At 37.6% G+C, this 538,081-nt stretch overlaps 21 protein-coding genes and 3 long non-coding RNA genes across 40 annotated transcripts; 17 read left to right on the top strand and 7 right to left on the bottom strand.

The window, feature by feature from the left end:
* Positions 1–54,236: 54,236 nt before the first annotated feature.
* Positions 54,237–56,942, top strand: lepb (leptin b). The gene is made up of 3 exons (XM_073816158.1): positions 54,237–54,309; positions 54,684–54,828; positions 56,163–56,942. Exons 1-3 carry the CDS (start codon positions 54,287–54,289, stop codon positions 56,541–56,543), a joined length of 549 nt encoding a protein of 182 aa, XP_073672259.1. The 5' UTR covers positions 54,237–54,286; the 3' UTR covers positions 56,544–56,942.
* An 8,769-nt stretch (positions 56,943–65,711) lies between these two features.
* Positions 65,712–92,914, top strand: prrt4b (proline rich transmembrane protein 4b). Of its 2 annotated transcripts, none has more exons than XM_065268688.2 (4): positions 65,712–65,857; positions 73,008–74,013; positions 79,036–79,146; positions 90,038–92,914. In XM_065268688.2, exons 2-4 carry the CDS (start codon positions 73,104–73,106, stop codon positions 92,053–92,055), a joined length of 3,039 nt encoding a protein of 1,012 aa, XP_065124760.1. In that variant the 5' UTR covers positions 65,712–65,857; positions 73,008–73,103; the 3' UTR covers positions 92,056–92,914. The 2 variants fall into 2 exon arrangements, with proteins under 2 accessions (XP_065124760.1, XP_065124759.1); XM_065268687.2 differs by having other exon boundaries at positions 65,714–65,857; positions 79,033–79,146; positions 90,038–92,913.
* Positions 92,915–92,959: 45 nt separating this feature from the next.
* Positions 92,960–117,068, bottom strand: impdh1b (IMP (inosine 5'-monophosphate) dehydrogenase 1b). Of its 3 annotated transcripts, none has more exons than XM_065268689.2 (16): positions 116,462–117,068; positions 109,920–110,018; positions 109,769–109,843; positions 103,895–103,943; positions 102,854–102,955; positions 102,691–102,765; positions 102,388–102,594; positions 102,199–102,286; positions 101,915–102,114; positions 101,071–101,161; positions 100,890–100,985; positions 97,243–97,386; positions 96,847–96,991; positions 95,911–96,054; positions 95,549–95,632; positions 92,960–95,444 (listed from the first exon to the last, which is right to left on the bottom strand). In XM_065268689.2, the coding sequence occupies exons 1-16, from the start codon at positions 116,653–116,655 to the stop codon at positions 95,423–95,425; spliced, it is 1,815 nt and encodes a 604-aa protein (XP_065124761.1). In that variant the 5' UTR covers positions 116,656–117,068; the 3' UTR covers positions 92,960–95,422. The 3 variants fall into 3 exon arrangements, with proteins under 3 accessions (XP_065124761.1, XP_065124763.1, XP_065124762.1); XM_065268691.2 differs by lacking the exon at positions 116,462–117,068 and adding an exon at positions 111,903–112,152; XM_065268690.2 differs by lacking the exon at positions 109,769–109,843 and having other exon boundaries at positions 116,462–117,034.
* Positions 117,069–120,540: 3,472 nt separating this feature from the next.
* On the top strand, positions 120,541–122,791 carry LOC135774827 (uncharacterized). Its single transcript, XR_010543764.2, has 2 exons — positions 120,541–121,046; positions 121,317–122,791. It is a non-coding gene; the product is annotated as an uncharacterized lncRNA (long non-coding RNA).
* A 6,324-nt stretch (positions 122,792–129,115) lies between these two features.
* On the top strand, positions 129,116–189,847 carry rap1b (RAP1B, member of RAS oncogene family). Its single transcript, XM_065268413.2, has 8 exons — positions 129,116–129,245; positions 164,264–164,343; positions 175,823–175,891; positions 177,783–177,839; positions 181,687–181,827; positions 184,017–184,160; positions 188,520–188,635; positions 188,732–189,847. Exons 2-7 carry the CDS (start codon positions 164,287–164,289, stop codon positions 188,604–188,606), a joined length of 555 nt encoding a protein of 184 aa, XP_065124485.1. The 5' UTR covers positions 129,116–129,245; positions 164,264–164,286; the 3' UTR covers positions 188,607–188,635; positions 188,732–189,847.
* Positions 189,848–191,286: 1,439 nt separating this feature from the next.
* mcat (malonyl CoA:ACP acyltransferase (mitochondrial)) lies at positions 191,287–195,150 on the top strand. Its single transcript, XM_065268593.2, has 5 exons — positions 191,287–191,530; positions 191,776–192,205; positions 192,607–192,694; positions 193,520–193,737; positions 194,739–195,150. The coding sequence occupies exons 2-5, from the start codon at positions 191,792–191,794 to the stop codon at positions 195,147–195,149; spliced, it is 1,131 nt and encodes a 376-aa protein (XP_065124665.1). The 5' UTR covers positions 191,287–191,530; positions 191,776–191,791; the 3' UTR covers position 195,150.
* A 277-nt stretch (positions 195,151–195,427) lies between these two features.
* bik (BCL2 interacting killer) lies at positions 195,428–199,421 on the bottom strand. Of its 2 annotated transcripts, none has more exons than XM_073814758.1 (6): positions 199,229–199,421; positions 199,112–199,140; positions 197,901–198,001; positions 197,558–197,701; positions 195,807–195,921; positions 195,428–195,651 (listed from the first exon to the last, which is right to left on the bottom strand). In XM_073814758.1, exons 3-6 carry the CDS (start codon positions 197,993–197,995, stop codon positions 195,547–195,549), a joined length of 459 nt encoding a protein of 152 aa, XP_073670859.1. In that variant the 5' UTR covers positions 197,996–198,001; positions 199,112–199,140; positions 199,229–199,421; the 3' UTR covers positions 195,428–195,546. The 2 variants fall into 2 exon arrangements, with proteins under 2 accessions (XP_073670859.1, XP_073670860.1); XM_073814759.1 differs by having other exon boundaries at positions 195,807–195,918; positions 199,229–199,334.
* A 1,286-nt stretch (positions 199,422–200,707) lies between these two features.
* On the top strand, positions 200,708–203,481 carry cbll1 (Cbl proto-oncogene-like 1, E3 ubiquitin protein ligase). Of its 3 annotated transcripts, none has more exons than XM_065268583.2 (6): positions 200,708–200,774; positions 201,306–201,464; positions 201,567–201,670; positions 201,743–201,826; positions 201,919–201,992; positions 202,105–203,481. In XM_065268583.2, the coding sequence occupies exons 1-6, from the start codon at positions 200,762–200,764 to the stop codon at positions 203,123–203,125; spliced, it is 1,455 nt and encodes a 484-aa protein (XP_065124655.1). In that variant the 5' UTR covers positions 200,708–200,761; the 3' UTR covers positions 203,126–203,481. The 3 variants fall into 3 exon arrangements, with proteins under 3 accessions (XP_065124655.1, XP_073672257.1, XP_065124654.1); XM_073816156.1 differs by lacking the exon at positions 200,708–200,774 and adding an exon at positions 200,814–200,832; XM_065268582.2 differs by lacking the exon at positions 200,708–200,774 and adding an exon at positions 200,834–200,962.
* A 1,607-nt stretch (positions 203,482–205,088) lies between these two features.
* Positions 205,089–222,268, bottom strand: LOC135749807 (chloride anion exchanger-like). The gene is made up of 20 exons (XM_065268475.2): positions 222,115–222,268; positions 218,556–218,695; positions 216,296–216,406; positions 215,162–215,322; positions 214,849–215,013; positions 213,660–213,812; positions 213,359–213,441; positions 212,489–212,636; positions 212,256–212,369; positions 211,560–211,637; positions 211,367–211,462; positions 209,036–209,142; positions 207,299–207,368; positions 206,762–206,854; positions 206,474–206,569; positions 206,135–206,365; positions 205,950–206,004; positions 205,687–205,820; positions 205,537–205,614; positions 205,089–205,437 (listed from the first exon to the last, which is right to left on the bottom strand). Exons 1-20 carry the CDS (start codon positions 222,243–222,245, stop codon positions 205,399–205,401), a joined length of 2,283 nt encoding a protein of 760 aa, XP_065124547.1. The 5' UTR covers positions 222,246–222,268; the 3' UTR covers positions 205,089–205,398.
* Positions 210,717–230,523, top strand: LOC135774836 (uncharacterized). Of its 4 annotated transcripts, XR_012336722.1 has the most exons (7): positions 210,717–211,057; positions 211,394–211,513; positions 213,728–213,783; positions 215,228–215,368; positions 227,840–227,892; positions 229,559–229,718; positions 230,385–230,523. It is a non-coding gene; the product is annotated as an uncharacterized lncRNA (long non-coding RNA). The 4 variants fall into 4 exon arrangements; XR_012336724.1 differs by lacking the exon at positions 211,394–211,513; XR_012336721.1 differs by lacking the exons at positions 210,717–211,057; positions 211,394–211,513 and adding an exon at positions 211,311–211,393.
* On the bottom strand, positions 227,591–237,713 carry slc26a4 (solute carrier family 26 member 4). The gene is made up of 20 exons (XM_065268476.2): positions 237,589–237,713; positions 237,372–237,511; positions 237,178–237,288; positions 236,609–236,808; positions 236,358–236,522; positions 236,101–236,253; positions 235,929–236,011; positions 235,552–235,699; positions 234,052–234,165; positions 233,881–233,958; positions 232,909–233,004; positions 232,302–232,408; positions 231,986–232,055; positions 231,253–231,345; positions 230,812–230,907; positions 230,405–230,635; positions 229,797–229,851; positions 229,551–229,696; positions 229,237–229,320; positions 227,591–227,957 (listed from the first exon to the last, which is right to left on the bottom strand). The coding sequence occupies exons 1-20, from the start codon at positions 237,711–237,713 to the stop codon at positions 227,934–227,936; spliced, it is 2,319 nt and encodes a 772-aa protein (XP_065124548.1). The 3' UTR covers positions 227,591–227,933.
* On the top strand, positions 235,616–256,587 carry def6c (DEF6 guanine nucleotide exchange factor c). Of its 3 annotated transcripts, XM_065268480.2 has the most exons (14): positions 235,616–235,752; positions 235,907–236,034; positions 246,031–246,171; positions 246,268–246,450; positions 247,389–247,616; positions 247,808–247,954; positions 248,047–248,155; positions 250,052–250,266; positions 251,415–251,522; positions 251,815–251,981; positions 252,056–252,251; positions 254,109–254,198; positions 254,548–254,635; positions 254,730–256,587. In XM_065268480.2, the coding sequence occupies exons 3-14, from the start codon at positions 246,139–246,141 to the stop codon at positions 254,879–254,881; spliced, it is 1,716 nt and encodes a 571-aa protein (XP_065124552.1). In that variant the 5' UTR covers positions 235,616–235,752; positions 235,907–236,034; positions 246,031–246,138; the 3' UTR covers positions 254,882–256,587. The 3 variants fall into 3 exon arrangements, with proteins under 3 accessions (XP_065124552.1, XP_065124551.1, XP_065124550.1); XM_065268479.2 differs by lacking the exons at positions 235,616–235,752; positions 235,907–236,034 and adding an exon at positions 242,943–243,391 and having other exon boundaries at positions 251,421–251,522; XM_065268478.2 differs by lacking the exons at positions 235,616–235,752; positions 235,907–236,034 and adding an exon at positions 242,944–243,391.
* A 1,410-nt stretch (positions 256,588–257,997) lies between these two features.
* On the top strand, positions 257,998–274,715 carry atxn10 (ataxin 10). Its single transcript, XM_065268708.1, has 11 exons — positions 257,998–258,135; positions 258,486–258,680; positions 262,560–262,645; positions 262,737–262,833; positions 262,964–263,131; positions 263,479–263,559; positions 266,648–266,807; positions 266,888–266,996; positions 267,443–267,627; positions 271,165–271,228; positions 273,253–274,715. Exons 1-11 carry the CDS (start codon positions 258,023–258,025, stop codon positions 273,435–273,437), a joined length of 1,443 nt encoding a protein of 480 aa, XP_065124780.1. The 5' UTR covers positions 257,998–258,022; the 3' UTR covers positions 273,438–274,715.
* A 136-nt stretch (positions 274,716–274,851) lies between these two features.
* On the bottom strand, positions 274,852–290,085 carry wnt7ba (wingless-type MMTV integration site family, member 7Ba). The gene is made up of 4 exons (XM_065268712.2): positions 284,929–290,085; positions 283,501–283,727; positions 280,558–280,829; positions 274,852–276,437 (listed from the first exon to the last, which is right to left on the bottom strand). Exons 1-4 carry the CDS (start codon positions 285,009–285,011, stop codon positions 275,958–275,960), a joined length of 1,062 nt encoding a protein of 353 aa, XP_065124784.1. The 5' UTR covers positions 285,012–290,085; the 3' UTR covers positions 274,852–275,957.
* A 3,953-nt stretch (positions 290,086–294,038) lies between these two features.
* LOC141282196 (uncharacterized) lies at positions 294,039–325,346 on the top strand. Its single transcript, XR_012336719.1, has 5 exons — positions 294,039–294,975; positions 295,881–295,952; positions 298,869–298,934; positions 318,213–318,290; positions 323,524–325,346. It is a non-coding gene; the product is annotated as an uncharacterized lncRNA (long non-coding RNA).
* Positions 325,347–330,982: 5,636 nt separating this feature from the next.
* pparaa (peroxisome proliferator-activated receptor alpha a) lies at positions 330,983–348,044 on the top strand. Its single transcript, XM_065268710.2, has 7 exons — positions 330,983–331,101; positions 337,207–337,437; positions 337,669–337,820; positions 341,541–341,679; positions 345,632–345,831; positions 345,919–346,387; positions 346,715–348,044. Exons 2-7 carry the CDS (start codon positions 337,245–337,247, stop codon positions 346,957–346,959), a joined length of 1,398 nt encoding a protein of 465 aa, XP_065124782.1. The 5' UTR covers positions 330,983–331,101; positions 337,207–337,244; the 3' UTR covers positions 346,960–348,044.
* Positions 348,045–348,286: 242 nt separating this feature from the next.
* On the top strand, positions 348,287–349,739 carry cdpf1 (cysteine rich DPF motif domain containing 1). The gene is made up of 3 exons (XM_065268713.2): positions 348,287–348,515; positions 349,131–349,242; positions 349,418–349,739. The coding sequence occupies exons 1-3, from the start codon at positions 348,406–348,408 to the stop codon at positions 349,544–349,546; spliced, it is 351 nt and encodes a 116-aa protein (XP_065124785.1). The 5' UTR covers positions 348,287–348,405; the 3' UTR covers positions 349,547–349,739.
* A 3,399-nt stretch (positions 349,740–353,138) lies between these two features.
* Positions 353,139–356,360, top strand: cdkn1ba (cyclin dependent kinase inhibitor 1Ba). Its single transcript, XM_065268437.1, has 3 exons — positions 353,139–353,895; positions 354,195–354,308; positions 354,935–356,360. Exons 1-2 carry the CDS (start codon positions 353,442–353,444, stop codon positions 354,287–354,289), a joined length of 549 nt encoding a protein of 182 aa, XP_065124509.1. The 5' UTR covers positions 353,139–353,441; the 3' UTR covers positions 354,290–354,308; positions 354,935–356,360.
* A 91,357-nt stretch (positions 356,361–447,717) lies between these two features.
* Positions 447,718–454,302, top strand: rint1 (RAD50 interactor 1). The gene is made up of 13 exons (XM_065268567.1): positions 447,718–447,962; positions 448,038–448,279; positions 449,034–449,207; positions 450,817–450,957; positions 451,038–451,191; positions 451,352–451,462; positions 451,567–451,792; positions 451,869–452,006; positions 452,310–452,509; positions 452,973–453,190; positions 453,440–453,620; positions 453,705–453,823; positions 453,903–454,302. The coding sequence occupies exons 1-13, from the start codon at positions 447,744–447,746 to the stop codon at positions 454,111–454,113; spliced, it is 2,334 nt and encodes a 777-aa protein (XP_065124639.1). The 5' UTR covers positions 447,718–447,743; the 3' UTR covers positions 454,114–454,302.
* An 850-nt stretch (positions 454,303–455,152) lies between these two features.
* Positions 455,153–481,803, bottom strand: cfap54 (cilia and flagella associated 54). The gene is given in 67 exon segments (XM_073813786.1): positions 455,153–455,320; positions 455,474–455,560; positions 455,648–455,786; positions 456,083–456,189; positions 456,343–456,453; positions 456,536–456,699; positions 456,837–456,998; positions 457,093–457,279; positions 457,356–457,464; positions 457,558–457,657; positions 457,740–457,904; positions 458,733–458,856; positions 459,078–459,224; positions 459,304–459,464; positions 459,559–459,721; positions 459,795–459,924; positions 460,814–460,965; positions 461,046–461,191; positions 461,227–461,377; positions 461,446–461,499; positions 461,710–461,832; positions 461,929–462,015; positions 462,327–462,512; positions 462,657–462,723; positions 463,271–463,441; positions 464,253–464,340; positions 464,433–464,636; positions 464,970–465,125; positions 465,203–465,293; positions 465,412–465,547; positions 465,644–465,837; positions 465,980–466,180; positions 466,870–467,051; positions 467,279–467,451; positions 467,545–467,730; positions 467,809–467,891; positions 467,987–468,083; positions 469,147–469,273; positions 469,353–469,445; positions 469,598–469,715; positions 469,814–469,936; positions 470,017–470,139; positions 471,551–471,706; positions 471,799–471,946; positions 472,097–472,239; positions 472,323–472,508; positions 472,616–472,708; positions 472,800–472,985; positions 473,066–473,301; positions 473,369–473,498; positions 473,589–473,714; positions 473,830–473,894; positions 474,024–474,174; positions 475,579–475,716; positions 475,794–475,885; positions 475,985–476,102; positions 476,184–476,296; positions 476,401–476,493; positions 477,970–478,162; positions 479,463–479,564; positions 479,686–479,799; positions 479,906–480,049; positions 480,143–480,201; positions 480,275–480,443; positions 480,550–480,693; positions 480,808–480,913; positions 481,655–481,803. Coding segments are annotated over 67 exon segments (9,042 nt in total). The 3' UTR covers positions 455,153–455,200.
* Positions 481,804–482,232: 429 nt separating this feature from the next.
* On the top strand, positions 482,233–483,838 carry sco2 (synthesis of cytochrome C oxidase 2). 2 transcript variants are annotated; one of them, XM_065268505.2, is made up of 3 exons: positions 482,233–482,337; positions 482,567–482,669; positions 482,776–483,838. In XM_065268505.2, the coding sequence occupies exon 3, from the start codon at positions 482,895–482,897 to the stop codon at positions 483,687–483,689; it is 795 nt and encodes a 264-aa protein (XP_065124577.1). In that variant the 5' UTR covers positions 482,233–482,337; positions 482,567–482,669; positions 482,776–482,894; the 3' UTR covers positions 483,690–483,838. The 2 variants fall into 2 exon arrangements, with proteins under 2 accessions (XP_065124577.1, XP_065124576.1); XM_065268504.2 differs by lacking the exon at positions 482,567–482,669 and having other exon boundaries at positions 482,243–482,337.
* A 185-nt stretch (positions 483,839–484,023) lies between these two features.
* ncaph2 (non-SMC condensin II complex, subunit H2) lies at positions 484,024–489,477 on the bottom strand. 4 transcript variants are annotated; one of them, XM_073814751.1, is made up of 19 exons: positions 489,251–489,477; positions 488,732–488,870; positions 488,538–488,639; positions 488,309–488,370; positions 488,115–488,190; positions 487,415–487,480; positions 487,155–487,234; positions 486,882–487,048; positions 486,565–486,689; positions 486,405–486,479; positions 486,224–486,293; positions 485,914–486,015; positions 485,782–485,826; positions 485,628–485,698; positions 485,454–485,550; positions 485,230–485,366; positions 484,989–485,090; positions 484,761–484,910; positions 484,024–484,668 (listed from the first exon to the last, which is right to left on the bottom strand). In XM_073814751.1, the coding sequence occupies exons 2-19, from the start codon at positions 488,837–488,839 to the stop codon at positions 484,525–484,527; spliced, it is 1,779 nt and encodes a 592-aa protein (XP_073670852.1). In that variant the 5' UTR covers positions 488,840–488,870; positions 489,251–489,477; the 3' UTR covers positions 484,024–484,524. The 4 variants fall into 4 exon arrangements, with proteins under 4 accessions (XP_073670852.1, XP_073670851.1, XP_073670850.1 ...); XM_073814750.1 differs by having other exon boundaries at positions 484,030–484,668; positions 486,565–486,692; positions 488,732–488,893; positions 489,251–489,474; XM_073814749.1 differs by having other exon boundaries at positions 484,030–484,668; positions 486,565–486,692; positions 488,732–488,884; positions 489,251–489,474.
* Positions 489,478–491,500: 2,023 nt separating this feature from the next.
* Positions 491,501–496,664, top strand: socs2 (suppressor of cytokine signaling 2). The gene is made up of 3 exons (XM_065284783.2): positions 491,501–491,952; positions 492,462–492,707; positions 494,265–496,664. The coding sequence occupies exons 2-3, from the start codon at positions 492,581–492,583 to the stop codon at positions 494,729–494,731; spliced, it is 594 nt and encodes a 197-aa protein (XP_065140855.1). The 5' UTR covers positions 491,501–491,952; positions 492,462–492,580; the 3' UTR covers positions 494,732–496,664.
* Positions 496,665–499,479: 2,815 nt separating this feature from the next.
* Positions 499,480–521,061, top strand: cradd (CASP2 and RIPK1 domain containing adaptor with death domain). Of its 2 annotated transcripts, none has more exons than XM_065268551.2 (2): positions 499,480–500,063; positions 520,090–521,061. In XM_065268551.2, the coding sequence occupies exons 1-2, from the start codon at positions 499,700–499,702 to the stop codon at positions 520,383–520,385; spliced, it is 660 nt and encodes a 219-aa protein (XP_065124623.1). In that variant the 5' UTR covers positions 499,480–499,699; the 3' UTR covers positions 520,386–521,061. The 2 variants fall into 2 exon arrangements, with proteins under 2 accessions (XP_065124623.1, XP_065124624.1); XM_065268552.2 differs by having other exon boundaries at positions 499,480–500,009; positions 520,090–521,059.
* Positions 521,062–538,081: the final 17,020 nt, after the last annotated feature.

Here is a 538,081-nt window from a genome sequence, read left to right as displayed (position 1 = left end):
ATGTGCGAATGCACAGGACGCAATCTAATTGCATACATGCACACTTTGGAAAAGATGAACCAATTGCATGAAAGTGATTTAAGACATTTAAAGTGCATGCACACATGAACAAGAGTGGAAAGAAATTTATAGCGCATACATGAATGCACACATCCCAGTTTTGTCCGAAGTCAAAGGAAACCCACGATCGGAGCGGTTCGCGCATCATTTTAATGTAAGCCATTTGGGCAACAATAATGCCCTTTTAACAGAAAGCTTATAAAATACAATCTGCATAAACAAGTTGACAGTTAGATTCATGTACATGTCTTGACAGTATTTACTGATGTTGTTGATAATGATAATAATAATGATAATAAGTGTTTGTCGAGGGTTTTTGTGTTTATCTTTTCAGTTAATCTTTTACACCCCTGCTCCACTTTTAAAATATTCATTAGAAGTTAATCTATTTGTGCCTTACTAGCATGTTTTAAATGCACCTAAGTCTATGATATAATCTATACCTGATGTATATTGTACCAGCTAATAAATGTCTTAATTTGGGTGGTCAATCTGCATTTGAAATTCAATCTGCATCTAATCTAGCTATATAAAGTAAATTTGAATGAATAAAAGTCATTTTAGGATGCCAAAGTCAAGTTTAAATCATATAAAATTAATTTTGTGGCCAGTGAAAATGCTGAGTGGCTAGTAACTTTGGAAAACAACTGGTGAGCAAAAAAGTTAATGTCAAGCCCAGCTTACCAATCTGTTACGTGCTGCTTAAGCTGCGCTGGCAAATGTTATCGATCAGCTTGGTTATCTGCATTCTGGGTCAAATTTGCTCATATTGATAATGTAGTAAAGATGATATTAACTCTATTAACTCTGATCTTCAAAACATGGTAAGGAGTGTCACATTTCCGGCTGACGTCAGAGGTATTCAGGCAAATCACAATGTACTGGCAAGATGGCCAATCAAGGACACGGTGCTTTTCAGATCAATGAGCTTTGTAACAAATCAGAGCATTTGAGGAAGGCAGGGACATCTAGAGCAAAAAAATGTACAATATGTGGAAAATAATGCCTTTTCTAACCATTAACCATCCAAACACATTGTATTATACCAAATACACAAAATAACATTATTAGCAATGAAATAGGTGCTCTTTTAAATATGTAATAAACAAACACACAAAGATTGGGGAACTTTGGGAATGACGGGAATTTCAATTTTGCTGACACTTCAATTTTGTGACACAAAGAATCTATATGAATCATTTTAAAAGCTACTCATAAAGTTTTCCCAGTCTCCGCTAAACCATTCCAACGTATGGTCCCTACTCCCTACTAAAAATGTTACATACTGTAAATTCCTGATCCCCTTGACTCAGAGGTGAGTGGGTGCATGTTTGTAAAGTTACTGTACTTGCTCATTATGAGCAAACTGACATGGCAGATTGCCTTTCATTATCTGGATTACATAAGGAGGTCAGCGCTCAGAAGTGCTGATGCATTTCTGAATAATCAGCTGAGTGTGTGTCTGTGTGTGCCCTATGAGACTGCAGCTGCACGGACCTTCCCAAACCTCTGTACCAGATGCGAAATACCCCAAACACCCTTTCACTCATGTGTAAACCACACATACACACAGACGACAACTTCCTTTATAAATTTACCGTGTGTGTTCTTCACAACCTTCTCTTCCAAAAAAAGTCCCAGCATTCCTAGCGCCGTTAAAAAGGCCTTTATAGAAATCTATGCAGTTAACAGGGAGACATCTGGATGAAATATTAATTATTATAAAATATTAATTATTATAAACATGCAGTACACACAAAACAGTATACAGTACTGTACAAAAGTCTTAGACCACCACCACCTGACTTGTTGTTTCAGAAGTTTTAATGTCCATCCATATTTATTTTTCAATCTTTTTTATTTAGATACAAACAGAAAATACAAGAAATATGTAAAATACAAAAAATAAAAAATACAAAATAAAATTTTCAGGACTAAATGTCTTCCATAGGCATCATGTTTAGTGTGACCTCTCTTGGCACTAAACACATGGTGAGCGAAGTAAGACTAATTTCTTTCAAATTAGGATTTAATTGTATTTAGTTTTAAGAGAGCCTGCTATTAGGAGATTTCCTGCTATTGCTCAAATTGAAGGGGAGTTTACCCTAAAAACTTGACACATCAGTTTACATTTTCATACAGTTTTTTATATTTTTAACATTTCCTGTATTTTCTATAAGTATTCTAAAGACACAGAGAAACAATTATATATGATCACAATAACATTGCAAAAACAACAAAACTAATTCTGGCATGGTGTCCTAAGACTTTTGCACAGTACTGTATATAATTAGAGAGAGAGAGAGAGAGAGAGAGAGAGAGAAGAGAGAGAGAGAGAGAGAGAGAGAGAGAGAGATATTTGGTTGTTTCAATATCCCCAGGCCTCTCTCTCTCTCTCTCTTCTCTCTCTCTCTCTCTCTCTCATCTCTCTCTCTCTCTCTCTCTCTCTCTCTCTCTCTCTTCTCTCTCTCTCTCTCTCTCTCTCTCTCTCTCTCTCTCTCTCTCTCTCTCTCTCTCTCTCTCTCTCTCTCTCTCTCTCTCTCTCTCTCTTCTCTCTCTCTCTCTCTCAATTTCAATTTCAATTTTCAATTTCAATTTCAATTTGCTTTATTGGCATGACAAGTGTTACAATGTATTGCCAAAGCATTAACAGTGAATATAGAACATGAAAACAAATGATATACATGAAAAAAAAAAAAAAATACATATATACAAATAAAAGTGTAAAAAAATACATTATAGAAATCTATGAACAATGTGTTGTGCAAGAGTATGTGGATATATGTAAGCGCATTACTGAATGGTCGACTCCTCCCTTTTCTTATGGCAGGCAGCAATGTATTGTGCTGCTAGTAAAATACAATTTTGTTTTTCTCCTAATAAATATTGAAGTTGTGCATTGTTGTTTAATTTTGTGAAGTCAGTGCACATTGTTTCAAATTTTGTGTAGAATTTCTGTCTGATTTCCTCATAATTAGGACAGATGATGAGGAAGTGTTGTTCTGTCTCTATATCTCCTCGGTTACAGTATGGGCAAATGCGGCTCTCTTTGGGTAACCAGTTTTGTCGATGTCTTCCTTTCTCTATAGTCAAAGTGTGATTGCTCAGTCTGTATCTTGTCATTGTTCTTCTTAATTTAGAGTCTTTCACTGTGCTTAGATATTCTGCTGTTGTATAATTTCTATTTAGGGTCAAATAACATTCAAGTTTACTTTGTTTTCTTGTTGATTCAGTCCAGTAAGTCAGGTAATTCTCCTTTTGTACTTTTATAATTTGGTTGGGCCGAATTTTGTTGATGTGTGTGTCAGTGGTGTTAGTGTGTTTTTGTAGATTTAGGATCATCTGAAGTAGTGGACTTTTGTCAATGTTCATTTCATGGTTTTTAAGGGCTTTAAAATGATAAGAGTTGGGGTCACTCATTTTAAGATGTTTCCAAAATTTGATGGTTCGTTTCTGGATGCGCATTAGCAGAGGATATTGGCCCAATTCTGCTCTGCATGCGTTATTTGGTGTGTTTCTCTGTACTCTGAGGATACTCTTACAGAACTCAGCATGTAAGGCTTCAATCGGGCTTTTGTCCCATTTGTTAAATTCATGGTTCAGGAGAGGACCCCACACTTCACTGCCATAAAGTGCAATAGGTTCTATGACTGATTGGAATATTTTGAGCCAGATTCTAATTGGTATTTCAATTTGGATTGATTTTTTGATGGTGTAAAAGGCCCTTCTTGCTTTCTCTTTCAATTCATTCATGGCCAATTTTAGGTTTCCAGTTGCACTTCTTTTCAACCCAAGGTATGTGTAGCTTGTAACGTGATCAATTTTGGTGGCACCAAGGGTGAAATTTCTTTGTGTCTTCCTCTGACTTCCTGGTCTTTTCTGGAATGTTAAAGTTTTAGTTTTCTTAGTGTTAATATTTAGGGCCCAGGTGTGACAGAATTTATGCAAAATGTCTAGGCTTTGCTGTAGACCCTCTTGAGTTGGAGATAGCAAGACCAGATCATCAGCAAATAGCAGAAACTTGATGGTTGAATCATGTAGTGTGAGACCAGGTGCTGAGCTTTGTTCTAGGAGTTTTGCCAATTCATTAATGTAAATATTGAAGAGGGTGGGTGATAGTGGACATCCCTGTCTTACCCCCCTTCCTTGAGTAAAAAATTCTGTTTGTTTATTTCCAATTTTAATTGCACATTGATTGTTTGAGTACATTGTTTTAATAATGTTGTATACATTACCCCCGATGCCTGATTCTAGAAGTTTAGATAGTAAGCCTTCATGCCAAATTGAATCAAAGGCTTTTTGGAAGTCTACAAAGCAAGCAAATATTTTGGTTTTATTTTGGTTAATGTATTTATCAATCAGGGTATGTAGGGTGAAGATATGATCTGATGTTCTATGATTTGGCAAGAAACCAATTTGGCTTTTGCTTAGCACATTGTGTTCTGTAAGGAAATGTATGAGTCTTGTATTGATGATACTACAGAACAATTTCCCCAGATTGCTACTCACACATATACCTCTGTAATTATTTGGGTCTGATTTGTCACCACTTTTGAATATGGGAGATATAAGTCCCTTATTCCATATGTCAGGAAAATATCCAACACTTAAAATCAAGTTAAATAGTTTAAGTATGGCCAGTTTGAATTTGTGATTTATATTTTTAAGCATTTCATTTAGGATGCCATCTAGTCCACTAGCCTTTTTTGTTGTCAGATTCTGTATTTTATCATTTAGCTCTTTTTCAGTGATTGGGTAGTCTAGTGGATTTTGATATTTGCCAATTATTTTTTCCAAATGGTTTAATTTTTCATATATCTGTGTTTGTTCTGTATTCATGTTTATTTTGCTATAAAGTTGTTCAAAGTGATTTTTCCAGGTGTCTCCATTTTGTATAGTTATTTGTTCATGGTTCTTTTTATTTAGGAGATTCCAGTTGTCCCAGAAACTGTTTGAATGAATTGATTCTTCAATAGTTTCAAGCTGATTTTGGGTGTAACGTTCTTTCTTTTTTCTGAGTGTATTTTTATATTTTTTAAGTTCCTCACAATATTGGAGACGCAAATCTGCACTGTTTGGTTGTCTGTGCTTTTGATTTGCAAGTTGTCTTAAATTTTTTCTTATTCTTTTACAGTCTGAATCAAACCAGTCATCTCGTTTTTGCTCACTAATTTTATTTTTAGTGATTTTAAGGTTGGATATTGTTGCTAAACAATCAAAAATGTAATTTATGTTTTCTACAGCTAAATTTACATCATCAGCATTAGGAGAATAATTGTTTTCTATAAAGTTATCTAAAAGTAATTGCACTTGGGGGTGGTCATTAGCAATAAGGTATTTTTCAGTGCTGTTTCGAGACCATCTGTAATTCTTTCTAATGTTATGCAGCTTACTGGGTTGTGGATGTATGTTTGTGTTTTCTTCCCTTTTTAGATATAGAGTCAGTTGGCTGTGATCTGAGAGGGGTGTTAGTGGTTTGACTATGAATGCTTTGAAAGAGAACAAATCTAAATCTGTGATCATGTAGTCAACTGTTGAACAACCATGAAATGAACTGTATGTGTATCTTCCTAGAGAATCTCCTCTTACTCTGCCATTGATAATGGATATGCCGAGACTTCGGCAGAGCTCAAGTAGAAGTTTTCCATTTTTGTTGACTTGTGTATCAAAGTTATTTCTTAAAAAATTGACATAGTTTTCTTGAAAGCTCTGTCCAAATATGTAATTATTACCATTGTCTGTGGTGTAATCGGGTAGGGATCCTGTTCTTGCATTAAGATCCCCACACACCAACACACTTCCTAGGGCCTGGAAATGATTAATTTGATTATGGAGGGTTTCAAAGATGTTTTCATTATAGTAAGGAGATTCAGAGGGAGGAATATAAACAGCACATAAAAATATATCTTTTGTAGTTTGACTGATTTGATTATTAATTTTGAGCCAGACATGAGATTCTTCTTTTTTGACTAGTTGGATGTATTTGTCAATTTCAAGCTTGTGCCAAATAATTGTGCCACCTGAATCTCTCCCACATGTGATTTTTTCATGCTTTTGAGATGATATTGATATTTCACGATAACCTGGGGGACAAAGAGTGACCTTATCAGTTCTGCGCCATGTTTCTTGTAATATTATTATGTCTGTATCTAAAACACTTTTCTTAAAGTCCAGGGTTTTGGTTTTGTCTCCAAAACTGGATGAGTGTATTCCCTGAATGTTCCACAGTGTTATTGTCAGTGGGTTCATTTGCTTAACAAACAATCTTAACATTCCTCTAATAAACCAACCCGACTTAAACCAGTTAAATATAAATTAACATTATGTAAACATACTGTATGTAGCCTACTTTTACATATTGTTATAACTATATTACTTTATCATAGTGCAGATCATTTTGTTGTATTTTACTCACTATTTGTCCATCAGCCGTGTGCAGATTAAGTTTAGCATGTCCTTAATTTCTGTTAGACTGGTGCTTTGGGTGTCGTTTTGGCCTTTTAGGGCCGCAGCGTAGTTCAGTTGCTCTGGCCGTTCTGATCGGTTTGGATTTTGTTGTGGAGAGGGCATCTGTTCCATCATCGGGGCATTTCTCTGTACTGGATGTTTTTTCCGCTGCTGGTATGGTGGCACGAAGTCTTGGTGTTGCTGTCGGTGATGCGGTACATGGTGTTCACGTATAGGTTGTGGGTGCGTAGGTCGAAAACGTGGTTGTTGTTGTCCAGGATGTGGGTACCGGGGGACAGGGTAAGGTTGTTGAGACATAGGGTGTTGTTGACGAAGTCTCCAGGGTTCTGTAGTATAGCGTTCATCAGGATGTTGGGAGAAGACGCTATGTGGTGATATTGGGTGGAAGTGTCTCTTTAGTTGAGGGTTGCTAGATTCTTTGTTACTCCTTGAGGGACTGCCAGGGGTTCTGCCAAGTGCAACATCTTTTAGATTTTTAGCCAACACATTCACGCTGTCTTTACGTAGGTGAATGTGGTCATGAAGATGGTGAATGTTCAGTGTAGAATGATGTGCCAGGTGAACGTTTGGCATTCCTGCACATCCACGTGAGATGTCTGTGTTGACTCTCTGTATTGTGCGCAGGTGGAAATCAGTTCTGGGTAGTATGGTGGAGATGACTATTTTAGATGTTGGGAAGGTCTGTGTTGCTTTAACGGCTACGTGCATAACTGACTGTGCCACTCGTTCCTGTTGTGTCCTCAGGTCATTTGATCCCACATGTATGATGATGTGGCTGGGATCACCCAGTTTTTCTTTTTCAAGTTGCCGAAGGGCACTTTCTGTGTTCGGGCACCAAAGTTTTATTGTTTTGTGGTTGGGAAAAAGCTGTTTTTCATTGATGAACTTGCCGTTTGAGTCTATTAAAATGACTATTTCAGCATGTCTAGATGTGTTTTTCTGATCCTGCGGTTGTTCAGGAGGCGCATCAGTCTGTGTTGTTGTTGGTGTGTTTGTCTCGGGAGGTGTCAGAAGTGGATGTGCTGGTGGCTCTGTGATATTTGAGATGGATTGTATGCAGGATTCTGTCTGCTTTTTCAGGCTTTGTATTTCTCTTTCTTTAAAAGTCAGCTCCTCTCTGACACTTTTTAGCTCTCTGTTCAGGGTCTCTCTTTCCTGTTTAAGTTCTTTAATTTCTCCTCTCAACTCTTCAACACTAGTTTGAAGTTCTTTCTTGAGTTGATAAAGTTGATTTTCTAATTGTTGTATATTTTGATTGGATGTTGTGTATGAGAGCATCAGTTCTCTGAGTTCCACCAGTTCAACTTCGTGTAGGGATAGACTGTTTCGTATCTGAGTGACTGACTCCTCCAGCTGTGTGTCACAGTCCAGGATAAGCTCCTCCTCCTCTTCCTCTAGCTCCGCCCCTGAACTCTTGGTCTCAATATGGCCGTCTGCTCTCTTTGCCTGTTTCTTGTTTTCTACCATGGCTTTCAGACTGTGAAAATTTGCTTGGACGGAGTTGAGACATGCTTCATTCCCTTGAAACATTATGGTCCCATTGTGATAAATATTTACAGTCAGAAATGCTTTGCTGGTGTCTCCTTCTTCTTCTTCTTCATGAATTTGAATTTGTCTCCCATTACAGATGCCATGCTTTTTAATATTCTTGTAGTATTTGCAGATGACTGTGTGCCATGCAGTGCTGTTTTCTGTGTAGAGCAGTAGATTTGTGATTGTGGATTTGTCTCCTTTTTGAAAGTAGTCAGCCATTAAAGTCTCTGGATTTTTCTTAAGTAGCTGATGTTTATATGTTTTCTTGTCTTTTGCACTCTTTATTTTCAGTGGATATGTGATTTGATGGGGGAGGGGCGCTCCTCCTGCTGCTGTCTCTGCCTCTGATGTTCCCTCCATTTTCACTCACTAATATGTTGCTAATTTAGCTTTAGCCAGTTGTATATTTCTCTTTTTAAGTTTTTTTGTTGTAATTTTTAAAGCAATGAAGATAAAGGTAACTTTGTCTTGCCTGTTTGTTGATTGAAGTTTGTTTCCGGATGATTTCAGCTGTATTGTCCTGTTCAGCTCTGCTTCTGCTCCTTTGTTGTTTGTATTCAAATTTGATTGAAATAGAAAAGTCTAAAATGATTGATTTTCAGTTATCTTGTGAAGTTTTCCTTTATCTTCAGTTTAATGTAGGTTTTGTCGGGTTTGGTTCAGTTTAGAGGTGATAAAATGTTAAAACTTTAAGAGCTGAATTGAAGCATGACCTCTCATCATTCTCTCTCTCTCTCTCTCTCTCTCTCTCTCTCTCTCTCTCTCTCTCTCTCTCTCTCGTAACCCTGTTTGATGTGTATCCATGTCATCTTTTGTTGGTTCGCTGAACTGAGGAAGAAAATAGCAAAGAGTATCAAACTCAAACCGAAATGATTTCTTTCTTTAGTTGAAGTTTCTCTTGGTCAGTCATTCTTGCAGAAGATGCAATTTCATTGTTAAAGCACTTTCTCTATGCTCTAGTGCAGAGCAAGCTACAAAAAAGTCATTTTAGGCTGATCAGGCTTTCTGACCATCCCAATACTGCCTCACTTAAACACAATGGCGTGAGTTTGGGATTAATCTGGTTTCCTGTCCAATGCCATATAAAGGGAATGTTCAGGAAATCTGTTTAAATACAGATTTTTTGTTATTTAATTTGGCGACACTTATGATGCAGAAATCAAACACATTCATCTGTTTGTTTGAACATCCCGATCAGCCTAATGCATCCTTGGCTCAACCAATGATGTAAACCATACTTGTGCAATTCTATTTGGCGATGCTTATGGTGTAGAAATGGTAACAAGAAAGCGTTTAGATTTAAAGACTACAATCCTGACATAAAGCAGTCTGAATCTGCCTCTCTCCGTCAGACATACTCTTCTTTCTTTTAGTCACAAGCGCCACTTGAAAACACATACAGTATTTTCCACTTCTCAAAGCTATTTTATTTTTTGTTTCATGTTCTTTCTCATCTCGATTCATCTCCTCGCTCTTTTACTTCTATCACTTCTATCACTGTCATCTTTTTCCAAGGCACCTTCGTGATTCGATTCACTTGTTGTTGCACCCTTTTCAATTCAGTATGACTCAATTTCACAAGAAACATAATGCAGAGTCCCGGCACACACACATACGCTACACACACCTGAAACGCACACTGTGAGGTAGGGCTTTAATGATGTGTCTGCTTCTATTAGCTATGCTGCCATCTTGGTTTTCAATGAGTTCATTATTCACCCTCCTGTGACTCGGTGGCCTCTTATCTGCTTGCATTTCTCTGCATGTCAACCTTTCCCACACCTCCAGAGTGACCCCGCAGGGCTCCTTAATGGAGAACGCTGCAGCGGACCCTCACATCTGATCTCTTTTAATTTGGATGAAGTTAACTCGAACTAACAAAGAAAAACTTGAAATACAATACTCTGTGTGAATGACGGAAACATGGCGCGAGTAAACAAAACCGGAGCTCCTGCAGGGGGATGCACACGATTTGCCGAGGGATGGATATAAACACACACGTGTTTGGGAGTACTGCTTACGCATCGTCGATCTGCCTCTGCAATCAGCTCGCATCTGGAGCCCGCGGTTACTCGTTTCATGAGCCCTTGTCCCTTGTCTCATTTGTGCCGACAGGTAAAACCGAGGCGACCGTGGAAAGCGTTCACGGTGCGCCTGGGAAGCGCGATCAAAGGGGCCGTTACAAAATCCCAGGATCAGAGACGACATCCTGAGGCCAATAACTTTGGGATTAAGATAAGACTGGATTTCTCTTCTTTCTCTCTTTATTTGTCGTTCGCTTATTTTCTGTTTCTAAATTAATGCCATCTCTTGCTTTATGTTGTGTTTTTTTGTACAGGCACTGTAGGACTGCAGATTCACTGAGGCTGATAATGTGCAGAGTTAAAGTGGCTCATTAAACCCATTTTTCACACAGAAATCGCTGCGTATAGTTTCAAGTCTGCAGTCAGCACTTTCCTTCCCCACCCCTCGGCGAGCTTGTGTAAGAGTCTGATAAAAATAGTTCAATTGAATCAAACTGCACATCATCTCATCAAATTGTTTGACTCCTGCTGCTCTTCATTATTTTCCATTCTGCCTCCTGTTTTCTCTTCTTAACAGAACAAAGATGCATTCTGGGTAAACAAGTGCCAAATGTAACATCACAGACAAGGTCACAACATGTGCATGCAGGAAAAGAAAAAAAAATCCTTTCCCCGGACATATCCATAGATCTGTGTATACTAAAATAAGGCTAAAATTTTACAGGTAAACCATGCTATTATAATGCTCAAAGATGTGTAATAACTAAAAAACCTTGACTACAGAAAAACTTTTCTACACACTAAAGAAATTGAAAAATGAACGGTTGTGATGGCAAGTTTTATACACTACTGTTACAAAAAGCTGACTATGCGCATGAATTTGTGACCGGTCCCAAATGATTTCAGTTTAGGGACATTGTAGAGTCAAGTGTGTGTGTTTCTGTCTCTCTGACACTGATGTGGCGTGGCACTGAAAGCCTGCAGCAGTTTTCTGGCCAGCGGTTATATCCTGCAGCGTCACACTGGCTTAGACAAGTAGAACAACACTAAGAGCTCCCGCAGATACACACTCGTACACAAATACAGAGAGTGAATGTAAAAGAGGGCCACTCGATGCGGCTAAAACCGCTCTGCTGAGGAATTCTGACAAAAGTGGGAAGCTGTTTTCAAAACAGCAAGTCAAAAACTCGGAATTAATTGAAAGTATGGGCTCAGCACAGAATTAGCTTCACTTCAGTCGGTTTGAAAGAGTCAACTAAACAAGACTGGAATTCATCATGCATGTTGAGGAACGAAATTATGGCTGGTATACAAGAGCGGACTGTGAGTCTTTTTCGTAATTGGTGGTGAAGTTTAAACTTAATGCTATAGCCCTAGCACACTAACTTATCCCACAACAATGAGTGCCTTAACAGTGAAAAAAATGATTCATTCAATTTACACCATTTTTTAAGGTAAGTGGTTGCAATCAATTTATTTAGGCTAAATTTAAACAAAACAAAAAAATTAGAAAAGCAAAAAAAAAACTTTTGTTTAAATGTAGCTTAAAGAAATTGATTGCAACCACTTACCTTATAATATAAATAATACACCTTAATAAATCAGCTATATGCAGAAAATTGCGATTTGTCAGGGTTCTAACAGGCAGTGATGTCATCGCCTATAGTACTGTGTTTTCCGGACTATAAGTTGCACTTTTTTTAATAGTTTGGCTGGTCCTGCGACTTATAGTCAGGTGTGACTTGTAAGTCAGTATGAATTAATTTTGATATATATGAACCAAGAGACAACATTACCGCTTACAGACGCGAGAGTCTGTTATATGCTGCTCCTGTATTTATGTAATTCAATGAATTCGGTGATTTAGAATGATAAGCCTGCGATCTTGATGCGCGTTGGCTTGTTCTGTTTAATTAGCCTATTCAGCCATCCAGGTATGTTCAGTATGCTATTGTGTATCATGTAAATAATTGCATGTATTACGTTAATGTACGGACACCTATTCAGCCTGCTGTTTTGTGTGCTATTGTTTAGTTGAATAACTTGCCTTTCCAGATTAAATGTCTGTTCTTTGGCCTGGATTTTTTTAAATAATTTTCAAAATGCACCTTATAGTCCACTGTGACTTACAGTATATATGTTTTTTCCTCTTAATGATGCATTTTTGATTGATGCGACTTGTACTCAGCGACTTATAGTCTGGAAAAATACATATTAGTCGTTTAAAGATGCAGTTTGTATTATTTTCGCCGCTAGATGGCGCCAGATCAAACAATAACAAGGATGTTGTTTACTGACGCTCTGAAGCAGCGTGGAATTATGGGATTTGTAGTCTTTAACTCAACCACTGATGGCCATCAATCAGACGCGAACGAGAAATCACGTAAAGGTAATCAAGTCTTATAAATGTTGCGTTTGATGACATCGTTTATTTCATTATGTAAGTTTATATGTGATGTTCAAAACGAAATTGTTAGTCATATTGATATTACAGTATTAGTCCAAATTCGATGGTAAACACAGCACAGAATGAAGTTTTCAACTTACAATCTACAATGATTTTTGACATAATGTATTGACAGTACAAATCTTATTGTGAAGTGTCTTAAAATTACCATTTATATTGCTGTACAATACCCAGGGCCGCCTTAACCTAATGTGAGGCCCTGGGGCTGAGAGGTTTTGGAGGCCCCCATCTCCTCAATTTATAGTCTCATTTAAAAAAAAAGTGTAATATCTAGGTAATCTTCATCACAAAATGCATTAGTTTATTTCAATACATACAACAGTGAGTTTTCCCTCTTTGACCCAGAAAACACCATAATATCATTATTAACATATCACTGAGCCCACTTGAGCATAAACACAAGACACTTTATTTAACAACCACACACAGCAACTTGTGGTGAAAATAAAACCAAAATGTATGAGAGTATATGTTTATATATCTTTATGTTTATTATAGTTTTTGGAATATACAAATTTGCAGAAAATTGCACACTAACTAAATTCTCACCACAGTTTTAAAAATATAAGAAGTTAAAGTTAGTTTTAAAGTGAAAATGCATTAATGTTATCAAAAGATAAGTCTTTATAGACAGAATCTTGTTTTTTAATCAGTTATTTATTTTGTAGGCCATTGAAGATATAGTATGCATTGTATTTAGTATTTATGCATACTATGTAAAACGAACACGTATGAATATGCACAAAACAGACAGGGAACATACCTGTATATAAAATCTTTAGATAGGGAGATTATAAATATGAATGGTGCGATCAGGGGATGATCATTTGAGATGGTCTTGTCGCGCTTAGACTTGCACATTTACCGTTGCGTCGTCTTTCTAAACCAACAGATGTGTACTGTGAGCTTACATCGTGTCAAACTACATTGCTCCAGCTGCGCACGCGTCACTGATATAAACGCGAGTAAACTTAAACTTTACAACGAACAGCATTAATATGTTCGGGTACTCCTTTCTTTATTTGGCGGCACAGTATCTTGCGCAGAGTTGGAGAGGCTTCTGCATGCCAGAGACTCAGCTGCACGAGCACAGAGAGAGCGAGCGCGCGCGCGAAAGAGAGAGAGACCTGCACCTCACTAGTGCTTATTATGAAATTTTAGAAATTACTCTTTCATTTGATGGTGGATTATTTCCCGTTTCTCTGTCACACTCAGACTATCATGCAGGAATGCCAAGTTGACAACGCGCACTTAATTACATTACGCGGAATAGAAAAATCTGTTACGTCTGATATTTTATTTCACGGTAAGTTACCACGGACCAATCAGCAGCCATGTAACGTGCAGTTAGAGTGATTGACAGATAACCTGACAAGTTACAAAACAATATGAACGTGAACTTGGGAGGCCCCTGAACTTGGGAGGCCCCTGGGCTTCAGCCCAGGTAAGCCCGTGCATTAAGGCGGCCTTGACAATACCTTTTGATGTGCATATCGTCCGCGGGAAGACGCGCTGATTACAATCTACACACTAATGTTGTGATCAATATAATAGCATACGTTTTTTGAAGGGTTTCGAATCAAAACAACTCACCAATCGCGTAAAACACAAGCAGGATCAGAATCTCGGTCTAGTTAAATGTTGTCGTGAAGCTCTCTCCATCCAGATAATGCAACAACAAATTGATCCTCCCTCGTTTTGTTCCAAACTCTTCTTGGGTCGTTTGGTTGGCCCGTATGCTTACAGGAGCTGACACAACCAGCGGCAGACGGTACAGAGATATCCATAAGTTCATAAGCAAGCGCGTAGCCCGACAGGCGCTATCGCATAGTTCCGCATTTGTCCACAACACTGGCTCGCTAGAATTTCTCGCTAGAAATGCAATTAAAATGCTTAAAAAGTGAAAATATACGTTTATTTTCACTAAATTTGTGCTCCAGCTGCTTCCTTGGCCGCCATTTTATTTTTTCGAGCTCGACCACTGTTGTCATGTGGTTTACGTCAGTAAAGGCGGTGACAAAGGGTCACATGGATATTAACGTCATTGACAGGAGACTGCACTGCCCCGTGTCAATGTTTTGAATGGAAATTTTCTCATGATTTCCAAGTAGTTGAAAACATTACAGATATTGATAGTAATCAGCTGGACAAAATATATAACACTGGCCTAGTGGTTTTTGGACATTTTACTGCAAATATCTTACAAATTGCACCTTTAAAAACCCAACGAGAAACGTGTCTTAAAGGTGCTCTAAGCAAATTCACGCGTTTTAGACCATAAAATTTTTTTTGTTACATACAGCAAACATCTCCTCATTATCTGCTTGCTGCCTGTCCGCTGATCAAACTGTAAAAAAAAAACGCGACAGCCCAGACAGCCTAGGCTCCACAAACTGCAATAAAAACACAGTGGCCAAACCTAACACCACGAAACATAACAAAGTGTTCCAGGCAATAAACGACAAGAAGGATTTGGGGGTGGGGGTTGGGCACGTTCATGAAAGCACGGAAGGGAGGGGGAGGAGATAGCTACGCTCCGTTTGTTTGAAAACAGTTCAAACATCAACAAAAAGTGACGTCTCACAGATTCGCTTAGAGCGCCTGTAAGCTATACTATTGTATCTCTTCTCATGTCTGCAGAACCTGTAAAAGGTAACATGAGCTTTAATTTTCACAGTTTCTCTGCCAACTGCTTTAGTCAAGCGGAGACTTTTATGAGTTACTTTGCACTTACTGTGTGTGACGTGTATCTTTCACACATGGAGACATGCACATGAACAAAACTGCACATGAAGCTGGTTAAGGTGTTTTCACGCAAGGTGAAATTAGGGTAATAGGGCTGTCACTTTTTATTCGATATTCGAATATGCATTCGAACATGACGTGAAATATCCGTATTCGAATTATAAATAAACCATCCGGTTTTTTAAATGCCATGTGTAGCGCATTTTTACAGTAACACCTCGTAATAGGAAGGAGGCTGAGACCGACAACGGCAACTGTGCGCAAGAGAGGGAATCAAATGGGACCAAAATGAACCTCATGTGCATGTCAAGATAAAATTATAGTTTGTATATAAAATGACATATTGTATATAGTGTTAAATATTATAGCAGAATAAAAAGCTTGTGTTAATACGTTCGCATTATGAAATTAGCATGTATGAAGATAATTTCATCATGTTTACAACGCAATGTAAACTTTATATTAAACAACAACAGCATTTGTCTTGTAAACGAATTTGAAATGATCATGTGCTGACTGTTGCGCGTCACATTGACGACAAGTGAGATCTGCTTAAAGCGGTAAGTTTAATTTCATCTCAAGTTTCAAAGGGTTTGTGCTCTATATCATTGAAAACGGGCAAGCAAACAGCACGCGCAGGGTTAATGTACTTGTGAATGACGGCTCACAAACGCGCAAAATAGGCTTTGTATGTGTGCTTGTTGTCAATAACAGTTCTGGTCACAAACACGCTCAAGCGCGGGATATGTGTGCTTGTCAATGACAGGCATTAAATCCGCGGAATTCCGCAGAGTTTTCTGCCGAAATCTGCGGGCGCGAATTCAGTTTGCGTCTGCCTATATACTCCTGCTGCTATTTAAGTTGTCACGTTATTGTTTGTAACTTTTCTGAATCATTTTTTTATATATATAAGTTTGTTATTCATAAGTTGATAACCTGCTGTTTCAAACATTAAGTAAAAAAGTAATCCAGACAACCCTGTTTATGACTGTCACTGTTAATAATTTTGTGATTGAACCTCCATTACAGTGGGTTTTTGATGCGTGTGGGGGGGGGGCGGCGCCTAGATATTCGAATATATTCGGATACATTGCATGATATTCGAAATCCGTTCGAATTAGATTTTTCTCAAAAGTGACAGCCCTATAGGGTAATGAGCAAAAAACTACCTGTGGTGATCGTTTTTTGCTTACTCCGTTTATGGGATTTCCCTAATAAAAGAAAACCGCTTTACATGACCCCATACTGTACATTATCAGTTTATTAAGCATAATCGGTGTAAGACATGTAAACGCACTCAATGTGTGCTACAGACAAAATGTACAATATAGGATGTTTAAAATGGTACATTTTTATCATACAGTGGGCAAAAAAAAAAAATGCTGTAACAGTAATAAACTAATTACGGTTGGTTTAGGGCATCTGCGCGAGGGTTGCAAAATACAGAGTATTTTCAAGGATGGATCTTTCAATGGAAATTAATGGGAAAAAAACTGGGAATTTGAAAAAAATTCAGAGTTGCCTATATTAGAAAACTAAAAAGGACACTCCACTTTTTTAAAAATTTGCTCATTTTCCAGCTCCCCTAAAGTTTAACATTTGATTTGTACCATTTTGGAATCCACTCAGCTAAATCTGAATTGAATCTGACTAGACAATTAGAATTGCGCTAAAAAATAACAAAAGAGTTCCTTTTTAAAACTTGACTCTTCTGTAGTTACATCGTGACTAGAAAATTGCAACTTTTAATTTTTAAGGCGCTGTGTAATACCATTGAGCCTGCTGCACCCATAGTACTTAATAAATATATAACTACAGAAGAGTCAAGTTTTAAATAGGAAAAATATCGAAACTCTTTCTATTTTGAGTGTGATGCTAATGGTCTAATCAGATTCAATAGATTATGCTAAGCTATGCTAAAAGTGGTACCGGCAGACCCGGAGATCGGCTGAATGGATTCCAAAACTGTAAAAATCAAATGTTTAACTATAGGGGAGCTGGAAAATGAGAATATTTTCAAAAAAAGTGGAGTGTCCCTTTAAATCATTCTGATTTCTAAAGGTTTTTGATCAAATAAATCCAAGCTAGATACAGTAAGCGTAAGTATCAGGATTATTCTAAGTTTGTATTACCTCACATGCATGTCTGCTTATGACCCAACAAAAAGTTTATTTATGTTTGTATATAATATAGTTTATATAAATTTCCCTAAATGTCCAAACAATTCCCATAAATTCCTGTAAATTCCCATATATTTCCATTAAATTTCCAATGTGGAATATTTCCAAAATTCCCTAGATTAAGTTCCCATGGAAAGTTTCTAGAAATTTGGAACCCTATCGGTGGTCTAATAAATTTAAGCACTGTATGTTTTTAATCAAATTCATTAAATACACTCTCAAATAAAAGGTACATAAAGGTCCAAAAGTTGTCACTGAGGCAGTACCTTTACAAAAAGTAGACTTTTGTACCTAAAAGGTACATATTGGTACCTCTAAGGTACACGCTGGTCACTAAAAAATACATACTGACACCTCAAAGGTACATATTTGTTTTGTAAATGGTTAGGACCTTTTTAAAAGGTACCGACACAGTGACAAAAAGGTACAACTTTTGTCTCAGAGTGTATTTTAAAAGTGCTAAAATTCAGTCTCTGCAATTTCTCACCCCTTTCCAACTCGAGAGCTCGGTGCCATGACATGAAAGGGACATCTGGATCTTGGATCATCTCCCCTGTGTGTCTGCCATCATCTGGTCAGCATCAGAGCTGCACTGGCCTGCTGATTTACACAACCCCTGCCTGACCTCCACACAGAGGTAACTTTTCATGTGTAAGCAGCAGGCGCTTACATGTACTGTACAGAAGTACACATACACATACACATACAGATGGACTGGCCAAGGTGACTGTACATACGTACATGTAATGTGTCACACTATGCAAAGCAGAATCACATCAGAGAGCATGTGAGCAGATGTTTGTTAAATATATGCATGTGCGCTGCATTGCGTCTGCTGCAGAAAGCACTCTGCTACGCGTGGTTATGTCCTCTCCGCGTGGAGTTTAAGGACTACGGCCGGACGATATGGACCGTTGATTTTGTCCCTGCAGGAACTGTGGCTACACGCCGAGGTCTTTGCCGGTATCTTGGATTTTGCGGATGAGTGGGTAATCTAGCATTCTTCACTGGTGCCGCATCACTTTAGCAATAATCGAAAACAAAAGCTGAAGCCAGCAAAAGTGAGCGTATTTTGAATGTGTATGTGTGGGACAGCAAGACTGCATAGTCTCTTCATCTCCGCATACATGAATAAAAAATAACTGCATAAAAACTGTCAAAATCTGCGAGTATGTGGATATCCATCTTATGTAACATGTGAATTAAAATCAGAGCTTTGGCACTGCGCGTGTATGGTGTGTGCGAATGTGTCAACCAAGATTGTGTGTTTATCCCTTACGTCCTGGGTGTGTGTGTGTTTGTGTTTATCAAGTGCCTTGCTTAGATCCTGGTGACTTTGCAGTGGGGAAAAATACAATCCTCAAAAGCTGATGACAATGTGTTTGCCACAGAGAATTTACTTATCGCAGATGCCAAGAAAATTAGCATTGAAATGATTCAGCTGACAGAGTAACATTACATCTGACTGCAAAGGCCCAAAATATTTATGCTTACAACTGAGAGAGAGAGAGAGAGACCCAGGAGAAAGAAAACCTCTTTATAAAGAAATCCAATGTGAAGGACCCTGGGCTTAGCTACAGAAATAAAGCAAAAAAAGAGAGAGAGAGAGAGAGAGAGAGAGAGAGAGAGAGAGAGAGAGAGAGAGAGAGAGAGAAAAGGATGGAGGAGAGACTGACTTTAGACTTCAGAAATGGACTCACTGCAGAGACCATGGACTGTGACATTGTGGGTTGCCATAGAAACGGGGACAGGCTCACTTATGTGCTAACTGTTTGCATATAGATTGAAATGAATGTGTGAGTCGGAACGAATTCAAAATTAGCAATAAATATCCTGCAAATGTATGCCGCCCAAAACCTAACAACACAGCTACAAAATTTCACTAATGCATCCAGTCTTGTTAAAAATCAAGCTGTATAATATTAACATATCACAATTATACAACCACAGGTTTTAAATTAAAGGGATAGTTCGGCCAAAAATGATATTAAACCCAAGATTTACTCACCCCCAAGCTGTCCGAGATGCATATGTCCATCATTTTTCAGACGAACACATTTTTAGATATTTTAGAAAATGGTTTAGATCTTTTAGTTAATCAAATGTAAAGTTATGGGGTTCATGTTCATTAAGTCCAAAAAATGTCCATCCATCCTTCACGAAATAAATTCAAACAACTCCATGATAATAAACAAAGGCCTTCTGAGGGTAATCCGAGCGGTGTTGTTGTAGAAATATCCATATTTAAAACGTTATAAATGAAAATAACTAGCTTCCGGTAACGCGGCCATCTTAGTCGCGTCCGCATTCAAGATGAGAGCGTACGCAATTTACGGACGTTTCTCTGCTGCTGTGCCCACGCCCTCCGAATTTGTCATACGTCACTAAGAAAAGTGCGTACACTACGCTGATACTCTCTACTGCATACAGAGGAGTCTAAGATGGCGGTGTTAATGGAAGGTATTTATTTTCATTTATAAAGTATTAAATATGGATATTTCTACAACAAAACGGCGCTGATTACCCTCAGAAGGCCTTTGTTTATCATCGTGGAGCCGTTTGGATTTCTTTTGTGAAGGATGGATGCACATTTTTTGGACTTGAAGGACTTTACATTTGATTAATTGAAAGATCGAAGACATTTTCTAAAATAACTGAAAATGTGTTTGTCTGAAAAATGATGGACATATGCATCTCGGACAGCTTGGGGGTGAGTAAATCGTGGGTTTAATATCATTTTTGGCCGAACTATCCCTTTAATGGTGTAAATGGTCCAACTCAACATTTCATTTCAACTGCCCCTTTAATAACAGGACAAATGCAAGTTAAACTTCCCACTATTATGGGATGCCACACATTCACTCTTCCATTTACGGGATTGTGGTTTTGCTGGTTCTCCTTTCCTGTAGTTAGATTTTACACCAGTGAAAGATTTGCACCACCCCAACAAGTCAGTCTTTCTCTCTCTCTCTCTCTCTCTCTCTCTCTCTCTCTCTCTCCTCTCCTCTCTCTCTCTCTCTCTCTCTCTCTCTCTGAATGCGGACGCGACTAAGATGGCAGCGCTACCGGAAGGTATTTATTTCAGTTAATAAAGTTTTAAATATGGATATTTCTACAACAACGCCGCGTGGATTACCCTCAGAAGACCTTTGTTTATCATCCTGGAGCCGTTTGGATTTAATTTGTGAAGGATGGACGCACTTTTTTTGGACTTGAAGGTCGTGGACTATGGGTGGACCCCGTAACATAACATTTAATCAACTGAAAGATCTAAAACATTTTCTAAAATATCCGAAAATGTGTTTGTCTGAAAAACGATGGACATATGCAACTCGGACAGCTTGGGGGTGAGTAAATCATGGGTTTAATATCATTTTTGGCCGAACTATCCCTTTAAAACACAAGCTTTGGTTTGTATTTTTTTCAGATTTCTTCCAGCTTTGAGGTTAGGAAGAACCAATACATATAATAACCAAAATATATATAAATTTTTTTTTTTACATGAAGCAATGTAAAACGTTTATGGTTCCAGTTACACAGAATTAAGTATGGTGCAAACATAAAAAAAAACATAAAAAAAATTTGATGTCTGCGTTAAAATGCAATCATATTTTCTTTTATAAGGGGTTTAACATGGTAAGGCTCCAAAAACTCTCTCTCTCTCTCTCTCTCTCTCTCTCTCTCTCTCTCTCTCTCTCTCTCTCTCTCTCTCTCTCTCTCTCTCTCCTCTCTCTCTCTCTCTCTCTCTCTCTCTCTCTCTCTCTCTCTCTCTGCCTGCCCTGCCCTGCTCTTGGTATAAGTGAGGTCATGGCTAATCTAAGGTAAAGCCCTTCAAATTTTCTCTTTATGCTGTAATTATGTTTGCACATTAAAGAGAAAAGATAAGAGAAAGTAGTCTTCAGCAAATGTGCAAATCTCGGCCTTTACAAACTATTGATCATTAGAGCTAAAGTAGAGGAGCAGAACTTTCCCGTGATTATCTTCTCGCTTTTGAATCCTTTTCTTGCCATCTGTGGATTATCCTTATTATTAAAGTGTGGACATGGTGATCAATCTATGCATAGACTAAAAACATTCACCAGCTCACTTTAAAATCACCTTGAGATGACAGTCATAGAAAGTTTATGACCTCTAACCTCTTTAGTAATGGCTGGTTCTGGAGTCTGAATATACATTTAAATAATTAAAATGTATGTCAAATACAAATATGCCATATTTAAAAGATACAAATAGTAAAGTAATTTTTAAAATCCTTTTGATCTAAGCTCTTACCTCAAAAGGATAAATCTACAGTACAAACTTAAAAAGGACACATTTACCATAATCTTCAGAAATATCACTCAACATATGCACTCAAGGCAGACTTTCAAGTGAGAAATTAAATACGAGTATAACTAAAGTCTTTTTGAGCTCTCTAGGTGTAAATACACAACACTCGCTGCTGCTAATGGTCTGGAGAATTTCCAGTGTTATCTTCACTGTATGGAAACAGCTTATGCCTGGCCACTTGTGGAGGCAAGATACAGTCCCGTCGAGCAATGAATATGAATGCAGATAAAGCGAATAAGGGCTGGAGCGTTTCATGGTTAGCATCTAAATGCACTTCTAACAAAAATCTTTTACATACTTCTGCAGTTCAGATATCCATCTCTGCCCCAGATTTAAATTAACAGTTCAACCAAATATGAAAGCTCTCTCTTAATTTATTTACCCTCATGCCATCCCTGATGTATAGGCCTATGACTTCCTTTCTTCATTTAAATACAAATTTTATATTAACCTCTTAAAGGGATAGTTCGGCCAAAAATGATATTAAACCCATGATTTACTCACCCCCAAGCTGTCCGAGGTGCATATGTCCATCGTTTTTTAGACAAACACATTTTCGGATATTTTAGAAAATGTTTTAGATTTTTCAGTTGATTAAATGTAATGTTACAGGGTCCACCCATAGTCCACAACCTTCAAGTCCAAAAAAGTGCGTCCATCCTTCACAAATTAAATCCAAATGGCTCCAGGCGGTGTTGTTGTAGAAATATCCATATTTAAAACTTTATTAACGAAAATAAATACCTTCCGGTAGCGCCGGCATCTTAGACTCCTCTGTATTCAGGAGAGAGTATTAGCGTAGTGTACGCACTTTTCTTAGTGACGTATGACAAATTCGGAGGGCGGGGGCACAAAGCAGCAAAGTACTCTGTAGGCTGCGTAAGCTCTCATCCTGAATGCGGACGCGACTAAGATGGCGGCGCTACCGGAAGGTATTTATTTTCGTTAATAAAGTTTTAAATATGGATATTTCTACAACAACACTGTGCGGATTACCCTCAGAAGACCTTTGTTTATCATCCTGGAGCCATTTGGATTTAATTTGTGAAGGATGGACGCACTTTTTTCGGACTTGAAGGTCGTGGACTATGGGTGGACCCCGTAACATTACATTTAATCAACTGAAAGATCTAAAACATTTTCTAAAATATCCGAAAATGTGTTTGTCTGAAAAACGATGGACATATGCAACTCGGACAGCTTGGGGGTGAGTAAATCATGGGTTTAATATCATTTTTGGCCGAACTATCCCTTTAAGACACAAGCTTTGGTTTGTATTTTTTTTTCTGATTTCTTCCAGCAATTTGGGGTTAGGAAGAACCAATACATATAATAACCGAAATATATATATTTGAACATGAAGCAATGTAAAACGTTAATGGTTCCAGATACACAGAATTAAGTATGGTGCAAACATAAAAAACATAAAAAAATTGATGTCCACGTTAATGTCCGCGTTAAAATGCAATCATATTTTCTTTTATAAGGGGTTTAACATGGTAAGGCTCCAAAAAGCACATCCATCCATCCATCCATCCATCATAAAAGTAATAATTCAAGATTCTGGAGTTACTATATGTATTGTGAAGCAATACCCTGAGGCGGGGTGCACGATTTTTGAAAAACACTTTGAAAAAGAGAGTCGGGCCAACTACCAAAACACACTTGTAGCCAATCAGCAGTAAGGGGCGTGTCTACTAACCAACATCGTTGCCTGGGTTGCATATGTGTTGGGCGGGTTTATCAAAGAAGTTCTAGATTCTATTGGGGTAGGGGCGTGTTTGTTTAGGTGAATTTAAAATGTAAACATTGGCTTTCAGAGATCATGCACCCCGCCTTTAACCTCACACTATTGCTTATTTCCCCTTTTAATATAAGAGTTCTCCATGAAATGTAGTAAGCATGCATGTGGAAATCTTTAACTTGTTTCTGGAAATCCTGCAGACGTTACATTCAAACTTGCTTAGGCACACCTGCCTGAAATGTACAAGTGATCCCAAAGGAGTCTGATTAGCTGATTTGAACATGTTTGATTACAGCTAGAATGAAATGCTGCAGGATGACAGATCTCAACAGGAGAGCTACTGAGCACCTATTCTCTAATCACTGTCATTAACCTTTGAAAAAGGAAAATGAATAAAGACTAAAATGAAATGATGAATGGACCAATATGCCTGTATCTCTGCAGAGAGTATGTGGATATTACCTGACGTGGAATTGAAGTTATGTTCTATGAATACTAAATAGAAGCCATAAGAAGAAAGATGAACATGCGACCATTGCTATAAGTTGATTTTTGTTGTTATCATGGTCAAAAGAACGTCATTTACAAGCAACTATCATGTCAGTGCATAAGCTTTGAACATTTTACTCTGTTAGCCCTTCAAAAATATATCAGATTCAGATGCAAAAACCTGATATGTTTTCTTATTATAAATGAGCATTTTTTATCATGCCATTATACTGTATTTAGGTTCAGTTTAATGGCAATAAAAAGATAATTAGTAAGTAATTAAAAAAGCCAATTTTTACAAATAGCACTTTAGTCATTTTATTATTGTTATGATATTTGACTAATTTACTGCAAAACTCCCTCCATATCTATGCATGTCTCTTAATCCACTTCTTTAGACAAGAGAAAATCATTGCAAGGACAGTGTTCGAGGGGCTGGGGTGGGCCCGGACCTCCTGTAAGCATTGACGGACCCCCTATAAAGCACAAAAATAAAAGAATAGGGTGTCCCCTGGTTTTATTAAAATTCAAATACTACATAAATTGAAATGTCTTGTGTTGCACTGCCATAAAGCTACTGTCCATTATATGTAATATTATGATATTAAACCATTACGTGCCAAGAGAATTCCCTCAATATCATCTTTTGCATCTGAACTCTTCATATAGAAATTAGTAAAATGTCATTATATTATACAGTACACTATATGTTACTTGCAAAAGAAAATATTTAAAGGTGACATAGAATGATTGAACGGGGTATTTATCCTTGTTCTGTGATGTGACATGTAGACAACATTTTTTTGGTTTGGGTCTAATGCCTTAGAAGCTTCCTAAAAACCTCTCTCAGATAGCTCTATTAGGGTGGGGGATTTTAAACAAGTGGTTTTGCACCTATTTGGCTCCCCCTACTGTCTTAACTTGCAATCTCATTACTGATTGGCTGACTTTGCTGCCACTCAAAAAATGTAGCCAATTATTTTAAAGTGGAGGGGCAGTGAGATGCCTGTGATGTCATAAGCATCAGTTTTTCAGATTGGGCCGTTTTCTGGCTGACATTTCTAAAAGAGGAATTTCTATGAGACTGAGATGTTTAGCATATCTAGCACTTTTTGTATGTTCGTGAATGGGGGTAGACTACCATTATTCAACAAAGACAAGGTAAAAATGGTTTTTCATTCTCTGTCTCCTTTAATCAAAATTCAGTTTACTTTTGAATGGCAGTCAAAACAAGCTCTTGGCCCACCAGCTAACCAAACCGTGACCACCTGGTTGCATTTTACTGTGATTGTGGGAGGACTGTTATGTTTTCAGAGCTGAAACCCTGTGGCGTCCACCAACCAGCCAGAAAAGATCACAGGAGCGATTGATTGACAGGTTATCTCAGAGAGGTGCACATGCACACTAATGAGGAACATGGTAGAAAAAGAAAGATTACACAAAAAAGGGGTTAGTCAGACAAAAAGGGGTGCAGCGGTGAGGAAATGTAGAGAAAAATACATTTCTGAACATAATATGAGATTGATGTTATAATAAAGTATTGTGGCTCCACTCATCCACGCACAAGCTTGTAAATGTTCAATGATGCTTCAAAACATCACTGTGTAATAAGAAATAAACAAAACGTACAGCACACCAACAGCTTTTCTGTCAGGACTTTGGGAGAAAGCTGGGATGCTACTCTAGGTAACATGCAAAAACAGAAAGTAAGGGAGAGAGAGAAAGTAAGAGAGAGAGAGAGAGAGAGAGAGAGAGAGAGAGAGAGAGAGAGAGAGAGAGAGAGAGGCAGCGTACAGTAAGGAGGAAGAAACGAAGTTGTTTGGTTTTCAGAGAGGCAGTCACGGCACACACTGACATTTCTTTTGGTTGTGCACTTTTTCAGAAGGGCCTCAGGGGAGATGGGGTTGCCTGCCACCAACGGGGGCATAGCTGAACGCTGAAGCTAACAACAGGAGACAGAGCAGTCGATGTGACATAACCTATTACACTTTAATACCTGTCTAAAACAATCTACCTCTCCATCACACAGAATCTTCCACTTAAGCTCAGATCATAGATTCCCATTGTATCCTCATACACACATGCACATGCAGTCTAAACCCTCCTTCTCTACATAAACCAGATTCATACACACATACACACACACTGTCGCAGCTGGCAAATATGCCATGACAGGTTTCATAGAGGGGTCGTACTGGGTGTGTTACTCTGTGTGTTGCGCAGAGGCCTGTAGCACACACATACACACACTTTCAACCAATGTGAATTAAGAGCCCTGAAGGATTATGTGGGCAGAGATAACGTGTTCCTGTAACAAACATGTGCTGCATAATCAATACTGTATAAACTGCGAAATAATGTTTGCACTAAACAATGAGACATTTGTTAGTTGAGTTAAGATAAGGAATAGTTATTAAATGTAATACACTTATAATGATAGATCGCCAAACATAAATTATATATATATATATATATATATATATATATATATATATATATATATATATATATATATAATTATTATACATACCTATATATATTGTAAATGTACAGTATGTAAGCAATAAGTTACTCCTGAAGCGCGTTGTTAGGCACGGTATAAAATGGACTATAAAGCACAGCAATTGATAAAACAACCTCAAAACAATCTCACAACCGCACAAACATGTAGGACTAAATAGCCATTTTGGGACACATGACTGTTTGTTCCTCTCTTGTATCTTTTTAAATATAAAATTAGAAAATCCCTTCCACAAATTATAACCCAAAAGTAAAACATTTTTAAGATTATTATATTTAAAAAATAATTTCACAATGCAAGAAAAACTCTTATGTTAAAGGAACAGTATGTAGGATTGTGGCCAAAATTGGTATTGCAATCACAAAACTTGTGGCTAAAACTGGTACTGCAATCACCCAACTAGTGGCCAATACACAAAATGACAACATAAACATCAGTTGAGGGCTGCAACTCCACTTTTTAAATGATAATATCCTGGCCAGACCACTTTTGTCAGTGAGATAAGGGTTTGAAATGAAAATGATTTCTTAATGTCTAGTGACATATCAAGGCCATTTTATAATTAATTGATATACATTTCTTACATACTGTTCCTTTAAAACTGTCTTGGTATTTGACCTTTAGTTCAATTGTTGAACCTTGGCTTCAGAGATCCAACCCGAAACTAAAAGAGAAAATTCTAAGATAAGATAAGATCAAACAACCCATGACATTTTATAGTGGAGGTTTGATTTGATTATTGGGGGTGGGATTGAAATATGTAAACAATATGTAAATTAGATGTAATATAAGCAAAATCACAAAACCAGTCATAAAGGTGATAATTTTGAAATTAAGATTTATACATTATCCAAAAAGACTCAATAAATAAGCTTTCTACGATGTAAAAAAATTATTTGCTGCCTTGGAATGAAATTTCCAAGTCATTTAACTTACTATTATTTATCTTGACTAGAAATTAGTTGTTACAACTACAGATGAGGTGTTATAAATTATAAAATATAGTTTAAATAATCAACTTAATTTTATAAGTTGTAGCAACTCATCTCTTGTCAAGATAAATAGTAATAAGTTGACATGACTTGGAAATCTGAGTTCATTCAACAAAAAAAATTATATTTTTATAGTGCATGGGTGTATAGGTTTCCAAATAAAGTCCTTAGCAACAAATATTACTAACGATAAATAGATTTTTATATATTTACGGTACAAAATTTACTAAATATCTTAATGGAACATGATCTTTACTTATTATCCTAATGATTTTTTGCATACATTTTTTTATAATTTTGACCATACATTGGCTATTGCTACAAATATACCCCTGTGAATTATGACCAGGGTCCAATATATATGAAGAAGATTCTGCCAACAAACCGTTATTTCTGAATTTCTGAGTCCGGGAATAAGTACATTTTAAACAAAAGTATTTGATGAACATATAATACTTGCTGAGAGCATTTGGTTATCATTATCTAATACCAATACATGGGTTTAATTAATAGGAAACGGATGTGTAAATGTGAATTTTTGATGCATTGCATTATGCTGTAAAAAAATCACATCTTTCACATTATGTCAAGGGCAGATGTTCTGCAGTCTTTAGTTTCCCAAGACCTTAACTTTCTAATCCAGCAATTAGCAGGAATGAATTAGTGATAAAAGAGAGACCAAAGCTGTGAGCCTTATGATGTAGTTCTGCCTTGTAAGCATTCGGTTTGCTTCAAGGTTGTCAAGGTCATGAGGCTTTTAAAGATCTTGACGCTGAGTAACATCAGAAGAAAAGAACTTTGATAGGCTCTCTCTCTCTCGCTCTCTCTCATTTATAAGCTGTTTTCCTCGTGGGGACCAAATAAAGATTAATAAAAAAATATAAATGATTTTTATTACTATCTTTTTACACCATAAGGTTTAGCAGGTACACACACACACACACACACACACACACACACACACACTTAAACACACTGTCATGCCTCCATGCACTTAAGCAGAGAAAGAGTAAGGTCAGTCAAGATGAGACTAAGTTGGCTTGAGCAGTAAAAACACAAGTCTGATTGCTTAATGACCTCTTCTGCCCCCTGGTGTTCAAATAACATCTGACCACTGGAAACTCACTGAGGAAAGATGCCAATTTAAAGGGGAAATACGCCATTTTTCAATTTTGAAAGGGTTAGATACCCTGGCTTAAAAGACTTAATGGATGCAGAAAGTCCATATTCCTTGGCATATGTCCTTAATTTAAATGCACTAACCGGATGAATATAAAATTTTGACCAGGTTCATCTGGAGTTCAGCCCAGAACTGGCATCGACTAATTCAATATTTTAATATAGCCAAATACGCTATGCAAACTCTTATGAACTTAATTTATTCTCGGTTCCCCTCTATATTGAACCTGTCATTAAGGGCATATTTTGAAAATGGGACCAAATGAAGATCCATTTTTCCTGCAGCTACATAACACGTGATTGATCGAACTATTTTAAAACAGGTGCAGTTAACGTCTTTCTACTGATCTAGGACTGCAATAAAACAATTTCGAACACTTCTAAGTTCATATAAATGATTTTTATTCTGATATACGCTTACAGTACACATATACCTGTATTGTAATAAATTACTACATTAAATATGCTGCAAAGAATTATCGTTCCTCATCACACAGCTCATAGGCCTACTGAAATGATCGAGTCTTATTCAGTTTTGGCCTCACTCCATTACTGAAACCCTTAACTGAGTTTATCCAAAGTGTTGGGTCATATTTGATATACTCTGATCCCTCTAAAACTTTATCTGTGTTTCAAATCTATCCAAGCCACAGCAGATACTGAAAATAGCCAATATATATCTCTCACTGGAGAATTAAGTTTACCTTATCAACAAAAATAATGGCCAGTGTGTTTCGGGCCAGTTGGTGGAAGTCTCACTTACGTGACCATGCTGTGCCGTCATTGCATCATACATAAATGTGCCTTGTATAGCTCAGTGGTAGAGCATTGCATTAGTATCACAAAAGGCCAGGGAACACAGATACTGATAAAAAAAAAATAATACCCTGTTTTGCGTAAAAGCATATATATTAGTGATGCACCGATGTATCGGCCACCGATATTTATCGGCCGATTTTTGATGATTTTGAAACCATCGGCATATTGGCAAAAGCACGAGAAAGGCCGATACCGATTGTTTATTAATTAACTGCATAAAGGCAATGAGTTGCATGTCTGTTGTTCAATTAAAATGATTTAATGTTCTGGTGTGCACTAAACTTAAGCCCCGACAGAAAACCTTCGTTGAGCTGGCTTAAATGTCTTAGACAATAAAAGGAACAGACTGCACTTTAGTGGGGGAAAAGAAGTCCAACTTTTTTTGAAGTAGCAATATTTATACTGTTTAAAGCAATAGCACTGGCATTATTTATGTTTATTAAAGAAATCCATTATATGTAAAAAAATGAGTTAATGTTGTTTATAAAAGAAATGCTGAATAGCAAAAACCACCTTAGAAGGTTGTCATGTTGTCTTATTATATTTGTTTTAGCTTAATTTGTGACTCCACTTATTATGTTGGTCAGTTTAATATTAATTAGATCCAATCCATGTTCAGTAAAAATAATTTGATGCAGAAATAAACTAGCTAATAGACCAACTGAATAATATTGTATACAAGTGTTAAATATCGGTATCGGCATCGGTATCGGCCAGAAGTTGTCTGTTTAAATCTGTATCGGTATCGGCCCAAAAAAATTCTATCGGTGCATCCCTAATGTATATATATATATATATGGGCATAGATTAATCTAGATTAATCTCAAACAAAATAAAAGTAATTTTTTGCATAACATACGAGTTTGTGCTGTGTGTAATTATTATGTATATATAAATACACACACATTCATGTATGTATTTAGGAAATATTTACATTTGTATATATATTTATTTATATTTTTATATATTCTAAATTACATATATATAAAAAACGATATTTAAATAAAACATTTCTTAAATGTATATATATGTATGTGTGTGTGTTTAAATAATATTTAAACACATCACAAACTCATATATTATGCAAAATATTACTTTTATTTTGTATGAGATTGATCTAGATTAATCTATGCCCAGCCCTAATATATATATATATATATATATATATATATATATATATATATATATATATATATATATATATATATATATATATATGTATATATATATATATGTATATATATATATATGTATATATATATATATATGTATATATATATATATATGTATATATATATATATATATGTATATGTATATATATATGTATATATATATATATATATATATATATATATATATATATATGTATATATATATATATGTATATATATATATATATATATATATATATATATATGTATATATATATATATATATATATATATATATATATTAAAGGCGCTCTAAGCGAATAATGTGCGACGTCACTTCCTGTTGATGTTTGAACTGTTTTCAAAAAGACAGAGCGTAGCTAACTCCTCCCCCTCCCCCTCCCTTCCGTGCTTTCATGAACGCGCCCAACCCCCACCCCCAAATCCTTCTTGTCGTTTATTGGCTGGAACACTTTGTTATGGTTTCTGTTTGTAGGTTTGGCCATTTGTTGATATTGTCGTTTGTGAAGCCTGGGCTGTCTACAGAGATCGCGTTTTTTTTACAGTTTGATCAGCGGACAGGCAGCAAGCAGATAGTGAGGAGATGTTTCCGGTATGTAACAAAAAATGTTTTATGGTCTAAAACGCTTCAATTCGCTTAGAGCACCTTTAATCTTATGCATGCACTGTAAAAAATACTTTGCTGCCTTAAATGTTTTGTTGAATCTACTCAAATGTACAAGTCATTTCAACTTCCTATTATTTAACTTGACTAGAGATAACTACAGGTGAGTTGTTATAAAATATAGTTGAAAAAAGTCAACTTCATTTTAGAAGTTGAAACAACTAATTTCTTGTCAAGATAAATAATAATAAGTTGACATGACTTGTACATCTGAGTTGATTTAACAAAACATTTTAAGGCAGCAAAGTATTTTTACAGTGTGTGTTTATTTGTATAATTTTCAACAAAAAAAACCTTTTTGTACAAAAAATTATTTTATATGTAAAAAAATGAGTAAAAGGAAAATTGCTTGTGGACGGGCTTGTGAAAATTGGTGGTTAAGTACTGACTACACAGGACCAAACGTCTCTCTATAAAAGCACACTGACTGTTGTACTTTAATAAACATCTCAGACTGCAGAAACAAATTTAAATATAATTGTGAAAGTAGCATTACAGACTCCACTAATTTAATAAATCAAATGCTGAGCAGACAGACAGGTGTATAGAGGAGCATTTGCACTATCTGTGTATTAATTTCAGTCTTTTAGTATTTAACTACTGTACATTCCACTCATAAAAAAGGTTTTATGCTATTTTTAATCATTGTAATTCGCTTAAAGAATAGTTCACCCAAAAATGAAAATGCTGTCATTATTTACTCCCCCTCATGTTGTGGACCTGTATGAGTTTTTCCTACTATGGATTTCAATGGGTACCGTCAACTCTGTGCTTACCATCATTTATTAAAAATATCTTCTTTTGTGTTCAACAGAATAAAGAAACTCATAAAACAACAATTTTAATTTTTTGGGTGAACTGTCCCTTTTTCTGATTTAACACTGTCATGTAATCATTAGTCTGATTCACCAATAAGAATTGCACAGATTAATCAAAACTTTGAGAGCTGAAATGAAAGGAAATCTATTGATATATCACTTTGATGTGTCTTTACAGTCTGAACATCAGTAGTTCTTCTATTTAACCAGTAGATGGCATCAACAGTTAAAAGAGAAGAAACCATCGCTGTCATGTAAAGAGCAGAAACCGAGAGAAACCCTCCCTACTGCACTCCTAATAGACCTCTAGTCCTTTATTTCTCCTTCTTTGGCTACCTTTTTTAAAAACACAAATGTAAACCATGTTTTTAAAACACTCTAAAACGTCTGGGTTATTTTTAATCCATGTTGGGTAAATATTGGACAAAACACAGTTAAAATTGACTCATGATTGCGTAACAACATCCAACATTGGGTCATTTTTAACCCAGCATGTGTTCTGTCCAATATTTACCCGATGTGGGTTAAAAATAACCCAGACATTTTTTTTGAGTAAAGAAACTGAAAAATAAAAAACAATCAGATGTAATAGGACAAAAATGCTCAATTAAACCAAAAATAATCTGTGTATTTGTGTCATTTTGGACCTCTAATAGGGAGTTGTGTTTTGGTCCAAATGTAAGTTCCTTATACAAATATAACCCCCTCTCTATATACTCATTTTATAAACTTAGATTTGAATGAGCTTTGTCAACATGTTAAGCCACAAGTCCAATATGAATATGGCAATCTTGATAATTAATTTCTATTGGACAGTACAATGTATTTTCAATACAAAAAGACAAAAACATTTGATAGCAAGAAAACAGTACAATATTCTGTCCAAATCTGGATCTTTTATTTATCTTTTAAAAAATAACAAATAAATGTTTTCTTGTTTGTTTAGCAAAACACTATGCTTTAAAAAATTTTTTGACAATTTGCTCTGTAATGCAATGAAATGCATCAACACACCTTCATCCCTGAACCCTCTGTCATTTAAAAAACAGTACATAAGCATCAATGAGGTGTGCATTTGGACAGATTTTGATATTTTCATCTACCAGTGGACATTTACATTACCCCTACCCTCCCTTCCGGACAATAAGCACATGTCCATTTTAAAATCACCCTAGAAACCACCCTAAAAAGTCGTTGCAGTCTGTGGATTGGAATTTGAAACTGTAGTTGCGGCATTACGCCACTATGGTGGCGCTGTTTCGCTATCTGCACAGTGAGGCATTGACTAAACTTTATATAAAGAGCTGCAATTAAATAAGGAGCTATATTTTTATGTACATTTTGCAGGTGAACTGTGCAGACATCAGATGATTATTTCAGTAATGCTTCCTGCATGAAATTGTTCGGTGGTTCAACATTGCAATCGCTCACAATACACAACATGATCAGGAATGACTCGAAAACTAATGATTCTTTTAAACTGATTCGTTTAAATGATTGACAGGTTCCTGACAAGTCACAAAGTAATGCTTAGTTCATTATCTACAAAATCATTTAGTTGTGACAAGTATGAGGTAAAACATTCATATAAAAGCAATAATAGAAGCCACATGCGTATGGAGTGTCATGTGTGATGCTTGTGTTTTCAAAATATATATTTGTATGTGAACCATGTGCATCACGTGTTTTGTCAAAAAAAGGGCCTGCTGCACACACATCAAAACTGTTTGTGATAAAAGAAACGCTCACGTTCACAAAATACACGCAAGACACTCACTTAAAGGAACAGTATGTAAGAAATTTATATCAATAAATCATAGAATGGCCCTGATATGTCACTAGACATTAAGAAATCATTTTCATTTCAAATACTTATATCACTGACAACAGTGGTCCGGCCAGGATGTTGTCATTTAAAAAGTGGAGTTGCAGCCCTCAACTCATGTTTATGTTGTCATGTTGTGTATTGGCCACCAGATGTGTGATTGCAGTACCAGTTTTAGCCACAATCCTACGTACTGTTCCTTTAACACTAAACTCTGATTAAGCATGAGATTATGCGAGTATCTGGCAAATGCAAGCATCTCTTTTATCATAAACCCTTAAGACGTTTCTGCAGCAGGCATTTATTTTGACACGTGATGCACATGGGTCCACTCGACGCGCAGAACACACATTTTGAAATGATGAACCACACACGACGGGCTACATACATGTTGTGACGAACTTTGCATCAGGCACCCTTGAAAAAATAAGTCACCGGCTGCCACTGCTAAAATCAGACTAATCTCACGGAAAGTCGTGTTATAGTAACTCAAAATTTGATTAATTTATTTGTGTCCATGGCTCGAAATTCAGCTTTTGTTCGTGCCTCGAGCATGAATGTCTTTTCCGTGTCAATCGCATAAATTTCTATAGTTTTTCCGTTGCACGACTTTCTTTTTCGTTTCATTTTATGTATTGTTTTCTCATAGTTTTTTCCTATTTTCATACCATTGTCATTTGGTGTTGAGGTTAGAATTATTTTCTGTTACATTTTTAGACATCCTAACCCAAACCCCAACTCTAAACCCAACTCCAGGCGAGAATATTTTTAAATAGGAAGAAAAACATGTAGAAACCAATACATAAAAGTACATCCTAACTCCAACCCCAAGCGACAATGATTTAAAAATAGTGAAAAAAATGAGAAAACAATATATAAAATGACACGAAAAAGAAAGTTGTGCCACGGACACGAAAAGTTAATCACATTTTTCATGAATATAACACGACTTTCCATGAGATCATGTTGCCTAAAAGAGTAAAATGAGAGGGACAATATTGGGGGTTCATATGATTATTAAATATAACACTATAATTATTAAATCAAACAAACGTTTAAGATCTTAACAGAACTGTTTATTATATTAAGCAATGAAGGCAGTAAAAATAGTTTTCTTTGTTAAGTGGAGGAAAGGATGACAGCATGAGTTACAGATGACGTCTATGACTGTGTACATCACCTGGCTATTCCCAAAGACTTCAAAACTGCAAAAATTAAAAGTTATAGTTCATTCGATTTAAAACAACTTTGCTTTTTGTTATCTGTAAATGAACACAATAGCTGCCATGTTGTATGTTTTGTAAAATAAAAGTTAAAAATTGTCATTTTCTTTCATCATTTAATTATTAACACAATAAATATACAGCACTTATAAAGTGTTTTGTCGAGCCATACACAACTTTTCCCCAATAAAAAGCTCATGAGAAGAAAATTTAATTTCATATCAATTTTAATAATACTTGTTAGGTTTTAAGTCAATGTAGATCAGTATCAGGTAGCCATCACAACTATGGTAGTTGTGTGATAAGATACACATGAATGTGAATGAATGAATGAATTGCAGTTTCTATTCATTTCAGTTTTATGATCAGCATTCAGCCACAAACACACACACACACACACACACACACAATCCATTTCAACATATGTTCATGTTCAAGGCCGTTTTATGAGCATTTTCTGTAGTCGTGCAGTGCCATGGACCATAAGAATTACGGCGCATGCGCTATTTTCCACTTCCAATACCTATAGCCATTTTGGGGGCCCTTTGGATTTTGTCAGCGTCAAAACGCACACATTATGTATGATATAATTTGATGAAGGGAGTGGCCGATATATGTATTTTGTTGATGGTTCCGTTTCTCAGTCGTGGTGCAGCAGTTAGTGCTCACGTGCTGGCTGCTGCGTTCCAGTCACGAGGCAGCAGAGTACCCCAATAAACCCATAAGGAGAAACATTTATTTAATATGGATCAGGTAGGAGTCGGTAGTTGTGTGAATTTAAGAATGTGAATTTTAAATGAATGAAAAAACAAGGATGCATTAGCCCTACATGATGCAGTCGTAGGGGGTTACCTATCATTTGGGTGGTGGGTTGTTTGGATAATGCAAGAAGAACGAATAGAGGACACCAAACTGCTGCAAAATGAAGCATTTGGATATCAAGATGAATCCGTAGTTTGTTAACAAGATATGCATGTGACACACGATACCCACTCTTTTCTTTGTTTCTGTTTTGAATGCCGTCTTTAGTAAAGCTCCCCGCTGAACACGCGCGGGCTCACGAGCTCCTCCCGTACAGATGACTGCTCGCGCTGGGCACTTTCTATTTTTGTCCCCGTGGCGCTGTTTCTGCTCTTACTACCATTTTTTGATTGCGGGCGGGAATAAAACAAACCGAAGAACACTCTCATCTGCTCTGTCCCTCACTTTGAAATTTATGTAATCATGCCCGCTCCTTAAAATAGTGGTAAAGTCGTGCCCGCTCGTGCGCACTTGTCCACGGGAGCTCCAACGCTTTTAAGAAGAGGAAAGAGAAAAAGAGCAGAAAGAGGGAGTAAAAAGAAGAAGACAATGTCGGGGGAGGGGTGCGAATCAGAATATTATAGATTGATACAAATAGTCGCTCGCGCCAACCCTCAGCCAGAGTTGAATTAATGTGTTACTATTTTTGGAGCGCCTGTGTTTCCAGGGGAAACCTAATGACGCAATGACGTCAATGCAGGTCAACAGCAGACTGGAGGAATTGAGCGCTTCCATTAGATTTTGCAGTATTTTCCAGAAACGCGGAAAGGACGAAATGGATTAGTTTAAAATGTCGTGAAAACATAAATGTGCCATTTTGAAACATAAAAGATCAGAAGGAAAAATGCGCGCGCCCTAAAACCGAGTCGCATTTATTGGATTTATAATGAAAAGCTAAAGAGAAAAAGATCTCGTCTTCCTTGAAGCATCACTCACACGGTAAGTCTGACATGTATTTTCATTTAACGCTTACGGATCTGCGTTGACTCGTGTCGTCCGCTTGTTATAGAGCTTTGATAGGTTTAGAAATGCATTTAGGAGTTTCCTAACAGACAGTCCTGATGCATGTTCTGTCAAGATGAACTCAACACATAGAGAAAACACCCTGTTTCAGCTGGTCTCTGTGGAGCTGGTAGGTGAGCAGCGGTTATAAGCATCTATAAATGAGCTATAACGCGCGTGCTTCGCCCTGCGTCCCTTTGCGCTCTTTAAAATATGCATTTAGTGGCATTACAACTGTTGAAATGTGCATCGTTTTGTAGTGCTGACTTATTTCTACCTGGAAAAATGTAAAAATTACTTGCAACTATTTGATTACATTTTAAAATACTGACTCGTGACTGAATATCGGGTATTAACTTCGTGGTGTGGAACAGGCGTAAGCCCGACGAGTGTGCATGGGAAAATACAATTCACATTATATGTTAACCGTCAGATATGTTTTATATGTTGTGAAGGTCTGGGCCAATGAACTGAAACAATTACACAGCCATATATAATTCTATAGACCATAACAAGATTGATATCCAACACTACACCAAACCGACCGGGGCTTCGCAAAAGCATTAGCAACAAGTACTAGGATTGTAATGAAAAGGTGCAAATTTTGTGCCAACTACGGAATGTAACATTTTGCTTAATCAAATCCACATACATAAATGCAAAGCCTTAATACAGAACACAAATCCACACACACCTAAAAAAAAACTACACACACATATACAAAAAGAAAGAGTGGAAATTAGATTTTCTATCATAAGTGATAATCTGTTTTTTATATATATTATTGAATAATTCATTTTGATTTTATGTTCCAGATGACAAGCACCCGTATTTAACTTATCATCTGTGTGACCAAAACCCTTTTCTTCTACCTCTGTTCCACAAACTGTGGGTGTGTGCAGCACTGGGCGTTCACCGCGGCGGGTGGGTTTCAGCACCGTGGACAGCAGCCCGTTCAGCGGACAAGCACCAGTTTAATTAACGCGCCTTCTCCAATCGGCCAGAATACATAACGTCTGCGCGGACAGTATGTTTCTCTTTGCTTTTCTCCATATCAACATATATATCTCATCCATAAGAAATATATATATACGTCTTGGAAAAAACTATGGAGGCCCATTATATATTGTTGGTTGTGTAGGGAGACAGAAAACCCGCTAAAGTCGTAAATGGGAATTGTGGCCGAAGCGCAATCAGAAAAGGGAGGGGGGAAGCGCAAGGGAGGGCGACACATTTTACACATATGACGCATTTTGTGAGGTAAGCTTAACGGGTGCCTACGTCATCTACTCCGTTGGAACCCAACCATGTTTGGCCCGGGTAACAAATAGCGAGAGGGGGAACGAGAGGGGTGCTGTTGAAGGGTCGGAAAAATAGGTTTTCGCATCCGCAACCTGATGGTCACGGGGTGAATTTTGTCAGAAATGGGCTGTTTAAATTAGGCTACGTTTGCGCAAATGGGAATATAACACTGACGTAGGCTATATGGGCTCCGGGACGGGATTTTTACACTTTGTGTGAGAACTAGCTGCGTAGACAGCGTAGTTGGTTTGGATGGACAATCATGTGACGTCATAAAATTAAATAAATTAAACACAAAAATTGTTTTAGCATAACGGGTCAGCATCAACAAGCAAAAGAAGTATTAAAGTAATGATGCTCACTCATTTAACGCATTGCAGTACAGTGTAACTGAAATAGTTTAAATTAAGCCCTTTCTTTATGTGAATATACCAATTTATCCAGATCTGTCGCCTTATAAATATCTGTTTTTGTGTGTTTGTATCATAATGTAATTAACAAAATATGTTTTTACTTAAAAAGTCTGAAAATAACATTACATTCCCTCTCCCTCATTCTACTTCTCTCCCTTTCTCTGTTTAGACGGATAAAGCTGATTTCCCGGCCCCTGCTTTGTCCTTTTCAGGTCTTTTTGCGGTCTGGGCTTGCTGTTCCTTGAACCACTAGCCAGGAAGCCCTTACCCCAAAAAGTATCTGCAGAGGACCACAACATCCTTAACATATCAAGCTTTCAACGTCTTCATCAAGACCTCCCTTATTACCTCACAAATAAAAAGATCTTTAACTAAATATTATTGATATTTAACATAAGCAGATCTAATATTTCACTTTAAATAGCAAAATGAAGATTTACTCATTGCACTGCATTTTGCTTAGATCCAGCTATACACAGTGTGTCCAGGAGGATATGCACACTTTACACCTTTTAATACAATTTGACTAAAAACATGATGGGTAAAGGAGAACAACAACAGAACGTTCATTTTTGTCTGTTGTTAAATTAAGGCAAAGCCGGGTCACAAACCTGACACAGAACGATGTGGCACAATACATGCAGCAACCTCAATCTGAAAAACAGATCCCTTTAACTTCTGATATGATGCTATATTTAAAGGATATGATTTTAAAAAGTTGACAGCAAATCACATATTTATAGCTGTTTAATTGCATTTTAGTTTTTACAAAATCACTGTCCCTTCTATATATTTCATCTAAATACAAAAAAATAAATCTAATAAATGCTTTTCATTTTTAAACTACTGTACAGTATTTAAAGCCAGAGAAATGGCAGAACCTAAAGTGTTTTACGTCTTACCATAACATTACTAAATCAAACAAATTGTTTCATTAATTTAATGCATATACATACTTAATAAAATACAGAATAGCGCAGAACAGAAAAAAAAAGAATATTGGTTAAATGGGTCATAAACAACATTTATGAATGGTAAAAAGTCTCACTTGTGGGGCTGAGGACAGCCGGAGGATTTGAGAGAATTAAGCCATCTCTGAGTATGTTGTTACTGTATTTTTTTCCCCCAAAGCATTTCCACCTACAACTTCCTGCCCATTCACTGGTACACCAGCTGAGTGCTTTGGTCACGTGACTACTGTCCTGGTTAATTCAAATATGACCCTCATGTGTGAGATGGGTGTTAGTCCTTTTGAATTATGATCCATGAACATGGCACACAATTTGTGTCACAATGTAGCCTTGGGAAATAGAACAGTGCTCTGTCGATGTCATCAGTGGGACGCATTATTGTGGACCCACTTTTTGGGTCTCAGTGTTGTAATGGACCTAATGATGTCGCTACTGCAGATCAGCGCTGTTAAGGCCAAAACCTGTGATTCATATTTTTAGTGCATTTTGCAAATTTACAGCTACTAAACATAATACAATGTTGTAGCCTTTTAAGTACATTACTGGCTCTGGCTCTGTTGTGTACCTTTAAAAGTTCAGTTAAAGGCGGGGTGCATGATTTTTGAAAAACACTACCAAAACACACTTGTAGCCAATCAGCAGTAAGGTGCATGTCTACTAATCAACATCGTTGCCTGGGTTATGTTTGTGTGGGGCGGGTCTATCAAAAGAAGGTCCAGATTCTATTGGGGTAGGGGCGTGTTTGTTTAGGTGATTTCAAACATTGGCTTTCAGATATCCATGCACTCAAATGCATGCCGCCTTTATCTGTTTTGTATTTAACTAGTATAAAATTGTCCCTTAAGGGAAACAATAGGTCCTCATTGTAAAATATTGTACCCCCAAAAGGTACAACATTTCAATGTGTTGTATACCCATAAGGGTACAAAAATGAACCTTTAAGGGTACCGCCCCAGGGACAGAAAAGGTACAGTTTTGGACCTTTTTTGTACATTTTTTTCTGACAGTGCAGTTATTTAATTATTTGTGGTGGTGTTTTAAAAACATATGCTTCATGTGTTATTATTTGAATTTTTCAAAGTACCTTAAAATGTTACAGTATATTATCTTATCATTCTTATTAAAATCTTTTTTTTTATTTTCATGTTGTATGACTTTCCTGCATCTTTCTATCATGGACCTCAGTGTGTCAAGTACACTTTTAACAAAGAGAGATTGTAATTAAATTAGTTTTATATCAAAACAAATAATTAGTTTGTTCGATAATCACAACACTAGTTCTTCTGTGAAAACAATTCTTATTATCCGTGATCAAACAACACGACACTAGAAACCCAGGCCATGCTCAGAAAGTGTGTATAAATAGCACACAGTGTGAAAAGTCGTGCAATACATACACCAAATTCCAACTTTGCATATGATATGCCAGTCCTTCCCTTAATATGGCCATCTTTTTGTCGTTTTATGTATTGGTTTCTCTCTTTTTTCTGTGTTTTTACCATTGTCGGGTAAAAACAAGTTTTTGTTACATAAAATTACATCCTAAACCCAATTCTAACCTCAACTCCGAGGTCCATGGTTTAAAAATAAACAAAAACATTAAGAAACATATATATATATATATATATTAAATGACATCCTAAAGGATATCCCAAATCTAACCCAAAACCCAAGCAACAATGGTTTAAAAAAAATTGATAGAAAAGATGTGTCGTAGGTAAACGGGAAGGACTGGTGTATCATATGCACACAAAATTAGAATTTGGTGTATGTATTGCATGACTTTTAACACTGTGTGCTATTTTTACGCATATCATGAAAATGGTTTAAGAAAACAAACAGCCCAGTTCAATCCTGACACATTATGAGTTTACCCTGTTAGTAGTGCATCTTGTCATGTTTACAGCAACAAAAAACAGGACACACACCCTGCCACTTCTCCCCGTGGCTGACATCTGCCCAAATGACGAAGAACACCCCTGCAATACATGTACAAATCACTTTGGATAAAAGTGTCTGCTAAATAGATAAATAGAAATGTAGGGTAAGACAGATATACAGTATCTATGACCTATTAAGAATTAAGACACTTTAATATAATTGTTCAACTTAAATGTGTAGGTCTATAGGGGTGAGCGAGGCACAATGTAATTATACAGGGCCGAGCAATCTGTGCTTTTGGTCTTTTTCTCTTACTTACTTACATCCCCTGTGAATTTGTGAAACGTTTTGATGTGTTTTGGTTAAGATATTGAACAAAGAGTGTTTTGGAGGCATAAAAGTACATTTCTTGGTCTTATGTTTTTTTTTTCTGAGTTGGGTATGCAAGTCACCAAATCCAACCTACTGTAATATTATTTTAATCACTGTCTTGTAACCTAAAACATAGTACCATTTTACAACATGTCAACAACTCCTAGTAACTGAAAGCTGGGATTGAAAACATTTTTACACAGCGGGGTTGTAAAAAACAATGGTGTTTAACCCCAACAGTGTTTAAACTAAGCCTCCAGTGTACAATGATTATGAAATGAAAACAATTTAAATAGTATTAATCAAAATGATAACTGTTAATACAATATCAGGGGGAATTACTCACAATTATCTTTTTTTTGTCTTAATTGTGCAGCCCTTTCAAAAATATCTATTTATATGCATTGCTACATAATAGGTGCACAATAGATGTGTGGATATCTATCTATTATAGGCAGATATATAAACAATATCCACCTTTAATATATAGAAATAATTTCATTGAATTATTTATGTTTAAACTAAATTTTCTAACAGGTGTTACAACAAACCCTTTGTTTGTTACAATTAACCCCACCTATGCGGTGAGTTGTTATGTTTGCACTCCTGTCACTTTCCATGTAATTGTACGATAACGGTAAGTCCTACAAACAAACTAAGTGTTCATTTGTAGCAGAGATGTGTCTGTTGATTGTATAAAAAAAATATGAATCCAACTTAAATATTTTTTGAATGATAGAGCCAAAGTAAAAAAGCGTTAGGTTGTGCCCCGCTCTCCCCCACTGCATATTATGACTTTTTAGACTGAATTTACACAGAAAATTTTTACATTTTTTGTGATCTCAAAATGTATCTGAACCTGTTTTGTTTTACTAATTTCCTTGTCAAAAATCATTATTTGTGCATCACAGCATCACAGATGTTGATGCTTTATGGCAGTGGTTCTCAAACGTTTTCACCGTGCGGCCCCCCTTGTATATGGTGCCTTCCTTCGCGGCCTCCCAATGAAAATATACGACACAAAACAGTTTTATAAATTAACATTTTAATTAAACAAAACATATGATTATACAAAGTAGTGCTGTTGGTCAGTGGCCTTTTTTTTAGGTGTAATTACACAGAATTCATGATAAATGAATATATTTTATAAAATGTCATAAAACTGGGGCCCCCCTGGCACCATCTCGCGGCCTCGGGCACCAGTTTAAGAACCACTGCTTTATGAGGTGTAATAAATGCACCAAAATTATATAATAATAAATATGAGTGAAGGTAAATCAATCTCTTAAAATGGGGCACAACGGCAGGAAGATGCAAAAGTTGCATGTAAAGCCAGAATACTGCACTCATAATTGTCCACTTACATCCCATCATTTTGTGTAGCACATACGATGTTTTGCACATGTTATGCAATGTTATGCAAATTTTTTAATGAAATAATATTATTTGTTCAGTTTTCTTTTTCATTCCTCACTTGACCCGTTTTACCCTAATCTTCTGGTTTCTTTCTCCTATTTGAAAATTGACTCCTCCTAAAGGTCAAACTGAGAAGTGCAGTAAAGGAGAGCAAGGGAAGGTTGTTCCAGTACTGGTGATTTTTTATTCTCCAGAAAAAAAGGATGAACTCCCAAAAAGTAATCTGCATATGAATGTGAGAGTTCATAATAGAAAGTTAAAGTTTCTATTAAATTAAATGTATATAAAAGATTACAGCGAATCAATGGTTATTCTTTTTTTATTAACACACTGTTAATTTTTAGTTGCATTATGTTGCACTTTGTTCTGAGCTAGTACTGAAAACAAAAGCTTGTTAAATATTGTAGCTGATAAAGAAACTGTGCACATACACATACACCTTTCTTTGCTTTTTTCATACACCCTGGCGAATTTTGGCAAGGAATTACGACGTGAGCAAGAGCTCATCATCACCCAAAATATGATAGACACACCATCAGTGATGTTTCAGTTAAACTATTCTTTAATCCTAATTGCAGTTTGCATCCTCTATTCCTAACACATAAAGGTCTCCATATTTGGAGAGTCCACATGTCCTGCTTTGATCAAACAGCATGTGATTTCCAGACAGGACACTCCTTCACTCCCCACCCCCAGCAGTCTGCAGCTTTTAAAGTATTGGGTTGGGACAAAAGTAGGTTGAAACTCAGTCTGAATGATCTCAGATTGTAAAGACGTCTGGAAATATGTCTACCGCTTTATTATAAACAGATGGAAATTGCTACTGACAAAGTGCGAGTCATAGTATAGCCGATCCAAGCTGACTAAGCAGAATCCACGAATCAAACCCCCAGACAGAATCTCCTAAAAAAAAAAAAAGGATCATGTGACCCACAAGTCCACATGATTTATGAAAAACAAATGTATTTTTTTTTTTTGCCAAATGACAGAATGAAAACGATGAGAACTCTGAAAACACAGTGGAGTGAGAAACAAGCATCAATTGATTTTATATGAATACCGATCTGATGATTCCTATTTTGTTAAAATTTCACCTCAGTAAAGGCATATCTAACAGGCTATTAAATGCAGGAAATTACGGTTTCCCCACTGTTTTTGCTGGCTCACGCTCATACGGGTTATATACACAGTGACGATCATGGGAAGCTGTGACAGATGATCAAAATCCTCAGAATTTTATGAATGATGATATAAATCTGCTGCTCTGCAATCAGATTTGGGATTTGGGATTAAACTCTAACCTCTGACAGTAAATTGATGAAAAAAGACAAAGCAGAAATATGCGTCAGAATAAAAACATCAAGAGGAGGATTTATGGACTGTCAGGTTACGAGAAGAGCAGAGCATTACCATCAGTAACTCAATGTGTCAGCGAAAAGTTTAACAAGAACGTCAACCAAACTGAAACATGGCCACACAAATACATATTTATAACAATTGGAAAAAACACACAGTTACAAAACATACCAAATAAAAGACTAATTACTGTTAAACGTGTATGAATGCACACATTACACCTTTGCACTTTTAAATATGTTAATAATATGCGTAAGTTATCAGTGTTTTTTTTTTTTTATTTATTTTTTATTAATTTTAATTCTTACTACAAAAAACAAAACAAGAAAAGGAATACATGACATACATTACAAACAAAAACACAGAAAAAAAAAAAAAAAAAAAAAAGTGGCAGTTCAAAAAAAAAAAGCAAATAGAATACTCAGAATACACAATTCAATCTTTAAATATGTAAAAAAAAAAGAATAATAAAAAAAAAAATTTTTTTTTAAAAAGAACAGCTGAAGCATAGAATCAGTCTTCATCTAAAATTACCACATGGTCCTTGACATATTGTTTGAAAGGATCCCAAGTTATATTGAATTGGTTAAGCACACCTTTCATGGAGTACCTAATTTTTTCCAACTTTAAAAAAAAAAGGACATCGTGAATCCATTGCTTAGAGGATGGTGGTTTCTCGTCTTTCCATCTCATCAATATCAGCCGTTTAGCTAAGAGCATAGTGAAAGCTATGCAGTGAGTCTGTATTTTAGTCAGTTTATATGAAGCAGGAATAACTCCAAAAATTCCTATCAGAGGACAAGGGATAATTGACTTTCCTAGAAACCCTGAAAGAGTTTCAAAAACAGCAGACCAAAAGTCTCTAAGCTTTATACAGGACCAGAACATATGTGCATGAGAGGCTGGAGTATCCTTACAGCGATCACAAATAGGGTCTAAATGTGGGAAGTGTCTAGATAATTTCAACTTTGTCCAGTGCACACGATGAACAATTTTACATAACAGAAATCCATGTCCCGCACAAATAGAGGACTTATGTATCTTACTTAAAATTAAATCCCATTCCTCCTCTGATATAGCCCTGTCTAAGTCTTCCTCCCACGAAGCCTTTATTTTTGAAAGAGAAACATAGGTTGGAGTCAAAATTTTACTATAAAGTGTTGATATAATGCCTTTCCAATCTAAAGGGTTCTCTAGTAAGTAGTCATATGGGGAGCAAGAAGGTGAGGCAGGGAACTGGGAAAACATTTTACGTACGAAATCCCTTATTTGAAGATAACGAAAAAAGTTATTCCCAGAAATATTAAACTGTTTGGATATCTGCTGGAATGAGCAAAAAGACCCTTCCTGGTATAAATCACTGATTTCCCGAATACCTTTTGAATACCAACATGAAAATGATTTATCAGTTATTGAGGGACTAAAAACATGATTGTTACATATGGGAGATTTGGGAGACATAGATTGCCAGCCAAAATAACTTCTTATCTGCTTCCATATTCTTAATGTAGATCTGACCAACAAGTTTCCTGTAAATTTACTGCAGGGAAAAGAAAGAGGGGCATAGACCAAGGCAGCCAAGGAAGAAGGTAGACATGAGTTAGATTCAATCATTAACCAATGTAGAATAGGACGAATGTTTGAAGCCCAGTAATAACACTGAAAATTTGGCAGGGACATTCCTCCAAATGGCTTAGGGCGTTCTAAAAGACTCCTACTCATTCTGGCAGGTTTACCATTCCAGATAAATGAAATGAGAGCACTGTTAAGTCTATCAAAAAAAGAGCGGGGAATAAATATCGGAATACACTGAAAAAGATAAGTAAACTTTGGAAGTACATTCATTTTGATAGAGTTTATGCGACTTACAATTGACAGTGGTAATAGAGCCCAACGTTTTAAATCATGTTCCACTCTTTTCAGTAAATAAATAAAATTTTCTGTAAAAAGTTTAGAGAAAGTGTTGGTCACACGTACACCAAGATATGTAAATGATTGCGAGACTTTAAATGGGAATGATGAAAAACAAAAATCTCGGGCTGCCTTATTAATAGGAAAAATTTCACTTTTCTGTAGGTTCAATTTATAACCTGAAAGCTTACCAAACATGTCAAAAGTATTCAAGACCTGGGGTAGAGATTTTAATGGATCAGAGATGTATAAAAGCAGATCATCTGCATATAAAGAGACTTTATGTTCTTGGCCTCCTCTCATTATACCAGCTATTTTTACATTTTGACGCAGGGCAATGGCCAAGGGCTCAATTGCAATGGCAAATAAAAGAGGTGAAAGAGGACACCCTTGCCTTGTACCTCTATTAATTTTAAAATATGCTGATGAAGTATTATTGGTACGTACCGAGGCCAATGGAGACTTATATAGTAATTTGATCCAAGAAATAAAACTTTTACCAAAACCAAATTTATAAAGGGTATGAAATAAATAATTCCACTCCACCCTGTCGAATGCTTTTTCAGCATCAAGAAGGATCAGAGCTTCAGGTGTTAATGAAGACAGGGGATGGTAGATTATATTAAATAAACGCCTGACATTAAAAAAAGAGAATCTGTTTTTAAGAAAACCCGTTTGATCAATGGAAATTATATTTGGAAGAATTGATTCCAGTCTTGAAGCGAGAATTTTAGCTAAAACCTTAACATCGGCATTTAATAAAGAAATTGGGCGATATGAACTACACATATAAGGGTCTTTGTCCTTTTTCAGAATTAATGAAATCGATGCTTCCCGTAGAGATTGAGGAAGACAGGCCACATCCAGAGATTCATTGTACATGTTTAACAAAAAGGGGGCTAATTGTCCGGAGAACTTCTTTAAAAAAATCGACTGGGAAACCATCAGGCCCAGGGCTCTTACCACTTTGCATAGCTAAGATTGCCTTATTAACTTCTTCTAAAGAAATGGGACTATCCAAAGATTGCATAGCATCAGTACTGATGCAGGGCAATGAAAGGTCTTTAAAGAAAAAATCATAGTCCACATAATCAGGATCTTGGTCAGAAGCGTACAATGATTGATAAAATTCTGTAAATGCATTATTTATTTCTAAGTGACCTGACACTAGGACATTGCTTACTTTGATAGCTGAAATCATATGGGAAGCAGAGGATTGTCTAAGCTGGTGGGCTAAGAGCTTATGTGCTTTCTCCCCATATTCATATTGAACCTGCCTTGACTTAGTCAACATCTCTTCCGTGGATACGGTAGCAATAGTCTCAAACTCTGATTTTAACAAAAGGCGTTCTTTGAGTATGTTAGGTGAGGGGTTATTTACATATTGAGTTTCTAACTGAGATATTCGATCTGTCAGCTCTGACATTATTCTTGTCTGTTTTTTCTTTTCAAATGATACGCAAGATATAATTTGGCCTCTAATGTAGGCTTTAAATGTTTCCCAAACAGTACTGTGTGATACTTCTGAATTAGCGTTTATATTAAAGAAAAGATCTATTTGAGCAGAAATAGTTTGAACAAAATCCTCAACAGTTAAGAAGCGAACATTCAGTCTCCAGAATGAATGGTGTTGAAGTTTACACTCCAACTTTAGACTTAGAGTAAGAGGGGAGTGATCTGAAATAACTATTGCATTGTATGAGCACTGGTTGACTAAAGGTAGGAGCTTATTGTCAATTAAAAAATAATCTATACGAGAAAAAGATTGATGAACATGCGAAAAAAAAGAATAGCCTCGTGTAGATGGATTTAAAAACCGCCATACGTCTGTAACAGCATATTCCTCAAGGAAAGTATTTATTATTCTTGCCGATTTTGAAATGGTAACTCCTGTTGGAGTGGTTCTATCAAGTTGAGGGTTTAAACAAAGATTAAAATCTCCCCCAATAATCAAAAAGCTTGAGTGTAGATTTGGTATCCCAGAAAAAAATTTAGAAAAAAAATGATCATCATCAAAATTGGGCGCATAAATGTTCGCCAACACTACAGGGGTATTGAATAATATTCCAGATACCACAATATATCTGCCATTGCGGTCAGTCAAGACATCACGTAGATGAAAAGAGATGTCTTTATGAATTAAAATAGCCACTCCCCTTGCTCTACTTGAAAATGATGAGTGAAAGGATTGTGCGATCCATCTTCTACGCAATTTAATATAGTCCGAAGTTTTAAAATGTGTTTCCTGTAAGAATGCAATTTTAACTTGTAAACTATCCAAATGGGAAATCACTTTATTTAGTTTAGAGGGACGACCGAGACCTTTAACGTTCCAGCTAACAAAATTTATAACCCTACTTATAAATATGAAGGTAGGGGATAATTATTGAAAGTATTCTAAGTAAATGAAGTAGTATAATGTATTGCCACAATATAAAACCAAGAAAAAAAAACATGGAAAAATGGAAAAGAAAAAGAAAATAAATAACACATAACATTAACCACCCACCCATTTCAACACCTCCCCAAATCAGGTGTATACAAATCCCAATTACACAAGGACGGTACAGATTATGGATAACGCAGTATAGACCCTTTTACTGTTTGTACACAATGATGACGTGGCAGCGTATGCGCGCGCATTTAGGCAACGGAAGTATCGTAAGAATCAACAGTGAAGCAACACAAACAGTAAGTTATTTTAAAAAAATGGACTTTATCAACATTTTCAACACAGCTACCAGATCCGTGTACTATAGTGGAGTGGATAAAAGACGTTAGCAGATGGCCAAAAATAAAGTTGCCAGATACATATATACGTATATTAGTATATTATATTAGTGCAACCAAACGCAACAACGGGACATTTTGATGTTGAGAAACCGTTTTAATAAACTTTCTGAGTTACTACCACGTTAGAACTAATGGGGAATAACACCACTTCCGTTGCCCAAATGCGCGCGCAGGCTATTTGATCACGTGAGCTGTAAAAGGGTCTATACGCAGGCAAAGACCAAACTGAGCGCCTCCACAGATAAAAAAAAAAAAAACATTTAATTGAATAAACCCCAACATAAGTATCCAAACACTCAAAAAAAAGCAAACAAACAATTGACATATTCAAAGTGATTCCTTTTCAATCAAAACTGTAAATTTGTTAGTTTTGCATATAAGCAAACAATGCAATGCAAACAAATAATAAATAGGAAAGGAAAAAAAAATTACAAACTATCAAACGAAAATCAATATCTTACGTATCATCACCTAGGGAAAAAAAGAAAGTACCTTATAGGGTTGCAGAATAAACCACGTCTTCAAGGGATGATTACAGTCTCACTCTCAATGCAACATGAAGATTGTATATCTTCACGGCTAAATGTTTTAGTTTTTTTTACGTAGTCCATCGCTTTCTGAGGGTCTGTAAAAAGCGGTTCAGACTTGCCGGGCAAAGTAATTCGAAATTTAGCTGGGTGACGAAAGCCAAACCGAGCTCCCTGGACATTCCGTAAATATTTACGCACATCTCCAAAGGCTGTTCTTTTCTTAACTTCGCTGGGTGTAAGATCTGGAAATAGGAAAACAGGCTTTCCCTTGTAAATCAGCTTTCCGCTTTGACGCGCCTTTTGCATAATCTGTTCACGGATGTGGAAGAAATGAACCCTAATAATAAAGGGTCTCGACGGTTGTCCAGGTTTAGGTTTCGGCCGAAGTGACCTGTGGGCTCGGTCAAGCAGCGGATTTTCATCCAAGTTTAATAGGTCGCGGAGAAAGTTCGACATGAATTCTGTTGGGTGACCACCCTCTTCACCTTCATCGACTCCGATCAGCCTGATGTTATTTCTCCTTGACCTGCTTTCAAGATCCTCGCATTTTAAGGACAAAGTTTCAACCTCAGACTGAAGTTTAATCACAGTAGATTCAAGCTGTACAAGTGTGTCGCTAGCGGTTGTCGCAGAATATTCAATAGCCTTCAACCGGTTCTCATGGGCACCAAGCGACTCCTGTATTGTAGCGACGACTGAGGAGAACTCTTGTTTCACCGCGTTAATATCTAATTGAAGGCCACCAATAGCATTGTCAATCTTAATGCAGATATCATTTTTGATGGATTCAATCGCTTGTTTAAAAGTCTCAGTTGAAAGTAATTCCACATCATCTCTCGATTCAGCTGGGCCAACGCTAGCCGGATTAGCTCGCGTCACTTTGCCACCGCGTTTGTTGCCCGGCTCTGCCATAAGACACACAATATCCTCCGTTTTGTGTTCAAGGGCGATTAGGGATCACTTAACTTTTAAATCAGCGAGTTAGAAAATAATGAAATAAGTCTTAAGGTTTACTTATTGCTTAATTGAAATTGTATCTGTGGGGAGCTCATGAAAAGCGTGCTCACATCGTAACTCCTCCCAGCCAGTTTTTTTCAAGTTATCAGTGTTTGAAATGCCACCTAAAGAAATTTGCATTTAATTTAATTTTTTTATAAATTGACTTTTATATTATAGTAGTGGCAGCTCATGACTGCTCATCCGATGTGCACGTTCAAAATATGTGTTCGGAGTGTCATGTGTGTTGCTTGTGTTTTCAAAAAATGAGTTTGTTGCATCATGTGAACAATGTGCATCACGTGTTTTGTCAAAATAAGTGCCTGCTGCCACCCCTCAAAACCGTTTATGATAAGACGCTCACGTTCACACAAAATACACGCAAGACACTCCCTTAACAGAAAACTTTGATTACACATCAGATTATGCAAGCAAACGCAAGCGTCTCTTTTATAATAAACCCTTTTGACGCATCTGCAGAAGGCACGTGATGCACATAGGATCACTCGACGCGCAGAACAGATTTTTGAAAAACTGAACCACACACATGACAGGGCTACATACATGTTGTGACGAACTTCGAATCGAGCGCCCTCAAAAAAAGAAGTCATCGGACGCCACTGCATTATAGATCGCATTATAGATACTCCAAATTTGAATGTCAATATCAATTTGTATAAAGTTATGTGGTGAACCCTAGTATCCCATCAAGCAATAGCTGTCATTTCACTGTCTAACAATAGCCTTTATATTGTCCAACTATGAGTAACCCACTTCTATCCAAAAGAACCTTGAATCTGTTTAGGTGTCATTTTGCCCATAACTTTCGAGCTTGGCAATGGTTCGACATATATTACATTTTCAAAGGCAATCTAAATTTTGCCTTGTTTTATCCTAGATGTATGGGCTGTGTTTTGACAGCTATTTGCCGTCTTTGAAACGCGAAACTGCTTGGTGAGGTGTGTTCCAAATAACAGGGAACAAATCAGCATTATTAATTAAATCCATCTTCCAATGTTTTGTTTTAATACTTCTGTGCTGTATTTTTACCTTCATTTCAATTAAACATCCTGTGGGGCGTGGCCAATTAAATTTTGAAACAATTTCAATCGAAAGCAGCGTATGCATGTGCAAACACACACAATGTTCTGTATTTCGAATCTAATAGAAGTGAATCATCTCTGTCTGCACATCCGCTTGCGCTCATCTCTTACACATTACTGAACCTCAACGGAGCATGAATTAATGCTCGATCAAGCCAACAGACAAAGAGTCTGAGAGCACGACGTGCCAAATGGACTCGGGATAAGTAAAAGGAAAGAAGACGGTTAGTGCTGGATTTCACACAGACTCCATAAAAAGACCAAACTCACAAAAGACACCAACTCAAATATATTTAGGTAACTGAATTCAGGGAGCGTAACAAAAGCAATTACAGTTTACGGTAAGTGTTGGAAATGACCTAAATCTTTTGTTTGCCAAAAAATCTGTCATCATTATATCCCATGCTTGTAAACCACAGAAGAGATAAAGTCAACAAATGACTTTATTTCAATAATAGGCTATAAGATCAGACTGAAACTGTATTCAACTATAAGTCCAATATTTACTTTTAAAATATCTAACTCTTTACATTTACCCAAGTTTCTTTAAGTAAGTATCTGCATACATGGTCCAGTCTGTGCTCATTCCTAGAAAAGCAGGATAATCGAAACCAACATTCAGCCAAAGCAAAAAAATGTTAAGCCAAAAAAACATACCACACACGACATTTCCAGGAACTTACACCATGAAGCCTAAGGGAATTATATTACGCACTCAGTCATACACACAAGCACACAAGTAAAAGTACACACACACAAACGGACAGGAAACATGCGTGAGCGTGCAGGCATACATCAGGACACTAAAAGGAATTTAAGAGAATTCCAGTGCAGACCAGTTTTCTATGAGAATGAAAGTGCTTCATCAGTTTTTGCCTTCAAGCCATCAAAAAAACTTTAATCCTGTGCCACCACAAGTCAGGCTGGATGTAATTATGTGACAAAAACTTGTTGAGTAATAAAAAGGAATCATTAAAATTACATGCAATGATATAGAAAAACACCTTCTGGAAAATACAACGCTCATAAAAACATTTCCATGTAATAGCCACAAATCAAGTATGTGTCCCAAGTAATGTGTTAAAAATATTTGTTTTGGAAAACTACATTACCTACAACTTGTGTTGAGTAGCTATTTGAATCCATTTTATCATGAATGTTAGAATTTCATCATGTTCAAGGTTGCAATGCTGTGTTTACAAAGAAGAAACAAGGCCTATTTTCCTCGCAGTATTTTTCATTGCAGAATATATATATATATATATATATATATATATATATATATATATATATATATATATATATATATATATATATATATTTTTTATATATATATATATATTTATTTATTTATATATTTATTTTTTTATTTATTATATCGATACATAAATAGCCCAAGAAATAATTTCTAAAGCTCAGTTGCTATCAAGAATACAAAAGCAATTGCATACTCATTTCTCTTTTCCAACTCTTTTCCAGTTGCCACACTATGTCCACTATCATGTGTCCACTATCAAAACATCATAAGCTATGATCCACAATATATTATTTTGGCCATAATACTCCCTTTAAATCCTTCAATACTTCATAAGAAATTAAGAAAATAATTAATTAAATATATGATTACTATTTAAATTGGAAACTACAAATAGTGAATCAAAACATTTAATGAAAAAGAAGAATGATTAAACGTAAAAAGTACAATATGATGTTTTTTGACTTGTAGTGATAACATTTTTAAATAAGGTTTTATGTACGTTTACTTTTTATACAAGCCAATACAGTCACATTCAAATTAATATTTTTTTAAAATTGCTTTGACTATATTATCAACTTTACTCTTTTATTACATTTACCTTTTTATGAGACATTTCACTCTATTTGATGCTAGACCACTGTATTTATACACTGCAAATGTGTTTTTGTTTTGCATCATCTTTGAGAGGAAACTTTAGGTCATACGTTTGGTACAGTACAACAGTGTTTGTTTATATATAAGCACATTTGGTTGTCTTCTTACCTGGAGCACCTGGAAACTATGCTTTGGACCAGAATGGATCTCCTACAGACTTTGATACCAAGATGGACAACAGAAGAACCAGACCAGACCAGCACAGGGTGATTCACCAGAGCAATGAGTCAATCACGTCCTGCTATAAAAGGAAGAATCCTGCTTGAGTTTCTCAATGTGCACATCAACACACCAGAGGTAAGCACTTATTCACACACGCTCGTGTGCGCGTGGTCGTGAAACATCACAACATAACTATCTTATCTATGACACAGATAATAAGAAATGTTGACGTGATTGACTTGAATATTTCTTCATTTTTTACAGATGTTGTTATTATCATTTCTTAAACGGACAAATTAATTTCAGTTTTGCTTTCATTTCAGTTTTGTTTCGTTAAAACAGAAGTTTGGATTTACAAGTAACTTACAAAAAATGCATCATTTTAAGAAACTGACCTTTTGTGACTCCTGGATACTCAAATACTGCACACAACCAAGTGTAAAAATACATATGGACTGTCTGCAATACAAAATATTAATATTACTGCAATGTAAATGACTCTTTTGCAGAAAGATGCACTCATCGCTGATCTTTATCTCCATCTCAATGGCAGCCCTGGTGGCCCTTACTGTCAGCCGACCCACAGCCACATTGGACGTGATACGGATAATGACTCGAACCACCATCAGCAGAATTAAAAAAATCAAAGATGAGGTACATTTTATGTGCAAATGTGTGACCTTGGACTACAAAACCAGTCATAAGTAACACGGGTATATTCAGCAATAGCCAAATATACATGTATGGGTCAAAATATAGTTTTTAATGGCAAAATTAAGTACAGATCATGTTTTATAAAAATATTTTGTAAATTTTTTTAATAACGTAAATTAAAAAAATATTTATTTATCATTAGTAATTTGTGCTGCTAAGCACTTTATTTGGACAACTTTAAAGGCAATTTTCACGATATTTAGATTTTTTTTTTTTTTTTGCACCTTCAGATTTTCAAATAGTTGTATCTCGATCAAATATTGTCCTATCCTAACAAACCATCCATCAATGGAAAGCTTACTTTTTAAATAATTTGACTGTTTTTGTGGTCCAGGGTCACATATAATCTGCATGTATTTTCAGCAATAAAGTTGTAGTTTAAGTTGTAGTATTATGCTTTTATGTAAATTAATGTAATGTAATATAAAATGTCTGTATTAAATTATGGTTTGTATGTAGTCACAGTTAAACATGAGGAAAGTCACAGAGTTTTTAGCAACATCATCAACAGTGAACATTATTACTATTGAAATACACAGAGTTAATTTTTATTCATTGGAATATAATACGTAATTCAACAGATGTTTCTTGGGTTAAATGTTTTGTATATGTTTGGTATATTTTACAGTATTACAGAATCTAGTAATTGTATACACTAAATGCCAAAAATATGAAATTGTGGCTCTGGAACAACAAAACTGTCATAAGGGTAAATTTTTTAAAATTAAGATTTTTAAATCATACAATTATTTATACAAATGCGACTATTAAAGTTGTCCAAATGAAGTCTTTTATATATTTATGGTAAGAATGCAGAAAAAATCTTCATGAAACATGATCTTTACTTAGTATTCAAATGATTTTTGGCATTTTTATCAATCGATAATTTTGACCCATACAATGTATTGTTGGCAATTATTGCAACAAATATACCCATGCTATGATTGGCTTTGCGGTCCAGGGTCACATTTAAAGTATAAAACAGTTAATCTGTATACTATTCAATTTTAGCATCATTCACGACTCTCTGCGTGAAATCCAGGCTAAAATTGCATCATCTAATGATGAGATTATAAGCATCAAAGTTTGATTTGACTCACCGATTTCACAATGATTTCAATCTTTTTCATGACCTTACTCAGTCAATATTAAAGATATCAAGGTTATATTTTCACAGAATGTTCTTTACATTATGTAGGATGGTTTAACAACAAATTGCAAAAAAAAAAAAATACTTAAACTGGATTTTCACAAAATGTAACATGTCTTCACAGCACTTCCAGATGTCTCCAGAGATTGACTTTCACGGTCCTGACATTGACACCCCTATTGATGGTCTCACTTCTGTCATGGTTCACCTGAGCTACCTGCAATTAAGGTTGCAGGTGCCCGTAGCCCAGCATCTGCGACAGGTCCAAGTGGACTTAGAAACTCTTCTTGGCACATTGGAGGGACTAGCTATCTCACAGAGCTGTCCCCTACCCAAACCCGAGACCCCGGTGAACAAAGCCGACACAGACTTCCCCGTCACCTCCAACTATCGGTACCTCCTAGAGCTCCAGAGGTACCTGGATAAGCTCAGCCTGAACATGGAGAAGCTAAAACAATGCAAAGATACGGATCCGGTCGTGACGCTTACATTCTTAAATGAGTAAGCCACGTGTACTTACGTCTATGCAGCACGCTAAAACTATGCACATGAGGATTAGTTCTCTAAATTATTATTTTTTTAACTTATTAGCAATGATTTGTTTTGTGTAACTTTCCAAATTGTTTTTATACTACAGTTCACACTACAGCTTAAAATAGTGCCTTAGATACATAACTATTTTCTAAGCTATATTTATGCTGTTTCATATTGTAACAGAGACTATGCACTGAGAAAGTTTGCACTTGTATGTAGCTGTTTTTGTTATTTTTTCTATTGGACATGAATACTGATGAATTGTGAAGCTTTGAAAAATGTTTAAAGCGTTTATAATAAATCGTTATGTTTATATATATAAAATCTCATTGCCTTTTCTTGTTTACAAAAATATCAGACAATAATAAAAAGGTTGGTAGTAAAAAACAAATATTGGTCACATTTTTGGGAGGGGTTTTTGCCCCTTAGTGATTTGTAAAAGGCCAATTTAATTTACTAGAATTATATAGGATAAATCATATAGATCTGTTTACTAAATTTTATAGTAAAACACACAGGCCTGGATTAACAGACATAATTAGATTAAGTCAGACCTCTGGTATATTTAAGATATGTAAATGCAAGTTATTTTAAGATAAGACACCTTAAGCCTTGTCTGTAAAACCGGGCCATAAGGTTTTAGTATGCAGATAAAAGTCCCCATACTGTATTTATTGCTATCATTGCTTAGTATTTGGTTTGGCTGCAATAAAATCAACCAACTCTGTTTCAATTACCATATAAAATATTTCAATATGTTATATTGTGATGATACTCACCTGTTGGTGAATTAATTGTTGTTAATGAGGTCCTCCTATGAACCCAGTTTACTAATGCTAATTCAAGCATCCAGCTCAGTAACGTTAACGCGAAAGGTAATGACAACTCAACTGTCGCCGTTCTGACAGGAAAGTGCGTATAAAGTAATGTTATCAAAAATATTTCAGAAGAAACACGGTTTAATTGACGTTACTTATTAAATTTCCTGATAACATTATAATGTTGGCCAGGTAGCATTTACATATTCTATTATATTTTTAGGCTAATTTTTACATGACACTGGTCAGACCAATCGCTGCGCGTGCAACTTCATTAACGACGTGCCACTACAAAACAAAAGACCGGTGGCGTAAAGTGATTCTTTTATTGGCCCTTCGTGATAAAGGTATTTGATATTTTTATTAAATATTTTATTTACATATTATCTGACTTCTTGCTTTAATATGATATTTTTATAATATATAATGTTTCTATTAAGAAAATATTTTTGTCAGCTATTAAACTTTAGCAGTTAGCGTCACGAGGCTTTCACAAAGTGTCCAGCAACACAAATATTTATTAATTGTCAAAAAATTTGGCATTCGATCATGGGACTTCGTCCTTAGGATGTACAATTTCTTTACATAAAATGTCTAAAGCATATTATAAGAGATGAAGTTTTTAGGCACACCTGCTATGACCGCCAAAGTGTAAACGTTTGAAAGGTCAGAAGTGTGGACTACCTCGTTCAGGTATGGTTCTCTGATTTAAATAGTTGTTTCTATAAATGCATAAAATACAAATGACATCAACAGACTTGAAGGTCAAATGTTTTTACTGCTTACTTTAAATCTATGCTAAACGCCACCTAAAACTAAAGTCTATAAACAGATTTTTATTGTATTATAATTATGTGCATGTAGTTGCTAAGATGTTTGTATTTTTAAACGCATGATGCGTTGTTAAAACCTACTATAACCCCAAATACATTTATTTACTTAAAATTCTTAATTAAAAGTCCATATTCATTTTTAACTACCCAATAGGCTAATTGAAGACTCATTCCTTTTAAGTCTTGCTAAGGGTGCATATTTTTTCATCTGTTCTGGTTATGTTCAAATATTGTCTTTCTAGCAGTAGTTTGTATGTCACTTTTAAACCTCTAGTTTGAAACTTTTTTTTTCTCTGGGAAAATAAATCCAATATCGTATTTATATAATAGATTGAGTATTTGCTGGCCTAGACGATGGGGTTTTTTAATATAAGATTTCAGGTCCTTTTTTGTTTCGTAAATATAGTTATATTTGTCATGTTCAGTGTTCGTGCAGTTAGATTTAACTTTGAATGCTTAACTAGTCCAGATGTTGGAGAATGTTAAAGGTCAGTTTTGGGGTAATATTAGGTGGAACAACTGACAACCCTGGTCTGAATTTTGAGTTTACTGGAAAAAAGACTGTAGGCCTGCTGAATCAAGATTTTCAATACAATGTACAATAATATTATTAGGAGAATGAATAGCTGGGCCCGGTTGCATAAAGCACCTTAAGTGTAATTTTTCCTTAAGTTCACCCTTATGTTTTCCTGTAAATGTAAGGGTGTTGCGTCTTCATGGCAACAATAGTATTTTATAACAACAAAAGCTGTCGACAAACCCTTTGAACGTAACCCTTACATTATTATTTTAGGTATAGGAATTTACCCCTTAAGTGTCATACTTAAGGAAAAAACTTAAGGTGCTTTATGCAACCGGGAGTTTTGCTTGTTCAGTTTCATACTTTTCCCAACTGTTTGGTGTTTTAAATGTTTTGGGTTTTTTTTATTTGTTGAATGTTAAAAATCAGTTCTTATCGGGTTCAAGTAAGCTTTCGAATGAAGCTTTTATTCTGTACCACTCGAGGGCAGCAAAAGCTTATTTGTGCTCCAGGTTTTTATATAAGGTATTTTCAGCAGATGCTTCTCTTACAGCCAACATGAAACATTTTACGTTCCAATTCCATTTGAGATGAATACCAATCCTTCTCCGACCCAAAGTACAAGTGTAGAAATGTTTTGCATTGAAACCAATTACAGTTGCCGAGCAAATCTAGAATCAAAACAACACATTAAAAACAGAAAGGCAAATCTAAAAACAAAATGCAAAGTCAAAAAAACACACACAACGACAAATCCAGTGACAAAATTTAAAGTCAAAAAACAAAATAACAAGGTAGGTACACTGCGTAAATGGACTAGTTACTGCTTATTGGACAAAACCCCTGTCAATCAAGATACACAAAGTACTGTACAGCTGGTAGCAGAGTGTGCACATGTAAATGTATTGCCCTTGGTTAAAATTTTGCCAATTTTGCAGCTAATGTGCAAAAAATGGCTAAAAAATGTGCTAAGAAAAGTTTTAAAGGGGACATATTATGAAAATCTGACTTTTTCCATGCATGTTTAAGTGCTATAATTGGGTTCCCAGTGCCTTTATCAACCTATAAAATGTGAAAAAGATCACCCCAGTAACTTAGTTTTGGTAAACAATTCTCTGCAAGCATGTGAAAAAATTGGTCATTAAATTTTGGCTTCCCTTGTGATGTCAGAAGGGGATAATACTACCCCTTAATCTGTACTATACCACCACGGCACTGACATTTTTATTGCAAAGATCAACTCATTTCATTTTAAAGCGCACCCAAAAACGGCACATTTTTGCTCACACATACAAAGTGCCAATTTTAACATGTTATAATAAATTATCTATATGATATTTTAAGCTTAAAGCAACACTATGTAGTTTCCATGTAAAAATGACTTACAGCTCCCCCATGTGGTTGAAAAGCGCAACAGTCCCTTGTATCAGACACTCTTCTGCAGGCAGGGGGAGAGGCGGGCTGTGTGCTCTACCCTCCACTGCCACTTTCAGAGTGTGCTTATAGCAGCTAGGAGGCTGCTCAGGTTCCAGCAACAGTACAATTTGTCCAGTTAAAAGTTGTTCTATCACTGAAATAATTTTAGAGACATTATTTAAAGGTAAAAAAACTACATAGTGTTGCTTTAACATACATACTCTGGGGACACCAAAGATTTATTTTAAATCTTAAAAAAGTCTAATGTCTCCTTTAAGAGACTTTGCAGGTACAGTAGAGGCCATTTACACATTTTAAATAAGACTTAAGTCCAAAATGTGGTTTTGGAGATAAACATCTCATTGAGAACTAAATAAAGTTATGCAAGTGAAATGGGTGGATACGCTGTTCCCTGTTTCCAGTTGTCCCCTCCCCCTCTATTGTTTCCCTGTAGACATGTATTGTTCAGGATTGGGACCAGCGAAATAGGATTGACCTTCCTCTGTGCAAGGTTCAGAGATTGCAACAGACTTGACATCATCCCGTCCTCTTCCTTTGTAGTTCTGTTTATATTTTTGCCTTGCACTGGTTTTGTGTAATATCACTGCGTGTGTATTTTGCCCCTTGGCCAGACACAGGGCTTGATGCATTAAACATGCGCGCATTGATCCAGTATAATCTGCCTGCATGCCAATGCATTACATTGTCTCCTGTGGGTTTCTATCTCTCTTTTAATCAGTTTGTTCATACTGTAACTCTTATTGGTGCATAACCTCTTCAAACACAAAAAAATACTTGCTAACAGGTTTAACGTTCTTGCCATGTGTGTCATTATTTGCCAATGGTCAAAGATTGGAAAAGCATATAGCCTATATTACATAACTCAACTGGAAAACATATGTGCAAACAAATACGCCAACACAGATGTTTATCATGCATTGATATGTGCAGTGCTGGAGCGCCCACACGCATCACCAGCATTCATCTCTTTTGAACTTGAAAAAAGCTGTACATTTATGGTGCAGTGAGATCAACTAGACATTACCTGTAGTTTATAAAGTAAAGCTCTTCGTTTTGTGGTTATGCTTTTATTCAAAACTTGTACTTTAATTGGCGGGCAGACTACAAATCTGTTTCTGTTTGCACATATATCATCTATATGAAGACATATATTACACAGTTACACAGCCTTGGTATTGATTCAGACTGTGAACTGACATGTTGGTGTATGAGCACCTCCACCTGCCTTTGTCTCAGAGGAATTCTCTATTTATCTACACTCGGATGAATTAATTCTTATAACTGTACAGTAAATATGAAATTAAAGAAATATTTGCATTGCATCTGGTTGTGTGCATCATCCATTTAAAGCTACATCCATTAGTTGGACAATTGCACATGAAAGGCAACTTGTGTCTTTTAGCTTTGTTAAAAAAAGACTGTTATGGTTCATTGTTCCCTGGAGACAAAGGTACTTATCCCCATCACAGACAGCCTTTGTGCTTTTCTCCGGATGCTGGGGGGTGGGTGAACATGAGGTGCTGTGGAGTCAGGAGGGGAAACCCTGCCCACCTTAACCTAGTCAGTGCAACTCAGACAGTTACAGAGAACGATATGGAGTCAGAGCTTAATGCTCATGTACCTAGTATGTTATAATGTGATTGTAACTAAATATTTAACTGTACAGGTTTGTAAGCATGTGTAGAAGCCACATGTGAAATAAGAGTAAACAGCATAAAGTTTTAATGAAAGAACACTAAAAGGGATCACTTTCGATTTTCAGTGGTTAACTGTAAACAACTGCAGAATATTTGCCACAATGAAACTATTTTTATGTAGCTGTAGGCAATGCATGAGTTTGTTTGCTATGTTGAGCGTAATGACCAAGTGATTTTCATCTGTGCAGGGGGGCTATGAGTTTATTTCATTTTAAGAATGGATTTTTTTTGGAAGTGGACCATGGCCAAAATATAAAAGGTGGACTGTGTCTTGCTTCTGGCTAGATTTTTTACTTTAATGGAAAATTGAAAGCAGGGAAGAAATTGCATTGAAATTTAATAATAATATTAATAAATGTGTGTTTGCAAAAACTATTTTGCCCATAGTCAGACTGTGAGGACATAATACAAAATGGAATGGGATGTACTTTCAAATCTTGATCTAGATTATGTGCCAATGTTTATCTTCAAATGTAAAGTCAACTTGAAATATCTCTAACCCTACAGTGAACCTTAAAGGGACACTCCACTTTTATGAAAATATGCTAATTTTTCAGCTCCTCTAGTTAAAAAATTGAGTTTTACAGTTTTTGAAACCATTCAGCTAGTGATGCACCGATGTATCGGCCGCCAATATTTATCGGCCGATTTTTGATGAATTTGAAACCATCGGCATATCGGCAATAGCACGAGAAAGGCCGATACCGATTGTTTATTAATTAACTGCATAAAGAAATCCATGATATGTAAAAAAGAAAAAATGAGTTAATGTTGTTAATAAAATAAATGCTGAATAGCAAAAACCACCTTTTAAGGTTGTCATGCTGTCTTATTATATTAGTTTTAGCTTAATTTGTGCCTCTATTTTTATGTTGGTCAGTTGAATGTTAATTAGATCCAATCCATGTTCAGTAAAAATTATTTGATGCAGAAATAAACTAGCAAGACCAGCTGTATAGTATTGTATACAAGTGTTTAATATCGGTATCGACCAGTTGTTGTCTGTTTAAATCGGTATCGTTATCGGCCCAAAAAACACCTATCGGTGCATCCCTACATTCAGCCGATCTCCAGGTCTGGCGGTACCACTTTTAGCATAGCTTAGCATAATCAATTGAATCTTATTAGACCATTAGCATCGCGCTCAAAAATGACCAAAGAGCAATATTTTTCCTATTTAAAACTTGACTCTTCTGTAGTTACATCATGTACTAAGAAGGACGGAAAATAAAAAGTTGGGATTTTCTAGGCAGATATGTCTAGGAACTATACTCTCATTCTGGCGTAATAATCAAGGACTTTGCTGCCGTAACATGGGTGCAGCAGGCGCAATGATATTACTAACGCCCGAAAAAAGTCCCCAGCTATTGAAAGTTACCAAGGGGACTATTTTAGGGGCACTGAGGAATGTCACTGAGGGATATCCTTATTGAGCCTGAATGAGAATATAGTTTCTAGCCATATCGGCTTAGAAAATCCCAACTTTTAATTTTTCGTCCTTAGTACACGATGTAACACCGACGTTTTAAAAAAGGAAAAATTCTCTTTGGTGCTAAACTCTTTGGTGATGCTAATGGTCTAATCAGATTCAATTAATTGTGCTAAGCTATGCTAAAAGTGGTACTGCCAGACCCAGAAATCAGCTAAATGGATTCCTCAAATGTTTAACTCAAAGGGAGCTGAAAAATTAGCATATTTTCAAAAAAAAGTGGAGTGTCCCTTTTAAATACAACCTTAACCCCGTATTAAACTTCAAATATACACAACACTGAAGTCAACATTATGTATAGGCTACCCATAATCTTAAAAAAAAAACTTCAAATGCATTTATTTGCATACTTACTTCTACAGTCATACATCAACATTTAAAAGTCACAAATTTGCCAATCAACACCCTGTAAAACTCTAATGTACACCCAATCTTAACCTCCAGAAGCACCCGAACTCAGTTCAGTTTTAGCCTTATGTGACTGCTCTCGTGAGATACAGATCTAGAGCAAAAAAGTAAAAATAGTTGTGTGTGAATGTGGTATATAATGTCAAACTGGCATTGAGACTTACAGGCTCCATCCATTTTGACAGCTGGGCTTTGCATCAGGAAATTATGTTTCCTTGGGATGGGACAATTCTGATTGTTTCTAAATGTGGGAATTCTATGGGATCACAGAAAAAAATAATATCCAAGAATGCTCCCTCTCCCAGGAGAAACGTTGAGAATGGATTTATAATTGGCTATCTTTGACCGGGATCAGAGATCACCTCTTGACAAAAAAGTGTGGCAAAAGACTATAGGTGCTAATGTTATGCAACATGCTGGTATGAGAAAAACGGTTCATTCGAATGCTGTGTTAAAGGGACACTCCACTTTTTTTAAAAATATGCTCATTTTCCAGCTCTCCTAGAGTGAAACATTTGATTTTTACCGTTTTGGAATCCGTTTAGCTGAACTCCGGGTCTGGCTGTAGCACTTTTAGCATAGCTTAGCACAATCCATTGAATCAGATGAGACCATTAGCATCGCGCCTAAATAAATAATCAAAGCATTTCGGCCACAGTAGGCATAGTGATATTACGCACTGCCCGAAAATAGTCCCCTGCCATTGAAAGTAACCAAGGGGACTATTTCCAGGCTGTGCGTAATATCACTACGCCTGCTGCAGCCATGTTATATCTGAAAAGTAACTGATTATTATGCCAGTTTGAGAGTATAGTTCCTAGCCATATCTGCCTAGAAAATCGCTAGGGTGGCCATTCGTGCCAGTTACGCCGGACACGTCCCGAACAGGATTTCGGGTTTGTTCTCTGGAAGTCGCATTGCTCGACCACATACGTCATCGAGGTTCTCACATTTCAGTTGAAATACATTAGAAAATTAAGATTTATTTCTTTTAAGACATACAATCATTGTAGTTTCATTCTTACCTTGCTTTTCTGAAATTGAACCCGAAATATTAAACCTTGATGACGTAAGCGGTAAACAAACGCGACTTCCGGAGAAAGAACCCGAAAACGTGTTTGGGACCTGTCCGGCGGAACTGACACGAATGGCCATCCTAAAAATCGCATCTTTAAATTTTCCGTCGGTCTTAGTACACTATGTAACTACAGAAGAGTCAAGTTTTAAATGGGAAAAATATAGAATCTCTCTGGTTTTATTTTTTAGCGCGATGCTAATGGTCTAATCAGATTCAATGGATTGTGCTAAGCTATGCTAAAAGTGCTAGCGCCAGACCCAGGAATCAGCTGACTAGGTTCCAAAATGGTAAGAATCAAATGTTTAACTCTAGGGGAGCTGGAAAATGATTTCAAAAAAGTGGAATGTCCCATTAGGGCAAATAACACTGACAGACATCTAGAAATGAGGTTTCAAATCTTTTGAATACATTAAATGTATAAGTTCAGATTGCTAAGTCATTTCAAGGTTGATTCACGCTGAAAAGTGTAAAAAGTGTTGCTCTGTCGCGTTATCAAAAGTCACTACAGACCTTGGGAAGGAAAAATCTGTTTGGCTGACCAAAGGAACATGGAAAAGTGTTTGGAAAAACATGCTCACAGACATAATACACAGAAATAACACTGTTCACCTTCAAGTGAAATGTGATAAAGCTGATGTAAATAAAAGAAATGGCAGAAGCTGTGGTTTCCATCATATAATCCCTGTGTGTTTTGCATCTGTGGGAGCTTCTTAATTCCTTGATGTTGTTTCCTAGTGTACTTGCTCTCTGCTCTCTAACAATCTGTTCAGTGAGCTGTGACCAGATATCGTGCATCCGAATCCCATGCTAGACTACTGATGCTAGACTACTGATGAGGGGAGGAGAGAGAGAGAGCGAGAGAGAGAGAGGGCAGGGGAGGGAGAAAGTGCAGCAGAAAACAATTTCTCCCACACGGTAGGGAGACGGATCGCTCTCTCTCTCTTTCCTGCATTGGAGTGCTGCTGGTTCCTCTGGATTTTCTATTTCCTCTCCTCTGGAGGAACGGTGAGTTTCTCCTGGTATCATTCATCTCTCACACTGCGCAAAATGTCTATGGAGGTTACAGTCTCACTGCAGGTGATCCTGGGTAGGTGGCTGGTTGGCTAGGTTCTGTATACATCAGGCTTACAAGATTAACAACCTCAGCTTGGTGTGTGTTTGCATGTGTCATGTTAATAAACATCTGTCATTTTGCTTGTAGTCACTCGACTAAACACGGTAGATGTTTCTCATGTAGACACGTATGTGCAGTGTGGGTAAAGCTCTGCATTTCAGATGCATTCGGCTCTTCTGGTAACCATGGCGAAGGCGGGCAGCGTAGCTGCCTGGTAATGGAACGGTGCATCTGGGATAATCAGGTGATCTGAAGGATGCTTGGAGAGAAAAGCTCATGAAACATTAGCTTGACAGGTCATTCATCATGTGTTAAGTGGAATTGACTCCGGGAGGAGCATTGTTCTGTGCGCGGAAAGCGGGGTGGAAAACATTCAAAATGTGTCAAATCTGAAAACATTGTAATGTCGAATAAAAATGTGGTGTCAGAAATGTCAACAGGTTGTTCAGACAGGATTGATCGCATGTTAATGTCTTCATAAATATGCAGAGATGCATTTGGTTGATAGGCACATCAGATGTTGTGAGTTTGTGATATTATGGGCTCTGCCCGTGCTGTTATATCATAGAGTGACATTTCAACCTGAATGTAAAGAAACAACCAGACCTTGGAGCAAAACCAGTCATAAGGGTCATCTTTTTACTAGATAAGCTTTCCATTGATGTATGGTTTGTCAGGATAGGACAATATTTGGCAGAGATACAACCATTTGAAGAAATTAGAAAATTGTCTTTAACGTTGTCCAAATGAGATCCTCGCAACACATATTACTAATGATAAATACATTTTTGAAAAATTCACGGTAGAAATGTATCTTAAATTATAAAAATATCTAACACAATATCTAATATGTAACACAATCTTTACTTAAAGGGGACAATACTTTTATTTAGATGTCAAATAAATCTTTGGTGTCCCTAGAGTACATATGTAAAGTTTAAGCTCAAAATACCATACAGATAATTTATTATAACATGTTAAAAGTGCCACTTTGTAGGTGTGAGCAAAAATATGCAGTTTTTGGGTAGGGCTGGGTATTGGCTAGGGCCTCACGATACGATACTTATCACGGTACAATGTATCACGATACGGTACGCTGCATGCTGCGATACATTGCAATGCTTTTCTTTTTTTTATCAAAAATGTAAAAATAGAGCTGATTTTTTTTACTTTAAGTGCGTCCACATGAAAGCTGCAGGTGTTTTAAAATTTTCTGCCATTTTTTCACTCCCGCTAACTTCTGAGACATTGGCCATAAATGACAAACAACTGGACAGCGACAACTACAGCAGTGGCAGAGGATGTTTTTTTACGCAACCAGAGGGATTATCCTTTTTTTATATCGATAGTAGATTATAAAATAGCTACACTATCGTGAAAAAAAGTATCGTGATAGTTTGCTGTATCCATATTTTTGCACAGCCCTATTTTTAGGTGTGTCCTTTTAAATGCAAATGAGCTGATGATGATTATTGGTTGTCCAATACTAAGTTTAAGTTCCCTCACTGTCTATTTCTCAGTCCTTTGAATGCCTTTTCATACTATAGTATTTCAGGACAAAGCTAAATTTAGACCATAAACCACAAGAAGCACCGGACCATGGCTGCATTAGTTCATGGTTGGGTTAACCTGGGGTTAAGTTTAGCCTAATGGCCTTAGCTGTCCCTTTAGACCGGATTTAAAGGAAAACCCATTTAGGCGTCTGTTCATTTTTATGGCTGCAGGTCAAAACACCCCTCCCCCACGGTGTCTGTAGGACAAGAAGCAGAAAACCGTCGTGAATAAATCAGTCAGTTTCTTCTAAGAGGTGATCCGATGATTCCCACAGCAGTCATGCACGTCTGGGGGCCTGTTAAAATAATTGATACCATGACGAGTCAATCCATCGCCACTTAAGGAGGTCCTCGATGCTAGAAATCCTCTTAAGCACACATATATTGAGAGAAGAACATTTTGACCCAGACTTTGAACTTACAAAGTCCTGATTCCTCTCCTTAAATGAAAGACAATCATTGCTTCTCAATGTTTAACCAATACTTTGAATCAAGAATGCAATTTGATAAACAAGGTGACAGATGGTAACTCTCAGACAGTGGCGGCTGGCGACTTCTTTTTTGAAGCGCACGATGCAAAGTTCGTCACAACATGTATGTAGCTTGTCATGTGTGTGGTTCGTCATTTCAAAATATGTGTTCTGCGCTTTGAGAGATCGTGCATCACGTGTCATGCCAAAATAAGTGCCTGCTGCCTTGAACTTGAACTTGAAAAGAGACGCTTGCGTTGCCAGATACTCGCATAATCTCATGCATAATCAGAGTTTACTGTTAAGGGAGTGTCTTGTGGGTATTTTGTGAACGTGAGCGTCTCTTTTATCATAAACGGTTTTGACGCGTGTGCAGCAGGCACTCATTTTGACAAAACACGTGATGCACATGGTTCACATGACGCAACAAACACATATTTTGAAAACACGAGCAACACACATGACACTCCGAAGACATATGTTGAATTTGCGCCCCTCGGATGAGCAGTCACGAGCCGCCACTGATAAAAGACTATAAAAGTGTTTGGATAATTCGTATTTTGATGTGAATCTTTATTAGGTGTGAGAATAAAGTTCGTCACAGATGGGCATTGTGGGTAACAGGCAGTCCAAAGAAGGACCACTTCCAAAACATATAAAACCCTGCAAGGGAGAGATTTTAGGCAAAGAATAAATGTGTGATGTTAAATCACGAATACCTCTTGGAAGCTCTCTTTTCCTTTTTTCTGCTTGAGTGATTACATCCTCCGCTGGCAAGACCTTTCTCTGGCAGACACATAACAATGAGAGAAAGAATAAACAAATGGATGAAGAAAGAAAGAGTGTTGTAATAAACCTCAAAGCTATACAGTCATTAAGGTTTCCTGTTTGGCAGAGGCTCTGACACAAACACACACACACATAGCGTTTGAGATACTGTGTAACAAGCTCCTGTGGGGTCTGATTTACACAAGCTATTAACACAGACCAAACTGTTCCTCACATTTAAGAGGAATTTTTTACATATCTGACCGGCAGTGATGTAGTCTTTAATAGTGAGGTTGTGGGAGATGGGACTCTCAAAGCTCAAACCAGGTGGTGAATGGTGTGGTAATGAGTGAGTAGTCTAGTTAGTAATGACAGTAATGACCATGACTCAACTACCTGAGAGCTGAAAACTAACAGCGCCCTCTGTTTAGAGATTACGCAATTGAAAGCAAGACCAGAGGAGATGTACAGTATCCACCTACAGTCACACCCAACAGTAGCACCACACTCATACAGGAAGCAAATCAACCTACGACTGCATTTTAGCCACATTGAGATTAACGCAAGTTAACCGGGGTTTAATAGAATCAAGAAAAAGCAAAACCAGCCCAACGCGGAGGAGGGAACATTTGCACTTGGGCTTGCATAGTTTTGACTAGATGAGATACAGCTACTGCCTAATAGTAAATCCCATAAAATGTTGGGTTTAGGGTTAGGTTTGGGGGGGTTAAGATGACAACAGCAGTTTTGGCTAGATGTGATACAGGTACAGCCTAAATCCTTTGAAATTTTTGGTTTAGGGTAAGCTTTTGGGGTAGAATTGGGATGTAAACAGCGGTTCTGGCTAGATGGGCTACAGCTGAAGCCTTAATCTTTTGAAATGTTGGGTTTAGGGTTAGTTTTGGGTGTAGGATAATGATGACAACATAAGTTCAGGCTATGGGATACAGCCATGGCCTTAATCCTGTGAAATGTTAAGTTTAGGGTTAGTTTTGGGGTAGAATTGGGATGAAAACAGCGGTTCTGGCTAGATGGGCTACAGCTAAAGCCTTAATCCTGTGAAATGTTGGGTTTAGGGTTAGTTTTGGGTGTAGGATAATGATGACAACATCGTTTCAGGCTATGCAATACAGCCATGGCCTTAATCCTGTGAAATGTTAAGTTTAGGGTTAGTTTTGGGGTAGAATTGGGATGAAAACAATGGTTCTGGCTAGATGGGATACAGCTGCAGCCTTAATCTTGTGAAATGTTGGGTTTATGGTTAGTTTTGGGTGTAGGATAATGATGACAACATCATTTCAGGCTATGGGATACAACTACAGCCTTAATCCTGTGAAATGTTGGGTTTAGGGTTAGTTTTGGGGGTAGAATTGAGAGGAAAACAGTGGTTCTGGCTAGATGGGATACAGCTGCAGCCTTAAACCTGTGAAATGTTGGGTTTAGGGTTAGTTTCGGGGGTAGGATAATGATGACAACATCATTTCAGGCTATGGGATACAGCTACAGCCTTAATCCTGTGAAATGTTGGGTTTAGGGTTAGTTTTGGGGGTAGAATTGAGAGGAAAACAGTGGTTCTGGCTAGATGGGATACAGCTGCAGCCTTAAACCTGTGAAATGTTGGGTTTAGGGTTAGTTTCGGGGGTAGGATAATGATGACAACATCATTTCAGGCTATGGGATACAGCTACAGCCTTAATCCTGTGAAATGTTGGGTTTAGGGTTAGCTTTGGGGGTAGAATTGGGATGAAAAACAGTGGTTCTGGCTAGATGGGATACAACTGTAGCCTTAATCCTATGAAATGTTGGGTTTAGGTTTGGGGTTAGGATAAGGATGACAACATCATTTCAGGCTATGCGATACAGCTACGGCCTTAATCCTGTGAAATGTTGGGTTTAGGGTAAGCTTTTGGGATAGAATTGGGATGAAAACAGGGGTTCTGGCTAGATGGGCTACAGCTGAAGCCTTAATCCTGTTAATGTTGGGTGCTGGGTTAGGTTTGGGAGTAGGATTGGGATGAAAATAGTGGTTCTGGCTAGATGGGATACAGCTGCAGCCTTACTCCTGTGACATGTTGGGTTTAGGGTTAGTTTCGGGTGTAGGATAATGATGACAACATCATTTCAGGCTATGGGATACAGCTACGGCCTTAATCCTGTGAAATGTTAGGTTTAGGGTTAGCTTTGGGGGTAGAACTGGGATGAAAACAGTGGTTCTGGCTAGATGGGATACAGCTGCAGCCTTAATCCTGTGAAATGTTGGGTTTGGGGTGGCAGTGGCCTAGTGGTTCATGTAGATTGTCTACAAACCGGAAGATTGGTGGTTCAATCCCCGGCTCCACCGGACCAAGTGTCGAGGTGTCCTTAAAGCAAGACACCGACGAGCTGGCTGACGCCGTCGGTGTATGAATGTGTGAGTGAATGGGTTAATGTGAGGCTAATTGTAAAGTGCTTTGGATGGCCATAGGTCTGTTAAAAGCGCTATATAAATTCAGTCCATTTTTTTTACCATTTAGGTTTGGGGGTAGGATAAGGACGACAACATAACTTCAGGCTATGGGATACAGCTACAGCTACAGCCTAAATCCCATGAAATGTTGGGTTTAGGGTTAAGTTTGGGGGTAGTATTAGAATAAAAAAGTGCTTATCCAGTGTAATTTCCTTACAGCTACAACTGGCTCAGACCACAGCAAACTAATCCGGAATTAAACACCCATTAAACATGCTTGTCTTTTTGTCGGGACGTTGTGTAGTGTCGCAAGTGCAAAATTGGTTGTTGTCCACTAGACACACTTTACAAATCACTACAGCACCTTAAACCAAATGGATCATGCCAAAACTGGGCTGATATTGTGTAGTCTGAACCCGGTGTGATATATGTGCATTTAAAATAAAAAATCGATCACAAAGGTCAGTGTGTATCTGTAGGTCACAGCTAATATTTAGCATTTTCTCACCAAGATGAAATTAAGATCCATCCATCTTCTTTAATGCTTATAGGCCCAGAGTTTGTTAGTTGGTCTAATCTAGTAAGCAAACTGCATTAGACTGTGAACAAGGGATCAGTTTTTAGAAGTCAATGGAGAGGTCATTTCAGAGACAAATGGAATAGTGAGATGGATAAGACACAATGGGGTTACAAAGTGAAGAAAAGGAAAATCATACAGTGTAAATGTAAATGCTATGCATCATATCAACTGATGTTGTTATCCAGTGGAAGAGTAAAGAGTTTATTTCGGTTTCAAGAACAAATCAATCGTGTGAGGGGGAGAGAAAGAAAAACCGAGAGAGTGTTATATGGGGGTGGAAAAGAAAGAAAAGTGTCTGAGGTCTCTCTCAGAGAGAAATTCCAACAAATTCAACTCCTCTCACTGGGGTTACAGGGCATAAGCTTTATCCTCCAAAATTAGTCCACAGCTCTACAAAGAAACTGGGCCTCTATACGTCCTGCACCACCCCCATATATACATACACGCCCACAATAAAATCTCTGATTAGTATTCTTAAAGATCACCCCTCTTTAATTGTTCGGTCAATGGAGAGCTAGGCCACCACTTTCACAACAGCGAGCAGTGAGGTTGGTATGCTCCTGGTGCGCTCCAAACTTACAATGTATATGAAGTCCTCATATAGACAAATGAGGTGCCTCAAAAACATTACATTTTGGTTTCTAGATTAGAGAAAGCACAGCACAGTTGATAAGATGCATTGACATCTCACTACACTTTTCAAGATGAATGTTTTAGTGTTGCTTTATTGTTGAGGAAACATATTGGAGATCTTGGTTTGGTTTGATGCATCAAAAAAGTTTCTCTTAAAGTTCATTTTGGGTACAGTTTGTGACATTGCTGAGATGTCTCCTAAACTAGAAATAACAAAGACAACATTACTGAACTACTTGTCTCTCTCAGAAAAACAGTGGGGTGCACCATTTGATCTCCATTTAATTGCTGCCTATGAAATGTGCCCTGCCTTTGAAAACCCAGCTAAATTCATTATTTGTAATTTCCAGCTGGACTATTTCCACATCCTACATAATGTATAGAACATTGTGTGAAAATATAACCTTTATATCTTTAATATTGGCTAAGTAAGGTCAAAGATCAATGTGAAATCTGAAATCCAACTTCGATTCTTCCAATTTTATACAAAAAGATTATGAGTCTTTAGCCTGGAATTCACAGACACAGTCACAAATAACTAAATATTAATGCTGGAATATCATTTATAACCTTAATTTCCTATTGGTTTAGGTGTTTTTCTGCAAAAGCCTGGGGAATCTGGTGGATAGTCCACGGCAAGTCCGACACCATGTGAGCAGCGGTCCGTGTCAACCTTAGAGAGGCAGAATGCCGTTTCTGCGTGGGGTTCTTCCAGTTGTTGCTCTGGTCTGTCTCTTCAGCACTGTAAATGGGTTTTTCAGTGTGTTTGGGGTAAAACCGACCGCCCAAACACAAGTGAGTAGATGGGGGATAGGCCTACCCGATATTGCAAAATGGAAACCAAACTTTCCATCATTTGGTTTGAAATCATTTTTAGGTGGGTCTAAACGGTCTTTGCCTGCCACAACAATAGTAACCCCAACACTACCAGAGACTACCACGCAAAACTATACTCTTCCTTCAGATGAGTCTGCCAGCCCCAAATATCAACTAAGCACAACCACGGCTGAACCGCAAAGCAGTACTGTTCAGATAGGCACCACGCTGCCCTTAAAATCAGCTCAACTTCTGACAAATGAACTACTCAGGAGCACACAGCCGTTCTATTCACCTCAATCATCTTCAAAGGCTGATCAAAATTATGATCTTGCCCTCTGGCCCTCCAATAATGCCCAGAGTACAGAGAAGACGCTGCAACCAACGTCACCACAGTTAACTAAACCAGAAACCCAAACGTCTGCTGCTCGGGGTACAAGCACCAAGCAGACAGCCACACCAACATATACTACAGATGCCAGCAATGTTTATAGTAGTCCTCAGTCAATAACAACAAAACCTGAATTACCAACAACTTCATTGCAAACCACACCAGCAGTCACAAAGCCAAAACTATCTACTGAACTTCTGACCACCATCAGCCCCAAACAAAACACACCACGAACAGAACAAACAACATCAGAGCCAAACTGGACACATTTGAAGCCCACTGACAAAGCTTTCGATGGATTTACTTTGGCAGAACAAACTACAGGCTCAAGAGAAAAGGAAATCTTGGGAAACATTGGCCCTGATTATTCCTCCGCCCAGCCAACAAGAGGTAAGTCGGGTCTATTTAATCATTATACTGTATCTGTTTAGCTACAAGCAGGCAAATACTTTGCTATATTCGATTATTTAAACAAAAATAAAAAGCTTGCATCATTTGGTCTTTCGTGCACTGCCATGCAACTGGAAACTTGACCTTAATATGATGTTTGATTGCAATGTCAATAGTAGACTTCTTTGCACACTTTAGACAATTGCAAAAAACAACTGAACACCACACTTTATTTTTTTAACCCAGCATTGGGTCAAAAGGGGGCAAACCCAGCCGTTGGGTTGAATTGACCCAACATTTATATTTGACCCAACAATGGGTTAAAACAACCCAGCGTATGATAAACTCCAACCCAATAAGTTGGGTTCATCCCTTTTTGACCCAGCGCTGGGTTGAAAATAACCTTAAAGAGTAACTAAACCCTAAACCAACTTTTTTTAGTTAATGATCTGTAAGAATTATGCTTTATTAGTGCTGTTCATTGATTTTAGTAATTTTTTTGACATTTGGATATAAAGTGTTTCAATACTGCAATATATGGTGTAAAAACGTCTGAGTGCTGCCCTCTTCAGGTTGAATGGTGGCTACTGCAGTTGAATTTTCCCATTGGATGTTGGGTCCAAAAAATGACTCGTGACGTAAGCAGGTTCAAGCTCACCACGCCCTTGTTACGATCTCACCACACACTTGGTACGAGCTTAGTTCGTCCCCTCTATCTCCGTTGGGATCTGCCCACTTTTCTTGCATTTTTCAAATATTGCCAGTGGGTGGAGTCAGCCTCTGACAAGGGGTTTAGTTACGCTTTAACAGCTTAATTTTTTTTAAGGTGCATGTATGAAATTTAGGATGGGCATAATGTGTCATGCTACGACATGCTATTGAAATCATTGTATAATGCATACTGTTTCATGTACAGTACAGTTAGATTCAATGTATACTGTATGCTAAGCAGTATGCTAATCCAAATGAGCTCTAGACCTGTAAGATGCCCAGATGCCACCCAAACAACTTAAAAACATTGTATACTGAAAATACTTTTAGACCTTCCCTACTGAAAAATCCAGCTAAGACCAGCATAAGCATAAACCAAGTTTAAGGTGGTTTACGCTGGTCCTCCCAAATCCAAATCCACTTTATTTCTATAGCACATTTTACAAACACAAAGTTTCCAAAGTGCTGCACAAAAGACTAAGAACATACGAAACAATTAATAAATATAAAATACAGAAGATAAAAATAATAAATACCACAAAAGGACCACACAACTCAAGCGCAGTTAAAAGCTAAGGAATAAAAGTGAGTCTTTAGACAAAGCTGGTCATGCTAGTGGGCCAGTTGGTCTTCATGCCTGACCAGCTAAGTCCAGCTAGACCAGCTTAAAAGGTGACCAAAACACAGCTAGACCAGCTTGCTACACCAGCAAAACCAGCTTCCTACACCAGCAAAACCAATAGGGTGGCCATTCGTGCCAGTTCCACCGGACACATCCCGAACATGTTTTCGGGTTCGTTCTCCAGAAGTCACGTTGGTCGACCACATACGTCATCAAGGTTTAATATTTTGGTTTTCATTTCAGAAAAGCAACCGCTACATTTCAAGGTACGAATGAAACTACAATGATTGTATGTCTTAAAAGAAATAAATCTTAATTTTCTAATGTATTTTAACTGAAATGTGAGAACCTCGATGACGTATGCGGTCAAGCAACGCGACTTCCGGAGAACGAACCCGAAAACATGTTCGGGACGTGTCCGGCGGAACTGGCACGAATGGCCACCCTAAAAACCAAGCTGGAGACCAGCTAAAACCAGCTCACCAGCTTATGCTGGTCTTAGCTGGATTTTTCAGTAGGGTTATAAGGATATCATTGTAAATGATGTGCCATGAACTAAGCTGTGCCCCTGAAAGGTGGGCAAGCAGTGTTGTTAACCACTGTTGAATTGGCTCTGTTTGGTATCTACAGCTAAGGACTGTAAGTGTAAAGTATAGGCATGGGATTTGTATTATTGAAACAGCTAGCCGGGCGGCACTTGATCAGTATTCCAAAGGAGAGTCAGCCAATCCTCTGGGACGATGTTTTTCCACACCGCCTGTTCACGGATGCTGAGCATGCTGCTCTCAACATTTTGTCTCCTTTTCTCCATGCTCTCCGTCTTTCTTTTTCTCTCTCGGTAATGGGCCTCTCTTGATTTCTCTTGTTTTTTCCAGCCATAAGTCTCATTTAGCCCTTCAGTCTTATGTTTTCTTTCAAGCCTCTTCTGGCTCCCAGTGATGCATCTGTTCTGTTCTTTTCCATCCAAACTTGTTTCCTTTTAAATAAAGAAGCGTGGCTGAAGTAGTAAACATGAGATTTGGTTAGATATAGAAAGAGAAATGCAAATCTATTGTCTGTAGCTCAGATAGTAAACATGGCACTAATTGTATGATGCCCATGTTATATGTCCCATATGTATTGTATAATGTATGTATTGTTCAAAATATACAGTATGCCTTCAATGCACTGGTTAAAACTGTTTTGGATAATAAGGAAAGAGATATCTAGGGATGTGCTAAAACATGTCTGCTATATAAAGAGCATGCTGCTCTGCGGTGTGCGTGAGCATGAAACAGCAAATTATTGACTAATGTTTGGGTCACCTTGGGTCTTCTGGAGGTGTAAGCAGCCACAAATTGCTTATCCCCCACCTTAAAATAACACGCTAGAGCAAGAGCAAGGTCGATTTCCACACCGAATCTGAAAGGAGGAGGGGAAAGCAGGAAATGAAGACATAGGAAAGGAAGAAATTGAAATGGGGTATATAAACTGAGTGTGAGAAATGAAGCCTGCTCCAAAATACACATAATTTGTCGGTACTAAATGAAGATTTGTTCATCCAAAAAGGTATTTTTTCTACTCACCCTCATGTCCTTTCAAATCGTACTGTATAGTGTTATTTACAGACTGATCACATGGAAAGTCGTGTTATAGTCCCGAAAAATGTGATTAATTGGCCCAAATGTAAGCGTTTTCGTGCCTTGAGCACGATTGTGCAAACTAGATTTCTGAAAAAATGTGAAGTGGTGCTTGCCGTGGCAAAATTCAGAAAAAATGAAATACCGGTATTATAAAAATGTTAACCTGACTCAAAGAGTCAACCCTTATATCTCTAAGATATTCTGATGCAGAGATATAGGCTTTGTTTATTCCGTTGCTAGGGTACCTCCGTTTGGTTGCTTTGTAGTGAATTGGCATCCACCAGTGATTATACTCCAAGTCACAAGGAAAATGAACCAACCCCCAGGTCTCTACCATAGATATGTAAATAAAGGCTAGATGTGTTACGGCGGGGTCTCTAACATCATCACCTGGCATCCATCTTACCACAGGCAGCTCGCTCACTCGTAGCATTGTGTTTAAATGGTGCAGGTACTTTTAAATGACCATAACTTGCTAAATTTTCTACCAATTTTCAAACGGTTTGGTTTCTTACAAACGTTATTAACGTGGCTATAATTCTGGATGATTTAACATGTTTCATGAAATTTAATTTTTTGTATAAGTATGCAGGTACATCTTTGACATTTATAACAAAACCAATCGATAGAAAATTGAGCAAGTTATGGTCATTTTAAAAGTACCTGCAACATTAAAACTCAATGCTACGAGTGAGCGAGCTGCCTGTGGTAAGATGGCCGTCAAATGCGAACGTTCCATTCAATTGGCCAGCAGCGTGGGTGAGACATCTAGCCTTTATTATAAATATCTATGGTCTCGACAATGTTCTGATGCAGAGATATTGGCCTTGTTAATTCCATTGGTAGGGTACTGTCCTCAATCGGAGCTATGACCTGTCAATGTTCGGCACAATGTTAAGTCTATGGGATTTTTCTGGTGATATTTCACCCCCTGTGCGAACACCGGGCATCCGTTCACTTATTTAAGTCATAGCACACCTCCCCTCAATAAGCTGGTCAATTTGAGCCCTCATTTATGGGTCTACGACAATGCATGCGGGACAAGTTACGCGCTGAAGTTTTGTCCAGATGGCTTTGCATAAATGCAAGCACCACTAATAATGACAGAATTTAACATAGCCAAAACCTCTGTATGCAAACACACGCACAAAACCATGATCGGATTGTTTTGTACTGTAAATGCCTATTAGTTACACATATTTGAAGGTGCAGAGAGAAAAAAGGATCACAACTGGTCATTTAAACAGGGCAACCATGTGACTGCAGTCTGGCCTGGGTGCATTTGTCACACTGAATATGCATTTGACACACTTTTTTTTGGTGAAATATTTCAACATTTGATTATATTAATGAGGGATAGTGGACTAGGCGACTCTGACAGAGAGTGGTAGAGGACGTTTGATGCTTCATTTAAAGCCAGCTGGTGGAAAATAATCTAAACTCAGTTTATAAATGAATCAGCTTCATATCACCCATGCAGAGATACAGAAGTACAGTATGCCCAAGGTTGATGTTAAGAAAGTGCAGAACTAAGTATAGCCTATTTATGTACTACAGATAATATATCCATGCTGGAATATTTAACTATTTGTTTAGAGTAAGTTATTTCAGTGGGATCTTCGGGAATCATTGAGCTGATATTAAACACTCTGCCCTCTCTGTAAGGTGTGTGTAAGCACCACACAGCCAAAAGCAACCTACTGTAATGTGTTTTGAAGCTTTATCTAATTGGAAGGCTTTGTTTTGAATTAGTTTAGACAATCCTGCTCGGTCAAAAAGTTATAATTTGGTGTTTTTGATCACAGTACACTGTAAAAAATGCAGCATTTTTGTCAAATCAACAGTATTTTCTAAACGCTGCTTTAAGTGTTTTCCACTTTGACACAACTTATTTTTTTAGGTGTTACCAATGAAAGTAATTTTTTAACTTTTACTTTTTACGTGCACTTGCAAAACTTAAATCGTCATAGTGAGCTCAGGTCAGATCATGGCATTGACGGAAATATTCTCGTTTTTTCTCCACAGTCTTTTATTCAGCACCACTTCTGCTCTTTGTTTTCCCAGCAGGCTTTGCTCGAGAGAAAGGAGATAAGAGTACAGGGAAAAGTGCTGATCTGACAACGCATGAACCAAACGGCGAGCAGACAACATCTACCGCAACGACCCAGAGGAGCACAGGTAATTAAAACTGATGGCCCCAATATACGCTTGTATGTAATAATATACACCTCTTATAACTGTACTCAGATTTGCATCGCGCATGAGCCAGTTTTTAAAAGACTGTATTATTTGAAACTCCATCTACTACTGGCTAAAATAAAGATAAAATAATATCATTTGTTGAGCCAATGTTGTGTTTTGGATTCGACAGGGGCCAGTGCCATAAAGCCGGGTAAGTTAGCTAGCCAGGTATGTTTAGGATTGGTTTTTGTACATATGGCAAAAAAAATATATTTAAATATATTTTAGATATATTTCAAAATATACAAAAAATGGCCAAAAAAATATATTTGCTAAAATATATTTTGGATTATGTTTTTCAAAAATATATTTTTCACCTATATATTTTTGTATATTTTGAAATATATTTTAAAAATAGATACATTTTAAAGCATTATAAAATAAAGCCCTCCATATATTTTAATCCAAAACGAAACATAACATAACAGTTTTAAAAGGTTCAAATTAAATGTAGTTTCAACTTCAAAACTATGCTCTATAAAATTTACTTGTAATTAGCATATAATTAAAAAATAAATGTATTTACTTGCCCTTGAAATACATTTTGAAATATATGTTGATATATTAAGGTTAAAAACTAAATATATTTCCAAATTCAAAAATATATTCAATTGAGCATTACTTTCTACTAAATGTATTAAGCATATATTTAAAATATATTTTTGTCCAGAGAAATGTATTTTCTTTGAGGGGCATGGCTCCAGGACATCACACACAGTAGTTCATTCAGTCAGCTGTGAGCAAAGCGACACGCAAGTGACGCGAAGACGTCTTACATTATTTTCATGTGCATCTTAGAAAAATTAACCATTGTTGTATTATAGTAAACAGTGGCAGCTGGTGACTTCTTTTTTCCGAGGGCGCTCGATGCGAAGTTCGTCACAACATGTATGTAGCCCGTCTTGTGTGTGGTTCCTTTTTTCAAAATATTGAGTAAAGTTCTGCACATCAAGAGATCCTGTGTGCATCAGGTGTCTTGTCAAAATAAGTGCCTGCTGCAGATGCGTCTAAAGGGTTTATGATAAAAGAAACGCTCGCGTTTGCCAGATACTCACATAATCTCATGCGTAATCAGAGTTTCCTGTCTAGGGAGTGTCTTGCGTGTATTTTGTGAACGTGAGCGTCTCTTTTATCATAAACGGTTTTGACGCGTGTGCAGCAAGCACTTATTTTGAAAAAACACGTGATGCACATGGTTTACATGACACTCCGAACATATATTTTGAATTAGCGCCCCTCGGATGAGCAGTTACGAACAGCCACTGATAGTAAAAGTATAGTATGGCTGATTTTTGGTGGGTCTATTATCATTTGTGTTAAAAAATATGTCCCTGGGGGCGTATAACAGAAACTTTCTATCTTCGGTCTTAACCATAGACTGTTAAAAAATATTGACGTAGTATCCGTGACATCACCCATAGGTTTGTGAAGAGCTTTTTTGAAGCTTTAAGTAGGCGGTGCCTGCCTTCACCATCTTGGCCGTGCGTCATCGCGCATCACTCGCGAACAGTGTTGGGAACGTTACTTTAAAAAAGTAATTAGTTATAGTTACTAACTACTTCTCACAAATAGTAACTGAGTTAGTAACTCCGTTACATTATTATAAAAGTAATTAATTACCAGGAAAAGTAATTACTGCGTTACTTAAAAAAAAAAATATTTCAAATAACTTGAATGCCCCTTACAAAATTAAATATGTTAAATGACTAAAATGGATACTAAAGAGAAATCACTAATTTTGTGGCAGCATGTGACAATGTGAGGTGCTTTATTAGATCAGAATTACTTGCCACAGACGTGGAGAGACTTTTTCTTCATGGGCATAAGTTGCACATTACACAAACATTCTTGCCTTTCACCTCAACAATGGAAAAGTAGTGCTTTATACTTCGTGTTTGCGACCGCTACCTTTGAGCTTGTTGTACTTGCCATCGCCCTGTCGCCGGTGTTTTTGGAGTGATTGATGCGCGATGACCGGGCTGCATGTCAGTGCTTTGAGATGGGGCACAGTCAGCAGCAGCACCGCTGCTCGTTGAGAAGACAAAACGACGCGTATTTTCAGTCTACAAAAGTCTCCAACCACGCCAGAAAAGATAGCTAGATTTGTCCTATAAAGTCGCTAAAGTGATAGAAACTTGCTAAATCTAGCGACAAAGTGACCAAGTTGCTCAGACTTTTTAGCACTGCTGCTCGCTCCTCTGACTTGGACTGCGCGTGTGGGCGGGCCTTTTTGTGAACTCTGCCTCTGGTTGGCTACCGATGGAAATTAAGCCAATCATCATTCGTTATGTTTCTCACAACACACACAAGAGAAAAACAGTGTTTGGCTGAGAGAGTGAGCATACGCGGCTGAAAATCACTCAATTTTAGTAACGCGCCGCATTTTAATGTCAGTAACAATAACGGCGTTATAACGGGGAAACAGTAATTTATTTGATTACTCGTTACTGAAAAAAATAACGCAGTTACTAACGCCAATTACTTATAACGACCGTTATTCCCATCACTGCTCGCGAATAACCAAAAAAGGGTAGAGGCGGGACGTGGGTAAAGCTGAAGTGTCTGAGGAACTACTTTGTTTGGCGGAAGAGTAATATTTATACTAATATAATTACAACTTATTTGTGTTTTATTTTATGAAATCCTGCTGTGCATATGAAGTAACCGTTTTATAAAAGCAATAAGCCCTGCAAAGCAGTGGGGTTACAGTGCATTATATAACAGGGGGTACAGTGCAGTATATAACAAGAGGGTTTTAGGCACTAACAACGCCCCTTAGCTGTTATAAAATGCACTGGTGACCCACTGCTTCTAGGGGATTTTCTCAATATTTAGATTTTTTGCACCCTCAGATTCCAGATTTTGTTGGCCAAATATTGTCCTATCCTAACAAAACATACATCAGTGGAAAGCTTATTTTTTCTGTATAATGTATAAATCCCAACCCGGGTGAAAAAGTACTACACTTGCATAATGTACTTAAGTGCTCTATTTTCGCACACTAACTTTGTACTCAATATACTAAACATTCTTCTTTAGTACTTCTTAAGTGTACTATTTTGAGACACTATAAATATTAACTATTGTGGTCCATTGTAAGATATGGTTACTATAAAAACGCCATTGTTAAACTATGGTTATGGTATAGGATGACCATGGTAAATCTGTGGTTACTAGAAATAAAAGCTTGCTTTCACAGCAGCAGAGAAACAGTATGATTCTGTGACTGTTATATGTTTTTATACTTAATATTTTATTAATAATACAGAACTCGATCTGTCCATTTTGCACGTGATTGGTTGTTTGGTGCCGACGTCACTCTTTCATGTGCATGAGAGACCTGCCAAGAGAGTCACAACATCTCAGCAGAGCAAATCTCTCAATTTATGGGCGTTGTGTTAAGTGTGCCACCTTCCTCTTTTGATCACGAGGTGCATTTAAAGAGACCCAACTACTTTTCAGCAGCACCTAACCCACATTTTCCCTGTCACATTAAGTGAGCTAACCTAAATTCCATTAATAGATGGACAAATATACCACATCGATCTAAGAACCAGGTTGGGACGATATGTGTGTGTGTCTGTGGGCCATCTCATTTTGTAAACAGCATGACAAGCCCCGACCCTGGCTTTTGTTACTTAAATTATAGATGCATAATATTTATGCACATTTACACATTAATGTCCCGAATATTTTGGATTAGATTTACATGTATGCACTTGCTCAGCTGTACATTTGATCACTATGTGTTTTTAGGGACCTTTAGAGATGCTAATGCACTGCCAGTCTACCCTGACTTCATCAATATGTATAGTAACGTTCTAGCGTATTGCAGCTTATGAATAGTATTATTAGAGAGGGCAGATAGTGAAAACCCTTGCTTTATTCTAACCATAAAACAAGTCAGATAGTGTAAGTCTGTATAACCCGACCAGGGAGGCACCATCAACAATAGACCGTGCATATCTTTAAACAGGGCTTTCCATTAACCCCATGTGGATCAGTGGAGACGTTTGTCTTTGGTCTGCTTCCTTTTCCCTCCCACTGAACTTCCTGTCAAAACAATTACAATGCACTACCGTAATAGCATCGTATGGAAAGCGAGAGCTGGGTGATAGTGTTGTCTTTACCTCCTGTGTTAAATGCCTGTGTGTCTGGTTTGTTGTGGAAGTCTGTGTCAGTAATTTCCACCTATTGAGTGTCATGCAGTCTGGCCGTGTTGCGGCAGGGATTGCGCTCCGATTGATCCTGCACTGAAATTTTGGCTGATGTCCAGATATCGGTCAGATTTTCCACACCCCTGCGGCTGGCACAAGCGTATGAGCGGAAATGAAGAGGGAGGACGCACAAAGCTGCCACAACAATCCTTCTTATCAGTGCCCGGCCTCCACGCCACCCACTTCCTATGTCTGCCCTGCACACTTTTTCCTCACGGGAGAATGACACATTACACACCAACTGGATAATTAAATACAAATAACTATTCTTGTGAAGACTTACTCAGCCTTTTTAAATGGCATTGAGGGCTCACTTTTTGTATATTAAAGGAAAACACCACACTTTTTCAATATTTTATTATGTTCTTACCTCAACTTAGACGAATGAATACATACCTATCTTTTTTTAAAGGGGCACTTTTAATCTTTGTACCGCACCTCATGAATGTGTTAGCATTTAGCCTAGCCCCATTCATTCCTATGGCTCCAAACAGGGATGAACTTAGAAGCCGCTAAACACTTTCATGTTTTCCCTATTTAATGACTGTTACATGAGTAGTTCAGGGCCGGCGTCATGGGGGGGCATTCGCGGGCAGTGCCCCCCCGAACAGGTTGTTGTGCCCCCCCTACAAAGTTTTATTAATTTAATATATATCAAGAATAATTAAAATAAATTAAACATTGAATGTTTCATGACTTGTAATGTAATCAAATGAGGAAAATATAGTTGATATATGTTTTCTTTAATTAAAATAGACCAGTTTCTCTGATTGGATGTATTGCCGCATCTCACCCGTCTTACGTCTTTAGCATATTTGTGACTTGATACTAGCAACATGTTTTTTCGCGGCATTTTATGGATCGTGTGAAATATGGATATTAGAACATTTAGAACGAATCAGCACCGCCTGCTTCATCTGACTTCATGCAAACCCAGACTGGCTCAAACTCAGAGATTAGAGGTCGAGGTGGAATTTACAAATCTACAGGACACTGTTTTAAGGAAGTTTATGTTCGTACACGCTGTCTTCAGCTATTTTAAAGGTAAGTTAGCGTTGTTTTAAATTACGTAAGCTTAAATGTGAAGTGTGGCTATAGACCGTTAACAGCATTACGACGTGATTATGGTAAAGCGGCTTTTTTAAAGCTAGGACGCGGTGTGCGCTGTGCCCATTCATTTCAATGGCTTGCGCCGCGCGAGGGCGGTTTGTTGTTGCGTCGAGTAGCGCGAGCGCAGCGAAGCTCAGCTTGCGCTCACGCCGCGGTCGAAGTTCAGTAGTTTTGCGCATAGTTTGTGGTCTTTTGCACTTTATACGGGAAATGAGCTGACAGTCGTACCAGTTGTATGAGTGTGTGCTTGCTGTATTTGTTGTTTTAATGTCTTGTTTCTGCAAGTTATTGTTGCTATTGCGTGCCCCCCGTTGAAAGCCGAGTGCCCCCCTGTTAGTTATGGTCTGGCGCCGGCTCTGGAGTAGTTACACGAGTAAGTATGGTGGCACAAAATAAAACTTTTGCTCAAACAAGAAGCGCTGTGCAAAGATTAAAAGTGCACGCATTGAAAAAAGATAGGTATGTATTAATTTATCTAAGTTGAGGTAAGAACATAAAATATTGAAAAATGGTGGTGTTTTCCTTTAAAGGTGCACTGTATACATTTTAGGAGGATCTCTTGACAGATATGCAATATAATATACATAACTATAATATCAAGACCTTACATAATGAACTGTATTATTTGTATTACGTTAGCAAGAGCCGTTTTATCTGTGGATCTCTTTTCATGGAAGTTGCCGCCATGTTTCTACAGTAGCCCTAAATGGACAAACTGTTTTAAAGAGAACGTTTCGTCCATGTGTTGTCTCAGATGCGACGTGTTTGGCCTGTGGCAGCTACCCTAATTTCTCTATGCGTTTCAAAATTGAGGCGTGAGCTGCTAGTTACAAATTTGTAATCTCACCTAGAGTTCTCAACGGGTCGGGCTGGCCCGACAAACCCGACGGGACCCGCGGATTCGGGCCGGGTTCGGGTCAAAAATATAAGCAAATGAGTTGGGTCGGGTTGGACCTCGGGCTTAATATTTTACGCTTCGTGAAAGAAATTATTAATCATTACTGCTGTTCACCGTAAAGAAAGTCTGGTCTGGCTGCTGCGTGCATCACAGAGAGGGGCGGGGGATAGCAATAAGCTCCGGCGCGGATCAGCAACGGATCCAGACCGGAGCTGCCGGCTTCAGAGCGGATCCGTTGCGGATCCGCCCCGGTCTTATTGCTATCACTGCCTGCACGCCTGTTGTCTGAAGAAGAGATGGAGAAAAGTAAACTTGCCGCAGGTGAATTCACCGTTGCTTGCTACTACAGGAGGAAAAGCCGCTGGCTGGGTACATGTTTGAGTTCTTTTTATTTATTATTGTTTGATTTTTATTTAAGGCATATTTGTATAGCCTATATTTAAAGTTTATTGTTTCAGTTGTTTGTATTGTTAAAAGGCGTGAACATTAAAGCTTGATTTGAATTCCCGTCTGCTGGACATGATAAAAGATAGCATGAGAAAAAAAAAGGCAGGTGGGGTCGGGCCGTGGGTCGGGTTCGGACAGATAATTCACTTTGATGTGTCGGGTTACATCGGGTCCGGGCTTTAAAAGCCACGGGCCGGGTCGGGTCCGGTTTTAATTTTCAGGCTCGTTGAGAACTCGATGCTGCTAAAAAACCCACACTGGACCTTTAAAAGTTAGTTTGTGTTTCCAGTTTTCTACAACCCATAATCCATCTCCTTCATTCTTTCAATCCCGAAGTTCTGTTGAGACATCTATATAATTTTTTTCCTGCCATTGACGAGTAATTTTTACGTCAATTCCAATGATGAGTTTTTACAGCAATCCATAATTCCGCAATTATCCACTAGATGGTGCTCTTACCCAACTGATAAAACACAGAAGCATCCAATGATTCAAAAACAGTAAAAACTCTGTGTATGTTTTGATCATTGCTCTGAATCTGATCTCTAACAAATGTCCTTTATAAAACTGCAATTATTTCAGCTTTTTGCTCAAAGTTTGGTATTTTTAAAACCTATCCATATTTGAGATGTAATAAAAAGGAAACAAATGAAGATATGATGAAACAGGGTTTTTTTTAAAGCAGAGGGTCTGTTTTTGCATTTGATATATTGTATTAGGGCTTGGCAAAAAAATAGATTTTTCGATCAATTGTTTTTACCCGTGGTTGATTTAAAATCGATTCTCACAGGCCACGAATTGTTTTTTCCAATTTTATTTCCGCAAACATTGAACGTAAGATTAATGTTAATCTAATTACTAGTCTTCTCCACTAGATGTCACCCTTTTTTGCCTTGCGCGATGTTACCAAGGCATGCCTGTCATTCATTCATTCAGTCTATATTCTAATATATTAGAATATAATATTCTATATAATCTATATTCATTGAGTTGAATCGAGAATCAAGTATAAAAATCGAACCAAGAATCGGAATCGAAAGCTTGTGAATCGAAATCGAATCGATCTGGAACATCTGAATCAATACCCAGCCCTATATTGTATGTTTATATATTTAAAGAATAAGATTATCTGGAAGAAGTGGCGGCTCATGACTGCTTATCCGAGGGGCGCAAATTCAAAATAAGTGTTCGGAGTGTCATGTGTATTGCTTGTGTCTTCAAAATATGTGTTTGTTGCGTCATGTGAACCATGTGCATCACTTTTTTTTCAAAATAAGTGCCTGCTGCACACGCATCAAAACCATTCATGATAAAAGAGACGCTCACGTTCACAAAATACACGCAGGAGATTCCCTTAACAGTAAACTCTGATTACGCACGAGTTTATGAGAGTATCTGGCAAACGTGAGCGTCTCTTTGATCATAAACCCTTTAGACGTGTCTGCAGCAGGAACTTATTTTAACAAGACACGTGATGCACACAGGATCACTCAACGTGCAGAACAAATATTTTGAAATTACAAACCACACACATGACGGGCTACATACATGTTGTGACGAAATTCGTATCGAGCGCCCTCGAAAAAAGAAGTCACCGGCCGACACTGTCTGGAATGCATTAAACTTTTGTGAAAATCTGGCGCTCACTGGCATTTTTTTTTACGCTGGCGGTGAATGAGTTAAACAAATGACTTCAGCAAACTCAGACGAGCCAAATTTTAAGTGAATTTGAAATGTACATGTAACCTATATTTAATTTGACATTAAAGTGTGCAAACAGCTTTCTTCATGTCATCCTATAGGTCTAATGAGTGCTGCTTAGTGGTTTGTGTTGTGGTAGACTTGATTAAAGAGAAATATCTAATGAGCACTATGCACGCTACCATTAGTCAATGATGGCTATGTTTGATTATCTACTGCCACCCTCAGAATAAACACTACATAGTGTTTTCACATTCTAACCCAGTGCTGACCACAGAGTGGGCACGATGAGTATATTTAGCCGAAGCAGTGGTCATCACCAAGGGCCCAAACCAGTGCAACATACCAGACTCACATTTGGGAGTGACCCGTGTCTATGCATAGGCTGGCTTTTTGAGACGGAGAAAGATCGTAAATACAGCTGGGTGTAACAAAAAATGTCACTTAGTATCATATTAAAGACTATAGAAGAAACCCAATATGAGGTCGGGTCTCCCCAGCATTGAAATGTTGCATTCACCATTCATAACATAGGGGTTCGCTGACTCCTAAACAATAAGAGTTTTTTTGTGGCTTTTAACGATACTGGAGTACCAATGTTTTTGTGTTAAAGCTCGGTGGTTTCGTCTCATGGGTACAATAAACTCACTGGCTCTTTCAAGAAGGCTGATAGTAGCGGCTTAGATAAGCTGTGGCTCTGATCTGCTCTATAAAGGGTGTAATTAGATGTGTCAGTCTCTGAAGAGCTGACGCACATCTCTGCGCTGTTATGTACGGCTCTAATATGACTCTGGAAGCTAATATTCCTAGCCTTTGATGGATTCGCACGTCAGTCGTGAATTCACTGGCAGGCAATATGCTTTTTTTAACATTAAATGTCTCATAATTTTACAGTGCCACAAAATGTTTTCATGATGTGTTTCCTGTGCAATGATGTCATGTAAAAACTCGTTCCTGGACCACTATATACATCCCCCTTAAATAAAACATTTAGGGACCTGGAAAATGACACAGGATGGCTGTCACACATGGTACTTCGCAACTCTCCACTATACAGTCCTAATGAATGTAACACTCTTAACGCACCAGAGCCAAGCCACAGAATCCAAAATCAAAAACAGCAACCTCCTCCCACGGCGTTCTCCGAAACAACGATACGATCACAATTACATTTAAATGGAAACACAGATGTCATGTCTCCGCCTTTCGTGGCAGTGCATCCTGAACCCTGTTGCTTAAAAAAATCTTGTACTCTTTATCTAATTTCTGATTGTTTGGTTTGTCTCTTGCTTTGAGAAATATATTAAGAAGATATGCTTAACTGCTGCCTCAAATGTGCCCTCTAGTGGTGATGATTATTACCAAAAACCAGTGTTTCCCAATCCTAGTCCTCGAGTACCCCCTCCTAGAAAGTTTAATATGTCTGCTTATCTCATCGGTTTGTTAGGGAGACATGTGAATCATGCTTGAAGGAGGCTGATGAGTCGACTCAGGTGTTTTAAATAAGGAGACATCTAAAACTTTCTTGAAGGGGGTACTTGAGAACCAGGATTGGGAAACACTGCAGTAAACAAATCATAGGTTGTCTGAGACCTCAAACTAGATGAATTGATACATACCTGTACCTATCTTTTTTCAACGCGTGCACTTTTAATCTTTGTACAGTGCTAGGGTGACCATACGTGCCATTCTTCCCGGACGCATCCCGTCCAGGATTTCGGTGCGTCTTCCGGAAGTCGTATTTGTTGACCGCATACGCCATTCAGTTAAAAACATAAGATATACAATCGTAGTTTCATTCTTACCTTAAAATGTGACGGTTGCTTTTCTCTAATAATAATAATAATCCTCTATGACGTATGCGGTCGACAAATACGACTTCCGGAAGACGAACACAAAATCCTGGACGGGATACGTCCGGGAAGAATGGCACATATGGTCATCCTATACAGTGCCTTGTGAATGTGTTAGCATTTTGCCTAGCCCTATTCAATCCTATGACTCCAAACAGGGATGAATTTAGAAGCCACCAAACACTTCCAGGTTTTCTCTATTTAAAGACTGTTACATGAGTGACACAACATAAAACTTTTGTTTGGAGCCATATGTATGAATGGGGCTATGCTAAATGCTAACACATTCACGAAGCAATGTACAAATATTAAAAGTGCATGCATTGAAAGATGGGTATGTATTAATTCATCTAAGTTGAGGTAAGAACATAGTAAAATATTGAAAAACGGTGGTGTTTTCTTTTAATATCCTAAAGATTTTTTGCATAAAAGAAAAATCTATAATTTTGACCCATACAATGTATTGTTGGCTATTGCTACAAATACCCATGTAAAATGTACTGGTTTTGAGGTCACGGGTCACATTTGTCTAAAAAGCATATCAGTTTTGAATAAGGTTTGCATGCAACATATACTTCAGTACAATCCTTTTTTTTTTTCAGAAATGGCCACCACACCGTCCGAGGATTGGTTTACAGATTTTACAGAAGAATCTGCTCTACCAGACTGCAATGCTGAACGTTCTGGAATATGCAGCTCCGTGGACACTTGGCCCACCCCTGTACCAAGCAATGTGAGCACACCCTTCATTTCCACCAACCAATCTCAAAACCCCATCGTGTTACCGGTGCCACCAATGTTTGTGGCACTGTATTCCGACTGGAACAGCGCCCTGGCAACATGGGGTTCAGCATGGGAAGCACACATTTACGGACTGGGCACTGTTTTCTGCCTAGTTGCATTGGCCTCCACCCTAAACCTCCTCTGCCTGCCTCTACAGTACCCATCAGGCTGTGGCTACTTTGCTCTGGTCAGTCTCTCTCTAGTGGCTGCTGGCTGCACTCGGGCCTTCGCCCTGGTATACGACGCTTATGGATACCAGGACCGCATGGCATCTACTGAAGCCTCACTGTTACTTTACGAAGCACCATTTCCTTGCATGACTGCGGCGTTTGGTCTGGTGTTCCTACTCCTGTCAATGCGATCCCGAATGCAGCTTTCCTATTCAGCCTTTCAGAGACCCTGCTTTCTGGCCTGCTTGGTGTTGTTGCACTTTGCAGCTGCATTTGGCCCTGTTGCATTCCTCCATGTTGACCAGAAGGGGGCACTCTGCCTGTTTTTCTCCTTGATCTCCAGAGGCGCCTTTGTGGCTCTTGCAACTTTTTTATCAGTTGCATATTTTGTGTTCTACTGCTATGTTCGCGCTGACTCCAAGCATATTTATCATCTAAACAACACATCACCAACTCCAGCTGAACGCTTTAACCGTTGCCCGTTTGCAGAAAGCAGAGATTGGGACCGGGCAGCAGCTGCAGTGCTGCTATCTGCAGTCTTCTCTCTGGCTTGTGCAGGACTTCAGCTTTACGCCATGCTGCACGCTCTCGGCCTGGCTGGAAGTGCAGAGACCTTTCGGCCGTGGCCGTGGTGGACTTTCCAGTTCAGCTGTCGAGCGTGTGAAGCTGTGGTCTGTCTCACACTTGTTATGGTAGTTGCTCAGCCAGTCTACTGTTCTGACCACCTTCCCCAGCCAGGTGGTTGTTGGACAGAACTGCTTGCGGCGAAGTCACCTATCATTCCCGGGAGTTACCAGTGGACTCTATCCCAGCAGGAGAAACTGGCCATTTGTGATTCAATTGGGCACGGAGAAACGGAGTGCCTACCCTTGTACACACTAGTGGATGAACGTCTAGGGAGCTTGAATGGCCTTGACCTTTTATACCACAGTAACCGGGCATTGGCCTTTCGTGACCTAGACCTAGACGTGCCTAACAATTTGCCTAACATCGGTGCCCCCTCTGGAGGTTCATCCTGTACCAGCGACTCCACTGCAGATCTGCGCCCACCATCGCCCATAAATCTGCGGAGAAGCATCGATGAGGCACTATTTAGCGAGTCTCTCTTTCCCATGAGTCTCTTCAGTCCCTTGCGGCCCTTTACTGCCAGTGACCGCTCCCTGGATGTTAGAGAGACCAACTCCAGTGGAGCCCAAACCCTCCGAGACACTCTTACGCCTGATCCAGGCCTATACAGAACATCTTCCTGTGTGGAGGTCCTACCACTGACCCCCCTTCCCTCCCAAACCCTACAAGATGGTCCTTCGTTGGGTTTTCCTCCATCTCCCTCCTTGTCGTCCTCCACGTGCTGCTCATCTCCAGAACGCTGGAAAGGCAGCTCCAGTTCCTCATCCATCTACAGGCAGTCTCTGGGTGGTTCCTCGCTAGTTTTGTGCTCAAGTCCAGAGGGATTCAATCCTCCACCCTCTACCCTCAGTGGTAGTTCAAACCACACCGCCACCTCTGGCCATCAGGAAGGTGGCTTACAGAGACCCTACAGAACATTAAACTCACAGGAAAGTCTGGACCAGCGGTCAGGATTGGACCAGTCTGTCCAAGAAGAGTTTATCACTGTGTGCAGACAAATTGACTCTCTTAGCGTATGCAGTGAGACTATTGACCTTTAAGGGGAGACTACTACAGCGTGCACAGCGATGATGGGCAGACAAGGTGATCTAATAAGCAGGTTTGCCGAGGTGCCAAATCAGATTTGAATGTTAGGTAGGCTGTATGTAAGGGTATTGGTTGAATGTCTCAGAGGCAAGTCCCCCAAAAAAGATGGAATCTTGGGACTATTTTCTCGGAAAGGATTAAGTGCCAACAACTGCCAGAACTTGGTTTTGTACAAAACGACTTAATTATTATTGGTAAGCAAATTTGTAATTGTAAAGCATTTGTTTTGAAATTTCTCTACAATGTTAACTATGTAATGTTTGCAGGCATTTGTACAAAATCCCTTTGTCTATATTTAATAATACTGTGAGAGTGCAAACTACTGATAACCATTACTGTTCAATACTATGAATTGTAAACTACAGATATGGGGTCCAAGTGCTTTAAAATTTGGCTAAGTTGAAAATCAGCCTGTGCTTTTGGCCCGCAGCTACACAAATACCAGCAAACCACTGTTTGCGCAAACATGCATTATTGCATTATTAAAGGACCCCACTTATTTAAGGGCATAAATGCTGTTGCTGCACCCTCTTCTGGTGAACACCTAACACTTCATGAACTGAGCTAGACTGCCGTTTCATTCATCTTGTTGTGTATCTTTGATATAAACTACAATGAATAATTTATTTATCTGCCAGATTATACTCCATGTTTTCAAATATTATATACACTGATACATACATATTAAGAATGAAGAAAAATGACTTTGTACATTTTATAGCGTGCATGTTTTGAAAACATGAACTGTGTGAAACTGCTGATCCATCTAATGTTTGTTAGTGACTGGAGATTTGAAATAAAACATATATGGAAAATGCTGACTTTATATATGCACAAATGCTGAAACATCGTAAAACACTGTATTTATGTAGTTTATTTCTTTCCAACAATATTGAACAGGATACGTAACCTCTATCAAGTACAATGCAGTAAACAAACTTGGCTTTTGAGTTGAGAAACCGCAAACAAGCAACATCCAGTTGACTAAAGGATTGTCTTTGTACATCATTATGCAGATTTAACAGAGAACTTGCCGTGTAAATGATTGTGTCCACATTCTGAGGTACAGAGTCTATAATTTCGACATTGAAAACACTAGAAAGTATAGTTCCCTGGTTTCACAGACAAGGCTTAAGGTAAGTCCTAGACTAAACATGTTTGAGCTCTCAACACTTGAAAATATGACAGATCTTAAAATATGCATGTCATTGATTTGTCTTAAGATGCACACTAGTAACAATTTTTAAGGCATGTTTTAGAAAAGATGCTTAAACATCTTAATTTAATAATAAGGCCTAGTCCTGGTTTAATTAAGCCTAGTCTGTGAAACCAGGCCAGTTTATTGTAAAAACAATCTGTTGCACAGAAAATGTGTAAACTTACAAGTTATTTGAACTTTATTTTGTATAATTAATAGCAACTCCTCACTACACTATAAATAATGCACTTAAATGTTTAAGTTGTTAAAGTAATTTCAACTTTTTTGACTAGTTAAAGGAAAACACCACCATTTTTCAATATTTTACTATGTTCTTACCTCAACTAAGACAAATTAATACATACCCATGTTTTTTCAATGCATGCACTTAATCATTATACAGCGCGTCGTGAATATGTTAGCACTTAGCCTAGCCCCATTAATTCCTTAGGATCCAAACAGGGATGAATTTAGAAGCCAGCAAACACTTCCATGTTTATTTAAAGATATGAGTACGTATGGTGGCACACAAAAAAATAGAGCTATATTTTATGGCACTTCGACCTCAACCTAAATAGGGAAAACATGGAAGTGTTTGGTGGCTTCTAAATTCATCCCCGTTTGGATCCTAAGGAATGAATGGGGCTAGGCTAAATGCTAACACATTCATGACGCCCTGTACAAAGATTAAATGCACGCATTGAAAAAAGATAGACGAATGAATTCATACCTAAGTTGAGGTAAGAACATAGTAAAATATTGAAAAACTGTGGTGTTACCCTTTAAAACTTAAAATAAAGTTGTAATAGCTTAAGCCTAATTAACTTTTTTTATTCATACCAACTACTCACTAGTCAAGAAAGTTGAAATTACTTGCTAATTTTCAAGTTGCTTAAACTTAAAAATTTAAGTGAAACAAGGAATTTTATACAGTGTAGGCAAGAAAGTTGAAATAAATTGTCGTTTCAAATTAATTAAACTTACGTGCAACAAAGAATTTTTACAGTGTATGAATTAAATAAAAAGTAATTCATAGTATAGTTATTAAAAACTGAAATTCACATGGATGACATTTGGCAGTACATAAAGCCACATGATCTGGCCACGAGGTGGTTTAGGATAAAACAAATGTGTGTATCCTTCATTTATGACACAAAGGCCTTCCACTGGTTCTCCCGATACACAAATGTGGTGGACATTTTGGTGATAAGCACATCCTATAAGAGGACCAGGAACTCAAAGCATTTATTTGGCTTTTGTAAAGATTAGATATAATCAAAAGTTAAACAAAAAAAAAATGCACTTGACAGTAATAGTATAAAACGTTGCCGTACAAGCATGCACAATAAAACTCTTTACACCACAATCTGAATTGCATTAACATTTCATCTTCCAGTCTGCATTAAAAAGTCAGCCTGACCTTAAAACTTCAAATACAAGCTCCAGCTTTTTGGTCAAAAATTTCAGGACACAACAATGAAACCGTGTATATAGATAGTTTTGGTATAATTATGTTCTGTATGAATCTTTACAGGAAACTGGACACCAAGAAGATAACAGACTTGTCCCACCGGTAGACATTTTACCTTCATAAATACAACCATTTAAGTACCTCGGTTCTCTTCCTTCTACAATAAAAATATATCATATAGCATCTTCAGTAGTTACAAATGGACTACAGAAAAAATTGCCTCAAGTATAAATGGACCACTTGGTCTCATGGCAGTCATCAGTTTGCAAATGGAAATGGTGATATTGACTTGCTGCGATGATGTGCCTAAATGTGCCGAAACTTTAAACACATCAATGTGATCGCAGCATCGGTTCGGGAGGAAACAAAAAGGCTAGCTCCTCTGTTTTTGCTGGTCTGCTTAAACACGGATACAAACAGGCAGCTTTAAGTAACCCTGATACTCCCTCGAGTGCAACTGGTGTGTTTTGGGGGACTGAATTCATTTGAGGTCCTGCTCTCAAACTTGTAAAACAGTTTAATACTCTTCTCCATCTCTCACTGTGGTCATTGTGTCGTAAAGATCAGAGAAGGGGTGCTGTGGGGTACGTTTGGGGTAACAGATTTGTCAGGTATTTGGTCACTATTTCTCATCCAGGTTCCGACCTCTCCGCTAGTAAAGACGTTTCTCGTAACTATAAAGATAGAGGAGAAAGAATCATCAAAAGGTATTTTGATTAGTGATGAATATCAGATAGTATTGAGGAAATCAAAGTACTGGCGCCCCCTGGTGACTTACGAGTGAAGTCCATGTACCCCTCCTTCGACCTGTGCAGACATTGTCCTCTTCTCAAACTTCAGCTCTCCAGAATACATCATGGAGCTATGAAGAAGTATTTATAAACGCATAGAATAAACATTCAACAATCATTTTAGGTAAACACAGTCACATTAATTGAATTTACTGAGTAGTTTTTAATGGGGGGACCTTTACTTTAATCAAGTTTTATTTTTTATTATTGGTCTATTAATGCCTTTTTAAAGCTTTATTTTCCCAAAAAATATTTTGAATTTACACAATATTTGGAAAACCCCCATTAATACCACCACAGACCCCCTGTTGAAGATCTGTGCTTTAAAACTATCCGGTATTGAACTCACCGTAAAACCGAGAGGCTTTTTGCGCCGATGTCCTGGCATCCATGCTGAATCCCAGCGATGAGATATGGCACAAACTTATGGATGGAACCTTTGTCCTGCACTGAACCGGACACTCCCTGAGCCACCTTCACCTTGTCACCCTCGCTGCCCACATCCAATCAGAAAACAGCGTCAGGTCCAATGCTCAACTCTAGCTATTATACATGGATTAACAGCTGAAACTTACGATTTGTGACCCTGTCTGTCTTAAATCTTATAATTTAATGAGATTAGCAAGTTTGATTTCACTCACTGATTTCAATCTTTAAAATGACCTCACTCAGTCAATATTAAAGGTATCAAAGTAAATGGAACACGCAGACTTTTTGGGATTTTAGCTTGTTCGCCTTATCCCCCAGAGTTATAGTTAAGTCCATACATACCTTTTTCATGTCCGTGTGTGCTGTAACTCTGTCTGACGCACCCACTGCTAGCCTAGCTTAGCAAAAAGACTGGAACTAAATGGCTCCAGCTAGCATACCGCTCCCAATAAGTGACAAAATGATGCCAAGATGTTGTGATTTGTATAGTCACAGCGTGTACAAATAACAAGGTCATATGAGACACAGCCATCTTTTAACCGTATACATACTGGGAACTATATTCTCAGAAGGTGAAGCACTGCAATTTGGGCGGAGTGATTAGCACAACACTATGCTAGCTGGAGCCATTTACTTCCAGTCTTTGTGCTAAGCTAGGCTAGCAGTGGCTCCGTCAGACAGAGTTACAGCACGCAAATAGATGAAAAAGGTATGTATGGACTTATCTAATATGTAAATAAGCTAACCTCCTAAAAAGTTAGCGTGTTCCTTTAACACATAAAATCACAAAAAATAGCATTAGCTGGGTTTTCTCACAAACAGGGTTTCATTTTACATATACAGTAAATAAACACACCTGAAGTAGCGTTTCTGGCTGCTGGTGTTCTTCTCCATAGCATCCAGAGAGCCCATACCTCTGTATTTCTTCAGTCGAACCCCATCAGAGAAGAAATACTCGCCTGGAGCTTCTGTGGTGGCGGCCAGCAGAGAGCCCATCATCACTGCAGACAGAACACACTTGTGGTCACGGTGGATCCATTTCAGATTTCCAGTAAATGGAGTTAATAAAATATTTTAAATTTTATGGCTGTGGTACGCTCATGGCGACACTATTTTACATTGTAAAGGTGCTTGATAATGTTTGTATTGTGAAATGCTCAAGGTCAACCTCAAAAGGTCAACTGGTACTGTAGCTTTCCTTTACTCTTTTATGTATAATATATGTGTATTATTTAAAATAAACAACAAGCACCTGTAGATGCCCCCAAGGAGAGAGCCTTCACCACATGACCAACTGTCTGGATGCCTCCATCTGCGATGACTGGCACCCCAAATCTGCGAGCGTATTCTGCCACCTTGTACACAGAGGTGCCCTGAGGCCTTCCACAAGCCATGACTACAAAAGAAAGACACATTTTCATTGCATTTTTTTCTATAAAGTCACTTTGCATATAGTGTCTGTACTAGAGGTCTTCTCGGGTCCAAAAAAATGTACCCGACCCGAATCACTTTTAAGATGAATCGGACGTGAATAAATCTTTTTTTTAAAAAAAACCTGACCCGAGACAAACCCCACTAAATTAGACCCGAGTCCGAACCGACCAAGTGGCAATTTTTTATATTTTAATACCCGACTGGACCCAAATGTAAACAGCACCGACGTGTGTGCAGTCTGCACCTCTGCATGCACCAGTCAGACCTCGCAACCAATTTGGCCCGCTGCTCCATTTATTTTCATTTATTATCTGATGTTGACCCCAAGGTAACCAACGTGTCGGCCTCAGAATCCTCAAGAGGAAAATGAGGAGATATCCTTGCTTTTGGAGTTTTCACTACTCCTGCAATACTGCTCATACTTATGTCATAGTACCTGCATAAACAACATGAGCAAGAACCAAAACAAAGATTGATTTTGTTTCGGTTCTGGCCTATCATCATTTTCATTACAGAATTAGTTTATAACGCAGAACGTGGCCTTCAAAGAGAGAAACTTTGGATATGCCCCACACCAACCACACCCTGACTTTACCCCCTTGGCCCTCAGACACACACCATTTGTCAACATCAAAGGTTTATCTTTTCATTAGCAATGCACTCTGCAGAAAACAGCAAAAAAATGTTGACATTTTATGCATGCACAGAATGGTGAAAAGTAGCACCATCTGGTGGACAAGATCAAAACTTGAAGGCCAGCAGTCCAAAATGATATATTGACATAAAGAAATGCATTAGTCAAAAAATGGTAGTTATAATGGTTTTCAATGGGGCATTTTGTTTTTAAATTTATCAAAAATTATTAACCTCTGGCAATTTTGGGCAATGTACAATGATCAAAGTCAAGATTGTTTAAAAATAAAAATCAAAATGGCACAAAGTATCCCTAGGATCTCTTAAGGGTTAAATTAAACAAGGCCGAATATTATTATATGTGACCCACTTCCGAAGCACACATCAAACTTTTAGACCCTGAACCCCTCGGGTCGTACCTCAGGTTTTCAGATCTACGTGGACCCGTGAAGACCTCTAGTCTTCAAAACTGGGGTCTTTAAGACTTAAAGGAATATTCCATTTTCTTAAAAGAAAAATCCAGATAATTTACTCACCACCATGTCATCCAAAATGTTGATGTCTTTCTTTATTCAGTCGAGAAGAAATTATGTTTTTTGAGGAAAACATTGCAGGATTTTTCTCATTTTAATGGACTTTAATAGAGCCCAACATTTAATACTTAACTCAACACTTAACAGTTTTTTTTCAACGGAGTTTCAAAGGACTCTAAACGATCCCAAACGAGGCATAAGGGTCTTATCTAGCGAAACGATTGTCATTTTTGACAAGAAAAATAAAAAATATGCTCTTTTAAACCACAACTTTTCGTCTAGGTCCGGTCCGGCGTGACCTAACGTAAATGCGTAGTGACGTAGAGAGGTCACGTGTTACATATACAGGGCTCGACATTAAGGCTTGTCCGCTTGTCCGGGACAAGTGGATTTTTTGAAGGACAAGTGTAAAAGAAAATTAGTTGTCCGACTGGACAAGTTAAATTTCAAACAATGTTATAACGTTATGTGCCGTTAACGACAGAGCAGAACACGCAGGGCAAACACAGAGCGGAATATTGACCAGAGAGCGCAGCACGCCGACACGCACGCACGCACGCGCACGCACGCACACACACACACACACACACACACACACACGTTTACACCTTGATATTTGTTACTAAACAAGCTGCGCGCGCATGAAACCTAATCGGCGAACACGGAGGGGCGGGGCGGCCTGGAGGGGAGAGTGATGTTTCTTCAGGCTCCGGCGTGACTATAAATGACAGACACTTCAACCGCAGTCCGTATTATTTCTCTTCTAAAGTTCGGTAAAAAACATAATGGGCTAAAAATCTTGTTTAAGAATCTTTTTTATAATGAGAAGCTCTCTTTCAGCGCGCCTACGTGTGTTTGCGCCGCGTGACAGCTGATTTAAATCTGACAGAGTTCGTCACTGTACATTAAAAAATCCCACACAAACATTACAGCGTAAATGCTAGGATTAAGATTGATTTTATATATAACAGATAATCTGGATACATTTACCCTAATACGTTTTTTAAAACATGGTAATGTTTTAATGTGTTGCTTTAGTGTTTTAATGTCAGACAATCATTGAAATGTGGGAAAAATAAAGAGAAAGGCAGCAGATATAGCATCCTTCTTCAGAAAGAGTAGCAAGAAGCAACCAAATTTCAGTGGCCTACAAAATTCACGCGATTTTCTAGTCTCTATAGTTTTTTCAGCAATGGGAGATATAAATTCTGGTTTCAAAGTAAATTTCAAAAGTTTTATTTGATTAAATAGTTAAAAAAATAAAAACTTGAGGTTGAATTATGACTATAAATTGTATGTTAATCTCAATTCATTTTTAATTGAAATTAAAGTATTGTAGCAATTGTATGTTATACATCATTGTGATTAATGCACTTATAATACTTAAAAGTATTTTAAGGTTGGATGATAGAGATTTTATGTGCCACCCCAGAGTAACTGCTGGCCCCTGCCTGGCCACCCCTATGAAAAATCCCTTCCTCTGCCACTGATTAGCAAAACACAAAAAATAAATTATATTATAAATATTTACCCGGACAAGTGACTTTTGTGCATGGACAAGTGAAACATAAATTTACTATCCTCAAAAAGTTAATGTCAAGCCCTGATATATAAAACGCACATTTACGGACCATTTTAAACAATAAACTGACACAAAGACATTAATTAGTATCAGTTGACATACAACAACGTAGGAACGGTCCTCTTTCTCAACACTTGTAAACACTGGGGCGGAGTTTCGGGTTCGTTCTCTGTCACCTCTTGACGTCATGACGTATTGCGTGGGGTCACGCTGGCGCATCACGACCGGATCTACATGACGAGAAGTTGTGGTTTAAAAGTGCATATTTTTCATTTTTCTTGTCAAAAATGACAATCGTTTCGCTAGATAAGACCCTTATGCCTCGTTTGGGATCGTTTATAGTCCTTTGAAACTCCGTTGAAAAAAACTGTTAAGTGTTGAGTTAAGTATTAAATGTTGGGCTCTATTAAAGTCCATTAAAATGAGAAAAATCCTGCAATGTTTTCCTCAAAAAACATAATTTCTTCTCGACTGAACAAAGAAAGACATCAACATTTTGGATGACATGGTGGTGAGTAAATTATCTGGATTTTTCTTTTAAGAAAATGGACTAATCCTTTAAGTTTAATGTAAAATAGGTGAAAACTGTATAGTGCAGCAAAGAAAAGTCATTTGCAGTCGTTAGTTAACACTTAATTCCAGAATACAGTAACAGTATGGATGAAATTTTTGACATGGTAAAGACATAATTAATAGAAACTGTTGTACAATTCCGACCTTCCTGTGTAATGCAGATCGAACCACACCCCATTCCCACTCTCAATGCGTCCACGCCTGCGTCAATCAAGTTCTTAGCCTGAGCAGCTGTAACCACTTCAAAGAGAGAAGATGATATTAGACTGAATAAGATATAAAGACTTCAATTAAATGATCACCGTCGTATTTTAATCGGACTTACCGTTTCCACCCACGACCTGCAGCTCTGGGTACTTCTGCTTGATGTAATGGATCATATCAATCTGGTATACAGAGTTGCCTTGGGAAGAATCCTGTTAACAAACAAACCCTATATTAACTCAACAGAACCAACAGCGAGAAACATATTTACAGGTAGTCCAAACACATGCATATATGTAGCAATGACATTTTATTCGCAAAGGCAAACCATTCAATATCATAAAAATGTAAAGCTGCATTCTGTAACTTTTGCATCTCTTAGCTTTGTTTGAAACTAGGGATGCTAAACAATTAATCGCGATTAATCGTTAGCAGAATAAAAGTTTTTGTTTACATCACAAATGTGTGTAAACTGTGTATAATAAATGTGTGTGTATATATATATATATATTATAAAAGTTGTGGTTTAAAAGTGCATTTTTTTTATTTTTCTTGTCAAAAAAGACAATCGTTTCGCTATTTAAGACCCTTATGCCTCGTTTGGGATTGTTTAAAGTCTTTTGAAACTCCGTTGAAAAAAAACTGTTAAGTGTTGAGTTAAGTATTAAATGTTGGGCTCTATTAAAGTCCATTAAATTGAGAAAAATCCTGCAATGTTTCCTCATAAAACAAAATTTCTTCTCGACTGAACAAAGAAAGACATCAACATTTTGGATGACATGGTGGTGAGTAAATTATCTGCATTTTTATTTTAAGAAAATTTAATATTCCTTTAAACCAATCATAGGATGACTTAAACACACTGGTGTTATAAAAAAAAACATTCTTACTTTCCAATGCAACCCCATAACCTGCTCCTATTTTGTTGATCAAATTGAAACACTGATGGTTCTGTCAGGACCTACCAGGACTACTACATCGACCCCTGCTTGCACGAGCAGGTCCAGACGGTACTTGTCATCGTCACGGGTTCCTATGGCTGCACCACACAGCAGCTGTTTGCGTGCGTCTTTGGAGGCCAGCGGATAGTCCCTGTTCTTCTTCAGATCTGTGCGGGCGATTATAGCCACCAGCTCATCTTTATCATTCACGATGGGCAGTTTACCTGTTCAAGCAAGACGTAACTGGATGTTAATATCAGTTTTTAGTGTGAAATGACATGATGTAGTGCTTCTGCACGTGATCTCACCTTTTTTACTGCGTTGCAGGATATCATTGGCCTCCTTCAGAGTGACACCGGCTGGAGCAACTACCAGATCTTCTCTTTTAGTCATGGCCTGGAAAACATTTACAGAAATTGAATGAAAATCGGATGAAATCGGTTAAACGAATCATTCACTGGTTGTCCTCATTTAATAAATGCATGAGACATGATTACCTCTCCCAAAGGTTTGTTATTATCTTTCTCGGACAAGAAGTCGATGTCTCGTGATGTGACGATGCCGACCAGTTTGCTGCCCATCTTGCCAGTCTCAGTTATGGGGATCCCAGAGAATCCGTGTCTAAGTTTTGCTTCAAGTACGTCACTTACTGTGTGCCGTGGTGTAAGCACCACTGGATCAGTGATGAAACCCTGTTCAAACCTCTGCACACATACACGCAAACACCTTAACATCAAATATGACACCGACAGAAGATATCAACCTCAAATTAAAATTTGTGAAAGATGTGGTAGTCTTACCTTGACCTTGCGTGCTTCGTTGGCCTGAAACTCTGGGGTGCAGTTATGGTGAATAATTCCAATCCCTCCCATGAGCTGAATTAGCGAATCAAAAGCATTTCAATAAATGACTGACAGATGTTTTGACCAATCACAAAAGGTGTAGAGGAGAAAGTATACTTACTGCCATGGCAATGGCCATTGAGGATTCAGTGACGGTGTCCATGGGAGAGGAGATAAGCGGGGTCTTTATTGTGATCTTTTTGGTCAATGCTGAAGTCAAGTCCTACATATAAAAATAGTAAATTAACATCTCATCAGTTCCATGTTTAGCCACACGGGGCAGAACAGCGAACGTATACACAAGTTATTAAAAAACAAGAAATGTTAATCATATAAACATCAAATCATTTTATCACCAAGTCCAAACATTAGCAAGGGACGATGTGACCATGAAGGCTGTGACCTTCGTTTATACACCAGAGCTGAGAAATATTCCTTGTATGCAGATAAGCTCAAAAACATTCCCATAACAACCTTCATGTCTGTACCACAAGCACAAGTTCCCAAAATACTTTCGCATTGACACAGGTGGGAGAAGAATGGCCTCATGGGTGAATAGACACCATAGTGAGAAAATTCCCAAACCCACAGTTCAGTCAAAGCTGGTTTTATGAGCAATGGTTCAAAGCGACAGACACGAGACATTAAATCTGCCAAACCCTCCAAATGGGGTTTCGGTTTCAATCTTGGTAAAACTATATTGCCTTTACAGCATCTTTAAAGTGTACGCACAGTGCAATAAAGAAACCGAAAACAAAATAAAAGTGTGAAATGTGCAATTTTTTTCACATACCTATGGGAACATGCAGATCAGGGCAGTTAAGTTCAAAAACAATAGAGTCAAATCTCATTGGTTCTGGGATCTCGCGTGACAAAACGCTTATATGGCAACTAGTCATGAGATGGCATGAGGGCGAGTAAATTAAATTATGAAACAATTTTCATATTTAAGTGAAACAGAACAGAACGAAACAGAAGGAAGAGGCAAATATCTGACTGTTTTTAAGTCTGAAAGGTCTGGGCCAGAGTCCAGAGAGGCAGACAATTTAGTTAAAAATAGCAAGTAGGGAAAACGCAGACGGTCATTTAAACATACACTGTCATTATGAAAACAAACTGAACGAGTGAATGAACACGTGGATGAGCGCAGTGGATTACTCACCACTTCATCTGATGTGAAGTCAATAAAGCCAGGCAAGATCAGAAAATCACTGTAGGAGACACACAGAAAACACATGACAGTCAGTGATCAACCATCAAATCATAGACAGATCAGTCATACACTACTTATAGCAAAAGGTAATAAGAAAAGGCTGCTTTAGAGGATCACAGTAAATATTACTATCAGATTTTTTAAATCATCTTAAGGCAGAACAACATACAGGATGAGGAAATTGAAAATATTAAAAAAAAGTATTTCCATTTTATTATTATACGTGGACCACCAAACCAGTCATATGGGTATTTTTTTTTTTCAGAAATTATAGATCATCAAGAAGAATAAATAAGTTTCAAAATGTTTGAATCTGAGTGTGCAAATTTTTTTTTTTTAAGGAATAGTCTATCTATTTTCCATATTAAACTATGTTATTACCTTAACTAAGAAGAGTTGATGCATACCTCTATCATCTTAGGGTGTTTTCACATATAGTTCATTTTAAAAGAACCAAACCCAGTTCACTTTAAGTGAACCAAAAAAGGAACTAGCCGAATGTGAACTCAGTCCTTTTGGTGTTCACAATAAAGTGGACTCAAAAGAGTACCCAGTTCTTTTTTTGGTCCCCTTCAGAACTGAAGTGATCTCAGACCCTTTCTTGTTCACATCACAACTTCATAAGAACTCAGATCCCAGCTTTCTGTGTAGCAGCTGATTTTGATACAATGTCAAAACAACACACAAAGCGGACCGGGACCTCATTGATTTCACATATCAAAAAGAAATCGAACCACAAAAGAACCCAAAAGCGAACCGTACTCAGACCACCTCCGGATGTGGTCTGAGTTCGGTTCGCTTTGGGGTCCTTTTAGGGGGGTCTGAGATCACTTGGTTTGTTCACATATACACCCTGAACTACTCTGAGAGCGTTTGGAGGGCTCAAACGAACTAGGTGTGAAAACACCCTTAGTGCGTGCACGTAAGCGCTGGGGCGCGCTGCAACACTTCGATAGCATTTAGCTTAGCCCCATTCCTTCAATGGTACCAAACAGAGATAAAGTTAGAAGTGACCAAACACATCAACATTTTTCCTATTTAAGACGAGTAGATATACGAGCAAGTTTGGTGGTACAAAATAAAACGTAGCTCTTTTCTAAGCGGATTTAAAAGAGGAACTATATTGTATGGCGGAATAGCACTTTTGGGAGTACTTCGACTCGGCGTAGTAACACCCTCCCTCTCCCATTATGAGAGGGAGAAGGGGAGCGGATTTTTCAGGCGAGTCGAAGTACTCCCAAAAGTGCTTTTACGCCATACAATATAGTTCCTCTTTTAAATCCGCTTAGAAAAGCGCTACGTTTTATTTTGTACCACCAAACTTGCTCGTATAACTACTCGTCTTAAATAGGAAAAACGTTGATGTGTTTGGTCACTTCTAACTTTATATCTGTTTGGTACCATTGAATGAATGGGGCTAAGCTAAATGCTATCGAAGTGTCGCAGCGCTTTTACATAACCTTTTGGCATAAAAGATAAAATATTTTGAGCCATACACTGTATTTTTGGCTATTGCTACAAATATACCCGTGCTACATACGACATACGATTTTTCTAAGGGAACAGTAAATATGGTTAATTATAATATTATAAGATAATATTGTACTGCAAAAAAAGGCTTCTGTGTCTCCAAACAAAAAATATTAAATTTCTCCTTTGATTTTGGGATAAAACATGATTTAAACTGAATTTAATGTTTACTTCCTTGATGCAATTACACATTAACTTTAAAGATTTTAAAGGGATAGTTCGGCCAAAAATGATATTAAACCCATGATTTACTCACCCCCAAGCTGTCCGAGTTGCATATGTCCATCGTTTTTCAGACAAACACATTTTTTTGATATTTTAGAAAATGTTTTAGATCTTTCAGTTGATTAAATGTAATGTTACGGGGTCCACCCATAGTACACGACCTTCAAGTCCAAAAAAAGTGCGTCCATCCTTCACAAATTAAGTCCAAACGGCTCCAGGATGATAAACAAAGGTCTTCTGAGGGAAATTCGCGCGGTGTTGTTGTAGAAATATCCATATTTAAAACTTTATTAACGAAAATAAATACCTTCCAGTAGCGCCACCATCTTAGTCGCGTCCGCATTCAGGATGAGAGCTTACGCAGCCTATGGAGGCTAATCTGCTGCTGCTCTGTGCCCCCGCCCTCTGAATTTGTCATACGTCACTAAGAAAAGTGCGTACACTACGCTAATACTCTCTCCTGAATACAGAGGAGTCTAAGATGGCGGCGCTACCGGAAGGTATTTATTTACGTTAATAAAGTTTTAAATATGGATATTTCTACAACAACAGCGCGTGGATTACCCAAAGAGGACCTTTGTTTATCATCCTGGAGCCGTTTGGATTTAATTTGTGAAGGATGGACGCACTTTTTTTGGACTTGAAGGTCGTGGACTATGGGTGGACCCCGTAACATTACATTTAAAGATCTAAAACATTTTCTAAAATATCCGAAAATGGGTTAGTCTGAAAAACGATGGACATATGCAAGTCGGACAGCTTGGGGGTGAGTAAATCATGGGTTTAATACCATTTTTGGCCGAACTATCCCTTTAAGAAGGAACAGTTTTATGCAATGTTATGTCTAGGAGAGTCAGACACAGTCAAGCTAAATAAAAACCCAATTAGGTGTGGTTTTTGAGGCAAGAACATTGGAAAAAAGAGTGAGCTTAATGTGTGTGCATGTTCTTCAAACAAACCTTCCACAAACCACAGAAATCTACCAGAATGTGATGTGTAAAGTGCAAAAAGGAGAGAGAGCAAAAGAGAGCGAACGAGCGAGAGAATTTCTTTGCCTTGTCAAATTGTTGAAAACAAGGAGACTATGTTTGCTGGAACAGGGCGGTGCTCCTCTGTGCCCACATACACCGGTCAGACAACCCTAAACATCCACAAGACGGGTGGGAATAAACTGGCCTACTAAAACGTTTCTGTGTTTCTCTTCTAAATCAGGCCATGGTGAGAAAACAGAGTACATGTGACATTACAGACTGATATACAGATGTCCACCAACCATGTAGATGCAGCACAGGTAACACACTATAGCTTATAAGAGCTTAGCTTATCAATGAAATTCTATACCATCTCCTTAAAGGGACACTCCACTTTTTTGGAAAAGATGCTCATTGACCAGCTATGATTTTTACCCTTTTGGAATCCATACAGCTGATCTCCGGGTCTGGGCAATACCACTTTTAGCATAGCTTAGCATAGTCCATTGAATCCGATTAGACCATTAGCATCGTGCTCAAAAATAACCAAAGTGTTTCAATATTTTTCCTATTTAAAACTTGACTCTTCTGTAATTACATTGTGTATGAAGACAAACTGAAAATGTAAAGTTGTGATTTTCTAAGACGATATGGCTAGGAACTATACTCTCATTCTGGCGTAATCATCGAGGACTTTGCTGCCGTAACATGGCTGCAGGAGGCGCAAAAATAATATTACGTAGCGCATGAATATAGTCCCCTTGGTAATTACGCCAGAATGAGTGTATAGTTCCTAGCCATATCCTAGCCAAGATTTTGATAAACGTCTAACCATAGCCCAAAAATAAATTAAATTATTAAATAAGTCACTGTTTACTTTGCTTACTTGATGGAACATCATACATCTGATCTCTCAGGTTATTTTTGCAAACTCAACATATAACCAAAGTCAAGTTAATTTTGGCTAGAAGTGGGTTCCTCATAAAAGGACTATATTGGGTTAGTTAACCTAAATGGTGAAATGATGACTATTGCTTGTTGGAAAAGCTCTACCAACAGAGTTACAGTAACAGCTTATGATGAAGTATTTGCTTAAAGATTTTGCCGTGCAGACATAAATGCAGCGGTCACATTTCGAGTATGTGGTCCATACCCATCACTTTTTACTAATGTTTTGTGTTCCTTTGACAGTGTCAAGAGTGCACAACAAGAGTGTTAAGTTGCACATAAATAAGAAACTTTAAGGAATAGTCTACCCTTTTGCCATATTAAACTATGTTATTACCTCAACTTAGACGAATTAATACATACCTATCTTTTTTCAATGCATGCACTGTACAGCGTGTTGTGAATGTGTTAGCATTTAGCCTAGCCCCATTCATTCCTATGGTACCAAACAGGGAAGCCACCAAACACTTCCGTGTTTTCCCTATTTAAAGACTGTTACATGAGGAGTTATACCAGTAAGTATGGTGCCACAAAATAAAACTTTTTTTTGGTACCATAGGAATGAATGGGTCTAGGCTAAATGCTAACACATTCACAACACGCTGTACAGTGCACGCTTTGAAAAAAGATAGGTATGTATTAATTTGTCTAGGTTGAGGTAATAACATAGTTTAATATGGCAAAAGGGTAGACTATTCATTTAAACACAGCAGACATACAGACCTCATGTGCTCATGTGTACATAAATCGATTTAACACATTTGAGCATGTGCCATACAAGTGTGCTTTTATACCTCGGTCTCTGTGTACAGAGGAGCTCACATGATGCCAGGACAGTCATGCGTTCTGCACCGCATCTCTACACAAATTTCATTAAAGATCAGGCGACCTTTCAACCTCAGACTTCTAAGACGACACTGTTAGTGATTTACAGCGTCCACATGTCGATTCATCAAGTTAGATTTTTCCCTACACATGATAGTGTAGAAAAATAGTTTATACACATAACATTGAAGTTAAATGTGATTTTTTTTCCACTGATTGTTATGGAAACCTGAGGTATTGTGATATGAGGTTCAAAGCAACAAGAAGTGATTTGCTAGAAGACTAAAGAGCCCAAAGGCCATCTTCCATTATAAACCAAAGCAAATGAACAAGTACAGACTGGCTTATGAAGACTGTAGAGGCCGTTACAACAGTAATAAAGCATTATAAGTCCTATCCCTTACGAAAATTAACCATGGTTTTATTGTGGTAAAAGTGTAGTAACCATGGTTTTTTGGTGTATTGATTACTATCAGCAAAACTATGGTTTTACTACAATAACCATGGTCTAACTATGGTTTTTGAAAACCATAGTTGTCAAAACCATGGTTATTTTGTGGTTACCATGGTTTTACTACAGTAACAATGGTTTTTTGGTTTTAACTGTAGTAAAACCATGGTTAATTTTCGTAAGGGATCTGAAACATATAGGCAGTTTGAGTGTATATAAACTGCTTGTGAAGCAAACAAAATTCAGATATACAATATACAGCAGACATACGGACCTCATGTGCTCTTGTGTTCATAAATTGATTCAACACACATGAGCATGATGTGCCATACAAGCGTGCTTTCTGTACCTCTGTATCGGCTCACATGACGTCAGCGTGAGGACAGTCATGCGGCCTGCACAGCGTCTCCACACAAATTTCATTAAAGATCACACAGAAGACCTTTTAACCTTTCAACCTCAGACTGCTAAGACGAACCTGTTAGTGATTTACAGCATCAAGTTTGATCCTGTGGAAAATTTGTTTATACACATAACATTAAAGTTAATTGTGATTTGTTTTCCCACTGATTGTTTTGGAAACCTGGGCTATATTCCAGAAAGCAGGTTATGTGAATAAGCCGAGTAAGCAAGCAGACAAACTCTGCAAAAACTGTATATACATTATATATACACACATGTATAATACATTCTATTATATCAAACTGATCTGAACTGAAACCCATTCACACACTAGCAACTGGAGCAAAACAAATTAGAAACACCTGATGATTCTGAAACAAATTTGGCCAAATAATCTGCTTCCTTAATTGATCTCACAGAGAAGCTGAGGTTTCAATGTGACGTCTTTTAATAAAAGACCATTTTACTCACTTGTAAGTCATACCGTCGCCCATAGAGCAAAGCTCTTCGGCTGTGAGCCCATCTTGGGCAGACTCCTGTCCTGATCTGTAACGTGGATGTCCATTACACACATACACACAAGTATCACTGCAAGGACAGGGACCCAATTTCAAGTACTTACTTGTATGTGAGACCATCTCCGACAGAAAAGAGCTGCTGGGCAGACAAGCCGTCGTCTGGGATATAGCCCGTGCCTCCACTTATAAGATAGTCTGCCATACTGAAGATAGAAATACACAAACACAACCAAGTAAATAACTAACAGGTGACTTTGCTGGCAACCAGCCCTATTACTTTTAATTCTAAAGTCCAACTATCTGCTTTAATATATTGCAAACAGAGGGCTTGCATGTCAGATATTTCCAACCCTGTTTCTACATACACACAATGGTACAATTTTTTTCATAGTTGTAAAGGAAATGTTAATATTGCACTGCCATTATGTTTACCATTCAAATAAAACAGAACTATTATATCACTGTAATATGACATTATGTTCTGCTATTGGTCTCTTATTACTTTAATGCATTTGGCAGATGATTAGATTTAAACTTGCTGTGCATTCAATCTACACCGTATTTCATCAGTGTTATCAAACCCATGACTTCTTGGTTGCAAATACAATGCTTTACCAGTTGAGCTCCACAAACAGTTTATACCTCAGTCTTTATATGGCTGTATAACTTGTCAAACCCCCATTGTACTTCCTTTTACCTTAAAAACAGATGTTTGTCTTGTAAAAACTGGCATTAACCTCTGCAAATCTATTCTAATCTTGTCATGTTGTGAGTAAAATCAACAACATTACATCGTAAAACCTAAACATTTTGTTGCTAAACACCACAAGTGGATCTAAAATGTAAATCCTCCATAAAACAATTCAGTTTCGTGACCTGCAATATATTAAAGGGATAGTTCACCCAAAAATTTAAATTCTGTCATTGTTTACTCACTCTCATGTTATTACAAACCTGTATAAATTTCTTTGTTCTGGTGAACACAAAGGAAGATATTTTAAGGAATGTTCGTAGGCCCCATTCACTTCTATGTTAGCATAAAAGAATACTATGGAAGTGAATGGGGCTTACGAATGGACAAACATTCCTCAAAATATCTTTCAGCCTGTTCATCAGAACAAATAAATTTAAACAGGTTTGTAACAAATATGAGGGTGAGTAAATGATGACAGAATCTAAATTTTTAGGTAACTTTAATAGACACACAGATGGTGACACGCATGGAGGATTACGAAAAAATAAATAAATGGGTCGTTGACATGTAAATGTGCCATATGGTGTGACACAGCAAAAATTTAGGAAAACCCCTCAATATAAAAATAGCTTGAGAGAAATGTATCTTAATGTTAGAGTTACAAATAACATGAGAAATTTTGTCTTCAATTTTTAAAAAAAATCTTAATTGTTTAAAAAACTGGGAGTGATTTTTTTCTACATTTGCATAACTGTTATATCAGCTTTTATTTGTATTATTTCTGCATTATAGACACAAGCAAGCAAACAAACAGGCATGTAACTGCAATAAGAGTGTATTTTTGGATGTATTGCGAGCTCTGTGCAGTAATACGCATACCTACTAGTACACATACACACTAAAGGTACACACTACTGGCCCGGTGACCTACATTTAGCAAAACAAATGCAAGGCAGGCAAGCCCTAGCTGTGCCTTTATGTCGAATATAAACTACACATGCGCATTACACTAACATTAGCATTGTAAACCAACAAATCAACTCGTGTCGTTTTTAAAACAAACAGCACCTTATTTATGATACGTTTGTTTTTAAAGCAGCAACATTTGCTTCCTAAAGCTATAACATACAAATAAATATTTCACGAAACAATACCACATCGAGATCGCAAAACAGAAAATCAGGTTGAAAGTTACTTCCCACTGAGATAAACGTTGAATAGAAAAGCGAGCACACTTGCCACGCAGGAAAAATATGCTTGTGACGATCACTAATACACACACACACCAATAACCGCCTAAAATCCACGTTGTATCTTTGTTAGAGCTCCCCCTGACACACGCCTCCAGCAAAACCACTTTTTACAATAACTGAAAATAAAAATAAATGCAAACCTGAGTCTCTTAACACGAGCACGCGTTTAACTGAAGCGGATGAGCTGATGCACGTCAGGATGGAAAAACACAACCAATCGCTGTTTAGTCCTTAGAGACTAGCTTACAGGTGATCAGAAATCAGTTGAATATAGCCTACGTCCCTACAGACCCCCAATAGTTTAAAAATATCTATTTTGTATTGGGGTCTTGTGATGAGTGTCGGTTTATGTAGAGAACGAGGCAGACACAGAGCGCGCGCGTCATATCCTCAGTTCTACATCCACGTGGTGACGGCACGGTTAACTCTTTCCTTGCACACACCAGTAGTGCCTTTACCTGAAACACTTTGGGGCGGTTTCCCGGACAGTTTATACTAGTCCCAGACTAAAATGCATGTTAGAGCTGTCCGACATATATCAGTGCTATTATAAATTCAGGCCTATTCTTGAATTTATCCATACCTTGTCTGGGAAACTGCCCCTACTAATACTGTGTACTGGCTTAGTTCTTCGTGGTATGAATGCCACATGAGTTTGAGATGACTTTTGCTTTGTAACATCCCTGCTACGAAAACCAATGGTTCCTCTGCATGTGCAATTATGAAGCATCGGCTGTTTACCAATAAAACCATTACAAAATAACAAAAAGTCTGATTCCGGTAAGATTTAATAGTGTACAATTGGCTCCCATCCACCTGATAACATCCAACCAATAGAACCCAACACATGACCAACATGTGACCATTTTAAATTTCATTAAAACCAATACAATTATAACCATTCAATCCATTAGAATTTCTGTAATGGTTTCTAATGGTATTTTCAGCACATTGCAGCCACAAGACCAAGCTGGACTGTTGACACACAACAGCTTGGGTCCATGGCTTTGCTTTGACCCTACACTATTAAAAACAAACAGTGCTTAAAAGCACTAAAATTGGTTCCTGGCTCTTAATCATAGAGGAACCATTTTAAGTGCCACATACATGTAGGGTGGCCATTCGTGCCAGTTCCGCCGGACATATCCCGAACATGTTTCGGGTGCGTTCTCCGGAAGTCGCGTTGGTCGACCGCATACGTCATCAAGGTTTAATATTTCAGGTTCAATTTCAGAAAAGCAAGCGTTACATTTCAAGGTAAGAATGAAACTACAATGATTGTATGTCTTAAAAGAAATAAATCATAATTTTTTTATGTATTTTAGCTGAAATGTGGGAACCTCGATGACGTATGCGGTCGATCAACGTGACTTGAACCGAAAACATGTTCGGGATGTGTCCGGCGGAACTGACACCCTGCATACATGTACCAGTTTGCACCTTTTTGTACTGCCTCAGTGACAACCTTTAATACCTTCTTATAACCTTTTATTCAGAGAGTATAGTTTTGGTTAAGGTTTTAACTGTAGCCTTAGCTTTTTGTTCTTGGCCGACAAGAAGTAAAATTTGACAACATCTGTTGTTGTTGTCTATCTGTCTCAAGGCTCTAGACGGTTATGTTTAAAAATCCCAGGAGATCAGCAGTTACAGAAATTCTCAAACCAGCCTGTCTGGCACCTACCATCATGCCACAGTCAAAATCACTGAGATAACTTTTATACTCATCTTGATGGTCAATAAACATTAACTGAAGATCATGCACTGTATCTACTGTACATGATTTACTGTATGCATTGCACTGTCGCCACATTCATTGTTTTTATATGCCATTCAATTATTGAACATTTCTTCAAATACATTCATCAGAAGATTCTTTAAATAATTTGAAATAGGTCCTTTTGTACATTCACTATAGTAGGTCTTTATATTATAATATTAATATTTTTGTCATTATGTTGGTTTACATGTGTTTAGTTCAGTATTCAAGTATACATATACTATAGTAACTGCTTTTAGGGCAGTCTCGGGTTAAGCATTTAGCAGCTTGGATCCTGTTAAACAAGAAAATTCTCACAAAACCTGTCAAATCATGTTGGGGTCATATTTGACCTGAATGAAGATTTCGGGAAAGAATTAAGAAATCTTTTACAATTGTAAATGTTTTCAAGAAATTGTGTTGTACAAAAACAACTAGCATGTTAAAGTCATGGAAAGTATCTTTACATGAGGTTATATCTTAAGATAGGACACATAGGGGCTGTTTCCCAGACAGGGATTAGACTAGTCCCAGACTAAAATAAACGTAAGAGCTGTCTTAACTGAAAACAACTTACACTGACATATCTAAAAATACATCAGTGTCCTTTGTTTTGACTCAAAATGCACACAGGTATTGTTTTTAGTAAGGCATGCTTGTGAAAAATAGTTATATTTCCTAATTTAACTAAGGCCTACTCCTGTTTTAAGTTAATCCCTGTCCGGGAAACCACCCCATAGCATTTGTAATTGTTTAGCAGCAGTGTTGGATTTAAAAGTCAGTCACAACCAATTACCAGAAGCCAACAGCTTAAGGATGACTGTGCTTAATATAATCACAAATCCATTTCATTGACCAAACAAACCAACCATAGCAAATTACTCACAATGAAGATAAATGTTGTTTTTCTATTGTTTCAAAAACTTTATTTTGCCAAAAGTGCAATACATGCAGTTGCAGATGTACTGTACATTATGTATAATAGGCCAATATCAAGTTTAAAGAAGACACAAGTTTTTCATGGAAGTGTCGGGAGCAGTGTTGGCTCATGACTGCTCTTCCGGGGGGCACAAATTCAAAATATCTGTTCGGAGTGTCGTGTGTTGCTCGTGTCTTCAAAATATGTGTTTGTTGCGTCATGTGAACCATGTGCATCACATGTGCATCAAAATGAGTGCCTGCTGCACACGCGTTTATGATAAAAGAGACGCTCACGTTCACAACAATACACGCAAGACACTCCCTTAACAGTAAACTCTGATTACGCATCAGATTATGCGAGTATCTGGCAAACGCGAGCGTCTCTTTTATCATAAACCCTTTAGATGCGTCTGCAGCAGGCACTTATTTTAACAAGACACGTGATTTACATAGGATCACTCGATGCGCAGAACACATATTTTGAAATTACAAACCACATACACGACCGGCTACATACATGTTGTGACGAACTTCGCATCGAGCGCCCTCAAAAAAAGAAGTCACCGGCCGCCACTGGAGGTGAAAGTATTAAATAAAAAAAAGTTATAGCAGTTTACATTTATTGTAATAAATAAAAATAATGCAATAAAGTATTTATTTAATCCGTAAAATTAGGTTTGTGTTACACTTACCAACAGCGGCCACTAGGTGTTAACAGTTTGCTGCATACTCTTGTCACAAATTAATAAATTACTGTCACTGCATTATTATTACTGCTAAAAGTTTTTGAAATATGAAAACTACATTCTTAAACCTGTCCACAATATATAGTGTCATCATAATAGATTAAAAATGTACATGCAAAATATTGAAGTAAACTCATTTAAGGGTTTAAGAGTCATTTCTTCTACTAACTGAAAGTTACCTTTTGAATTTAGTTCCAATCATTTTTATACATTGTAAAGTATATCCAGACTCTCAAAAAAAGGAACAAATGTTATACTTTTTGTCATGGAGACGCTGCCTTTTAAAAAGGAACTAATATGTACCATAAAGGTATAGACATCTACCTTTGAGTTACCAGTATGTACCTCTAAGGTCCAGCAAAAAGTTAACTTTTTGAACTTTGTACCTTCGTGTACCTTTATTTCTGAGGGTGCATCGTTATAGCATTCCATTTTGTTCCTGATATGTCTGGTAAAGTCTGGTATGTTTTGCTTTGGTTTGCATTCCAGTGATAAACATGAGCAAACAACCATAACAGAACAACTTTCCCCAAATAACTTTACTACGTTAGGTTTATTCCCTCACTAAACCACACCACAAACCTTATGATTTTCACTTTAAAAATGTAACCTTTTAAATGTCCATTTCTATTTCAAGGCAGAATCAGCAATGTTGCAACTATCCCATGATTCTTTAGGGGATTTGAATAAGCAGGGGGAGTGAGGGTAACATGTAGGTCTGTGACATTTCTTTAAGTGAAGTGTGTGAATAAAGGCAGAAGGGACAATAACCGGATCTCCATTAGCAGTGCATGTGTGTCTGTGTCACATAAAGCACTAACTTTCCCTATCAAGCACTAACTTTCCCTATCAGAGAGGAAAAGGGTCACATACAGTAGTGGTTCGGTGTACCTCACCATATAGTATGTGGGTCAGTGGACATGTGGGTCAGAATATTCTCGTGCATCAATGGCTATTTCAGACCACTATTCTGACCCATATGGACTTTGCCAGGTCATGCATAGCTAAAGGAGACAACCTGATCATCTGTTCCCAGAATAGCTTGTTAAAAAGCCAGCTTTTGTTGACCCAGCATCTACTTTTAAGCCATTCAATTACACAAGTCTATTTTAACCTTGTGGACTTAAAGATTAGAGATTAGAATGACTAACAACTGCACAATATTAAGGACTTATCTTCAAAGTTACATTTCAAAGCCATCATCAATGAGAGGGGGCAAAACTTAGACACGGTCCACACACATAAAATCTCTGTGACATTGTGTCCTGTCACTTACCTGTTTGGTAAACCTGCTTGTAAGCGTGTCACGTTGTAGCGCTGGGCGGCAGACTCGTGTCCACGCACATATGAAACCCCTGGGAAAGCATGGGAGCAAAGAGATTCGGTGTTGTCCATCATCTCATGGTTCACCTCCTGTGCTTGGAAGTCCATCTCTGCCCAGTTTGTGGATAAATCCTGCTGAGTATTCATGTCCAGCCTTCTGACAAATAAAAGCTTTGCCTCGTGCCTCAGTGCAAATGCAAATGAACAGCTTTGAATCCTATTCAAAGTAGCACGATCATAGGTTCATGATTCAGGTATAAGTGCTGAGCCAAAACCGAAGATTGAATTATCTTCATGTAAATCCAGACTGAACCTGTAGCTATCGGCTTCTCATTTCTCTGACATCCAGACTGATGAGGTGAGGAGACAGGTTTGCTTTGACCGAACTCACAGCCAGGGTGAGTGAGTTCGCAGGAATTGTGGATCCATGCCCTACACACCTGCTCACATAGAGACCGGGGTGTCGTCGTGGAGATAGTCCCACCTCTGAATCCCTCTGGCCTATGCGTGTTGTAATAGGTGGACTGAGAAATGGTGGACAAATAAACCAGATAAAGGGGAACAGGAAAAGAAACAGCAAATGAGAGTTCAAGCCTGAGGGAGATACGCACTAGGACACTGAGAAAGAAAAAGGAGATAAAAAGGAATGCTCTCTCTGTGTCTCTCTCTCTCTCTGTGGCTTAGCTGTACTTCTGTCAACAGCACATGTCAGTCTTATAAAGAGGATTGGAGAATCCAACCTAGGGAACATTAAGGAAAAAGACACTTTACAGACTGTGTAGCCCTGAACAACTAGATTAGCAGGTCCAGGTGTGCTTGAGGACAGGTGACCTCCAGGGTTGCTATGGGGTTGCTAAGGTGTACTTGATGATTGCAATGAGTCAAAGGCTGCGTCAGAAACCGCATACTGTATAGTAGGTACTGAATAAGATGAAGTACCTACTTACTTGCCGTTAAAACAGTAGGTACTGTATAGTATGAATCCTGGTAGTATGAATGAGATTCGGACGTACTACATCCGCCATGTTGCTACATCACGTGACATACGTCATCATCACGTCATGTCATTCCAGCGCGAAAACTGCTGCATGCCTCTTCTTCTTCGTTGGATAACTCCTCTGCCAGGGCATCATGGGATAGTGAAGTGTCCATCGTATGCACGCTGCAAAATCTAACCGGAAGTAGTAGGTCATCCGGGTACTTTTCGCATACTGTTTTTCTAATACTATGCATTCGGACATACTACTCGCCTCGCCTACTGCATTTCGCGTACTATATAGTATGAAGTAGCAATAGTCTTTTTTAAGGATGTCATGTCAATGCGCCACAATTCTTGCACAACACCTCCAGGTCTTGCAACACCTACCAAGATGGCTAAAGCAAAACCTGTCAGATACTGCGCATGTGCAAAGTTTAATGGCATGAAGTGCTTGCCAATCTTCTTTACAACTGCTTGAATGGTAACCGGAGGATGCTGTAAACACCCTAGACAGCAAACATTACCATAAAAGAATATCCATTTTAAGATATGATGTTCATGGTTGATCTGACTCCAGTACATTATAATCTAAAGTTACTAACACTGTTTATATTATGTTGCCATGTCTCTATAAATAAGCAAGCATGCTTCACAATAACAAGGTTACAGATAGAGCTTCAAAACAATGTCAGTGAGTAGCTGATATTATTTGGCACTTTATATCATTATTTTTTGGTAATAAGCTGCAACAGGTGGTTGAGGGTTGAAGACAGCAGCTAAGGCTGAAATCCTCTTACGCCTTATGGGAAGACTATCACTGTGTTTTAATACTACAATTAACATTCTGGTTTCCATGTTTTGTGGGGACATTCCATAGACGTAAAGCATTTTATACTGTACAAACTGTATATTCTATTCCCTTCCCCAAACCATAACCCCAACCATCACAGAAAACTTTCTTGTACCTTAGATCTTCAATAAACATCATTCTGTTTGATTTATAAGCTTGTTTCCTCATGGGAACCTCAAAATGTCCCCACAAGGTCACAAATTTACTGGTATTCCTATCTTTGTGGGGACAATTAGTCCCCCCAACGTGATAATAGGCTTTATGGCCAGCTGCATTACTTCCTGAACTTCAGCCAGCTCCTTGTTTCCTGTCTGCCATTATTGGACAAACTGATTAATCCAGGTGTGCCTGACCTCAGTTGTCACAAACAAACTGATTAATCCAGGTGTGCCTGACCTCAGTAGTCACAACAACAATAATCAGACACACCTGGATTAATCAGTTTGTGCAATAATGGCAGACAGGAAACAAGGAGCTGGCTGAAGTTCAGGAAGTAGTGCAGCTGGGCATGAAGCCTATTACCAGGTACACACAAACGCGTACGCGCCTTGGTCTGTCACAGTCTGTTTCATAATGTGACTCATTAAAGGGACACAAGGCAGGATATTTATGTTAATAAATCATCTTCATAAGTCAGTATATGGTTAAATGACTCATTACCGGACGAATGAAGACTCTCTCGCCCGCCCCTACCATCTGTAGGAAGAATACCCCACTTGCAAGTTCGCTGTATCCGACCCGGTGTCCTTCAGTCTCGCGAAATCTCAGATATCGCGAGAAGCAAGATCACTTTACGGCAAACAACACAGAGCCAGGCGAGCGAAACACGGCTAGCGATTGTTGCAAATGGCAGAGCCGGGGAAGAAGCAACGAAAACCCTTGACAGAAGATTCCAAGAAAAGAAAAAGAGCTTCAGACCTAATATATATATCATCCGGACGCGGATTTCGGGTGCGTCTTCCGGAAGTCATATTTGTCGACCACATACGTCATAGAGCAGGGGTAAGGTAAGAATGAAACTACGATTGCATGTCTTATGTTTTTAACTGAATGGCGTATGCTGTCAACAAATACGACTTCGGGAAGACGCACCGAAATCCTGGCCAGGACACGTCCGGGAAGAATGGCATGTATATATATATATATATATATATAAATATATATATATATATAGATGATTGGATGGATAGATAGATAGATGTAGAAGGATAATATTTGTCTAAAGTTATATTAGTAAGGTCTATAAGTTCATCTGGACGAATGATATTTTCCCTTTGCTTGTCTTTATATATGTTTTATTTATTTATAATTATATTATTCTCATGCCCACTCTCCCAATAAAAAACAAAACATGAAAGCAGTAGTTTGCCTTGTTCATATCGGTTGTTCACTGTAAAAATACTATTATGGATGAAAACACAATAAAAATAAAAAATTTGTACTTGGAAAGGAAATATTGCTTACCTAACTTAGTACATTACTGAATTGGAAATAAGCTGATAAACTGTTACTGGTTACGAGGGGGGAGGGACAACAGTTCGTTTTAACGACAGTGTGTTTGAAAGCATTCACTTCCAGACACTAGGGGGAGCTCGTAGAGAATTAATACTCAGACTTGCCTGGTTTCCCTTTAAGTAATGCGTATGAGACTCACTAACATGTATGGCGGGCGTGCGTGCGTGTGATATCCCACACATATAAAAACATTTAAAAATATGTTCTTCATGTAGCTTTTTACAATTGTCATATTTTTGGACTATTGTAAGTTTATGATGTGCTTAGTGGGAGGTCACACTAAATACTGACTTTTGCCATAAGAAGCAGTTTTGTTCTAAAAATTGTGAGCTCTTTTATTTACATATTTCCTGTGTTTTCTCTTTGTATCTCCCCTTACGAAAATTAACCATGGTAAAACCATGGTTTTTCTGATAGTAATCAATACACGAAAAATACATGGTAATTACACTTTTACCACAATAAAACCATGACATTAATTTTCGGAAAATAAATATGGATGTCATTAAAACTTTGCTGGTACCTTAGGGTACTTCAAAAATACCATATTTTGTTGTCAAAAGTGATGCATTTTATGATATATGTCTCCCCCTGGCGTCTACTCATGGGTATTTGGCATAAGCCTGACCTCATTTCGACCGCATGGTCGCAGCACAGACCACTTTTATGACCTCTTACTTACCTGCTTACTTATAAGTCACAAAGCGCCTTTGTTGTTTCCTTCTTTGTGCAAATCACACACATGACTATTTATGACATCACCAGGAGATGTTTGTTTTTCTTGAACTTGGCTTCTAAGAAACACACTTCTTGTTTCAGGTCTTGAAGACGGTACTTTCTGATGACTTAACTGAAGGACATCCTGTTTGTACACAGCAATGGCCAATTTCCCACTGTTTGATGATTGACTGATGTTCATAAAAACTAAACATAGGCTAATAACAACCAGTTCTTTTAGTTAGTTCATATGTTAGCGAATAGCATCTTAAGTCAGTTTAGACAGGAAGATCGCAAACAGGAAGAGATTGGGAATTTTTCAGGTTGGATCATAGTTTGGAAACTCCCACAGAAGAATCATCTGTGGTTGATGGAGATCAGCCTACCAGAATCACCGATATTCAGATCAACTCGTGCACTTAAGAAACAGCTCTATCCGGAAACCAACACTAAATCCCGAAACCAACAATAATCCTGGTAAGATTGACATATAATATTAAACCAAATTATTTGGTTTAATATTTACCTAGGTCTTGCGCTATGTAAAAAAATCGCTCATTTTTACACCTACGCGCCTTGCATGTACTGTAAGGAAGTAGACGTCTTATCACATACTTAACGTTGTTTTTATCGTTTATTATTTAAAAAATTGTAATGAACATATTTTCTTTATTCATAAGCCTTTATTAATTTGTTGACTTCCGGGTTTGACAAACGCGTGCTATGTGCTTCTATTTTGTATGTTAGTAGTTAGCGCTGGACATACAGTTGAAGCATGGCAGGCATCCTCAAGATCTACTTCATCGGAACAATGTTTTCGGTTTTGGTGGCTCTTTTTGGACTAGTGGACTCTGTCGGGGGCCTGATGTATCCTCAAGGTTCTGCTCTGACTGAGGATTGCTGGATAGAGAAACATCCTCCAGTTTCTCCTTCACGGACTGCTGCCAATACAAAGCGCGTGGAATTACGATGATCGCGTGGACGTTCATTTCTTCTCCGAGTCTTGTCGTTGGTAAATGATCTGTGCTTTAATGTTACTGATCGACTATAAGACCAATCATGGATTTACTTCCTTTGCACTACTCTACTGCGAGACATTGGTCTATGTGGACCTGAATGCATCAAATATGAAATATTTGGCATTCAGTGCGTGCGAAGAACACAATTGAGATCTACTGGTACATGTATCAAACTTTTGACCTTTGGTTGGATGTTTTTGTTACTGTGTGGAGGTCTTGTTTGATTTAACATATTGGCAGCTGTCCAAAAGAAGACACTTTGTGGATATACTGTATAGTTGTGTTAAGGACGAAAAACACATATTGCATGATCAATTTTCCACATGAAATAAATACTGTAGTATGTAGTATACACTATATCTAGTATTCTAGTATGTAGAATTTATACTATATAGATACTACATTGATTTTGAACCTTACTATGGTAAATATTAAACTATAATACAGTATTACTACAGTTTATCAATTCACTATTCTTCAGAAAAGTGTTGTAATAACTGTAGTATACTATAGTATACATTAGCAAAGTGTAATAATTACTGTATTATACTACGGTGTAGTACAATTTACTTCTTTGTACTAGTAAATACTACAGTATACTACAGTGTTTTTTTTATTTCATTTGGGCTGTAAAATATTGAAATCTTTCTATGCTTATTTTTTCTAATGGTTTTTTGAGTTTGTGACTTTATGTATTGTCTAGATCAGTGATGATCCACTGACATAAACATAAAATGTTTTAATGGAAGTTTGAGGAAACACACATTATTTTCTTTGTAACATTTTAGTAGTTTTTATTTTCCTTGTCATTTTATTAATGAAATGTAAGTTTAATTATCATTGTTTGTCATTAGTTGGACTAAACTGTTTTTGTGTCATTCACCCGCTACAGAAAAGTGACTTTGACCTACTCGCCTTATTCCACTGTGCGACCCACAGTTTGAAAACCCCTAGTTTAGATTACTATTGGGAATGCTAAAATAAGCATATCAAAACTACACTTTTTAAACACACTATAGTTATAAGTATTTGAAAAACTCATTGAGTGAATGTTTGTACAAAATACTGTATATTGTTTGACACTTTTGTCTGTTTACATATTGAGCAACATCGGAAAGATAACATGTTTGTTGACAGACCAAAAATAAGTTTTATTACTTTACACTGTTTCATAAACAAATGAATAAAAAGTTAATAAAATAATTTCTTTACAGTTGCCACCTTTTATAGACCAATGAAGATCATATAATTGTGTTTATTTTTTAATGTGGTAAAAAGCAGTAGTTAAACATTTAAGAATAAATGCACCCAAAACTGGTTGGGTGAGATGCAGAAAGTGCTTGTTAATGAGGTGCAATAGGTTTGTCTCCATTCATATTCTTTTTACAAAGACATTCTTTACAAAAATTGACATTTATTTGCAATGCTCGTGTTTCAAATTGGCACCGTTTTAAAAAAACCTTGACGCAAGCAGTTTTATTGTGTAATATGATACATGGATGACAAAGTCGCGCCCCAGTTTCTGCAGAAAAATTATGTAGGTTGATGCAAATCAATCATCAAGGTAATTTAGGGTAAGTACGATGAGCACATGCCTCCCTCTCTCTCTCTCTTGCTCGCTCTCTCTCTCTCTCTCTCTCTCTCTCTCCATTATCATCAAATGTTACGATTTGAGGTTATGGACTAATATCTCAAGGCAGCCTTTTTAGCAAGATTGTACTCGCAGAAGAGTTAACAGACATCCTGTATTATAAGCTTATCAGTAACAATTCAGAAGTCAATTCAACTTTTTTTCTATTCCTTGAACTTAGTTTCGTTTTTATTTTGGACTTCCTTAAAATGTTGGTCTCAAGAGAAACTTTATTTAAGATAGCAATATTGTATCTTTTTGAATAATTAAAAGAATTCATCAACTTATACAAACTAAAATATAAAGGTTGTTTTGTTTATTTCTTTCTGCCTTTTTCTTTATTATCTTTCCATTTAAACTTGGCAGTGCATTAAGTAATTCGGTTGTGATATTTCCTATTCTTGCTTTGAACAAAAGCATGACTAAATGTACTGTGTGTATAAGGCAAATGAAAGCAAACAGATATTCAGCTCTTGTGAGGTCATTAGGACATTGAGGTCATATAGGACATTGCATGAATGAAATATTCAATTATATTTCATAACATTAGATGTAATGATATTGTGAGATGTATATTCAGTTATTCTGCATGTATTTGTATTAGTTGTCACTTTTGAATAAATGGAGCAAGAGCTAATTGGCTAATACATTGACAGAAGTACAACACCCATTCTACACACACACGTGTGTCAGTTATTAAGCAACACAGTTTCCGAACACTTTTTACTATTATTGCTTTTAATATTAGCTTTATATATTTCACGTTAACAACAAAGAAGTTGCACACTTACAGTTATACTGTAAATGTCATGGAAAATCTTTGAACGTCCAACTGACAGGAAGACAGCTAAGAATAGCAAGGGCCTGAGTTTCCACCCACCGTCACAGACAGGAGTTCCTCTACGCAATGATCTGGAAGACACAGTGTCTCAGTACAGCGGATGGCCATCTCAATACTGCACTGACCTGACATGTTTACATATGACATAACAATAAATTAAAATAACCATTGTTCAGCTAGCCATGTCCATCAGCAGGAACATTTTTTCTATTTGCAAAGAAATGTGTTTTTGGGCCCCGACGTGACAAAGTGGAAAATACATAAAGTAATTATTTATTAAAAAACAGTGTAAAATATATTAACACATGGTGGTGCACTTTGAAATAATAAATAGGACTCACTTAATTACACTAGTTAAAAAATGATTGGCTTAACATATTACATTGCATTTTAATATACATACGGGGCTTGTATAGATCTTATTTAAAGCACGCCATTGTGTTATATATGAAAAAAAAGTTTTTATCAGTAGTGCATTTCACAATTTTAAAAGCAGTTTCAATGTCATTTAACCAACAGGCTCATTCTGCACCTGCCAGACGTTTTAGGATTTTCATTATTCTGCATGCAAATATACTGTTGTACCTCTTTTTCTTATTTAGCACCAAGGTTACTGGAAATCCATGCAAACATAAGTAATTTATAACAGTTTGCACATTTAAAAAAATGTATAACACTTACAGTAAAGTTATAATTCATAAATATTATATAGTTTTTGAGTCAGGCTATATATCTAAAATCTAAACTTGATAGATCAAATAGATCAAATTTTTACAAACAGGTTGTACAATTACACAATTAATTATGTTATATAATTAAATATAAATTGAACATGATGTTATTTCATCACAATCCTGTGTATTTGTGTTATGTTTTACACTCTAAAAACAAACTGTGCTAATAAGACTAAACGTGGTTCTTGGCTCATAATCATAGAGGAACCAATTTTAGTGCTATATAGACCATTTCATTGGGCGCACGTGCGGTGACGCAATAAGCGTCTGGTCCGAACTTTACTTCGAGTTTCTGTTTGTTTAATGATCTAACTATTTGCTGAAACTGAACTCTTAAACAAATACCTCGTCGAAAATATGTAATCTACGTGTTGTCTATTTTGCTTGTTATATAAATAAACTACTTTAAAAGGATGTTGTTATTTATTCTTCGCAGAGTTTACCGGAAGTTACGTGATGACCACGACAGCCACGTGTTTATGTTGTTTCTGCTGAAACCGTCTACACTCTAAAAATGGTGCTATATAGCACCAAAAGTGGTTCTTTGCTCATAATCATAGAAGAACCGTTTTTAGTGCCATATAGCACCGGTGAAGCACCTGTGTAGAACCACATAGTGCCATGTAGAACCATATTTGGTGCTATAGTGGTGCTATATGGCCCCCATATGGTTCTACACAGGTGCTTCACCAGTGCTATATGGCACTAAAAATGGTTCTTCTATGATTACGAGAAAAGAACCACTTTTGGTGCTATATAGCACCGTTTGTTTTTAGAGTGATATAGCACCGATGAAGCACCACTATAGCACCACATAATGGTTCTACAAAGCACCTTATGGTTCTACACTGGTGCTACACAGGTACTTCATCTGTGCTATATGGCACTTAAAATGGTTCCTCTATGATTATGAGCCAAGAACCACTTTTAGTGCTATTTAGCACAGTTTGTTTATAGAGTGTACACTGTAAAAAAATGCAGCGTGAAGTTAAAACAACTTGGTTCTGCAAGGCAATTGAACCTACTATTTCAAGTTTTGCCTTGTGAAAAGTTGACACAACTTATAAACTTATAAGTGAAAATTGTTTAACTTAATTTTTTTTTGTTAAAGGGATAATAAGTAGGATTTACCCCCATCTAGTGGTGAAATTGTATTTTGCATTCAAACAAATAGTGCTCTCTAGCGCCTCGCTTTTCCAAATGCGTGTTGCAACGGTAGCCGTTATGTACTCACTGATCTCCTTGTCCATTTCAGCTAGTGTTCTGAATGAAAACGCAAAAGCGTTGGTAGGCTACTGCTTTTTGTCCCTCTCTGCTATTATAGTTTATCAGTATGGCGGAACTACATGGAAGCTTTCTTGGACTTACCCCGTTCAATGTAAGTAAAGAGAAGAAATTCTAAGCTTACAAAGAAAAGTCAGATCAATGGCAGATGTTTTTTCGCACCAACAAGGACATATTTATGAATAAAGACATTGATTTTAATTAATAAAACACTTAAAACCCTACTTACTGTAAAGTAACAAAACATCTATTTTGATTTGACAAAAAAAAACTACGGATGTTTTACAGAGTACACTCTCACTAAAGTCTGTTTGACTTAAACATTTACAGGCCTTCGCATTTCCAAATGCAAATATAAAGCTCAAATTCCTCTATTCCTCATTTAGCTCAGCAGTTACTGGAACTTGTACATATCTTCACTTTAATAATACTGTTTCTGTCAGCATGAATTACAAATATACATCTGTAACAGAGACCATTTTAAGCAGAAGTCATATGCTGGTTAACACCAAGTCAAGTCAAAGAACGTAATATGCACTACTATTAGGAAGAGCTGAAAAAAGCACCAAACTAGTCACTAATACGAGTCTATTAAGACCACCACCAATGACATAGCCTACACCCCCTACCTCCAGCTTGGAGCCACATGACTGCTGACAGAGGGGAGGGGATGGTAGTCTATAAGGAGTGGGCCTGCATTCCTGGTGCCAGTAAGCATACTTGGCATTCCTGGCTTCTCCTAGTGGTTCTCAATGAGCCATTTGACTATGAGGCTTTTTTCACCCACAGAGTGGCAGAATCAGCCTCGACGGATGAGGGTTGCAGCTTGAGGAGAATAGGGTACTATTCATGCCATAGGCTACTAGGACTAGAATGATGCCATTGAAATGTAATGTGCATGTGGGGCACATCAAGAAGTGGCACGTTTAAATTCACTGCGGATAGGAGAGGATTGGTTTGATTCACATGGTTGTTTTATATTAATATAATGGCATTTAATTAGCAATGTCATATATGTGCCACATGTAAAAAAAAATTCCTGTAGCAAGATTAGTTGAGCATTTCTTCCTTCTAGTCCATATTATAAACCCTCTGTCGTACTTTAAAGGAATTCTTCGCTTTTATTAAAATAATTCACCATATTTACTTACTACACTAGCCATGTGACGTGCCAGCGCTGACCTTACGTGTTACGTAATTACATCAAAAGATCACATGATTACGCAATAGGCTTGTTCGACTTCATGCGGCGCCGCAAGGACCGACAGCCGGATGACGCCAAAGTACCGCGAGAATGATTCGAGAAATCATACAAAGTCTAATTTCGTCTCATTCTCGCGGTACTTTGACGTCATCCAGCTGGCGATTCTTTCGGCGCAGCATGAAGTCGAACAAGCCTAATATGTGGTCACACTGGCATGTCACACTAGTGCTAGCTGAGAAGTTATGGTTTAAAGGTACTTTTTTTTTTCAAAAATGACTATTGTTTCGTCAGATAAGAACCTTATGCCTCGTTTGGGATCGTAACTACATGGAAACTGTGAACTGTTAAGGTCAAATTAAGTCTATTTAAGAGCACCTAAGTGCGTATAAGTACATGTTAACGATATGCAAAAGGTACAAACCAGGTGTGCCTCATAAGTCTTGAAAAGTGAAGCCTCTGGCTCTTTGATCGCCCCCTGGTGGCTGGCTGCAGTACAAGTCATAACCCCGCCCTCTCCATTCAAACAAATGGGACTCTGCTCTAAATAAAAAAATGATTTACACTTCCAATAAAAGTTTCCGAAAGATGGTTTTGGTCCTTTTAAGTAGTTGTTATCACGCTGATATATGTTCGAGTGTTCATTTTTGTGATAACTTTCATTTTAGCTAGTTATTTGGTTGAATTGGTCGCGCGAGCGTTTGGGCGGAAGTTTGATGCCTCTGGCTCCACGGACGATTCCTTCTGCGCATGCCTTGGCTCCAAACTGACGTTTTTACGTAACATGGCGGCGACCGTGGTCGGACATTTTTGGCTTCAATTCATTACAATGGAGGGAGGCGACGTTGCGTCGTCCATCTTTTTTTTACAGTCTATGGTACAAACCCCAAAGTAAACGATGACGTGAGTTATCGTCTCCAAAGTAAATCACTTTTCTTGGATTACAACAAACACACGAATTGTAGACAACAGTTTACTTCCTGGGATTGGTGATATAGACAAGACCGGCATTATCATAATTCCTCCCGCTTCGGACTTACAGCCTGTAAGTTAACTCCTGTTAGCAGAACCGAATCTTTTAAACATGGTAAGGAGCGTAAAAAACATACTTTTCCAGCTGACCTCAGAGGTATTCAGGCCAATCACAACGTACAGTTTGGCTGGCCAATCAAGGACACAAAGCTTTTCAAATCTGTGTGCTTCAGGAAGAGAAGCCGTTTCTCAATACCAAGTACGCCAAACTCGGACTTGTGTCCTTCGTAGTTCGAACTTGCAAGTTCAGACTCGGAAGAACGAACTCCTGACCCGAAATGCATTCTGGGAAACTTCGCTGTCATAAGTCCACACAAGTCTCCTCTGATGCATCCTCGATAAAATGGGCGGATCAAGAACACATCCGGGGATTTTATGTGAACTTGGGCTTGATGCGAACTTTGAATTGGAAAAGTACTTGGGCCGCGGCTGATGACGTTTCACAAGTTCACAAGAACACAAGTACAGACAAGAACGCATATTGAGAAACGGCTAGAGTAAAATCTGGAGCTACAAAAATTTACGGTATGTGGAAAATAATGTGTTTTTTTAACCATAAACCACGCAAACACATTATATTATACCAAATACACAAAATAACGTTGTTTTTAGCAATGAAATAGGTGCTCTTTAAATTGAGAAAAATCTTGGAATGTTTCTTTTCAACTGAACAAAGAAATACATAAACATCTTGGATGACATGGGGATGAGTAAATTATTTTAAAAAGGGGAATATTCCTTTAAGCACTGTAAATTCACACCTTTAAAAGGCTCTGTTTCCCGTTACGCCAAATTGTAGGCAGTACCCAAACCGAGGCTGTAACGTCATGCTCGAGTCAAAACCTCACCCACCCTCCCAGAAGCGAGCAGCTTTTTCACACACAGGCGCAGACTGACTGAGACTGACTGGCTGGCTGGCGCCGTAGCGGATTGCTGTAAGTATCGCGTTTGCGAGACATTCTGCGCGTGTATTACATGATAACTATCGGGCTGTCGTGAGGCCACGAGTCGTTCGCGTGTATCGTAGCGATTTAAGGGCGTCGCGAAGGAGACCGGTTTGATACGCACGGCACGGGGTTTGCGGAAGAGCAGATGCCTAGAATATGGCGGAGCGAGTGTGAAACAATTCAACTCCTTACATTTACCAGACTGAGCTTTGCGTGGGGGAAAATTCCTAGGGTGTCGGTGTTAACTTCGCCCACGAGGATGGGGGACGGGGCTGGGTTCAGTGTGGAATGGCGGTTTTTGTCGCGTCGCTGTGGAAGTTATAGCGGAAATGGAAAAGTTGTACGAATGAGTAGTTTAAAGACGCGCAGATTGTCGGTTTCTGATATGTTTATCGGTATGCCTCGTCTAAAATGATGGGCAACGAGCAATGACAGCGGTTTAACAGTGCCGTTATTTCAATCTGAGGTAGATTTAGCGCGTGCAGTGTAGTCTTGCTACTAGATTTGACTGATTACCGGCCCCGCCTAGTTCTGCTCCTCAGTCGAGGATGACTAGTTTATTCAAGAAATGGGAGAAGAAATGAGATCAGGCTGAAATATGTTTCACATCTGGGTGACCGTCCGGAATAGTTTTCAATGTGTTCGTGCTTTTTGGGGTCATTGAAAGTAATATAGCTCAGATTGCTGATTCCGACTTTATAGACCACCAATAGTACAGGGCCTCATAGTTTGGCGTGACATTATAAATGTGGTCTTTTTAGAACTGTTTGAGACCTGCAGTCATCTTAAAAGAGATGTGTGGGGTTATGAAAGGGGATCCTGTTGCTTCTTCATGCATTTTTAATAGCTTGATCTTGGTCTTGAAGACTCCTGTCAAATTATAGCAACTCCAGTGCTGCGTTTTGGCTTTGGGGTGGTTGTATGGGTTTTGTTTTACATTACATGAGATAAATTGTGTAACCGTCGACTGAATGAATATCTTTTCCTGTTTTCGAAGAAGTCTTGTGCAAACATTTGTCATTCCCAATTGAGGAAAAGTAGGCAGTAATAGATCTGTCACTGCCCAGGGCTGATAAGTTTGTGGCACACATGCATTTCCTGTGTCAGGCGTGTTGTCAAGTTTGTCTGTACTGACTACGTAAGTAACTACGTAAGTTTGAGTGACTGTTAATCAGTATCCAATTTATGTTGATATTTTTGGCAATTACTTCCTAATATACAGGTATGCCAAATAAATGGAAAGTCCTGTACAAGTAATGTATATGTATTTACATTTATGTCGTTTGTATAAATCCAAGCTGTCAAAGATATCATGCTCCATACAACATGGAGAACACTTAACGCTGATATTTTTAAGTGGTGGGTTGGGGCGACCTCACCCTACTGGGCTCTGACCCCCCGATCCGGTCCCTCCTGGAGCAAAAGGAAGGAAATCCCAGTGATAGTGTGTCCTCTTGGGCACAGAAGAATGCCGGTCTGAAGCTCTGTTGAACACAACAAAAGAAGAGCTGTGGACTTGCTTTCAAAAAAAGCAGACATCCTTAAAAATTTGGGTTGGGTCTGATTTATTTTCTGTATTTAGACACGAGTCTGCTATATTTCGATATCTGGCATATCACGTGCCTTTTATAATTCCTTATTCTGTACTTTAGTCATGATTATGTTGTGGTAGTGAAAGTGTGGTTCCTACATTTTTCACTTGTAACTACTCAGCACTTGTTGGATTGAGGCGGCCCGCAAGCAAACGTTATAGGGTCTGTCCGGCAAGTAGGGCTGAGCGATATATCGAGTTTTTAATATATCAGTATTTTTTTCCAGAGCGTTGAGACAGTACTGCCTATATTTGTAGGGTATGGTCTCATCTGACCCTCTTTCTTGGGAACAGAAGCTCTGCCAGAAATGTACGTTGAGATCAGACATAAGTAACGACTATGTTTATGCAACCGGCCGCTGCTCGCAAGTTGTACAGCTGTCTATTTCAAAACAGGGTGGAGAACCCTGTCTTTGAATTATATTGTCGTCATATTCTGTTTTAGTAAAGGTGTATGTGATGTCACATGAGGCTTTGACTCACATGTACACTTTTACTTAAGTTTGTAAAAAAAACCCTGACATTTCTTGCATATCGCCATTCACCCCAAAATTACCAACGTATACAGTTTGGTCAATATCAATCAGCCCAACCGGGAAGCAAATGTTTGTAAATGGTGGTTGCGTTTTTACACAGGTGTCTGGGCTTGCATCATTCACAATATCCACTCAGAGACACTGTATTAAAGGGACATAACCACCACCCTCACTATACAGATTAGTTGTTCATGGGATGTTCGCGTCTGTGTTTACATGCACCTGATAATTTATCGTCATTTGAATCTTTTTACCTCCCTGCAATCATTTCTGCAACAAATGGATGTTCATACGTCGACATAAATAGATGTCACAAGTTTCACAATTTTTTTTTTTTTGGTTTGCTTTGCAGACTTTTAAAGTTAATTGAAATGAATGTCATGACCATGCATCTCCAATTTGTTGCCAGAAGAATAGTGGGAAAAAGCATGTATGTGACAAAACATATACATGTTCTGCAGTGTGGTTGTTACTAGTTGGTTCAGTTGATAGCAATGTGAAGATAATGGGCTTAACTCCCAGGGAATACAGAAACTAATAACAAGCATATATTGAATGCACTGTAATTGGGTTTTTGGATAAAACCACCTGCTGAAGTGTAATATTCTGTTTTAAAGCTTAACCAGATAACTGAAGAGTCATGTAAACATGGTTAGTTACAGATTCTGAAATGTTTATTCTATTATTGAATATTTGCTTACATCATTGCATGCCGTATTAACGTAATGCCAGAGTAAAGACTTGCTTTTTATGTATATGCGCACAGTCGAACGCACAGCCTTGCATAGTATAGTTTATTTGACAAAGACATTTGACGCATGCAGATAGCGCCAAAATGCAATGCATCCTGGGCTACATACTACTACATTATTCTGGTTAGGGTTGGTACAGTACGCGCGCACTCTTTTGATGATGAAAATTGCGTCACGCACACTGTATGCGGACCCTCGCGTACTCGTAAAAAGTGGACCGTACTTCGGCCTTTACGGGGCCGCAAAAACCGCAAGCTGTGTATTTTTTCATCAAGGCTGTGACATTTGACTTGGAAACGTAATACTATTTTTAAGACGGTGCGTAATGAGATGCCAAAACATTAACTGCCATCTGCCGCTAAGCTTTTGAGGCTTCTAGAGGAACCAACTGATGGGCTGAAAGGAAAGGTGATGCTCTGGAGAGGAAGAACAGGACAGTGTGGGGAAAAGAAGACTGCTGGTGGCCCTTAGTGAATTTGAGCACTTCCTCTTTAGGCCAAAGGGCCTCATGAAACCTGGTCACGCTTTCCTTCCTTTTTTTAGTCATGTGATTATTGTGCGAGTCTAAGGGCTGCTTCCAGGGTGTGAAGATAGCTAATGTTTGCTGAGCTATCAGCAGTGGGTTTGGTCTTCATGCTGCAAATATACTCGCTTTTACAATAGTTCAGCAGGCCTGCTTATTTACTGGCTCTCAAGATGTTTCCAAGGGTTACTGCGTTATTATGAGCACTGAAGCTGAGCTACATCACACCATCTATCGCTTTAATCCCAAAGCAATTCCCCAGTCTATTCCCACACATCATTGTCCTCATTTAGGCGTGTAAGCCGTGATGACTGATGACTATGGCAGCTATTTGTGACTTGCAAGACTGAGGTCTTTTCACAAGCGTCAACTAGAAATAGACTTGTGATTTGACTTTTTGTATTTTACGAACATCTTTTTTAGGTTCATAATCGCGGATGAATCGCCTGCGATTATGAATACGATATTTCCCCTCTTGTCAGTGAACTAAGGCTCTGTGTAGTATATGCCGCTCCATCTGAAAGTAGCTGATGGTGATTATTTTTTTTTTGGCTAATCAAGGCACCGGCTTTAATGAGATGGGCGTGACAATGGCATGCGATAATAGTGCAGTCCTAATATTCAATATGTTAATTTTGTAAAAATCTAAATCCACTCTGTCAGAAACGTACAAACACTGTCACAGGAACAGTACTGTTTAGAAAGGTCTAAATATGTGCATTTGGGCACAGATATCACCACTGAGGTCCCAATACTTCTGAGGTACCAGTATGTATCTTTGAGGTACTAATATGCACCCTTTAGATACAAAGGTGTACTTTTTTAAAGGGTGCCACCCCAGTGACAGCTTATGTACCTTTTTCTGTGACCTGGAATAGCAAATTTGTTTTAAACAAGAAAAAAATAAAGTTTTAGTGTTTTAAAATAAACTTAAAGCGACTTACAGTGCATTCACACATTTTGTACAGTGTATTCATTCACTGAATCTAATCCATAACCTTGAGTTTCTAGTGTAGTGCTTTAACTATTAAAATCCAGGAAAGCCTGTTATTAATCATTTCAGGCTGTGACTTAAAGTCCCAGCGAAATGCTTTGAGCAACAAGTACATGACGAAGAAGCCCATTGCTCATTTATCTGCAGAGAATTATGGGTGCGTAAACACATCCCTGGGGTCTATACGCTGCAGTCAGTCAGATGTCAGATGCCCTGCCATGCATTGACATTTGACACTTGAGGTTGGGCTGAGATCTCATTGATCTCATCTCCCGTTGCTCGTTTTCCTTCCTTAATCTGCCTCCCAACTGTTGTTTTCCAGTGTCTAAGCTGCTTACTGTTTCAAGCAATGGAAATGATGATATTGTTTTCTGGGTGTCAATGTTTTGACAGGAAATGTTGGACACCTGTGGTCTTTTAAGTGACTGTAATTGCAATTTAGTGTTATCAGATCTGAAGTAGGTGTTGAGGGGCAAGAATGCCATCCTGTGTGTTAATACCAATGCACAGTTTTTTTCTGTTTTGTTTTTGTAGGGAGACCAATCCAAATTTAAATATTTGTAGCAATAGCCAACAATCCATTGTTTAGGTCAAAATTAGAATTTTTATGCCAAAAATGATTAGAATATTAGCCAAGAATTTCCTACCGTAAATAAATATTTATCATTAGTAATACGTGTTGCTAAGAACTTGATTTGGAGAACTTTAAGGGGGCTTTCACACCAAAGCTTTTAAGCCCGCGGCCGGTGCATGTTTTTAATTGTTTCCAATGAAAGCTTTGCGTTTTTCGAATAAAACAGCAGCTAGCGTTTTTTTCACTCTAAAACCCGGTGTTCGGCAGTTTTTCCACGCTGAGTGCCTAGAGTTGAAAAATATTCAACTTTGGGTGAAAAGCTCTACTCGTCAATGTCAGTTCTCACACGGTGGTCCAATCACAGTGGAGGAGGGGCGGGACATAACCACAGCAACCAATCGGCTCAGTATCAGAGCTACCCAAGCGCTCAGCTGAAGAAAGCTGGCATTTAGCTGAAAAACAGCTGGCATTCTGCATCCTCCAGACGTTTTCAGACGTGTTTAAAAGTTTTGGTGTGCACAACCCCTAAACGCGATTTTCTCAATATTTAAATTTTTTTGCATCCTCAGATTCCAGATTTTCAAACATTGTCCTGTCCTAACAAACCATACATCAATTGAAAGCTTATTTATTTCTGCTTTCAGATGGTGTATACATCTCAAAATATTTGACCTTTATGACTGGTTTTGTGGTCCAGTGTCATATGTATTTCAGATACAAGATGTCATGTCACAAGTCAAAAAGCCTTGCTGCACTTTTCCCCACTGCTACCATTTTCAGAAATGTTTCTTGATAAATTTATGGTTATTTTTGTAACCACATTACTTTTCCAATAAATTCAGTTTCCCAGTATATATGAGACGAACAAGTCACTCTCATTTTGCCTCAAAAAGCAAATTTATCTTTTCATAACTGTACATAGGTCTTTTCTAAATATACATTTACTCACATGACACTAATAAAGCACAGTGTTCATGAGTTTACCCACTGGCACGTCTTACCCAACGCTCTACTTAGTGAACAGTAATAGAGACTACACTGCCACAGGTTGAGAAGAAGTGAGAGAAACAACAGATGCTCACTTTTCTAAATCTCATTAGATGTCTTCTCAGCAAAGCCCACACTGTTTCAGAGCATCAGAAGTAAACGGCAGCTTGTTAAAGTGCTCTTGCTACCCCATGTTTGCTTTACCTTCTACTCCTCAGCAACCTGTAACCTAGGAAGGTTTATTGACTTGCAAATAACATGTTGGGTTTCGGCTCTGATGTTGACATGGGTGGTTAATGCTACATCACTCACCAAAACAAAAGCTTACAGTTTTTGGTGGTCTCTGGTATCACCAGACCTTTAAGTTGTTTTCAGTGTTGCCAATGCCTTGTCTCATTGCATTTTTAAGCATACTAGATTTGTAAACCTGAACAGAATGCTCAGACGACAGCCTTTAACTTCAGCTGCTCCTCCGCACTCTGTGTTCGAAGTGTTTTGTATTCGCAATGTGTTTTTGTTTAATAAACCTTTTGTGTATAGGTGGATGGATAATTTGACATGATTAGGTTACATTTGAATCTGTTGTACGCAACAAACAAACAGATAATTAGGAACAATGAGCCAGACTGCTTAAAGTTCAGCCTGTTTGGTATTTCCAATGTCATTTTCCCTTTTATTCAGTGTCATTTGTAGCCCTTGTGCTTGTTTTTGTGCACTAGAGTTGATTATATGATTTCATTAAGATTTGCAGCTTTGATAAAAATACGAAAAATATCGTGTTTGTTTTCAACCCCGCTGTGGTTAGTGCTAATAACAGGCAAGAGACCACTTTATGCACTCATTACCACTAGATCGTGTTACTTTGACAGATTGTGTTAAGTTAAGTTTACCGCAGGCTATGAGTAACTAAGCTAAAATAACAGGCTTTGATGGTGCGTCCTCAGTTGTCTGCTAGCTGAGGTGGTGATAACTTGGCTGGCTGGTTATTGGCCCATTTTGACTCCAAAAACGTTTTGGCTTTCGGAGCTTACAAAGTCAGGTGCATGTCTCACCTTTAGTCACCTGTTTGCCAAAGTCCTATTGGGGTTCAGTCCTGCATGGGGATGCTTCGCAGTGTGATTGGTAGACCTGCGCTGCATCCGAAATTGTGTACTTTGACAGCGCGTACTGGATTAGACGGAGTACCGCTTTATCGTTAAAACCATATAGTATGAATACATATCGGACATAATGTTTTCATTGTCACGTTACCTGTATGTCAATTGAACTATGATGTAGATCAAAGTCACCGCTGTCATAATTTACATTTGCGTTATTTAGAAATGTTATTTAGTATGTGTGAATGTGAATATGTAAGCTTATGTTAAAACTGTATTTTTTGTTATAAACTACTCTCAACATTTTATTGTCCTGGAAACGCTAGAAATACGCAAGATAATGTTTAAACACATCTAAACACAAGTTGAATTTGTGCTTGATGGGTTTCATCTGGCTGGTTGAGACATGGGAAACCCATACTGGCACACAAAACCCAGCTTAAAGGATTCTGATGCGGCCAAAAGGCCCTTTAATCATGGTGGATATCGACAGATTTTTGACCATTGATGTTGTTTATGGTGGTTTAAGGAGATCTTGTTGGTCTTAGCTTTGGGTTTCTTCTGTGTAAGCTGAGCAAAGTCTGGGTCAGAGTGCAGGCTTTGGGACTTCTGTGTTTATGGGGTTACAGGTCACAGTAGAGACCCACATAGCCATGCAACCTCATAAATGTAATGGATTGTGGAAAATGTAAAATACAGGTCGACGGATTCCCATGTTGAAAGCTGGTTTATAGCTTTTTGGAGAGCGAATGTTGAGTTTTCAAACTACCTTTCTTTTAACAGAGTAAATTAAAACATTTGGTAACACTTTATAATAATGTTCATTAGTTAACATTAGTTAATGTATTAACTAACATGAACAAACCATGAGCAATACATTTGTTACAGTATTTATTAATCTTTGTTAATGTTAGTGAATAGAAATAAAGCTGTTCATTGTTTCTTCATGTTATTTCACAGTGCATTAACTAACATTAACCAAATTTTAATAAAGTATAAGAAATTGTTGAAATTAAAATTAATAAAGATTAATAAATGCTGTATAAGTGCAGTTCATCATTAGTTCATGTTAACTTAAGTAGTTAACTAATGTTACCTAATGAACATTATTGTAAAGTGTTACCAAACATTTTAGGCATAGACACGGGTGTGCATTATTTTCAAATAATTCAAAGGACCGGAGTCAATTATTACTCATATACCACGGTTACCACATTGCTCTGGTGGTTATTTTAAGACGGTTGACAGGTTAGATGTGTGTGTAACAGAAAAATAATCAACACCCATAGAACACTTCTCAACCAATCAGAAAAAAGCATTCAACAGGCCCGTAGTATAAGACATTATATTTACAAATGATTAAACCAAATATTGTGTCCTTGACATTTGAAAGTCTTGTCTTATCTTAAAACTGAAAGTAAACAGATTTTCTTCACTGAAGGTCTGCATTCATTAAAAATTAGTGAAATGTTTCCGTATCAATATTTATTATTCCTTACTAGGGCTGTCACTTTTGAAAAAAATCAAATTCGAACGGATTTCGAATATCATGCAATGTATCCGAATATATCCGAATATCTAGCACCCCCCCCTCGTGCGCATAAAAAAACCCACCGTAAAGGAGATTCAATCACAAAATTATTAACAGTGACAGTCATAAACAGGGTTGTCTGGATTAATTTTTTACTTAATGTTTGAAACAGCAGGTTATCAACTTATGAATAACAAACTTATATATAGAGAAAAAACGAATCAGAACAGTTACAAACAATAACGTGACAACTTAAATAGCAGCAGGAGTATATAGGCAGACCCAAACGGAATTCGCGCCCGCAGATTTCGGCAGAAAACTCAGCGGAATTCGACGGATTTAATGCCCGTCATTGACAAGCACACATATCCCACACTTGAGCGTGTTTGTGAGAAGTAATCTCATTGACAACAACAAGCACACATACAGCCTATAACCCGCGCGTGCTGTTTGCTTGACCGTTTTTAATGATAGAGAGCACAAACCCTTTGAAACTTGAGATGAAATTAAACTTATAGATGAGTTAAGCAGATCTCACTTGACTCTGTCGTCTATGTGACGCGCGACAGTCAACACATCATCATTTCAAATCCGTTTACAAGACGAATGCTGTTGTTGTTTAATATAAAGTTTACATTGCGTTGTAAAAATGATGAAATTATCTTCATACATGCTAATTTCATAATGCGAACGTATTAACACAAGCTTTTTATTCTGCTATAATATTTAACACTATAAACAATATGCCATTTTATATACAAACTATAATTCTATCTTGACATGCACATGAGGTTCATTTTGGTCCCATTTGATTCCCTCTCGTGCGCACAGTTGCTGTCGTCGGTCTCACTCTCAGCCTCCTTCCTATTACAAGGTGTTACTGTAAAAAATGCGCCACACATGGCATTTTAAAAACCGGATGGTTTATTTATAGTTCGAATACGGATATTTCACGTCATGTTCGAATGCATATTCGAATATCGAATAAAAAGTGACAGCCCTATTCCTTACCTTACTTATGAGGCAAATAGCCATGTAATAAGCAGGATAATGTACAGACAGCTTGTTGTTATCGCGAAAAAAACTGTTATTTCTGTTATAACAACCGGATGTCTATGCATTATCCCCTACATATTTACTCGACCAATGTTGTGAGTTTAGGGTGAGACTCTCTTGGACCAATAGATGATAAGATCATTGTTCATTCAGATTTGCGCAAAACTTAAGCATTATTTTCTAAATGTCAACAAAAAACTATTGCGAAAATAATTTTTTTTATGCTTGATAAGTCATTCACAACTTCACGTTAACTGATGTTGGTAGGTTTACTAATATCACATCCACCGCAATAGACATTATTTTTAACCGAAGGTGACGTAAGAGTATTATCCAAACATTAATGCTATGGAAATTATGCTTATACTTGGGAGCGGAAACGTATAGGTGTTCCTTGGAGGTAATAGTACATTATTTTCAATCAAAAGAGAGGTAGGAGTGTTATCCAAACATTATTTGCAAGGGAAGTCTGTTATACAGACAGGTGATGTATTTCTGGCGGGTTTTAGTACACACTGCATCATCTTCAAATAATGATTATGTGTCCTAGAAATGCAAATAAACCTTTTCCATTGCCGTTTTGCGAAATACAACTCTCACAAATTGCCTGAAAAACCACCTCATGCGAGCGTAAAAACTTTTTGTGATATATGGGAGTTTTGCGAAAGTTTCCATCGGCCTTATTTTCAATACGCAATGTCAAATTAAAGGGTAATGGAAACGCAGCTTATGACACTGGGCTTGATGAATCGATTATATTTGAATTACTTATGATCTTTCTCCTCTTACTTCTGAACACTGTTGCCACCATCAGCACTTTTGCTAGATAAAAAATACATTTATGCATTTGCCAGACACTTTTATTTAAAGCAACTTACAGTTTATTACAAGATATAAATTTTATCAGCATGTGTGTTCCCTGGGTTCGAACCAATGACCTTTGGCACTGCTAACACAGTGGTGTGCCACTAAGCTATACAGTAGCACAAATGACAGCTTGTACTTGGTTGATCAGTCTGCTACTTTGATTTGTTGCTGTCAGCTAAGCCAGTTGTTGTTGACTGTGTGGCTCTCTAAATAGACAGCCTTAAACTGCTCTGTGGGTTTTAAATGAATCCCGGCATCTTCAGATAGACTCAGCTTTTGTGTGCTACTGTAGAGAGCTCTCGGGTATCATCCGTGTGTGCGTTTGTACGCGTGTGACCCATTCATGTGCATATCAGTCTCTCTGTTTGCACATTTGCACATCTTTTGAAAAGCGATCTCTTTCATGTTTCAAGATGTATTTTTTAGCTCCAACCATAAGCGCTATCATCTCTCTGGGGATGCACGTACATGATACCGCGTGCTTTACCGTCGAAATATAAGTTGACTTTGCTACGAAGTGACTCCCTCTGATCGATCCTGTAGGAGAGCATGGTGCTTTACTCCATGCTCCTCAGAATAGCAAAGCTAACCACCCCTGCAGATCCCAACAGTCTGTTCTGATCCGAGAAAAGAAATCCGCCAGGCAGGCTAACTGTCTTTCCTCCACTGTCCTCCTAATTCCGGTCACTCTGGAATCGAACAAATGACTTTGTTCGTATAAATCAAGCATTGATGTAGACACATTTATTACGAACAAAGCAATTATACTTCAATTATCCATTTTTCGTGGTACCGTAAACTGAATTGATCTGGATCCCCCATTTGACCATAATAAGTTTGATGATTGCCGTTTATTGCTGCACGTTTTGCTGAGAATGACGCTACAGATCATTTTTATTGGGGGATTTCCCACTGGGAATGCGCTTGGACTTTTATTGCAATGCGGATCTTTTAATGGGATTTCTTGGTTTGCCGTAAATTAAGTATAATGTTTTAGCCAATCAGATGTTGGTTACTTTAAACTCCACCTGTTAGGATTCAATAAGGAAATGGTAAAGGCATGACGGTGACTGTATTTGATTTGTATGATCCTACATATAGAAGTGAGGTCGGCGTCAAAAAGACCACACGGGCTTTGCTTTGCTTCCACCTACTTGGAGGTCTTCTTCCCAAGGGTTTTCAAAGATAAAGCCGCTTTTTCCAGAAATTAGGAAGGGGGAATTTCGCTGACCATTATTTTATCATGATATATGGCTGATAAACATGTTTCATTTAGAAACTTGGAAAGTGCCTTTCTTTCTCTCTTGGGTGTGGGAAGTTCCTGTATGTGAAGAACTTCAAGTATCAGTTTCTGTTTACAAAGTCTCACACAGTCAAATTACTTTTACCGGAACAACAAAAAATCTTTGAAGGCTTTGAAGGTTTACTTCAGTATTTCAGGTGGTCTGGAGACATATGGCATGATCGCTGTCTTTTAATCTGTGAATGAGTTGTTGCAGGTGCGCTGTGTGCCAGCTGAGTCACCCGTATAGTTCATCTATCTTTTTCTCCTTTGAACAAGCAGGCAGGCTAAAATTAAAGTTCAAACCTCTTAGTTTGCCTCAGAAATCTTTTCATCATCTTGCACAGTAGGAGATGAGGAGAGCTCAGAAAATGTCACAGCAGAATGTCACTCATCTGAGATGGACTGGGCGCGGCCTGTGAGATTGTGTGGGTGTGGTTTCAGTTCTGAGATTGGGTGGGCGTGATCAAAATTGCAGTGGGTGTGTTCTGAGAAGGTGTGGGTGTTTGTTCCTAAGTGGAGTGGGTGTGGTCTGCAGCTGTAATTTTACACATCTTGTGACATCATGAATACCCCGTCTGACAGCTGTTATTAGTCTTGGTTTATTTGTGGTGGTGGTGGTGGTGTTTTTTTTGTATTGTTAATTTTGTGTTGTTTTTTATCTCCAAGATGTTTGTATGGAGAATAAAGCAGCTCATTCAAAAAACCTCCGTCCAGATATGCCTGTACTGCTTGATTCTTGTACAAGCTCTTAGTTGCGAATCAAACTGTGTCTAGGGATTTAATGATGTGAGTCAGCTAAAATGCAATAGGCTGTTTATTAAAATTTCATCAGCATGTTGGTAGAATCTTTAAAAAACACACTTTAAAGTACCCTAATATTGGGCTGCACAATAAATTGAAAAACTAATTGGTTTACAATTATAGTTAATAAGGTTATGACAGAATAATCACCATCATTTGTGCTTCTGTGCATTTTCGGCTGTATGTTTGGTAGGGGTGGGAATCGCTTGGACCCTCATGAATCGATTCAGAATCGATTCTTAGGGTCCCGATTCGATTCAGAATCGATTCTTGACGTACTAATTTGCATATCTGTGACGTCATTACGTCGCATTTGCTTTCAAAGCCAGGTGAATGTTTGCGCTTTTGCTAGTCTCTGAACTGTCATATACTGTACTTTAATGCAACTAGGGATAAATAATGTCATTCTTATATACATACATGTGTTGTTTCTGTTGTAAGACATTAAAACCAGTAAAAATATTAATTTAACGTGACATATTAATTCTATATGTTAACCGGCATTAACTTCCACGAACGTTAAGCGTCTAATCATCATCATTATACACATTGATTGGCAGTATTACTGTATTTATATAATGCAGCGCACCCAGCGACTCAATAACAAACTATGTGCATATTTTTACAGAAGTATATTCATGTTATATCTAAACAGTCTGCGGATGGTTTAGGGCAGGGGTGTACAATACGTCGATCGCAAAGGCAATGCCGGTAGATCGCACAACTGCTGCTCCACGCGCAAAATTGTCATTATGGTCTTTTGGAGTAATTGTGACACATGCATGTCTTTTTGAGTTGCTGCGCCTTTCTTCTCAAATGTGTTTTGCCATGCCACTGCAGCTCAGTCGTCTTTAACTTCCAAAATTCACATGGATGCGCTTTTTGCCTCACGCAGTTGCTGATTCACACGCACGGTGTGTGTGAGCAAGCAAACGAGAGGGAGAGAGAGGCAGCGTAGCGCTGATTTGTATACTTCTAATACTGTTAGTTTCACTAAACCGCATCTCCGCTATTTTAAGGAGTACTCGACATGTACTCAAGGATTTTTTTTAAAACTTCTCAAAAAAGAATAGAGTAATGGTGACAGCCCTAAATTCAATGTAGAGATATATGCAGTATAGTCCTACAAGCATTTAAAGTGTTCTTTCTCTTCTGCTCTTGTAAGCTCGGCTATGCGCTCTTGCAGGGCGCGCTCTCTTAAGTTGTCCGTGTGCATCACCGCTCCCCCAGTTGAGTTCCGCCTTTTGGTTCTGATAACGTGATGTTATTTTGTAAACTAACATTTAAGAATCGATTCTTGACATTTGTGAATCGATTCAGAATCGGCCCACGTCCGAATCGCGATTCATCTAAGAATCGATTTTTTTGCCCACCCCTAATGTTTGGGCACCAAATACAGTGGTGTATTAGAGATTTTAAAATCAATAAGTTGACATTTCGCTTTAGCCATTAGTTTTGGATTTTTCTAACAACATATCTTCCATAATTATTTGTGATTTACATTATAGTAGGGATGTAACGATTCAATCACGATTCAATCGCGGTCCTCATTAAAAATGCCTGTCTGAAATCGATTCTGAATCGCAAGGCTGCGATTCTTTGTTTTATTCACAGCTTGTGCCTGTATTAAGGCATTTGGTCAGTAGGAAGTCCTTAAAAATCCTTATCAATCTAAAATCATTATGAGTCGGAGTCGTTTATAACGTGCATTTAAAAAAGCAAAACTCGTTAAATAAAAATCATTCAAAATATTCTTCATTATCATGAAAATACCTGAAACAATTTGAAGAACAGCGTGTAGACATTTCCTGGAATAGCGTTTGTAATGCTACTTCTTGTGTGGCACAAAGCGAGTTTCTGCATGAGAGCGCCCCCTGCTGTTCGGATGTGCCGGGATTTCACTGTAATTCATTCAAATTAATTCATTGAGAAAACGCGCATTTGCACGATTAATCGTTACACCCCTACATTATAGTATTAAAGGTGGAGTGCATGATTCTGAAAGCCAGTAGGTGTGTTCGACTTCATGCAGCGCTGCGCAGACCGATCGCTGGCTGCCTTGAAGCAGTGCATTCCGGTTAGTAATTTTGTCCGACTTCAGCTGGCGCTGCAGGCACGTGACTCTGTCATATGGTTTTTAAGTACCGCGAGAGCGTTTCGAGAGTAGCCGCTACCTCAGCCGGTGCAGCTTCTCCAGAGCGGCTGCACAGAGTTGTGCTGACGTAACAGCTTTACGTGATTGGCTGCCTCACTGATGACAACGATCACGTGCGTTTCAAGTTTAATCCAACCTTTAGTTCCACTAATAAACATTATAAATTCATGTTTTAAAACAGGAAAAAACACTTTAATATGCTTAAATATGTTATATTGTGTCGTGTAATAAAATAAAAATGTATCTATTGGTATTTTAATAATATAGACTTGTTTCCCGTTATTTTCGGGTATACAGTATAAGCCGCAAATAAAACATTCGATATAAAATGTTTCTGGTTGCAACTTTTTATATAAAGGTTTGTTTTTATCAAATTTAGCATCTAATTCACTTCATTTGCGATTAAAAACAAGGAAACACGCGCACACGTCACTACGGCAAGCAGAAGGTGTCCTGCTTGATGGCTCCGTCTTCAGTTCCTCCCTCAACTGCAAGCGGCAAACCTCGCCGATCGGTCTGCGCAGCGCCGGATGATCTCGAACTCACCTAATGTTGACATTTTAAATTCACCTAAACAAACACACCCCTACCCCAATAGAATCTGGACCTTCTTTTGATAGACCCACCCCACACATATACAACCTAGTAGACACGCCCCTTACTGCTGATTGGCTACAAGAGTGTTTTGGTAGTCGGCCCGACTCCCTTTTCCAAAGTTTTTTTTTCTCAAAAATCATGCACCCCGCCTTTAAGCTTTGGATTTTTCGAATTGACCATGCTGCTTTACAGAAAGTTATAAAACATTTTAAAATGTAAAATCTATTAATAAACAATAAAAGGTAACAGACACCGAAAAGTTTTAAGAAAATTTAAGTTGGGATTTTTTAGGTGTTCACATTTGACGTAGTTTAAGTTAATTAAAGTTACCATGTATGCAAGTATCAGTGTACAAATTGCGCGTACAATTTTTGTAACCATGCATACTTTGTATTTCAAATTCACACATTTTCGTACAGAAGTGTAGTATGTAGGCCACATGAGCCATTGCAGTTTGTCGCAGTGGGCATGCGTCGAACATCTGTAAGCGCATATGAGTCAAATAACTATGGTTCTCAAGGGTGTGCGTTCGACCGTACTCTCACATACATGTAAAAACAATCCCTACTCCAGGCTTAAGTAATAGGTAAAATGTGGAAGCTTCACGCATTAGCTTACTACCCAGAATATTTCATTTAGAATTTAAAAGTCTAATTTAAGGCCTGACATTAAAAACTCATCAACGTTATCTCTCATACTCTTAATCACCCATCCACGAACACATAAAGCCACACCATTGTGCCTCATCTGCGTTTCTATCACGCTCTTGATGATGGTCTACAAAGTGTGCCAGCTCACCAATGGCATATCACTTACAGAGCTCATCTCTTTTCTGTGCAGAGTCAGATTACAAGACTCCAGGTACAAGAGTCGATGAGTGATCAGTGGGCTTTTTTATATTAAAACCCTGCGGTGATGTTGCTCGAGACTCTTGTGCAGTCATGTCCCCACTTATGACATCACCTGCGGGAGTCATGCATGCACACGCTCTGCTATGTTTGGCACTCACACAGGCACATGCACGGTCAGAAATTAACTTCTGCGCTAAATGTCAAATTTTGCACTGAGGCTATTTGTAGTACAATGTATATTAATGGACATTTTATTATATTTTGGGGTTTTTGGATGCATATAAAACAGAACATTAAGAACTCCAGATGTTAAATTGCTTTTTAACCAAAGTGACGTTTTATCAGTATATGTGTTTCCTGGAAATCAAACCCATAACCTTTGTGCTTCTATCATAGTAAAACAATTTAAAGTAGCTAAAAGTCAGCGATACATTACAGGGACATTTTTGGCCCTTTTGATGGCATTGATGCCTCCCACTTTAATGTATGACTGCACACCTTGTAGCGCCAAATAAAAATGATAATAGTACGATCCATTTTTGATCTCTCTTTTTTCTCGCCTTGTCTCTTATTGTCGATCACATACTCTTTAGTGTGTCGGATTGGCTGGCTTGCAGCCAGGAGCTGTTGGTGAGGTCAGGACTTGTAGATCTGCTCTCTCAGTCAGGAATGGGAAAAATAAACATAAAAGCCACAATCTAACTGCCCCCATTTCCCTCACTACTGTGTCAATTTCATTCGTAACCTGAGCACTGCAGACTACCGCTGAGGAATTTTTAGGGAGCATATCATGGAAATAGCATTGTGAAGTAATATTAAGTACTATTTACAATCATTTACATAGTCTTAAAGGTACAGTAGCATCATTAATGCCAAACCTTTGGTGATGTGTGCTGGTGCGGCGCAATTGATTTGTATGCGACACAAAGCTGTTGTGTGTCTTCAGAAGACAAGTTGGCTAGCAAATATTGTTTTTTTTTTTGTGTGTTTTTTGTTTATTTTGAAGCTTTAAGGCTTGGAGAGGGTAATGTAATGTGAAAGTGAATTAATATAGCAGTTTTTGGTGCAGCATTCCTTGATTTTAAGAAGATCTGCAGAACTATAAAATATATTTTCAAGCTTAATTCTGCCTAGTGGGCAACCTAGTATCTCTGTAATGCTTCTCTACAAATTGAAGCCCAAAATAATGATGAACCACACAGGCTGCCTGTTGATAGCAGATGCATTATCTGTTGCACGCTGTGGATTCAGTCTGCCGACATCACGCACTGGCGACCGTGAGTTTCCTTATAAAGACACAAGACAGCAGTTGCACGGGCCGCCCCTCGATTCTGAGTGGGCGCAGCTTGTGGTTTATTAGCCGCAGCTATCTGGTTTCCGTCGCTGCAGGGAAGACTGGGAGATGGTAGGGCCTGCTGCCTAATCACAACCAGCAAGAACTTCCTGACCCCCCCTCATCTACGTCAAAAAAACGTGCCGCGCAACTTCTCCTGTCAGACTTGGATGTAGGCCTTAAATCGACCTCAGTCCAGCCGCTACTTTCCTCACGCTCTCGTTCATTGAGTGTGTGCGCGTGTGTGTTTTTAGCAAATTACGCCAAACCACTGCCTTCTTTTCATACTTCTGCATATGGATGTGAAGAGTGTCAGAGTAAATCCTGTAGTTTGTGTGTATGTGTGGTTGAGCCCCTTACATCTGGCCACCCCATGCTTTTGGTTAGGGGCCGTAAAGAAGGGGCCTGAAATGTAATGCGCATCAAGACAGAAATATGTAGTACTGTTGCTTTATTGGCCTGAATGATGTAGTTTAAGTAAAGGAATTCTTGGAGAATGTGAAACCTAAAAAATAACTACTTGTGAGGACATTTTAGGTGGTCCTAACTAGTAAATAAAGGATCATTTTATAAGACTCTTGATTAAATGTTTCGCAATCTTGCAATATCTCAAGATGTGACCCTGCCTTTATAAAGCTAGCTTAAGTAATTTCTTGTGATTTACTGTTTATTACATAAAATCATCCTACATGAACCCCATTTACACAGCAGAGATTGGCAGATTAAAATTGGCAGAGAGCCTTCTGTGTGAACACAAACGCGTCCCGTAAAGAGTACCTAGTAACATTGCCGTAACTTTCACGGAAAGCATTCTGTGTAAACGACGCAGAAACAATGCCATAAGGGGTGTGCCGTAGTTAGGATGCACATGTCATCGCAACCAGAAGTTATGATTCAGCTCTTTGATGCAGGGATTTAAATGCAAATCAACATACTAACAACTAAAGAAATGACTGCAAACTAGACTGAAGCACTATCCACGCTGAAGCTGAGATCATTCACGAGCATGACAAAACAGCGCATCAAGCGCTCCTTTAAATCTTGTCTTAAACTAAAATGCATGTGTGTGGTTTTTGCAAGAGAGATATAATTAGCAAACTCCCACGCTGTGGAAAAAAACTACCAAGTTCAGGACTTATGCTGCGTTTACACCAGCCGCGGTAGAGGGGGCAAGCGCGGGTGATTTACATGTTAAGTCAATGCAAAGACGCGATTACACGCGAATTATCATCCTGCGGTGCAGATGGCGAGAAAGCGCGAATTGAGCGTTGCTGCTTGAAACGCGCGAGTTTAAAAAATCTGAACTTTGGCAGATTTCCGCGCCGCGTTAACCAATCAGGAGGACCTTGCTGTAGTAGTGACGTGATTACAGGAAGCGAGCGGAGTGGCAGAGTCTCCGCGGAGTCGCAAAAGCCCCTCCCATTACGCGGATTTCTGCGTGAATTTCTCAAATGACTAGAATTTCACGTGCGGATGAAGCGAGTGAACTCCAATGTTCAAGCGTACAACTACGCGCGAAAATAGCGCGTTTTTGCCGCCCCTACTGCAGCTGGTGTAAACGCAACATTAGGGTGCACTCACATTATCCAAACCATGTCGCAGTGTGATTGTCCCAACTTCCTACTCCCCCAGGTGCACGCACTCACACTGAACTTTTATGGATCCGAGCCCGGGAGCGCTTTCGTCATTTGGATGTGATTGTTTTGAAAAAACAGGAAGTAAAGCGCTCTCTTAACACTGGAACCCGTCGTAATGTTAAGTTTTTGTTTTTTTATTTGGAATCATTTGGTGCGCGATGACACACAGCCCTCTCACATGTCATGTCGTCTCATTGCTTAGTTGATCTATCACGTGTGCATCATAAGGTTTTAATGAAGGCAAAAGAAGGTGAGTGGTCGTGCAATTGAAATCTCTCCTGTTAAAACGCGCTCTGGCGCGTTTAGCGATCACACTGCGCCTTCCGTGCCTACCTCCGCAACCCGGCCAGAGCACAATTAACCAATCCACGCCTGGGTGCGGTACAGCGCGATCACACTAGTCAAACGAACCAGGCTTTGGGGGTCAAACGCACCCGAGCGTGGTTTGGTTTGGATAATGTGAGTGCGCTCTTAATACGTCATGTGTCTTTACGGGATCTTAACGTTGTATGTGTGTGTCGGTGTGTGAGAATGCATGTGCAGATTCCGGAAAATCATTGGCAGTGTAAATAAACCAAAAATCTAACTATCCTGGACAAATCCTGCATGCATTTTCCACGTATTTTCCGTTAAAGTTAAAGGGCTTTAATCTAAAGGATATTCATGTAACTTTGGTAGCAAACATGGCGTTACAGTTGGGAAATATGATTAATTTCAGTGAATCGGTTCAAACTGTCTTTTTCAGTGAATAGGTTCAGAGCTGTGATGAATTCTGCAACTTTGATTTTGAAAAGTTATCCACTCCTGTACTGTTAATGCCCTGACTTGTTACTAAGTGAGCTCCGGCTCATGATAACTACATGTAAGAGAGCTGTGGCAGCACATTTACTGTAAAACATCTGAATGAAGATCTGCTTCCTCTGAAGACAAGAGCATGTCGATACATGAACATTCCCAAAGCTCTTTGTGAAATTTCACATGTTTGTTTAGTCATGTCCTATAGAGGGCTACAAAATCTGTGAAAAAAAAATGTGGGTGTAACTTGTGGGCTGTTTGAGGTGCTGCTAAGCGTTTATTTTTTAATTCATTGGTTAAGGGCTGGACTGTGTGAATTTTGGTTAGGCCTAAAGCTGCAAATATTACAGTGCTTAAAATTGATATCCCCCCAAGGTTTTTTTTAGTAAATGTCTGTCATTAATTCAACATGAACATGCAGTCTCCATTCAGAGTTTGCTTTGTAGATGTTTTTTCATTACGAATATGATAAAACCTTCAACGTGGTAATGATGTCACTCTAACATTTTTACACCAAGTTTGCTTATCAAACTGTAGTGAAATGTGTACATAAATGATTAATGGTTTGAATTTGGTTTCTGCATTTGTTTTTAACGTGAATTCTGACATGAATGTTCTGCTGACATACTATTGACCCATGGCAGTAGTGACCTTATAATGCTATGGGATAATAGTTTAATTCTGTAGCTGTTTGGAAGTTCCTTGTCTTTTAATTTTTCTATTTTTCTCTCGCTTTCTTAGCCAAACACTCATTCTCAAGGTTCCCAAGGGGAACTGGTAATTTAATTGTTTTTGCAACAAGAGTTTGTTACATTTTTAGATTTAGAAACATTTCTCAAACAATCAAGGCCTTTCCGGTTTCAACTCTCCCTATTTACATTTGATGTGTTATTTCTGGCGTGACAGAAAAACACCCGGAATATTAGAGCATTTTGCTGCTTCCTTAGGCCGAAACCGGCAACGCCCAAGCTCACGTTTGTGGGGCATCCCTCGGGGGCCGTCTTACTGCACCTCTGTCTGAATGACTGTTCATGGAGTTCCAGTCTAGGACAAAGAAGATGCACTCCTGCTCTGCATTCCAATGTGGAATTGCACAGAATTCCATATCCACCCTTCTTTTCCGCTTCAAGCTTGGGGACCGTTTGATACAAGATAGCAGGCTGACCGAATGGCCTTTGTAAATAGCCGCATTCCAGATGCAACAGAGAAGAGCGAGAAATCCTGTCCGTCTCTCTCAGGCATTGTTCCGCCCTGCTTTAATTGAACACTGCAGCGTGCAGGAAGAGCTCACATTGCACACGATCAGAAAGTGGCAATGATTGGAACAATTTGGACTGTATCATACTATCTGATTACAGCGACTTGCAGTGAATTACAAGGTATTTATATCTATATCTAAAATACTGATTGTTAGTTAATGGGTGAAGATGGTGAAAGCTTTGTTTTTCCAGGCGTGGGTTTGGCAAAGATTAGTTTGTTTGAGCTTTGTTGATGCTGTGACTTTATTGTGTGGGAGGTTTTAACTGTGCGGCCAAGATATATCAAACAAGTTTCATGTCTTTTAAGCACACGGTTTTCTCTTCAATACGTAATGTGCTCCATTATTATGTCAGATGTTTTAAAGGTACCCTGGTTATAAAAACATGTATGGTTTAATAGATTAACACTGGGGTTATAAACACACACAGACAGCAGGTCTGGCGATATTTGGTCTGCATTTCATTAAAAACTCAGTATTAGGTCAGTAACGGAAATGAAGAATAATACAAGAAATTCTCACATGATAAACTATTGAAGATACCATAGTACTTGCCATAAAGTAAAATGTAGTAATATTTCACAATAACCATTACACGTCATCAGTTTCAGAACACAAATAATGGCGGCCTCCAAAGGATGAAATTGGTATTACAATTTTTTTTTAAGTAATAAAAAATTGAATGCGTTTCTATCAATGAATTTTAGTAGTTGAAGGCAAATTTAAATAATTAAAGCATTCATTTTGTGAATTTGGGGAAATTAACTTTCTACGTTATCTGCGTTTTTGCTTCGGGTCGTTAAATCGGAGACCGTTAAAGTATTTCTTAGCTTTTATGTCTTGCCGCTTTCACACTCATAAAATTTAATTCACTATGATTTATTTGCTTAAAATAAATACATTTTATATGCTAAATATTATTTCTGCAACAAAATTTCTGTGAAATTTATCTTAAATATTAGATTTATCTCATACACAGGCACGCATTTGTTGATAAAGCATCATTGGCGCGTTTTGGTCTATGGTGGCTACTCTGTCATCTGTGTATATAGCAACAATTAATCACACTTAATAGGATTCATTGCTTTCTGGTACAGGCCCATTTGGGTTAACGTGTATGGGTTTTTAAATGCCTGTAGCAGATTATTCTCCCTTCAGAGGTGTGCTTTTTGACATCACCCATGTTGGCATTTGCTGTGAATAATGACAGAGCAGTAACCTGTGAGCTCAGACGGCCTCGTGGCCCAAAACCCCGCCAAGACATTGAGTTTCGATGAAGCAAACAATTTAATTATTTTACTATAGATCTCAGTATACTGGGTTATTGAAGATGCAAAAATAACCGTTGCTAGTTGTGGAGCTGAGAATATTTATATATTCTCAGCTCCACATATAATATATTTATATTATATGAATATATTAAGTGCTTGTTTTATTGCAATTTAATATCAGATCCATATAAACTGAAAGCTATGATTGCTCTCCATTACTCAACATAATGTTTCTCATATGCAAGAACCGCTGGCGTTTCTGCATAGACAAAAACGCATTATTAACCGATCATCTTGTTGCATGCGCCCTGACACATGGGGTATGAATTCACCACTGGGTCTGACTCGGTTTGTTCGATCATCTGTTAGTGTGCTCAAACAATGAAGTGTTGGTGTCTTAATCTTGTTAAAACGGTTGGAGTACTTCCCAGCCATCAGTGATTATCCAGGAACGCAGTCTGGGAGCTCATGGGAAGTGTTTGGGCTCTGCCTGATGGCTCGCTACTAAACATTTTAAATGCCGTGTGCACATCCATTTTGAAGTAGCACTTGTTCACATGGATGGGAGATTTGTATTCATATTTTTTCTTTTTTTTTATACATCGACCATTTTCAAAACTTGTGTTTTCATGCCCCCAAAATGCCATATATATTTATAAAATGCACACATTACACAAGTGTAGTACTGCATGAATCATTATTTGTGAGCCACAGATGAGTCTCGACTCTGTCAGGAAGGCTTTTTCTTGGCTTATGATTTATGGTACTTGCTCTTCTTTACTCTGGCTTAGGGAGTCTTGCCAAAATCTCCACGGCTTTATCCTGCCTCACTATGACAAATGATGGGCGAAATGTTAAACGTGCGTCCAGGGTATGACCAGAAGAGGCGATTAGGCCCACACTCCCCAGTCTACATTGTTTCGAGCCATATGTTTCTGTCTGAATGAGCACTGTGCTATATCTCATCCTGACACCATGTTTGATCCATTCGATCCATTTAGTTCCCAAGTGTTGAATCTAGATACCCATTGGGAACTGCATAGGTCAGGACCTCAGTCCTGGCAAAACCACAAATCTGAAAAGGTGATGGACACAACCTTGGATTGTTACTCTTAAAGCCAATCTCTCCCTGGCCTTGGACTTGTTGAAGGCCACAGTAACTCAATAAAAAAGTGATCATGTAAAACGGTACTGTACAATTCCAATGCATTGGAGCACTGGCGTCTACTTTTGCATGCTTATAAATGACTAAATACCTAAAACGAGAGTATTTATGACTCGTACACGTTGTAAGGGTTGCTTGTGTTTTGTACAGTGCAAGTAATTTGGCCTTTTGAAACCGTTCATAGCTTTGGTGATGCCAATGCCCAGTCTTTTTTGGCACTGTGATGTCACTTTCCTCCTCCCATTCCAAAGTGTACGTCACATAAGATGTTCCGTTATGAAACGTTTCTTTCTGCTTGATAACTGTGATTTCTAGTGCACTACAGTGGCCATGACATCACACCTGGGGGGAAGCAGCTGTGTTCATTTAACAGCTGGGGTTGCCCGGCTTTCATTAAAGAGGCGTTCTGTAATCCTTTACGAGAGCGGGCGAGGGGGTTAATAGCTCCGGATGGCGCGATAGGGGGTCTTTTTACGCTCATGTGCAACTTGAAATAGACTATCTGGCAGTGGATGTGGCTCTTGTGTGCATCTTTGCTCCCAGTGGGGATTCGTTTTGACTAATTGCTACCTCGGTACCCAAAAGAGACATGAGGAACCTGAGAAGTCGGACAAAAATGGAACAGCAGTGGTGTAAAAATGGACCAACCTGAGCTGCGTACCAGGGCATTATTGATCTGGGATCAGGGTTGATGGTATTTGTGTTATTCGGCTTAGCTTGGGGTCTAATTTTTTTGCTTTATGCCCCGTTTACACCTGGTATTAAGATGCTTTTTGTCCATTGGATCACAAGGGGAAGATGCTAAATACTGGTGTAAACGGGGTGTGAAAGTTTAAACAAGTTCCTAGACACTTGGCCTTTTTTGTAGGTCTGAATTAAGCTTGAGATTAACAGAGACATCTCGCTTCTGCTTTATCCTGATACTGGTTATTTTTTGATCCTTTAGGGTGTTGAGACTTGTAGAAAGCTGTGTAGTGAGTCATTGTGTGTGTGTGCATGCGTGTGTGCTGTGCAATGACTGCATGGTGTAACAAATGTCATTCAAGTTTTTACAAATGGAAATCTGTTTGGCCACATCATGAGACACATTTCCAATACAGCTTAAAATATCCCACACATCCATGTGAAACCTGCATCATGTTTTAATCAGGCGTGACATGACAAACTTTCAATTCCGTCCAAAAAAATAAACTATTCAGAACCTATTCTGTTTAATTTACATAAGTGTTTGCTTTTGGTCCAAGACTCCAAGTGTAGGGCTTCTAAAATGGCAACCAAGTTACTAAAAATTGCTCCTGGAAAAAGGTTGTCCTATTTACATATTCATCATTTAATTTTTGTCAAAATAAAATGGATGGCCAATTTCATGATTTCTTTTTATGCCAATGAAAAATGAGATGCAAAAGATGCACATGAGCTATGTAATTACATTTCATTAATTTTTCACTCAGGCGCTGAAGTTAATGTGCGTTTATCTGTTAAACACATTCATTTTGAGGTGAAGACAGTAATCGTCTTTTTCCGCTTGTCATGGTAGCAGATAGTTAAGACAAAACCTCAGATTAACATGGAAGACTAAACATTATTGCCTCGTATGTGGTTAAAATGCAGTGTAATAAAATAAATTGCTGGCTTTGTTTTGGACATTTTCCATATAATCTGATGTGATTTTTAAGCACCAACTAGTTGAACATCGCATGTAGTTCCTAGAATTCGTCATAGTGGCAAAACTATCTATATTGATGTGTGTGTACTACTATCTGGATTGTTTAGTTTGATAGATATGCATGAATACTCAAAACTCCAAATGCTTCCATATCTCAAATCATCTGGCAAAGCCCGAACCTGCAAACATCACACACTTTATGTCTGGCTCACGCCGACTTTTTCCAGCTCTGTGCTCGCATGCCAAAATGAATTTGGCTGAGATGGAAATCTCTTTGAGGTTCGAAATGTGAGAACCCAAACCACCTCTACAACCCATCCCAGCACTGTTCAGATTTAAAACCATCACTGCTGATTTGTACCATCATGGACGCGGAAAGATGTTTCATTCTCGCTGACTCTTGGTGTCTATAGTCTGTCAGTTCGTGTTCACACCTAATCCTGCCTCCGGGCGAAGGACGTCACCATCTTTCCAGATAAGAATTGTAGTTCTCAGTTTCTAGTTTGGAGAAGTACCTTTTTGATTGTAATCTGCTCCATCAACTCTCTGACCTCTGTTCTTCCTACATGAATGAGCACAGTTTTTCCTTATGTTGTGAAATCATTTGTCTTGTGACTTCAAAGTTGTATTTTTGACCGATTGAGACAGCATCATGTGAGCGTGACCGTGCTCTGTCCTCGAAAACATTTGACGAATGTAGAATTGCACAAAACGAATTGCAGATTTCCTTGTTTTTTTATTTTTAGATAGGGTTGAGATATATCAAATGAATTCCGTGCGCTGCTGAATAGCCAATAGACTTTGGTTACATCACAGCCTTTTACTACAGTATAATAAATGCTACTTGGTAGTCAGTGATGAGTGCCTTTGGTTTGGTCTCATTCTTGAAAGCATTTGATTCGACAATAATGTGTAGTGCAGGAAGTGCACAATAACATTTTTAGTTGTTAATTTTTCCTCAAAAGGAAAGATGAGGTTAATTTGTGTCACACACACAAAGCTCCCAGATATGGATTAAACACAATTTGATCACCAGAAAAAATGTTACGCCTAAAAATTAAAAAGCCACCCCCTCACATTTTACACACTTGTTTTCGGCGCTGTGCTTTGATACACGCTTGCACTTGTGCTCCGTTCTGGTTTACAGTCCCTACACATGCTCTGATGCCAAAAGGTTTGTGTGCCAGGCTTTAGAAGTCTAACAGCAGCATGTTGCAATGCTGATACAGACATTTCGAGTGCACTTTTACCTAGGGGTGGGCAAAAAAATCGATTCTTAGATGAATCGCGATTCGGACGTGGGCCGATTCTGAATCGATTCACAAATGTCAAGAATCGATTCTTAAATGTTAGTTTACAAAATAACGTCACGTTATCAGAACCAAAAGGCGGAACTCAACTGGGGGAGCGGTGATGCACACGGACAACTTAAGAGAGCGCGCCCTGCAAGAGTGCATAGCGGAGATTACAAGAGCAGAAGAGAAAGAACGCTTTAAATGCTTGTAGGACTACTGCATATATCTCTACATTGAATTTGGGGCTGTCACCATTACTCTTTTCTTTTTGAGGAGTTTAAAAAAAATCCTTGACTACATGTCGAGTACTCCTTAAAATAGCGGAGATGCGGTTTAGTGAAACAAACTAGAAAATTACAACTGTATCAGAAGCATACAAATCAGCGCTATGCTGCCTCACGCTGCCTCTCTCTCCCTCTCGTTTGCTCGCTCACACACACCGTGCGTGTGAATCAGCAACTGCGTGAGGAAATAATGCGCATCCATGTGAATTTTGGAAGTTAAAGACGACTGAGCTGCAGTGGCCTGGCAAAACACATTTGAGAAGAAAGGCGCAGCAACTCAAAAAGACCTCCATGTTTCACAATTACTCCAAAAGACCATAATGACAATTTTGCGCGTGGAGCAGCAGTTGTGCGATCTACCGGCATTGCCTTTGCGATCGACGTATTGGACACCCCTGCCCTAAACCATCCGCTGACTGTTTAGATATAACATGAATATACTTCTGTAAAAATATGCACATAGTTTGTTATTCAGTCACTGGGTGCGCGTGCGCTGCATTATATAAATACAGTAATACTGCCAATCACTGTGTATAATGATGATGATTAGACGCTTAACGTTCGTGGAAGTTAATGCCGGTTAACATATAGAATTAATATGTCACGTTAAATTAATATTTTTACTGGTTTTAATGTCTTACAACAGAAACAGGACATGTATGTATATAAGAATGACATTATTTATCCCTAGTTGCATTAAAGTACAGTATATGACAGTTCAGAGACTAGCAAAAGCGCAAACATTAACCTGGCTTTGAAAGCAAATGCGACGTTCTGACGTCACAGATATGCAAATTAGCACGTCAAGAATCGATTCGGAATCGAATCGGGACCCTAAGAATCGATTCTGAATCGATTCATGAGGGTCCAAGCGATTCCCACCCCTACTTTTACCCCAGTGATCAGCTGAATCTAGCCCAGACAACCGACTGGGAACGTTTACAGTGCGTGATCTGTGAAATCTCGATCTCCCTTACTTAAATATTGGTCACAGATTTGCCTGCTGAAGTCACAAGTACGTTTTCCCTCACGACTTTGGTTTGCCAAGATGGTGAATCATAGGGGTGGGAATCGCTTGGACCCTCATGAATCGATTCAGAATCGATTCTTAGGGTCCCGATTCGATTCCGAATCGATTCTTGACGTGCTAATTTGCATATCTGTGACGTCAGAACGTCGCATTTGCTTTCAAAGCCAGGTTAATGTTTGCGCTTTTGCTAGTCTCTGAACTGTCATATACTGTACTTTAATGCAACTAGGGATAAATAATGTCATTCTTATATACATACATGTCCTGTTTCTGTTGTAAGACATTAAAACCAGTAAAAATATTAATTTAACGTGACATATTAATTCTATATGTTAACCGGCATTAACTTCCACGAACGTTAAGCGTCTAATCATCATCATTATACACAGTGATTGGCAGTATTACTGTATTTATATAATGCAGCGCACGCGCACCCAGCGACTGAATAACAAACTATGTGCATATTTTTACAGAAGTATATTCATGTTATATCTAAACAGTCAGCGGATGGTTTAGGGCAGGGGTGTCCAATACGTCGATCGCAAAGGCAATGCCGGTAGATCGCACAACTGCTGCTCCACGCGCAAAATTGTCATTATGGTCTTTTGGAGTAATTGTGAAACATGGAGGTCTTTTTGAGTTGCTGCGCCTTTCTTCTCAAATGTGTTTTGCCAGGCCACTGCAGCTCAGTCGTCTTTAACTTCCAAAATTCACATGGATGCGCATTATTTCCTCACGCAGTTGCTGATTCACACGCACGGTGTGTGTGAGCGAGCAAACGAGAGGGAGAGAGAGGCAGCGTGAGGCAGCATAGCGCTGATTTGTATGCTTCTGATACAGTTGTAATTTTCTAGTTTGTTTCACTAAACCGCATCTCCGCTATTTTAAGGAGTACTCGACATGTAGTCAAGGATTTTTTTTAAACTCCTCAAAAAGAAAAGAGTAATGGTGACAGCCCCAAATTCAATGTAGAGATATATGCAGTAGTCCTACAAGCATTTAAAGCGTTCTTTCTCTTCTGCTCTTGTAATCTCCGCTATGCACTCTTGCAGGGCGCGCTCTCTTAAGTTGTCCGTGTGCATCACCGCTCCCCCAGTTGAGTTCCGCCTTTTGGTTCTGATAACGTGACGTTATTTTGTAAACTAACATTTAAGAATCGATTCTTGACATTTGTGAATCGATTCAGAATCGGCCCACGTCCGAATCGCGATTCATCTAAGAATCGATTTTTTTGCCCACCCCTAGTGAATCATAGTAGAAGTCTTGTAAGATTACTGTATGCTCTTACTGTGGTAATAAACAAATGCAAATCTCTTTGCAACCTAAGTTGAAGTGAGATGAGTCTACTGTTAGCATATCATAAACAAAGCATAGCAGAGCTCTTATGTGCACATGCTATATTGCCCTGGGCGCAGTCAGCTAGTAAGATAATATCCAGTGTTTATGGAAACAGAGAATATCTAATGACATTTGTTTTAATATTACCAGTGAATCTCTTTCTTGGGTGACCAAGTTGCACTTAGATACGCTTGGTTGGTTTATTTATCAATGCAACAGTCCTCAGAAAATCCATTGTTGATATTATGGTGCCCTGTGACGAATGAGGTGCTCAATATTGGACTCACCAATACAAATTTGTCCAGCCCCACATATATTTGTGTCACTGCCCTTTTTCTTGGGTATGCTGGTATCCAAAAAAGGTCAAATCTAGAGAGCTGGTTATGTGTCTTACTTGGGTATGTTTGAATTTAAAAATGTTTTTATTTATTCCCCTTGTGCAGTCATTAACACTGTTAACCAATAGGAGGTTAATTGAACTAACTCTTAACAGGTGATTTGGAACGGACATGATCAGGGTCAGCAGGTTATTCAACCAAACGTTCAGGGTTTTTCTGATGGTAAATTAACCAACCACAATGTAGTATTCAACTGACCCTCATAGTGGTCCTTTGGGCTGTGCTTGTCCTTAATGCTATTTCAATAGCTCAAAAGGCTCAACAAGAAGTTTAGGTATCGTACAGAGAGAAATCCTGTCACCATTTACAACTTTCATTTTGGTGATGACAAGACCTTCTTGGCCTCCTTTCAGGATGACCTGAAGGCAAGCAAATGGAAGCCGCTTTGCACAAAGGATAAAGATAAATTCTGTTGTCAATTAAAACCAACATTTTGTTAGACCTCTATTATCCAGTCAATCGGAAGCGTTTGCCAAAATATGTGTGGCAAAGTGGTTCGAGCACATGCTTACAATATTCCTCAAGTTCGATTATATGATGGCAGGTGCCCAGATGATAAGTGGCTTCACCGTTTGTTTTGAAACCTTTGAGAGCAACTACTTCTGATTTCAAGTGCTAGAAACCTGATATGAAGGAAGACATGACTAAAACTGAGAAATGCCATCATTTAGTTAGAAATTGAGGTTTCTGGTGGAGGTTATTGTAAACCACGGCCTTGATGAGATATTTTTCGTTACTCTTTCATTTCTTGATATATCTTTCATTTCTTGTCTAAAGCTCTTAAGTTGCCTCTTTGGTAATAATATCTCATTGTATATTGTTGTGAAGGTTGTAAGCAGATGTTCTGATTTTCAGAGTCTATCTATGACCATGCAAAGTGCATTTAGGGTTTAAGCATACTTCCTTTCACACATGGCACCAAGCTCTCAAACCGCATAGACAAAACTCATACAGCTTTGCGTTTCCCACACCCACACAAGCGCGTACTTGTTAATTTAAGTCCGTCGACATTTGTTCTACTTATGCGAATAATAACCATAGACCCTAAAAAATAACACATTGTAATGTTGAAATAAAATGGTCCATGTGACTATAGTGGTTAAATCTTCATTACATAAAGCACAGAGAACACCTTTGACACGTGTGCTATAGATAAAGATATACACATAGATGCCCCATTAATGGCTCACATCTATGGAGTGGTCGAATGAGCCATCTATTTATATATGTCAATGGATTACGCACAATGCCAGTGTTTTAACGCATACATGAGCTGCTTTCGTTAATGTTGTCTTCTATGAAAAAAAATTTTGTCGTTATTTTTATGTGAAAGTTTTGATTTTTACCTGTTCTGAATATTCCATTACTAAAAAATCCAACATAATCTTTTTCTTTGTTAATAAACAGAGAGAGAAACCCTTACTGGAAAGAGATAGGTTCATATTGTTGAGATCATGAATTTTGCAATCTGCCGGTTCATTTATCAACATATAAATGATGCATTTGAGTGAGGGTGAAACTATGGGTTCTTAGGAACTTGTGAATCGGTGATTCCCATCAAGATAAATGCAGGGTTAGTCATCACAAATCCTTCAATCTTTTATTTAATACGTTTTTTCTTTTGCTTTCACTTTTATTATCAACCAATGATCAGACAGCATTTTGTTTCAACATTAATCAACTTGTCAAACACCCTTTTCATCACGACTTCAGTGGAATGTCTTACTCCCTGTGTCACATTGACTAATTTGGGAAGACATTTAAATAAATAAAATACGAGGTTTTACCACAAAACTTGTTTTTGTAACTTGTAGAGCTTGGGCGCGTTCATGGATACGAATCCCAATGGACACATGGACTGAAACAAATCGAAACCCTAAACGCACTGTTAGTTGCTTCGGATAAAATGTTCACCAAATGCGTAAGTGTAAAATGCCATAGGATGGCTAGAGGTCAGAAAATGTTTCTTGGTTAATCAAACACAAGTCACTTATTTCTGAATCAACATGCTGAACTGCCCTGAGATATTTTGAGCTCAACTTGTTGTTGCTTGACTTTATACCCCAGAAGAGGTGTGGTGTGTCAAAGGGGACAGGATGAGAAATCACATATGATTTCCTGTTATAGTCCACCCTGTCATGTGTGTACCAAACTCTTGCATAAATATATGACCATCAGAAACTGCTTGACTATACCCACCTCTATCTCCCACAGTGCTTGCAACATCAACCACAGCCCTGCAATGTTTATTTGATGCAGCACCATGGTTGCAGTTCTAACTAAGTGTTAACTTTTATGACTCAAGCTGTAATTATTATTAACAAAGTTACTAAATGCGGCCAGGTGAGGTCAGGAGTCTAAAGCCAGATTTGAAGTTCGATTTTATCTTATTTGCCTTTACTGATCATAAAGATTAGAATTTCTATTGTATGGATTCAGAAGCCCAAAGAGGTCATGCATAGTTTTTTCAGTCTTGGTTTTGTGACCTAAAAATTATGTCAGCACAACATGTTTTTCTTTTCTTAGAATAAGGGATGGAAAATAAGAATAGTATATGGCTTGATGATTTTGATTAAAAGTGTGTAGAGTTGAATGAAACTTTAAATCACTTTTACTAGTTTTACTGGCCTTCCTTATACTGCATTAGCGCCAGTCATTACCAATTGGGAGATACACTAACATTGTTCATTTTGTAAGCACCACACTCTGGGATATTTTCAACCCATCATTAGGTCAAAAAGAGACACCTGAGCTTTTGGGTAAAATAAAAAATTTAATTTGACCCAACAATGGGTTGGGTTTGTACTCTTTTGACCCAACGGTGGGTTGAAAATAGCCCAACATTTTCAGAGGGCACTTTGAAAATGTGAATATTTTGTTTTATATTTGGTTTGCGAAGTTCCCTCAGGCTGATCTAATCCTAGTAAAACAAACAGGTCTGTTTGCTGTTCACGGTGGGAAAGACTATATAACCTTCTTTCAATTACAGCTGACGTGACCATTAGATAAGTAATCTTTAAAGTGATCCCACATGCTATAGAAACTGTCCTGCCAAGCCTAACTTGTTTATTTTCAAAATAATCTCAGCTGAAAGACAATGTGCTTGTGTTAAAGAAATAATCTTGATTTATATTAATTCAATTCGGCAAATACGCAATTGCGCACACACTGTACACGATATTGTTCCATTTTTATGATCTACAATGTTTGTGATTGGTGTAATAAAGATGATTTCACTGAGATATCTTTTATTTATACAAACCCATATTGTTTTGCTTCTGTAATGTTAATCTATAACCCATGTTGCCTAGTATTTCTTGGAGCAAATTTATATGTGGAATGCGTGTCAAAAGAAATTTGCTTTTTTACTTCCTTTACCAACTATTACCCTGTGGTGAAAATCTAGTTTTTGTTGTTGTTTACATGTCTGTGTGGTGTTTGAATATGCTTTAAGACAATGTGCAAATTCATCATTCAACACCATTGCTAAATATTTTCTTCATATAATCGGAGTTTTCCAAAGATAGACCCATTCCTGTGGTTTTAAAGGGATAGCTCACCCAAAAATCTAAATTCTGTCATCATTTACTCACTCTCATGTTGTTACAAAGCTGTATAAATGTCGTTGTTCTGATGAACCAGGGCTCCAGACTGCTACCAAATGGTGGCATTTTACATCCAGTCGCACACGTGCGACCAGTAAATTTGACCTTTTTTTCTGATGTGACAGTCTATCATCAAAGTATGTATTAGTAATAAAGTGGAAATTTGTAGAAATGTGATTATTTGGTTAGCATGTTGATTTACGGTGTGTGCCCCTAAATTGTTTGGTTGTGCCCCTAAAATTTTCAGTTGGGGGCCACTGTGCTCCTAGTGAAAAAAGTAAGTCTGGAGCCCTGTGAACATAAAGGAAGATATTTTGAGAAATGTTTATAATCCCCATTTACTTCCATAGTATTCTTTTTCCTACTCTTTTGCAAACCAGAATCGATATCAAATGGGCATTATATTGTCTATTGCGAAATAATGCTACAACCCTGATGAATGTAAAAGAAATGCATTTTATTAGAATTTTCACGTTTTATCAACTTTTTTGCACCATAGGATGCAACAGAAATAATTGACCTCACAGACCTTCCACCTGTACATGCAGCAAGTGAATCAAGCAGGGCAGATTCATTTTCTGTCCATGTTGCATACATAGATGCATGCCCCTTTTTTCCCATTTATATGCTGTTGTCCTGTTTTAATAGAGCGTCTTGTATCATCTCATGTCCGCCTCGCGCTCTGTTTCCATGCGATTCGTCTCTCATTGCTGCTCTTTATCCGATCGCTTCCCTTTGCCAATGTAAATAGAAAGTGCAGCGTTAGATGACAGCAGTGGATTTGTTCTCCAACGTCGAGCTGTTGTCCCTGATATCTTGCTTTGAGGGAACGCAGAAGTTCTCTTCTGTCTTTTGCATGAGACGTGAGTGGTAATCGTCTCTATCTAAGCGTGGTCTCACAGTCAGTCTGGCTCCAGACTCCAGGCCGTCATGCCTACTAAAACCCAGCGTGCTGGATCTGATTTGGGCCTTTTGCCTTCCACTGTAGGCTCATTTCATTCCTTTAAAGTTTCAGGCTTTTAGTGGAATGTGGGAAATGATGGAAACAGATGTTTGCATTTATTGCATGTGTTTTCAAATTACAAAACATACTGTTATAGTAAACGTGGCCATGTTGTTGGATGCCCGGTGACTGTCATAATCACATTCTTGGTTAAGTATTTGGTTTTGTACTGGGTGGTGAACTAAAATTTAACTGGATATTTTGTCCTGTAAAAGATTTGATTACGAATTGTTGCATGAGCCAGAGAGAGTAAGACAGACCGATATGCCCAAGAGACAGGGTGTGAAGCAATTCACGTGTGTGTGTGTGTGTGTGTGTGTGTGTCATGTTTATCTGTGATCTTTGTCAACCGCACTGTTCCACTATCTGCTTTTTCTGCAATAAAGGAAATAGCTACAAGTTAAAGCTACGCAACCACAGCTAAACACCTTTGTGGGCGAAACAGCTTTGAGTTTCTGCTGAGTGGCTTTTTGAGGTAAAAAAAAAGCCAAATGCAAAACATTTAGCAGCTAACATTAAGCTGTGAACGTGGGGGGACGTTGATGCGTAACTGAAGTCAAAGGAAACTTTACAAATTGATCTAATTATGTCTAATAATAATTAGTCTTCAAAGTGCAGTATAGGTGAAATTCTTATTTCTTTCAAACTGTCTTAATAACCTAAATTATAATTTACTTGTTACATGATCCTGTCAAATACACAACCTTACCATATTTTTCCTTTTTCCGCAGGTAGTTAACGGACACACTGCACAATGCGTGAATATAAATTAGTAGTCCTCGGATCAGGAGGTGTCGGCAAGTCTGCGCTGGTAAGTAAAGGGAAGGTTATGAATCCCACCCCTCCTTGTCTTCTACATTTTTGTCTCGCTCTCTTTTCTTCTCTACATAAACAAAATTATATTTTAGATCTTCATCTTTCACAAGAATCTCCCTGCCTACTGTCCACTATAGCAGTGGTTTTCAAACTGGGGGCCAGGGGAGCCCCAGTTTTATGATATTTTATGAAATACATTCATTTATCATGAATTCTGTGTAATTAAACCTAAAAAAATAAGGCTACTAACCAAAAGCACTACTTTTTTGTATAATTTTATGTTTTTTTTTTATTAAAATGTTGAGTTTTAGAACAGTTTTTGTCACAAATTTTCTTTGGGGGGCCGCGAAGGAATGCACCGTACACAAGGAGGGGCCACACGCTGAAAAAGTTTGGGAACCACTGCACTATAGTATCAACATTTTTATAGTATAAAATAAACTGAGAAAATTATTTGTAGTGTTCGCTATAACTAGCCTCCACAATTATTGTATTATAGACTATTGTTCATATTTGAGTTTAATGGTTTTGACTGGGCTGGTAAGCAACCAACCAACCAACCATGATGCACTGACAATCACTAAGCACAGGGGTTTTCAAACTGTGGGTTATGACCAGTGTTGGGTGTAATTAGTTACTAAGGAATTAGTTACTGTAACTTAATAAATTTTTCCCGTTTTCTCTTAATTGACAAGTTAACTCGTCAATGGTGGGGAAAGAGTTAAAATGCATGTTTTATGTATCCTTCTCACTTTATAATTAACTCAAAGTTTTTAATAATAACACGTTAGTGTAGCTTTCAGTTCTCACTATTAACTTGGTTAATTAGCATTAATATTACTGAAATATGAGCTGTACATACTCAAAAATTCACCTTGCACTTATGACATCTGTGTACTATTTGTCCACTCATATTTGAGACTCAAATCCAGCTCAAGTCATTACTTTGTGATTACTACATAAAAGAATCCTACGTAAATAACATACTGTGAAAATATAACCATGATCGTTTTAATATTGACTGAACAAGACCACGTCAGAGATTGCAAATAAATTAAAGTGATTGAAATCAAACTTTGATGCTCCTAATCTAAAAATTGGATTATAAGACTTTAGCCTGTATTGGGTCAGGGTCACACCTATGTCCATATCAGGGAAAAACATAAATGCATCAATCGCAAGTGTAGGGTAGCTAGTTTTTCCCAACTGAAAGTGCTGAGCTGTTCTGCTCAGTCAGCCATGCGAGAGTCAAACGCACCCCTGGAGGACCTATGTCCTCAAGCAGGTCTGTAAAGGTTGTGAGAACCAAACTGGCCTCTGGTCTGTTGGTCATGCCATTTCGAACCCCTCAGACATCATGTAACTGAGTCACAGATAGCGCCGAATGTTTGTAAAACTCATCTACGCCTCACCATGTTGCCATTTGCCATTCAGTCATCATAACCTATGTCAGAAAGCTTTACTGACCTCAAAATAGTTTCTGTAACATTCATTGGGACAAAACTCAAAAGCACTGGAAAGGTTTGGGTTTTTTTTAGTCGAGAACATTAGGCTACTGTGAAACGCCAAACCTCATTTTGCTGACTCGGAGAATTCTACATTTACCGTGAAGTTGAAAAGCAGAACGGTAATGAATAGTTTCCTTATAAGTTTGCAACATTAGTCACTCATGTTTCTGATAGCCCAGTTGCCCTTCTTTAGCATCCTTGGCTTGCTAGCGCGCTACTAACACCGAATGTTTGGCTGACAACACATTGACCTAGTTTGTTACAACTCAGTGAACCCTGATGGCTCCCTCATTGGAACACGGCCACAATGGCTCGACCCACTCACCTCAGGCCCCGACAAAGAACCCATTGGCTGTATGTGTGCCACTGGTTGTGAGAACCACCCGCCTCCATCTTCTTCTCTCTCGGCAAAGAACTCTTTCAGAGTAAAGCACAGACTTTTATTGTCCATTAACTCTAATTGGAGCACTATGGATGGGTCTGGTTGAAATGCCCACGCAGAGTTAATTGTGTTGTAAACGCATTCACATTAGGCTTCTCTCCTGTTCCATGCAGAGAGGGGGAGATGGGGGAAGAGAGACAGGTCTGTAAAATAACATCATTAAAATGTGGGGTTAACCTTGTGTCTTGTAATAGAGCTCTATAGATTGCAGCAGTGACCGCCCACTTTTTTTATAAGTTGCCTCGTGTCTTAAAAGTATTATTTCTTTGATTCAAAGTAATGCTGTGGTCATAGTACAATTTTTTTTCATTTGACTTCTGTTCATACGTATGTGACCGACAGTTTGATTATTTTTGACCTGCGAATTTGTATGACGTGAAGACGTGTAAACAACATGATCAGTACATCTTGGCATGACCTTTTGCCCCATTTGTCCCAAAGTGTTTATCTGATAAATTTTTACAGCAGTTTAATTTAGTGGCCTTTTTTGGCCACTAACAACACTGAAGGGTAGTACATTTGTCCACGGTATATTGTTGAGTTTTTTAAAAAAAATCAAAGCATTTTCTTAAAATATGTGTTAATAGGTTTGTCACCAAATCATTCCATTTGCTGAAACACAGAGAAAGTTGTGGCCAAATTAAGACAAAAAATAAATAAATAAAATGGCCCCAACAACACAAGGGTTAATAAAAAAAAAAATTTTGCACTCTGAAAGTATGGTGTGACCGTGCCATTATGGGGAAAATGAACTACTCATAACTCATCATAAGAGTCCCATATTTTTCAGAAAATAGGACTACTGTCTCTCTAATGGCGCTTTTCCATCGCATAGTACCCCACGGTTTAGTTTAGTTTGGGTCGGGTCAGCTTACTTTTGGGAGCTTTTCCATTGGGTGCAGTACGTAGTACCCAATACTTTTTTTCGTACCACCTCGGTTGGGGTTCCTAGTGACCCGAGCTGATACCAAACGTGACGCGAAAACACTGTAGGTCACTGATTGGTCTGAGAGAAGCGTCATCGCTATAATGTAAATATTAGCTTTAGCTTACTGCTAGCTTGCGCTGTTTCAAGCAAACATGTTGTTATCTGTGTTCTGCTATAAGTTTCCAAACACCCTTTTAGCGATGAAAAACATCCGCAGGTTGAGAATCCGGGACACCATAACAGTTTTTTCCAGACTTGCAGTTTGTGGCGGCACATTCGCGACGTGCACGTCCGCATTATATATGCTTAAATGCAACTTGAATGAGGCTCAGCGGAGCGCCGTCGACTGACGCCACGGGTCGGGTGTTTGAACAGAAACTGTCATGTGAGACAGAGGTAGTTATAAACGCGATGTGCAAACATCTCTTTGTGGTGGCCAATTTGAATTTTGTGGCAGACTGAGAAATAAATTAATGTATGGGAATGCACAACAACGCTCTCACTTGTATGATGTCACAGCAGTAGGCAGCGTAAATATAACGACACGCCTATAATCCCTCCCACTCCGAAGTGATACTAAACTCGATGGAAAAGCTAACCACGCCAAAGTGAGGTGAGGTGAGCTGACCCGACCCAAACTAAACTAAACCGTGGGGTACTATGCAATGGAAAAGCGCCATAAGGCTCATATGCTACAACACAACCATATTAGTTAACAGTAGCTAGCTAGATAGCTAACATTCATTATGAAGCTACTCAGGACTAGTTTGCAAGAACATGGCTTGCCGAGGTTGTCAACTGAAATGTGACTTCTGATTGGTGGATCTCACTTTAGGTTAGTGGGCATCATCTGAAATGATATGGACTTGTATCACACTTGCAACTCCGTAATTTACCGAGTTAAAATGCACTAGGGAGGAAAACCACAGTGTGGTCACGTGTCCGTGTCAAAAATAACAGTTGTGAGGATGATGACATGAAACCACTAACCGCTGAGGTGGAAGATGAACACTGCCATGGCCACTCTGAATGCTGGACTTTGATTTTTGTGGTCTAGATCAGGGGTTAGTTGTTCTAAGTTGGTTGGTTGTAAATTTGTGCTCCGTTTATTTATGTTTTCTTATACTCTGCACTGTTGACTACAGCAACTCCAAAATAAATGGTAGGATCATTTTGAAACATGGATTTGAACTACACGCTTCTGTGTTTTGTGGAATTGATGAGTTGATGCAATCCGGGGGAATTTTTACTGGAGTGACTGTGGGTCAGTTTGTGCTGAAATGATGGAATGCCAGAGCGAACACAGAGATCCCATCTGCCTGCAAGCAGTATCCACTGAGATGGAGGTGTCAAAGCACTGTACACCTGAGTAAGATTAAACATAATAATGTGTTTTTTTCTCATTTTAAGCTTTTGATAGCCTCTGCAGGATAGCAAAAGTCATACTTCACTTTGAGTGAGTGGTTTTTGACACAAATACGCTCATCACTTTTCTAAAGTCACCCTTTTATTTTACATGAGTAAAGTATTAGTATAATGCACAATGATATAACATGAACAAATATTAAATAGATTTATTAGTAATAACAAATATTAACAAAACTGAATAAAATAAATAAAAGTATTGCTCATTGTTGGTTCATGTTATGTCATGTCATTGTGTTTCTGTAGCTCAGTTGGAAGAGCCTTGCGTTAAGCCCTAGGCCAAACAGTGCATACACGCGAATTCAAAGATTTGCGCAAGTAGATTACATACAAAGTCAATGCAAAGACACAGGCTGAATCCGAAATCGCTTACTTACTGTGTAGGTACTGAATTTTACCTACTTAACGTGCGCTAAGACAGTACGTACGTTCACGTTAAGCATGGACAGCATCCGCCATGTTGACGTTATCATGCGACCTATGACGTAGTAGACTTGTTCGAGTTCATGCGAAACCACAAGAACCGACAGGAGATTGACATCACAATACCGCGATAGCGACTCGAAATCAGACTTCTCCTCATGATTTCTGGAATCGCTCTCACGGTACTTTGATGTCATCCACCTGTTGGTTCTTACAGCGGTGCATGAACTCGAACAAACCTAATAACAGACATGAAAACATATGCGTGTGTATGAGGGACTGGTGCACTAACACCTGATTGAATCACGTAACTTGACAACTATACTACGGTCTCTGTCAGTGTTACAGACTTATAACACATTATTTTGTAGTGGACAAAAATAAGTAAAACAAGCAGATTGTAATTTAATATCTATTGTCAGATGACAGCTGTGCTTGAATACAAACTAGACAATGCAGGCCATGTGATTATATACATTTTAGTGAAGCAATCTCTTGTATTTACTTGTAAAACAACAGGAAACATGAATAAAAAAATGAATGAATAAAACCATCACAAAAAATGAAAACGTATAGAAGTGTATCCCATATCAAAGAAAACTTTATTCAAATGTATTTTTCTAACAAACCATCACACATTTACTGCCATTTCAACACAGCTGTGACGATTATCTACAGCTTTATTTTCATGAATCAGCTGAGCACTTTGTGGGTCTTTCCTCGGTCTGTGCGTAAAGTCAGGGTGCTGAGGAACAGTCCTGTGTAACGTATCGAAATCACCCGATTGGCTGGTCTCCTGTCGATTGCTTTGCTTTCCCATGGCATCATGGGAAAGCTGGGATAGAAGTTTCCATCCGATGCACGCTTCAGAATCTGGGCCGACTCGGGGCATCCGGGGATTTCTCGCCTACTGATTTTATTGATACTGAGGATTCGGACATACTACTCTGTTTACGTGCTGTTTCCCCTACTACATTTTCAGTAAGTAGGCGGTTTCGGAAGATACTTAAGTACACGTGCCTCTGAATCTCACGAGAAATAGTCCAAAATCCCGGTAATTCTCGCCTACCCTTTACGTATACTGAGGTTTCGGACATACTATTCGTTCGCCTACTTCTTTTTGCCTACTATATAGTATGGCAGTATGCGTTTTCGGATTCAGCCACATTGTGAGAATTGATGCAAACTCAAGCGATGCGAAATACGCAAATTAAGTGGTGCGATTGCAGCGGAAATGAAGTTTAACTTGAGCGAAGAAATGCGATGCTTCACATTTGGTGTGTACACAGCATAAGCATATTTATACGCGAACATACACGCACAATCAAATGCACAGCCTTGCAATTTGACTCTAAACATCATTGTGATAAATTGCAATACCACACTACATACTCCTGTACGCACATGTGTGACTTGCGCATGCAATATATGCACGGTTTAAAAATCGTTTGTGCTCCTTTGATGATGAAAATTGCATCCTAAGCGCTGTACGTAGACCCTCACCGACACGTAAAACTGGACAATACTTTGGCCTTTAGCAGCACAAAAGATCATATGTTCGATTCCAAGGAGAACATGCATACTGATAGAATGTATAGCTTGAATGCACTGTAATTTGGATAAAGGTGTCTAAAGTCATTGTGTCTAATATCTAATGTTATCCTGAAGTATTACTGAAAAAATTATAAATCTCCCCTCTTTCTAAATGCTAACAGAATAAGAACCAAGTTGTTTATTTAATACAACAACGTCCTTCATTTTTCCTTTGGTATCCAATAGGGATGCACCGATACCGATACTGGTATCGGGTATCGGCCTCGATACCACATTTTCTAAAGTACTCGAACTCGTTAAAAGTCCCCCGATACCTGGAATCGATACCACGGTCTGAGAAATGTCTATGTTTGAGCGGCGTGTAAAGGGTTAATTCCTCTTGTGTTGTCCAAAGAGGCAGAGTTTACAACAAACTGGAAAACTAGTCCTTTGTTTTTTGTTAAATTATATGACTAAAGCTGTTACCTGTAAATTTAAATCATGTTTTTTTTATTAAGTACTCGGTATCGGTATCGGCAAGTACTGAAATGCAAGTACTCGTACTCTTACTCGTATTCCAAAAAAGTGGTATCGGTGCATCCCTAGTATCCAAGTCATCTCCAGAATATTTGTTGCTTTTTCAGTAAAAGGAGAGCTGATGGGATATCAATGTGCTGATCCTAGTGATGTGTGGATTTGATTTAATTACTCCGAGCAGAGCAATGACAGAAATGCGCGCACACACACACACACACACAATCACATCTTCACTCTTGCACACATCCTCACTGCTCTTTGTTATCAGTAGCCTCCATTCAATTTATATTCCTCCTTTCCACATCTCTCTTTCCATATAGGGAATATTGTTAGCCCTGTGTGTGTGCATGCAGCAGGTTACAGTGCTAAGCTACTGTAAGCAACAGAGCCAGAATGACACACACACACACACACACACACACACACACACACACACACACACACACACACACACACACACACACACACACACACACACACACACACACACACACACACACACACACACAGAGAGAGAGAGAGAGAGACAATCATGCACGTGGTCTGGTCTGTCTCAAGCACATCGGGTAAATTCTGCCACATCAGCACACATCACTTCCCTGGGGGCACAACCAGTGGTCTGTCTTACTACTGACTTCATATCCTAACCCCTGACCTATCCAACACAAACCCACATGCACACTGTCTACCTGCAGGCGATCTGAAAAGCCTCTGGGTGCCTGAAGATGAAGTGTGCAGGGCAGAGAATGAGTAAAACCATTTTGTCTAACATTAACAGTGAGCGCTTATATGTTTTAGACTTAATGAAAATGCTCAGTGGAAAAGGAGAGATGCTTATAGATGCCATGATGTTTTGGTTACCACTGGGATGCTTAAAGGACAGGTTTGGGCTGACACGGTTACTCGATCTGAGAGTTCACTTGGTGTTTGTTATTGTCAAGAAAATGGATGAATCAGATTACTTAATTATAAAAGTCATATAAACATTTATATCTTTGTGTTTTTATGCGGGTGTTCACTTCAATTGTGAACCTGCCTGTGAAAACCCAGCTATGGTAATTTAAAGTTATCTACATAAAATCATCATACATAATGTAAAGAACATTTTGGGAAAATATAACTCTCATATTTTAATACTGACTGATTAAAGCCATGTCAGAGATTGAAATTAATGTGAAATCAGTGACTGAAAACAAAATACATTCATTCACAATTAATTTCATTGTCACACTGCACTTGTCTAAAAGTGGTCCATTTTTGTCTGGTAGAGATTAGGTAGTAGTTAGATGCTAGAAGACTTGTGTTGCTTACAGGCACACTTATTATATACTGGCATGAAATGCTGCTGTGATTAATCGATGTTAAAGATTTAACTGGGTGAGACTGATGTGATGCCCTCATTCAGCTGTGGTTGAAAGTCATCATTCAAAACTGATGAAGCAACACACACACACACACACACACACACACACACACACACACACACACACACACACACACACACACACACAGGACTTTCCATTGATACTGTTATTGATGTTATTTTTAGATTTTAATGAAACTGGTTTCCTCATGCAGTAAATGGATGAGTCATATTCATTAATGATTGTTTTGAATAAGTCTTTAAAGGTGCAGTGTGTAAATTATACATTATACATTACATGAAAAAACATCTGAACCGTTCGGTTCGCTTGTCTGGGTTTGGAGCTTCTCTATGTGCTTTGAAAGGGATGGGTGAGCGGTGGATTGAGTCGTTGGTTGCAATGTGCAGTCTCACCACTATATGCAACCAAAATCTACACACTGCACCTTTAAGTTTCACTTTGTCCCTAATCATTCAGGCAGTCCAACAATCGCTCATCTGTTGCTTCACCAACTGTGCTCCTGTATAGCTCAAGAGTAGAGCGTTGCGTTTGCGGTGCATAAGGTCATGGGTTCGAACCCAGCCCTACTGAAAAATCAGCCAAGACCAGCATAAGCCGGTGAGCTAGTTTTAGCTGCTCTACCATCTTGGTTTTAGCTGGTGTAGCAAGCTGGTCTAGCTGTGTTTTGGTCAATTTTTAAGCTGGTCTTAGCTGGATTTTTTTAATAGGGGGGGAACACGCATACTGATAAAATATAAAGCTCATACTGCCTATTTAAATAAAAATGACAGATCTTTTATAGACAGTCTAGATTTGCTCTCCATTGCGTGACAGTCCACAAGCACTAATCTAGATTTATCATTGTTTACTCAACTATGCTTTTGTTTGTTTAGCGTCGTTCCCGCTTTTCACCAAACAGAAGGTAAACAAATGATCTCTCGTTCACCATGACAACGCCTCCTTGTATGACAAACAAGCTCATTCGCTCATACCTCGTGATTGACATCACCTCCCTCTCCCCAATTTGTTCTTTCTTATCGGTCTTTTCCTCTACTACCCATCGGTCGATTGTCCTCCACCCACAGGTGATCAGCATCTTAATGACTTTTTTGTTGTTCATGGCTGTGTGTTCATCCATACAGAGCGCTCATTAATGAATTTAGTCTGAAGTCTATTATAGGTGGATTGTGAATCAAAGGGAATGATCAAAGGTCACCTTAGATACGGAGGATCTGAAGAGCCCCTGCACCTGTGGGCTGCATCTCATGATTTTCATGGTCGACGCAGCCCCTGCACTTCCTGTGTGAGGTCATAGCCGAGCCGAAACTCTTTAATTCGGTTCTTTGTTTCAGTGAAATCATTGCTCAGCCCCCTACTATTTATTTCCAACGTATCGTTTGTCACCTATAAATCTTTCTATATATAAACCTCTGGTTAATTGCTAGGTAACCGGTTTCCCAGCAACATCCAAATGCACTATGACCAGCGAGCACAGGTTTCATGCCTGGTCTCTCCATGTGAAGTGCTCATTCTGTGGCATTGCTTTGCCCTTTGCAGTTCAATATAAGTGACATCGAGTGGCAACCCATTACAATAGAAAAGTTGTTTAATGTAACAAAAGTGTAAGCTGTCATAACTTTCCTTTGAATTGAGCATTGAAAAACAGTACTATGCAAAAGTTGTATGCTATTACCAGCTTTAAAATTAGTTTTAATGACCATCCATAGTATGTATTATCAGTTTTTTTTTTTAAAGGGACAGTTCACCCATAAATGAAATTTTCATCATTTACTCACCACCCCCCTCATGTTAATCTAAACCTAGGGATGCACCGATACCACTTTTTTGGAATACGAGTACTTGCCGATACCGATACAGAGTACTTAATAAAAAACATGATTTAAATTTACAGGTAACAGCTTTAGTCATATAATTTAACAAAAAACAAGGGACTAGTTTTCCAGTTTGTTGTAAACTCTGCCTCTTTGGACAACACGAGGCATTAACCCCTTACACGCTGCTCAAACAAAGACATTTCTCAGACCGTGGTATCGATCCCTGGTATCGGGGGACTTTTAACGAGTACGAGTACTTTAGAAAATGTGGTATCGAGGCCGATACCCGATACCAGTATTGGTATCGGTGCATCCCTATCTAAACCTGTATGAGTTTGGAAATGACTGAAATATCATTTCTTTAAAATTTAATCTCCATTAAAAAAATATCTTCGCGTCCACACAAACACACAAAAAGATAAATGATAAACGTTAACAAGTCTTTCTTTTTAGTTAAAAACACACAAAATGGTGTTTAATTTTAAATTTTAGCCCCAATGCAGTCCCATGCAAAGCATCCTTGGAATTACAAGTCCACTGTCTAGTTAGTTATGCTAACCAAAATCATTCAAACACTAAATTATTAAGTTAATTGGTAACACTTTACGATACGTTTTTGATTGGTTAACATGAGTTAACATGAACTAATAATGAACTGCACTTATACAGCATTTATTAATCTTTGTTAATGTTAATTTTAACAATTACTAATACTTTTTTAAAATCTTGTTAACGTTACTTAATGCACTGTGAACTAACATGAACAAACAATTAAAAGCTTTATTTCTATTAACTAACATTAAGAATAATAAATACTGTAACAATTGTATTGCTCGTGGTTTGTTCATGTTAGTTAATACATTACAATAAGGTTCATTAGTTGACATTAGTTGCAGTGTTACCCTTCTTACAAATTTAAGTGGATTATACATGATAAAATTAAGTTGAATTTACTTAATAATGTGTTAATTTAGAATTACTGAAAATGTTTATTTATTTTTATTTTTAGGTCAAAAAAATCAAATTTTTAATACTGGTTACCCATTACGTTTTTTTTTTTTTTAAGTCTACTAAGGCACAGATTACTTTTTAACAGTGTACCCGACACTCTGCAACCAAAGTCAGGATTTTCATAAGTGCGATTTCAGTCACCTAAAACTGCATTTGCGTGTGAACCAACAGAAACAGAAAAAAATATTTTTATTATATATTAATTTTATATATAACTTTTTTATTTCATATTGGATCTGGGTTTTATTTTCCTTGACAACAGTTTTTTTTTTTGCGTAGGTTTATCTGTCAGTAGCAGGTGTTAAATCTTTATAAAGGTCTTTTATAATGGAATTCCCCATTAGCCACTGAAAGTGTGATTCATTCTGCTCAATGCAAACATGCTCGTGTTTGAGTATCGCAAATATTTAATGCACATGTCTCTTTGTTCTCCCTTTCTCTCTCTCTCTCCCCCTGCCTGTTCTCCAGACTGTTCAGTTTGTCCAAGGGATCTTTGTGGAAAAGTACGACCCCACAATAGAAGACTCATACAGAAAGGCAAGTCCAGTTTTGTTTGTTGTTGGGTGTCAAATCAATTTCAAAGTTCATGAAATACCATCACATGTAATGCTATTATCACATTTTTATTACAACAAAATAAAGTGGTTTAACTACATTTACCATGTATAGCATTTTAAAAATCATTAGGATATATTTTGTAAAGATTATGTTCCATGAAGATATTTTGTAAATTTCCTACCGTAAATATATATAAAAATGTATTTATCATTAGTAATATGTGTTACTAAGGACTTTATTTGGGCAACTTTAACGGCAATTTCTCAATATTTAGATTTTTGCACCCTCAGATTCCAGATTTTCAAATAGTTGTATAGCTGCCAAATAATTGTCATATACCGATGTTTTTCCGTCCTGGTCCTTGGGGATTTAATGTCCTTGTTTCAGATGTCTCCTTATTTTACACACCTTTTTTTTAAAATACGTATTATATAAGACCCTGGACAAAATCTTTAATCTGAGGGTGCAAAAAATCTAAATAAAATAATATTTAAAAAAAAAAAAAAATATATATATATATATATATATATATATATATATATATATATATATTCATTTAAAATATATAATCTATACCAGTGGTTTTCAAACTGGGGGCCGCCAGATGGTGCCAGGGGGCCCCAGTTTTATGACATTTTATGAAATACATTAATTTATCATGAATTCTGTGTAATTAAACCTAAAAAAAATTAGGCTACTAACCAAAAGCACTACTTTTTTGTATAATTTAATGTTTTTTTTTATTAAAATGTTGGGTTTTAGAACAGTTTTTTGTAGTAATGCACCGTACAAGGGGGGCCGCACACTGAAAAAGTTTGGGAACCACTGATCTATACGATCCCAAATGATTATCCTTAAAATGACACGGCCCACATCTCTTAAATGTTTTGTTAATGGGACACTTTTCAACATTTTAATGGCCTGTCTCTTATGTTTTTATGCGTTTATTTCAGTTGTTCGTAGACATTTACAGTTATATTTCATTGTACAGTTTTAGCTTTATCCCACACAGTATTTTACTACAGATCTGCTAGATGTCATTTTTAGTTATAATGCTCCTATAAATTGTTCATTCATCTAAATGTGATTATTTTCAGTCCCATAACAAATCATTCCTGTTTTCCTGTTGTCTAATGGTTTCACATCTAATGTTTCATCGACCCTGTGCTCAAACTGATGTGTTCGATGATGTTTATATATTATAATGGCTTTTGTCCAAGGTTCTGAGACAATGACAGAGTCTAAAAATGAATTCACATTTAAACAGTGAAAGGAAGTCCCATCATGACCAGTACTTCCCTTCCTCAATGTTGCTTTTGCTGGTGTCCCATGAACACTTCCTGTAGGTGGGGTTACTGGTATTGACAGATGGTGCATTATATCATATGCTGTGTGTAGGTGAAAATGAACTGCTTCCAAGAATGAAGTGCTGGCCCTTTATATAGGGTCTTCAGAAAGCATTTAGACATTTTTGAATACTCACAAATGTATACGAAAAGTCATTTCTTGGATAACAAATATTAAATGTCAAAAAGCGTCTTAAGTTCATAAATCATAAGGATACATTTATGTGGATGATGTCATTGATGTGTCAAATACCATCACTGTCTGGACATATCATAGTGTTTGTGCAAACAGACCCCTGTAGCCTTCTTTGAAATTAGTGATTCACACAGAAAACGTGCCGAGAGCTCAATTAAAGACAGCAGGAAGTTAGCAATGCTGGAATGTGCCATGGAAAGCACTGCAGGGGGTTATGGGAATGTGTTTGCTCATAAACAGCACAGGTGTATACTTTATTAGAAGCTATGTGCAATTGCCAAAAGAAGTTGTTTTGTTACAATGAGTTTCTGTGTCTCCTATATTGCAGCAAGTGGAAGTGGATGGACAGCAATGTATGTTGGAAATTCTGGATACTGCCGGAACGGTAAGACTGCAAAAAAAAAAACATTGCATGATTTATTTTTTCAATAATGTCACTCTGGTTTGCGTTCTGGTTTGTGCACTTTGAATCTCCAAATCCTGCTTTTCGTAGCCATATGATTAAAATCAAATGTCCTCTGATTGGCTGTAATTGCAGTGTGTCCAGTTAAAATCCAGTGCTATGTGAAGGTCAAATGAATCCGAGCCAAAGTAGCAGATAATACCTCTGTCACTGATACGGTTTACAAATTGGTTACTTGGCTTCAATTTTCATATGGTGGGACTGGCACTGCTGGACTGTAATGCTAAAGGAAAAAATAATTATTAAATAACCTTTAAAAGATAAAAAGCAAACCATTCTCATGATTTGCGTATAAATAGGATGCAGTGTGAAAAGTCGTGCAATACATACGCCAAATTCCAATTTTGTGTGCATATGATAGTCCTTTCCGTTTACTTAATACGGCGCATCTTTTCGTGTCATTTCATGTATTGGTTTTTAATTTTACTTTTAGGAAGTCATTTTAATATAAAGGTATCTCTTTTTTAAACCATGGTTGCTTGGAGTTGGGGTTAGGATTGGGGTTTGGGTTGACATGCCATTTTATGTACCACAAAGTTGTTCTAACCTCAAACCCAAGCGACATTGGTAAAAAATATGAAAAAAATTAGAAACCAATACATAAAACTGCACAAAAAGATGTGTCGAATGGAGAAGGACTTGCTTTTCGTATGCATGCAAAATTGGAATTTGGCGTATGTAGTGCACGACTTTTCACACGCTTAGGTTTCATTTCTGGTTGTTCTTTTTTTGCGAATTTTGAAAAAAATAAAACCATCGCGATTCAATGTTCAAAGTAAAACCAAAACTAAAGCCATAAAGGAATGCTTATGAAATAAATGACCATGTAATAACTTAATATGAATATTACTGATATTAATAGATGGCAATGTTTAATTTTTATAACATTTTTACTTTATAACTTTGATACTGTGTTAGGTCTCCACTCCACATTTGTGAAAATGTACAAGTTCAGAAGCAAAAATCAGTTCAGATTAGGGATGCTACACAATTAATCGCGCTTAATCGTTAGCAGAATAAAAGTTTTTGTTTACATCACATATGTGTATAAACTGTGTATAATAAATATGTATATATATAAATATGAACACATTCATGTATAATTTTAAGAATTTTTTTTATATATTAAGTATTTATATTTCTATATAATATAAATTATACATAAATATACAAATGTATATACACATGTAAACATTTCTAAAACATATACATGCATGTGTGTACATTTATTTATACAAAGTTATTATACACAGTTGACACACATATATGATGTAAACAAAAACTTTTATTCTGCTAACGATTAATCGCGATAAATCGTTAAGCATCCCTAGTTCAGATCTGGTTTAATCAAGTGGTAATATACTACTGTGCAGTTAGTATACTAGCTGCATACTATACTGTACTATCGTTAATTTTCTTTATTTACAGCCCCTATTTGTAAAGCACTTCACTATAGCACAATTAATGAGGGCGACACTGTCACATGAGTCCTCTATGGAGCCAGATCATTATATTTCTCCCATAGCCTTTCTAACATCATTCATTAGTAGAGTTTATCCTTGACAACCATTTTTGTTTCCTGTGGGTTCAGCAACTATAAGCACATTTGACCCACAAACGCAGAAAAAAACAAAGCCGGATGTGCTTCTGCCCACATTACCTTCACACCTTTGGGTCACATGGACGTTTCAGTAGGTCAAAGCAAGACAGAAACTGACCTCTATGCAAAACGAATGCGTTGGTCTGAGTGAAACATTCAGAAAAATCCTCGGTCTATTAGAAGCTTGCTAGGCTTGATTCACACTGCCCGTTTTTTGAAATATGAATGTTATTTTGCAAGCAATAACATTAGATTTTTTTTTATGCAGTTTTCACAGTAATAACACCAGTGACACAAGACAGTAACTGTCATTCTGGAAACACCCAACAGAAACTGGAAATTTTCCCCATGATGACATTTTGCCAACAAACGCATCAGAAGCTTTATTATATTTACATATTCATGCGTACAGTGCATTTCAAACCACCTTTATGTGATTTAGATATGGTTTGATTTCATGTTTTGGTCTGCATTTTTGTCTATGAACAACTAAACTGATTAAGTCAGATACACTGTAAAAGTGAAAGTTGGATTTACTTAAAAGATACTTCAATTGGCAACACTTAAATTTTTTTTTATGTTTTATCAACTTACATTTTTTACTTTAAGTGAAAAATTTAAGGTGAACTCAGACTGTAAAAAATATAGACGTAGACGTAGTGTCAGTGATAAGTTTATGAAGAGCTTTTTGAAGCCAATTGTGAGCCTGCCCTCACCATCTTGGCATCGCGTCACTACGCATCACTCGCGGGTAACCAAAAATGGATAAATAGGCAGGACGTGGGTAAAGCTGAGGTGGCTGGTTGCAGAAACCATGCACGCTTAGCTTGACGGTAGTGACAGCAGTGGCAGTTCATCAGTCACTCAAGTGGCCAATTAATTATGCAGGACTTTAAGGGGCTGTTTACACTTGGCATTAACATGCGTTTTCGTCGATCGGATCACAAGTGGACGACGTTAATGCCAGGTGTAAACGATGTTCAAAACGTTTTGAGCTCGTCCACTTTCGACCACTTTCAACCACATCCAGAGGTAGATCTAAACCACTTTCGATCGGATCGCATATGTGTCCGCCCATTTATCTAATCTGAGGTATTAAACACAAGTTTGACGTCTTTTTTTGACTGCTGGCCTGAACATACGGTGAACAGCGCTATTTTAGCCTTTCATTGATAAAACTAAAGCGTCTGATCTCCGTAGTTTCGTTTTGAAAGCGTGTGAAAGTTGCGCGATCCTATTTCATCAATTGCGCTGAAAATTCAGAGAAAGCTCTTACATACACACATACAAAACTCTGTGCAGCATGTTTACTTGCTAAACAAGCAGTGGACTCCGACATAATATTAGTTTGCGTCCATATAAACTCATAATTACTCCTGCTCGCGTTTGAATGACAGCAGAGAGACTCGCCCACCGTCTCGACAGACCACCCCCTCACAGTATTCAGGACAGAAGCGGTCCAAAGTTGACAAAAGAGACGGATTTAAATACCAGGTGTAAACATAATGTGTCTCTCTCGTCAACTTGTGATCCGATCGATGAAAACTCATCTTAATACCAAGTGTAAACAGCCCCTAAGACTTTATATAGTTTAAACGGGGGGTTTAAAAAAATTCACCCCCTCACAGTTGTTATGAAGGGTAATGTTAGCTATATAGACCAAAAACACTTTTTTTACCAGGCTGTAAAATTATTATTATTATTATTATTTTATAGATTTTGTTGCTGTTAAGCTTGCCATTTTAACATGGGTGACTTTTGGAGCCAGGCTTTAGCGACCCGTCAATAAATTGCAGTTTAAGTCACTTCCATGTTGGTTTCATCAGAGAGATCGGAAGATTGTCCCTTGAGTGAAACACTTTTTTTTTTAAATTCAATAGACAACACACACAAAAGTGAAAGTTGAATTTATTTAAAGTACTTTAATTGTAAACACAAAATTAAACTTTATCACTTCAAGTTAGAAAATGTAAGTTGGAAAAAAAATTCAGTTACCAATTGAAGTAATTTTTAAGTTTACCTCAACTTTCACCTGCATTCCAATTTTGTTCCCTGCCTGTTTAAATAAAACACACACATATATAGATTTGAGACTTTGAATGCTTCAAAAATGTACATGATTACCACAGATTATCCATACGCTGTCTGAGTTTTTTCTTCTCCGCCCAGGAACAATTCACAGCCATGAGGGACCTATACATGAAGAACGGCCAGGGCTTTGCACTAGTATACTCCATAACAGCACAGTCCACCTTCAATGACCTGCAGGACCTGAGAGAACAGATTCTGAGGGTCAAAGACACGGATGACGTGAGTTCAAACTGCTCTCCAGTCCATTTTTAGGAACCATCTAGCTCTTTCATGCTTTGTCTGCAGCTCTACCTTTAGCTTTCATCTCACCCTTTCATTTGATGGTCTTGGCACCTGCACGTCCTTTTAAAGACAGCACTCAATGGCGACTCCACACACCCACCCTAAGCCTTCAAGCTTGCCGTTGTCAATAAGGGTGACCTTTCTGCTTTTGAAGAGGTTTATCTTTGTGTTGACATAAGTAGTGATACTCTCTACAGTAAATACAGTACGGGAAGGCACAGATGGGTGGTAAAGAACAAAGTTAAATGCTAATTTGTTAAGCGTCTCAGCTTATCTGATCGAATATCAAACAGAATGCATTGCTCATTTTATGTTTGTTCTGCTTTAGCTGTCTGCTTTATTGAAATGCAATATGCATTTCCTTGTCACTTTGAAAGTGTGGGCCTAAAATACACCTCAAATGTTAATGCAGTGTCATGTAGTTTCACTTCTGTTTGGTATCTGTTCAAAGAAAAGAGGAATCAGTCTACAACATAATTTTCTAATAAAGCCGTTTAGCTATAGAGACATTAGCAGAAACCAAGTAGATTAAATTTATTTATGTAGATGTTATGAATTTAACGGGATAGTTCATCCAAAAATGAAAATTCTTACATAATTTACACAACTCAAGTTGTTACAAACCTGTATAAATTTCTTTGTTCTGCTGATATTTTAAGCAAGGTTGTAACTAAACAGTTTTGGAGCACCATTGACTTCCACAGTATTTTATTCCTACTATGGAAGTCAATGGTGCTCCAAAACTGCTTTATTACAAATATCGTATTACAAATATAGACGTAGTGTCCGTGAAGTCACCCATAGGTTTGTGAAGACCTTTTTGAAGCCAATCGTGAGCCTGCCCCCACAATCTTGGCATTGCGTTACTACACATCACCAAAAATGGATAAATAGGCAGGACGTGGGTAAAGCTGAGATGGCTGGTTGCAGAAACCATGCACGCTTAGCTTGGCGGGAGTGACAGCAGTGGCAGTTCATCTGTCACTCAAGTGGCCACGCCCTTAATTATATAAAGCTGCAATATCGTCCTCTGTTCATCAGAACAAAGACATTTATACAGGTTGAGGGTTAGTAAATGACAGAATTTTGCTGTGATAATCGACTCTACTTTTTTATTAGTCTTTATTTCTATTTTTTATGATATCTCTTGCATGTCTAAATGAATATTTTTACTGCTTTAATTTAATCTTTTTGTCCCTCAACTCCTAAAGTATTTAATTAAAACCTGATTACTTTAAGGTATCATTAAAGGAATAGTACTCCAAAAATAAAATTGACTACAATTGACACTTAAATTGATTAAATGACATTTTTATGTAGTCCCATACCTGTATGACTTTCTTTTCTGGACTACGAAGGGTGATTGGATGATTGGTTTAATTTCAATATTTTTGAAAGGGGAAATTTTTAAGATGTCAAATAAATCTTTGGTGTCCCCAGAGTGCGTATGTGAAGTCTTGGCTCAAAATATCACATAGATAATTTATTATAGCATGTTAAAATTGCCACTTTGTAGGTGCGGGCAAAATGCGCCGTTTTTGGGTGTGTCCTTTAAAATGCAAATGAGCTGATCTCTGTACTAAATGGCAGTGCTGTGGTTGGATAGTGCAGATTAACGTATAAAGTATTAGTGGTATAATTATAATAAGATCTCCTTGTGACATCATAAGGGGAGCCAAATTTTAAATACCTACTTTTTCACATGCTTGCAGAGAATGGTTTACCAAAACTAAGTTACTGGGTTGATCTTTATCACATTTTCTAGGTTGATTGAAGCACTGGGGACCCAATTATATGACTAAAACATGGAAAAAGTCAGATTTTTATGATATGTGCCCTTTAACAATGAACTGGTTTGCTCTGTTTCATGTAATTACAATGGGGCCTATAAGCTTCATAAAGATTACAACATCATACTGGTTTGGAATAAATTGAGGAAAAATAATGGACCGTTTTCACACTTCCACGTTCGCAAAACTGTCATAGTCATAGTTGGGTAAAAAAGTGCAGGTTTTTGCTGCAAGGCATTTTCAGTCGTAATTTGCATTGACATTGCATTGAGGTTTTGGTAGGAAAGAAAAGCAACTTATTAGTATATGGTGATAATGAAAACCTTTGCGTTTCAGGTGCCGATGATCCTGGTGGGTAATAAATGCGATCTGGAAGACGAGAGGGTGGTCGGGAAAGAACAGGGCCAGAATCTCGCCCGCCAGTGGAACAGCTGTGCTTTCCTGGAGTCTTCTGCAAAGTCCAAGATTAACGTCAATGAGGTGAGCCTAACATGAACTTTAGAGATGAAAAATCTACGTCTTCATCCATGTTTCCCACGGTACTTTGAAAAGTTCACATTTCTTCTGGTAATGCAAAGAGTTGCAATATAAGAACTTCGTATGGACACCTAATTTGATTGGGCAAGAATGAAAAAGGGTAAGGAATGATAGGAAAGTGAGATCTATTGCAATTCCTGTATGCTCCAGTTTTTAACATGTAACATTTAAGCTTTAGTGATATTTATACATTTTTGTATATGTGTATAGTTTATGCATTTTGCATGAACTGTTTGTCAGTACAGTAATGCTTAATATTGTACCTTTATCTTTAAATACGATGTTGACGGTATGGCCTTTTATACTGTTAAATAGTGAAGCGAAATACTTACGTTTTTTAATTTAGCCACATTAAAACATTTCCATGCTTATAAGTAAACCTACACCGCCTGTTTTAGGTCATGATATTTCCCCAACCTTTCCAAATCATGTCAGTCCCCCATTGTCTTGAACATGCCTGTGGTGGCGTCACCATGGAGCTGCTCTTCTGTGCTGAGATCTCAGAACGGTGTCATTGTCAGCCAGTGATATCTCGCCACGAAGGCGTAGTCGCACATTAGCGAGAAACCCAGTCAGCTGTGGCGTTCGGACAGAGCGTCCTATTGTGAGCAGCACGACTCTGCCATGGCCCCTGACTGCATGACATAGAGACGCTTTGAATCGAGTCAGTTAGAAAGTCCAGTTTGTTATAACAGCATGACTACAGTTGCTTGGTTCTCCTCACGAGCCGAATTATACAAAACCGATGTGCTGTTCCCGAGTCTGTGTTGATATAAACCATGTGGGGTTGCTGCAGGGCAAAGGGTGATAATTGGAGATCCTCAGCATTTTTAACAAGTTTTGGCTTTGATCCAAGATCAAAGAAGTGAATCGCAACAGACATCAATAAAGTCCAGTGACGGACAGAAATCGGTTAATGGATCTTCTCTCAGAGCTCTTTTATTAAGCTAATGGGGAATAGTAGCTGTGCCTGACCGCAGTCAAGTGGAGGGGTTTGTTTCAGTAGATTTCACTAGAGTTTAGCGCAGCTCCCACCTGTTTATGTTTTAAACTTTTGATATTGATTGTTCACACAGATGTATGATATGTGAATGGGGGGTTAAAGTTATTTCATGCATTCGGACTTATTCACACTGTTGAAGAGTTGAATTTCTCATTTAAACATAACATAGACATAAACATAGACAAACAATCTTTGTTATTTCTTTTATGAGCAATTTTAGTGCAGAAAGTACACTGGAAGTCCTTATATGGGCACTTTAACCGGGATAGCTCATGCACAGTAAACGCGGGGTTTCCACGGGTCCTTGATATCCTTGCAAGTTTGTGAAACTGGGGGAAAAATCAAGGCCCTAGGAAGGTTTTTAAAAATCTACATACATGGATACAGGTCGTTGAAAGTGCTTGAATCTATTTTATTCAGGATGTTTTCTGGGGAAAAAAATCCATATTATTCCCTGTGTAGTGTAGGATAATATGATAAAAATTTGAGAATTTTTAAGCACACATGCTAAACTGTTCGCTTTAAATGCTTATATCTTCTGTATGTTGATTCATACCAAAATACTTTTTTGCATAGTTGTGTTTAACACATGAAAACGTCTCGGGTTACGTATGTAACTGTTGTTTCCTGAGAAGGGAACAAGACGCTGCGTCTCCCTTGCCATACTTCCTGCGTCCCGGTAACGCAGTCTTTGGCAATATTTCAGATAGCGATATACTTCCTGGTTCCCGCATCACCTTGTCTTTGTCGTTAAGCCTCACCATTGGTTGAATTTGATATACACATTCAAATGCACCTGGAGGCGTCCCCAAAGTGTCACTGCAGTGACGCAGCGCGAGTTCCCTCGAAAGGGAACTGTAACAATGTATCTTAAAAGAGAACATGATGTAACCTTGCTCTCACTTCAAATGTGTCCCCACATTTAGTCCCTGAATTTGAGGGTATTGGACCTGGAAAGTCCTCGAAAGGTCCTTAAATTTGAACTTAACTAAGGTGTGGGAACCCTGAAAACGACATGACCATGTAGCGAATCATAAGTTATCCAGAGATGGTGAGAGAATGTTTTGTGTGTGTTGCTTGCGACTCGTTCCTCCCACGGTATGCCTTCAGGAGCTCGAGAGATTAAGAATCTGTACAGCTGATCTGTCTTTTATAAATCTGACTCTTTTTATAAAGACTCTTTGAATACTGTACTCAAGATACTAACATGAGGTAAGCAGAAACAACGTGCGTTATGAGAGCTTTAAGCAACTACTTATGGTCACCCTGCTCTTTATAAAGTAAACCTGCTCTTTATCATCATTGATCATTTAAGAAATCAATAAATAAAGATTGCTGGGTCCAGGAAAAGATTACAGCGATTAGCAATTAGCAACATGACCCAACTTTCAACGATAACGATATCATAGTCTTGATGGATTAACCTTTTATTCATTTCAGAAGCCGTTTAACCCAGATATACCTCACTGCGGGGAAAATTAGACAATCGCTACTTCCGTTTCATGGCGACTTGAAAGTCTTTAAAGGACAGATGGCAGATTGTATTTTTTTAATTGGTGTAGAAATCCCAAATACTAATTAGACTGGCATAAGAGCATTCAGTGCTGCCAGGAATTGCTGCTTTGGTCAAATCTTTTTGTTTATTAGCCTTTTCAGCGAATCAATGAAGGAAATGAGCCATTATTGTGAAGGGAATTAGGCAAGTGCATTTACTTTATTATGCACATGTCTGCTGCTTTGTGCTGATGATCAGAGATTTGATTTTTAATGTTTGGGTGCACCCAGTATTTTTGCAGTCTGCTTATCTAACATAGCTGAGATCATGTGTGCTCGCATCCCGAATCAATAAAGTACATGAAGGTATCATCTATCTACAATGCTCTATTGCAAGCATCGCCCAACATCAATACCGTACAGCTAATATTTTTGTTTATGTCTGTTACAGTCTTTTACTGTGGTGGTGGTGTTGTGTTGAAGTCTTGGCAACATCTACAGCTGTAAAAGCTACAGATGTATAATCAAAAAATGTTTTCCCCCAATGGGAGCTGAACATCTGTGCTCACCTTCTCATTTTACTATGTTTGTTTCAGTAGTACTCAACCACAGCCAATTCACAAGTTCAGTAAACACTTTACTTTTGTTTGCAAAAGTGCATTGGGTTCGTTTTGCAATACATTTGCTCTGCTGAGTAGCCACACCCACTTCTCAAATCTCATTGGTCCAAATTCCTCTTTTCATAAATACACACTTAAAAATGCTGGGTTAATTTCACCCCAGTGTTTGTTCAAAAAGGGACGAACCAAGCCCATCGGGTTGTAATTTAACCTAAGATGGGTTGTTTAAACCCATTGTTTGGTCAAATATAAAATGTATTGGGTTAAATTAATCCAACTGGCTGGGTTCGTCCATTTTTGACCCAACGGTGGGTTGAAAATAACCCAGCACTTTACCCCCTAATCTTACATTTTTTTGTGAGCAAAGGCTACCACAATGGATTGAATGTATTCTACTCAAAAAAAAATTGTTTTTCTTGTTGAGGTTATTTTATTTTACTTGTTGTTATGTTTTATCATTGTTTAAAAAGTTAACGTGTATAAAAGAAGCCAAGCCAATATAAAAATATGTAATAAATAAATATTAATATTGAGATCATTAATAGAATGTGCTTTGCTGGGCACCTCACAGTCTCTGTGCGATCAACCTGGTGCCCGCGGGCACCAAGTTGGAGACCCCTGCTCTAAACATAAGTACCTACTGACAGGCTACGATTCGAGTCACACCGCGCATCATTATTACTTTTAGTATGGACAAACTGATTTGATCAGTAGGTACATTTGCAGACCAAGGGTGCCACACTCGTCCTGATAAGTGAAGCCAAAACATTTTATCGCCTCCTGGTGGCTGGCTGCAGTATAGGTCATAAACCCAGCCCTCTCCATGTTAAACAAATAGGACATGAGCCTACATGAGTTATTTCTGACCATATTGATGTACTTTATAGTGTTCCTTTAAGTTTAAGATGGTTATTAGATGCTATTAAAAAGGTTTGTGATGACTTGTGTGTGTTTGTGATTGAGTCAAATGTAAAAATGGGCGGGGCCTTGATACCTTCAGTCCACCTCACAAATACTACTGCGCAGACTCTGGCTCTAAATGACGTCATCACCACCAGATGTCAGCGGCCATATTTGAGATATTTTGGCTTTGTTATTTTTAAAAGGAATGGAAGGCTCCATCTTTGTTTTATACAGTCTATAGTGCATACAAAATTTCACTCTGAAATGTTTTTCTCTCTGCAGATCTTCTATGACCTGGTCCGGCAAATCAACAGGAAAACTCCAGTACCCGGAAAGGCACGCAAAAAGTCCACCTGCCAACTGCTCTAATATACAGCTGTTCTTTTGCTCTGAGCCAGGTAGGAGTTCAATCGCCATTGGTTGACCATAAACGATCGCTGGTTCGGAAACCACCTGTCTAAATCAAAGCTGATCTTTTTTTGTTTTTTCGGCAGGTCTGATTTGCTGCTGTGTCTTCAGCAGTGCCAGCATTCCGACGTTACTAAAACCTAACATCGAATGGACTTTCCTGTGTGGTGATGCCCCTTTAACAACAAACAAACCAACCAACCAACCAATGGAATCAAGGCTACAGTATCATGTCAGTTTTTTGCACATAGATAACCGTCATCACTTTCCAATGTCGCGCGCAAGAGATTTTTACATATAATTATATAAATATATATTCTAACTGTATGCAACTGAATAAAACAAATTAAACGAGTAAATGAATAAAGACCTAGAAGAAATGAATTTTAAAATATACAGAGCCTACACGCAGTGTTATTGCTAACGGAAACAGCCGCCGTTGTAAATGTAAGGAGGGAATGTCTAACCAGGCTGTGCACGTTGCCATAGCAATTACAATGATATTTATAAGCACCACTATTTTAGCCAGAGAGGAGAGGAAGTCCAAAGAGCTCTATATAAACCATTCTTACAGCTAACTTTCACTCCTTGATTTCTTTGCATAATTATGTTGAAATATTATTATTGTTTTTTTTTTGTCTGTTTTTGTAACTTTTATTCTAAACATGTTTTTCATTTCTCTCCTGCATTTTTTTTTCTCTTTTATAAAATTACTAGATTTTTGCTCTATGGAGATGTTATATTCGCGACAGCTATTGATACTGTTTCAGTTTTAGGAAAAACAACCTGTGGATACAGTGATGTACATGTAAAAAGTAAAAAAATATAATTTTTCTGTTACTATCATATTGTCCTTGGCCTCAGATGTTGCCTTCGAATATGCGTTAAGACCTTTCCTTGCCTCTTTTCTTTATTTTCCCATCAAAAATCATTTCCACCATCTTAGATCCATTTCTTAGGCCATACCAGGTTTATTTTCTTTATTGGGTTTCTACAGCAGGCTTTTTCAAAAGAGGGGGTGTTATAAAAAGGGACTTTGACAATTTAGTTACTCTATATATCTATCCAGTACTCTTGTTTTGGGTGGTCTTATAGTAAAGAGTCAAATCCCTCTTTAAAAAAAAAAAACAATCCTATATACTGTAGGTGGTATATATTAAAAAAAGGGTTTTATTACAAAAATAAACTTTTCAGTGATGTCACTCCAGTCACTAGTTTGTATACGCAGTCCCCCTCCACCTGCTTGCTGATGCATCTGGTTTAAACTAAGGATATGAAAACCAAATATTGGAACCTGTGAGTAAAGACTGAAGGTGTCTGTTAGTGACTGTTTCAACTTTGTAATAATTTGGCCTGTATTTGTCTTTGTACCTGTCGGGGTTAACTGAATGTGGGGGTGTGAAAACTTTGTCTTAAGCGAATAGGAAATGGTTTTAAGAAAATAAAAAGTGCACACAAAGTGCAATCAGAAAAGGGTATTTGAAAAAGGCCTGAATGTGGTCTGTAAAGCGGTTGCGTGGAAACGTACTTGCACTGTCTCTTTAAACATCAAACAGCTCTTTACAGGGTCCAGCATGCAGTGTGTTCACAATGAATGCTTTGAGGATTTGCACTGTGTAATGAACACAACTCCTTTAGTGTCCAACCAGCAGTGGACACGGATAAACACAAGTTCGGATTATTACACGCAAATGCCTTTTTAAGCTTACAACGGAAATAAATGTATAAAAAAAGTACTTGATGATATACGGACCTTGGTGTGAGACAGACGCACAGTATTTCAAATACATCATATGATTTTGATGGGTGGGGGTGGCATGGGAGGGAAGAGTGGGTGTGGCCAAATGTCAACTTAAAAGCCTTAATTAAAGTGGTGCAATTTTGTATAACCGAGCATATGTAGTTTAATAAATTGGATTGCCATGCAAGGGCTCATGAAGCCAGTTTTTGCCACTTGAATGTTTTGTGTAGATTGTTTCAGTCAATAAAAAAGATAAAGTTTAATTTACTCTCTACCACGACACATTTGATTTAAAATTGTTATTATTATTATCTGATAAGTGTTGACTAACAAAATAAAACAAATTCAAATTGATTATTTTGAGTTAACAGGATGACTGGCACAGAAAAATAATGGGATTTGATAGCATCTTTCACTACATATGATGATATTTTGACTCTTCAGTATACATTATTTAGTAACACTTTATAATAAAAGCATCAAATCATTAACATATTAATAAATTCCCTGCAGATTATCAATAATGTAACTGCAATAAGCTAAAATTTAATTGCTTTTTAAATTTGTATGTTCATTATGTATTATTGTAACGTTTTACACTTTATTGTTCTTGATGATAGGTCTTTTATTTTGCATGTTTTTGACCTTTAGACTTTATTACGTTTAATAACCGGTAAGCTGTCAAAATAGTAACATACAGTAGTATTAAATTGCTTTATTATATGTTATTTAATAGGTTTTCAGGAAAGAGCAAAACAATTATAAAAGGCAATGTTCATAAAACAGGAAAAATGTTAGCGATAACTCAAAAACAAAAAATATATATATATTTTAAATCACCCAATTTAAAGTGTGAACTTGAATTTGAAACCAAACCGAGTAAACATGCATTGTGTAATTGGACTTTTGACTTAAAACTTTAGTTGCCATAGTAACCGAGCTATAGCCCTTTTATTACCCAGTCCATGTTAATATACTTTTATAGTCTATTTTATTGCACAAAGATAATAAGAACCAAAAGGGCGGTGTTAACGTTTAACATTACCTCCAGTACACTAGGTGGCGATGTGCGCAATTCATTCACAAGTCTGGTTATACGAAAAGAAGAAAATTACACACACGACATGTGAGAAATACAAGGGTTGTGAGAGAATATATGTCAATTGTAATGGCTAAAAATATAATGTATAGGGAAACAAACTGTTGTTAAAACTGTGAGATCTAAGGACAGTAACAGTACTTTTATAGCCAGGAGTCTAGCAAACAAGAGGCTTACGTATTTGACCTCCGTAAGCGTGTGTGTTTTTTTTATGGATAACTTCTGACAGCATGGTGTATGCACACAGCAGTTTGTTGGGAATTACCTTAATCTGATCTCTTTGTTTCAAGTGAACTGTTTTCAAACATGAATCTCAGTATGACTCGGAAGGGAGTTCGTGTGTTTCGGTATACGGCGACTCTTTTGCATTCAAGAAGACTGTCACAGGATGTTCAACTCTCATCTGAACAAACTAATCCTGATCCTGATCATGCTGACATGAAAGAGGAGACCAGACGAGCACGGAGAGCACCAGATACAGCATCTGTTTTTCTTTTCCCTGGGCAGGGCAGTCAGTTCGTCGGCATGGGGAGAGGACTGTTGAAATATGGAAATGTCAAAGAGATGTTTTCTGTAGCTCAAAAAGTGCTTGGTTATGATCTACTGTCTTTGTGTTTAAATGGACCCGAGAAAGATCTGATGAAAACTGTTCACTGCCAGCCGGCAGTATTTGTGTGCTCACTGGCTGCTGTGGAAAGACTGAACCACGAAAATCCTGCTGTAAGTTATTAAGTGTTCATCCAAACGGTTGTTACAGGAAAATAAACCCCACGCGAAGCGGAGGGATATTGTCACCCAGTAGGGGTTTATTTTGTTATAACAGTCGACTGGATCTAGTATCTAGCTTATTACACGGCTAATTGCGACATGAGTAAATATGGACATGGATTATTAATTTAAAATATTTCATTAGCATATCTGTACCTAAACATGACATGAGAAATGTGACAGCGGAGTAATACGCATGTAAGTAGTTCCTGTATAGAAGCGGTGCGATGCCGAAATCTCGCGAGAAGTTGGTGTTAATCAGAATTCGACTATTCAAAAGAGCCATCTAATAAGAAAATGTTAATATTAATATAAAATTTAAGCGGTTAATATAGATAACCTTACCTTCTCAGGCTATTGAAAGCTGTGTGGCCGCTGCAGGGTTCAGTGTTGGAGAGTTTAGTGCTTTGGTCTTCTCTGGTGCAGTGGACTTTGCTGAAGGTAAAACTGACTCTAGTTTATAAAATATGCTTTCTGAATATCAGTTTTTATGTGCTTGTCTAATTTGAATTTTTTTAATACACAATTTTTTATATAATTTTTACATTATTTAATAATTAAGCTAAATAATGATTAATGCAAGAATACACTGTATGGTAGGATTTTTCGATTAATCGTTTGCCGAATAAGTTTTTTTTACATCATATATGTTTATGTACTGTCACTGTGTATAATAATTATGTATATATAAATACACACACACACACACACACACACACACACATGCATGTATAACTTTAAGAAAAATATATACTTATATATTTTTTAAGTATTTGTATATAATATAAATGTACAAATGTATATACAGTACACATTTAAACATTTCTTAAATATATATGTGTGTGTTTTTTTGTGTATTTATATATACATAATTATTATAGACAGTACACAAACATATATGATGTAAACCAAAACTGTTATTCTACAATCGATTAATCGTTATGCAGCCCTAATTTTTATTAAAATTACGCAATTTTTTTATTTAAATGCACATTTTTATTTAAATTAACATTAATGCACTGTATGTTATTAACGTGTAGAAAACCAAGATTTTATTGCATTGCTGTAATTGTAGAATTTGGGTTGTAAATGCAATTATGATAATAACCAGCCTGTTAAACCTAAAAGTAGGCTTTATTTGTTTTTTTTTTAGATAAGACGTATACAAAGACAAAATTATTTCTGTCTTTTGATAAGAAAACACATTTTTTTCCCTAAAGATTCATATGTGTTGCATCATAATTGTCACTGCTGTGTGTCTGTCAGCTCTGTTTGCTGTAAAGGTGAGGGCGGAGGCTATGCAGAAGGCCTCCGACCAAGTGGCGAGTGGCATGCTGTCCGTTATTGGCCGAACCCAGGCCAACTACAAACATGCCTGTCTTCAAGCTAGGGAGCACTGCCTTTCTCTTGGTATCCAAGAGCCTGTGTGTGCCATCGCAAACTACCTTTTTCCGGATGGGAGAATAATAGCTGGACACAAAGAGGTAAGATCCATCATTTGTAATGAGGTAGTTGTGCATAAAGGTCAGTAAGAGATGTGAAATGTTCAGGGTGTTGTGCAAGAATCTTGGGTTTTATTTAGTTTTAAAGAGCCAGACTCTTGTGTATTTGCATAAAGTAGTGCACTTTGCAGATCATTTAAGTCAAGAATCTCCCACTTAAACTCCTTTCACACAGCACGTTGATCCCAGAAAATTGTCAATAATTGCCTTAATAAATGCAAACATTCCTAGAATGGATTCTGTCCCGTAAAGGGGACCTAGTAACATTGCCGTAACATTTCCAGAATGCGTCCTGTGTAAACAGAAGGCAAATCGCAGAAAATAAGCAAACTAAAGATGTTGCAGAATGAATTCACCAGGTGCACGATTGCAAACACAATACAGTCTTGTGTCTTCATTGGCAGTGTGGATGAACCAAAATCCTGGACATTTTTTCTTTTTTAAAAGCAAAAAATTCAACAAAACCACTTATTGATCACTGGATGTCTCAAAAAAATGGCGCAAACCTTGCAAATATATTTTGTATATGGTTATAAGCATAGTTCCTTGTAAAAAGCTTTGTTTCCAGCCTGACTGATATCAACATCCAGAAATTATCTTATTATTATTATTGGAGCTTTTAGTGTTTGCAAGTGTGTACAATGTCAAAATGTATACCCCAGCTCTTACTGTGGGCAGCAGTACCCTTTTAAAAAGTACATCTTTGGACCTAAGGAGATAATATTAGTATCTCAACGGTACATATTGATACCAAATGTATAGACATCTGTTTCCAATGGTATGTATTATTAGGACCTTTTAATGGGTACTGCCCCAGTGATAGCTGGGAAACATATTTTGAGCAATTTGTACCGTCTTTGTGTGCACTAGCATCAGGAGGTCATACCAAGGACCAGCTAAATCCAAAACTAGTTAATAGAATATTAAACAAAATGCATGATCATAGGCATATTAATAACAATCCTTTCCATTCCCTTTCCCAGGCTTTGGATTTCCTTCAAGAGAATTCCAAAAAGCTGCACTTCACAAGAACTCGAATGCTGCCGGTGAGCGGCGCCTTTCACACCGCCCTGATGGAGCCTGCGGTCGAACCCCTGAGAGACGTCCTCAGACGGATAGAGATACGGTGCCCAGAGATCACCGTACACTCTAATGTGGATGGAAAGCGTTACATGCATGACAAGCACATACAGAAGCAGCTGGCCAAACAGCTGGTGTCTCCAGTGAAGTGGGAGCAGACGCTGCATGAGATTTACGAAAGAGCCCAGGGGCGAGACTTTCCTCACACTTACGAGGTGGGGCCGGGTAGACAGTTAGGCTCGACTCTTCAAAAGTGCAACATGAAAGCATTTAAGAATTATACACATGTAGATGTTACGCTGCAAGATGACTGATGTTTGTGCAATAAAAAGGAACCGTTGACTTTTTAAAAAAACACAAAATAAGAAACATTTTTATATTTGAATATTTTATTGCGCAAAAATTATGTTTTGGAAAGCCCAGCCTTCTTAAATAGTTCAGAAATGCTTTTAGAGGAAGAGTTAACAATTCAATAGCCTAATTGTCCAGCAATAGAACACAAAAACACATCTTTCACAGACCTGCACATATATAAATATACATATATATGTGTGAACCAGCACTTAAAAACAGTATAGTCGTTATAAAAGAAAATGCAAATAAAAGCTTTGGTAAAGGTTTGGTAACATTTGACCACTGTAAGGCCAAAGACCAGCTTTTGCCCCTCATACCTCACAAAACCCACCCACCCATTATAATTTAACTAAAATATTAATTCCAAATTGCATAAAAGAGAGACACAGTGGCCAATAGAAAAGCAGAGGCCAGCATAAAAGCAGTCTTGCGTGAACAGTCAGAAATGTGCAAGTTGGACACCTAAGGAAAAGCAAAAAATTGTGATTAATCTTCTTTATCTAATGTTTAAATACATGCCCTAGAAATGATTTAGACTTTAAAGTGATACAAATGCACAATCATCACTCACCAAATAATATATACAGTTATTTCACTAATACATATACTGTCCTTACCCATTGTGTTGTCCACTTCCTAGCCTCTTGACAGCCAGTATGAAGCTGTGGAATCAGCCAGGATGTTCTCAGCATCGGCTTTATTTTGGACCCCCAAATGTTCCCAAGCATCCTGCTTTAAACAATTTTATAATTATAAACCCTAATATAGATAAACTGATACAACCATTTCTTTATTTAAAGGTGCATTGTGTAACTTTTAGAAGGATCTCTTGACAGAAATGCAATATAATAAACATAACTATATTATCAGTGGTGTATAACGTCCTTGCATAATGAATTGCATTGTTTTTATTTCCTTTAGAATGAGTTGTTTTTATCTACATACAATGTGGGTCCCCTGACATGGAAGTCGCCATTTGTGCCGCCATATTTCTACAGTAGCCCTTAACGGACAAACTGTTCTATAGAGCGCATTTTGTTACTACGTTGTTTCAAACGATGATGTGTTTGTCCTGTGGTGGCTACCCAATGCGTTTTGAGGGGTGAGCTGTTTGTGGCAATTCGCAATCTCACCACTAGACGCCGCTAAAAGTCCCACATTGCACCTTTAAAGTTGGTGTGTGTACATTTTTGAAGCATCTAGTGGAGAGATTGCGAATTGCCACCAACTGCTCACCCCTTAGTTTCAAAACACATATGGTAGCCGCCACAGGACAAACATGTAGTCGTCCAAGACAACGTAGGGATGAAATGCGCTCTATAGAGCAGTTTGACCGTTTAGGGCTACTGTAGAAACATGATGGTGACTTTCATGTAAGGTGCCCCGTTGTGTATATAGATAAAAACGTCTCATTCTTAGGTAATAAAAACAATACAGTTCATTATGTAAGGTCTTTATACAGCACTGATAATATAGTTATGTATATTATATTATATTGCATTTCTGTAAAGCGATCCTTCTAAAAGTTACACAATGCACCTTTAAAGCATCTTAAAGGGATAGTTCACCCAAAAATGAAAATTCTGGCATTATTCACTCACTCTCATGTTGTTACAAACCTGTATAAATTTCTTTGTTTTGATGAACACAAAGGAAGATATTTTGAGAAATGTTTGTAACCAAACCCTTCGTGGACCCCATTCACCTCCATAGTAGGAAAAAAGAATACTATGAAAGTAAATGGGGTCCACAAACGGTTTGCTTACAAACATTTCTCAAAATATCTTCCTTTGCGTTTATCAGAACAAAGAAATGTATACAGGTTTGTTACAACATGAGGGTGAGTAAATGATGACAGAATTTTCATTTTTGGGTGAACTATCCCTTTAAAGGGACACAAGGCAGCATTTTTATGTTAATAAATCATCTTCGTAAGTCGGTATATGGTTAAATGACTCATTACATGACGAATGAAGACTCTCTCGCCCGCCCCTACCGTCTGTAGGAAGAATACCCCACTTGCAAGTTCGCTGTATCCGACCCGGTGTCCTTCAGTCTCGTATAGTCTTAGATATAGAACGCATTTACTCCCAGACACTAGGGGGAGCTAGTAGAGAAATAATACTCAGACTTGCCTTGTGTGCCTTTAAGTCTGAACTGATGGCTACTGGTTTGGCAATGTATTAATGCTGATAAAAGTTAAAAGTATAGTTTACCCAAAAATAAAATTCTGTATGTAGGTTTTCATTTTATTTTACAAAAGGTTAGAAGTTAGGAATCGAATGCCTTGGTCACCTTTCATTGCATCTTTACATTTTGGCTGAACTATCTCCTTAACACTGATTCTTCAAAAAGAGATACAACTTACCCAAACAATGCTCTTCTGGTTTGGTTGTAAGTATATATCCCTATATTCCAATGCATGGGACGTTGGATGGCAAGTTGTTCACGCAATTTATTATCCAGTTCATCCCCTATCTGAGCCAGCTGTCGTCCAATGCGCTGGGTAACTCTGTTGTTCAGACATCAATAGGTTTAATATAAACCTTGCCTCAAAGGGCATGATATTAACATTAATGGTGTTTCTCAAATGGCTTTGCTTTATGTACCAATAATTGACTCAGATATAATATTTAACTGGTTTACATTTTTTAGGTGAATTACATGCCTAAATACAGTACAATAGCAAAAATGTAATGCTTTATGATTACCTCATATTGATGGTATAGTGAGTGTTGTGGTCTACCTCACCAGGTCCAGCCTGGAGGGATGTGGCATTTTTCGGCTGTCTTGTATCTTCCACCATTGTGTCCTAAAAAAGGTGTAATCATGTTTAAAAAAATTGAATTCAAACAGTCTACCCTTTTAACCATATATTTGCCTAAAATCCATTTTCAAGAGTGACTGTTTCCTATCTCTGCTGTGGTGGTGTTCGTGTGGGGCGAGCGAACTTTGTTATTGTGCCCTGCCCTTTGTGGTCTCACGTGACCTGAACCTGTAGCTATTGCTTTCAACGAACAAGCATCCCTCTGTAAACACACAGGGTGTGTTCCTTTCTATCGCTGCCATAGTGTTAGTCGATGACATCATTGCCAATACAATCAAGTTTCCAAAAACACCTGCTGCCATAAACATAGCTTTCTGCAACACTACAGATCTCTATGGTTATATAAAAAGTTAGGCTACAGATATAAATGGTTAATAAAGTGCCATGCATTTAAAACATCTAATTTTATTGGCATATTTACTGTTAGACACGGATATGATGTGATATAAATGCAGTTTCTTATTTGTAGTATACACACTACATATATGCATAACACACACATTTTTGTGTTGATCCAGTAAAAGGAAAACTGACTTGTTTTCATTTTCCTCTTCATGCGACTGTCGAAAACATTTGGTGTAATGCAAATAGGCATTCAAATCAGCCAAACTGCTCGAATGCTGAACAAAAAGTACATGTTTTTCGAAACAATTACATTGTTTGATAATGTAATAGCTACACTTAAAATAGACTAAATAAAATTTTCTGTGTAATAGTCCACATTGTGACATGAAAATACACTGACGCAGAGATATTTTAAAGACCAAGTCATCGAAAGACTATGAAAATATAATTTTGTGTTAGCATAATATCAAATTATGTATTATATAATTTATAATTTCATCCAAGCCTTCTCATCACATATTTTTCTTTTTTTTATAAAAGAATATTTGTCAGGTAGATACATTGATTTAAAAACTACTATTTATCTGTAGGCGTGTTAGCAAATATTTAAACAAGTACATGTTTAAAATAATATTCTGATTTTCATAGCTCAGTTTGTTTTGTGTTTCACCATAAACTAATTTGCTGACAGCAGTCGACATGTTCCAGTTTGACAACAAAGGACAGGTGCATAATGGAAAACAAACATACCTTGTTTGTAGATTAAAATGGACGCCGCCCTGCAACATTTAAACATAATTAAAATGTAAGAAAAATTTAGTGTTATTCATTTATTTTAAATAAAAAATTATATTTTTTATGACTTACAGCAGCGTCCTTTAATCTTCGTCTCTTCCTGGGATCTGACTCAGTACATTGATTACCTAGAGCCACACCTGCGGCTTTACAGTCAGGAAGCAGCACAGGATGTCGTTTTCATTTCAGACCAAAAGAGGTCACTAAATAATCCACTGCATTCATTCTGATATTGAATTCATTTGTGACCCTTGACCACAAAACCAGTGATAATGGTCAATTTTTAAAATTGAGATTTATTTTTTGAAAGCTGAATAAATAAGCTTTTCATTGATTTATGGCTTGGTATAATAAAACAATATGTGGCTGAGATATCTGGAATCTGAGGGTGCAAACAAATCTAAATATTGAGAAAATCACCTTTAAAGTCCCTACCGACACATATTACTCATAAATATTTTTATAATATATTTACAGTAGTAAATTTACACAGGCTATCTTTATGGAACATGGTTTTTACCTTATATCCTAATGATTTTTGGCATAAAACAATTCAGCAACTTTGACCTATACACTTGTTGCCTATTGCTACAAATATACCCGTGCAACTTATGACTGCTTTTGTGGTCCAGGGTCACATTTATTGTTATTTGTATATTTAATACACAACAATTAAACACAGTGCTAGGGCCTTTAGTGCAGTGGTTGCAATTTTTATTTTTTAACCCCTTGTGTGGGATGCTCTTCTCCCCAAGGAAAAATAATGACATTAAACAATCTAAAACGTAGAATTTGAATTAAACAAAACATGTTATGTTATCCAATGAAGTCCTGTTAGTTGGCAGCCTTATTTTTTATTTTTATATAATAAATTAATGTATTTATAATATGTCATAAAACTGGAACCATCTCGTTTTCCCCAGTTTAAATTCGACTGCTAGCTAAATGTGCTGGTCTTAATGCTCCCATTTTAAATAAAAATGACTTGGCTTGACCCTATAATTCAATTTCGAAGAGCATTGGGTTAGCAGTGACAACCGATCAAATGAGTGTCTTGTAATGCACTGTAAGTCACTTGGGATAACGCATCTGGCAAATGCATAAATACTAAAAATATAAAGTGAACCTATACATCAAACAAACCATGTGGTATTCTAACGTATTGGCTATGCTGACTGTTTTTTTTTATTGTTTTTTGTAAACTAATGTAAATAAATTTTAATAAAGATATGCATTCACTTAAAATAAAATACAATACCGTTAAATGTTACAGATCACTTAACTGACATGTGTCTAGTGATTTTAAAATCCTTTTAATGATTTGAAATGATTTTTGGAGACAACTATTGTGCCAACATATCATGTCTTTTATTACAAATGGATGATTTTGTTTATCTTTTTTTCAGTTTTAGTAAGAATAGTATAATTCTTAATTATGGATAAAAGTTAATAAAGAACACGTAAGTAATCCTAAACTTTGACAAGCAGCGTATATATTATGAAGGAACAATGCAAACGTATGTTTATCGCCTGTTACTTTTGTTTTGAGACTTTTATTTTGAAAGCCTCAAACCGGAAGTTCCGATTAATGTTAACTTCACAGTAATGGACCACAGTGGTAAGGAGGGAAATGTGTTATTTGCATTCGCGAGTTTCGTTTAAATTAAACGTGTTGAGTAAGAGCACAAAATCACTTGCCGAGTCTACATATGGCTAACCTATACATAACCGGTGTTTCTGTGTTAAATTAAATATGTTTTCTTACATCGTCAGTTATGGCCTCTTTCTCAATGTGGCGTTCATCCGGTAAATGTTACGGGTTTATTTTAAATAACTTAGAGAATTTGACCCAGTAACACGTGCGATTTAAATGACATTGTTGTTAAGTTAACACGAGCGTATTTGTGGCGTAACTTATTGTGCATTATCGGAGGTGGCTGTAGTGAAAAACGACCGACCATGTTGTTTAATTTCATTTCCGCACAATAAATACGTAGAAATGTATTGATGTGTGCACACTGATCAATACGTAATGTGTGTGTTTATGAAATTATGCTTACGCTGCTTTTTATTTCGTTTTTTAAATTCACATCTTGCTTTATATATTACCTGGGATAAACTTATTAACTTTACCATTTACTGCACACAGACACTGATATGCAAGGCACTGAGGGGCCATTGGGGGGTCTTGATGTCAGAAGAAGGATTCCGATTAAACTTCTTCCCAAACAAGCCAGGAATAAACCAGCACCCCGACCCCAGAGACCCTCAGGACGTTTACCATCCAAAACTCATATTGTGGATGAAGGTATTGAAGCCAAACATTAAAAAATAACCACACCCCTGTGTTTTCTTAAACATGCGATCAGACATACCAAACCAGTATTTTTTTGCTATGCGTCTCTGTTAGATGGCTTTAAATACAAGCAAGAAGAGAGATTTGACTGTGGCAACAAAGCAGGAGATGCATTTGCAAGTCAGCGACGGTTCCCACAGCTTTTCTGGGATTTCAAGGTAAAAAATGCAAAATTGCACTGCACCTTTTAGATTCAATGTATGTGGTCTTAATATCTCTCTCTTTTTCAGCTGCGTTTGATTGGTGAAAAAGATGAGACCCCGATTCATTTCTGTGACAAATGTGGGCTACCCATTAAAACATACGGACGTATGGTAAGAATATTTGGTGTGCGTAATAAATGTGTATTAATCTGTGTTTCTGTATTGATATTTTCATGCCTCCATTAATATCCATTTCTATGCAGATTCCATGCAAGCATGTTTTCTGTTATGACTGTGCATTGCTTCATGAAAGAAAGGGCGATAAGATGTGTCCAGGGTAAGATTAATTGCCTATTTTTGCCACTATTCAGCATCCTGAGCAGAAGCAAATGACCCAAAACTTAATTTTTGATCTAAAGCAAATGCCTCTGTTTGTTTTGTCTCCTCAGTATCAACCTGTACAGCTGTACCGATCCAGTCCAGCGCATTGAACAATGCCATCGTGGCTCTCTTTACATGTGTAGTATTGTTCAGGGCTGTAAACGCACCTATCTCTCTCAGAGAGACCTGCAGGCCCACATTAATCATCGACACATGAGGGCAGGCAAGTCCTCCAGCAGTCACTCCGACTCCCTCCACCATCCTCCCAGCTCGGAGGTGCCCGAGCGCTTCCGCGTGCCCCCACCGCACCTGTCCAAGGCTCATGTGCTCATACCACCCCCGCTGTCTCACGGTGGTCATGACCCCTACAGCCAACCTCCCTCTTCCTCCCACGATGATCACAGACCTCCTCCAGGCCAGCCTCCTGCTGGAGACATGGGGCCGCCGCGCTGTCTTGCTCAAGAGACTTTCCGAATCTCGACGGTTACCACGCGGAAGCACAGTAACCTCATTACGGTTCCGATCCACGATGATTCGGCAAGTTCGCGTGAGCCGCTCCCCCAACCTGGCAATGCCCCGCCTCCTCACCATCACCCTGGAGAGTATCCAGGGCAGCCCGTTGTGACCCACCCGCATCACATGATGGCCCTGCCTCAGCAGCACTACGGGCCCCCACCTCCTCCTCCTATCAGTCACCCTATGCCTCACCCGGGGCAGGGGTCCAACACGCCCCACATGGTTTTTAACCAAGCACCCCCTCCACTTTCATCGGTTCCTCCACCCATCACTCCACCTCCTGGGCATCTCCTCGGTCAGATGCCTCCATTTATGAACCATCCTCCACCAGGGCCACCTCCTCAGCATGGAGGTCCCCCTGTTAATGCCCCACCGCCCCATCATTACAACCCACAGTTTCCAGAGGACAAAAGCACTCTCAGTCCACCGTTTAACCAACCCGGGGGCTTGAGTCCAGGGATGTGGCCGGCTCCCAGGGGCCCTCCTCCGCGAATGCAGGGGCCGCCTCCACAAGGACAGATGCCTGGGCCACATCATCCTGATCAGGGCCGCTATAGGCCATATTACCAATAATAAAGTGGCTGTGGTGTTATTGCTAAAAATATTTAGTAACTGGTGGTGACTTGTTAACTGTATAGTAAAGATCTGACCGGATGCTGTTACATCTTGTGGTTGTCAGATATTTGAACATTTACTTTTTAATAATTGAGCCCATACATGCTGCATACTGGGGGCTTGTGTTCTTTTTGAATGTAATTAAAATAAATATACCGATTCAATCTTATTAAGTCTCTTTATAGCTTTATTCCATATTGTTTTAGCTAATATTAAAACTGGACTTTATTTTCTCATTACATTAACATCAGAGTTTTTATACAAGTGATATTTTATATTAAAGGCAAGTATGTGGCAAACAGATAAATATTTTAGACAGGTTGTCTTCTCTTTACTTTTTCTTATGGAGTTAAATATGTATCTGTATAACCCTCATAAAAGGTAAAAAAAAACTTGTTAATATGTAAAATAGGTAACCATTTGTAGATCTTTTTGCTTTATTGAATTAAATTGTATGTAAAATGAAGTGTTTTACGGGGCACAAACTAGCGCGGGGTTAATTGTAACGCAGCTACTTTAAATATTTCTACAGGGTCGAGCTATCTGTGATTTTGGTCGATTTCTCTTACTGTCAGAAGAGGATCTCCTATGAATTTGTGAAAAGTTTTAATGTGTTTTCATTAAGATAAAAGAGTGTATTGGAGGCATAAAAGTACATTTATTCATCTTTTTTTATTTCTAAGTTGGGTGTGTAAGTCACCAAATCCAACTTTATATTAAATTAATCACTGTCTTGTTACCTAAAACATAACACCATTTTAATTTTTACACAGCGGGGTTAGTTGTCACACAGAGTTACAATTAAGTTCGGGTATACAATGGTATTGAAATAAAAAGAATGTAAATACTATTAATCAAAATGATAACTTAATACAATGTCAGGGGAAATAACCCACAATTATGATTTTTTTTGTCTAAATTAAAAAAAATCTATATGGATTGCTGCATAATACAAGGATGGTTAGATGAAGGATCATGGATGGATGAATGTGTGGATATCTATCTATTATAGGCAGGTATATAAACAATATCAACATTTAGTATATAAAAATTTTTTATTAAATGTTTTGTTTAAATAACATTTTCTAGCAGGTGTTACAACAAACCCTCTGTTTGTTACAATTAACCTCACCTGTGGGGTAACGTTTGCACTCCTGTGAGTGTAATTGTACAAAAATAGTAAGTCCCACAAGTGTTCATTTGTAGCAGAGATGTGTGTGATGATTGTGTAAAAAGAAAATATTAATCTAACTTAAATATTTTTTGAATGATAGAGCCAAAATCAAAAAGCGTTACTTTGTGCCCCGCTCTCCCCTACTTGTTAGATTTTTATTACAAAATATTGCTGTTAAAACATAATATTTATTATACAGTAATTATACAGTTTGTTAATGTGTATTCTAGTAGTATTAACACAGTAAATTGATGAGCTGTAGTATAATCTGCACTTCTGTAAAAATACAGGATTACTGGCAACTAGCTGCCAGTAATTTACTGTAGATTTTACATTTATGTTATTTACTGGCAATAGTTTGTTCAAAGTTAAATGAACATGAAATATTTTCAGTCTTTATCAACTACAGTAAGTTACTGGCAACCAGCTGCATAATTACAGCTAATTGTTTACAGTGTGTAGCAAGTTTTCTATGGTAAGAACACTTCTATCAAGTAATTTTACTAGAGTTTACTATGCGTTTAGTATATCAAAAACTCAACAAAAGGAGAAAACTGAGTTTAAATATGGATATTTGTCTTACAAAATCACATCATTATTCTTAAAAGGCTTTTATTAACCCCTTTTATTAATCCATGTGGATTACTTCTGTGAAGGAAGGATGCACTTTTTTGGGCTTCAAAGTTAGAAGTTGTTCCCTGGTCCCTGTTTACTATCATTATAAAGCTTGAAAGGGCCAGGACATTTACTAATATAACTTTAAATCTGTTCGTATGAGAGTTTTTAGTCAAATGCACAGTGTAGTTTTTAGAAAACATTTGGATTTTTTTTTATTGTAGGTACACATAAAAATACATACTATCAAAACGAAAAAGAAAGTACATGTAGAAGAGTTCATTAAGTACAAAAGATCTTAATTTAACTGGAATCCAATATTTTGTTACACATTTACATGACACAGTAATTCACAAAATACAAAAGTTACAATCTGTGAAATCAAGTTAATGCTATGTACATCCATTTGTAATCTCACCAGAGTTTTACATGTGTGTTCGCTCTAAAATCTTGTTTCTGGCAAATCTTCCACTGTGCTGTCCTGCACAAGAAAAGCAAAATTTAACATAGGAATTATTTATATATAAAGAGATTTTGCTTTTGACAGGTTCAAACCCATGTCTTTGTTGGGTCACTATACCTCCACATCTTGGATTCTCAACCTGTTGCTCTTTCTGTTGCTGCCATTAATGTGTTCGTAAGGGATGCTTCCTTGAACCTGTTTGCAGAAGTGCAAGTCAGACATCTTTACTTTTGAGACATTTTTAATGCTTGTTCAGTCTTTATTTACCTTTTCGCTCACAGTTATCGGTGGATGGAGCTCGTGAATCCAGAGCATTGCATCATGGATGGTCAAGAAGAAGATCGAGGTCTTTATTTCATCATCAAAGAATTTACATTTCCTCAGTTTCTCTATTATGTACGCTGCAAACAACATATCAAAGGCTAGAGATACTGAACGGTTTATTGTTACATGCCAAGCATTTTCAAATATGGCGCCAATTTATTTGTCTTAAAACATGAAGATTGCAAAGAAAAGAAATGTCAACTTACGATCACAGCCGACAATGTAAACTTCAACATCAATGCGAATAAATTCCTTTAAGGCCTATAAACAGAAAAACAAGACGTTCGTGCATTGCATTTAGTTCAGAAACTGACAACGGAAAATGCTACATGACCAAAAGTCAGTGGACACCCTTATTATTTATTTAAAAAATAAATTAGCTGATTCATACCGTTTTAAGGCCCTTGAGTGCACATATATCTAAAAACGAGACTGTAGAGAAGTCCAGGACCAAACTGTGGATGTTCACTTGAGGGACTTGGATGTTGGCAGGAAGTTCTGAGTTCCAGTTCACCTGGATCGGAAGACCTGAATAGTCCGTGGGCTGATCCAGATCATCCACGTTGCCTTCATAATCCGATTCTTCGTTGGACATTATTGAGCATGTTGCTTCTAGTCCTTTCTGTAACCAAACAATATCTAAATTTAATATTGAAGTTACAGGTGTTTGAATACATTTATTGGGGAGTCATTTAGTGCAATTGTTATGTTTAAAATCACCAAGACGTACGGATGTTAAGATCAGCTCTCCTTTCTTGAGGAGCTTCTTAATTTTCTTTACAGCCTTGTTCCTCTTCCTCAATACTCTCAGGGGATTGAAGCCCACCTGTAATGCCGTAAACCTCATAGTTAGACACTGCGGTCATGATAATGCAGATTTTACTATGCATGCAGAAAGCACTCTGTATCTTTGTGATAGATCAGATCAGATCAGATCATCATCTCAAATAATATTTTTTTAATTTGTGTTAAATGTTATAGTGGGAAAGGTTGAGTTCATTGCAACTGCTGCACTCACAGTATCATTCAGTTTGTCTCTAAGAAAATCGATATTGGCAAAGAAAATAGGAGACGGAATTCTGAAAATCTTCACGCCCTCTGGTTCGTAGATCTGAAAAACATTTAGAAAAACAAAAATGATTGCTTCTTTTTGGGAAAGAAAGAGGAAGCTTTATTCTTTACTGTAAATAAACTCTATGCTGGGTTATTTTCAACAAAAAGTAATGAACCCAATCCATTGAAGCTGGATTGTTTCAACCCAAAATGCTGGCTGTATGTTTATCCCAGCATTGGGTCAAAAGACACAGCAAATGGGTTAAATCAAACCAGCGAATGTTTTAATTTGACCCAACAATGGGTTCAAATACCTAGTGTTGAAATAATCCAGCATAGGTTAATGGGTTGGTTCCTTTTTGACCTAATACTGGGTTGAAAATAATCCAGCATTTTTTTATAGTGTATATTTGAAATTGTCTGTATCTTTCACTATGACTAAGCATTGATACACCAAATAATGAATAATTTAGATAATAGCGCAGAATTAATATCTCATTACATTGATGTAGTCCTTGCGATCTCTGTAGATATCAGTCCCTGCAATATTAGCCAAGACACAGCAACGTGGGCTAAAGATCAGAAAAAGTCACATTATCATTCAAAAAAGAATGCACTTTCACTGTATTTGAGTATTTTTTCCAGTAAAATAACTGGCAATCTAACAAGATACATTTTACACTATTTTTCACTATTTAAAGGGATAGTTCACTCAAAATTAAAATTCTGTCATCATTCACCCTTCCTTATGTCATTACAAACCTGTATAAATATCTTTGTTCTGCTGAAAACAAAGAAATGTAATCGAGCAGGAAACCAAAGCACCATTGACTTCTATAGTAGCAATAGTCGGTGCTCAGAAATGGTTTGGTTACAAACATTGCTTAAAATATCTTAATTTGTGTTCAACAAAATAAAGAAATTATAAACGTTTCATTGGAAGGCACGTCAGGTCTCTGTTTGTTTAATGGTCTGACTAGTTGCTAAACTAAACTTTTCAACAAATACCTCTTTAGGTTTCCTAAAGACGAAGGGAGACGGCATTCATGGATTACGGCTATTTCATGGGAGGTTTGGCAGCCGATCTGTAAAGATTGTATACATTACAGGGTTCCCACACCTTAGTTAACTTCAAATTCAAGGACCTTTCAAAGACTTTTCAGGTCCAATACCCTCAAATTCAAGGACTAAATGTGGGGACACATTTCAACAGGTTACATCGTGTTACCTTTAAAGATACATTGTTACAGTTCCCTTTCGAGGGAACTTGCGCTGCATCACTGCGGTGACACTTTGGGGACGCCTCCAAGGGTAAGTGCGTCTGAATGTATATCAAATTCAACCAATGGTGAAGCTTAATGACAAAGACAGGGTGACGCAGGAGCCAGGAAGTATATCGCTATCTGAAATATTGCCAAAGACGGCGTTACAGGGACGCAGACAGTATGGCAAGGGAGATTCAGCGTCTCGTTCCCTTCTCCGGGAACAACAGTTACATACGTAACCCGAGACGTTTTTAGGTGTCAAACACAACTATGCAAAAAAGCATTTTGGTATGAATCAACATTCAAATACAGAATATATAAACATTTAAAGCGAACAGTTTAGCATGTGTGCTTAAAAGTCTAGAATGTTTATGATATTATCCTACACTACACAGGGAATAATATGGATTTTTTTCCAGAAAGCACTTTCAATGACCTGTATCTACGTATGTATATTTTCAAAAACTTCCCAAGGCCTTGAATTTTTTCCCCAGATTCACAAACTTTCAAAGATTTCAAGGACCCGTGGGAACCCTTACAGTAGTCCACATTTTACACAATAATGTTAGATAGTTTTTAATACACTTTAGCTATGATTTAAACTAATGTAATCTATGCGTTGTTTATTTTGCTTGTTATCAGAAATAAACTACTCAAAAAGGAATTCTTTGCAGTGTTTACCGGAAGTAACGCGTGTTCCACGAAAGCCGTTTGTTTATGTTGTTACAGCTGAAAATGTCTATACAGGTTTGTAACAACATGAGGGTGAGTAAATGATGGTTTTCATTTAATACAGTTCTGCTTCTCATAAATTTGTTGTAAAGTTTGACATTTTTACAGAAAAGACAAAATGAATACTAATGTTCCGATTAAATTTTGGAATAATAAATAATTGAATCAAATTGTATGTATTTTCCTCATAAGTATAATGTATCTCATTTTACAAAAATGCAGAAAATATCACTTATACTTACAACTGAGCCCTGAAGACCACAGTGAGCAACTCCACTCCCAGTCCTACAGCAAGTCCTAAATCAAGCCCCAGTAATATGGATGCCAGACATGTGCTCACCCAAACAATCTACAGAACAATGTACATACAATAAGTACTAGATGATCATTTTTGGGATGGTGTTTATGACTAAATGTGACCCTGTCTGTGAAATCCAGGCTAAAGATTAGGAGCATCAAAGTATGAATTCACTTTAATTTCAAATGGCCTTACCCAGTCAATATTAAAGATATCAAGGATATATTTTCACAGAATGTTCTTTACATTATGTTGGATGATTTAAAGGACAAGTTCGGTATTTTACACTTAAAGCCCTGTTTTCAGATCGTTTATGATGACGGTTTTGACTGAAATTTCGACATAAGCTACTGCCCCGACAATTTTCGGGTCTTTGTTGTTTCTAGTGATGGTCGTTTTCGAAACACTGCTTCATGAGGCCTCGAAACATTTACGAATCTTTTGTTTCGAATCAGTGGTTCGGAGCTTGTTTCAAACTGGCCCAAGTTACGTGATTTTAGCAAACGAGGCTTCATTACGTTATAACCATAGATATGTATATAAAGGCTAGATGGCTCGTCCGCGCTGATGGCCAATTGAGTGTAACGTCCGCATTTTGGCGGCCATCTTAGGACAGGGCGCTCGCTCACTTGTAGCATTGAGTTTTAATGATGCAGGTACTTTTAAATGACCATAACTTGCTTAATTTTTTACCGATTTTCAAACGGATTGGTTTGTTATAAACGTCAAAGATGTACCTATGACACTGAAAACGTATACTAAAAATAAATAAAAAATTCATGAAACATGTTAAAGCATCCAGAATTATAGCCACGTTAATAACGTTTGTAAAAAACCAAACCGTTTGTAAATCCGTCAAGAATTCAGCAAGTTACGAGCATTTTAGTTGGCGTATGTCACTCACCTTCCGTCCACAGCAGCAGGGAGCACCACTATGGCAGCACTGACCTAAGATGGCCGCCAAGTGACGACACAGCTGACTCCGCCTTGAGCCATCTAGGCTATATACACATATCTATGGTTATAACGGTTTCGAAACGTTTCGAAAATCCGATGGTTCACCACTAGGGGGAGTTGATCACATGACCAGTGTCTAATAAGTTTAGGTGAACTCGGGTCAGTTTTATTATGAAAGTTCATAAAACATTCATCCTTCTGACTAATAACACTGCCATGTTGTCTACTTTTTGTTTATAGACAGATTTAATGACAAAAATGTGCATAATTGAAAGGGTAGTCTTATTCATTTGTTTGCCCTAAATAAAACTAAAACACATAATACACTTTTAACTATGTCTTAATTAAGTTAAATATATTTTTTAACATATTTCAATAAAAATCTTGCTATTATTTTGTAAAAAAAGTGTAAAATGTTTGGACACATCTGCATATACACTATTTTGACCAGCAGGGGTCGCCAGCGTGTGTGGGTTTCGAACTGCTTCGAAAAACTGAATCAATTTTCGAAGCAATTGGTTCAATTGATTCGAAGCTTTTCTCCCATTACTAGTTGTTTCACCTCCCACCTTTATAATGGCTGTATAGGTGAACAGGAACAATCCTTCCTAAAATTCATTAAACTTTCGTTTACAAAGACGTGAAACTCACCGAGTGGTCAGGGGTGTTCACTGATATGCTCACACAAAAATCGCTGCACAAGATGCTTTCCAACAGGTGTTTTACCGTTCGTTGTAAACTTGTGGACCTATTTTTCCAAACGCCTCACACCCGTATATTCTTCCGCTGAGAGCTTGCATAATAGACACTCCAGCCCAGTTGGTGGCGATAATCTGCCTTTGCCAAATGCAAGAATACAAACGGGTTCCCGGCGCGGAGTAATACCGTACCTCACAGCACAACTAATACAAGTGAATAGAGTTGGCAAAAACTACGATAAAACCTGTTGGAAAGCATCTTTTGCAGCGATTTTTGTGTGAGCATATCAGTGAACACCTCTGACCACTCGGTGAGTTTCACGTCTTTATAAACGAAAGTTTAATGCATTTTAGGAAGGATTGTTCCTGTGCACCTATAAACCCATTATAGAGGTGGGAGGTGATACAAGAAACACCCCAAAATTCTCGGGCCAGCATCATATGTTCAAATTTCAGTCAAAACCGTTCTATTTCATCAAACAATCTGAAAACAGGGCTTTAACTGTAAAATACCGAACTTGTACTTTAATGTAAAAAATAACAATAATTACTTGGCTTTTTACAGGCAAAAGTAAATTTAGGAATTAAAAGAGAGAGAGAGAGAGTCTAATGGTTCCTACACAATCAGGACGATCTTTCTTCCACAGGTACGGGACCTCAACCACCTGCATCAACATTCCCTTCAGGTTCACGATTACAACAGCACCCAGCACTGACTGCGGTCACACAACACACCAGACAACTGCTTACAATACATTTCTCATAAAGTGAGCAAATGTGTTTTAAAATGAATGCTTTGAATTTGAGCCCAACCTTTGGTAGTGGTTCCAATAAAAACCCAATAATCAGGGTTACCACCAGCACTATCATGGCAGAGAGGAGACCAGCTATCTGTAAAATAATAATAGAGTTGTAGTCACCACACCGGTGGACATTGCCATCACTATTTACAAAACAGAAGATGAAATCAGTTTTTGACAATCTTTTAAGACATATTCTGGGTTGAAAGTCGGATGCACAGATAGAGTCCAGTCCTTGATTCTGATTGGTCAGTAGCCTTTTTTCGATAATTCTTATATTTTCAACTCTTTAGATTTTTGTTTCATTTTACCTGGCATATACTGTATACACTCTCAAGAAAAAGGTACAAAAGTTCTCACTGGGACAGTACCTTTTAAAAAGGTACTTTCATTTCATTTTTGTACATTTGAGGTACCAATATGCACCTTTATGGTACAAAAGTGAACTTTACAGCCTCAGTGACAACCTTTGTACTTTCTTGTACCATTTTTCTGAAATATTTTTCGTCCAGTTAGAAATATTTGTGCCACCTCAGTGTTTATGTATTATTTAAAATACAATATTTACTTTTTATGACCACTAGAGGTCAGTATTTCTCTCTAACTAGAAAACATGCCACAGATGCACAATTACCTTTCATGTAAGAGCCAGTGAAAGTTGCTTGTAAACACATTTACAGCAAACTGTGTGATCCTTGGAGATTTTTACCTGTGTTTTTCCTCCCGTGCTCTCTTGAACTGCGCTTCTAGAGAGAGCGGTGCTGACTGCCAGAGACTTGAATGCTCCTCCAAAGATGTTGCTTGTCCCGAATGCAATAAGTTCCTGTTAAAAAAAATTATGTAACCTATGACTTTGAGCTCCAGGAGCATGAATATCAGTAGGCTACTTCATTGACGCCTTATGTTTTTAACTAAAGAGTCATTTTAGAATGAAGACCTTACTTGATTTCCATCTATATGGTAGTCGTGTTTAACGGAATAGACTTTAGCCACTGAATAGGCCACGGCAAATCCCACAACAGCCATTGGGAGAGCATCCATCACTGTCATCTGGAAAACCTGCAGACTGGGAGCCATTGGGGGCTCAAACCTAGCACAGATGGAAACATGTTTATTTCTTTATACCTTTAGGGCTCTGTTAGTTTTGTGATTTAAAGCATATGGATGAACTCCAAAGATTTGTTTGTTGCTTTATAACAGACCCCATGAACTCAAAATGTGAATTTTTTTGTATGCTATGTAGTATATAGTGTACGTCCATAACTTTACCTAATAGCACCTACTTGTGACTGGCAATATAGCAAGTACCACGTCGTGATTCTTGTTTGAGATGTAACTAAATCATTTGGGGTGTTTATAAAATGGACAGGCATTGATATATCCTGTCCTGCTTTAAAGTAAATATCAATAGAAAAGTGTGCTGATCAAGCAATTTTAACCTTTTTGAAATCATGCATTTCATTAAAGGGATAGTTCACCCAAAAATGAAAATTCTGTCATAATTTACTTTACCAACTGTATAAATTTCTTTGTTCTGACACAAAGGAAGATATTTTGAGAAATGTTTGTAACCAAATCCTTTGTGGACCCCATTTACTTCCATATTATTATTTTTTCCTACTATGGAAGTGAATGGGGTCCACGAATGGTTTGGTTCAAAATATCTTCCTTTGTGTTCATTAAAGTAAAGAAATGTATAGAGGTTTGTAACAACATGAGAGTCAGTAAATGATGACAGGATTTAATTTTTGGGTGAACTATTTCTTTAAATGGTATAATAAAATACAATTGTATGTAGATTTTACTGCTTACGAGCTTGGGATTTTCCCCACCACATCCACACCATGATTTTCCTTGAAGTTGAACGCATAGGAGACTCCGCACGCTATGATGGTCTGTGGACGGCATGACTTTATTTAAATACTGCATTTAAATTTTTTTACAAGTTGCATTAAACTTGTAATGACAAAAGATAATCAGACTAAAGCAAATATGAACAAATAGGTTTTCGATAGGTGACATGAAATAAGTATCTACTGAGAACCCATGAAAATGATTAACATTTATTATGCCACACATCACTGTGAGGTATATGATATATATTTATACTCACCATTATCACCTCGATAGGGATGGGCACGGGTAACTTTGATTTAAATCTCTCATTAATCTCTTTTGCAGCTAGCACCGAGACCATCACCACAAGCGCTGTGACCAGATCGTGGATGTTTGTTGAGGTGATCTGGACAAATACTTTCTCAAGAGTCTGCGATTTAAGCAAAGATAATAGATTAACATGTAGCAGTTCATATTTAAGAGAGAACTGAGAATTTGTATTTGCAGTTTGGCTTATGTCTTAATATTTGGTTATACTTAAAGGGGACACATCATGAAAATCTGACTTTTCCATTTTTAAGTGCTATATTTGGGTCCCCATGTGCTTTTATTAACCAAGAAAATGTGTAAAAGATCAACCCAGTAACTTAGTTTTGGTAAACTATTCTCTGCAAGCATGTGAAAAAATAGGTCTTTGAAATTTGGCTTCCCTTGTGATGTCAGAAGGGGATAATACCGCCCCTTAATCTGCCCTGTCCAACCACTGCACTGACATTTAGTGCAGAGATCAGCTCATTTGCATTTTAAAGGACACACCCAAAAATGCCTAATTTTTGCTCAAACCTACAAAGTGGCAATTTAAAAAAATAATAATAATAATCTGTGGGGTTTTTTAAGCTAAAACCTCACATATACACTCAGAGGACACCAAGATTTATTTTACATCTTAAAAAAGTCTTGTGAAATATGTGAAGCTTTAGCTCATAATACCATATATATATATATATATATATATATATATATATATATATATATATATATATATATATATATATATATATATATATATATATATATATATATATATATATATATATATATATATATTATATATTTATTTATTTATTACCCCTTGTTTAAATTGCCACTTTGTAGGTGGGAGAAAAAATGTGCCGTTTTTGGGTGTGCCCTTTAACATGCAAATGAGATTAAGGGGCGGCATTATCCCCTTCTGACATCACAGGGGAAGCCAAATTCAATGACCTATTTTTTTTACATGCTTGCAGAGAATGGTTTACCAAAACTAAATTACTGGGTTGATCTTTTTCACATTTTCTAGGTTGATAGAAGCACTGAGGACCCAATTTTAGCACTTAAACATGGAAAAAGTCAGATTTTCATGATATGTCTCCTTTAAATAGGTTTTCCGTTGTGGCTTTCCATTTTTGAATGTGAAACAAACTTACGTATATAATGGCAAATGGACCACTGTAACCTGGCACGTTCAGGCCAAATATAAACTTGAATTGGGAAACCATAATGTGAACCGCAGATGCGGTGGTAAATCCTGATATCAGAGTATCAGACAGATACCTGACGATGAAGCCCACTTGTAGCAGCCCCATACCAAGCTGGAAACAGAAAAAAATACAGTTCAACATGGACTCAGACTCTTATTGTAGATACAGTATACGTATGAATTAATATTTTATTTAATACTCCCCTACATTTGCCAAACAAAATCATGAAACAATATTCCTTATAGGATGAATGGTGCACCTGGAATAAGCCCATTAGGAAAGTAAGTGAGGCTGACACCAAGACTCTCTGTTCATCTTTTGTCAGGCCCTCGAAACCAGTGATGTTGGCAGCTGGACCCTCATCTGGTACCAGTCTGGTAACTACCGTGCCCACCATGAGACTCAACACAGGAAAAGCTCCTAGGAAAAACAATAGCACAGAAGAGTATTAACATTTATCATAAAAGTAAGCCCCAAGTGTTTTACCTCAATTATAGTTTAAGCTTATATGTGGCAAAACTTACACTTGGCACTGGTGTACCTGTCAGAAATAAAAGTACAAAAGCTGTCACAGGGGTGGTACCTTTCTTTAAAAAGTACACCTTTGTACCTAATTTTACTACCTCAAATATATATATTCGTACCAAATATATACATATCTGTACCTAAATGTTACATAAGTACCTTTTAAAAATGTTTAACGTCCCAGGGCAGCTTTTGTACTATTGTAAGAGGGGAAAGGATGTGAATGAAGATATTCCAGTGTTCAGAAGGATTCGAATAATTCAGGCATACACGACGGTAGACATTACTTCGTGCTTAATTTATTTCAAAGAGTAGCCTACGTCATGTCGAGGCCACATACAACTACCCTGCTCCGCGCTCTGCACATGCGCCACCACGCCAATACAAGAGGCTTGTTCGACTTCATGCGGAGCCGCAAGAACCGACAGCCGGATGCGTCGAAGTACCGCGAGATCGAGACGAAATTAGACTTCGTATGATTTCTCTAATCGTTCTCGCGGTACTTTGACGCCAGCCGGCTGTTCTTGGGCGCCGCATAAAGTCGAACAAGCCGAATACGATATACGTAACTAGATACCCAATAAACATTCAGAACAGTTTTCCAACTCATGCCCGTTCAAAAATAAATCTCACATTTTTCCCCTCTTAGAAAAAGAAATGTCCTCATTTCCTAAACAAAAAATAATAATAAAATAAATAAATCTCACACTATTTTTTGTAAGATTGTATTCAGGATCAGCTAGACAGTGCAAAACGGGTTTTACCGCTCGCAATGTCTTTTGTCTTAAAGGGACAGGTCACACAGAAATAAAAATCATGTTTAGTTTTTTTATTTGTACGTTCAATAAATTATATACATACAACTCACCCACAGAAATGTGCCGAGAGGTGCCTAAGAAAAAATAAATAATGACTGGAAAAAATGCAGCATATAATCCATACCAGGGAGAGATGGATGCCAGCAAACTGTAGGCTAGTCCTGAGGAGACAATGAAAAGGCAGTATATTAAGACCCTTTAAGTGCACATGACATGTTTTCTTGTAAATGAATGGATTCTGCCAACAAAGTAATATTTCTGAACGGCCTGACGCCGGGATACGTGCTGATAGCATTAGATATCAATATCATTATCTCATTTTTGAAGAAGGTGGTCTTTAGCGCCATTTTTCTTCTGAACTCCTCAATTATTCTCCAAACCATTTCATAATCTCTCTAAAGATATGATCATATTGGTTTGATCTGTGGATGTGGATCAGCCTTGTAGTCTCCCTCAAGGTCTTATGATATTTTTTTATGTAGGAGAGATAAGATAAACTTGTTTCATTAAAATTCAAGGCAAGGGCTACTAATAAAATAATTGAAAGTTTTAAAACAATTTATTAGCATATTTTTGTAAGCTAACTGATCAAGGTCAAGGTCAAGGTAGTATTTATTGTCTCCTTCGGAAGTAATTTGTCTTGGATAAGAGTACTGCTGCAACATCCGCACATAAGTATAACATACAACACAATACTATGAGAAAAAGGCACCAATAATTGCATGTTGTACTAGCAACTGCATTTGTTTAACATCCTTCCAGCATATATAGCTTATACACTGTTAAAAAATTGCTGTAGTTATGCAACTGTTTGCCAGTAACTTACTGTAGATTTAAATTGATGTTATTTATTAATGAACATTACACATTAACAAGTCTGTGTATTTACATAATAATACTATAAAATAACAGCCTCATGCAAAGCATTTTGGCAACCAGAAATCCTCATCAACCTTTTTCAGTTTTTTTTTCATCGAATTTTGTTTTCCAGAATGCAGCACACGCGAAGAGTGCCCATCATAATTCCCATGATTTTCCCTGCCACTCTCACCAAGTTTTATTTGAGCTTTCATTTGTACTACTTTTAAAAATATTAAAACAAAAATTTGCATTATTGCTACTCAGTCCAAACAGTTGTAATCGTCTTAAAAAAAATGGATTCTTGTACAAATACTTGACACATGGCTATTGAAGCTCACTGTCATTGTGAACTCCCAAATATTTGTAAGAAGCAACCTGTTTAATATGCTACCATGAATTACAACCAAGCTCCTGTCCCCGACTGATTTGGGTTAATAACCTCTTCAGTTTATCTGCAGATAGTGGTCATCTACAACAGCTTTACAGTCAATACTACAGTCATCAGGTGCAATAGTACAGTGTCATCTGATAAAATAAATTGATTAGCCTGCTGACTGACACAGTCATTTGTATAAAGAGTAAAGACAAAAGGAGAGGCTACTTATTACAATATCGGACAGTACAGAATTAAATTTCACTTGATATTTCCTATTTGTCAAAACGAGTAATAACAATTAATTATAAAAGGATTTACTGTTAATTATACTAGTTATATTATTAATAAAAATAATATGTTTATTTTATATAGGGCCTTTCAACAATTTCTAACAATTCTTGTGGTTGATGTCATGATTCGCTCAGTGTGTACTACATGTTTATCATTTGACTCATAAATTGGTTGCCTTTCACTCATTTTCAAAAAATGCTTTATCATAGTTACGTCATAAACATCACCCCTAATCACAAATCAGTTCATAAAGATAAATTTCCCTCTATTGACAAATCTCTGCTTGATTATTAAAGGTCGTCTCATGTTTCATCTAATCTTATATCTTAAGCCCATAAAAATAACAATGATGTCATTATTTTATCATGTTAATGTTGTTCCAGACTTTTTCATATGTACATTTTGCTTTTATGCAAAGTGACTGCAAAGGAATACATATTATCATTATGTGTGTTCCCTGGGAATCAAACCCACAACCTTTGCACTGCTAATGCAGTGCTTTACCAATTGAACTCTATTATTAAGGCAAAAATGAGATGTTATTGTAGGTCTGTGACCATTTACTTTCAAACACAAAAAGCAGAATCAAATTTTTAACATTTCTTCTCATATATTTGTATGTACCACAGAAGTCTTCATTTGGTTTTATAACTAAGGGTGATTGAATATTTTTATTTATTTATTTATTTGGCTGAACTATCTCTTTAAATGTCTTGTTAATGATTTCTGTAAGCTGTAAATGGTGCTGATTGTTACTGCAAGTGCCTTGTTTTGTGGGTTACCTTGTAGGACAGCTACCAGTCCAGTACTGATGCCAGACACAATGTCATTTACCAGCCATTCTTTGACTGAATAGATCTTCATCCATCCAATGATGGGCAGCAGGGAAAGGGCGACCTTCTTCGCACGTTTGGAATTACAACTAAAAACAACAAAAATAATATACAAAGACATTATTTTTAACGTCAGGTCATACAGACATTATGGAGCGCTTATCCTAGTCCCAGACTAAATGCATGCCTTCATTTAAAAACATCTTGTACTGATGTATCTTAACATATACCAGTGCCATTGTTTTGTTGATAATGCACATTGTCAACTGACATGAGTAATTATGTCTATTGTCTACTGACATAAGTTATGTATTGTCAGTTGTGTTGTGTACTGCAAACTGAAATGAGTAGTTATGCTTATTTTCAACTGACATGAGTAGTTATGCGTTTGGTCAGCTGACATGAGAAGTTTTGCGTTTTGTCAGTTGACACGAGAAGTTATCAGTTGACACGAGAAGTTATGCGTTTTGTCAGTTATGCGTATTGTTTTAAGTAGTTATGCGTATTGTCAGCCGACATGAGTAGTTATGCGTATTGTGAACCGACATGAGTAGTTATGCGTATTGTCAGCTGACATGAGTAGTTATGCGTATTTATCAGCTGACATGAGTAGTTATACGTATTGTCAGCTGACATGAGTAGTTATGCGTATTTATCAGCTGACATGAGTAGTTATGCGTATTGTCAGCTGAGATGAGTAGTTATGTGTATTGTCAGCTGACATGAGTAGTTATGCGTATTGTCAGCCAACATGAGTAGTTATGCGTATTGTGAACCGACATGAGTAGTTATGCGTATTGTCAGCTGACATGAGTAGTTATGCGTATTTATCAGCTGACATGAGTAGTTATGCGTATTGTCAGCTGAGATGAGTAGTTATGTGTATTGTCAGCTGACATGAGTAGTTATGCGTATTGTCAGCCAACATGAGTAGTTATGCGTATTGTGAACCGACATGAGTAGTTATGCGTATTGTCAGCTGACATGAGTAGTTATGCGTATTTATCAGCTGACATGAGTAGTTATGCGTATTGTCAGCTGAGATGAGTAGTTATGTGTATTGTCAGCTGACATGAGTAGTTATGCGTATTGTCAGCCGACATGAGTAGTTATGCGTATTGTCAACCGACATGAGTAGTTATGCGTATTGTCAACCGACATGAGTAGTTATGCGTATTGTCAACCGACATGAGTAGCTATGCGTATTGTCAACCGACATGAGTAGTTATGCGTTTTGTCAGCCAACATGTGTAGGTATGCGTTTTGTCAACCGACATGAGCAGTGTCAACCAACATGAGTAGTGTCAGCCGACATGAGTAGTTATGCGTATTGTCAACCTACATGAGTAGTTCTGCGTTTTGTCAACTGACATGAGTAGTGTCAACCGACATGAGTAGTTATGCGTATTGTCAAATGACACGAATAGTTCTGCGTTTTGTCAGCCAACATGAGTAGTTATGCATATTGTCAACTGACATGAGTAGTTCTGCGTTTTGTCAACCGACATGAGTAGTGTCAACCGACATGAGTAGTGTCAGCCGATATGAGTAGTTATGCATATTGTCAACCGGCATGAGTAGTTATGCGTATTGTCAACCGGCATGAGTAGTGTCTACTGACATGAGTAGTGTCAGCCGACATGAGTAGTGTCAGCCGACATGAGTAGTGTCAGCCGACATGAGTAGTGTCAGCCGACATGAGTAGTGTCAGCCGACATGAGTAGTGTCAGCCGACATGAGTAGTGTCAGCCGACATGAGTAGTGTCAGCCGACATGAGTAGTGTCAGCCGACATGAGTAGTGTCAGCCGACATGAGTAGTGTCAGCCGACATGAGTAGTTATGCGTATTGTCAACCGACATGAGTAGTGTGAACCGACATGAGTAGTGTCAACCGACATGAGTAGTGTCAGCTGACATGAGTAGTTATGCGTTTTGTCAACCGACATGAGTAGTTCTGCGTTTTGTCAGCCAACATGAGTAGTTATGCGTATTGACAGCCGACATGAGTAGTTATGCGTATTGTCAACTGACATGAGAAGACACTGTATATTGTAAACTGACAAGAGTTGTGTTGTGTATTGTCTTTTGACATTAGTAGTTATGCGTATACTTTTATTATACATTTTTATTGAGTACTTTTATTTATAATGTACTTTTATTAAATGGTGTCTTAACGTTGTGTTTTGACTTGTTTTTACTCTGGAAAGCACTTTGGTCAGTCTGGTGACGGTGTAAAATGTGCTATATAAATAAATGAACTTGAACTTTGTCTCAAGATGCACACCAGTATGATTTTTTGTTAGGTTTTAAATGTCCTAATATAACTAAGAGCTAGTCCTAGATTAATCTAAACCCTGTCCGGGGAACGGCCCCTAAACGTGATTTCAACAACATATGATATGACTATTTAAAAAACAGTTCATAAAAAAATCAGTCTATTCAGTTTCTCCCTCCCTATGTCACTCTAAATCTGTTTTGACTTCAAAACACAAAAGTGTAAGAATTAGGATAAGTAAATGATGAACAAATGTCCATGTTTGGAGGATCTTGTGCATTTTCAGAACTTTCAGAAACAAAAATTTGTTAAAAAAGAGCATATATTTATATAGTAAGAATATAACCTGCATTTATAAACAGTATTATAAATCTGAAGTTTTCAAACTGGGGTTCTGGGAACTCACAGAGGTCCCCCAGAAAAACAATTGTAAAAGTCTACTTTGTAGCTAGTTATTTAAGTCTATCTATATTATATCACAATAACAGTATAAATAATTCTTTATACAAAATATGAATCTATGTTTTAGGAAAGGGGTATGTGGGGGTCACTGGGTGGCATCATAAAATTCGAAAACTCCTACCATAAATAATATCAAATGTTATGTAAATAACCCAGAATAATTTTCATTGCTCACTGACTGTGCTTTCGTAGTGCAGAAGACTTAAATTGAATGTCAGTCATGTTTGAGCGCTATTTAAAATATTGTTGAAATCCTGTAGAAATAAAACTAAAAAAGTAACAAGTGACTCATGCAAAAGTCTCAGTTTGCTCTTTTATTAATCTCATTCCTGTCGAAGAGAAATAACCAAGGCATTAAAGATATCTTTCCTTCCTACAATGTCAGAAAAAATGTTTAAAATATGTTCCATACTATAGTTGTCACTGGGGATGTACCCTTTCAAAAACGTAGACTGCACCATTGTACCTAAAAAGTTCATATTTGTACCTCAGAGGTACCAAGGAGAGCTTATAAGGACCTTAAGGATACTTAACAGTATATCAACTGTACATAATGGTACCAAATGTATACTGCCCCAGGGTACATATTTTGCCAATTTTTTCCAACAGTCTATCTGAATAAAGAACAAAATGTTTCCATGACAAATGCAAATAATCTAATAAAATCGCTGCACATAATGGTTGACTCTATTTATTAAAAGTGATCAATGAACTAACATTCTCTGCTTAATAAATGTGAAATAAATGCTTAATAAAAGTTAAAGGCTTACGTGAGGTACTCTTTAACATGATCCAGCAGGTTCTTGTGTTTCCGATAGATCTTTGCATGCTCTTTCTCAAAGGCGTCCTCTGAGTACAGCGGTCTGGTCAATTCATACTTCTGTGATGAGGGTCGGAGCATAATGCACCAATACAGCTGTCAGAAATCCTTCTGATCTGTGTTTGGTGAGAAAGCACATATCCAAATATCATCTAAAAATCTAGCTTTTACACTGGCTTTGAAAATGCAGGATTTGACACCTTTGTATTTGTATTAACATTCATAGAAGTTGGAGAGTAAAACATGTCATGAGTAAACCTCATGCATACAAGTAGGCAAACAATCATGTCTATAAGTGTATGACAGTTCGCATGTGTGTCCACCCAGTGAAAACCCAGCTAAAGTAATTTTTTTGTGATTAAGTTATTTTACATAATTATCCTACGTAATGTTTAGAACCTTAAATATAACCTTAATATCTTTAATTTTGAAAATAAAGGAAAATCAGTGAGTAAAATCCAACTTTGATGCTCATAATCTCATAATTAGATGATGAGACTTTAGCCTGGATTTCACAAACAGGGTCACATGATCTGTATTTGTCCGTCTGTTTTTCTATTATCTTGTTTTAGTTTTAATACCAGCAACCTTTAAACCTTGTTAATATAATTGGTCAATAACCTTGCAGAACAAAGCTTAGTTCAGGACCAATAAGTGTGTTGTCCAACCAGCTGTAAGTAATGCATTTACAGGATGATTTATTATAAGACGGTATTAAAACATGATAATGCAATATTTTACATGAATTATCAATTAATAGTTTTAAAGGAGTATTTAATATTGGTAATGTTAATTGCTATATACACTAAAAATGCAACTTTAAGGAGAACCTATCCGATTCACAATTTTTAGTGTGTAAGTGTGTATTAGTACATTAACTATATGCAAAAGGTACAAACCCCAAAGTAAACGATGGCGCAAGTTATCATCACCAACATAAATCTCTTTTTTTGGACTACAACAAACACATGGATTGTAGGCAACAGGTTATTTCCATGGATTGGTGATGTGGACAAGACCGACATGATATAATTTCTCCCGCTTGGACTCATAGCCTGTAAATCAACTCCTGTTAGTATTGCTTTGTGACCGAATCTTTCAAACATGGTAAGGAGCGTCACAACGTACAGATTAGCTGGCCAATCAGGGACATGGTGCCTTTCAGATCCATGAGTTTTGTACAAAATCAGGGCGTTTCAGAAAGACATAAATGTACGGTATGTGGAAAATAATGTGTTTTTTGAACCATAAATCACGCAAATGCATTGTATTTGACCAAATAGACAAAATAATGTTGTTTTTTAGCAATGAAATAGGTGCACTTTAAAACCACTTGGTTTTGCAAGTCCATTCAACCTACTATTTAAAGTAACATAAAAAGATATGTTGATTTGACAAAAATGCTGCATTTTTTACAGTGACGTGATGTATAATAACATAAGTTAATACATTACGACTTAGCAATTAACAATAATATATTAGTAAATAAATATGCTTTAAAAATGGTTAATTGTTAGTTACCTACTATAATGTGATAACTAATGTTATTGTTAATGTAGAACCTTAACATAAAGTGTTACCCTTTAATTTCCGTACACCAAGTTTAAGATTTTTACTGTTTTGTTAAAGGTTTATGTCTATTAAATCACAGATCCCAGATAATCTAACAAAGTTCAAATTTGCTAATCCTACCTTGGGTGTTGGTAAATCTTTACTCAAAGAGGTATTATAAATTCTCAGTTAGATGTCCTGATGCCAGTTGCCCAAAAAGTTGATCTATCTGCGATCTTACAGAGTACGTCTTTACATAAGTTCTGTTGCTGGACTTATCGTGTCTGTAATTATTAACAGTTATCAATAGATCTTCTTTAGCTTGCCAGCTACGTCTTCTCTTATCCCTGACCATTGTTCTTATATAGATAAATACCTGGCAAAACTCCCTCATATCTCTTTAAAGTTATTGGTATTTTACTATTCTCTCAAAAATGATAAATTAACATAAAATAGAATTTCATTTTCATATAAAGGCTCTAAAAGTGAGGACAAACTTTTAAATTACATTCATAAAACATTTCTGCTCTTGGATTATGAGTGGTCGATATGGCATTGGATTTCAGCTAAAATGATGATTTGAGACACCTGCGTTACCTATAGAAAAACATAATAATTGTTTACATTTTAGTGATTATATATCCTTTTAATGAAAGTTTACAGTCTACAAAAGCAGTAGTGAACATACTAAGTGCATTCAGTACAATCTACTACTCATATGTTCATGTAGTTGTCCCGAGTTTTACAACTCCCACATTTTAGAAATTATCCGAATTCATTCATTGAAATTATTCTTGATGACACACAATTCCTTAGAAATGCAGACACTGTCATGTGAATTCTAGGAAAACATCAATTCTGATTTGAGGAAGGATGAATGTTTATATTTTTTGGATTGTTTTAACACTTTCTAAATTATTAAAAATATTCAAAATATTCTAAATTTGCACTAGAATATAATCATAATCATATGAAATGTTGTTTAGACAGATATTTATAGTAAAAAGTCATTTTAAATAGCAATGTGTATATAAGTAAATATCCCTATTTTTAAAGGTCCACTATGTAGATTTTAGCGACATCTAGCAGTGAGATTGTGAATTGCAACCAACGGCTCAGTCCACAGCCCTCCCCTCCCTTTCAAAACGCATAGTGAAGCTACAGTCACCGGCACAGGACAAACATGTCATGGTTTGAGACGTGCTCTATAGAACAGTTTGTCCATTTAGGGCTACTGTAGAAACATGACGGCGATTTCCATGTAAGGAGACCGGCGGTGTATGTAAATAAAAATTGCTCATTCAAAGGTAATAAAAATAATACAGTTCATTATGTGAGGTCTTGATGCACCACCGATAATATAGTTATGTATATTATAATGCATTTTCTGTAAATAGATTCTTCTAAAAGTTACACAATGCACCTTGTAATTTTCACCACTAGAGGTTGCCAAACCACAACAGCGTAGCTTGATGACGCTATGAAAGAGCGTGGAACTGTCTATTCACTGTAAATTATTTTACAGCAAATCAACACATATTTTTATAAGTTATCTCAACTTTTTTAAGCCAAAACTTAAAGTAGAAGGTTGTTTTTATTTGCAAAACCATTTTGCTTTAATTTCATGCTGCATTTTTTACATTTTTAAAAATTATGTCAAATCAAAATGTATTTTTATTTTACTTTAACTTAACAAATTAAGTTAAACAATTTCAACTTGTTTAAGTCAAATTTTAAAATAGTAGGTTAAATTGACTGGCAAAAATAAGTTGTTTTAACTCCATGCTGCATTTTTTACACTGTGTAGTTTCTATGGCAGCAAAAACAGAAACCGAGGATAACCCGAACATAACCTCATTGACCGACACAGGGTCGTAATGCTGGTTAACACTATAAATTCTAAATAACACTATAAAAAATAAAGTGTGAAGAATATATATATATATATATATATATATATATATATATATATATATATATATATATATATATATATATTCTTCACACTTTATTTCCATTGTCCACTTTAGACATTTTAATAATTATAAGTAACTTAGCAACTACTTATCAACTACCAATCTTTACAATATTAGTAGACTATCTGCTTGACATATATTAACACTTTATTGTGATGATCCCTCAACAGACATTCAGTTGTCTATAAGTATCTTTGCAGGTGCATGTCAACTTATTCCACTAACCCTAACTTCTTCCCTAACCCTAACCCTTACAGTTTACTAATAATCTAATGACAGTTAGTCGACATATAGTTGCAAAGTTAGTTGATATTTAGTTGTAAAGATATTTATTGTCTAAAGCGGACTATCAAAATAAAATGTAACCATATATAACAATGTGCTGGATATTTTAATGGAAGAATCTTACATATTGTGCCTTTAAGTAACGATTTTGGACATTTTGTGATCTCATGTTTAATTTTTTTGATTTTCCATAAGTAGATATTCGGTCAACATGTCCTTGTAATCACATTTGTAGATAAGTAGATCCAGTCCTTCTCTTAAACCTGGACCTGTAGCTTCTATCATCAAATTAGTTTATGCTTCTGTTTTCTCCAGCTCTTTGATATTTGTGGCACTCAGATGCATCTGTTACATTGTAAATAGATGAGCTGAGGTAGAATCATTGTCCATTATCACAAATGGTTGGTGGGAGAAGATGATACAGTATCTTGGAATCAACTAGAAGATGATAATAGTTGATATCTCAGGTTATATTGGTGACCTGCTTTCATGAGTATTTAAAGAGATAGTTGATTAAAATTCTGTCATCATTTATTCACCCACATGTTTATGAGTTTCTTTATTTGTTGAACACAAAACGTATTTTGATAAATGATGAAAAGCACACAGTTAATGGTACCCACTGACTTAGTTTGCCATAGTTTGTTTTTCCTACTCATACAGGTTTACAACAACATGAGGATGAGTAAATAAAAACAGAAGTCTCATTTTTTGGTGAACTATCCCTTTAAGGCACTTAAAAAAATATCTAGCTAATTAAATAAAACACGTTCAGTGTTTTTTCTACTGTAGTAACCTTAGTTTTTGTTGAGGAATTAGATATAAAGATCCAAGAAAAGAAAAGACTCAATACTACCTACCTTTGAAAGCCGGAGTCACGCAGTGCATGAGAGGTCAGTGGCGAGTCTATGAATCAAGCACACATTTTCTGTGTGTTTAATGCACTCAGTTACTGTTGCTAAATGTGTTAAGTACACAAAAGACCTCCAGATAGAGCAACGCAGGAATGTCAACAAAAATTAAACAAGAGCTTTATTGTTTGAGCTCGTAATTTGTTTCATCTTAGGAGAAGGGTCTCTATGTCACTTTCTGAAATGTGTGTGTACAGGTTTGGCTATAATTGGGAGTGCCAGATGTTTCCAACAAATATGATGAAAGATGTCACCCAACATTTTAGGTGGTCTTATATTTAAATATTTAAAGGGGTCATATGATGCGATTTCATGTTTTCATTTGTCTTAGGAGTGTTAAAAGCTGTTTGTGCGTATGAGACATCCGTTAAGTCTCAAAAAGCTCATCCATACCTCCCTAAAATGCCTGATTTTAACACATAAAGTTAAAATTTGGCCACAATAATAATATGACGGTCTACATCTTATTCATCTGTCATGTTTTATTTATAGTGTTCACTTTCTAGTGTTTTTGTTAAGTTTGAGTCACTCAGTTAGCATTTACTTGTAATGTGTCACCAATTGAAAATAAGATAACATCTCATCTGAGTTAGGGTCAGCCAACTCTTAAAAAACAGCAAAAACACTACAACACATAACTCACATCATTTATTTCCAGATCCTCATTCTTTGAACAGTTTTTAAAAAGAAATGTTGTCTCCACCTCTGGATTCATCTAAGAAGTCCTCATTTTAATCCTCATAAAGTATACAGCAAACAAAACTCTCTGTCTGTGGGTCATCTGCTGAACAAACCTCCAGAAGACAAATATCCTCGATTCTGTCGTGCCTCGAAAATTAGGCTGTAAAAAAGTTTGTGCATTTTGTGCAAAATGAATTTCAGATATATATTGGAAAACGGCTGGATTTTGATTGAGAAAAAATGTTTTCTTTCTTGTCTCTTTGCTCCACAGTTTAAATTCCTCCGGGACAAAGCAACTTCCGAAGATAACAAGGAAGTTTTCCAGTGAGTCCAAATGAACGAAAGAGCATGATTCAAGTTCATCCTCAGTTTGAAAGTCCATGAATAGCCTGGAGATAAACAAAATACTCGTTTGATGGGTTGTTGATTTAAGTTATCTGCTGTCTGATAAGACAGGTTACATTCATTAAAGGTGCCATAGAATGGAAAACATAGATAAATGATATGAGTTCTGTACATGTTAATGACGTATCGTGAGCCTCAAACACTATTGTTTCCTCCTTCCTACGTAAACCTTGTGCATGCAAAAGACCGCTGGGAAACAAATCAATCTCAACATAACACTGACTGTGACGTTACATTCGTGATGTACGCCACAAAATTAAAATTCGCATTAACTCTTTCCCCGCCATTGACGAGATTTCTCGTCAATTAAGAGAAAACGCTTCCCCGCCAATGACGAGATATTCCGTCTTTCCGCAATACCGCTATTATCCACCAGGTGGCGCCCTTCCGCAACTTTTTAAAACCGGAAGTATTTCCCTATGCCAAGCTGCTGCATGTCCGTGTCTGTTTTAAAGATCGCTCTGGATGGGATCTCTATGAAAAGTCCGTCATAAAAATGGAATTATTTCTGCTTTTTGCTCAAAATATGGTGTTTTTGCAAAAACCTACCCATATTCAAAAGCTGATTGCAAAAGAACCACTAAAGGTAGGATGAAACGTTTTTTTTTGTTTGAAAACAGAGGGTCTGTTCTTTCATTTGGTATATTGTATGTTTATATATTTAAAGAAGAACATTTTCTGGAAGGCATTAAACTTTGGTGAAAATCATGAAAAACGCTGGCGCTGGCTGGCAACTTTTTTTAAAAACGCTGGCGGTGAAAGAGTTAAATTAAGTGCATGTTGTTACAATGCTAAACACAAGGTGTGACTGCTGAGTTAGCGCTATATGCTAGTAAATGCTATATGCTAGCGTTTAGGCTAAAGTTTTACTATTGACGTTACAGTTACATTTTGCAGGTCCATACTGAAAAAAACACAAACTTGTCCATTAACTATCTCCAAACAATTGATTATTCCTCAAATTCTGTATCTTCGTCTGATACAGGCTCAAACATAAGCTCTGTTTAGACACACAGAGAGCTACGTAAGGAGCTGCTCTGAGAAACAGCCAATCAGAGCAGAGCTCAACATTATTCTTCATTACCCTTTCAAATAAGATAATAATTCAGCATTTAATTCTAAAGGCAAATCCTATGGTTGTAAATGGACATGTAAAACCACCACATACGTTCTGTGTAGATATCAGAGAACAATTTAACATATGATTTCAATGCATTCTTTGGCACCTTTAATGCAATGAAACAACAGATATTGGGAGCTCACCAAGTGCTGGTTGTCATAGGTTTCAATCAAGTCATCGTCCTCAGTAAACGGAGGTGGTACTTTGTCATCTTGCAACTGGGAAATCTAAACAGAGTAACAGTAGGGTATTTTCAGAATGACATGGTAGCATACTACAATACTTTGCATTAATATGTATTACTATAGCAAAAGTTTCCATGTGTTCTTTATTTAATCCCGTTTAAGTTTAGAAAAAGTTAAAGAGGTCTCATCTGTGATTTTTCCTTCTTATGGGTAGAGATACAATGGATAACATTCATTGTTATGCAGGGCGATTAACAAAATCCTATTTTTACCTTATCAGCTAAATGATCATCTGCATTTTCACTGGAGGTTTCCAGCTGGATGAAGAGAACGGCGTCATGGACGGTGATGAAGAGCAGATCTCTGGTGACCTCTTCATCAAAGAACGACAGGGCTTCCATTCTCCTGACAAGCTCAGCTGTAACATGAGGAGACCTGAGGTTATTCACTGTCTTCAAATCACTGTGTTTGGTTATCCTGAGCCCAGTTTATAACATCATAACTGAGCCAGATCTTACCATCACAGCCTGCGATGTAGACACCAACGCCAATTCGTATAAACTCCTTGATGAGCTATGAAGATAAGAGAGAATGACCTGCGTGTTACAACACTTATACAGGACTATTACAATACACAAATGGAACACACAAAACTGATGTAAGACACTGTTTATTTTTACCAAAATAAGTGTATTTGAATATGTTCTCCGAACCCCTCATCCATCTACCATTGGTCTTATAATGAAGTTGTCCCACCCCCCAAAAATGCTTTTAACTGGGTGAGCCACATTGGTTGATCCCGGCTGTCACTCCATGAGGCAGTACCCTTTAAAAATTTCCTAATATGTACCTTTTAGGTACAGATATGCATACACCAATATTGGTACCAATGTGTTCCTAAGAAGTTTTTATATGCAATCTTTGATACCAATATGTACCTCTGAGGAACTACTATGAACTCTTTAGCTGCAAAGATGTACTTTTTGAAAGGGTACTGCCCTCAGGGACAGCTAGGGACTATTTTCACCATTTTCTCTGATAGTCTAGTTATGCAAATTTTGATAAATGTTTAAGAGTGACAATGTAATATCTTTGAATGCTCGTAGGTGCAATAAAGATAGCTCACCAGCTTAAGGGACTTTGCAGCTACCACATCTATAAACGAGACAGCAGAGAAATCCACCACAAGGCTGTGAATGTGGACCCTGGGTACCGACACATTGACAGGAAGCTCTGATGTCCAATCTACTTGGACCTTCACCTCTGGCTGTTTTGTCCCATCTACGAGCTCAGGACCCTTTTCACTTTCAAAGGCTTTGTTATCTACTCCCATTGAGGCTACTGGTACCAAACCATCCTGTGAAGATATTTGGTGTCAGGTTTGTGATCTAGCGAACATTTTATTGTGACTTTAGTGTATTCCTTGTGTCAAAGCATTAGTTAAATTTCCGAAAAGAAACTTATGCAGTGAAGTAATGCAACATTTGCATATGCAAATTATAAATACAGCAGTGAATTGTTCAGCATCTCTACCTCTGTAACCTTTAGTTTTCCTTTTTGAATCAGTTTATGGATCTTCTTCAGTGCTTTGTTTCTTTTCTTGAACACCCGTACTGCATCAAAACCCACCTAAAAATTTCATTTTAGTTGTAATTTTGTTAATATTATATATTAATGGCTTATATATGAATACATTATATATTAACATTATTAATAGTATGTATTGTACTGAATGTACTTGGCAATCAATATCGATTGTATAATAACACTGTATAGGATAATACTGCATAATACTATATATATATATATATATATATATATATATATATATATATATATATATATATATATATATATATATATATATATATACTTATATGTGTTATGTTTTATATAAAAAAAACATTTTAGCATTTCAGACTTCATATCATGTTATTTGAAATTGTTTGAGATAAAATAAAAACATAAACTCACCTCATCTCTTAATTTCTCTTTGAAGTAGTCAATGTTTGCAAAGTAAATAGGTGAGTTGCATTTGAAAATCTTTATCCCAGGAATTTCTGAAATCTGAAATTAAAAATAGGTCAAGGCAGGGGACTTAATAAATAAATATTGCTCATAAATTATGATGTATAAAATAAATTATGATTTACTGTGCAAAAGTCCTTGGCCACCACCATCAGACTTGTTGTTTTAGAAGTTTTAATGTCCATCCATATTTATTTTTCATTTTATTAAGATACTAACAGAAAATACAGGAAATATGTACAAAGAAATTACATTTTCTGGACTTAATGTCTTTTTTAGGCATCGTCAGTGTTTAGTGTGACCTCTCTTGAGCGTTTTTGAGCACAATGAAGAAAAAAGACTAATTTCTTTAAAATTATAAATTAAGTTAGATTTAAATTCATTTAGGTTTAAGAGATCCTGCAGTTTCCTGCTATTGCTCAAGTACAAGGGGAGTTTACCCTAAAAACTTGACATATCAGTTTACATTTTAAAACAATATTTAATATCTTTATACACATTTCCTGTATTTTTCTTGATTTGTTGTATTAAAGAGACTAAAAAACAATTATATATGATCACTAAAACATTGCAAAAACAACAAATCTAATTCTGGTGTGGTGGCTTAAGACTTTTGCACAGTACTGTACTGTATATAAAAAAGTAATGAAATGTAATAAACATAAAGTGTACATCTTACATTTTTGTAGTCTTTTATGTTTTTGTATATATCCGTGTCTGGCATATTTCCCAGGGTAGAACAGGAAGGGCTGAATGAAATAAAAGGAAACCTTGTTCTATCAAAATGGCCACTAGTTAAGTTATATGATTAGATAGATAGTCACTTATTTATGGTTTCATCATTTTAGAGGTAGAGATAACTGAATAATTGACTGATATTACACCTTGGTTGACTTAATGGTCATTGAACCCACAGTGTTTCTGCAAAATAAGGCTACCAAAATGCCCAAATTCTGTCGATTAAAAATGAATTCTAATATTCCACTGATACTTACAACTGTGTTCGGACCACCACTGTGCCCATCTCAAATACCAGGCCTGCCAGCAGGCCCACATCTAAACCCAGTACGATAGATGCCAAGCATGTAGCTATCCAGATGAGCTGTAGAAAGAAATGTTTCATAAGTGAACTATAACTTTAAACCTAACTTGGTATATTTTATTTAACGCGGTGACATTGATTAATACAGTTTTAGTTGTATAACATCTTTTAAAGGCCAAGTATTTTAGATTCATTCAAAATATAGGGGCGGTTTCCCGGACAGGAATTAGACTAGTCCTAGAATAAAATAAATTTAAGAGCTGTCCAAACTGAAAACAACTTGCACTGACATATCTTAAAATACATCAGTGCCCTTTGTTTTGCCTTAAAAATGCACACAAGTAATATTTTTAGTAAGGCATGTTTAAACTAGTTATATTTCCTAATTAAACTAAGGCCTAGTCCTGGTTTAAGCTAATCTCTGTCCGGGAAACCATCCCATTATTACACAATTAGATCACAAACTGTATGTTGAAAATGGTTTGTCACATTATTTTCAGTGTTTCTTTTAATATCTCCTTTATCTCATGCTTGTTTATCAGTCTTTTTATGATACTTACACAGTCTGTCCTATTCTGTTTCCAGAGTACAGCCACATCAGACATCTGCATGAACATTCCCTTCAGGTTAGCTATAACAATACCGGCCAACACTGACTGTGGGACAGTAAAGGAGAATATGAAGATAAGTCTCTGTTCTTTAAAGGGGGCATTTCACCAGACTTTTTTAAGATGTAAAATAAATCGTTGGTGTCCCTAGAGTCCATATGTGAAGTTTTAGCTCAAAATATCATATACAGGTAGATAATTTATTATAACATGTTAAAATTGCCACTTTGTAGGTGTGAGCAAAAATGTGCCGTTTTGGGTGTGTCCTTTAAAATGCAAATGAGCTGACCTCTGTGATAAATGGCGGTGTCGTGGTTGGATAGTGCAGATTAATGGGCGGTATTATCCCCTTCTGACATCACATGGGGAGCCAAATTTCAGTGACCTATTTTTTCACATGTTTGCAGAGAATGGTTTACCAAAACTAAACTACTGGGTTGATCTTTTTCACATTTTCTAGATTGATATTATAGCACTTAAACATGGAAAAAGTCGCCCTTAATGCACAATGAATAGTAACTGTATTTCTAATACATTTTTACTTTATTAAACCATCATTTTGGCCTGTCACCCTGTCGTAACTGCCCTAACATTACACAATATTCATATTCAGAAAAAAAAGGATTTTACTAAATAATAAATATGTTTAATACTAAACTTAATATTTTACATGTATATCTAATGTCAGATAAATGTCTTGCTACCTTACCTCTACAATGAGGTCTGTAAAGCCCCATGAATCAAAAGTGTAAAGCCGTATTAAACACACGAGGAGGTAATCAGACCCCCTTTTAGATGCAATTTTCAAATCTTTGCTATTTATACTGCTAGATCAAAATGATAGTACATGCCGAACTATGGCTATGCAAAGATTTTACAGATATTTCAATATAGGTATAAATACTCAAGTTTTTTCTCCCACACCTTCTGCAGAGGCTGAAGATAGGGCCCAAGAGCCAAGATCACTATCAAGACCATCAAAGCCGAGATTATACTAGCAACCTGCAATTATAAAAATATAACAAAGTTAAATATAATTTGTATAAACACAGACAGATGTGAAATAGTTGAAAATTAATAGCGTATGCTTTTCACCTGACTCCGCCCCCCTGTGCTTTCCTGTATCGCGGTTCGTGAAAGTGCGGTACTGGCCACAAAGCTCGAGAAACATCCTCCAAAAATGTTGCTGACACCGAAAGCTATCAGCTCCTGATATGAATATAAAATTGTAGGTAAGATCATTTTTTAATCAGAAATTTTATAATAAATATTAAGCTTATTGTTTTCTATTTACTAGAATCAAACAACATAATGCAGACTTTTGTTGCATCTAATCTGCAAATATTCGAAGATTCATGTAGTTGCATGCAGTTGGCAAATGTGCGCCCCCTGGAGGAAGCAGCTGTGATACATGAACACATACTGCAGAAATCTTTTTATTTTTAACTTTCGTGACCTTAAAAAGCCTTTCAAAAATATGCCTAGATGACATTTAAAACAAAATAAAAACAAAAATATTTAAAAGAAGCCATTTTTTGTTCAAATAAACATTTTGATATTGTGACATTGTACTGCTTTTATGCTTATTCAAAGGTTTGCAGTAATAAGAATATAACGAGAATTGTCATAAAATGTCACTATGCATTTTTATTTAAATAAGATTTTTGTGTGAAATATGTTGTTTTGTGCTTTTTTTCTTAATCTAATTGTTTTTAAAGGAACTACATATTAGATTAATACACCCAAGGCTCATAGTTCAGTACTTCACTGCCTAGCTCGATTTTTCAATTTTATTTTTTTTAACGTGGTCGATTAAAAATTGTTTTCCTTAAAGACCACGAATAAAATGTTTTTAAAATAACCTGATCCTGTTTGATCAAGGAATGCGACTGTTTTGACTTTTCTCAGCATACATTTTTCATCTTGCATCAAAATTGTATTGTATATAACATAATTGTATGCATTTAAAGAATTAGAGATTGGTTCTGTTTTAATGTACCCAAGTGTACCTACCTAAAATAAAAGTGTTTCATATACAGGTTTGTGGCTTAATTTATTTTTATTAATAACCCACTTGTAAACTTATGTTCACTGCTCTTTTTTAAAAATATAGTATTTGTATTAAATCTATATTCATTGAGTCTAATCGAGTATAAAAATCGATCAGAGAATCGAAATCAAAACAAGAATCGATTTGATCGAAATCGAATCGATCTGGAACATCTGAACCGATACCCAGCCCTATTAGACAGTAAACTAGTTGCTGTGGTAAACTCTTCAATTTGCTCTGATTTGGCAGGTGAAAGTGACTTCAAAAGATTATAGAGCTCTTTTTGTATCTCCCTCATGTTTGAGTTATTTTTCCATCTGTGGGAGAGGTTTAGTTTGACCTTTATATCTCAAAAAGTACTTCACGTGCTCTCAAGCAAGCTTGCTAATTCACCACACATTTTTAAACGGTACTTGCGGTACTGACTGACACATACTCAAACACAAATTTAAGTTACTTTTATGTATTTTGCAGACACTTCCGTCCTACAGTTTCCTGGGATCGAACCCACAACCTTTGCATTGCCACGCTCTACTAACACGTACCTGGTTGCCATCAAGTGTGTAGTCATGTTTTGCTGCATAGACTTTCGCAACCGAGACTGCAACCGCATAACCAACGACTGCTGTGGAAAAGCTTGAACCCAGAATATTCCCAATAATCGCTAAATTCGGTGGCTGGGGCGGCACAAACCTGTGGGACACAAATACAGACACAGGTGTTAAATGTACACTGCTGGTGTTACTGTGAGTATTAACATTATTATTGTAGACAACTTTAAAACGGTCTGTCAATATCAGGGTTTCAGAAATAACAGCTACACTCTTATTGTCTGTTCAATAAGTTTACAAGGAGAATGATACTGTAGTAATATAAAGGTACTAAATGTCCACTTTTCAGGAAGCAGGAGAAGTGATCTTACCCTCTGGGGATGCTGTGCACAATGCTGGCGCCATATTGGGAGTTCAGATCCATGACATGAGAGATTGCAGACGCAAGCACTGTCTGTCAGAACAGAAAAGTGAAAGGTAATTTTACAGTGTTTTTATTTCCTACTATAACACAGGCTTTTTATAAAGAACTAAAGTCCATACCACAATCACTTCGATAGGGATTGCCACTGGGATCTTGTGCTGATATTTTGCGTTGACCTCTTTCACGGCCATAATTACGAAGATTGTTAGTAATCCAGCAACCAGGTCTGCAACGTTTGTCTGGTTAATGTTCTTACCCACATCGATGAGAGTCTAGATCATGGGAGAAACCATATATGCATGTAGATTTAATCCAACCAGTATCAGGGAATAATCAGTAAGTAAAAACATGGTAAAGATGCTAAAAAGATCCTTACATAAACAATAGAGAAGAATCCACTATGGTTGTGTGTAGGAATAGACAGGATGGTTTTAATCTGGGATATAAAGACATGAATGGCAGCAGCAGTAGTGAAACCTCCTACTAGGGGATCTGATAGATATCGTACTAGAAACCCCACTTGCATGAACCCCATGGCCACCTGAAATTAAGTAAAGTTGAAATATTATGTTTATTAAGGATAACATTGACTTATGATAGTTTAAGTTCTGTGTCCTATAACTTTACTTGAAATAATCCGATCAGTACGGTCATGGTGCAAGCCAGGGTGATTCTCTGTGCCTCTCTTGCCTCCACGTCCACCGCCATCAACATGTCGGTCAACGTCTCGTTCGCACCTGTCACGTTCGCCGGCCGCAGAAAGTGCTCGTCGGGGGCAAAAGTCAAAACTACAGAACCCACCATCAAACAGGTGACTGGAAATGGACCTAAAGTGAATGAGGTAAATAAGCAATGCCAGAAGATTTTCATCTTGAAAGTTTAGAATTGCATTTATAAAACAGGATCATTTATTTAAATAAAGATTTTTAATGGAAACATTAATATTGTTTTTTACTGATAGAGTCCTTGTATGAGTCCCTGTATAATGTTATTGGCTCAGTTTACCAAAGCTTAAAAATGTAATGTGTAATTTTTTTCAACACTACTCTTTAATAAATGCCATTTGTACAGTAGTGTGTACTATAACTGTTGTTTTTGCAATTTTGTTTAGTACCTTAAAAATCCCACTTTAATGTTCACTCACCTTACAAAAACTAAAGTAAGTTTGTGATCAGGTGTGCGCTATAGGGACGTACCAACAGAGATGTGTCTCGAGGTGCCCAACACAAAATAAGAAAGAATTGGAAAGAACGCCGAGTAGAGACCATAGACAGGTGCTACCGACACCAGCAATGCATAGGCCACACCTGTAACACAGAAAAACATAAAAATGCTATGGCACTATAGCGACACACAGCAATTATGAGGTGTCATTTACAGTGAATCTTACCTTGTAAAGCGCATACCAGACCTGTGGTGACCCCAGACACGACATCACTGGGTAACCACTGCTTGACTGGGTATTTAGGAAGCCAATCCAGAATCGGCAAAAGCCCCTTGATCTTCTGAACGGCCCATTTATCATTGCATCTATAGCAGTTTCATATCAGAATGATGAAGAATAAGTTCACACTTGATGATATAAAGTCGAGTCTGATCAAACTTACCTGCAGGTTTCGCTCAGTCGTTCTTGTAAGCTTCTTGTCTCTTGTGCCTTTCTCTCATGGACCTCATCGAAGACATGGGTTGAGTAGATGGGTCGTGACATATGATAGTGGCACTCATCCATCATGATGAAAATCTGATTAAATTCCGAATCTCAGTATCTCAATATGCGTGTTGTTGTTTATCTAAGAAAATATAATATGCAAGTTTATGTAAGGGATAATGTAGAGGCAGCCGGTAGTTATCGGGAAATAAGCCCCGACAGTGTGATCAGGACCCGACACGAAGCGGAGGGTCTTGTATCACACTGAAGGGGCTTATTTCCCGATAACTACTGGCTGCCTCTACATTATCCCGCTTATTACACGGCTACTTGCTGGACATGAATATGAATTTAAAACATTTTATTGGCATATTTGTTTTAAATTAAAATTTTTATCCTTCCGAAACTTTGCACAGATGCATAAAATGATTGTAATACCTTATTAAGATCCTCTGCTTCATACTTGTCTGTCTCCATTTTTCCTGTTTTAGCCAGTCTTTGAGAAGTTTTAATGCCCATTCTGTATTTTTTTGTGTGTTGGCTTCGTAGCTGTCATGCTCTATTTTGTCAAGTTCAGTCTCAGTAGCTGTCTGTGTCTTGTCGTTGTTCGTTCTTCTATCCACTGTTTAAATGTTTTGTTTTTTCCATACATGTTAAAATTAATGTCAAAATGTTGTGGTTGTCCAGTGTTTGTCACAAGATGGCGCCAAACAGTAATCTTTATTGGCGCGGAGCGATTTAAATCGTACAAGTAGTACCGGCTATGCGTTATTACTTTGGAGCGGTTATTATTTGAAAAGAACGAACCTGCAAATGTCTCAACTGACCAATCAGAATCAAGCATTCCAGAGAGCCGTGTAATAAAATGAAATAATATTTACCCAGATTTTAGACATTAGAATTAAATGTAATTTTGGATTTCAGTATAAGCACCAGCCTGATCTCATGGGAATTTGTACGTATGAACAAAAAACGATTATGATTATAAAAAATAAAAAAAAACCTATGAAACCTGTCCCTAACCCCGAAAACAAATCGTACAAAAAATGAATACAAATTTGTCAACTCATAAAATGCATATACGAATTGCAATGAGATTGCATTGCAGAAACTAAAGTATTGCTATTGCAATTACTATGCATTTTTATTTTAGTTTTATAATTGTTTAAATATATTTTGTTTATATTTCATCTTAAAACACAAAATTGTACATTTTTATGGATTTTTAGATAAAAAAAACACCAAAAATAATGATAAATCTTTTAACCAAGTCTTTTAGCAGTGCAAAAGTAGAACTTTTAGTAAAAACTGTCACCTTTTCATTCCTCCTCTTTCTTTCTCTATGATGACTGGTCCAGATACACTAAACAAATACTTCAAGGTTCTTGCCTCCCCTGTGTCAGAACAATCTGGTCGACCAGACCAAAAGAGCCCTTCTCCCTTTCTTTGGCAGTACCTCCCTGTTCAATAGACCGGCACTCACCAAGGTATCCACTAAGATCACTGACCCTATTGACATTAAAAACCCCTCAGAGATCAACTGGAGGTGGGGTGGGCACAAAGTCACACACTTAATAAGGGAGCTTGTGTCTCATGCAAAGAGAGCTTTCTGCCTCACAGCTGAACCAGAATAAGGCCATTTGATCATTATCCTAAATTCTGACCCACAATTGAAATCCTTAGCATTATTTAGTGATAATATACACCTTTATAAAACATCAAAATGCCCTGAAATACTAATTGGCATAAATTAATTAATAAGTCTTACCTGACAATTTCCAATTTGTGCTCTCTGTCCGATCCCAAAAAGTAAATTCAGATTCAAGAAAAGTTGCGCAGATGCATATTGTCCATTTCAAGGTTGCAGATGGGCCGTCATCCTTTTCCTCTTTTCTTAATGGGACCGGCATCCTTCTGTTGTATTTATAAGCAGAGTTGGGATGTGGGAGGACTATCAGTGTTAGGCACCTAAAGGTAGCGGAAAGGAATTACATCAGTGGCCCACCAGCATTCATCCCTCCTAGTTATGTAAAAAAGCATTTGTATCTATTTGTCAGTAACAGTGTGTGTGTTGCGAGTGGGTTTGTAAAAGAAAGGGAGGTGTGGGGGGGTTGATAAAATATTCTGTATTCCATCAAAAGTGGACCATGTTTGTATCCGTGTCCGAGTGCGTGCTTGTGTATGTACATGTTGACTGGTTCAGGTCCGATTGAACACTCTAGACAGAACAATATGATCTGTGCACGACGTGACCTTATCGTGTCAGTACAGAATGTCTAGATATGGCCAGATTTTTTCCTCAGAACATGAGCCAGCTCCTTAATACAGGAGTAAGCATGAATTGACTCAGATCTGTATGAAATGAGATGGGTGCTTGGTAATGATAATTTTTAGCATCAAGATCATTTTTAAAAACGTGTAAGGTGTTGGAGTAGATATAATTGTTAAAGTCTGCTGATACTTGCTTCCATGGTGAAACCTCTGTGCTCATTTCACAGAGTTTAGTTTTACTTTTGGTAGATGCTTTTATCTAAAGTGACTTGCGGTGCATTTATGGTACACATTTTTTGTCAGTATGTGTGTTCCCACAACCCACAACCTTTGAATTACTAACACAATGGTCTACCAATTGTTTTACAGTAACAGTGTCGAGCTTAACAGTCTGCGGTTTGTTTAATGTAACTTGGTGATGATGTAAGTCAAGGGTGGGGTTTGTGTGTGTATTTTACTGAGAGTTTTAAAGTGTTTGATTATAAGGAGTTACTTATTTCTGATCTCAGTACATTTGTTCTACACATTAAGATTTGTTCTTAAAATTGTCTATTTAAACCTTTAAATGCCACATTTATAAGGATTAACCATGTCACCGGCAAAACTCTGGAGTCAATTTACTCATGCGATTGAATCCCTAAAGGTAGCACATTTCTCATAAAAACAAACATATGAGGCAAAGTACGTTTTATGAAAAAAAGTAAAGTCTTTATTTCATTTTGCCTTTGCATAATAACAGCATTTAGTTAAAGTTTTTACTATTATTTTTTTTGCATAAAGGGATAGTTCACCCAAAAATAAAATTTATGTCATTTTCTCATCCTCATTTTGTTTTGTTCTTAAAGGATAGCACCACTTTTTTTCAATATTTATGTTCTTACCTCAACTTAGACAAATTTATACATACCTATCTTTTTTCAATGCGTGCACTTTTAATCTTTGTACAGTGCTTTGTGAATGTGTTAGGATTTAGCCAAGCCTCATTCATTCCTTAGGATCCAAACAAAATGTTTATTTTGTGCCACCATACTTACTCGTGTAACTATTCACGTAACAGTCATGAAATAGAGAAAACATGGAAGTGTTTGGTGGATTAAATTCATCCATGTTTGAATCCTAAGGAATGAATGGGCCTTGGCTAGATGCTAACACATTCATGAGGCGCTGTACAAAGATTAAAAGTGCATGCATTGAAAAAGTATCTATTAATTTATCAATAAGTTGAGGTATACGAACATAGTAAAATATTGAAAAACGGTGGTGTTTTCCTTTAACCTGTATGAATTCTTATTTTTTTTTTATGAACACATAAGAAGATATTTTTATAGATCATGGTAACTATTGAGTTCCATAGTAGGACAACAAATATTATAGAAGTATTGTGATAAATGATGAAGAAGATATTTTGATAACTGGTTAGCACCAGTGGCGGCCGATGACTTCTTTTTTCGAGGGAGCTCGATGCGAAGTTCGTCACAACATGTATGTAGCCCGTCATGTGTGTGGTTCCTTTTTTTCAGAATATGTGTTGTGCGCTTTGAGAGATCTTGTGTGCATCACGTGTCATGCCAGCTGCATATGCGTCTAAAGGGTTTATGATAAAAGAGTCGCTCGGGTTTGCCAGATACTCACATAATCTCATGCTTAATCAGAGTTTAGTGTTAAGGGAGTGTTTTGTGTGTATTTTGTGAATGTGAGCGTCTCTTTTATCATAAACGTTTTTGACGCGTGTGCAGCAGGCACTTATTTTGACAAAACACGTGATGCCCAAAGGATCTCTCGACAAGCAGAACACATATTTTGAAAAAGAGAACCACACACATGACACTTCGAACACTTTTTTTTTAATTAGCGCCCCTCGGATGAGCAGTCACGATTCCATCGTATTTGTTTTACAGAAGTCAATGGTTACAATCAGCTGTGTGCTTTCCATCATTTATCAAAATATCTTCTTTTGTGTTCATCAGGAATTTCATACAGGTTTAGAACAACATGAGGATGAGAAATGTTTTATTTATATATAGTTTTTTTTTATTTATATATAATATAGAATTTATAAAAATATAAATAAAGGTATACACACATGTAAATGTTTCTTAAATACATACATGAATGTTTGTGTATTTATATATACATAATAATTACACAGAGCACAAACTCACATGTTATGTAAAAAATTACTTTTTTTTGTATAATCTATTCTAGATTAATCTACGCCCAGTCCTAATTTTTTACAGTATACACTAAAGTACTGTAGTGTTTACTGTAGTTAACTGTAATATAATTCCTAGATACGGCAGTGTTTTTGAACTAAACCATAGTAAATATTAAAGTACTACACTATTTACTACAGTTTATCAGTTGGTTCAACAGAATAACATACAGTATTAGTACAATGTGTAAGAATTACTATAATATGCTGGTTTACTATACTAAAGTATACTACAGTATTTTTCATGAGAGATAATAAATTGTATCCATTATTCTCCACACACAAGCACGCACGCACACTCAAACACACGTTGATTTTAACACAACATTTGTCGTCCAGCATGAACTTATTATTGTTGTTTAATGTTTTTGGCTAACAGGATATTCAACTCTATTCTACTTTTATTTTATTAAACTCTCTTGCTGTCGTTATCAGATGACTGACGTTAGGCTGTCATCTGACGTCACTTATGTGACATCAAAGAAAGATATAACGCAAATTATGCAATTTTATGTTGTGGTGGCTCATCGTAAAATAGTTTTGTACTTTTTCCTTCCATACAGTCATGCTCGCTAGGTAGGTGTAAGTCAAGAACAATGTGAATATGTATAAAACATAGACATCGCAAGCTGCTAAACAAACATGCCTTTACAACCGAGTCCCACCTGAGTGAACCTTGACCAAAGATAAAAGACTTCCTGGCAATTTTAACGCATACAGAAGTTACCACACCATAAAACGCGAGTAGAAGTAGAACGCGACGCGAGAGCATTCATGACGCGTCGCGCTGCGTGACGCTTTTGTGGTCCTAAACTTAATCACAATTGCATGGACAAGTGCTAACGCGGTCATAAATTGTAGTCGTTTTGTTGAAGTGAAAAACGTTGTATTTAAGCTTTATATGCAAGATTTATCTCGATTGGTGTTTACCTTTCTGGCTTTTACTCGACAGTCGGGTTGTGTGTTAAAACACAGGGGGGCGTCCTATCTAGACAGCATTTTGGGCATATAGACTTGTTCCTAAGCTCGCATGACTCTCAAACGGTGCTCGAAAATGCCTATGCTGCCTAAATTGCTGTCTAGGTAGGCGGCTCAGGGTTTGAGGCGCTGCCCACATCTCAGTTCCGCAATGTGAAGATTTATATGTGTAAGTATGTGAGCAGTTTCTGTCATTATTGGCGATATGGATCTTAAAAGCGAGCTGCTGAAGTCCATCTGGTACGCGTTTACATCTCTGGAAGTGGAGCAGTGTGGAAAAGTGTCCAAATCTCAACTTAAGGTCAGATCATTTGTATACAGGTCACGACTTGAATTATGTTATTAGAAGTTTTCTCGGATACAGATATTGTAACAGTTTCTTTGATGGTCTTTCATTTTATTTTATACACTGAAACTGTGTCCATTTTATTGTGTTATGTGTCACATTTGTTCTGAGAGATAAACTGAATGTTACTAAGGAACAATGTTGTTACAATATTAGTCACCTCAATACAAATCATTCATTTCGAAATTAATTTTTAATCATGCAGTCATAAATTATCTGAGATCTGTTTGCCTGTGCCAGTTGTTTATTAGGTACTGATGGGGGGATGTAATGGTTTAAAGTTAAATACCAGAGGACGCAGTCGGCATGCAGAAATCTTTGACAGTCTTTCTCATGTATAAACTTGTCCCACATTGGCCCTTTGCTTAAATACCCATGCATACACAGACATGGGTCCAGACATGTTAGGAGTGATGAGAATATTTTGCTTTTCTCAGGGGTTACATGTTTTTTATAATCAGTGTGTAAATGGGGGGTTATAATTGCTAGTTTTGATTATTGGAGGGGTTTCCTCCCCCCAAATCCCTCCCGAAATTACACCCCTGCACCCTGCATTATTTAGGTCAGTCTAAATGCCCTTTGCATAACAAAAAACAAAGTCTTGTGATAGCATCAATAAACCAGCATTTAAACCCTGTTTATGATTGGATTAAAAGATGAGGATTAATTTATCACGTGGATGTGTCATGCATATGCTGTTGCCAAAATGCATCGGCTTTCATGAAAATGTTCACTACTTGATGTATGATAACTGGTAGCTTTAACATTTCTGACACAATATGCAACACTTTCTACTTTTACATAGCAAGTTTCACTATAGTTGCATGTTGTTTCAATACACTCTTAAAACGGTTAACACATACTGTGTCTAGTTAGCGGCAACACATTTAATGACACATAATTTGTTAAATAGCATAACAAAAATGTTGTAAAAATGAACACATCCTTTCTTACAGTGTAGTCCCTTAGTTAGTTTAGGAAATGTAAGTCGTTTTTGCAAACATACCTTACAAAAAACACTATTGGTGTGCATCTTGCGACAAAACAATGGCACCGATATATGTTAAAGGGACACTCCACATTTAAAAAAATATATATATACTCATTTTAAAGCTCCCATTGAGTTAAAAATTGGATTTTTACCGTTTTGGAATCTATTCAGCTGATCTCCGGGTCTGGCGCTACCACTTTTAGCATAGCTTAGCATAATCCATTGAATCTGATTAGACCATTAGCATCGCGCTCAAAATTAACCAAAAGGTTTCGATATTTTTCCTATTTAAAACTTGACTCTTCTGCATTGTGTACTAAGACCGACAGAAAAGTAAAAGTTGCGATTTTCTAGGCAGATATGGCTAGAAACTATACTTTCATTCTGGCGTATTAATCAAGGACTTTGCTGCCGTAACATGGTATGACGCAGCGCCCGAAAATAGTCCCCTGCTATTGAAAGTTAATAAGGGGACTATTTTCGGCTGCTGCGTAATATCCTCCTGCAGCCATGTTACAAAAAATATCGAACCTTTTTTTGTTATTTTTAGCGCAATGCTAATGGTCTAATTAGATTCAATGGATTATGCTAAGCTATGCTAAAAGTGGTACCGCCAGACCCGGAGATCAGCTGAATGGATTCCAAAAAGGTACCAATCAAATGTTTAACTCTAGGGGAGCTGGAAAATGGGCATATTTAAAAAAAAGTGTAGTGTCCCTTTAACTCTTTCACCGCCAGCGTTTTTAAAAAAAGTTGCCAGCCAGCGCCAGCGTTTTTCATGATTTTCACCAAAGTTTAATGCCTTCCAGAAAATGTTCTTCTTTAAATTTATAAAAATACAATATACCAAATGAAAGAACAGACCCTCTGCTTTCAAACAAAAAAAAACCGTTTCATCCTACCTTCAGTGGTTCTTTTGCAATCAGCTTTTGAATATGGGTAGGTTTCTGCAAAAACACCACATTTTAAGCAAAAAGCAGAGATAATTCCATTTTTGTGACGGACTTTTCATAGAGATCCCATTCAGAGCGATCTTTCAAACAGACACGGACATGCAGCCGCTTGCCATAGGGCAATACTTCCGGGTTTAAAAAGTTGCGGAAGGCCACCTGGTGGATAATAGCGGTATTGCGGAAAGACGGAAAATCTCGTCATTGGCGGGGAAGCCTTTTCTCTTAAATGACGAGATATCTCGTCAATGGCGGGGAAAGAGTTAAGATACCGAACAATATGTTTTTAAATAAAGGCAGCTCAAACATGCATTTTAGTCTGAGATTTGGACAAGCCCTGTCTGGGAAACCGCCCCATAGACTTACCTTGGAACCCTTACATTAACTTGGCCAGTTTATGAGCATTTTTCACATGACTAGCTAATAAAACAATAGCAATTACTGGAAGCTCCTGAGATACAGTATGACACAAATCATGTTCACTTGAATTAAATAACTAAACTAGAATTTAACGACAACTATAACCATTAACTAATCTCTAAGTGCTAAATGTTAATATGCTATCAGTTACTGTATTTTCTATACATACATTTTCAATATAACACAGCCTCCTTGTAGCTTATTGCATAAATGCATGTGTTTTTCTCCTGCAGGTTCTCTCACACAATCTCTATACAGCTCTGAATATTCCTCATGATCCTGTGGCATTGGAGGAGCACTTTAAAGACAATAACAATGGGCCGGTGTCCAGCCAGGGCTACATGCCTTACCTCAACCAATATATTGTGGCAAAGGTGCAAAACGTCTCCAGAATCGCTCACAAGAAACGAAAGCGATCCAAATTCAATTTCAGATCACTGAGCAATGTCTAAAATTTGGATGTTTTTTAGGCCACAGAGGGGACGTTTAACAAGGAAATCTTTGATGAGCTCTGCTGGACGATGACTTCAAAGAAAAACTGCAAACCTAGCAGTTATAAGGGCTTGTGTTCACAGAGAGACTGCTTCAAGCTATTCTGCTTGTTCAACCTGCTTTCTGAAGACCGCTACCCATTAGTCATCATTCAACCGGAGGTGAGTGACAGAAAACGAGAGAGAGGAACAGTTAAAAAATAACTAACTAAATTTATTGTACATATACATAGACTCTGGCCGACACTATATCCTGAGAAACCAAACAATATAGGTACTTTTAAACATATTAAAGCATTCAGAAGGTTTAATGTGGTTCATGTGTTAAAAACACATCACCTGGGTATAATCAAAACTACAACCCCTCAATGTATGTTTAAACCAAACCCCTAACACCACAAAACACTTGTTAACCTTTATTTAAATCAGATGTCTCTTTTGTATGAAAAGCTGCAAGAATCTTAGTTTATTATTTAAGTAGTGTTAGGGTAAAGCAATGATGTTGCTTTTTCACATGCAGTTGTCTTAAGGAAGGAAGTGACATGGCAATTGGAACGTTCCTAAGATAACATCTACCAAAGACAGTTTTTAATCAAGCAACCACATTTGGGGGGGATTTTGTAACATGCATTTTGCTTCTCTACTGTATGTATGTACTGTAATATGTTTATGTTCTCTCACCAACCAATCTTCACGCAATGCCGTTTTTTTTTCAACATAAAGCTATGAAAATTTTACCTTTGAAAATACATGAGATATTGTTTAAAATGTAAGCATCATCTTTGGAACTGTTATGATCAGTCATATCAAGTCATATCATACACTGTAAAAAAAATTAAACGTTTATTACAGCTTTGCAGCTTTTCTTCAGTGTTAATGACGAATATTTGAAAAAAGTGCTTGGATGCACAATAAAAATTTGGGGGGTTCATAAATCTGTCATTTTAAAAAAACTTGGTGGTCCTAAAAATATGCTGCTTTCTTTCATGCATCTTAAAATTTCCAATAACATGTGCTTTTCCTGAGATTCATCTGCGTGTTATAACAAAGCTTATTTTTGTATCCGATGTGCAAACTAAATTCAGTGTTTTTTAATGTAGTTGGAATACCTGCTGAAGAAAATCCTTTGTGCAATGAACCAAGAGTGGGATGGGACGTTACTAGATGACCTTCTGTCCCAGAATTCAGCTCTTCAGGACGGAATGTCTATATGGGAATTCCTGGAACATCTGAGTGCAGGCCGGCTTTTGCATGTTGAGAATAAAGAGGCTTTCAGTTTGGCTGTGGATGATGTTTTTATGGAGATGTATCACAACATCATCAAGAAGGTGATTATACTTTTTCATTCAGCAATACAAATGTATTTATTTCTGTATTGCTGTATCTATTAATCGATCTGTCTGTTGAATTGTGTGACCTTCACTTCCTGTATCGTCACAGAAACATTTTATGTCACTTTTTTTTAAGTTATGTGTTACTCAAGATCTCCCCACTTCACCTTATTTGCCTTGCCTTCCAGGGTTACCTGTTAAAGAAGGGGCATGTTCGCAGAAATTGGCAGGAGCGCTGGTTTGTTTTAAAACCTTGTAGCCTGACATATTATGTCAGTGAGGACCTGAAGGAAAAGAAAGGAGAGATTCCACTGGAGGAGGGCAGTGTTGTGGAGGTGCAGTAGATCTGCTTTGTCTTGACTACAGTCTGAAGTTAGATTCTGTGTCTCATAACACCAAGTTTTCTCATTTCTGTTATCAAATTCAGAATCTTCCTGATAAGGAAGGCCGGCGCTGTCTGTTCTGCGTAAAAACTGCATTGAGGACGTACGAGATGAGTGCTTCAAACTTAAAGCAAAGAGTAGACTGGATGCAGGGTGAGTGTACGATTAGTTCTTATTTAGTTGTTATTTACAAATGTATGAAAATAAGTATGACTTTTATTCCCATGTGAAACACAAAAGGTGTATATTTAAACAATATCATGGCAGGTGTTTTTCATATAGTGGTAGTGAATGACCTTAAATTACTTAAAGGTCACCTAATATGAAAAATTCACTTTTATATGTTGTTTGAACATTATTGGGCCTTATTTTAACGATCAATATCTAAATGGGCGTGTCCGAATCCACTTTTGCTAATTTAACGACGGGAAAAATGGTTTGTGCGCCGAGGGCATGGTCGAAAAAGGTAGGTCCTTTTTTTAATGAGTAATGGGAGTATTTTGGGCGTAACGTGCAATAAACCGATGAGAGTCTCAGCTCTCATCCCCTTTAAAAGCCAGTTGCGCTGGCGCTATGTCTAATACCTATTTAGATGACGGACTTTGTAAACTGAAAAACTCAGCGGAGGAAGAAGATCCCCAGTTTAAGATTAATGTTTATTAATAAATTAAAAATAATTTACAAGTATGTAAGAAAAGGTTTGTACTCTAAAAATACTTTATTTGTAACAAACAGGAGATAAAGAATTTTCAAACGGCTCTCCGCATGTTTCAGCACTTGGAAAGCGTCAGTTTTTTTTAAGCATTACTTAAAAAATGTTTCTTATCCCACCATATCCACAGGTACAGAGTCATCATATACAATAAATAGGTAGCATTTAAAAAACATTTAAAAACAGATGCATTTGTTTAAAGCAAAGCATTTATTTACTTACCAGGCTGCAGGTGAAGCAGCTCTTTCTGCCTTCTAATGTCTCATAATCGGTCCTCATTTATGTCCAAGAGACTCAATAATAATCTTTTACATTTCAATCCTTTAATCTTTCATATTTAAAAGCGTTTTTGTGCTGCTGCGCATTCATGTATGTGATAAGCAAACCCGCATTGTCGTCCCATTTATAGGCGCATATTACTAATGCGCTCTTTAAATAACAAAAAACATATTGCGCAATTGACTTTAGACCAGGTTTTTGTTGGTCAATGGCGTAGTCTATTTAAGTTGCCTCAAAATAGCAACGCGCCAACAATGCGCCTGAACACACCTTGTTTCAGACCAGAACGCCCATGAGTGCAAAAGGGGGCGCAAATGCATTTGCTATTTAAACAACGTGGCGCTAAACGTGAAAATGATAATTGCGCAAGGTGGAAACTAGCAAAAGACACTTGCGTCGCGCATTGCGCTGCATTGCGCCGGGTGTAAGAGAGAGCCCATTGTGTGTCGCATGTGTATGAACACAACCACCCTGCCCAAAAATCTACCCACTTTTTTATTTAAATCATAAACAAGCTGTTTTGGGACATGCGTTTTCTAAGCAGTGCAGGCCCCGCCCACAACCACCCAAAAACTACAGTTAGGTCATCATTTCTATTTTAAATCTTCTTTACATAATTCATTACTGTACATTCTTTATAAACAATGAAGGTAACTGTCTTATTAAAATCAGTGTATCTTTGCGGTATAAATAACAGTAAACGAGGAGGAAGGTAGCAGCTCATTAGCATTTAAAAAAAAAAAAAATTGGCAAAAAATTTGTCTTTTCAACATGGTGTAATTAATGACCTGTAGGATATTTGGACCTGAAACTTTACTTGCACATTCTGGGAACACCCAAGACTAATATTACATCTTATAATATTCATATTAGGTGACCTTTAAAAGCACTAAAAGTGGTCAAATCATTCTGAAAGTTTATATGAGAAACATTTTTTTTCCGCTTTTTGCGGGTAATGAGAAAAGTAGTATCTTATTGTAAAGTGTGACCAGATCCGTCTTTTGAAAATTCCCCTTTATTTATTCCTTTAAAGGCTGATGTCTTGGTCTGTTTTGCAGCTATACAGACGGTTTTCAGACTGAGAGCTGAAAGGAAGAGCTCTCTGCATTATGACCTGAAACTAAACAGACGCAAGCAGAGAGAGACCTTTCAAAGAAGCCAAAGCAACCAGAGCAGCAACAACGAACCAATTGCAGATGAGAAGCAACCCTCTGCCCCAGAACAGCAGGGGGAGACAGAGAGTTTGGATCAGCACATTGAAAGCATCATTCAAGTAAGTTAAAGGGGAACATGGCGAAGTGATTATGGCTGTGTTTGATGTTCAAAATTGCTTTTACTATTTATGCAAATATAGTTGGTATACTATGGACAGTGTGCGATTTGTCGCATACTAGAATGACCTAATACATTTGCAATGATATGCTATATGCAAAAGATCACACTGCGTGTGATATCCCACAATGCAATGCAATTGACTTTATTAGGGTATGATAAATGAACCAGAATAATATAAGCAGTATATATATAAGTATGGTAAGGAATATTAAATATTGATTTAAAATATTTTATTTGCTTATTTTTAATGAATGCAGACCATTAGCGAGCAAAACCCTTTTTTTCAGTTTGGAGATAAGACAAGAAGTTGAAATGTCACAAACACACTATTTGGTTTAATAATGTGGAAATATAATGTCATATATGTTATTTAAATACATTTTTATATTGAATTTTTGTGTAATACTAAACTGTACCTGTCAAAATTATTAGCTGCATCTAGGTTGCCGTGTGTTATTAGTTTTGAGTGGTTGTTATATTGGAATAATAAGAAACCTGGAAATGTCGTGACTGAACAATCAGAATCAAGCATTTCAACGGGCCGTGTAATAAGAAGTGTTAAGCATTTCATAATGTGTTAGTATTTGTGTTTTAAATTAGTTAGTAATATACAGTAAATACTTTACACTTAGTGGTTGTGCACACCAAAACTTTTAAACGCGTCTGAAAATGTATGAAGGATGCCAAATGCCAGCTGTTTTTTCATCTGAGTGACAGCTTTCTTCAGCCGAGGGCTTTCGTAACTGTAATACTTGAGCTGTGAGCCGGTTGGTTGCTGTGGTAATATCCCGCCCCTCCTCCACTGTGATTGGACAGCCTTTTGAGAACTGACATTGACGAGCGGAGCTTTTCACCCAAAGTTGAATATTTTCCAACTTTTAGCGGAAGAAAACCGCTAGCTGCTGGCTTTTTTGAAAAAGGCAGAACTTCCATTGGAAACAATTGAAAACATGCGCCAGCCGCGGGCGTAAAAGCTTTGGTGTGCACGCCCCCTTAGTATGTAAAAGAAGGATTCCAGTTCGAACATACCTTATGTTGTTATATTAAGGAGTGTAAGAATAAGAGCATGTGTGTTTGTTTGGCCAGAAACAGAGGGAGGTAGAGGCAAAACGTAAAGAGGAAGAAAAGCACGAACGAGAGCAACTGCAAGCAGTACAGAACGATCTGAGGAAACAACTAGAAGAAGCCAATGAGGTGAGCGACATGATCCCGTCATGCTATATCACCTGTTTACACTTCATCACATAAACTGATTCAATACACATCCATTCAACTATTTCAGATAAACCCTCCCCTAAATGGCACGCAAAAAAATTAAATTTTGATATTAGTCAATGTGGTGCTGTGATTCAACTTTATGCTGCTTGGTTTGAGTCAAGGCATATAACCCGTTATCAATTTTTGAAATCCCTATGAAGAAAATAACTAGGAAAATACTTTTAAAAAAGTGGGCGTCACCCATCATTAACTGTTGGTCATTCTGTAGGCCAGGGATAAAATGGCGGCTACCCTGACGGAGATGGAAAAGGAAGTCCAGCAGCAGAAGAAAAAGATCTCTGAGTTGGAGCTCACGCAACAAAAACTGGAAGAAGCACTGAACACACAGATTCATGCCCGGATGGAGGAAGACAAAGTCCGACATGAACTGGAGAGGTATAACCTGATTCCTTTCTTTTGCATTGGGACAGTAAATGCGGTCTGATTGCAGAGCTCAATTATACCTGCAGGCAACTCGCAGAAGAGCAAAAGAAACTTGCTGAGCTTTTACTACTTCAAGGACAGATGGTAACACCAGCCGTGAGGAGTCAGGAGGAGGTACCACCCCAGGACTCTGCTTCAACCTTAATACCACCTACCAATCAGCAACCAGAGGAGAGCAGTCGATGCGATGCAGGGGTGAGAGGCAATGAAGAAGTGGAGCAGGTGTGTGTTTTTACCATTGGTAATCAGTGGCGGCGTTTCACGAAAACCTAGGGTATGGCAAAATTTCATCGTACAAGAAGGCCATTCTCAAATAACGAATCTATTAAAACCACATATGTGTACATACTCCACCAACCTGTACAAAATTATACCAAGATTGCACGGATGTACACTTGCAGACAACAATACGGAAGCAATACAAAAGAAACCCCCCCCCCCCCGCTGACCACCGCCCTCTCTGGGCTACATCTCTTACAGGGATTCCCTGGCTCTGATGTTGGCCCTATCTGTGTTTGATGGTCAAAAATGATATCAAATCAGCAGTATTAGGTGTCATGATGAAACTATTACTTGGTTTCTTATTCATATTTAGTGTCTTTTGTGTTGTTATTGTTTTGGCGCGAGGTAAAAATTAATAAAACTATACTTATATAATGTTACTATAGCTGTCCCATTTAATCTTAACGCGATAAGAAGAACTCGATTATTATTATACTTTGTTCTTGTCAGTACTATATAAAACAGTTTTTTATAAGTGTCAGAGAGATGTTTTTTGCATGCTGCTTATAAATATATCAGTGGCGATATCTCATAACATGTTTTAATAGTCACGTCACGATAAAATAAATGATCAATGTCCACATTTAACAGCTGTGGTGCTTACCTGCAGTTCCACGGTGTTTTCGCTCCAGAAAAAATGATTGTTTAAATTCTTCTTTCCAAGTGTTAATCGTCCACACGATGTGACAAGACATTACTCTCATTAAGTTTAACGTAACATCCAAGAGCGCTGATCTTTGACGGAATAGTCGCTTCCGATTGGGATTCACAGACTGATTTATGAGCTAGTGAACTAATGAGACACACGGAGAGTGTTTAAAAACAGCGCGTCTGTGTTTGTCCGTGTGTGCGTGCAGTTTTTCCATTCAGAGATGAGCCTGTTTAAAGGACCTCCATTCACTAGGTGGCGGAATGATACGAAAGGTGAAGCGGTTACTGTGCCGTTATCAGTAGAATATCGCATAGCTCTTAGCCAATCAGATTCGAGAACCAGAAAGGACTGTTGTATAATATAATATACATAACTATATTTTCAGCGGTGTATGAAGACCTTAGAAAATGAACTGTATTGTTTTATGAGCCGTTTTTATCTACATTTATCCGGGTCACCTTACATGAAATTCGCCATTTTGCACCGCCATGTTTCCACAGTAGCTCTAAATGGACAAACTGCCATCTCAGGCGGCGACATGTTAGTCCTGTGGTGGCTACCGTAGCTTCTCTGTGTTTCGAAAGGGAGGGGTGAGCTATAGACTGAACCATTGGTTGCAATTCGCGATCTCAACTCTAGAGGTCGCTGAAATCTACACAGTGAACATTTAAAAGCGCATATTCATAAATGTGACACTGGACCACAAAACCAATCGTAAGCGTTGATTTTTTAAAATTGAGATTTATAGATAAACTGAAAGTTAAATAAATAAGCTTTCCATTGATGTATGCTTTGTTAGGATATGACATAACAAACGGAATACTGATAAAATCGCATTTAAAGTTCAAGTCCAATATGAAGTCTTTTTACCATATATTAGTAATGCCATAAAAGAAAAATCTGTCATTTTGATCCATGCAATGCATTTTTGCATTTTGACTTACGACAGATGTTCTGCACAATAAATGTTTATTTAGTTTCACCAATTTTCTGTTTGTCTTCCATTTACTGGAATTACATTTGTGTTATATTAGTGTCTTATCGACCAGTGTGCCACATTGCTTTTTTAATTATGCCCCATATCAGTCGACCACTACTATGTAAGTCATTGTATTTAAATAACAATTACCCATTTGTTGTTAAAGGCGCTACCTACCCATGACCCACCCACCACTTTTTCCCCAACACAACCCAACAACCAGCCAGCAGAGGAAAGCAGTCAACAAAGCACAGAGGTGAGAGACAAGAAAATAACCTTGGTATGAAAATATACAGAGGATAAGGATGTTTTGTCAGGCTGTTACGCTTGTGTAACATGTAAAGATTTCCCAGAGGTCCTTATAATGTATAATGTACATAAAATATTAATTTGAGAAATGATTATATAAAAGGACTAAAGGAAAATTTGCATTCTATGTAAAACACATAGGCACATGGTTGTGACATCATAACCCAATTTTGCAGGATGTTTTTTATTGGTGTGGGTGGACTTGCACAATCCTTCGGCACCACAATGTTCACTTTAAATACAGAGTCACATTCTCATAGTGGATCTTAGTCTCTTTTTTATCTGTTTTTACAAAGGAGCTGGGGACTCAATCTACTGCCACTCTGATACTGAAACAATGGAAAATACAGCTCAACCGTCTCATGAAACCTATCACACCAGGAGGTGAAACACCAACACAGTATCTTTATTCCATTTGATCACATTGTATCTACAAAATCATCAACATCATTTATGTTTATTCCTCTTTGGCTAACAGACAGAGTTGAGCATCTCCCAGTGAAGCCCACTTGTCCCAGGCAGGGTCAGGCGCTTACCAGCACAGAGTTCATCACTAAGGTTCAAACAGGCATCACTCAGGAAAAGGGAAATAGTTTTAACCCATCACAGCTCCAAGAAGAGGAAGGATAAGGTTTCTATATCTGCCCAGAGCTTATGGAAAGTGCCTATTTTGTACAGCTGGCTTTCTTTGTGTTTGATGTTGGCGTACACTGCAGTAGAGCCTTATTTGATATACTGTATGTACATGTGTATAGTCTTCTTTCCAGATACATTTATTTTTATTATATAATAAGTGTTATGCATAATATAAACATTAAGAATTGCTTTGGGAGACATTGTGCTGTTGATGCCAGCAAGCATAAGTCATGCACATTAATGCTTTACATGCTCTAAATAATGTATCTATTTGTATGCATCTACTGTATTTTTTATTGTGTGTAATTTTATGTGCAGTCAATAGAGGGGGCACTTGATCTGGCTGCAGTTTCACATTTCTTGGGTCAAAACTTACTGCATATGTGACCATTCGTAAACCAGTCATAAGTGCCACGGGTATATTTGTAGCAATATGCAACAATAGATTGTATGGGTCAAATGTATAAAAAATTAAATGCCAAAAATCATTAGGATTTTAAGTAAAGATCATGTTTTATAAAGATATTTTGTAAATGTCCTACTGTAAATATATCAAAAATGTATTGATTATTAGGAATATGTGTTGCTGATAGCTTTTTCTTTTTTTTGCACCCTCAAAACGTTGTTTCTCAACCAAATATTGTCCTATCCTAAAAAACTATACATCAGTGGATGGAAATCTCATTTATACAGCTTACAGATGATGTATAAATCTCAATTTTAATAAAAACTACCCTTATGACTGGTTTTGTGGTCCAGGGTTGCGTATATATTACTGTATTATTATTTTTTAAGTGTTGTGATTCCTAACCCTGTGTATATCACAGGTGTCCAGGGAATTTGAAAACATCCAATCAAATGTTTTTTTTTTTTTTGCTAAAATGTTTTGACTTGCATTGACTAATGTAAGAAGCAGAAAAAGTGATACCCCATTTTAATGCTAATAAGTGAAAATAATCATACAGTTTATTTTTAGATCAGTGGAGACCGACCAGCTAGAAAGCACAGTTCAGTTTGTGGTTTTGAGGCTTCTATTCAAAATGAATAATGATTCGCTCTGTTAGTTTTGGGTGGTAATCAACAGACTGACTGTAAATGATATTTTTAAAGAAAAGTTGTGGCAGTGATTTTCCAGATACAAATCTTTTCTCCTTATGGTTTGGAGTTTTTCTACCTGCGTGTCTAGAGATTCAAGTTTGTGAGGAAGTGCATTGTCGGGTCCAGACATCAAATACGATCGAATGTGATACATAATCCCTTATATTACTATTTATCTAATAACATATACGTGCATAATTTTCCAGCATATTGCAATTTAATCTGCATGTGAAAGCCTTAATATCTTTAATATTGACTGAGTACGGCCATGAAATCAATGAGATATATAATAAATAGATTATAAGACTTTACCCTGGATTTCACAGACAGTCACATATTATATGTATCATTTACAGTTTAAAAAAAAACAAAAATGAAGTGGCTGAACTGAACGTCGGTCCATATTAGACAAGCATCACTCCCCATCATATATTATTTAGACTTTCAAAAACTAGAAAAAAACCAATTTCAGGGACTTCTTTAATAAGAGCCATTGTTAGGTTGTGACATTTTATAGGTTATGAAAAAGTAAGTTAATATAGGAATAATAACATGTTTATAATAGTGTGTAAACACTCTTGCTTGTTTCATGACTGTCTATGGAGAATAAAATGTTACATTAGAAATGTTTTTTTATTATGTTGTGATCGGGCTGAATGGCTTTGTATATATAATGCTTACATACCTGTTTGTGCCATTATGTGAACACAATTTCCCATTCAACACTCCATTGTCTCATCCATAGCCTTAGATATGATGGCGGGATAATATATGCTCTCAAGGTTGTCAGTGTGAAAGCAGTACATTTCCATACTCAGTTGCTTCCCATGAGAAATTGTTTAATGAGAACCATATTAGAGAAACACATTTATACTTTTTTCGAACATTTAAGTGCCGTGCAGAAGCGATCATTGATTTAGCACTTATTTATGCACTTAATCTGGTCAAGGACACCAGATATATTTGGAGCGGAAAGGGGAGTATTTTCAGTTGGTCTTGTAAGCCATGAAGTACACTAGATGCTTTCATTTGGCTTCTGTGTCTCATGATCAATGACTGTTTTTAGGGTTTAGTATAGCAGCACGGCCCCATTTATGTATTAACAGTGGGTCCACCCTTAGCCCGAGGATATATGTCTGATACGAAACCACCTGTAATTATGTTCTGCATGCACAACCAACTTCCTTTAGTGCATTTCCTAGGCCAGAAGAAACACGAGATGAACCACAAAATGGAAAGCCAGCGACCCAAAATACTCATGCATTTATAAGGATTCAAAGGGGAACTCGGGCCTTTTGTTGTTTCAGCTGGAACACTTGTCCCCACAGCTTGCTTGTTTATGAAAAAATTGCAACGATTGATGTTGAAGTCCTTTGAACGTTTGATTCAGATGAATGGGTGTCAGATGGCCTGGTTTATAATGGTTCGGATGATCTCATTCTTCAACAAGGACATCAGGTTACATCATGTAATGTTTAAGCATTATCACAAACATTTGGTCTGTCCTTTCAAGATCTGATTCAGTCAGTGTAACCTTAACAGAGTGTCTTTGAGGAGAAAAAAATAACCACCCTTATTTATTGGTATTACTTTAGATCCAGGCCACAAATGCCTCAGTGAATATTTCATTATATATATATACAGTAACAAAGTGAATTTAACAAAGCAATATGTATTACTGTAACCAGTAACTGTTACCGGTTTATTATAATAATAATAATATTTGTATGATTTTATGTTTGTATTATACAAACAGCACAGCTTTAATTTTTATAATGCTAACTTATATTGAAAACCAGCCATAATGTTAGAGATTTTTTTCATTGGAATTCCAATAAAATTTAAAGAACATGAGCATCGATCACATGAAATAATTTATTGTTGTTACACCACTGCAAATAATATTTTGAAGTTAGAATTATGATTTATATTTAAATATGCTTTTACATATAGGGGCTTTTATTTTGAAATCCCGTGTTGTTGATTACCGGAAGTCTGTTGAGTTGCGCGCGTGTGTTGACAGCGTACTGCGGTGAGATGATGCAGAGCATAAACCCCGCGTTGACTGAAATATCCCGAGAAAAACTAACAAACACGCATCTCACAACTTTACAGGATTGGACAAAAGCTTTGCGGGATGACGCGTTCAGGTACGAAAAACTTTTTAAGTTTATAGTAAATAAAAGTGGCGCTGTCGTGTGATACTGTTTATGCGAGGCACGTGTGAAGATGACAGGAGGGTGTGTGTGTGTTTAAAACGCATTAATGCTCTTGCTGAAGTGATATGCGGTTGCTTATTGACAACCATTTGTCTTATAGTAAACAAACATAAAACCATTCACCATAACACTTTACATTAGTTGTTCTTTTTTATTCATATTCACGCTGGTTTTTAATGCAGTACTTGCATGTGAACTGATGTTTTGAAGCATCCTGACAGAATGTGCGTGCACTACCATAACAATTCTTCTAACTTAAAATGGATTTTGATTTGTTACAGAGCTAGTGTCCATGAAGATGTTATTAAAAATCTCTATGCAGTGCTTTCAAGACTGTCCGTGGAGATTCAGAGCTTGAATGATGTTGTAGATCCACAGGAGGAAAGTCTGTCACTCCTCCTTAAGCTCACCACAGAGTGTTTCAGAGCACAAAGAAATGCCTGTGTGCAGTGCACTCCAATTCAGTGCACACTAAGGTAGTATACACTATTACCACATACATAAAAACATACAATAAGTATTCCATTATGAACATTTCTTTCAAAATTTACTCACCCTCATGCTATCCCTGATGTGTTTGACTATTGCTGTTATCTTCCAACATGGTGAAGGTGGAAAAAGCACATACATTCATCATTACATCCATCAAATGCATGTATGTATATACAGTTGTGGACAAAAATAGTGGGCCCTTTGGTAAATAATACGAGCAAAAAAAGCAGTGAAAATAAATCTGCATCGGCAGAACCTTGATTTTGTGCTCGGTGACCCATTTTTTTGTTGATTTTTGATGTTTCTTTTGAACCAATGTCTTGATTAAAGTTTTTACCACGACCCATTATACGAGTTCTAGCAGAGCAAGAGTCATGTTTTGACTTTTCTATCTGTTGGTATTTGATATAATCCATGAAGCCATGTATCTGAATAAGATGTCCAGGACATCTGGTATAAAATAAGGTTCAAAACAATGGAGGTTCGGGCTGGCGGTACATTTAACTGTAGACATGAAACACTTTTTAATCCCTGTGTGCACCAAAGCCATTTTGTGTTCTTGTTGAAAAAAAATGTTTCATGTTTCATATGGCCGCAGAACTCAGTCCTGTTTAAAGTTCCAGTATGGGATATGAATATACTGGAGTTTGTTTTCGCATGAGAGCAGAGGATTTGTTAAACTGTCTCCCAAACAACTTGTGGTGATGAGGTAGTGTTTTCCTTTATTCCTTATTTTAAGCTTTCTGACCTCAAGATTCAACTGATTTCTGAAGTTCTCATCTGTGATCCTTGCAGAGTCTTTGGCCACTCAAATGATTCTCCTTGCTGAGCATTAAGATAATACACATCCTCTTTTAGGCAGATTTGCAACATCTCCATTCGATTAAATCATCTTCATTATTGCCCTGGTTGTGGAAATAGATGTTTCTATGGTTTAAAGTGCCCATATTATGACTGCTTTTCCACAAGTTAAATAGGTGTATGAGTTCCATAAAACATGTTTCAAAAGTTGTTTGCTCGAAATAGCTTGTAGGAAAAGATTCTTACCCATCTCTAGTAGCCTCTGTTTCAGTGCCTTTTTTTAGATTGTGCCATTTTGAGGTGGTCATTACATATTTGGCCACGCCCCACTACTAACGTCATGTGCGCATGCGCAATGGTAACGCGGTTTATGTATTGCCAAAAGACAAATCAAGCAAAAAAGTATCACTAATAAGTACATTCCAGGAGAAGAAACTTATGACACATAATGATTCCAGAGTAAATTGTGATGTAGCAGTCTCAACAATACACTCGTTTTGCCCTGGACAACGCTAACATAGTCCCGTTATAAAACATTTTCAAACGCATTATTTTCACAAGTTACAGAAATTTTGTCCTGGCGGGGGATGTATACTGGGTGGGGACAGCATGCTAATTGCTAGAAGCTAGCGAGAGGTCCACCCAATCTAAGGAAAGTAATAGAGACTCTGGGGTACGTTAGGCTCCTCGGAAAAGCCAGTTTGGAAAGGCCTTGATTATTTTGGCAAAACACTTTTAGTTTGGCAAAACACTATTACTTAGTTCATGTAGAATTGTAAAATAAAGCAGTTTAATATATTTTTTTAACTTTCAAAAAGTATGGTATCTGGTCACTGGCTTTGCAGGAGAAACCATGCTGCAAACTAACTAGCATAGCAGTTAGCCACAACGTCGCTCTCAATGGCAAATGACTGCTAAAACACACACACAAAATTTCACCCACTCGACGTGCACAAATTTGTGTGCGGGATGACATCAGTTTTTTAACGCTGCTAACAATATCTATAAAACGTTAGCCTACTGTCTACAAACATTAATAATATTAACATTACAATACATCGTTTAAAAGGTATAACTTACGGGTTTAACATCAGTGTATGGTCTCTGTTTTGAGATACAGATGCTTTAGCATCATAAATGGAGAATTTTGTGACAGAAGTCCAGATGACAACATGCAAAATATAAACGTGACTTCTTACCTTTGTGTAGATATAACGATCGCGAATCAAATCCAGTCTGTTTCAGATGTGTGAATGATCCGTCAAATAAAATACATCCAATGACCATTTTTTGTCCATATATATATATTCTGTTGTTTACATTAGATTTTGCATGAACGTCTTGTAATAGAATATAATAAGCCTACAATCTGAGGACTATTTACGTCGTAACACTGTATATCAGGTTACACTTTAGGTTCCGGTAAACACATAAACACGCATTAAAACTTATAGTATAGTGTAACAGCCTACATAATATCAAAATAGCGCTGTTATTTCCATGAGACATGAAAACGGTATATAGAGGATATCAGCGAAGTGACTGCTCTCTAGTTACCTGGAGGGTGGAGACCTGGGTAGTGGGGTGTTGGGTGGGAAAATTCAAATGGAATGTTACGACAAGGCTAGTTACGTCACAACGGAGCTGATTTTGAAACTGTGCAATCTGAGACTCAAGGCAGAGGACATTCAGAAACCTGTATCTCACTCAAAACAGCATGGATGGATTTTTGTCCAAGTTTGTATGCGTGTGGAAGCACCAGAAACACAAAAGAACACCCCAAAACCCAGAAAAAAATCAGTTTTTCATAATATGGGCACTTTAATACCACATTATATTTTGTGTAGCACAACAATCTTTTGCTGCACATCAGAACTACAGTCTTTGGTTTTATCCACTATGGTGAACGGTTAAGGGGATTTGGGCGTTGTCCTGTGAAACTGGAAGTAATGACTGGGCAACATCATGTTTCTAGTCACCTTGGTGTGCTGAGAAAATTTTAATATCAATGTTAATATACTTCACAGATACAGTACTGTGCAAAAGTCTTAGGCCATAATGCCAGAATTAGATTTGTTGTTTTTGCAATGTTATTGTGATCATATATAATTGTTTCTCAATCTCTTTAATAGAATACATCCAGAAAATACAGGAAATGTGTATATAGTATTAAAAACTTTATAAAAAAAAAAGTAAACTGATGTGTCAAGTTTTTAGGTTAAACTCCCCTTCCCCTTGAGCAATAGCAGGAAACTGCAGGATCTCTTAAAACTAAATAAAATTAAATCCTAATTTCTAATTTGAAAGAAATTAGTCTTTATACTTCATATCATAACATTTTTGGGGGTGGGGGCAATAATTGTATCCAGTTTGTATTTTTATTGTGTTGTTTTACTTAAATGAAACATTACGAAATTATGAATTCTTTGTGGTGTTTTATTTTTTATACATTTAATAAATTTTTTATAAACGCTTAAAATGAGAAACATTATGGATTTATTTTCACAGCTTTTTTTACTCATTTTTACCAAAGGCGCTAATACTTTTGTCCACAAATGTATTTGAAGAGTTTAAAAAATAATAAAAATCTTGTTTTTTGATTGTGCATTCCAACAATTAATATAAATCAAACTGCAGTTGGTTTGTTTTGATTTAAAGCCTCTTAAATAAAAATACAGCTGAGTAGCACAATAAAATGCAAAAGGCTTTATGCCCAGCTGCACTACTTCCTGAACTTCAGCCAGCTCCTTGTTTCCTGTCTTCCATTATTGGACAAACTGATTAATCCAGGTGTGCCTAACCTCAGTAGTCACAACAACAATAATCAGACACGCCTGGATTAATCAGTTTGTCCTTAGAACTGTAACCAAACCTGAATGACCAAAAAGATTGACAGAATGTTTCTAATTGGTTACAAAATTTTTTGTCAAATTTTAAATATTTACAGAATCCTCTAATGTGTGAATTCTCAGGACACTTGTAGCAGCGATCTCTTTCATAAAAGGAAGGTTTTATGTGTGGTGGTCCAAAAAATCTTAAGTTATCTTTTTTTGTCTTTACAGAGATCAAGGATCTATCAAGTTGTCTTTTGAGATTTTGTGTAAACTCATTAAGCTTTCATCAGGAGGGTCAAATAACGTTTATGATGGTGAGTTCCAGAAGTTTCTGTTGACGGGCACAGGTCCATTAGAGGAATATTCATGTCATATAAATCAGTGCGCTGCTTTCTGCATTGGCAGCGATCCGATGCGGTATTCAGTTTCTTGGTAACATCGCTGTTGGAAACCAGCTCTGTAAAGATGACATCTGGAAGCTCGGTTTTCCGCACATCTTTTGGTGAGCGAATTTATGGTCAGATGACCACAAGTGCATTTTTCATTGTGTCAGTCAAAAATCTCTTCACTTTTTCCTCATTGTGATACTACAAAAGCTATCGCTTTCTTAAGTATTTCCTCTCTCCTAAAAGGAACCTGTTGGACCTCCCAGATGAGAAAGTTGTCTCGTACACATGCATGGTGCTTCACACTTGCCTCGATGAACACAAGACAGAACAGCTCGCTCAAGATGCCCAGCAGCTTAAAGTGTCTCGGAAGATCATGGATTTGTGCAGGAGTTTGCCTGATGTGGACTGGACGTAAGTCGGTTTTGAAAAAGGGATCAAGATCTCTGTTTTGGACCAAATGTGCAGTTGGGCTTAGGAGTGTAATTTGCTGACATGCCACAATGAAAGTCATAAAAGTGAGGACATTGGACAGTGTGACGTCAATCAGGAGATTTTCCCTTTGTAATGCTTGTGGGATTTTGGATCAATGAGTTTTTTAAGTGGGTGGGGATAGCCAGAGAAATAAAATGGTTATCTGTAAGAAGTCAGAGCTTTATTCATTTAGTTGCTTCCAATGAAACACAGTTTAATGGAGAATATGTCATTAATGTCTTTTGTTTTAATCCAAATGAGTCTCAAACAGATTTCATGTCTTACAGGGTCCTGATTGCCACACAACATTTCCTCAAGTCATCACAGCTCATTATCAAGATGTACACTGAAATGACCAATGAAGAAAGGTAAAATAACCAAAGTGATCAGAGGCCCTATTGACTTCCATAGTATCCTTTTTTTCTATTATGGAAGTCAATGGGGCTTTAGATCTCAAAATATCTTCCTTTGTGGTCATCAGAACAAAGACATTTATACAGGTTTGTAAAAACATGAGAGTGAGTACATGATGACAGAATGTTCATTTTTGGGTGAACTTTCCCTTTAAAGCTCGGTTGCAAATCCTACCCGAAACAGCATTTTAAGGCATCACAGGTGAACTTTTAATATGAATGATGTTACCCAAAGAAATGAACCCTAAGCACTTACAAGACTTTATTTTGACCAGATTTTTAAAGAGCAGTACTTTGTTGCCTATAAGCAATTTGATAAAGTACTAATAAGCATTAAATTATATATTTATAAGTTGATTTGAAGTTGAATTAAATGTTTAAATTTTTTAAGTTTTTGTTTATTTGAGCATCAAGTTATTAGCATATCTTTAGCAATCTCGACTTGTTCGTCTAGCCTGTCAGTCATAATTGGAATCAGTTGGAGTCTGACCACAAAAATCTACAAGATTTATGCAGAGCTAAAATGCTAAAACTCTTGAGATATTGTCTGGTTGCATTTTGGTTAGGATCCAGACTTAGAATGTAAATAATAAACCTTAGACAAGTAGACAGCTAGCTACGATTTGTAACATAACAGCACTTTACATGTCTTTGATAGTACAACGTTGACACACAAAAATTCCTTTCACAGTTGCGTTCAAAGGTTTACATGGAAAATTCTGAAAGTTTTGGAAAAATTATGGTTTGTTTTTAATTTAGTCCTGCCTTAAACAAGTTTATTCACATCTAGACTCTATACACAACTGTTTAAATGGATAAAAATATTCAATGATGCTCAAGAAGTCACGATTCATGATTATTCTGTCTTCTGGGAAACATGCATGTATTTTTTATAGCTTCTGTAGGACATTACTAAATGAAAAAATAAGATATTTTTAATAAAATAACAATTAGTCACCTTGTCTAAAAGTTTACATACACCTGACTTTTGGTATGGTATATGTATGGTATTGCCTTCTTGAGCATCACTGAATGTTTGTCTGTATTGTAAGAGTTGCCAATGAGTGTCTTGATTGTCCTCAATGTGAAAAGATTAATCTTGGCATCATGCAGTCAATGGTGAACAAGGTTCAGATATGCAAAAGATGATTAAAAGCAAAGATTCTGAAGGACCTGGAGGATTTTTCTGAAGATCAGTGAACAGTTTAATGGCTCAAGACATCCAAGAAACCCATAAACAACTATCACAAAACATAAAAACTGTCATTGATTGGCTAAGTTACATCATGCAGTATTAAGAATCAGGTGAAGGTAAACTTTTAGTCTGGGTTATTTTTAGAAATTCTGTTAACATTTCGCAAACGTTCTGTAAACATTTCTTTTGTGAAATATCTTGTCTGGGGCAGGACTAAATAAAAAACAAACATTATTTTTCAAAATTTTCCCAAAATTCACAAACTTTCCCAATATTCCTGAATGTTTACCAAACTTTTTCCAAAATTTTAAGCAGTTTCCAGATTCTTCAAGGTGTATGTAAATTTTTGATATGGATTATTTTTTAGAAATTCTGTTAACATTTTGCAAACTTTCTGTAAACATTTCTTATGTGGAATAACTTGTCCAGGGCAGGACTAAATAAAACAAAACTTAATTTTCAACATTTTCCCACATTTTTTACCAAAATTCCCAAACTTTCCCAATATTCTTAAACATTTCCCAAACTTTTTTCGAAAATGTTCAGCATTTTCCAAATTCTGCAATGTGTATGTAAACTTTTGATTTGGGTTATTTTTTAGAAATTCTGTATGATTCTGTGTCACAAACACTTCTTATGCGAAATATCTTGTCTGGGGCAGGACTAAATAAAAACAAAGCTTAATTTTCAAAATTTTTCCAAAATTCACAAACTTTCCCAATATTCCTGAAAGTTTACCAAACTTTTTCCAAAATTTAAAGCAGTTTCCAGATTCTTCAAGGTGTATGTAAACCTTTGATCTGGGTAATTTTTAGAAATTCTGTTAACATTTTGCAAACTTTCTGTAAACATTTCTAATGTGAAGTAACTTGTCCAGGGCAGGATTCAATAAAAACAAACCTTTGTTTTCAAAATTTCCCCACATTTTTCACCAAAATTCCCAAACTTTCCCAATATTCTCAAAAGTTTCCCAAACTTTTTCGAAAATGTTCAGCATTTTCCAAATTCTGAAAGGTGTATGTAAACTTTTGATCTGGGTTATTTTTTAGAAATTCTGTATGATTCTGTGTCACAAACATTTCTTATGCGAAATATCTTGTCTGGGGCAGGACTAAATAAAAACAAAGCTTAATTTTCAAAATTTTCCCAAAATTCACAAACTTTACCAATATTGCTGAAAGTTTACCAAACTTTTTCCAAAAATTTTAAGCAGTTTCCAGATTCTTCAAGGTGTATATAAACTTTTGATCTGGGTTATTTTTAGAAGTTCTATTATTATTCTGTGAACATTTCTTATATGATATAATAGGGCAGGACTAAATTAATTAATTGTATTAATTAAATATATAAACAAACAATATATTAAATGAAAGAACTGACCCTCCGCTTTCAAACAAACAAACAAAAAGTTTCTTCCTACCTTCATCACTTCTCTTTTTATCACCTCTAAAATATGGGTAGGTTTCTTCAAAAACACCAAATTTTGAGCAAAAAGCTGTGATTATTCCATTTTTGTGAAGGACATTTGATAGAGGTCAGATGCAGAGCGATCCTCAAAACTTAGACGGACATACAGCTGTTTGCCCAAGGGCGATACTTCCAAGTTTTATAAGTTGTGAAAGTTCGCCACCTGGTGGATAATAGCGGCATTGCAGATTGACGAGATAACTCGTCAGTGGCTGGGAAAGAGTTAAAAGCAAACCGTAGTTTTTAAAGTTTTACCTAAAGATTTCCAACATTTTCTGCATTTTCTAGATTCTGCAAGGTATATGTAAACTTTTGATTGCGACTGTAGCTAATTCAGATATATTAATAGAGATTTTTTGTGTGTTTGATTTTTATGAACAGGCTTACACTATTGGAGCTGATGTTAGCACATCTTGATGTGGGTGAGGAGGAGAAAGACTCTTTAATTCCTCTGAGTCTAGCTGAGTTCCTGGCCTCCTGCTTTACTGATCACTGTAAAGCTGTTCTTAGTCTGACCTCTGAATCTTCAGCCGATGACCAGGTTTGATTTGCAATATCCGTATGATACCTCTTTTATAAAGAGGACATGCTGACCACCTAACATTTGTTTGGCATTTTAAGGCTGCCATGGTCGTGAGCAGACTCTTGGACATCCTTTGTGAGATGACCTCGGACCAGAAAAAGTTCATGGCTTTACAGGATCGCTCTGACCTTTTGAGCTCAACAGTCGGTAAATGTAGTATATTGGAGTATAATGCTTTTGCTTTTATTGGAGGTGAAAATCTTAATGTGTTCTTAATGTGAATACACAAAAGCCGCGGGAAACCATCAAGCCTTTGCCACGACTTCGAGATGCAAAATATTTGTTTTGGTACAAATGCATGCTCACTCTGTAAAAATCCAACTCATCATCCCTCATACTCCATTTTGCAGACGATTAACCAAACCAAAAAATTTATCACAGGCCCCTATAGCGTTCCCATTTAAGACACAAAGCAGCCGTTCCAATGGGGCGCTGTGTGAAACTGACACCCCAACAGGTCACAGCTCACTGCATAGAGACACCATCATCTACATTCTTTAAAAACTTTTCTGTCATCTCCCATCGTGATGTCACACCTTAAACATGGTTGTAATGCAATCTGTAAATTCATGTGTTTTCTCTCTTACCACCAGATCTCTTAAAAGAGGTCCATATACTGGGCAAAACAAGTAAAAATGTGTTCACCGCAGCACACGATTTCTCCTTGACGAGGACAGAGGGCGCCGGCACCAACACCAACCCTTACCTCAGTTTCAAATCTCATCTCATTCGACTCATCGGGAATCTCTGTCATGGCCACAGTCTCAACCAGGACAAGGTAGTGCATGCGAAAATGCGCACATAAAATGAAGGGCTTAGCATAATTGTGCCTTGGGGAAAAAAATCTCCAATAAAATAGTTGATTGATCGGTAAGTGACACTAAAATAGTCAGTATGTTTGCCAAGGGAAGGAAGTATTTAGTGAATTCCTTGGAATGCCTTGGAAATTTTCCCTTCAGTGATTTAATGTGAAGGAATTTTTGGCAATGAATGATGAAACGGACACCATAGAGTTTGCAGCCAGCTCTAAATATCAACCGATCGGCAGATGGCACAAACCACCAGTAGTGCTAAACGCATTAACAAGTCTGTGGTTTAGAGTCCTGCTTGCTTGTCTGTCAATCCAGCCCTGGGTTTTTTGTTTGTGCGAGCTGCCTCCTTGAAAACTAATCAGGGGATTAACAGTGGTCTGAATGTCATGCTTGTATCATCTCATTTCTTGCCCGAATCTTTGTTCCCCTTTAATGAATTCCCTTGTAAGCAACCTCCTGCGATGGAGGGATTTTCAGCCTTTCAGGTTGGTCCCTTCAATCAGCGGAGAAGAGAATCCAGTAGCAGGTTTCTTAAATAGGGTCAAGGCATGCAACTGAGAGGTCAAAAACAATAGCCAGTCTCCCACAGCCTACAGTCTCACTTTTTATAGGCTGTTTCCAAAACTTTTCTCAAACATGGGCAGATGTCTTTAAAGTCAGCATGTTTTATGTGGGACTTTTAGAAGGATCTCTTGACAGAAATGCAATATAATATATTTATAACTATATTATCAGTGGTGTATAAAGACCTTACATGATGAACTGTATTGTAGGGATGTTCATATCAGTTAATTTTCCCGACCGACAACCGCAGCTTATGAACCGAACATTAACCATTAACTTATAAGATTTTAACATTAAGTTGTCATTGAGTAAAAATACAGTTGACGGTTGTCTGTGACCTAGTAAAAACAAAACATTTCATTTGAACGTGCAAACAGCAGCGACAGATCAACAACAGGACCAGGATCATACATTATCAGATATTCACGTAACATTACCTTATCAAAGAGCACGCGATCAGTCCAGAGGAGTAATATCCAAAAAGGGCAGAGTGTCTCTTTTCATCTACCACAGTGGTCATTTCTAAAGCAGGACGCTCTTCAAAAAGTTTTGCTTTTGCGTCGTCTTTCTCCGTTTGTGCAAAAAGAGAGATGTTTATGGTCAGAGGCCATCAGTGAAGGTCTGTACGGATGTGTGCGAGACGGAGACGGACCGCATCATCTTGCGCGGACACACGCGCATCTCCATTCAGCTTTCAAACACCCACACAAATTATTTCTCATACAAATTATTTCTGTATCAGACCGTCAGGGCAGCAATCATTTGTGTCGACTCATTTACAGGACATTCCCAAATTAAAGATAGAAAAGTGACGAAATGTCTGTCGGCTCATGACGACTCGCACCGTGCGGTAACATATATTTTTTTCTTTTAACTGATAATGTTAATCGTTCATAAATTCTTACCTTCGGTTAACGGTTAACGGTCAATGTTAACATCCCTACTGTATTGTTTTTATTAAAGGGGGGGTTTAATGGTATTTCAAGCATTCTGACTTATTAACACAGTTATAGAGTTGTTTCCTCATGCTAAACGTAGGCAAAGTGTCAAAAATGCAGTTGGGCGTGTTTCAGAGTATTTCTGTGCCGAATGCACTTCGCCAGGGTTCGTACAAGTTTCGGCTAATTTTTTTCGATTACGGTTCTAACTGACGTTTCAGGGGTTTTCGATACGTATCACTTCTTTATATGGGCTTCCGCCGGAAAACTTCCCCCGGAAAACCCCGCCCAGCCGTCAGTCAGTGGGAGACGCTAGAGCTTGCTAACAACTTATCACGCCACTCAGCTTTGTTTAATTTCAAAAGTCAACAATGGCACAACAAGAAGTGTGTTTTTGGATGTAAGGAGAAGACATCCAGCCTTATGGAAACAATGGATATATTTTATTATCCGGATTAGCAGCGGAGTTTTGCGTGTGTGTTTGATGCGGTGGGTTTTCATGACGAGTTACACGTGGTAAGTAAGACTTCTGTCTTATGTTGGAAATAGGCGCGTGTATATTATATAAATGACACGAACATGTAGTGAATCATAAGTTAAAACAGTGTTGTATAGTGTTGCATGACTCGTACTCGCTCCTCCCGTGTTATAACTCCTCCTTCTTCATTTTTTCGTACGTTATCGTAAAGATTCGGTAAAGCTAATCTTTCTTTTATAAATCTGATTAAACTAAAGACTCTTCAGAGATATAAAGGATGTCATACTACTCCATAGGTACTTCAGATTAATATCAGAAATGCAGAAACAGCGTGTGTTACGTGAGCTTTAACTTAGAATGAGGCGTTTTTATTTACATACACTGCAGGTCTCCTTATGTTGAAGTCGCGTCATGTTTCTACAGTAGCCCTAAACGGACAAACTGTTCTACAGAGCGCATTTCGTCCCTATGTTGTCTCACACAACAATGTGTTTGTCCTGTGGTGGCTACCGTAGCGACACGCACTCGCTTGATGGGCTTTCCTGGGTAGTATCTAAAAGCGGTATCAAAAGTCACTTCAAGTTACAAGAACAATGATTTTGGATTTTAAAGTATTTATTTCTGGATAAAAGTAACAAAATATATGAGATAAAATGGCAAACTTTCCAGATATATACAGAAATACGCATTTTCCACCATCTTGATTTATTTTCTTCGACTCGAGCCACTGACCTACGTCACGCTGCTTCTTCACTCCGATGGCAGTCGCGTTGTCGCATCGCTCCGCATTTGCATAAAATAGCCTTCTTGTCTATTTTGGCCCAACCTCCTTGCTTGGCACAGCGTCGAGCTCTGTCTCTTGTAGCTAATGTGACTGTAGGGTCAGTGCCCTTCAAAATTGAGGTTAGTTGCAATTTTCAATCTCACCACTAGATGCCGCTAAAAACCTCACACTGGACCTTTAAGTTGGTCGGTAGTTCGTGCAACCAAAAAGTTTGAGAACCACTGTGCTTTAGCAATAACATTAGTATTTTATTTTAGGAGGCAACATTTTAAATCGCCTTTGCTTAGGAGCATCAACATGCACTACAATTCCCTGCATTTTAAAAGCTGCCAGTAGTCTTGTGCATATCAAGAAACTTCATGCATCTGGCCAAAGTGTGCAGTTACATAAGTTTCCCGTTTTTAGTTATATTGCTAGAATGCCTTTTTCAATCAAACTGCATGCTCAAAACTGTCAGTACTCTAAATTGTGGCATGTGTCTCCTTTTTAATATAGTGCTTTAGTACTTAACCAACAGGATTAATGGCTAACCGACACATACTTGGGAAAATGCATAGTTAGAGGCTGTATGTGACAAAAACCAGTGCAAACCTATGACTGATCCAAACCAAAGCTTAACCGCATGGACATGGCTCAATGGAAAGAAATAGTTTTTTTTTTTTGACCAAATTGTCCAGTATATGATTTCTTTCCCTATTTGCTTTGTTTCTCATAATGTTTCTCCATATGTCTCCTATAGGTTCGAGAACTGGATGGTATCGCGCTTATTCTGGACAACTGTAGCATTGATAGCAACAACCCTTGTATCCTTGGCCCGCAGTGCTTTTGCGGCATTCATAATTACCGCTTTCTGGTACCGGCACGAAATGCAAATATATTGCTGTTTAAAGTGAGAATAGCATTGTAATATCATCCATTACTAATCGAGGGTTTACCGCACTTTTGATGTTTATATTATTGGTGGCTTATTCAGAATTGAAAACTCATTATTAGAGCAAAACCAACATCTCGCTGAGGGATTTCATGTCCGCCCACTTAATAAGGCCATGGCCAAATGAAAGACGTCCCATGCTGAGCGAAGGGTCCTCTGGGATGACTCGAGATCATTTTCTAACCCTGAGCTATCGGTCTTATTGTGTAAAATATTTAGTTGTAATCGTTTATAAAACTAAATGTAGGGATCGCTCAAATGAGTAATTATGTGGTTCATTTTATAAATGTATAACAAAGCGTGATTGAAATACTGGGTGGGAAATTACCACTTCAATGAAATCGAGTGACATTTCGTATTTTTACAGTGTTGTGCATCCTGCCAAGTCAATTCCATGTGAAATGGTTCATTGATAATGCGACGTTCTGATATTTCAACTATGTTGCCAAAGTGCCCTTAATTGATGCTGGAACTGTTTACCCTTGATTTAATTTCCCCCCCCCATTCTCTAGCTAGCACTGCCGGTCTGTATTAGAGGGGGGGGGGGGTGTTGCCAGTTTTTCTTTCACCAGCGGATGAGCCACTAAGCTGAGCTTGTGTCCATCCAGACGTTGCTTCCTGACGGGTTCAAGGGGCTTTGGTGATCACATGGGAAATATGTTGTCATGTATTTGAGTCACAAAATTAGCACTTAGCAGTGGGTGCATGGGACGTATCGCATGAATTACAGCTCAAATTCTATGGGGTCTTAAAGGGACACTCCACTTTTTTTTGAAAATATGATCATTTTCCAGCTCCCCTAGAGTTAAACAATTGATTTTTATCGTTTTGGAATCCATTCAGCTGATCTCTGGGTCTGGCGGTACCACTTTTAGCATAGCTTAGCACAATCCATTGAATCGGATTAGACCATTAGCATCGCGCTCAAAACTAACCAAAGAGTTTAGAATTTTTTCTATTTAAAACTTGACTCTTCTGTAATTACATCGTGTATTTAGACCAGCAGAAAATTAAAAGTTGTGATCTTCTAGGCACATATGGCTAAGAACTATACTCTCATTCTGGCGTAATAATCAAGGACTTTGCTGCCGTAACATGGCTGCAGGAGGCGCAATGATATTACGCACTGCCCGAAAATAGTCCCGTGTTATTGAAGGTTACCAAAGGGACTATTTTCGAGTGCTGCATAGTATCATTGCGCCTCCTGAAGCCATGTTATGGCAGCAAAGTCCTTGATTATTACGCTAGAATGAGAGTATAGTTCCTGTGATGACAGCTTTTTTATTTTTGGGTGAACTATCCCTTTAAGGGGAAGTAAGGGTTTCTCAAAGTGGTCCCCTAATTTGCTATATATTAAAATGTGCTGTATTATTACAAAAAAGGGGGCATGTAATGATTGTGACATCATACAACAAATTGTCATGACCCACAAAACTGGTAAGCATGAAGAAATATTTCAATTCCACAATAATGGTAAGCCTAAACTATTAATCGCATACAAAATAAAAGTTTGTATTTCCGTAATTTATGTGTGTACTGTGTGTAAGTATTATGTCTATATAAATAAACACATACATGTATATATTTAAGAAAAATATTATTTTTTAATGTGTGTGTGTATATATACATTTGTTTTATTCATATATAAAATATTTTATAAATATATTTATATATAAACATGTACATTTTCCTTAAACATATACATGAATGTATGTGTATTTATATATGCATAATAATCACACACACATATATTATGCAAACACAAACGTTTATTTTCTGTGCGATTAATCGCGATAAATTGTTTGACAGCCCTAATTAAAAGTCGAGAAACAATGTTTTGAGTTGACAGCCCCACTTTGAATGTCACATTTGACTTTTCCTCAACATTCACTCCAGTCATAAGCCAATGGGCCGTGTTTGCCATCCGGAACATTCTGGAAAATAACCCAGAGAATCAGAAGCTGATTCAAGGCCTTCGAAGCCAAGGTGTGGCAGATGACACAATACTCAGAGAGATGGGCTTCAGAGTGGAGGAAAGGGATGGCAGTCTTCTACTCAGGCCTTTAAAGAAAGACCCATAGTTCCCCATCCCCGCGCTCCTCTTTGCTGTGTTATATATGCTACGGAGATGGCTTAAAAACACTCACAGAACAACACCGGGGTCATTTTAATTATCCAATCATTGGTTGGGAGCACAAGGGGCTGGTGTGAGCTTTTGTGTTGGTCCACGCCAAGAGGAGCTTATCTTAGAAGGAACCATGCTGATATCTGTGATGCATTTAGGGGTCTTTGATTGCAGCCCCCCATGTGGGATTCAAATCCAATGAAACAAGCAGAACCATGTCTTCCTGGCTTTTCACACACTAAAGAGACTGGTGACCAACAGGGAGTAAAGGTTAATCCCTAATTCAAACCATGCGCCCTCTGGATCTGTGCATGTAAAGTTCGCCTCTCATACCCACGAGACTTCGCTTTAAATATCCTCGAATCCCCGAAATGCAAATCCCGTCATCATTTACTCATCCACAAAGCCTGTATGGTGTAACAGGACAATGTTAGTTCTTGGTCACCATACTCTTTCATTGCATGAATCATATGATCATAACATCACACGGTTTTGGAACAACATACTTTAAGCAAAGCATCTTGGTAAGTGGCGATTACAGTGGTTTGGATGCCTTTGCTTCCTGTTCGACCTAATCTACACAGGAAACTCTCAAAGGCTGAGCAGACACCAGTCATCATTTTTTTTCTCTCATTCCCATACCTCTCGATTTCGTACCCATCTAGTTCGGTTTGTCGCAAGTGAATCAGACCAGAAGTATTAGCTTGCAGAATCACACATCGGCCCATCCCTTCCTGGAATGAGCTGAGTGGTCCGCACCCCTTCCATTAATGCCCCTCTTTGGAGGCCTCCGCTTTCCCCGCCACACCCTGTTTTCTCTGCCTCATATTTTTTAATGACAAAATGTTTGCATGAAACAATCGAGGTTGACTTTACTCACAATCCGTTGTATAGTGTGGGAGCTTACACGGTTCCGGTACCCAGCAGTTCAGACGGCTAACAAAACAGGTCCCATTTACTTCTGCTCTGATGGCTGCCTGCAATGCTTTTCACACACAGGAAAAAGACCAGAGGGGCAGAGAGCATATACGGTGTCCCAATAAATGAGCCAGGTCAAGCCTATTCAAATTTAGGCAGGAGTAGGCTCTGGAGATTTCAATATATATAAAAAAAATATTTAGGAGAGATCAATTGTTGACGTACCTTTGATATCCATGCACCTGTACATGTTTAATTGAACGCATATGCTGTTGTTATTAAATGCGATGTTGTAATAAGATGCATGTAAATGTTACGAACTGTTTGATTCATTTATTTCGGTAGTGATTTGCAAGGAAGTACAAATACAAATCCTACGAAAAGATGAGTTTGAATCTTGACGAGTGAATTGTGGTCTGCTTAGGAAAGAATCATTAAACGCAACGTAAATTTTATAATTAAATGCTTAAAAGACGACGCGATTGATGAGATAAATTGTATGAATAATAATAATAACTCTGTTCTTTTTTGAATATACTTGACATAAAGTGCCATATTTTCTAAATAAAAAAATATACTTTTACAAATTTTCCAGCCATATAAACACTTTAGATAAAAAATGTATAGCTCTAATCGATTCAGACCTCTGCTCTACGGTTGGGTAAAGTGGAATATAACTAGACGAGGAGATCTCGTGCATGCCGGATCAGTAATGTGGAGTTCCACGATTCCGGAATTCGTGGGAATGCAATGTGCACTTGAAAGGTGATTGGTCACATTGGATTTCTACGAGGTACTTAAAAGTTCTTTCACTTTCTGTCCCACACACATTTAGACACAACAAATCTACAAGACAAAACAACACAGCATACCATACCATGCAAAACAAAGATTTTGGCCCCATAAAACTAGTATGGTAGTAGCTGCAGCATTGACCAAATTCGTTTTTTCTTGATTTACTGTAAATTTTCTGTTTTGGGTAAAAAATAAAGAAGCACTTGCATACGCAATGTACCGTAGCGTATCGTTTAAAGTCAAATTTTGGAAGTAACATTATCAGTAGCAATGGCATTATACGTCGTAAAGAGAGACCGTCACACCTCTGTGTACCATACAGAGGACTTTTACAGTACAGTTGTTAGCATTTTTCTCCATAGAGAAGGAAAAGTTTGTTCTTTTCAGTGTTCAAACAAATACAGTGTGACTGAACATTTATAAGCTTTCCAGCATTTCCAGAGTTAAAGCACGTCTTTCCTCTTGAACTCCCATAGGGGCTCATAAATTTTTAGTCAGTACCCTCAATAGCGGCCTTCCTTAAGTATTCGAGAATCTGAGAACTATAAAGTCCGTGCGCTGCATTTGTAGCGTCCGCATATATGCATGAAATCATATAATACAACCCAGACTGCGGTCAGTGCATTTTCCTCTGAAGTTCCGGCATCTTCTGCACGCATAGAGACTGCCTGATGTGCAAAGTGAAGCCGTGTAGAAATGCGACCCTGTAGATCAACACTTCCATTTTCTTGCCATTTCCATCGACGACTCGTCCTTGTCTTGCTCATTTACAGGTGAAAACCTCTGTGTTTTCGCTGCAGGTGTTGCATTTGACGAAGCAGCACCACTGGAATTTGCAGTTGCATTGCCACACCCGCGTGTACTGGTGGGTGTCGTGGCCACGGCCGCAGCACATCAGGTTGCAGCCATCCGCGTGAGGGGACGTATGGTTACAGAGGCGTCCCCGAGTTCCTGGGCTTCCCGTCGCAGCGTCCTCTTCGCAGTAGTTGGGCGAGCGCTCCAAATACACCAAGTCCGTGTCCGTGGGCTTTATGTATCCGCGAGACTGCTTTAGCCGCAGGAAAGAGGGCTGTCGAAAACGCGTGGCTCGCACGGCCTCCACCTCCACAGCGGCGGCGTAGCGCTCCTTCAGCACGTAGCCGATCTCCCGAAATTTCGGCAGAGTTGTCCAGCAGGTCTTTGTGGTGCATGAGCCGGAAACACCGTGGCATTTACATTCCAGCTTCATGCTTTCTTCTAGAACCTGCAGAAAAGGAAAGAACCTGGTGTTACTAAAAAAGCGCATTTTGCACATAGTTGGTTTTTCGTTACAATTGAAACTTATACTGTTCTTACGCAACGTTCGCCAATATTTCCAGATGGAAAATCTGTGAACTTTAAAATTGAGATTGACATGGAAAAGTCAAAGAGTATAAAAATGGTCAGTAGCTGTCACTGGGGCTGTACCCTTTTGAAAGGTCCTAATATGTATAATTTAGGTACAGATATGTGTACATTTGGTACCAGTGTGTACCTCTGAGGTACCAATACATACATTTGAGGTACTAATATGCACTCTTTGTTAACAATATAGACCTTTGAGGTAACAATATGCGCTCCTTGGTACCAACATGTACCTCTGAGGTACCATATATACATTTGAGGTACTAATATGCGCTCTTTGGTACCAATATAGACATTTGAGGTACTAATATGTGCTCTTTGGTACCAACATGTACCTGTGAGGTACCAATATATACATACTTTTGAGATACTAATATGCACTCTTTGATACCAATATGTACCTCTGAGGTACCAATATATACATTTGAGGTACTAATATGCGCTCTTTGGTACCAACATGTACCTGTGAGGTACCAATATATACATACTTTTGAGATACTAATATGCGCTCTTTGGTACCCACATGTACCTCTGAGGTACCAATATATGCATTTGATTTACTAACATGTGCTCTTTGGTACCAACATGTACCTGTGAGGTACCAATATATACATACTTTTGAGATACTAATATGCGCTCTTTGGTACCAACATGTACCTCTGAGGTACCAATATATACATTTGAGGTACTTATATGCGCTCCTTGGTACCAACATGACCTTTGAGGTACCAATATATACATACTTTTGAGATACTAATATGTACTCTTTGATACCAATATGTACCTCTGAGGTACCAATAAATACATTTGAGGTACTAATATGCGCTCTTTGGTACCTTTATGTAACTCTGAGGTACCAATATATACATTTGATTTACTAACATGCGCTCTTTGGTACCAATATAGACATTTGAGGTACTAATATGTGCTCTTTGGTACCAACATGTACCTGTGAGGTACCAATATATACATACTTTTGAGATACTAATATGCGCTCTTTGGTACCAACATGTACCTCTGAGGTACCAATATATACATTTGAGATACTAATATGCGCTCTTTGGTACCAACATGTACCTCCTAGGTACCAATATATGCATTTGATTTACTAACATGTGCTCTTTGGTACCAACATGTACCTGTGAGGTACCAATATATACATACTTTTGAGATACTAATATGCGCTCTTTGGTACCAACATGTAACTCTGAGGTACCAATATATACATACTCTTGAGATACTAATATGCGCTCTTTGGTACCAACATGTACCTCTGAGGTACCAATATATGCATTTGATTTACTAACATGTGCTCTTTGTTACCAATATAGACATTTGAGGTACTAATATGGGCTCTTTATTGCCAATATGTACCTCTGAGGTATCAATATATACATTTGAGGTACTAATATGCACTCTTTGGTACCAACATGTACCTCTGAGGTACCAATTTATACATTTGATTTACTAACATGCGCTCTTAGGTACCATTATAGACATTTAAGGTACTAATATGCGCTCTTTGGTACCAACATGTACCTCTGAGGTACCAATATATGCATTTGATTTACTAACATGTGCTCTTTGGTACCAATATAGACATTTGAGGTACTAATATGGGCTCTTTATTGCCAATATGTACCTCTGAGGTATCAATATATACATTTGAGGTACTAATATGCACTCTTTGGTACCAACATGTACCTCTGAGGTACCAATTTATACATTTGATTTACTAACATGCGCTCTTTGGTACCATTATAGACATTTGAGGTACTAATATGCACTCTTTGGTACCAACATGTACCTCTGAGGTACCAATATATACATTTGATTTACTAACATGCACTCTTTGGTACCAATATAGACATTTGAGGTACTAATATGCACTCTTTTGTACCAGTATGTACATTTGAGGTACTAATATGCACTCTTTGGTACCAACATGTACCTCTGAGGTACCAATATATACATTTGAGGTACTAATATGCGCTCTTTGGTACCAATATGTACCTCTGAGGTACCAATATATACATTTGAGATACTAATATGCGCTCTTTGGTACCAATATATACATTTGAGATACTAATATGCGCTCTTTGGTACCAATATATACATTTGAGGTACTAATATGCGCTCTTTGGTACCAATATATACATTTGAGATACTAATATGCGCTCTTTGGTACCAATATGTAACTCTGAGGTACCAATATATACATTTGATTTACTAACATGCGCTCTTTGGTACCAATATAGACATTTGAGGTACTAATATGCACTCTTTGGTACCAGTATGTACATTTGAGGTACTAATATGCACTCTTTGGTACCAACATGTACCTCTGAGGTACCAATATATACATTTGAGGTACTAATATGCGCTCTTTGGTACCAATATGTACCTCTGAGGTACCAATATATACATTTGAGGTACTAACATGCGCTCTTTGGTACCAATATATACATTTGAGATACTAATATGCGCTCTTTGGTACCAATATGTAACTCTGAGGTACCAATATATACATTTGATTTACTAACATGCGCTCTTTGGTACCAATATAGACATTTGAGGTACTAATATGTGCTCCTTGGTACCAACATGTACCTGTGAGGTACCAATATATACATACTTTTGAGGTACAAATATGCGCTCTTTGGAACCAATATGTACCTCTGAGGTATCAATATATACATTTGAGGTACTAATATGCGCTCTTTGGTACCAATATGTACCTCTGAGGTACCAATATATAAATTTGAGGTACTATTATGAACTCTTTAGTGCTAAAGGTTTACTTTTTTTAGGGACCAGGTAGTTAAAATATCTATATAAATGATAGAAATTTTACTATATGTTTTTCAGTATAAAGTTTTTAATTTACTAATACTTGCTCTCTTTGCTAACTCTTAAATATATTTATTTAATTGAAGAGTAATGGAAATTCATTGCCCTGTGTGGCTGCCAACCCTGATGTGCACATTTAAATGACCTATAAATCTATGATATTCAGGACTTGCATTTTATTTTACTAAAACTTGAAAACACAAAAATTTGACTTTACATGTAACAATTTATTTTGGCTGTTATTTCTGTATTTAATATGCTCTATCCGCTTTGTATTTCTTGTCAGTACCCCAGAGAGCTACTCTATAAGAGATGTCTTCATCAGTGGCCTCGAATTCTGTGGTTGTGAATTCATGTAGCTGATGTGCAAGGGAAATACTTGACATTTTAGCCTGACTCTTTTCAGCTATTTGAACCAAAACCCATTATTCAATGCGTCCTGAGAGCTGTCGCAATACGTAATGCCAGATATCTGTCAAAACCGAGAGGAAAAAATATGTTGTAGCCAAATCGTACCCTGTAATTTTCTCTACCTTCCGAAGGGCCACATCAAAGACCGAGAGAAATGTCCGTAACTCTCAAGTACCCATTTGTGTATATGGTTACACTCGAGTTAAAAGCAGTTTTCTATTTGGCCGTTTGATGTGTTACTGATACGTTCAACAGACAGATGTACTTGATAGTTGACTTTTACCCATTTACTCCAGTGTTAATATTACCCTTTAATGAGAGGGATTTGAGATTCAAATTGTAAGTAGTAATATGCCAAAGTTATAAAGTCTTCAAAGTCTTGGTATTAAATCAGTGAATAACACAGTTCATGGCCAGTGTGAACGAAATCACATAGTGACGATCATTTCATTTACATGTAGGGATGTAAACTCCAGGCATAACTCTACATTTGACTGGATAACATGAGTTAGGCCTGTACAGTAAGTTTGATTATATCATGAGATTAGCTATTATATACTGTATTTAAAGTTAATGCTTACTAAATTAATGAATAACTGACTTTGTATTTACCGATCACATTACATATGTAGGGTGGGGTTTGGTGAGAAGACAGAAGTTCACTTACAGCACCTCTGTGCCTATTATAATAAATAATTTTTAGCTGCTTAAATTTATACCTTTCTACCAGCCTCATTGTTGTGCAGGTTCATCAATCTTCTTGCATTTTTTTTAATCTCTCGGGCATCCACAAAGCGCCTGGAGAACTCCATTCCGTATTTAACGTCCGCTGAACAGCCGCCCCATTTCCAGCCTTCTTCCTGGTCATGATAGCCCTGCTTTTCTCTGTCGCAGCCACAGTGGCTCATGTTGCCCTGACTGCAGGCTGCTGTCACAGCATGGGCGACACCAGCAGCGGTGATGGCGTAGGTAAACGCAGCCTCCTTGCTGCCTAGGGAGAAAAGACGAGATTGGTAATGTTAAAATGATTTCAAGTCATTGACAACACAAAGTTGTCATTAGATGTTTACATTGTGGCTATATAGCCCTACACCCATACATACCAGACTTGTTCAAGTCTCCCTGTAGTCAAGAATTTTTTTTCTGTGAGAATCATAATAGCATATGTAAAAGTTTAACATGTCATGGTTATTTCTTCATGCTTTAAAACGTCTTGAATGTAACTCTACACCCTTGCCTCATGTAGTATTATATGTGGATCTATGAATATGTAAATTAGTCCCCGCCTCTACTCTATTGCACAGTTCAGATTGTATATATGAATATGCTAACTTGTACCTGCCTCCGCTCTGTCGGCCCACCTCGGACCATAGATATATATGTCAATAGATGCTACAATGAGCAATTTCAGACACATAAATGCTAAATTCGGTTTCAAACAATGCATATGTGAACAATGTGTTTGCAGCATTAATCTTTAAGCGCTGATGTTAAGCAGCACAGAAACAGAGCTTAAGTCGTTTTAGCTCTGAGTCTAAGCAGCATCTATACATAATATTTACAACTCGATTTACATGTTCAACTTTTTTGATTGGTTACGCGTTTGTGACTTTGAAAACCAAGGCGATTTTAAAGTGGACATTTCACAAGATTTTAAATAAATCTTTGATGTCTTCAGAGTACGTATGTGAAGTTTAAGCTCAAAATATCATATAGATGATTTATAATAGCATGTTAAAATTGCCACTTTATAGGTGTGAGCAAAAATGTGCCATTTTGGGTGTGTCCTTTTAAATGCAAATGAGTTGATCTCTGCACTAAATGGCAGTATTGTGGTTGGATCATACAGATTAAGGGGTGGTATTATCCCCTTCTGACATCACAGGGGGAGCCAAATTTCAATTACCTATTTTTTCCACATGCTTGTAGAGAATGGTTTACCAAAACTAAGTTACTGGGTTGATCTTTTTCACATTTTCTAGGTTGATAGAAGCACTTGGGACCCAATTATACCACTTAAACATGATTTTCATTATATGTCCCCTTTAAATGGCGGAATGAGACCGTCCAATTTTATGGAGAAAATACTCCGCAATTGTGTTAAATAATGAATTTGCACATCTTAAAACATATTAAAAACAGCACATAGAAATATACACAACAATAAAAACCTGATTTTCCCCACAGTGGGACTTTTTTAACTGTCATTTTCCATTTAACCCCAAGAACTTGAATAGGATTTCTTACAGGATTTTTTGAATAGCGATGAAGCTACACTGTAAAAAGGTAAAACTCCAGGAGGAAGCAGTCGTGATCTACGGAAAAATATAAGGAGACTAAACTGACCCCTGCTGGTGGACCTTTATAGAAAGACCACTGAGGTTAGTATGAATGGACGAATTGCCACAAAGATCTCTCTATACTCTTTACTGTTGTCTATGGAGACAAAACCGTTAATGCATTATTAAATACCAAATTACTTTTTTTGTTTTAAGTCCCTAAACCTTTTGGTTGCACGGCAAAACTTTTTAAGTACCATGTTTTTAAATAACCAATCAGGTGTTCATAATTTAGAATTTTGCAACTGCATTTTTGTATATACTGACTTGCATTAACTCTATGAACAGGAAATATAAAATTGCTGGTTTCTTAAATAAGCTATTAACTTTTGTCAAGATACTATGCTGACAGTCCATACTGGCAAAGCATTAATGCGCAGAATCTTGAAAAAAACAACTGCGGTCTGTACTCAAAGCTAACATTGTGGTCGAAACACTGATTATCTGGTTATACTAAGCTTGGAAATTTCCCTTATCCGGCTAAGATCTAGTCTTTATACTACTGGACACGTAATGCATGTCTGGATTTATTGATGAGCTTTCCCTACCATTTATCCCCATGGATTTTGTGGGCATACTCGGTGCCTTTTTAGTAAAGTCCAAAATGGCTATAAAATAACATTTTATCCTGAAATGACCATCCAGGCATGTTCACGGAATCTGAGAAATCCAGAGAACCTTAAGATTTATTTTTCCATTTGTTGCAAAGTAGTTAGGAATACCGTTCTAGCTATAGCTCAATGGATGTCTGCATATGAGAAGGTGCAACTCACAATGTCTTGCTACGATTACCAGTTATAGTTGTCTAATCATGATGTTCAGACCAGTGCTAAGACACCATTCGCCCAACAGAACACGAGAGCAGTTCACACACACTATAATCCAATAAAATGCACCTTCTTTAGCTTTCCTAAGAAATAGGAGCATGTTGTGTTGATTCAACAGCCCCAAAAGAGTGATTGTTACCAGGACCATTGGATTAAACACAGCCCTGCGATGCACTCCGACCGAAACAAAATATTTCTGACTGAAAGGCAATTTATATGGAATACTATATATTAAAGCCATATTACTGCGTGTTTTCCCATTTGAGGTCCATACAAGATCAGCAAATGTCTGAATGTTTTTCTGAAAGACATTTTTCAAAGTAATTACAATGGCAGAAAGAACTCAAAGACAGGGCTGTGTTACTCAATGCAACTGCATACGCTGTTAACCTTTATCGTTTCTTATTTTACAGGACTAATCCATTCGCACCCAAACTCTGTTCAACACTCACAACCAAAACACCAAAGCACAGCTCGTCGGGCTGAACCTACTGACCTACTCTCAGCTCTTGCCCAAAGACCGTCCTCTCTCCAAGGGCAGAGCAGTTCCATCGCCCGTAGCGAAACTGATACTGGCACTCGTTGATGCCCAACTGAGCGCCCTCCCCGATGATGATGATGGCATCTGGGCGGCTTTGACAGATGGCACGTTGTCGGGGAGCCAGACCGGGAATCTTGTTGCAGATGATGTTCGCACCCAAAGCCACCACTGAAGACAAAGCCCTTTGGAGGAGACCAGACACACTGACATCAGATGTACCAGCAGATGTAGATCAGGTATACAGGAAGCACAAAACATTTGCAGTTTTTAAATCTAAGAGCTCAGAACCTATGTAGTGCCTGTAAATGTTTTGTATGGAAATTGCCAAACTTCTCTCATGCTAAAAAGAAAATGTAAGTATCTAAACAGAACAACACACATCTTATAAAGCTTCTACGTGCAAGCATAGACCTGAACTTGATCTAAAAGGGATGTGGGTCCTCTGCAGTGTCTAAACAGATTAGCAAATCAAACATGCTATTTTACAGTTAAATACAATGTGATCAGAGGATATTTGGCCCTATTTAAAATGAAACCACACATAAAATACGGATTAATCTTACAAAAGCTGTCAATTTTTCATTGTACTACTGTCAATCATTTCAAATCCAAAAATCAACCTGCTGTATACACATGTAATCCTGACACATTGGTAGATGCTAGTACCACTGATGACAAAATGAAGTCCCATTGTATGGTACAGCGTGCAGCTATGTCCTGATTTAAAACTAAAGGTATGTTTGAGCCGTATATTAAAACCCATAAGACGTGTTTATGCTATAAAGACTTAAACAAATTGGAAAAAAAAGAAAAAAAAATTGTACATCTGTCAGGACTTAATTTACTTCATTGCAGCCACTTAACACAAACACAATTCATCCTCACCTTTCACCCTGTATACTGTACATGCCTAAATGTAAATTTTCATATGCAATAATTTATAATAGCCTACATAAATTCCATCAGAAAAATGCTTGTTTCAATGCATGGTTGGGTAAAACATGGACTAACATGGGTTAAATTATCTTTTGATATAGACTATGCCCATATTTGACCCACCCAGCATTTTATAGTGTATGAATATGAGTTAAAAACCTTAGTATTCACTTTTATACACGTGACTCTTTATGTTAAATCGACTTGGAATGCATTCAGTCTATACATTTTATCAGCATGTGTTCCCTGTAAAAGGTCTCTCTCTCTCTCTCTTCACAATGCTCAGTCTTCACAGGTGCATTAAAAATATTACTTAAAACATTTAAAAATGATGAAGGACTACGTGCCTGTGCAATTTCCTATAATAAAAAAAACTTGCTTAAATTGACCCCAGCAGTCGATGGACCCATGCGCCTCAGGAATAAGGAAATAGAGTTTCAAACCTACAGGTAGCTGCCGCTGGTGAGGATGAGGAAGATCTGGGGGTAGTAGATGGAAAGCAGTGCACCGCAAGATGAGATGCTGCGCATGGTGACATTGAAGAGAAAGCGAATGAGCGAGTAAATTCCCAGCGCGCGCTGAAGTCTCCTCGTGGCGTTCACGCTGCTGCTCGGCGCGCCGCGGACCGTGCGTGAGCTGCGGGCGCGGGGACACGATCCGTCATCTCCTGCATGCGCGATACGGGCTGCTTCACAGACTGATGGGTGATTTTAGGGATTTTGGGTCTTGTGTCTGTGCTTTGCCATTGGCAGAGGGGGGACACTGCAGTCCGCCCACCTTTACGGGCACGCTTGAGTGACATCTCCGCCTTTTTTTGCGTTATGTATCGAGGTTGGTGAGAAACGGACGTAGTTGTGGGATGTATGTGTGAAACTTTTTATAACGTTTTATAAACGCTTAATAATAACAGTATTTGGTCTTGGTCAGGTGCGTAAAAAAACTTTCTTTTATAGATTGTAGAGAAAAAAGTAAAAGCCAAGGATTTAAAGTGTTGCATGTGGGCAAACTACAATTCCTCTCTGTAAATGATGCATGCAACTTCTCTCATCACTTTTAAAGGCAAGCATGGTTCACCAATACAATTTGCAAACTAAACTAAAAAAAAAATCCTCTGGAAAATACAGAAGTATCACGTATGCAACTAAAAACGCATAGCAATGCATCTCGTGGCATTTAATCATTTATCATTTTTCACAGTGCACGGTTTTTCTTGTAAGATCGTGCAAATAAAAGTTACATCCATAAATAAAATTGTTGATGCGCATCTATACGCTTTACTGAATTACAGCTCCCTCTAGTGGCAAGTATTGGAAGTGTGCTATGCTGTCATGTGTAATGGCACTTCAAAGATGTACCCGCAGTCGGCCCTGTGTTAAAAACAGCCAAAGAAACAAATAGAGGACATGTTAAATTGTTTTGGGATGCATGAACAAATTCCCTGCAGTCTAAGCGGGCCAACGTGCAAACAAATTCACTGTCACTCGTAAAGATGCTCTATGCAAACAGCAGCTTGTTTGCCCTAAGGCACGGCAGCTTGGACAGGGCAGAAGGTGGAGACGTAATGGTACAACATCATAAAGCTTCAAAGGATGAACGTGTTTATGAGCCGGTGTCCCTCAGTAGTGCAGAGATCAAAGTGCAGTTACTACTCACAATTTCTGATTCTGTTTGTATATAGTTGTTGCAGGGGAGTACAGGGTTTACTTGGAAAAATAGGCTATTGCAAATTCAAGTTGATAACTTTCGTATGTATCTGTCTACTGGCATTGTGATGGCTGTCAGACCTGCAGGCATTATAGCCTATGCATGCTCGCCGTTCTTGTTTTGCGATTCTTGTAGTTTTTTTTCCTGTATGCTGGGTTGGACTTTATTTTAAGGAGTCATTGTTACAGTGTAAGTGTTACAGAATGTACTTACTATAATGTTAGGGTTTGTTTTGTGGCCAGTTATACATGATTTATTGTTATTACTAGTAATTACTATACAAGTGCAGGTTACTGCTATTTTAAAACAACTAATATATAATAATGGATGATATTCGGTCAGGCCCCTGAAAGAGGGAGAGAAATGCAAAAAAGGGGAAAATCCCATCAAATGGCTTTGTTAGTGTTTCTGACCACAGAGCTCTCCAGCCAAAACTGCATTTTTTTTTTTAGCTATGCTCGCCTCTTATTCTTTGGAAGGTACACAAATGGAATCTAATTCTTTACATCTTCGCGATCGCAGATGGGAAAAATTGACAATTTTCCTAAGAATCTTGAGGGAAAATCTTCTTGTCTCATTGCATTTTGTCTATGCCCCATTTGCTTGTAAACTCCAGCAGATAAGCCAGCTTGTTTAGTACTCTTGTTCTGTGCTACACTGAATGGAAAGTGGTCATGAATAACCCCCACCCCTCCATCAATGCTATTGGCTTTAGTTCTTCATCTGCAGTTACTTTCTGAGTATGCACCCTGTGACATCTACAGTACGAGTCCAACTGCGTGCACGATCAACAAGCTGGTAAATCATAGTTTGATTTGTTCACGATTATGATGCTGTGTACATATGGATGCAATTTTCTTTCACCAGCTCTGGGGATTTAGCGGAGATATTTTTTTAGGAACATGTCCTCTCAATTACTGTCTGTATATTTTTTAACTTTTTGCAAATAGATGCGATCAAATACAGAGAAATTAAACTGCATACTTTCATTATTGTATTGCTTATAAATGTCTGTGTAAATCACATATTTCCTATAAGTTCTTCCAGAATTGATTCTTTTTCTTTCCCTCCCACTCGAAACATAAAACAGATGCTGGTACAGCTACCCACAAACAGACACAGAAACAGCTGGAGACATGCAAGCAGTGACAGTGTAATTTAATATATAAAAAGACCCACATGACATTCTACCACATGCTAATAATTCTAAAACTGTCCAAATGCTATATTATATTATAGACTGTGCACATCTTTGAAATTGATGTGCAGAAACATAATGAGTTGCACATTTATTAATAACATTGCTGCAACATAGGTTTTTGTGCTTGTAGAAATAAATGAAAAGTGAAAAATGAATAAAATCTTACGTTTGCTTTTAAAAAGTGCAATATTCAATCTTTCCAATAGAGGGAGACAGAGCTCCACAAAAGTGATCCCCCAATGTTCTGACCAGGCTTTCACCCCTCACTGGTGTAAGGATATCCACCCTATCTGTCCCTCCATCAAAATAACCTCCCCATGTCAGGTTTAGCACATGCCTAACCTTCCCATACGCGTAACCTTTACGCCTACCAGAGCAGTTGGTTTAAACCTCCACAAGGGGGCTCTACTTGACAGCCTATCTTGCAGAAGATTAAGAACTCTGCTGCTGCCCCAAATGGGATCTGTACCTCACTGCACCCGCCATCTTGTTTCCCGCCCTCTCAAGTATAAACTTATCCACTGTCGATTAAAGCTGAATCAGGACTGTTAGGGTCAGACCCAAAGCATGCCTTTTATTTGAAATACAAATATCAAAAATCATATCGCATGGGCTGTTAAAACCCATTTAGTGTCCATAAATGTGACAGTGTCTATGATGTAGGGATTATATTTTTATTAACAACCATTTGAGCAAGGTCTTTCAAATGTTGCACTTAAAGGATTATAGGGACATTCGGCAGGACTTAAAGTGCAATGGAAATATGACGTTATTGCCATTTTTATTGTTCACTACAAAAGAATGCAAACTATGAATTATTGTATACAATCGTATACTATATAACAACAGCCGTAACCCAGCTAACGGGGTCTGTATGCAATCACACGCATATGCAGAAAGCTCCCCTAAATGCCTACTACCAAAGGTGGATTTTTACTATTTTTCCACTGCATGTGACTGTATATCTAGGATGAATCAGAAACTGACAGGAGTTTAGACTACAGCGCTGTGCAGACACAGGTCGAGAGAGAAAGATGTAGAATGAACGCAAGATAAAAAGGTTGGGAGATGGGTAGAAAAGAGAGGCTTGTCGTTTTGTTGCCCATGTGATGAATGCCTGTTGGGACAACAGATGTGTGGTGATGTCATTTGGTGTGTGTGTGTGTTTGTGTGAGTGCATGGGGAGGAGCAATCGGAAAGTGCACTCATTCCAGCAATGAGAGAGAGGGAAGATGGAGGGTGGGGTGAAACGGGGCGCTTGACAGGCCTCTGAGCCCTTATTAGCTTCTCTGGTCTGTCGTGTAAATTGAAACTCTCGTACAGTATAGGTGCCGTTTAATAAATGACCCCTTTGGATTTTAGGTGGTTAAAAATGTTAAAGATTAAGCATATACATAAATTGTGTTAAACAAGTGAGTCCATGTTAAAAGTGTTGATGTTTGCCAGATCTAGTGGCTATAGTAAATAAAAATGAATATTTGTTTCTGGACACTTTAAACTTAAAGGGGCAGTTTCCCAAACAGGGTGTAGAGTAATTCAGGACTAGGCCTTGGTTATATTAGGACATTTAAGTAGTTTTCACAAACATCCCTTACAAAAAAATAACATTACTGATGTGCATCTTAAGACAAAACAATTGCACTGATACATGTTAAGATGTCAGTGACAGGTGTTTTTAAATTAAGGAAGCTAAAACATGCATTTTAGTCTGGGACTAAGCCCTGTCTGGGAATATTTTAAATAAGAACATGCATCAATTTTGTCCATATGACTGTAAGATATTTACGATGCTACGTTTTTACTTCATGTATACGTGTACTCTGTTTCTTTTCTTATTGTACACTTTCCCCCGATGTCAAAATACGCAAGGTGACCGTTTTTTTCTGAAGTAGTCCTTAGACTTTAGAGCTAATACAGTTTACATCAGGCAGAGTCCGACTAACATTTTTCTAGTTTTTTAAACTATGCATTATTTTGATGTTATACTGGCCAAATTCTCCTCTCAGCCAAGCACTAAATGGGTTTGTCTGTTCAAAGAGGGCATCTCTACATCCCGTTACCTTTCCATACCCTGTTGTCACCAACCAGCCACGTTGCACACAGCTATCTCTCAATAACAGACCACTGGAGGTTTCTGATTTAATTGTGGTTGTAATGTTAAACTTTTGCCTCTGTCTTCTGCCTCTTTCCGAGAGGCATAACAAGTCAATTGTTCTTGTGGTATGGCGTGACAATAGCTGTTTGTCATCATGTGGAGCCAGAAAGAGACAGGCCAGCACACACAGTAACTGCACTTCAGCACTGCCAGCACTAGACTCTCCCAGCAGGGTCACACCAAGGCCAAAGTACTCCTTGTCACACCATGTATTCCCTTGTCTTTTCTTGTGCGTGTATGTGAGCGAGTTTGTGCCAATTACTACAATATGATAACCTTTACGATTTTAACTTCCTACAGAGACACGCATTCAGTTCACCCCATTTGATATTTCAAGTAGGAAAGCAATTTGTATGAGTTGGGCCATGAAATTCTGTCATCATTTACTCATCCTCAAGTTGTTCCAAACTTCTTTTAAAAAAATGTTAATAACCAAACAGATCTGGGGCTCCATTCACTCTCATAGTATTATTTTTTTCATACTATGACAGTCAATGGTGCCCCTTGGTACAAACATTATTTAAAATATCTCTAATCTTATTAAGCAGAACAAAAATGCCTACAGAACAAAGTTGTTGTGCTGAATATGATTGAAGATATTTTGAAGAACGTTTGTAACCAAGCAAGTCTGGGGCACCATTGACTTCCATAGTATGAAAAAAATAATACTATGGAAGTGAATGGAACCCCAGATCTGTTTGATTATTAACATTTTTCAAAATGAAAATTATTCATGTTTGGAACAACTTAAGGATGAGTAAATGATGACAGAATTTTCGTTTTGGGGCTCCAATAAAAATAGCAAAAACACAAAAGTATCATTAAAGGACTTTTATCCACGCTGTAGCTTTTTGTGAAGAACAGACATATTTTAGTATTTTTTGCTCTGGAGTGTTGTTAACTGCTGTTTGAATCGAGTCAGTGATTTCAAATGATTCGTAAATGAATCACTCAGATTAGGTTTTGTGATCCGGTTAAAATGATTCATTGAACTTAGAAGTGTCATTCCAAGAACTGTATTATAATAAGACTGAGCCAAAGTCATACTGCCGGGTTACTGTGGGAACTTGATGTGAATATTTTAACCATGTCCATGTTTTCACTTTTGTAGCATATAAAATTTGAGTTTTTTGATATATATATATATATATATATATATATATATATATATATATATATATATATATATATATATATATATATATATATAAATGTCCTAAACGTTTAATTTCTTGGCCACAGATTAGTTTTAATCTCGAAATAAACGGGATTTTCCATGGAGAATTACTGTTGATAATGCACTTTAGTGCACGACTAAGGTTAATCTGTTTCTGGGAACCAAACCAAGATGATGCAAATATGAATACCAAGCAATGTAATCACATGAAATAAGCGATTGGAAAAAAGACATCTTTTTAGCGCTTGTCAAGTCAAAGAGAGATTTAGGAATTTTTAAGAGCCTAACAGACATCATATCAAAGCACCAGAACAAGGAGAAATCACCTTTTAATGTAAAGTGATACACACAGCTGTCCGGGTAAGCCGGGCTCACCATTTTTCACCTCACCTCAAACAAAGAGGCCATACAGAGCCAATACTCCGATTTTTTTGCTCCGGGCACTTGATTTACTATGAAGAAATGGGCATCACTATTCAGAATGTGTCATGGATGTTATCTGGCTTTGTGATAAAGTAATAGGTGTATTGTACCTTCAGCTGCGCTCTGGGTTTTATCATACGGTAGTTACCTTGAGATTGTAACCCCGTCTGAGGACATGGCATGTTTTTGAGTAATCATTCACTAGTAGCCTTGGGCCGTAAGAATGTGACCGGCATTGTCTTGACTTTTGAAAACGTAATGATATCTCGTATAATAGACCTGAATCACTAAATCCCAGCCATGTGCGAGTGCTTTATTCCAAAACCAATGACTTGGAACGTTTTATTACTCAGTATGTAAGATTACAAATATCTTTATTTATATATTTTTTATGTTACAGACAAAAAGAGAGAGCGAGTAGAGAAACATCAGCCTCCCTATGAGTAGCCTACACGTGTTTAATTTTGTATCGAAGCCAGTGGCGTCACTGTAGAGATCGTGACTATATTTCTTTTTAGAAACGCTAAATAACAACAGTTCGATCAAATGTTGTTTGTTCTCCAAATGGTGAGACACCATCAGAGTGCAAGACTTGTGGGTGTGGTACTGCAGCGTGCCCATGGACGCCGGTCGCAGAAGGAGGGGGCTGTTGCAGGGTGTCTTTCTCTATCGAAATCCCGCCCCCTTTGCCACTGCCATCTCTTGGCTTTCCCAGAATGCCCTCTGTCTGAGAGCACTGGCCTGAAATGAAACTACGAGGGCCTGCGCAGAGAGAATGGGAGCTTTGTCTCAGCTGCCATTTACACTGTCTGGGGGCATAGAGAGAGAACTCAAAGAGAGTGTCTGATTGCAAATTAGCACAGCCCAGGGCTCAATGCTCTGTACGCTCACATACGCTCGCTCTGGCGGTGCGAGGCGTGGAGAAAGTTCGGCATTAAACACCGCTGAAGATCATTACGCCCTTTAGTTCTATTGAATAGTGCCACATTTCAGTCGGGGACGGAAAAAATAATTAGCAGCAGGCTTCTTCTTTGCTGACTTGTATATGACTGAGGCATTTGAGGTTGTTTAGTATGCAAGTGACGACGAGTCTGAATTTGTGATTAGCTGAAAGACAAAGGGTGCAGCCGGTGCACTGCAGGGGTGACGTCTCTACTTCAGTGGGCTATACGAGTGGGCCTCTCGACGCGTTTTGGGTTGATTGACACGTGTCAGAAAATCACACGCAGCTTGTATGTGATGACTTTATTTGGCTGTTTTTCTGTTGTGTCTGCGAGCGAAATCATGAGACCATTTGACCTAAATCTGCTCTGGCCAAATGTAATTTCTGAGCATGCGGTACAAGGCCATAAATGCTGTATTAAATGTCATATAATCACATCTTCCCTTCACTTGCTTCTTTATGTAGCCCCTGCAGGCATAAATGTTTGCCCTAGTTTCTTTCTCTTTTTTTAATGTATGTATGTGTTTATTTATCCTTATGCTAGGGATAAAAATGGTTCACAGTAAGCATCATGTAAACATGTGATGCCATGTGAACTCAATAACCTTTCCGTAATAATCTGCTTGCCACCAACTCCCGGTAATTCCCACGAGGCCGCTTTGTGTAGGACCTAAACACACGCGCGTTCACACATAGGACCCAATTCGGCCCTTTAATCTGATTAGCTGTGTCTGTATGGATGAACCTATGGGTTTCACCAGACATGTTTTCCTCTTCAAAATGTCACCCACTAACTAAGTGCTGAAGCAATGATTTAATATTTTAAGTATAATCTAAATCTGCTTAATCTGACTTTTGCTTGTCAAGACCCAGAGAAATGTACAATAAAATGAGGTACTGAAATACATTTTAGCAAATCCTATATATTTTCCCTTGATGTTCAGAAGATATTTATGGTTATACACTGATGTTATTTAATTATTGCATTACAAATTACACTACATTTAAATAACATTCCTATAAAAGTTTTATGAGGGTGTGGTTAAATGTGGTAAAACAGATTGTTTTCCCCACTTTTGTAAAAATTTTTTATCTTATTTTGTTTCATTTATATTTTACCAGAAAATTATTGCCTGCTAAAACCAAACTTTATTCGGTCTGCAGGGGATGTGTAAAATATTTTTCTCTCTCTTTGTAAGCATCACTTTTAAACTCATCTTTGGGACTTTGTATTTGTCTGTTAACTACTGAAAAAAATCCCACTAATTGTCCCTGAATACTTAGGATAAAATAAAATATTTACCAGTATTTAAACAGTCATTCTTAAAAAATAGAGTTAACAGTAATCTTAGTTAAAGTTCTTTCCCTATGTACATATTAACACTAACTCACTACAGTTCTGTCACTGCAAACATTCCCAACATTAATGAAGCAATTTAGGCTGAAAATCAAACACAGAGTACAAAGAAAAATGCCCTTCAAAATAACAGCAATTTTAAGACTTAAAATCTATGCAAATTATATATAGTTAAGCTACTTTAAATTGTAGGCTATAAAATATTTTTTCCAGGTATATAGATGCTGCCACAGTTCTTATGTATTTAAGCTGTCTCAGTTATAATTTCATTTTTTCATGTAATCCCAAACTGGCTTAATAATGCATAAGATCTCTGTGTTCTCCATACTTGGAGGACTCCTTATTCATACACACATCTCACTAGAATTTACAACAAAGAATATTTGGAATTTTAAATCTATAGTGAAACTTTTTCTAAAACACTGAAGCAAAAAATAAATAGCAAAAATAACCTTTCAAACCTTATATTTTTGTGGAGCATTTAAAATTCACAACATTTGCCTTTAACTTTATATTTAATATACTTACTGTAAATTGCTGTAACTCCCGGCGAGGCAACAGGTAGCCTGTCTGTTTCATCTTTATTTTATAGCTAATATTATATTGCGAAATATTACTTAAAACACCACGTATCACTTAAAAAACCGTGTATTTAAATAAAGCATCAATGTTGTTTTTAAAACTACCTCATCGTTTACTCTGGCTTTAATTTACTGTGGTTTTTACACACGGTGCCCTAAATAAATTTAACCAGACCAAACTTCTCAAAGCGAAACTATCACCTCTTAGTTTAAAATTATACCGACACCAATATCTTACAAATCCCTAAGCGGCGCGGCGAATCGTTCGTTTGAAACGCATTACAAGTTATATCTCATAAGCCTGAGGTAAAATCTGCTGAACGAGTCGAGCTCGACGGGCCTGCGAATAAAAAAAAAATACCTAAAGCCATCAACGTTATATAATCTAAATAATATATAATCTCTAAATCGGCAAGCTGTGTGTAATTTAGCTCTGATATTAGATAGGTCAGCGGCTGCTGTCTGGCTCTTTTGTAACGGTCGCTGTGTGTCAGTGTGTGTGTGAATCACAGTTCACCTTAGTTGAACTTGTGTGATCTAGTTCACGGTAGTGAGAGGCTGTCGGTCCGGTCCAGTGGCTGCATGTGGGGAGGACGAACAGCTATTCTTGATCCTAAAAAAACCCCATAACTACTCTTTAAATCCGTCGTCGTGTTACTGTGTATAAATGGGAACGTTGTGATTGTTTTCTCGTCTGTGCGCGTCAAGCGGATGGACGTAACGGTCGTTCGTGTTTTAAGTATCCGCGCGACAGGAATCCACCGTGAAGAATGACATCTCTCCACTACAACTTCAACTTGAATTACATAAACGGTCGTAACGGCGTACTCACCGACTCCCGATAAGTTTCTTTTCTTTGTTTGTTTGGTTCTCTTTGGCTTTTTCCGTTTCTGACGAGAACTAAGGAGCATGATAAATCCAGTCAGATGAAGCGGAGACGCAGCGGTGTTTATGTAAGTTTGCCTTTGTCGTATTCAAGTGGGTTAAATTGGCGAGCTTTCTCACGTATTTTTTATTGGGCTTTGCGTAAACTTGAAATTAAACGCGATACACATGTGCAGCTGGCTTGTGAGACGTTATTGAGCCGTGTAGAGATCTATAGTCTAGTTTTCACGGGTTATTTTCCTGGCATCAGATATAAAATTAATGTCGCGCACGTAGTCGAGGTCATTGAGTTAAACGAGCACTAGCTCTTTTTGTTAGCGCAGGTTTAGGAGAAAGAGAGTAATAGGCACGTTAGAGGTAGAAAAAAGGGTCAGTTTCTCATGGCCAGGGGTTTTTGTTCACGCTTTTTTAATAATCGACCGTGTTGCTCTCTGTTGGTTTTTATAGTTGCAGCCAGACTGAAAGCACCGCGAGACATATCTGGCCTTATCTTCTCATCTAAATTAGAAATAAATCGAGTATGTATATTTTATAACTGGAATTTCTCACAAAATTATTTCTGCAAGGCATGAATGTCATTTTAAAGCTGCACTGGCCGTTTCCTCATTTTTATCAACGAATTAAGGTTCTCTTAACGTGCTATGCAACTTAATGAATTGTAAGCTGATATTGTCATAATATTTTGTTTTCTTTTTTTGTGTCGTATTTAAAATGCATGCACTGTTATCTTAGTTTATGGATTTTCTGATTTGTATCATACATACAGATATCCTTTAAAGACGACAATATGACATTTTTAGTCAGAATGTGTTTTCAAGAGATCATAGTGCAGTTATTTAAGTACATGCCATGCAGAAACTAATGAGTTGAACAGGATTGTCTACTTTAAATGCATATTGCTTTTGTTGTGTGCAGTTCAGGAAGTAAATGAGAATAGAGCTTTTTTTCTGAAAATGCTGTGTGTGTGTTGCAGTGTTTGGTTGAAATGGTGAAATTTCTCTCGGACTCAGCCCAGGGATGGAATGTACGTCCACCTTTTTATCGGGTAAGATTTTGTCTTTAAATAAACAGTTTATCATTCTTTCAGGGTGAGTCACTGAAAATATTTTATGTGATATAAATTGTCACCATTTCAAAACTGCCGTTTTATGATAGAAAGTAGATTTATACAGTATGTACAATAAGCTTTTGTGTACATAAACATCAAACCAAACTTAATGCCATAATTCAGAAATATTAATGATGCGTAAACTGCATGTATTTCTTTCTATCATTTCTGGACAAAGGAATTGTTTTGTATTGCATTACAACTAGAATTAAAGTGCATAGTTTTGTGAAACCTTATTGCGAGGGTTTACTTCTGGTTGTTGACCAAGCAAACACTTCTGCATGTTGCGCACACATGCTATAACATGTTAACCCATGTCCTTAGAGATTTATTATGCTGATTGTGCAATTACCAAGTCGAGTTGTGCTGCCTGCTCGCTTACATTCAAACTTCCTTTTTTGAATCAGATGAATCAGAAAAAGAATAAAAAGCTTTTCCAACTTTTTCACATAAAAATAACATAACTTTTAACATAGTTTGAAAACTGTATTTTTTCACTGCTGGATTTATTTGCCCATGGTTATTTGTAAAATGTGTGTTTTGAATTCCTTGTCAGTCTGTCTGTATTTTTTGGCAGGCATGGTGGATTGTTGAGGGTTGTGATTTAGTAGTGTACTTTGTGCGTCACCGTGGTAAATAAGTAAAAGACTCATAACTAGGTACCAATAACGTGACCGCAGAAGAAGAAACAGAAGCATAGCTTTAGTCATTCTACAAGTGTGGTGTAAAACTCTCGAATGCAAAAAAGAAGAATATGGAAATTGCAAGGTTTTTAGATTTTACATAAAAGCTTTCTCAGCTGTTGTACATGATTTTTAACCCTCTAAACATGACCCCACCCTCATGATAACCAAAGGCAAATATATAATATTTTCCTCCTCTTCATAATCAGTTTTCTTAACATACACCTGACAAAAGATTACAACATCCATGATGTCATCATTTCAAAACAATAAAAAAAAGGACACCAGTCATTTTGGCATTCTGTTTTCACTTGTCTTAATGTTGTCACTCAGCACTGGACTTATCTTGCCAGAAATACCTTTCAATTTGTCGGGGAAAATAACTGAACCGCCATTGAACATACAGCTACGTAACCTGCACAAACTCCCAGGCCAGGCAGAAAGCGAGACCAGATCCCGCATGCGGCACGTCTGGCTGGGTTCGTACGGTGTGTGTGCACACTGGAAGTGTCTTTCCATGACTGGCCCCTGACGCTATAGCCACGCCAAACTGTCAATCCCACAGGAATGTCTCCCCAAACTCTCTGCAACAGATGACAGAAATCTGGCGTATGGTATTGTCATATGCTCTCTCTCGTCCTTTCTTTTCTTTCTAACTTTTTTGCTTCATCCCTCCTCTGCTTTTGTGCTTGCTCTCGACTTTTTTTCCATGTGCTCTCCCCGTTCCCTGCTGCATTTCAGCAAAGACCTAAAGCCAAGCTTGTAATGTGTCAACATGACCTAGCCTAAGTTCTGTAATCTGAGCGTTTCATTCGGCCTTTTTGAAACTGTGTGGTAATAATGACAAGCGCTTGCTTACGGCCATCTTTGGCTAGAAACCCTTTGAAGAGCGCAAGATAATTGAGCAAAGCATACCAAGGCCTCTGAGATTACAATAAGGCAAACAGTCCTACGTCTTCATCCTGGCCTGCATCCAGGCAGGTTTACCTCAGCTAACCCTACGAAAAAGCATGCGTAATTTAAAATGAAAATCCTTGGGGAGGGGTAGTGCCTTCTCTAACCTGACACATTCGCACAATCGGTTGCTCGCTGTTGTGTATTTCTTTAGAACAGAAGCACTACAATGATTTCAGGGCCCGATGGTATCAGCTGAGGTCAGGGGCGTGTCCCGAGCTTTCAGCCTGAAGCCTGTCTGAAACTGGCACTAAAAGGTTTCACAGATGTGAATAAGAGCCGCTTGAAGATGCTTGGCCGACGAGAGCATTACAGCGAGTTAGATTACGGGGGGATGCGGTTAATCTTCTCTGATTCAGGTGTAGCAAAGGACAGCCAGAATAGCACGTATTCTGCAGTCTGGTGGTTGTGGTTACCTGTGATGCATGAAGACATCAGGTGACACGTCCTGTGTGCATCTTGTTAGTTAGTTTGTCTTGTGCGAGTGTATACGGGAGATCCGAGGTTATGCACGTTTTTATTTGTTTGTGTGTAAGTATGTCTGTGTGTGTGTGTGCATTAGTTTTAGAGAGCGAGAGATCTTGTGGGTATAAGCAGGGAGCTCTTAAGTACTTGACCTAATTTCGCAGGCAGAGAAGAATTCAGTAGTGAAGGCCTTCCTCTGTTAGTGTGAGGTTGCTGTGCTGGGTGTTTCCTCCCAGGGTCTAACAGGAAGCTCATGTTTGAGTTCACTTGAGGACAGGGAAAAGGCTTTTCTTTCCACTGTAGATCATTTTGGAGAGAGGGAGAAAAGCCAAGGCCTCAGTTCTGAATCGCCCTTCTGCAATCTGGCATGTGTTTTAGCTTCTTATACTGCCGTATTGTCTGTTTTGGCTGAACTTGCAGGGTTTTTTCTCTGTGAGGAAAACATCTATTTGTTGGGCTACGGTTTGCAGGATTTAAGATCCCGAGTCAGAAATTAGTTAATCCAGCAAGCAAACCAAACGATCCTCAACAGGTTTCTGTTTTATTATCTCTGGTTTTACATTTCAGATTCAGGTGACCCGGGTTATGACCTCAAAAAATGCTGCAGAGGTTTATGGGCAGTAGAAATGACTCAGCAGTTATTGAAACTGAAATAGCTTTGTGTTGCTTGCTGTTATGATGAATCTTACTAATGCTTTTTCATTAACTTTGAGAAAGTCATAATAATAATGCTGTAATTTGTTGTTCACAGATTTGAGGAGCGCGCATAGAGACTTCGAAAGGCGCTGTGAACCTCAAGTTTTGCAGGACTATGCAGGTGAGAGACAATTTCAAATACCCGGCCTTAACACACATTTATCAGTGCAAATGGATAATATAGTCAAAACTATTTAAAATCGTTTTAATTGATATCACAGGGATAAAAATTAATAATTTCTATATTTACATTTAGCAAAGGGTTTTATCAAAAGCAGCCTATGAATGAGAAATGCTGCGTGAATCTCAGTTTGTCATTCAATGTGCTGCCATAATGTAACATAATCTGAATAAATGGTGAGAGGTTTTCATTTAATCTATTATGATTTGACGGGCTTGTAAAATGTGGGCATTGCATGCCAGAATAGCGACAAACCTAAATGCAATGTTTTAAACTGGATTGAGTATTTAAATTGAGTTTATATTTTAAACTATCGATGTTTGATATATTATTCTTCTTTTTTACTATTTTTAAATGGCCAATTTTGCATGAATTTTACTGTTGCTGAAGTCTAGCACCAGAAAAGGTTACAGCTGATTGGCCCGAGCATTTTATGGCGGCACGCGTCTTTGACACGTTGCCCCATCGTTGGACATTTCCAGTGTAGACAGTCACCACTAATCATTTGCAGAATAAAAGTTCTTGTTTACACAATATATGTGTATGCACTGTGTATAATAATTCTGTATTTAAAAATACACACACATGCATGTATCATTTTAAGGAAAAAATATTTGACTAATAAATATTAAATTATATATAAATAAAAAATTAATATACATATATTCCGTAAATATATGTACATGCATGTATATGTATTTTTGTGTGTGTGTGCGGTAGGTGTGGTGTGTGTGTGTGTGTATATTATAGTATTATATAGTGTATATTTATTTTATTTCCAATTATACATACATATATTCGATTTATTATGTAATCCCACATGTTCTGATACATAGTCACATAATCAGAACATCAGACAGAGATCAATCCTTTCATCAGACTGTGAGGTTGTTCAGAATCTAGGCCATCCCTTTGAGAGCTTGTTTCTATGGTGGGCAGAGCAAAAAAATGATGAGAATCAACCTGTTAGTCTCTCATTTCATCATCTTGACTGAAATTAGAGACAGATTTTGGAAGATTTGCAGTATACCGGTTGTCTGAAAATGATGGCTGTGCTCATAACCACGCAGATCAAACATAATTGGTACTTCAGTGGTAAAGTTGTTCATCTGCAGGCTTAGTTTCTGGCTTCTTTGTGACTATCTAAATCAGTTCATCAACGTGTATGATGACATGTTGGTTGTTAAATGGCTTTCTGTGTGCATGAAATCAGCATGACAAAAGCAAAAATATTTTGCTCTTGGTTTTGAAAAGTAGCCCAGTACCTCCCAGGAGGGTTTATTGATGTGGATTCAGCATTACCAAACTTTCTGAACAATCAGACAAATTTAAGATATCTTTATTGCATACTGTACGTTGTGTAGCAGATGAAAATAAAGAAAGAGATGACACTTGTCTTTATCACTTCATCATCTAACAGTCTCTTTCACACATTATACCCATTTCCTTGTCTCCTGCAGTGTGGATGTGTTCTCAGGTCATGTGCCGTTTGCAGGTGTCATCCAGATGTTTTCTTGCTTGTTCTGATGCGCCCTCTGTTAGCACTTAATGTCTTTTTTTGCAGATAAAGCAAAAAACAGACATTTTCCTTGTGTCTAGAAAAAACGATCATGCTCACGAACGCTTAATAAAAAGTGAAGCATGAGTTCTCACATTTTATTTATTTGGAAAGTAGCCGTACCATTTATGGGATATTGTAGAGATTCACTATCCAGTATTCCACAGCACTAAATAAATACATTTGGAAATTGGAAATATAATAAACAGAATATCTGTGGAAGAACATGCAGAAATATTCTTCCATTAGATCAAGCCATAGTTTATTTAGCTGTATAGAATATAATAAAAAAAAACATCTAACAAATCTTATAGTATATCTTGCATGCAGTAGTCAAAGAGAAAAGCTTAAACGTGTCATGTGTATGTAATAAAGACATTTCAGGTTCTGTATTTGTAAAAAAAAACATTGACACACTCAAGTGACTATTGTCTTGTTGTCTTGGCCTTAAGCAGTTCCTTTTGGTTTCCTTTGATGGATTGCCATATATGTTTCCTCCACGGTGCATTCAAGACAAAACACTTTAAAATGCCTGCATCTAGTACTGTTTCAAATAAGGTTGTAACGGTATACCAGTATGGCAGAAAAGATCTCTGTCCACAATCTACACGACCGTAAACACATGAAATATGACTATTCACGCACACTAGGCATGCGCATACAAGTGTAAAAGCTGAGGTGTAAAGAGTATCTGATAACCACACTTAAGTAAAAGTACAGACATCTTGACTCCAAAAATGACTTCATAGTCACTAATTCCAATAAAAGTATATTCTAACAGTACTTGCGTATTTTACTCCTACTCAATGTAGGTTTAAAGATGATTTGTGAGGGTTTATTTCCTAAAATAGACATTAAATTGAATATTACCTCAATATTAAATCAATATAATCACAATAGCCTCTTAAACATGGCAGAACGAAACACTAAACAATAAATCTTTTACACTTGTACGCACATGCCCAGTGTCCCTTTTCTTCATTTCTCCTATCACCCACGTCAAGCACCACGCAAACATAGACATAATTAATGTCTAGAGGGGTCATTGAGTGCGTCGGTCTGTCGACACAATGCCTGTTGTGCTGTTTTGCAGTGCAACCGCACCTTTCCAATTCACTTGGATATGTTTATGGTGCGCTCATGCACGGACCTATGTCAATTCACACACGTGAATGCGTTGTTATGCTTTCGTGAATGTGCATCAGACACTGACAAGGAAGAGAAGACAATGTGGAATAAGGTCGCTCTTTTGTTTTGTTATTTTTTTAAGCACCAAAAGTAAAAGTCGTTGATATGTTTGTACTCGGTACAAACTAGCCCCCCCCCCCCAAAAAAAACGTATGTACTGAAATGTATACCTTTACACCTCTGTTTAAAAGAGATTATTGCTGTAATAATAGCTTGCCTCTTGTGCTAGGCAGCCACATTGTTCTAACTGTTTTAACCTTTTCAGTCGTTTGTATTGAATTTCATAACTTGAGTGTGATTTTTTACTGCATGTTATGAAAGCGGACACTGCATGCTGCTACTGGCATTTCAAAACAGAATGCCTATAACACTACAGTATATATCTAACAGGATACATGTTAAATACAAGTTGGTATATGATTGGTGGCAGTGCTTGAAGTGGCGGAAAAAGTTCCTGTACTCCCATGTGCCCCTTAGATTTTGCTGGTACAATGTGGGTGTGTATGCGGTAGATTACTTAGCAGTGTGAGGATACATTTGAAGACAGGCTCATATATTATCACTGGGTATTCAAATCAGTAAAGAAAACTTCTACTAGACGTCTTATTTTTGTGTGATTTATCGAGATGATGGATAAATCCAATAATTCACTTAGTGCCCCCTCCCTCTAGTATGATGTTATTACCATTAACCATCCTTTTAATGACGCTTTTGACACGGCACAGTACCGGAAATGTGAGAAGTGCTTGAACGCAAGAAAAAAGTGAAGGTACACCGTTAGAGATTAAAATAGAACAACTGCGCAATGGTGAGTACCGTCCCACTTCAAACACTGGTTGGTGGGACTAAGTGCATTATTTAGGGCAAAAACTTTGTTGCAAACCTCGTTTTATCGGAATAAAATCACTTTCACTTTAAAAACGATGCACTGTCACATTACAGCCGACTATCATGTTATATGTTCTCATTAGTGGCAAAAAAGTTTATCATAGTACTTATGCGCTTATTTTGGGTGTTTGCGTCATGAGTAAACACATAATGCATAGTGCCTAAAAACAGCTGAAAGTCAGTAAAGCCTGCAGTTCCGTCTCCATGTTATTATTGTTCCACACATTCGTTGCGATTGGTCATTGTCATCTTTCGGTAGTGTTTCGGTAGAGGCTTGATGAATCACAGAAGGATATGCAATAATTCAATACGCCCTTCAATAGGTACTAACGGCAACCACACCTTCATTTACAAAAGACTCTGGCTAGGTCCGTCTACACTGGAGTGCAACGCCAGAGTTTTCAAGGGCCGAAAACTACAAAGTAAAGTGTATGCCAGGCGCAATCGTAGCAAAAGTAATGCATTTTGAAATGAAAACGCACTAATATAAAGTTAGTCTATGTTGCACTAGCTGTTCATCTTATATTTATACTGACACCCAGTGGGTTGAATATAGCAAAATGGTGTCTTCCATGATTCTGTGAGTTAAAGGCGGGGTGCATGATCTCTGAAAGCCAATGTTGATATTTGAAATTACCTAAACAAACACGCCCCTACCCCAATCGAATCTGGAGCTTCTTTTGATAGACCCGCCCCACACATATTCAACCCAGGCAACGATGTTGGTTAGTAGACACGCCCCTTACTGCCGATTGGCTACAAGTGTGTTTTGGTACTCGGCCCGACTCCCTTTTCCAAAGTGTTTTTCAAAAATCATGCACCCCGCCTTTAAACTGTTCAATAGCAGAGATGATAAAAGATGTAATATCTGGTTGGTCATGGGATCTCATTACATCGGCCCCCTTACAGTAACTCCTACCAAATACCATGCAAAAAATAGCTCTTGTTAGGCCACTGATATAATGGAAAATTGAGCTTGCACGATTTTAAATATTGTAAAATATTTTTTTTACTGAAACGTAAATATGAGAAAAAGCTTTTTTCAGTAAATGTTTTCAGAAATATTTTGCATTAATTAAGTTACGTGAATCTTTCAGTCGGCAGAATTTTGTAAATTCAATGTTTTGAAAAAATTTCCTTTTTACCAAATCTAAATAAAGTAAAGTAAATTTGCTATCATAAGTTTATTATTAGCATTTATTTTAAAGGCCCAAGCTAAGGACTTTGGCTCTCAATACCAGACGAGAGCTGCTCCATGGGTAGGCCACTGTTGCATTGTTGACAGTGGCTCATTTGAATAGCCCTTTAGTATTTTGTGTGAGCAAGTCAGCGCCATTTGCATTTGTTCCAGTCACAAAGGTTTACAGGTCAATAGAGACCAAGCTAACATGCAGAGGAACCCTCTTTTCTCTTATTCTCTTTTCTGTCCTTTTTCTCAACCTTCTTTTGCCCTTCCTTGGTTGTCATGATAAACTCTGGTCGTCTCCCCGGGAATGTGTTTGTGCATGCATGTGTGCATGCGTGTGTACGTAGCAACACCTCAGACGTCTGCTGAGTGATTAATTCTAAGCTGGGAATAAGACAAAAGTGAGGCCCTTGGTAGCACTCGAGCAAACTCCAACAATAATTTGATTATCACACTTGAACATGCTTATTTAGCCCGTGCGTGGTCGTGCATGCATACGTCTGCGTAGGTCCGTGCAGTAAGGAATAAGACTAAGCTGTCTACCTACAGTACTTAAATAGAGCCCATTCAGGACCATTGTTTGTGAGAAGTTTGAATGGCTACGCTGCTGACACATAGTTTCTGAGACACGCACACATAGAGAAAATCGCGAGCACCAGGTCTTCATAAATAATCCCAGAGTGAGCTCAGAGCTTTAACTCTGTACTCTCCATATGTCCTCGGTCACCATCCTGCATACATGCACACGTGCAGGGTGGGACGGTTACCCTGTGACCCCAGGCTGGGCTCAGAGAGTTTCTCGGGCATCTCTGTGGACTTCTTAACAACTTTAAATCACCGTTTACATATGTGTACCTATCATAATACATACAAGTGTGGTAATTTAAAATCAAACAAAATTTTTGATTAATTGGAATTACAAGGTAAAACATATATTAAAGGATTTTCACGTGTGTAATTTAATGTAGATTGAATCATTCATATTAAATAATATTTTTGATTTTAGTTAAACCAGGTAAATTTGCTTTCTAATGCAGAATGGATTTACTTTATACATATGAAATATCTTCAATAATTGTTTTCAGCATGTGCATCTTAAATGTTTTAGATTTTTTTTGTCCAGTTTGACATTGGACTAAAAGTTTTGTCCTAATTTTAAATTAAATGTTGCTTGTTAGAGACAAATCGGTCACATGGGACCACTCAAGACCAGCTGATCTTGCGCATATACTGTAAAAAAGAATGCAGCATGAATTTACTTTATACATATGAAATATCTTCAATAATTGTTTTCAGCATGTGCATCTTAAATGTATTAGATTTTTTTTGTCAAGTTTTGACATTGGATTAGGTTTTGTCCTAATTTTAAATAAAATGTTGCTTGTTAGAGACAAATCGGTCACATGGGACCACTCAAGACCAGCTGATCTTGTGCATATACTGTAAAAAAAATGCAGCATGAAGTTAAAACAACTTTTTTTTTTTAAAGCCCCACTGTGTAGGATCTACTCCCATCTAGCGGTAAAGCTCTATATGACAACCAACTGATTATTAGTTTCTAGCCCCCCCCATTCGGAACGCGTTTTAACTAGTACGGTGGCCCTGTCATGCCAAGGTTAACATGGCTTCCAGTAGCTAAAGCAAAAGCAATGAAAAAAAATGAACAATTTGCATTGTCCTTTGCCTGTGATCCGTCAAAGCACACAGATTTATGTTAAACATGTAAAAAGTCTGATTGTCATGATATGTCCGCTTAAAATCACATAAGTTACAAAAAGCAATCATAAACGTAGCTTAGACACTCCTTTTTCATCCACGCGAGGAAAAATATCACAGGGGCTGTTAAACTTGGTATTAAGATGTGTTTTCATCGATCAGATCACAAGTGGACGAGAGAGAGACATTACGTTTACACTTGGTGTTTAAATCGGTCTCTTTTTGTCCATTTTCGACCGCTTCTCTTCAGATTACTGAGGAGATGGTCTGTGGACCAGTTCCTCTCCTGTCATTTACTCATGAGCTAGAGTAATGACGGGTTTAAATGGACGCGAACTAATATGTCAGAGTCCAATGCTTATGTTTAAGTAAACGTTACATGTCCGTGTATATGTAAGAGCTTTCTCTGATATTGGTAATAAGATCGCTCAACTTTCACACGCTTGTAAAATGAAACGAAAGACGCGCAGATCAGACGCTTTTATCAATGAAAGGCTAAAAATAGCGCTGTACACCGTGTGTTTGTGTTAGAGTTCAGAAAAGATGAAAAACATTTATCTCAGTACCTCAGATTACATAAATGGGCGGAGAGACGGCGTGTGGCTGTTCCAAGACATTAAACCACATGAACGTTTACACTAACAAGTGTTACGCATACCCATGCTATAGTTAGCCAAGGAACTATAAAACTTCAAGTTTACAACATAAACTGTATAGATGTAAACGAATATGCTGAATTACCTGTGGTGAAGATAGAAAGTAACTTGAGTCCAATGAGCCCCATCTTGGAAAACTAACTCCAATATTGACTTTGGTCTTGATGTTTTTCCTGTCGCGTTGTCGTTTAAAATCCCTGTTTCGCTTCCTTGGCGACTTGTTTTAATGTCCTCGAGAATAGTTCTTCAACAGGCTTTCAAAGCATTAGATCGCAGGTTTATCACGGCGTGCGGCCGAAGGATTCAGTCTAACGCAGGTCGCATATCCGGGCTGCATACGTCATCAAGCCTGGTTTATTTAAATTAACTGAGCATTACATTCGCAAGTCATAAGCATATTACATCAATTTACAATTAACTAAGAATAAATGTCAGCTTTATAATTGTTAATATTCTGAAATAAGACTGTCTTGATGACGTATACCGCCTACACATGCAACCTCCGTAGGCTTCAGCTCGCGGCCAGCTTGAGTGTGCTCTGAAAGCGCGAAAGGCGGAGCTTGAATTTCAGGAATGTCCCTCGTCGGCGAATGTATTTCAAAGATGGAGGCACAACATGGATTCAGCCAGAGAGCGCTACGGCGGTATGTATTTTAAATAGCAGATTCTACACTTACGAGAATACTTTGATTAGTGGGGTGGAAGTAATTACACATGAATGAGCACATACTTTTGGAAGAAAACATGGGTTTTTGCTAAGAATAAACTAAAAAAAGTACACACTGGAGCTTTAAAGTAAATTCAACCTACTATTTTAAGTTTTGACTTGTGATAAGTTGAAATAACTTATAAAAACAAGTTGAAATTGTTAGACTTAATTAGTTGACATAAAATTACATGTTGATTTAACATAATTTTTACAGTGTACAGTAAGATGATGACAAAAATCATAATTGCTGATAATTCACCTTGACATTGTAATTGCGATAATTATTGTAGATTCATAGACTTTACATTGAACTTTTGGAGTGCATAACTAAAAAAAAAAATAACGTAAATAACAAATAATAATGGAAGTTATGTAAAAATAAAAAAACAAATGGCTGAAGGACACGTCAACTCAATTTTAAAATTTCTAATTTACCACTGTATTTGGTGCCCAAACATACTAAAAACGCACAGAAATGAGCACAAATGGACAGCTGTAATTGAGGCTTTTGACGATTATGTAATTGTTTTACCCGTAATTATAATGGCGATTAGTTTTTCAATTAATTGTGCTGCCCTAGTGTACATGTGTCTTCAAAAGCTAAAAAATGCCATTTTTACAATTAGATTTTTTTACCTGATCTATAAAATTATTTTGGCATTACGGCACTCAGTCGGGTTACATAATATTCGTAACTAGATTAAAACCACTTAATTTAGATGTTACATCATAAAGCTTGTTTTGCAGGCTATTTGATATTTTAACATCATAATGCATTTGCAAGTGTGTTTTTATTGTGGCCGCAGGAAGGCGGTAGTCAACCTCTGCATCTCTCCTGCGACCTGTTCTCTTTCCCTCTGGGCTTGACGTGTGAAACGCAGCACAAAGCGTAGGATGCTGGATCAGCATGCATACGACATAAAGACTGCTTTTGTTACGGCCTGCACGCTCATGACATCTATAGCCCCCCCAACCAACCTAAACTACACCGGACTGTAGAAAAAAAACCCTACGGGGAGAACGGACGGTCCATTTTTAATCTCTCAAATGCTGACAGCCATAAAACTTTTTACCAAAATAAATGAACCTTAAAAGATGTTTTCCTTCCTCATTTACCCTTGAGGGTCAATAAAGTCTTATCTTGTTCCATTCTGGATCCCATTTTAGTGAATTTGTCTTGCTGCAGATTTATTATTCCATTCTTATCTAAAGTTCTACCTAAAGGAGGATCAGATTAAGTTCTTCAAATGCGTAATGCAGTTTAAGCTGAAACAGATCTTTAGCAATGTAGTTATTCCAAGTAAAACTAGAAATTTGAAATGCCTCTGCTGTCTGATGAGCAGACTTGCACACGTCTATTATGCTTCAGCAGATGCAGGCCTTAGATCCTACGTCGCCTTGCACCCACCGGGTTGATATTGCACCATGTTCACCTCAGCCTATTAAAGGTTGGGATTCCCATCGGGGAACACTCAAGCACAGACAATTAATGGAACAGGAAAATAAGAAGAGAAAACTATGACAAGATAATACGTTTGCGATAATGAGCGTCGACTGACCTATAATCAGTTTTAAAAATGAATTTTAACCAGGAGAATGTCCTTGAACACCAGCAATGACAAGTGGCACATTCAATGCAGTTTATCTAGAAAAGTTTGTTATTATAGATTTAAGCCATGTAGGGGCGGTTTCCCGGACAGGGATTAGACTAATCCTAGACTAAAATAAATGTAAGAGCAGTCCAAACTGAAAACCACTTGCACGGACATATCTTAAAATTCGTCAGTGACCTTTGTTTTGCCACAAGTAATGTTTTTAGTAAGGCATGTTTGTTAAAACTAGTTTAAACTAATCCTGGTCCTAGTCCTGGTTTAAGATAATCCATGTCCGGGAAACCACCCCTTAGTGTTGTGGTGATTACCATGAGAGGCATGAGATTCCCGTTCTGATTTTACCTAATGTAATTTTTAATAGATAAAAAGATTAATTTAAAAACATTGTTGCAATAATATAATGAATTTGTTTTTATGACATTTTTAATTCAATCTTGTTCAAAGTATATGTAACCAAGACCATCTACAGACGCTAGTCTGGCCTAAATTATTTGTAACGAAGACTGCCAACAGATGCTGCAAAATCTAGCAGCTACAGTACATACTTTCTGAATTTAGTGGGAAGATGTGCCCGGTTCGTGTTTAGGAAAAGTTTATTTCATGGTCTTCAAATCCCATCACTAAAAACGGTTTTAACATTTTAATAATGATAATTATTAAATAATACATAATAATACATTTATATGTAAAGAATTTAATCTTCTAGTTTATGTCAGAGCGTTTCCTGTGCACCCAATAGACTACGCCCAGCACATCCCTCGCTCCCGCAGTTAAAGGTTGCAGGACAGAGGGTTGACTTGGGTGTAGAAGGCTCAGCTGGGGCAGATCCTGGAGGTCTCGTATATTCGGAGGCAAAATGACGTGGCACTTGCAAAAGCAGGCTGCACCGGATTTTAAAAGCCAGAACCCTTTAAAGTGCCAGAACTGTTCTTGTTCCTCTCTCTCTCTCTCTCTCTCTCTCTCTCTCTCTCTCTCACACACACACACACACACAATGCACCTTCTGAACTTGGGAAAGAAACACTAGCTCAGATTGGACATTTACTGAAGCTATTTGGAATGATGAGGAATAGATAACATTGAAGGTTATTTAGGAGGAATTAATCAGCACTGAATGATATTTGGATACTGATGTAGCAGTTACTTTGTGCTGTATGCAGAGGTCAAAGTCTTGTTTTATATTTTAAGGACTAAAACAAATACATATTTTATTCTTCACAAAATTGTCCCCTGTAAAATGTTAATGCATTAGAAAGAAGTTATATAATTTAACACTGTTGAAAACTTTTCGGGCTGGAGTTCATTTTGATAGTCATCTGCTGAAATTACAACTCATTTGGTTTGTGTTTTTGTGCTCTCCCCCCCACCGCACGCTTTTTTGTTTTCACAAACTGCTTGCATCCCTTAATAAATGATCCACCTGTTGATTTTCATTTGTCGCGTCGCACTTGTATCATGTTTTTATTTTGATCCAAACCACCGTTTGTCCAGTAGTGTTTGGAAGTTTCAGAGTTAATCGAATTGTGGGATAATGCCACAGAACCAAATACAAAGTGCACAGCAGAAAGGTCTGGAGATTCCAGCATGCGGCAGCTAGCAGCCGTGCGAGTGAGCTCTGATCAAGTGGACACGTAGAAAGTTTTTCCTTTTTAAATCTTTGTTTACTTTTCTCACAAGACAATATTTAAGGTGAGTTACTTTTAGAGGAGTAGTTTTGTTTTTAGCTGTCAGATACAGGCATATTAAACTACGTCAAACATAATCTAATTTAAAACTAAGACCTTTGTAAGAATTAATTTAGGTTTCTGTAGTATGTATCTGCTGGCTGTTGTACCTGATAGTGTAAAAAATCAGCATGGCACTCACGAATTGTATAATAAAAATATGCACAGTAACCTGGTTTTGTAACTTTTTCTAATTCTAACTTTTCGTAACCATAAGCAAGACTTATAATATCAAGGTTTAAAATCATAATAGCACTGATTTGAAGAAATAAACTCTATGTAATGTAGTTTTCAGTATGTAGGTCAGGATTTTATCAGCTTCAAATCAAAGTTTGAGATACATATTTATTAATTTAAAAAAAAGTTTATTTAACAATGCAATACTAAGGGAAAATCTATACATATAATAAATATTTAATAACAAAGATTTGAATGTTTTATTAACTAATAAATAGATTAGCTAATTGATTATTCCTGTTAAATCCTTTTATACAGTTTATTATGCTTACAAGTCAAATAAACAGCTATTAAAATTTTTATTTTCATTGCAGACGTAGAGATCAGGGACAGATGGGATAAATATTCTCAGATATTTTACACAAGCAATTTGCACTACATTTGTGTTTTTTTTTTTCTTTAAAGTTTATTTTTTTTCACATTCAAAAGTGCAATATTTTAAAAGCTGCTTCCAAATTTTTTTAACCTTTTTCTTTAAACGCTAATAGGAACAAGCTTCTGGCTTTGTTTAGTCTCCGTGTACTGCCAAGGAAAGAAAAATGAGGACAAATGAAGTTTACAGGCTTTCGTTAAAGTATTTAAGCAAAGACATAAATTCTACAATTTTTCTATCATTTTGTCAAAGTGCAGAAGAGGAAGAAATAAACAAAAAAAGAAAAAAAATCATTAAGGATTAGTTTGGGACAATGCAGATGTTTCCTCTTATTTCAAATAATAAATACAAAATATCACTTTTAATAAAACATATGGACATTTTTTGTTTTTCATTTTGCACATTTATATGTCATTTACCATTTGACACTGTGTTCGTTTTTTTTCTTTTGCGTGGCATATTACTTATTTTACACAATGTAAATTGCTCTCTGTAATATTTGTGCTGTTTGTAATATTTAACAGAGACTAACATTACTCCTCAATAAAAAAAATCACAAGAAACACTTGCTCAGTATATTTACTGTTATAAACCTATTATATAGAATGCAAAAATGCAAATACATTTAAATGCAAAATATCTCAAACATTTTTTCTGTACAAAGTTTTAAATAGTTAGTGTTAAAGAGTTATTCCTGAAACATGCCATTTTAATGTCTTTCATTTTTCTTTATCACAGTTATTATAATAAACACTTGATGTAAAATCCATACCTTTATTTTTCCTATGTTGTGACTTTTAATTTTTTTTAGAATCAAAATCTAAACACTGCTTAGACCCAAACTATAGGTCAAATATAAAATACATATAAAACTATTCTATGATATTTCTAATTTATTTTATGAGCATGTTTTTTGCTGTATTTGATTAATGTGTTTTAAACAAAATTTCCATGTTGCCTTTTTTTCTGTAATCAATGCATGAGCTGGCCATCAGTGTAATGCTCTGGCTCTCTTAACACGCATTCGGTGTTACACCCGCTCTCTGACCATGCCGCATCAATCGTAACACACTGGATTTTTTCATTACAAAACATAACGATGCTACTTTTATTTGTAATATCAGTATCTGCACAATTAAAAGCAGTATGGCCCATCCTGCCTGAACTTACATAGATGCCTTCTCATATCAGAGATGACCGCCATGTTGTGTAACTGTCCACCATTTTGTGATTTCAGACCTTAACTGTAGCACAGCTGCCCCACCCTTGCAAAATCGCGCAGCCCTATCCCGACAGATCCAAAATGTTGACGCTAATCCTAACTGCTTTCTTCTGCAATAATCGAGCTCACAAACTTTTCCTCGTCGACAGAGACGTTATTTGCTACTTTTGAAATATTGTTGCTTGCACTTCTTCAAAGTAAGGTGTGATCGAAACATTTCAGAGAAGTGTAGATTATATTGTTTTAAAATTGGGGGAATGTGGTATTATTTCGTTTGCTAGCATTTGGTACAGCAGTATTTTGGTACAGCAGGATGATGTGCTCACATGAACTGACAGGACAACAGGAAAGATTACCTGGCATATATTGTCTGTTAGATGGCATCAAACAAGGTGTGTGTATTTGTTTAAAATTATGCAACCGGTAAAATGTTACTTTATGGCCAATGAATCGGTTCAAACATGTTGTGGATTTAATTATTGTCTTTGTACGTAGATTTATACGGTGTAGTCCATCATAATCAGTAAAGCTTAAGTAATTGTTGCCAGTGAATTCTTAGCTTTTAACTAAGACTCATTTAACACAAAAACAATTAATTTCTTATTTAAAACTGACTTAAAAGTGGAGGTATTTAGCTGGTTTCACCTTGTTTTTTATTATACATTTCTTATTAAACAATATAAATTATACATTTCAATTTATTATTGTGCTTACTATGTTTTTTGTTGTAGTTGCTTTTAATATTTAATTAATACATTTTCCCAAAAGTCTAAATTCAGCATAAGAGCTTACTCTTTTCTACAAATAATTTTATATTATACATATTTGATTTTATTAAAAATATTATATTGTGTATGTATCATAATTGTTAAAATTCATTCACCGGCTCTCATTTCTGTCAGGGCCACGGCGAGGCGTAAAGGTCATTTAATGTCTCATAATGGCAGGCGGAGGTCAGGGGAGTTAATCGGGGTTGATGGAGGGGCCCTGTGAGTGACAGACCTAAGGGGCTCACCTCTTAATCTCTGTTTGTCTGTTTTAGTGCTCTTTACCTACACAAAGCAAACAGCACACTCCCTCTCAATGAACACCAGCCCGCTCCCAGCCTAACACTTCTGACCTGTGGGTCGTGCCCTTTGTTCCTCTCTCTTCAGAGTTTGACCTCAGATTTCACCTCTGTAATTGAGGAGTCCTGTAGACACGTGCCCACAGGGGCCCGGGAGAGACCACCACCGCTGCAAACTCACAGCTACCTCTGAGCGGACAGAAAAAAATGCATTTAAAATGCCTTTTTTATGTCTTATGGGTGACATAAAAAATAAGGTTGGACAGATCTTGATTTGTTACTCACTTTACAAGCCGTTTTCTTTGATGCGCAAAAAGTAAATGCTGTGTTTTACAGAAATGTTAGCACTCAAATTGGCAGTTTTGAATCTGTGGTGTCTGTTTAATTGTCATTTTATATGCGCTTGTATTTCTTTATCTGTTATGGCCTGATGATGATGATGATCTTCAGTAAATGAGGAATCTAAATTGATGAACCAGGCCAGGTCTGGGCCTTTTGAGATCTTTTAATCTTAGCTGGGTTTGTGTTTATGTGTCATAATTTATTTTATGTTTTATAGGAGTGTCAGGTTGCTTTTTGAGCAGTTGGCACTTGGTGCTTTCCCATAACACTGATGAAAATGTGTTGGTTAAAAGCTCATGTTATTAGTTTTTACTCATTCCCTTCTCGACAAAAGCACAATTATGGGCGGAAAATTGGGGCTTGGTGATGGGCGTGTGCAACACATGGCTGCAGATTCCCTCCGATGCTTGAAGTTATTCTAGTCGAGATTTTGCCATGCTGATCATCAGTCAGAAAATGTTGTGAATGATCATTTTAGTGATACAATGTAGAATGCGCTAACATTAACATATAGTATCCAAATATTGCATTGTATTATTTTTGCTATTACACAATATTGCAATAATTGATCTAATGTTCGGGGTTGAAATAGTTAATATGCATACTTTATTTTCTGTATTTCCCTAAGGATGTCGTGGTAAGTGGAATAACATATGCAGTAATGTATGCTGCCGTGCAAAGCATTTTATTCTAATAGTGTATTATTTAAATATCTCTAAACTGTGTCAGATGTGCAGCACTAACATAATTTTGGATTTCGGAAGGTATAATTATTAACTGCTGACATTTGCAAAAGCAACCAGGCGCGCCATGCAAATTGCCCAATGTCGTATTTGCGCCTCTGCCTTTTTAACCTTTCAATGACGGTAACCCAAAACGCACTGTAGTCATTATTGCTCTTTTGTAACTTTAACCCTAGAACACATACAAGCTTTTCAAATCACATGAGAGTCTTTTAAAAATGATCTCAGCGATGGTGCATTAAAGTGCTCTGAGGTTGAGCCCTGAAAAGTACCATAAAGAGTTTGTTTTGATTGGCGTTTGATCATTTGGCGTTTGTCTCAGAGCCTTGTGAAGGATGGGGCCTTACAGAACAGCTCGCTGTTTGGGAGTTGGCAGCCGACCCAAAACCAAAATTGTATCCTCAAATGAACTTTAATGCAATGTACAACACTGCACGCGTGCCAAGTCCCGACTTCCCGCTTACACGTTCTTTAGTAAACATGCAGAAAAATTAACACAGAATCGGTCCGCCTGACATGTAAAGACAGAGAACAGAACTTGAGAGGGAATAAAACTTTAAGGGATTGTATTGTGTTTTAATGGGAAGAACAGATTTCTTTGCACAGTCGACCGTGTGCTGCTATTTCTCATGTAAAACGTACCGTCTTTGCGCTCGGCGATCGTGATTGGCTAACGTACATGGCGCAATGTGACGTAGACGCTTCGCACCTTGTGCCAGAGTGTGACCTGTTGTCTTAAGCGAATCAGACTTGAAAAGTAAGAGGGGTGAGCGCTTAAAATTCGATTTAGCTGGAACGGTTTTATACGGATGCAACTCAGCCCAGATTTGGTGTTGGATTGAGGGTGTGGTGTGTGGGTTGCTACAAACCAAGTGTGTGTGTGTGTGTAATGAGAGGTCAATGCCATGAGAGAAGAGAGCAGAAAGAGGAGGCCGTGAGTGTGGCGGGGAGATCTGGGCGGATCAGGGTTTTCGATCCCTCCTCCACATTTGTGTGTGTGTGTGTGTGTGTGTGTGCATGCCTGATGAGCAGCAGGAGCCTTCATGCAGTCGTGTTCGTTGAACGTCGTGCATGCTTTTATCAACTTTGTAGTTCGATAAATATGGAAAACAACAGCCATAAAAACAACAACCGGGTCGTGATACAACACCTGCAGTCAAGGGAACACAGAGACCGAACGCTGACCTCACACTAGCATGTTTTGGTATGTGGTTTTGGTATAATTCTTTTTGTAGTAAGATCATCCGTTTGAACTATTTATTCGTTGCAATGATTGTTAAAAAAAAAAAAAACAGCTGGACAGGTCTAAAATAGTTGCACGGAACAGTACTGGCACGTTTACGTGAATGCGTAAATAGGTTTATTTGTAAAAATAAGCCACAAAATAAGTCAGTTTTCTGCGTCATTACCACAATAAAGTACTGTAGTGGATCACAAGTGCTTGTAATTCTAAACATGCTGCTCATCGAGGCATGGTCAAAACCTCAATCGGTTGTAGGAGGGAGGCGCGAGGGAGGTATGCCCTGAATGATTTAAAAACATGATTGGCAGCACGCTCAGCTAATTATAAACGCAACCTCTCCCCACCAAAACCCAGGCAGGATCTCAGGTGCCCGGGCACGGCTGCAGTGTGTGTACTTGTTTTTGTATATGTGGTCACTGCAGATGAAATCTCATTGCAAATTGTGACAGATGTTTTACCTCCAAAGACTGTTCCTGTCAGTACTTGACTCCCACTTAGGGCAGCGGGAGAAGGTCCTGCTAATGTTTGCACACTTCATTTTCCCAGAATTCCCCATGCTCGATGGTCATCTCTCACCCAGTTTGAGGGTTTAGGGGTTGAGAATTTTTTTTTTAACCTTTTAAGACGTGGACATCAATTTTTGTGTTGTTTGCACCATAATACTTAATTCTGTGTAACTGGAACCTGTTGTACACAAACGTGGACCTGCTTCATTTTCAAATAAAAATGTTGGTTATTATAATTATTAGTTCTTTCTAACCCCCAAATAGCTGGTAGAAATCTGAAAAAAGACAAACCAAAGCTCAGGTCGTAGGAGGTTAATTCTACTTTGCTATGTACTATTAGGGTTAATGCAATTAATCGCTTTTGATTTTTAATTTTTGATTCAAACAATTATTGTGCGATTAAAATATAAATTGTGTTCTGCTTGAAGCCTATTACTTAAGAAAAAGGTTTAAAAAATACATATTTTCAAAGTTATTAGGTAATCGTGTTAAATAATCGTAATTATGATTTTGCCCATAATCGAGCAGCTCTACTTTGTACTTTGTTTCAGGGTTGCCACAGTGATGTGGAAATTAAGTCACGGAAATGAATGAAATTCTAAAAATATTCTGTAAAAAATATAAATACAGAGAGATATGCTCGGGTCTAAAACTTGCAATTGAATACAAAAAAGCTTTTTGTGAGTGCAGTGCCGATTAAATGAAGGCTTTTTAAATAATCATAACCAAATGGAAAATTATGAAGTGTTGTTTTTGTTTAGATGTTAAATGCATTAAAGCCCAATGAAAGCTAAAGATTGAGTTTTGTCCTGGCATTCGAGTGAGCATGCTCATTGAAAATGCTGTTTGAATGGTTAGTAACTGGTGTAAGCGTATGTTTGTGTGCACTCTCCGGGTGAACCGAAGTCTGTGTCATGGTTCTCTCCTCACAACAGCCCTCCCTTCCCCATCGAGCCCTCTCTTACTGGCTGAAGCGATGATTTAAAAAAAAAAAAGATTTGCTCACGTACTCCACTGCCTCTCGGTTTCATCATCAACTTTTTTCCCTCCACTTTAGTTTTCCCTCTTCTCTAATTCCCCCCCTTCTCTCTCTCTCTCTTTCTGTGCAGAAAAAAAGCTGTTTCCACAGTGCAGTCTCCGCCCCATTACCCAGGCTGTGCCAAGAGAGGGCGGGATTTCTGTTACTCTCTGAATTTTAACCCTGTAGCACAAACGATTGGCTGTAGCCAGTAGTTCCTTTTTGTGACACAGCCACAGTGTTTTCCTTGACTTCCTTTAAATGGCGTCGAAATGTGCATATGTGGTTTGGTCCCCTTGAAACTTTCAAATAGCGACCAGAGGGGTGTAGAGCATTGGTAGTTGTCGTCCTTGCCAGGGTTAAAGGATCCTTTCTGTCGGCCAGCTTTTGAAAATGGCCGTGTTCTCCTGCTTGTTGCGTATCTTGGTGAGGGGAGGTGCCGAGAGTTCTATCACTTTAGCACCACCCTCTCTCTCTCTCTCTCTCTTCTCTCGCCCTCCCTCTCTCATACAGTGCTTCTTTCTCTTGCTCGCTCTTTCCCTCGCTCTAAAAGGAGTGCAGGAGGGCGGTGTTGGAGCTTTTTCTGGGACAGGTGCCAATTCCAAACAAAAGACATAAAAAGGCAATGAGTGAGAGATGCCTCGAACGAAAGCAAGAAATATGTTGCATGATTCAAACGAAAGAGCAAGTTTGTTGGTGACCATGTGCACGGCCGTGTGCACATCCGCGCATGGAAATGTGGAGCGAACGAGTGCCAGAGCTGCGATTTTGAATACTTTTTGTAGGTCTGTCTCTCTCGCGCACTCTCTCCTCTAGAGCTGTTCATCCACTGAAGGCATTTCAGTCATGGGGGGTGAGGGGAGGGGGCTCAGTTTTCAAGCTCCTGAATTATTCATAGGCCTGGGCCAACGCTGCGATCGGACTGGCTGGGACATTAACATGCAGCGGACATTCTGTTTGTCTGTTTGCTAACATTCCTCATTCAAAGACTAGTTAACTGCTAGACGGGCCGACACACGTGTCTCTCAGACTGCTATTGTGGCATGGGCCTGGTCGTCCCAGATGAGGGGACTGCGGGCATACGTGTAACCCGGTGCTTGGGACCTGCAGCTTGGGTGGGAGGGTTGGTTTGGCCCCCCGGCCTACCTCCTTCAATCCTTATGTGACTGCTGTGGAAAGCTCACTGCCTGCTCTCTCTTTTTCTTCCTCTGTCTCTCTTCTTCAACACAGGGCTGGTGAAGTGAGAAGAAAAGGCCTTCAGCACTTGCCTGGAATGTTTCTATCTACCGACGCCTGTTTATATATAAGGTAAGTTGCATTTCGTTTGCTGTTTGGTTTCGCGACAAACGTGCATTTCTTTCTAGATTTAAACAAATCTATAGGTTAAGAACGCACGCAAAGCGTCTTCTCTTTTATTTGGCTGGGCTTTACGGTGAAATTTGTTTTGCGCGAAATTTTCGTTTATAAAATTCCTCACGCAAATGGCGCTTAGGAATACGTAAAGGGAATTACAAGAGGCACCTAAAAGGACTGATGACTAAGGTAGTCAGTAATCCACATGGCAAAGTTTGGGGGTTAATGTTTCATTTTCTCAACCTTTCAATGTGCTTACCCTAGCCCTTTATCATATCGAGTGGATATTGCCCTGTAGGATCGTCATAATCACCTTGTAATGTGGTTTATCTAACGAACGGTCGATTAATTACGATTATTATTGTTACTCTCTAACTCCAACATCATTCGTATTCTAAGTGTGTGCAGTTATTTGTTAAAATTAAAAGGTTTGTGATTGCATTTTGTGTTCATTTTAAAGACGTCTCCGTTAACGTCTTTTTTCTTTTTATATATACATTTATAATTTGGTGCAATTACTATTATTTAATGCCCGCTTTTTACCGGTCTCTGTGTAAATTGCGCTTAAAAAATTTTTTTATGTACACATATTTATTTTTTCAAAGAACTTCTTAGCAATGTATACACACATTTTTCTATTGATATTAAATATACTGTATATTGTAACTGCGCTCTTAACGAAACCATTTGACGATTTAGAAATAAAACAATGAAATATTTGTAGACCTGTTCAAAAACACGGTTTTTATAAATATTTCTTGTTTTGGATTTTTATACTTGCGTGGTTAGAAAAGAAATTACCATCACAGTACCCTTTTCTCTCTCTCTCTCTCTCTTTCTCTCTCTTTCTCTCTCTCTATCTCTCTCTCTCTCACACACACACACACACACACACACACACACACACACACACACACACACACACACACACACACAAAAAGCCCTCTCAAGATCCTTTCAAAATTGAGTAATTGATAAGTAAAATCAAGTTTAGTGACTACTTGAGAATTTCACAGTGAACTGCAGGGTGATATTTGAGTATAATTTAATAAGATCCTGTGTGATCAATACATAACGTCTTGTGCTACTAGGATTGACGTTAAACAGTTTTGTTACTTCTTTCATAAAAATGATTTTGGCTCATAACAGGCTGTTTAGTAGCGAGAGTGAGAAAGTCAGCGGCAGTGCTGCTGATGAAGTGCATTGGCACAAAAATGACACGTTGGGTTGGCAGTGCCCTCTCTCCACCCCCCTTTTTGGATGTGAATGGAGTGTTCCAGAGATGATGTATAGTGTAAAGAACAGAGCAGGTGGCATCATCTAAGAATTAGAGGGGGTTGGGAGGAAGATTTCATTTCTCTTTTAGTTTTATGCACTTAAGATTGATCTTCATTGTTGTGTGGATATGTATATGCTCTTTTAACACAATAAGGATTATTTTACCTTACAGGTTAAGATGCGATATTTACTTTTAAAAATGACCTAAAAGTTATCATAGTAAGAATTATGGTTGTCATAAATGTGCTTGTGTGTGTTTGCCATTTTAAAATTTAATGGCCAAAATAGAAATGCATGTGTGAAAAATTCCCAGACATGCCAAAGAACAGCCAGCATGCGTGCACTAACAGAGACACCCACCATCGCTGTCACGTACAGACGTACATGCACACACACCCAGACACACTTGCAGCCATGTGCTCCATAAAAGACCCCTGATTCAGCCCTGAATAGAGTTCCCACGCCTCAGTGTGTGTGTCTATAATAGTTAAGGGTGTAGACCCCCCACTCCCCCACCCTTTTCAAAAGATACTTGTGTACTCACACATACACAGACACACACACAGTCTAGACTAAAGATGTCTCCATTCTGTTTATGTGTTTTTTTAGCAGCTACACACTTTGAATCGATAATTAGTTCATTTTAGACAAAGTTACATTCGATGCAGGACGTGAACAATTTCGAAAGCTTTATAATTCAGTAAGTATTAAGTAAATCTTTAGATTGCAATAAATTGCACTTAAAAATAAAATCAGTTTTAAGTTTTAAAATAAACTTACACTTAATGCTTAATCAGTTTTCTTAATGTCTGATTACTTATTATATTAAACTTATGGCAGTTTAATTGAACTACAGTTTTGCATTAAGAACATTAATGATGTGAACCTGCAAATTCTGTACCAATTACATCACGATTTACTTAAAACAAAATTAGTGTGAGCTGCCTCAAGCATGTTGTGTTCACCGTTGAATATTAATGGGTGTGTTTTGAAAGATATTAATTGGGTTAATCAGAATGTAGTAATGATGTGTAATTATTTAATTTCAGGGTTTCAAAATGTTAAAAGATCAAAAGTCTGTGTGTGTCTGTGTCCCTGTGTGTGTGTGTGTGTGTGTGTGCGCGTGCATGCTGTTACTTGATAAAATTTTATTTTACGTTTTTTTTGTGATGTACGTGATGTGTTTTGTATGATATTTATTTTTAATACCTAGAGGGTAAAAGCAGAAAAAGCTGGCAGACATTTGCATACCAGTGTGTATGCATGTTTGTATGAAATATTTAAAAAATTTTGTCACCGCTTAAAAATAGGAACATACGTGATGTTTTTATTTGAGTGCAGAAAACATCAGAGTATTATTTATTATTGCTGTAAACATCAGAGTATTATTTATTATTTCGTTTGTAAAAAATATTAAAACAAATATTAAATACATAGTTTTTATTATTAATATTGACATAACCGTAAACGCAGAATCATTTATTTCATGCTATTTACTTGACAAATAGAAAAAAAACTTTACAAAAATTATAATAATTTTATCAGGTATGTTTTGCATGTATAGATGTGTCTTTTAGTTTCTGTCTTTCAAACTTTCTTTCAAACTTTAAACACTTGTTTGCACATTTAGATATAATGTATTTTACATTTTTCAGTTTTTTTGATTTATCTAAATGGTTTATAATTTTTTGTCTTTAAAAATATTATAAATATAATCATATTTTATATTTATTTATGAATTAAAAACCTCACCTTAATATGGTAGTCCCACAGCAAGTGTAGTGGAAAACCTAATTTATAGAGCAAATAAATATTATAGATTAAGTGCATACAGGAAAAACATTATTATTATTATTATTTTCATGTTAATATATTTATTAATTCCTGTAATAAATAATTATACGTATGTAAGTACTGTGAGTGTAGTGTGAGTTTAAAAAAACTCTTTAACAATTTTCTGGCAATTATTTGAATAATTTTAGATCGACATAAGTGGCAAAAATCAACACCCTAAATAGAAACAAGACAGGCGTGTTCTCATACATTCCATTACAATCAAGATCCCTAACCAGTAAACTTCACTCAACACCCTATAGTGACTGAGGGCATTTAAGGATAACATTTCTCAACCAACTTATTTCCCATGGGCGCAACAGGAGCCAGACATGATTGGCAGGTGACAAAAGGTGGGGCGGAGCCGAGTAATTGTTAATCTCTAGGATGATGCCACGACAGAGAGGCGCTTGCGATTTAGGAGAAATAGCTTGCATTCTTGCTGTGAAGTTTGCATGCATGTATATTTAATAGATAAACGGTTTGTTTCATTATAACATATTACAGTCATATTAATCATAAGCTCTAGAAAATACGTGCAAATAAACAGCCGAAGCAGCAAAGACAAAGCAGAAAAATATTATGATCACTTATCAGTCGTGCAATCTACGGTTCAAAGTTTAAACTCAAAGTCCATAAAAGCCATTCATGTCCTGTCAGCCTGCAATATCTTGAACCTCGAGCAAGTCATCAGGTCTTTTTGACAGATATAACACTTGATATAAACAGATTTACCTTATGAACAATAACCAGCTTAAGTGTCAGTCAACAGTTCCTAAATCAGCAACTAAATGAAATGTCTTGCGCACGTCTCTTTGTCTTCACGTGTTTGTGCCTGTAATGTTGACTCTACGCAAGCAGCAATATAAACAAATTAAAAGTTAGCTGTTAGATTCCTCTATAATGGGCCTATTGGCACTAAAACATTCTTACTAATAGTGAAAATCGCTCTAGTCGCTGGTGGACGGCGCCACCTTCTGGCTATAACTAAGCTACTCGATTACCTTTCTAAGCTTTGTGGGAGGACAGTTTCAAGGTCTTTATGAGCACTAATGTAAAATACATGACAAATATTTATTGCTAAGAATGTCATAATTTGCCTGAGTGTTTAGTGTACGGTAAATTGCTTATATATTAGACATCTGATGCCTCTCTTTATTAATTGCTGCCTTAGGGAGGATTTAAAGAAGTCTTTGTGTATAAATAAAGACATAATATGTGTTGTAAAGTGTGCCAAGGGATTTTCAGACTAGTTTTGACACGATGACATGATAATAGTAAACGTTTTGCCGGAAAAAGATTTTCTTTTCTGTCACAGTGCTTTGTTCTGTATGGTTAGTTTCTGATCCGTCTTTCTCTTTTACAGAGAACGATCCAACTTCCATTATATGTTAAATGAAACAAAACTTTAGGTAAAATACAGCAAGCTGATATTCAAGCATAGACCATTTCAGAAAACCATATATAAAATAATATGTTTATTCAGGTACAGATACATAAAAATACTAAATATGAAACTTATGAGAAAAAAAAGTGTAATTCCCTGTACAAAATGTTCAAACGCAAGATGTAGTGAGACTCTACTGTGATGCATCTGTGCAAGCAGTTGGACATTGTTACTTCATGTCATAAAAGTTTATTTTTTTACACGTTTTCTACAACACCAAAAGTGGCCACAGTAATACGCACTTGCGCTTTAGTCATTGTACTCTTAGTGTGAGGTTAAACTAACCCAATGACAGGAGAAGGAATTTGTGGTCAATTCATCTAACTGTTGTTTGTGTGTATATATATCTATCTATCTATGAGTGTGTAACTACTCACTCCTGTGAGGTTCGTGGCCTGTGTGAGTCAGCAGCGTGTGTGTGCCTGAGGTAAACCACACTGCTGCCCACAGCCTTACTCATTCACACTGTACCCTGCTTGATCTGACCACACACACACTAGTTTCCAAACACCCCCATCCTAATACTCGCGTGCACTCAGGTGTACCCGTACAACAACATACAGCGTAGATGTCAAATATCATGTGATTTTGGTGCATGAGTAATTCTCCCTCTCGTCCTTTTTTTCACAGATGGCAAAACCAGAAGTTTTGAAGAATTTTGAAGGATCTCGGAATGAAGCTGAAGCTATCAGACAGAGGTGATAGTGGGTGTATTCGGTAAAAAGCAAGGGAGTGAAAAGTGAAAAGTGGTTTTACGCAACATACAGTACATGTATTTAACCTTTTAGAAGCCATAGAGCTAAAAGTCGCACTGTGTTGTGCAATCCTAGCCTTTGATGATACGCAGTATCAGATTTTATCAGAAGGCATTTTGTCAGAAAACATGAAATGGAAGCTATGGACGCAGGAAGAAAGAGGAGAGAGAGTTATTTGGGGTGAGGTAGTAGGTTGTATAGTTTGAGGGTTTAACCCTTGCTGTCAGATAACTATACAACTTACTGTCTTTCCCGAAGTGACCGCAGTGCCTTCGCTTCAGAAGATCAGACATCGACGATAAATAATGGAAGCATCTGTGGATTTACAAAGTGATGTTTTGATTCTTATGTTTCCATCTGCCTTACTAAAATAAGATAGAATTTAGTTTGCGTCAAAGATTTTCGCATGTCAGTACAGAGGACAGTGCATTCTCGTGTGACTTTTAAATAAATAAATGATTTCTTTACACCAAGGGTGTGTCTCAATCAGCTCCCTTGTTCAGTAGTCAGGGCACTGATCATGGATTAGGCCATTTTAAGGGCTGTCTCAATCGCAAAATCCTTCCAGTGCACTGGAATGTTCGTTCCCTAAAAATTCCCACAATGCAACGTAAAAACCAGTGAGCATCGATGGTCCCTTTGTTCCCTTACGTGACCTTTTCTGAATCTCACCAACTGAAAATCATGTGATCCAACTTAATAAACTTTATGAAATGTGACCACTTTTATAAAAACAAACGTGTGTTTTAGTTTTAAATATAAACACACATTGCTACACAGTAAGGGAACACAATGTTAATATTTAAAATAATAATATATATTTAAAATTGTAATATATATATATATATATATATATATATATATATATATATATATATATATATATATATATATATATTACAATTTTAAATAAATATTATTATTTTAAATATTAAGTACATTTTATTTATATATATATAAATAATTATTTAAAATGTAAATATTTTATGATCACAATGCGCTTAAGCATCCACGTGACAGAAAAATAAGTGAACAGTGTCCCAATGTCAAGTGAGCTAGGGTCCTTACCAGTGCCCGAACCTGTGTACACGATATACTGATTCACGACCTCGGGAACGAGGGAACGAATTGAGACACAGAGCAAATGTGCTTGCAGGTCCAGGCTGTAATTATTACTGATAGCAATGATAACAGTAATGGCAAGAAATAGCAAAATACCTTTTTTGTATGTGGGTAGACCATTTTATAAATTTTAAATGATTTAAAAACAAAATCCAGTCTTTTTGACAGATTTAAATTTTTTTACCTGCAAGTTTTTTTTCTCATTCATTGACAATCAAACCCACTATCTAGATATTTCTAGCACCACTCTCCACTGTCTGAGGGAGTATCCCATTTGTAAAAAAATATGGCCTTTATCATGGCATACAGTATGCAGCAGTGATGTTCGTACAGGGTGAGGTAGTAGGTTGTGTGGTTTCAGGGTTGTGATTTTACCCCATCAGGAGATAACTATACAACCTACTGCCTTCCCTGAAGGGCAGCAAAACACCGCCAGAGACTCACTTTATCTACTATAACAAATTATTTTCTTTACTTGTGCTTTTTTGAAAAATGAAATGTCCCAAGCTTCCTGTTATGACATTTTTATGACAGCACAGGTCTGTGAAACTTTCCAATAAAGATGTTTGAAAGATTGCTTGTTTTTAATCATTTGTTATAATTAGGTTATTTAAATTTAATCATTTTTATAATGGATCTCATTTCTGGATCTGTTTACCCTGCAATGTTACACAGGATCAATGGCATCTTCCATCTTTTGCATACGCGGAAGTGACACAAATCTGAATGTACAGTAAGATGTATGCTTGTTTCAGTCATTCTTCATTGCCCATACTCAAGCCAAGATTATTTGTATTGTAAATAAAACATGATCACGCCCCCAGACAGCCATTAACTTATGCTAAGAGCTATAAGGCTGAAGGCAGACTGACCCTTCACTGTTACACAATTTATGGGCGCTAGCTGGCAGATATCCACAGGAGCCCTTAGACTGGCACTCCAAGAAACATTAGCATGGGATGTGTACAGAATGCACTGTTCATGTCACCTTGAAAAAGTTGCATTTTTTTGGAAACAAGTGTTATGAATGTACAGTACATTATCTCAGTGTTGCCAAAAGGGAATGTAGAATTAACTATTGTTATAAAAATGTTAGAATAAATCACTCAAGATTAAGGATTTAATATTTTTCACTGGTGCTGTCCTGTGAGCGGGACACCTAAGTTTAACTTAATATTTTTCATATTTCAAAACCTTTTAGCAGACATAATAATGCAGTAACTGTAATTTAATAAATTTGTGACGAGAGTATGCAGCAAAACTCACAGCAAATCAACATAAAGCTGAGTTGTTGGATAATTTTATGTATTAAAATATTGTAATTTTTATGTATTACAAATAAATGTAAACTGCTATAAAAATATATTTTTACCTTCAGAAACTTCCCTAAAAAACATTAAAGGGTTGTCTTTAAAACAAGATTAAAATTAGGCTTCTAGACCAAAAAAATGCCAGAGTTATATTAATTTGAAGGTGTACATCACCTTTTCACCCCCCACACTCAAAAAGGGCTTCGCCAGTTAAAGGGTTAAGTAACCTTATATAAATATTATTAGATGTTATGCAGTATGCATACAAATGCAGTAATAATGAAAATCAAGTATTAATTTTGTAGATTCTGACAACTTTGTGTCATTATGGCGTTAAAAAAAAATTTGGTAAGACCTTACAATAAAGATGTATTAGTAAATAAACATAAATGCATTAACTTACATGATAAACAATATAGTTTATCAGCATTTATTCTTGTTTATGTTAGTCAACAAGTTATTCATTTTAGTGCATGGTGCTTTAACTAATAGCTACGTGTATATATATATATATATATATATATATATATATATATATATATACACACATTCATAAATGCTTAAATTAACATGCACTAAGATGAAGTTGCTACATATATATTATGTATATATATATATATATATAGCTACGTATACTAAGATGAAGTTCATGTTAGCTAATGCATTAACTAATTTGAGCAAATAAAACCTTATTGTAAAGTGCTACAAAAATTGTATTATATATATTTTTTTTAATCCTATTGATATTTCATGAAATTAAACCAAGCTCCATTTAATGTTCAAATGTTCACCTTAATTTAATCAAAGGGAGCAAATAATATGGTTAATAACAGAGTGTCACCGCTAGGTGGCAGCAGAAGCAATATGTTGGGAACGTGGGCGATACCTTCAAAGCGTGCAAAATGAATCGGCCGCTAAGGTGATTTTAAATCTGTACTCCGCAATCAGACATGTTATTTAGATAATAATCATTTCATAGGCATTATATAGCCTCTCCGTACATAACAATAAACCAAGGCCGAATGAGCTTTGGTAATTTCAGTCATTGATATAACACAACTTCATCGCTCTTCACAACCAAGCGTGTTGCCCAGCAACTCAAGCTTAAATTGGCTGTGGGCGTGACCTCCCATCCTACGTCGCGCAATGATTGGCTGTAACAATAGGTGTGTCGGGGGGTGTGTAATTTCGTTTCCGGAACGGGGGAGCGCATCTAGCGTCAAAGCTTTTTGACAGCAGTGGTTGCGGTGAATTTTAAGTAGGACATTTAAGGAGTACTTCAGCCGATCTGAGTCTTGACAGTGTCAAAGCCCGTGTTTATATTCATGCCCGCATGACAGCCCGGGATTGGGAGGTAGACGCGCCACTTTTGTAAACAATGCGCTTGTGCAAAATGAGAATCATGTTTTGTCCGGTTATATGTACGTAAGTACTGTAAAATAGTGCGGTTTAAGCTCCTCCAGCATGTAAACATTCAAAAACAGATGTTTGTGCTATTTCCAATCATTTGTATTATACTCATGTATACTTTAATAAATCACAGGCACAGCAATAGGCGTATATTCGTATTTGACCGCTGTTGAAACCTTACAGCGTCTTTCTTATATGACACTTTGTTGCTTTTTGATTAGTCTGTTATATTAGTGAAACAAAGTGAAATTAATTTAGTTGTCATATTTAGTCGATTATCATTCAGCATAGAGCAAAAAGATGATTTTGATATTGTATTGCTGTTTATTTGTCCGTGTTTTTCTGCCCTATGATTTAATCATATAATTAACATAAATATGTGAAGCACGTGTAAACTTTAAAAGTTCAGTCTAAAATATTTATTAGTAGGTTATTATTCAAGAAAAAAAAATTTATTTACTGTCTTGTTTTACTACTATCCAAATGCAGCAACACAACTTTAGTTGTAAATGTATTATGTCAGGCATGCATTATTTATAGTAATTTTATACGAAATATAATTGTGTTATAGTTGTGATAAATTAGAATTGTAATTAAAAATGAGAGAGAATGAATCTCATATGTAGTCCTTCACAAAATTTCCAGAAGTAGTAACACATTTCATACACTGTAAAAAAAATAAGCAACATTTTTGTTAAATCAACATGTATTTAACTTAAACAATTAAGTTTAACTATTTCAACTTGATTGATATATAAGTTTGTCAACTTTTCACAAGCCAAAACATTAAATAGTAGCTTGAATTAACTTGCAAAACCAAGTTCATACTGCATTTTTTTTTACGTTGTAGAAGCTCATTGTTGCAAACTGTTGGCTTGTGATTTATTTCATACAGAGAATTGGTAGCCTACATATCTGAAACAGCAGGGTCTGTCTATTCTGTTCTGTTATTTAACTTGTTAAAGGGTCACACGCAACTTAAAGCTTTGTGTCATCATTTTGTGCAAGTGCATGGCGTCATTGTGTGGGTATGAATTAGTGAAGACCTTGTACAAGTCAGCATATACTGTAAGTTACTACATTGCATTCTCTTTAGAAGAATCCATAGGCAAGGCTGTGTATTTTTTCCCTGTAAGTTATTTTAGAGGCCTTGGATGACGTCTATTCTGTCAAACACCATTAATTATAATACAATATGGTTTAGATTGTGTATTTTAGACATTATAGACGTAAAAGCAGTAACAACATAATCAATCAATCAAACTTTATTTCTATAGCACTATACAGCAGCCACCAGGTGTCCAAAGTGCTTCACATCGGGTACAGATAACACAACATTCAAATAAAAATAGAAAAGAAATACTTGAAAGTTTGTGAATCTGGGGGGGGGGGTGTTCAAGGCCCTGGGAAGCTTTTGAAAATAAACATACATAGAGACAGGTCATTGAAAGTGCTTGAATCTATTTCATGCAAGGAAAAAAAATCCATATTATTCCCTGTGTAGTGTATCATATCATACAAAATTCTAGACTTTTTAAGCACACATGCTAAACTGTTAGTTTTAAATGGTTAAATCTTCTGTATGTGAATGTTGATTCATACCAAAATGCTTTTTTGCATAGTTGTGTTTGACACATGAAAACGTCTCGGGTTACGTATGTAACTGTTGTTCCCTGAGAATGGAATGAGGCGCTGCGTCTTCTTTGTCATACTCCCTGCGTCCCTGTAACTCCATCTTTGGCAATATGTCAGATAGCGATATACTTCCTGGCTCCCGCGTCACCCTGTCTTTGTCGTTAAGCCTCACCATTGGTTGAATTCGATATATACATTCAGACGCACGTACCCCTGAAGCCGTCCCCAGTGACGCAGCGCGAGTTCCCTCGAAAGGGAACTGTAACAATGTATCTTAAAAGGTAACACGATGTATCTTGGTCTCACTTGAAATGTGTCCCCACATTTAGTCCTTCAATTTGAGGGTATTGTGCCCGGAACGTTTTTGAAAGGTCATTAAATTTGAAGTTAACTAAGGTGTGGGAACCCTGCATTTTAAACAAATATTTTTTACGTATTGTTTTAAAAAGTACAAAATATTTTACAGTACGCATGTCAGGGGGGAGCTTGTTCCAGAGTTAAGGTCCAGAAAAGGCCCTAACGCCCCACTGTTTATACCCTGACTTAGGGACCTGTAACATACGTTGATCAGAAGACCGCAACAGACGATCTTGCCCACCCACAATTAAAAGCTCAGATAAATACTCAGGGGCAAACATTAAAATCATAACTATAATTATAAGATACAATATGGTTAATATTTTGTATACTTATTTTAGTTATTGTAGACGGTTTCAGCAGTAACAACATAAACAAATGGCTTTTGTGGATTAAACGCAATTTCCGTGAGACTTCCACATAAGATCAATAACAACAGGGTCATTTTGGAGTAGTTTATTTCTGATAACAAGAAAAAGTACATTACATTCGTTCATATATAACATCTAAAGCGTATCAACTAATACACTGAGCTAACATTACTGTGTAAAATGAATGTATACAACGTTAGCTACAGAATTCTTGCCTGGCTGCCAAACCTCTCCGCAAAATTGGGAAAGATGTGTGTTCTATTTAGGTACAAATATGTATCTTTGAACTACCAATATGTACCTTTGAAGTATTAATATGCACCCTTTGGGTACAAAGGTGTACCCTTTTGAAAGGATACTGTCCCAGTGACAACTTTTGTACTTTTATTTCTGAGAGTGTGGGGTCTCCAACCTTTTTGCGAGCAAGGGCTACCACAATGGATAAAACCATCTATTCTATTCTTGGTTTACGTGATGATTTTATTTTATTTTACTTGTTGATGTTTTGTCATTGCTTAAAATGCTTGAAATGATAATATACATAAAAGAAGCCAAGCTAAAATAAAAATATGTAAAATAAATATTAAAATTGAGGATATTAGTAAAATGTGCTTTGGCGGGCAACTCCCAGACTTTGTGCGGGCAACCTGGTGCCCGCGGGCACCGTGTTGGTGACCACTGCATGTATATAAAGATTTGTTGGTGCCTTAAACTTTAAGTTCATTCAACTTAAAAATATTAGTAAAATGAGTGTGACAACTCACATTTATAAGTTGAAATTTTAAGGTAACCAGGTAGCTTACTTTTTTAAAGTTGAACCAACTTATAATGTATTGGAAATGTTGAGGTCATGACTAAATTTACAGATCCATTAGGAACAAGAATCTGAGTTGCTAGATAAACACCTGGCCAATGCATGCACCTGTTTCCAAGCCACATATGTATTGCTTGGTGCATTATAGAAAACGTATAATGTAAAGGTTAAACTGAAGGTGGCTGCTCAGAATGTTTTGGACGTGTGAAAAGAAGAAATTCCTCCCCTATTGTTTATAATTTTATCCATCCTGACATTAATATTCACTTATCTGACACGTACTATTCACTTCTTTGTCCATTTGTTGGTTTAAAGCCAAAACAACAGAGAGAAGGAGGCATGCAGGGTGTGTGTGTGGATTTGGACTTTGGCCCTGGAAGGGGTGCATGTATTTATTGGCAGCTGGTGGAGGAGAAACGGTGGATCGTGATCTGGTAAGCATTGATTTCATTCTACTTCGATGTGTGCTTGGGTGAGGATTTTAACATCATTTGCCACATTGTTGTCTGGTTCAAATAAAGGCCTTTTAAGAGATTATTCTTATCACATAGTTGCTTTGTTTTCCCAATACTTTAGTAAATCCCACTATTGAACTGATAGCCATGTCTTTATTTTTTGCCAGATAGACTTTCCCCACATTCAGTCTGGGGTAGATTCAATTTTGCACTTGAAGTTGAAAAAAAGATGGGAAACACAAGTTTTATAATGCTTGAAATCGATCTTGCTTTTCATCCTCGTCCAAATACAACTCGCATGTGGTCACAGATTAAACTTTTAACTTGAGATATGTTGGCTGCATTCCTTGCAGGCAGCGGAAAGTATTAATGTTATCTATAAACAGACCTTTATGCTTACATCTGTTTTCCTTATTCACTGCTGTACCGAGTTGAGTCCAAGCTTATTAGGAACGCTGTGTGATCAATGTGATTGTCCTGGATCATGGTAGGAAATATTCTTCTGTAAAACATCTGAAGTTTATAGGCTACATTGACATGCATTGTGTTTATGCGATCATATGGTTGTGAAGTATTGCAGGGACTGATTATGCTGTGTGTGTGTGTGTATCAGTTTCGTTGTGTTGTCAGCTGGGACCCTCCACAACCGAACTCCTCTTTAGCACGTAGGCTGTGTCCCCAGCCAGAATTACAACAGCTTGTTCGATTTGTTTATTGAGACTCCATGAGGATTCCTCATGTGCAGTCATATGTGTTATAGTTCACTGTTGCACTTTAACTAGGCTACTAATACATCTCGAGTCTTCATATCATGTGAGTGTGTGATTTTTATTTGAACTATTGATTTAACTATTAACTAACTGATATTCAGTTCAACAACCCTTTTACTTGTGTCATTAACGAAGAATTGATTTCGACTAACTTGTGTTTTCAGCACAAAATTGCTGGTTATTTATTGTTTTATTATATATTTCAACAAAAATAGTTAAAATTTTGGCAAAAGCACGCTTGACTGTTGTGTACAGGGGTTTTCAAACTGGGGTCCAGGGGTCCCCCAGAAAGTTCTAAGGGGTCAAGTTCATGTGTAGCCAATTATTTAAGTTCGTCAACAATTTGCTGTCTTTATAATATCACAAGTACTATTTATCTTACACTTCTTTATAAAAAAATATGGATTTATATTTCAGGAAAGGGGTCCTAAATGTTTACCGTATGTGAGGGTCCCTGCCATCAATGATAAGGGTGCAAAGTGATAAGTAATACATACTGCTCGGACCAAATCTTTCATTTTAAAGAGGTTGAATCTGGTGTATCCGTTGAGTGTTTGGAGGCGTGTATGGGGTTTGGTTTTGCTGGTCAATGACTCAGCTGCTCTGGTGTCTCTCCATCGGTTAACTTGGCTGCAGTGTGGTGTCATGGGGCTGAAGTCATGTGTGTGTGTGTACACTGAATAAATTTAGTAACTAAATTTCCATCTTTCTCTGTCAAACTAATACAAGAGATGGAAATCAGAGGGGACTTTATGAAATATTGATATCTAGGTTACAATATTATATTGTTCTTGTAGTGTAGAATCTCACTGAAAAATCACCATGAATTGGATTATAGATGGAGACAACCAGATGTGAAGAGCTAGGTAAGATCTTTGCCGTTCTGCTTCGGGCTAATCCGGATCAGGTACTTTTGAAAGCTGGACAGATTCCCGTTGCAGACAAAGCTGGAAACTGAGATTCTCTGCCAAGCACTGATTTGTGCTACAGTCTCAGAAAAAAGGTACAAAATTTGGCACTGGGGCGGTATCTTTTTAAAAAGTACACTTATGGCGATTTTCCATTGCATAATACCCCACGGTTTGGGTCAGCTTACTCTTGTGGGCTTTTCCACTGGGTGCATTACATAGTACCCTGTGCTTTTTTTAGTACCACGTCTGGTGGGGGTTCCAAGCCACCCGAGCTGATACCAAAACGTGACGCGAAAACGCTGTAGATCACTGATTGGTCGGAGAGAATCGTCACTACCAGCATCATCGCTATAATGTAAAAGATTAGCTTTACCTTCATGCTAGTTTGCGCTGTCTCGAGTGAAGATGTTGTCATCTGTGCTTTGCTAGAAGTTCCCAAACTCCCGTTTAGCGACGAAAACATCCACAAGTTGGGAATCAGGAACACCATAACAGTTTTTTCCCAGACTTGCAGTTTGTGGCGGCACATTTGCAACGCGCATGTCCACATATATGCTTAAATGCAACTTAAATGAGGCTCACCGGAAAGCTGACGCCACGGGTGTTTGTACAAAAACCGTCATGTGAGAGGTAGTGATAAACGCGACATGTAAACATCTATTTGTGGTGGCCAATTTAAATTTTGTGGCAGACTGAGAAATAAATAAATGTATGGGAATGTACAACGCCGCTCTCACTTATGTGATGTCACAGGAGTAGGCAGCGCAAATATAACGACACGCCTATAATCCCTCCCACTCCAAAGTGTTACTTAACTCGATGGAAAAGCTAACCAAGCCAAAGTGAGGTGAGATGACCTGACTTGACCCAAACCAAACCGTGGGGTACTATGCAATGGAAAAGTGCCATTATGTACTTTAAAAGGGTGCATACTGGTACCTCAAAGGTAAAAAATGGTACATATTACGCCTTTTTAAAAGGTGAAAACTTTTATACCTTTATTTGTGAGAGTGTAGGAGTTGCTTGCTTGTCTATCTTCTGAGGTCGATGTCAGTGTGAGAGGTTGCATTTTATCTTATATCTTATAAAACTGTAGGCCTGATCCACTTAATTTTACTGTTGGGAAGTTTGCTTGTCTCATAGTGATTTTATAAAGTCCCAAAGCACAGCAGGAAGGAGAATCGGGAGTGTTTGATTGGCTCAGTCTATCGCTGGAGGGTAAAGTGTATCGTTACTTCCAAAACCAAGTGATCCATCGCAAAAGGGTACGAATGTTGAGTCTGGCATTGGTTAGTATGTCACTGCTGTAAGAAATTAAGGGCTTGAGTGGAATGCCATTTGAACCGTTGTCCACAAGACCCCTCGAGCTGCCATAAAAATTCCCCAGAGATTGCTGAAACCATTAGAGTAGTTAATTCTATTGTAGAGGATCATTATCTTGTGCTCAGCAATGCTTTCGGTGGAAACGTCTGGTGGTTTGTGCGAATAAATTTAAAAATCAGTACAAATCTGCTGACCGGTTCACTTATGCTCACCCCTGGGAATCCATTTTTTACTTGCTGCAGTGGATTCTGGGATTGCCTTGAAGGGTGCAAATAACAATTTGACTAAAATAATTTTCAGAAAAAATTGTCCCTGGCTGTAACTGGGGCATAGGTACCCTTTCAAAAAGTATACCTTTGCACCTAAAGGGTATATATATTACTACCTCAAAGGTACATATTAGTGCCAAATGTATACAAATCTGTACCTAAATGGTACATATTAGGATCTTTTTAAAGGGTACCACCCCAGTGACAGCTTTTTGATCATTTTTTCGTACAATGCAAGTTGCATTTATTTTGAACAGCCTTCATATGGACAGTAAACCCATACCCTAACATGTTGCCTTGGACCAAAGCAAGCATCACTATTAATTATCATTTAATGTTAAACTTTAGAATGTAACTTCCCATTTGCATTGTTTGTTATGGACATGAATGATGTCTCTTTTCCAAGGCTTGGTATAGAAAGTTGTGCTTATTACTTTTAAAGGGGACATTTCACAATAATTTTTTAAGATGTAAAATAAATCTTTGGTGTCTCCAGACTACGTATGTGAAGTTTTAGCTCAAAATACCATATAGATAATTTATTATACCATGTTAAAATTGCCACTTTTTGGGTGTCTCCTTTTATATTGAAATGAGCTGATCTCTGCACTCAATGGCAGTGTCGTGGTTGGATAGTGCAGATTAAGGGGCGGTATTATCCCCTTTCTGACATCACAAGGGGAGCCAAATTTCAATTACCTATTTTTTATATGTTGCAGAGAATGGTTTATCAAAACTAAGTTACTTGGTTGATCTTTTTTACATTTTCTAGGTTGATAGAAGCACTGGGGACCCAATTATAGTACAGATTTTCATATTATGTCTCCTTTTAGAGATAGGACATGCGTGTTTTGGCATATATAGCAACCTGTGATATCCTAAATAAATACTTATGGTAAGATATCCTTAAATCCTTTTAGCTCATAAACCTAGACCCACTTTCCATATCACCCCTGATGATGGAGCACCTGCTCTTTGGCCGGACTTTATGATAAGTTAATGAGTTCATGGTGGGAGATCATGTTATCATGATGAAACCTAAAGCAGAGTTTTAAAACAGTTCCCTAGCATAGTGATATCTGGCTTGGGTTTCTGTAGCAACAGCTCTGGGCGCATTCATATGAGCCCTCGCTGCCACGTGTTAAACAAGCGCTGAATACAAAGTTATACACAACTGCTTCTAGTCACTGTTTCACAGGGTCCAGGTGCATACTAAGTAGATGCTAAGTCTGTCTGTGTACCCCAGCTGTCACTGGAGCGTTACCCTTTCAAAAAGTTCAGTTTTGCACCTAAAGAGTTCATATTAGTACCTCAGAGATGCATATTTGTCCAATAGAGAGCTTATTAGTCCCACAAATGTACATATTGGTACCTAATGTACGTATCTGTACCTAATGGTACACGTTAGGACCTTTTTTAGAGTACTGCCCCATTGATAGCTGGGGTACATATTTTGCCCCTTTTCCTACAATATAAAAAATAGCACATATCTAAATATAAAAGAATAGTAGTTAACTATTTTAACTCTTTCCCCCCAGCGTTTCTTTTTTTAAGTTGCCAGCTAGCGCCAGCATTTTTTTTAGGATTTTCACAAAAGTTTAATGCTTTCCAGAAAATTTTCTTCTTTAAATATATAAACATCCAATATATCAAATGAAAGGACAGACCCTCTGCTTTTTATCCCATCTTCATTTGTTCTCTTTTTATCAGCTCTCAAATATGGGTCGGTTTCTTCCAAAATACCAAATTTTGAGGAAAAGCTGAGATAATTGTATTTTTGTAAAGGACTTTTGTTAAAGAGTAACTAAACCCTAAACCAACTTTTTTTAGTTAATGATCTGTAAGAATGATGCTTTATAAGTGCTGTTCATTGATTTTAGCAAGTTTTTTGACATTTGGATGTAAAGTGTTTCAATACTACAATATATGGTGTAAAAACGCCTGAGTGCTGCCCTCTTCAGGTTGAACGGTGGATACTGCAGTTGAATTTTCCTATTGGATGTTGGGTCCAAGAAAGAACTCGTGACGTAAGCAGGTTCAAGCTCACCACGCCCTTGTTACGATCTCACCACACACTTAGTTCGTCCCCTCTATCTCCGTTGGGATCAGCCCACTTTTCTTGCATTTTTCAAATATTGCATTTGGTGGAGTCAGGCTCTGACCAGGGGTTTAGTTACGCTTTAAAGATCAGATTCAGAACGATGATAAAAATATAGACAGAGTATTTACTGCTTTTGGATCTGTGGATGCTTCAGTGTTTTATAAGTTGGGTAAAAGCGCCATCTAGTGGATAATAGCGGAAATATGGATTGCCGTAAAAACTCGTCATTGACAGGGAAGCGTTTTCTCTTAATTTACGAGATACCTTGTCAATGGCGGGGAAAGTAAATGGCTGATAATGGTTATCTAGTGAGCAAATGAAGAGCTTATATGCAAAAAATCTGTAAGAAAATCAAATATCTGCAGAATCCGTTAAACGCCACAAAAGTCCTCAAAATGCACGAAACACACACGTAAAGGAGCAAGAGTTTTTTTTTACTTGAGTAAAGGAGGGTTTATCAAATATATTAGGATATTGACCAATTACCTTTTAACTTTATTTAAAAAATCACTGTGAAGAGTAATATTTTTGCATGTACTGCAAAAACACAACATGTTAATGGCCCAGTTAATGTCCGATAACATAATCTTATAATTATCAACCTGGCCGATATATCAGTATAACAACTCTCTCAGTGTTATCTTCCTGTGAAATTTTATAGTCAATTAAAATCAATCAGTAATTTCTTTACTCATTCTTTATCTTCGCAGACCGATGATTGATTCAAAGCTTGCCGTGGTCCAGCGCCATGGTAGATATGCCGAGTCTGTACAGTCCTTCATCGCCACTGGGCGATCCGATGCTGGACAGCCCTTTATGCGGAGAGCTCATTGGTGACATTCAGGATCTAGATGAGATCTCTCAGTCTCTAAGTGAAGATACCCTCAGCATGCTGGACTTTCAAAGCTCTGACACAGCTTTAGACAACTCCACCGGCTTAGGTACAACACATGAAAACATGCTACCCTATCTTTTACAGCTTTGTATAGCATTAACCCTAGACTCTGTGCTGATCAATCCACAGGAAATAGATTGGACATAGTTCTTACAATATTCAATACCTTTTGTAAAATAATAAAAATCTCAAGTAGGAGTCCTAAACGTACACCTGGTAGGATCTTAAATGTCCATATTTCTCATGAATGTTGATCAATGCTAAATGTGTCTCATAGATGTCTTAACGCCAGCCTCCAGTCCAGCCTCAGTGATCTCAACAAACCCTAACCAGGATGAAAACTCTGGTTCTCTTACCCTCGAGTGTCGTGTCTGTGCCGACCGTGCCTCTGGGTTCCACTATGGAGTGCATGCCTGCGAAGGGTGCAAGGTAATCGCACACGCACTACGGAAAATTCTTTGGTCTTTGCCAAAATGCTCTCACCTTTCCTCTGCTTGGCATTAGTACACACACCAGTGTGAACATAAATTTGCCATTTAATGCAAACTTTGGAAAAAATTACATGAGCGCACACGCGTCGTGGTCAGCGGAAAGCACATGCTGTGCTGTGTTGATTTGCTTGCTAGCTTTTACTAAAAGAATCAACTTTTCTCTTCACATATATATCAGCTGAAGCTGAAAGGCATGCAGCGCGCATCAAATTTGTCAGCGGGGGCTTAGCGCGGATGTTAGGCTACGCACAACACACCCCCATATGACATAAGACTGGGTTATGGCCGTTTATACTTGCTATAAAGCTAACTACTGCCATGTGTTTTGTTCTCTAGAAGGAACAGACTTTGACCGTTGGCACCCCTTAGGGTGCAATTAAAACAGAATAATTACACCTAAAGGTTTATTGCCAGTGTGGTTTACCACTCTTTCACGTTGCACTTTATACACTCCGGTATACATTTGGTCTTGACGTGTCAGTAGGTAGTTGTTAAAACTGACTCTGCATGAGAAGAAGCAGACACGGTTAGGATTGCTGTGGACTATTTAAGTTTATGCCTGCCTGGGTTTGCTTGGGTCACTGGTTAAAGCTTTACGTGCCTCAGGTTTTACAAGTTTTCATGTTTGCTAATCATATTTTACAATTTACATCAAATGCTAACCAGACAGGGCATGAAAGTGTTAAGCAATAAACCAATTTTTACTCAATGTCTACATTCCAAGTATTTTGGTCCAGGTACGACCCACAAAGCGAGTGACAGGACACGTTGGTAGTTTTGTTTGTTTCTCTGTGGTGTTGCACTGGGTAACCCCGCCTCCATGGAAGCTCATTGGTCCAAAATCTTAGTCTGTCAATCCCATGTTAAAATCCCCAACTTTACAGCATATATGTTTACAGCATTGTACAAAAACTGTATTTGGTTTATATAGCTAATTTTTTAACTGTGAGGGGGTGAATTTTTTATAACGTATCTGTTTACATTATATTAAGCTTTAAAGTTCTGCATAATTAAGGGCGTGACCAACTGAGTGACGGTGAATTGCCAATGATGTCTTTTCCCATTTTGAGTTTTCCGTGAGTGATGGGCTGTCAAGATACTTTGGGCTTCAAAACTGCCCAACTGTGCATTTACACTGCCACCGGTGAGGTCAAAGTGTCCGGAAGTCATTCATTTTCAATGAGAGCCGGCGGCAAGCTCCGACGAGCAGCGGTGCAGTGCGTCTTGGATGTGTGAGCGTCGAGGAGAGTTGAAATCAACTCAACTTTATGGTAATGAGCTACGAATCGGTTCGACGGCAACCAATCGCAAGGCAGAAACGTTCGGCGGCAACCAATTGGAAGTCGGAAACGTTTCAGGGGCAACCAACCGAAATGTCAAATCGTTTGGGGGCAACCAATCAAAAGGCGTAAATGTTCGGCGGCAACCAATCAGAAGCTGGAAACGTTCGGGGGCAACTAATCCAAAGGTGGAAATGTTCGGGGGCAACCAATTGGAAGGCGGAAACGTTTGGCGGCAAACAATTAAAAGGCAGAAATGTTTGACGGCAACCAATCGGAAGCTGGAAACGTTCTGCGGCTACCAATCAGAAGGTGGAAACGTTAGGCAGCAACCAATCAGAAGGCGGAAACGTTTGGGGGCAACCAATCAGAAGGCGGAAACATTCGGCGGCAACCAATCGGATGGGGAAACGTTCGGCGGCAACCAATCAGAAGGCAGAATCATTCAGCGGCAATTAATTGGAAGGCGGAAAAGTTCAGGGGTAATCATTCGAAAGGCGGAAACGTTCGGCGGCAACCAATCAGAAGGCGGAAACATTCGACGGCAACCAATCGGATGGGGAAACGTTCGGCGGGAACCAATCGGAAGGCAGAAACATTCAGCGACAATTAATTGGAAGGCGGAAATGTTCGGGGGTAACCATTCGAAAGGTGGAAACGTTCGGGGGCAACCAATTGGAAGGCGGAAACGTTCGGGGGCAACAAATCGGAAGGCAGAAACGTTCTGGGGCCAACAAATCAGAAGGCAGAAATGTTCAGCGGCAACCAATCAGAAGGCGTAAATGTTTGGGGGCAACCAACTGTAAGGCAGAAATGTTCAGTGGCAACCAATTGGAAGACGGAAAAGGATTCCAGAGAATGCATTGAGCATCAGAGCATCTTCTACTCTTTTTCTATAGTATGGTTGGCGGTGTGAACGTACAGTAAGGGTGACGTCACGAACACTACGTCCATATTTTTTTACAGTCTATGGTAAATACATATATTACACTTAAAACATGTTCTAATTGGCTCTTACTGTGCTGACTCGTATAACATTTTATTTCTCAGTGCAGACAGATAAAACACAAAGACGGCAAACACTGATTAAAATTTAACATCGTTTTAATTTCCCTAAATATTTAAAGTGTTGTTCTCAATGTGTTCTGTTGTGATTTTTGGGACATTTTCGCCTTTAATTGATAAACTTTATTGAAAGGAGAGGACTGGAAAGTACAGGCTGAAAAGGATGCCGAGGGGGCACTCGAATCAAGGTCGCCAATAGTGCATCTGCACTGTGTTGGAGCACTGCCCACAACACCAGCGGCTCTGACTTTATGTTAGTTCTTATTTTCAGTTTTTTTTTTATATATTCCATATAAATGTAAAATAATAAAACAATCATTTGCAGCATTTATGTCCTTTTCAGCAGTAAATATGTCTATCCTCCATTGGTATTTTAGAATGGTATGTCTGTCCTCGATTGGTACTTTAGGACTTCAGTTCGGTTTTATCATCTGGTATGTTCGGCGTGTAGAGATGCGTCATTGGTTCTGTTTTAGCACGGGGGCTGTATGACGTTACATCATGAGACCAAACTCCAGTTTGACATCAATTTCCATAGACAGTCACGTGTTGTCTCTGTCCACACTGGATAATTTGTTGGTCAGTGCTGTAACTGTGACCCCACCACACATACCAGGCTGTGATGACAGGGCAACAAGCCCCATCCACTGTGTCCTGAGAGAGTGCATAGGCTGTACTAATGAAACTTATATGACTAGTCACACACACATATCCTTTAAAACCTATTTTCTTGTTGTAGCAGAATGATATGAGACTGATGAGCTTAGTGGCAGTATATATTTGACAAGAAGTAGTGGTGTACAGTAGTTAAAAAAATAATTCACCCCCAAAATGAATATTCTGTCATCATTTACTCACTCTTATGTTGTTGCAGACCTGTATATATATATATATATATATATATATATATATATATATGTATATATATATATATATATATATATATATATATATATATATATATATATATATATATATATATATATATATATGTATATATATATAATATTTTATTTTTTTTTGTCACCAATTTGGTCAGTTCGGCCCGTGTGTCGTAACTAAATCAACAGTCTTATCATGTAATTAGTCCAGAAGTTTATCAAGGCAACTTTACTACAGTGTGTAAGGTTCTTAGGTTCCGCTCTATATTGGGCTGTAGGGGGTAAAGTCCTTATTTTCATGTTTACATTATAAAGTGCTAGGCCCATACAAGTACAAGTTGACATGTACAGGTTCAATAGATTTGATTTTATATTAATCTCAACTGATAACATGCATTACATATTTAATTTGATCGACTTGTTGTTTCACAGGGGTTCTTCAGGAGAACCATTCGTCTCAAACTGGAGTACGACAAGTGTGCGCGCAAGTGCAGGATCCAGAAGAAGAACCGGAACAAGTGCCAGTATTGCCGCTTTCACAAGTGCCTCGCGGTGGGCATGTCCCACAATGGTAAGTGCTTCGAAACACATGGACATGGGCACTTAACGTATCTACAGTAGACACTAGTGAAAATGTTGTATTATATAAATACAAAACCAAGTGCCATCTGCAAATAAATGCCTTTTAACCATATGGTCCCAAGGTCGTTTTTAGTGCCTGTAGCATGAAGTTTACACAGGTGTCCTAGCATAGATAACCACAGATATGTTTTACAAACTCTGATGACCAGTACTACTTGTTGCTTTAATTTTATATATGTTTATATATATTTATTAATATTTATACATATGCCAGTTATGCCATCCTGGCGCCGGGCCTGATACAGTGTGACTTTTTACGGCAACTGTATCTGTAAGCGAAACATCAACATAGACCCTTAATAAAAAGGTTTATGGTTTGATGATTCAGGCTTTTATTGATCATCAAGATTTGTTTTATAACAATAACATACCAAGTTTAATAGTCATCACCATCAAGATCTCTGTTAGATAGTAGATCAAAATATGGACATCAGGTTCAACACATTCACGGTTTTGCTTACATCATGCTTGAGCAATTCCACGATGGGGTTTTAAAGATCACAAGCATGTTTTTAAGAAGCACACATGAACCTTCACAGGACTTTGACCGGACTGCCTTTCTGTTAGCGCGAGCTAGTATCATGTTGTGTCTGTGTTAGCGTAACCCAATTTCCCCCTAAACAGAGATTTACATCATATCACGCCATGTAGACCCCGAAGCCGTTTGTTTTGAGAATAATGGCTGGCTGATTAAGTTATTGGCTGGCTAGCCGGCTCAGCCGAAACCTAAATGGCTGCTGCAGCCGCCAGGCCCGGGGTGGGTAATCGGGAGAACCGGGAGAATTCCCGGTGGGCCGCTTCACTTTTGGGCCGGTCGAGTTTTTTTTTTTTACATTTGTCACGTTAGTGAGTCTGTCTTCTCTTAAATGACACTTCACACGTTTCGCATTGACACAGCAGCGCGCAGCCTCTGCATGGGTTGTACCATGTGAGAGAGTTTTCCCCTCCCCTCCCATAGAGTTGGTTCGGTCCATAGCACGTCCAAGAAAACTTTTCTCCGGTAGGCTGGGCCGGCCCTACCGTAACAATACGCGTCTGAGAGGAGGAGGGCGTAAAAAACAGGTTGAAGAAAAAATCCATTGGAGGAGGATGCTGCCAAATGTGCCAAACTTACAGATTTATTTTCAAGAGGACAAACAAAAGTGACAACAACAGGTAACTTAAAGAGAAAAAGCCTAATAATGATTAGCATTAGCAACGTAATTATTCGGCTAATACCGTTGTCAAACTATTTACAAGCCAAATTTTTTTTTTGTTAAAATATTACCCTTTTGTGTATACATGGCGATTCATAGACTTTGCAAATATTATGCAAGCAGCTTCTGAGCAGTCCCCCGCTGAAAATGAGGAGGCAATGAATAAACAATATGAATTAAAGTTATTTAACCCTCAGGTTGTGTTCAGAACCCTATAACACCTTTTGTGTTCCCAGTCAAAAATGACCAGCCTAAAAAAGCTTATAAATCACTTGTTATGCTATTTAACCAATATTGTATTCAATATTTTTGTCAAATTGTTTTCTTTTTTAATTAGGACTTTTATATTTCTATTTGCATTAATCATCGGCCTCATAGCATTAGCAATGCTAATAATTTATCAACCTTTCCTTGTGGAATACACTCTAAAAAGGGCTGGGTTATTTATATATTTTATATATTGGACAGAACACGCTGCTGGGTTAAAATTGCCCCAGTGCTGGGTTGTTTTAACCCACCTGTTGGGTTATTATAATCCATGGTTGCATAACAACAACCCAACATTGGGTTATTTTTAACCCAGCATGTGTTCTGTCCAATATTTACCCATTATGGGTAAAAAGTAACCCAGCCCTTTTTAGAGTGTAGAGGAATATTTTTGTTAACTTCTTATCTTAAGTGAAATATTATTTAACTTTTACCTTATTTGTTGAACCATGATATTAATAAAAACTATAGTAAGAGCTGAACTGTTGCTTTATTTATCCAATTTGAAAAAAGTGCTAATTTGGAATAACACTATGGAAAAAATGGGCCGGTCTTGGGCCTGAAACTCCCGGGCTGAAAAGTTGCCCCACTCCGGCCCTGGCAGCCGCCAAACTTTTCATAGCTGCAAATGGCTGAAGCTGCCACATGTCTACAGATGTCTACGTTATACTGATTAACAGTGTTGGGAAAATTACTTACAAAGTGTAATACATTACATATTACAAATTACTGTAATTTCAAAGTTATTAGTCACATTACAATATTACTGTCTCTGAACTGTAATGAGTAACATTACTTTTGAGTTACTTTCATCAAAATAACAGAAGTATGACTAGGCATTAAAAAATGTTAAAATGTAGTTTATCGATGCTTATAAATCTAGAAGTTATGTGTTTGCCCTCGAGCTTTGAATAGGCACAGTGAAGACTTATGGCAAAATACAATAACTGTCAGAATTATAAACGTAGACAAATGATCTGGTAAAAGTATGGTAAATTATGGTACACATAACCAAACACAATAGAGCTAGAGCCCACTATAATGCTACCTATAGACTAATAACATGGCAAAACATGCAACCTCTTTTAATTTCTATTCTTTAATTCACTTTTAATTCAGAGCCACAGAACAAACCTGGCATGCACTGGGTTGAATGAATGAATGAATATAGGTTCCCATACAAAGGCTGGTAAAAACTTTTAACATTGATGTTTAAAGTCTACACTAATTTTACGTTGTAGTTTTGGTTGCTGTTTGTAATAAAACTGTAGATAGCATAGCAATAGCCTAGCAATCTATGTATCTGGACTGTAACCATAGCAACGTTAGCTTACCTTGTCATTGCTGGTGTGATATGGATTTTACTGGCAAGCTTTTTAAAAGTCTCTTTACTTCTGGGGTTCAAGCAGCACAGGAGACCGATAGAAACTTTCTGTTGGTTTTACTTAGTGCTCTCATTCGCAGAATTATGCGTGTGCTGCGCTACCGGACCTGATTGCGACCACTTTAGTCAATGTTATGCCGCGCGCGGACTTCCCAGAAGCGGCTCTTATAAGAAACGCGTCTATATTTGACTTCACCGATTCCAAATCGCAGTTCCAATACAAAATTAAAGTAAAAATGAACATACTGCATACAGCACCCGGAAACAGACATACAAACGTTATTTTACCCGCAGCTTTTTCCTGTGTGGATGCTGGTCGCGCGCATTGGTAAAAAATAAAAATAACACGGTCTATTTTTGAAATGCATTGTTGTGACGCGCACGTTACTAATGCTTCGCTTCTTCTGTACGGAAAACGGGCAATTTTAATTTCCCAATCTGAAGACTGCAGCCTCCGGAGGTCGCATTTTTACGCTGCCTACGTCATCAACACTGTCTTATTTCAAAATATCAACAATTATAAAGTTTATTCTTATTATAAGTTAATCGTAAATTGTTTTAATATGCGTATGGCTTGCGAATGTAATGCTTAGTTAACTTAAATAAACCAGGCTTGATGACGTATGCAGCCTGCATATGCGACCTCCACAGGTTGCAAGTTGCAACCCCTCTGTGTATTGTAGCAACGAGCGAGCACAAGACTGTGCTGTTATGAAACCAATCGGAAAATGGATCTCGTGTATTGTTTATATATTTCGTGTGTGTATGTCTCTATGTGATAGAATTATTATTTGATTGCAAATAATTCTAGACGGCTCAGCCAAACTTTATCAGCTGGCGGCTCAATTTGGCTTAGGAAATTATTGGCTGATGGCGGCTGAACTTCTAAATGGCGCAAATGGCGGCGCCTGGCGGCGGCTTCGGGGTCTAACGCCATGCTACCACTGTCTGCCCTTTGTCCAGGCGCTGATGGTGTAGCAATCTTTTTGCTTGTGTTTCTGTGGTAACATCGCTACTATTTGTGTTTCTCCCAGCCATCCGTTTCGGGCGAATGCCGATGTCCGAGAAGCAGAGGCTGAGAGCCGAGCAGGTAATCGACAGGCAGGAGGAAAACGAGACTCGGCAGCCGGACGCCAAGAGTCTTGTCAGGCTGATTCATGAAGCCTACCTCAAACACTTCCACATGAACAAAGCCAAAGCCCGCATCTTCCTCACGGGAAAGACGAGCACTCCGGTGAGTGGGGTGTAACTTAAAGTCTATTTAAAAAGTCTTACCTCTGTATCTGTTCTCTGACCCTGTTCCCTCTGTCCTTCATTTAAGCCCTTTGTCATCCATGACCTAGACACCCTCCGGCACGCCGAGCAGACTCTGGTCACCCAGCTGCTGGGTAACATGGCAGCCAGCGATGCCTCCGACATGCAGGAGAGAGAAGTCGAGGCTCGGCTCTTTCTCTTCTGTCAATACGCCTCGGTAGAGACGGTGACGGAGCTGACGGAGTTTGCCAAGGCCGTGCCTGGCTTTGCCGCCCTGGACCTAAACGACCAGGTCACCCTGCTGAAGTATGGGGTGTACGAGGCACTTTTTGCCCTACTGGCAGCCTGCATGAACAAGGATGGGCTGCTGGTCGCTCGGGGCAGTGGCTTCATCACTCGGGAGTTTCTGAAAAGCTTGCGCAGACCTTTCAGTGACATGATGGAGCCTAAATTTCAGTTTGCCATGAGGTTCAATGCTCTGGAACTCAATGACAGTGACCTGGCGCTGTTCGTGGCGGCCATTATATGCTGTGGAGGTGAGACGCAGGGGGATAGGTCACCAAAAATCTCATTATTATTTCATTTAGAAGTAGACAGCAGAAGAGCATTTTTATAATCTGCCGTGCTAAAAAAAGTATGGACGTTCTGTGTCATATATCGCACATATTTTCTAAATTTAAAAGACATGTTGTGCAGTTTTCCCAGTGAGCAGGGGCCTGTATCTCAAACCACAGCTTCCTGGAAAGCAGTTCTTAGTTCCTATTTCCTAGAGATTTTATTAAAAACACATTTAATTTATATATAAGACCTAATAACATAACATTATGTCTTTCTGTGTTCCCTTTATGGATCACCATTCACAGACCGTCCAGGGCTGAGCAGCGTGTCACAAATCGAGAGCATCCAAGAGAGCGTAATTCACGCACTACAGCTCCACCTGCTGGCCAACCACCCTGACAACAATTTACTCTTTCCCAAGCTGCTCCAGAAACTGGCTGACTTGCGTCAGCTTGTGACGGAGCATGCGGAGCTGGTTCAGGAAATCAAGAAGACAGAAGATGCCTCGCTTCATCCGCTGCTGCAGGAGATCTACAGAGATATGTACTGAACTCAGGATCTCTCCCCTCGCTATGCTGATGATGACTTCAGTTCTCAGGAAGTGCTAATACTTTGAAAGATCATCAGGAGATGAGATAAAGGAAGTCTCTGAGTAGGTGGATTACAGACCTGCTTTCAGATGATGAAGGTCTGGTGAGGAAGTCCTTGGGGTGCACAGCTGCTTTGCATCATGCACCGCAATTACAGGGCGAACCTCCACGGGTTCCTGCTCATTAATAATGCACTGACCTTTATAAGGACACCGCCCACAAAAGTGCACTAGATGGCGTCCATCCATAATGCTCGGGCTGCCTCCCCTCAACATGTAGTTATGGAGATTAACACTTTAAGTTCATGCACATCACTGCCTCTATCTAATAAACACCTACAGTTAGAGTTTATGAGTATATACTGTAGCAAATCTTATAGCAGTGACTCTATCCTGAAAACTGTATGGGTAATATTTTAATACCAGGAATGTAAAGAGCCATAGAAACCATACTGCTTGTTACCTCATTTTAAATGCATGTATATGAAGCATCATTTGTACAAATATTTTGTATAAAACGCATTGTTGTACAGTGTATAGCACTCCAACTGTAATATTTTAGTACTGTAATTTTGGACTTTTTCTTATGGATTTTAATAATATGTATTTTAGAAATTAAGACTATTTGGGATGAATGTTTGTGTTTTCCTACTGTATATTTTGATCTTAAAGTTCTTAAACATCAGAACCATTATAAAAACTGATCTAGTACTTGATTGATTGATAAATTATTGTTTATTAAAATGTGGTAATGTGAAAAAGATATAAATTGCCTTAGTACGTGAGCACTTTCAATAATCATCATCAAAAAATAATATTGTGGTAATTTGTTTGCTTCATTATTTCCTCTTTAACTGTGGGATTGTGTAGTAACGAATGAATTATGTAGTTTTTAAATTAAAAACGTTTAATATAAATGTGTGGATTGAGTGAATTCCCTATTGATTTTCTTCTACAACAGCGCAATCTTCTGGCTAATGTATGTATTGCACAACAGGTTCTATCACATTAAAGAACCGCGATTGAGGATTTGTTTAGAAGGGATACAGCAACGGCAAAAATCTCGCGAGATGTTAGGTTAAGTTTGGAGGTAGGAGTTTGACTAGGATGAAAACAGCGGTTCCAGTAAGATGGGATACAGCTACTGCCTGAATCCCGTGAAATGTTAGGATTAGTGTTAGGATTTTGATAAAAACAGCCCTCATCTGGCGAGTTTTCACAAGATTTCGGCGGCTGTTGTATCCCTTCTAGCCACAACCCCGCGCTTGTCCTACTTCGCGCACTGTAGTGACGTAAGGCAGTATGGTGTTATGGGCGTTTCCAACTTTCCACAAAACATTTTTAAAATTCAAAGCAAATGCTGTGCAAAATTAGACGCACGTGTGCAAGACATGAACATTAAATGTAATGGACTTGAACGAAGGATCCGCGCTAGGTGTATTTAATTGTAAATTGTGTGATTTGTCAAGTCCGTACACTTTTTACGGGCAGAAACCACCAAACACCAGAGCCATCGTGTAAGTTAAGTATAAATAACGTTATATGAACAAAATTGTTTTACATGTGCTTGAATTTTTTTATTTATGGTAATAATATACGATGTTTGTCTGATACAGTTTATTACCAAAATTATCTGGTTTTACGGGAATGTTATCTCCAGACATTAGCTCTTCTTATATGAACATAAATATAAATTGTGTAAATAAACAATCTGAATGTTTTTAGCTGTTGTAGCGATGCAGCTGGTTGCCATGACAATGCCTGTTTGATGCGTCTTATCTATACACTACTGCCAGCATGCAAACACTATTAATGATGTGTATACTGTCCAGCCCAGCATATTTAATGTTAAAACATTTGCAGACATTAGAGTAAGTGAGGCAGATTTTTACCAGACATCAGATTTCAAACTGAAATAAAATAAATCTATGAAAGACACTGTTTAGGTATCTATTAGACACCGTTATCTATTTAAAGGAATCGTTTACTGAAAAATAAAAATGTAATGTAACTAAGCAGATCTGGGGCACCATTGACTTCCATTATAGTCTGAGAAAAAAATGTAATGGTAGTGAATGGTGCCCCAGATCTTTTTGGAGCCCTTTAATTATGATTCATGCTTTGTCCCATAGCCTCTTAGAAGAATGTTATGGCATGAGAGACCCGTTCAGCCCAGAAAGAGAAAAGTTCCTGGTTTTAGGATCTAAATGCAGCTTGTGCAATAAGAATGTGTGTGTTGGACCGGTACGTACTTTAAAAGAGTGTCATTTTACTTTTACCATTAACATTTTTTACAATTTAAAAAATAATATATTCATCAATGTTTAATTGTGGTACATTCCTTTTATAAGTCTGTAGCATTTATTTAACCAGCAAGTAACATTTAACTAATTTTTATCATGTCATCTATTCATTTTAGGACTGCAGTTTGTTCTACACCAAACGCTTTTGCTTACCATGTGTGCGAGATCACATCCATCAGTTTCCAGAACAGATTCAGACCGAGTTGGCGAAGAAAAAAAACGTCCAGAAAACATCCTCTTCATAAATGTACAGCTTCTAATTGATCATACAAAGGACAATAATAAACTAAACCATCTTTTCAGATGTTAAAAAACCATACATGTTAAAATTCTGTAAATATTTTTTATTATATTGTGTATATAGTTTTTCTGCTAATAATCTAATAACTTAAATAAAATTTGTTTAAGGGAGACATTCAATTGAATAAACATTTAAATGAAGGCCAGGGGGTGCACACTGTGTTGCCCATATTTCCACAGGATGCCCACTGTGGGGATATGAAAGCACTAGGTCTCTATCACAGGCCACTTGGAGGCACTATCTTTGGCATTTGTCAAGTTCTCCAAGACTTTTAAATTTATACTCACTCTTTCATCATCTGCATAAAGTGTAGAGTAGAGGGAGATGGTCGGTCTAAAACAAGAGACTTGTTCTCAAAGGATTTCCCTGGTTAAATAAAGGTTTAAATAATAATAATAATACATTTTGAGAAGCCTAGGATCAAAAATCAAGTGATTCCTACAAGGTTCCTGGGTACCTCTTGGCCAATGGTCTCCAACATGGTGCTTGAGGTGCGATCTCTGAGTCCGCTGTGCTGGTAGCAGTGGCTTGTTTGAGCTCTAATGCTTTGTATGTTTAAGTCCTGGTTCTTCATCTGGAGGTCTGAGGTTCTTTATAAATATAAATAAATTTTTTGCTGTACATGAAAACCCTGTAAGCCAATGGTAGTGGCTTGGGGGTTGAACTTGTGTGCCATGTAACTGAAAATCCTGGCTCAAAACCTGAGTTTTTCAATGTTTGAGCTATGAGCCCTGTCAGTGCACCAGGTGGTCAGAAGTTCAAAACTAGCTTGCATTCTAGACTAAACACATAAATACTCCAGGAGAACGGTCACAAAGGTACAGGACCCAGTGGCTCAGCGGTGTGAGCACTGACACTGGTTCAAACCTTGGTGGCCGGCCTGCACATATAGGCTGGAGGGCATAACTGGGTACCCAGGCTGTGAAAGGATATCCAAATATTTTTCTTTCAACTTAGTTGCTATACAGCCTCCACTAGGCAAACACCCACAGTACTCAAACTCCCACAAGCTGGGCTTGAACCCTGGACCACCAAGTCTAACTTCAGTGCTCGAACCCCTGAGCCATCAAAGCCTGCACACACGCAGGAGAGAGTTCGCTTGGCATATTTATATATCAAATTTATTTGAGTCAAAATACACAAGCGACCATAAATAACACCCTTGACCTGCTTACTCAGCGTCAGCATTCACACCCCCAACCGAGCCACTGAGTTATATGCAGATAAAGGTCACTTGACTGAAATGTTAACTATGATCTTAAAACATTTTTAATCTGAAGGTGTATGGTTAAATGTTTCAAATTACTTTTGTTGACAAAAATATACATGTGCCAAAAAGATTCATTAATTATTAGAAAACTAAAATTTTATTTTGAAATATTATTTTCAAATTAGACTAAATATATTGAAGGAAAGCAGCCAATAAGAGCCCAGATTAAATGTGAACTTCTTCGATATTCTTTCAAATTTATCCAACGGTGAAACAACTTCTTTGTGGGACAAAACATCTTGATAAAAAGACACAAGTACGGTTTTGCGATTTCTAGGCAAAGGGTGACTGCACTTTAGATGATAAAATATTACATGATAAACACTTGAGCTACACATTGTTTTAAACAAACTGATCCTTTGTAAAAGCAACAAACTTTTTGAAATGACACAATAACCCCAAATCATAAACCCATCACAGCCACTTCATACACCATCAACCTCACCTACAACCCCTTATACCAGGGGTGGCCATTTCTGGTCCTGGAGGGCCACTGTCCTGCAAAGTTTAGCTCCAACCCTAATCAAACACACCTGAAAATTCCAATAAAAGGCTTCATTATGACTTGGAAATGACATTCAGTTTGATGTAAACTTTGCAGGACAGTGGCCCTCCAGGACCAGGAATGCCCACCCCTGCCCTAGACTGAACCTGGTGATCAAACCAGGAACCTTACCAGGCAGGTGATCATACTACGGTACAAATCCATAACCTCATTCACACAGCACTTTGGTCACAGACAATTTCCGTAAAATTGACAAGTGAGCCTTCTTTGTGAACACAAACATGTTCCGTAAATGTTTTGGGATCGCTCCCGTAAAGGAGACCTATTTACATTGCTGTAACATTTATAGAAAGCATTCAGGCAGAAAAAATGCTGTTAGCGACGTGCCATAATGAGGAGGCGTGTGTCATCAGAACAAGTTATCGTTCAGGTCTTTAAAACTTGGGGAATTATGAAAAGCGAATACTATGGAAGTGAATGGGGTTCATAATCGATTCGGTTACACACATTCCTCAAAATTTCTTCATTCGTGTTCATCAGAAGAATGAAATGTATACAGGTTTGTAACAACATTAGAGTGAGTAAATGATGACAGAATTTTCATTTTTGTGCAAACTATCCCTTTAATGTCATTATTATTTCGACACTTTTAATGCAACCCGCTAGATGGCAGTACAGCCATGTTTGTTGTTGTTGTTTAAAATGCTGCGTAGTTCCCTTCCAGCTAACGAATACTTGCACAGAAAAACACAGTGCATTACCCAAATAATGATGACCCAAACTACATCTGTAACAACTCAGTATTGCATATTTGTATTACACATTTTACAAACAAAATAAATGTAAGTACTGTTACAAAAGTTACTGCGTTTCTCTACCTCGTTTGGCAGACCACTGCATGAGCAGTGCAAAGATCTTGGGTTTGATTCAAATGTAACACACAAAGATAAAATGTATACCTTCAATGCAATGCAAGTCACAAGAAAATGTGTCAATTGCATAAAAGAGAATTTAAATATGATGGTGAACATTGTGGCAGTCACTTGTGACAGAACTGGCCTAATATGACTTTTGCTACAGGCTGTGAAATCTGTTTTGACAGCAAATAGCAATGTCATAATTAGCGTTTGAATTTATATAACAAAATAATGAAAATAACTGATGAGATGTAGTGCCCAGATTGTAAACTTATTGACTTGTACACACAAACACACTGTAGACTCTTTAAAGGAAACTGTCTGGTGGGGTGGAAGATTTCAGCTACTTATTATTGGTAATGCCAAAGTCTGCCAGAGATAAGCCGTCTGCCAACTATGATCTCACACTTGGCAGAGAGATAGCAAATTACACCATGGTTTAATGACAGAGTGTAAAGCTAAATAAATGTGTGAATAAACCCACGATGTTCTGTCCCAGCTGTGTGTTGCTATTGAAACACCGCGTTTCTGCATGTATAAAGCACAATGCATTAACTCAAGAAGTGTTAATATTGTTTAACACTTTCCCGAGCCTGTCTTTAATTTCAGACTGCTCACAGCGCGAAATCTCTCACTGCAGGGAGCTCGTATAGTTTTTCCACTAGTAGGCGGGTCATGCAGTTCAACAGCCAATGAAACGACTGTTCTGTTTAAATAGCCGCTGCTGTCAGTCAAACAGAGTCTTGTGCATTCGTGCGCGCTTAGAGCGATGGGCGGCGTCATGTGCTGCCCAGCCAATGAAATTCGTCTTGTGTTTAAATAGCCCTCGCTGTCAATCATTTTTTTCCTCACAGTTTACTTGCGATCGCCATATTGGGTGCTCGCCTACTCGAATGACTTGTCTGTTTTTCTTCGGAATTACTACGAGACGGGGTCGCGGAGCCGCGCGCTGTTTTGACGAGCGCTCGCGATTACTTCTCTTCCACGCGCTTTCAAGCGGGGCCGTTATCTTCCTGAGCGCGTTGACGCATTTTGTTATGCGCGCGCCTGGTTCACTTTGTGATTATTACGGTTTTGGGGGCGACTGGTTTTAGTGCATTCGGCGCGATCGCAAGTACGATTCTCGGACTGAGTTTCATGTGAAAAAATGTCAAAAGTGCGCGTCTCTAATGGAAGTCCGCCGCTGGAGAGGGTGGACGCGAGGCAGGCGGATCACACCAGAGCACCGGTGTGCAGAAATCTGTTCGGGTCCTCGGATCGCGAGTTTGAGAGGGATGCCAAGGAGCAAATGCGGGAGATGGAGAAAGCATCCAAGGAAAGGTGGAATTTCGATTTTGCCAAAAACGAACCGCTCTCGTCAGGCAAATACGAGTGGGTAGAGGTGGACGGTAAAGACCTGCCGGGATTTTACACAAGACCGCATCACGTAAAGCGGACTATATCTACCGGGACTACCGTGGATCATAACGGGAATCACGATTATTTGTTGACATCTCTCTCTGTGGAGAACCGACAAGAGGACTCTGAAACCACAGAGACTGAGTCGGATTGCCGAACAGCATTAAGCACACCGAGGAAAAGACCGTCGACGGAGGATCAGGGTAAATGTTTTTAAGCTCGTGACAACCGGGCATTACGAATTACGTCAGATGGTGTTTCAAATAGCGTTTATATAATAAAAATGCATCACACCGTAAGATCTCGGAGGAGACATTGCATTTTAAGTCTCTCATAAAGTCACATTGCTGAAACGGGTTACTTTGGCTGTCTGGTTTGTTATTGTTGCTGCAATGGACAAACGAAGTATACTCGCTGAACTTCAGCACGTCTCGATACATAAAACAACATTGGCTAAAAAAAACCCGTGCTTTTTTAACAGCATATGCTTTTCTTTCAATAGATCTTCCTTGCCAAAGTAAAAGACCCAACGTCCAGCCGACAGAGGCGGACCGCTGTCCAGACACGACGCCCAGCGAATCAGACCCAAAAACGTAAACAAGTCTTTAAAGCAAAGGTGAGTTTCATGCGTCTTGAATTTTCTTGATAAACCTTGAACGCGCGCGTCGAAGTGACGCGAAAAACAAACCGCACACGTTGCAAATGTCATTTTGTTACATTCTTAAATAGTCCCATGTTTGTTTTTTGACGTCTTGGCAATCCTAGTCCCGTGCACGAGTGACATTCAAATGAAGTTTTTGGTGTGGAATTTCAAAAACAAAAGAAGTGTTTAGACATTGTGCCTTTGCAAATTGACAGTGGAGTCAAACAGCTTTCAAATGAACAACATTGTAGTAACACGTCAGCAGGTCTCATGTAGGGCGTACTGGCGCGTGCGGGTGTGCGCGTGCAGGGGGGGGTCTGGGTTCCCAATGCAAGCATATACTTGCGCAGATAATTTCTTATTCTGACTAATTCAGTGCTTTGCTTGTACTTTTAATAGTAATTAAAGTAGTCTGCTGAATCTGTTATTGGTTTAAATGTCTCATGTTGTGTGTACCTGTTTGTATTTTATTGCATCTATTATCTTATCATCTCATTGTGTTTTTGCACCCACATACATCAAGTTTTGTGCATGTTTTTGCACACGCACGCATCATGTTATTTCCTTTGCAAATAAATTTTTTTTCTTGTTCCCTACAGAGATGAAGAAGCCTATTGTCTCCATCAAATACTTCAAGAGCTTTATGAAGTAAACAGGGACAGCAGTCGAAAAATAAAAATTAAGCCCTGGAAAGGCTGTATAAGCACTGAATTTTTACACTAAAGTTTTGGCACTCAACAGAATATATTTGCCTCAAAAGCAGACAATGTAGCAGTGTGCAATTGGAGTTGCTTCGACTTTGTTGTTTGACTACCTATGTATATACATACTTTCAATTTATATGTAGCAAATGTAATATTAAAATCACAATCATTTATTATGGAGTGCGTTGGACCTGAGGAATTGCTGTGCAGTTTTCAAAACGTCTCCCCACAAAGATCCCTAATGATATAAATACACACACACTATCCTTTTAATTGGGTTAAATCACAGTCCCATTTTTGGGACTGAAAGTCTCAGTTTTGCCTGGCTCAGGGTGTTAACAGTCAAAAATACACCTTATTCAGTGCTGAAAAGCAGCACAATTTAAGCCACTTTCAATTTGCACAGATTTATCACTGTCTGAAAAAAATGTTTTAGCACCTCATGTGATGTGGCAAAATTGGAACAAAAATATGAATTTTGTTATTTGCCTTAAAATATTAGTGATGTTTTTAGGTACTTAACATGAATTTATCTGCCAAAATTACAGCACATTTGTGATGGGTAATTTTTCTCTGAAGGGGTTGTGACACCAAGTGTGAATTAAGGTTTTCACGGTTTTTACAGTATTATTATATCCCTGGGTTATTCCACTATTTTTATTTTGTTTTATTTTAATTTATTTTAATTTTTTTGTCATTTTGGCATAATCTTAAATTGTCATGAACTACAAATCCTACTGATCACACAAACAAAAAAACTAAAAACATAAAACTGTAATGACCAATTAATTTCCTTAAGTCAATTTTATGTATTTCTATTAATTGCTGTGTAGCATTTTGTTTATAAAAGTAATTATGTATTTTTTTTACTTTTTAACTTTTTTCTTTTTTTCTTTAACACTGGGCCATATAATTAAGAACAGCAAAAGTCCATGAAGCCAGTGTCTTGTCACAATAAATTTGGCTTTCATGTTGAACATGACATGGCACTATGACAAAAATGTATAAGCCATCAGCAGAAAAAATAAAATGAAATAAGACGTTACACTGCATTTGTGTAAAACTTTGAAGTGTACCTGTGCATACTGCTTTGTAAAGAAGAAAAAAGGAAAAAAAAACACTGAGGAAATTATACTAACTTATTTATGTCGAGCTTTTCGTTGTTTATGACTATCCAAAGTGGCATTTGTGCATTTTCTGTATGTACTTTTTATAAGTGGGTTTTTTCACATTTTGAAATTTGTGCAAGGTTGCAAACTGAGCCTTTTAAGAATTTGTGTACTGCTTGTTAAATGAGACGATTAAACCATAATGAGATGGACACCTTGATCTAAGTTGTTTTTATTATAAATGGTCAGAACAAATTTACTGAAGGAAATACACTCTTGGTGGGCATCTGAATACACTGCTTACACCCTGTATCACAATATGCACCAGACGAGTTTAAAACCTATGTTAATAACCCAGATAATTTAGTAATTTTTTTTTAGGAAATAAATAACCCAGTGTTGATTAAGCATGTGCCCGAATTTGGCATTAACCATTCAAAGCATTTTAAAGCATTTATTTAGCTATAGTCTAACACACACACACACACATAGAGAGAGAAAGAGAGACATACATTGTACACAAGTACATATTTAATTTAAAGTGCCTCAGGCAGTTTAATTATGTGATGTTTAAGCTCCATAAGGTTCAACAAATATTATTCCACGAAAATATACATAATTTTTGACTATGTGTATTAGGAAAGTAATTCCTAGTATTTAGCATAAATTGCATAAAGTGGTATTTAACATCTGGACTGCCACTAAATATCCAATAAAATATAAATGTATAAAATATATACATAGCAGTCACCAAAAATATTAATAGGCCTACTATAATACTAATTATAGATATTGCTAATAAATACTACACTACTACTATAACAAAACTCTGCTAAGCTTTAACCTGCTCGCGGCGTCTGAGATAATGTTCCCAAAATGCGCTCCCAGTCTGTTTATTAAATGTGCATTTTAAGCTAAACATATTTATCCAATGAAAACGCTGTTATCAACTCAACAGCAGTTGTTTGGAAACACACACACACACACACACCATCAAACACGTAACAGATATAAGATAACGCGCATGATCGCATTAACGTTATTTGTAATATACTTCAGGATAAACACGGGGTATTTCACCGTATCTTTCAATATCAGTTTTAAATGTTTGCGGACCGGATTTGTTGAATGCGCAACAAGTGGCGCGTACGCTCGCTGCATTTCCCAACACACAACCCGCGCACCTCTCCCTGCTTCAATTCAGAAAAAACAAGGACACGTCCCATAAAGAGGGAAAAAAGCCGAGATACTGACATTTGGTTTGTCCAATCAGATAACTATGAAGAAAAACACACCACTTACTGTAGCCACTGAGATTGGCTTTCAGCGCACTTGAGGCTGGAGTAAGTGTATGTTTTGTACAGAGTGTTCTGTGCGCAGAGCACAACCAAGAATAAGAGCCATTGGTCAGATTGATATTTGTGCTGATGTTTGCGAAAGGGAAGGGAGAGGTGAGTTTGCCCCGAGGATCTTTCTAAACCCCTGTTCTTCTTCGACTTAAAAAAAATCACGGCTGCCTATGACGAAACACTTCACATCTTACATTGATTTACAGGCATTTTACTGGAAAACTCGAGTTCTGTTTGCATGATAATGAATACAGTTGCGTTTGACTTGTTCTGTTAATGATTATGACGTTTAATATTTATGATGTCATGATTGATTTAAAAAAAATCTAATATAAATTCCAAATTCTACTCTAATATTTATGATATCATCACTTATGAAAATTAACCATGATTTAAAAACAACTTAAATTACATTTACTATAATTAAACCATGGTTAATTTAGTGACTTGTACACGTCATTGTGATCAAATAAATAAATACATATATTTACATTATGTTTAAAATGTGACTAAAAGAACAAGCAGAATGCTGTTTTAACGAATGCAAGAGTATACCATTTCACACCACATGGCATGCCAACTTTATGTCACCTATCCATAAATGCTTTTTCTCCAAAACAACTTACCTTTGAAAATGAGACAGTCTTTTGGCCAAATCAGTGAAAAACTTACTGTTTGCCAGTGTCAGATAACAGATCTCTGGATATATGCTAAAAACCTGTTTCTAATAAATGCTAGAGTTGTTTGTACACCTCTACTCAGTGAGTGATTTACAATTTAGCAGGTTGGCAGCGTGCCACCCCACAGCATGAGGCTTGGTAAACACTATAACAGGCCGACAATATCAGCAATTATTTTACAGCAAGAGGTGATTCACATACAGATGTAAAACATCAGCCTCAATGCCCTTAGTTGACCCATTCATTGCCCAAAGATAGTGGTTTGGTTTATGTTTAATTATAGTTACTTAAAACCCCAAAAAAATAAGTTTATGGACTTATTTGATTTTTTTATTTTTTTTTCTAAGGGTACGAGTTAAAAGATCGTCAAACCAACTAGTTCCTCGTATTTAAATCACACCCGACAGAAAAAACCCTGAGGCTTTAATCAAGTAAACTTAATTGATAGCTTAAACGACTTAAACTTAGTCGAGACGAGATAAATGAATGAGCATGCCCTTGCCTGCTTCAGGCTTATCTGATTAGGTGGTAAGCCATTATCTCTTGTTGAATGCATCATGGTCCGTAGTAGTTACACAGTTTCAGGTCCTACAGCTGTTTTGTTTATGTATACATCAAAACCTGTTTACTACCAAGTTTGAGTTGTGCTGCAGACGGCATCGGTACACAACTAAGACAAATGATAAAGTACTATTTTTAATAAGCTTATGGATATTAATGCATTTTAATAAGCCTAATAAATGAAAATAAGTGCTTAGAACACACACAAACTGTAGTTCGTGATTTTTTTTATTTTTTTTTATTTTGCTGATCTTTATATTACATAGTAATTATGTTTGAAATTAGTTTATAGACAAATATTTCGTTAAAAGTCCACTGTGTAGATTTTAAGCAGCATCTTGTGGTGAGATTATGAAGTGCAACCAACGGATTAGTTCACAGCTCAGCCCTCCCTTTCGAAACGCATAGAGAAGCTACGGTAATAGTCGTCACAGGACAAACTTGCCATCGTCCGAGACATTGTAGTGACAAACACGCTCTTATAGAGCAGTTTGTTTGTTTAGGGCTACTGTAGAAACATCGTGGCGCAAAATTGTGACTTTCAAAAAAGGGGACGCGCAGTGTATATAGATAAAAACGGCTCATTCTAAGGTAATAAACCAATACAGTTAATTTTGTGAGGTCTTTATACACCACTGATAATATAGTTATGTATATTATATTGCATTTCTGTCAAGAGATCCTACTAAAAGTTACACAATGCACCTTTAACTAATCCCATATATGTTTTACATAACTCCAATTTATATTTATTTTTTTGTTTTGATTACTATCATTTTAAATTTTATTTAAATAGTTATTCAAAAGTGAGTAGGTGTCTCTAAACATTATCGGTGGAGTATTTCCTTTTATAGTAATGCAAATTAAATTACTTTTTGCTTAAAAAAAGATTGTCACATGCATTCAAACATTTTTTATCTCCACTTCACGTATTCTTTTGCATTTATTTATGCGTTTCTGTCAAAGTCAACTGTAAAGTATCATCAAAGCAGCATAAAGAGGTTTAGCTAAATTCCTCAACCAGTGATACATTTCGAAATGTTTAATCTAAGGACCTCAACCAATATCTGTGCTATAAAAATAAACGAATAAAAATTAAAAACCCTCTTTTGAACTACAGCTCTCTCCATACAGCTGGCAAAGAAGGTGAGCCAGTCAACTCTTGACCTTGAGTATCTCCCTGCACCTCATAAAGCGGAGGATGATATCACAGCGCAGAATAAATGAATGCCAGAGATGACCTCACTAAGGATACAGGAGATTGTTTAGCGTTTCTTACTACCTTATTTACACTGCTGACTTTGCTTATTCACAAGTTATTACAGCGCCCCACTCAAAATGCCCTAATCTCTGAGATCAGCTCTAAGATATGTGCGAAAATGTACAACACACAACAACGAAAGCAGCCCAAGTAAACTTCCCTCCGAGCCTTTTAGACTAACACCACATTGGCAGAATGAAATTAGCAGAAGGATCATTTGAATAACCTTGCAGATAATGAGAAGAGAAGAATCGTAAATCTGAAAATGTTTACAGCTGGTCCTATTAATAGATAGTTTGCACAGCACTACGCATAACCTCATATTAAGCCTTCCTGTTGGGAATGGCGAACCTCAATCTTATTTAGCAAAACAACTTAACATCTGCATTGCATTGTTATTAATTTGACCAAGTTTTATGAGCCTCTACGTGTTTTTGTGGCCTCTATTTGCCCAGCAGTCATGTGTTTCAGCTGTCCTCCGTTCAACTACAAACCTATTTCAGCCAAGCAGAGCAACAACCTCTGACGGTTAGTCGGTCTTAGTTGGCCCAAAATGTGTCCAAAAGAAGGATGTAAACAGTAAGCTTTGCCAGCTTTTTTGTTTTCTGGCTCCCAGAGCTCAGAGTCGTGCTGTGAACTGCACATGCATGTGTGTTTTTGCTTTGCTCTCTGTGTTGTACTAGTGGGGTCAACCAGAAATCTTTCTCTCTTGCTTGCACTTTCACTCTCTTTATCTGATTCAATCACATGGCTTAAATTTCTTTTAACGCACCCAATCTTTTTAGACCAAAGCATGTGTGTAAGAGAGAGAGAAAGAGAGAGAGAGAGAGATTAGCAGATTTACTTAAGTAACAACAGTACAAGCTAAATTATTATCTGTTATAAATTATCAGACCCGATAAATTAGATTACTATCAAAACGTAACAGTGTATAAGCAACTACATTTATTATTTAGTCTGGCAGACCATAAAATGCACAAACAAATCCTACAGACGTACTACAGACTAAGGGGGCGTGTACACCAAAGCATTTATGGCGGCAGCTAGGGTATGTTTTCAATTGTTTCCAATGGAAGCGCCGCGCTTTTTTAATTGTTTCCACGGTCAGCACTGAGCCTCAACTTGTTCAACTTTAGGTGAAACGCTCAGCTCATCAATGTCACTTTTCACTTGGCCGTCCAATCACAGTGAAGGAGGGGCGAGACAAATATCACAACAACCAACCGGCGCATCGTTCAATGACTGATAAACAAAGCAGAAGTATCATAGCAACCAAAGCGCAAGCTGAAAAAACCCTGGCAAGCGGCAGCAGTCGACATCCGCCTGGCATTTTTAGCCGAGTTTAAACGATTTGGTGTGCATGCCCCCTAACACTAAAGAAGACCTATTAATGGAGCCCTATAGAGGCTTGAGGGGTGGACTTGTTTGACTTGGGCCAATAAGCAACTACCTAAGAAAACACCCAGCAATGTTTTAGGAATCGCCCAAAACAGTTTAGCAACTACAGCAACACCTTAGCGATCATTCAAAACACTTAGCAACCGTATAGCAAAAGCACAGCATAAACACTCAGAATACTTCAGCAACCTCATAGTAAGTGCCCTAGCACCCCTTTAAGCCCTGTTTACACTTGGTTTAAGTAAATACAGGTGTAAACGGGATGTAAAATGTTTTGAGCTTGTCCACTTTCGATCACATTGGGGCTGTTTACACTTGGTATTAAGATGTGTTTTTCATCGATCGGATCACAAGTGGATGAGAGAGACACATCACGTTTACACCTGGTATTTAAATCCGTCTCTTTTGTCCACTTTCGACCGCTTCTGTCCTGAATACTGTGAGGGGACGGTCCGTGAGATGGTGGGCGAGTCTTTCTGCTGTCATTCAAACCCGAGCGGGAGTAATTATGAGATTATATGGACGCAAACTAATATTATGTCGGAGTCCACTGCTTGTTTAGCAAGTAAACATGCTGCACATTGTTTTTTACGCGTATATGTTAGAGCTTTCTCAGAATTTTCGGCGCAATTGATGAAATAGGATCGCGCAACTTTCACACGCTTTCAAAACGAAACTACGGAGATCAGCCACTAGTTTTATCAATGAAAGGCTAAAAATAGCGCTGTTCACCGTATGTTCACGCCAGAAGTCAAAAAAAGATGTAAAACTTGTGTTTAATACCTCAGATTAGATAAATGGGCGGAGAGAAGGCGGTCGCGTGTGGCTGTTCGAACACATTCAACCACATATGCATTCCGCAACTCCAAAGCGATCCGATCGAAAGTGGTTTCGACTACATCTGGATGTGGTTGAAAGTGGTCGAAAGTGGACGAGCTCAAAACGGTTTGAACACCGTTTACACCTGGCATTAACGTCGTCCACTTGTGATCCGATCGACGAAAAAGCATGTTAATGCCAAGTGTAAACAGCCTCATTGAGAGGTAGTTGAAAAACGCATTCAACTGGATTGCTTTGGCGGTGTAGACGCTCCTGTGGTCTTATACGTTTGACCATAGACTGTAAAAAAAGATGTAATGAATTGAAGCCAAAAATGTCTGACCATGGGCACTGCCATGTTACGTAAAAATTTTATCGTAATCACATCATATTACTAGCTAAAATAAATCTTATCACAAAAATGAACAATTGAACATATATCAGTTTGATAACAATACCTTTAAGCAACACCAAAGAGTTTTTTTTTACCTTAACGTTTCCAAAATAAAATTCAGTCGTTCATCCACTCAAAACAGGGTGAACGGCACTTTCACATTCGCTTTGCAGCCCTCTATTGGCCAAAACCGCACTAAAGAAATTTTCAACCGTCGGGTAGCGGTCCTGTGGTTCGAGTGAAAACTACAAAAACTTGCTTTACGGCAGACCTACAATCCAATCAGAGCCAGCTATGCTGCAGTATTTACAACAGTGGGTAATGGACAATTACGCTTCTAACCTGTAGGGGGAGCAAAGAGCAAAAACTCTTTAGTGTTGCTTTAAAAGACCAAAACCATCTTTTGGAAAATTTTACTGGAAGTGTAAATATTTTTTACAGTCCCGTTCGTTTGAATAGAGAGGGTGGGGTTTATGACTTGTACTGCAGCCAGCCACTAGGGGGCGATCAAAGAGCCAATGGCTTCACTTTTCAAGATGTATGAGGCACACCCGGTTCGAACAGCCACAAAACACCGCTTACTCTTCACGTATTGATCTAATGTGTGATTTACCGATCACAATGTTTTAACACTGGTCCTGACTTCTAACGTTAACCCACAGTGTTTGGCGGGGTCTTAATGCTTTCAATGGGGCTGTTTAAACTTGGTATTAAGATGTGTTTTTGTCGATAGGATCGCAAGTGGACGAGAGAGACACTTTCTGTTTACACCTGGTATTTAAATCCATCTCTTTTGTTCACTTTTGACCACTTCTGTCCTGATAACTATGCTCGGTACATCACATTAGATAAATAGGCGGAGAGTATTTGGTGTTTTGTGGCTGTTCGTAGCGTTTTCGACTACCTCTGTATGTGGACGAAAATGAACGAGCTCAAAACGTTTTGAACACTGTTTAAACCTTCCTTTAACGTCGTCCACTTGTGATCTGATCGACGAACACGCATCTTAATACCAGGTGTAAACTGCTCTCCGTCTCTTTCATTTTTGTTTCACCTCAAGTGGCGCAACATCAATAGCTCTAAAATATCTAAGAAAGCCCTTACATACACGTGTACAAAACATTGCACAGCATGTTTACTAACAACACAACAAAATATTAGTGCGCGTCAACTTAAACCTGTCATTTCTTTCACTGTATTTTAACAACTCGCCCACACACCATTCCCTCATGGTAATCAAGACGGAAGCGATCGAAAGTGTTTTTTTTTTCATTGAAACACCCGGTGTGTATGACAATGTCTCTCTTGTCCACTTGTGATCCAATCGACCAAAAAGAAACTTCATACAGGTGTAAATGCGCTCTTAGTGAATCTAAGAGCGCATTTACCACTCGCATGCAAAAATCTATTTTGACTATAGCCCTGAAGTGTCAACAGAAATATATTCAATTTCACTCCTGTGTGCCATGGTGAACTTTTAGGTCAGGGTTATCATCACAGGCCAGTTAATTAAAGACTGAAACTTATGCAAGCACATCCCAGTGTCGTGCATGTCTTGAGCAGAATGTAAGTCAGCCCTGAAACTCTAGCATGATGACTCATATAATAACAAAGTAACTGGTCTGTCTATCAACTACTATATATCACACTTTTTAATTTTACATTCACATCAAACCCTTTCACAGTCGCACATCAGTTACGATTCCAGCGGGCCAAGATGTGTCTGGGTGAAATTTTACACTTCTGCCCCAGAGGTCAAAGGTCTTTGAAGGGTCAAGCTCTCTCTTTCTTGTTGGAGTTAACACACGCACACATTGATGTGACAAACTGCTCTGCTACAGAGAAACAAGTGCCTAAAGGTCATAGTGTGTCTGACCTATATGTGAATAACCTGAAAGTAAATATTTTCTTATCCTTTAAGCAGCAGAAGGTCTCTTAAAGTCGCAATGAAATTGAAATGAAAAACTATATATATATTTTTAATATTGTGGTATTATTAACAAATGACTTATCTGTGAGCTTCATTATTTTTAAAAAATTCGTGTGTGCTCATAATCTTTAATCAAAAATGCAAATCTCCTCCCCCTCCTCAAAACGATCTCTCTTCACTTCCGGTCATAAGTATGGCAGGTGGGCGGGGTCCGGGAGAAGATCGCAGCGATTAGCAATTAGCAACACGACCCAACTTCAAACGATCCAATCAGATCTCGATGGACAAATTCAAATCCAGCCCTGCCTTATTTCATCTCAAAAGCCGTTTCATTCGGATATACGTCACCACGGGGAAAATAAGGCGATCGATACTTCCGTTTCATGGCGACTTTAAGAGGTCAAGAGGAACAGTGTTTTGTACAATCTTTCCAGCATGTAAAAGTACAGTATAATACAATATGTTAGGTAACATTTTAGTTCTTGTATATTTGTCTAATAAAGCAAGAGAAATCACAGAAAAAAGGTACAAAAGTACAGGTACAAGTCCTAATATGTACAATTTCAGATATGTACCTTTGATATGTACCAAGGTGCTTTATTAATTAATTTATTTTGTTCTAATGTTTTCCTGGAAAGCACTTTGGTCTTAAATGTGCTATAGAAATAAAGTTTGTATTGTATTGTATTTGAGGTACTAATATGCACATTTTAGGTAAAAAACTATGATAAGGTACCACCCCAGTGATAAGGGTTCTTTAGATTATAAAAAGAAGAAAGAAATCATTCTTAGAGGAACAAAAAATGGTTATTTTAATGCACTGTGACCTTTTGTGTACAGTACTACAAAACAAGTTTGAGGAGACTGTGGCACTTAAAGCTTTTCCTTTTATCCTCACACCTCAGGACTCTTAAGCATTTTTGACCCATTAAAAAGCTACCTAATTTTACACTGCATCCCACCAATCCTATAATGATGATCAAACCAGCAAAAAGTCCTCAAGCAAGGGTTGGGTAAGCTGACTGTAACCCAGGGGTTCTCAACTGGGGGACTGGGGGGTGGAGTTTGAAGAAGGGGTGATGATGGCACAGTGGATAAGAGACACGCCTTTGGTGTGAGAGACCTGGGTTTGAATCCACTGTGACACACCTTGTCCCTGAGCAAGACACTTAACCCCTAGTTGCTCCAGAGGCGTGCAACCTCTGACATATATAGCAATTGTAAGTCGCTTTGGATATAAGTGTCAGCTAAATGAATAAGTAAGTAAGAAATTGATTTATCATAAATTCTGTGTAATTAAACCTCAGAAAAATAAAGCTACATTGTATCATTTAAAGAGCACCTATTTCATTGCTAAAAACAACGCTATTTTGTGTATTTGGTATAATCCAATGTGTTTGCGAGGTTTATGGTTAAAAAACACATTATTTTGCACATACCATACATTTTAGTAGCTCCAGATTTCACTCTCTTCCTGAAACTAGCCAGCTAATTTTTACGTTGTGATGGGCCTGAATACCTCTGATGTCAGCCGGAAATGTGACGCTCCTTACCGTGTTTAAAAGATTCGGTTGCTAACAGGAGTTAACTTACAGGCTGTAAGTCCGAAGCGGGAGGAATTATGATAATGTCGGACTTGTCTACATCACCAATCCCAGGAAGTAAACTGTTGCCTACAATCCGTGTGTTTGTTGTAGTCCAAGAAAAGAGATTTACTTTGGAGATGATAACTCGCGTCATCGTTTCCTTTGGGGTTTGTACCTTCTGTATAGCATTAACATGTAGTAATACACACACACCAAAGGAAATTTAAAAACTTGAATCTAACAATAGGTACTCTTTAATATGTTTTGTTCTATTCAAATTCTAAGTTTGAGATTGTTTTATGTCTAGGGGGGATTGTGGCACGAGGGGTGAGAATCACTGTATGATGGCATTTCCATTAACCGATGATATGTGACTGAAACATAGTTTTTCCTCTTGCGAAAAATCATTCCGAACATCACGTTGACTGATGTCAGTATTAGGGATGCACCGAATCCAGATTTTTTAGGTTCGAATACCGAATCCTACTCGCATCCTTATTCCATTAACACAGTAAAACACATTAATGAAGTAAACAACGTCCACAGCAGTGTATTTTTCATTTTATTTAATTTTAACTGTACATTATGCCAGGATGACAAGTTGGAAAAACTATTTTGACAATTACCATAAGCCTATGCATAATGAAAGCGATGCGTTGCGACACGCTCGTTTTTACAATAAGCAAGCAGCTCCGCGCTGAAAACTATATTTAACTTTGAGTGAGAAGCTCCGCTCGTCAATGTCAGGTTTCACACGCCGTCCAATTACAGTGGAGGAGGGGCGGGAGATTACCACAGCAACCAACCGGCTCACAGCTGAAGCATCACAGCTACCAAGCGCTCGGCTGAAAAACAGCTGGAATTTGGCGTCCTCAAGGCGTTTTCAGCTGTGTTTAAAAGTTTTGGTGTGTCCAGCCCCTTAGGCTCTCCGAAAGAAAAAGCTCATCTCCACGTCAGCACCCGATGTGTGTAATCAACGGCCGCGTTACGTCGACCAGCGTAGCGCAAGCCTAGGGTTCGGTTCGGTGGAAAAAAAATCTAGGATTCGGATTCGGCCGAATACTGGGCTTTTTGACGGGGTTCGGATTCGGCCGAATCCGAATCCGAATCCTGGATTCGGTGCATCCCTAGTCAGTATGTTTACTAATATCACATCTACCGCATTATGTTTAACCGAAGGCGACATAAGACTATTATCCAAACAATAATGCCAAGGAAAGCCTCTTAAGGGCCGTTCACATTATAATGATAACTATAAAAAAAATGTTTTATATTAAATAGAATAGTGGAGTTTACACCACAACTGTAACGATAAAGATACAATAAACGGTATCGTTGGGATCACTTGCCAAGATTTTTTTTTTATGAACTGATGAACGATAAACCATTGACAGTCAATCAAATCTATTTGAACTTTAAGTGCACGGCATTTTAAATGACAGATGAGACTGTGGAGAACCTCATTTCTGAGATCTAGTTACATCAAATTGCCTCAGGTGATGCAGTTTACACTGACTATGCCAAAAGGATATTAGATTACACAAACTACTGGATTCACTGTTTAGAGTTACACAAACGCGACGTGTTGAGGACATCTGCTGATTATACCGGCTGTGTAAAAGATCGCCTGAATGGATTCCAAAACTGTAAAAATCAAATAGGGGAGCTGGTAAATAAACCTATGTTCACAAAAAACAGATTAGACATTTAATGAATGTGTATGTAATTTTAATACTAAACTACTAAGTGCATGAATATTTCTATCTAAAAAAATTTTTAAACTTCAAATGTTACAAATCTAACCACACTAAAGTCACAAACAAATGTGAAGGCCCCTCTTATCAAGCTAGTGCTCTGGTGTAAAATATTGTGCAGCCATTCTATGTTTTGCATTGACCCTCAAATAAGAAAAGTGCTACATGTTCAGATGATTTTCTAAGAAGAAAAGACTTTCCATCCTGCATTTACTATTCATCCAAACTCATTACGGTGTATGAAATACAAATGAGATATTAAAGAGGCTTTTACACTCTCTTGTATTTAACATCAAGCAATGCAAGTATAAAAACCCGACATTCACATTCTACTTGGAGCTTCTGCACACATATGCTAATTAAGTTTACACTTTACTGCAGCCTCCTACGCGGTGTCAACTTAAATGCTTGTAAAATGCCACAAGTAGGAGTTAAGAAACATACATAGAATTACGACTTTAGTACTAGTTTAGTACTGACCCACACCCCAGAAGCCTCTCGTTCTCAAGGTGGATGCTGGTACCTTCAAATCATGCTTTAACATAACAAAGCCCTTAAACTTCAACTAAACAATATAGTGTTGGATCAGGCAAAGTATTCTTGGCCGCAGTTTAGCATAAAAAGTCCAACGTCGTCTCAGGTTATCTGATTACTTTGCCTGCTGCACAAACACACAGGAGACATCTCCCACCATAACAGAAAAGAGCTTCGCCTATGGCGCCCGCAGACAAACACCTACATCTAACAGAAACCACCAGTGTCTGCCTCACTTCTAAACCACAATTCCAGTGTTACACCCAACGCTCATGCTGAATAATAAACAGTCTGGGTCATAATCATTATCCTCATATATACAGAGAATAGTTAATATTTAGATGAAAAATAGAAGTTAAATGATATCATAGAGATAAAACAGATAGTTTTACATTAAAGATATACTTTGAGGGCTCAACAATGATTTCTTAATTTTTTACTTCAAAGCAGGTTTTCATATGCAGTGATAGCTGGATATTAAACAGCTATTATTTAACGGCATGTTGGAAAGGGATGGTGTGGAAGATTAACTTGGAAGCATCATACACGTATACATTAAACTCTCTGAAACAAGTGCAGTCCTGGTTAAAATACCTGGTGTCTTTATACTTTAATGTGGAGAAGGATGTTTTGAGGGCACTAATAACAGTGTAGAAACGGCTTGTGTACAGCACACAGATGATGTTCCTTGGAGCAGAACAACTGACTAGACCTGCTCGACCATATTTCTATGCAAACTAATTTGTTTGGCGTGGTTCTGAGAAAGAGAATGTGTGTTTTCAGGCATAGTGGAAACCCATTGAGGTCAGACTACAAATAAAACATCCGGCACGAGCTATATTATGATGGTAAAGATGTTTACATGACAGTAGACCTGCAGGCATGAGTGTGGCATGTTTAACAGGACCTATATTTTGTGTACAAGATGACTTCCTTTGGAAATATCTGTATTGCTAAAAACAAAAAGAAAAAAATAACAAAAATATATAAAATATACATATATGAGCAGCTTGGATGCAAAAGCTGCTAAATGCCAACTCTGTCATAAATGAGATTGTCGTTTCAAATTTGCCTAATCCTGGCCTCAGGTCATTCAGAAATATGACTTTGCTAGCAAAATCGTTAAACACCATGTTGATTTTTCAGCAAAGTCCCCAATGTGCACGAACCATTGAATTAGATGACATACGGCGTGCGATGGATCACATTCAAACTTGGGTCATTGTGAGCACTTGGACCTGAATTAGGGATGTTAACAATTAATCGATCTTACAATTTATTGTCGATAAGAATTAAATCAATAAAACTTAACCATTGTTGAAAATTCAAGCACGTGTGTGCGGCGCCTGTGCAAAGCACATACAGAAAAAAAAGCAAACTAGCCATGATCACAATGATGCTCGATGCCAAACACACACCTGGGCTTTTTAACATCATGTGAGACGAGGCTAGCTGCTAACGCAAAAAATGGCATCCGCAGTGGATGTGATAGGGTCCAATACAGAAAATACAAATACGGTTAAGATTCTGAAAGCACCCTCTTTAGGGAGCTATACACAGGGAAGGAGATCAGAAGACATTTTTAATGAACAGATTAAAATGTCATCTTAAATTCTGACAAGAAATTAAAACGTAAACTGTAACTGACTGTCGTTACACTCTAAACGCCCGCAACATCATTGATCATCATAATTGACTGGTTGATGCGCTACACGCTAAATACTGTTGCGTTGAAATCTTCTTTGCTGAAAGTACGTCGCAAGTTTAAACGACGGCGATGATTAAAACATACACAGAGTTTTAACTGTTTTTGAATCCATAGATGCTTCAATGTTTTATAAGTTGGGTAAGAGTGCCACCGAGTGGATAATAGCAGAAATATGGATTACCGTATAAACTCATTTGACTAATTTGACAAATTAACTTGTTAATGACGTGGAAAGAGTTAACTACTTCTGAAATGACTAAAATTACTTTTGTGAAAGAAGCCATTTTAGTTATTGACTAATAAAATTTTTCAGTGCCATTAAAGTAAAATTACTCAATCTAAACATAAGAGTGTAATCAATCCCTCCAGAAAAACGTGATTATGCCATCGCATGATTCAATACATAATCAGCCAAAGTTCGCATATTTATGCGGAGGCCGCATTTTTTCAAATACGCCGCACTTTAGCCGCATAAATTGCAGATTTCCGCCCCGCAAAATATGCGGGCTTGGATGATTTCATAATTCCCACATTTTCATAGCAATAAGTCACATATATCTTAGCAGAAGTTGAAAAATGTTGCACTTACTTTACACAAGCACAGCCATGTCCCCTGTTGCCATGGGAACGTTATGAAGTGACGTAATTACTCGACGTAAACATCATTGAAAAGCTGCAAACAGTTTTTGCAAGTTCCCGCAATTTCATTGCATTAATATCCCACATATTCCATCGCATTTTTTAAGAAAACGTGCCGCATTTTTCTGGAAGGACTGCCTAATAGAAAAAATTCAAATTTACAAGAAAACATGTGAGACACACTTGAAGGGTTCTGTATCTTAACTTTTTCATATATATAGGGCCCTATCTTGCAGCCAGCGCAATTGACTTTGTCAGTGACGCATGTATCATTCGTATTTTGCACCGGCACACAGCGGGTTTTTCCCTCCACAGACGCACGTCGGCAAACTAGGGAATGAACGTGCGCTCCCTAGGCGGTTCAGCGCAAAAAAGGAGGCGTGTTCCGGCGCAAACCATCCCTGATTGCAGTTTCAAAAAACAATTGCGCCACTGACCAGAAAAAACTAGTCTAAAGTCAGTGGAGCGTTGCGCGTTGTTCATTATGCTATTTTAAGGGCGCATGCTTGACCATAATGTATAGCATGCACAACGCGCACACACTTTGCTTATCTAATCTACACAGATGCAACATTTATTTTTGCAAATCATAAATTGTTACAATAAAAAATATTAACACATGAGATAAGGGAAATCATTGTGTTGAGCATCGTGGTGATAGTCTTTATTTATTGTGTGGCTGCGTAAAAAAATTCTCATGCAAATAACGATTAAAATATTTTTATAAGTTTGTTGTGTGGCTGTATTACGTTTATTTTATGCAAATAATAATTAAAATGTTTTCATAAGAAACCTTAATGTATGTGAACTTGAGTAAGTGTACTTTGGGGTTGGACTGCTTGCGTTTCTTGGCTTTTAGCGGTGAGGGTAGACGCAGCGATGTCCTCGGCTGGCGTCAGGTCCTGTGTAGAGGCAGAACCACCTCCCGTTACACGGCATGGCCGATTTATGCTGGCAACTTTGGGATTCCCCCATCTCCTGACATCATTGTAGCGCTTGCGGCGCAACGTCCTGGGGATGCCAGCGGATGAGACAATTGCGGCTATTTCCTCCCACGCCTGTTTAACCGACGCTGATTTGGGCGGGTTTTCCCCATCCCCATACAAAACAACTTCTCTGTCTTTGACTGCTCCTACAAGAATGTCGGTCTCCTCAGCTGTGAACCGCTCCTGGCGTGCGCCTGGTAAATCCGTCATAAAAATAGCATGGAACTCGCGCACTTGCGTTTAAAGGGAATGTTGGACAGCGTTCTGATTGGTTTATTTGACTTTACGCCCAAACCACACCTATGAATAATGAACCTACTTCAGACCAACCCCTTATTGATTTGCGCCTGGCGCAAGAGTTATTTCTCCCGCCGGGAAAATAGCAACAGCGCCCAAGATCCGCCCACAAAGACACTTTCTAAATATCAAAGAGTCTTCCAGGCGAAAACCTGGCTAAAACACACTGTAAACAGGCCTTAATGTGTAGCAGAAAAAACACCCAATCTGGCAACACCCGCGTTTCACGGCTGCATGTGTCATCAAAACAAAGAGCAGCATGGAGGTGACACACTGGACGCTGCTGAAATCCCTGCCGCGCCACTCACATAGTTTAACATTAAATAACATCATATTTTTCCTAAACGGTTAACGATTAACAGGCTACTAACACATAGTCTGGATCTTGACATAGACTCTGACTAACCTCACACTATTTAACGTGCATGTGCAGTGTGCAATACCTGCGAGTTGTCCTACATGCAATGCCTCACTAGCGCTTCTTGCCCGGAAAACCCCCTTGAAGCACCCGGCTAAGGTATGTGCAAGCAAATTTTAATAAAAAATTAAAAGACAGTCAATGCTAATGTAAACCCTGGTTGGATAAGGATTTAAAATTTGGATATGAAGATGAAATCTGACGCATTTTGCTTCAGTGTTTAAACTGATAAATTAATTGCTGTCTGTGGTTCTATATGGGCTATAATGGCAATAATTAAAAAAAATAATATGGGGAAAAAGAACTATAAATTAGTTCATTTTTGGAACTGTGAGCTAGTTCAAAATTTTGAAATATGAACTACGAACTGAACTAGTTCATGTAGAAAGTGAACTTTCCCAACACTCTATTTATATATGTAAATTTATTTACATTTCAGCCTGTATCTCACACTTCACAATACGGATGTAAACCTCAAACAATGTGGCTTGTTGAGGTTATTTTTTATTACTTTCCTGAGTCTTACAATATTTTCAAATTTTACAAAATTGAAGGGTCCAAAATTTTAAAGAGTCTACGGTGGACTTGGCCAGTTTTAGGCCAGTGAGTAACCACCTAGCAACTACACAGAATATCCGAGCACTACCCAAACATCCTAGAAACCACAGTCAACACCCCAGCGCCTCCCACTTTTGCTTTAGAAAATGTAACTCATGCTCAAATTGACTGAGAAATCACTTCTTGACATGACGACAAGCACTTTTGGAGCTCTTCCATATAGGATTTATCAACGCATTATTTTGCCATACAAATCGCTCAGTTCAGATGCATTTACACAGGTCACGTTCTTTTACTCATACAGTAGGGATGCCAGGAGAGGTCACCAATGCTTACTGCTGCCCTCTTTTGGAGGTGAAGAGGATTTTATTTCTCCTGACTATCAGATTGTATTATTATGCACAACCATGGCATGTGTCAAGATGACGAAGGCATTCCTCTCTGAAATCTACCTTATCTGCGGGCTAGGGTGATAACAACTTGTAATTATGGTTGAGCCCAGGGTGGCGCGGCTGATGTCATTCAAGGCTTCAACACGGGATTCACAGAGCAAACAGAGGTGGTGGTTTTTCCTCTGAGGCCTGGCTGAGTAAATAGATGAATGTCCCTGAATAGAGACCAGATATATGAAACCACAGTCTCCCTTTTCATTGCGTGGAAGAACACGGGGTTATAGCTGCCAAAAGAACAAAAATACTACCAGCTTGTGGAATGTCTTGGCATTAGCGAATAGAGAAGCAAACTCATTATGAAAGAAAGAGAAAGAGAGAGAGGAAGAATAAAAATCCCCTCAGGCTAAATGCCAACGGCCTCAAATCAAACTGCAGCACAGGAGGAACCTTGAGCATATCTCATGAAAGCCATGAATCTCAAGTTCACCTATAGCTTCTCATTAGCTGAGTCAACGTTTTCGTTTCTGGCGCACTTCATTCCTCTCAATATGAATTGTTCCTTCTCAATTTTGGCCTACTAGGAATTGTTTCTTCAAATTCTTGTTTCACTTTGACAAAACCAAATGTGAAGTGCAAGCCTAAAGAAAAGCACACATGACCTTGAATTAACTTTCTAACCACTTTCGATCGCCGCTGTTAAGGAAATGGATGAAATTTCATTGTCAGTCAGAACCACCGGCTGATACTGGATCTGCCGAACGCCGATGCTGATCATTATAAGCACTACATAAAAATTCCTTGGTCTTAGACAAACAACGCAACCAACAGGAAAGCAATCAATCCGCTCTCCAGGATCTCTGCATATAGGACAAGCCCAAGCTTTGTTGCCTTTGTTTACGGACATGTTTGCACTTGTTCATAGAGACTGCGGAGGAAAAAGCTGGTTGATGGACGACCAATTACCTTCAGCCCCTCATCCTGTCACAGACTGAAGTGAACCGCGTGACCTTTGAAGAGAGACTTGTTGCCCGGGGATGCTATTGTTTTCTTTGGATTTTTCACGCCAGGGAAAATTGTAAAAATACTTTGTTTTTTTATTTTTACAGCTCCCCTTTCAACCTGATTTTCAAAAGAAAAGTTCCCTCATATTTCAAAAACTGAATCATGATATGATAAATAAATTTCTGCCTCTATTGAAGTTTCATTTAAATCCTACTGTATATTTTATTTTCATGACAAAGTGAAATTTCCTTTCACGGAAAAGGACAATTTTCAAAAATGGTTTCTAGCTGTCACCGGGGTGGTACCCTTTTAAAAAGTACACCATTGTAACTAAAGAGTTCATATTAGTACATCAAAGTGCATAAAGATACATATTAGTATTTAAAAGTCACATTTTTGTACCATATTTATATCTAAATGGTACATTTAAGGGTCTTTTTAAGGATACCACCCTAGGCACAGCTTGGGACCATCTTTGGACCATTTCTTCTGACAGCGTACAACAAAGAGAAATGCACAAATAAAACGGTTGTGTTTCTGAATGCTAAATTCAGTTTTACAAACACAAAGTGTTAATTTATATCAACAGTTACTTTAACCATTTACATTCAATCCAGCAGAATGAAACAACACTGTAAAAATGCAGCATTTTTGTCAAATCAACATATATTTTTATGTTACATTAACTTAACAAATTAAGTTAAACAATTCAACTTTTTTATGTCAACTTATTACAGGTCAAAACGTAAAATAGTAGGTTGAATTGACTTGCAAAACAATTAGTTCATGCTGGAGTGTAAACAACTATTTCAGTACATCACTACAGTGAAATAATCAGAAGTGAAATCCGAGATCTTTATGTTCAGCCACAGATCACCAAAAATGGGCTATGATTATTAGTAGGGATGGGTTATAATGGTCCCTATTCATCCAATAGTTTACTAGCCACCTAATGTGGTGTCATCCAGTTTACTTATACACTCTTAGAACAAATGTGTTAAAAACAACACATTAGTGTTGATTCTGGGACAACGCATTTAGTTGTCCCAAAATGTGCCTTTCAACACATATCTGTGTTATTATTGAAACAACACGTTTTGTGTTATTTTTAACACAACTTGTGCTATAGTTTAACACAAAATCAACACAAAATGACACATAATGTGTTATAATTACACAAAATGTTTTAAAAGCTAAACGCACATTTCTGGGCCTGTCATTTTTGGGATTTACTTTTTTTGTACATAATGTACAGAACATTCTGTGAAAAATAACCTTGATATCTTTAATACTGACTGAGTAAGGTCATGTCAAAGATTGAAATGAAAGTGAAATCAAACTTTGATGCTCCTAGTATCAAAAATAGATTAGAAGACTTTAGCCTGGATTTCACAGACAGGGTAATTTTTTTAACCCTACACTCTAAGAAAAAAAATTGTCAAAATATAAACAATACTATACAGTTGGTCTATTTGCTAGTTTATTTCTGCATCAAATTATTTTTACTGAACATGGATTGGATCTAATTAACATTCAACTGACCACAAATTAAGCTAAAACAAATATAATAAGACAGCATGGCAACCTTCAAAGGTGGTTTTTGCTATTCAGCATTTATTTTATTAACAACATTAACTCGTTTTTTTTACATTTAATGGATTTCTTTATGCAGTTAATTAATAAACAATCGGTATCTGCCTTTCTCGTGCTATTGCCGATATGCCGATGGTTTCAAATTCATCAAATATCGGCCGATAAATATCGGCGGCCGATCCATCGGTGCATCACTAATTATAACCCTTTTAAAGGGGATACTGTATTTTACCAGACTTTTTTTAAGATGTCAAATAAATCTTTGGTGTCTGAGTGTATATATGTGAAGTTTTATCTCAAAATATCATACAGATCATTTATTATTACATGTTAAAATTGCCATTTTGTAGATATGAGCAAAAATGTGCCGTTTTTGGGGTGTGTCTTTTTAAATGCAAATGAGCTGATTTCTGCACTAAATGGCAGTACCATGGTTGGTAGTGCAGATAAAGGGGGCGGTATTATCCCTTTCTTACATCACAAGGGGAACTAAATTTCAATGACCTAATTTTTCACATGCTTGCAGAGAATGGTTTACCAAAACTAAGTTACTGGGTTGATCTTTTTCACATTTTCTAGGTTGATAGAAGCACTGGGAAACCAATTATAGCACTTAAACATAAAAAAGTCAGATTTTCTTTATATGTCCCCTTTAAAGGGTACTGCTCCAGTTGGGGTACACATTTTAACTATTTTTTAACAGTATAAGGAATTTACTGTGTTTACTGTGAATAAGGTTGACAAAACATGCAGTGTGTATGCAGCCTGAGGCAAAAAGAAAAAATTAAGTAACAGCTGCTATCTCTTGTTAAGGCTGTTTTAAGTATTATCATCACGTTTTTAACTGCATCAGTGGAGTGGAAAAGTGATTTGCTTGAATGTGTATTTCTGCTTCACATTTACTGGCTTTGGGTTAATGTCCGCAGATACAATATGACAACAACCTACACTTATTCAATGAAGGGGATCAGTCAGGGATCAAAATGCGAGAATGAGTCCAAGAACCAGTTAAATAATATATGTTTAAAAATAAAAAACAATGATTAAATTGTTACTGAAAGCTAGTGATCCCGTACTATAATTAAAGAGTGTTGGCCCAACACAGTAGCTGGGTGAGGTAAAGGTTGACAGCCTCTTGCTCAGTGCTATAAATTACACAACATCGCCTGACTGAATACCATTTCACTCTTGACTTCTCATTTCAGTTCAAATTGTATTTACAGACATGGAAAAAACATGGCAAGCAGGAGGAGCTAAAAATGTCCCATTTACCATCCGAAAATAAATCCAGCAGAGTTGAAACCCAAAAATAAACCAGCCAAAGAGGACTTCATAGGGAGGGTAGCTCTATTCACAACAAAACAGAAGAACGTCTGTCTTGCTGCTTTGCTTTTATGGTCACGTTTTTTTCTGTATATCAGCAGGGATGTGGTCATTTAGTGACAAACAACACATCCAGAACTGAGCCAACTAAACCCCTCTGTTTAATATCTTTATAGTGTCGATTCAAACTGATGAATTTGCGTTCCCTGTACAGCTGACTGGGTCTGCTTTTGGCTTTATCTCTGGTTTTTATAAACCTAAATTAGACACAGGCAGCAGACTCTGTGTTGAGGGTCCGGCCAAAGCCCAGGGGCGATATGGAGGACAAGAATATTCCGGCAAAGCGTTAGATGAAAGGGCAGCATTCCTGTTTATGGAGGGTCTTTTTCGGAGGGCTCAAGAGCAGCTTATAAACTCCCACTAATTCAATTAAGGGCCGTTTCAGCAGGCTGACTGGAGCCTCACGTGGAGAGAGAGAGAGAGAGGGGGCGAGAGAGAGAGATATGGAAAAACAATAAGTAAAAAGGCGTGTTTTGCCCTTCGTTTTGCACTCTTTCAGCATGACTTGGAATAGTTCAGTGATATCTAATGTCTTGAAATTTAAACTTTTCCAAGTCCCAAATGCTTTCAGGAGATTCCTTAAAATAAAAAAGAGTTTGTGGATAAATAAATTAAATCTGGATATTCACATTTTGTTGTATGTTCCTTGAGAAAGAATTGAAGAGTTCAGATGCAAAATAAACACCACCTCCGTCAAAAAAATTATAATGATCATAACCGAATGCTCTCGAAACATACACTCTAAAAATTGCTGCATTATTTTTTAACCCATAATGGGTAAATATTGCACAGAACCCATGCTGGGTTAAAAATTACCCAATGTTGGGTTGTTATTATCCAACCATGGGTTATAATAACCCAACAGTTGGGTTAAAACAACCCAGCATTGGGTAAATTTAAACCTAGCAGTGTGTTCTGTCCAATATTTACCCATTATGGGTTAAAAATAACCCAGACATTTTAAGAGTATAGGGGTGAGCGGGGCACAAACTAAAGCAAGGTTAATTGTTACGCAGCTACTTTACATATTTATACAAGAATGCAGAGCAATCTGTGCTTTTGGTCTTTTTCTCTTACTATCAGAAGACGATCTCCTGTAAATTTGTGAAAAGTTTTGATGTGTTTTGGTTAAGATATTGAACAAAGAGTGTTTTGGAGGCATAAAAGTAAATTTCTTCATCTTATGTTTTTTTTTCCGATTTCTGAGTTGGGTGTGTAAGTTACCAAATCCAACCTTATTATTATCTTGTTACCTAAAACATAACACTGTTTTGAAACATGTCAGCAACTCCTAGTAAATTATAGCTGGGATTGAAAACATTTTTACACAGCGGGGTTAGTTGTCACACAGTGTTAAAACTAAGCCTCCAGCATACAATGATAATGAAATGAAAACAATTTAAATTATAGCTATCAAAATGATAACTGTTAACACAATATCAGGAGAAATAACTCACAGTTATAATTTTTTGTCTTAATTGTGCTGCCCTTTCAAAAAATCTATTTATATGCATTGCTGCATAATACAAGGATGGTTGGATGAAGGATCATGAATGGATGAATGTGTGGATATCTATCTATTATAGGCAGATATAAAAACAATATCCACCTTTAGTATATAGACAGAATTTGATTTAATTTTTTGTGTTTAAACCAAATTTTCTAGCAGGTGTTACTGCAAACCCTTTGTTTGTTACAATAAACCCCACCTATGGGGAAAGTTGTAACGTTTGCACTCCTGTCACTTTCGGTGTAATTTTATGATAACGGTAGGTCCCACAAACAAACTTTAAAGGAATAGTCTACTCTTTTGCCATATTAAACTATGTTATTACCTCAACCTAGACGAATTAATACATATCTATCTTTTTTCAATGCCTGCACTGCACAGCGCGTTGTGAATGTGTTAGCATTTAGCCTAGCCCCATTCATTCCTATGGTACCAAAAAAAAGTTTTATTTTGTGGCACCATACTAACTGGTATAACTCCTCATGTAACAGTCTTTAAATAGGGAAAACATGGAAGTGTTTGGTGGCTTCCCTGTTTGGTACCATAGGAATGAATGGGGCTAGGCTAAATGCTAACACATTCACAACGCACTGTACAGTGCACGCTTTTAAAAAAGATAGATATGTATTAATTCGTCTAAGTTGAGGTAATAACATAGTTTAATATGGCAAACGAGTAGACTATTCCTTTAAGTGTTCATTTGTAGCAGAGATGTGTGTGTTGATTGTGTAAAAAATGATTCATCTAACTTAAATATTTTTTGAATGATAGAGTCAAAAAGCGTTAGGTTGTGCCCCGCTCTCCCCTACTATACATTAACCCAAATCTGCTTAATCCCACCCTCAAGCCATTTAGAAATAACAGTTTTTAGGCAGCCAATTTTGGCATTGCTCTCAAATAAATTTGTCTTGGTGAACTTTTTCCACTAGCAAAAGATCTATAAAAATGTCTCTAAATGCATCTACAGTCTCTGCTTTTTTGTTTTTCAGCCAACCCACTGTCAAAAAGGGTTACCCACCTTAAATTAAAATAACATTTAAAACAGTTGACGAGTGTAATGGTAAAAACATAGCAATTAACTATGCCCCTTTTTAGGGAACTGACACGACGAGCACATTTAACTTTTTACAAAAGGAAAAAATCAAAGCTGCCATAGTTTCTCAAAGTTGTACGTGTGGGTGTGCGCAGACAGCGAAATCTGTACTTTCACCGAGTTTGGTGCAGCGTATCGCTGTCACTGAGCCAGTAAAGTGATTTAGGTACACAGCCTCAGGTAGTGCTTTTTGATTCCAGCTTCCCTTTCCAACTAAGCCTCCCCACGCAAGAGGAAATCTTTGACTTATTCAAATCTGTTTGGTGTGGGACAGCCCCCTGCACCCTTTAAACCAACAAACTGTCATTTAAATAACCATACATCCTAAACAAGCAAAAGTATACATACTAAAGATTGTAATGCACATACAGGGCTGACCTGACACAAGCATATTGCACTTGCCGTATTAAAACAGGAACAGAATTATAGAGTAATAAATGATCTATTCATGAAGAAAGGTCAGTGGGTCACATGTGTGTGCGTTTGTTCCTGTTATTTTGTATTTACATAGTTGGTAATTGCCAAATAATAATAACTTTTTCATGTAATAACTATGCAGCAGTCCTTGTACAGAAGTACTCTCGCTATTATTATAGTGATTAGTATTTAACATGTTAAAAGAGTACTAGCGAATGAGTGACAACAAATAGTCATTGCCAAATGAACAGAATGATCGATGAGAAATCAGCAGATGTAACCTAAATATGTCAATCATTTTCTGCACTGACTATTGAATGAAACCTGTGGCATTCTGCAGAATCGGATTAAATACTGATAAAAGCTAAGAGTATGACACTTTTATAATAGTTAAAATATATCCTCACATTAATTAAATATTAAATTTACATAACTAATCAAGTATGAATGTGCATGAGATGCAAAACTCTTAAAGGAAAACACCACCGTTTTTTAATATTTTACTACGTTCTTACCTCAACTTAGAAAAATTAATACATCCCTATCTTTATTCAATTCGTGCATTTAAACTTTGTACAGCGCGTTGTAAATGTGTTAGCATTTAGCCTAGCCCCATTCATTCCTTAGGATCCAAACAGGGATGAATTTAGAAGCCACCAAACACTTCCATGTTTTCCGTGGTAACATCATCACTCCTGACTACTCCTCCTCTCTCTCAAACTTCCGTCAATATTACTACACCCGAGGTCGAAGTGCTGCAAACTAAGTGCTCTTCCGCCATACAATATAGTTCTAAATTTTTATCAGCTTTAAATATTGCCACGTTTTATTTTGTGCCACCATACTTATTCGTGTAACTACTCATCATGTAATAGTCTTTAAATAGAAAAACATTGAAGTGTTTGGTGGCTTCTAAATTCATCCCTGTTTGGATCCCAAGGAATGAATGAGGCTAAATGCTAACACATTCACGATGCACTGTGCAAAGATTAAGTGCATGTATTAATGTATGTATTAATTCGTCGTAGTTGAGATAGAACATAGTAAAATATTGAAAAACGGCAGTGTTTTCCTGGACAGGGCTTTTCCTAGTCCCAGACTAAAACGCATGTTTGAGCTGCCTTAAGTAAAAACATCTTAACATATATCAGCCCCATTGTTTTGTCTAAAGATGCACACCAGTATAGTTTTTTAAAGTTTTGTTACTTCAATGTCCTAAAACAACTAAGGCCTAGTCCTGAATTAATCTAAACCCTGTCTGGGAAACTGCCCCATAGAGTTATTTCAATTTAAAAATATCAGTTAACTCAAAAATGTTACTTTTAAGTTGAATTTTAGGGCAAACAGATAACTTACGTTTTTAAGTTGAACCAAATTTTTGTACAGTGTATAAAGGTATTGTATTTTTTTTCTTTCACCAAAGTTATTATAGAGAATAACAAAAAATACACAATCCCTTACAAAAACAAGCATTCGCTGAGATCCACTGTACTGTACGTGAAACACATCTCGTATCATATCATTGCTTATTATGCTGACATGTGGTAAGTAAAACAGAAACTGGGCAAAGGACCAGGATGTTTTCTCCAGTGGGTACATTCCACAGAGGGTAGCCATAAAATCCTTATCATACGCCTATCACATTAATGGCATATAGATGTGTAAAACACTGGCTGAGTGCCCGATCACGGACACAGAACGCGCAGGCAGTAAACCCTGAAAAAGCCTGTACACTCGCACGCATATGTAAACGCACATGAACATGTACGGTCCACGAAAGCAACAACTTTATTAGTATCATATTTACAGATGTTGTTAGAATCCATTACAGGCTTCAAGTCACCTAATGGTTTATAACTGACATTAAATATTTGCTGGACTGGCATTATCGTGACACTCTTGCCTCTAAGGCCAAGGTTGCAGACATACAGGAGACTCTAATGATTTTATGATTATGCTTGGAGCCAACACCTGCATTAAACCAGGCAAAACAACAGACAGTAAAGCATAATATGCTGAAAGGACGAGTTTGACTTTCCCCTGAGCTACAGGGAAGTGAAGATTGAGGCTGGCTTTGCACGCTAGCAGACCATAGGAGTCCAGAGGCCCAGATAAGATTACTCGTCTTATAAGCCTTGAGGGGCTAAAGGTGACAAGTCTCTACTGTGAGCCAAATTTTGTAAGGTAGACCATACATCATTTTTTGGTTTTCAATACTGAAACCGCTGTAGTTAATTGTACACTGTAAAAAGTTTTGAAGAGTTTGCTTCCAAAACGCGATAAACGCCATTTTTAAATCAGTTTTGTATTGGTCAGTATTACAAGTAAATTCTTCATTTTACGCAAGATCCGATGTGTTATTCTGTCATCTTTTCCCAATTTTTTTCCAAACCATGACAAACGCCAGTCTTCCTTTTCTGCAGAATAAAATAAATCCGGTTAACCAATCACACCGCACTATTTCATGCATTGTAAACAATAATGGCGGTGTGTTGAATACACACAGAATCCTAGTTTTTCTCATCTACTTTGTACTTCCTGATTAACAAACAAACAAAAACAAAATAATAATTTTGATGGCATTGATAATGTGGTGGTTTTCTGTGGCGGGGAAAAAATGTAAGCCATCAAAATCGAATAATTTATGTGAGAGGCACTCGGGAGAAGGAAAAATGCCGGCTGTTGCTTGTTCTCCCGACAGCATCAAGCTTCTGTCATGCCAACACATTGACACCAGGGGATCTTATTGTATGAAAAACTCTCCATTATTTTACGCAAAGTCAACGAAAATCACGCAGAACCAAAACATTTTACAGCTGATCACTGTCAGAAAAGTTCAACGATGATGTACCAAAGATGACAACAGCAATGACAGTGTTTTTAATATGACAAATTAAGTGTTTTTATAAGTGGGCAAAGATTAATCGCGATTAATCGCATACAAAATAAAAGTGATTTTTGGAAGAATATAAATACACACACATTCATGTATGTATTTAAGAATCATTTACATGTTTATATATATTTATTTATATCTTTATATATTCTATATTTAATATAAATAAAAAAAATTTATATACAAATAAAACAATTCTGAAATGAATATATGAATGTGTGTGTGGTTAAATATACATAATAATTAGACACAGTAAACGCACATATATTATGCAAAAAAATATTTTATTTTGTATGCGATTAATCACGATTAATCTTTGCCCAGCACCATTTTTTATAAATGCCATTAATGTTTTTTTAATCAGTGTATACCACAAGTCAACAAAATGAAAATAACATGGCAAAGATAATAATCAGTTTTATAATAAATCTTTGAACTTTTAATGCTAATTTTCTAAAGATGCTATGTGAGAGTTTGTAACAGAAAATAGTGGTTTTCATCTTGTCACTTTCTTGGTATAGAAAACACCCAATTTTTACCCAAATTAGTCAAAATGGATTTATTGCACTTTGGAACCAAACTCTTCATTTGTTGGATCAACTTAAAAAAGTAATTTGAATGGTTACCTTAGTAAATTCAACGTAAAAAATTGTTAACTCAAAACAGTTGTGTAAAAATTGTTGAGTCAACAAAAAAAAATTACTTAAAATTATATGTTGAACAAAGTTTTTTTTAGTTTGACAGAGATTCTTATGGTCTCCGTTTAGATAAATGACTCTTTTACTAATTTTAATATTAAAAGACAGAACAGAAGAATCAAAGCACAAATGTGAACCACAACCAGGTCAGATCAATGGAAAAAAAAGGTACAAGAGTTGTGTCTGGGACGGTACCTTTTAAAAAGGTCCTAATATCTACCATTTTGGTACATATGTGTAAATAAATTTAAATAAATAAAAAGAAAGGCATATACATCTCAATTTGTATTCAAAAAAAATTATATTAAAGTCAATTTTTTTAGGAATACACTAGCATATTGCTACTCAAAAACATGAGTTGCCATCATAGCTGATGTCTCCTTGTGGTTTTCTTTCTTATTGTGACCAAACAAAATTTTAATTCGATTCGAACAGCGAAGACAGTTCTGGTGTAACTCAATACAGAGACAGTCAAAAGTGATTTGCTAATGTTGAGTCATTCATGTTCCATTCCTCAAAGCAAAGGGCAAAGTGGGTGGTAGACATCAAAAAGTCAAAAGGTTGTGCCAGAATGATCTGAAAACCAGAACAGTACAGGCTCTGATAGACCTTGTATCCCATTTTTGCTTTATTTTGAGGATAATGTGCCTCATGGAAGACCTCCATGGGTGTCTGTCTTCTCAAGGGTGGCATTAGACAAGGGCGGAGAATCGAGCGGTCGGAAAAAAAGATGAGAAGAGGGTAATGGTTCAATTGGCTACTATGTTTGTTGCTGGTCATCGAGTTGCCATGGCAACCACTACAGATTTGAAATATACCCAAAATCGGACCTGTTTATCCTGTTACTTAAAGGATACATGCTTTTTGGAATAAATGTCAGATAAAATATTAAGATATTGTGATTAGATTATGGTCAAGAACAACGTACATTAAAATGAGATAACGGACATGCTATTGTAATAATACAGAATGTAAACCAGCTGAACCAACGAGGGGGCATTTATGCACATAATAATGAATTTCTGTCATTATTTACTCACCCATGTAATGTTGAAAATGAAATATAAATATTTCTGTGTCACAACCTCCATCTAATTACCAGAAAGGACCTTAATGCATTCCTAAGCCAACAGAGGCGCTGATAGTGAGACTGTTGGCTAAGATGTTTGTATGTTGAGGGTCTGCCAATTGTTCAGTAAAGCGGGGGCTAAATGTGATGATCTGATGTGATCAATTTTTTTTTCTTATGTTGGGTTTAGTCACAAGACCAAGGAAATGATAAAGGGAAATGAAATGTCCTTGCTCTCTTTTTCTTTGGGTCTTTTCTTTGAGACTCGGGTGTGGGGTGCAGGCCACTAGGCCAAGCCTAAAGTCCTAATGACACAAATTTTATACATATATGAAACACACATCCGGGACCATTTTAAACAATAAACTGACACAAAGGCATTAATTAGTATCATTCCACACACAACAACGTCAGAACGGTACTCTTTCTCCACACTTGTAAACACTAGGGTGGTAGTTTCGCATACGTCATGCGTGACCTTTTGACGTGATGGCGTGTTACGTGAGGTCGCGCTGGTGCGTCACACAGCCGGTGCAAGATGAGAAGTTCTGGTTTAAAAGTGCATCTTTTTTATTTCTCTTGCCGAAAATGATAATCGTTTCGCTCGATAAGACCCTTATGCCTTGTTTGGGATCGTTTAGAGTCCTTTGAAACTGCACTGAAACTGTAATTTTTTGAGGTCCAATAAAGTCTATTAAAATGAGAAAAATTCTGGAATGTTTTCCTCAAAAAACTTAATTTCTTCTCGACTAAACAAAAAAAGACATCAACATTTTGGATGACATGGCGGTGAGTACATTATCTGGTTTTTAAGAAAATTGAATTTTCCTTTAAGTGTAAACTCAAGTCAGTGCTGTTAATTAAATCCTTTCATTTGCAAACTGTGTACAAACAAATTTTGAATATATGTTAGAATTTAATTGCTACCTGCTGCAATACAGTAAGAAGCAAAGGGCATTAACCTGCAAAAAAATACAGTCTTATAACAAGCTATTGGTATAAAGGTCTGTGACTAAACGTTTCTGTAGACATTTCATAGTGCACAAAAACCACCCTTTCACCCATATGTCATTCAAAACCCATATGACTTTCATTCATCTGGAATACAAAAGATACATTTTTAGAATATCCAATTTACTCATCTAATAAGAGTAAAGGATAAAAAACACCAAGTGGTCAGACATTTGTTACACCGTCAGAAAAAAGTTACGAACCTTTACATTTTCCGTCGCTGTGGTGGTATAAGGTTCCATTTTGTACCTTTTTAGGTAAACATAGTACAATGTTGTATCTTTTGGGGTATATTACTTTACCTTAAAGACCTACTGTGTACCTTTAAAGGTACAAGTAAATGTTTTGTACCCCAAACATTTAACTGGTACAAAATTGGTCCTTAAAAGGACACGATAGGTCCTATTGTACCCCAAAAGGTACAACATTTCAATGTGTTGTATACTTATAAATGTACAAAAATGATCATTTAAGGGGAAGCCCCCCAGTGACAGAAAAGGTAGAATTTTAAACCATTTTTTGAAAGTGTACATTTGCGTGAAAAAAGTTATTATTGATAATTCACTGCATGTACTTTTTTAAATAGTTACTTTTTTCAACTTTCTTATAGTGAGAAGTTGCTATAAATACATTTTTTTTATCTTAAACTTATTATAATTCAACAATAATTCAAGCTAATTCAATTTTATGTTTATAATTTATAGCAACTGCTCACTAGTCAAGAAAGTTAAAATTAATTGTAAAATGAATTAAACTTAAACATTTTGGTGCAAAGGGATTTTTTACAGTGTACAGTAAAATATGAACTAATTAACAGATACTTTTATGTAATTTATATGTAAAAAAAACCATTTTGACTTTTGGAGCTTGACAGCCCCAGTCCCTTGAACTTATATAAAAAAGAGTGGCCAGATTATTCTTCAAAAATCCACCTACCTACATACGTTTTGGCAAGACATAAGGGTGAGAAAGCAATGACAACATTTTTATTTTCGGGTGAACTTTCCTTTTAACTGTATATACTAGTGTTGTAGTCAAGACCACCTAAACCGAGACCAAGTCATGACCAAGACCAAGACAGGCTGAGACAAGACCAAGACTTTAAAGGGTCGAGACCGAGTCAAGACCAAGACAGGCCGAGACCAAGTCAAGACCAAGACCATTGCAAGTCACTGCATTAAAACACTTATACAACCCCAAATCAGAACAAGTTGGGACACTGTAGAAATTGTGAGTAAAAAAGGAATGGAATAATTTACAAATCTCAAAAACGCATATTTTATTCACAATAGAATATAGATAACATATCAAATGTAGAAAGTTAGACATTTTGAAATGTCATGCCAAATATTGGCTCATTTTGGATTTCATGAGAGCTACACATTCCAAAAAAAGTTGGGACAGGTAACAATAAGAGGCCGGAAAAGTTAAATGTACATATAAGGAACAGCTGGAGGAGGACCAATGTTTAGGAATAGGAATGTTGTCCCATTCTTGTCTAACACATGCTTCTAGTTGCTCAACTGTTTTAGGTCAACTTTGTCGCGTCTTCCTCTTTATTATGCACCAAATATTTTCTGTGGGTGACAGATCTGGACTGCAGGCTGGCCATTTCAGTACTTAGATCCTTCTTCTATGTAGTCTTGACGTTGTAATTTATGCAGTATGTGGTCTGGCATTGTCATGTTGGAAAATGCAAGGTCTTCCCTGAAAGAGATTACGTCTGAATGGGAGCATATGTTGCTCTAAAACTTGGATAAACCTTTCGGCATTGATGGTGCCTTTCCAGATGTGTAAGCTGCCCATGCCACACGCACCCATGCAACCCCAAACCATCAGAGATGCAGGTTTCTGAAATGAGCGCTAATAACAACTTGGGATGTCCTTGTCCTCTTTAGTCTGGATGAAATGGCGTCCCAGTTTTCCAAAAAGAACTTCAAATTTTGATTCGTCTGACTACAGAACAGTTTTCCACTTTGCCAAAGTCCATTTTAAATTAACCGTGGCCCAGAGAAAACGCCTGCGCTTCTGGGTCATGTTTAGATATGGCTTCTTTTTTGACCTATAGAGTTTTAGCTGGCAACGGCGAATGACACGGGGGATTGTGTTCACTGACAATGTTTTCAGGAAGTATTCCAGTGCCCATGTTATGATTTGCATTACAGTAGCATTCCTGTATGTGATGCAGTGCCGTCTAAGGGGCCGAAGATCACGGGCATCCAGTATGGTTTTCTGGCCTTGACCCTTACGCACAGAGATTTTTCCAGATTCTCTGAATCTTAAGATGATATTATGCACTGTAGATGATGATAACTTCAATCTCTTTGCAATTTGTCTCTGAGAAACTCAGAAAACAATTTTTCGTCACAGCATTGGGGGAATTGGTGATTCTCTGCCCATCTAGAGTTCTGACAGACACTGCCACTCTGACAGGCTTTTTTATACCCAATCATGTTGCCAATTGACCTAATAAGTTGCAAATTAGTCCTTAAGCTGTTCCTTATGTGTACATTTAACTTTAACGGCCTCTTATTGCTACCTGTCCCAACTTTTTTTGGAATGTGTAGCTCTCATGAAATCCAAAATGAGTCAATATTTGGCATGACATTTCAAAATGTCTCACTTTCAACATTTGATATGTTATTTATACTCTATTGCAAATAAAATATAAGTTTATGAAATTTGTAAATTATTCCATTCCTTTTTTACTCACAATTTCTACAGTGTCCCAACTTTTTCTGAGTTGGGGTTGTAATAAAATGTGGAATATGCATGTGATTAGGAACTTCTTGTCTGTGTGCGTGTGCGTGTGTGTGTGTGTGTGTGTGTGTGTGTATGCCATCAGAGAAGTTGATAAAGTAATCAAAGGCATTGCAGATATGTGGGAATTTATCTTTGTCTATAAGCAAATAAAAGTGAACAAACACTAAAGAGCTGAAATCAACTTAACCATTTAATCTGAACTGTCTTTCCATGGCTTGCCATCCACTTAACACAATGCAGGTGTTTTTAGTAATAAAATTAGAAAAACTGTCATTGGGAGAAACTTAAACAATGCTTAAACAATGCCAACATCATATGCCTGAATAAACTGCATACAATTAATGATAAAAAATAAATTTGTGATGTGCACTGCAAAAAATATATATTTTCAAGAAAAAATGTTCTTAGTATTTTTGTCTTGTTTTCAGTAAAAATATATAATTCTTTTTTAAATTAAGATGCTTTTTCTTGATGAGCAAAACTACCCAAGAAAATAAGTCTAGTTTTTAGACCAAAAAAATCTGCCAATGGGTTAAGCAAAAAAATCTTGAACCTTTTTCTTAAACACTAAATTCAAGAAAATTTCAAGAAAAATTAGCTTACCCCATTGGCAGATTTTTTTTGCTTGTTTTATGCACAAAATCTCTTAAATTTGATATTTTTGGCCTAAAAACTAGACTTATTTTCTTGGGTCGTTTTGTTCATCAAGAAAAAGCATCTTTATTTAAGATTTTTTAGATATTTTTCCTGAAAACACAACAAAAATACTAAGAATTTTTTTTCTTGAAAATTTTTTTTTTTGCAGTGGTGGTCTTGACCGGTCTTGAAATCAAATTCTGAGTCCTCTTTGTCTGAGACCGAGACAAGACCGAGTAAAAATGCGGTCGATTCCAAGACGGGACCAAGACCTTTAAAAAGTGGTCTTGAGACCGGTCTTGAGAACTACAACACTAGTATATACACTTGCAAAAAAGCGAACTGCTTCTTAAGCAACAAGGCACCATGTAGCAATTACACCACTGGAAGTCACTGAAGCCCTTAAATCGCCGCCTGTTTTTAGATGTTATCGAATGACAGATTTATTCTTTATTAATGATAATGATACCCTAGCCGCTCTATTTTCAGCCAGTCTTGGTTATTTCCAGGCATATTTAGCACTGGCAAATCCGGGTGTTTTATTTCCACAGAATAGTTGAGGCTTAAAATCCGAGCTGAAACCACAGACCACACTGTGGCACTATGCAATGCCTGATTACAGAGGAAAAAAGTGGAGGCCGAGTGCGTGGAAGGCAATCCCTTCATTTGGTGCTAAAGATGAAGCGGGTAGCTCTTCAGCATTACTAACCCCAAATGAGCTTAACACACATTTAGGATTGGTCACCACTAGGTTACTGGGGGATAAGTATGTGCACATGAAAAGTATGTGATAAGAAAAAAAAAACATCCACTTAATTCTGTTAAGTATTTATATACATTTAATGCTGGGTTATTTTCACCCCAAGTTGGGATGACCAAGGCTCCTTGGGTTGTAATTTAACCTACTGTATGCTGGGTTGTTTCAACCCAAAATGCTGGGTTGTTTTAACCCATTGTTGGGTCAAATATAAACATTGTCTGGGTTCATTTAACCCACCAGCTGTCTCTTTTTAACCCAGCATCTTTTAAAGCGTAGAGATGATCTAGACTTAGCACTTTAAACCAGTAATCCAAATTTTATACAGCACATGTGACACCATAAACGAAATACTTTAGTACTGTCATAGCCATTTCATATCATAACTAAAGCAGGTAGCTGATAAAATCGAACACTTAAAACTTAATTACATACATAAAGCCGAATGACCTGTAATCTATCTGCGCTCATTCACTGGGTGTATCACAAATCATGATCAACTCGCCATTTCCTGACACGTTGGAAATTCCCAAAAAGCACTGCGAATTGTCCTATCGGCTGATTGCTATTCATTGCCCATAAATGTCGTCATTGTTTAAATCTCTCAAAAGTCGTTAGATAGCATTGTGATGATTCAGGGCATGAAAAAATAGAGACACAGCCACTGTAAAGCTATGTATACAGCTTAGATGATTAGATAAGGTCTATTAAGTAACTTTATTTGCTTTCCACGTACAATTATTACCTCATAATTACTGTAAGTTTCAGTTTGGCTATAATGTACAAACAGTGCATGTAATGTTAGTAAATAGAGGAATGATAGGGCTGTGCCCTGGCGCGGTCCTCTCTCAGGGCGTTGCACACCGCCTTTACTTTTTGGCTTAGTTAATTGAAAGACTTGCTCTGCTGGACTTTCCAGCACTACAAGATGCTAAAATGAAGCTTAACCTATTCCATCAGATGCCTTTATCTGCCATTAGAGGTAAAGAGGTGCGCTGGTATTTTCCGCACCCTTCATTATCTCCTGGGTGTCCATTATCTAAAAGCCCAATAATAGCCACAGTCAACTCATTATGCACTTTCTGGATTTGAGCTTTCAAATGAGATCTTCTTAATGCTGTAATAATATTTATATTTATAACCATATAACCAGACCTTTAATGATAGTTATAATCACACGACAAGAGAGTCAAGCAAAAAATAGGCAACTACTTTTTTCTGATATGTCTGGTGTCTAGACTTTGTATAATTAAAATAATTGTCTTAAGGGGCATTCCACTTTTTTAGCACTTTTAGCATAGCTTAGCACAATCCATTGAATCTGATTAGACCATTAGCATCGCGCTAAAAAATAACCAAAGAGTTTCAATATTTTTCCTATTTAAAACTTAACTCTTCTGTAGTTACATCTGGTACGTAAGGCTGACGGAAATTAAAAGTTGCAATTTTAGGCAGATATGGTTAGGGACTATACTCTCATTCTGGCGAAATAATCGAAGACTTTGCTGATGTAACATGGCTGCAGCAGGCGTAGGGATATTGCGCACTGCCCAAAAATAGTTCCCTGCCATTGAAAGTAACCAAGGGGACTATTTTCGAGTCAAGTTTTAAATAGGAAAAATATTGAAACTCTTTGGTTATTTTTTGCGCAATGCTAATGGTCTAATCAGATTCGATGGATTTTGCTAAGCTATGCTAAAAGTGCTAGCGCCAGACCCGGAGATCAGCTGAATGGATTTCAAAACGTTAAGAATCAAATGTTTAACTCTAGGGGAGCATATTTTCAGAAAAAGTGGAGTGTCCCTTTAAATTATTTTAATTTTGAGGTCTCTGCGGTATTTTAACTTTTAATCGTAAACCACACTGCATTTAGTTCGATTTAAAAGAACAAAAAAGTATAATTTTTTCCAAAACTATTTTTACTTCAAGAAATGTAGGCTGTTTTAAGATTTTGTTTCTCAATGGAATAGATGTTGAATTAAAATCTTATTCCTATCGTATGTTTGTGTTGAAACTCAAAGGAAGATTGGTTGACACTAGAATCGCATTCTAAAGCAATTATCATGACATAAATCAAACTTTATGCCAGAGCGAGCTAATGATTCACAGCTAAGCAAAATAAAACAAACTAGAGCGTGCCTCGGATGCAGTTAGGCCATAAATTCATGATTACTTTTCTACAGATAGCTGACAGCTAGCATTTATTAAATTGAAACAGTGCCTGTATGCCAACTAGGTTCCACATGGGTGCAGAGAACAATCTAGGTCAGAGATGAGCATGACTTTGCCCAGCGCTGGGCAGTGACATACGGCAGGGCGTGAGTGGAAAAGCTTGCCGAATTTTCGACAAGAGAGTTTAGTCACCTGCTGCTTATGGCCAAAGTGGCACATGTCATAGCGCGTGAGCTGACTGTTGGAGTTGCTAAGGTTCCACGGGGCTTATGACACTGTTTACACTCGCCCATTCGTCACGCAAGGCGTATAGACACACAACGCATCTGTAAATATCACACACCCTCATAAGCGTTGACGACATGCACACACCCAGAACTGTGGAAGTATCTGTGCACTCTCTAAAATGGGACCAAGACCACAAAGTGGACAGTAAGGCTACTCCAGTCTTCAAACAATTATAGGGAGAGCAATGAACTTGTCTCCTTGTAAATACATGGTGGTATCCCTTGGGCATCTGGGAGTCTGTGTTTGGGAGATGATGTCAGCCCTGTGCTCAATCCATTAAAAACAGTAAAGGTAAACAGCGAAGACGTGCTAAACAAATCCCAATGCCGCCTGTCCGTGACTAACGTCATTTGTAACAAAATTAAAGAAGAAAGGAAGTGAGACCTCTAACATCATTTCGCATCTATTAAGGGAAAATACACAGGGTTCCTCAACAGTTGAAGCTGTTAAAGGGATAGTTCACCTAAAATAAAATTTCTGTCATTTAGCGTCATTCCAAGCCTATATATAAGTTTTAACATGTGATGGTCAATTGTTTTGCATGCAGTTACCATGATAAGAAATAGCACATTGTTTAATTCGTTAATCTCTAAATGAATTGGTTGATTCCAGTTTATTTGATATCCAAGGGGGTCCTTTATCCTCAAACACTTCAGTCCCCATTTACTGTAACTGTATTTAAAAGAGTGACCGTACACTTTATAAAATCTCCCTTTTTCGCTTCCAAAAATAAAAAAGAAAGAAAGTCAAAATGAGAAAATTATGAAATAATTTTTGAATCTTTAATTTTTCTCAAGGTTTATCTTGACATGGTGGTGCACCTGTGTAGCTCATTGGTCATTGTGTTGGCAGCACGAAAGGTCATGGGTTCGAACTCAGGGAACACACATACTGATAAAAATGTACAGGGCTCAACATAAAGGACTGCCAGATGCCCTGTGGCAAGCATAAAAGACACTTGGGCCAGTATTGTCACTTGCACGATCGCCACTAAAATATATTTTCTGCTTGTGACGTTTGTATGTATTTTTATGGTATGTAACCATCGAGACAAAGACACATTTTAAGCAATGTCATGAGGTTTCTCCTACTTACCTCACTGGTTGTTGTGGACACTGTTGCGTTTGTTGAGTGTTATGTCAGCCTGTAAGCAAAGAGACGTTAAGATGGCGGTGGCACCGGCGCCCTATAATTATGATGCCAAACGAAATGTAATTATTTAACATCTTGAAAGCAGACATTTAATTGGGTAAAACACGACGAAAGAAGCGATGCAATGTTTTGCACAGTTTGCCGTGAGTGTCCTGGTAAAGCAGACAAGTCAGGAGCATTTTTTGGAACAAGCAACTACTGTAAACAAAACCTCGAATGTCATGAGAAAAAAGCAGATAGCGTGCATGGTGTCTAAATGGTTTGCCGATAATATTTTATCTAGTTTACTGAACATAATGGTGATACGTATGAATGAAGACAATTTTAATCGCATCGAGAGACATATCAACACAGAATATTAATAACAACGTTTAATTAATATTGGTTTGTTATCTTCCTTACAAAAATATTCCCTTGATATGAGCTCTCCATTTCTGTGCGCAATTAACTCTTTCCCGGCCATTGATGAGTTAACTCGCCAATTAAGAGAAAACGCTTCCCTGCCAATGACGAGTATTTCCGCCAATCCGTAAGACCGCTATTATACCGCAACTTATAAAACTCGGAAGTATCGCCCTAGGGCAAACAGCTGTATGCCTGTGTATGTTTTGAGGATCGCTCTGAATCTGATTCTCTATTAAAAGTCGTTCACAAAAATTGAATTATCTCAGATTTTTGTTTAAAAGCAGAGGGTCTGTTCTTTCATTTGATTGTATGTTTATATATTTAAAGAACATTTTCAGGAAGGCATTAAACTTTTGTGAAATCATGAAAAATGCTGGTGTTGGCTGGCAAAACGCTGGCGGGGAAAGAGTTAATCCTGATATACCTGAAACTACTGACCCTGATGACAGTAATGTGAAATTTCAGAATTAAAGTTTACATTTAAAATTGCCAAGTGTCTTAACAAATGATGAATAAAATGTATATGTATAAAATTATATTTGACTTTTGAATTATTATTTTAAACATGTGACACTGAAATCTTTTTTTGGTCGAGCCAGTGAAAATTTTGGCAGGGCAGTGAAAACCTGAACCACTGGCCCGACCAGTATACATTTTTTGTTGTTGTAGTGAGCCCTGCTGTATACCTTGCACTGTAAGTTGCTTTGGATTAAAGCGTCTGCCAAATGAGGAAATGTATTTGTGGCTAAGTGGCTAATTTTATAGTCATTCAGTAACTACAGTAAGTTTACAGTAATGTTGCAAACAAAATTCTCTCTTAAGATCTTTTTTACAACAAACTTCCCATATTTTGAGCTGCATGAATGCACAACATACATTTGTGGACAAAAAGGCACCCTTGGTAAATATGAGCAAAGAAAGCTGTGAAAATAAATCTACAATGTTTCTGCTTTTGAAAAATGCACAAAAAGTTTCATTGATGAAAAATATTTACTTTTTTTTAGATGTTGTCCATAACTACTGCTTTTGCTGCACATCAGAACTATAGTCTTTGTTTACCCATTGTGTTGCATTGTTTAGGTGATTTGGGCGTTGTGAAACTTAATATTTATTCCCCTGTGAAACTGTAAGTCATGACTGGAAAACATCATGTTTCTAGTCACCTTGGTATGCTAAGAAATTTTTTATATCAATGGGAATATACATCAGAATATTGGGGTGCCAATAAATGTGTCCAGTGTGTTAAGAGAAAAACATTTATTTAATAATGCAACCCCCCCACACCATTTAAATTGTCTTACTTCAATAAAACATTGTATTTTTGCGATTTTATTAAATTAAATCTCAAAAGGAGAAACATTGTAGATTTATTTTCACAGCTTTCTTTGCTTATATTTACCAAGGGTGCCAATATTATTGTCCACAACTGTATGTTTGCCTAACCTAAGAAGAACCATTAGAGGTTTCCTCTACAAAAGAAGTCATTTTAACTTTTCCATCAAGCTACACGAATGTTTTGTAATGCAATCTATGAAAATAAAGAGAGCAAAAATGCAAAAAGAGCTGTTTCATTTTACAGTATTTCTTTCCTTTTCATGCACTGCTCAGTGGAGTTAATTGCTGTTGGAGTATGAGGCCGCGTCATCCTGTATAGGCGGTGGTTAAGTTTTGTGGTCAATTCAGAGACAGAAGGCTCCAGTTTGCAGTCCTGCAGAGACGCAGCTACTGCTTCCAGACTGTCTTCGTTTATTTAAAGATGGACAAACCTCTGAATGGCCTCACGATGGTTTCGTAGCAACCGTACTCTCGGTTCTTGGATGTCAAAGCAATGCACTTCATCTGGGGCCGTCCAGATGGCCTTTTTTTGATCTTTCAATCCTATTTTTGACGTTCCAGATTATGCTGAATCTTCCAAAGGGGACATCAGCTGATCTCAAGGGCTTATAAAAGACAGCCAATTACAGTACAGTTTTTCCCACATTGAAATATACCAGGCATTTTTACACAAAGCTCTCAAAGAGAGTGAAAGTCCACTGATGCAAAGAAAGGCAGAAAGCCCACACATATAATACACACAGGAAGTTCAAAGAGAAACCGAACAGGAAATGAAACCGATGATGAACTCACTACCTGACAACTATAGAGACAAACAGAAGTTCTATAGACAATAAACAATGCCAAACACATTAACACACATGTTTAAAGCCTATCCTGTACTTGAAATAAAAGTCCTTGGAAATGGTGGTGGATGAGAAGAGCTGGATTGTGCATTATGTACTTCTTGACATTTCAATTTTAAGCATGCCTTCCTTGATTATACTGTACATGAGGGAATCTATACTGAGTGACAGAAACAAACACCTGTACTGCATGCAGGACATGCAAATTTTGCTTATCTATTAATTCAGATTAGTAATAAATGATTTATATGCATTTACACCAGCTCTGCAAAGATGTGTGAAATCTATAAGGATTTTATTTGGGTATTTCTACAACTATTTAACCTTATGTTTTGGAAAATAAAATAACAAATGAATGTTTTCCGCATTATGGGACAAAAAGAGAATTATAGTTGTCTTTGATGTTTTCAATTAGGGAAAATAAAATATGTTCAAATGCTGGCTTTGGGAGAGCACCCAGAATTCAAGGACTAAGCGTGCACCATCTGTGCTTACGGATCGGGTCACGGATTGGTTATTTTTCCCAAAATGACTTACAAGCAGGCCAAGACAGCATCTGCATTTACTGCACAAAAATTTTTTTTGGGGGGGGGCTGCAAAATAGCTATAAAGTTGCAAAATAAAGTTAAATGGAGCTAAGAGCACGCTACATCTTAAAGCAGCAGAAAGCATTATGAAAAGGTAGGGGAGTCAGTACAGGACTGATTTAACGTTTATGATGCACAGCTCCTAAATTTCAACCAATCACGGATTTGACTTCTTATATGTACTAACTGTTAGTTTTCCTGATACAGACAAAAAAAGTGGAGGGATAAAGACAAAAAAAAAAAAAACAAGATATACCATCTTATCACGTCAAGTGTATGTGTGAAAAGCAATGACTCACTGTCCACTATGTCTGTGTGCCATCTATTTTAAGTTCTTTAGAGCAGAGTTCCCCTTTTCCCCATCGCATTTACGTCACTTGCATTTCACAGAAATGTCACTTAACGTTGCTTTGCAAAAGTCACTAATAAAAAATATATAGGGCAAGGTGCAGCAAATTTTTGATGACTAAAATCTTATGACCCGCAGCAGCTGATGTTGTGACAATAATGCAACATCCTCTTTCACATAAAAAGCTCTGATGGTTTATAACAGTAACATAAAATAAAGCATTGCTTTATACATGATCATACTCATTCATTGTATTTATATCATGAACTCCTTCCCTCAAAGTTAATTTAATAGATTTAAAAACTCAGTGAAAATAAGCGTTTCTTGATTTATTTGTTTACTATCATTACTGTGTTTTTACTATTTGTTTATTGTCTAAAATGTCTACCTTACCGATACTTACAGTATACAGTTACTGGATGATGTAGGATAGTTTATTAGTGTTACATGCCAACTGTGGTGTGTAAATCATTTTTGCCTCTGTGATGTGGCGTATTTCCTAGCGTGATGTGATATTCAATAAGAAAATAAATGGCTAATGACCTTACTGATTGTTATAAATGTAAAATAGTAACATTTTTGTTACTGACGTGTGCCAATGAATCTTTCACAATAAGTTGTGAAATAAAAAGAAACAGGGTTGACACATGTTGTTGACTTCCATAAAAAATGTAAAAAAACTAACTCTGTCATTAACTTCTCAAAGTAAACATGCTGTATGCTTGCTTTAGATCAGTCTCAACTCTTCTCCATTTTCACACTCCTTGTCCCCTTGGGTAATGTGATAACACATTTGAAAAATGCACATAAACGTTGCTCAAACCGAACAGTTTTTACCCAAACCTGCTTTCGCACTCATAACCTTTTCATTCAGGTTTGAACTGGAATAAAACTCGCTGAAGCATGAAGCCTTCAGTCTGCCAAAAATCCTTCCATGCATTTCCCCTGAAGCAGTTGATTTAAACTATGAAAAAACCCCACACGGGTCTAAACCAACGGGCTTTATTTATGATTGTCCATAAAGACGCATTGTTTGGGATGCAGGGTACGAGTCAGACGTCACGGCTGCGAGAGGGACACGCTATGGGGCTGCTTTGGTGCCGAGTTTGTCCTCTGATTAAGTCACGGTTCCCGCAGGGGTTAATGTGTAACCCTCGCGGCTTGCTCCGCTTGCCAAGTCCAGCAAACCCGAGCGGGGAGTGGGAGGGAGATAGAACTGGCTCCTAATCAAATATGCTATCGAACCGTGCGATTTCTCGACCTTGTTAACTCGTACATTCGGCCAGAAAAGGACCTGCACGGGCACAGAGGGGGTGTGCTGATGAGGTCACAGAAAACCAAAGCACACGCTCTGTAATGTACACATGCACATGCTCATAAATTAACACTATGTCTTTATTTGTCTGTCTCACACACATTCAGACACACACAGATGTTGTGAAAGAAACGCCGAGCACTTTACAGTATTTGTGCATTCCTCTCCAAAAGACACACACACATACACACACACACAGTAAACTTTTTCCCATTACTATTGCTCAACTGGCTGCTGAGCTTTTTTGCAATGTTTTTTACAATGAACTTCGGTGTGTGCGAAAGTCTGGCTGCTGTAATTTGTGAGTTTAAAGATGAGACTTGTCTTGTGATGGACGTAGATTTGTTTGCTCATATTCTGTGGGCAGGCTGAGTAATAAGTTGTGTAATATGACTAGTACCAGACATACTCTACATTCAAGTAGGACACCTGTGGGTGAACCTTTCTTCTCCTTCTCCCATCTACATTTAGGACTCTCGCAATATCGAAAAAAATAACAAAATAAACTTGCATTAAGAAATTTACGTCTTTTTATGACACTTTATTTTTATTTTGACCGTTATTTTATTTTTGCATATATTTACTGTACTTTTCAGTAGTGGTTATCATTCGATTCTCATTCTTGTTATATTTTATGTACACTAGGTCCTTTTTAAAACTTGAAATTTTCTAGTATTACAGAAATTACAGAAAGTCCTTGATGTCACAATAGAAAAAAATCTTAACATTATCTTAATGAATGCGTTTACATGCATGACAATTATGCTTGATAAACTGATAACGTGTGGGGTCATGTAAACACGTAAAACGATTTTCTATTTTTTTCCACTAACAACAGGCCTTTTATAGTAGTTTATTTCTGATAACAAGGGAAATAAGCGACAGGTAATTACCTAGATTCATACATCATATCTAACATGTATCAACTATGACACTGAGCTAACATTAAAGGGGCACTCCACTTTTTTGAAAATATGCTCATTTTCCAGCTCCTCTAGAGTTTAACATTTGAATTATACCGTTTTGGAATCCATTCATCTGATCTCGAGGTCTGGGGCTACCACTTTTAGCATAGCTTAGCATAATCCATTGAATCTGATTAGACCATTAGCATCGCGCAAAAAAAAATAACCAAAGAGTTTCGATATTTTTTCCTATTTAAAACTTCACTCTTTTGTAGTTACATCGTTTACTAAGACAGACGGAAAATTAAAAGCTGCAATTTTCTAGGCAGATATGACTACTCTCATTCTGGCGTAATAATCAGTGACTTTGCTGATGTAACATGGCTGCGAAAATAGTCCCCTGCTATTGAAAGTAACCAAGGGGACTATTTTCGGGCAGTGCGTAATATCACTACGCCTGCTGCAGCCATGTTACAGCAGCAAAGACCTTGATTATTACGCCAGAATGAGAGTATAGTTCCTAGCCATATCTGCCTAGAAAATCACAACTTTTAATTTACCGTCGGTCTTAGTACACAATGTTACTACAAAAGAGTCAAGTTTTAAATATCGAAACTCTTTGGTTATTTTTTAGCACAATGCTAACGGTCTAATCAGATTCAATGGATTATGCTAATATATGCTAAAAGTGGTAGTGCCAGACCTGGAGAGCGGCTGAATGGATTCCAAAACAGTAAAAATTAAATGTTTAACTCTAGGGGAGCTGGACAATGAGAATATTTGAAAAAAAAGAAAAAAAGGGGGGAATGTCCCTTTAAATGTGTAAAATTAATGTGTACAATGTTAGCTTCCAGGCTAATCTCACAAGAAATCAAACATATTTTACGAGTTGGCTAATTTGTATCAATTCATATGAAGTTAATTGTATAAAATCATACGATACTCATGAAAAAACAACAAAGAAACCTAACCCCGCACTTAACCCCAACGTCACAGGGGTCAAGGCAAAACGTACCAAAACTTGCGAATGTGGTCGTATGAATTGATACGAATTAGCCAACTCGTAAAATATGTATGAATTCTCGTGAGATAGCGTTGCAGCTTCAGGTTCTTGAATTCTTGCCTTGCTGCCAAACCTCTCCATACAGTTGTGATCCATGCTTGTCGTGTCCCCTCGTCTTTAGCAAACTGAAACATTTTATTTTTGACAAGGTATTTGTTTTAGAGATCAAGCCAGACCGCTAAATAAACTCAGACTGGAAGTTCATTTTGGTGTAGGCGCGTAACCGTAACAAAGCACGTGCGGTGAAACCGTCTATACGTCACGTGTCAACGTTATGTGCGTGAATGCATGCACAGATTCCGGAATATGTGAAAAAACGATCCCCGGACAAATCCAGGACACATTTTCTGTGTATGTGTGAAAAAATCTTGACATTCCTGAAAATTCCAATGGATGAGACTAGACAAGAGACATTGATTTCATGTGAGGGGAATATTAAAGCCACAAGATTACCTCTGGGCCAATTTAACAGCCACCTCACCTCTATTGAGAGACAGAGGAAGAAGGAAAGTATGTGTACAATATCTCTTTTCTTTTTTACATCTCCTGCACTCCTTCAGGCCAAACAGGTTATGAGGTCATAGGACATGTTGACTGGAATCCGTTGCCATATTGAAACGGGAAGGATATAATCAACTGGCAGGCAAGTTAAATGGCCTGTGCCTATATCTCTGTGCCTCTCTTCTCTGTCCATGTCCTAGGACAAAATTCAGCCCTCATAATTCAGAAAAATTGCAAGCAACTGCCACAGACAACTATCCCAAGGTCATGGGTTTGATTCTCAGTGAATTAATAAAATGTGAAACCTGTATGCCATGTATGAAAGCATCTGCATGCAAATGTAAAAAACTGTAAAGACAAAGAGCTAGATTCTGTGTGAACAAGCCCTTTGTCTTCATAAACGTGGCTATTTATCACACAGATCGAGTGCTTTTGGAGTCTCATTTTCATTCCTCAAAGACGCCACAATGCTATGATCCTCATCAGACATGCTATGAATTTGGCCCTGTGTGTCTATCTTTGACTTCAAAAGGATTTAAAGACTAAACTATGAGTTAAAAATGTCGTCCTGAGGTCACAGGATAACTGCGCTATGATGTCACCAAAAGCATTCAATAAAAATTCAATTGCACATTCTTCAGGACTTCAGAGACAAAAATATGTTTGGTGTCAGAGGACAAGCGCTTACGAACAAGACAAATGCGAAATGGAAACAAACCAAGAAGAATGTTTATTATATCGAGACAGCAGATCTTGCATCAAAATGGCAAAGGTTACAGCCAAGCTACAAAACCAAAACAAAATTAGATCAGGCCTGACTAAGAGTGTCAAAACCCTCTGAAGACACAATATAAATCTACTGAATGTAATGGCTGGGTGAAATGACCACAAGCTATGAAGCGTAAAGATGTTGACTGACAGTGATTGCATTAAATAATCAGAAGCAAAACAAGTGATTTTGGGAGGGAAAGTCTGACAAAAAGTGTACAAGATCTTCTAGCTGTGTCCGCTATGTAAAAAATATGGTGGATCTAATTTTTGGTATTGCAAGGCATAAAATAGACAGTTTGACAACATGTCTGGAGAAAATTGGGCTTATTTAATCAAGTTAAATAAATGTTTGCATCAGCGTTGGTGTTCCGGATATGAGCTGGAACATTGTATGCCAGTAGGTAAACGTAAAACGGGCTGCTGAGCCATTTAGAAACTGAAACAAAAAAATGACACATCAATTTCATTGACAACTTCGAATGTCAGCTGATCATCACATTTCTAGGAAATTTGGTCTTTTTCTTAAACAAATTTTTAATTTAAAATACTTATAACAAGCAGTGCAGGCAGAGTGACTGTGGTTGTTTATGAGCCATGTGGCTCACTCACCAAAATTTTAGAGGCTAAAATTATCCTCACAAAATTACACAATGTTTGCTGTAGCCTAAGCCAACCCCTCTGTTACATATAAATCATCTTTTATTTAAATCAAATAGGTCAGCTTTTCTGATATTTACACTACCGTTGCCTGAAAGTAACTATTATGTGGCAATAAGAAATTTGTGGGCCTTATAGGCTGTTTATGAGACTATGACAAAGACATTGTTCAATGAGTCTGACAATTTTTGTTTTAATAACTTGGAAATCTGACATATTTAATTCAAATGTACTTGATTTGTCGAAATAAAAACACTTTATTCATTATGCAAACATACTTTAACTTTCAGAACTGAAAACCAAACGAGCATTTAAGCTAAAAACTTCAATAACCTCAAAAACCCAAATATGTGGCTGTGTGACCACCCTAATATGCACTTTAACTATGACAAAATTTGGTGTTCAGAAACTTGGTCCTCCAGTCACGGTAAACTAAATAGAATTCAGAATAGATTCTGGTTAGCCTAAAAACTAGAAGAATGACCAATAATAATGGGCTTCGGAACCATTATACCATTATATTTTTTTTAGAGCAATGAAATTGGACCCACTCACTTTTTCTCTAATTTAGCACATATGCCTGTTCACTTATCAGAGATGCATCAGTCAAATTCATTCCACTAGAAAATGCACTAATAAATTAAAGGATTATTCCACTTTCTTAAAATAAATCTAGATAATTTACTCACCTCCATGTCATTCAAAATGTTGATGTCTTCCTTTGTTCAGTTGAGAAGAAATTACCTTTTTATAGGAAAACATTACAGGATTTTTCTCATTTTAATAGACTTTATTGGACCCCAACACCAACAGTTTACAGTTTAAATGCAGTTTAAAGGGATAGTTCGGCCAAAAACGATATTAAACCCATGATTTACTCACCCACAAGCTGTCCGAGTTGCATATGTCCATCGTTTTTCAGACAAACACATTTTCGGATATTTTATAAAATGTTTTAGATCTTTCAGTTGATTAAATGTAATGTTACGGGGTCCACCCATAGTCCACGACCTTCAAGTCCAAAAAAAGTGCGTCCATCCTTCACAAATTAAATCCAAACGGCTCCAGGATGATAAACAAAGGTCTTCTGAGGGTAATCCGCGCGGTGTTGTTGTAGAAATATCCATATTTAAAGTTTTATTAACGTAATTAACTACCTTCCGGTAGCACCGCCATCTTAGTCGCGTCCGCATTCAGGATGAGAGCTTACGCAGCCTACGGAGGCTACTCTGCTGCTGCTCTGTGCCCCCGCCCTCCGAATTTGTCATACATCACTTAGAAAAGTGCGTACACTACGCTAATACTCTCTCCTGAATACAGAGGAGTCTAAGATGGCGGCGCTACCGGAAGCTATTTATTTTCGTTAATAAAGTTTTAAATATGGATATTTCTACAACAACAGCGCGTGGAATACCCTCAGAAGACCTTTGTTTATCATCCTGGAGCCGTTTGGAGTTAATTTGTGAAGGATGGACGCACTTTTTTTGGACTTGAAGGTCGTGGACTATGGGTGGACCCCGTAACATTACATTTAATCAACTGAAAGATCTAAAATATTTTCTAAAATATCCGAAAATGTGTTTGTCTGAAAAACGATGGACATATGCAACTCGGACAGCTTGGGGGTGAGTAAATCATGGGTTTAATATCGTTTTTGGCCGAACTATCCCTTTAAAATTGCAGTTTCAACGCAGCTTTAAAGGTCTCTAAACCAGTGGTTCCCAACCTTTTTCACCTCAAATCCCCCTAGTTACCCACAACCATGTTTGATGGTCCCCCACTTACTAAATTTTTTCCAAATAAAATTAAGTAGAGCTTGAAATGACTAGATAGATGTATTTTTGCTACTAAAATGGCCAAAAAAACATCTTAATTTTGGCTTGTTTTGTCCAATTTTTTTTAAATTTTAAATCATCTTGAATCCCCCTTGCAAATCTGCTGAGACCCCCTGGTTGAGAAACACTGCTCTAAACGATCCCAACCAAGGCAAAAGGGTCTTATCTAGCAAAGTGATTGCCATTTTTGGCAAAAAAAAAAAAAGTACTTTTAAACCACAACTTCTTGTCTCGCAAAATATCTGTGTGACGTGCCAGCGTGACCTTGCGTAATGACATCGAAAGGTCACGCGTTACATATGTGAAACGTACATTTTCAGACCATTTTAAACAATAAACTAACATAAGGACATTAATTAGTATCATTCCACATACAACAACGTCAGAAAGGTCCTCTTCTCCACACTTGTAAACACTAGGGCGGTAGTTTCGGATACGTCATACTTGACCTTTCTACATCATGAAGCATTAAGTGAGGTCGTGCTGGCGCGTCACACCAATAGTGCAAGAGCAAAAGCTGTGGTTTAAAAGTGCATATATTTTTCTTGCCAAAATAACAATTGTTTCACTTGAAAGGGCCTTGTTTGGGATTGTTTAAAGCCCTTTTGAAGCTGCATTGAAACAGCAATTTTAAACTGCATTTAAACTGTTACGTGTTGGGGTCCAATAAAGTCTGTTAAATTAAAAATCCTGGAATGTTTTTCTTTAAAAAACATCTTGACTGAATAAAGAAAGACATCAACATTTTAAAAGACATAGGGTGAGTAAATCATTGTGATTTATTTTTTTTAAGAAAGTGGACTAATCCTTTAAACTAATTTATTTCACTCGGCTCATTTAGAGTTCATATAACTTAAATTCCATTTTGCGTTTTCGCTACTTTCGCCAACTGTACTCCAGTGGCACAACAAGGTAAGTAAAGTTTTTAGGCTATGAAAGCAAGTGTTTAATTAAAAGGCATCTACTCCAGTAAATACTTTGGACCCACCCACATTTTTATTTCTTCTGACACCCATGCCAATAAGGATACAATGGAAAGTCCTGCAGATTTTATGCTGTTCTCAGCTATTTGTACCTCTGTAAACCTCTGCATGTGTCTCAATGTGCTGTTTACAGAGTCTGATGGGGCTATAAAAAAACAAACTTGAAGCCTGTGTTAGATGCATCACCCTTTTTTCATTTGTGAAGAGGGCACTTATAAATCTTAAAGGGTTAGTTTACCAAAAATGAAAATTCTGTCATCATTTACATACCCTCACATTGTTAAAAACCTGTAGCATTTCTTTATGCTGCTGAACACAAATAAAAATATTTTGAGCACTGTTTGTGACTAACTGTTTTTGAGCACTATTGACTTCCAAAGTAGTATTTTTTTCCTACTATGGAAAAATATCGTTATTTTTGTTCAGCAGAACAAAGAAATTAACACATGTTGTGTTAATGACCGAATTATCATTTTTGGGTAAACTATACCTTTAATGGTACAAGTAAATGGCCAATTTAATTATAAGGGTCAAAAAAGGGTAAAAAGTCATATAACACTAAATAAGGACTATTTTAAAAAATAAAACCTGATTAACATAATTAGTGGACCTCAGGGGGAAATAAATTGGAAAAAAATATGACAGGACCCCATTAAGCAGTCATCATTTATTTGCACTCAAGTTGTTTCAAACCCATCTGATTTATCTTACCATATGTGCAACACAAGCAATGCAATTACAAATAATGAGGCCCAGAGCGTTCAAGCTTAAAAAAGGACACAAAAGCACCATAAAAACTGTATAAAAGTGTCATAAAAGTAGTTTAAATGAGTCAGCGTGCTATGTTCAAAGTCTTCTGAATTCATATGATTCACACTTTCGTTATTCCCCAACCATCTTCTCTGGATCACTGAATCAGATTACCTCAATTTGCAGTCATTTAAACCATTAATTATGAACAGAATTACCTACTTTATCGAAAATATCTGGCACAAGTGATTCACTGGGAATCAGATGCTGCTTCTTTTGTGAATCCTCATGAATGTGCCAGGTAGATGGACACATTTTATGGTCCTTTTATGGTGCTTCTGCATCCCTTTTGAAGTTTCAAAGCTCCGGTCCTCATTTATTGTAACTGCATGTGAAGAAAAACTGACCAGTTCATTCTTCAAACATTCCCTTTTTGTGTTCCATGGAAACATTTTATGTTGTTTGGACTGACATGAAAGTAAAGCAAACGATGACAGAACCACTCCATTAACACAAACTTCCACCAACCCGACGGTTTCTTTACAGTACATACTTCATACTTGTAAGTGCAGTTGAAACTGCAGTGGTACATGCAAGGAACGTAGTAAACAGATCTCAAACGTGGCATGGCGGTGACCTTCCGAGCTCTGGCATGTGCCCTTGTTTCAGACATCCTGAGCATCGTAGAGCCGTGCGAGCGTGTGTTAGCACTTAGAAGCTCCTCTTGTTTCATTCACCCTATGCCACATTTGTTTTTTATGTTGAAAGATGCGGTCAAAGGCTGCGCGATCCAACTGCCTTGATCCTGGTACACTATAGACAGTGCCGTGCTCGTTTGAACCAACCCAAAGAGACTTCAAAGGACATTAATGACTAACAGTAAAGGGAAGTATGTCCTTTTTCCATGTATTGTGATCTTTCAGCAAAGAAATACCCAGTAGTGGAAGAATGACAACGAGAGAGAGAAATATACTGTGTGTACTGTACTGTATATGAGATAGTAGGACAGAGGAAATAGTAGGAGAGAGGAGTGAAAGGTCACATCTGTAGAGCATTTCTGTGTCTCACTGCCATTGTTAGACACACCAACAAAAACAACAAAACAACCTATGTCTCACTGATGTACACCAAGATCTCAATAGTACAAAAGATGCAACAATTTAGTTGTACGTAATGCCTAAATAACTTCTTATATTAAATATTACAAATTGCGTAATATAAACTGAATCATTTTTTTTATTTGACTCGTGTTGTGTAAATTACACAAAGCAAATCCTAAATCCATCCAAATGCTGAAGCAGCCCATGCTGGGGTCAAGTATACCTTAAATTGGTCATGGTTGGCATCACTGGCACAGCATATTTCAATATTTTACACATGCAGTTTTACAAATGCATTTCGATGGATTAGAAACCAGATGGCACATGCAAACAAATAAGGTAAGTCCTTTTCTCAGAACAAACTTTTTTTTTAGTTGCACGAAGCATAAAGTCAGTTCCCTCAGTTAACCCAGGTATACTAAAAGATTATTGTCAGGTACAGATCAAAATAAACTGTATGCCTGACAATCAATAATGCCGAAATGTTAATGCTGATAATACATTTGACAACATATAGGGATGCGCGATAATTTGCATGCAATATCATGCGCATTTTGTCAGTAAAGCCAGTTCCTTGATTAGTAGTAAACCACCTGTTATTCAGATGGAGCAGCATTTACTACTAGGGATGGGCATTCGATTAAATTTTTGTAGTCGATTGTCGGGAGAATTAACGATCGACTATCGATTAATCATTAATATTTTTATAATAAAAAATAATAATTTAACTTTTGTTGAATACAAAAATACAGCGTGTTTTCCTCCATGAGACCTTTGTTACAAGATCAACTTGTGGCAAACAGTTAAACTACATTTAGTTAGACAAACGGAAGATATATGCGCTTGAATATGCGGTGCTCTAAAGCAGCGGAACCTGCAGCTAGGAGCCGCATTGACCTCGTTTGTTCCAAAAAATCATGACCTCTTCATGATTATTTTTTTTAAAATCAAAACGGAAGGTCACAGATAACGAAGTATGGTGTCAAATATTGCACCCTGGTGGTAAAATGTTGAATTGCTGCCACACAATGAAATTAATGGCGCTTTTCCATTGCATAGTACCCCACGGTTTAGTTTAGTTTGGGTCGGGTCAGCTTACTTTTGGGAGCTTTTCCATTGGGTGCAGTACGTAGTACCGGATACTTTTTTTCGTACCACCTCGGTTGGGGTTCCAAGCGACCCGAGCTGATACCAAACGTGACGCAAAAACACTGTAGATCACTGATTGGTCTGAGAGAATCGTCACGTCATCGCTATAATGTAAATATTAGCTTTAGCTTACTGCTAGCTTGCGCTGTCTCAAGCAAACATGTTGTTATCTGTGGTTCTGCTATAAGTTTCCAAACACCCTTTTAGCGATGAAAAACATCCGCAGGTTGAGAATCCGGGACACCATAACAGTTTTTCCAGACTTGCAGTTTGTGGCGGCACATTCGCGACGTGCACGTCCGCATTATATATGCTTAAATGCAACTTGAGTGAGGCTCAGCGGAGCGCCGTCGACTGACGCCACGGGTCGGGTGTTTGAACAGAAACTGTCATGTGAGACAGAGGTAGTTATAAACGCGATGTGCAAACATCTATTTGTGGTGGCAAATTTTAATTTTGTGGCAGACTGAGAAATAAATGAATGTATGGGAATGTACAACAACGCTCTCACGTGTATGACGTCACAGCAGTAGGCAGCGTAAATATAACGACACACCTATAATCCCTCCCACTGCGAAGTGATACTCAACTCGATGGAAAAGCTAACCACGCCGAAGTGAGGTGAGCTGACCCGACCCAAACTAAACTAAACCGTGGGGTACTATGCAAAAGCGCCATAATTTAATTGCTTCAAGACACACGCTACGCTAGGCAACGCAACCTGCATTAGATAAAAAAAAGGATTCGATTAATCAATAACAAATTAACGTCATCGACTAAATTCTTAACGATCAACTATCGATCGTCGATTAATCATGCCCATCCCTATTTACTACATAAAGCCGTAGTTCACTGACAAGCTAGGCCATATCGCATACATATCGGCATATACGTCTGCAATAATTAATGCGAAATTGCATGTGAACTATGGCTTTGTGTAGTAAATGCCGTTCCATCTGAAAGCAGCTGATGGCGATTTATTTCTAATCACAGAACCGGCTTCACCTACAAGATGCGCAATGACAATCACATGTGAATTATTGTGCATCTCTACATAGATCAAAATTGTATGTATCATTTAAAGCCTAACAAACGTTTTAGTAAAATATTAAACAGTTCATGCTTAACATCTTTAAAGGAAAACCACAGTTTTTCGATTTTTATTATGTTCTTACCTCAACTTAGACAAATTAATACATACCTCTTTTTATTCAATGCGTGCACTTAATCTTTGTACAGCGCGTCGTGAATGTGTTAGCATTTAGCCTAGACCCATTCATTCTTTAGGATCCAAACAGGGATGAATTTAGAAGCCACCAAACACTTCCATGTTTTCCCTATTTAAAGACTGTTACATGAGTAGTTACACGAGTAAGTATGGTGGCTCAAAATAAAACAGGTGATTTTTTTAAATGGATAAACTATATTTTATGGTGGAAGAGCATTTAGTTTTGCAACACTTCGACCTCGGGCGCAGTAATATTGACGGAAGTTAGAGAGAGACGGGGAGTAGTCGGGAGTGATGATGTTACTGCGCCCCGAGGTCGAAATGTTGCAAAACGAAGTGCTCTTCCGTTATACAATATAGTTCTTATTTTTTATCCGTTTAAAAAATCGCCACGTTTTATTTTGTGCCACCATAATTACTCGTGCAACTACTCATGTAACAGTCTTTAAATAGGGAAAACATGGAAGTGTTTGATGGCTTTTAAATTCATCCCTTTTTTGGATCCTAAGGAATGTATGGGGCTAGGCTAAATGCTAACACATTCATGACGCGAGGTACAAAGACTAAGCGCACGCATTGATAAAAGATGGGTATGTATTCATTCGTCTAATTTGAGGTAAGAACATAGTAAAATTTTGAAAAACTGTGGCGTTTTCCTTTAAAGGGATAGTTCACCCCAAAATGAAAAATCGATGAAAATGTACAACCCTCATGTTGTTACAAACCTGTATTAATTTCTTTGTTCTGCTGAACACAAAGGAAGATATTTTGAGCAAAGTTTGTAACCAAACCATTTTTGAGCACCAAAAAGTATTTTTCCCTACTATGGAAGTCAATAATGCTTCTGTTTCCTTTTTGAGGGTGAGCTATCCCTTTAAAATGAAATAAATTTGTATTACTTTATTAAATGACATTTATACATTTTTTAGTATAAGTATCCATAGTTTGGGCCACTGTGAGAAAGACAGATAGATACCTTGACAGAAAGAAAGAGAGAGGGAAATGTGAGCTGCTTTCTTTCCTCATTAGACAGGCTGCTGCTGACTCAGTGCGAGTGATTCACGTTCCCCTAGGGCTCAGGGCAATCCACACGAAAACCAGCACTCGACCAACATCTGCCCAAAACACACGTCCATCCAAATCATTCCCGACTCCACCACATAAAATCATACATGGATGTGCAGCTAATGACAATGCAAGCTTATACACAATGATCATGTGGTCTGGAGAACTAGCATTTATCTGGCTGTGGGGTAATCAGTCACACTGGGGACTCGAGGGCAAAATGCGCAGCGTTTGCGGGTGGAGAATTTGTGGTCGGGTGTGCGGCACTGGAGACACGCACACTAGCAGGGAGGATAAACTCTGTCTGAGGGATGCTGGACTGCGCTGTGGCACCATAAAATCACAGCAATCACACTGAATTGTGGGATATCATTGCTCTTTTGCTCTACTCTCCTGGCACAAACAACTAAGCCATGGATAGTAAAGTCAAACAGAAAGTTGTGGGCTTGTGATTTATCTGTGTACCTACACTACATCTCTGCAGTTTTCAGTATGAACATACTTATCAAAAAGAGGTGCAGACGGAGGTGCAGACTGCTCTTTACTAAGCCTCACCCCACCTTTGGTTACTGTTACTCATTCCCACTTGATTTACAGAACGCCCCATGGAAATAAACTGACTGGGAGGTTTCATAAACATTGCATGTGAAATGGTTAAAATTAAATGTATATGTATAAGCCCCATTCAGGCAGCCAGCGACCAGCAGTAGCAGAGCGACGCAATCTCATTAATGTCAATGGAAACTTGGCAACTTCCGGCAACACGAGCGAAAGTGACTGTTGGCAACCGTATGGGCATTTTATCCGCTTTTAAAATCGCCACGTTTTATTTTGTGCCACCATACTTACTCATGTAACAGTCTTTAAATAGGGAAAACATGGAGTGTTTGGTGGCTTCTAAATTCATCCCTGTTTGGATCCTAATGAATGAATGGGGCTAGGCTAAATGCTAACACATTCACGATTCGCTGTATAAAGATTAAGTGCACGCACTGAAAAATAATTGGTATGTATTAATTTAATATGTTGATGTTAGAACATAGTGAAATATTGAAAAACTGTGGTGTTTTCCTTTAAGACTTAAAAAGCAAAAAAAATATAGCATGCATCCTCTCTGTGAACCTTGTGTCACTATTATAAATGTTAGAAACATTTAAAGTCTGTTTAAAGTCATTTCAGATAATTGTTTATAATGTTAGAAATGTGATGCTGAAACAAAATTAAAACTGTGTACTAACAAACGGGGTTACACTGTTAAACAATTTTCCACATTTCTGCGTACAGGATTATTTGGGAGGGGTTAAAATGGTGGCTTGATGATGCACTGGAGACACCGAGCATGGCTCCGCCCCTAACACAATTGCCAGCATCTATTCAGGTTGAAGCTGTATTTGAGAGTTGAGAGAGACAGGCAGCTTTCCCGCGCGTGGGTGTGGTTTCAGCGCTGACACAGGACACGCCCCCAACATTTGAAAGCAGAGAATATTGCTTATTTTCCTCAGAATTTTTTTTACAAGTATTGTTCATTGTTAGTTTACATTAACGCAGTACATTACGTTAACAAATTGAATTTTTCTTAAGCTATTTATCATGGAAGCAATGATGTGCTATTTAACATTACAAAGTTTCAACAGTTTACAATTTCAAATTTGGCTTGGTAGTTATTAATACATTTTTATGTGGTGTGAACACATTTAATATCACTTTATACCGAGTTTACCACTATATTTGGATAATTTAACTAAGAAATTGGTTTAGAGTCAGGGCAGCAACGTTTTATTGCATGACTTGGCGCAAAGTTAATTTACATCTCCATTTGGTAATAAAGGTGTCCTGATGGCTACACCAATTTGCCACCACATAAAATAAGCTCGACTCAGCAGTCATACGCTTCCTCAAGCCTTAGTGCATAATACTGTGGAATGGCTAAAAGCGGTCGAGCAGGTGACTGTGCCAGCGCAGCGCCTGCTGTGAGCTGCAACACGGCCCATTTCTGTCTTATTCGTCAAGAACACCACAAGAGCCCAGGGCCGCATGCTCTGTAGCATTTTGGAGCACGGTCAAAAACAATATAGAATGGAGAACGTGATGCTGACATAACATACAGATCCCATGCAGAATTTATGGAGAGAGAGGCCCCTTCCAGTGCTTTTCATTATCCATTTTAAACATCAAAATACCATAGCAGAAGCCAAGAAGTGTCTCTTTTCGCTAGGAGCAAAACATTAAGAAAAGTGGTGTGCTGAGAGAGAGGCAGAGAATGAAACAGAAAGAGAGAGAGCAACGCTAATCCGAAACATGAAATAGCAGTACAGTAACACAGATAAAATAAACTAACCGCACAATTAGGCGGTTGAGATTTTGGTTTCCTCTCCTGTTATAAACAGACAAACGACAAGAGAACGGACATAATTATTCAGTTCCTTCTCTTTAAAACATGGAACGTTAAATCACCTTTTTTTGTTAAATCTGTTGGGTTACCTCTTAGATCCGAGTTGTATATTGAATAATTACACATTAACTTTAAATTAAGCCATGCATCTGATTCATATGTACCCAATACTCTCACTGTAGGTAAAAAGGATTCTGGGATGGATCAAGAAATCCCTGTTAGGGAACCATAGTGCCACAGTTTACAATAAATGGAGAGCTGGTCTGATGCAAACTTTTAACACATCTTGCAAGACTTGTACATCCTCGGCACATGTGAAAATATTTTAAGGGCCAAATTTTTATAAAAACATGGCAAATATGATATGTGACTGAGTGACCAGTGCTCCACACACAAACTCGCTGTTTAATCAGATGTGTGTCAGAGTCTGGCAAGTATCCATAAAGGCTGCTGGACATCTGTGGCTTGACAGGTTATACTAGCAATGGGATTATGGGACCATAACTCCCACAAAACACCACATTACTGTATTGGCACACCTCATAGGTACCACAGTGCCACTTTCTTACTGTAAATTTCCTATACTGGGCTCTGGGGACATGTACGGTACTTACAGTATTATGGGTGGGCCACCTCGCTCTCTTAATGTTTTTATAGAGATGCACCAATACCTAATTTCTCTGCCGATACCGTTAACCGAAGGGCGATAGTGTGAAAAACACTTTTTTTTTAATCCACCAATATAGATTATTTGGTCAATATATCTGTGTATCCCTCATTTTTTTATTTTGTTTTTAGTCTTTTTTCACTATGTAATAATTTGTGTGTACTTACATACTAAGTACTTAAGGCCGAAGTGCACTCTTAGAATAGATGTGTTAAAAACAACACATTAGTGTTGACTCTGGGACAACACACTAAATGGGTTGTCCCGGGATCCACCCATCTCTGTGTTATTATTGAAACAACACATTTTGTGTTACTTTTAACACAACTTGTGTATTATTTTAACACAAAATCAACAGAAAATGACACATTTAGTCATCAGAAGTGCGTGTTTACTGTATGTAAAAAAAATTTAATCCCACATACATTGTACGCCTAGGATAATGTAGTATGTAACCCAGGAGATGCGTTGCATTTTGTCGCAATGCGCTTGCTTCGAACATCTGCTTACAAGTACGAGTCAAACTATGCTTTGCAAGACTCTGCGTTCGACCATGCACGTACCTTCGCATACACGTAAAAAACACACTATACAGCCCCTCCAGAAAAAAGTGATTATGCGATCGTATGAGCATGATATGCCAAAATCTGGATATTTCTGCAGGGGCCGCATTTTTCAAATACGCCACACTTTTGCCGCATAAATTGCAGAATTTCGTGCCCAAAATATGCGGGGCTTGCATGATTTCATAATCCCCACATTTTCATAGCACAAAATCATATACCTTAGCAGAAAATTGAAAAATTTAGCATTTACTTCACACAAGCGCAGCCATGCCCCCTGTTGCCATGGGAACGTTAGGAAGTGACGTAACTATGCGACATGAACATCATTGAATGAGAACCGGGTTTTGGGGAATCACTTTTTATCTTTTTCTATCCAACCGCAACATTTGCAAGTTCTAATGCATATTCCATCCCATTTTTTATGAAAACGTGCCGCAAGATTTTTGCCCGCAACAATCACAAAAAAACTGGAAAGACTGACTATACTCTGGGCTTAATTCCTCTACTAAACAATATATAGGCTGCGTCCAAAATCTCTTAAATGCTGCCTTTCGTAGGCATAAAGGCATTAAGGCAGGTCTGAATCCAATGTTTGCTTTACTTCCTGACTCCTGAGATACCTTCATCCTTTTTTCCCACAATATAACGTGATTTCAGACACAACTATAGACGATTTTATCGGTCGCACATGCGTTGTCGCGGTTATGCATCTGGCCGAAACTTTACCTCCAGTCTCTAGTTGTTTAATGGTTTGACTAGTGGCTAAACTAAACTATGAAACAAATATCTTTATCGAAAAATAACAAATGTTTTGGTTCAAAGACGAGGGGAGACGTTGATCACATTGTGAAGGGAGCCGATTTGTAATTAATATTGTATAAATAATATAGTACACATTTAACATAGTAATGTTAGCTTAGTGTAGTTTTTTTATTCACTTTAGCTACAGTATGATTTGAACTAAGGTCATCTACTTGTTTATTTTGCTTGTTATCAGAAATAAGCTACACTTAACTGTGGCGTCAAATTCGCGTATACCACAAATAGTTGGATGCTTGAAAATTTTGAGTGTTCTCGCTTCATTCGTGCCTGAAAGCCACGCGTGAAATTGTAGTCATCGAGACATTCATGTGTAAATTAGCGTCATGGGAGGGGCTTCTGCGACTCACGTCACTACGATTGGTTAACGCGGTGTATTTTTCCGCCAAATTACAGATTTTTCAACTCGCGCTTTTCCAACACCAACACTCAATTTGCGTCATTCGCGTGAACTGACGTGCGAATGGGGCGGATTCACGTCTAATGCGCCGCGCTAAACGTCTCATTCGCGTCTTTACATTGACTTAAAATTGAAATCACTCGCGCTTGATGCCTCTACCACGGCTGGTGTGAATGCAGCATAAAAGGACTCTGTTGTTATTGATTCTGTGCGGAGTTTACCGGAAGTTATGTTGTTACTGCTACAACCGTCTATAGACTACAGAATAAAACCTGGACAAGGTCCTGGTAACACAGTAAGCTTTGCAAAGACAAACTCCATTATTATTATTTTTACAGATTAGAATTTACAGCTGCATTGCCCAAGATCCAAATATTTTATTACCCTACCCTCTATTCAAACCAACAACCATTTGATCCGTTTGAGCGGCACCCCTATGTTACTAATAATGATCATTTCCACTGTAGGGCTCTTAGCATGTCAATCAAACTGCGAGCCTTGCAGAGGTTGACTGAGGATCATCCCTCATTTCAAACTAAGCTGAACAAAACACACCACTTTATCTCTCTGCATGAGCACAAAAACACACACACATACACACAACTATAAGGGCTCATTCTGACAGAGCACCAGGTGTCAGATCAACCTTCTGTTTATAAAAGGCACACACCATTGGCCCTTGCTAAGTGGCGATGATGTTTTTCTTCTGCCTGAACAGAACATGTTTCTCTCGCCTTCGCAGGCTAGTCAATGACAGACGTGCAAAGCGATGGGGAAACTCCGCATGTCTTTAGATAGAAACTTCAGCTCCCCTGACTAAGCTTGTTTGGAGGGCAAGAGAGTCAACACTGCCCCCTCCTGCCTGCCAGGACTAATAAAGCACCGTAACAAGTTTGAACATGTCCTGAATAGGCACGTGACTGTTTGTTTTTTGAGTATGGTGGGTAACAACAAAACACAAATGCGAGTTTTTGTTGCGTGTTTACTCTATTATTTGGAACTGAGCCTGGTAATGTTTTTTATCAGTAACCTGTATTTGTTGTACTTGCATGTACAAATGTTAAATGATACCTTGAATACATCATAAAGTCCTAAACAAACAGAGGCCCTCGATGGGCTTAACTGGGAGCAATGGCTGAATACAAAATACATAAAAATGACAAGAAACTGAATCAAGCTTGCCAAACAGGTGAAAAGGAGAGTTAAGAGGGAAAGTGAATAAATACATCCTTCAACGTTCTGTCAAGAAGCAGCCTGGGAATGGCTTTCTCAAATGTACAAATGAGGGAAAATCTTTGCACTGGTCCAAACGTGTACACCCCTAATTGGATGCTATATTCCACACAGTTCACTGCTTTTGTTATTTAATGTTTTCCCAAGCAGAGATGTATTGCTGCTGATCAGGCATTGGCAAGGTAGGACGGGAATATTACTGCTGGACTTCAAAGCGCATGACAAACCACAACAGGCAGGGATTTTTTTAATCAGTTGTTTTTCGGTAAGGAATATCACAAGTTCCAGATATAAATCTCACAACCTCTACTAATGTCTTGATGGAAGCCATGTGTGTTTTTAAATTCAGAGGCCTTAAAGGTATACTTCACCCAAAAATGAATATTTTGTTGTCATGTATTCACCCTCGTTATTTTTATTCTTCCACAGAACACAAAAGGAGAAATAATAATTGTTCCATTCAATGGAAGTGAATGTTGACTCAGGCTGTCAGTCACTAACATTCTGTCTAACATTTCTTTTTGTATTTCACAATGACATGACAGTGACAAGATGATGAGATTTTGGGAATTTTTTTCAATTATTTCTTAAACAGTTTTCTTCACAAAACCAAACTCACTTAGTTATAACTCGTTACATATTACAATTCGTTAATTATGCAATTGTGCAAAAAACAAACCACGAAACCCCGCCCTTAACCCCAACGTACATGGGTCAAGGAAAATCATACAAAAATGTACGAATTTTGTCGTACTAATTAATTAGAATAAGCCACCTCATAAAATACGTACGAATTGCCATGAAATAGTGTTGGACCCAGAACCCCATTAAAGCTAGACGTATAGTTTAGTTTGTATGCATACGCTAGGGTCCATGTATGTGACGCAAATGTTGTTATTAAAATAATAAGTGCGCACTTGCAGATTTTTGTAATTGCAGATATTGCACATACTTTATGCGTAGGCAGCGTAAAAAGTTAAATTATCAAAGTAAAATTCCCAAATCTCTGTTTGAATTCCAGATTCACTTAGTTATAATAAGAAACACCAATTTGTACGATTATCATAAAAAACAATAACGAAACCCCGCCCTTAACCCCAACGTACATGGGTCAAGGAAAATCATACAAAAATGTACGAATTTTGTCGTACTAATTAATTAGAATAAGCCACCTCATAAAATACGTACGAATTGCCATGAAATAGCGTTGGACCCAGAACCCCATTAGAGCTAGACGTAGTTAGTATGCATATGTTAGGGTCCATGTACAGTGTATGTGATGCACATTTTGTTATTAAAATAATAAGCGCACACTGTAATTTTTGTAATTGCACATACTTTATGCGTAGGCTGCGTAAAAAGTTAAAATATCAAAGTAAAATTCCCAAATCTCTGTTTGAATTCCAGTTTCACTTAGTTATAATAAGAAACACCAATTTGTACAACAAAAAACAATAACGACCCCGCCCTTAAAGGCTCTCTAAGCGAATATGTGTGACGTCCCTTCCTGTTGACGTTTGAAGTGTTGTCAAACAAAACGGAGTGTAGCTAACCCCTCCCCTCCCCCTCCCTTCTGTGCTTTCTAAACGAGTCATCAACGCGCCCAACCCCCACTCCCAAATCCTTCTTGTTGTTTATTGGCTGGTACACTTGGTTATGTTTCGTGGTGGTAGGTTTGACCACTTTGTTTTTGTTGCAGTTTGTGGAGCTTGGGCTGTCTACAGAGACCGCATTTTTTTAACGGTGTGTTCAGAGGACAGGCAGCTAGCAGATAGTGAGGAGATGTTTACTGTATGAAACAAAAAAAAAATGTATGACCTAAAACATGTGAATTTGCTTAAAGCACCTTTAACCCCAACGTTACATGGGTCAAGGCAAATCATACAAAAATGTACGAATGTGGTCGTACTAATTAATACGAATAAGCCACCTCGAAAATACTTACAAATTGCCATGAGATAGCGTTGGAAACACAAAACCCCATTAATCCTAGAAGTATAGTTCAGTTTGTATGCATATGCTAGGGTCCGCGTACAGTGTATGTGTCGCAAATGTTGTTATTAGAATAGTAAGTGTACACTGTGCACCGGCAGTTTTTTGTTACCGCATATATTTTTACACATAGGCCGCGCATGCACATACAGGAGAATGTATAGTGTGTAGCCCAGATGCATTGTATTTTGTCGCAATTCCCATGTGTCAAACGTCTGTGTACACGTACGAGTCAAATAAACTATGGCTGTGCATTTGATCGTGCATGTATGCTCGCATACATGTAAAAAACAAACTATACTCCGGGATTAACTCTCATTCACATCAAGATTCAATCACTAAAGCTCAATGTGATATTGACGCTATAAAGGCTGATTTATACTTCTATGTCGGACATATGCCTAGCCTTTACACCATAGGCTATGCGTCAAGGTTTATTTATACTTCTGTGTCATTGTTCACGTCAATGTGCAATTATACAGGCATTGTCGAAGGGCATGCAAAGTCGAAAAAGAAGCAGCTTGTTGTGTACATTGTTGGAGCATCATCAGCAGAGATGGCGGTAAATAGACATCAACTTTTGTTGCTGCTTAAGTTGTTAAATATCGCTTCTCAACTTAGTCAATTTTTGTTCAGAGTCACAAGTGTATAAGAAAAATGCAACAGAGAGGAGTTCAATACAGCTTTTGGAGAATTCAGAAGCCTATCTGGAACAGTACATAGATTTAACACTGTGTGTAGATGGACCTCTCCAAACGCTACTGTACCATTGTGAGAGAAGGCTGTTCTCGCTAGCCTTTCACCTAGTGCAGACCTGTAAGGAAGGGGGTTATTGTTTAAGCTGAGACCAATCATATTGCATCAAACAGGCTTTGGAGAGCCGAGCTACAGTCTAGAGACCAATACAGGTTCAAGACAGTTTGAATTCTCATTCAGAGCTTTCAAACGTGACTTTGTCTTTTTAAACAATAAGAACTATTGGGTCAAATTGTGGGTGTGGAATGAAAATTACTAAAAATGAAAATCAAAGTAAAATCCCTGAATATCTGTTCGAAAGTCTAAAATACATTTCTCAACCATTTGTAAACCTCAACTGGATTACAAAGGAACAATTAGCGAAGAATATGCAACAAACTTTACCACATCACCAGTCTTGCCTAGAAGCTTGAGCATTTGCTTATCCATGAATAAATGCTAAGCATGAACCTAGTGTATGCACTGCAGCCGACTCTACTAAAGATTTCATGAGCATCAACTGAGGCTTGTAATGTGATCTCCTATTGTCCAGCCCAGCAGCCTGAGAGCGCTACAGAGTGCCCAGAATGGAATGGTTAACCGCAAGGCCCAAGGCCAGACTCCCACTTTCTCTCCCAACTTCATACTCCCATCTTCATTCATTGCCATGGTATCAGCAAAACCTCATATTTAGTCCATCTGATAATGAAAACTTGAGGGGTGTAGAATCGATTACTCTCAACTTCCACGATCCAACAGCTGACATTCACACTGCAGGCCTGATTAAGTCCAGTCTTCCTGCAGTAAGTCTGTGATCCAATGTAGAGTCAAGTTTGTGTGTTTTGATAGATCCACCAAATGTTCATCAAGCTCTTTTTCTTCTGGGATTGGCCTGTACTTCAGTGCAGATGATGGGAATTTTGGTTGATTTCAACAAGGAAAGGTTCTGATTGTCTTGGGCAAGCAACTTAGGGCGTTGTCTTTTCAAACATTCTGCTTAGATGGATGGGACTTTATCGCCTAAAAGAAAAGCTAACTGGAAAAGAAAAATGTTATATACTGCTCACCCATAAACTCGCTGTAACGTTAAAGCACCCAAGATTTTATTTTTTGGGTAAACAGATCATGTAAGTGTGCCTTTCATTTTTCATTTATATGCTAAAATTATAAACTAAGATCAGATTAGCAATCAAGGGGAACGGGGACTAAAGGGGCGTCACTAAGGGGGGGTAGGATAATTCTATAGAGCTCTTCATAGTTGTGCATAGGTCCTGTGGCGTAGCCACGATGGAGTAGACTACGCATCTGTTTATATACTTCTGCGTCATCGTCCACGTCCACGTGCAAACACGTTTTTACCTGACAGGAGGGATACTAGTGGACCAATCACAGTGAACTGCTGACGTGCTGATGAAAATTTGGCAAGGTGCACGTCAGGCTATGCAGAGGTTACAGATAACCTACGGTAGACCTTACGCACGAATATAAATTGGAGTTAAGGGCCCACACACTATCAGGGTCATTTTTATTAGTAGTAACATGGGTGTGGTAGAGGGTCCATCCTCATGTTCTTCCACAGGGCCAAAAATTGCTAGTGGTGCCTGGGCGACCACACTCTCCCAAAATTTAGATGGCAGCATTTGCCAGCAAAAAATCGAGTTCAATCAATGTTCTCAGCACGACTTCGCAGCAGAATCTAAAGATGATAAAAGGTGGTTTGAGCCAAAACAAACTTGAGATGAAGGTTGCAAGTTGATCGCCAGATCTATTGGACCAAACATGCTCCTCATTCCCACTCAGCAGATATCCATGACATATCCAAAGACATTCCAGAATTCACATCCAGTGGAATTAAACATATTTAATCTTCAATTTTAACTCAGGCAGGGTTGGCTGAAGTGCAGCTGGGTTGCCTGGTCTTCACAATCACTCATAATAGCTGCATTCATAATTGATGGCGAGACCATGTGGACGCAGCCTGCAGAATGAAGAAAACAGCCACTGGCCATATGCTGGTAATGACCGAGGTAAAGCAAGGTGGACATGGTCCTTTCACTGATGCATATCTCTTCCTCCTCTTCCCCTCCAAACACCCCCTAAATGGTGCATGAGGCTTCCCATAAACCAGAACCTCACCTCAGCTACCAGATGGTAGAGTCAGGCACACTGACACAGATGCAGTTATTTCAGCGTGTCCTTTGTCTTGCAGGCAGCTGCACAAACATGGAGCATGCGGAAATGTATGCTATGCAACTCAGACTTAAGAGCTAAATGGAGGAAAATCTCATTGTCGTGACTCCTGTCCTCGTAAAACTAATTTAAAAAGGAAAATCCATACAAAATGTGTTAGAAATAGACCAATTATTAGCCACCATTGTCTAATTCACAGCTGGGTTTACAGCTGATACTTTATTGGAGCTTCAAGTAATTAAATACTTTTTGGAGAGAGTAATTTGTAAAGTAATCTAATTACATGATTGAAGATGTAATTAGTAACTAGTAATTAATACTTTTTTGAGTACTGGTTTTGGCTTCATAAAAAGCATAACCTTACCAAATGGCATAGGCCAAAGTGAGGACAACAAACAGGGGATTGCAGGAAAAATTTTCCACGATCTAACTCGAACAGTCATTACATGCCTTTCTGATCAAAACCAGATTTTTCAAATCACTCCTGATATCAGAAAAAAATTATTTGGCCAGATCGAAGGACAAAATGCTTTAGAAATGTAAACCGTGGGTGATTATCGCCGCAATGACACGCACATTTATTCCAATAACTATTTAGTGACACCCGAGGGCTGACAGGCAGGTTGAGTTTCCATGACAGAGAGATCCAGGCTGCAAGCTCTATTTCTGTTTACAACTTGGCTCGAGAAGTTCACATCCCTGTGAAACAAAACATCTTTTTTTCTATCTTTTAATGCTGGTTTTGCAGAAAATTAATTATAGTATCCACCTCGTCAGGGTACGGTGAGGGCATTTTTCCCTGCACTATACTTTCCATAACAACACTCGGAGCTCTTGGGAATACTCCGGGCTGGAGGAGTTTTCAATTGGCATGAGGGAAAAAAAGCTGGATCTCTTCCAAAGACAATATTTGTCAAAAAAGCCTCAATTCAGACCTAACAGTGTTTATTAAATTGGGAGCTGCTGTACTGCTTTCCCCTCCTCTGATCTACTTTGAATCAGTTTCAGAACAAATCTTTTTCACTTGCTCTGCAGTCTCTTTTAAGTTGGTCGTAAACAACTGATCAAAAGGAGCTGCGTTTAAATCAGACACAACAGATGTACTGTGTGAAGTTTTCACGTTTTGATTCAATTGTTCTTGTGACTACTACTGATAATAAAGTATAGTTTAACTTAAACTGACCTCATAATCTCCTCATGCGGGATCATTGGCTGCCTAACAAAGAATAGAGAACAAGTTTTATTGTCGTGTTGACAAATGTTTTAATTAAAATGGCCGTAGGAGGAGTTTGAGGTTAAAGCTGTAGTGAAGCCAGCCAGCCACCACTGCCGAACTTTAACCCCAGGGGGTAAGAATCAAACCTGCACTGCAAACAGGAACCTTCAGCCCACAGCTCAGAGGGTCAGAGTGGATTTGATTGGGTAAGAAGTAACCATGGAAACACTTGAATAACCACAGAGTACGTTCAGATACTTGAGCAGGCTGTTTGCAGGGCTGTTAGCACCGTGTTCAAACATCCAAAGCCTGCTTTACACCAGGACCTGCTAAGATCTTATGTACTTGGCATAAGGGCTCTTTCTTAGTCACGGTACATAGCTGGAAGACTTCCAGGCAAAGACTTTTCGACTATCAGCACCTGCAGAGCTCAGCTGGGGGAGGAACAGACACGATTTCACGCCTAAAACTATATCTAGGTCAACAATACTGCACCGAACACACTTCCCCAAACAAACATGATAGCTCAGGAGACGCCCCTTTTCATACAAAACACAAAGCCTACCGTTCACGTTCTTTGTGTCTGCACGTTAGGCCACAAGTGTGCATGGGTGTGTCTCGCTCCAAGCCGGTATGTTTACTTCTGGTGGTACACGTGTCTGTTGTGTGCGTGTGTAGCGAGGATGATGTGCGTAATGTTGTATTTACACTCTTTCGTGAGATCATACAAGCACACACACACACACACACACACAGCGCGCCCTTGTGAGCAAAGCTGTCGGATTAGGCAACTTGTTTGAAGTGTCGTGTTACAGATTTTGCCGCTGTCATCGTACAGAGCCAAGCACGTCTTTAAGGAAGATTGACATGTGTACTAAGTAGTCGTCTTCTGGAGGAGTTACAAGGTCATAGCGAGCGAGAGAGAAAGAGAGAGAGAGAGAGAAAGAGAGAGAGACTGTAAAAAATAAAAGTTGGTTTAACTTAGAAAAGTAAGTTACCTGATTGTCTTTAATTTTTTTAGTTAATAAAAAAATTAGTTGACATAATTTTTACAGAATTTCACTGAATTAAGTAATATTTTTAAGTTGAATTAACTCAAAACTTTAGGGCAACGTGGTAACTTACTTTTTTTGTTGAACCAACAAATATTTTTTTAAAGTGTAGATAGATAGATAGACAGATAGATAGACCTTTTGAATGTGTTAGCAGTTAGCCTAGCCCCATTCATTCCTATGGCTCCAAACAGGGATGAATTTAGATGTGTTCCCTATTTAAAGGCACACCGCTGAACTTTTTGGCCACCAGGGGGTGCTAGACATGTATTTTTCATGTCTAGCGCCCCTAGAGGGCACATGGTAAATGGACTGCATTTATATAGCGCTTTTAACAGACCTATGGCCATCCAAAGCGCTTTACAACTAGCCTCACATTCACCCATTCACGCACACATTCATACACCAACGGCGGTGTCAGCCATGCAAGGCTATCGTCGGGAGCAGCTGGGGTTAGGTGTCTTTCTCAAGGACAATTCGACACTTGGCCCAGTGGAGCCGGGGATTGAACCACCAACTTCCGGTTTGTAGACAACCTACATGAACCACTGAGCCACTGCCGCCCCGTGCCACATGCGCTGCAGCACTGTCGCAAAGGAAAAGAAGACAACTCTTTAGGTCACAAAGTGTGCCTTCCAGCATGTCATGTGTCATATGAATATAATTTCATGGGTTTTATTTTTTCAAACGCCAAAAGCTCGCGTAGCTCACGTTTACAAGCCGGTTGTAACGGTGGTCGCTTTGTTAAAAAAAATATTGCCTAAAGGAGAATCAAACCCGTATCGCCCGTGTCATAGGTCCGTAACGCAACCACAGTGCCACAGTGTCACGTGATATAAATCTCTCTCTCTACACTCTCCAAGTAGCCTCCATTAAAATTCACGTTTTCTCTTTCTGGTCTCCTCTGACAAAACCTTGGGTTTCTTTTTCTTAGGTAGGTATGTATTAATTCATCTAAGTTGAGGTAAAAACAGTAAAATATTGGAAAACGGTGGTGTTTTTCTTCAAATAGGGAAAACATGGAAGTGTTTAGTGGCTTCTAAATTCAATGCTAACACATTCACGACACGCTGTACAAAGAACAAGTGCATGCATTGAAAAAAGATAGGTATGTATTAGTTCCTCTAAGTTGAGGTAAGAACATAGTATGAATTGAAAAACGGTGGTGTTTTCCTTTAAAATTTTGAGTTAATATAACTTAAAAAATATTAGTTAACTAAACAATAAAGTTGTCAACTAATATTTTTAAGGTTTTAAGGTAACATAGTTTTTTAACATACTTTTTAACGATGAGATAGAAAGAGAAATAGATAGACAGTTGGGAAAAGTTACTTTTAAAGTAATGCATTACAATATTAAGTTACTCCCCAAAAAAGTAACTACTTAGTTTTACTTTACTTAGTAAAGTTTAACATTACTTAGTTAAGTTTAAAGTAACTTTAACGTTACTTAGTTACTTTTCATGAAAAGTAATGCTTACGTTACTTTGTTACTTTCGTGTTACTTTCGCGTTACTTTTTCTTACTTGGCTGAGGCTTGATCTCTTTCAGGCCTTACAGGTGTTTTTATGATCACAAAAATGTCAAGCTCTGGCCTGCCATCTCCGTTTCTGACTCAAATTGTTCCCGCTCAGGCGCACAGATTGGGTAATTCTGTTAATATGTTCAGTTTAATTCAGTACATTATTTTATTTTTAAATTGAATTAACTAAACTGAAAAGTAACTCAAATTTTCATGTGTACATTTATAAAGTAATGTGTTACTTTACTCGTTACTTCAGAAAAGTAATATTATTACGTAATGCGCATTACTTGTAATGCGTTACCCCCAACACTGTAGATAGATAGCAATAGATAGATAGATTAGGTAGATCAGACAGACAGACAGACACAAGGACAGACAGAGAGATAGAGAGGAACTAACAAAAAATTATAAAAGACACATTTAGGAGGATCATTGTAGTCCCGCATTATAGTCACTGTATTAAATAAACAGAGGGCGATTCAAAATAATAAATCTTTTAAATAATAAATCCTAAGTTTAATTTAAAACCAAAATATTATGTAGACAAGTGGCAAGTTTGCTATTCAAACAGTGGACAAAAAGGAGCGAAACCACAAAAACACGGGGCAACAAATTACAGGGTATGTCAGTGTATAATTCTCAAACCACTTCCCAATCTAAACGGCAAAACTAACTACGTGCTTTCAACAGAGCTTGTGAAGCTGATATGTATATAAAGGTACAACAGATAAAATATTATTCTCTTTCAGAACATTAAAGCTTCACTTGAGCATTTCATTGACCGTACAGCAGAAAACACAAACCAGACAAAGCTAAGTGAGGTGAAACAGGAACTTCGATTTGACCCATTTCACAAAGTTCATTTCCTGTTTTGCCCACTCGCAGAGAGAGGCGCATAAAACGAGACACCACAACACTGTTAATGATTGAAGCCGCAGAGAGCAGATGTCACAGCAAGTATATAATAAATGCCAATAAGATGTCGCGATTCAAAACAATAGCTGCGCTTTTAATGTACAGAGTTGATTATAATGCATGCAAATCCTGTCCTTTTCTTTAAAGATCAAAGGAGGCTAAACTGCAGACTTTCATAAGTTCCTGTTTAAAGTTTATCCAGAGTTCACGCTAAAGGATTTGAGGTGTTGCCTTGCCAAAAAAAAAAAGATCTGAGTCAGCTTTATCTAACCCCACCACTATCCTCACCTATCTGTTTCTGACCCAGCCACTTAGCTGCATTAGTGGTTTTAAGTGATCTGTGTTACCTTAATAGAAAGCCTTTCTAAAAAGTTGTTCCAGTACATTGCTTTCAAGGAAGCAGTTTGTTTTAAAATCCATTCGGACGGAAACAGATTCTGCTTTTATTCGTGATGTATACATTGCATTTCTCGCTTTCAAACACATACCTTAACGCATAGTTAATTCCTGGGATATCTATTAAATTAACGCCTCTTTTCCGTGGGCTGAAACTCTTTCAAGCTTTGATTTAACAAAACTTTACTTAGTATCAGATTTTAAAGGCATGTCAAATCTGAACATCAATAAGAATCTGGGGTATTATTATTATTATTTTTAAACACTAACCATCTTTTATTCATTTTATGCTTACTTTGGCTCGGCTCCTTTGCATTAACATACTACAAGAGCCTCGGAGGGTGGCTTTATCGCCTCTTGTTAGTGCAAATGTCATTATAGGGGTGGGATGTTTTGTGGAGGAGCTCTCCGCCTGAACAGAGTGACTCAGTTTTTCAAAACTGCTCACTCGTTCACTCCCTCACCCTACAGGGTATATAGCAAATGAAAGAGTCCAATATATGGGGAATAAGAACATTTTAACTTACTTTTTAAAATTTTTGATATATTAGTGGTAAGTTGTTATAACTTATATCAAATTAAGTTTAACAATCTCAACTGTTTTATGTTAAAATAACGTGAAAACCTATGTTGATACTTATTAAATGACCGTAAAAAAAGTATTTGCTGCCTTAAATTTCTAAGTTTAGGTTTTACGTTTTTAATTTACAGTTTAGTCAGACTCAATTCACTATTAAAATTCACTGTTAAAAGTGAAAAGTTGGAACAACTTGATGACTTCAGACTTCAATTGTTATAGTGCACCCATTTCATTGTTAGAAAATGTTATTTTGTGTATTTGGTATGTGTTCGCCAAGTTTATGGTTAAAAAACACATTATTTTCCACATAGCGTACATTTTTGTAGCTCCAGATTTCTGAAATGCACAGATTTGAAAAGCTCTGTGTCCCTGATTGTCCAGATAATTTGTATGTTGAGATGGCCTGAATACCTCTGACTTCAGCAGGAAATGTGACGCTCCTTACCATGTTTGAAAGATTCGGTCACAATGCAATGCTAACAGGAGTTAACTTACAACATGTGAGTCCAAGTGGGAGGAATTATGATAATGTCGGTCTTGTCTACATCACCAATCCCAGGAAGTAAACTGTTGCCAACAATCCGTGTTGTAGTCCAAGAAAAGAGATTAACGTTGGAGATGATACATTGCATCATTGTTTACTTTGTGGTATGTACCTTTTGCATATCGTTAAGATGTTAAGTGAATCGGACAATAGGTGCTCTTTAACACCTAAAAATTAAGTTGTTTCAAGTGAAACTAATGTGAAATTTTAAGGTTTTTTTTTTTTTTTAGGTTTTACTGTACCATTTAAGTAATTTCTTTAAGTTGATCCAACTTTTTACTTTTTACAGTGTAGTGTAGTTGGCCGTGCTCCGACATATGTTGCAGACGCACTTTTGGCGACCCGAGTTCGAAACCCATCTCGAGGTCCTTTGCTGATCCAGTACCCCTTTCTCCTCCCTGTATTTTTCTGTCCTCTCCTACTGTCTATCAAATAACGGTAAAAATGGCTAAAAAACATAACTTTAATTTTATAAGTTGTTATCTCTTAAACTAATCTCTAGTCAATATAAAAAAATGTAATTTGAAACGACTTGATTTTTTTACCGTGATGTAATACGTAAGTATATTTAAAAAATAAAAACATTACTATCTGTCATATTTATAAAAACTGTTATTTTTAAAAAGTAGAAAATAAATGCCAATAAGAACAAACACCTGTGTATGAACATACATAAACAAGGTTTACTGTTAGTGTCCTCAACCTGACTCCAGAAAGGCAACTTGTGTGGGAAGATGGGTAATCGTGAGTTGGCATCAGATGTACATTAAAAATCAAAGAGCATTGTAGGTAAAAAAAAACAAGTGTAGAGAATATACGAACATTGTTGTTGGAACATCCAGAGGATAGGCCGCTTATGTGCTTGCACCTTTTGCTCAAAGACAATTTAGTGCAGCTCTGATCATTTATAAAAGCTTTATTAAATGGCTCTGACTCTGTTTAAGCATTGTGGTAAAGTTCGTCTGATGGGGATTTTCTCAAGTTAAGGGATACCCAGTAAAATGTGTTTAGCAGATACTGCACATTTAGATATCACGTGACTTTAAATGAGATTTAAGGGTTAAAGAAATTGTGTCTTTAATGTGTTTTCAGTGTGCTGCACCTGTGAAATACAAGCTGTTTATTAATGTCATCTGAATGAGAGCTGACTCATATTTTGCTCATGTGGCAAAGCTTAGTGGCCACACTAACTTGGCAATGATCTAAGGCGAAATAGCTACTCCACATGCAAAAAAAGTACAGTACTACTGTGAAAAGCATATTTAAGACTTTAGTTTTTACTTATTTAATACAAAAATATAATATTGGCATATAATTTTAGGTGATTAATGAAATTACATTTCATTTCAGTTTGTTACAAAGTAGGGTCAGTGTCACAAATGTTCTTATTTGATAAATAAACATTGAAAATAACTATTTCTTATTTTAACATCATAATCTAAAAAAACTACATATTTAATGGGTTCAGGTGTAAATATGACTTTGAATTTCAGACTTCCAGTTTGGTCTCAGACCTTTGCATTCCACTATACGTTCTTAGCTGTTAAATCTATTGTTATTGAGTTTTGGGTGTTTACTACAGCTGTGTTTTAATGGTCACCTACAGGTCAAACGTCAGATTTGGCAGCCCCGCTAAAAGACAAGATAGTTCACTGTACACAGATGTCTGACAGCAGCAACACTCACAGTGTTTCCCGCAAGAGAAATTCGTTACACCCCTTCAAGCCAGCTGGCACCTCCCTTTGCTGAGTGTGAAATGATACATTATCTCACCCCTTTGCACTTACGGTTGCCACACGCTTCATATTTAAATACAGGTCTATAAGCAAAACTATGATCTACAAAGATCATTGGTTGTATAAACACATCTCTAAAGTCTGCAGTATCCCCATACACAAAAATAACTGCAAATAAAATGGTGTACGGTAACTCTCCCAAAAGAGTTATAACGGCAGTTACCATTGACATTTGCAAAATGAGATTTGGCTCATTCCTTGGCGAAATAACAATGCCTCCGGTTATTAAATCAAAACACAAAGTTCACGGAGTCACTGAATCAAATTGTGCATGCATTGAAGAGCCATTGAATTATATCTGATGATCCAGTGTAGCATAAGCGCTCCCTTGTGGCAATTACGAGACCAAGTGATTGATCTAAAAAGCTTGGTATTTTATCATTTTGACACCAGGCAAAAGCCAGCAGTACCTTTCGTCAGGTAGGAAGACATGATTTGTATTAGAAGCATTAGAAGCAGTTTCCACAAAAAAGGAAGGTATCTTTTAGTTGTAATTACCCTTAAAAATGCACAGCTGGATTTAATGGCAGTAAAACAGCAGCAACAGGTGTGTGTGCTGTTAAGGTCCACTTCCAGCCCACACATAAACACACAACCATAAAGTCGTAACTTCACTAATGTGCACACACACCTCTGAGATACAATGTAATCACAAAACAAATCTATTTAGACTGCAGACTAAACAAATAGACTACTAGCCTCACACAGACAAATACCAAAGAAGCTAGATGGGGCTGGGCTTCCTCAGTGGAAACTCAACCCGGCGGGAATGAGCTGACAGAACTGGAAGCGGGCGAAGGAGATGGCATGTTTGCACAAGTGTTTCGACCTGGCCAGGCGCCGGACATTTTTCTGAATGAAAGAAGGTGACTTTAAAAATCGCACTTCCCTCCACGGAGCTCCGATGCGGAGCTTCCAAAAACCACAGAATGTTCCGATGGTCCGCTGCTTCACCCTTTCAGAAATCCCTCCAAAAAATACACGCGTACAGGTGCAGTCTTTGAAGTTGTCACTGTAATCACTGTAAAATCACGGGATGATAAGTGTGGAAAATCCCTGTGTTTTCCATATCTTTTAAGAATAAATCATCATGATGACAATGATCCTGCATGGATGCATAAATCAGCCTAAATTACGTTGAAGCGACCATAAGCAGTGCATAAACTATCAAAGACTTTGTCGTTTCAGTCAGTGCTGCCAAGTGCTGGTTTATATTTTGTCTCAGTAAATGTTCCAGAAAACCATGAAAAGAATCTGGGGTTACAAACAGAACAATTTCCTACATCTGTTTTCACGGTTACATACTTTATTATTAGGTCTTTGCAATGAGGTCGCATCATCCCGTACTATTGCAACAGATATTTATCATTGATATTTTAACGAAATTAAGGTAACCCGATAGCTCCCTGGTTAAAGTCGCGAACACCTGCTGAGGCTGGGGAGAGGGGCTGCCGGGCCCTCGGTGGAAATCAATCAGCAGGCTAGTTCAGATGAGGACACTGGCAAACGCTCCTCAGGAGTTTGCGTGTTGAGAGGCCTGGCGTGAACTGTGGAACCAAAGCTGCCTGCCAGCTCTCTCCATAACTAAAGCTGATTTAGACCGAGCGCCTAGAAGGGGATTAGATTTCATCCACTGTCGTGCCTTTTCATAGTGATGTTTTGAATCCTGCGGCACTCTTTGATTTAAGCTTGTTTTTTTTTCTGAATCTATGTAGTACTCATGTCAGACGAGGAGCATGGGAGACAAAATTAAGTCTTCCAAATACTTCACAAAACAAGTCTAATGTTGGCAAAAACGATTTTGGTGTTCTTCAGTACGGTAGACGGTCTCCTTTTCCAATTCGTTGTTCCTTTGCGACCCATTGCCGATTATGAATGGACAGTCGAGAGAAGCAGGAAGATATATATGCAACCGGGGAATGTTTTTCCACGGTTGTATCGTAAGTTACACACTGAATTAATAAAATAAATAATGCATCTTGCTTCCAAGTACGAATCCCGGTCCCAGCGAGCCTTTTCCGAAATTTTACGGCGAGTGCGCTATATGAAATGTGTATTGTAGCGTATTGTAAAATGACCCTGATTATAAGACGACCCCCCTTAAAAATGCTTTTTGAAGACCAACTCTTGTCTTTTATAAAGAAAATGCTTTAATTCAAAAAAACTTTTCATAAGTCAAAGGAGATCAGTTTAGTTTCCCACATTCTTTAAGGTAGCGTGCACACCAAACCATTTACGCCAGGGGCTGGCGTATGTTTTCAATTGTTTTCAATGGAAGCACGCCGTTTTTCAAAAAAGCCAGCAGCTGGCAGGTTTTCTCTGTGGTTTTTCCATGTTCAGCACTGACAGTTGAAAAATGTTAAACTTTGGGTGAAACGCTCAGCTCGTCAATGTCACTTCTCACTCGCCCGTCCAATCACAGTGGAGGAGGGAGAGATGAATTTCACAACAACCAACCGGCGGATCGCTCAACCACTGATAAACGAAGCAGAAGTATCAGCAACCACAGCGCTCAGATGAAAAAATGGTGGCAAGCGCCTACAGTCAGCGCTCGCCTGGCATTTTCAACCTCATTTAAACGCCTTGGTGTGCACGCCCCCTAATACTTGTCATATGGCATATAGTCCCAACGCTATCTAAGAGAATTCTTACATATCTTACGAGTTGTCTAATTGGTATAAATTCATACGACCACATTCGTAAGTTTTGGTACGATTTGCCTTAACCCCTGTGACGATGGGGTTAGGCCCGATTTACAGTTGTGCGTAAGTTCTATGGCGTAGCTACGGCGTAGGCTATCTGTAGCCTGTGCGTAACTCTGCGTAGCCTGACGTGCCCCTCGGAAAATTTTTAACAGTGCGCCAGTTCTACGCGGACTGCAAGCGCTGTGATTGGTCCGCCAGAACCCCTCCCGTCAGGTAAAAAAAACTGCGTCATAGGTATTTCCGTTTGCGACGGTGGAAACAAAGAGGAGCCAAGTTGAGGAGTGATTTAAATCAAACTGCAACAAAAGTCGCCGTTTATTTACTTCCATCAATGCGGGTCTTCTCAAATCATACACAACAAGTTACTGTTTTTTCTTCGTTTGTGGGTTAAGTTGCCAAGCTTCTTTATTTTGACCATTGCGTAAATGTGGTTACACACGTGGATACTGCCTACCAGCGGTCTAAGCGTTTTTTTGCAAAACCAACGCGGAACCTACGCCGTCGCAGCTACGCCGTAGGACATACGCACAACTATAACAAGCCCTTTTAGATTAACTTCGTATGAATTTATACGAATTAGCCAACTCGTAAGATATGTGCGAAATCTCATGAGATCAGGCTGGCAGTCCATCTGGATTTTATAACAATTAGCCTATTAAAAATGTAGCTTATTAATATTTCACTAACAGTAGAAGTCTGCCTTACTGTAAATGATAATGTAGTTAATCAGGTTGCTTCAGTCCAGGTGACTTGCTTATTTGTATTTGGCGCCACCTACCGCATTTTTGTGATTGTCTACAGCTTAAATATAAGATGACATCGTTTATAAGAGAAATTTCTATGAGGAAATTGTTTTATATTCATTTTACAATCTGATAAAATACATTAAAAACCATCGCTTTTTGCCACCAAATCCGTGTACTATAGGCTAGTGGAGTGGATAGAAGACGTTAGCAGATGGCCAAATATAAAGTGGCCAGATACTTATATACGTATATTATTATATTATATTAGTGCAACCAAATGCAACAACCAGACATTTTAATGCTGGGAAACCTTTTTGATAAACTTTCTTCTTGAGTTGCTAACACGTTAGAACCACTGGGGAACGACACCACTTCTGTTGCCAAGATGCGCGCGCAGGCTATTTGATCACGTGCGTTGTAAAAGGGTCTATATAGTAAATGCATGATGCCAACTTGAAACATTCTGTCAACACAGGGATCTTAAACACACATGCCTTGTCTAGACTCATTTTAAAAGGGACCCACTGGTAACTACTAAATGATGTTATGCGTCTCACATTAACATTAATTGCACCAGGGGAGAAGTTCATCTGTCGGCAGTCACTCCAAGAGTGACAGAGTATTCAAAGAGGTTCAGCAGGTAAACTAAGACGACTACTTCTCCATACACCATGAAATCCCCAAACACAAATCATACTGGCTTACTCGAACTGTCCTTCACAGTTCCACAAAGACAGCTTATCATTGTAAGTCTGACCGCCTTCTCTCTCAGGAGCACCTGGTTTTAAGTAAAAGGGCCGATCTTTAGCGAAAGCAAAAAAATGGAGCCATGCCAATAGTTAGTCAATACGACCTTGTCTTACTGACCTAGACTTCACTTGGCTTGGCTTTCCTGATGATAGCTGGATTTCAAATTAGAAATTGGAATTCTCAGTGTATGAATATGGGAATTTGATGGATGGGCACGGTCTGTTTCCCTTGAGGGGCTGAATGAGAAAGCACAAAGCTGCTCTCTTTTTGGACTCAATGTGCAATTCATGTCACCTCCAATTCAAAAACAGTTCCTCATGATAAACACATCAGACAGCACCTGTGGCCTCCATTTAAACAATCTGTAAGCCAGCACACCACTTTGCATAAGTTTAATGGATTGTCTTATGTCTATTTTTAACAACTTTAAATGGTCCACTATCTAGTTTTTAGTTGCATCTAGCAGTGAGATTGTGAATTGCGACCAACAGCTTAGTCTACAGCTCACCCCTCCAAAATGTATAGAAAAGCTACGGTAGCCGCCACAGGACAAACACGTCATCATCTGAGACAATGTAGGGACAAAACGTGCAGTATAGAGCAGTTTGTACATTTAGGGCTGCTGTAGAAACATGGTGGTGACTTCCATGTAAGAGGACCCCCGGTGTATGTAGATAAAACGGCTCATTGTAACTGTGGGTTGGACGCGAGTTCAACAATTTGCGTGAGTAGATTACATACAAAGTCAAGATCAGACGATATGGGTTGTGCGTTTGCCGCGAAAATACACGCGTCTTCGCCCAAGTTGAAAATATTCAACTCCAGTGAAAAATTAGCATGACACGAAGTTAAATCCCGTGAGTTATCTAGAGCAAGTAATGCGATGCCACGCATTTGGTAATAAAAACAATATGTAAGGTCTTTGTACACCAATGATAATATGTATAGTTAATGTATATCACATTTCTTATAACTTTATAAAACCAATTATTGACCTTATAAAACCTATTATTTTGCGCAAGTCGTAAGCATGCCTGTTTTAAAAGACATTTTCCTCTTTAATTTATTGGAAACATTTTAAAAATGATTAGATTTATAAAGCATTATTACACGGCTCTCTGGAATGCTTGATTCTGATTGGTCAGTTGAGACATTTGCAGGTTCGTTCTTTTCAAATAATAACCGCTCCAAAGTAATAACGCATAGCCGGTACTACTTGTACGATTAAAATCGCTCCGCGCCAAAAAAGATTACTAGCTGTTTGGCGCCATCTTGTGACAAACACTGGACAACCATAATTTTAACATGTACGGAAAAAACTAAACATTTAAACAGTGGATAGAAGAACAAACAACGACAAGACACAGAGAGCTTACTTAGACTGAACTTGACAAAATAGAGCATGACAGCTACGAAGCCAACACACCAAAAAATACAGAATGGGCATTAAAACTTCTCAAAGACTGGCTAAAAGAGAAAAAAATGGAGACAGACAAGTATGAAGCAGAGGATCTTAATAAGGTATTACGATCATTTTATGCATCTGTGCAAAGTTTCGCGGAAGGATAAAAATGTTAATTTAAAACAAATATGCCAATAAAATGTTTCAAATTAATATTTATGTCCAGTTTTTTTTTCTTATGTGGCAAGTAGCCGTGTAATAAGCGGGATAATGTAGAGGCAGCCGGTAGTTATCGGGAAATAAGCCCCTTCAGTGTGATACAAGACCCTCCGCTTTGCATCGGGTCCTGATCACACTGTCGGGGCTTATTTCCCGATAACTACCGGCTGCCTCTACATTATCCCTTACCTAACATAAAAAGGCATGTGTCTCGAATGTGTGCACTTTTATTAAGGACACCTATTGTCCAATTCATGTTTTTAAATTTCCTGTGGTGCATAAGTGTGTAGTACATGTTAATGATATGCAAAAGGTACAAACCCCAAAGTAAACGATGATGCGAGTTATCGTCTCCAACGTAAATCTCTTTTCTTGGACTACAACAAACACACGGACTGTATGCAACATTTTACTTTCCGGGATTGGTGATGTAGACAAGACCGACATTATCATAACTCCTCCCGCTTCGGACTCACAGCCTGTAAGTTAACTCCTGATAGCAACCATATCTTTTAAACACGGTAAGGAGCGTCACATTTCCTGCTGATGTCAGAGGTATTCAGGCCAATCACAACGTACAGATTAGCTGGCCAATCAGGAACACAGCGCTTTTCAAATCTGTGTGTTTCAGGAAGAGAGTAAAATCTGGAGCTACAAAAATATACGGTATGTGGAAAATAACCATAAACCATGCAAACACACTGTATTATACCAAATACACAAAATAGCGTTGTTTTTAGCAATGAAATAGGTGGTCTTTAAATGTGACATCAAAATTAAAAGGAAGCCAAACCTTTATCCATTGCAGATCTTTAAATAACCTGCTGGCTCAACTTCAGTAAAGAAATGAGAGAGAAAGGAGAGGTAAAAAATTGACAAAATAAATGTCTTAAAGCTACAGAAAAGAGCCAGGAAGGGGTTAACAGAGAAAGTGTCTCAGGCTCCCCCCACTATCAGCCTTGCCCTCCAATCTTTTTGCCACGCGCTCGTGCTTCATCCCCGCCAGCTTTTTTTAGCGCCCTCCTCCTCTTTGCTTCAAACCTGTCAAATCCTATAAGCGAAAACATATTGAACTCGTGCTATTTTCTCTCTTTTCTGTGCTTCGCCGGACTGATGAATTTTCAATACACAAAAAGTCGTCTGCGTGACATCACCCCTGGGTTTTTGACTGCATTATTTCACCAGATATATAGTACTGAAGGGAGAAACACTTTCATTGCCTTCATAAATCACTTTGGAAAGTTCCTCCAATCCCTCCTCTTCGGTTTAGCTGGTTATTACTACCGGAGCGCAAACTCCACTCCTTGTTTTTCACAATGGCATGTATTTAATTAACTGACTATGATTACAAAACACTGCGGTGGATGAGATTCCTGGACTGTGACCTCGACAGAACTGAAGCAGTGCATGCTTATTAAATTCGGCATTCCACATTTTTCCACTCAAAGCGGTTCGGCATCAGACTCTACTACGCTAAGAAAAGTGCACTTATTAGTGAGCTTATAAAAAAATCTGTTGTTGTTTACAGGATGTCAAGCTCCAAGGGTCAAAAAGCACCATCAAATAATCAAGTAATACACTGATAATCTTGACATGTGTTATTTGTGAGTATAATAATTTCCAGTCAGCTGCAGTTGCCATTATTTAGTAAACAGATTTTTTTTCATAAACATTTTTTTCTGGTTTTCTGGCAGTGTGCAGCGTATTTCCTTGTTTGCTTCATCGAAACTGATTTCTGAAAATAAACAGTCCGAAGTATTTCCCTCCCATGTACTATATCACCATGGGGAATCACTTGTTTTGTTATTGGACAACCCTATACAGTATGTGGATATGGGTGCAGTGCAAGCATGCTTACAAAATGATGGGTCAAAGCATTTTGCTATGCCAACCAGACTCCCTTGAAGCATGTAGACATGCACAAAAATTTTTTGTTTGTGGCCTTCACTGCAACTTTGCAAACCGAATTCGAGTGAAATTTGCCTTCATAACTGCATTTACTGTAATACAAACGATTCCCACGTACAAAAAAGGAATTGTTTAACTATAAAGGAAATGAGGCGGATATTTTAAGATTTGTTAATCCGCCAAAGGTTCCTCAGCTCCAGACTGTAAACAATTCTGGTGAATAATTACATTTGATCACAGTTTCAAAAACTACATCTGATGGCCCAGACCCAACACCCGCTGTGACCCAAGGTACGCACGTCTTACCCTGGCATGCACTCTGGGTTATTACAGGGAAGACAAACAGGCCGCTGAGAGATGTAGCAGGTTAGAAAGAGCCAAGCAACGCCTGTTGATGACAGACAGCCGACGTCCCCGGACTTATAGCAGCATGGGCAGATGAGGCCACTTGAAAAGAAGTTCAGAGCAAACATAAACACAAATGTTAAAAAGCGTGGATAAGGGCTGCTAATCTTCTATTTGGGAAGTAAAGAATGTAACGAGTGAATAATTGACCTGATAAAGGCTGCTTTAAATGGGATTTTGTCATAGTTACATTACTTGAATGGCTGAAATGACATCAGGCCACAGTAATTATAAACAAATGTCTTGCAAGATGGAAAAACCCTCAGCGGGCAGCCAGTTTATCAGTCATCGTCAGGTGCCACGCAGTCTGGTGGTGATTGTCACAAATAGTGTCTTTAAACCTCCTATAAGCAATTTGTTCACCCCTTTGTTGAGCTAAATAATGTCGATAAATCAAGTGCTATGTTGTAGTAATTCAATAAGAAGGCCTTTTGTTAGAAGCTCACAAGTCGCCAGCGATCACTGCATTCAACCTGTCTGATGGTATAAGCATTCCACTGCGGGTTTTTATTACTGTAAATATGAGAAATATGTGCATTACAAGAGACTGTGACGTCACACAGAGTTTTATAATGACATTGTAAAGTAATCAGAGACGCTGAGAGATTACACAGGGTAGTCTCATGTAATCATTTAACTCTGACTCCCATTTAGTACAATAAATGTGAGACTGTGAGTGTCGTGATACAAATAAAGAAAACTATTTACTATTTATCATTTACAAAATAACAAATATCTATCTATCTGTCTTTCTGTCTGTCTGGCACACAATATGGGGTCTTTAACCTTTTTTAAGTAAGGGCTACCACAATGGATAAAACAATCTTTAGGGCTACTTTTTGATATAGTCTGCTTAAAACTTTTTTGTTTTACTTGTTGATTTTATTTGAATTTACTTCGTTCATATGTTTTAACATTTTAAACAATGATAACATACATACAAAATAAATATTACAAGAATTGAGACTATTAATAGAATGTGGTTTGGCGGGCACCTCTGTGCGGGCACACTTTACAAAAACATTACTGGTGTACGCCTTGAAACAAAACAATGGCACTGATAAATGATAAGATATGGGACTACACTGTAGGAAAGGATTTGTTGGTTTAACTTAAAAAAAGTTACCTGGTTGAAGAGCTTCACAATTAGTCGCATATAATAATTATGTATATATAAATGCACACACATGCATGTATATTTAAGAAATATTTGCATGTGTAAAAACATTTGTAAATTTACATATAATTTATATAATAATTACTTATATCAATATATTTTTCCTTAAAAATATACATATATGTGTTTGTATTTATATATATATACATAATATTTGTTGATGTACTGTGTATAATAATTATGTAAACAAAAAACTTTTATTCTGCAAACAAATAGTCTAATCATTAAGCAGCCCTACCTGGTTGCCTTAATATTTTGAGTTGATTTGACTTAAAAATATAGATTGACTCAAAACAGTTGTGCACAAATATTGTCTAAACTAAGCTGAATTAACTCAAAATTTTAAGGCAACCAGATAACTAACTATTTTAGTTGAACCAAATTTTTTTTTACAGTGTATGATAAGCTGTGTCTGGGAAACCATATACACTGTAAAAAGTGAAAGCTACTCTGCTTAAAAAATTGGTGACACCTAAGTTTTATAAATTAAAATTTTCTCACTTTAAGTGAAACATTTAATGTGAAAAAACTACTTCAGTTGGTAACACTAAGTTAACACCTAAAATATCTAAACATTTTTAACTTAACTTGTTTTATCTAAAGTGAAAAAATATAAGTTGAAAAAAACATTACTAATTAAAGTAGTTCTGAAGTTGATACGATGTTCCAAATTTCTTTTAAAAAATATTGTTTAAAGTTAAAAATATAATTTCTTTAAAAAAATTATCCAAACTCATCAGATTAAAATAGGGCTGGGCATAGATGAATCTAGATTACTCTCATACAAAACTAAAGTAATTTTTTGCATAATATATGAGTTTGTGTGGTGTGTAAATATTTAAACACACACATACATATATACACTTAAGAAATATTTTATTTATATATCATTTTTATTTAAATATACTATAGAATAAATAAATAATAATAAAAATAATATATATATATATATATTCTTTTCTTTTTTTAATTTATCAAATGTTTATATATATATATATATATACACACACACGCACGCACGCACGCACGCACACACACACACACATGTAAATGTTTCTTAAATACATCCATGAATGTGTGTGTATTTGTATATACATAATAATTACACACAGCACAAATGTTATGCAAAAGATTACTTTTATTTTGTATGAGATAAATTTTGATTAATCTGTGCCCAGCACTAGATTTAAAACAGTGGATTTAAAAAACATGTCCTTGAAAAATGTTGTATACTCATTTTATATCATTTATATCATCATTTTAGCATTTTTACCTCTCATGTGCCTTGTAAATGTACATTTGTATACTTCAAATGTTTATATTTCAAAGTCTACTTTATATTGTAAATATCCTCTGATTCTATTTTATTTTATTTGCAGTAGTACTTCATCCATCACCCAGCACCTTACATTAACTGCACCTTAATGTTTGTTGCTATTGCGTTATTGTATGTTTCTTGTTTTATTTATAATGCTTTGGCAGTATTGTAAGTGACACAATCATGCCAATAAAGTTCTTTAAATTGAAATTATTAACCCACTCTAATATCAGATGCTTTTTATTTGTGAAACAAATTAATATCTATATTTGCAAAAGTTTTCAAAAATGTTTTTGTGTGAGGCTGCATGAAAAAACTCCAAAATACAAAACAACTTGGTAATAGCATGAACACAGACACACACTCTCTCTCTCTCTCTCTCTCTCTCTCTCTCTCTCTCTCTCTCTCTCTCTCTCTCTCTCTCTCTCTCTCTAAAATGAGGTGGTGGACGTGGAAGCATCTAGTTTGACTAGACCACACCGATCTCACATTGATGAGCATGCTTTTAGCTTTTAACTGGACCTTTTCACCTATACCCAGGTGGGCTGGGTAAGGCGAGACATTTTATCACTTTAAAGATGGGGGGTCAACTTTTATCAGCAGATCCGAGATCCAATGACAAGCAGTGGAGCAAGACAGCTTGGGTCCTGGCAAACCACTTTGCCTGGGCCTGATATTCCCCTGGGCTACGCTCTGCATGTGTGGTCCTTCTCTCTTTCTCTCCAAACTGTGTGCCTCCGTGCACATGGACAAAATGACAACACTGATGGCCAAAGATGAGCCAGAAAAGAAAAACAATCAAATAAGAGCTATGAACTCAACTGTGAGGGGCTGATTTCCATTGCCCTTCACTCCCTTGGTCTAAAAGTCAGCCACACACACAAGACCTTCTTTATTTCTCACTAGGTTCAGTAATGCAGCTTGAGGTAAAAATCCAGATAAATATGCCCCCCCCCTCATTCATTTATGTAGTCCGTTTGCTTTGATTTCACTGCTTTGAAAGGAGGGAAAATGATTCATGCTGCTGGCGCGCGCAGCAGAGCTGCAGCTGTACTCTGCACCTGCAACTCCCAAATCTGGGAAAACAAGCTCCCGGGAGCAGGCGAAGAGAAGCGGGCCAGGCTTCACACACCAACACACACATAAATATATTTTGCAGACTCCCCCAGCCACCATCCCTGGGCTAATTGATTTTTGTAAACAGAGGAGCAGCTTAAACCCCAGCGCTGGATGTTTTAGGTTTGTAGTCAATGAAGGCATCTTGGAGCCTGACGACATTTTGTTTCATTAATTAAAACACCTCCAAAAAGCTTTATGGTGGTCAGAAACACTTGAGCCATTTATTTATCAAGGACCCTTCTACTTGTGATTTTGGTGACATGAGGGGCTCTAGTAATGACCTGACGTATCTGGTTTTTATTTAAGCTTTCATGAACACTTGTTAGACTGTTTATTAACTATACTGGAATGTATAAGCACCACTAGATCAAAAGGTCACGCTATTGGAGATCTTTATAGGCTCCTTTCGCACCACCACCCCCAAAAGCGAATTCTCAGCAGTCAGCCACATACACACGCATACATTCCACATGCTACCTTGCGCATACACAAACATACTGACGAAAACGACCGTATCACATCTTTAACATTCCTTTGGATGTATACAGTTGGAATTGTTACTGGAACCTAAAGCCAACTCGTGTAAGCAATATCGGCATGCCAAGCTATGACACAGGAAACACACACATACACAAGGGCACTAACACATACACACACAGTCTCACGCAAACCCGCGCAGCCTCTCCATTCACACGCAAACAGCTGGGTAAGGAATGTGGGGAAAACACGCTTCCAGCTCTGTTTTGAATAGCACTAAATTTGCTGGTCATCCACCGCCACTTTATGGCATTGTGGGCCACTCATGAGACGGTCCAGGCAGACTCCAAGTCCTGGTGCAGTTGCATTGCTAAATAGTTCACTAAACCTTATGATGGTGCATAGTGGCTCTGTAACTAGCATATGGGTCATGTTGAAACAAAAAAAGCATTTTTGAACTTGACAAAGAAGACACTTTTATCTCGAATGATCAATTTTGCAGTTTCATTGACTCGGATGGTGACAGATATGTGATATATCACTCTCGCGTTAGTCCTGACAGACTCCACCACCCACGTTCTTTACACCTGATAGCATTTATCTCAATGACAACTTGAGATTTTTGAAAAGATTGATCCTTAGAATTGAATACTGTACAGTATGTAGACTTAGTTTGAGTGATGGTATGTAATGTAGGATAAAGTGTGGGTCTTTGGAAGGTGCAAAAGCTACCCTCTATATTCTTGGTTGATTCATTTTTTCCAAGGCTGCCCAGCCTCATGCCCTGACTCACATGGGGAGGGGCATGTCGTGAGATCAAGGTCGTCACTGTGCCATGGCTGTAGTATACTCATTTTTGATTCTTCTGACAACTTAAAAATGCAGATATGTTGCAAATGCCTTAGGTTATTACTTCAGCAGTGGTTTTTAACAGGTGGGTTATGAACCATAAGAGTAAAAACAATGCTATATCCAGCTAATTTAAAGCATATAATCGTGCATGGTTAGGATAGCACAATATAGTCTTAAAGGAATAGTCCATTTTCTTAAAAGAAAAATCCAGATAATTTACTCACCACCATGTCATCCAAAATGTTGATGTCTTTCTTTGTTCATTCGAGAAGAAATTATGTTTTTTGAGGAAAACATTGCAGGATTTTTCTCATTTTAATGAACTTTAATAGAGCCCAACATTTAATACTTACTCAACACTTAACAGTTTTTTCAACAGAGTTTCAAAGGACTCTAAACAATCCCAAACGAGGCATAAGGGTCTTATCTAGCAAAACGATTGTCATTTTTGACAATAAAAATAACAAATATACACTTTTAAAGCACAACTTCTCGTCTAGATCCGGTCGTGATGCGCCAGCTGACCCCACGCAATACGTCATGACGTCAAGAGGTCACAGAGGACGAACGCGAAACTCCGCCCCAGTGTTTACAAGCGTCTTGAAAGAGGACCGTTCCTACGTTGTTGTATGTCAACTGATACTAATCAATGTCTTTGTGTCAGTTTATTGTTTACAATGGTCCGCAAATGTGCGTTTTATATATGTAACACATGACCTCCCTACGTCACTACGCATTTACGTTAGGTCGCGCTGGACCGGACCGAGACGAAAAGTTGTGGTTTAAAAGAGCATATTGTTTATTTTTCTTGTCAAAAATGACAATTGTTTTGCTAGATAAGACCCTAATGCCTCGTTTGGGATCGTTAATAGTCCTTTGAAACTCTGTTGAAAAAAACTGTTATGTGTTGAGTTAAGTGTTAAGTGTTGGTGTCCATTAAAATGAGAAAAATCCTGCAATGTTTTCCTTAAAAAACATAATTTCTACTCAACTGAACAAAGAAAGACATCAACATTTTGGATGACATGGTGGTGAGTAAATTATCTGGATTTTTCTTTTAAGAAAATGGAATATTCCTTTAACTTTGAAAAGAGATAAGATTATGTGCAAGTATATTTTAAGAGTTTGGTTCCAAAATTAGATAACTCTGTTTTTTTTATTCCCATTATAGTATGTCACTGTGTGTCGCTCGTCTCTTTCAAAAGAGGCGGTTCTTCTAAATCTGGTTGTCATAAACAAATGAGTACCGTCCACTCCAGTAACTGACGAGAGGCGCATGACGTGAACTCCACTGCTTTGTTCTCATTGGTATTCGCTCCCGAAAGTCACTTATAATTTACATAAAGTTAAACATTTCTCAACTTTGTCGCACAACTGGACACACCCCATCCAGTGGCCAATGGTCACTGTGGCCGGAAGTCACCAAGGTTCCATTGAAATCAATGAGATTGCGTCACTCTGCTACTGCTAGTTGCTGATAGTCTGAATGCAGCTTTAGGCGGCCATGTTTGCAATACCTCTGAGCAGTTATTTCAGTCATGCAAGACTTAAGTCCTCTCTACTTGAATGGTGAAAGACAGATATCTCAAAAATCACAATTAAATAGGGATCGACCGTTATAGATTTTTCAGTGCCGATACCAATTTTTGATTCATCAGCCTTAGCCGATGACCGATACAGGCTGCCGATTTTCTTGAGTCGATATTTGGGCCGATACTGTTTTTGCTCACTCAGTTTACAGCATAAAAATTACACGATGATGCCAAATGTTAAAAGTCTCAATTTCAAAAAGTAACATTTATTAAAAACGATATTTAACAAATAGAAAAAACAGGTGAGGGTGCTATGGAACCATGAACGGCACTCTCCACAATGACAAGGAACTATCAGCAAAGGATATTGATTTCTAGCACTTTACTACTATAAATGAATATAGGGGTGGTTTCCCGGACAGTAATTATCTTAAACTAGGACTAGAGCTTAGTTTAATTACGAAATATAACTAGTTTTAACAAACATGCCTCACTAAAAACATTACTTTTTTAGGCAAAACACAGGGCACTGATGTATTTTAAGATATGTTAAAAAGAGATGTTATTAGTTTGGACAGTTCTTACATATTACATATATTTTAGTTTAGGACTAGTCTAATCCCTGTCCAGGAAACCACCCCATAGAGATGAGAAATAAAACCCCGCTTTGTTCAGCTATAATTAGCAGTTCGGCCGAGCTTTCGATGTTGTCAAGGAAAAGTTGGTTGTTTTTGGTCACATGACCTGCAATTTGTAGTAATAGGAAGTATGCTTAGTCTTGTTATATCCAATATCTCTGATTCGTATTTTTTATAGAAACATGTCAGATTATGGGTCAGTGACAAAATCGGTTTGGCAAGATAAGAAATTCAAAAATCTTAAAAAAAACTTGTTTTAATAGCATGCATCAGGTTTATTTCAATGCACATAGTGTATTTTATGTTAATTTTATGCAATAAAAAATTACAACATTTTTATGAAAGTTAAGACTGAATGGACCTGAAAATTTCAAATGGTGTTATCACCAATTGTGCCAAAGAATGAGAAATATTAAATATTTTATCCACATTAATGGCATGTAAGCATAATCATAAAAAATCATTTTAAAATATCATTTTATTAGTTATTTCTAAATGTAAATTTTAGTTTTTGTAATATTTGCCCTGACATATGCTGAAAACAGCTCTGTTTTCTAAATAATCTTGACAAATTATGTAAAAATTTATGTAAAAAAATCATATTACAATAACTGGATAATTATATTTGTTTCACTTTTTTTATGAATATATTTATATTTTCCTTTAAAAAATACTAGTTACACCAATTGACACAGACCGGTTACACCACATTGACATTTTGCAATTATCCCCCAAATATTCTTTCAAAATTAAATAAAACCACAAATTTTAGAATTGGTCCTCAAAAAAAGACAATGTATGCAAGTAATCTGTAAATTCATTTTGAAATTTTAACCCTTTTACATTTAATTGAACCATACGGATACAAAATAATTAACTTCACGTCATTGACCCTTATACCAAGATGGACAGGTTGTGTAAAATGCCCTTATTTTTATAGTCATAAAATTTGGCTTGGTAAAAGAACTACCCAGACTATATTAAATTTGGGTATAATTTGGGACATGTGTCTGCTTTTAAAATATGGAAATAATTTAGCTTTGTGCACTTTATATATTTACATTATAAACACTGTATAATAGAAACATTGTAAATACATTACAGTTTTTGAATTGAAGAAGGTTCATTGAAACTTATGAATATGAAATTTATTAATTGAAATGTATAAACAATCGAATGGGTCACCAATGTAAAGTGTGGTTTGGGAAGCTATGATGAAAGGATATGGATGTTGTATTGCAATGTAAGGTGACCAGATTTTTATAATGACATTTTCCTAGTCCAATGGTCAAAATATAGTTGAAATCTTAATGGTTATTATCTATTAATTAAAACACAGGGACAATTTTTTTTTGTGGGTTTGTGGGGGACAGAACACTAAAAAAACGGGAATGTACCCGGAAAACAGGGACATCTGGTCACCTTATTGCAATGGCCTCTTTCCAACTGCGACAGAGATTACTGTAACTTATAATGGTGTACATTGGCACTGTAACTGGCATATGGGTCCTTTTGAAAAACAAAATGTGTAAACGAAACTATCCATAGGTACGTGTGAAAAATGGCAGTGGTTCTCAATTGGTTTATCTAAAGCAAAACCAGTTGAGACTGACTGTAAGCCACTGAGGATATGGACCATTCAGCAACACAAGACCAGAACATGTTACAACACAACAAATAAACAGACTCACCAGTAGTCATCTGGACACTGTTAGGGATGAAAGGAGTCCGGCTTTCATGGTCTATGGAGTCGTACATAAACTGAAGGCTTTAGGAACTTCATACAGCTGCTGCTTAGGCCAGAATTGACTTTGGCAAACACGGGAAACCTCAAGATCCTTAACAACTTATGTCCTTTCTGCCATCCAAGGCAAGCAGAGCTGTCAAGAGTCCTGTCAGGAAACCTCAAACCGGAAGAATATATCACAGAGCCCTGCAGTCACTTAAACCAGTTACTCCTGCAACCAAGAGCCAAGAAATAACAGTATCAGTATCTGAATATCGACTAAAATCACTTAAAAATATCTGCACAAAACGTCGTAACAACAAGTCTGTTAAATATAATGCAAACGATGCACAAACAATCCCATGTAACAAATTTAAATACACATTTTGCTATAAATTGCAAATATATAGGCATCGTTTCTGACATGTAATTAATAAGTGTTAGCTATATTATTTTTTTTCAAATCCATTTAAACATCTTTAAACGGTTGTTGTTCGTTTAATACACTTCCATAATCAAAAAATTAACTAACGTTAATACCTGTCGCATATTGCTTTTTAAAACAAGTTTCTTCTTTATCTCAAAATGATCATTTTAAAATATAACTTTTGTTAACAAATACGTAGCATGTCTCATGAATATTAAGTAGATGACGCCGACGTTGTTGGTACGTAAACATTAATATTCATGAGCCAAAACCTAATCGTCCGACTCATGAGAACCATATAAAGCAACTAAATATATAATAAATACAAGTATAAAAATATAAATGAATTTATACATAATTTTTCTTACCCTGATTGGAAACTTAGGTAAATAAAACATTTATATTTTTAAGCCATTATTTTGGTCTATTTCAGATGCACCATACACTGTAACAACTAAGTGCACAGTAAATATAGCACATATCTATAATAACTACATATAATATATTCAATATAGTTATTATATATTTATATAACACAATTTTCAAATCGATAAAAATCGTGTCAACAGCATCTTTCTGACACTAGAGGGAACCGCAGAGACAAAACTCGCAGATGACGTGTCAAGAAAGATGGCAGCGCCTATGATGGAGCTCAGCAACCATAACAGCAATGATCTTTCTCATCTAAAACGCACAGACAGCCCCAAATCTCCCTCTGCGGACCGAAACCTGACAGATGATGTGGTTCAACTCGTACAGAAAGAGATCGGCAGTGATCTTAAGTCGCTAAAAAATGTCGCGGGGCTTTTGGAGAAACTGACACTTGAGAACAAGCAGCTGGAGGAGCAGGTAAGTAAAGACAAGACGCTATAAACATATCTATTTGTACACAAATGCATCAATTCCCACTTTTGATTCATGTAGGTTGCGACTGTATCATCTTCGGTTCCCTTGCGAGTGTCTTCTGCCCTGTACGCAGCAGAGGAATCTCGTCTCAAACTGGAGGCTTTACTAGAAAAGGAGAGACTTCTGTCCAACACTCTACAGCAGCATCTTCAGGGCTCACAGGTCTGGGCGGACAGCATTGGACAGGTCCTGGGTCAGCTCGATACATTAGAGAGGCAAATGAAGTACCTGCAATGTTTGGCACGTATCGAGGAGCTCAGGTGGGGTGGTCAACCACAAACATGTGACTTTTAATGTTTTTAAAAATGTTGTAAAAAAAAGTCCTAGTATAGTAACCAAGTTATTTCTAGTATGAGTGTATTTTAGCCTTAACAGTGTCTATAAACTTGATAAAATTCGTAATTAGAAGGTAAAAGCATTCAAGTGTCTCACTTCCACCAATATGGAAGTTAGGGTGGGACATAGGACAGTGGTTCTCAAACTGGGGTCCGGGGCCCCCAGGGGGGCCGCGAGATGGTGCCAGTGGGGCCCCAGTTTTATGACATTTTATAAAATACACGAATTTATCATGAATTCTGTGAAATTAATCCTAAAAAAAATAAGGCAACACTACTTTGTCTAATTTAATGTTTTTTTTAATTTAGAACTGTTTTTTGTCATAAATTTTCTTTGGGGGGGGGGGGCGCGAAGGAATGCACCGTACACAAAGGGGCCGCACACTGAAAAAGTTTGAGAACCACTGACATAGGGTGTCCCCTCCCTATTTTTTAAGCGGTTATAGAGAAGAAGCTTAAAGGGATAGTTCACTCAAAAATTAATTAAAAGTTACCCCCATGATTTACCCACCCTCAAACCGTTTTCGATGTATATGATTATCTTATTTCAGATGAACACAATTGAAGTTATATTAGAAAATGTCCTGGCTGTTCCAATACTTTTGTCTATATATTGTTGGGCCTTTATAGTGGTATCCAACACATTTTTGACTCCATTTCATGTCTTTTGTTGAAACAGTAACAGTATTCAACAGCATCTGATGACCAACAGCGTGTGGGAAGCTGTTGGAGCCATAGACAGCATGGCCTCTCTGGACATGGGTTTACGAGAGTCGGGCTGTAGCCACCTGCAGGCATTTCTCAGAGAAACACTTCGATTTTGGCACAAGATTCTCAAAGACAAACTAGCCAGGTATTAAACTTACTGTTAAGTAAGGGAAAATGTATAGGCAGCTTGATGTTATAGCAGATAAAAGACCCAACAGAGGCTTATTTCACGATAACAACCTGCTGCCTGTACATTATGCCACTTATTACATGGTTATTTACCTCATAAGTATGGTAAGAAATATTACATATTGATTTGAAATATTTTATTGGCTAATTTTTAACGAAAACATACCTTTCACGAGGAAAACCTGTTTATTATTGTCCCCAGAGTATGTATGTAAAGTTTAAGCTCAAAATACCAAATAGATAATTTATTATAGCATGTTAAAATTGCAACTTAGTAGGTGTGAGCAAAAATGTGTTTCCTTTAAAGTGCAAATAAGTTGATCTCTGCACTAAATAGCATTGCTATGGTTGGATAGTGCAGATGAAGGGGCGGTATTACCCCCTTCTGACATCACAAGGGGAGCCACATTTTAATGACTTGTTTTTTCATATGCTTGCAAAGAATGGTTCACCAAAACCAAAAGTTACTGGGATGATCTTTTTCCATTTTCTAGGTTTATAGAAGCACTTATAGCATTTAAACATGAAAAAAGTCATGATATGACCCCTTTACGATAAGACAAGGCATTCAAATGTCACAAATACACTATCTGGTTTAATTATTTGTACATTTAGTGTCATATATGTTAAAGGGACACAAGGCAGCATTTTTATGTTAATAAATCATCTTCGTAAGTCGGTATATGGTTAAATGACTCATTACATGACGAATGAAGACTCTCTCGCCCGCCCCTACCGTCTGTAGGAAGAATACCCCACTTGCAAGTTCGCTGTATCCGACCCGGTGTCCTTCAGTCTCGTATAGTCTTAGATATAGAACGCATTTACTCCCAGACACTAGGGGGAGCTAGTAGAGAAATAATACTCAGACTTGCCTTGTGTGCCTTTAAGAAAAAACATATTTATATTAACATTTTGTGTAATATTAAACTGTACCTGTCAAAATTATTTGCAGCATTCAGGTTACCGTGTGTAATTAGGTTTGAGCATGGAAAACAAACCTGCAAAAGTCACGACTGGCCAATCAGAATCAAGCATTCAAACGAGCAGTGGCAGCTCGTGACTGCTCATCCGAGGGGCGCAAATTCAAAATAAGTGTTCGGAGTGTTGCTTGCGTTTTCAAAATATGTGTTTGTTGCGTCATGTGAACCATGTGCATCATGTGTTTTGTCAAAATAAGTGCTTGCTGCACACGCATCAAAACTCACATTCACAAAATACACGCACTAACTTAACACTAAACTCTGATTACGCATGAGATTATGGGAGTATCTGGCAAACGCAAGTGTCTCTTTTATCATAAACCCTTTAGACGCATCTGCAGCAGGCACTTATTTTAACAAAACACGTGATGCATTGCACACAGGATCTCTGGACGCGCAGAACACATATTTCGAAAAAAGGAACCACACACGATGGGCTACATATATGTTGTGAAGAACCCTCGAAAAAAGAAGTCACCGGCCGCCACTGCAAACGAGCCGTGTAATTAGCAAGTTTAATATTGAGTTAGCTTTAACTGTTCAAAGCACAAGTAAAGCATATCACTCACACATATTTTTCAGTGATTTTGAGGAAGTCCTGACGCAGTTCCATTGGCCGTTCATTTCGCCCCCCACCCAGTCCCTCTCTCCTCCTGCAAATGCTCAGGAGCTCAACAGCCAGCTGGAACTGCTGGCCTCTCAACTTCTTTCTCTCCAGACCTCGTATCCTTTTATGTTCCTTCGGAAATGCAGATTCATTCTACTAAATAGTGTATGAGTATTTTCCTCAGCGTTTCATTCAGTGATGACCTTATATCGGAGAAGGAGGCACCGTCTTGCCCTGGACTTTCTCAGAATCCCCCTCTCTCGCTGCCCATTCAGATAATGCTGCTTCCGCTCAGCAAAAGGTTCAGATATCATTTCACAGGAAATCGCCAGACCAACACCTTAAGCAAGGTACTGTTTTACTGCATTTACAGAGATTGTCACAACTCTACTTCATGTTGTTGACATCGAGAAGTCAACCTGAGAAGCCATTATGCTGCTGTTTGGATGGATAAGCTATACAAAAGATTTAAAAAATGATATTAACTCCAGTCGTTCCTTGCCTTTACAGCCGGAGTGGTATTTAACCCAGGTGCTCATGTGGATGGGGAACAGCTCCAACTTTATGGATGAAAAGATTCAGCCTATATTGGATCGCGCTGGGAGCAAGATTACTGCCAGGGTAAGACTTGTCAAGTTTAATGTTATCCTGTTATCCAATCCTTTGTGTTCAGCAGAACAAAGAAATTTTATACAGGTTTGAAACTGTTGTCATCTGTCCTCTAGGTGGAGCTGTTTAGAGGTCTCCTCACTTTAGCGCAGGAGAAGCTCGCCCGTGATGCTCCTCGGTTGCTCTACGACGATGCTCTTTTTTGCCACCTCGTGGACGAAGTGCTGCAGTTCGAAAAAGAGCTTCGCACCACCCACTCCTACCCACGTTCTTACCCCGGTGTCTTGCACATACTTCTGGATGAGGCCGTGCTCCAGAAGTGGCTTAGCGTGGAGAAAAAAAGTGTGTTTGTAGAATAATGCATCTTTGGGTTCACAATTGTGTATTTTGATGATGGTAACTGAGTGTTGCTATGCAGTGGCTGTGGAAAAAGTGGATGCAATGCTGTCTGCGGAGGGAGCGTGGAGTTCTCAGTACAAGGACATCACCGATATGGATGACTTTAAAGCCCCAGACTGTGCAGAGACATTTATGACCCTACTCCTAGTCATCACGGGTATCGTGAATAATCTTGATCAAAAAGAAAAATTGTGGTATCGTATCTCTTATGCTGCGTACATACCAAACGTGAAGCATCGCGTTCCTCGCTTGATTTAACTTTGTGTCAACGCAAATGTTTCGCTTGAATTAAATATTTTCAACTTGCGCATGTTTTGGCAGCAATCGTGACGCCCAATTCACGTAATTCGCATCGCCCCTGCATGATTTTGTATGTAATCTACATATGAATTCACGTTTGGTGTGTACGCCCCATTAGACCCCAATATTTTCAAAAACTTCTCCGTCTTCATTCTTTTAGAACGCTATCGATCTCTGCCGTGTCCACGGGCCCAGCTCAGTTTTCTGGCTCTGCAGAAAGAGCTGATGGATGATTTCCGAATCCGCCTCACGCAGGTGATGAAAGAAGAGTCTCGACAGCCGCTGAGTCCCCGTTACTGTGCCATCCTCAATGCTACCAACTACATCTCCACTGTTCTCAGTGACTGGGGGGATAATGTTGTAAGTATGTTCGAGTCACACTGAAACTAGAAGTATATCGTTTATATTTGAGTTTTTACGCATATGTGAGGGTCCGCGTACAGTGTGGCTGTGGGCGGAGCTTTATCAGTGTGACATCACATTAACAAGAGAATCAAAACAGCATGTCTAATGTGTCTGCTTTGCTTAAATAGAGATTAAAAAAGTAGGAGAGGGTAGATTTTTATCATTGTAGGGTTGTTGTGTTCACACTGCCAACAGACATTTATGTCCAAACAGTTTGTAAAATAATATGGGCCTTTAAAACGATAGTAAACGATGAAGTCCTCGACGTGTATATAGTAACAGAATATTTCTATGGATGCTGATTAATTTGGCTAAAGCATGACTATTAGCCAATCAGCAGCATCCAGCACTGCCACCGTACATTTTCCGATCAGCCTTTCAGAAGCACAAAAATTCACCTTCAGTGTTTCTCTGTCAGTTCTTCTTGCAGTTGCAGCAGGCAGCAGTGTCTGTGGGTGAGGAGATTTTGGGCCCTCTGGGGGCGACCGAGACGGGGCGACTGGCCTCTCTGGAGGGCTCTTTGTTCGAAGGCTTATTGGCCCTGCTGGAAAGGTTACGAGGGGACATGCAGGGTCGATTACTGGACACAGTCATGAGAGATGTGAAGGAGAAGGCTCAGACATATTGCAAAGACAGGCGAGTGTAAATATTGTATGTGACCCTGTCTGTGAAATCTAGGCTAAAGTCTTAAAATCAAATTATTGGTTTCACCTGGCCATAGCCAATATTAAAGATATGAAGTTTATATGTTCTTTATATTATGGACGATGCATTTATGTAGATCACAAATTTATGTAAAATCACCTTCACAGAATGGGTCAGATATGATTAGCAAAAACCTAAAAACATTTCTTAAATATTTATGGACACTACTATACCTTTTAGATGGATCTCCTTGCCATCGCAGTGCGACCAAGCCACCATGTCGTTATCCAGCTCTGCGTGTCCCATGATGCTTTGCTTGCGGGATCACCTGCTCCAGTTGCAGCAGCTGTTATGCGTTCCTCTTTTTCAGATTTTCTGGCAGGGCCTCGCCGAGAGACTCGACAGTTTCATCTACGAAGACGTCAGTCTCTATCGTTTTCGCAAAGTTAAATTTCATTTTATGCCACTTTGGGTTTGATCTGATTAAGCGTGTTGTTTGTCACAGTTGATACTCTATAACCATTTCAACGAGGGCGGTGCTGCACAACTGCAATTTGACATGACCAGAAATCTCTTTCCTCTGTTCGGCCATTACTGCAAGAGACCTGAAAACTTCTTCAAGCAGTAAGTGTGAGCTAGTAGGAGCTACTATGTGCGACCCTATTTTTTTTTATTATGTTCTAATTCTTAATGTTTTTTACAGCGTAAAGGAGGCCTGTATCATCCTGACTCTCAAGGTCGGCCCAGCGCTGTTGTTGTGGGACGTATTAAAGCAGGGGGAAGAAGATGATGGAACCCGAAACCATCAGCAACCCAGTCCAGAGGCAGCGCTGAATGAACTGGGCATCTTTAAGCTGGCGCCCAATGATGTCCAGATCCTTTTAAAGCTGCGCTCCAACTTGCTGAACCAATGAGAAATCAACCAATGAGAAATCGCCTCTTTTCTCTGGTCTGGCTTCCGATATAGCTCTTACCAAACTTTACCAAACACTAAGAGACATCTTATATTTGAAATATGACAGATACCCTAATTCAGCTGATTTATAGTATTTACAGTGGACTTGACTGTTAAAGAGGAACTATTAATAAATTCATGAACTTTTTCTTGGTGCTTGCAACTTTATTTGGTACTTATAAAAACATAACTATAAATATGTGATATAAAGTGATAAATGTTTAAAGGGACACTCCCCTTTTTTATAAAATATGTTCATTTTCCAGCTCCTCTAGAGTTAAACATTTGATTTTTACCATTTTGGAATCCATTCAGCTGATCTCCGGGTCTGGCGGTACCACTTTTAGAATATCTTAGCATAATCCATTGAATCTGATTAAACCATTAGCATCGCGCTAAAAAATAACCAAAGAGTTTCAATATTTTTCCTATTTAAAACTTGACTCTTCTGTAGTTACATCGTGTACTAAGACCGACAGAAAATAAAAAGTTGCGTTTTTTGGGCCCGATATGGTTAGGAACTATACTCTAATTCTGGTGTTATAATCAAGGACTTTGCGCCGTAACATGGCTGCAGGAGGCGCAATGATATTACGCAGCGCCTGAAAATAGTCCCCTGCTATTGAAAGTAACCAAGGGAACTATTTTCGGGCAGTGCGTAATATCACTTCGCCTGCTGCAGCCATGTTACGGCACAAAGTCCTTGATTATTACGCCAGAACGAGAGTAAATTTCCTAGCCATATCTGCCTAGAAAATCTCTACTTTAAATTTTTTGTTGGTTTTAGTACACGATGTAACTACAGAAGAGTCAAGTTTTAAATAGGAAAAATATCAAAACTCTTTGGTCATTTTTGAGTGTGATGCTAATGGTCTAATCAGATTCAATGGATTATGCTAAGCTATGCTAAAAGTGGTACCGCCAGACCCGGAGATCAGCTGAATGGATTACAAAACTGTAAAAATCAAATGTTTAACTCTAGGGGAGCTGAAAAATTAGCATATTTTCAAAAAAAGTGGAGTGTCCCTTTAAATGTTGAGAGTTTTTTAACTCATAAGAGAGAGCAGCCAGGTAATGAAGCCCTTGTCGCACAGTGTGCTCCCTGTTGAGGGATTAAAGCAGCGTTCCAGGTCACGAAGAATCTGCATGCTTGGATCAAAGGGCACCTGAGGGACACAACTCTCGGTTAGACAAAGGATCACCCAACTGTTTACACCAAAAGTACAAGCAAATGAAAATGAGCATAATAATGAAACAATTACTTTTATTATTTACACGTTTGTGATTATAATTCATAGTTTGTGAAACTGTTGCTTTACCTCTGTAATGGGTGTTAAGTTTAAATCAGGCTTCAGTAAGTCCCTGATCTCAGTACAGACAAGTGTAGTCTTTTCCCAGAGGATCTCCTGAATAAAACCAATACATATGCATTACAAAATTTAGTCTGATATTTAGGTTGATGCATAATGATGATTTTTAGTGCTCAGACAGACCTGCTGTCTGGGAGGTTTGGAGGTGGCTGCTGTGGTCTGCTCCTCTTCTTGTGAACTGACGGAGGAGATGGAGCTTGTGATGGGTGAAACATCCGCCTCTGTGCATATTGATCTCAGTAAGGCATGAACAGCCTTTAGCCTTTAGGACAGAGCCATAAGAGTAAACCAAAGTGAATTAGATGTCATTTCAATGCACAGGATGCAACCCGCCACCAAATTCCTGCTTTGTTAATCTTAGACCCTATAAAGAAACTTTCTGGAAATATAAAAATGACCACATGTTCATGTGTCATGTCATGATTATGAAGGTGTTATGTCAGTCTTATGAACACCCCTTCAAGTAAAGTGTTATCAAATAGGGTAATGTATATTATATTGCATTTCTATCAAGAGATCCTTCTAAATGTTACACAATGTACCTTAAATAAATCATACCTGTCCAAACAGACCAATTTCTGTCCTGCCTGCAGTCCAGCCGCAGCCTCTGCAGTAGGGTTCATAGCTGACAGAGGAGCATTATTCACGGCAAAGACAAGCAAAATCTAAAGAGAAAAAACATTGGCTTTGCAAATTTATGGTGTACACTTTTTCTGCTGTTTCACAGGTAAAATCTCATGGAGATGTTTACTGATGTTAATGAAAGAGATATTTTTTATATATCGAGATACGAAGAAATACAACAAAGATTAGACTACCATGCTGTCCTGTAAGGTAGGTCTGTACCACTGGATGCAAAGTTCTTGAGTAACAGCGATGGCCCAGGGGTATAGATTTGGCACAGGTTCACCTTCCTGGCCAAGAGATGCCTGCACAGAAAACCAGAGATCAGTTGTAACTCAACCTTTTTTATTTTTAAAATAATTTATTAAATAGTAATAAATTAAAAACCTGTATAAGCTGAGGTTCAAGTATTACAGCAGCAGGTGGGTCGGGAACAGCCCACTGCTTTTTGTAAGATGGCAGGTAAAGGCTGAAAAAGGTGTGTAACTGTGAGAGTCTCAGAGAAAGATTACAATCACCAGCCACGGACAGCAACCCATCAGCACCCTTCACTGCTCCCAAAAAAAAACACATCAATATATGCATAACAATAAATATAACCATATTACACTGATACATAAATACAAATGACTTTAATCGATTATTTAATTATTAAGACAAGGAGTCTTTGTTGGATCCCTTGCTGTACCTGGCCTTGAGGACACCTGCAGAAGGTTAAGTAGGTGTGTGTAGTACCGAGACAAATGAACCCAGGTCAGCTGAGAGCATTTCCTGCTGTTCAGCTCATGCCCGGTATCCATGAACTCTTCAGTATTGCTCATAAGAGTCCCACGGTTCTCCAGACTCCCTGCTAATCAAAACAACATAAAATGCATTTAAATCATACCAACAATACTGAATGTAAAACTACCTCGTATAAGTAATGTGCACAATGAATAGGTTACCCCAGGTGTGCAGGAGATCATTCATTGCAAAATCAGGCAGGGCTTCAATTGAGGAAGGCGACAAGTGGCTTTCAGTATCTTCTGTGAATCCATGAAATCGGTAACAAGTGTCAATAGCGTCTGATGTCTTTAAAGCCATTCTCAAACACATCCAGAAGACCAGTAGATGCGATTCTCCATCTGTTTCCTAAGATCACACACATTTATTTACATTGATATTTCATTGATAATGTTTAATTTTCATCTCTTACATTTCGAAGCACCTTGCTGGCTTCATCTGGTGTTGGAAAGGTGGGAGGAGTCAGATGTGCAGGTTGCTCCCACTGTTGCAAGTATACCAATGCGATTTCTAGATAGCACCTATGTATTAGCCTAAGATACACAGATGCAGAAAAAAATCCAATTTGAGCATAATTATTGTCATGGAAAATTTTTGTAAAACAGAACTACTTTTACTTGACTTACAATAGGTTGTGATTATGACTGTGGACGCACTGTAATAAGGCCTCCAAGACCTTCTGGGGATCCGATTGTTGCATAGAAATTAGATGTCTACCCAGCAGTCCTGCAGACGTACAATTAACGAAAACATTTATCACTGGATGGAGAGGTGAGAGATCGTCTAAACATCATTGTCCATTGGTCACCTGTGCAGTAGAGGATATCACCCTCCAGCTGAAGGTCTCTGTTGGCAGAAGCCTGTGAGATGTTTAGTGCAGACTGCAGAACTTCATGAGCAGATACCAAGGGTCTCCAGGGCTCCCCAGCTTCCTCTGAGGAACCCAGCAGAGCTTGTAGTGCCAATGAATGACCTGGAAAACAAATAATCTGTAAAATGCAATATAACAAACCTGATGCTTCGCTCTGCAATTTTTTCAAAAAATAAATTTTCTCTACATTTTGGCCATATAAGAATATAATAAGATGGTATTTTGATGTAGTCATCTAAAGGTTGGATAAATAAGCTTCCCATTGATGCTTGGTTTGTTTGGATAGGACAATATTTGGCAACTATTTACAAAACTGGAATCTGAGGGTGCAAATAAAATCTAAATATTGAGAAAATCGCCTTTAAAGTTGTCACTTATTGGGAGTGACAACTTTACTGCTCACTTATTGGGAGCAGTATGTTAGCTGGAGCCATTTACTTCCAGTCTTTGTGCTAAGCTAGGCTAGCGGTGGGTAGGTCAGAGCACGGAGATGAAAAAGGTATGTATGGACTTATCTAACTCTGGGGGATACGGTGAATAAGCTAAGGTCCCAAAAAGTTAGCATGTTCCTTTAAAACACCCCCTTCAGGACTCAGGACCACCAGTGGTAATGACAAATCTCAAGTGTTTTGTTTGCAATCGGCGCATGAGTGCATATAATGTTAATGACACGAACATATAGCTGTGCTATACTCGCATACTGGTTACTCTTTATCTCCGTCCACCGTACGCCTCCAAGAGCTCTGCTTTTTCCGGAAAAAAACGGAAAGGCTGTTCTGTCTTTTATAAATCTGACAACACAAAAGACTCTTTGGACATATGAAGGATGAAATACTACTCTATAGGTACCTAAGATTAATGAGATTGGCAGAAATTGTGTGTGTTATGTGATCTTAAATGACAATGAACTATGTATAGGCTTTATTATACCCATCCGCATGGTGGTCTTTGCCAGCATGGGGAGCTGCAGAAGATAAATATTCTTTAGGCCTTCAGACTGCAGTTCCACCTCGCCTCCTTTATTGAGATCTACAGACTCTCCAAGGGCACAGAGCTAAACAGAGGACAGTACCACAAATAAAAACATCACCAGGATGCAATGACCAATCAAAGATTCATTGTAGTCCTGCTGTAGGAACAAAAGTAATAATTTGGAATAAATTGGAAACCAGTGTTTCCAAAATCTAGAAGTTACTGTGACTCCAAAATCCAGGTTCATGGTTTAAGTACCTATAAAATTATATATGGCTATATGATACAAAGAATGATAGAAACCTGTTGCTGTAGTAGTTTTTGTGTAATCAGATGAAGAGTCTGACTTCCTGTTCCTCTCAGCTCACTAAGTAGCAATGCAGCTTCAGCCAGAGCCATTTGGGAGCGCTGAGATAAAGCGATGCGTCCTGACAACAAACTGACAATCTCCTAAACAGACACACACAAACATTTAGACCCCAAACAGCACTAAATCAAACACAATGTGTCATATCCAAATCACACTGACTTGTAACATCAAGGTACTGTCCTCTCTGGCTTTTCCAAGATGTGTGTTCAATTGGACGCCCTGTAAGAGCAGCAGGGCTGTAGTGTCTGGATCTCCCCAGGCTTCTGCCTCCGCTAGACCTTCTTTCAGCACCTTGAATGCCTCTGCACTGCTGTCTACATCTGCACAAACACATTCATTATGATAAACACCAAAGGCAGCATACAGTAATAACATTTACAGACACCTTTGTGCTTTAAGAGCAGCTGGGCTGACCAGAGTAGATGGACGTCCCAGGGATATGGCCTGCAAGAGAGCAGACCACCGCCAGCCTGCAGCGCAGCCAGAAGAGGCAATCCATGCGTTCTCTAGCATCCACCCATGATGGAACGTCTCCAGTTTGGAAACTGACAATAGACTTCGGCTCTGGAGAGCTGATCTGTAAAAGAAAAAGTGAATGAATGGAATATACAACAAAGATTTCAAGCTGTAAATAAGGGCTTGGCCAATACCTGATGTGCTTTGGATCTGGATCGTCTGAGGGTAGAGGACGGAGGTCTGGGAGGTGGTATCGGGCGGAAATCACTTTGAAACACAGGAGAGCTCTGAAGAAGACTGATAGCAGACACTGCCAGATCTGCACTATAAGGGATAGGACATGTTTGTTGGATTAGCATCTACAGGAACGCACATGGGTGATTCTTGCGAAATTAGACTTATGAGGTGTCATGAAACATTTTGATAAAAAATAAATGCAAAGAGTATCAAAATAAGAAGCATACAGTTACAAACATCTCTTCATGTAGTATTTTGCATATGCTTTCAAATGACATCATACAAACCAATTTTGACGTTTTTCCACATTTAAGGGGAAAATTGTCATTACCGCAACGTGTCCATGACTGGATTTGGGTTCTTTGACATGGAAATATTTATAATTAAAAAATCTAAAAAATAAAAAGCTTCAGTGCATGCTATACTATAAACATTTACAGTAAAGAAACATGTGGTATTTGGTGATCATTGGTAAATGTAGAGACAATAATAAGGAATATAAATGTGTCCAAGAACAATTTTCTCATCCTCCGCAACAATTTTCAATCATTGTATAAGCCCTCAATAAACTAACATTTTCAAAAAAATCATTGTTGGAAGGGACATAATTGACTGTGGCACTCAAGATGGCTACCAGGTAAGCAGTCTCTTCAGATAAAAGTTAAAATTTTGTTTGTCATAGTATCTAGACAACTTTTTTAGTTCTCATTACCGAAACATGAGTTTGTAAATGCATATATTTAATGTAATATCATGTTGCGGCAATGATAATTTTTGATAATGATAATCTAAAAAATTTAATTAATTCTATAGGAAAATTTTTTTTAAATTATGATTATAGTAAGTTCAGACTTATATGTGCAACAAAAAAAAAATTGGCATCAAGGGCTTTTAAAAAATTCTGATGCTGGACATCTTCTTAATCTGAATTTCGTGAGAATTACCCACATACACCAGTATTTATCCCTTACACTACCTGGTAACCATTCGGCCCTGCTGCAGGTTGATATTGGACCGCAACAGTCTGATCTCCACCGCTAGCTCCAGTTCTTCTGGATCAGTATTTAGCGGCTGCAAGGCAAAGATCTCGGGACTAACCAGAACATTTGCTTCTTTTAGGAGTATGGCCTAAAGAGATAAATAGAGGACATTATAGAAATTGACATTTATATGCACAGAAATAATGATGTAGTTGCAATAGTAACCACCTTAAGTTCTCCTAATGTTAGTGTGACCCTTCTGGAATTAAGCTGGAGACCCTTGGGCTTGCTACAGTTCGAATCATCACCGCTAAAGGTGTCCGAGCTCTCTGATACCTCTGAGGGTTTTAACATATGCGTTATTCAATTGTATGCTATTCTAATTATCTAACTAGTAAGAAGGAAATACCTGTTGTTAATGGTTCAGGCAGGTTGTGTATAGTGCTACATATAGTCAATATCAGATGAACTCTGGCCATCAGGAGCCGTCTGGTCAGTTTTGAGCCGTAAAGAGCCTTAATGTCTTCACTTGGGCTCCTGTTAATCACATCCTCCAGAACCTATGAAAGATATCACAGAGAATTGGACAAAGTTTTAGATATACAGCTATACGAACATGCAAACTTACCTGAAGATTTGAAGGATCCAACAGAGACTTCCTATCGATAAATCGATTTGTTGCCTGTGGGAAGCAAAGTCTGTTTAAAAATGACAACAAACACACTTTGAAGAAAACAAATGCGCTGTGTTTGGTGCTATATAATGATAAAATGTATAATGTGTATACAGTTATACAATTTATGCAACAGAAAAGCTGACACTACAAATAAATGCATGTATTGTTTTTACATCTAGGCGTGTTGTGAATCGTATATTGTATTTGCTTTTGTACCCAAGATGATTCCTCTGTTCTGTGGTTGCAGCCATGAGGCAAGGGTATTTCTTTACCAAATGTGAGACTGTTCAGCTCTTCTACCGCCTGACTGAAAATCCTCAACTCTGTAAGGACCTTTACCTGCACACACAGACACATAAAGAACAATGAAACAGCCCCAAAAAAGCTTTACAAAAGTAAACTTGTGAAATACATATGCAAAATAATCTTTCATACCTTTAGTATTCGGCATGAGACAGTGAGGTGTGGATCCCGGCACACAGTTTTGGCAATATACAGGTAGAGAGCCACCACAGGAAGAGCCTGAAATAAACAAGAAATAGTTATACAAGAGGTTTTCACATGAATTAATTCTCATTGGCTAATTGCAATATCCAGTAGTCCATTACTCCTCATTAACCATCACACATTCAGGCTTTAATGATAATAGGGCCACACTTTCAAGCTACTTTACTGGTGCTAATAAAATGTACATTATGTACTTACGTGGCAAGCATAATAAGAAGGATAATATACAGTCAGCTGGTTCTTATCACTAATAAACCCTTCAGAGCAATTAAGTCATGATCACAGCAATTACATTAATAAAAGTGTTGGGCTGCTGGGTCTTTTACCTTGAGAAAGTGCCCTGAGTTATACAGCCAATGGCAGAGAAAAGACAAACTGGCAACGGTAGTGCCGAGATTCCCCCGATCTGGCTCAGAGAAGAGATCGATACCTGGGATCAATTCTGTCTCCACTGAGTATGTAGAGTATGCCAGGTCCATCATTGGATGGGGCATAGAGGCCATCAGTAGGCACTGCAGACCATACAACTTTATTAATCTCCACCAGTAAATGTTCAAAGGCTTCGACCATCATTGCATTCAGCTACAATTCCAACAATACCTTTCCTCGATAATAAAATATTTAAAATACAGCCGTTTTATTGAGGGAATTCTGACCTTGAAGAGTTTGGTGGACAGGAGGCAGCATTTTGTACGCTGGTTGATGTTGGAGGTTAGGATGTGCCTATCAGCAGAGAAGAAATCATACTGGTACTGTATTATACTAACCAATTATTAATATTAAATTATTATTTCATTTAATATTTTTTAATCAATTATTATTTAAATTGAGATGTATACATCATTGGAAAGCTAAATATGTATAGCCTAAGAAATCTGTATGATTTGTTAGGCTAGGACAATATTTGGAAAAAAAGAGTGCAAAAAATATATATATATAATATTGAGAAAATCGCCTTTATAGTTGTCCAAATGAAGTCCTTAGCAACACATATTACTAATGGCAAATACATTTATATATATATATATATATATATATATATATATATATATATATATATATATATATATATATATATATATATATTTACAGTAGGCAATTTACAAAATATCTTCATGGAAAAGGATCTTTACTTAATATCCAAATGATTTTTGGCATAAAAATGTAATAATTGTGACCCAAACAATGTATGGTTGGCTATTGCTACAATATACCCTGGTGATGTATGACTGGTTTTGTGGTCCAGGATCACATTTGGTTTATCACTCACTGTGCAATCTTGGCAGAAAGCCATGCACCCTGGAGACAGGCCCATATCCCAGCATGCCGCAGGGTTTCCTGAGAGGTGCTGCTGCTCCATGAGTCACCATCCCAAGATTCCAGAACTCCAGAGCTCTGGAGAGCACAGTCCAAGGCCTTACTCCAAAAAGAATGTGCAGACCTAAATAACACACAGACATTTTACATTAAATGGACACTTCACTTTAAAAAAAAAAAAAAATAGGCTCATTTTCCAGCTCCCCTAGAGTTTGATTTTTACCGTTTTGGAATCCATTCAGCCGATCTCTGTCTGGCGGTACTACTTTTAGCATATCTTAGCATATTCCACTGAATCTGATTAGACCATTAGCATCGCGCAAAAAAATGACCAAAGAGTTACGATATTTTTCCTATTTAAACTTGACTCTTATGTAGTTACATCGTGTACTAAGACCAACGGAAAATAAAAATTAGCGATTTTCTATGCAGATATGGCTAGGAACTATACTCTCATTCTGGCGTAATAATCAAGGACTTTGCTGCCGTAACATGGCTGCAGGAGGCGCAATGATATTACACAGCAGCCGAAAATAGTCCCCTGCTAGTTACCAAAGGGGCTATTTTCGGGTGCTGCGTAATAAATATTATTTAAATAGGAAAAATATTTGGTATTTTTTTTAACGCAATGCTAATGGTCTAATCAGATTCAATGGATTATGCTAAGCTATGCTAAAAGTGGTACCGCCAGACTCGGAGATCGGCTGAATGGATTCCAAAACGGTAAAAATCTAAAGTTTAACTCTAGAGGAGCTGGGATATGAGCCTATTTTTTAAAAAAAGTGGAGTGTCCCTTTAAATTAATTTTTTTATCATAAAACTTTCTACTTGGTTACAGGTGTAAATAAATAAGAACAATTAGGCTTTCAAACGTTTAGACACCATTGTACATGAACTACTAAACAAAGTCTAAAAAAGGCAAGAATGAATCCTACTTTCGATTTCCTTTGTAGAAATGAAGGTTTCCAAGATCATGAAGTGCTTGAACGTGCAGGGAGTTGTACTTATTTGCGTGAAGGTATTCTGCATAAATAACAAAACAACTATAATTGAAACAAACTGGTATTTACAGAAAAAATGTGGCGTAGTCTGTCTAATTTCTTATTGGTTCTCACTGATGGCATTGTTGTAAGCAGATAGGACAGTCTGGATCTGTGATGGAGGCAAGGTGGTGCTGTAGATGGAGCCTAGAGTGCGGTAGTCCTCGTCAGACAGATCTAAAGGGCTGATGCCCGGTGGGGTGGTTGCTGCTAAGCTGAACTCCACCTTTCCTTGAAGAACCCCACTGGGTTTCTTGGAGAATGGCACCTTAACATACGCTGAGGTCACAAATAGGGGTGTAAGAAAATATTGTGTAAGAAATTTTTTGCTACGGTTTGCATATGGTGGTGTGTTCTCAATGACAGCTTTCCTAAAATTATATCTTATAATATTCCTAAAAGCGAAAATATTCCTATATATCGCCTTGCTTTACAGCATAGCAATGAATCGCAACATATTGCATCGCAACCCCTGTATTGTGATACATATTGTGAGATTCTTGCGGATACAAAGCCCTAGTCACACAAAATTTTTACTGCAACATTCAAAAGAGATACTGGACACCAGTACAAAGTGGACCGTCAGAAAGGGGCGCACTCAAAGGAGCTTACAGTGCTGGGTGTCGGCAAGCAGTAGGTAAAGTAGATTTCGGCTGTGCTGAAATGTCAAAAGTGCATAGCGTCGTCTCTCCATAGTCTCTCTGAAACAACGAAGCGTGTCGTCTACATCCAGCGGTACACACACCAGACACATGGCTCTCTTCACATCTACAGTAATAAAATAAATGTATAATTAACACAACAAGATTTTAACAAATTTCTCAATGCACGTTCCTGTAATCTACCTGAAAGCTCTGAGTGGGAATCATTTTTGGTCAGCGGACCTTTGCCACAGGGAAACAGCAACTGTTTTCCTGCATAGGTCCTGCAGGTCACCTACATTACAGACATCAAACACAAAACTAAGGTGAGGTGTCCTAAGCTCTGCTATACGTGCAACTAGTTTGTTGATGTTAAAGTAAACATGTGAATGAGATTAATTTTGTGTGGTCACCTTCTCTCCAGTGATCATCTGAGTATGGGTGAAGTGAGGCTGGGGGGCTGGTGGGCCCCCAAAACACCTGATCCTGTCCAACAGCCTTCTCTGTGCGTGCACCAGAATAGGCGTTACCACGTGTGAATAGCGCTCCCTGGATATTAGCCACAATATGTGAGATTTGTGTTTGTTTAACTTGATGATTTCAAATGGATAAAGAGACTTTGTTTACACAGAGTTTGCAGCGTACCTTGTGTATGTGTTAAAAAGCAGAGCAAGGTGAGCAAGATTCTCCCACTTGGCCTGGTAGTACAGAAGCTCTAGTGTATGGAGCACCAGGGTTCTCAACCAGCGCAGATCCACCACTGTCCCATCATCCATTTGGGCAGAAAAGTGCAGGCTTGTTTCAAGCTCCTCCTCCTCTGTATCATAAACATCCCACAGCTAAAGAAATAAAAAACAGGTATTAAAAATTAGTTGCTTTGCCAAGAATTGAATATGTCCAAAGCAAGAAAAAAGACCATGAATGATGTATAGATGATGGATACAATATGTGTTATGATTTTTAAGTGAGGTATTGATTGACCTTTAGTTTCTCCATCATGTCCATGAGAAGATCTGAGGCCAACATCAGAAGAGGAGTGATCACAGTGTACATCTGCTCCAACGTCAGATGTCCACTAAGGGCATCAGGATCCAACATTAGGATTAGCGTGCTGGACTGGTCCCAAAGAGTCCGACATGCCCAATGTAAAGTTGTCCAATGGCCCCAGCGATGTGCCAACACCTGATGGCACATCGGTATAAAATTAAGAAAAAGAGATGTTAAAGGGACATTCCACTTTTTTTTTAAATATATTCATTTTCCAGCTCGATTTTCTAGGCCGATATGGTTAGGAACTATACTCTTATTCTGGCGTAATAATCAAGGACTTTGCTGCTGTAACACGGCTGCAGTAGGCTTAGTGATATAACGCACTGCCCGAAAATATTCCCTTTGGTTACTTTCAATAGCAGGGGACTATTTTCGGGCACTGTCATTTCGGGCCCTGCGTAATATCACTACGCCTGCTGCCATAATGTTACATCAGCAAAGTCCTTGATTATTACGCCAGAATGAAAGTATAGTTTCTAGCAAAATCTGCCTAGAAAATCGCAACTTTTAATTTTACGTCGGTCTTATTACACGATGTAACTACAGAAGAGTCAAGTTTTAAATAGGGAAACTATCAAAACATTTTGGTTATTTTTAGCGCGATGCTAATGGTCTAATCAGATTCAATAGATTGTGCTAAGCTATGCTAAAAGTGCTAGCGCCAGATCAGCTGAATGGATTCCAAGGGTAAGAATCAAATGTTTAACTCTAGGGGAGCTGGAAAATGCGCATATTTTCAAAATAAGTGGAATGTCCCTTTAAGAGAATCACATGCTATATAGTGTCAGATTAGCCCCTTTTCAAATGAATGGCATGTGTACCATGGCTCTGCGCATATGTATTGAGGCTTTGTTGAGTGTGTCCAGTAACTGAGAGGCTGTTTGATCTGCAGGGGGACCATCGACCGAAAACTGCCCATTCCTTTCAGAGATGTGTGTGTACTGGACCTTTGAGTCCACTTCGTCATCCGTTTCACTGTCCTCTTCATTGCTGTTTGATTCTCCTGAGGATTTATTGAGAGGTATGGTAAATATACTGTATCCAATGTATGCGCTAAGCAGTGATCTAGACTCAAGTCAACTGCAATTTTATTTGAATAATCCTTCAGGTGGACACAGCAGTTACACAATCCTATTAGCAAAGTGGTACTCGCTGTACCCTGGGTGCAAGCCCAAAATTTTTGCTTGCTTGCAATGTAAAACAGCATATTCAGTGGAGATTGTTACTCACCATGGTTAGTTTCGATGTCCTTTACATGCCTTTGACTGATATGCCATCCAGGATGGGACACAGCTTCAGGATCTGGAAGTTCAGGTGCACGGATACGCTGTGGAACGTTCTTCCACATGACTAGCGTTCCACAGTGAGCCAAAGAGAAAAAGGACAGGGGCATATGACTGAAACTGTGGTTCAAAAGAAAGGATATAAAAAAGAGTCAGAGGTTTTTTGGAAAAAAATGAGGGTCACTATTGATCATTATTCAGTTTTTTAAGCACCAGTGATGGGGAGGTGGTCCCAGGTTCCTCCTTAGCAGACCTAGGTGGGCACGAGCCAGGCTTAGGTTGACGTGACATCGCGAAAGTGACTCTTCGGAGCGGATCTTCCTGAGCTTCCAGCCATTCCCGTGTCTTCTTATTAAAGCAGTCAGTTTATTTACCAGGATGTCCAAAGCTTTGATTTCTCTAGGAGATGCAACAAAGAGGCAATCATGTATGTATAACAAACTTTACACATCTCCATCAGCTAAAATATAGTTTTACCTTTTAGAGTTGTTGCTCTTGAATGCACTCAGTAGTTTCTTCCGTCGTGAATTTTTGCCACCGTAACTGGTGTTAACCTGCTTCTAATACAAACAATGACGAAACAGAGAAGCCATGCTGCATGTCTGCTTGTTGTGGGTAAATGCAACTGTAAGATTTAACAGAGAGGCAAGCTTACCTTGGTGTTGTACTCAATCACAGACGTTGTGAACCCTACAGATTCTTCCACTGGTTGACTTGGACGCTTCTTTATAGCTAACAGAGCCACATCACGTCTGGAAATATTAAAGGGAAGGAAAAATGTGTCAAATCTACACATTTTAAAGGGGACATTTCATGAAAATCTGACTTTTTTCATGTTTAACTCTTTCACCGCCATTGACGAGATATCTCGTCAATTAAGAGAAAACGCTTCCCCGCCAATGACGAGATTTTCCGTATTTCCGCAATACTGCTATTATCCACCAGGTGGCACCATTCAGCAACTTTTTAAACCCGAAAGTATTGCCCTATGGCAAGCGGCTGCATGTCCGTGTCTGTTTTAAAGATCGCTCTGAATGGGATCTCTATGAAAAGTCCATCATAAAAATGGAATTATCTCTGCTTTTTGCTCAAAAATGTGGTGTTTTTGCAGAAACCTACCCATATTCAAAAGCTGATTACAAAAGAACTACTGAAGGTAGGATGAAACGTTTTTTTTTTGTTTGAAAGCAGAGGGTCTGTTCTTTCATTTGGTATATTGTATGTTTATATACTTAAAGAAGAACATTTTCTGGAAGGCATTAAACTTTGGTGTAAATCATGAAAAACGCTGGCGCTGGCTGGCAACTTTTTTTAAAAACGCTGGCGGTGAAAGAGTTAAGTGCTATAATTTTCTATCAACCTAGAAAATGTGAATAAGATCAACCCAGTAACTTAGTTTTGATAAACCATTATCTGCAAGCATATAAAAAAATCGGTCAATTAAATTTGGCTCCCCTTTGTGATGTCAGAAGGGGATCTTATTATAAGAATACAGCACCTTAAACTGCACTATCCAACCACGGCACTGTCATTTAGTGCAGAGAGAGAGAGAGAAAATAATTGACAACACAATTGAGTTTCAATTTCCACAAACCACGATTATGGCGATTAGTGATTTGGGTGTAAAAGGACTCACCCAAATACGGCACATTTTTGCTAACACCTACAAAGTGGCAATTTTAATTACCTATATGGTATTTTGAGCTAAAACTATACATACATACTCTGGGGACACCAAAGATTTATTTTACATCTTAAAAAAGTCTTGTGAAATGTCTCCTTTAAATTAAACTGTACACAGAGGAACACACTCACCTGCAGAGGCAATCCAAGATGTTTGGCTCCCACTGCAGAACCAAATCTAGCTGATCTTCTTGCAGGGCCTTCTGGAGCAAGCATATCAAAAACTCCAGAAAACAAGACGTCTGTTTGAATTTCATCACTGAATAAACACACATCACAAATCAGTACATGATAACTGATTCAGTACATACATTTTTTTCTAGTATCTATTGTTGTACCCTCTTGGAAGGCATTCTGGAGGGGCTTGTTTTTGATCACTGTGTATAGCACAACTGGGTCTTCCTGTCCAGTGAGATCATGCTCTTGAGATACTGAAACAAAGGTCGGAAAATAATAATGCATAACTTACGGTCAGCTGGTCCCCAATACAGTCCTCACAGTTTTTAATATACTAGTATTAGGACTATACTTGCAAATGTATTAATAAATGAGTATCTAATTTTGATCTGAGAAAAGTATATACATGTTTTGTTACAAAAAGTGACATCATAGTCGCCAGAATGCATGCTTTTCATAAAAATGGCATCCAAAGCCTTTAGATGTTCACTTGGCTTCTCATCATTGGTGAGAGCTTCCATCTTCTGTAATCAAACACACACACAGAATTTAAAACTGGCATTAAAGCATCACCAAAAAAATATAGGGACTTGCATATGGAGCAGGTCTACATCTCACATACTATATCCTGCTGCACTCCTTTTTTGGGGAGTTGCTGTGAAGGCTCAGAGATCTCCTGAAGCAGCTTCCTTCCAAGCTCTATCACGGATGAAGCCATGCGAGTTTCCTGAGTAAAGTTCAGGCTCTAGAACGCATACAAATATATGTAATGTGCATGTGGGAAGTAACATGCATGCTTATCGGCAGAGCGATCAGGAATGGTACCTTGGCTAAATAGTACGTCATACAAGCAACCATGTGCTGGAGGGACTCTGTGACAGCAGCTGGACGTTTTTGCTTAAGCAAACCAGGGATCTCCAGGAGAACAGTGAAGCACTTGAGCAACACCTGAAACACACCAAAATCTACATCACCGGCTGCCACTGTTGCTTAAACTACCCTTAAAGAGCACCTATTATGCCCACTTGTACAAGATGTAATATAAGTGTCAGGTGTGCCCAGAGTGTGTCTGTAAGGTTTCATCTCAAAATACCTTACAAATTATTTATTATGGCATGTCCAAAATGCCCCTATTTGGATAGGAGCAAAAAAATTGTGTCTGTACCTTTAAATGCAAATGAGCTACAGCTCCTCACGACCTTACCAAAGGAGACAATTGCTGCGTCCGAAACCGCCTACTTCATACTATATAGTACGCGAAATGCAGTAGGTGAGGCGAGTAGTATGTCCGAATACATAGTATTCGAAAAACAGTATGCGAAAAGTACCCGGATGACCTACTACTTCCGGTTAGATTTTGCAGTGTGCATACTGAGGGAGGAAACTGTAATAATCAGGGTTCCCACACCTTAGTTAACTTCAATTTCAAGGACCTTTCAAGGACTTTCCAGGTCCAATACCCTCAAATCAAGAACTAAATGTGGGGACACATTTCAAGTGAGAGAAAAGTTACATTGTGTTACCTTTCAAGATACTTTGTTACAGTTCCTTTTCAAGGGAACTTGCGCTGTGTCGCTGCGGTGACACTTTGAGGACACCTCCAGGTGTAAGTGCGTCTGAACGTGTATATCAAATTCAACCAATGAGGCTTAACGACAAAGACAGGGTGCGTGGGAGTCAGGAAGTATTTTGCTATCTGAAATATTGCAAAAGACGGAGTTACAGGGACACAGGAAGTATGGCAAGTGAGACGCAGCGTCTCGTTCCCTTCTCAGGGAACAACATTTACATATGTAACCCAAAAAGTTTTCATTTGTCAAACGCAACTATGCAAAAAAGTCTGAAAAGTCTAGAATTTTTATGATGTTATCCTCCTCTACATAGGAAATAATATGGATTTTTTTCCAGAAAACTTCTTGCATAAAATAGATTCAAGCACTTTCAATGACCTGTATCTATGTATGTATATTTTCAAAAACTTCCCAGGGCCTTAAATTTTTTTCCCAAGATTCACAAACTTTCAAAGATTTCAAGGACTTGTGGGAACCCTGAATAATGCAGCACTGTGGGAGGAGCTTTATCAGTGTGATGTCAAAACAGCATGTCTAATAAGACTGCTTTGATTTAATGGGGATTCAAAAAGAAGCAGTGGGTGGATTTTTTATTGTAGCGTGGTTGTGTTCACACATTGCAAACTAACATTTATGTCCAAACACCTTGTAAAAGTGGATTTTGCATAATAGGCGCCCTTTAAACAAACATTTAAGTCTTTATAAATATACATCTAATAGATTAGTGAATAGCACTGATGTTGGTTGTGACATGTAGGCACACTTAAAAACAGTATAACAACAGTCACCTCTATGACAGGTTCTGAAGGGATCTGATGGTAGATTATTGGGGCGAGAAGGCCGTAACAGCTCACTACAGCTTGCAGCGTGCTACTTCTGTCATTGATGTGCAGAGCAAGATCTACGGCCACCAGCATCCGCTCACACTCTGCAAGTCTGGCCTCCTGTGTTTAAGAGAGACCAGATTTACAAAAGTCAGCCTGATAGTGACTTAATATGTATGTGTTTGAGACAGATTTCATTCTGTGCTGCTGACCTGGCCCCAAATCAAAGGCCCTCCATCACAGAGGTTGTCACAGTATAGTGCCCCCTCTTGGATGTGAATGTCTGTCTGGATGAAAATGGTTGAAAGAAAAAGCTGATGCAGGAGTGGAGATGAAAGCTGTAGGGTAGCTGGGCCGAGCCTGTGTGAAATAGGAATATGAAACAAAACTTTACTTACAGTGAAATAAAGCTTTGTGATTTATCAGTAGATGCCTTCCATAGGAATCAAAAACCTTAGTTCAAATCTGTGAACAAACCTTGCCACTACCTGAATAAAATATATATTTTACCTTGTCTGAGCGAGTCCCTCAAAGCAATCTTCTTGTTCGGGTTTAGGGCTTTCAGGATCTGAGCATGAAGGATGGATAAAGTGACTCCAAAGTTCTTTACAAGCTCGCTTGGCAAGGGTGAAAAATCCTGTTTGATAAGACACCTGCAAACAAGGAATAACAGAAGTATAGATAGCTGGATTTTGGATAGTGATTACCATTTTAGGATACTTTGAAACCACCAAACCTGAGCTAGGTGTGCCCAGGCTGTTAGCAATGGTAGAGTTAAAGAGGCCAGCAGAGGCCTGGTGGTTTCTCCAATAGCACCACCCACCATCCTGCCCTGAGCATTAAAAGCAGCCACTGCAAATATATACTTCTGATTTGGCTCCAACCCACTTACGTCAAGCAGACATTCACCTCTGGCAGGAATCTGGTTGAAACAAAGATTTAATTTGCAGTTAGTGACCATTTTAATGACTACTATGGAAGAGTAAGGTGAATTTATGATCTAATGGGTCAAAGTGGCATGAAACCAACCACATCTCCAGTCCCACGCAGGTGGCAGTCTTTAAGTCGCACCTTCAAGTTGACCCCCTCAACCTCTTTACCATAAATACAATACCAGCAAACCTACACCAAAAATAATGTGAATTAACCTTTTTGTCCATCACATTGAATAAACAAATCATCTAAATTAGGCTTTTAGTTAACATGTGACAACCTCCTCCTCAAGTGCGTATGGTGCTGGTGTGAAGGTCATTGAGTGGTTGGAGCGTGAGAGGAGTATTGGAGCTGGTGGAGGTTGTTTCTTCTCTGCCCCTCCTAAACTGATCTCCGCAGGAGATGATGAAGAACTAACCAGCCTCTTCTCCTCCATCTCTGCTTGTTCAATCAGTGTTATTGCCTCCTGAAATAAATAAGAGCTTTCTTGGTATGTTTGAATTATTTGGAAACATTTATGGTGGTCGACACGTTTGCAAAGCTAACCTCGAGTATTTTCTTGGTGTCTTTGTTAGTCTGGTCCTTCCTAAAATTCAGTAAGGCCTTCTGCGCCAACAAAATGCTTTTAGAGATCTTGTTCCTCTTGACTTTTTCAAGCATCACAAACTCTGTGAAGAAAAAAATCTGCATTGGTTTTGCTGCAGGTATGGTGAGTCCTACTGTAACTTTTTGGGTGGTTCTGTTTGCTTCTGAGGTCTTCATTTGCATCAAACTGATCTCCTCTGAGAAGAAAAAAGTTCAACAATGCATTAAAAAAATCTTAAAAGGATGTTCATAGATCTTCCTGACCTGGACATGAGTCATGTAGCTTGAGGGAGAGCCTGTGTTGGAAAGCCAGCAGCTCTAGATGTAAATCCGTAAGGATAGCAAGGTCAGGTGTACTGTTTTCACCCATGGAACTCTTGGTGCCACCAAATTTCTATTATTGAGAAAGACGGGATTGGGATAAATAGATTTATTTATGGTCTACCACTTTCCAGTGCTGCTACAGTTTGAAGTGTGCACATACCTGCATAAACACTTCATCAAAGACAGCATTGTGCCCACTGAGTGACCTGGCTCTGCACCTGGACACGCACTCCATGCCTCGCTCCACCAAATCCAGTGCTGTCTGGAGCTGCTCTGCTCTGGACCTCTGCACGGATGCATGCATGTATAAAAATAATCACAGGGTTAAGATCTTTCCAAAATGTTATAGACATTCTTAGCAGATCATAACATGAGGATCCTCATACAGCAGGACAGTGTACCATATAAAGTGTGCATGCCGTTTTTTCAACAGGGGTGGATTTTTCACTGCTGCCTATGGTGGAAACTAAAAAACAAAATCAATGCATCAAAATATTTAATATATGTATCATGACACCATCACTATCATGTTCACAGTGTAATCGACCGAACAGGCTTTTTTGCTGTGAGAAACTCTCCATCCAGAAATCTTTACCTGTTTTCCTGCCTGACTGCGGCAGGGCATCTGCACTGCTTTCCAGCACCATGGCCAATCTCAGAGTCATTTCAGCCACTGATATGCAGTCGATTTCAGCCAGCTGGTGCTCGTATACCACTTCACACAGTAGATGAAGGGTCTCCACCCACTATAAAACAAACTGTATGTTATAAAATACACACTTCATTTAAAAGCACACTTCAGAAAATATTCAGCAATATTGATTTTTATGTAGTGCATTTTCCACTATAAGTCGCTTTGGAGTCAAAAATATATAAGTCGCACTGGACTATACATTGCGTTCATTTAGAAAATGATTTCACAAAATCCAAGTCCAAGAACAGACTTTAATCTGGAAAGGCAAGTTATTCAACTAAACAATGGCACACGGAACAGTAGGTTGAATAGGTGTCCGTACATGTTAACGTTACATTAACATTTATTCAGCTAACACAATAGCATACATAACATACCTGGGAGGCTGAATAGGCTAAATTAACACGACAAGCAAGATCAAGTTCAGAAAGTCATTCCAGATCACTGAATCCATTAAATTACATAAAAACAGGAGCAGCATAGAGTCCGACTCTCGCGACTGTATATGGTAATGGATTCTCCTGGTTCATATGAATAAATTTTGACATATAAGTCGCAGGACCAGCCAAACTATGAAAAAAGTGTGACTTATAGTTCGGAAAATACAGTATTTGGCAGATGCTTTAACCAAAGCTACAACGTTATTGTAGCTTTTACTACAACGCATTTAAGGTATACGTTTTAAGAGAATGTGCATTCTCTGGGATTAGGGCTGGGCGGTATATTGAGTTTTGGTAATATGTCTATATTTTTTTCTCTTAGGTATACGGGATGAGACAATACCATCTATATCAGTATGGTCTGATATAACCCTCCTGCTTTGCAATAGAAGTTCTGCCAGAAATGTACATGGAGGTCAGATGTAAGCTTTCCAACCAGCTCGCATGGCGTACAGCTGTATATTTTCAAACAGGGAGGAAAACATGGATTTTATTTTCATCATACACTGTTTTATAGGCCCCGATTTCTTTTTCCACTAGTGGGTGCTCGGCACAACATCACGCAACCTTTAGGTTTCTTAGCAACAGCAGATGCTACGGGAGTGCCAAGGCTCTGGAAAGGAGGAAAGTGTCACATTCGCGTGAAATATGAACCGCCCTTTAATCAGCTTATTCATCAAAGCATTGTAGATACTACAACTCGTGAGATTCACCAATCAGAGAGGCGTCCGACTTTCGAAAGTATTTTTGATTAATTCATTGCGCACTCTGCCGGTTTTCCGTGGGTGCTCGCCCATTTAGTCCACTTTGCAGAAAAAAACTGGAATTATTTACCGTATCATCATCTATTCCTAAATTACAGATTTGAATTCTGGTCAAATTTCATCCAGAACCTACAACCTTGTTGTTGCTAGCGTACAATCAAGCAATAACAAAATTACCATGCAATGTGGCAATTTTATTTTGCTTTTGATTATTTTCAAGTTCATTGTGACACTGTGTATTTGAATATTAACCTGTTCATGGTTTTCCATCTTTCCCAGGTAGCGCACAGAGTAACCATGCCTCATCTGTGCTCTCTGAAACACTGTCTTGCATTTAGCCCAAAAGAACAGGATAAGGTCCAGCACCAAATCAGCATCTGGTCGGATATCCTGTTTGCACAAAAAACACATATCAGGTTACCTACGACTGTTTAATAATTTGTGAGACACCTGTTTGTGAGACAGACCTTGTCTGCTCTGCAGCAGCAAGCGTAAAGAGTCTGAATAAGACTGAAGAATTCTTCTGTCATGTTTGCAGACCTGATATTCTTGTCTTTATCTGTGGAGGAAAACAGCCAATTTTAATTGCACAAACCTTTTCTGCTGTGTATTCGAATTCATCAAAAATTTTGTATTGAATGAAAAGTACCAGCTTGACCACAGGCAGCTGTGTCTTTCATTATGAATTTCACTTTTTGTGTAGAGATCAAAGATTCCACAGCTTTCAAAAGCATTAATTCCAGCTCGTATTTCCTGAACAGGCGACCCTCCAAGTTCTGCACACCAAACAAGACGTAAACGCTAAATATGTGTCCAGCCCTGTCAGACTTTCTAAGTCATTGCACAGAAATGCTCACCTGTAGTGTTGACATAAGGGCAGAGGAGAGTGTGCAGAACGCACTCCACTGTTCGAATCTGAAAAGCTGCTTCAGAAACTTTACTGCACCGTCTACTGAGATCTTACAACTTCCTGTGAAGTCCAAATAGGACAAAGAGTCTGATCAGAGCTTCACACATAAACATACGGAAAAGAAGAAAGAAGAGTAAGCGGGGATCTTAAAGAAAAGGACTTACCAGCTACAGCCATCTCACAGAGAGTGGAAACAGAGGCAACTGCATTCACAGAGGGAGGTAAACTCGCATCCAAATTCTGTTCGGAACCAAAGCCTACAAAAGGGAATATTTAAAGGTGCATTGTGTATCTTTTAGAAGGATTTCTTGACAGAAATGGAATAGAATATACATAACTATATTATCAGTGGTGTATAAAGACCTTACGTAATGAACTGTATTGTTTTATTACCTTAGAATGAGACGTTTTTATCTACATACACTGCGGGTCCCCTAACATGGTAGTCGCCATTTTGCGCCGCCATCTTTCTACAGTAGCCCTAAATGTACAAACTGTTCTAAAGAACGCTTTTGGTCACTACATTGTTTCAGACGATGACGTGTTGGTCATGTGGTGGGTACCATAGATTCTCTATGCATTTAGAAAGGAAGGGGTAAAATTTTGACTCAGCTGTTGGTTGCACTTTATAAGACTTTGTTCATGTTTAAGTGCTATAATTGGGTCCTCAGTGCTTCTATCAACCTAGAAAATGTGAAAAAGATGAACCCAGTAACTTTTTTGTAAACTATTCTCTGCAAGCATGTGAAAAAATAGGTCATTGAAATTTGGTTGATGTCAGAAGGGGACAACACCACCCCTTAATCTGCACTATTCAACCACCAGCACTGCCATTTAGTGCAGTGATCAGCTCATTTGCATTTAAAAGGACACACTCATAAACGGCACATTTTTTGCTCACACCTACAAAGTGGAAATTTTAACATGTTATAATAAATTATCTGCTGGGTTTTTGAGCTAAAACTTTACATACGTACTCTGGGGACACCAAAGATTTATTTTTATTTATTTATCTTAAAAATGTTTTGTGAAATGTCCCCTTAAAATCCACACAGTGGACCTTTAAAAGAATAGTTCACAAAAAATAAAAATTCTGTCAATTTCGTCTGCTTAAGGGGGTCGCACGCCAGTTGAGAAGCACAGTGGTGTCTCGCCACATATTTAAAATGTAAACACAAATATGAGTGTACGAGTCTGTCCACTGTGTTCCCTAGACAGGCTTTAGTCTACCAAAGCTTTAATATAAAGTATGGAACGATTTTCAGATTTTCCATCCTTTTAAAGGGATAGTTGAGACAAAAATTTAAATTGTGTCATAATTTACTAACCCTCATGTTGTTCCAAGCGTGTATGACTTTCTTAATTCTATTGAACACAAAAGAAGATATTTTGAGAAATTATGGTAAACACATAAACAGCATAAAGTGTCCACTGACTTCCATAGTAGGAAAAACAAATACTCTGGAAGTCGATGGGTACCATCAACTGTGTGCTTTCCATCATTTATCAAAATATCTTCTTTTGTGTTTAGCAGAATAAAGAAACTCATACAGGTTTCGAACAACATGAGGGTGAGTAAATCATTTTGGTGTGAACTATCCTCCCTAAGCTCCAGTACCCATTTACTGCAGTCTTACGAATAAAACAGCGTCACCAGTACGTTCTTCAAAATGTTTACTTATACCGTGTCACATTTAGTTACAAAGGTGCTAGAAGGATGTAGATATATTTACCAGACAGTAAACTAATGCCAGCTGATATCAGCTCCATCACCACCTCCTGAACCTCAAATTCTTCAGGCATGCCAGTCTGAAGAGGCCTGACAGAGGTGTCCTGTAGGGCCTCCAGCACAGCCAGAAACTGAGCGGCAGGACTCTTAAACATCTCCATCAGAATACGCCCAGTGGGTGTACGAGGCCATGGAGCCTACAGGGAAAAACACAGTGACAGAGTGGGAAAAAACTAAAATAAGAAAGGAATAACAAATAAGATGTACTGTTCACAGACTGGAAACTCCTAGTAGTGGTTTACAGGGGAGTTGCAGGGGGTTTCGTGAGTTCATGAAAAAATGATCAATTATAAATTAAATAATAAAATGTAAATAAATAATAAAAAACTGATACAAATACTCTTTAATATTTATATTTTCCGCCCAACTAGCAGTGCTTTGCCTTTTGATAATATAGTTCCCAGCATATATATGGTTAAAAGATGGTTGTGTCTCATATGACCTTGTTATTTGTACACGCTGTGACTATTCAAATCACAACATATAAATAGGAAAATGTTGGCATTATTTTGTCACTTATTGGGAGCAGTATGCTAGCTGGAGCCATTTACTTCCAGTCTTTGAGCTAAGCTAGGCTAGCGGTTTGTGCGTCAGACAGATTTACGGCACGCAAAAAGATGAAAAAGTCTGGGGGATACGGTGAATAAGCTAAAGTCCCAAAAAGTCTGCGTGTTCCTTTTAGTCAGTAATTCTTAAATTGTGGTCCGCGGACCACCACTAGTGGTCCGCCAAACCCCCCAAGTGGTCCGCCAAAAGATGACCTAAACTAGGCAAGTGTTTATACAAAATTATCACTTATTTAAGTAGATTTTTAATGCACTTGTGAAACTGTGATATCAGTTCTTGCCATTCTGTTTTAATAACGTAAAAATGGATCAACCAAAGAAGAGTCAAAAGAAAAGATCAAGCATCAACTGAAAGCAGCTAAAATCCACAGATCTATTAGTTTTGTAATGTACTAGTTTTTGTTTCATGTGTAAAATCCCTGTAATTTCAGTGATTTTGGACATTAAGAGGAAAATTTACCATAGTTACAACCATAGACTTCATATACCCACCACCTCAGTTTTAAACTAATGGCTCTTTGGAATGACATTAAGTGTGGGACCTAGGCTGTTACAGTATGTTTAATTGCAGTTTTTTGTCACATGTGCAGTTTGTTGTTTATATTATGCCGCAACTCATTTCACATTTACTTTTTCAAATGACATAAAATTCTTATAATAATTTCTGAACATAGCATTGCATTTGTGTTTAAAAAATTAGTTTTTGACTTGAAACGGTTGCATATTAAACTTAAATTTAGCTTATACTTCCTATTTTGGGGGCGTGTTAGAGTGGGATTCTGTTAGGTGGTCCTCAGAAAAAAATTGGAAGATAAAGTGGTCCTTGGGCTGAAAAAGTTTAAGAAAAACACTGCTTTAAGTGATGACTCACTTGCTGCTGCTCTTTCAAATTGATCTTCTGTTTGGGTCTGAAGAGTCCTTTCGGTTTTCTGCGGTGCTCGTACACCACATGCTTAAACACCATCACTGCAAGCTTCTCTCCATTAATGAGGCAACAACATGATCCAAGACATACATAAAAATAAGAGGATAATATTACAAGCAATGAACAACAGCACATTTAACTTAGATCATTAATGGGCTATGATTCTCACTTTTATAGTGGCATTTCTATAAGCTTGTTGGGTCTCAGACGACACCGTGCAGCCAGTCTCCTCCTCCAGCTTGGCCAATTCGCTTAACTTACCAAGAGCTCTTTGCGCAAACACCTGTAAAGGCACAAAATATTGGTAAAAAGTTAACATGCCAATCCCGTCTCATCATTTGACCTTGAAATATACTTTAAAAATGACACTGTGTTGATCTCAAGCCCACCTCCGCTTGAACTCCAGCCTGATCATGAAAATAACATTCACACACTGCACAATAAAGTGTGGCCCTCCATGGAAGAAAGTCAGCAGTCAGCAAAGGAACAGACGTCTCCAGACATGTACAAGCCCATAGTAAGTACTCTAAAACCTGAATAAAACACAAAAGGCTTAGGAAATTGTAAATAAACTAAATGAGAGTATATGTTTGTAGGTGTTGAAGAGTGTGTACAACTTATATAACCTCTGATGCAAGACCCACAGACATCAGGAATCGGCATATGTCGTACATGCGCAATGATCCTGAAAAAAGTTTTTTTTAAATGAGACCAGTCACTCTGATGTCCCAAAACACTCAGAATTATCGCTGTATTACCATTGTATAATATCCAGCTTAAGCTTTCATGGGGCAGTACAGCCTGCATCAAAATGCGCAGAATTCCCAAAATGCTCAGCATCTTCTGAATGCCACTCCGGTCTGGAAGTTCACATCTCTCTCTCTCCAAATAGAAGATGCATTGACATTCTCCCTGCACAGCTTGAAACTAGCATACAATACACACATATCCAAGATTATCAATAATGAAATGTATACATTTATGTGATTTTTGTCATAAACAATGATTATATCTGTATGGAATTGTCTCTTACAGTAAGTGGTGCCCTTTTTGTATCAAAACCATCCGAAAAGAAGGTCTGCTTGAAATCTTCCACATCTTTAATGCTCTCCAAACTTAGGGTAGAAAACTGATGGAGGTAGAGTCTGTAACCTTGCCAGAGAGCAAGTCTGTAAAGCTTTGATAAAGTTTATACAAATGAAATAAGGTATACTACAAACAGCCAAGTATAGTACTGTGTAAGAAAATGAATAAAAAATAAAATAATTTTAATGAGAGAAGAGGTCATTACCTTACTGTCAAAGAGGAAATCTGCTATTTTCAACAGATGCTCCTCAAAATAAGATGGAGGAAGGCGGGATTTATATTTGTTCCATGTTTCAAACAGCCTTATAGACCTGTCAGTAACACAAAATAACGTTTTGAACATTAAATAAATGCCAAACTAAGGCTAAGCATTGGAAATATGATACTTAAAGGGATAGTTCACCCAAAAAATGAAAATTCTGTCAACATTTTCTCACTCTCGTGTTGTTGCAAACCTGTATACATTTCTTTCTCTCAAGATATTTTGAGAAATATCTTTGTAACCAAATTGTTTATGAGCCCCATTCACTTCCATAGTATTCTTTTTTCCTACTGTACTATGGAAGTGAATGGGGCTCATGATCGTTTTGGTTACAAACATTCCTCAAAATATCTTCCTTCGTGTTCATCAGAACAAAGAAATGTATACAGGTTTGTAACAACACGAGAGTGAGAAAATTATGACAGAATTTTTATTTTTGGGTGAACTATCCCTTTAAATTACAATAATAATAACATTGAGCTTGCTGCTATAAAACAAATCCTAAAGTGTCCTTTACAAATACTATTATCAACCATCAGATGTTAACTAAAACCAATAAAATTTTAATGTAGTGTGCTTTGGGGTTTAAGTCCAAATAGAATTGAATGGTGTTTAACTGGTTTCCATCTACCAGATTACATCTGACCAATAGAATCCAACACATTACCAGTACAGACCTATAGAGACCATTATAGTTTCAACGATTAAAATCAATATATTTCTTATTATAACCATAAATACATCAGAATTTAAGTGATGGTTTCTATTGTTTTCACTGATTATCTCTTACCCTCTAGAGTAGGATCGGTTGTCGACGTTTGGCGACCCTAAAAGTTTCTTTATATAAGCTTTAAACTCTTTTATTTCACTTTGAAAAGATGATAAGACGGGATTGTTTTTATCCAGGGGTCCGTAAAAGGACGCTGGCGCAGGCTCCATGTTTAAATTGTAAGTTTGAACTAAAGGCGTTGAGTCCGTTGTCATGGATACAACTAGTGGTTTCTGTTTAGTGAAGGCAGTCCGCAGGGAAACATCACGCGCATGCGCGTGTACTGTGTACTTTGGACAAGCATTAATACATTTTACGTATTATTTTATTATAATACAAGTTTCTTTGAGATTGTACTTTGAGATTGCAGAAACCTAACATCTGATTGCTTAATGGGTCTGGCAACAAACATAAATAAAATCCAAGACCCTGTGACGAATCTACATCAGATCTACATATATAATTTTCTTGTTACAAAATATATATTTATTTTAAAGTAAGTAATTAAACCCTGCTGTTGAATGAAATACATTTTTAATTTAATAATTTATATAATACATTTTTTTATTCATATTTGTTGTCAAAAGAATCTGCGACCACGAAACTAAAAATCGTTTTACTCAACGCTTACTGTTGTAAAATCATGTCACATGTGAAGTTCAAGTTAAAATTCTGCTTTAAGGACAGTCGATGCTAACCTCTTGGTCAGTAGTTTTTGTTATATTATGAAAATGTGTTTAACTAACTAAGTTTAATCTCTGGGTTTTTAGTACTTAATTGTTTTGTAGCGCTAGCTTGCTAGTACTAAGATCGACATAATGCTGCTATGGTTTAACACTGGGATATGGAATCCGTGTTTATTTTACACAGATAATTACAATATATCTATGGATTTTTCAAAAAGAGATTGAGATTTCTGTTCCTGTGTTTCAGCCTACTGTCTATGGTTTCAGTTAAGCGCAGCGCAAAGGTCATGGGTTTGAACCCCAGGGACACATACACATACTGAAAAAGAAATATATAGCGTGAATGCACTGTAAGCCACTTTAGATATGCCAATGCATACCCGTTAATAAAAATGCATATGTTATTTAATAATAATTCCCAAATCATTTACACCCATCTCATTTTTCCTTCATCAGGTGGGCTTTATGTCCTCGGGGGATATTCAAATTCAAAGGACTCTCCTCACGTGACAGCACAGATCGACCATTAAAACATCCCAGAACCTAAAACAAGCAACTTTTTAAATCAAAGGACCATGTTTTCCTCATGCAAATGTTTCCAGTTCCATTTCCGGACATTTGCTTATAGATTTTCTTCCCGAACCTACCATCCTTCACGTTTATATATACCAAGAGCTCCCTATTCTCAGGGTTCCTCCAGGCCTCCAAATCCAGGCTCATCAGCAGGGATCAAACTACGTACTCGGCTGGCAGTGACGCTGCTCTTTGGAGGTGGTATCATTGGTACCTGGTGGTATGTGTACCAGGAGAAGGAACAGAAACTTAACAAGCAAAGACTGGAACAGTTGAGGAAGGTGGCTGTAGGACAGGGAACTTTTAACCTGGTGGATCACACAGGTCAGCGCAGAACCAAACAGGACTTCCTGGGCCGCTGGGTGCTCTTATACTTCGGCTTCACCCACTGTCCGGATATCTGCCCCGATGAGCTGGATAAAATGACCAGCGTGATACATATTCTGGATAAAGAGCCGAGTCTGCCCCCTGTCCAGCCACTGTTTATCACTGTTGACCCAGAGAGGGACGATGTAGCTGCTATGGCCAAATACGTGAAGGACTTCCATCCACGGCTGGTTGGACTGACAGGCACTCCAGAGGAAGTGAAGGAAGCGGGGCGGGATTATAGGGTCTACTCCAGCGTTGGCCCTAAAGATGAGGATGGAGATTATATTGTGGACCACACCATCCTAATCTACTTGATTAATCCAGATGGACTCTTTATAGACTACTACAATAGAATGAAAGACGACACCCAGATTGCTGAGAGTATTCGTAATCACATGAAAAAACATGTTAAATTATTTCCAGAATAATTTTGTGTAGCTAGTTATATATGCACAATAAAGTTGTAAATCCAAAATATTTATTGTAGTTTTTTGGGTGCATAATGCAGATTAAGGTGTTCATTGTCATTAACAAAGTAATCCCAGACAGGGTGATCAGAACTTTGTATCATTTTGTAGAGGAAATTTTTGCAATAATGAACAACTAACTGCTTATTAACAAACAGGTGGACATGAAATAAAATATTTTATAATAAAAGAGATACTGAACAGTTTATTGGTCATCATTCAATTGCATTTGACTGCAGAATACTAACTAATCAAAACAACGCATTTTTGTTAACTATGCAATAAAATATAATATGTACCAAAATTGACACTGTAAGAGCATGATATATTTCATAGTCAACATAGCAACCCATGATCAATTCATACAGGTACTCCTACAACAGACCCAGAAACAGCCTTAAAACTTTCTGTGTAGGAAGGCAATACTGTGTCATATCCTGTTACCAATGCTTTTATTTTGTGAGACATAGAGCTTAGAGATGAAAAAGTGTTTACAAATATATACATAATTCTCGTTATGCAAAATAAACCCCAAGTAAAAGGCACTTAAAGGGCAGTGCTGGTCTTACTTGCATTAAAATTGGTGCGTACAAGTTATTTTTGCATCTTGGCACTCTATAAAAGCATGCTTAAAGTTCAAATACAAATTGAAATGCAATGCTGTATAACATAATAAATTTTAAATGATCTGATTCTGACAACGGAGTTGTAGAAAGTCTGTTTTTTATATTGTTTAGGAGTAATAGGTTCAGTATTAGAGACCACAGGTGAAAGATGAGCAATAGGCTAAATCATGTCAGGGAATATCTGTGGCAGATGGTGCATTGTAGGTTTTGAGACGCTCGTGAGCTCTCTGTGTAGTCAGCAACGTGAGCTCCATTGTATCTACGCTATCCTCGAGCCCCTCCCTCTGGTCAATCTCCACTGTATAATCATTAGCCTGCAATAAATTAAAGGGGATGTCTGGTTGAATGAATGTTGGTAAAGTAGAAATAAATTCTCTGACTTGGTTATTTCTCTATATACACTCACCAGCTGTAGTGCAGCCAGCATGTATCGGCATGCTTCTGTGTTTTCCTTTCCTTTGACGACAATGGCAAATGATTTCTTTACCCCCACATTAGAGAGCGCCTGAACAATTCTGTCTCCGTACTCGTGGATGTCAAACACTGGAGATATTTCCTGTGCAAAAAAAACCCCCAAGGATTATGTAGTAGTTATTAAGGACATTGTTTCTGTTCAAGACATATCCAACATTACCTGAGCAGCAAGATGAGGATTAATTCCATCCTCCCACTCTTTAACCCTTCGTGACAACGCAGTTTCCTGTGCGTACTTCTGAGAGTTCACCAGAAACAGATCCTACGTGCAGACAAATCATCATTAGAATAATTAATCAGAGGCAGGGATATAAAGACCAGGGGGGATAAATCCCCCATCCCCCCAGCAAATCGCACACTGGCAATTACACCAATAAATATTTGAAAATTAAGCTTCATACCACACTTTTCTTCACCAGATCTTCATAACTCATCCGGCTCATATGCAAGTCTTGGAAAATCTGCTCCGGTTCACCAAGGGGTTCTGCCAGTCCAAGCTCATCCAAGTTGTCATGTTCATTATCTGAAAAGTCCTCGCCTAAAATAAAATAAAAAACACAAAACGGTTTACATTTGAGAGCTTTGCAATGTTTTCTATTTGATTGTGTGTGTGTGTGTGTCTCACCTTCTGCGTCTGGATGCCGGATCTCCTCAATCTGATCTTCATGATTCGCTGGTTCCAAGTAAGTTTTCTTTAGCTCCTCATCAGATACAAAAACGCCCTAAAAAAAGTCACTGGAGTTACATAACACATTACAAAATAATCATATTCACAGTCAAACTCTATAATAACATTTACCCTTTTCCTGAGAAACTGCTTCTGTACTTTCAGACGCTGGCCCATTTTACTCACAAAGATGTAATTAAGGTCTGCAATAATAAAAAAGCTTGTGTATTAGAAGTTACTACAACATCTTGCAGAAAACATTTTGTAGCACATTTCACAGCATTACCAGGATACGTGGGTCCATTCTTTAGCTTGCGATCTGCAGTCTCAACTGTTAAAAGCAAAATAGATCGCTTTAGATTAACTTTTTTTATTTTCCTCATCATATATAATAAATAAATAAATAAAAGCGACATACAGGCTTTAGAGAACCAGCTCCCAAAGTCCTGCAGTTTTGAAGGACCCTTCCGCTTCCTCTTTCCTGATTCTTCAAGACCAGCTGGCACTTTGTAACATTTTCCTAAAGATCATAGAAAAAAGTAAGTCCATTGGTAACAAGCCCTCATGTATGAGTTATACACATATATGCTGACCATCATTTATCAAAATAACATTTGTAAATAAAATAAAGAAACCCATACAGGTTTAAAATAAAATGAGGGTGAGAAATGATGCCAATTTTTTTTTTTTGGGTGAACTATCCCTTTAACGTTGGATTGAGCGCACACCTGTTTTCAGAGGCTTGTCCTCCCCAAATGCAGCATATGAGTCATGCCATTTCCAAGGATCTGCAAATTCCTGAAACGCACACATGTAATGCAATTGAGAGGCCATAATAATGCACAAATATTAACATTAGGCCGTTAGATTTACACATGCAGCCTAACTTAAGTGTAGCATTAGCTATACCTTAAGCTTTTTGGGCTCCTCTGACACTGGCTGTATTGCAGGTCTCGATCTTAACATCCTTCCCTCACTGGGGGCCTAAAACAAATAAAAGAGACATTTTTACAACTTAATTCAACATACCCAGAGAAAAGATGTATACTCTTTAGCGGTCTTTGGATACCTGATGCCTTTCAACCCACTCCTCAGACTCCACCTCCATCCCGTGGTCTTCTAATGGAGGGAGAACTTCTGCGTCACCACCATCATCATCACCATCATCATGACCAACAGCACCCTCAGCTATACCTTCTGAACAGATAACAATTAACAGTTACAGGTGAAATTAGTGTTTTATCATTTTGGATTTATAAATAGATTTGTACTTTCATTGTTGCACCTTAATTTTTAAGTTTAATTAACTTGAATTTACAATTCATTTAAACTTTCTTGACTAGTGAGGAGTTGCTATAAATTATAAAAATAAAGTTACTTCCTTACCTGTCTCTAAATGCACAGATGCATGTACAGACACATTTTGCTGGTTTTCTGAGACGTCCTTGAGGAAATGAGCGTGTGAAGAGCCCAGGCGCATCAATCCCATTTCATCCATAGTGAAATTATTCATCCGATAATCCTTACAGCTGCCCAGGAGCTCCCCTTTAAGACTATGGTGAAACATTTTTAGAGATGAAATATGGAATTAGGGTACATTAGCACTTCATTAAAAATGCCCAGATCAGCACAAGATTTTGTTTGGGTGATAGTCTTTACCTGAAAAGAGGGTATTTTTGCTTTTCGTGTGATTCTGCAGGAATGAGAGATTCAGGAGGAAGACGAATTATCTTTACTGGCTATAAAAGAACAAGGACAGATTTGTTTAATTTGGGTTCGATCTAAGTGAACAAATACTGATAGAAAAATATATTCTGTATAAGTATACTGTAAATATATACAACTTTATAAGTGATGTGGATATCTACTTTACCAGTGTTAATGGGGTTAAGTTACTGCAAGACATGAAACATATTCACCTCTGTTATATCTTTCATTGTTAAATTCAGAGAGTTGACATTCTCGTTCTGCTCGATCTCATCAAACTGCAAAAAAAAAAAAAAACACTGTATCACACAGACAGACACATAAAAAAAAGGCATCCACAACACATATTTGAAATACAAAATATACTTTATTTAAGACCATATGGGCCGGTTTCGCTGACAGGGATTAAAGTAAAATGTGCTTACGGACGTTTAAACTTACAAATCATGATTCAACAAAAACTTTTATACTAAAATTTATTCTAAATGTTTGCAAAAACGTAAGAACAACTTAGACCAGTGGTTTTCAAACTGGGCGCCGGGGCCCTCAGGGGGGCCGTGAGATGGTGCCAGGGGGGCCCCAGTTTTATGACATTTTATAAAATGCATTCATTTATCATGAATTCTGTGTAAACTAACCAACAGCACTACTAGGTATAATTTTATATGTTTTGTTTAATTAAAATATTACATTTTAAAATGTAAAAGTGTCATACATTTTCTTTCGGGGTGCGGCGAAAAAATGCACTGTACACAAGGGGGGCCACACGCTGAAAAAGTTTGGGAACCACTGACTTAGACCACATGTGTGCAATAATCATGAACAAGAAAAAAGACCCCTATAATATATATCTGTATTATATATTTTATATATTTAATTATAATATTTTAGCAGATACTGATGTTTACACACCTCACAATCATCTTCTTCGTTGCCTCCAGCTGCTTTGTCTTGGTTACCATCTTCTGAAGAACCTTGCTTGTCACGTCTGTTAAAATACAGCAGCAAATAGCATAACAGCTTCTTTGTATGGAAAACTACTAAGGGCACATTTTACTACCAAGGGTACTTTAAAAAGAAACAGAATGCTCAGGAAACCAACTTACTTTTTGTTTTTGTTAGAGATGTAGTCCAATGTTTGAAACACCAGAGTGTGAAGGAGCTCCACCTTTTAATTTGTAAAGCGGGGTAAATATACTAAATATTACTTGTGTGAATCTTAAATGTAAATGTTTTGTGATTACTTTAATACAGTTAAATATAATATAATGCCTCAAATATCTGTACAAGTTAATATGAGACATGATGTTTTGTTCATTGATCCAAATGTTATACCTTTCTGCCATAGATGCATGTTGATCCTTGAATTAAAAGTGCAGCCTCTGCAAAGTTCATCATGGTTTTTCCACCATCAAATGAAATGGTCATCTGATCCAGCTGTCAACAAACCAGACAACAGCAACATTATGACATTTTTCAACATCAAATTCACCTTTCAATTATTAAAGTGCATCATAAATCGTTCTTACTTCTTCCAAATACTCCCCGAGCTGGCTGGCCAGGTCAATGTCCCAGTTTTTGGTTAGATCTCGCAGGGGTTGCAGTAGGTGGGCATATCTCGTCTCTGCAGAATCCATCACTTTGTATATCCAAAATATGCTGCAAACCCTAATTCAACAAACCTTATGGAACTTAACCATTTAGAACCCATCAAAATTACTTTTGAAAAACCACAACAGCCTGAATTGAATTTCAAATGCTATTAACACAACAAGTACAGATCCAAAATAAACAATCATGTAACTTGTTTGAATACGTGTAAACAAAAGACGTCATTGCTGATTAATAACTACATTCATAACAAAAATATCTGCATTAACTGAACATGAAATAAGTGTGATGTTTTAATGTATAAACATAAAGAATAACTGTTAAACTGTTAGTTATATTTAGTTGAACCACATAAACAACACTAAGTTACTAGCAAGCGCCTTAAAACACTAACGTTACACCTCAAGATGAAAGATTATAAATATCAGCCAGCTCACCTTTAATATCCGAATCACCAACTGTCGCTAAGAAAAAAAACTCGTGGGCTATCTTATGGAAACAAACAATTTAAGTCACTAAAACAAAATCTAAAGGAATACTTTCAGGAAACGCCGCGCTTCTGTCATTTTTGTTTTTTGCCGCGTAGGTGACGTCACGCCAGAGATCAGACCCGCCACCGCCATCTGGTGGTCCGGAGGTGCTGCTCGGTAAAAGAGTCTGATAAAAATGGCATAGTAAACATTACATTTTAAACATGGAAATATTATATATACAACATAAAATATAAACATAAAATATACTCTCTATTAATTGACACTTTATCGACTGAAAATCCGTTTTCAGTCATACGGGCTTGGTAGGCTATGTAGTCTCATGTGGGACCTTTACTGTCTATGGTGGGACCTTTGTTAACGTAATGCAATTTGGAAGACAGACAACAACAAAAAAGGGGTTGGACAATTTTACGAAAGCATATGTCAAATAAATAATGAATTACAGTTTTTACAATTCACTGCTGCCTAGGTCAAAACTTTTATTAAACACCGTTAAACTGGCAGTGACAACATATGACAAGTTTTCTCTAATATTTAAGTCACACAAACTTTAGACAATTTAACAATAAATCTGAAATGAAAATGCTACATCAGTCATCGGTGCCACTGACTGTGAAGTATCATGTAACAAGCTTGATAAATAAAAGTCAATGTCATTTTAAATGCTATTAAATTCCCCCACCCTCCTCCCCTTTTCCAATTTACAATTTCCAGCCATGGTAACAGTGCGCGTGAATATCCGACCCTCATTGACCAGAAGATGGCGCTGAAATGCAGCGAACCTGAATTTATACTGAACATTTAAACCCCTTATGTTTTTTTAAATAAATAACAATATTATACACTGCAGATAGCAACAATAAAAACATATAAAAAAACACCAATAGGAATAATAATAAAAAAGGACAATAATGCAGTAAATTGTATCTCACAAAATGTTTGATGACATTTTCCCTGAAAGTCTCAGAGACTGTCAATGTACTGAATTCACTAAGTAAAGTAAAGCTTTCAAATAGTAAATTCATCCAAAATTATAATAAGAATGATCAAATAGAATTGAGACAATTTGTAAACACATTAAATGTTCTTATTTTAAATTAAATAATGAAGCAAACTTTCTAAACAAAGGTACATGGCACAATCACTAAAAATAACAAACAAAGTATCTTTATGATGGCATTCCACTATCAATAACATCAACAAGGTCATCTGAGACATGAAACAGTCATATCTATAACCAGCATTATTCCACTTTGTCTTTGTCTAGAGATTGTATCTACGTAAGGGTTTCCCAGTATTATTTATGGACTTTGCTAAGATAATTACCTAAACACATTATCTGTCTGTCGGTGGGTCTGTATATATGCTGTTAATTACTATTAATTATTATGAAGCTAAAGACAATACAACAGTTTTGAAATATATATACATAGAAAGAGAGGGGTTTAGAGTTTTGTTGGCCTATAATATAAATTTGTGGTTTAAGGTGGCACTTGCCAAGCTCTGAATGCAGCTCAGATCACATGAACAGATCTCGAATAATGAACTCTATTTTATTGGGGGAAACAAGAATAAAACTACCCTTACGAAAATTAATTATGGTTTTACTACAGGTAGCATGTTTAAACCAGGGATACCACAAAATAACCATAGTTTTGCTACATAAACTTAAACCATGGTCACTGTAGTAAACCCATTATTTTGCCAATGGTAATCAATGCACCAAACAACAAATAAAAACATGATTACTACAAAAAACCAATGGTTAATTATTATTTATTCCTATTCTACTGTAGACTTAAATAAACAGCAGAGTTAAACTTGACTTTTGGGGTTTGCTGAATTAGACTTATGGCTGTACATTTATTTGCATGTCTTATGCAGCATGTCATAGTCTGTGTATGTTTTGTAATTGTATGATACAAAATAACAATTTGATAAAATTAAAAAACTGTTCCAACTTAATAATAGTATTCAAAAATGTCACATAGCTGATAAACTAACATCACTGCAAATGTAAAATTATGATCATATACAACGTACATTTGTGAAAGAAATTCGTGTAAGGCAGAGTTCAACACAACAAACAAACAAAATAAAAAGACAAAAGGCTATTTGGCACGACCTTAAGAAAGCGCTCGCACTTCGGACCACGTGACACGATTCCTGGAAAGTTCCTGGAAATTAGACTTTTGAATAGCATTCATTTTAAATGAGCACTAAGTTGCTGCCGCTCATTGCGCACACACATACGCACAAAGCAGAAAAAAATATGTGTTGGACTACATCACTTTTTCGCAGGAGAGAATAATTATACGTGTCCCGCTCTCTGGCGCGCGCTGCAACGCGTTTTGACGTACGGCGCGTGCGGGGCGCTCACAGACGTCGCGTAGCCTTCTGCGGAGCAGAATCAGTGCAAATTTAAAGAATAACGCGCACGCGGAATTGCCAGCCATCTCCACTATAACGCACAATGCCAAAGCCAACCTGCCGAGCATCAAGGTGCTCTAGCAGTTTGATAGCAAACTGATTTTTCGGCAGAGGTCCATTAATAAATGATGGGTCTAATCTAAACCATGGTGCAATTGAACCCCTGTAACGTGAAACGAGCTGGACGTTGCTTTTTGCTTTCACTTAGACAAAAGGTAAGTGATGTGCGCTTTCTCCCACTGTCTATGCATTCAAGTTGTTTGTCATAATATGTTATTTGCTTTGCTTTTTACGCATTTATTAAAAACGCCAGCTGTGAAGTAGGATTACGCGTTTCAAAACACAACAATTTCGTCCAATGTAGCTTATCACACTATCATTCATTTATCAGGAGGTTAAACGACATAAATGTTTCCTAGTACAGATAGATACACTTCTGCGTATTTTGCGTCTTCAGAGCCACCCTTTTGTTTTTCCTCTCTTACACGTGCGCAATGATCCATTCACACAATTAATCGGACCCTTTCTTTTCCCGTCTATCGGATGATTACAAAGATTGGATGAAAGAAAAGAAATGAATAATATTTGAACAACAGTAGCTCGTGCTGACCTTTGCTCAAGTGAGATTATGGCGAAAAATCTGATTCATGCGTATAGAATGTATCCAATTTAAAATGGTTTGCAACATTGTCTCATCCTAAATAGCCTACGTTTGAATTTTCAGCTCGGCGCACTGAGAAAGTCCAGGGACGATCTGGAGGACTTCTCCCATGTTTTGGTTGATTGTAAGAGTCTTTGAAGGATAATTATAGACATTGACTGGATGCGGAACGGGCTTCTCCAATGACCTGTCACTCATCCGACTCCACGGAAAGCATCGAGAATGAAAGGAGATCGCAAACCGAAACCCAAGTCGTGGAGTCCGAACAGAGTCGCATCGCCACTGCCATGAGAGACCTTAAAAATACTGGTAAACGTGTAATGCTTGTTTTACTCGTTTCATGCGTTTTGTTTCGTTCCTGAAACACTTACATTTAATACTCAACAATGATTCATATAACAAAAAGGTAAATGCGTCTGTGTTGTTAAGCATGCATAGGCTACACATAAGTTGGTGCATATATAGAATATATGTAGCCTAGTAGGCCTGATTTAAAAGATTAACAAAATAATCAATACAAATATAACTGGATCAATTCACGAAATCTCATGAATTATAAACGTTTTATTGGCAGCAGCCCTACAATATATCGCGAAACACCTCATTAAATTGAATTGAGAGCGTATATATGCAGGCAAGTTTGCTTTTGTTATCGGAATGTCTTATGGTTGAAAATGTTGTCTCAGCAGCGCCGAAAGGCATATTATGAAACTGCCTGTTTTGCAGTCACCTGATTTGGTTTTATTTGATTTGTGTCTGTCTGGGTGTTGTTGTTATTTAAAGAATGCGCGTAAAATAATAATGGGGAAAATCGGTCATGATTGTCAATTGCGCATGCAAAGAATTCAAGGAGGAACTTTATGAATGTCCTGTACAAAGCCTTCGATGTTTACATTTGCTGCTTGCTTTTTTGCAACAAAAGCGTGACGTTCCCAAATAAATCTTTTGTTAAGTTTACTGGTTTTACGTCAGTTGCGTCTTTGTCTGATTTCATTCGTTTGTGTCAGGGCGCGCCTCCTGTATCGCGCACGTCTACTTCGGTTACTATTATACCGTATCAGAGAATACCACCAAAGTCATATGTCAAAAAAAGTGAATGTATTTGTTATTTTTCCCTGATCTAACCCTTGAAATGGCTTGGTTAAACATGATGCATCTAAATTGACTATTAAATAATTGTAATATTATATAAATTATTATATAAATTATGTGATTGGCTTGAACATAACAGGTTAATTTAAATGTTGCTACAAAGCAAAATTTTTACTAACCCGACAAAACATAGTGCGTTTTTTTGGCTTAAAAAAGGATGTAGATTATCTGTGACAGTTTTTGTAGGCTAGTCAAATTCTGTCCAACATTCAAAAAATGTAAAATATTCACCAGTCAGATGTTCTATTTAAATATTTGAGGGAAAATGCAATATTTCTGGTGACTTTTTTGTATTACTGTGCTTTGCTTATAATAATTTGTCACCTAAAAATATTAAAACTTTCAGTTTGTACAGCTAATGAAGGTCAGAAATGTGGTTTATGCTTCATTGACAGAATTTTATTTGTTACACGAAACAAAGAAAGGTTCAAATATAAGGGGTCTTATGATTACCCACTGTGTGGTGCTCCCTTTTGTAATATAGCTGGGTCTCTTTGCAAAGAGCGACAGTATAGTTCAAGCAGAAAAGCCCGGATCGCTTCACACTAAATGAATGTTGCTATGTCAAGCCACTCATTACCGTTTTTTCAGCATGTCCTTAGAGGAACATGTTATAGCCTCATGTTACACAAGCAAGCCACTGAAACAGACACCGTGAAAGTAGATACATGTGTGACCATGTGGATCTTTGTGTTCTTCTTTTCTTGGAAGCAGGCTGGTATTGGGGCAGCCTGACAGCCAACGGAGCCAAGGAGATCCTGCAGGATACGTCAGAAGGCACGTTTCTAGTCCGAGACAGCTCTCAGAGGGACTACCTCTTCACCATCTCCGCCATGACGTCTGCCGGACCTACCAACTTGCGTATCGAATTCAAGGATGGCAAGTTTAAGCTGGACTCTGTGGTACTGGTCAAGCCCAAACTCAAGCAGTTTGACAGCGTGGTCCATCTCGTGGAGCACTATGTTCAGCTGTCCAGGACGTCTAGTAAGGAGAGGACCAATTCTCTTGCCCCATCCAATGGCACAGTGCAGCTCCTACTGACAACTCCTGTGTATACAGCCACACCATCTCTGCAACATCTGTGTCGGATTGCCATAAACAAGGCCACGCGGCAAGTAAATGAACTTCCTCTGCCGAACAGGCTGAAGGACTATCTAACAGACTATACATACAATGTATAGGAACGCAAAGTGCTGGGTTCTATGGATAGAATCAATGATACTCTACATTCGTGATGATTTCCTCTTTTTTGTCCCCAAGGACAAGGTTAAGCAGAATATCTTAATAATGTTAAGTGTCCTTCATTGAGCATTTAACACGTTTATGGCCTGTAGATATTCTACAGTCGGTTTTTATGGAATGAGTGTGTCTGTTTGTTTGTGTGTTTGTGTGTGTCTGGCCTACATAGTCATCTGTAGGATTTTCACCGGTCAGATGTACTGTATACAACACTTCAAGGTGTGGCCACCAGGTGCGTGTTTTAATGCAAGTGTCTGAGATGTTTTGCATCCTGTGTTTGAGACACGGGAGCTCAAAACTGTATGCTTTCGGTTTTTGACTGTGTTTTTATTCGCTATCCGCGTTATATTTTTGTACTGTAGTTATAGACAAAATGATAAGTTTCTCCATCTTGATTGAAAAATGTCATCGATTGGGAACGCCTAGCCCAAGAAACTGCTAGTGGCATGCACCTTGCGATATGATATATTTCCCGATATTTGTGTCATTTGTGTGATTTTATGGTGATTTCGATTACTACTGAAACCCAAAAGAACTCATAACTATTTACTGTTACGCTTAATAGGCATACTGATTTAAAATCATAAAAACGCCCAATTTATAAAATAGTATGACAATGTGATAAAATGCAAAATCAGAACATGAAATTGCCATTTTGTATACTTTAATCCTGCATACTGTAATTTAGCAGCATGGTTTATTCTTGTTTTTGTTACAAATGGTCAAGAAGTTTTGGCTTGTGTTAACCCTACCTCAGGAGGGCTTCTTGATAAACCTGCATGGTCATTGGTCATATAATGACAATATTATGCTGAATCAACTTTTTTACAGACCAAAAAGAATGAGCTAAGTCAAAATTTTCATTCATATTCATGTCAGGTGCTAATTTTTATTGTCTCCTCACTGCTGTTTGTGAGAAGATTATAAGAAAAAATATATTGACCATTCAAAATGCTAACTAATCTCCATTCTATTTTGGATAAATACAAATAATTGTATCCTCGTATTGAAAGGCAGCTCGATGTCACGGTTGTGCTTGAATGCTAAATTCCTACACTTCATATGTGTATTTTCCTTGGCTACGCCTTTCAAGTTAAATATTTAAATAGTACTGTATTGCCATGGTAAGATTTATGTGAAATTGAATAGATTTTCTAGCTTTTCTATTGGTATTCTCGAAGATATTTCTATTATAGTCATCATCATAAAGTAGTTAAAAATTCTCTTCATACCGATCTGCCATGTTAAATCGAAACGTTTTACCCAGCTACACTGTAAAAATGTACTTTGTTGAGGTATTTACAGTAACTTACTGGCTGCAGAACAGTTTGCCAGTATCTTACTGTTTTTTGGACTGCAGTATTTTAACTGTTCAAGGATTAACAGTATGATAAAAAGAAAACATTTTAAGTTGATAAAAAATGATAAAAACATTTGCCAACACTTCTGTTCTTGTGCTTTTTTCAGAACGGGAAAAAAATCTCCCATACTTGATCAGTTTTTACGCACAATCTTATTTGGTTTTACATTAAAGTGTTATTTTCATGCCATTCAGAGTATTTTCCCTGTTAAAAAAAATGAGTCACAAACTCCTCTACCATCTGCTCATATTAGAGCATATAATAGAAATGAAGGAAATTGATAATAGTACATCCTTAGTAAACTGATCTCAGATCGGCAAGAAAAGAAAATCTCTTAGATCCAGTATACTGATGTTGCGTCTCTCATGGTCTTCCTTAATGACAGTATAGTTGGGATGGGAATCTTGCATATATTGTTTGCCAATACAAAAATCCATTAAAATGTTTTTCAACATTGTCCACTAGGAATGAATGTAATGTCCAAAAACGTGAAATAAAAGCAAGCATAACTTAATTCCTTTTTGGTGACTGTTTTTTGTTTCTTTATGTGTGAAAAGTTTTTTTTGTTGTTTGTCATTCCCAAATAAATTCACTTCATTTCTGCCCCTGCTTGAGCCAATCATCTGCAGAACCGGTAATAACACCCATTATCAAGGTCACACACCCACAGTTTGGTCATCTGGCAAAATCCCAAACCTTCTATAAACCCCACATCTCATAATGACTTATGGTTTCTAATGTTCTGAAAATACACAAAGTAAATAGTTTTGCATGGAGTTTATTAGGATAACATCAGTCACCAGCAAATTTAATAGGGAATACAACGCATGTGTGATGTTTCTTTGGAAATCTTTAGTTAACTGTATAAGTTTTGACCTTTTCATTATTGATTCAACAGTTTCTGCCGGCATTAGTAATGTTTTCCCATTTGAAGCTATAGAATTTCATAATTTTTATAAAACGTTTTTTTAACAAGTGTTTGTATGTGAAAGTTTCACAAATTGTTTAGTCTATTCGGTCCATTTTCCATTTTGTTTGTTTTCCTGTTCGTCTCTTGTGCTGCCCATGTTTTTTGTTCTGGAAGCCTGCGCCAAAGCGGGGAATTTCTGAGTAACATTTTGAGTCACTTTGCATTTTCCAGGGATTTTCAGAATAAATTGTCTTCGCAACTGCTTTGTATTTGCACACGTTTCGTTTGGAGGCAACCGGCTACGCCTTTTCAACGTAAGAAAATATTCCCTTGTTAAATATTGACACCCTTCGACAGAAAAAGTGTGCTAAATGCTGCCATTCACCTTGTCACGGGACAAAAGAGATGTTTGGTTAAGGATAAACATATATCATGTCTTAGTTTTCCAGGTAATCTTTGTTGGAATTTACTTGGAAATTGTATGCCATTAATCATAAGTATTGACAAACATGTTTAAGTATTAAAGATGTGAAAACCTCAGTCTTCTGCATCAGTCTTTGATGCATACATATATTAAATCTATCTTTAAAAACAATGTATGTGCTGCAGATTTACAGTATGCAATCTATATCTGATTTACTGTATATAGAAGTCTGTGCCTGGGATCAAGAGATAAGATTTATGTTAAGATCACCTAACATCAAGCAGTTTGATGATTTTTTTATCCAAACTGGTAGATTTCTGGATGCAATTGAGATGACTGAACTGAACAAAGGGAAGATTACAGACATTTTAAAATGAATGAAATATAGCCAGGTGCACAAACACATTTGCCTGAAGGTTCTGCAAAAAGACGTTACACAATCCTCAAGGGCTGGTAATCAAAATAAAACAAAATTATTAAGAGCTCACATGTTATTTACATGGCTGAACAAAACCTCCCGGCTTAATGAACATCTTAACAGCTCAAGTAAACAGGATTTCATCACCGTACAGTTTAGGAGCAATTGCTGTTGAACTCCATACACACGTCTGCAATACTCAAAAATACACTCATCTGACAACAGCACATTTGAAAAACTTGTAAATGCTACAAGTAGCCTAATCTTTTTTTTCATTGCATGGCATGCTTTATCAAAGCGCATGTGAGATCCTTTGTACTACTGTGCCTTTATCAAACCCAGAAGATGATAATATCTAAACTTTGCATTAACAGCGGAGAGAATCAAGGTACCCACATAGGCACGATCCACAAAAAAACAAGCTAATCTAAAGACATCATCAGAGGAAATAAAACAGATAACTTTCAACTGAAAAATACTACTGTAAAAAGTATAGTGTGTCACTCAGTGGCAGACAGAAAATAACATGCAATGATTGCAACTGGTATAACACCTATTTGCCTTAATCTGCATTTTTAGTCCATAAGCTTTAAAAATACTCTGAAAATTCAGAGATTCTCTGAAAAGCAAATCCTGCAAACAGATTTAAAAGGCTTAGTGTAAAACTTGCTGTATAGTGACAAACCTTACGTATACACTGTGGCATGCTATAATAAATTGATAATGTGGGAAATTATGTGATGATCCTGCAACATTGTTGAAGACTGAACATAGCAAAAGGCAGGGACCCTCTGGATTTGACATGCAAATAAAACCAATGGGGATTTACATTCGTACATCCAGCTTTTTGTAGCTCATAGGTGCTATGATATTCAAATAATCCTCTCTTCCTGGAACTACTGGTGCTCACGAAAACTATAACTGAACAAACTGGAAAGATAACCATGTTTAAAAAAACAAAATATAATCTTTTACTGTGAACAAGTCTTATCTTTTGTAAGAGGTGTTATCACTGGGTAAATGGAGTTTAAAAAAAAAACTATTTCTGTATTTAATGATGTACATACAGAGCTAGAAATAGAAATAACTATAACACTGAATATGGCAATTACTGTAAGTTATACGACATTTCAAGGAATATATCTTTGTGATCATTAAATTTAATAACCTTATTAATTTAATGACATTAAATTACATGCATTTATTGAAGCTGTACCTATTTATTCTAAGCTATAATATTTCGAATATTTTAGATTTAAGGCCCTAGATGTGACACAATAAAATAAAATTACATGTAAAATGACATGTTTCATCAATGTTTAGTTTTTTCTATTTTAATAACTGATCATTGCTGTTGTTATTTTTGTCATATGTACGCTATTATTATAAAAAATACTAAAATACTAAGATATTTTGGAGTATAACAACATATATGTAAATAAAAAATATGTATTTCACAATCAAAAAAAAAACGCATTTGTTTGACTGAACACTGGCAGATGCTTGATGGAACGAAAATGGTGCTGAACATTCGTTCCTCATGCGTTGTTTCCAGCCGGTAGAAATAAATGCGACGTGACGCGGAAAAGACATTTGTAGTACAAACAATTATACATAAACGCGAGTTTTTATATTTTTGTCATGCATAAACTAATGTATAATTATTTACCAACACCATCGAATGCCGAGTGAATAACTTGTTTATGTTGTCCGTTTTTTTTTTAAAACATTATCGTCCTGGGTGTTCAACATTCAACAGATTTCGTTTTTTTTTTACCTCGGTCATCGGGTTCAAAGATGGACCCCAAACACAAAAAGTTGCTACGATCACTGCGGCTGCATTTAGCTGATGAGCTTTTAGTTGGTGACACGATCGTTCAGTATTTATATCAGGAGGAGATCTTAACACAAAGCCAGTTGGAGGACATTCAGAGTGAGTCATCTAACCGGGATAAAGCGTTAAAACTGCTGGATATTCTGCCCACGCGCGGGGTGAGCGCTTTTCACCACTTTATCAGTTCGCTAGAGAAAGAGTTTCCCTGGATCAAAGACACATTATTGCAGAAGCTGTCTGAGGAAGAGAGCGATCCACCTCCACCCTTTACAGGTGACGCTGTGGTGTATATGTGTGAGCGCGCGAGAGAGCGCTATCCTATTGAAAGTAACTATACTCATTCTAATGGTGTTTATTATAATGGCAGTTATTTATTTTATGTACTGTGTTTTGGGTCTTATTCCAGTATGATTTATGGTTCAGTTAACATCCCAACACTTTAAACAGAGATACTTACGGTCAGGCTATAATTTTAATTTAAACCAATACCATTCCCGTTATAACCATTTATTCCATTAGAATGTCGGTGATGGTTTCTATTGTTTATTTCAGCAAGGATAGTTTGAGGACAAACTTGAGCTGGGCTGAGAAAATCTCTCTTTGGTATTTGGGGCTGTCATCAATTGGAAAACTTATTCCTTGTAGGGAAAGGGTAGGATTTGACTGCGGTCTATTGTGGACATATGTTTGCATACCTGTGAAGGCCATGAAAATCTCCTCACAAATGTTGAAAACTGATTCTTGAGTACATTTGAAATCATGATCCTCATTATTTGAAGGAATTAAGTCATCTAGTTAATTCAAGAGATTTGTGTGAGCTAGAGCATAGTAAAGGATTTATGAAAATAATATAAAAACCACTGCATCTGTGATAGCAGATAAATAGCATCTAAGGTCTCTGTAAAAGTGAAAGCGAGACATATTTGTCAAGTATGGGACAAATGAAACGTGACACTTGAAACGTGACCTCTGCATTAAACCCATGCCAGTGAGTAGTTAACACTGACTGCAAGTCTTAAACACACACACAGCTGGGGAGTGGTAGCCTATGTTTAACTTAAAGGGATAGTTTACCCAAAAATGAAAATTCTGTCATCATTGAAATAACCTTCATGTTGTTGTAAACCTGTATGAGTTTCTTTATTCAGATAGACACATATTTTGATAAATGATGGTAAGCACACAGTTGACGGTACGCACTGACCTCCATAGTATTTGTTTTCCTACTATGGAAGTCAGTGGGTACTGTCAACCATCATTTCTCAAAATATCTTCTATTGTGTTTAAAAGAGTTAGGAGGGGGGCACAGTTGCTCAGTCGTCGCCTCACAGCAAGAAGGTCCCCAGTTCAGCCCTAGCTAGTGGCCTTGCTGTGTGGAGTTTGCATGTTCTCCCTGTGTCAGCGTGGGTTTACTCTGGGTACTTAGGTTTCCTCCCACAGGCCAAAAACATGCAAGTTAGGTGAATTGGAGATGTCAAATTGGCCCACACACACAACATGTGTATGGATTAACTTGTGTATGGTGTAAAGAATGAAGAAAGAAAGAAAGAAAATAATTAAGAAACTCATACAGGTTTAGAATGAGGGCAAATGATGACACACTTTCCACTATCCCTATAACTACAGTTTGGTAACAAAGTTGTCCTTAAAAGTCATCAGGGTAATTAAAAAAGTAAAATCATTATAAAAATAAAGGTTATGGTTTGGGTTATGATCAGTTTTACATATTTCAAAAATCACTGTCATACATTTTTTTTAGCAGGACCCTTTTTGTTTCATCTTGACCATTTCTTTGCCTTAACCCTACACTGCTAAAAAGTGATGTGTCATGCCATTTAAGGCGTTATTTTATGTTAAAATAAATGAAAGGGCCAACACAAGTTGTGTTAAAAACCGTGATGGGAGTAACGGGTTACAAAGTAATTCCTTTACTGTAATTCCATCACTTTTAGCGGTAATGAACATGTAACAAAGTATTTTTTTAAATCAAGTAACGCAGTTACAATTACTGAAATTGTCGCAGGACCGTGGTGGGCGGCACAATGAATAATAACACAGAAGGTGTGTTAGTTCAGGGACAACTCATTTAAATTTCAGTAATTGTAACTGCGTTACTTTATTTAAAAAAATACTTTGTTACATGCTCATTACCGCTAAAAGTAGTGCAATTACAGTAACAGAATTACTTTATAACCCTTTACTCCCATCACTGTTTTTAACACAACTTGTGTTGGCCCTTTCATTTATTTTAACATGAAATAACACCTTAAATGGCATGACACACACAGTGTGTAAAAAATGAACACATCATTTTTTGCAGTGTAAAAACTAAAAGTTGGATCAACATAAAACATTTCTTCAATTGGTAATGGCTAAAGAATTGTGAAAATATGTTTTTTCAAGTTACATTATCTCACTTTAAGTGAAAGTTAATTTTTTAGGCGTTACCATTTGAAGGAAGTTTTTTTTAGTAGAGCAGCTTTCACTTTTTACAGTGTTGTTTATGTTCGATGCTCAGTAACTATTACTGAAATTGAATATTTATACACATGATTTATTCTGAACAAAATAGTTGAAATAACTAAAATACAATGTCAGAAATAAAGGTGCAAAAACAGTCACTGAGATGGGCTGGGTATTGGCAAGGGCCTCACGATACGATACGTATCACGATACATGGGCCATGCTGCAATGTATCACGACACAATACAATACGTTGCATGCTGAGATACATTGCAAAGCTTTTTCTTTTTTTATCAAAAATAAAAAGAGCTGATTTTTTTTACTCGTTTTTTTTTTTTTTTTTTTTTTTTTAAAGCCAAAGTGCGACAGCGCCAACTAAAGCAGCGGTGGAGGAGGTCGTTTGACGCACACAGAGGGATTATTAATAATAAAAAAAAAAATACAGATAATAGACAGGGCTCAAAATTAACTTTTTTATTTGGTAGCACTGGTGCTCCCAACTTTAAAGAGTTAGGAGCACCAGCAAAAATTTAGGCGCACTCATCCAAAAATGATGAAGCACCACAACTACAATGTACAAGTTAATAGATTTTTTTATTAAAAATTAAACACCACAACTGGGCTTTACACATCCTATGGCCAAGATTTGAAATTTGGTCTTTTTTGCTGCATAGATTACTAAAATAATACCCAAATGCTGTTTAAATAATATAGCAGCAATAATAATTTAACAATTACAGGAAACACAATTATGATTACAATAGAAAATCTAGCAAACACGTTAAACACTGATTGATGGTGACATTACAAAAGTGACCCTATAAAGAAGGCTAATATATATTGGTATTGATAACTGCATTACCAGGATGATATTTCTACTAAATAGGCAATGTTAAACATTGAATGTTTTTAAAAACATACCATCAGCATTGTCGTGTTCCACCTTAACATGGAATACAAGGATGTCTGTCGGATGTCCCTCAAGCAGGATGCAATACATCATCAAACACTATTTGATAGACAGGTCGGTGTCTCCATCAATAATGAACACATTTGTTTTTGGCACTTTCGCCATGTTTAAGCAAGGTCTCGCGCTTAAAATGTATGGATTCTGCCACCAACGCCGTTTTACCTGCAACCTCCGTTTCACAGGATTTACAGTAAACACAGTAACATCGAGTCATTTTCATAGCGGAGCCACTCGTAATCTTTAATCCTCTCTCCGAAAGGTTTAACGTTAAGCCTTATTATCCGGTTGTGAAGTTGCATTTAAATCCGGACCGTCGTTATGAATTAATTACAGTAGTAACATTAGCCGTAGTCGCCTCGTTCTCAATCTCTTCATGCTCGCGGTTCGTTTTTTTCACATTTTCGCGCTTTGCGTACCAACGTAGCACGGCAACAAGGAATGATTGACATTCATATTAGCCAATCTGCGCTCTTCATTAAACGCAAGAACTTAAAGGTGAAATTTGATTGGTTATGTAATGTTGAAGAGAATGCTGAACCTGGAACAGCACACAGCATACACAATCTAAATCAAGTCACACCACAACAAAATAGGCAGTCGCACAAATGCTCCCAAATATATTTTAAGGTCGCACAGATTAAATTTTGGTCGCATATGCGACCAAAACAGTCGCAATTTCGAGCCCTGATAGAGATTGAAATATCAATATACGATTGTGAAAAAAAGTATCACGATAGTTAGCTGTATCAATATTTTTGAGCCCTAGATGGTACCCTTTAAAAATGGTGCAGATTTGTTCCTTTGCGGTACCATATGTAAGGTATTTAAGGTAGGGGAGAGTGGGGTAAGTTGTCACAATGTTTATAACTCCAAGACCAGAGGCTCCATCTCAAAAATCAAATAGCCACTTTGTGTGATGACCTTTTCTGTAATCAACTTGGTGTTCACATGTGGTCAAGATTACACAAATCTGACGTTAGCACAATTGTCTTATTTTTTGGTAAAAAGTAAAAAATGCACTTTACATTTTATGCAATACAACTTTGTTTAGTATTAATGTTAAAAACGATTATTTTGCACATAATAGAGGAGACAATGACGTGTCTTTTAATATTTTAGCTGACACGCTTTGTTGAGCTAACCCTGAGATTAAGCCAACACGCATGTCAGCTTGGGGCAGGTTGTCTTAATGACTTTGGGGCAAGTCGTCACACTAGAAAAAAATTTTCACACTAGAAATAATTAGAAAAATCAAATAATCACAATAAAGTAGTGTTCTTCTTTTTTAGATAATCTAGTGTGACAATTTACCTGCCGAAGGGGCAAATTGTCACAAGTGAACATTCTCTATTCAACAGTCTACCACTTCGTAATGAGATAAGATATGGGGCTCTATCTTACACCCGGCGCAATGCAGCGCAATGCGCGACGCAAGTGTCTTTCGCTAGTTTCCACCCTAATTTTCACGTTTAGCGCCGCGTTGTTTAAATAGCAATTGCATTTGCGCCCCCTTTTGCGCCCATGGGCGTTCTGGTCTGAAAACGAGGTGTGTTCAGGCGCATTGTTGGCGCGTTGCTATTTTGAGGCAACTAAAATAGACTACGCCATTGACCAACAAAAACCTGGTCTAAAGTCTAAAGTCAATGGCGCAATGTGTTTTATGTTATTTAAAGAGCGCATTAGTAAAATGCGCCTAAACACGGGAGGACAACGCGGGTTTGCTTATCACAAGGTACTTAATGCGCAGCAGCACAAAAATGCTTTTAAATATGAAAGATTAAAGGATTGAATGTAAAAGATTATTATTGAATCTCTTGGACATAAATGAGGACAGATTATGAGACGTTAGAAGGCGCAAAGAGCTGCTTCACCTGCAGCCTGCTAAGTAAATAAATGCTTTGCTTTAAACAAATGCGTCTGTTTTTAAATGTTTTTTTTTAATGCTACCTCACGGATTTATTGTCTATGATGACTCTGTACCTGTGGATATGGTGAGATGAGAAACATTTTTAAGTAATGCTTAAAAAAACTCTTTGCTAAAAAAAAACGCTGTCCAAAGTGCTGAAACGTGAGGAGAGCCGTTTGTAAATTCTTTATCTCCTGTTTATTACAAATAAAGTATTTTTAGAGTACAAACCTTATCTTACATGCTTGTAAATAATTTTTTGATGATATTGGATAGCCATACATTAAAAGCAATTACAAGCCTGCTTTTTACTTCCATGACTAAAAGAAAACGGGTTTTAAAGGTTTTGATAAAAAAATAACAATTTCAATACAAGTGAAAAACAACACAATTATTTAACATTAATCTTAAACTGGGGATCTTCTTCCTCCGCTTATTTTTTCAGTTTACAAAGTCCGTCATCTAAATAGGGATTAGACATAACGCCAGCGCAACTAGCTTTTAAAGGGGATGAGAGCAGAGACTCTCATTGGTTTATTGCACGTTACGCCCAAAATACTCCCATTACAATAGGACCTACCCTTTTCGACCATGCGCTCGGCGCAAAATCCATTTTTCCCGTCGTTAAATTAGCAAAAGTGGATTCGGACACGCCCATTTAGATGTTGCGCTGTGCGCTTTAGACAATGCGCTTAGATCGTTAAAATAGGGCCCATGAACATGTAATGAAAACAACATATGTGCCCAAGACTTCCTTCTTTTATTTGGTATAAGATTTTTACCATTGTGATGTATGATGCTCAGTAAATGTTAGACGGTGTAAAAATGTGACAAATTACCCCGCTCTCCCCTACTACTATGGACTATTTAGGTACAAAGGTGTACTTTTTTTAATGGGTACAGCCCCAGTGACAGCTTTTGTACCTTTTCCTAAGAGTGTAGAAATTGACTATTAGGGTTTCAATATCATCATCATCATTAGTAATTTTAAGGCATTCAGCACAACACAAAGCATTCAGGTCAGTATACAGTAACTTATGTTACTGTTACATCACGCTAATTCCCTGTTTCACCTTATTTCCTTGGCCGAATAACATAAAATCATTAAAAAAAATTTTTTTGAAGTGGCACTGTTACGAAACCTAGTCTATAATTTAAAGGTCGTCCTATTATATTTTGCCATATTTGATTGGGTGTGTAAATGACAAGTGCGTTATTCTCGTTCCTCTAATGCCCAACATGAAACCCTCTGTTACTTACTATATAATCCAAGCGCAGTACTTGAAACAAATATACGTAAAGCAAATTTCCATACGATTTGGACATTGAAAACCAACACATTTGCATATACACACACTGTACAAAGTGAAAGTTGGATCTACTTAAACAAATAACTTCAATTGGTAAGTTTTGCAAACTTACATTTTTCACAAAGTTTTTTCAACTAAAAAACCTTAAATATTTAGGCGCTGCCAATTAAAGTAATTTTTTAACGGCGTACAGTCTGTAATGTAACATTTACATGCAGACCACCAGCCTCCACAAAGATTTTTTATAGTCAAAGATGTGAATAAAACAGAACAAAAGGCATGTATTTCATGGCCGAAGTCAGCTGCTGTTTTGCTGAAAGAGGACTTATTATGTATTTTGTGTTTTTCAGATCACCCACCAACAACCCCCACATTTACAGTCACATTCTCTCTTTACAGTGTGTACTTGCTGTACTCAACCAAACCCCAAAACACCTTTCAAAAACCAAACCCCTTTCCTCAGATGTAAAAAGAAAAACAAGAGTGAGAGAGATGTAAAAAAAGCCTCAAGTTGTGTTTTGAATCTCTCAAGGCTGGGCCGGCTTGGTACGCTGCCCTGGTTTTCCATGAAAGCCGCATTAATTCTTGGCACAGGCGCTGCACTCTCGCCGAGCATCCTCCTTTCTAGGAAAAATATAATCAAAGCCGTTTGTTGGCCGCTCTCCCTCTCCCTCCTGTCTCCAGTTACTGAACTAAAGATTTTATTGACTCACTGTGGTTCAGATAGTGATAAATTGGGGGATGGGGGCGGGGTTAGAGAAAGTGAGAAAGGAAATAAAAGAATTAGGGAGGGGGAAGCGAGCCCACGAATTTCTAGGAAGTCGAGGACAAGCGTTACTCTGAGCAAACATTCTTCGCACTTACTGTAGGTCCTCGCTTTAATTTAAGACTCATCTTACCCTAATGGGATCGTCCCGTCTGAGGCCTTTTACGGACATGAACGATCACGGCAATTTGTTTTTCATTTACGCTTTTATATTCGTTCCCTATGAATTTGAATCTTGACAAATGATGTCATTTTGTTGGCATGGAAACGTGTTTTTCTAGCTCGCTTTTAATCTCCATGACAGGCCTGGAAACTGCATAGTCACGGGGACGTTAATAAAGACACGTGTTACGGTTCTGTTTAACAAAGCACAATCCTTAACAAGCCTATTTGCGCTGATAGGCATCTTATTACCTACTTTACAGATTCTGCATTAGTCAAGTAAGGACATGACTTCCCCGTTTGTCAAGCCAATTTGCACTTGTGTAGGTCATGTTTATTTGCATGATAACATATGAGATGCTGGCTTTAAGTAAAGCATCTCTTAAACTTACAAAAAAAACATGTTGTAGTAATTGCACGTGAAGCAGTAGTTTTTGAATTTTAAATTGTTTACCACTGTAAAAAATATACAGCATTTTTGTCAACTTTTTAAAATAGTTGTTTGAATTGACTTGCGAACCCAAGTTGTTTTAACTTTATTCTGTATTTTTAGGCCAGTAAATAGAGGCCAATAGATAATATTTAATATATAATAATTAATATTAGGTATGCATAACGATTAATCACGATTAATCTATAGCAGAATAAAAGTTTTTGTTTGCATCATATATGTGTGTGAACTGTGTATGATAACTTAGCTAAATGCACACATTTATATATTTAAGAAATGTTTACATACATTTGTATATTCATGTATAATTTATATATAAATATAAATACTTAATATATAAATAAATTTTTTTCTTAAAATTATACATGTATTTGTGCATATTTAATTATTATACACATTTTACACACATATATGATCTAAACAAAAACTTTTACTCTGCTATAGATTAATCGCGATTAATCTATAGCAGAATAAAAGTCTTTGTTTGCATCATATATGTGTGTGAACTGTGTATAATAACTTAGTTAAATGCACACATTTATATATTTAAGAAATGTTTACATACATTTGTATATTCATTTATAATTTATATATAAATATAAATACTTAATATATAAATACATTTTTTTCTTAAAATTATACATGCATGTGTGCATATTTAATTATTATACACAGTTTACACACATATATGATCTAAACAAAAACTTTTATTCTGCTATAGATTAATCGTGATTAATGCATCCCTGATTAATAATTAATACATAATTTGGTCACACTTAATTTTATGGTATCACTGTTATAGTGTAATTATACATTTAAGTACTAAGTAATAATCATTAACAACATGCACTTACTATAGGACTGGGGTTAGGATTAGGGTTTGGTTTAGGGTTAGTTAAATGTAATTATGCATAGTTAACTGTTATTACTATAATAATAACATGTATCATGTGTAACAAAGACATTGTAAAATAAAGCGTTAGCCATAATTTTATATATTATTTTATACTACATATTCAAAAAATTTTTGTTGTTGTTAACAAAATGTTAAATATCACAAAATATAAGACCAGGTTTCTTGAAGATGACTAGTTATGGGATAGCTTATGTCTTTAACTTAAGCTTGCATCACTTTTCAAAACTGGTGATCAAAGTTGTATTTAAAAATTGTAGTAAAAAGATATCTCTGTAAAATGCTGTTTATTATATTATTGAATATAGGTTTATAAATGATTCAGTGAAAATAATCTAAGCGATGGTAAGCTAATAGTAATGATTTATAAAATGAGCTGTTTCATGGAAAATGACATAATTTGTCCTTAACGCATGTAAAGAAAAATACATAAATCTTACTTTTAAAACGGAGATATTGAGAAGCAGAAGTTACTGATTGCAGCTTTATAAAGACCTATATGTAATCAATCTGATCAGTAACACGTGTCCAGATTTTAGCGTCATTTATTTGCACAGCTGTATTTACTACACAGTTGTACTATATCATCGGGTCGATCCCCTATAAGTTAATAGAAGCACTCTATAATGCCTGACAGCTGCCGATTCATCTTAGAGGCTCTGTTTTGAATGTTTGCTTTTACGATGTAAACCAACGTCACCGGCACAGGCTATAATAGAGTTTAAGCAGATATCCAGACCATCATTTCAGTCTGACAGCTTATGGCAGTAAACCCTGCATTTACAATCTTGTTTCTTAATAGCACATCATTCTTATGTATTGTATTTGACTGTATTACTTCCAGACTTAATTTGTATAGTTCACCCAATTTCTTTAATATCTTACAGAGAAACTTTAAGTTTTGGTGCATGGGGCTTGGCACCCATTGGTCACTATGAATTGTTATTGTACCGCAAGAAAAGAAGGAAATATGTCTATTGTGTTTCAGAGCAGCAAAGCAGTTTTCATTTTTAGATAAACTAAAATCAAAAGTTAAATGCCAAAGTCTCAGGCGTGCTTTGAAACAAGCCATTGCAGTTCTGTGCATTTGTTTTTGTTGGAACATCACATTTGTTTTCCTCCTCCCTCTTCCACACCCTTCTCTGGTACAGTCTGATTTCCAGGAACGTTGGCTTGAGGAGAGCCTTCCTGTCAAAATGTGGAAGCTTTGAGCAGCGCCGGGCTGTTCCAGCTGGTCCATAAAACTCGACTCCGATTCCTGAACATGCTGCATCCATTAGGGATTTTATTTAGTTGCCCGGAATATAAAGAAAGAAGGAAAGCTAAAGCTTAGTGTAATGATGGACAGAGATGCAATATGTTGATGGGAGGTTTATCAAGGTCATATCCTTACCGCACCCAGAAATGTCAACTCAAAACCTGTATGACTTTCTTTTTTTTGTAGTCCAGAAACTAAATGGTAACCATAAACAGGGTCTATTTGACTACTGCACTTTTCTGTTGTATAGTACGAGCATCCTATTATATGTTGTTTTATATAATATAGGAAAGGTCAGTGTTTACATTTTAGTTAAGTCAAACTCAGATCAGTTGTATATGCAAAGCCAAGGATTATAGGGTCTTGTAAGGGCACAGTAGCAATGACATCATCAGTATTTCCAAGGCTTTCATTTCAACAAAGAGGATCAGTTTTGCGTCTTTCATTTTTATTGTTGTTTGATTTATCATTCTCCATTGGAACATTTTAAAGGAATATTCCATTTTCTTAAAAGAAAAATCCAGATAATTTACTCACCACCATGTCATCCAAAATGTTGATGTCTTTCTTTGTTCAGTCGAGAAGAAATTATGTTTTTTGAGGAAAACATTGCAGGATTTTTCTCATTTTAATGGACTTTAATAGACACCAACATTTAACAGTTTTTTTTCAATAGAGTTTCAAAGGACTCTTAACAATCCCAAACGAGGCATAAGGGTCTTATCTAGCGAAACGATTGTCATTTTTGACAATAAAAATAACAAATATACACTTTTAAAGCACAACTTCTCGTTTAAATCCGGTCGTGATGCGCCAACGTGACCCCACGCAATACGTCATGACGTCAAGAGGTCACAGAGGACGAACGCGAAACTCCGCCCCAGTGTTTACAAGTGTTGAGAACGAGGACCGTTCCTACGTTGTTGTATGTCAACTAATAATAATTAATGTCTTTGTGTCAGTTTATTGTTTACAATGGTCCGCAAATGTGCGTTTTATATATGTAACACGTGACCTCCCTACGTCACTACGCATTTACGTTAGGTCGCGCTGGACCGGATTTAGACGAGAAGTTGTGCTTTAAAAGTGTATATTTGTTATTTTTATTGTCAAAATGACAATCGTTTTGCTAGATAAGACCCTTATGCCTCGTTTGGGATCATTTAGAGTCCGATGAAACTCTGTTGAAAAAACTGTTAAGTGTTGAGTTAAGTATTAAATGTTGGGCTCTATTAAAGTCCATTAAAATGAGAAAAATCCTGCAATGTTTTCCTCAAAAAACATAATTTCTTCTCGACTGAACAAAGAAAGACATCAACATTTTGGATGACATGGTGGTGAGTAAATTATCTGGATTTTTCTTTTATGAAAATGGAATATTCCTTTAAGTCACTTTGCACTTTGCAAAAACAACATTAAAATTATGCATCTGTCTTTAAAAGGTTTGACTTTTATAAAATAAATTTAAATTAGCTTAACTTATTTAAGCTTAGCTAATTAAGTTAAGTTACAGCAACTGATTACTAGTCAAGATAAAAAATCAAGTTGATCATACGTAAAAACCCAGGTGAAAAAGTAGTACACTTCCATAGTGTACTTAAAGTCCTTTATTTTCGCATACTAATTTTGTACTTAATATACAAAAAATTCATCTTTAGTACTTTTTAAGATGTTCTTAAGATTATCTAAGTGTTCTTAACTGTGCTATTTTGAGACACCATAAATATGAACTAAAATGCACTTTTAACATACTATCTCTATATTAAAAAATGTATTTAGTTAACACTTGTATTAAACTTGAACTCAACTTTCATACAAAGATGGTTTCAAGTGGTACCTAAATAAATTTTTTAAATACGTTTTTAGCACATTTAAGTTCATATTTATGGTCAGTGGCGCCCCCAGGATTGTTTTCATGGGGGGGCACAAAGGGGCCAGCACAAATCTTAGGGTGGCACAATTAAAAAATCTATTATGCCTGAATCTAATGGTCAACAGTTTTCCCTTTGCTTTTAATGCTACTTGGAGTATAGTTATTCTTATTTATTACTAGTATATGATTTACTAGAGACAAATAAAAATTGCAAATAATTTAAAGATCAGATGGTGGAATAGTATTAATCTATCAAAGATGAGTATCAACCGATCACCATTTGAATTGTGTATTTAAAATACATTATTTTATTAAACTATACAATGAGTTATATCCAGTGTTATCCAGTTAACATACTTTAATTAAATGAGTGACATACTTTAGTCCTTAACACGTCTCTAGTCTTAAGTTTTCTCGACGTGGGCACCAATCTTACCTCTCTCTCTCTCTCTCTCTCTCTCTCTCTCTCTCTCTCTCTCTCTCTCTCTCTCTCTCTCTCTCTCTCTCTCTCTCTCTCTCTCTCTCTCTCTCTCTCTCTCTCTCTCTCTCTCTCTCTCTCTCTCTCACTCACTCACTCACTCACACACACACACACACACACACACACACACACACACACACACACACACACACACACACACACACACACAAAGACGCGTTTGAAGGGAAAAGCGCGTGTTTTCGGCAATTGCGCAGCCCAATTCGCATCATTCGCATCCTCCCTTGCAAGGACGCATCTGTCTGATTGCGTCTTTGCATTGACTTTGTATGTAATCTACTCGCGCAAATCGTTGAACTTGCGTTTGGTGAGTATGCCCCATAATGAATGGAAACACATTACAAGCGCAGCAGGTACACTGGCAAGAGTAGAGCGAGACCTTCAGCCTATGTGCCGGGTAGGGGCGTCATGCACCATTTTTTTAAGGGGGCACAGTGCGCACAGCTCACAGAAATTTGTGCATACACAGACATCAAACGAAATATTAGATTCTTCAGTCTTTTCCATGGCACTTACATTTCTAACAATCTGAGCGCCCCATGCTTTCATGCAAAAACCTCCAAAATAAATGTGTTGACTAACTTTTATATCAAATACTATTCAATCTGAATAATGACATATTGGCATCATATTTACATCTGAATAGGCATGTTTTGTTTATTTACGTTTTGTTTAATGACTTTAATTGTGTCATTAATGCATTTTGCAAAACAACTGCATTATCCTATGAAATTTATGTCATTTTAAATCCATAAAGTATATAAACAACGAAAATGACATAAGCTATAGCCACGTGATTGGTTTTAATGTTCAATAACGATTTAAAAAAATATGTTTAGATAAAATTATTAGAGGAACGGACTTTTGCATTAAATGTTACCTCGTATGTGAGCATGTGTGATTCCGCGCCCCCGTGCCCGTGAACTCTGGCGAACTTTGCCGTTGCACCAAGAAGATGAATCTAGAAATCTCTACTAATATAACGTCGAGACGGTCTCATTTTAAACTATACATTTTCTACACAGAGGAGGTTAACTGCACATTACCGTCCTGGGGTTTGGAAATGTTGTGAGTGTTTCTTAGACGTTTTAATTCCTCAGAAAGCCAAAGGCAACAGCAAAGCTCGTGAGCGCTCTCAGACGCTGATGACGCCAGAACAAAGAAATTTAACATGATCAAAACGGCGAAAATCTCCGAAAAGTGACAAGGATGCAGCACAGAATTGATTATATTGCGCATATTAAACAGATTAAAAGACAAGTAACAGTTTAATGGATGCTTCTGTGATTTTGAGGTTGCATGCAAAATCCAGTTGGCTCAAAAACCGAGAGTCAGTTTGAATGGGCATGACGTCTCTGGTGCCCTAGCCCAATTTAAACCCTGACAGTGATTAAGCTTGGAACAATATGCTTTATATAACCTATAATTAACTGAGTTTTACTTACTAGTTTGTGAGTTTCTTCTGTAATGCATCCAATGGCGAGAGCGAACAGGACGTCACGTGTACGTCACATGGATGGCAGTGCGGCTGCGCGTACTCACGGCTTTGCGGGTAAAGGTGAGGGGAGGGGTTAAGATCGTATTCTATTTAACACATTATACAAATGCATATTATTTTTTTACATAGTGCTTTTAGTTTACATTTTAATGAATACATATTACTACTATTATTTAAATATAAAAATCTCAACAAAAATTTTTTTTTTTTAAATCTCATTCTGTTTGGGGGGGGGCACTGGGGGGGCCAGTGACTTTTATGGGGGGGCCGCGGCCCCCCCCTGGCCCCCCCTTGGGGGCGCCACTGTTTATGGTGTCTCAAAAAAGCACAGTGAAGTACACTTAGATGATCTTAAAAACATCTTAAGAAGTACTAAAGTGTACTATGGAAGTGTACTACTTGTGGGAAAGTAAGTAAAAAAACGTAGTCACTTAAAGAGCAATAAATCCTGTTTCTCCACACTTGCGTTCCATAACAGTATGAAGTATTTAGTTATCCTTGGGCTTTCTTAACAAACAAAGGAGGTTTTCACCGATTGATTCATTTTGAACTAAATCTAATTGTAATTTAAAGGGGACATTTCACAAGTCTTTTTTAAGATGTAAAATAAATCTTTAGTGTCCCTGGTGTACATATGTAAAGTTTTAGCTCAATACACCATGTAGATAATGTATTATTGCATGTTAAAATTACCACTTTGTAGGTGTGAGCAAAATTGTGGCGTTTTTTAGGTGTGTCCTTTAAAATGCAAATGAGCTGATCTCTGCACTTAATGGTTGGATAGTGCATATTAAGGGGCGTTATTATTATAATAAGATCCCCTTCTGACATCACAAGGGGAGCCAAATTTCAATAACCTATATTTTCACATTCTTGCAGAGAATGGTTACCAAAACTAAGTTACTGGGCTGATCTTTTTCACATTTTCTAGGTTGATAGAAACACTGGAGATCCAATTATAGCACTTGGAAAAAGACATGGAAAAGTCAGATTTTCATGATATGTCCCCTTTAAGTTATAGCATTGTATTATCATTATTCAATCTGCAGTATTTTCAGCGTCGAGCAAATCCAGTTTTCCAATTTAGGGAGAAAATTGGGGTCTTGTATATATGAATGGAGTCCGTAACAGAATAATTCTGTACACTGTAAAAAAAATCCGTAGAAATTGCAGCTGGGTTGCCGGTAATTTACCGTAGATTTAAATTTATGTTATTTACTGGCAACATTTTGTTCAAAGTTAAATGAACATTAAACATTTACAAGTCTTTGTCTTTACAGAGTAAAACTAAAAAAACAGCATCAAGCAAAACATTCTGGGAAGCAAAAAACAGAAAAAGGTTTATGATGATTTCTGGTTCCCAGAATGCTTTGCATGAGGCTGTTATTGTATAGTTTTATTCTTTAAAGATAAAGACTTTTTAATATTTAAAATTTATGTAACTTTGAACAAACTCTTGCCAGTAAATAACATAAATGTAAATCAACGGTAAATTACCGGCAACCCAGCTGCAATAACATTGTAATTTCTACGGACTTTTTTTACAGTGTAATGTATTTACTGTAAATGCATTATATAACAAATCAAACATTTGAAAATAATTAAAACAGCAGCAGATACTTAATAAATATTTGAAGAGCTCAGATGCAAACCCCTCTTGTGCCTCTGACATGTTTTCTTGTAAATTAGCTTTTTTGGGGGGCTCTTATGTTTAGGTTCAGTAATTTCACTTTAATGGAAATGTATTGGTTATTAGTCAGTCTTATTTTCACAAATGTCACTTTAGTCATTTCCTCAGTATAAAAAAACCGACTGTCTTTCTCTCCAAAAATTTCCACTTCTAAAAAGTTTCCAGTCACTCTTCAATCTCCTTTCTAAATAAAGGCACAAAAATACGGTCAATATCCTACTATATTCTGCCAACAAACCAGTATTTCTGAATGGCCTGAGGCTTGGATTAAGCGGATTTTAAATGAAAGTATTTGATGAGCGTATGATACGTGAGAATAGCATTCAGTCAAGGGGCTTTGGCATCTGAGCTGTTCACTTTTTAATGTACATTTCAACAGTGAGCCCTGCATATGATGTTCTGGGCATGTTTATTCCTGTGTGATTCACATGATCTATCTACACATCCAGCACCTGTACTGAGTTTACAACCCGAATGTCCTCAATGAACCCTGATCTGCTGCTTTTCCCCTCAGTAGGAAACTGGACATTGTACTATTCATGACAATGTGATGGTACATAATATACCTTCAAAGTCTACAGATTCATGTTAACATGTTGATTATATCTTTCGTAAACGGACGCCTGTTTGTTGAGTTTAGAATTAACCAAACTAACTAACGAAAACACTGCGCACTTTAAATTGAGATAAACAAGCCACTGACGTCAACTTGGTGAGAAGCAGGGTTTATTGGGAGATTTCGTGGAATTTTCCCTAGAGGCCACGTGTGGGTGGTTCACCCTCCCCAAAATTTATGAATTTGCTTTTCCTAGAGAGAAAGAGAGAGAACAGGTTTAGAAAATTTTAATGAGCACACATAATGTAAATACGCCTGCTTGGGTCTGTGTGCTTTTATTGACTTTTAGTACTAGTGCTTAAAATTTACAGCTTCCTTTTATAAGGATGTTTAATTAATTTTGTAAACATTTTTGGCTGTTAAATGAATGTACACATAAAGGATAGACTAAATATACTGTATTTTATAGCCTCACAGTGTCTATAGAGCACTGTCGCCGTCAGATTTAGGGTTCTGCATTTTTAACGTTCTTTAAAGTGTGTGCGCTCTGTTCCCTCCAACAGCCGAGAGTGTACACATGGAAATTGATGCTGGAATGCTCGATCCTATAAAAAAGAAACAATTCCCAGAAAAGTCAAGCATTTCGGCGAAACACAGGGAATGTTTTTTGCAGAGCACTCCGTTCTTTTCTATTACATTTTTTCTTTCTATCCATCTTTCTTTCTTTCTTTTGTACTTTCTTTCTTGTGTTTTTGTCTATCTTTTCCATTCCTTTCTTTTTTTTGCGGACATGTATTGTTAAAACCAAATAAACAGGCACGTTTTATTGTCCAATATGTCTTAAAAAATTTCTTTTACTCATTTTTAATCTTTTTTGCTGTGACATTGCCATATTTGTATTGTAAATATTTGAAGAACTTAAACACAAAGCCCTCTAAGTGCATCTGACATTTTTTCTTCCAAACAAGTACTTTTTAATCAGGCTCTTGTGTTTAGGTTAAGTAATTTCACTTTAATTGCAATGAAAAGGTTATTAGTCAGTCATTGAAATGCCTTATTTTCATATATGTCATTGGTTTGTGAACTTTTTTTTTTTTTTTTTTGCTGTACAACCCTCTAAGTATTTGCAAAAAGTCTCCAGTCATTCTACACTGTTTTTTTCTAAATGAAGGAAAAATGCAAAAAAATTTGGTCAATATCCTAATATATTCAGTAAACCTCCTTTAACTGGGTAGAAAACACTGTTAAAGCGTGTCATTAATTCAGTTCATTCAATAATTTTGCACACTTCCAACAAGAAATCGTTGTGCTGTTTAATGGAATCTGCCAACGAACCAGTATTACTGAGTGGCCTGAGGCCGGGATTAAGTGGATTTGAAGTGAAAGTATTTGAAGAACGTATAATATGTGCAGAGCGCATTTCATCAATATCATCTCATTTTTGACCGAAGGGCAACCTTCCGATCTCTCTGATGAAGCCAGTATGGAAGTGATTTAAGCTGCAATTCATCGACTGGCCACTAGAGGCTGGCTCCAAAACAAGAGTCAATTCCCATAGACCTCCATGTTAAAATAGCAGAAAAAATATGTTTACAGCCTGATACAAATTTTATTTTGGTCTGTATAGCTAGTTGCCCTTCATGACAACTGGGGGGTGAATTTGTTGTTACTCGTTTAAATTATATTAAGCCTTAAAGTTCAGCATAATTAACTATTTCGCCGCCAGCATTTTAAAAAAAAAGTTGCCAGCCAGCGCCAGCGTTTTTCATGATTTTCACAAAAGTTTAATGCCTTCCAGAAAATGTTCTTCTTTAACTTTTTCGCCGCTTTTGACGAGATAGCGCCCTTCCGCTACTTTTTAAACCCGGAAGTATTGCCCTATGGCAAGCGGCTGCATGTCCGTGTCTGTTTTAAAGATCGCTCTGAATGGGATCTCTATGAAAAGTCTGTCAAAAAAATTGAATTATCTCTGCTTTTTGCTCAAAATGTGGTGTTTTTGCAGAAACCTACCCATATTCAAAAGCTGATTACAAAAGAACCACTGAAGGTAGGATGAAACGTTTTTTTTTTTTTTAAAAGCAGAGGGTCTGTTCTTTCATTTGGTATGTTTATATATTTAAAGAAGAACATTTTCTGGAAGGCATTAAACTTTGGTGAAAATCATGAAAAACGCTGGCGCTGACTGGCAAATGTTTTAAAAACGCCGGCAGTGAAAGAGTTAAATATATAAACATACAATATACCAAATGAAAGAACAGACCCTCTGCTTTCAAACAAAAAAAAACGTTTCATCCTACCTTCAGTAGTTCTTTTGTAATCAGCTCTTGAATATGGGTAGGTTTCTGCACCACATTTTGAGCAAAAAGCAGAGATAATTCCATTTTTGTGACAGACTTTTCATAGAGATCCCATTCAGAGTGATCTTTAAAACAGACACGGATATGCAGCCGCTTGCCATGGGGCAATACTTCCGGGTTTAAAAAGTTGCGGAAGGGTATAATAGCGGTATTGCGGAAAGCCGGAAATACTCGTCATTGGCAGGGAAGCGTTTTCTTTTAATTGACGAGATATCTTGTCAATGGCGGAGAAAGAGTTAAGGGCGTGGCCACTTGAGTGACGGTTGAACAGCCAATGCTGACACCAGAGTCGAGCTAGGTGGGTGTGGTTTCAGCAAAAACCCACCTCAGCTTCACCCATGTCCCACCTTTTTACCCATTTTTGGAAATCCACGACTGATACGCTTTGACTCACGGCTAAGATGGCGGTGGCACGTGTCGCCTACTATTGGATTCAAAAATTGATCTTCAGAAACCTATGGGTAACGTCACGGACACTACGTCAATTTTTTTACAATCTATGTTTTTGACAGAGGTGCAGTGCATCTTAGCTCTTCATTTTTTGTTTCCCCATTTTTTCCCCTTTGTATACCACCATACTCATGTGCCTTTATTCAGATCAAGCATTACCACAGATTTATTCCTCTGTTGTCTGTTTATCACTCTGTCCTGTTTGCTAAACCAGCACTAGCTGTTTAAAATCCTCTTTGTGGTGTTTATTATCGCTGATGGTTGGTGCTCCTCGACACACTATTCTCTTTTGTCTCTGAGGTCTACAAGCCCTTAAAAAGGTGAAAGACGTTTCATTTAAATCTTACATGGGAAATACGTTTCCTAATATTTAAGCGTCTTTAACAGTGTGATTTGAAATAAATAAGAATATCAATAAATAGCAGGATTCTCAAACACTCCCCCCCGGTTTGTATTTGGTCGGACTGAAAGATAGACCCACCGCCTAGTTATACTATTGGTTAAGCAAGTTTTGCATTGCCAGTTTGGTCGCGACACAGCATTTCTTTTTTTTATGTGAACATAAGTGTCCTAGTGGAACAGTTTTACTCTTGTTTAAATAGCCACTGAAGGTGTGTTAGATAAAAGGACATTGCAAACAAGCACCGGGCATGTGGATGTCCTGTCCTAGATATAGAGAGTTGTTATTCTCATGGCCACTCCTGTCACCTCACCACAGAAATCAATGGGCGTCCTTGATTTTGTGAAGAATTTGGGAACACTCAAAACAAACTCTCAAACTGACCTTTGCTCAATTCATCCCCACTGCACAAATAAAGGACATCTTTATTCTCGTCGGACAAAAACAATGACGTGTCTTTATTGCAAAGCAGGCAAAAAAGATTGGATGTTCATGTCACCACCTCAAAACGTTTCTTTAGGTCTGTTAATAATTTCTGGGCCACTGGTGTCACCAAATAAAAAGCAAAAAAATTCTTTAGAACTTTTCCAAACACTCCCCCTGTTTTTTATTGGTTATGCAAACTGATAGCCCCGCCCCAAATGTACGGGCTAATGAAGGTAGAAATTGTAAAACATTCATATACAATATTTTTTTCTTTTTAATGAAACTAAAATCCGGGTTAGTGCCTTAATCATTTTAATACTGCGTGATTTGAAATGTGCTTGTGAAATAAAGAACAGACTGTATGGCTTATTTTTCAATAATAATTCATTTCATCCTTGTTTTCAGTTCAGTGTGGCGTTCCTGACCATATCCTTCTGACGGTTCCAACCACGCAGCATCTGAACCGTCTGGCTGAATATCTCGGTCCCGAGTGGAAGTCTGTCCTTTTGGATCTGGGCCTTTCTTCTGCAGATCTTTATCGCTGCTGTGCTGACCACCCCTTTGCGGTTCAAAGCCAAGTGCTGACGGGTCTGGTGATGTGGACACAGAGGAACGGAAGAAAGGCCACGGTACAGCGGCTGCTCCAGAGCCTGCAGACCGCAGATGTTCCTCCATCTGTCCTTCAACAGGTGTTCATGTGACACCACAGCAGAAGACATATTCGGTTGTGGTTTTCTGGATATCATAAACCTTAAAGCTGGAAAATATTTTGACACAAAGGCACCAAAGGAAGAAAAACATGTCTTTGTGCATCTCTGTATATTTTGGATTCTTATCAATGATTATAGTTAAAAAAACAAATGGTTGTTGGACACCTATTTTTTAGACCCCACGTATAGCCTTTTATTATTGTCTTAATTGTTGTGTTTTTAATGTAAAAGGTGCAATATATAACTTTTTTAATGATCTCTTTACAGAAATGCAATATAATATACATAACTTTATTATCAGTGCTGTATAAAGACCTTACATAATGAACTGTATTGTTTTTATTACTGTTTTTATCCACATACCCAGCAGGTCTCCTTACATAAAAGTCGCCGCTATGTTTCCACAGCAGCCCTAAACAATGGGTCAATGACATGACGTTAATTATTTTGTGTCCGTATGGTTCAATTAAATGAAAAAGGGTTAACATTTCAAAATAAATTTGCAGATTACTTGCATACATTCTCTTTTTTGAGAACCTAAAATTTTAGAGAAGTCAAAAATTTCTGGTTTTATTTAATTTGGACAGAATATTTGGGGGATAGTTGTAAAAATTTCAATGTTGTGTAACTGTGTCAATTGGTGTAACTAGTATTTTTTTAAATGAAAATATAAATATATTAATAAATAAATAAATGTGGAATAAAATATAATCATGTAGTTTAATGGATTCTTTTTTATGATAATTTGTCAAAGATTATTTAGAAAACAGAGCTGTTTTCAGCATTTATCAGGACAAATATTACAAATAAACATTAAAATTTACATTTAGAAATATCTAATAGAATTTTTAAATATTTAAAAAAAAAATTTTTATGATAATTACGCTTACATGCCATCAAGGTGGATACATTATTTAATATTTCCCATTCTTGGGCATAATTGGCGGTTACACCATTTAAAGTTTTCAGGTCCATTCAGTCTTAACTTTCATAAAAATGGTGTAAATGTAATTTTTTATTGCATTAAATTAACATAAATACATTATGGGGCGGTTTCTCGGACAGGGATTAGACTAATCCGAGACTAAAACAAATATAAGAGCTGTCCAAACTGAAAACAACTTGCACTGACATATCATAAAATACATCAGTGCCCTTTGTTTTGCCTCAAAATGCACACAAGTAATGTCTTTAGTAAGGCATGTTAGTTAAAACTAGTTATACACTCAAAAAAATTTATTTTTGCACCTTGTCTAATTAACTTAAATGAAACAAGTTAATACAACACAATTTTTTATTTTTTTTGTCTCAACCTATTTTTATAATGTTCAATCTGCTTAAATTTTAAAAAATTACTTGAACTTAACCATTTTATATTGGGACCACATTAATGATTTTTGTTGCTATAACTTACTGGGCCCTGAATCTGTATTTCCCAGCATGCTTTGCATGCAACTGCCTTTGGAGAGTAATTTTTTAAATTAAGTGTTATTTTATGCATTTTTAGGTAAAGAGAAAGACTTTATAGTGTTTAATGTTGGTTTATCTTAATGATTTAGAAGAGTTTGTGTTATATTTTTACAAATTGTTTGGTTACCATCGTGCAGAAGAGTGGTGCTTGTGGTTAGGTTGTGGATGTGACGTAAGTACTTCCTTAACTGTGTTAATGCCTGTTTGAAGATCAATCTCTTCTCACATGTTCATCCAATGTGTCATTAGCATACAAACGTGTGCTTATGTTAATTAGTATTATGTAGAAACTGACAATTGGTTTAACTAGACGATTTGTCTTGAATGAACTTGTTTTGTCTTTGTTGAACAGACCAGAATTAATTGCGTGGAAAAGTTTTCCTTAACTTAATTAAGTTTATTTGAACAAGATATTTTTATGACCAATGAAAATATATTTATTAAGTTGGTGCAACAAAATATTATGTGTTTAAATTAACTTTTTGTATTCTTGTTGTACAAGCCAAAACTAATTTCATGGAAAAGTTTTCCTTAATTCAATTATGTTGAATGAACAAACAATTTTTTTGAGTGTATTTCCTAATAAAACTAAGGTCTAGTCCTGGTTTAAGATGACCACCACCCCGTCCAGAAAATGTGCATTAAAATTAAACTGATGCATGCTTTTAAAACAAGTTTTTTTTTAAGATTTATGAATTTTTGAATCTTGCCAAACCGTTTTTGTCACTGACCCCCTTACGTCGTCTCAGACGATGACATATTTGTCCGGTTCCGGCTGCTGTAGCTTCTCTATGCGTTTCGAAACTGAGGGGTGAGCTGTGCGCTAAGCTGGGTTGCAGTTCGCAATGTCACCCCATAGATGCCCGTAAAAATACCCACACTGAACCTTTAAAATTCTTTCTCCTTCCTCAGATTGACAATTATACCAAAGACAAACATAAGTTGAGTTCCCTACTATGACATTGTCTAACTAATAGCAAAGTCTTTGCTTATCAATAAAAACAGGTAAAAACTTTAAGGAAAAAAATTTGAAAAGTCATTTTTGGTGTTGGTATTGGCACAGAAATGACATGCTTTTAAACATGCTTTTTTACATAGTAAGGTAACCAAAGCGTGACACTTGTAAGCTCAAAGAGGATACAAGAAAAATAACATAGACGTACAAAGACTTTGCTCGTAATCATAGAAGAACCACACAAAAACAACACAGTTTTTTGTAAACATCCTTTTATTTCCCTAGAGTCGTTGTGGTGCCTACTGTATATTTGTCCAGCATTAACCTTTAGTGGGGTCAGATGCTTTTTATTTGCTGCTCATCCGGGCAACTGATCTCATTTTTATGGAGATTTTAACATTTATTGGCTAAAAGGAAACTCTGTAATTACGTGATTGGGAAAGATGTGAAGTCGGCAGGAGACAATCATACTTGAATCAAAGTAACTTGTATTGAGGATTATTAATAATGACATTAATATTGTAAGATAGTTGTGCCACTTACCTTGTTGCTAGGCTGTTGTCTGTAACCTAAAGAAAGACTTTGCTAGAGTTTACTTAGTATTAAAGAGGCCAAAACATGAAAATCTGACTTAAGTGCTATAATTGGGTCCCCAGTGCTTCTATCAACCTAGAAAATGTAAAAAAATTAACCCAGTAACTTAGTTTTGGTAAACCCTTCTCTGCAAGCATGTGAAAATAGGTCATTGAAATTTGGAGATGATGTCTTAGAGCAGCCTGATCTCACAAGGTACGTGAAATAGTCACGCATTATTTTGTTCAGTTTTGCGTGGCATTGTCACGTATTTCCACCGTTTTACATGCCCGTGCCACGACTTTCTTTTCCGTGTCAGTTTCATGTATTGGTTACTCAACTGTTTTTCCTATTTTCTTACAATTTTCGCTTCGGTTTGGGTTTAGAACAACTTTCTGTTAGTCTCACCCCATTTCGTCAATATTTGACGACACTTGACCATTCGTCAATATGTGAGGCGGAGGGTATACCTTTCGCGTCATTTTTTGACGAACTGGGGACTTCAATACTATTACGTCCGTTGCATTCTCTTCTCCTATTTTCTTACCAATTTCGCGTCGGTTTAGGGTTAGATTACGCAAAATTAAACCGTGTACGCGAAATTAAACAGTGTACGCGAAATTAAACAGTTGTCACCTGGCGTTGGGGTTAGAAACAGTTGTCACCTGGCGTTGGGGTTAGAGTTAGGTTTGGGTAGGGATGTCATTATGTAAATCTAACCCTAAACCGACGCGAAATTGGTAAGAAAATAGGAGAAGAGAATGCAACGGACGTAATAGTATTGAAGTCCCCAGTTCGTCAAAAAATGACGCGAAAGGTATTCCCTCCGCGTCACATATTGACGAATGGTCAAGTGTCGTCAAATATTGACGAAATGGGGTGAGACTGTGTTACATTACCCAAACCCAACTCTAACCCTAACGTCAGGCGACAATGATTTAAAAAGCATATGAAAAAATTGTATTTTAAAATAGTAGAATTTTGTGATATCAGGTTGCGTAGGGGGATCTTATTATAATAATACCAACCCCTAATCTGCACGTTCCAACCACGGCACTGCCATTTAGTGCAGAGAGAGAGATAGAGAGAGAGAGAGGGAAAAAAATAATTGACAGCAAAATTGAGTTTCAATTTCAACAAACCACCATCATTATGATCAGTTTTTGCATTTTATCAGCTCGTTTGCATTTTAAATGACACACGCAAAACTACACATATTTGCTCGCATCTACAAAGTGGCAATTTTAAGTAAGGAATAATTAATGACGAGCTATTTAATTATAAGAAAATAAGGCACACCCAAGGTGATAATGCGGCATGACGCGAAGCAGAGTTAAAATCCGCTTATACCACGGTTATCTAAAATTTTGCTTTCGTGCCTATTTTCAAGACATTTTAAAGGTTAGGTGTGCGGTTATTGCAAATTAGTCAACACCCATGGAACATTTCTCAACCAATCAGAATAAAGCATTCAACAGCCCCGTGGTATAACATGTTATAATAATTTTTCCGTGGGGTATTTTGAGTATAACTTCACATACTCTGGGGACACCAAAGATTTATTTTATATCTTAAAAAAGTGTTGTGAAATGTATCTTTTGGGGGAAAAGATTATACACTGTAAAAAAATCTGTTGCACATACATTTTTAAGTTTAATCAACATGAATTTACAATTCATTTCAACTTTCTTGTGAGGAGTTGCTATAAGTTATAAAAAGAAAGTTGAATTAGCTTAAGTTATTTCAACTATATTGTAATCATTAAAAGCAGCTCCTCACTAGTCAAGAAAGTTTATTTGTAAATTAAAAGTGTAAATTAATTAATTGTTGATTAAACTTAAAAATTTGAGTTTAGCAAGGAATTTTTACAGTGCAGTTATTGTAATTGGATGTACTTAACTAAATGTTCAACGCTATCTCACGAGAATTCTTACATATTTTATGAGTTAATTTGCTAATTTGTATTAATTCATATGACCACATTTGTAAGTTTTGGTTTGATTTGACTTGACCCCTGTAACGTTGGGGTTAGGTTAGGGGTTCGGTTTTGTTGTTGTTTTTTCATGAGAATCGGATGGTTTTGGATGATTAACTTTGTTTGAATTGATACGAATTAGGCAACTCGTAAAATATTTATGATTTCTTGTGAGATCAGGCTGAAATGTTGGATTATTTTCAACCCAGCGTTTGGTCAAAAAGGTACTTACCCAACCCGTTAGGTTAAATTAACCCACAAAATGTTTCTTTTTCACCCAATAATGGGATAAAACAACCACATAGGTTCATTACAACCCAACAGGTTCTCCTTTTTGGCCCATTTTTTAAAGTGTATAAAATATATAAATCAATAACCTTTGTTTTTATTGTACATTAATCAAAGCTGTTAATACATTAAAATGTAATTTATTATAAAAATTAACCAAATGTAAATGTTTTACACAATATATCAGCAACACGAAATGCTGAAATGTTTTTCCAGATAATCTCAGCCCGTCTGTTTATTTGCAATGGCTTTATTCCCTCCCATCTGTCACTGGCTGTTTTTATTCATTGCTGTTTACATAAAGTGAAATCAATATTTACAGATCAGATGTGTGTAATATGACACGGGTCATTTCCTAATCTCTCACTTATTAGTGTATGTGTGTTTGTGTGGTTAATAGTATTTTATCATTCTTACATGGCCAGCTATTGGGGGGGGGGCTTGCCCCCCAAATTGTGTCTATAAACAATGGGCCAATGGTTAGAGTCAGGCATGACACTTTTTCAAGAACGAAAAACTATCAAAAATAGAGCTTAACCAAAATCTCTGGCTTAAGGTAGTACCCGGTCTGCTTCCTAAAGCCATACATTGGCCTGAATGTTCCTCTGTGTATATTGTATGCTCATCTGCTCTCCCTATTTGCACAATGTGCATGTTTATTCCTGTCACACCTTTTGTAATCGTTTTGCTTGGTCGTCTGGGTGTCAGTATAGTGCCAGATTATGAGACTTTGAATGCTTTCCTAGAATTCGAGCGTGAAAGAGTTTACTTTGCTGTATAATTGACTTACCTAGTTAAATATAAATGGCCATCAACAGCACCATTGTCCCTGAGGTGAAGGGATAACGCCACTAATGAGACATCACAAGACCATCTTGTGCCGTTAAACAGATAACACGAATATTGCTTTGTTGTGGCCAGCAGTGTTTTAATGTAAGTAAATGCATCTCCTCTGTATTTATTTATTTCTCTAGGAATATCTGAAAGACTGACTGTTGTTTTCCCAAACAAGCATAAACAAAGAGCTGTCTTACACATGCTGGACGCACACACACACACGCGAGCACTCTGTCCTCTGAGTCCCCCAGTTCCAAGGAAACGTTCGAGATTCGGCTTATTGAAGTTTTTTTCCGGACTTCTCAGAAATTCGCAAGCTATTGTAATCTCAGCTTTCAGATTGGACGGTTCATACTCGTAAACTGATGTACATGCGGACCAGTGGCTCAGAAAATTCGCATGCTGTGCAAAAACACATCAATGTCTATAAAAGCATCTCCTTCACAGAAAAAAAATGCCTCCATGGGTCCACAGCATAAATGTTTGGTGTAGATTTAAATGTAGCTAGAGGCAAAGCTTTTATGGGTAGCAGTCCACCAAATTATAGTGGTGTTACCCCTGAACTCTAGGGGAAATATTTATACTTCAGGGTTGTAAATCGTGTGGCTGGGTCCTTGGTGATGGTTGCAATGAAGGATAGTGTGCCATTATGTACCCTATAGAGAAGACTTTGGGTGGGTTGACTTTTTTTTGTCATTTGCAATGTTTCTAGTTGCATCTTTAATGATTTTGCAACTGCTTACTATGTCTTTTCTAAACAAATCAATTATTGGACGTAGAGGTTTTTACCTATAAAGTTTGCACACTGAAAAAAATATTCATTCAATTTACTCAATTTTTTAAGGTAAGTGGTTGCAATCAATTTATTTAAGCTACATTTAAACAAAAGGTTTTGTATTCCTTTTTTTTTTTAAATGTAGCTTAAATAAATTGATTGCAACCACTTACCTTAAAAAAATTTAGTAAATTGAATGAACCATTTTTTCAGTGCATGCACTTTAAAAAAAATTCATATCAATGCAAGTGACATTTGTGAAAATAAGGGATTTAAATACTGACTAATCTTTAAAGTGAAATGACTGAACCTAAACATAAGAGCCTGATAAAAATGCTCATTTACACGAAAACACGTCAGACGCACTTAGAGGGTTTTGCATCCGAAATCATGGTCCGCAGCTTTGATGTAAACTAAACACAATTGGCTTTTTAAAATGGGTCACGCAAGGTCACAAAATAGATCCCAAAGAAAAGGAATCTTACAAAACCATTCAGGAATTCACAAAACTCTTGACTTAAATGTTGAGAATATGAATATGTGGAAATTGTGAAGGTGGTATTTTGGAAATTGTGAAGGACTCTCAGCACTTCCTACCGCAGGAGTCAGGAGACAGTCAGCACTTGCGTTGAGCCATAAAATTATATGTACGAAAACCAACAATGCTGAAGCTGAGGAGACAGGAAAAGCGTTTAAAGTTGCACATCTATAGTAAACTATAAAGGAAATGCTCTGGCGGGTGTTTATCAGAGCAAATCATCACAGTTCCACACCTTCACATCCCGATGCCTCTCTTATCGTTTCCTGATCGTGTGTTTACATGTTTTTTATTGATTCTGTTGATACATAAAGTCTAAAGATTGGTGCTAAAGGTGAAAGTCTATTGCATCCTCAGTTTGCATGTATTACGTCTTCATGTGAATTTACACCGTTATTATAGGGAAAGGTATAAACTCTATTCTAGTGTTTTGTATATTTAATGTTTACATTTTTAGATTTTCACTATCGTTCCAATGCTATCTGATGGAAATTCATACGTTTTTGTACAAACTTCGCGACTGAGGCATCAGTGTGAAGCCAACCTGTGTGAAATATTCTCCCAAAAACACTCCTTTTTCTTTCTTCAGAGGCCTTTCTCTTCTTGTCATACAATTCCTACACTTTTTTTCTTGCGACCCTCCGAAATTTAAAAAAATATGATGAAAACGTGAGCTTCAATGAATGGCTGAAAGCGTAGACCACCACACATATAAACCTGAAAGTGCGCTTGTGCAGAAAGCAAACCTAGGGAACGAGCACATACGACGGCCTTACGTAAACATATCAATGGAATGATTGACAACTGGGATGACCAATAGTCTAGATGATCCACCCGGAAAAAGAAAATCTTTCGCTAGACCTTTAATATATTAGGAGAAAGCTGTTATTTACCTATAGTCACGTAAGTTTTGATTATTTTTCGTGATACTGTCACAGATTTCTGTGTTTTTTCGTGATCGTATGACAAATTTCTGTTCATGTGTCATTGTCACTTATGGGTTATGTCCATTTTTCAAACTATTGTCACTTTGGTTTAGGGTTATATTTGGTGTTTGCGTTAGGATGTCACTTTAAGTATTTGTTTGTTATACTATTTTTTGAATTTTTTATATTTTCTGATTTTTAAACCATTGTCGTTTGGCGTTAGGGTTGGAGTTGGGATGTCATTTTATGTAAATCTAACCCTAAACCAAAGCGACAATGGTAAGAAAATAGGACAAAATAGTTGAGTAACCAATACTTGACAATGACACATGAACAGAAATTTGTGATACGATCACGAAAAAACGTGGAAATTCGTGACAGTATCACGAGAAAGAATAAAAAAATTATGTGACTATAGGTAGGTAATTTTGTGAGACTGGGCTGTTAAAATTAGATAATGTGCTCCCTTATACAGCCAAAATGAAATGATTCTCATTTTATAACACATCTGCAACGATTCAACTGTGAGAATCAGGCTATGTTTGCCATCCAGTTTAAATAAAATCCGTGTTATGGATATACTGTAGACGTCAAATTGATGTCACATCCCTGCTGAAAAAAACAATAAAACCATCACAGAAAATTCAAATGGTTTCCATTAAAATACCAATAGTAACCATTAGCTTTTACCATTAAAACCACTACACCGTAGTGTGTTTGGGCAATATTCCATTGAAACCAATACAAATTCCATTAGAACCAATACATAGAACCAATAGAATCAAAACATACCATTAGAGACAAACAAAAACCAATATACTGTAGTGTGTTTTGGGCCATATTCCATTTGAACCAATAAAATTCCCAATAAAACCAATAAAACCATTAGAATTTTCTGTAATGGTTTTATTGTTTTTTCAGCAGGGATGGACGTCACATTGACATCAATGATTTGTGTGTTTCATTTATATTCACCCCATAATATGTTTTCTTTTATAGCCTGATTACATTTAAGTAGCATTTTTTCTTAACTGCATCCTTAAACAGCATCCATTTGCCATATCTCCTTTTGAAACATGTCCCAGTGGCAAATTGATGTTTAAAAGACGTCAGATTGACATCATACAAAAAATCAAACTGACGTCAAAAAAACTTTAAGTTTTACACATACTCATATCCTTTCTAATGTCAATAACAAAATGTTCACTGCGGTTTAATACCCAACATGTAGATGGCTACTAGTAGTGATGGGGAGCTTTGCCAAACACCATAAAACGTAAAAGAAGCTGAGAAGGCATTCTTAATGATACCATATCTGTAACATAGAAGCTCCGCAACATTTTTTGTAAGGTGCAGAATGGATTACTTTGCCTTTGCTTATAATCTCTCTGGCTGCCATTGAGAGCAGACACTGCACATTTAACACTATACTGCTCTATATTACACCCCTAAAGCTTTAAAGCCCAGCTAACAGCTGCGGTAAACAAATGTCTGAGCTTTAGATTTAGTCTGCCACCCCCCAGTATCCCACGTGTGTTATACCTAGAAATCGTTTGTGATGTTTTCTTATTTGTAAGTCGGTATGGATTTGTATGGATTAAAAGCGTCTGCTTCATAAATGAATGTAATGTTAAGGAATGTAGGAGCTGACCACTGTGTGTGGTTCAGATTTGGGAATATTGTTGTGTTTCTTGTGTATCAAAATGTATCGTTTGGGTCATTAATCTTTTTCGTGATTTGATTTATCTAGCTTAAAACGGTTAATCCTTGTTTAGTCTAAAATGGCACACCCACTAACTCACTGTCCATTCACTGTGATTCATACACATAAAACTAAACAAACGTGTCATCTAATTGGATTATTTATGTTTCACACCTTAATTTTCTGTACATTCACACTAGGTTACTCTTAACCTTGGGCCAAAACTGTTGGTTAAATTAACCTAATTGTCCATCTTTGACCGAGTCATTCTAAAAAGCATCAGTTGGGTTTGTCCCTTTTTATCCCAACCATGGGTTGAACATAACCCAGCATTTGAATTGTTTCTGTTACTGTCAGATGGCTCACATATTTTTATTAACTAAGTGGGAGGTTTTTGACTAGTTTAAGCTATGAAATATATTTTGTGTGCACTTAAAGGTGTGGCTGTGCTAGATTAATCCTTTTCATATCCTAAATATTTTTTCAAATCCAGACATTGAAAAGAAAGGCAATGACTACAGTTAATAAAGATACAATGTACCAAACCAAGCGATAAACAATCACTTGGATTTATATGCAGCGGGTTACGTATTATGTTATTATGCAAAGAAGATAATCCCTTTAAGATATGTAATAATATTTATTTGTGAGCGTGTATTTCTCGGAAATATAACAGAGAAATAATTGAACATGCCACATTGTTTTTACTCTGTTGGCAAAAAATTGGATTTGTGTTGATGAAAAACATCATTATTGGCATATTATTCTTTGCTATGGTTTGCACCGTTGTCATGACAACCAACATGGCTGATATAGCAGCTCGAAATAGAAAAGTAAATAGATCTTGTCACGTTTAACTCTTTTATACCATCCATATGAAGTGTCTGTGAATTCATTGATCAGTTTTAATAAAAAAATAATTTTTACCTTTGGCTTCTATTCACTGACATATTCATTGACATATGGTGCATAAATTCAAAATAGTTGAAGTGGTATAAGCTCCATAAAATCGTAATAGAAACAAAATCTATTTGTACCGACCATACACAGAATATATTTAAAAATCATAGTCGTATATAATTTCATAATGTACTTTATAACGTTTTTACATTGATTCAAATTTATGTCAGCCTGAGTTACGTTGGGTTGACATCATAAATTAACCGCCTGATGTCAAGCTGTAACATCGAGTTTATGCCAAAAACCAACGTCAGATGGACGTCAAACTGTAATGTCATAAACTAACTTCGGCCTGATCTCAAGCCGTTACGTCGGGTTGACGTCAAAAACCAACATTAGCCGCAAGCTGTAACGTTGGTTTGAAGTCAAAAAAACAATGTGGGACAGAGGTCAATATGTAACGTCGGGTTGACAGTAAAAACAACATTGGCCTGATGTGCGAAGCTGTTATGTTGGGTTGACGTGAAAAACCAACTTCAGATTTACATCAACTGTAACGTCGGGTTAACATCATAAACTAACGTTGGCTTAACGTCAAGCTGTTATGTCGAGTTGGGGTCAAAAATCAAATTCTAATTGATGTCAAGCTGTAATGTAGTGCTGACATCATAAACTAACGTCGGCCTGACATCAAGCTGTTACCTAGGGTTGACGTCAAAAACCAACGTCGGCCTGACATCAAGCTATAACGTTGGTTTGAAGTCGAAAACCAATGTTGGACTGAGGTCAATATGTAACGTCGGGTTGACATAAAAAAACGACTTAGTCTGACGTTCAGATGTAACGTCGAGTTGATGTCAAAAATCAACTACAGCCAGATATCAAGCTGAAATGTTGGGTTGACGTTGAAAACCAACGTCGGAATGACATCAAACTAACATTGGCCTGACGTCAAGCTGTTATGTCAGGTTGGGGTCAAAAACCAACGTTTAATTGATGTCAAGCTGTAATGAAGTGCTGACATCATAAACTAACGTCGGCCTGACATCAAGCTGTTACCTCGGGTTGACGTCAAAAACCAACGTCGACCTGACGTCAAGCTGTAACGTTGGTTTGATGTCGAAAACCAATGTTGGACTGAGATCAATATGTAATGTCGGGTTGACATAAAAAAACGACATTGGTCTGACGTTCAGATGTAACGTCGGGCTGATGTCAAAAACCAACATCAGCCTGATGTCCAGATTTAATGTCAAGTTGTTGTCAAAAACCAACGTCGGGCTGGTGTGAATCTGTTACGTTGGGATGAAGTCAAAAACCAACGTCAGATTGACGTCGAACAGTAATGTCAGGTTGACATCAAACTAACATTGCCCTGACGTCAAGCTATTATGTCGGGTTGGGGTGAAAAACCAACGTCTAATTGATGTGAAGCTGTAATGTAGTGCTGACATCATAAACTAATGTTGGCCTGACGTCAAGCTGTTATGTCGGGTTGATGTCAAAAACCAACGTCGGCCTGACATCAAGTTGAAACGTTGGGTTGATGTTGAAAACCAATGTTGGACTGAGGTCAAGATGTAACGTCGGGTTGACATCAAAGACCAACATCGGATTGATGCCAAGCTGTAACGTCAGGTTGACCACATAAACTAACTTCATCCTGAAGTCAAGCTGTTATGTCGGGTTGACATCATAAACTAACGTCGGCTTGAGGTCAAGTTGTTACGTTGGGTTGACGTCAAAACCAACATCAAATTGATGCCAAGCTGTAACGACGGGTTGACATCATAAACTAACGTCGGCCTGACGTCAAGCTGTTACGTCGGGTTGACATCATAAACTAACGTCAGCCTAACGTCAAGCTGTTACGTCAGGTTGACATCAAAACTAACATCAAATTGATGCTAAGCTGTAACGTCGGGTTGACATCATAAACTAACGTCAGCCTGACATCAAGCTGTTATGTCGGGTTGACGTCAAAAACCAACTTCACCTGACGTTAAGCTCTGAAATCGGGCAGACATTCTGTTTCCGTTAGAAATGAGAATCAGGCCACTGTCAAGCTCTAACTATAACAAAATTCTTATTTATTTATGAAAATAATTGCTTAAAGAACAAAGACAACTAAGAGGACGGAAACTAAATCCCACTTAAACTCAAAATACCCATTCAGCCATAAACTCTAAACACCCATTAAGTCTTTTGTCTCTTGTATGCAGACTGAATCATTTATTTCCTTTTCTTCATCCTGTAATCATTTATTTATTACTTTGTTTGTATACTGAAAATTCACACCTCTGTTGCATTAACTGCCCATAAAAATTGTATTATAAATGTTTTGTTTCGATTAAATATAGTTGTTATTGCCTTTAAAATTAATTACTTTGTTGTTTTTAATTTGTAAATCTGGTTTGATATAAAAAGGTTTTGAAAAGTGTCTGCTATTTGAATAAATATTTTAAAGGATTTTGTCATGCCAAAAATATTTAGACTTTTTCAAAATGACAAAAATCAAACCAACCAAAGCTCTTTTCTTTTTCTGGTGGACTAACCTGAAAGCTATCCAAAAAGGTGCCTAGTGGTTGTGGCCGGCTAGACTTTGCACGCCACAATGACTCAATCTAATGTTGTTTCACACAAGGCTGTGAACAAAAGAGTGCCAAAATTAAGCCAGAAATGCCCAATGTAAGCCAAATTCGTCCCAGAACACGTTCTATCCGGGTCCCTTGTTTCCTCGCTGTAGTGTTTGCAGTTGCCGATTTCTCCAGTCATATTCACGTCCTGTTATTCTTAAGCTGTGGTTGTTTTTGCTTTTACAGTAATAAGCGGGTGGGGTCTTGGTGCTCACATCCTTACGCATATGTTTGTGTGCATATGTGTGAGAGTCGCGTTCACGTCGGGGTGAATGTGGCCATTGTGAGGTTTGCGTGTTAGCGCTAAAGGGCTGTTAAATGATCCCGTGAGACTGCATCCTAAATCTGTCTGGTTATTGTGTGAATGTGTGGGTGTCTTGCCACTAACGTGCCCACAGATGACATAACTAATAGGTGTCTATGCGTATCCGACCTCTTTCTTTGTCCGCCTAGAGGGGCCTACAATTATAGCTGTCGGGTAAAGTAAACCAACACGGTAAATCATGTTTAACTGCAGCTTACTGTCTGTATGATTCTGGTGTATAAACCATACAGATTTTGATACGTTTTTTCACAAGTGTTGCCTAGTTGTCTACAAGCAGAAACAGAGGATAGCATGGATGTTACGTAATTGATAAGAGCCAATATTTAAAATAGGAATTTGCCAATGTTTGAGATAATGTTGAGTACACAGGTATGTGTGTGTCTTTTGATTGACAGCTACATTCATAGGTTTCCTCTGATCTAACTGAGGCGTATCACTGTGGTACTCAGTGTTCTCACACCCATGCACTCAGACATGCAACACACCAACAAACACAAGCTGATAATAAAGCACCATATGTCCAGAAAAAGATCAGAGCTTGGCGTGAATAGTGCTTCATGCCGACTCGAGCTGATTCATGTGGCGCCTGTCAGTGAGTTTCGGACTGGATCCTCTCTCATCGCCACACTTGAAGGAAGCTTTCAAGATTGAATGCTGGATCAGTACTGAGCTGAATAATAATGCACAGCGGTTAACCTTTTAAAGCTATTTTTAACCGAGGAGCAAAGAAAAGAGTGTGTTAAGAAGTGAAAACCAAACACGCAGAGTTACATAACACATCCGATACATAGCCGCATGGCTTAAAAATTGAAATTCTGCCATCGTTTACTCGAGCCTCTTTTATTGTTTCAACCATTGAAAAATCCCGTTGAAGGGTACACTGTAAAACCCTAAAAAGTTAACTCAACTCAAACCATTTAAGTAAACTTAAAACACATACATTTGAGTACTGTGAACTTAAACAAATTGAGTCATATGCAGTTATGCACTTATATTTTAGTTCACACTACTTAAATATAAGTTCATAATTGCACATGACTCAAGTTCACAATACTTCAATTTATGTGTTTTAAAACTTAAATGGTCTAATGCAACCGGTTTACTTAAATGGTTTGAGTTAAGTTAACTAGGCTAATAAAATGTCTTTTTTTGTAAGCAGCATCGAAAGAAAGACAGAAAAAAGTCATTAGGGTGAGTAAATACTAACAGGATTTTCATTTTTAACTAGTGCCTTCAGTCAACACATTCCGATTTATCCCAGCGAGGCGTTTTCTTATCATGTGGCTAGTTTGGGATTTTTAAATCCACATACTTGTGCCCAATTGAAGCTGTGATGGAACATACTGTATTAAACGAAAAACAATTTCTTTTCCCATCTGAAATGCTATTCTGGCTACCAGCTACAATAGATGTGTTCCCAGAAGGGCATCTGCTTTCTTGGTAACACACATACACACACACACAAACACACACACACAGAGTGAATGAGGGCAGGAGAGTGTCTCCTTTCATGGTCTAAGGAGATGAAAGATGAGAGGAATTTCTCTGGGATTACCTACAGTACAGCAGACTTCCCAGAATTCCACACACTAGGAAATGGGCTTCTAGGAAGTGGTGATTAAAACGAAGTGGCACAGAGCCAGACAAGTAGGATCACCATCAGCAGCTCCTCCCCTTTCTGATGAACACACTCTCTTTACACCTCTCTCGCTCTCTCTTTCTTTCTTTTTCTCTCTCTCCGTTTGTCTCATTTCTGCCATTTATTTTTCTTTAATATACATGCAAACTAATGTAACTAATGCACTGTTAATATTGTTGTATCATCCATAAAATCCTATTACTGCAGCTATATAACTCTTGAATGTCAGCTTTGAAACGTCTCTTAGTAGGGTTTCTCGGAAATGCACCATCCCTAAATGTAAATATAGTGCATAAAATAGGCTCATTTAAACGGCATTAACTTTGATAATAGGTCTGTGCTATGGCACCATTTTATAATGGTTGTTAAATAAGTCCTTTATAATGAACCAAAAGCCCTTGTAAATCATTCGATTTGTATCTAAATAAAGGATTACAAGCTGAGATAGTAGCAATCTTTTATTGATAGTGATGCAAATGAAGTGCTCAGTGTTTATTGAAAATATGACCTTCGTTTGTGTTCTCCGTTCTCAATGTTAATAAAAGCCTAAATTGCTTTACAATCAAGCTATTTAAAAGAAAATAATTTAGTGTAAACATTACCATTTAAATGAATAAAAGCTCTTCTGTTCTCCTAATAAGTTCTAACAGTGTGTCTTTAGTTTAATTATAAAATCTTTTAAAAATCCATAAATTATATCTCAATATCACATGTTTTTTATATTTATGTTTTTATTTTTATTTTGCTTATATTAATTAGCTTGTAATAATAATCAGATTATTAAACAATGTGTTTTATTAAGATATAACTTAAAGTAAAAATAACAATTAAATTTAATTTATTATCATAATAAATATTTAATATAATGTTATTGTTTTAGTTTTTAATGTGCTTAGAAAACAAAGTGTCACACTGGATTTCTTGATAAGGGGGAAAGCAGGTGTGTTTGCCCTGGGGTTTAGTCACTCTCCTATTATTCCCTTACTTTTGTCACTTTGGCAAAGGGAATTAAACCTTGAACATTGAGTGGGATCTGTTTAAATAAAATCTGTACAGAAATGCCACAAATTGTTGTATGTAACGGCAGTTTAACAATGCTTTTGTACAAACCTGTTGCAGTAGCCGGAGGGTCTATGCATGAGCTGTTGTGTTTTATAACCTCTCACACATACACACACATGTGAGCAGATATTTGTGTTAAATGGGGAGTGAAACGCTGTGTTGTGCATGTGGTAATACTCATTAAGTATTGCATTTACTGATAAGACCTCATTCTTTTCTTCATGCTGCTCACATATTTGTATTTAAATACTGGGCTATATAAATAAAAAACTTAATGTTCATAAAGCAAATTTCTTTCTAGATTTGTATATTTATAAATATAAGTAAAACTTGTATACACACAGGAAAGCTGCTCAGGTGTTATTTAGCTTTTTTGTTTAGGTTTGTAATAATAATCTATTTTATAAAATTTGACTCTAAATATTCCCACATTTATATTCATTCCAGTACATAAATCCTTTTCGCAGTGACATAGTAACAGCCTGCGGTGCTCCATCTGAGAGTCAGAACTGTGAAGGGATTCTGGGAAATCTCTGTACCTCAGAATGCAAGATAACACGTATTAACCCGGCTTATTGGAAGCAGATGCCGTTTTCCCACAAGGGTTAATTTCGGAAAGTTCAAAACGGCATCCTTTTACGTTGTGATCGACCATTCCTGCGTATATGTGTGTGTGTGTGCACGTAATGTAGTTCTGTGAATGATGCCTGGGTTCCTTGAACATCTTTCTAACTGATGTGTTTCTCCTGCTAACCTAAAAACCAGGAATCAGCCCTACCCACATAATAACAAAAAAGATGCCGAAACAGGGAATTACAAATGTCCTCCGCTCTCAAACACCCCTTCTCAAATGATGTAGTATTTAAAAAATGTGGGTGAGGTAATTCACTCCAATTACTTTTTCCTTTTTTTTGAGGTTATGGAGGCATTTGAGTACTATGTGGCTTCTACCTACTGGAAAGCTTTGGGGTTCCTGGTATACATTATAGAACAAGTGGGTAATGTGCTATTGATCCTTCCATATATTGGGAATTCAAGGATGTGAATCATCTTGTTGCCATAGCGATAGCAATCTCCATACCTTTA

The sequence above is a fragment of the Paramisgurnus dabryanus genome, chromosome 1 (genome assembly GCF_030506205.2).
Source record: "Paramisgurnus dabryanus chromosome 1, PD_genome_1.1, whole genome shotgun sequence".
Taxonomy (NCBI): domain Eukaryota; kingdom Metazoa; phylum Chordata; class Actinopteri; order Cypriniformes; family Cobitidae; genus Paramisgurnus; species Paramisgurnus dabryanus.
This window is presented reverse-complemented; position numbering and strand designations above follow the sequence as displayed.

What these genes read in the sequence shown, in the direction of transcription:
- cbll1 (XM_065268582.2), top strand. Translation starts at nt 200,932, where the DNA reads ATGGCCTCTTTCTCAATGTGGCGTTCATCCG. An exon ending in AGCTTTTCTGGGATTTCAAG is followed by an intron (nt 201,671 to 201,742) that starts GTAAAAAATGCA and finishes TCTCTTTTTCAG; the next exon opens with CTGCGTTTGATTGGTGAAAA. An exon ending in TTAAAACATACGGACGTATG is followed by an intron (nt 201,827 to 201,918) that starts GTAAGAATATTT and finishes ATTTCTATGCAG; the next exon opens with ATTCCATGCAAGCATGTTTT.
- sco2 (XM_065268505.2), top strand. Translation starts at nt 482,895, where the DNA reads ATGTTTTCCTCATGCAAATGTTTCCAGTTCCATTTCCGGACATTTGCT.
- def6c (XM_065268478.2), top strand. Translation starts at nt 243,296, where the DNA reads ATGGATCTTAAAAGCGAGCTGCTGAAGTCCATCTGGTACGCGTTTACA. An exon ending in ACCAATATATTGTGGCAAAG is followed by an intron (nt 246,172 to 246,267) that starts GTGCAAAACGTC and finishes GATGTTTTTTAG; the next exon opens with GCCACAGAGGGGACGTTTAA. An exon ending in TAGTCATCATTCAACCGGAG is followed by an intron (nt 246,451 to 247,388) that starts GTGAGTGACAGA and finishes TTTTTAATGTAG; the next exon opens with TTGGAATACCTGCTGAAGAA.
- bik (XM_073814758.1), bottom strand. Translation starts at nt 197,995, where the DNA reads ATGGTGGAAGATACAAGACAGCCGAAAAATGCCACATCCCTCCAGGCT. An exon ending in ACCAGAAGAGCATTGTTTGG is followed by an intron (nt 195,922 to 197,557) that starts GTAAGTTGTATC and finishes AATTGTTTAAAG; the next exon opens with CAGGATGCTTGGGAACATTT. An exon ending in GGAAGTGGACAACACAATGG is followed by an intron (nt 195,652 to 195,806) that starts GTAAGGACAGTA and finishes GCTTTTCCTTAG; the next exon opens with GTGTCCAACTTGCACATTTC.
- wnt7ba (XM_065268712.2), bottom strand. Translation starts at nt 285,011, where the DNA reads ATGCGCAGCATCTCATCTTGCGGTGCACTGCTTTCCATCTACTACCCC. An exon ending in CTCACCAGCGGCAGCTACCT is followed by an intron (nt 283,728 to 284,928) that starts GTAGGTTTGAAA and finishes TCTCCTCCAAAG; the next exon opens with GGCTTTGTCTTCAGTGGTGG. An exon ending in TGGGCAAGAGCTGAGAGTAG is followed by an intron (nt 280,830 to 283,500) that starts GTCAGTAGGTTC and finishes TTTTCTCCCTAG; the next exon opens with GCAGCAAGGAGGCTGCGTTT.
- slc26a4 (XM_065268476.2), bottom strand. Translation starts at nt 237,713, where the DNA reads ATGATGGATGAGTGCCACTATCATATGTCACGACCCATCTACTCAACC. An exon ending in GATTCTTCTCTATTGTTTAT is followed by an intron (nt 236,254 to 236,357) that starts GTAAGGATCTTT and finishes CCCATGATCTAG; the next exon opens with ACTCTCATCGATGTGGGTAA. An exon ending in ACACACTTGATGGCAACCAG is followed by an intron (nt 234,166 to 235,551) that starts GTACGTGTTAGT and finishes TATTCATATCAG; the next exon opens with GAGCTGATAGCTTTCGGTGT.
- rint1 (XM_065268567.1), top strand. Translation starts at nt 447,744, where the DNA reads ATGGCAGCGCCTATGATGGAGCTCAGCAACCATAACAGCAATGATCTT. An exon ending in AGACCAACACCTTAAGCAAG is followed by an intron (nt 451,192 to 451,351) that starts GTACTGTTTTAC and finishes TTGCCTTTACAG; the next exon opens with CCGGAGTGGTATTTAACCCA. An exon ending in ACAGTTTCATCTACGAAGAC is followed by an intron (nt 453,621 to 453,704) that starts GTCAGTCTCTAT and finishes TGTTTGTCACAG; the next exon opens with TTGATACTCTATAACCATTT.
- pparaa (XM_065268710.2), top strand. Translation starts at nt 337,245, where the DNA reads ATGGTAGATATGCCGAGTCTGTACAGTCCTTCATCGCCACTGGGCGAT. An exon ending in ATGCCTGCGAAGGGTGCAAG is followed by an intron (nt 337,821 to 341,540) that starts GTAATCGCACAC and finishes GTTGTTTCACAG; the next exon opens with GGGTTCTTCAGGAGAACCAT. An exon ending in CGGGAAAGACGAGCACTCCG is followed by an intron (nt 345,832 to 345,918) that starts GTGAGTGGGGTG and finishes CCTTCATTTAAG; the next exon opens with CCCTTTGTCATCCATGACCT.
- rap1b (XM_065268413.2), top strand. Translation starts at nt 164,287, where the DNA reads ATGCGTGAATATAAATTAGTAGTCCTCGGATCAGGAGGTGTCGGCAAG. An exon ending in TAGAAGACTCATACAGAAAG is followed by an intron (nt 175,892 to 177,782) that starts GCAAGTCCAGTT and finishes CCTATATTGCAG; the next exon opens with CAAGTGGAAGTGGATGGACA. An exon ending in CCAAGATTAACGTCAATGAG is followed by an intron (nt 184,161 to 188,519) that starts GTGAGCCTAACA and finishes TTCTCTCTGCAG; the next exon opens with ATCTTCTATGACCTGGTCCG.
- mcat (XM_065268593.2), top strand. Translation starts at nt 191,792, where the DNA reads ATGAATCTCAGTATGACTCGGAAGGGAGTTCGTGTGTTTCGGTATACG. An exon ending in TGAACCACGAAAATCCTGCT is followed by an intron (nt 192,206 to 192,606) that starts GTAAGTTATTAA and finishes TTACCTTCTCAG; the next exon opens with GCTATTGAAAGCTGTGTGGC. An exon ending in TGCAGTGGACTTTGCTGAAG is followed by an intron (nt 192,695 to 193,519) that starts GTAAAACTGACT and finishes TGTGTCTGTCAG; the next exon opens with CTCTGTTTGCTGTAAAGGTG.
- atxn10 (XM_065268708.1), top strand. Translation starts at nt 258,023, where the DNA reads ATGATGCAGAGCATAAACCCCGCGTTGACTGAAATATCCCGAGAAAAA. An exon ending in GGTTTTCCGCACATCTTTTG is followed by an intron (nt 262,834 to 262,963) that starts GTGAGCGAATTT and finishes CTCTCCTAAAAG; the next exon opens with GAACCTGTTGGACCTCCCAG. An exon ending in TTGCCTGATGTGGACTGGAC is followed by an intron (nt 263,132 to 263,478) that starts GTAAGTCGGTTT and finishes CATGTCTTACAG; the next exon opens with GGTCCTGATTGCCACACAAC.
- cradd (XM_065268551.2), top strand. Translation starts at nt 499,700, where the DNA reads ATGGACCCCAAACACAAAAAGTTGCTACGATCACTGCGGCTGCATTTA. An exon ending in AGAGCGCTATCCTATTGAAA is followed by an intron (nt 500,064 to 520,089) that starts GTAACTATACTC and finishes CCTTGTTTTCAG; the next exon opens with TTCAGTGTGGCGTTCCTGAC.
- LOC135749807 (XM_065268475.2), bottom strand. Translation starts at nt 222,245, where the DNA reads ATGCTCCGACCCTCATCACAGAAGTATGAATTGACCAGACCGCTGTAC. An exon ending in GCACGGGAGGAAAAACACAG is followed by an intron (nt 211,638 to 212,255) that starts GTAAAAATCTCC and finishes ATTATTTTACAG; the next exon opens with ATAGCTGGTCTCCTCTCTGC. An exon ending in GAGACAAACTGAATGATACT is followed by an intron (nt 206,570 to 206,761) that starts GTGAGTGCAGCA and finishes ACGGCATTACAG; the next exon opens with GTGGGCTTCAATCCCCTGAG.
- cdpf1 (XM_065268713.2), top strand. Translation starts at nt 348,406, where the DNA reads ATGGACTTGAACGAAGGATCCGCGCTAGGTGTATTTAATTGTAAATTG. An exon ending in CCAAACACCAGAGCCATCGT is followed by an intron (nt 348,516 to 349,130) that starts GTAAGTTAAGTA and finishes TTTGTCCCATAG; the next exon opens with CCTCTTAGAAGAATGTTATG. An exon ending in AGAATGTGTGTGTTGGACCG is followed by an intron (nt 349,243 to 349,417) that starts GTACGTACTTTA and finishes TATTCATTTTAG; the next exon opens with GACTGCAGTTTGTTCTACAC.
- ncaph2 (XM_073814750.1), bottom strand. Translation starts at nt 488,839, where the DNA reads ATGGATTCTGCAGAGACGAGATATGCCCACCTACTGCAACCCCTGCGA. An exon ending in ATCTCTAACAAAAACAAAAA is followed by an intron (nt 488,191 to 488,308) that starts GTAAGTTGGTTT and finishes GTATTTTAACAG; the next exon opens with ACGTGACAAGCAAGGTTCTT. An exon ending in TGCTGGCTGCACTACAGCTG is followed by an intron (nt 484,669 to 484,760) that starts GTGAGTGTATAT and finishes AATTTATTGCAG; the next exon opens with GCTAATGATTATACAGTGGA.
- impdh1b (XM_065268689.2), bottom strand. Translation starts at nt 116,655, where the DNA reads ATGAATACTCAGCAGGATTTATCCACAAACTGGGCAGAGATGGACTTC. An exon ending in CAATGGCCATTGCCATGGCA is followed by an intron (nt 102,766 to 102,853) that starts GTAAGTATACTT and finishes TCGCTAATTCAG; the next exon opens with CTCATGGGAGGGATTGGAAT. An exon ending in CTCCTTGGGGGCATCTACAG is followed by an intron (nt 96,992 to 97,242) that starts GTGCTTGTTGTT and finishes TTCTGTCTGCAG; the next exon opens with TGATGATGGGCTCTCTGCTG.
- socs2 (XM_065284783.2), top strand. Translation starts at nt 492,581, where the DNA reads ATGACCTGTCACTCATCCGACTCCACGGAAAGCATCGAGAATGAAAGG. An exon ending in GAGAGACCTTAAAAATACTG is followed by an intron (nt 492,708 to 494,264) that starts GTAAACGTGTAA and finishes TCTTGGAAGCAG; the next exon opens with GCTGGTATTGGGGCAGCCTG.
- lepb (XM_073816158.1), top strand. Translation starts at nt 54,287, where the DNA reads ATGTGCACATCAACACACCAGAG. An exon ending in TGCACATCAACACACCAGAG is followed by an intron (nt 54,310 to 54,683) that starts GTAAGCACTTAT and finishes ACTCTTTTGCAG; the next exon opens with AAAGATGCACTCATCGCTGA. An exon ending in TTAAAAAAATCAAAGATGAG is followed by an intron (nt 54,829 to 56,162) that starts GTACATTTTATG and finishes ATGTCTTCACAG; the next exon opens with CACTTCCAGATGTCTCCAGA.
- prrt4b (XM_065268687.2), top strand. Translation starts at nt 73,104, where the DNA reads ATGCCGTTTCTGCGTGGGGTTCTTCCAGTTGTTGCTCTGGTCTGTCTC. An exon ending in CTCCGCCCAGCCAACAAGAG is followed by an intron (nt 74,014 to 79,032) that starts GTAAGTCGGGTC and finishes TTGTTTTCCCAG; the next exon opens with CAGGCTTTGCTCGAGAGAAA. An exon ending in AACGACCCAGAGGAGCACAG is followed by an intron (nt 79,147 to 90,037) that starts GTAATTAAAACT and finishes TTTTTTTTTCAG; the next exon opens with AAATGGCCACCACACCGTCC.
- cdkn1ba (XM_065268437.1), top strand. Translation starts at nt 353,442, where the DNA reads ATGTCAAAAGTGCGCGTCTCTAATGGAAGTCCGCCGCTGGAGAGGGTG. An exon ending in ACCGTCGACGGAGGATCAGG is followed by an intron (nt 353,896 to 354,194) that starts GTAAATGTTTTT and finishes TTCTTTCAATAG; the next exon opens with ATCTTCCTTGCCAAAGTAAA.